At 49.1% G+C, this 559,513-nt stretch overlaps 43 protein-coding genes and 2 long non-coding RNA genes across 81 annotated transcripts in view; 21 read left to right on the top strand and 24 right to left on the bottom strand.

The window, feature by feature from the left end:
- The first annotated feature begins 3,176 nt into the window (after positions 1–3,176).
- Positions 3,177–11,313, top strand: Dati (zinc finger protein datilografo). 2 transcript variants are annotated; one of them, XM_078178603.1, is made up of 8 exons: positions 3,177–3,552; positions 7,211–7,378; positions 7,807–7,929; positions 8,217–8,354; positions 9,171–9,371; positions 10,329–10,549; positions 10,675–10,828; positions 11,060–11,313. In XM_078178603.1, the coding sequence occupies exons 1-8, from the start codon at positions 3,501–3,503 to the stop codon at positions 11,179–11,181; spliced, it is 1,179 nt and encodes a 392-aa protein (XP_078034729.1). In that variant the 5' UTR covers positions 3,177–3,500; the 3' UTR covers positions 11,182–11,313. The 2 variants fall into 2 exon arrangements, with proteins under 2 accessions (XP_078034729.1, XP_078034730.1); XM_078178604.1 differs by having other exon boundaries at positions 9,183–9,371.
- Positions 11,314–36,529: 25,216 nt separating this feature from the next.
- On the top strand, positions 36,530–39,120 carry LOC144468749 (aminomethyltransferase, mitochondrial). The gene is made up of 5 exons (XM_078178440.1): positions 36,530–36,831; positions 37,398–37,738; positions 37,861–38,180; positions 38,247–38,329; positions 38,472–39,120. The coding sequence occupies exons 1-5, from the start codon at positions 36,564–36,566 to the stop codon at positions 38,810–38,812; spliced, it is 1,353 nt and encodes a 450-aa protein (XP_078034566.1). The 5' UTR covers positions 36,530–36,563; the 3' UTR covers positions 38,813–39,120.
- Positions 39,121–39,915: 795 nt separating this feature from the next.
- Positions 39,916–40,607, top strand: Cox17 (Cytochrome c oxidase copper chaperone COX17). The gene is made up of 2 exons (XM_078178897.1): positions 39,916–40,117; positions 40,338–40,607. Exons 1-2 carry the CDS (start codon positions 40,002–40,004, stop codon positions 40,420–40,422), a joined length of 201 nt encoding a protein of 66 aa, XP_078035023.1. The 5' UTR covers positions 39,916–40,001; the 3' UTR covers positions 40,423–40,607.
- A 59-nt stretch (positions 40,608–40,666) lies between these two features.
- Positions 40,667–47,287, bottom strand: LOC144469031 (zinc finger-containing ubiquitin peptidase 1). Of its 7 annotated transcripts, none has more exons than XM_078178893.1 (10): positions 47,025–47,287; positions 45,908–46,660; positions 45,179–45,415; positions 44,311–44,558; positions 43,931–44,234; positions 43,429–43,856; positions 42,924–43,326; positions 42,725–42,852; positions 42,433–42,656; positions 40,667–42,343 (listed from the first exon to the last, which is right to left on the bottom strand). In XM_078178893.1, the coding sequence occupies exons 3-10, from the start codon at positions 45,382–45,384 to the stop codon at positions 42,299–42,301; spliced, it is 1,986 nt and encodes a 661-aa protein (XP_078035019.1). In that variant the 5' UTR covers positions 45,385–45,415; positions 45,908–46,660; positions 47,025–47,287; the 3' UTR covers positions 40,667–42,298. The 7 variants fall into 7 exon arrangements, with proteins under 7 accessions (XP_078035019.1, XP_078035017.1, XP_078035018.1 ...); XM_078178891.1 differs by having other exon boundaries at positions 46,329–46,660; positions 47,025–47,286; XM_078178892.1 differs by lacking the exon at positions 47,025–47,287 and having other exon boundaries at positions 46,329–46,845.
- A 4,712-nt stretch (positions 47,288–51,999) lies between these two features.
- On the top strand, positions 52,000–68,130 carry Reck (reversion-inducing-cysteine-rich protein with kazal motifs). The gene is made up of 8 exons (XM_078178559.1): positions 52,000–52,241; positions 60,360–60,412; positions 63,910–63,993; positions 64,189–64,225; positions 64,302–64,649; positions 64,732–65,164; positions 65,361–66,735; positions 66,902–68,130. The coding sequence occupies exons 1-8, from the start codon at positions 52,166–52,168 to the stop codon at positions 67,283–67,285; spliced, it is 2,790 nt and encodes a 929-aa protein (XP_078034685.1). The 5' UTR covers positions 52,000–52,165; the 3' UTR covers positions 67,286–68,130.
- Positions 68,031–72,122, bottom strand: Prp5 (pre-mRNA processing factor 5). Its single transcript, XM_078178558.1, has 7 exons — positions 71,955–72,122; positions 71,561–71,773; positions 71,203–71,350; positions 70,812–71,126; positions 70,407–70,734; positions 69,220–70,342; positions 68,031–69,150 (listed from the first exon to the last, which is right to left on the bottom strand). Exons 1-7 carry the CDS (start codon positions 71,972–71,974, stop codon positions 68,196–68,198), a joined length of 3,102 nt encoding a protein of 1,033 aa, XP_078034684.1. The 5' UTR covers positions 71,975–72,122; the 3' UTR covers positions 68,031–68,195.
- Positions 72,123–76,290: 4,168 nt separating this feature from the next.
- LOC144468714 (MOXD1 homolog 1) lies at positions 76,291–97,039 on the top strand. The gene is made up of 10 exons (XM_078178383.1): positions 76,291–77,591; positions 92,303–92,455; positions 93,422–93,595; positions 93,835–93,918; positions 94,788–94,968; positions 95,198–95,463; positions 95,576–95,994; positions 96,075–96,274; positions 96,364–96,494; positions 96,671–97,039. Exons 1-10 carry the CDS (start codon positions 76,632–76,634, stop codon positions 96,827–96,829), a joined length of 2,727 nt encoding a protein of 908 aa, XP_078034509.1. The 5' UTR covers positions 76,291–76,631; the 3' UTR covers positions 96,830–97,039.
- Positions 97,040–98,840: 1,801 nt separating this feature from the next.
- Positions 98,841–103,170, top strand: LOC144469150 (uncharacterized). Its single transcript, XM_078179110.1, has 3 exons — positions 98,841–99,012; positions 99,293–102,859; positions 102,940–103,170. The coding sequence occupies exons 1-3, from the start codon at positions 98,849–98,851 to the stop codon at positions 102,977–102,979; spliced, it is 3,771 nt and encodes a 1,256-aa protein (XP_078035236.1). The 5' UTR covers positions 98,841–98,848; the 3' UTR covers positions 102,980–103,170.
- A 282-nt stretch (positions 103,171–103,452) lies between these two features.
- Positions 103,453–110,357, bottom strand: LOC144469045 (uncharacterized). 3 transcript variants are annotated; one of them, XM_078178922.1, is made up of 7 exons: positions 110,218–110,357; positions 109,759–110,031; positions 109,585–109,684; positions 108,495–109,462; positions 105,972–108,443; positions 105,676–105,837; positions 103,453–105,560 (listed from the first exon to the last, which is right to left on the bottom strand). In XM_078178922.1, the coding sequence occupies exons 1-7, from the start codon at positions 110,254–110,256 to the stop codon at positions 105,336–105,338; spliced, it is 4,239 nt and encodes a 1,412-aa protein (XP_078035048.1). In that variant the 5' UTR covers positions 110,257–110,357; the 3' UTR covers positions 103,453–105,335. The 3 variants fall into 3 exon arrangements, with proteins under 3 accessions (XP_078035048.1, XP_078035047.1, XP_078035046.1); XM_078178921.1 differs by having other exon boundaries at positions 105,984–109,462; XM_078178920.1 differs by having other exon boundaries at positions 105,972–109,462.
- A 220-nt stretch (positions 110,358–110,577) lies between these two features.
- LOC144469048 (uncharacterized) lies at positions 110,578–115,564 on the bottom strand. Of its 4 annotated transcripts, none has more exons than XM_078178933.1 (3): positions 115,098–115,564; positions 114,446–114,679; positions 110,578–113,112 (listed from the first exon to the last, which is right to left on the bottom strand). In XM_078178933.1, exons 2-3 carry the CDS (start codon positions 114,566–114,568, stop codon positions 111,610–111,612), a joined length of 1,626 nt encoding a protein of 541 aa, XP_078035059.1. In that variant the 5' UTR covers positions 114,569–114,679; positions 115,098–115,564; the 3' UTR covers positions 110,578–111,609. The 4 variants fall into 4 exon arrangements, with proteins under 4 accessions (XP_078035059.1, XP_078035060.1, XP_078035058.1 ...); XM_078178934.1 differs by having other exon boundaries at positions 114,446–114,682; XM_078178932.1 differs by having other exon boundaries at positions 114,446–114,692.
- A 59-nt stretch (positions 115,565–115,623) lies between these two features.
- LOC144469051 (pre-mRNA-splicing factor Syf2) lies at positions 115,624–117,055 on the top strand. Its single transcript, XM_078178939.1, has 4 exons — positions 115,624–115,868; positions 116,129–116,269; positions 116,344–116,639; positions 116,713–117,055. The coding sequence occupies exons 1-4, from the start codon at positions 115,776–115,778 to the stop codon at positions 116,876–116,878; spliced, it is 696 nt and encodes a 231-aa protein (XP_078035065.1). The 5' UTR covers positions 115,624–115,775; the 3' UTR covers positions 116,879–117,055.
- Positions 117,056–117,150: 95 nt separating this feature from the next.
- Tab2 (TAK1-associated binding protein 2) lies at positions 117,151–130,365 on the bottom strand. 9 transcript variants are annotated; one of them, XM_078178928.1, is made up of 11 exons: positions 130,151–130,365; positions 129,799–130,069; positions 123,890–124,028; positions 121,672–122,194; positions 119,969–120,355; positions 119,579–119,791; positions 118,738–118,889; positions 118,580–118,673; positions 118,015–118,278; positions 117,404–117,460; positions 117,151–117,308 (listed from the first exon to the last, which is right to left on the bottom strand). In XM_078178928.1, the coding sequence occupies exons 3-11, from the start codon at positions 123,995–123,997 to the stop codon at positions 117,283–117,285; spliced, it is 1,824 nt and encodes a 607-aa protein (XP_078035054.1). In that variant the 5' UTR covers positions 123,998–124,028; positions 129,799–130,069; positions 130,151–130,365; the 3' UTR covers positions 117,151–117,282. The 9 variants fall into 9 exon arrangements, 7 of the variants coding, with proteins under 7 accessions (XP_078035054.1, XP_078035052.1, XP_078035053.1 ...); XM_078178926.1 differs by having other exon boundaries at positions 117,151–117,326; XM_078178927.1 differs by having other exon boundaries at positions 118,580–118,691.
- An 82-nt stretch (positions 130,366–130,447) lies between these two features.
- On the bottom strand, positions 130,448–140,995 carry Clic (chloride intracellular channel protein 5). The gene is made up of 4 exons (XM_078178937.1): positions 140,749–140,995; positions 132,702–133,007; positions 132,303–132,629; positions 130,448–132,032 (listed from the first exon to the last, which is right to left on the bottom strand). The coding sequence occupies exons 1-4, from the start codon at positions 140,815–140,817 to the stop codon at positions 131,952–131,954; spliced, it is 783 nt and encodes a 260-aa protein (XP_078035063.1). The 5' UTR covers positions 140,818–140,995; the 3' UTR covers positions 130,448–131,951.
- A 597-nt stretch (positions 140,996–141,592) lies between these two features.
- On the bottom strand, positions 141,593–169,900 carry LOC144469049 (PTB domain-containing engulfment adapter protein 1). 2 transcript variants are annotated; one of them, XM_078178936.1, is made up of 9 exons: positions 169,747–169,900; positions 147,636–147,741; positions 147,493–147,560; positions 144,606–144,788; positions 144,201–144,527; positions 143,610–143,821; positions 143,307–143,524; positions 142,980–143,206; positions 141,593–142,909 (listed from the first exon to the last, which is right to left on the bottom strand). In XM_078178936.1, the coding sequence occupies exons 2-9, from the start codon at positions 147,703–147,705 to the stop codon at positions 142,835–142,837; spliced, it is 1,380 nt and encodes a 459-aa protein (XP_078035062.1). In that variant the 5' UTR covers positions 147,706–147,741; positions 169,747–169,900; the 3' UTR covers positions 141,593–142,834. The 2 variants fall into 2 exon arrangements, with proteins under 2 accessions (XP_078035062.1, XP_078035061.1); XM_078178935.1 differs by lacking the exon at positions 169,747–169,900 and adding an exon at positions 160,497–160,743.
- Positions 169,901–170,752: 852 nt separating this feature from the next.
- LOC144469159 (uncharacterized) lies at positions 170,753–176,770 on the top strand. 2 transcript variants are annotated; one of them, XM_078179118.1, is made up of 11 exons: positions 170,753–170,907; positions 171,487–171,549; positions 171,628–171,756; positions 171,842–171,976; positions 172,057–172,214; positions 172,518–172,583; positions 172,820–172,970; positions 173,043–173,243; positions 173,314–173,944; positions 174,018–174,294; positions 174,409–176,769. In XM_078179118.1, the coding sequence occupies exons 1-11, from the start codon at positions 170,833–170,835 to the stop codon at positions 174,542–174,544; spliced, it is 2,022 nt and encodes a 673-aa protein (XP_078035244.1). In that variant the 5' UTR covers positions 170,753–170,832; the 3' UTR covers positions 174,545–176,769. The 2 variants fall into 2 exon arrangements, with proteins under 2 accessions (XP_078035244.1, XP_078035245.1); XM_078179119.1 differs by lacking the exon at positions 172,518–172,583 and having other exon boundaries at positions 174,409–176,770.
- Positions 176,771–176,989: 219 nt separating this feature from the next.
- Chb (CLIP-associating protein) lies at positions 176,990–217,632 on the top strand. 5 transcript variants are annotated; one of them, XM_078179914.1, is made up of 26 exons: positions 176,990–177,749; positions 190,229–190,334; positions 191,958–192,129; positions 192,638–192,814; positions 193,625–193,701; positions 208,344–208,375; positions 208,456–208,540; positions 209,935–210,092; positions 210,170–210,406; positions 210,500–210,753; positions 210,826–211,010; positions 211,261–211,386; positions 211,518–211,628; positions 211,710–211,805; positions 212,171–212,351; positions 212,634–212,868; positions 213,582–213,647; positions 213,973–214,304; positions 214,378–214,681; positions 214,760–214,923; positions 214,994–215,144; positions 215,219–215,351; positions 215,425–215,587; positions 215,670–215,886; positions 215,998–216,204; positions 216,282–217,632. In XM_078179914.1, the coding sequence occupies exons 1-26, from the start codon at positions 177,561–177,563 to the stop codon at positions 216,483–216,485; spliced, it is 4,362 nt and encodes a 1,453-aa protein (XP_078036040.1). In that variant the 5' UTR covers positions 176,990–177,560; the 3' UTR covers positions 216,486–217,632. The 5 variants fall into 5 exon arrangements, with proteins under 5 accessions (XP_078036040.1, XP_078036041.1, XP_078036042.1 ...); XM_078179915.1 differs by having other exon boundaries at positions 215,428–215,587; XM_078179916.1 differs by having other exon boundaries at positions 176,991–177,749; positions 215,006–215,144; positions 215,428–215,587.
- On the bottom strand, positions 194,811–206,050 carry LOC144469518 (uncharacterized). 2 transcript variants are annotated; one of them, XR_013493990.1, is made up of 3 exons: positions 205,554–206,050; positions 196,684–197,013; positions 194,811–196,023 (listed from the first exon to the last, which is right to left on the bottom strand). It is a non-coding gene; the product is annotated as an uncharacterized LOC144469518 (long non-coding RNA). The 2 variants fall into 2 exon arrangements; XR_013493989.1 differs by lacking the exon at positions 205,554–206,050 and adding an exon at positions 199,032–199,374.
- Positions 217,633–222,727: 5,095 nt separating the features above from the next.
- Positions 222,728–237,317, bottom strand: LOC144469403 (facilitated trehalose transporter Tret1-2 homolog). Its single transcript, XM_078179629.1, has 8 exons — positions 237,148–237,317; positions 227,508–227,637; positions 227,295–227,430; positions 226,369–226,825; positions 226,038–226,287; positions 225,748–225,954; positions 225,483–225,675; positions 222,728–225,353 (listed from the first exon to the last, which is right to left on the bottom strand). Exons 1-8 carry the CDS (start codon positions 237,165–237,167, stop codon positions 225,097–225,099), a joined length of 1,650 nt encoding a protein of 549 aa, XP_078035755.1. The 5' UTR covers positions 237,168–237,317; the 3' UTR covers positions 222,728–225,096.
- Positions 237,192–245,465, bottom strand: LOC144469405 (uncharacterized). The gene is made up of 4 exons (XM_078179631.1): positions 245,442–245,465; positions 244,936–245,015; positions 243,603–243,859; positions 237,192–237,331 (listed from the first exon to the last, which is right to left on the bottom strand). The coding sequence occupies exons 1-4, from the start codon at positions 245,448–245,450 to the stop codon at positions 237,288–237,290; spliced, it is 390 nt and encodes a 129-aa protein (XP_078035757.1). The 5' UTR covers positions 245,451–245,465; the 3' UTR covers positions 237,192–237,287.
- A 2,651-nt stretch (positions 245,466–248,116) lies between these two features.
- On the top strand, positions 248,117–250,126 carry Nd-sgdh (NADH dehydrogenase (ubiquinone) SGDH subunit). The gene is made up of 3 exons (XM_078179630.1): positions 248,117–248,266; positions 248,925–249,133; positions 249,214–250,126. The coding sequence occupies exons 1-3, from the start codon at positions 248,179–248,181 to the stop codon at positions 249,451–249,453; spliced, it is 537 nt and encodes a 178-aa protein (XP_078035756.1). The 5' UTR covers positions 248,117–248,178; the 3' UTR covers positions 249,454–250,126.
- A 1,915-nt stretch (positions 250,127–252,041) lies between these two features.
- LOC144469406 (uncharacterized) lies at positions 252,042–256,410 on the top strand. The gene is made up of 2 exons (XR_013493967.1): positions 252,042–252,126; positions 255,975–256,410. It is a non-coding gene; the product is annotated as an uncharacterized LOC144469406 (long non-coding RNA).
- On the bottom strand, positions 252,109–328,931 carry Eph (Eph receptor tyrosine kinase). 4 transcript variants are annotated; one of them, XM_078179626.1, is made up of 14 exons: positions 328,616–328,931; positions 305,058–305,137; positions 270,842–271,127; positions 270,222–270,758; positions 269,886–270,046; positions 269,536–269,800; positions 269,253–269,441; positions 269,054–269,165; positions 268,885–268,952; positions 268,060–268,077; positions 265,231–265,407; positions 264,362–264,831; positions 263,629–263,966; positions 252,109–255,656 (listed from the first exon to the last, which is right to left on the bottom strand). In XM_078179626.1, exons 1-14 carry the CDS (start codon positions 328,743–328,745, stop codon positions 255,392–255,394), a joined length of 3,096 nt encoding a protein of 1,031 aa, XP_078035752.1. In that variant the 5' UTR covers positions 328,746–328,931; the 3' UTR covers positions 252,109–255,391. The 4 variants fall into 4 exon arrangements, with proteins under 4 accessions (XP_078035752.1, XP_078035751.1, XP_078035754.1 ...); XM_078179625.1 differs by having other exon boundaries at positions 268,885–268,955; XM_078179628.1 differs by lacking the exon at positions 268,060–268,077.
- Positions 328,932–382,897: 53,966 nt separating this feature from the next.
- LOC144468258 (uncharacterized) lies at positions 382,898–387,824 on the bottom strand. The gene is made up of 8 exons (XM_078177585.1): positions 387,686–387,824; positions 385,025–385,477; positions 384,674–384,747; positions 384,422–384,571; positions 384,251–384,345; positions 383,697–384,007; positions 383,552–383,620; positions 382,898–383,254 (listed from the first exon to the last, which is right to left on the bottom strand). The coding sequence occupies exons 1-8, from the start codon at positions 387,723–387,725 to the stop codon at positions 383,100–383,102; spliced, it is 1,347 nt and encodes a 448-aa protein (XP_078033711.1). The 5' UTR covers positions 387,726–387,824; the 3' UTR covers positions 382,898–383,099.
- Positions 387,825–388,126: 302 nt separating this feature from the next.
- On the top strand, positions 388,127–389,913 carry LOC144468259 (UPF0415 protein C7orf25 homolog). The gene is made up of 4 exons (XM_078177586.1): positions 388,127–388,277; positions 388,456–388,894; positions 388,964–389,508; positions 389,576–389,913. Exons 1-4 carry the CDS (start codon positions 388,128–388,130, stop codon positions 389,660–389,662), a joined length of 1,221 nt encoding a protein of 406 aa, XP_078033712.1. The 5' UTR covers position 388,127; the 3' UTR covers positions 389,663–389,913.
- On the bottom strand, positions 389,677–393,049 carry LOC144468547 (uncharacterized). Its single transcript, XM_078178104.1, has 5 exons — positions 391,182–393,049; positions 390,653–390,808; positions 390,394–390,588; positions 389,890–390,282; positions 389,677–389,814 (listed from the first exon to the last, which is right to left on the bottom strand). The coding sequence occupies exons 1-5, from the start codon at positions 392,305–392,307 to the stop codon at positions 389,771–389,773; spliced, it is 1,914 nt and encodes a 637-aa protein (XP_078034230.1). The 5' UTR covers positions 392,308–393,049; the 3' UTR covers positions 389,677–389,770.
- A 223-nt stretch (positions 393,050–393,272) lies between these two features.
- LOC144468261 (uncharacterized) lies at positions 393,273–402,323 on the top strand. The gene is made up of 4 exons (XM_078177587.1): positions 393,273–393,885; positions 398,315–398,515; positions 399,249–399,426; positions 400,007–402,323. Exons 1-4 carry the CDS (start codon positions 393,810–393,812, stop codon positions 400,026–400,028), a joined length of 477 nt encoding a protein of 158 aa, XP_078033713.1. The 5' UTR covers positions 393,273–393,809; the 3' UTR covers positions 400,029–402,323.
- Positions 402,324–402,448: 125 nt separating this feature from the next.
- Positions 402,449–424,370, bottom strand: LOC144468565 (uncharacterized). Its single transcript, XM_078178129.1, has 8 exons — positions 424,153–424,370; positions 413,461–413,507; positions 410,284–410,414; positions 409,417–409,644; positions 405,516–406,201; positions 405,248–405,447; positions 404,962–405,133; positions 402,449–404,734 (listed from the first exon to the last, which is right to left on the bottom strand). Exons 2-8 carry the CDS (start codon positions 413,495–413,497, stop codon positions 403,144–403,146), a joined length of 3,045 nt encoding a protein of 1,014 aa, XP_078034255.1. The 5' UTR covers positions 413,498–413,507; positions 424,153–424,370; the 3' UTR covers positions 402,449–403,143.
- A 2,653-nt stretch (positions 424,371–427,023) lies between these two features.
- On the bottom strand, positions 427,024–430,901 carry LOC144468787 (U-scoloptoxin(01)-Er1a). The gene is made up of 5 exons (XM_078178497.1): positions 430,655–430,901; positions 430,434–430,505; positions 427,989–428,111; positions 427,626–427,727; positions 427,024–427,560 (listed from the first exon to the last, which is right to left on the bottom strand). Exons 2-5 carry the CDS (start codon positions 430,503–430,505, stop codon positions 427,483–427,485), a joined length of 375 nt encoding a protein of 124 aa, XP_078034623.1. The 5' UTR covers positions 430,655–430,901; the 3' UTR covers positions 427,024–427,482.
- Positions 430,902–434,862: 3,961 nt separating this feature from the next.
- On the top strand, positions 434,863–442,676 carry LOC144469179 (uncharacterized). 2 transcript variants are annotated; one of them, XM_078179148.1, is made up of 5 exons: positions 434,863–435,323; positions 439,204–439,329; positions 439,872–440,096; positions 440,329–440,472; positions 440,900–442,676. In XM_078179148.1, the coding sequence occupies exons 2-5, from the start codon at positions 439,231–439,233 to the stop codon at positions 441,416–441,418; spliced, it is 987 nt and encodes a 328-aa protein (XP_078035274.1). In that variant the 5' UTR covers positions 434,863–435,323; positions 439,204–439,230; the 3' UTR covers positions 441,419–442,676. The 2 variants fall into 2 exon arrangements, with proteins under 2 accessions (XP_078035274.1, XP_078035275.1); XM_078179149.1 differs by lacking the exon at positions 434,863–435,323 and adding an exon at positions 436,100–436,113.
- Positions 442,677–442,970: 294 nt separating this feature from the next.
- Positions 442,971–443,931, bottom strand: LOC144469042 (uncharacterized). Its single transcript, XM_078178917.1, has 3 exons — positions 443,824–443,931; positions 443,277–443,480; positions 442,971–443,189 (listed from the first exon to the last, which is right to left on the bottom strand). The coding sequence occupies exons 1-3, from the start codon at positions 443,929–443,931 to the stop codon at positions 442,971–442,973; spliced, it is 531 nt and encodes a 176-aa protein (XP_078035043.1).
- A 2,392-nt stretch (positions 443,932–446,323) lies between these two features.
- Positions 446,324–448,685, bottom strand: LOC144469173 (uncharacterized). The gene is made up of 2 exons (XM_078179140.1): positions 448,382–448,685; positions 446,324–446,667 (listed from the first exon to the last, which is right to left on the bottom strand). The coding sequence occupies exons 1-2, from the start codon at positions 448,683–448,685 to the stop codon at positions 446,324–446,326; spliced, it is 648 nt and encodes a 215-aa protein (XP_078035266.1).
- A 2,323-nt stretch (positions 448,686–451,008) lies between these two features.
- LOC144469208 (uncharacterized) lies at positions 451,009–452,100 on the bottom strand. Its single transcript, XM_078179222.1, has 4 exons — positions 451,959–452,100; positions 451,735–451,866; positions 451,473–451,667; positions 451,009–451,406 (listed from the first exon to the last, which is right to left on the bottom strand). Exons 1-4 carry the CDS (start codon positions 452,098–452,100, stop codon positions 451,009–451,011), a joined length of 867 nt encoding a protein of 288 aa, XP_078035348.1.
- A 1,941-nt stretch (positions 452,101–454,041) lies between these two features.
- LOC144469195 (uncharacterized) lies at positions 454,042–455,117 on the bottom strand. The gene is made up of 3 exons (XM_078179178.1): positions 454,922–455,117; positions 454,754–454,854; positions 454,042–454,257 (listed from the first exon to the last, which is right to left on the bottom strand). Exons 1-3 carry the CDS (start codon positions 455,115–455,117, stop codon positions 454,042–454,044), a joined length of 513 nt encoding a protein of 170 aa, XP_078035304.1.
- Positions 455,118–455,953: 836 nt separating this feature from the next.
- LOC144469010 (uncharacterized) lies at positions 455,954–458,056 on the bottom strand. The gene is made up of 3 exons (XM_078178855.1): positions 457,814–458,056; positions 457,328–457,459; positions 455,954–456,720 (listed from the first exon to the last, which is right to left on the bottom strand). Exons 1-3 carry the CDS (start codon positions 458,013–458,015, stop codon positions 456,527–456,529), a joined length of 528 nt encoding a protein of 175 aa, XP_078034981.1. The 5' UTR covers positions 458,016–458,056; the 3' UTR covers positions 455,954–456,526.
- Positions 458,057–461,028: 2,972 nt separating this feature from the next.
- LOC144469219 (uncharacterized) lies at positions 461,029–467,463 on the top strand. The gene is made up of 3 exons (XM_078179237.1): positions 461,029–462,246; positions 462,724–465,640; positions 465,710–467,463. The coding sequence occupies exons 1-3, from the start codon at positions 461,044–461,046 to the stop codon at positions 467,461–467,463; spliced, it is 5,874 nt and encodes a 1,957-aa protein (XP_078035363.1). The 5' UTR covers positions 461,029–461,043.
- Positions 467,464–468,940: 1,477 nt separating this feature from the next.
- On the bottom strand, positions 468,941–469,868 carry LOC144469331 (uncharacterized). The gene is made up of 4 exons (XM_078179477.1): positions 469,823–469,868; positions 469,723–469,766; positions 469,127–469,392; positions 468,941–469,049 (listed from the first exon to the last, which is right to left on the bottom strand). Exons 1-4 carry the CDS (start codon positions 469,866–469,868, stop codon positions 468,941–468,943), a joined length of 465 nt encoding a protein of 154 aa, XP_078035603.1.
- A 5,012-nt stretch (positions 469,869–474,880) lies between these two features.
- Positions 474,881–478,860, top strand: Conv (insulin like growth factor binding protein acid labile subunit convoluted). The gene is made up of 11 exons (XM_078178147.1): positions 474,881–475,136; positions 475,215–475,502; positions 475,578–475,815; positions 475,887–476,133; positions 476,198–476,452; positions 476,533–476,849; positions 476,929–477,226; positions 477,299–477,779; positions 477,854–478,120; positions 478,185–478,413; positions 478,524–478,860. Exons 1-11 carry the CDS (start codon positions 474,881–474,883, stop codon positions 478,858–478,860), a joined length of 3,213 nt encoding a protein of 1,070 aa, XP_078034273.1.
- A 3,515-nt stretch (positions 478,861–482,375) lies between these two features.
- Positions 482,376–506,615, top strand: Qsm (Zona pelucida superfamily protein qsm). The gene is made up of 8 exons (XM_078178156.1): positions 482,376–482,867; positions 501,955–502,056; positions 502,196–502,305; positions 502,609–502,784; positions 505,128–505,358; positions 505,425–505,572; positions 505,640–505,784; positions 505,845–506,615. The coding sequence occupies exons 1-8, from the start codon at positions 482,783–482,785 to the stop codon at positions 506,087–506,089; spliced, it is 1,242 nt and encodes a 413-aa protein (XP_078034282.1). The 5' UTR covers positions 482,376–482,782; the 3' UTR covers positions 506,090–506,615.
- Positions 506,616–506,766: 151 nt separating this feature from the next.
- Mccc2 (methylcrotonyl-CoA carboxylase subunit 2) lies at positions 506,767–510,343 on the bottom strand. The gene is made up of 9 exons (XM_078178154.1): positions 509,383–510,343; positions 508,795–509,048; positions 508,444–508,715; positions 508,204–508,351; positions 507,679–508,094; positions 507,474–507,608; positions 507,245–507,381; positions 507,099–507,184; positions 506,767–507,033 (listed from the first exon to the last, which is right to left on the bottom strand). Exons 1-9 carry the CDS (start codon positions 509,497–509,499, stop codon positions 506,916–506,918), a joined length of 1,683 nt encoding a protein of 560 aa, XP_078034280.1. The 5' UTR covers positions 509,500–510,343; the 3' UTR covers positions 506,767–506,915.
- A 26,731-nt stretch (positions 510,344–537,074) lies between these two features.
- Positions 537,075–545,045, top strand: LOC144468573 (uncharacterized). Its single transcript, XM_078178140.1, has 7 exons — positions 537,075–537,145; positions 537,690–538,895; positions 538,950–540,155; positions 540,237–540,506; positions 541,306–541,734; positions 541,888–543,704; positions 543,790–545,045. Exons 1-7 carry the CDS (start codon positions 537,085–537,087, stop codon positions 544,084–544,086), a joined length of 5,286 nt encoding a protein of 1,761 aa, XP_078034266.1. The 5' UTR covers positions 537,075–537,084; the 3' UTR covers positions 544,087–545,045.
- A 353-nt stretch (positions 545,046–545,398) lies between these two features.
- Positions 545,399–549,343, top strand: Hrs (Hepatocyte growth factor regulated tyrosine kinase substrate). The gene is made up of 11 exons (XM_078178153.1): positions 545,399–545,789; positions 545,867–545,951; positions 546,221–546,296; positions 546,378–546,566; positions 546,640–546,914; positions 546,988–547,240; positions 547,308–547,663; positions 547,744–548,057; positions 548,112–548,407; positions 548,518–549,171; positions 549,256–549,343. Exons 1-10 carry the CDS (start codon positions 545,756–545,758, stop codon positions 549,124–549,126), a joined length of 2,487 nt encoding a protein of 828 aa, XP_078034279.1. The 5' UTR covers positions 545,399–545,755; the 3' UTR covers positions 549,127–549,171; positions 549,256–549,343.
- Positions 549,344–550,128: 785 nt separating this feature from the next.
- On the bottom strand, positions 550,129–554,378 carry Ema (C-type lectin domain containing ema). 5 transcript variants are annotated; one of them, XM_078178152.1, is made up of 14 exons: positions 554,241–554,378; positions 554,056–554,184; positions 553,843–553,976; positions 553,588–553,736; positions 553,113–553,342; positions 552,819–553,011; positions 552,104–552,748; positions 551,910–552,030; positions 551,684–551,838; positions 551,441–551,602; positions 551,200–551,338; positions 550,829–551,132; positions 550,630–550,763; positions 550,129–550,556 (listed from the first exon to the last, which is right to left on the bottom strand). In XM_078178152.1, exons 1-14 carry the CDS (start codon positions 554,312–554,314, stop codon positions 550,129–550,131), a joined length of 2,997 nt encoding a protein of 998 aa, XP_078034278.1. In that variant the 5' UTR covers positions 554,315–554,378. The 5 variants fall into 5 exon arrangements, with proteins under 5 accessions (XP_078034278.1, XP_078034275.1, XP_078034277.1 ...); XM_078178149.1 differs by having other exon boundaries at positions 551,200–551,362; XM_078178151.1 differs by having other exon boundaries at positions 553,579–553,736.
- A 522-nt stretch (positions 554,379–554,900) lies between these two features.
- Positions 554,901–556,293, top strand: Mt2 (tRNA (cytosine(38)-C(5))-methyltransferase). The gene is made up of 2 exons (XM_078178157.1): positions 554,901–555,041; positions 555,165–556,293. The coding sequence occupies exons 1-2, from the start codon at positions 554,987–554,989 to the stop codon at positions 556,184–556,186; spliced, it is 1,077 nt and encodes a 358-aa protein (XP_078034283.1). The 5' UTR covers positions 554,901–554,986; the 3' UTR covers positions 556,187–556,293.
- Positions 556,294–556,320: 27 nt separating this feature from the next.
- On the bottom strand, positions 556,321–557,266 carry Maf-s (MAF bZIP transcription factor K). The gene is made up of 2 exons (XM_078178158.1): positions 557,114–557,266; positions 556,321–556,881 (listed from the first exon to the last, which is right to left on the bottom strand). Exons 1-2 carry the CDS (start codon positions 557,138–557,140, stop codon positions 556,516–556,518), a joined length of 393 nt encoding a protein of 130 aa, XP_078034284.1. The 5' UTR covers positions 557,141–557,266; the 3' UTR covers positions 556,321–556,515.
- A 1,791-nt stretch (positions 557,267–559,057) lies between these two features.
- The window catches only part of Wake (ankyrin repeat and fibronectin type III domain containing protein wide awake), a 161,979-nt gene continuing 161,523 nt past the window's right edge, over positions 559,058–559,513 (top strand). For both annotated transcript variants that reach the window (XM_078178143.1, XM_078178145.1), the window contains exon 1: positions 559,058–559,164. In XM_078178143.1, the coding sequence (XP_078034269.1) occupies positions 559,144–559,164 (21 nt within the window). In that variant the 5' untranslated portion in view covers positions 559,058–559,143. The remainder of the gene's footprint in view (positions 559,165–559,513) is intronic.

Here is a 559,513-nt window from a genome sequence, read left to right on the forward strand (position 1 = left end):
CGGGGAGAAAGAAGGAAGGAGAGGCCGCCGAAGCCGGCTGGCCAGAGTGAAAGAGAAAGATCGTGGCGGGGATAGTGGAACCGTGGACGAAGAGAAAGAGCGACTGCAGATGAAGAGAGAGAGAGAGAGAGAGAGAGAAGGAAAGAAAGAGAGAGAGGAGAGAGAGAGCAAGGGAGCAGAGCCGTGGTATTCGCGGTGCAAAAAGCGAGGATGCAGGCAAAAAAGGAAGAGCACACAGCGAAGAAACCGGTTTTTTCCAGTTGGGCCAGGTCGGGGCGTCGAACCTACGGACCGCAGCCTCCCTCCGAGAATAACTTGCATGCTGCAAAGCGGCAGCAGCGCCGGCGGACGACGTCGACTTCGCCGTCTTCCTCGCTGGTGCAAGCGGCTCGAGGTTGCCCCAGGTCCGGGAAGAAAGAAGAGCGGCCCGGCCCGGTCGAAAGGAGGAGGCGGCCGCCTTGGAAAGAATATCGTCTATCCCGAGACAGAGAGAGAGAGAGAGAAAGAGAGAGAGAATAAGAAAGCGACGCGTGGGCGAGCAGCGAGCTCGTTCGAACCTGCGTCAGAGATCGTGGGAGGGCAAGGACCCTTTGACGCGGGGTCCCGCCGAATTCTGGTTCCTGTTCCCCGTCTGACGTCACGACCACGTCGAAACGCACGTTGCCCCGGGTCAAGGAAGTTCGCCGCGGCCGAACAAAAGGCCGGGCGGGGAAGAAAAGAAACGGGGCCTTGGACGCTGGTAAAATATACGCCGCTGCGGATAAAAGAAACCGCGGAAACCGTCGGCCTCGGGTGCCTGCGTCGCACACCGCGACGGCGAACACACGATGATCTCACAGCGCGAAAAACTGCGCGTGATCTAACGCCGCGCGGCACACGGCGGACAACGGTCGACGGCGGGAGGGGGGAGGGTGGCCCGTTGGGGTCGCTAAAAATACTGGCAAAATGTTCGCGAAAAGGGGAGAGAGAGGCCGCCGAATCGAAAGAAGAAGACGATGAGGAAGAAGGAGGGAATTGGCTTCAGCGAAACGCGCGTAAGGTCGACGACGCCTGGTCTTATTTTAAGCTGGTCCTGCCCGAGATTCGGGCTCTCCTTGGTTCGTTGATCGGCGCAACGCGGCCGCGGTTGTCCCAGGTCCGGGAAAAAAGAAGGGCACGAGTCGCCCTCCCGGTGTGGGAACCCGGCGGACGGGGATAGAGAGAGCAATGGAGGAACCGGGCGGCGGAGAGGAGCGGCGACTCGCGACGAAAAAGGAAAGGAAGAGGACGAGAGGATCGGAGAAGAGAAGAGAAGGAAAAAGGAGAAGAAGGATGCGTTGCATCGATGTCGGGGGCGGGGAGTAGGCAGGAAGAAGGGAACGAGGCGAGTGAAGAGACCCCAAAACTTTCGGGTCATTGCCGTCTGGTCTCGTTTTAGCCTTTCCTTCCCTCCCACCCACCACCACCACCACCACCATCACCATCACCTTCTCCTCCTTACTCTCCTCCTTCTTCTTTCCGTTCCCTCGTGTTCTTTTTCTCGCCGTTTTAAGCACTCTTTTGAGCAAGGTTGGCCACCATGTTTTTCCTCGCCGCGTGCCCCTGCCCGCCTCTCGTGTGCGTATATAAAACCGACCTTCGCGCTCTCACTCTCTCTCTCTCTCTTCCAAGAGAGAGCGAAAGAGAGAGAAAGAGAGAGAGATAGCGAGAGGGAGGGAGAGAGAATAACGATCGAGAGGAGAAAAGAAAATGTTGAAAGGGAGGGGGAGAAAAAAAGAAAACCGGTGGATCGAAAAGATACGTACACGACGACCGCGAAACTGTTCCTTTAAAACACGAGGTCACCACCTGAACGACGAAGACAGATACTTTTCAATTGAGGACGTCGAATTTTGTTCATGTTCACTTCATATTTTACCTGTTCCAAACAATGGCCTTTGTTGCCCCCGGTAGCTTCGACGCGTTTGTTTTTCGCTGCGTCCGGCACGTTCGCCGTTTCGTTGTCGATCGCCGTTCATAAAGCCGCGGAAACAAGAACGGCAACAGAGGCCATCCCGTGATTGTGTCGTAGTAGCTAGTTTGTGATCTATGCTTTGCATTCCCGTTGAAATCGGCGAGGCACGCCGAAGATCGATCGACGGAGAAACGATCTCCCGGTACAGCTGCGCGCTCTCCCGCGCCAGACATCGGGAACAAATCTTTCCGTGCGTGGTCCCCCCCGATCGATCTTCGGCCCTCGCGCTTTTACACATTCGCCTGTCTGGGCTTCGCTTTCTCCTTCCCGGAACGTCCTTCCACCGTTTCACGATCTCTCACGCCTAACACAAACGGATTATTCGAGCCCGCAACCGGATCCTCGTCACTGCAACTCCCGGCGCTCTGACGAGAACCGCTCCAAGTCCCACTTCTAGATCCTCCTCCGCTTCTGCGTCCCCGAGGACCAGTTCATCTCGACTCGAGGAAACACCGAATCGCTATCCTCCCGACGCGAAATTAGTTCCAGAAGACTGTGACCATTCACGTGGACATTGTTTCATTGAATAAATACTCCTTCGTTAAGCTTAGCGTTTGTCGGGATCCTGGGTCCCGGGCATTCATTGACACTCGAGCTACCGAGCCGCTGGAACACCCACTCGATTATCTGTTGCGAAGCCTGAATTAAAATCCATTCGGTCAAAGGTCGTTCCAATTTGCGACGACCCCCGCGCGAAACAAAAATTCCGCGCGTAAATTCGATGAAAATTTTCTTCCTCGCTCAATCGTTGCATTACAGTCTTCGCGGTCTTGCATTTGATCGGTTTTCTCACAAATGCATTAAATCCGCAGTTTAGTAGCGACACCTTAGATCGCAAACGTACAGCCACACGGCGGCTTCGTAAAACTAGAGTAACTTATTCCTACAAGCAATTTCGACACGAACAATCGGGATCGACTGTCACCGTCGCGACACAACACGGTCGGGTTTCGCAAAAGGCTAACAATGTAGCTCGAGTGTGAACGAGGGCCCTGTTCGCGGTGAACGCGTCGAGATCGACTGGAAACCCCAATGCTCCCCTCAGCCAGACACTCGAGGTGAATTCCCAGTTGCAAACAGAGTAAAACAGAGAAAAGAAAAAAAAAATAGTCAGATATAAGAGTAAAAAAAAAAAGAATAGTAAAAAGAAAAGAAAAAAGCAAAAATGAAAAAAAGAAAAAAAAAAAGAAGTAAATTAGAATGATTAGTCCGTGGTGGCGGAGGCAAATTGGTGCCCTAACTCTCACTTGGTCAATCGTGTTCTGTTCTGTGCGCTGCCTGTCCTGCGCTTCTGGTTCGCGACACTCTGTGGTGGTATTCTGTGGGTCGGCTGCTCTCTACCGGGTGCGCCGCGTGTGCCTGCTTCCGGTCTCTTCTTCTTCCGGCCCCCGCAAAAAAGGAGTTGCAACAGCGTGTTGTGTTCCAGCAACACGCCACTCTGATCGGCGGCCCGAACGCAACCAGCTGCCCTGTCTGCCACAAACTCTTCCTCAGCGGCGAGGCTCTTATGGAGCACATGAAGCACACCCACAAGGACCCGAATGCCTCCGGCGTTGCCAGTAAGTATCTACGGATAAATCGAGCACCCTCGATCACCGTCCGTGTCATTCTTTCTTTCTCCGGGTTGCTTCTGTTCCCTTTCTTCTTCTTTTTTCTTTCTGTTCCTGTTCGACACCGCTCGCGACGCGTGTACCATGGGGACCGTACACCTGTCCGTCGCGCAGCTATCATCTAGGCCCAACGATCACCCGTGCTCTCGCTAATCGCTGGTTACGCCGCCGGACCATCCGTCAGGCCCAAAATTATCTAGCCTCTTTTTGCTCCGACGTTCTCTTCGGTCCTGCCCCATCGACGACCATGCAGTTACACGCTGTTCGAGTCGTCGATGCTTTCAGGACGAACGTCGACGTCGGAGCCGTACATTTTTTCCTTTATTTAAGCGGTAACGAATAACCAATTTAAAATATCTGGAGAAAAAACGAGAAAACGGGAACGCGGTCCAGTAAAGACCGCTAACGAATTGATCAGAGACGCTAATTCCAGAATCGAGTGTCAAAGATAGACGACGCGCAACAACACACGCGAGTAACCTCGTTAGAATATCGATCGCGCGTTTTCCGAAGAAAGAATAGATTAAAGATCGCTACGGGCGCAAAACCAGCGAACTGTGCCGAACGACCTAAAGAGCACGATGGTCGGTGGACCTCCGCACTAACGCTATAACACGGTGGCCTAACTCGGGACGCGCTTTGGGTCTTTTCCGATGACCGCCGGCGAGGGAGACCAATCGAGACCAATCTCGATCCCGATTCGCTTCGAATCGGGACCGAAGAATGATCGCGACGGCTTTAATAAAAAATGAGCCAGAGATATTCGACGACGATTGGTCCCTTCGCCGTCGGTCACCGACTTCCGGCTGGGTCGAGCTCCGTTCGTCTAACACCGCCTAACAGCTAACGAGCGGGGGGCCGGCCGAGGGTTTTCTCGCGCGGATTCCTTCGTGGAGAAAGAAAGAACGGAGATAGACGTAACGAGGGTGCCTTAATTGCGCGAGTAAGTCTAAAAACGGAGCGAGAGAGAGAGAGAGAGAGGGACCGTGGCGAATGGCGTATGAGTGGGAGAGAGCGAGAGAGAACCGAACGAGAGGGAGAGCGAACGCGTGAACGAGCGAATGGAGACAGCGAGAAAGAGAAGCGAGAAAGTGGTGGAACAACCGCTCATCGGGAGACACGAACGAGGGGTGGTTCGTCCTTAGTCTTTAAGTACGTTTCACGTCCCCCCCCTACACCCAGACACCCCCACAACCCCCCCACCTGAGAAACTTGCTTTGGCGCGGGCGATATGCACACATTGTCCTGTCACTTCTTCGTACTCTGTTGTGGCGCTGAAAAACGGAAAAAGGGGGTGTAGCACAGTTAGAGCGCACTCACCGACTAATACTTTGCGTACACTACTGGCTAATATTACTATATAACGTGTAGACGGTGCACGGGTCGTCATGCGACCGACGCGAGATCGCCGCGTCGGCGGTCAGCCGCGCGGAAGTCACTCGGGATCGGAGAACGAGAAGAAAAGGGTACCCGAAGGGCGGTGCTCGACGGTCGTGTCTTATTTATAAGACCGTCTTAACCCTCGGAGGGACGGATGGTTTTCGATCGTCGCTGGAAACGAATGCAGGGTCATTTTGGCCTCGCGATAAAGTTTGTGTTGGAAACTGGTGTCTTATCGTTCGCGGGTCGAAAGGTCCCTGCATTCGCCACGCGAGAAGGGTTAAGCCTGGTCTTCGGAGGCCAGCGAGATTCACGGTTCTTGGGATCTTTCTCGAGGACGATCTGCTCGAGCGTAAATGAGATCTTATAAATAAGACGCGACTGTGAACACGGCCCGAAAAAAAGGACTCCGTTCTCGGGGCTAAGTTGACTTTGAAAATACGATCGGTGAGGGGCGCGAGTCAATCGCGACGAGCAAACGTTCGGCTCGACGAGAGTAGTTCGTAGAGTTTTCACGGGTTTTAGCGTAAATATTGATGACCGCAATCCACGCGGTCCGCAAACATCGACCGGAATTTTCAAAGTCAACGGTCCCGGACGCGGAGGCCGGCCCCGGGGCGAATTTCGTTCTCCGCTCCACGGCGATCTTCTCGCGCGGTATCGCCCGGCGCGGCTCGCGGCGCGTCCGCCGCACGGCGGCCCGTGCACGCAATGTATATCGTACATGTATACGCGGCACGGTGTACACATCTACGCTATATGTTTAAACAAAAACCGGTGCTTGAGTAAGGGTGGTGTTCTCGTTCTCGTTTTGTGCGTGTTCTGTCAAGTGTGTGGGCCTGGTACGCGTACGCGTAGAACGCGTGCGCGTATCGATCTAGAGAATCCGTATTAGATAGACGTACAGAGAAGAACAATCGACAAGACGCAGCGAACTAACTCTGTCTTACGCGCGAGGGTGTCCCGTTTCTATTTTTTTTTAATGAGCTCGCGTCGTCTCGTTTCCTCCGTCGTCTTCCAGCCAGAGTCTGCGACTCGCGTCTCGACCGTTTCGGCTGTTCGCCTGAGAATCTCTGAGAGAAAAGAAACACAGAGAAACAGAGCTAGAGAGTGAGAAAGAGAAAAATCTCGAGTGTGTCTCGAACTCCAAGCGAGGAAGAGAATCGAACCACGCGTGTCCATTCGCAACGAGAGATGTGCACGACGGAGTCTTCTTCCCGTGAAGAGAGAACCTGGAAGAGGAGAGTACCGAATGGAATAGCGAGGGAACGGCTAGAGAGAAAGAGAAAGAGAGAAAGAGAGAGAGAGAAAAAGAGTGGGGAAAAATATACGGGAGAACGTGTCCAGAAGACGAAACGAGAAAAAAGCTGATGTTGGAGAAAAACGCGTCGCCGCTGATCAGACAAAAGGGGATCCGAACGACGAGAGATAGAAAAGCATAAGCGCTAACAAATCAAAAAACAAAAAAACAAAAAAAAAACAAAAAAAATAAAGACAAAGAACTAGAGCGATTAGAGATCTGTACTCGTCGTCGAGAACGTTTTCTTTGTGCGTCTATGAAGCGTGCGTGCGTGCGTGCGCGCGCGCGCGCGTACGTGCGTGTGCATCTTGGTTTTTGGGCCGACGACCTCGCTCGTGAAAGGGAGCCAGCAAACGGCAGAAGCAGCTCGCGGTGCGTCCGAGGTCAGTGCTCTCCTCTGGTCCTCGGCTATCCGTGTCTGCAAGGATTCTCCCTTCGCCTTCGAGGTCGACCGGAATGTCGACGTACGTACACGCGCGTGTGTACCCGCGAATGCGTGAGAAATAAGGTGGAGGAGGACGAGAGGGAGGAGGAGGTGGAATGAAGACGAAGAGATTCTTTAGAAAAAAAAATAAAATAAAATAAAATAAATCAATAAATATAGATAGAAAGTACCGAAAAAAAAAATATATATATATATAAATAGAGAGAATTAAGAGAAGATTGATCATTGATGATAAACGAGACGAGATGAGATTTTTTGAGAGAGCGAGAGAGAGAGCGAGAGAGAGAGAGAGACGATATATTATGCTGATAATGCGATATCTACGATATATCTATATATATATACATATATACATATATATGGAGGCGGTGGCTTTCGTTCTCCTTGGGAAGCTTTATCCTGCTTAGCATTGACCTTGAAATTGTGTCGCCCTATTGTTCCCTCCGCTGACTGCACAACCTCCGTTGCCGGGGTTTACCTAGCGAAGCGACGGACCGCCAACCACCCGTGTCCAGTGTGCGGAAAACACTACGTCAACGAGGGTAGTCTTAGGAAGCACCTGGCCTGTCATCCTGAGACCAGTCAGCTTAGCTCAAGCCTCAGGATGTGGCCGTGCTCGGTGTGCCAAGCCGTCTTCACTCATGAGAGCGGTAAGTATATCCTCCTTCTTTGCTGCAACCATAACGACGCTCAGATACGTACATATAATGAATATATTATTCTACCTCGTTAATGCTCTTACTACCCATTTCATTTCATCGTATTCTTCTTCTTCTTCTTCTTCTTCTTCTACTTCTACTACTATTATTACTTACTAATTCATCCTCCTCTTTTACTTCTTCTTCTTCTTCTTCTTCTACATTTTCTTATTTTATTTATTTTTGTACTTGTTTCATCTTTCGATACGAATATCGTTTTCCTTCGTTTCGAATACGTCGGAGTTTAAAGTTTTTAATCGTATTTTTATCTATCTATATTTATATATATATATCGTGTCTGTTTATCCGTTCTGCGATATATCTGTGTAATACTGACCAATAACGAACTCTATCGAGATCGCCTCTGCTTTGCTGTTAAGGTTTGTTGAGTCACATGGAGCACATGAGAATGGACCCGAAACACCAGTTCGCCGCGCAGTACGTTTTAAGCCGCGCGGCCGCCGAGAGGCGGGAGAGAGAGATCCTCGCGTCTTCGAGTTTAGGTAACGAAACACAACCAAGTCGTCTCCAGAGACAACAGTCATTTACTATATATTATACCTATTTATATATCTATATCACCGTCTACGTATATGTGTGCGATACCTGGCGTAGACGAGAGACCGCGAGCGATCGCTACGAGCGGCAGACCGTCTCGTTTTCGATCGCCGCGTCTCGCCGATGCGCATCAAATATGTATTAATGTGTGTGTAATTATGATCGTTAAAAAAAAAACGCGAGCTGAGACGCGCGCGAACGACGGTCCTAACGTGGTTCTGGTGTCCGGCAGGTGCGGGATTGGGTGTGTTGGGAAGCCAAACAGGCGGACCACAAAATTTGCAACAACCACCGATGTGTCCGTCGCCGTCGGCTCACTCGGACAGCAGCAGCGGAAACGGAAGACTATCGTCGGCCGGTAGTGAACCTGGTACGCTCCGATCTTGTTCCTCCGTCTTCTTGCAAACGGTCGTCAGTGGAATGATCGTTAGAGTGCCCGTGAAAACAGTCTTATAGAGTAACGACTATCCATCCTCACACGTCGCACACTCACAAAAACACACACGAACGTACACACGAACACACACACATAGAGAGAGAGAGAGAGAGAGAGAGACACGAGCCAAAACCAGAACCCGTTCGAGAAAAGCGAGAAGCTTTTCTGACCCACGAAAAAAAAAAAAAAACTGACGCACAGACACGCACACCACGAAACCCGATCCAACACGTAGACAAAGAAAAAAAACCCTGCACAAAGTCTCGTTGTAATGTGTACCAAAAGTATGTGTGACCCGCAAAAAAGAACAACGCCGAGCTTAGGCCGCAGCGACAGCGATTGTAGCAAAAACGTGTTAAATATGCACATCGATATTATTTCTGGAGAGTTACAAAAAATAAAGCATCTACGAATTCTTGTGTGAGTAATTCCCGCATATCATGACGAGCGTCTCTGTTTTTTATAAGAACGTCTCTCTTCTTTCTTCTTCTACTGCTACTACTTTCTTCGACTACTCTTCTCGTCTCTTCTACTCCGTATACAATCTACTGCCGTATTAACGCCGCTAGAGACGACGACAATACCACCGTGAGAAATGAGCTGTTCTTTTTTTTTCATGATTAACGACGTACCGTTAGCGCCAAACTAAATAAAAAAAAAAAAAAAAAAAGAAAGAAATTGACATAAACGCGACCGAAAGACCCACGCCACGGCAACCGGTTACGCGACCGCCCATATTAACGGGAGCAGACTTTTGCGCAGGTACCGGTCTGCTGAACAACAACAACAACAATAACAACAACAATATGGCGTCGCCGGGACCGAGCGGCAACAAGCTCAGCGAGATGCTGAGGGCCGGCAGCCAACCGGGGACGGCGCAACAGTACCACGACGAGATGCAGTCGCAGCAGCAACGCATGGCGGTGATGGCGGCCGCGGTCGCGTCAGCGGGTAAGAATTCGTCGATGATCGGGGAACGTGGTACGGTTCGCTCTCTCTCTTGGATCGATCGATCTGACCCCCGGATCCGTGCTCGCGGGATTTAGCTCTCGCGGCACGCCGTTCAAGGACGTCGATAGCCGCTTATCGGGTCGCGCGACGCGAGTCCGTTCCCGGGGACAACAGATAGACAAACCGCGAACGGACTCGTTCCAATTATTCCGACGATAAACCGCTTGATTTACAATTGTGTTGTTCTTCCGCGGCAAGGATTTTTCTTATCTTAGTGGCCGGCCCGCGTAGATCGCGAGCATGTCGCTAGTTCGGCGACGCTGATAAGAACGGCGTCTCCGCGATGAGTCGATCGCGGGAATAACACGCCGAGAATCTGGAAGTGCAAAGCTTTCTTGTCGCCAGATGTTCGGCGAACATGCAGCGTTCTCTAGGCATAGTTGATCAAAGGTTCCGGAGGTTCACCGATTTTTTGCCCGGCCTTTTGCATCGTCGATTTATATTGCGTTTGCTGAGACGTATCTTAAAGAGACGCGTCTCCGAATGCGAGTATAAAGAGTCTCGATGCTTTCTGCGTCTGAAGACAGAAATGGGTGAATCTTCAAGAGCTGAATAACATACGGTTAAAGCGTCGTTAAGCAGGCATCTACGATAGCTCTGTTGAGAAAAAGTTAGCCTTTCTTTTTAGAAAGTATCTTAGAGTATACCCAGGTTATAGCTAAGTGTATCTAGCTCTCTACTCAGAGTACAGCTAAGATATACCTAGAATATGCCTAAGTATACCTAAAATATACTTCGAGTATACCTAGAGTGTATCTACCTCCTTCTAGAAAGATAGAAACAGTATCCTGCTGCAACAGAACTAGTATTCCGTAGAAGCATCTTCAAGTAAAAAAAAGAAAAGGTATCACCCTCCCCTCCGTCCGATGAAAACCAAAACCGATCGGTGTTCCGCAGGTTTGCAAAATTCGGTGTCGCCGAATCTATCGCCGGTGGACATGGCGTCCCTGGCGGCGGCGATGAGGATGGGCAACAACGGTGACATGAGCGGGGGCGCGCAAGGATCGACGGGACCGCAACAACAGGGAGTGCAGGCAACCGGACCAGAACAGACGCTGAGGATGCACCAGGCGGAAGCCTTGTTGCGTTCTCAGGCGGAAGCCGCGCTGAGACTGGCTGTAAGTCTATTGTCCGCTCTGTCTGCCAAACGGACGCCTCTCGTCCGACGAACAATCCAGACCCCTCGTAAAGCTTCCCCGAAACGATGTAGCTAATTGAGACGGTGTGTAACGTTTTGCTACAGGTAACGCAGGCGGCAGCAGCGGCGGCGAGTTCTGCGGTCGGCGGCGACGTCAGACATCACTTGGGACAGCATAACGGAGGCAGCACTTCCGGCATGCCGGGACATCACACGAACCAACAGATGTCCCAACAAGACAACCTGCCATCCGACCTTGGTGAGTCTCGACAAGGTTGCTCTACCGCCAGTTGTTCGATAGCTCGTTAAATCTCTACCAGGCTCAAGTTCTATACATTGGGGATGAACTTCTGTTCATCGAAGCCCAAGTTTTGTTCTACGAATGAATGTTCTGTTCTTTAAACGAAGTAGCTAAAATGTCCGAAACATTCTTGCAAAGACTCTAGCATCATAGAAGACGCAATAGATGACGAACGGTTGAACTTCGCAGGGGAAGCGCTACGACTGCAAGAGCAACGGCTAGAGCAGGCGCTGAGGCTTCACGGTGACCCGCGTGCGCTGAGTTTCACCTTACAGCACGTTGTCAACCAGCAGAACAACCAGCAACCATGAAAATTCAGTTACTACTGAGACGAGTGGACCCTTTGGACGTCCGAGCAGACGAGCCTGCAGCAGCAAGCTGAACGCCTGAACCAGCAGTCGCTGCAAACCAGCGAGCGACCTGCGTCCCTTGGCGATCAGCAGCAGCAGGCTTCGTCGAGCATTGGTCTTCACCACCATCAGCAGCAGCAGCAACAGCAACAGCAACAGCAGCAACAACAACAGCAGCAACCGCAACAGCAGCAGCAGCAGCTTCAGGAAGACCGCGGCGTCAAGAGGAAAGCCGACGATATGATCGGTAACTCTGAGAACGTCTAAAGAATCGGCGTACGCGGACGATCAACGAATTGTCAATTCATGCGATCGTTTATCGTCCTCTTACGGCGTTCGAGGCGTCCAATTGTGGTCACCCGCGCAATCACTCATGTCTCAGCAGTACAACTTTAGAATCTTTCTTGAAGAAAAAAAACGGCGAGGTCTCGGAAGGGCTCGAGGGCCCATTCCGAGGTCTCCCGGCACTTTGAAGCCCGGCCACGTTCGGTCACGTCGTGGCCGACCGAACCTGATCGCCCGCTTGATCAAGCGGGCGAAGCACAAACAGACTTGATACGTATCTAGAAATCCGTTAGACGGTGCGTGGCGAGGAGCGTCGCGGTGACGATGGTCTTCTAGCGCAGCGGTTGCCTACGCGGCCGCTGATCACGTTGTTCCTACTTCGGTCCTGGCCCCAGAGTTCCTAGAACGACCCCCTGAACATCGCTCGACCGGGATCGTGGTCGGTCGATCGGGTTCGTGCCGTCGTGCTCCGACGGGCACCGGTCGGCGACGCTCCCCGTCGGGCGAGCAGCGCGTTTTTTTGCCGCGACGTCGCTCTTTCCGAATTCTCAGGACGCGTTGTCACCGCGAGCAGCCCGCCACCCCTGAGACGTGCCATAATATTAATGAACCGCGACTGCTTATAACTGACGCGCGGCCGGTCGCGCGGCGGGCTCCCGGTCCCGATCGGGCCCCCGCGTGCGCCGTGCTCGACGCGAGGTACTATGGTTTTTTTAGTACAAGGGCCGAAAAGCGAGGGGCCGCGCGCGCCCGGGGCCCGGCGAGACTTCGTGAGCCGCGGCGGTAAACCCGGCCCGCGGTCCCAGGCTCAACAAACTAACCCGTATACATATTATACATACCTTACGAAACCTGTTTAAGGCAAACCTCCCCCTAATCTTAGCTCCCGTAACGTTTAAGGCAGACGAACAGACGCCGGAGACACGCGTCTGAGACGTGCGTAAACGCGGTCCAGGCTCCCGCCGTTGCCCGATCGCGGGTGGAACAGCGGGGGCGACGTCGCCGCGCGGTGTACAAGCGAAGATAAAAGTCCTCTTCCCGTTCTAATCGGACGGGCAAAAACGCGATTACAAATCGAGAAGAAAGACGATATCGGTCTGACAAACGAACGGGCGCGGTCGGGCCGTGTCGAGGCCCGGCACCCCGGTTTAGTGATTTACATTGTACACACAAAGCTGAGAAAGCACACGAAGAGAAGAAGACCGCCTCCCGTCGCGGAGGAGAGTGCATACGTATCTAACGGACACGTATATATACATACACAAGCGTATACGTATACATATGCGCCTGCATATGTGTATCTATACGGAATATATATATAAATGTATATGTATACATACAGGAAGTGCACACACACACACGAGCACACGAGCTCGCACAACCGAGCCCACACAATGAAAACACATACACACACACACATATTCTGTACACACATAACACGGCGAAACTTACTCGAGACGTAAGGATTTAAATAGAAATGCGCGCAACTTGTGCTGGTCGTCAGCACGGAAACTATTAGCTCGTAAGCGGACAAACAAAATATAATTATTACAAACAGTTATATTATATATATTATATATACATACAGAGAGTCTGGCGTGTATGATGCAGAGAGACAAAACGAAGAAAAAATTTTTAGGAGGGGGGCGGCGAGGTCGGAAGGCGAATTAGTGGCACACACGGCCTGGCCGCTGTTTGTGCCCCCTCCCCGTTGTACACGTGCACAGTTTTCGATAAAATCGAGGGGCCACCGGTTCGAGCCGCGCGAGGATGTATTGTACATGAGAAGAGAAGAACGAGTCGATATACAAAACGTGAGAAGACCGGCGTCTCGCGCGAGCGCAACGCGGTGCGGAGGAACGCCCGCGGATGCTCGCGCTGGACGCCGGGGCCAGACTGCGGCACCCGAACCAGGTGGCGGTGAAGAATCGACGATAGAGAACTGAGGATGCACAGAGAGAGTAAGAGAGAAATAAAAAACTAAATGCTAAATATTATATATATTATATATATATAAATATTATAAATAATAAATATAGGGTCTATGAGACTAGGATATAAATTAGGCGAAAAAGAGGATATTCGAGCGACTGTGCCCGCGTGCCTGTGCAGTTGTACACGATCCCGAGCAACCGTCGACCAGAGAACGATGTCGAAAGTGTGGATGAAACAAGGGAGGAAGACCATGCAGAAGGGAGAAAGAGAGAGGGAGTGAGAAAGAGAACGAGAACAAGAGAAAGAGAGACCACGAGAGCAACAGGGGAAAATATTCGTGAATGAACGGCCTCGGGATGGTCGCGTACGTGCACGGGCACGCGATTATTGCGAATGGGAAGCTGCGCGAAAGGGAATGTGCTTCGTGAGCATCAAGGATGGAACGAATGCGCGAAAAAATGCGAGCCGTGAACGCCAGCTTGTGAGCGAACGAATGGGAGTCGAGCGCATGGGAGAGAGAGCATGCGAGAGAGATTTTAGTGTGGCGTGCTTCAGGTAATCTGAGGTCCTGTGATCGTTATAAGCAAAATATTTTTTTATTTCCGAGTATAATAATCTGAACGCGTAAAAATAATTGCGTCGTTTCGAACTTTTACTTGCAATATACCGTTACGTTCTCGCAATACTTAGAAAGAAGAAGAAGAATAAAGATGAACGAAGAAGAAGAAGGAGAAACGGAACAGAAGGTGGATCAATTTTATTAAAAACGGAGCTGAAAAAAAATGAATAATGGAAAACGAAAGCACACGAGAAAAGGTGAAAAAAACGTGAGATACAAATGAGAAATCGAGGCGAGGAATAGCATTAATTGAGATGAAAAGGTGAATCGCGAACAAAAATGAGAAAAAAATACTAAAAAGAGCTACGAAGATGAGGATGACGAGGGAGAGGAAATGAGGAAGAAACTTTCGAGTACAATCCGGTTGAAAAAAGAAAATTAGTCGAAGAGTCCAGTAGGTTTTTTTCGAATCGAACACGTTTAGAGAAATGACTCGGACCAGTCCCCTAATCGACCCCCTCATCAAAACGAACACACGCGCACGATACCTCTTTGTGATAACCAAGCCCCCCCCATCAATCTCGAGCCAACGCGCGCCATTCCCCCGATTTCCAGACCTTTTTCTACTATTCCTGGACAGTCCGTAACTTTTTCGATGGGGTTTACTTTCGACGTGACCAGCTGAAAGCATTTTTTGCACGAAAACTAAAGTGAGAAAGAGAGAGAGAGAGTGAAAGAAAGATAGAGACGCGTTTTTCCCTTTTGGAACTCGATCTCGACCACCAGAATGAAAAAAATGCTGGTATTTTCGAAACAATCGGCGGACAATTAGAGGCGGTCCGAAGCAAAACAATTCGAAAACTGGAGACTATCGTGAGAAAAGATTCGTTGGAACGGAACAAAAAGGTATGATCATTCAATCGCGGCAACGTTCGACTCCTTCGTTTCCTTCGACTGGCAATCGTGGGCCCGAAGGGCGCGTTACGAATCCTTCGTATCGCGCCGAAAATTTTACCCTCGCATCGACCGGTTCACCCCTTCCGGAGACCCTCGTCGAGACTTTTTCGTTCCGTGACCAATCTATATTAGACGATGCTTTCGATGATGAGAATACGATCGAGACTCGAGCCAAAAAAATTCTTGCAAAATTACTCGGGAGGTCGCGAAAGTAGAAAAGCAAAAGCAGAACCTCCGCGTCCCGAATTCTCCGTTCCTCTTCGGGGAACATCCCATCCTCCGATTCGACCAACCCCACAAAAAAATGTTCGCCACTTACGAAAGTAGCCTAACGTCGTCATCTTCGTTGAACGTAAATGAGATCGTGAAAAATCAATGGAAAAAAATAAAACGAGAAGAAAAAAATACGGAAGACACGCGCCGAGAAGCCGCCGGTAAAAGCCAGGCTTTTTCACCGTCTGGAACGAGAGAAGAAAAGTTTGCTAAAGGATTCATCGTCAAAGCTACATTTAACGGTCGCACCGGCCCGACCGGCGACCGGAAACCGACCGATCGCGCCGATCCCGAGTCGCCATCTTTGTTCGAAGACTCCTCGGAGCGTACCCGAAACTAAAAGGAAAAAAAAAAAAGAAGGAAAGAAACAGAATCCAAATGCAACTTTCTAGCGTCCAAAAATCTATTTTTCTCACAGACAAATGACACGATGGCGAGCACTAAAGTAAACGATGACGAGATGGCGAAAGGGAGCCGGTGATGGAAGAAATTCTGCAGCTTTGGAAGTCGAAAGAAAAAAGGGACGAGGATCGGCGTGGATCGGGATCGACTTCCGGCGCCGGTGTACGCGCCGGTCGATCCATTGATCGTTCTTATTATAACAAGTTTTTGCGTTACAGGGCGTTTTTTCCTCGGATTAAGTAGTATGTAAATACACCTTGATATCACAAGCATAAACTGAGAATTTACTGGTAAACTTAAATCGAGTACATAATGCGAAATAGGGTTAGTTTCTATGTAAATACCTAAAGCTGGACGAGTGCATACACCTCGTTCACGCAACCAACGATAATCGTTTTTATCGAACCAGTGCTTCTGTTCGTCGTCGGTGTACGCCTGGTCGTTGGCGGTCGCGCTTATGCGAAAACCATCAGGAACACGATCCCGCCTGGTAGCGCGCGCGCGCGGTCCTTCGCGGGATCGCGCGGGGCGCCCAGCGCGAGCATAAGTGCGTTCCCCAAGTAATGGGCGTCGCTGATCGGGAAGTTTTTTTTTCTCGACACTGATACACACTCATACACAGATTCACACACAAAAAAACGACACACGCTCACCTACACACAAGCATTGCGATGGATTGTACAGCTACGATAGGATAGATATGTATTAAGCCTAAAGGACAAAAGGACAAAAAAAAAAATAATATGATGAACACAATTCTTCACACACTCGCACCAAACCGGCACCGAGAAACTAGCCTCCAAATTAGGACAGGGACCAAAAAAGAAAAAAAAAGAGAAAGACGACGACAGGGAAAAAAAAGATAACAAAAGCAGCGATCAAGGAGCAAAAAAGCAATGGGGAAAAAACTGGAAAAATGGGAAAACAAGAAACACACAATGTTCGGCGAACATTCATTTATTCGAGGAGGATATACTTTTTCCGTCTTTTCGGGTACCACGCGCATTTACATCATTCCACACGAGAGTTCGAGCGAAAACCATTGTATACACAAACACACACGAGTGATATATTCGGCCACGTTTCCGGAGGTGTGTTCGTATAGGAAAAAAAAAACGCGACAGCGGATTTGCTTGTTTCGGGATTCGTTTGTTTCGAAAACGCTGCGACCCTGCTCGGGGCGCTGCCAGTGGAATAGAATTGCCTGCGGTCGGACACGTTACTCGAGGAGAAGGCTGCCATCTGGAGCGGTTCGACGACGAATCGTCGCGAAGAGATAGAGAGAAAACGAGCGAGCAACGAGTAACTGTACGATTTTGCTTGGGTCCAGCATCGAGCAGCGTCGACGGCAGGTCGCAGCAATTTTTCCAAAATCGCAAACATAACCGATCGGCGAGAGGCAAAATTGACAGTCCACGGTCCCTCGACAAAAAAAACGAGCCGTCAAGGAGCAAAGGCGAGGAAAACGTAATCATCGGGAGAAATAGCAAACAAAATTGGTGCACGAATAACATGGAGCGGAGGAGATGATACGAAGAAATGGCAAAAAAGAAATGGAAGAGCGTATTCTGGAAAAAAGAAAAAACAAATCACCCACTTTTCACCGTCGCTATCGCCGTATATCAGCAGAACAGAGAAACGAACATCGAAATCCAAATTCACAGTGTGAGAGACGAGCGAGAGAAAGAGTGAGAAAGAGAGAGAGAGAGAAAGAAGAGAGTGTGTGAGACAGTGAGAAAGAGACAATACACAAGGAGAAGAGGAAAATTTCTTATTCAGCATATTAAACAAGAACAGTTATACAATCAGAAACACTACAGACGCCCGCACAACAACAACAACAACAATAAAACAAGAACAACGTCGAGATCCTTCATGACACGGTGATGAGTCGCGTCGCGACGGAGAGGAGACGATTCAAACAAAAACACACAATTTACACACACGACGGTCATGAAACGATTCCGAGACGACAGCTTTTCACAAGGTGCATCCTTACCGTGCGCCGAGGGTTGCTTTTGTTGATTCAGCGCAGAATTCATCAAAAAAAAAGAAGAAGAAGAATAAAAGCGATAACCGGAAGAAAAAACGGAGAGCAAACGAAGGTTTTCGTTTCTTTCGAGCGAGCACAGCGATCAAAAAAAGAAGTCGTATTCGAGAGATCGGTGGAAAAGGAAAGAAAAAAAAGAAGAAGAAGAGACAACTCGGCGAAGAAGAAGTGAAAATTTCGCGGCCATTCGAAGACAAAAGAAACTTTACGGGGCAGCAAGCCGACACGACAACTTCTCCCCAAAAAACCACCACCACCCCGCACACGTCACACCCCCGCGCGAGAAGGAGGAATGATTCCCGAGGCGCCGGCCCGTGCCCCGCGAACGTGTACCATATTTTATTAAAAAATCAACAAAAAAAAAAAACGTAACGATGAATAAACGATGTTTTTAAACCAAACACACAAGCAAACAATTAAACAATAGCTCTAGTAGTGTATGTTCTGTAATCGAAGAATGATAAGCGCGAAGGTAAACAAAGGTAAATAAATAAACGTAACAAGTAAACAGTAATTACGATGATGAAGTAACGTAAACTAACGAGATAAAGCTAACGAAATAAAATAAAGAAAAAAAAAAAGCAGTCGCGGCGCGTGGCGAGACGGTCGCGCGCGCCGCGATGAAAAAGCACAAAAAAATAATTTACAAATATATTGATTTACATATGCCCGTAACTCGTAAGCGGGCCGGTGGCGCAGCGCGTCTACCTTCGCCGGATTTTCCACGGAACCTGGCGCTGTTTACGGAACAACCGGAAGCCACTGTCGTAGAAGACCGATGGTGTCGCAAGAGGAACGAAGATCAGGATCCCCGTGGTCGGGAGACGATACGAAGGAAGAACCATCCCGACGGAGGAAGGAGAAGACGACGTAGTAGAAGACAAAGAAGAAGATTCGACAGAGTCCGGCCTCGATACTGGCTGTAAGAAGAAGAAGAAGAAGAAGAAGAAACGCTCGGAAGAACAGAACGAAGCTCGTCGTCGGACCTCGACCCTCTCGGTTGTAGCTCGGCACGCTCGCGACGATACAGAGGCGGAGTTGTGCGAAGAGGCCAATGATTCGCGAAACGACGGACGATCAGGCGATTCGCTTCTGTCGCGAGATCGAGGGGCGGAAGAGCGAGGACGGCGAGCAGCCCGAGAGCCGGACGCGGAGTTCCTCTTCGGTGGAGTATAAATGGTGATACCTCGGCGACGACGACAGGCCAAGCATATATATATATATAATATGGCGGACAGGCGAGCTGATAACGAAGAGCGAGCCGAAACGGTGGAGAATCGACAGGCAGAACGGGAGCACGCGTCCTGCAAAACCAGCCCTTACTACTACCCATAATCTTAATCTCTTTCATGTAAATTTGCTAAATGTTTAAATAATCTAAAAAAAAATGCCATAGCCCGGATGCGCTGGTGTATACTCCCAGCGCATACACACTTACAAATACGACTCGACCTCACGAATTTAACGATGCAAAAGTTTAAATCCGCGCGCGCGCGCCGTAGCGACTGCGGCCGCCGCGCGGTGGAATTGGTATTCTCGCCAAGGAGCGAACAGTTCACAACAGTGCACAGAATCACAGACAAAGCACAGACACGAAGAAGAAGCGAGAGAAGATGGAGGTGGATGATGGATGGAAGATGAAGACAAGCGCCGGGGCCGAGGCGCGGGGACAGGGCCCGGAAAAAAAAAGCGGCGCGGTGAAGCGGGTTTTTTTACTACCGTCGCGAGAGAGGCGAGAAGATGCGACGGGGAACGCGCGCCGCTATGGGGGTGTCCCCCGCGAGGTCCCGGCCGAACCTTACTCACAATAGAAAGTTGCCCTGGTTCTTAGAGCGTGCAACCCCGCGCGCTCGCACACTTCTCAATACACGGCGCCGTCACGCGGCGTCGATTTTACACTTCACAAATACACGGTTACACGAGCGGACAGAGAGGGTTTACAGACTTGCTACACTTCTACACACTTCTATACACTTTAACTACACACGCTACGGATATGTAAAGCCAATTGATTTTGTAAATTGTCGATTTAGAGCGAATCAAAAACAAATGGGAAAAAAGAAAACGATATACGAGAGAAACAGATATCGAACGAAAAAATTCTTTCGGTGAACAAATCTAAACTTTGAACTTGTACGGAGTTGATACAGCAGAGAAAGATAGAGAGAGAGAGAGCGATGAGAGAGAGAGGAAGAAGCGGATAATAGAACAAATTGATCATTCAGAACGATACGATTCGGCCAATAATATATTCATGGGAAACATTTTTCGAGCATAATATATCGCATAGAGACACGGTACCTTTTGTCAGCAGAGTGAAAAAAAATACACGTTGACGATCGTGAATCATGGAGAGCGGAACGTTCCCTATCGAGTCGGTTCGTTCGCGCTTACCGGGATCGTTTCGACCCAGTCCTTTCGGCTGAATTTTCGTTCGGGATGTGGGAAAAATGTCAAAATTAATCGCGGGGGAACGATTCGTCGCGGCGAAGCGTGAACGGAACACGGTAGGAGCGTTCCGCGTCGGAATTCGCGGCCTTTGGCATACGTTTGGATGCAGAACCGACTACGACTATACGGCGATCGTTCAGGCGATCGCCGGCACAGCATCCCGGACTTGACTAGCGAAGAAACCCGGAAGTGACCCGACTAAATCGACGAGTTTCGTCTCGTCGTACAGAGTCGACAAAATGAATCGCTGGACACAGGCTTCGATCCTCGTCGATAGAGAGAAAGAGAAAGAAAGTGAGAGAAAGAGAGAGAAGAACCAGATCGCGAGAGGAGAGCCTGTTGGATCGTCCAGCGGCAACAAGACAGACCGACCCCAAAGTGTAATAACGAACCGAACATCATCCTAAGCAGATTAGGCATACAGCGGCGTTAGGAGAAGAGCCGTTGTTCCGAATTCGCGGCTTTATAAGCAAAAACCGTTGATTTGTTTTCGATCGGGTTTTAATTTTTTGATGAAATAATCTCACGACGAATATACCACGTACGGTCGCGCGCTCTTATCGATCCCCGAGACGTTGCAGTCTAGCGAGATAGAAAAGAGAGACATAGATGCAGAGAGAGAGAGAAAGCGTGAGCGAGAGGAAGAGAGAGAGAGAAAGCAATAGTAGCGACGTTCAAGCACGTCGAACAGTGAAACATCAGATATAGTAGAGAAGAAAGAGAGAGAGAGGAGATGAGAGATGAGAGAGAGAGAGAGAGAGAGGGTGCGAAAAATTAGCAGCAAAAAAGACGAGACACGTATGTGGATATTCGTGGCAGTGTGTATCGTAAGTGCGCAGCATATGATAAAACCGACAGTCTAGCAGTGCGAGCGCCTCGGCGGCATTCGCGTTTTCACGCGGTGTCCTCGACCGAGCCTCCGTGATTAAAAACCGGAATAAGTTGTTTCAATGTCCACTATATAATGAAGAGGCATAGCTGTGGAGGCGGTGGGTTCGCGTTCGCCGTCACCGAGACGCTTCGAGGACGCGGTTTTCCCGCTCGGATCGGGCGCGTCGACGGGACCGTGGTGTCCCGGCGATCGTCCGGCCCCCGGGCTACCGGAAAAACCAGCACCAAGTCCTCCCAGGGGCGTTGTTTCACAACGAGATGGAGGCTGCGAAATCATCCCCGGAGTTTGAAGAACGACCATTGCGTTCTGTTCCGCGAGCTGGCCAAAAACAAAACGCGTACGCATTTCGAACGATAAAATCACGTAGATTTCGGCCTCGGATCTCTAACAGTTAATAACGAAAAATTCCGTACTTTCGAAATTCCATGGAAATTCTATGCGAAATGTCTGGCACCGTTTGGCGGGTCGTGTTAGAGACGGGAGAAAAAGAAGCAAAATTGAAGGCCGCGAAAATTTGAACGCGACTAGTAGAAACTCAATCCGAGTAGTAACGTGCCGTGAATCAGAGATCGAATTCGGAGATCAGATGTGAATCGGTAGAGATGATCGGCGACGTAACAGCGAACCCACCGCGATTGGCTGCGCGACGGAACCCGGGACTCTTGATCAGTCCTCAGGGTTCCGCGCGCAGCCGGATACTCTTTTCAAAATATTCTCCAAATTTTTGTTTACGGAAATGTGTTTTCGTTACCCTGTCCCCCCGTGACTTGAAACCCCCCGTATGCGTGTCCGAGGTGAAAGACCGAGTCCAACAATTCTAGATATTGGTAAATCGTTGCGAAACTCGCGACAGTAAAGAAGAGTGCAAACACCGTCAGATCGTCGAACTAAAAAAACGCGAACGGATCTTCTGAGAAAGACAGAAAGATAGCGAGATGGAGGAGGAGTAGAGCGTGCTGGAAATTAGTTTTGACAAACTGGATAGGTTGCGAAATTTCATTGACACAGCTGAACAAAAAGATAAAAAAAAGAAAAAAAAAGACAGTAACGATGATCGATCAGAGACATCGAGGAGTCCGTTGAGTGGGTGCCTTCGTCAGGGTTTTCCGTTACAGTTAAACAATCGTTCTCAAGTATAACTCACAACTAGTAGTACTATGGTAGAGCAGTAATTACAAGTGTACCGCAGTAAACAGTTAACTAAATAAGTATACAGGAAGCACGTGGTCTATTTCAGTGTTTACAGTCAGGGCCGGTCGCGCGCACGCGCCGCGGAACGACCGGAAGTACCGGATTCATTTCGTACAACTTCCTTCAACCAGCCCATGCCCCCCGATGACAATCCAGGAAACCCCTGATTTCGAAAAATTGTTCGGTGCAAGAATGATGATCTGGACCGAGAGACGAGCGGTCCGTACCAGAAAAAAGAAAACAAAGAAATTAACAAATCGAAAAAGATCGTCAAAATTTTTGGGAAACTAAAGATTTTCCGGGACCGCCGTTCTCCCCGTTCCCCCGTCCCATATTTAACAGAATAAATATGCTAATAAGTGTACTAAGTGTCCGTAGTTTAGGCAACGTGTGTACGTCGTATACTCAGAGTAGGTGAAGCAGAGGAGAGGCAGGAGAGGGAGAGAGAGAGAGTAGGTGTCGCGAGGAAGAGATAGATAGAGATGGCCGTGGAGAAGAGTAGAGAAGCCGCGGGAGACGGGAGAGTCAGTCAGTCGCATATTTAAACTAACAGATAATAATTAATTAATTACAAGTACCGTAACCGTTTGTCAAGTCAAGTTAATTAACAGTTAACCGTAACCACGCATACACGCATAATTATTAATTAAACGTATTCAACACAACTCTATGTAAGGACAGGCGCGACCGCTGCCACAAAGCGTCGCCTTTTATTCGATAAATCGCGGAGGCACTCACTACGGAAGCGAAACAAAGGACTGTGGGACTCGGACGCGGATCGGAGGGTGCTTGAACGAGCGTCGCGACGCCATTTTCGCGGAACGGCCAAACACATCGGCGAACCTTCCGCGAAACGTAACGAGGAGAGAGAGACACGGTGTTCTGTTTCGAGAACGGCGAACCCTGCGGGCGATCGTTTCACATGGTGGTCCGGCGAGGGTCCCGCGATTTTTTTGTCCGGCGAGGCGACGATCGTTCAAGTTTCCCTGGTTTTTCATTAGTCTTTCGAGTGCAGCGTTCAGTTACTTCACTTATGACGTTGCTTTCAACACAAATACAAAACTACCCCGCCACCCGTCCCTACAGATCAACCCATCCACAGAATCCCCATCCCTACGGGTGAAATCCCCTCAGAGCCCAAACTCCCCCAGAATTTCACGTATACGCATTGTTTCCAATTCGTTCGCGATGTCTAAGTTGTGGGTTTCACGCCCGCGCCGGTCGCTTCCGGTACGCCCCCGATTCCAACCCACCGGCCAATTACAATCATCGCCGGGACACGAACGTGCCACTATAGATAGCGGCGAGAATTGTTTCGAACGAATTCCACAAATATTTCGCCGTCGAAAGACGCGTTAATCGTTAGACTTCGTTGCACAAGTTCCTCTTTGACGAATACGATTTTATTAAACAAGTTGCGTTCAAAATGATAAAAATTACTCTGAAAAGAATATTTAACATACATTCGACAGTTAGAAAATTGTCTTTACCGAAAATGTTCCTCTTTGACGAATAAAAATTTGCTATCGACGTTCGATCGAATCATCTATGAAAAAGACATGAATTATTCTCACAGGATCCTGCAAATATTTCGGCCTTTAAAAAATACATGGTTTTCGCATTGATTGCTGCGACAATTTTTATTACTAAAACACGAGGAAATTATCTTGATCGACCAGGACGAAAATGGCGAAGTCCTTGTGCGAGGATCCTGGAAGTGTTTAGGTATTTTAAAAACGCGTCGAGGAATATTTTCAATACTGTCGAATGCTTAGAATTCCTTTTTATAGATTTTTACGTTCGGTGGATAGTTATCACGGAACTTGTTCATTAATTATTGACCGTGTTTCTCGTTCGTGAAACGAGAGGAACGGACGTTCGACGGCGGAGAGGGGGGGCGGTGGGCGACGACCGACGCGAGGCGTTCGAACAAGATGAACAAAAAAATAAAAATGGCGAAGTTGAGTTTCATATTTCAGACGTTTTTACGTGCGGTTAGTTACCGAGTATAACACACAAGCGCAGATTATCGTTAATTTTCGGCGCCCGTTTTCGTCGCGTTTCTATCGTCTCCAATGAAGAAGAAGAAGAAGCAGAAGAACCTATATATAATAATATTCTATCAGACGCAAACGAAGAGAAACCGCGAAGCAATTGGTGGTAAAAACGGCAGTCTAAGCACGATGCGACGAAAATGTGCGTGCAAACAAAGGTTTAATGGTATCGATTGAGTTTGGTCGAAGTCCCCTTTTGGGCAAATTATACCGACGCACTTCCGGTTCCGTCCGGCCCGTTTCCACGCCTCCGATCATGCGAATTTATCGGCCGCCATCCCACCCCCGCCGGGGGTCTTCCGATTTCGGATTCGATTCTAGTCAAAAAGATGGTACAAAATCGGTGCCAAAATGCCTACGGTGCCAAAATCGGTACTTATTTATTGTTAACCGTGGTAAATTACATTCCGATCGGGTGCGCGCGCGCGATCGTGATCGGCGACGAGAAAAAATTGCGGGTGGACGCGGTGGAAGATCGGATGCGGGTAGGGGGGTGGGAGAGGGAGCGCGCGATCACGGACGGGAAGAAAATGGGCCGACGGGACCGTACACGAAAAAAAAATATCCGCGTTGTTGACAAAAAAACACAAGTAGCCTCTTTTCGTTGTATCACAAATTTAAAAAAAGAAAAAAAAAGTAATAATAATGTCGGCCAAAGTCCAGGTCGATCCTTGTATGAGAGCAGAGAGAAAAAAAAAAAGACGACACTCTTTCAAAATCGAAAACCAAAAAAAAAAAAAAGTAATGGATGTACGGTGCGAATGAAGCTTTCGAAAAAAAAAAAGATGATCTTCGATGATAATATTGTTGTTGTTTCCGTCGAGTTCTTGATTTTCTTGTGTTTTTTGTAAAAATTCCTGCCCATCCATGCTTTTTCTGGCAAGGGACGATTGTCGGATTCTCGTTCGCGGTTCTCCCGCCCCCGCGAAATTCGATTGTTTCGGAAGAGAGTCGGAGAGATAGCGAGCGAGAAAAAGAGAAGACGATTTCGAGATGAGAAATCCGAGAGAGAGTAGCGACACGAGGATTCGACGGACGACCCAAGCAGATTTCGATACCGTGGTTAATCCACTATTATTATTATTGCTATTAATTACTGCTATTATTATTATCATTATTGCTACTATTATCGCTATTAGTTATTAGTTAATCGTATGGAAGATGAAATTGTTAGAGGGCAATTGGAGGCGTATTTTAAAGAGCGTAACGACAAAACGATCAAGGAATCGAAATACAAATGAGAAAAAAGAAAAGACGAAAGACCAACGAAGCCGTGAACAATGAACGTGTCGCGACGTCGCGATCTCGATGGAAGATCGATGAACGACGAACAACACCGACGATCACTGTAACATCGAAGAATCGGTGGTAAAAGAGGTAGTCGCCACGTTTCGAGATTCTCCTTTTTTTTCTGTTTAGTCTTCTCCCCATTTTTTTTTTTATACATATTATAAATATATATATATAAATATATACTTGTATACACGGACACACACACATAGATTTATATATATATATATATATGTAGTTATACTCGTTAAATATTATATATTATTTGTACACTTATTTATACATGCCGGTAAAAAAAAGAAGAAGAAAACGTTGAAACTTCTAATCGAGAGAAAGTCGATGAAAAATTCTTCTCAGTCTAGTTTCCTTTTTGCAATTCGAACGTGTAAACGAAAGGTATCGGTTTAGGTATGATACGAGAGATATAGTAGGGGGAAAATTCTTTATCGTGTTTGTTTATGTTTCGATGTCTTCCCTTTAATTTTTAATTGTACTCGTGTACGACTGAGAGAGAGAGAGGGTGAGAAAGAGTTACGATTTATGTACGCCACTACTACCGACACTCGCGTCGTTTGTTAAGTAATTACTTTTTACTACTATTATTATTATTATTATTTTATTATTATTATTATTATTATTGTTTAGCTATTACTACTAGTATGATTTTATCGTGGAAGGATCCTCGCTTTTTCCCTTTTTCGCAGATAAATCGCGCGAGCGTGTTCGTCGATCGAGGACTCGTCAAAGAAAAAAAACGTTCCTCTTTCCCCGTTTGTGTATACCATTCACATCCTCGATTCGAGCTCGGAGAGTACAGGAGGATACTATTTTTTTGCAATCGTTATAACTAATTGAAAATAAAAGGTTATCATTACACGAGATAATTCGAGAATTTAAGCAATTACTAAAATTGGCGAAAGACGCGCGGATATTTCTTCTGTCGCGATTAAGAAAATTCGTATCGAAATTACATTTTCCTGAGACATTAAATTATAAACTGTCTATTTTAAAAATTCATTTAGTCCATCAATATTTTTATCGGAGAAAAGAATCGTCGCGATCCAACGAAAGTATCTGAAAATTTAACGAAAATCGCAAAGCCTTCTATAAAATATTTCCTTAATTTCCCCTCCAATCTCTGGAAAACATTAAACAATCATTCCTCCGTGTACTCTTCGCCTCGCGTTCGCAAAGTGTTTTACCCGTCGATCGTCCCGCGTCGAGTCAAGACAGCCTGGTTCACGGATTCCAGTTCCTATTTCAAGAGACACAAAAGCGGAGAGAGAGAGAGAGATAGAGAGAGAGAAGATTGTTCGGCGCAGAGAGAATAGAATCCAAAAAAAAAAGGAAAAGAAAGCGAAAGAAAAGAACGCGAATCGAAAACGCGTCGATCGACGAGTAGAAGACACCGCGTCGAGTTACGTTTGCTAGTCAGAATTGGTTAAAAACGATGGACGAAGCGACAGGCTAGGGATTTTACAATTAGTTAACTGCCTCCTTATTAATTAATCGTTTTTATCTTGTAATTAGCGTGCTAGTAACGCGGCTCGCGGACTAATCCGGTTATTTTCGATGAGAAAAATTAGAGCGAGAGAAGGGAGAGAGAGAGAAAACGAAAAAGTAATAGAGAAAGAGAGAAATGGAGGAGCCGCGTGCTGCGTGTAACACAACAAAACTACGGTTCTTTAGTTACTATTCACGTAGAGAATGGCGTGCTGGGTCGCCGGTTTCACGGAAATTTCTCTAGCGTTTTATTTGTCGTTCGACTGTTAACTATACTTAAAATACTCTCCATCTTGTTTCCCGACCGGTTCGACTCTCCTTATCGATTGTTCGTCTATTTTCTTTTCCTCTTACCAATTAAAAAACAAAAAAGAAGAAACAATCTCGAAGCTAGATAGTTTTGTTTTTCCGGGTCCTAGCGTTGACTACGGTGTAGACCGGTGTGTACGCACGCACACCGATCGTTGTGTACGCCAACTTTCCTTGACCATTAACTTTTACCTATCGACTATTAGCGGAGCCTACACACGAGACACACGGTACACACAGTTTCATAGTTTAATCACATCCGTTTACTTTTTTTTTTTGTACTAAGCCCGTACTGTACGTTTAGTTGCTGCTACTATTACCGTTAACGATTTAGTATAGTATATACAACATCATCGTCACGAGATATCATCGTCGCCGAGCCGATTTATGCGTTTAATCGACAGCGAAACAGCCCCCTCACCCACGCACAAAAACGGGACACACGAGAAGAAACACACAAGTCCGTACGCTTGTTTATTTTTTTTTCCCGTCTTCATTTGTCGTGGCAGTCCGACCATCGTTTTAATTTTTCTTCTCCCTTTCACGTTGTTTTCCTTCTTTACTTTTCTTTTCTTTTCTTTCTTTCTTTTTTCAACTATCGCCCGCTACCGATTTTTACCTTGTAGCCTACTACTTTTTACCAGTTTAGATACGATTTAATTACATTTGTCTCGTAAATCAAGTGGTTCCTCGACGTCGATCCAGATCGACGGCCCCAACTATGATAGAGAGCGAAACAAATCTCTGAAATACGCTGACGATTGTCACACGGAAAATTTAGGACACGTGCATTTATTAAATATTATCGTTACCTATTATCGTCCTGTCGTCGAGACGACGGAAGTGCGCGACGCGCGCGGATCGAATCCCGTGGGATGAAAATGGAAACGATCGACGAAGGATCGACGCCGGAAAAGGCAACGGGGGAAAACAGCTTGGTAGAACGACGGATTGATCGATAACGATAGCGCACTTCCATCGGTGACTCGCGGCGTTATCAGTTATCGCTATTAATTATCATTAGTTAACGCTATTGCTACTATTACCACTATTATTAGTTATCGCTATCGATTCTTGATGCGAGCCTACTGTCGATCGGCGAGCAAGGTAACTGTTTCGATCGCTCCTCGCCTCTGTTTTCGCGCGAAAGCCGTGGATCCCCCCCGGGATCCACGTGCTTCAGAAAAGATCCAGGAATTTGGTCGAGGAAGGGCGGGGGAGGAAGAAGAATCGAGGCGAGGGGCATAGGCGAGCGATTGAAAGTATACTGTGAAGGAACGGTTGAACATCCTGAGTGCGATAACGAGCTGAAAATATAATATACTAAATTTCTTTGCGCGCGGCGTGAGACGCCGCTTGGATCCCCTCCCCCACCACCGTTGGTAACGGGATCGAGGGGGCGTCGATCGCCGCGGCGGGTTTCAGAAACGGAAAGTTCGAAGATGCCGTATATTAAACATGCGAAAAAAAAGAGAAAAGAGATGAAGCTATCAAGTAATCCTCGAAGCGCCGCGTACGTAGCGAAGCAGCGTTTGCAATTTTGAATTTCGGAAATGGTCGACGCGCAATACAAAAAATAATAAAAAGCATTAAGTATAGGGAAAAAAGAGAAGAATACAGGTACGAAAGAGATCGTAAGGCTAGAAGTAAATACGTTTAGAAAGGAAAAAAAATGGTGAATAAGTATGTAAAATCCTGAGAACAAGCGAAAAGAGCTAGGCAGAGAAAAATGTAAGATGGAAAGAGAGCTGGAGAGATGTAATAGGCGGGAGTTGAAAGGAAGCGAGAGAGCGTGATAATACTTAAGCAAAAAAAAAAAAGTAATAATAAAAAAGTAAAATATAGCGAGAGTAATATGAAAAAGACGAAACGATCAGATTCGTACACCAGTCTCTTTCGGTTACGAGCGAGTTCCGCATTGTGTAGGATTTCTCATTAAATGGTTCTATGTATGATGAGATATACATGTGATGCTGATGATGATAATGATGATGATGCTGATTATGATGATGATGATGATTAATGATGATGATGATGATGATTAATGATGGTGATGATGGTGATATGATGGTGATGCAATATCTAGGAAAAAAGAAAAAAGAGAGAGAGAGAGAGCATAAAAACCTTTTCGATGATTGCGAGAAACGGTGAAATATATGGTACACAAGAGCTGCGAAACGAGATGATCAAAGCCAAAATTTTTGTAGAAATCGCGAGAAGCCTTTTTGTCAGCGGGCGCGCGCTCGCGCGTGAACACGCTGAACGCGCGCGCGCGCGCGCACGCTCGATGCATTCAAAAGAACGTGAGCAAAAAGCATTGTAAATCACGGGACACGCGTCTCTGTCTAGGATGTATAACAAAAAAAAATTCAGAAACGTCAGAACGACGAGAGGCGTTTTTCCGGCGCACATTTTCTTTTTCTACCATCGTTGTTAACGCTAAATGTAAGTTCGTCAGCGGGTGCTTCCGCGCGACGGAAACCGGAGTCCCGGCGACGACCGACCGCGGAGGAACAATTTCAGATCCCGAAAGTCCCGTTCTCGATTGACTAATCAATGTTACAACCGGGTGACGAATTTCCGCCAACCCCTACACCGAGGGCAGTGTTCGATGAGATTAGCCGCCGCTTTTGGTATCTGGAATCGTCTACGATCGGTGGCGATCCATGCGTTAAAAATCATCCGGGGAGCCGGTGTTCCGCAACGATCGTTAGATCCCGGGCCGAACGCTGTCTCCCCGACTCGCATAAGAAATTCTCGTTCGACTATAGTTTGTAAAGGAGCCACGTTTCACTGCGGTTCCTTCCCGAACGGAAAACCGGAGAAGCGAACGATTTCGAGGATCATCGTCATTCTTCGTGCTGCGGAGAGAGACGTTTTTAAATTTAATTTTGATACTTTGTGGAACGAAGGACACCGTCTGAGACGCGGCTCCTCGCGACACACACCCTTCTCCGTTTACACATATCAGAAACGATGTGGAACTCGACAGGCCGCGTTCGCGAAGTCGGACGACGCGGCGAAAAGAAGACGTTATTTTCAACTATTTAGGAGTAAGGTCGAGAAAAAAGAAAAAATGAAACAGGGCAGCGTTTTTGGATGCGAGAACGGTCGGGTACCATTGAACACTGCGGGATCAAAGGGTTCCCGTGAATCGCAGTGTGATCGCGAACTCGTAACGCGTCGCGTGTACAGACAAGAAACGTCTTTCGGGCTTCCTGTCGACGACGCGCGGGGCTCGCCCGACGGGAGGATCGCGCCGAGGTGTACGAGGTCGGTCCCGCGGGGTAGCTCAACCTTTTTAATTGTTGTATCGGTAAAATTCGGAAACATGATCTCACGGCGTGATCGCGGGACCGATCGTCGAAACGAAGTTTTTCTTGCGTATTCAGACACGAAATTCTAGGTGATCCTCGTCGGGGCGACGATCGCTTCGCCTCGGGCGTGCCCGCGCGCGGCGTCGAGTTAGGATTAAAAAGCGGTTCGAGATGTTCGAGCCGTGGTTCAAGGGCGCGCAGCGAGCTTGAAATTACGAGCACGAACACGCTAGGTGTAAATATGACACACGTCACGTAGAGTTAGGGAATTATAAGGGAGGAGAGAAAAAGAAAGAGAGAGAGAGCGAGAGCGAGAGAAAGAGAGAGAGAGAGCGTGTCATAATGAACGTTTCACGGCGATATGAATTTTGTTCCGATCGCGGGCGCCGCTATGGGCATAATATGTCGGGCCCGTCGATCCCCGGAAGCACGCGATTGGCCAGCCGGAAGTTTTTCATGTCTTTTCGAAAACGTGAGGCGTTAAAAAAAAAAAGAAAGGCTGATACGTAATCGCGAGACGGCGACGGCAATTTGTCGTCGCCGAGATTTTTTGAGTGAAAGGAGAACGGCTTGAGTGTTTGTTGAGCAAAAACTAAAAAAAGTGGATAGCAGAAAAAATTTAATTGTGAATGCGAGAACGTAATTAAGTGGACAAATCTTAGGGTGAACGTGCGAGCGACAGGATGCTGCGTGGATCAGATCAGCGCGAATGAATTTTTGTTGAACGATGTCCGAATGGGCGGGAGAGCGTCATGTGTGTGAAAGCGTGTGAAAAAAAAAAAAACTAAACAAAATTTTACTACCAAGTGGACTAGAATCGCAACCGATGGGCATTAATAAGCGAAAATGAAATTTTCGGAGCGTTTTTTCGACGAAGAAAAAAGCGTCCAAAATTGTACCTATTTTCATTTTATAAATTATATATATATATATGTATATGTATATGTATATGTATATGTATAGATATACGACGACCTAAACGATCATTATTGTGAGATGTAATATGAGAGAGAAAGAGAGATAGAGAGAAAGAGATAGAGAGTTAGAGAAAAAAAGAGCGAAAGAGAAAGAAAGATAGAGGAAGGCGGGAGAAAAGTATAGAGTATAGAGGGCGGGAAAAGAAAACACGTTGACGGAGAGATTTAAGTAGGAAAAAAAAAACGTGGAAGAACGAGAGAAAGATAGAAAGACAGAGAGAGAGAGAGAGAGAGCAAAAGCGGGAAAAATAAAATGCGTGAAAAGAGAAAGAGAGATTAAGAGAGTTTGGAGAAAGAGGCGACGAGGTTGAAGAAGAAAAAAAAATTATTGTATCTATATTCGGAGGTGATCGATGATGTATTCGAGTCGTGATTATTATTATTATTATATATTATGATTATTGTGTATAGTTAAGGCGAAAATGGAATTTTAGACGAAATTATCGAACTCGAAGTATATAGGGAGAGCGAATAATAGTGAGAGTATAAGAGAGAGAGAGCGAGAGCGAGAGAGAGAGAACGGAAGAGAGAAATGCAAGCGAGATGAAAGAGAATTGCGAGAGAATGCGAGAGTTGCGAGGAGAGAAAAATTTTTTCTTCACGGTGATTGCACACTGTTTAACGCAAGCAAACAAACAAAAATAGAATTCTTGGATTTAACCACACGTTGGCACAGGCAAACCAAAAAAATGGATAAAGCAGAAACGTAAAAACGGTTTTACAAAAAATTGTCCCCCTCCCCTCGAGCAAAAAGCGACATTTGACAAAAGAGAAAAAAAAACGAAGAACAAAAGAGAATAGTCGAGATCATGGACAAAAAGTACTATCGAGAGTGAACAATTTTTTATGGAGAACTAAAACGACACCTCTTGGCCAAAAAAGAGAACAATTATGGAAAGGAACGAGAAAGAACGGAATGGTAGAGAGCACATATGCGACGATAAATTAGAAAAGTCGAAAAAAAATATAATATAATATACATCAGGACGCTAATATTTCGGAGACAATGAGCAAAATTATTCAGAGCAAATAGATATGATGAATCACGCGCATAGATTGACAACACAACAATAGCAGGCAATAGAGTTTGGGTTCGCTGGAATGATTTTCTTTTTCTTCCCGGTATACAATAGATCATTGCAATAGTGGAAAAACTTTTCGCGGAACATACGAGAGAAAAAAAACGCAATAAACGGAATAAACTGGAACGTAAAACAAAAAAAAATAAGATTTTTGAAAACGACTCAATTCCTTGGTCTCTGTTCGTACACGACCGACCACACAGTGGAGAAATAGCAAGTACTACACACATCACAATGCAAAAATTGTTAACAATATATCTATATATAAAGATATACATATATGTATGTATGTTACGCGCGCGCATACGTACATCCGGTGCAAAATAGCGAAATAATTCAGGAGAAGCCGTTGAAACCGATTAAAAAAGAAAGAAAGCAAATAAAATAGAAACGCGAACGCGTACGCGATGTGCTTCCTCGTTCGTGGCAATGCCGCCCGATCAAACTTCCATTTCCGACGAACGCCCCGCCCCTGCCCCCCCCCCCCCCCCCTAATCGTTAATACTTCCGAGGATACATCCTCAGGTTTTCATTCTCGATTTATCATAGAACCTCCCCCCACTCCCCCCAATGGTTACCACCAAATGCAAAATGAAACGTGATTCGAGACCATCGTGAAAGGGCGCATTGTCGCGTTCCAGGACGAGCAGAGGAGGAGAGGCGACATACAGAGGCAAAAGAGAACAAAAATTTTTTCAAGCATAAAATAGCAAAAAACTATGTTATATAAGAAGCTCAGGCAGAGGAATAGAATGAGGATAAGAACGGAAAAGAGAAAGAAAGGCAGAGAAAGAGAGAGAGAGAAAGAAAGAGAGAGAGAGAGAGAAATAGAGGGAGGAAGAGGCAGACGAGAGAGGGAAAATTTGAAGGGAAAAAAATTGTTCAAAACGTGTAGGAAGAAACGCGATATGAGAAATCGCGTGAAACGAAACAGTATACTTTCTTCCCCCGATCGCCGTTACAAAATTACTGGTTTCACACCCTCGCGATCGTGTTAGGCGACTGTTTGTCGATTTTCGACGCTCTCGACACCGTGAACCAAAACACCAAAAAAAAGAAAAAATTAATATAACGATTGCCCCTCGGTCGACGAACTATTTCGGGCATAATTCGTACAGAATAGAATATCCTACACACAAGCAAAATTCAACTGAACCCGGTCGCGGCACGTTGGATAATTGGCAGATCATATATATATATATATAAACACGGGTATGTTTCGGCAGTGGAAAAACTCGAGGAAAAATTTGATCATAGTATCGAAGCCGTCGACCAGAGGGGCACCACAATGTCCCGGAGCCTTCAGTTTCCAAACCGTAGCAGATCCATTTTCCTCAAAGAGTGTCCCCCCGTTTTACTGCTACACCCCCCACCACCACCACCACCGACCCAGAGAGATCCGACAACAACCCCGAACCAGTACCATTTCTTAATTTTCCGACAGTCCCCACCCACCACCCCGGTGCACAGCTCACAGGTATCATCCACGATGGCAGCCCGCCTTTCCCAACGTTTACCGAATCCAGGAAAGCCGTAACACCGCCATTTTTACCGTAAACGTCAACCGAGGAGAGCTCCCACGAACCTACCAATCCCTGAACCGCCCACACCCCACCATAAGAAAAAACGTCCCTCCAGTAGAAAACCCATCAACCAATGTGAGTGAATGTGTAACGTGTCAACGTAAAAGAGAGAAAACGTGTTTTTTTGAGAACAAAGGCACGAAAGCTGCAGCGGATTTTTTTTTTTCGATGAGGATGATAAGCGCTAACGAGAGATACGAGCAAAAAAGAACAATAGCGGGAGAACAACTTAAAGCGATAGCGATGATACGATCGAAGATCTCCGAGAAAAGCGAAGAAGCGTCGAGAGAAATAGAATAAATGGAACACCATAATTATATATTTACGACCCGGTGGAAGAAAAAAGAAATCGATCGATCGGAAGAGAGAGAGAGAGAGGGAGAGCGAGAGAGAGAGAGAAAGAGAGGGAGAGAGAGAGAGAGAGCGAGAACGTGAGAAAGTGAGAATGGTTAAAGAGAGAGAGAGAGAGAGATGGTTAAACGTTAAGAACACACACACACGTTCGTCGGACTGTGTAGGGACATTTTGCATCAATTGCGTAAACACGTGACAGAGGGAAATAGTGTGCGTGTGTGTGAGAGAAAGAAAATGAATTCAAAAAGAAAAAAAATGATGTCGAGAAACAAACAGAGAGAAAGGGAGAGAGAGAATGCGAGTGTGGTAGAGAGTGTGACAGCGAGAGATAGAGAGAGAGAGATAGAGAGAGAGAGAGAGAGAGAGCGAGATAGGTCAGAGGTGAGACTAAAAGGTGAAAAAAATGCGAAAAGAAAAGCGCGAGCGAGAAGAATAAGACGACGGAAGCTAAAAGAACAAAAAAAAGTAATATGAATTACAAAATGTACGAACGAACAATTGATACTGTCTTCGTTTTTTAGGGTCGTTTCTCCGTTCGACACGCTACTATTACGAAAAAAAAATATTGACGTTTGTCATTGGATTATTACCGACGACGATGAATTGTCATTATTAGTAAACGAAAAAAAACTATTGCTATTATTACGACGACGAATGATTATTATTATTATTATTATTATGATTATTAGTTATTATTATTAACATTTATTATTGACATTATTATCACGATTTATTATTGCGATGATGATTATTGCGATTATTACTATTATCTTTATTATTATTATTATTATTATTATTATTAATTATTATTAATATTATTATTACGTGGTACAATAAAAATTTAATAAGCATCTGATGTGTTCAAGTCTCGTGACTATTAACCACCTTTCTTATCCCCCCCCCCCCCCCCGCCCGCCATTCCTCTTCGGTCCACAGTTAGCGTTTATCGCTTCCTGCTTAACGGCACGCTGACCTCGCTTACGCACGAAAATAACGATAACTAACTTATTCGTGGCAACTATCGTGCAAGAAAATATCTGCTTATCGCCCCGGAGCTACACGTTATCGGTAACCCGTTGCAACACAGTCGACGGCCGAGTCTGTCGAGCACGAGACTCGCGGAGAGATTCGTTAATTCGTTGAAAACTTTTCTCCTGTTGCCAAACCCCGTCCATAAACATCGGCTGCACCATGCATATATCTTCGAACAGATCTAGGAAGCTGTACAGGAAGACATGGACCCGATAGAATAGTTACAGGAGTCAATTGGAAATAATAAAGAACAGATATTCTCTGAAATCACACTTCGATTTATTTAATTAGCAAGTATATTGCAAGCTTATTCTATAGCTTGCGCGTGTGCAATTTTATCAAGCCTTGGACAAAATTTTATATACACGATTTTCTCAACAAATACACTTTCTATTCACCAATTCGACGATCTAACCACTTGCCTAACATTTTATGCTTTGCAAAAATATAAAGGTGTCCAAATGGCCTACTGTTACGTCTAGCGATTTAAATGTTAAAAGACCCAATCCAATTAGAAAAGAAAAAGAACAAAACCTCCCCAGGGCCGCGACAAGTAGAATGATCGCGCACCATAGAAACTAATCACGGGGACCAAATCGATCACTATACTCTCCTCACTATTCCATCGGAATATCTGGCCCAGATAGAGGCTCCGTCCAAGAGCGAGCCGATTCCGTCGTTCCCGGTCGAGCTAGCAACAGATCACGTTTGCGTCACGATTTTCGACAGTGAATGCGAGCCTCTGTGAACCCTGGCAGCGGGGTCATCGTGCGAGGGACGGTATATTCGAAGAGCACCGGGACACATCGCGAGACAGTGCGCGGCGAACAGATCGCGAGAAACGACGATGTTCCGTTTCGGTGCGCGCGGCAGATCGGTTTGCCGGGAGTGTTTTGACAAATGTTTCGGGAATCTGACAGAGAGCGGCCGAGAATTCTCCGGACTAGCGATTAACGGGGCAACCAGCACGAAACGAGCCGCCTCGAGATGTTTGATCGATAGTTTCGACCGATTGAACGGCAACGACGCTCGCCGCTCGTCGTCGTCGACGAAAGCGGAACCGGCGCCGGAGCCCAGGAAGACCTGCTTGTACGATCTACACGTGGAGCACCGAGGTAACGTGCCCCACTATCTAACAATTAAAAAGAACGGTCGAAATAGTCGCGTCTTTTCCCCGGGAAACGACTATTTAACCCTCCAGCGTAATGGCTTTCCAAGTCGCAAGACAATTCGCGAGATCTAAATATTCAATGAAATATCGCTTGTACATCGAATTCGAAATTGTGACGAGTGTCTCGAAATTTTTCTAAACTTTTTCGAAGCCTAGAACCATGAAAAATTACGCGGTGAACGTCTATTATGCGTTAGCGAGGCCGAAGAGAGATCTCGCAGCCCTTGCGGTGGGATAATTACTTCGGAAAGTGGAACTTATTGTTAGCCGCGGTTGCATTCAACGAGCGCGAAACGAAACTTTGCTTTAGTTGCGAGGAATATTTTCAAAGTGCAAATTGCAGTCTTGATGCATTTAGCCTTCGTTCGCTGCTCGGATAGAAAGCTCGCTTATTTTCTGTTTTGGCTAGATTGTGAAATCTTGCGGTATTTCTGCGATTTTCTTCGCGACTTTGCAAAGAGGAGTTTCAACGCAAGATAAACGAAAGCTGGTTAAATCACTCTTCCTCAGGTAAAATAGTCAACTTTTCGGGATGGCTGCTGCCTGTACAATATCAAGAGGCGATAGCGGCGTCCCATCAGCACACGAGGACGTTCGCGTCAATGTTCGACGTGGGCCACATGATGCAGACCAGAGTCTCGGGGACCAGTGCCACTGATTTCCTCGAATCTTTGACCACCAGCGATCTGAAGAAGCTGAAGAAGGGTAACGCGGTGCTGACAGTGTTCACTAACGAGTACGGAGGCATTTTGGACGACCTGATCATCACCAAGGACGACGACGACAAGTACTTTGTGGTGTCCAATGCTGGCAGGAGGGACGAGGACTCGTATCTACTCTGCCAGAAGCAGGTACGACATAGTTTAATAAAACCATTATTTAACTCTTTGATGCATTATTTAATCCAGTAATAAAAGTGTCCTTAAAACATCGACCTTATAAAATAAACTTAAACCTTATAAAATAATTGCAGGAAGACTTCGAATCGCAAGGGAAATCGGTAAACCTAGAGTTCCTAGACCCTTTGGAGCAAGGTCTGTTGGCCCTGCAAGGTCCAACAGCGGCGACCGTTCTCCAACGATACGTGAACATCGATTTGAAAGAGCTAAAATTCATGAACAGCGTGGAAACCGAGTTATTTGGTAGCCAAGTCAGAATATCTCGTTGCGGATACACAGGGGAAGACGGATTCGAGATATCCATGCCAGCTAAGGTCTCGAACATCGTGGTTCAGAGAATCTTGGAAACGTCTGACACGAAGCTAGCTGGTCTGGGTGCTAGGGATACCTTGAGGTAACACGTGTGTCCTGGATAGATTACGGTGAAACGATCGCGTTATGAATTATGCAATTTTTCCAGGCTGGAAGCTGGTCTCTGCTTGTACAGTCACGATATCGACGAGGAAACTACCCCTGTCGAAGCTGGGCTAACTTGGCTAGTAGGTCGGTAGGAAGTACAATGGGTCGCGGATGACTCATTCCAAAGTTCAATTCTTAGCTCGATTTGCATTAATGAGGGGATACAAATGTTGGGGGTTAGCGATGTTGGATTTTAAGAAAATTAATAATTCTGATATTATTTCAGCTAAAAGGAGAAGGACAGAGATGAACTTCCCCGGTGCCCAGAAAATCATATCGCAGATCAAATCGGGGACCAACAAGAAAAGAATTGGTCTCATATTAGGGCAAGGGCCGCCGGCCAGGGAAAACGCGGCCATTTTGACACCGGAAGGAGAACGCGTCGGTAGAGTGACTTCCGGTAGCCCGAGTCCAACCCTTGGACGACACATAGCGATGGGATATGTGCCCCCGGATTTAGCTCATTCTGGGGGAGGAGTGTTAGTAGAAGTTAGGGGGAAAACTTACAAAGCTACCGTGACAAAGATGCCTTTTGTCAAGACAAACTATTACAACACGGCTAAATAGTACATTTACATCTGTGTATCGCGTGGAAAATTGTTGAGAACGGAGTACAAAATTCATCACTTACTTTTACAATACCTGTAAGAAAACTGCGCAATTGTATTTATATTACTTCCAAGATATGCTTCATGGCAATGTATAAATTTGTATATACATAACGTAACGTAGTATTTGCGTATAATAATTGGTAAAACTTTTTAATACCACTAGCAAAATTTATAATATTAAACTTGATCTTCTAAACCTAGAGTTAAAATTATTCTTCTAGCATTAAAAATATTTTTTTAATTTATAAAAATTTATTTCCTACTATATTGTGCTCATTATTAATATTTACTGTCCGTTAATAGAAAAAGAGCGTGAATTATATATTGCACGTGAACTATTAATATGATAATAATATATGTATAATATTTGTATGACAGCGGGAGCATTTAAATTCCGCGCCATATTTTGAAAGACTAAGGACAGCTACGTCATGACATGGTAAAAACCAAATTGTCGAAGTAACACATACATTTCGTGGTTGATTCAAGGAAGCCAAAACTTTAATAAAAGAAAGATTTAAACATTAAACTGTAACAAGACTTACCAGCAGCAGTAAATCAGATTTCACGGCTCCTGGTTGAAAATACGATGTAATTAATATTATGCGTGATATTTGATGTCCTCGGAAAACGCTGGCACATAAAACACATTTTACAATACAATTAGTTACAACTAACTAAATTTTCATCTACAAACTGAATTGCACACAATTAATTATTAGCTACGACTACTATTTAAGTATAAACACTTCCAATTATCACGATTATTTAAACAAAAATGAAGAGCACAACTTGAATATTCGAAAACTCGTAAAGGCACTGCGCCCCTTGCGGCAAATTATGGAACTACGCAAGGACCTCCGTACAGCGCCAATTAGCGTAGTGACAAAACGCTCAAACTGTTGGCCAAAATTACCGACAGACAGATGCTTGCAGTCAACACCAGATGTCACTAAAGGCAAAATTCTAGAATTTAATAGCTGCGCCGCTGGTAGTGGATCATGGAACTGCAAACAAGATGAAATCATAGATGGAGTATATGCGGCATAAGCCAGTAGAACCTGAACTGAGCTGAAGTAGTGTAGGCGTGAATCTGATGTAATATAATTGTATATTGTACAAAAATTATTTAACATTGAATAACAATGGGTAATTCTAGTCAAAAACAAGCTGAAGTACAAGCCACGGGAGCACAAAAATCCGATAAACCATTGAAACCTTGTTGTGCTTGTCCAGAAACAAAGAAAATCAGAGATGAATGGTATGAACATGATTGAAAACTTCAATTTTAATACTTTTATATATTAAAACTATGAAGTGCGGTCGTAGCAATAAGAACATAGTTTACAATAACTCTACTAACATATTCAGTATTATATGTTTCGACACAATTGATTGTTTACGTATTTGTCATTCTATAACCTTTAATTGTTTTTCTAACTAATTGTATATTTAATGATATTAAACATTGATTTTTTCAGCATTATTACGAAAGGCGAAGAGAATTGTCAGCATTTAATAGAGGCACATAAAGCATGCATGAGGACCCTGGGATTTAATATATAAGTATATGTAAATAGTAAAATTGTAATAAAAGCTAAAATATGTAAACTACTTTCTGTGATTAATTTAGTACTTATGAGAATGAAAAGTACTTTAAATATTTTCTCATTTAATAAAACCAGTATTTTACTTGTATAAAACCTATGGTTTACCTTATAATTTTTTTTAAACTGATACAAATGAGAAATTTTAATGTGAGAAGCTAATATGACTGTTGTAAATGAGGTATAAAATAATCAGTCATGCATTGGGAATTCTAACAAAGCATATATTTTAATTTGACATGTGGTTAATACGAAGTTTCTTTTTTTACACTTGCGCAACAATTCCACAGCTTGATTTGCCTGAACACTCCAAAATGATAAACATATTCTTAATCCGCATACATCAAAATCCAATACAGGCATTAATTATTTTATATCTTTGCTGTCAGTCGTAATTATTGCATCTGGTCCTACTGAGCAGAAAGACAAATTTTTCTTCAGATTAATGCATAAGTTATTAAAGCTATGAAATCATAATATAACATTTTCATAATGAAGAACTTCAAACTTTTCGATGGTCTCAAATATCTTTAACTATAATAAATAGATCTTATATAATATACAATATATATCAGTACAATTTATCAGATATAATAAATATAATAATGATAATAATAATAATCATTTACTCAATTACAACTCTTTCAAATTCATAAGTAACAAGTAAATGGACTGTAGTTACTTCCTTTCTTCGGTCACAGCATTGCATTAAACTTACAAGCTAATATACGGGTAGCCTTAAATTAATTGAATAATTAAATAGAATATGTATAATTAGTATGAAAGTAGTTGTACTTTATGTATGAGTGAGTGAAATGTAATAGTAACGAAGACTGTGCAAATATGTGTTTATGTATATATAGATAAACATATATTCAATATATAGAAATACATTGTCCATTCTTGTAGACACCCCAGAAATATGTAAAAGCAACGGTTAACGAAAATATATATCAGAGAATAATTTTTTTTTTGCTTGTAATAATATATAAAAGTCTCATCGTAGTGCGCGTCTTATTTTTGTTACTGGTATTCCCGTTTTATTGACTAAAAATTGACAACATTTTGACAACAAAGTTTATTAAAAATGTAGAGTACAGGTGAGAGAAGATAAGCGCGGACAATGTTGCTTTCTGCAATGTATCGACATTATGGAGTGCCTTCAAAAATATTTATAATCGGTGATTGATTAGCGTAAAATCGATAACAGCATCACAGCTACGAAAGAGTCTTGATTCCCAAGCTCTGCCATGGCTTTTTTCGCTGGTGCAACCGACTGGCATAGGACGATTGGTCGACTAAAACTTAGCACAGCCCGTTCGGTGCGACGAAAATTGAGCAGAACATTGTGGACAAGAAATGGCGATCGAATTAACTTTATCCGTTAGATACTCCGTCACTGAAACTTTCTTTTCTTTTTCTCAAGCACACATCGTAATATAGTATTTCCAGAGCTGAGCATGGACTTGAAAAGAAAAAGAAGATCAATACGCGCGACATTTAGACACACTTGTTTCTTTAGAAATTACAACTTTTGCGGCTTCGTTTTGTTTTTCCTCTGGTTCACAATTGAATTATTCAGCTCCAAAACTCTGAACCGCGACGCAGGCTTAGATTATACACAATTCGTGGAGCCAGTCGATTTCTGACGGCTAAGAGATGCAAGAATATATTGTTTAAATAATATTTTTGCAACTACTACGGTGGAGCAAATTCTCTTAATGATAAAACCTAGAACATTGCGGTCACGTAACTTTAAGGATACTGGACAAAATTGGTTTGAGGCAGTCTATCATCTTTCCACAAAATTGAACTCCTTTTTGGGTCAGCAAATCTCACCTATCTTGGGGCACGCGGATCAAACATAATACTTTGCTTTGCTGAAAAACGTCAAAACATTCTGCTTTTATTATACGATCGGTTTCACGAGTGGTTAATATGTAGAAAGAACGTGGTAAATTTTCCTCACTTGGTACTCTAATTCGGTTTCCATGATACCGGTCACTGCAACGACCTGATACTGCCTCGCTTTCATCGCGGCAATCGATTTTCGAACCAATCGCATTGCACCTAGTGCGCTACTTGTACTATTAAATTGTGCCATTTGTGCTGGACTATGGCTTGGATCGAGTACTAACATGGTTATTGAACCATCTCTTAATTGTTCTACTCCTATTATTGTTCTACTATGCCCTGGAAATAGAGAGTCAATTTTAGAATGAATGCAATAGAATTATTCTACTATATTAATGAATATTTACCTGAATGTTGTAGGTAAAGAGGTGGTTTGAAATCATCACACCGCTGGAAATATTGTAAGACCCAATGAAACATTTCTGGATGCCCACCATCAGCATTGGTTGGTCTATAAAAATCTACCATCTGACACCTGTTCATTGTAGCCCATTATTAGGTAATAAATATACCCTAAGAACGAACAGTAGAAATTCGAATACATACTTTATTCTCAAGCTAGATAACAATATAACTACTTCCGTGGGACCAATCCATTTCCTAGTGTTAACCAATTTGCCGCCTAGTTGTTCCGCTCCTTGAGTATCAAAACCTTGAGCCCAAGCAAATTCAATCATTCTTTGAAGTCTGGAGATAGACGGTATAGAACTTCGGAGCGGATTTTTAGTGGAACTACCGCTACCCGGTCCAGAACTCCATGCTTTATAAACTAACTCATTATACCCTGTATGTTGTAAAAGCGACGAAATTAACATTTGTAAATTTCTATATCCGCATCCCCAGCCCTTGTCTCCGTAAGTAGTGGCGTAATGATCTACAGTGGAACACATCCAGGTGCTCAACACGTTGCTACATGCTTGACTCACGGCTCGTATCTTTGAGACGAGTCCTATGGAATATTGGAACAATATTAGTATAATAAAGTGAGTATAGACATTTATAAAACATTTTGATACGAGGAAATAATAATTTTGAGTGAAATTAATATTACCACGTGTGCAGGAGCTGCCGTCGTCAATGCCACTACTTTCGGCTACTCTAAGTTCACTCTGTCTCTCATAATAATCAGCAATCGTCATTTCACCCGAATACACAGCCCGCTGCATATTAGTAACACTCTGTTCCCTAAAATTGCCCTGATTGTCCATTCCATACTGTGCTCTCAGCATTTCAAATTCTCGTTGTTCTCGCAATTTTCTAACTTCCTTCTCACGCCTTTCCATGTCCTTTGCCAACAGTCTGTCAGTGGACAAGTCTGGAGTTATTGGAGATGGAGTACCTTTTTTGCTAAAATGCTCTTCAATGTGCACAGTCAGCTCATCATTGCTTTTAAATGATGTACTAAAACAAACGGGACAGGCTGGAGTATCACTGCCAACAGTTGCCAAGTCTGACTGTGAAGCTGCACCATTTGCTGGGCTGTATAAAGAAGGTATACTTTAGAATACAATTCTGTGTTGGTGGCTAGTACAGATGTTTAGATTTAGGTATACCTCAAAATATCTTTGTGCTCTATGTTCACATGTAGCTCAAGATCAGAAGAGTTGGGGAACGAAGTGATACACAGAGGGCAGTTGAAAACACCATCTCGAGATGGTGGAGATTCAGGTGGAAAGGACGGTGATGTGAGATCAAAATGTTGCCGATTGATATGCTCTTCTAGCCTTAATGGACTGTCAGAACTGTATGGGCACATAGGACACTCTTGAACTGGAAGTTTTGGTGTAGCATGGGAACGCAGCTGCAAATTTAGGCCTGAACGTAGTGGAGAACCATGACCAGCTGCACCTTCTACCACTGGAATAAAATCTGTGGTCATTTTACATCCCTTTGGTATAAAGATATATAACATTATTATTTAACTTTTTGGTACCATTATTCACATTCCCGGTGTTGTTATTGTTATTATTATTATTCACATTAGAACTAGAATGATGTGGTTCTGACTTTGATGGTTCTGGTTGTGGTTTAACACGTAGACTGGATGAACTGCCCCAGCCATTTTGTAAAAGAGGTGGACGTAGAGACATGGATGGTGACGGGCCACGACACTCATCGTGCCTGTGATCATCCACTAATGAATCATCATCGATGAATGCCATCATGTCATTTTCTGGGGTGCTGCAACAATAAGTAAATATTATTAACCATATACATTTAAAACATTTGATACGTGTATACAGATGATTGTGGAAAACATCACTCTTCATCAAGGTCACTTAAATTTAAAGAATCATCTTCTACTTGTTCTTCTGGAGTGATTAACATTTGTCTAGTTTCTGTTTATCTACAATTATGTACTTTCAATCAGATTATGATAGTTACACACATGAAAAGTTTTATTCTTCTCATTGATTATTTAATAATTGGAGTTAATTTCTCCTTAACATGATAGTAGTAGTAAATGCTTAGTGAAATAAACTTTAAATTGATTGGAGTTTTAAAATAAAAACATTGAGAGATTGAACATAAATTAAAATGAAAATGTACTATCTCATACTGCAATTACGATTAATTTCTATACACTTAAATGCAACACATTTATTCCAATAAAAATATTCTCATCTACTAAGGATTTTCAGTCAGAAATAACAACATCCCCATAAGGTACAAATATAGCGACATCTAAGACATCTTTGCCGCCATTTTCCAGGTGGTCATTACGATTTAAATTGCTGATTACGACGCCGACATAACATCAGAATATAACTCGCTCAAACAGCTATCAGATTCGGCTATACCTCGGTGTTAAGTAGTCCAAATGAGCACTGTTAACATGCACCAACATTTCCGTGGACGATATTTCGCCGAGGTCGCAAAACGGGCAATTTGCGGCCCCTTGAAGATGATAAAACACCATGTGTGACCTCATCTCCTCGTCGTTGAAGCCCTCGAGGCCGCAGATCTCGCACGTGTAATTCATTTCAGGTGGTTTGCTGGCCGCCATTTTCCTCGCGTGCAATCAACACTCGGCCTATCTATAATGAGAACGGAAATGCACATTATTAGATTTGCACATGCACCGGAACGCGATAATCCAATCAAGACGAGACCGTGCCTCACGGGGGATGAAAGCCACCCCAACACTGGTGAATCAATTAGAAATGAATGTTTCGAATCGACATGGCCAACGGCATCACAGTCCACAAGAGGAACGATGCCCGATCACTCGCGTGCAGTTTGCACCCTTCGGAGGAGCGCGACGGGGAGGCCAGCTGACCAAAACGAGGCGACTCGCACGGGTGCATTGGGAACGCACCGCCGTGTATTTTGTCCGAAGAATCGATAATTGAATTCAGGGTCGCGTGCAGGCGTCCACGATTGCCACCCGTTAGGGGTTCTCGCGTGCGATTCACGAGAACGTATCAACAGAGCAGCAAGAGGAACGCGACACGGATCGTTTCCGGATGCATCGTACCAAGAGCGACATCGGCAATGTCACGAGCGAACGCAACGCGCGACCCTCTCACCTTCTCAGACTGGCCGTGCTGCGATCGCGAGACAATCAATGCGTTCCCGACGACGCGGATCTCATTATTATTTTTCCTCCGACGGGGAGCTTCGATCGGGAGGTACCGCGACGACGATGGCGACGTCGACGACGAGCACGGCACCACCGAAACCAGGGGCGGCAGCAGCGTTATGCAGCCGCGTGTGCACTCTTGTTCGCGTCCCCGTCGACGAGGAGGTCGCGTGCCTTCTCACTCCGTAGCCCTCGGGGAAACTAGGCCATGCAGCGGACTCGTAAGAGGAACCGAGTGCACACACGTCGAGTTGCTGGGTTGGGTTGACCCATTTAGAAAAGCCGTGCACTCTCTCGACGCTCGCGTTTTCTCTCTCGAGCCGTCTCTCACCGAGGCATGGACTCAGTCGGCATACCCTGCCACTCACCGGATTATTATATCAAATTCTCTCCGGCTCTTCGCAAAGGCCACCTTCCGGGGCCAGAAGTACCCGTGTTTTCGGCGACACTATGTTCCCTAGCCAAAAGACACGGCAAGGCGTCCGTGCAGGCCCGGCTGCCTAACACGGCGCCTCGTTTGCCTCCATATGGACAGCGCCGATCCACCTCAACACTTTCGCGGAAAGAGTTTTCCGTTCCGCCACCCCACTGTGTCGACCCGCCACCACTCGTCTACACGGCTGTTAGGAGGGTTGCGCGAACACGGCGGACCATGCCGAAGGCGCTACCGTCGCCCCCACAATCTTTCGAACCGTCTGAGCTGGACAAAACCCAAATTCTTTCGTAAATCGTACAAAATCCAACAATCGTCGTACACTTCTTTTTACGCAACTTCTCGTTTTAAGCTACAATTCTATCTTGCAGCTTATCGATTTCTTAACACTTCATAGCCTTTTTAATACTGGAACTACCGGACGGTTTCTGAATTTTTCTTTTACTGCCTACATTTTCAAAATGTTTCCACGTAACATTTACTTTACTAACTTCTTTCGGCTCAGTAGTTTTAGTATTAATTGTATTCTTTATATGTAGACTGCCAATTTTATACACTAATCAAAAAATTACTATTCTGAACGCCGTTTTATGAAACTTAACACTAAATCTATCATGCTAGTTAAAATTACCAATCTTATGTTCCGATCAATTAGCATGTAGTATTCGAAATATCGTGCATCATTTGCAACTCTCTGCACCCGACCTGGAACTTGGAACTTTTTGTCCGCCGGTTTTCCGTTTGACTTCACCTGCGACCCTTTGTCACGAACGATTGACGCCGGAAGGGTGACGGTGGCTTATAACGCGAATCTTTTACGGGACTCTTGACCCCAGACGGTTTCATGAAACTCTACCCTTTCTGTTGTCCGAAGAAAAAGTCCGGCGCGGACTTGATTAGATCTGTAGACGGGAATCTCGGCGTGCTAGGCGAAGCGAATTTTCAACGGAGAACAAATGCCGCATATATCAGCCTGGGATGACAATGCGCTCAATGGAGGCACCTTTAGAGCGCAGGCTCGTGATATTTGAATCTTATTTATGAGTGTCGGCGCGAGTTTCCGGGTTACCGAGGCCGCCTTTTCTGGCGTTTACGCGTTGCTAACAGGCCGACCATATAAACACCGTCCGCGAGGGGTAGCCAGGCACCGTGGCGACCGACTAAAACGCGATTGAAGCTATCGGGAATCTCGTACGGCGTTGGCCGAAGCCTGTGATTAAGGAAATTCGCTTTAATCGCCGTGGAACGCGCGAGGACCGTCATCATTTTCACCGGGTATCGCCGATCGTCTTTGTCACGCGCTGACCTTTCTAAGCGGAACGTTTTCTCTCGCCGCGCACATCGGTCTCGAACGTTGGCCAAACACTTAAACGAACAAAAACAAAAGCTAACAATCGGTTCTGGACCAGCGCGCGAAGCCGCGCGGCGTCTTCGTGGAAAATCCGTCTCTAACGTCTAATTTTTCAAGGCGCGTTTATCGCCGCCTCGTTGCGTCCCAATTTCGCTCATTGCGTTCCCATTGTCCTCGTACAAAAGCAGTTTTCCATAATGACAAGTCGGCGAGCACGAGCGGCATCGACTGCATTATCCAAATTGCAGAACGTGGAGAGCATCGATGCGGGCTAATCTGTTCTCGTTGCGGTGACCGTGTGTGAGTCACTCCTCATCGATTGGCCCGATATGCCCCGCTTCCGGCAGAACGAATTCGCAAGGATTTTCTTCGTTACAGCGGAACGCTTTAACAAAAACTAAACCACTCCGGCAAGCGGCGTTAGAAGAAATTCTCGTTCCCGTGGAGATTACTTTGATTTTTTTTATTCATGGTATCCCGAGTAGGTGTCGATCTTTAATCTCGGTCGATAAAATCTTACAACGTCCTGTCTGCGCTCGGTTCAGGCACTGGTCACCCATGCAAAACCACATTGAAACGATACGGAACAAAATTCTTAAAACTCGGCATAATCTTTTCAACATGTCGGACAATTTTACAATAACATGAAATGTTAGAAACACAAGCCGAGATTAAGACTGTTAAAGCAGCGACTGCGCTCATTAAAATGAGTCTACGGTTGGCGATTTCGTAGATGCCTCGCGGTTTTACGATGGAGGAAAACGATTGAAACAAAAGATTAATTCACGGGTGTGAAAGTAGAGACTCCACTTTTTCAAATGAGCACAAGCAGAATGCCGTGAGAAACTTATACGTAGAGTCGCAGGAGTTCAAAGATCGACAAGTCGGTTGACGATTTCACCGGTGAATTTTGTTATAGCGTTCGCTCGGTGCCGCGAGTCCCAGAAAAATTGGAAACTACGGTGCACATAGTCTTCGCGAGCAGGGTGGAATGTAACGGGGAAGGCGGAGGCGGACATTGCGAATGCAGATCGCGGTTGACAAAGGACATTCCGCTGGCACGATGCAGTCGCGCGACAAATTTACGCGAGAAACTCGATTTCCCGCGCTGCATGCGCTATGGAGGCTGTCTACGAGCCTGGCTCTCGATTTTTGCCGCTGTTCGACGCCGGTTCATTGACATGCAGCCGACGATTGACGGAGGATGCGACGTTCACAGAACTATTTGGTCTTTCCCCTTGCTCGCGCTGGCCCTCCTCCTCCTCCTCTGTCCGCTTCGCTCGGAGGGTGCGTGAGGCAAATACGTGAACCGTACATGCATAGAAAGTAAATCGCCATCGAATTTATATTAACGACGTCCACTCGTTGCTCTAACACAATATAAATCCTCTAAACTTCGAATGGAGTCGCAGATACGAATCCGGTCGATCTGGAAAACCCAGAGACATTATCCTGCGACTAGAATATTTAAATGCAATACCGTAATTACTTTCCTAAGGACAATTTACTGGAGTATGATTTATTTCTACTCTTCTTCGGTCTTCGGTTCTTGTGGAGTCGAGCATCGGTGAAAATCAGAGTTTCTATTGTTGGAATTTTGATCGCCAGATGCAGACAACGCTGATCGCTTAAACGGTGCCCTCCTCCGGATAATTAATAACCATTGTGACTACTTAAGTGAGTTAAGCCGGGTCGAGCGAAGTCCGCGCGGCGAAGCCTGCGACAAGAGCTGGTCGCGTTGAAAATCATTCCGGTGCTTCGCCAGATCTCTGGACATAGCGGAACAGCTATCTAAACAGAAAAAGTTCGTGTAATCGCGTGACTGGAGGGTAAATAGGTATGTATGGTTTATTGCACGTTAATCGCGCGTGAAACGCGGACGATAGTTCAGCCGCGGTGACGATCGAGCATCGCCCAGAGGTAATTCGAGTTCAACGTGGCCGTACAATGTTCCCGTGTACCTCGACGAATGTCTTTGTTAATGTCAAAGGTTCGCTCGAGCTCGTAGGCATCACGGGATCGCGCCATCAACCGTTCATTTTGCAAATTAGTCGTGCGAGCACTGCGTGTTACATTAATAATGGTCTTTATGGTGTGCACGAAGATAGATAGATAGAGAAGGATACAGAGACCAAGAAAGGGAGAGAGAGAGAGACTACGATGCTGCTGCAGCCCGAACCGGTACACATTTGCAGGAAACTTTGAACGTATTTATCGACGTTCAACTGGAAACTGGTTCCTCCATCGCGGCCATTTCCCCCGCCTCCGTAATGAATTTTCACGTGGAGCTTTTACGCTTTTCGCCGCCAATACCAATCGAAATAATAATTGCACAACGGCAAGCATCGTGCAATTATCGACGATGAAATTGTTATCGGAGCCGCTGGTTGATTGGATTTGCGCGCATCTATGGTGGACTAACGGGGATAGTCTGAAGTGATAAAGAAGGAGAGACGATCTTCATGGGATGACATCGCCAAGATTGGCTGTGTAATTTAACGAATCGTGTACAACAAATTGTAGATGAATTCATTGTGATATTCAGTGGAGAAACCTTCTCCAGTATGTAAATGATCCATTCATTGCAGAGATTTGCATTTCAGATGCTATTTTTGTAGCAGGTGCATTTTTCTCTCGACCTCCTGTTGATCTTAATGGTCTCTGATCTACAAACACTGACATCTTAGATGACAGACTATTTAGCAACTGATATTTTAAGTTCCCCCATTCGATTCAAAGCAGCATCACTTCTATATTGAGAGTTTCAATCGCTATGCGACAAGTAGGAACCAAAGTAAAAGATGTAAAACTTGGTATTTTGCAACATCGACTATCACGTTTCGCAAATTCGATTACCTCTCACGCCTACGTCCAAGCAACCCGATATTCCCATTTCGTGTACAAAGTTACAACGACGATGAACGAAAAATACGGGACATTTTTTTTTTTCGTTATGAAAAGAACCGTGACAAGGATCTCGTTTTGCTTTCAGCTTTGCGAGAGGAGTACGATCGCGTGCAATAGAACGTCCGAAACGATTGTAAAACTGTTCGAGTCTCCTCGGGACGAAAGATCGAAGACTATGGTAGGGTCAACGATATCCCCAGCACCAAAGATAGCTCGCGTCAATCGGTGCTTATTCGAATATCGTCCAGAATATCGCTCGTAACACGTTAAATCGCTATCGGAGGAAGTAAAACCGCGGGTTATCAGTCGCTTTGGAGAAATGTGAACCATAAGCGGCGGATGGGACCTTACGAGATGAGTTGCGGCCGACAAGCACCGACTATCTCCCCCTTGCATCTCGTAATCGGCCGATAATTAGATCAATAAAAAAATCTCTCCTACTAAAGAGAAATTTACGTTCTGTTAGATTAAAGTACCAGACAAATTGTCAGAGAACATTAACATCATTGCACAGTTTCCAACTGATTACGATTATTAAAAATAGAGAGAACTTCTTACACCTAATAAAGAATGATTCTATTCTGTATGAAGGATCAGTAGTCATCTACCATATTCAGCAACAATGCACATTTGTATTCTACACCCCTGCAATGGGTTTTATATTAGAATCACTGATTAGTTCTAATGTCAATACCCTCCAAGATTGTCTGTATATTCTCGTCGACGAGTAGCAAAGTCGTCATGCGTTTCTACAGTCTCGGATAATTATAGATTAATTTGCATACGGAGGTACGAGAAGTTTCGCTAGTGCAACATTAGCAAACATCTAGAGAAGATTTTCAGCACCGACAGAAGTCGGCTAAAATTGGCACGCTAGCATCCATATTAGTATTCTCTTCCTGGACAGGAGGTTTGATGGATTCGCACGCGCAAAATTCCCCGAGAAATCTTGCGACTGCGTTGTCGGAGGTCGAAGCGGAAGAAAAAGAGAGAAAGAGAGAGAGAGAGAGAGAGGGGTCGAGGGAGGACGTCGTAAGAAAAAAGACGAAGTCGGGGGCCGTGTGGGTACAGCTCGAAGATGTCACAATAGCAGTTGCACTGCGTGACAACGCGCCACGCGTCTTTTCCCTCCTCCCACACGCAATCCCCCGGTCACTGTCTGTCCCGTCTCTTCTCTCCCTCTTTCTCTCTCTCTTTCTCTCTCCCCGTCCGTCCATCTCTCTCGCTCTCGGTGTCTCCGGTACACGTCTCCTTCTTCCTCTCACCCACTCGGCCGAGTAAAAAGCTTACTGGAGAGCCTCGAGGCCGCAAGTGCCACGAAAAGCTCAGTCGCTCGCGGACCGCGCTCCACAGCGTTTCGTTTTCGCGCGCGAGGCATCTTCTCGCCGACATGCGAACACCGTCGCGCATTCTACGTCGCTTCTTCTAACATTGTTCACGTGATTACGGTGATTACCGATGCGACCAGTGGCAACGACTCGTCCCAGACCCGGTCCAGCCTTTGCCGATCAACGATGATGCTCGTCGGACTCCTGGCGACGACGTTCGCCGCCCTCGTCGTCGGCAATTCATTCCTCGGTGCTGCGCCAGGTAGGTCGATCCTTTTTACAGTAATTAACGCCTTCGTTCATCAGCGAAATCGATTCGGTAGTCTTTAGCTCGGGAACCAAGGTTGCTTAGGGAAACAAAATTATTTTGGTGTTGGACCTCGTTTTTTTTAGTTGTTGACCATCGGCATCTATAAACATGAAGTCCATCTTCCCAAGTTACTCGTTCTGTTTACAACCACTGGTTCGACGGTCACGTCTGCAAATAAAGAAACATTACAGTACGCGCACAGACATTTTCATTGAATAAAATTGCAATTTCAATTGTTATTTCACTTACATTATACCGTATATTGTTACTGATTATCTCTGATATCGCACAAATGAAAGAAACTTTTCAGAAACTATAAAGAATTTGTCTAAAACAATATTAGCTCAATATCAATCAAAAACTCTGTAGATTGAAGCTTGACATTCAATATCTTCATCAAAGCACGTGAACGTCCCCACGTGGATCGCCATCCCAACGATTCATCTCGACAGATCCAACTGGATCAGAGGCAATTTTTCTCGTGGCCTCGGAACAGTTCGAAAAGATCAAAAGGGTGACACAAGAAACGAGCGCGTCTGCCCGAGGCGCTAACCCTTTATCGAGACGCCCGGATGAAGCACGATTATTTTTAAAATGCCCGATGTCAACCGGCCGTTTCTCGCGGCCGCGCCAAAATACGAGCTCCGAGGACGGATTCATTGAACCCACATATTCCCCCCGCGAGTCTTTGTCATCGGCGACCAAGAGGAGATATCGACGACAACGTCTCCTCGGCCACATGTGCTCTCTGTTGCCGCCCTCCTCGTCCTCCTCCTCCTTCATCGGCCACCCGCTCGCGTCCTCGCACCCTCGCTTTCTGCATTAATTCTCGTCGCTTTTGTCAGCCGTTACTCTTTTTTTCCCGCGATGCCTCTTCCGCTGTTCGATTCGCGCGGCGATCTTAATGCGCTCCCTTCTTCGGCGTTATCGTTGCGCTCGAGTAGCCTGTTTATCGAGCTTCCGCGCGATCTTAATGGGGCTTTCGGTTCTCACGACTCCGCTATGCTTCAAAACCGCCGTCTCATAATGGAAAACTCGATTTTAACCACTTTTTGTTTCACGGTTCTCGGGCGTTCTTCAATTCCTGGGCAGCTTAATCAGACTGTTTACTCGTGAAGATAGTTTCCTTGGAAGGTTCAATTGGGGCCACTGTTTAGGTCGCCACTTGTGCAACCGGAAGCAAGCCCTAGAGGTCCTCCACTTCAGAGTGCCAGTGGCTCGACGAAGCCTACCCACCACTGAAAGTGGCTAATACGCTTCTTACGATAGCAACAAAATCGAATTTCCTTTGACGTTTTTACAACGTCAACGATCGTAAAATTGAACATATAGAACTGGTCATCCGACCAGTATCGGTCGGCTAACGTTAAACAGAGATTCTCGCGTGACAGGTTCGCACATGGTTTAATCCCCCGGCATACGAATTAAACGAAACTCGATCTTCTGCGGTGTCCACGATGGAAAATCGCGGATTTTCTGAGAGACACGATCGTTTTGCATTGCGCATATACATGCGTGAGAACGAGGTGTCGCTAACGGTCCTTCGCCCCTGGCTGTTCGACTCGGTCCGAACACGGGACCACGGGTTTCCTCTTGCAATAAGAGGAACGAGAGCTACGAGCGGAGACCCATTGGCAGCCACATATTCTCGTATAAGCATATTCGCGCGAGAGAGTCGAAGGTTATAACGTGTCGCGTTGCGCCGGTGCCTCCGCGCTCTCCTCCTTCGCTGCCGGTCCTTTCCTCGATGGTACTTGTTGCCGAAGGTACCCGGCTGTCGACACGCGAACCAGGAGTTCCGCGTTAATTGATCTCCTCTCCCTCTCGCTCCGCGCCGTCTAATCCCTCGTTTCCATGCGACTTTCGTCCCGGGAACGAAGCTTCGTCGGACAGTCGTTGCACGTTCCTCTCCCGGGCACACCTATTTCCACGCGATCGGTTGAATATCTATTTTGTAACAGTTACTTTCCAGCGGCGCGAATGAAACTTCACAGTATTATCGTCGTCGCGCATTGACATGGACAGGCCGACCGACAACGATTTGTTGTATAACCCGTGGTAATCGGTAAAACGAGCATTTCACGCTGGAGGTACCGATTGCCGGTTTCTTTGCCGTTGCTGCGGGCATTGCGTGTTTTACGTGACACTATTCACACATTATCTAGCGCCGATGATTTCATAATACCTGGTAGTTTATAGTTACGGTTTAAAGCTTTCTTGAATAGGGGCGATGGAAAAACGTGGTCAGTGATACAAGAGACGCTCGAAGCTTCTCATGGTAGCAATCATCCTGATAAAGCTGAACTTTCGCTAAATCGTCGCTGTTGCTGATTTCTAGAAATCAAGCCGCTCACTCACAGCATCGAGTTTTTGTGTCGCACTTGTCAGCGAACAATAGTTTATCATGTTTATCGTTTCCTGAACTCGTTCGAGGACATTGTAAAACCGTTCTGCGATTACAGTGATCTCTCGATCTCGTTTCTAGGATTAACAAGAGCCGCGGATCGGCGTCGATCGGCTGGAGAGAACGGGCTCCTCTATCCATCAGTTAGTCCCGCATCGTTGCAAGAACGAATGTTAAGTTTGTCCGGTACCCGGTGGAACCAGCTCCGATATTTATGCCATACAATGCTAATGCGCTAGACAAGCAGGCTATCGGCGCGATCGGCGATCGAAAGGCGTCGATTCGGTGGAACGGCGTTTGTCCCGATGTATCTCGCGGTTTCGCGCGAGTCGCTTATCTCTGTCAACGCTGTACACGCCTAGACGCGCGATCTAGAAAGTTGTCGCTGCCTAAGTTCGCTCGATAAATCACGGGAAAAGCTCGATCGAAGCGCTTGGTAGCCGCGATAAAGCGTGGTCAAGGTGTCACTCGATAGCAACGATTCGTTTCGTCGATGCGTCGTCAGCCGGCAACGTGATCTACGAGGAAGGGCGATCTACAGCGATTCGAAATAATGATCTACGAGGAGGGAGAAAAAGGACTTTGCTCAGTATGTCCTGTGGCCGCCGGCTTCCGTCCGCATCGATGCGGGAAACCGCGTGGATCATAGTAATTTTAAAGTCCGTTCCGCGCGCGTAGATCCCTTCTATCTTGTTCTCTCTCTCTCCTGTAAACGAGGCGGTATAATTTCGCCTGTCTTTCAGCCGGGAAATCGGAACGCGAGACCCGGTTGCGCAAGCGATTTATGGCAACACTTTGAATACGCATCGATCGAGATTGATCTAGCTAATTAATCGTGGCCGGTTCACTGGTCGCTCGCTGCTCCCGAGGGGAAAAAACCAAGCCGTGGTTTATTAACCGACGATTCGCTTCCTATTAACCCCGTTCCACTCTTCGCTGAAACTCGTTAAGGCCTCCGACTCCCTCGACGATGTGTCGCACGAAGGCGTATTCATTTCCTGGCGCTATACTGCCGTGTAGGATGATCCGCGGGGACAGTGGCACTTTTCGAGCCCGGAGCTGCGAAACCACGCCCACTTTGCGCACTCGGATCAGGAAGGAAGTGTTTCTTCTTTTCCTCGATATGATACTAAAAGCAATTTTGGATGTTTACATGCACTTTTTACAAGAATTTGACTGTTTCAATCAAAGTAGAAAAAATTCAGGATATTTACTATAAATTCAACTCACTTTTCAAAGTAGGAAAGCACAATCGCGCGAAAGTCCTGTGCGACACTGCCCCAGTTTAGGTGGAAATGAAGAGCAAATAAACTACTCCCATCGAGCATTCTGCGGAACCTAGAACGTTGATTGCATCTAAAATTCTCGTCCACCTGTTGAACAGCCTGTACATGTGTTCCTCAGTCTGGCGCGTGATACGACGCCCGCGTAAATGAAATTCGGAACACGTGTTCGATGCGAGTCCGCGTTACGCACCTCTCGGCGACGTCAACGGTATAATTACGTCGATCGACAATTAAAGCCCCTGGAAGTTTATTCACCGGTCTTTTATGGGCGGAGCCGCCTCAGCCAGGGTTCCTGACTGGTTCTGCATCGTGACAGCGCGAATAACGATTAATTAATAAATTCTTCTCGCGAAACGCAGTCTCAGGAGTGATTGAAATACGGACCAGTTCGCTTGAACCGTCGATAACGCTGCGTAACTTTCGGATCAGACCATTTCTAGTTTTCAAAACTTCTCGAGCGTTAAAGTATTACGATGTTCGATACTGTACAACTAGTTCAGAGTTCGTTAACACTTCTTGGAGATTTAGTTAAGGGTGGTGGGTCGAAGTGCGGCGTTTCCAAAATGATGTACGACGGATCCGGACGGATCGGTGACCTGCGGGAACCGATTTCTCGGGACCGGTCGTCGCGAATCGAAGGAGAAAAAAAGGGACAAGCGAAGGGGTTAAAGGAGAACGCAGCTTCCAATCGGCAGGGCCCTGACACGGTCCACTATACGCGTGTAGACGCGTGTAGACTCGGCCTCTCGATACATGTTCACGACGTGTCGAGAGAGCGAAGAGATAAATAAACACATAAAACCCCGTGACAGCTTCACGCTGGATAAAAACATGTCGAGAGACGCGTATCTCGATTCCCTTCTTCTGATCTTTTCTCTCCCTCTCCCTCTCCTTGGATCTCTTACACGTTCTACAATCGTCGTCTCTCTCCTCTTCTCCTTCTATGCCACGATTTCACTTCTTTCGCTCTGTTTTTCAGTCTCCCTCACTCTCTCTCTCTTTCTATCTCTTTCTCTTTGCCTCTCTGTCTTGATCGTATTCCCAGTGAAACGCATCGTCCTTCGATGCACGGTCGCTCGCGAGCCTGACGACTGTATTAATTAGGTGTAATACAGTATACCGCTTCCTTCGAGCGTATTTTGTGTCCAGCACACTGTAATTACCGACTCATCAACCTATGCTAACCGGCGCGTTTCTGCGGACTACGGTAACCGGAAAAATTCCTTGGACCGATGTTATCCGCAGCCTTGTCTGACGAAACCTGGCCGGATCCGAGCGATAAATGTGATGTAACGAGGTATCGGCCGTGAGCATCCTTGCTCCCAAGAAAAACGTGCACCACAAGTCCGTGGAACGAGCTAATTAGGCCAGCAGGTTCACCGGATCGCGGACGCTAATTGATCAATTGATTTCAAGCAGTCTACGGAGATCGCATCGACTGTTTTGCCGCAATTCATTTCCTCGAAAGCTAATTTTATGAAATCCTCTGTCACAAATAAATAAATCATGTTGTCGTTGTTACTGTAAAAAATTTAAAATTCATTGTAGCAATCTGTCAGAGCTGTTTCAAAAAGTTTACATGATTTTTGAAGTATTCTAAACTTTTTATTAAAGTGTCTGGAGAAAGTTGCTACTTACTAAAGTTGCTATCTATTTTTGTGTGCAGCGTCGACAGCATGGCTCTCATAATTTAATCCTCCAGTAAAATGAAACTCGAGAATCTTGAATTTTTCTAGAGTCGTTTCACGTTCGAATGACTGCGGTCGAAATGGAGCAACTACACTCGCTCCAAATCGAGTCAGACGGACGCACGTGGTCGGTCCGCGAATTCGTGGAAGTTTTTCCAGCTTCCCGGTTTATCTGCCACATGGTACACGGATTATTGTCGCGAGACGTGGGAGAATCGTGCGAGTTTTACGAGCGCAACGACATGGATGTCACCATTCGCGCGCGATACGCCAGTGCAGCATGGAGCTCTGCGCTGTTATATGCAACGATGCACCGCGTATACTTACTCACCCACATAACATCGAGAATGTCCCGTCATTCCGTGACGTTCCCGAAGAAATCTTCATTGACGATCCAAGAACGATCCTCGTAGACCCTGAAAAACTATCATTTTATTGTTAGAAAAAGATCAATATGACCAACGTAATCTATTCATTACTTCTAAACAGAAATATACTTCTGTCATTTTAAATTGCGCCTATTAAATGTTTTTTGCCAGAATCTCCGATCTCTTTGAGGGTCTTAAAGATGCTTTTGGGATTTCTGCCCACCCAGATCGCAACAAAAGCATGGTGTCACGCATTATGACGCATTTAAATAAAGAACACGACGTCTCTATGAAACTCGGTACAGAAAAGAGGAGGAACCTCGCAAAGGCAGCCCTTTGTGCCAAATTTTAGTTAATAGCCTCCCCTTTCCTTTCAGACAAACGCGCTTCTAAATCGGAGTTCGAGAATCGGCTCGCAGCGTTTGAACCGCTTTTAATGCCGCGGCTCAAAGCGACGTCAACGGGTCGTGGTCGTTCCATTTTCCCCGACGGATAAAATTAAGGGGACTTCGCCACTTAGATCACGGGGTGGAAGTCGAATGGCCGCAAACGACGCCGGCTATTTTTGTGGCGTCCGCGAGAGAGAGAGAGAGAGAGAGAGAGAGAGAGACGGTACGAGAGAAGCTAGGCTTTAAGGCGGCGGACTTGCCGCGGCGAATTTCACGATTCCGCCAGCTGTGGAACTGTTGCCCATTCCTTTAATAATGGGAACGACAATATGGGTCATGCTCCGCTGCGGCAGTTACAAAAGAAACACGATGTCGAGAGCTCGCAAGATTTTGCACTGGATAGCCGTCGTTTTCGTCTGACAGTGTCTGATATTCTTAGCTCGCTTATAATAAAAATGGCAAGAAGTCTACATAAATTCAGTCTTGTAATTCTTACGGCATAACACAGGTAAATCACTTTCAAAGCTCAGTAGGTTTAGTGTCAAAGAAAAATGGAGGAGCGAGCATAGAACACAAATATTTATGTACATTATAGCCCTGAAGTATTTTAAGTGAAACATTAGGAGATCACATCCTCCGGGGATCCACTCTGAAACCGATATTCAAACAAACAGCTTCCATTTCCTGAAAACTCAAGGTGCATCGTGTCTCCCTTGTACCAACTGTACAAACGTTAAAAGCGGAAGGGAGCGTTCCCGCTCAACGGCTATGTTTAAAGTACAATTAAAAATTCACCGTAGAATGACAGAGAGAAAGGGAGAGAGAGAGAGAGAGAGAGAGAGAGAATGAGAGAGACGGAGAGAGGGACAGGAGTCCGAGCGATGAAAGTACACGATATACGAACCGAGTCACGCGGAGAAACATAGTCGGCCGCAATTTGTGTCTGACTGGTATCTATTAACTTAATTGTAACACGCTTCAAGCAGCCCCCCCTTGTCTCTCCGCGTTCTCTCGCACTCTTATGGTCCCCGTGGGTCATTTATCGTGGCCCCAGCATTCACGATTCGGGTCCCCGTTCAAAAGCCAGTTTGACTGGACCCGCATATTACGCCCGTGAAGTCGTAAAAGATCACTTACTGCAGAATCTCTGAACGGATACGTACGGTCCTACGGCGTGTTTACGTTTCCATCGCGCTATCGTTTAATACACGTAATTTTCCACATACGAAGAATAAAAAAACACAGGACCGACATAAGGAAAACGGGTCCGTGAAGGACACTAGCTATTTCTCGTTGAGTCGACACCCTTGTCCATCTTAATTATTCGGAATTAGGTGCATCAACCTTTAATATGATTGTCTTCGTCCCCTATATGAATGTCCACATCCGTAGCTCGTGGACTGTTAACAATTTCGACGCTTAGTTGTAACCTGCGAAAACGATCTCGAGTCAGTTACATTAAACGCCTGAAGTATTTTATAATTTTTCGTTTTATTTAAACATTGACATTTCAGAACTGTAGACACTGTCAAAAATTTTGCCTAGCCTTTTAATGATGAAAAAGAAATGTCAATTGTATAGGAGTGCATGAAATAATTTCTTTACGTGCGCAATGTGAGGTCAACAAGATCCGTGGCTTTCAGCGATTTTTCCCGTTCGATTTCATGGTCGATGGTAGGACGCTGGGAACGTGTTTGCAGAGGGTACTTAAGTTTTGACGTGTCTCGCGTACCCTCATCCGGCCCACCATAAAAGCGGGCCCTTTCTCCTTCCACGTAACTGACATAACGCAGGACACGCGTCTGTTTCTTGTCCAGAGAAAAGCGGAGAAAGGATCCTGTACCACAATCTGCATCCTGTCTACCGGCAGTCTAGTCACCATATGCTTTCGCGTGCTCCAAAGGACCTAAACTGTATCTGTTTTATTTGTTCCAGAGATGTCATGCTGTTCCTTGGCGGCCGGATCTTGTCGCAGCGTCTGCTCCAAGGTATGTTCTTCCATCGATTCTACAACACCGATTCATAGTTTGAGAAATGCACGGTGAACAATAGTTAGGAAACGAGACTATTACAAATTGTTTTATTCTGATATTCATAAATACTTTTAATCGTTCAACTGTTTCAAATTTAATCGAGTAGTTCGTAGCAAATTGGACTGCATAAATGAATAAAATTATAGTAATTAGGTTGACAAATGCATATTACAACTTGTTCCCGGGAACGTAAATTATTCATGATTGGATCTAATACAGGATATGATTGGAATTTAGTAACAGTGACAGTGTTGGTATACGGGAATGTTCAGAAGTTATAATATAGAGACGTAGATTTTTGTGTCCTTGATCGTGAGGACGACGATAGCAATCTTCTCTTTCCCAAGGCCGCAATTTATCGTTGCTTTTTGCCGCCTCGAGACCATTAAACGCGATGTTATAATAGTACTCGTAAGAAAAGCATAATTAAGTGATTCAGAGGCGATCGAGCATAAATTGAATACAGACTCACGTTCCGGTGTACGCTCTTTCGTGTTTATTATTCTTAATGGCTACTTATTCGCCATTTATTACGGGTATTCATTATTTATGATTTTCAAGTTTTCATTTTTTGGAAGAGATCAACAGTGTGCTATTATCAAACCCTTATCACCTTGCATGAAAAAGTGAAACTAGTTTCGAAAAATTCCAGATAAAAAGAGAAGGTCCAAGATATTATCTTTAGTGGTTGAGAAGTTAACACCATGCCTCTTCTATTTTTCCTACAAGAAATACGCTAATTAAACAAGTTATAAAAATTAAGATTTGTGAAAAGACGAACAAAGGAATCATTACCTCATCAACAAAAATATATTTTTAATGTGGAAGGATCGTATAAAATGGCTAGGCCAAAGTGCGTCGGATCCAACGCAGATCGTCGATCTTCGTCGTGGCTGTATCTCCGCCGAACTGTCGCTCTCGGGAGGATCTAATTACAAGAAAATATATCCCGTTCTCGCAGTCGAATAGCTGAACGTATATTGTTAGCGATTTATCGAGTCTGGTCCAGCGAGGCCCGGCGTTCTACTGTGTATCTATTAATTATACCCGCGCGCGAGGATCCCCGTGGGAATTTCAAAAAGACAATTTCGAGGGAATATCATTTCGCCGGCGCGGCGAGGGAGCGCGCGCGCGCGCGATATCGCGCGACTGATAAATATCGGTGGCCCGACCCCGGGGACGATAAAGGGTACAAAATATGCCGTGTCCACGGATATATTAGGATCTCTCCCGGGGGATAAAAAGGAAACTGCGCGAGGGACGAGGACGGGGAGCGAGAGGGAAAAAGGTGAAAGGACGAGCGAACCGGCGGACACCAGCCGGAGGAAAGAAAAACAAAAAGGGAAAAGAGTAAAATCAGAGAAAGGGGAACGAGAAAGAGAGAAAGAAGAGAGAGAGAGGGAGAGAGAAGGCACACGGTGGTTTTTCGACAGGCCCTCGGCCACGGTGCAGCGACGTGGGGTGCACGCGTGGTTGTAGCTTCTTTAAAAGTGGCTGCAGGGCCCCATCGGAGATAATATCGGAGACACTGGGGCCCGCTGAGAGATTTACGCAGGACCCCCCCGGGGGGCCCCCGGTTGGCTCATTCATACGCAAATATTACGAATTGACGCACTCGACTCCGAGAAACGGACACGGTATCAATGATATCGTGTTCCCTCGCAATTTGTAGCCGCGAAGGCGAATCGCCTTTAGACGACCGTGTTCTATTATTCGGCTAGGCATCCTCTTTCTTTAAAGGGTTTCTCTATTCATAAGACGGTGGTCCCCGCGGGGTCGGCGAACGATCAAATTGATCGTCCCCATCAGTATCATCCCCTTTTAACGTCGCAAATGTTATCGGCGAGCGGCTATCGATATGGACCACCCTGTACATTTGGTATTCATGAAAGAAGCCACGCAGACGTGCTCCTTACCCAATATTTCATGTGTCCTGCGGCCGCTCCGCCGCTGGAATGTGATGTACGACGACTCCGAGGTGTAGAAACAGCTCGGGAAAGATGGAACACGCAGCACCGACTACCGATGAGCTCCGCTCTTTCGTGAATGTGAAGCGGAGCCACCGGAAGTGCCACTTGAGGCCTCAAGTGGTTCACCAACTTCAGAAAATTGACTTCATCGGCTGTAGTAGCGTGGATAGATTGTACTTCAGTAGTTTCGTGTCGGTCACTCTTAATAATTAACAGATATACTATAAAAAAAAAAACAGTATCGAATCGATCATTTTAAAATTTTAACTACAATTTACAAGATAATTCTTTCAATGATCATGGGTTGCATATTTTTCGCTTAAACATTAAACGTTTTGAGAACCTTTCCAGTGAAGCCGAACATTTCGTTCTAAAAATATGTTTTCAGTTGTCGACTGTAGATTGCAGAATATATTTTTATCGCGGGAAATTCGCGCGAGAAAAACGCACCCCTGTAAAATGGCGACGATGCCCAGCCGCGCATACCTCCCAGAATACACCGCGACGGAAATACGTGCGACGTCTACACGGCACGCTATCGTTTACGCCCTTAAACGTTTGCAACAGCTTAACTAAAGCTATCAACACGCTCGAGATCGCTAACGCTATTCTTGTCTTTATATCTGGCTGCCAGTCGAATAGTCTTTTCCCCCGGCGTAAATATTTGCACCTTACGTTTAGGCATCGTTGAGTCAGCCGCACGGCGTCACCGAACCTGAATCATGCCCCATAAAAGATCTTTGACTCGGTCATTTCTAAAAATCCTTACTCATTTCTTATCCGGACCTAGTTAATTTACTTTCGTGGATGATAGTCAATAGCAGCGGTGGTATATATAGCTAAAATAAAAAAAACGATTGTAATTGATTATTAACACTAGTGTGATTATCATCGATGCTAAAGAAAAATGTGTTCCAACAAAATAGCAGCTATACCTAGGGAAACTTGAGAGCGATACACCGTTAGTTCTGGATTATCATTAAGATCAGCGCAATTTTCTTGTGCACCGAAGAATGAGGCCTGCTTCGATCTGGAAAAACAGCTATACGTTGACCCAGGCATGAGGACCTAACAGAACCCACCGCATAGGGACCAATAGAACGCTCGTAACGCGTGGCCGTGACGAGAGTACGAAATGTCCGGGTCCGTCCTCGCTGCGGACGCTGATTGAATCGGGAATGAGCGCCTAAAAGGCCCGGCTAGTCGATATCCGCGCGGTCTATTGTCATTCAGTGATGAACAACAGGAAACCGTGGCTGACCGGTGGCGTACCTGTGTCCTTGATTCTTAATAACTTGGAAACGTGTTGCAGTTGGCATTCGGAACCGTGGAAACTCCCATCGGAGATCCACAGCTGCGACGTATTTTTTTTATCCATATACCGGGGACCATTTTTCCCTTCTTTCCACGAATCATTTGGCACTTGGATGATGAAGGTGTCGTCTATAAAAATCGAAGTAAAAAGTTACGCACTGGTTTCAGATCTCTCTGGTTGCGCTGGGTGCCGACGCAATGGCGAGGGAGAACGCGACACGACGCCTGCTGGAGTTCTGCTCCCCCGAGCTGGTAAGCGACCTCTAATCGATCCTCTTAATCCGCGTTCGATCTCCGGGACAATAGATCCGCTTGTAAAAAGGACCGGGTGCCGCCGGTTCGCGTTACAAGAGACTCTTGACGATACCTTATTCTCGCGATCCGACTCGGTTTTCACTTTTTATCCGGTTATTTCTCGCCTTCAACTTTGCCCTACTCTCTTTTCAGACGGTGTTCTGGAGCTGCGCCAACTCGACTCTGAACGGTGAGAACCTGGCCAGTTCGATTCTTCTCTAAGTCTTTCTGGAGGACAGAATTTTGAATGATCCCGTTGCTTGCAGATGTCAGGAAGCATGGTAACTGGACGGGAAGGGGTTGCTGTCACCTAGCGCTGAACCCCATTTGCAGATCCACTTGCGCTGTCTCGGGGTCCAGAAGGCATTTGAATGAAACTTGTCGTCCGAGCGACGAACCCGAGTTCTTCTCTTGCTTGGAAAGGCGAGAGGAAGCAGAGCATTGCTGCGCCACAGTTTCCAATGAAACCTGCAGGTCCATCTGTCGAGATATGTTCTATAAACCTGGGAAGATCTCGAATCTAAAGCTGTACAGTAGCAAGGGCTGTTTTCATCAGGTTCCAAAGTGCTTGAAAAGTGTTGCTGAGGTGAAACATGCGGAGGATCCTAAGCAACGTAAGTGAACTTGAGACTGAATCATCCCACAGAAATAATGTCATCCTTTTATACATAATTTTAAAGATTTCGTTCCCATCAGATCTTCCCTGTTGCAATGAGGCTACCACTCCAGCTTGCCTGGAGACTTGCAAGAGGATCCTCCAGACCGCAACGACGGATCAAGAGATCATGGACGCGCTGACGGAGAAGTGTAATCCAGTGCTTCCTCAGTCGCCATTTTGGAGCTGCTTATTGAAGTCGGGGTCCTCGAAACCGACTAGACTTCCGTTGGATGCGGGAAAACTATCGTGTTGCACGAAGGCGACCAAGACGGCTTGCCAAAATTTATGCTGGAGGGCGTTCCAGGCTGATTGGGAGTCCGCTTGGGTCCAACTGGATGCAGAGTGCTTGTCGTCGAGCTTGGAGGGAGAGCTGAGGAGATGTCTGGAGGATGCTGAGGAACCCTGCGAGATGGGCTGCTCCGGGCTGTCCTATTGCGCCAGATTTAACGACCGGTCGACGACGCTCTTTAGGTAAATACTCGGTCGCATTTTGGAACTGGCCCAAGTCTGGCGGCTGTTTGCTTTCTATTCTTACGACGGGATTTCCTATACGCATCCAGAATTGCGTGCGTGACGAATTTATGACGTTATAATATATGGACTATACATAGAAATATGCAATTATTGACTATGTTATAACTATTCTATACGTTTCGCTTTCCTTTAGGACTTGTTCAGCAGCGGCTGATGAAGCAGCAAAGTGGGAAGCGGATCACTGGTCCAGAGGAGGAATAGTTAGGGGTCTAGGAGTGCCTGTGCGCGCTGCAGCTTCTTGTCCACCAGAAACCCTGCGCGCAGCCTCATGTTTGCTACAGCTCAGACCTTGCGAAACTAGGGTTCACGAGACCAGGCTGTGCAGGGAGGATTGTCTGGAGTTAATGGCTAGTTGTGTGGACTGGTCGGCCATCACAGGACCTCACACTGCCAATACGTTGTGTTCAAAGCTATCCCCTCCCAGATCCGATGCTCCTTGCGTCTCCCTGAGGCCGTTTCTGGACGACCCTCAAGATAACGAGTCAGTGATCCGTTTGGAGGAGGATATCATGACTCCGTGCAAGAGCAACCCTTGTGCACAAGGAGAGATCTGTGAGCTACTGCCTCATGGGAGACAGATCTACCGCTGTGTGCCAGGGTGTTCTTTAGGAGAGATGTCCAAGCAACTAGTTCCGACTGGATCCTGGGTACAGATTCCTCGGTACGATCAACAAGGTTGCCTCAGGATATGTCAATGTACTCTTCGAGGTCTAGAAAAGTGCAGGACTCTGAACTGTTTCAAGTTCAACAACTGCTGGGTCCATGATCGCTACATCGCTCACAAGACCAACTTCTATCTAGAGTGTAACCCTTGCCACTGCTTTGAGGGCGAGTTCACATGCTCAAAGAGGAGCTGCGGGGAAGTGCGAGTTCCTTCATTGCCTTGCGATTGTCCGGCCCATTATGTCCCAGTCTGCGGAAGGCTGGGCTTTACATTCGCTTCCGGTTGCCTGGCCAAATGCGCAGATCTGTCTCCAAATGAAGTTGAATTTGGGAGCTGCTCTTCTAGGGATCCTTGCGCCTCGAATGTCTGCGATAGCACAGAAAAGTGCGTCCGCAGGACCAGGGTGTGCTTGTCTAAACTTCACAAACCCTGTCGTCAGTACGACTGCGTTCCTCTTGATTGCGATCCTAGGGATGAGAACAGTGGGCCAGTTTGCGATAAAGAGAATCGCCAGCATCGCTCGGTGTGCGCTATGATTCGTGCTGGAGCTACTTTGGGGTACAGAGGACAGTGTCTAGAGGGGTGTTCCTTGAGAGGACCCGTCTGCGGGGTGAACGGCGAGGTTTATGCAAATGAATGCGCTGCCTGGGCAGAGAGGACCGTGGTGGACTACTTCGGACCTTGCATGGCTGTCGGATTAATCGGAGATCATGCGAAACCACGTTGCGGCGAACTTGTCCAGTGTCCTAAGCTGATCGAACCTTACTGTGTTGGTGTCACGCCGCCTGGAGCTTGTTGCCCTGTCTGTGGAGGAGCGGCTAAACTGTTCTACTCCAAGAAACAAGTACGTTCCTCCTTCTTCGAAAAAGCTAGCGAATCCTAAAATAATATCTATGTTTGGGATTGTCTTTCTTTACAGGAAGAGTGAATTAAAAAATGATCCCTGTGACTTTTACTTAGATCCTCCGTAATCTGTCTTATGGTACAAATGTTTTATTTCCTTGCTCTAGGTCGACAGAATATATTATATAATGGACGAGGATGAGGACAAGGATTCCGTCACATTGGAGGCTTTGCTGACCGCACTGGGGAGACAAATCCAGGTCGCGCAGTGCGCGCTTAGAGGGATGATGACTCCGGACAGGGACATATTCATCATTGTGCAGCCCACGTCTAAGAGGCCTTCGATACTGCAGCTACGGGCCTGCGTAACAGAGACTGAGAAATTAGTTACCAGAATATTAGAGAGGAGCCCTAGGATCGCGGCCGAGGTGCCCTTGGGCGCTCTAACAAGAGCGGAAATTGCTCATAGTTACATATCCGGTGCCATTGCTGTCGCAGGATGTCTCACGAGCCTTATATTTGGCATAATCGTCCATACTGTCATCTCGTAAAGGCTGAAATAGAGAGAGAGAAAGAAAATGAAAAGGTTTTCTGGTCACGGTGCGGATAACAGAAAACGACAGATAACACCGTGATCAGAGATCTCCTCGATCTTCAAAGGTGCTAAGCATTTCGTTTACCTACAGGCGTAGTCGCTGACACGACTACGCCCGATTTCATGACTGTGATTCTTCTAGTGCCTACGTTAATATACAGGAAAGTATATAATTGTATTTTCATCGATCTTTTAATATTGCCAAAGAAATGGGAGCAGGTGGAACGTGTACAAAAGGATGGTCGCCTGAAAAGCGTGGGCGGCCATGCGGGTTGTAAATAAAGTCTCCTAACTTAAGTTACCAAACAACGTGTCCGCCGAGCCTCCCGCTGTATTCTTCGCAGATAGTCGATAGAAAATACACCGGCGAACGTTACAAGCGACGCGGATCGAAGTACAGTAAGCATTCGATAAGTATTCCTACTTGAACAGTTACTAAATTATTTGCTTCGTGGTATGGAAATGTCCTAAAAATGCGAAAATATTCGAAGCTCATCCACCTGTAAAATAATTATCACTATGTTACATGCTAGTTCTAACCACCCCGGTTATTCGATTTAACCCATTTTCGGAAGCAGCTTACAGCTATTTATCGAACGCGGACTGTACAATCGACGTACCGCGACCGATCCGAGACTAAAGAACCGTGAACTTTGTAGACTCCGATCGCTCGCAGAGAAATTATTGACAGGATCGATATCTTCCGTAATTGTTAAGTATACTTCGTTATTGTACCGTTAAATACAAAGTGTTTGTATAGTCATTTATAAGTTTAATAATAAATTTCTAATTTTACTCGTACGCAGTTCAGTGAAATCATAGTACTGTAGTGCGCAATATTAGCATGTACAGCGAAGGATGGTTCTTTACAACACTTTGTATCGACCACGGGAGCCAGTGTGGGCGCCCGACGCCTGTAGCTTGATCAATTCTTCCTTGATGAGCCGCGAGACCTCAGCCTTAGCCTTGCTGACGGCTAATTCGCTAGTGGATTCTATAGCAAGATATAGCTTCCGCTCTCCTTCCGGTGGAGCCTTGCCAGGAGCTATGTACGTTCCCCTAACCGTTAGACCGGCCTCAGAGTACTCTGAGATCTGCGCTAGAGCCTCCTTGCTAGTCACCCGCCACCTAGCCTGCTGCGGGAAATCGTTGATCTCTAGTTCTTCCTCGTACTTCCGGAAGGTTTGCTCGCCAGCTTCCGCGTCGCTCTCCACAAGATCTTCTTCTCTAGGCTGGTAGTTCAACTTGGTGTTCAGTTTGGCTGCCAACTGTTCCGCGACTGTCTTTGCTGTAATAAGGTTGGTAGGTCCAGCTCCCTTCAGGATAGCCTCGGCAGCTTGCTGAGTCGCGCCCTTCGCTTCGGCGCCCAAATTCTTGGCTATGTTGATCTTGGACGCCAATCGTCTGGCTAGTTCCAATTTGTCAGTTGCACTAGGCACCGGCTGACCAGTGACAGCGATGTTGGTAGCAGACGGCCTGGCGATCTCCCTCACGGTCCTCTTCGGCGCCAACATGCTCTCAATCTGCTGATCAATGTCATTTTCTATATCCTCATCATCTGAGTCTTGTAAACCTAACGCTGCCTTCTGGAATTTCTTCTTCTCGTTTGCAAGCGCCGCTTCCGATTCGTCAAACTTGAAGCCTTTGCCACTGAAACCGCCACCTGTGTGCACCTTCTTGCCGTCAGCAGCTTGTCTAGCCTTGTAACCTTCCCAGAGTTGACGCAAGGGTTCTGGAACAGGAACACCAGCCAATTCGTGGGCACGTAAAATGTCGCCGGCGTAACGTTCTTGTTCTGGTGTGATGAAAGTATAGGCGTATCTGCAAGGAAGAATCTCTTAGTTTTATAATACCAATATCGGAGATTGTGTGCTTTGAATAAAAACTTACCCCTTGTTGCCGGCTCTTCCTGTCCTCCCACACCGGTGCACATAATCCTCATAATGATTGGGACAATCATAATTTACCACGAGAACAAGATGCTTCACGTCTAAACCCCTCGCAGCGACGGAAGTAGCAACCAGCAACTTCGTTCTGCCAGCCTTGAAGTCCAATATTGTCGAATCTCTATCGCATTGGTCGATTCCACCGTGAAGAGACATGCAAGAGTAAGAAGCTTTCATGAGGTCTTTCAGAAGAGTATCTGCATTCTCCTGTTTATCCACGAAAATTATAGTGGAACCCTTATCCTGATAATGTCCTAGAATCTCCAGCAATTTGTAGAACTTCTGATCCTCTTCAAGAACAACTACGTGTTGCTCAACATCCTTGCAGACAATAGATCGACCTCCAACTTGAACTTCTACGGGTCTAGTAAGAATCCTTCTAGCCAAAGCTTCCATCTGCCTAGGGAATGTTGCGCTGAAAAGGACAGTTTGTCGGTCCGGTCGGACGTTCTCCATAATTCTCATCACCTGAGGCTCGAAACCCATGTCAAACATTCTGTCAGCTTCGTCAAGTACTACGTAAGTAACTCTACGTAAGTTCGTCACCCTGCCACTGTTCGCTGCGAGCATATCAATCATTCTACCGGGTGTACAAACAATTATTTCTGCGCCCCTCTTCAGTTCCGCTATTTGCTCGGATATTCCGGTTCCACCGTAGACGCAGACATGAGACAATCCTAAAGACTTGGTGAATTTTTTCGAATCTCTGCCGATTTGCATGCACAGTTCTCTAGTAGGAGTCATGATCAACGCAATTGGACCATCGCCGTCTGCCAACGGGGGTTGGTCAAGAATGTGTCTAAACATTGGTAGTAGAAAAGCTAATGTCTTCCCGCTCCCAGTCTTCGCTATACCTATCAAATCGCGGCCAGACATAATCGCAGGTATAGCTTGACACTGAATTGGCGTTGGCTTTTCGTAGCCCAGCTTCTTCAGCACTTCCAGCTCTTTCTTCGTCACGCCACACTGTGCCCAGGATTTAATAGGTTTAGGACAGCCCTTTCCCTTCACGCGGATGCCCTCTAGTTCCTCCTTGTATGCCTCTACTTCTTCCGGCGTCATTCTCGCTATAAATGAGAAAAATTGAAATAAAGATCGGAGGATGATCACGTTGAAGTTTAGAATACATACCTATCTCAGGTACTTCGACATAAAATGATTTTCTAAATGGTTGGTACTCGGTCGTCGCGTGGTCGACTTTAGCCAGTTCCCTTTTCTGCTTGTTCGCAATTCCAGCAGCCGTCTCGTGCAAATTCTCTCCTTCCTCTTCACTGGAATATTCCAAACCATCTTGATTCTGCTCGATCAATTCACCTTTCTGCTTCTGCACCTTCTTTTTGGCCACGCCAGTTACTATGACTACGCCACCACTCTGAGTGCCTCCGGTGCCTGTTCCGTTGTTCGCACTCTTTGCGCCTTTATTGTCCAGTTTGTTCACTTTCCGAACTTCTTCTTGAACCTATTAATAATCGTGTTTAATTGAATATATCTAATAATTGGTACAATAATAAATTGGACGATAAAAGTTAAATATACCTCTGCCATAAAGGCGTCCAGAGGATCGACTTCCTCCTCGTCATCTTTAGCTTCTTCCTTAACTTCCTCGATTTCCTCTTTCATGTCCCCTTCTTCTTTAACTTCCTTGTTGCTGTTCTGAACAACGGGAGTCTCTTCATCACTATCGTCTTCGAGGGACCATTTTTTCATAGGCAGCTGAAGATTTGCTAAAATGGATGCCTTACCGTCTTTCTTCGTGGCTTCCAGCTCTTTCTTTTTTCTTTCTGCTCTCCACCTTTCTATTCTCTCTCTTCTCTTTTGCATTTCCAATTCCAATCTTTTCTGTTCTTCCTCCTGCAGGAAAGAGCAGGAACAAATGAAATATTAATTAACCAGAAAACAAATATAAAAGAAACTAAGAATTAATTACCTTGTCCAATTTAGTGTGATCGAATGGCAACTCATCACTGTCACCCTTCTCCTTCTCCTTTCTCTCTCTGGATCGAGATCTGTTCGAGCGATCTTTGCCTGAACGTGAGGACTTTGAGCCTGTAAGACGCTTTTCTTTACTGTCTCCACTAGCATACCGAGAACAATCAATAAATGTTAACTGATTATTCCATTAATACAAGTATCTCAAATCTTACAGCAACTGGGAGTAACTTTCGCTAAGATTGTATTGCCAGAAACAATCAAAGCAAGTTACTAGGTTGGTAAATGGACCAAATTACATTGACTGGATATCCTAGATTTTTTAGTACGCTGAAACAAGTCTAATTATAATATACCGTTTCCTGTCGCGATCTCTGTCCCTTTCGGAGCGTTCTCTTCTGTCGCCCCTGTCCCTGTCCCTATCCCTAGACCGGCTTCTTCTTTCCCGATGTCGTCCCTTGTCTCGATCCCTGTCCCTATCTCTGCTCCTAGACCGTCGCCGTTTCTTTTCCGGTGTGGCCGACCGAGATCTCGATCTTGATCGCGACCGTCGTCTGTGATGCCTGTCCCTGGAAAACGGTGCATCAGAAAAATGGCATAATTTCGCAGAGAAAACGAAAGGTATACGGAACAATTAAAATAATACGTAATTCTATGTGAAATAGAACAATCGAATTACGAGTGTATACTTGATCACACACCGAATGTAGTTAACCTTAAAAGAATGGTGAATATCAGTTGTTAACTTACTTGTCGCTATTCCGAACCATGACTAGTAATGCCGCTCAAACGTTATTAACTTATAGAGCTAAATTTGGACGTCAGTGCTGCTGGAACATGTATCGCGTGTTCCTCTTCGATCTTATTTCCTAACGAAATACACGATGCAACAGCTTTCGTTTACAAACGCAAAGCCAATTTATTGTCGCTTTGCTTGTGCTGCCCTCAACGTATCTTTCTTGGATACGAATCATGCTGGTTAGGAAGGAATCTTCATTTTTTAACAATGGTCAGTTAGATTTTCCGATTATCTACGTGATATGTTTTCGCTAGCAGTACACTTCCGGTTTTTACTAAAATGTGAAATGAAGAGGTTAACCTATTGTTGTTAATTTTAGTCCACAAGAAGTAACTGATATTTTATAATATTATTGTAAGGAATCATAACTTAAAAGGTAATTATTAAGCTTCTTTCCATACATCACAATTATTGACAACCTCGTTAACTGATCCAATTTAAAAGATAATATACTAAGTTGTCTTTAAAATTCTTTTTCTAGAAAAATATGAATTTATTAACAGATTTCGGTATAATAAGTATCCAGTTTACAAGTTTCTCGTTCTTTATGTCGCCGAAGATAATTAAAATAATGATAAGCATTTCAGGTTATCATCCAGTTTTTAATTTCCTGAGGGCCATAAACTCGATTAAAAAAATTATTTCACCATGATCGCGATACCGGTTGCAGCGACAGGTGTACTGTAAGCCCCTAACGAGTTCGAAGCCATTCGGTGATGCAGATCTGGAAATATCGTTCCAGGCAATTAAATGTATACAATCAAAAAATATTCTTATTCATTTTCAAAGTCGATTGAAACACAATCTACAATGAGACCATAAAGATTCGAATGAAATCAAAATCGTTGATCGTTGCCAACAGTGTCCACCGCGAAGAACTCGGAGAGCTCCTCAGGGACTCAGACTGGAGAACATTAAGCGGCATTTAGTATTCCGCTGGCGAAATTATTCGTCGTCCTCTGCGTGGGTTATTTACCAGAGGAGCGACGGTATCGGCTCGGAAATCTCGTCATCCTGGGAAAAACCGAAGCTCCGCGATATGCGCGCGACATAAGAAGCGAACGCCGAGTCATTTTTATCGCAAGCACGAACGCGACGCCTGTACAAAGACCGTGGAACCAATCCATCCCGGATTCCGAGCTCGTTCGTATTCCGATTGGGATTCAATGCGAACGATTTAGAAACGTTTTACAGTTATTGTCGCCGATAGACGTTGTCCAGCTCGATTCTCAGCCCCTTTCCTCCCCGCCCTCGGCCACCGGTTTATTTTCGATTTTAAAAGTATCGGTGGCTGAGGAGACTCGCGGCGTTCACCTGTCGCGTGCTCGGCTACACCTGCTTAAGTAACTTTCCTTTGCGTCCACACCATCTGTCTCTTCGAGTTTCGCCGGCCGATTGGCAGATGCGACAAGTTAACCAGTCGGGAATGTTCATTTTATCGCCTAGGCGCGTTCTAGCCGCCCCAGAGGGCAGATGAGCCGAACATCTGTGCGTTACGGCCTCGGACTTCCACTGAAAACTGCTAGCTACGGTCTACGACCGTTTATATGCCTCGTCTAGCTAGGCTTCGATCGATTGCTGTGGAAATCTGCCGATAGAAAAATCTTTAAGGACGAGGTACTGATAATCAACGTAGCTGCGAAAGAAATCGTATTTCGAAGGATCAAAAGCAGAAAATAATATACGGAATTTTTAGGAATACGAAACGAAGAAGATAATCTGAACAGTAGAATGTCCCGCCGAATCCAATGGCGACATTCGAGCCGGTTCGCAAATCTTGTTGCCAGTCCTGAGCGGTTTAGAAGAGACTGTGTCCACGTAGCCAGCACTCGCTTCAAGGAATTCAGAATATATCCTCGTAGTGAAAGAGTCCCATGAATCCCGATCGATCCTCGAATTCCTGCGAACAAAGAATAATGCAAGGAACATGGTCGGCTGGGTTCGAGCGACGGTTGCGTGTACGCGCGTATCTGTTCGCATAAAAGAATCTTCTAGGTTGGACAATGCATGATACCTGACCGACGAAACTTCTGGGAAACCCGATTTCCTGTTTAATACGTTCTTGCATCGAACAAGCTGAGAAGGAAACGTGAAACTCGCGCAGCAGAATCGATAGCAGAAGCTAATTAATTTGATGGCGTGACGTGGCTGTCGACGATCGTCAAATTTATGACTTATCGAATCAGTAGGCCGACAAATTCTGCCTCCGATTCTCCCTCGAGCAGAATCGCACCTGGCGGTGCTGTATCTCCGGTCAATATTGGCAAACGTGTGTTTGGTTTGCCAAGCGCCCGCCATATTCGAAGTTAGCGGGCCGGCTGCAACACTTCGCAGATTTCGTATCGATCGACGTCGAATCCCATCAGGAAGGAACGAGGATCGGTAACCCTTCCTCGACGGGGTATAGTGTTTCGATGCCAGTCACAGGAAGTAACTCGATACAGTTGGCTTCCGAGCGCGCGTGCGGACGCTTAGGAATAATAATGCGTTTAACGCGGCTGTAGGGCGAACGATATTCGAAGGATTCCAAGCAGAATCCTCTCTGGGGTCGGAAACGATCGCATGCGATGCGTGCGATCAGTGCCGATGGCTTCCAACCAAATTCTTCGTACTTAAAATTTATTACCATCGACATTAGAGAAAAATCGAGTATCTTAAATTAAAATAAGAGTCAAAACAGACGAAGAAACGACTTGAAAATTTACACGAACGTTTGCTGATGTTTTACTTCTATATACAATATCAGTGGACTAGAAAATTCGAGAAAGGCGTTCGCAATGTATGCGTCATCCCTTTGATCCGGCATCTTCAATTTAAAACAATATTTGACAGGTAATCAAATCGGGTATAATGCGTATAATTTTTCCTACAGTTTTCTTATAATTCCAGGTGAATATTAGAAACGTTTTCGAGTCTGGTATTAGATGAATTTCGAAAGGATCGGTTCGTGTCCCAAGGGAAACAGGATGAGAGTCACTGGGAACAGAAGGGCGCGTGCCAAGAGTTCACATCTGCCGCAGTTGTTTCGCAGCCCCTCGTTTCTTTCTGGAACACCACCACCGGTGCTGATAAATGCGTCTCCGGTTTCAGAAAAAAGGCTTCCGCAGGAAGCAGCACCGAGCCTTTCCTTCGCGATCTTTCCGTTTCCTTCCAATTCGAAAAGAAATCGGCTTCCTTCCCCGGAAGCCAAGCCACGGATCAATATAAAAAAGGTCGATTGTTTGATGTTCATAAAACACGACAAGCAATTATATTATCTTTCTGGTGGTTTCGCGAAGTCAAACGAGAGTCGAGCCTTTCTATCCATCTTGACGTATTCTTCGAGAGTCGAAAAAAATCGAAGCGATGATCACCTATTGTGTACAGACTGCAGCATGGTTTTTTGCAACAAATTGTCTAGCAGAATAGAATAGGCTTCGAAGCGTCAGTAATAAGAGGAGAGAAGAGCTGTTCAGACGGTGTGACGATTTCCTCTTCCTTTCGGATGCTCGTTCCCTACAAAAGGCTCTCTCATTTGTCGGGCTCGCATTGCTACTCGGAACCCGGCGTGGAAACGCATAATCAGCATCGGTCTAAGCTGCAAATTGCACGTTCAGCGGTCTACTGTAACTGCGCCCCGGTTTTCCAATATCGTTAAATGCCTCTCGAAATCCTTTGCCTCTGGCTGGACGGGTGTTATGGGCCTTAAACGCTCCGTTTCCCATCATTTCAATTCACAATTGGTACCTGCGGTTCTAGCGATCTACGGGTTCTTAATAAACATGGACGCGATGTTGAACATTCGTTTTCTAATCGATTTTATGCGGTTACGACAAATAAGAGTATCTCGAGCACGAGACAGCGTTCGATGACTTCAGCATTGCAGGAACTATTAGAGTTGATATTCTTGGTACACGATCATTAGCTTTATCAAGGCAAAAAATTACGCAGATAATAGAAGCTCTAAATTTTTTTGGTATAATATTGCTCCCAATTCTATAGTTGCCTGAAAGTCGGCTGATTCCTTTCCAAAAATTAAGCTGTTAATTGATTAATAAATCTGTACGTTATCTTTTCGCAGAGTGTTGTTCCAATAAGGCAAGTTTTCCGAAAAACAACGCCTTGGGAGCCGGACTGTCGCTCGGGGCCAGACAGGGTAATGGAGGGGCGCCGAAAAGAGCAGAGCCGAGGCTGCGCCGGTCCCCTTCCCGGGGCCCTGCGCAGGTAAGCAGCTGCAAGCATCTGCAGGGGCAACGGAACGGCAGCCGCGTGCTTAAATTAGTCCCGGCACAACTGTCGTACGCGTAACATGTCAGGGAATCGCTGCGGAGTCTCGTGCATCCAGTGACTAGAATTTCCTCACAGAAATCGTGCCGGTATCCTAATCGTGGAAGTTGGGAATCGCGTGTGAGCAATATTGTTATCTTATTGTCGCGTAATCATGTCGAAAGTACCATTATAAATTTTCTACGTACGTAAAGTTCATTTCTGTGATTCGTCCAAAGATTATGAAGATATTCTTGAAGATTTGAAGTTCGTAGTGAAAGGACTGCTAGCCTGGATGGCTTCGAGGTGATCGGGAGAGCAAACGATCAACGGTGATCCAGCGATCGTATGAAGGATCAAGGAGCAGACTGCAAAGGACGAAGATGCTGATATTGAGGCTGTTGGTGACGTTGGCCATCTGCTGGACGGCCAGCTGTGACCTGCTGGACCTGTACGTCCAGCACATGGACGAGACCATGAGGACCCTGGCCTACAGGAACAGACACCACCCGAAGGACCTCTCCTCCAGGATAAAGCGGAGCCTTAGAGAGCCGGTGTTGCGAGTAGGCACTTTTAAGAAGCAGCGTTTGGACGTCGACGAGGACTGGTACTCGCAATGGAAGGCGAAGAGGAAGCTGCCTTACGGAGAAGACGGTCTTGACTTCCCCAATTCCCAAGAAGAGAACCTGGAAGCTGGCCAGCACGAGCTGCTCAACAATCGCAGCCGAGTCGCCAGCGTGGACCCCGAAGAGACAACGTTACGAAGCAACGAGACTATGGACACCTTCGAGATAGAGCTCTCGAGCGAGAACTCTTCGAGGTCCAACGACAGCTCGACGGAGGTCAGACAGAACCTGGAGTCCATGTCCGAGTTCCGGGAAGAGACCACGCAGACGGAGGAGCTGCAAGCTGACGTCGAAGTCGAGGGAAACTCTCAGTTCGAGGTGATCGACTCCGACGCCCTTCGTCCCAGCCTCTTCGACGATCCTATCCTGAAGAGAACTCCGAAATCCAAGGACAGGGTGCCTAAAAAGTACATCCCTCCGACCGCGAAGCTGGCCAAGCTTTTTCGTTCCGGCAAGTACGTGGATCCCCAAGAGACCATCGATAACAGGCCGAGGAGGAGCGTCAAGGAGCCGAAGTTCACCAGGCACGAGGAGCTGGACGACGACGGCGAGGTGGTCCTTGAATGGGACCCTTCCGACGAGGAGATGGTTACGTTCAAGGTTACCGCGAAGACCTTGGGCTACGTCGGCATCGGCTTCAACGAGAAGAACCACATGAAGGGGGCCGATATTCTTCTCGCCTGGGTGGACGATCACACCGGCACCGTCAATCTACTGGTGAGTCGAACTTCTCTCGCTGGCCGACTCCACTCGTGGATTCTTGTTTCTCGTGGACGGTTCGATCTCGATCTTTGGGGTGATCGATGAGGGACTGGACGCGGAGGTATTCGAGCCCGTGATCGATAGGCCCGAGACCGTGCGGGCTTCGACAAAAAGATCGCGCGTCCTCTATTAAATTTGTGGCTCTTTGTCTGGTGGCGGACCACTCGCCACGGTAATTAAGGAGAATACAGGGTTTCGCCGTAAATCTGGCTTCTTTTGTGGTCCTCCCCGTTTTCGGGAGAGTTTTTAATTAGCCACGGTTCTGTTTTACTTTCGGCCGCGGACCTTTCGGCGCAGGCTACGGGTGCGAAGCACCCCTCGCCCTGCGACAACGAATCCGACGAAGATTTAGCACACAGTCTGCTAAATAGGAATGCAATTATTTATTCTAAATCGAAAGGGGTTGATAGCATCTTTTAATTCTGGAAGACACCTATTCTCTATGAAATGATATCTTTATTAAATATAGTAACTAAAATATTCTCTTTTATTTTAAATATTTCATCGCTCGAATATTCGTCAATTAAATCCTTTCGTGGATCGAGACATCGAGTCGTCGACGAATCGCAAAGAGGTCCCCGATTCGCAGCAAACCGATCGAAGTATCGATAAATTATCGGCCGGGTAACCAGCGTGCGGTCGTTTTTGCGGCGTCGAACACCGATCGAGAAATCAATTTGCACCTCGACGCCCGACGCGATTGCATTCGTCGCACGGATATTCTAATCGGCAATTAGCATAGGACGCGTGAGAATAATCAGCGATCCGGCCCGGGAAAGTCGATCCGGCCGCCGTCCTCTCTCGGCGGCGTTAATCGCGTGGGAAGAACTCGTTTTCCGCCGATGCCGCGGCCGCGCCGATATCGATCCGCGATCATTTCTCGGTGCCGGCCGCGGCGATTTTATTTTTCACCGATCCACCCGGTGGAGAGGACTTGCTGGGAAATCGATAAAGGATTCCCAGCGACGTATCGCGAACGCGCGCGGCTATAGGTCGCGGGGCCGAGAAAGAGGACGCGACGCCGAGGATGTTTAATGGACTGGCGAGTTTTTCGCGATCCTTTCTGCCGGGGCACGGTGAGCCGAGACAGCCGGAGAGATCTATCGACGGTGGATCCTCGTCGCCGTGCGATCGAGCTTGGCGAAGAAAAGGAGGGCCCCGTTTGCCGAGGGGGGTGGTGGTGGGGACCGCGGGGGGAAAGATCGAAAGAGTACAAAAAAGGAGGGCGAGATGGGGGAGAGAGAGAGAGGGGGAGGCGGGAGAGAGAGAGAGAGAGAGAGAGAGCCAACAAAGAAAACGAGGAAGAAGAGAGGAGGTGGATGGAAGAAGCAGAAGAAGAGGAACAGCAAGACGGCGACGACGAAAAGGAGGGACGAAAAGAAACCGAGATGAAAAAGGAGCGAAAGAAACGAAAAGCCAGGGAATTAAAGGAAGATTAAGAAGGCGGCCGAGCCAGAAAGGGAGGTCGAAACAGCAGTCTGAAGGATCTGCGAAGCTGTACGAACGGCGTGGCCGTGCAGGAAAAACAAAAGAGCCCGTCGCGGGTTAAGGTATATCGGCCTCTCTCCTCTCCCGGCACCGAACTACGAAATCCTCCGAGAAGAGGGTCCCGGGATCGCGACTCCGGCTCTCCACGATCCGTATTAATGAGGCCCGTTTAATTAACGCGTCATGGGAGATCCGAGTCGATTTCCCTCTCGTCACGATGCATAATAGCGGCACCGGCAGAGGAAAAAAGAACGGAAAGCTCTCCAGCGTCGCGTTCTCAGCCGTCTCGATTTTTGGTCCCGTTCCGATCGTTTGCCTATTCATGAACGCCGTTGTCTCTCTCTCTCTCTCTCTCTCTCTCTCTTTCTTTTTCCGATACCTTTCGCCTCGCTTCATCCCTCGGTTTCCCTGTCCCGGCCGCTTTTAACTATCGCATAAATTACTAACGAGATAACTTTGTACCATGAGAAAAAAACTCGGGAGTATTTAAGAGTCGACGTGAACGCGCGCGGGGTTTCCGCTCCGAGGAGATGCAACACGAGGATTAAAAAAGGAACTGGTTATCGGAACCTGCTCCGTCCGCCTTCTCCGAATTCCTAATCTTAATTAAATTTATATCCGTGGACAGGGCGAGACGTCCGTCAATTGTTTGCGAGCCTTTTTCCAACGGCCCGTCGCCGTTCGCCATTTTGCTCGGCCGACGCACGCGAAGTTTTTTGTTTCACACCGTCCCAGTCAAGATATACGCCGGACGCATTTAATGGATTTCTAATTAATCGCGGAATTCATTCCGCGGTTCGATGTCCCGGCGGTCAATTTTCGTTCGGAGAATTTTCGTTCGCAGTGAAATTTTTCGTTAATCAATTAGCAGAGAATATTCGATACAATTTACAAAATTACACACCGGGGTATTTTTTATTCCGACACGATACCATCCGAGAGAAACTACAAAGATCATTATACTTTAGCTCTGGCTTGCTTAAAATCTGCTCCCAGCATACGTTTACTATAATAACTATAAATTTCCCGATCGTTGCGCGGCAATTAGAGCCCGCAGAAAAAAGGTCGCGAGAGAACCGGTAGTACCGATCGCAATAAGAAAGTTTATGCTATTTTTAAATGCGGCCGGGGGCACGCCGGGTTAAAAACGAACGTACGAGGAATTTGCAATAAGTACGCTTAACTGCCCGCCGCGATTTAATCTCGCTTGCGCTGGCATTGAAGTCACCAGCCGCGCTCTGCCCGGTAGACTGAATGTATTAAGAGGAGGGGCGCCCGGCATTACTTACCGCGACTTCGAAATGAGGATCGCCGGGGAAACGAGACGTAGAATTCGCTAACGATTCCACGAAGACAAAAGAACTGTGCGATCTTAGAGAGCGAGGCGGTACGATGGCTTCGGCGAGGTAGACGATTTTCAAGGGATTTCCAAAAGGATCGTCGCGATTCAGGAAACGACGCTCGGAGGAGAGCCGTGGCGTTTTCATCGTCCCACGCGTGATCCTACAGACAAATGAATAGACAGAAGAATTCCAGTAAATCAGTCGCGGCTTGAAAGATGGCGGGACGACGTCGTAAAGTCAAATTGGCAATTATTTGAAATCCAAACCGGGGGCGCGCGCGCGAGCGCGCGAGGGAACGACGCGTTCTCTACGGGCCCTCTTCTCTTCTCCACGGCTCGATTTACCTGGCCCTTGTCCACGGCGACGACGACCACGACGAAAAAAAAAGAAAAAAAGAAACGGCCTGAACGTAACCGAATGGTGAACGCAGGTGGGAGAGGAGCCGCTCGGAACGGCCGGTAGAAAATTAACGAACGTCCAGCGTTCCACCGGTCGAGATAAAGTTGTGATAAATTTACGTCCGCCGAGCGAGCCGGAGAGAGAGACTCTCCGTCCGACTTTCTTCCAGCCACCCTTTAGCCGCGAATTAATCCTGCTGGCTGACCCAACGTGGACCTATTTCGCCAATTTGCCAAGCCTGAAATCTTAAACTCCATCCTCTATTGAATTAGAAATATTTAGAACGATTGTTCTAGCCAGAAATTAATTATACAGCCTTCTTAATCCTTTCAACACTTGGATTCGAATTTTGCAATCGCGTTTCTATTTTTGTACATCTAGTAGTAATATCCGAGCTAATAAAACGGATTGAATTGCAGCGTAGCGACGGCCGGTTAAACAATCGTTTGATCGCTACAATAAATAGTCATTTTTATCGTGGATATCACGGGATAGCGTAAACGCACTGTCCTTGGAATAATTATGAGCCACGTCCGGTGTATTTATCGCCGATCCCTCGCACAATTCTCATTTATTGGGTACTTACGTAAAATCAGAGTGCACTGAAACACTACCTACACGAACGAACCCAAGATTTACAGCTGCGGTGGTAATAACATTCGACGCTAATTATCCAATAAATTTCTGGGAATAAAAGTCTATCGAGCTGAACGCTTTGTGACTTCGAAGCTGATTAAATAGCTGCTGGTTGAATCGCATGCGTCGATATTATTTTGTCCGGTAATCGCAGGTGTCTTTTACTCGCGTCGAATACAGTTGTTCCATTCTGTTCGAGCGAAAACAATGGCCACGTCCGCGGAGAGGACAGAGTGCGCAGGAAAGAATTGATTAGCGTCGCGCGTTCAATTATGCGTTTCGTCGCGAGCGGATATCGCGCGGGGACTCGCAAAACCGTGTGTAAAATCGAATACGCGGGCCCGGGCCTGCGGGGGAATATCGCCGGAGGCATCCGGGGCCCCGTCGGTGTGCCGCGCACACGTTAACAGGGCCCCCGGGCGCAGGAACACGTGGACGCGCACAGGGGTACGAAGCTAACGGGGAGGAGAAGGTTTTAGGGGGGGCAGATAGTGTGCGAGACGTTGCGTGACTGAGCGTGTGACGAACACACGGGCCCGCCGGCCCCGTGGAAGCAGAGAGGAGACGGGCCCCGCCGGCATGGGCATGCTGTGTCCAGGGCTCACGGAGTTGGTTCCAGAGGGGCCCCAGTCAAGGCCTCCAGACACGCCGGCGGGGGGAGGCGGCGGCGGCTGCGCGAATCTTTGAGCATCGTTGCAAAGAAAGGCGAAAAGTGGTCCAGGATCCGATCGACCGACCGACACGTGATACCTTTCGCTTCTGGGACCCCTGGAACTGCATTCAGAGACGGACCCCGTGGCCATTGCCGCGGGAACGGTTCAGGAAACCTCTCTTCCGACCGTCCGGGCCTGGAAATCGCGATTCCAGTGTTCACGCCGTGTCTGTTTCGACTGCGAACGACATTCTCGGAACCTTCGGGATACTTCTGACGAAGGACAGGTGTTCCACCTATTTTCTAGCCGCCCAGGTAAACTCCAAAGTCAATTGATGGTACTTCATTCGGTTCATAAAAGTTTCAAGACTCTTGTACAATTTTAAATACGAGTCGAGGGCAGTGCTGACAAAAGTTAGGGTACTCGAAGGTTCCTAGAGACCCAGCATTCGCAGCTGGGGAGCAGGAGACTTCTCTCTGCTGTTCTTCTTATTTATTATTTTTTTATCAACTCCAAAGTACTTGGTAGTTCCAGTAGTCCAATCTTGGACCTGATGCATCTAAGGTTTATTTTCAAGGTTGCGGCACTCGCAGCTGGGGGTAAAGATTTCTTCTAAAACAGACGCCAGAGGTAAATAGGGTGCTTCGCCTTTCTACTGTCGCAAATTAAATTCTAAAAATTTCAGTTTGAAATATTCTGACAAGGAATGCCAGTCGGACGGTTCGCCGAATGACAAAACCGCAGGAAATTTAGGAACGCTAATGTTATTCAAGGCGGTCGGCTCGCCGCGCACGTACCACGATTATGATCGTAATTTATTACGGACGGTGGAAGAGTGCGTTCGGCAAAGTGAATCCGAAGTGCAGATAATCTGCGAGATCCGTCCGTCTTCTCCTGTTCGGAGGTCGAAAGGGATCCGCCGCCGCCGCGCATAGACGAAGCGAAGCTTGCGCACGTCTCCCGGGGTCCGCTCATTTCGCCGCGATTTTTTTCTCATTATCTTCGACATAACCTGCGCGTTGCTTTTTTACGCGGCGCGCAACCAGTTTTCGTTCGTTTTTTCGATCCGACTTTCATCCCCGGGCCTCTCCCCCCTTTTCTTGCCGCGCCGTGGTCCGCGGGGAATTACCGTGTTCCCTGCTACCTTGGCTCACCGATTTGACAAGCCCCCCCTATAACATAACCTCCCGACCGCTTCTCGTCGGCGGCTAGATATTTCGTCGCGTCCCCCCCCTTTTTACACGGCTGTTTCGGAGCGACGCGATCGACTAGGGAAACCGGGGAACCAGAGATAAGGAAGATGAGGGAGCGCCGAGACGAAACCACCTCGCCAGATAACCGTGGGAACGCGACTTTAATCTGACGCCGGCTATTGGCCGGCGAACGGGGAGGCAAATGGGAATAATCTGTATCATGAGAAATGGTATGGCTGTAATCTTAATCGGTGGACGGTGTTTGAACTGTTTCACGGGGTTGATCTAATTCCGATAAACCGGGTGCGTGGTACCTGACGCCGCTATCGGAATCACTTGCTCGCCGGTCTCGAGAAAGTCGAGCCAGCAGGTACTGTATCGTCGTTGGATCGGGGATCCTTGTTACAAAAATTATTGACTCAATTAATTCAAATCGAGACTTGATAATTTCAACCAGGGTACGACGATGCAGTGATATTCTATAAAAGACAAATTCTAAATTAATCTACCATATATTTTCATTATAACCGAGACACTATACTTGTAATTTCACACAATGTTTACTTTACTTTCTTTTTATTTAATGAGCTGCTAAAAATTGAAGTGTATCGCAAGTGTACGATTTTAAACAGGAGAAAAGGAATCAAAATCGAGGAACAATAGAAATCTTCGAAATATCTTCGAGTGTAAACGGTGAGACCTCTCCAGGGGAGAATTTTACCCTCTTAGAGATCGTCTCGCCTAAGATTGACCGATAGAGTCTCCAATTCTCGAATAGCCACGAATGCCCGTGTTCCCGGGCAATTAATATAATCGGTCGCTTATCAAGATCACCGTAAATTTTCTAACCCCGTGAGAGAGAACGCGCGAGCATCCCGTGTAAAGGAATTCCATCGTAGGATCACGGCGAGCAGTGTCGATGTCTTTACGACGTCAAAAATTTGTCCACCGGCGCGCTTTCGCGTGTAAATCATACTGCTTTTCCTCGCGCTGCGGCTCGCCGAAGTGGTCTTACCACTTTATATCGCGATCCGAGAACGGGGGATATCCCTCTCTACCGTCTCCACGGATCGGTGGACGAAAGGAGGAGTGAGAAAGAGATTGAGAAAGAGAGAGAGAGAGAGAGAACGCGAGGCTCAATTTCATCCGAGCAGGGAGAATATTTCACGGATTAAGATTAGTCCCGTGGCCGGCGACGCATATGCCCATTGTGCAACTGCAGGCCGGAGTTCGTAGGTCATTCTCTTTTTACGGGCGCTTTCTAAGCCTCTTTCACGGTTAATAAGCGCATTCACGGCCCTTGGAAACTGACTACTTGCGGCGCGGAGATGCACTGCGACCGATCCTCGCGAGAAATCGAAGGAATAGCTGTTGGTAAACTGTTAAAAAACGTTTCCATTAAACTGGCTCGATCGTTGCATTTTTCTACACTGCATCAACTACGTTATAAACCAATTTCAATTCGTAACGTATTGTTTCGTGATCTATTAATTATTATAGATGTTTTATTAAGTTCATTCCGCTGTCAGGAAATATAAGTCTGCTACAGTAAATATAAATGGTCTTTCTCGCGTAGGTATTTAATAATGACGAAGAATGCAGTTATGCATTTTTCAGGGCAATCGCGGGCTTTTAATTACATCCTTAGGCGAACGGTAACCCGATTGGTTGAACTCCGTTCACATGATCGCAACTAGTTTTTGAACGCGAGGGTTAAATAGGAACTCGAGGATTGCCGACAATCCAGATAATTATTGAGACATCGGCTGGAACGAAGTCTTATTTAATTCAACACTGTGATTATACTTATTTTAAAAAGATATATTTTGTAGTCACTGAAGTTAAATTTACAAAAACCGCTTGATTTATGAAAAGATATCGACGCGTCGAGTTTCAATCATTTACTTCACAAAAGAAGTGTCTCAATTCCATTACTTTAAATAAAAATATAATATTTAATAGTTTAATCTTCCGATAAAAATTCCGAATAAATTGCTGACGTTCCCGTAAGTGTTTCCCAGGATTTCTGCGGACACCCTGTATGCTATTTGCCGAACGGGAGGTTCGCGCGGAGCTCATACCGCGCGGTTTCTTGTCGTCGTTCTTCGCCGGCAATACCGGTCCGCGTTTTCTCCTTCTTGTAATCCGACTCCGATGTTCGAAATCCCCGGCTATTTTACGACAACCCGCGCGCTGTATCCCCGGCGTAGACAAATTTCGAGATGCATTATTGATGAGCAAAACCCCGTTCGGGGTTTCTGGAGCAGGGCAGAGACTGCTCGCGCGCGCGTCGGGTTTCTCCCGATACGAATTGAATTCTCACGAGCCGCTTTTTATCGGAATATGATTATCCAGCTATTGAGACGTACGGCCGGCCATCGCGGCCGAGGGAAACGCCGGGGATCTGCGCGAAGATCGGGACGATTACGACGATCCGGGACCAAATCCGCTGCCATATTTCTTTCACCCCCTTTTGGCGAACTTTTTATCGGATGTTCGGCATTTTGTTCGAGAATTAAATTTATTTCTCTTCTTTTATTAAACTTGTTAATGTTAAATCGTTAATAATGCTTGAACTTCTTTGAGCAGTGTTCTAAACCTCAATGTATATTTTATTGAATATCGAGTGTCTTGTTTCAATACTTATGGCTTCGACGAGTAAATTATCCAACCACTTGTCAAGCTCTCGAGACACGTAAAAATAAAATCCTACGCAACATTTACAATGCAACAACGTATGGCATCGATGACGTCAGAGTGTCGATGTAGCAAGAGGCGTATAGTCGACTGAAATTATCTACCCGGTGTAATAGACAGAGAGTGCGTGTGTGTGTGTGTGTGGTGTAGCACGCGGTATAATGAATAGAGGGCGTGTTTAAACGATTCCCGGAGAAAGGGTTGGCGCCCGATTGATTTCGATCCTCGGCGAAATCTTAGAGTGGACGACCGTCCGACGGTGTATAATTATCAGGGAGTCTAGACGTCGCTGTACGGTATAAAAATCGGTGTTCTACGGTTCGAATCGGTAGCATCCGGGGGGATACCACGGCCGGGGAAAAGGTCGAAAGTTTTGGTCCTTCCAGCGGGTATCTCGATCCGCCTCGAGGCAGGGCCCAGAAAACAGACATGAATTAGCACTACCGGTGCCTCGGACCGGCGCCAAACTGGTTCGCGGAAGCCGATTCCAATAACTCGAGCGGCTTCTGCGGCGATAAATTCGCGCGGGACCGCCGAAGATCGTTGCGGAGATAACATTCACGCCTCGCAATTATTTAACGCTTCCAAAGGGGGCCGTGTGTCCGCGGACAGCATAAAATTCGGCCTATCCTCTTGCATGAATCTCGCGTACGAACGCGCGCGTCGACGTTATTCTAAAGGATGATTTACGCCGCGCGACGCACGCACAATGATCTCGCCGTTCGCGCCGGCTAGAAATCAACGCAATTTTTCGCAATTTTTCAAACGGTTTATAGGAGCTTTAATTCAGTCTTGATTTAGTCTTTGAACGAGTTTTTTAGTCTTTGGAGTAGGTCGATTCATAAATAATTTCTGTTTCTTTATCAGCTTTTAATTATTATATTTTATCTATTTTACAAAAGCAAAAATTCGTAATAAAACCTTGACTAATAATAGGAAAAATAGATTCCACCTGGATGCATCAGAAGTTATTCATAACTCAACCTAGTATATTATCAATTCTTTAAATATAATATTAAGACGTCTTTCCCTAATTTCACAAATTAACGAAGACACGAGCCTAAACCTAGGTTAGAAATTCCGAAGGAACGCGAAAGCCTGTGAAAGAGATACGGAAACGTAGATATTGAATCGTCGACGTTTAGGACCGCGAAAGTGCAGCCCATCGTCCTGCAGGACGAAGCATTTCGTAGGGACGCTCGTTAAAGCTGAAATACAAATTGCGCTCGAAAAACGACGAGGCGGCGAGAGGAGCGGCCGAGACCTTGACACCGGTGATTCCACTAGATTTTAATTCGATTATTATTCCGTATACGCTCGTAAAACCGGGCACGTTGAGCCGTAACGAGCCGGCGAGCGTAATTACGCGTAACCGCGCACCCTTCCCCCGGCTCGCGGGACACACGTGAGAACCGGATCGACTCGTACCTTGACACGCTGAAGGATATCTACGCACCTTTATGGGAACAGGAGGTGAATGATTCCGCGGTGGATGCCCGGTTCATGCATAATTTGTCCGGGGCTGAAATATCATCGCCGCCCCGGCGAAACCGCCACCCCGACCACCCCCTCTCACTTCACGAGAAAATCAGGATCGTAAACTCGGGTTTAAATAAAACTACAAGCCTCGCTGACCGGTTGGTTAAAAATTATTAAACATCGAAATTTAGTAATTCAAACATCAAAAACCATTTCGGCTGTTACGATAATTCTACTGTTAAATTGCTTTCCATTCAAAGTAAAATTCTAAAGACCATTTTCGATCCAATAAATAAATTACTCTCTCGATTCTACCCGCGTATCGTCGTTACGCGAAGCAAAGAGGGCCGGGACGAATATATAAATGATCCGGCCGGCGCAGGTATTCGATAGCGCGGAGACAAGTATTAATCAAAGCGAACGAGATCGCGACGCGAGGTGATTAAGCCGGCGAGATTATTCTCCGACCGATTTCTCATCCCCCGCGATTCCCGGATTCGTAATAAAAGTCTCGTGAGAACCGGATCGTGGACGACGACGGTGGGGATCGTGGGCCGCGCGTTGGAATGTGGGAAAATGGATTCGTACGCGGGATATCGGATTCGCGTATGGAAACCCGGCGGGACAATTAGCGTGGCCCGTGGAGACGTCCCGAAGAAAGGGCCGGTGTGGGCCGCCCGGTTAACGACGACACGCGCTGCGGTGTACAAACATTTTCTCAGCGATTAGGGCGACGTGAACGGCGCGACGGCCGTCGGCCGATTCTCCCTTTCACAGTGACCGGTAGGTGGTTCCTACGGAGTTCCCGGAGGACGATAGGAAGGCCCTTTTATTCCCTCGAAGGGATTCTCTTTGCGCTACCAGCTGCTGTTCTGCCAGGTGGTAAAAAGGAGAGCCACTAGAAAAAGGAGAGGTAGCCGAGGACCGGGGCCAGAAGAGGACGGGAACGAGCAGAGAGAAAGAGAGAGAGAGAGAGAGAGGATCGAGGGACAGAAGTGGTCGGATTTCTCGGCGGGTCCGATAGACGGAGACGGCGAGAAGACTCGAGGACGAGGAACCGTCGGTAGAGACAAGGACGGAGAAAAAAGGGAAAGGAATACGAGCCGCAAATGCTCTCCCGGAGAGAAGAGAGAGAGAGAGAGAGAGAGAGAGAGGAGGAGGAGAGGAGGAGAGAAACGAAAGGAGCCCGGGCTACCTCCAAAACACCTGGCAAGCATCGCCGTCCTGCTAGTGGCGCCTCATGAGAGAATTTCTCTCTTTTTCTTTGGAACTCCGGAGAGCCCATGGGAACCGCGACGATCCACCACGGCCACAAAGGGAACCGTTTCTTTTTTGCCCCGCGTATATAGATCGGAAACTATTTCTCATGATAGATCGCGCCGATAGACCACGCCGAGCACCTACGTTTCACTTCGTTCGGCGAACCTTTTTACCGACACCACATTATACACGGTGGCGAAACCGGAGTCCATCTCGCACTGATAAAACCAGACCGCGCATTTTTATGCAAACGAAACCATTGTCCAAATACAAAACATAGGAGCCAGGCGCAATTTTATCTCTTGAATAAGTTTGGTAGGTTGTAATTATCGATACGAAATTCGTTTCCTTGAATTTCTTCAGTGCTCTATATTCCTCTATACGTGTTTCTCCCATAAAAGCATCGAATCTGCCTAATATAGTCGAATCTTGAAAATTCGCCGCCATTTTAAGAGACCTCGATCTTCTTTCCACTGCAAATAGAACAACCGATTTATTATACCCATATTTTTACTCTATTCCCAAATGCTTTGACTAATCGTAGAACTATCGGAGAAACTTAAACCACGCTTCGCCAAAATACCAAAATATATTGAATATTGTTGCGCACAAATGCCTACGGAATTCTTCGGATTTCCTCCGAAAGATCAACAAGGTTGAGCCCCGTTAAAAGAATCCACGCTGTTTGCGCACGGATTCGCCGCGATTCCATCCCCGAGGAATCTCGTCCCGCGATTCTCGCTTCGAGTTCTAGCGCGTTCGCTCTTGCGCCCGACGAATGCTCATCGGCAGAGGATGGAACGGGCAAGTCTTCTGATACGTACAGGTTTCTCAGGAGACTCCCACAGGAAACGCGAGTACCGATCCATGACGTCACATCCGTCGAATTAATTTTCCGCATCCACGCACGTGTGCCTGCTTTCCCATGCATCCGCGCGGCTCGCTTTATCCAAGGATATCGAACTGCTACGCGATCGTGCATCTGTTGCTCGGGGGTCTTACCTTTGAACTTCGCGCGAAAGGAAGAAGCACGATCATTTTCTGCACGGTGATAATACCGTGTACAAATCTGCAAAAAAAAGAAAAATTTATTAGATGATACTAGCATTGTTATTAATCGACCGCTTAAGTATATAAATGGATTACATTACCGTCGATTATTATAAAGTGGTTCCAGTGTTGAGGATAAATCGCCGCTACCAAGCCCTGCTGCAAGCAATTCGCTCGAGTGGCACAATTAATATTAAAACAGTGCCGCGTGACATTTAAAAATAGTGGCAAGAGGATCGCGCCGAAGTTGGCGGAGCATCGCGCGGCTGATTAACCGCGTTTCCGATCGCGACGCGTTCGTCATAAATAAAGTATGAGGTGGCGATCCTGTTCCGGGCGCGCGCGCGCGCGTACCCGGGTGTCCTTATCCAGAGATTTCCCACATCGCGTCGAACTTTCTCCTCGATGCCTTTATTTTCTCGGCGGTATTAACGCAAGTATCGTTAGATCCGCGATGGATACCGCGGCGGGTCGACGCATTTGTTAGCTGGCAAAAGTCGCGGAACCTGTTCCCGAAAGGAGGACGCCGGGGAGAAGCGTGCACAGCAACGGAGGCTTCTTCCTCGTTGTCAGTTTCGTGACTCAGTTACAGAAATCCAGGGTGTCTACGCGAGCATCGTCGAATCACATTTGCATAATTCTCCGGCGATCGCGAGGCGTTCCCGCGCTTAGCTCGCTTTTTGCTGGAAAGAAAGAATACGGGATCGTTTCTCCCCTTCGTCCCCCCGCCCCCCCCCCCCCCCCCCCCCCCCCGTTTCGAATCATCCTTTACGACAATCTCGGGGATCGCTTTACCGGAGCAATTAAAACGTTTCGTCGACCGATTCGTCGGATCCGAGGTATCGTCGCGAGATCTCCGAACTTCTTCCCTCCCCTCTTTTTTTTTTTTTCTTTTCCTTAATCACCATCTAGCAATGCCATGGCCGCGGCGCTAATGAGTCCGGCGACGACGATGAGAATATCCGGATGCCATGAGAAAACCCCCACGAACCTCGTGGGAACCCGTTTCGAAACCCCACCCGAATAACCAGCCGCGACATTGTTACCGAAAACTCTTTTGTTAATAGCCGTAACACCTTCCGAGTGGCTGCCCCGAACGGAGACCTTCCTCAGGTAGCAGATCTGTGCAACCGCCCGGCAAGAGTTTCGCATTGATCCTTCGCATTTTTAGGAACGCGGGTTCAACCCTTCCGCGGTATCTCCGTTCCATATATAGCACAAAGCATCTGCGAATGAGTACTTCGAACAAGATTTAACGCGTTAATTTGTAAGTTCGTTGATGTTTAATTTAGATCGAGATAGAAAGGACAGGTGGGAAATGTGACCGGCGAAACGATTAGCAGATTAGAGAATGAACAGGCGCCTAATTGCCAGGAAAACAGCCCCGACGAAAACGCCGCCCTTTTTCCCGGCGAATTTCATCGCCGTTTCCTCTCTGCACGTGCTCGTTACAAAATACTCAGCGAGCATGACGCCGCCTGGCCAATTATTTCGATTCATTACGAGCAGGAAGGGGACTTCCCTTAGGGGTCTTACGAACTTTAGCGCCCGACCATAATCGGAATCCAACGGACCCAAACGCTCGCAACCGCCCTTTTGCATGTTCAGCCGTTGTGCCACCGTTCGGTGATGTTCCATTTCCTAACCGATCCACACCGGAACGTTATAAATATTAATTGCACGCGGCATAAATTGTCTTTTACATCCCTTGATCGATAACGCATCGACCTAATTTATTTCGTTTGCAAATTAAAGATAAAATGAGGGGCTGCTGATGAACTCGGAGGGTAGCCAGGGTACTTTTAATGAAGACAAAATTTTATTTATATATTTTCGCAGTTTCGGGTAAATTCTGTGACCCACCGGAAGGTTCATAGACTCTAGTTGTAATTAGTCATCTATTTATATATTGAAGGTTCTAATAATTTTTGGGAACATAATTATTCTAATAATGACTACACTGCGGATCTTTATGCCATCCGAGTTATTTCTATTAATTTATAAACAGATATTTTTTGTATTTCTCCTGTAACTCCAGTTTAATCGAAACGGCTACGAAATATCGGCATACCATAAAAATCCGCATCATTTCGGTTCGCATCGATCTTTTCGGCTGACACAATAACACATTTCCGCGCGCGTGCACTTGACACTAAAATTTCGACTGTAAATCTCGAAAAGCGGGGCCGGATCGCGTGCCGGCCGCTGGGATTCCGGCGACTGGTCGCGCAGAGGAGAGAAAGTACTGACGAGGGTGATGATCAAAGTGGCCGTGTCAGAAAGTTTCGACGCACCGGCGAACGCGGACACCTGGCGTTCACCTGACCCGATAAACGCGCGTCGATCTCGAGAGCAACGCGCGGGCATGGCGCGGCGGCTGGTTTCGTGGGTCCCTCGAGCGACTCGCGCGCACGTCCGTTGACCCTGCTCGCGATTCCAATCGTTCTTTTTTTCTTGCATTTTTTCAGGACTCGCACGGGATCGAGGATCCGGATGCCGCCCTGGTCACGGACGCGTCCCAGGACGTCAAGGTGCTCGGCGGCTCCCAGAACGAGACGCACACCAGCGTGATCTTCTCGAGGAACTGGCAGACCTGCGACCCTCAGGATCACAGGCTCACGGTAAGCTCGAGCGCGAGATTTCTACGTTATTCTTCTATTCTTAGAAATTCACTGTTGGCGGACGCTTTGACAATGTCTTTCAATGGTGCCGCCACGATGGCATCGGTAAAGGAAATTTTATCTTTGTCGAACGTTCTTTGACATTCTCCAAAGCATTCTTCAACTTCTCAAAAAGGAAGAGCCTTTTTTCCAAGCATACTTCAACTGCATTTCAAGTGTAAATTAATTGCACTTATTAAAAAAGAAACTCAATGGAGTGGTCCCTTAACAGTATTTTCAATGTCTCCAATTAAATCTCCATTTCGCAAAAACCGTCGCTATAATTTCAGTGCCAAATTAAAAATTCCTTAATTCTCGAAACGGTTCTTATAAGAAATCCTGGGCAATTCTGGAATTGCGTTTAAAAGCCGCAGCATTCCCAGCATCCCCTGACCGTCTTTAAAAGATCCTCGAGTATCCTTGAACGACGTCGGAAAGGGTTGGGACGAGCAGCTTCCTAACAAGCTCGTCCCTCGCTGTGCCGGGCATAAAGGGAGCCATATTTGCGCAGTGGGCGACGATCGTAATTCCCGGCAGGATAATTAGAAGTCGTAAAAAGGTGAATCCACCGATATCGGATCCCGGCGAACCTGGCCGTTCCGGCTGATTCCATGGAATCGAAGATGGCGGGAGATTTACCGTGCAGCTTCGGAAGTCTCGTAAAACTCGCGGAGAGGGTTCCGTGGTTCGATTTATGCCCGGCAACGGCGAAGGGGGCCCGCGATTTTAAGAGGCCCTCGGGGCCCAAGCTCGGCCGAATTCCCGCGGCGATATTTAGGCGTTTAGCATAAGGAGTCGTCCACCGGAATTCCCATCCGGCAATTTCGTCCTACGGGCCTATTCAAATATCTTCTAACGAACTTGGTCGACGGCGGTAAGCGCTTGTAAACCGAGAAACCTGACCGGAAATATCGATTGCCGTTGCAGGGAGACACTGTCCGAGTCCTTTGGGCGCTGCACCAAACTGACCCTGAACTAAATACTGCGATTTGGCCCGGGGACAAGAGGGGCGGCAGGGCACTCAGGCTGAAGACACCGGCGCCGCATTCACCCCCGCAGCACACGCAGGACATTACGCATTGGGACGTCAAGTTGCACCAGGTAAAACGCATTGAACTGTCTTCGTTGCATTTCATTCTTCCCAATGGTCGCCTGCATCATTCTACGAGCGATTCGATGCCAGACGTTTATTGTAGACGCGAACACCTAAACAGAAATTAATATAATCAAGTCGAATCTATGCGAGTAGAATAATTGGTGATAGTTGACAATCATAGTTTGCAAATGCAAATGGGTAAAAAATGAACAGAATTATTAATTATTCGCTTCTTAATGTTTAGCCTCCGGTCTCGGACAACGCGGACACAACTTACTGGTGCAAAATCTTCAAGGCGCCCCATAAGGAGAAGCATCATATGATCGGGGTAAGTTGATCGAGATTCTTTAATCTACTCTTGATCATTCAAATTACTTTAACCCTTTGCACTCCAAGCTATTTAATTCCCTATACCAAGTCATTCTTATTACATTCCTTGAATTGAAAAATTGATTAAGTCCTTATCTATGGGAGGATCTTCATAATTCCAGTGAAGTTTGAATAAGTTTCATCCAGCGGCAATTTTTAATGATTCCACTCGAGCGCGAAGGGTTAACAATTCAAACGTAGGAATGTTGGTGGAAGATTTATCGAACAATCTTCGCACGGATCACAAAGCGACGTACATTGAAGTACAAGCTCGCGGAGACTTAGCTGTCGCTGTTCGCATGTTATATGGTCCTGCAAAGTGCGCAGTCTAGTAGCAAACCCCCTGTTTCAATACTACGCACGGCAAGTAGCAAACAGAACCCTTTGTCTTTCACGTGGGAATCTAAAGACCCCGTTCGCCGAATCGCGCCTCGCGGATTGGTATTCCCGAGTACCTTTGGCCGTGTACTCGCCGCTGAAAATACGCTGGAATGCCATAAGGCTGGGCCTGATTCGTATGTGCTTCACGAATCACGGTCATCCATGCCGGACGTGGCACCGCGTGGACGGACGTCATTAGAATAAAGAAGGGCCCCCGGGAATGATGTCATTCCGTGTCCGAAACGTTCCCCGATTGTCAATGGAATCTTCTGAAAAGGTGTATCTCTCTCTCCTCTCCCGTGGAGGAGAGCAGACTCGCGCCACGAATCCCGTATTCCGTCGACGCGCCCTCTTCCCCGTGATTCTTCCTTGAATTCGCGCGGCCCCTGGAACCCAAACGAGCCACGAAACGTGAGACGTCAACAGCTCGAATTGCTTGTTTCGCAGTACACACCGATGATCGAGAAGGCGAACGAGGACCTGGTACACCATATAATACTGTACGAATGCGCGGCCGTCCTCGGCGGACATGCCAAGCTCGTCGGGGCACCGTGTTACAGCCCGACGATGCCCCGGGAATGGGAGTCTTGTCTGCAACCGGTGCTGGCTTGGGCCCGTGGCAGCTCAGGTATAGTTCATTCTCACTTCTCTTTTAATAAAACATCCATCGCCATACTACTTACATCAACGATTAAAAGCTAACCGATTGTAATATTTTCCTGCAAGAAAAAGAAAATATTATTCAGAATTTTAACCAATCTTAAAGAAACGAAATAATTAGCATACTCGCGCATAGTCGTGGTCAGGTTGGAATTTTACAGTTAGGAACTGAATTTTCATGATTCTTCGTTTTCCAGGAGAATGGTTGCCGGAGCACGTCGGGATACCCATCGCAGAGCACGGCGAGGATTCCTATTACATGCTAGAAGTGCACTATAACAACCCAGGCATGAAGAAAGTGCTGGATAGCAGTGGCGTCAGGCTTCACTTGACTCCAAAACTTCGTCCCGAGGAAGCTGGGATTCTTGTTGCCGGAGTAGCCGTGAGCCCCCTTCATCTGATCCCTCCGAAGCAACGGGAGTATGCCACTGCTGGATATTGCACTCCCCACTGCACGAATACGGTAATTTAAACAGAAATATGATCTTCGTTCGGCTTACAATTTAATCGTGAAACGAAACGATTCTAAATAGCCTAATCTATAAATCTCTAATCTTTCGAATACGCATTCGCAGATGTTCCCAGAATCCGGAATAAACGTCGTGTCCGTCGCACTGCACTCGCATCTGGCTGGTCGACGTTTGAGTTTGAAACATATTCGTCAGGGCAAAGAACTGCCCAGAATCGTGCAGGATAATCACTTCGACTTCGAGTACCAGCAGTCTCATACCCTAGAGAAAGAAGTGAAAGTCCTTCCAGGCGACGAGCTGGTTGCCGAATGCGTTTATGGCACTCTGGACAGAACGAAACCAACGTTAGGCGGATACGCTGCTTCCCAGGAGATGTGCTTAGCTTTCGTGATGCACTATCCCAGGACGCCCCTCGCTGCTTGCTATAGCATGACGCCTATCAAGGACCTCTTCAAGACCCTTGGAGTCTACAGCTTCAAAGGTGTTTCGATGGACCACTTGGAGAAGCTTTTCTTGACCACCAGGTGAGCTATTTACATCCAACGCAGGAATTAAAGGAAGGAAGCAGAGGATTCTTGATTTTAATCATCCTGATTCCTTTCAGAACTGACTCGGTGACGATGTCGTACAATGGCCAGCAGCATCTGTCTATCTATCCTCCGACTAGGCCTGGCGAAGTTATTGATGAAGTTCAGATCAAGGTGGCTAAGTCTGCCTTGAGAGCGACTAGGGATTACACAATCGAGCAGGAGAATGACAATGTGTTCACACGCCTCATCATCGAAGAACCTGAAGAATTCAGAGGTAAATTGGCTGAACATCTTTGATAGATCGTTCTAAACAACTGACGATTAATTGTAACAAGAAGTTAACGTATCTGTTGAATTTAATAGGTCGAACATTGGCCGAACACATGTTGGCATTACCCTGGACCGAGGAGCTCCTTTCTAGGTCCATTGAGAGGAGTCTGTACCACGGAAGACATATGACCTTCTGCAGAAAGAGGGACGATAAGTTAGCACTGGTAAGTTGAACTAAAAAATTGCAGAGTTTTATTTATAATGTAGACTATGGATTTGTAGCCATTTATTAAAAGTGCTTCACGCTACTGGATTTTATTACGAATGGGTCGAATCCACAGTCTAGTTAGTAAAAGTTCTAAAAAATGAATAGTCTCTTAATTTGCTGTTTTATTCGCAGCCTGCTGATATCCAGACATTCCCAAATTACACAGCGCTGCCAGAAGTCAATGAAACGACGTGCACAGACATCGGAATCCCCTCAGGAGCAACAAGGGGCTCGATCCTCGACCTTGTCCCATTCCTAACGATCGTGACCGCTGCGATCATCGGTTTTTAAAGCCTCGACGAGCCTTTATTCCGAGAAAAATCCGCGACGCCCTCGATCGAAAACCTGTGAACATTTTGTACATTACTTATTGAACATATCCGTCTTAACTGCGGCTGTTTGAAACAGGCTGAGAATGTTTGAAGCGAGTCGAATTGAATATACACGGAGCGAGTACTCTCCCGGTGAACGAGAGACGACAAAATTTTGGAAAAATTTTGACGGCCCACTCACGATTTATATATATAGTATATAGATATATAGATAATATAATATAATATAATGTAAATAACGTATTTATAAGCTGTACACGATACCTTCCTCCGTATTTTATATGGATTTTGTATAAAAAAATAAACAAATTTGTAAAAAGTTTGAAATGAAATCTTGGCATTGATTATATTATTTACTGATCACCATTGATTTGCATTCTTTCATCAGAGACATCGGCAAGTTATGCTCCAAAAGCTAGTAGATTAACGATTAATAAAATCAGAATTTAATAATTTCATATTTTACGAATTATCGAACGAATTGTTGGGTTTCTAATGCTCATAATGTGTAAGACAAGAAGCGAACGATTGTGCGACAAGGCTAAAAAGAGAGATTCGTGGCGCCATCTACGGTGGCGAGTTTGTGAACTAACTTTCCCTATCTTTACCATGTGTAAGACAAGGACAGAGATAGTGTGCGACAAGGAGACTAGATGCGACGCTAGTGCCACCAACTTTTTAGACGAGCTTCGAATTCCCTGGTAAGTATTAGTGACACATGATATGCAAGGAGGTATCCGACAAGGACAAACTTATGCGTTTTACAGAGAGAGAGTAGGACAGACATAGAGCATCTCTCTCGACGTAACAGTGGCATTGAAAAAACAATCGATACGATGTATTTATAATTTGACAAAATTTTTAATTTCACGTTCTATACCTTACATTCTGTTTTACATTAATGTAATAAATTTTAAGATCACTATAATATACTCAGCAATGAGATGACAATCTCGTCCGCTAAACAACTATTCTATCTCGTAAGCATTTACAAAATTAATTGCTCTACAAATTAATCATTCTGAACGCAACAGACTCAATATAAAACAATATGAATAGAACTCAATCAGCTTATAAAATAATTCAATATTTCACTTCTTACAAATTGCATTCTTTACGTAACGATGAAAAACAGTGTCTATTTGTTATTCTATTTTGTAATTCTGTATAAAACTAATTTCTTTTTAAATTAATCATACTGAATGGAACAGTCGTACTTTTATAAATCACAAGTAGAGAAGTTCCAAAAATAGGATACATTCAATGATGGATTCGAAACGAAAGTGGTCCAGATTGTTCGCGAATCGATCGGACAATCCTTCAGAAGTTCACCCACTCACCAACCGGGTAACCGACATATCAGCTGCTTCACAGGTGTCCAAGGATCGCAATTTTCCGGCTGGTTAACCGATTACGGAGGCGTTTGCAGAATCCCCATGGTATAGCGGCGTATTCGATTTCATTCGCGGCGATTTTCACGTATCGGAGCACGGGGTCCCATGTGGTCGCCGCTGATAAGCGGTGAATTGAACTTCTATCGAATTGCGGCAGATCTCGGCGAGTATAAAAGCCCGATTCCTTGGGGCTACCAGCATCAGCAGCTCTCCGGAGCTTCAAGGAGCAACAGCGATCCTCCGAGCGTTGAAGTCTCTAACTACGGTGAATCTACCATAGGAAACATACAACTGCTTCAGTGAGAACGTACAGGTAAGTACAGAATTAAAAAGAATATTTATGAAACATAGAAATGATGGGAATATATATAACTATACCGGGAAGTGTTAGAATTCTGTAATAATTTTTAAAAAGGGACTCTTGTAGTTTGTTCTAAACCTATTGCTCGGTCTCATAAAAAAATTTGCTATGATATTACCATTTTATTTTTATATATTTATCTACACTTTAAAACATACCCTTTGACTACACTGTGGTCCTCGACTATAATTTTTGGTAGCCAATATACTATTCTGTGTTCAGGATGCGGCGCACTCGACACGTTGCGCTGCCAGTGAAGGCTTGGCAGTACATCGGACTCCTGATAGTGTCCCTAGCGTGTCTAACGTTAGGGTTGGTGTCCAGGGACAAGGAAGGCAGAGCAGGAAGTTTAGCAGGACCGGAACTAGAACATCAGGCACCTCATGAGTAAGACAATACTAATTTTGCATACACTTGAAATGCATTTAATCAAGAAGTGATACTCACAGCATGCATTCCATTTTGAATTCAGAGTCTCAAAAATTATTAGCATATTCTCCATCCTAAAAGCAAATAAAACATTAGTACTTTTCTTATTGTGAAATATTTTAAAAAGGATGAAAGTTCTATGAAAAAAAATATCTTCGGATTCATGGATACTCGAAGACTTAAAAATCAGCCTAAATAAAAAAATCAATGCTCTGTTAATTGTATAATACATTTTCAGAGTCGACGCCTGTCCAAACTCATACTACTTCACCAAAATGCCTTACTCGAACCTCTACGAAGACCAGACCAGAGTTCCGAAGACGTCTGCAGAGACTGCAATCAGAAGAGTCAGTCCTCTAGCAAACAGTCCGAGGATCTCTCGATCGCGGAGCCTAGATCGCAGTTCTGAGATTCGACTGCAATCGACGAGGGATTCCAGGACCGAGAGAAGACTATCCAATCGAGAAACAACCGATCTCTCCAGACTCAGATCCCGAAGCCAGGAATCGCTGAGGCGATCCTCGAGTCCGATCCGTCTTTCTAGAACCTCGGACATCGATGCTCGCTCCACGTCCCGACTCTTGGATCGTAGCTCCCGGAGCACTGAACGGAGATTGGCTGTCGACCGACGGGAAAATCGAGAAACTCTGGCACCTAGGCTTTCTGAACGGCGAGAACGATCCACCGATCGATTGGACGTCAGGGACCGTAGATCTCACTCTATGGAACGACGTGAATCGATTCTGAATCGCGAAACTAGCCGGGAAGATCGTAGAGAGGTTCGAGAACGCCGGGCTAGATCCCTGGACCGTCGAGAACCGAATTTGGAACGGCGCTTTAACCAGAACCGGGACATCGCACGCGAAGATCGACGCAGAGCCTTGGTAAACCGTGTAGACAGACGCGCCGATGATCGTAGATCATTGGCGAAGGATCTCCGTCAGATCCGTTCGGTTTCCGATGAAGATCGACGAAATTCTGTATCCTCTCGAAACCAAGACTCTCGATCGCGGGCTTTAGAAAGGACCTCAATTAATTCCAGAAGCAATAGACAATACTCTCGATCCCTGGATCGTCAAACCTCGCGAACGCAGAACAACATTCCTGATCGAAGACTGTCGAAACGATCGGCAATCGTAGAAGAACGACGCGAAAGGAGCATGATAAATTCTCGCGAACGATCCATGGACCGCCAAACTCCCGATTCTCGCCGCGAAAGGATAGATCGATCCCTTAGGACCGCCGACAGTCGAAATCGTATGCAATCAGTAACCAGACAGGCCTCCAAGTCAGATCAAGATCGCCGTGCTGCTGTTCGATCGGAAAGACGAGAAGAGAGTAACGAACGAAGGGAAAGGATGGCGCGATCGGATCGTCGATTGGACGCTGGATCGAACGAAAGACGCGAGTCTCGATCGTTGGAACAATCCAGGCTGGATCGATTCTCCCGAAACCGTGTTGCTAGATCGTCCGAGAATGTAAAACGCGATGTAGATCGACGAGTAAGGGATCACTCTACCGAGCGACTACTGGCACGCAGGATACCCCTGGATTCGAATCGCCAAGAAATAAGAACCGAGCGATCGAGGATCAGCAATCTGGAACGACGAGAAAGATCGACCCGGCTTAGCGCAGACCGTCAGGCAAGGGAATCGAGAGAACGAGTTGCTTCTGAACGAGATCTGGATCGGCGAGTAAGGGATCTATCTAGCGATCGACGAACGGAAATCAGGGAAGTCACGAATTCTAGGAGATCTATGGAAAGGCAAACACATACCGATGCGAAACGTCAAGAAGCTAGGACTGAGCGATCAAGGATTAACAATTTGGAACGGCGAGAAAGATTGTCTCGAGAGTCGCAGGATCGAGTTGCTAGGGCTTTGGAACGACGAGTTAGAGATTTATCCGCTGATCGACGATCCGACCGCAAGGCAGCTATGGAATCTAGATCGTTAGAACGTCGGGAACGTCAGGAAATTAGGAGCGACCGATCCAGGATGAACGATTTGGAACGTCGAGAGGATACGAGAAGAATTGTGTTGAGTCGACGTGTAAGAATTGATCTTTCTAGGGCACCTGAAACAGTTAAACGCGACTTGGACCGACGTGTTAGGGATTTATCCGCAGAACGAAGGTCTGAACGCAGAGCAGCTGCGGAATCTCGATCATTAGAACGTCGGGAACATCGGGAAGCTAGGAACGACCGATTCAGGATGAACAACTTGGAACGTGTTAGAGATCTATCGGCTGACAGACGTACAGAACGCAGGGCAACTCTTGAATCTCGATCATTGGAACGTCGCGAACGTCAGGAAATCAGGAACGATCGATCCAGGATTGATAATATGGAACGACGAGAGGAACCAAGACGAGCTGTGCTGGCCCGACATATCAGAACTGATCTTTCTAGGACACCAGAAGCTTCCAGACGCGTCTTAGAACGACGAGTTAGGGATCTATCGGCAGACAGACGATTGGAACGTAAGGCAACTGTAGAATCTAGGTCATTAGAACGTCGAGAAATTAGGAATGATCGCTCCAGGATCAGTAATTTGGACCGAGTTAGGGAACCGTCCTCTGATAGGCGGATGGAACGTAGGGCAACTATGGAAATCAGGTCTCTGGAACGTCGAGAGCGTCAAGAAATTAGGAGTGACCGATCCAGGATCAACAATATGGAACGTCGTGAGGAACCAAGACGAGTTGTGCTCGCCCAACGAATCAGGACTGATCTTTCTAGGACACCAGAAGCTTCCAGACGCGTCTTAGAGCGACGGGTTAGGGATGTATCGACTGACAGACGATTAGAACGTAAGGCAACTGTAGAAGCCAGGACATTAGAACGCCGAGAACGCCAGGAAATCAGGAACGATCGCTCCAGGATTAATAATTTGGAACGTAGAGAAGAAACCAGGCGATTAGCATTATCGCGTGAATCAAGGATCGTTCTTTCCAGGACACCCGATGCATCTAAACGCGACTCGGAACTGCAAGTTAGGGATCTAGCCCGTGATCGACGAACAGAGCGCAGGGTAGTCGTTCGTTCTAGATCTATGGAAAGGAAACTCGACGACAATGACAAACGCCGTGAAATCAGGATCGACGCACGATCAGACCGTCGATCACCCATGGATCTCTCCCGACTGAACTCTGCGAATCGTCAAGAAATTAGAACTGATCGTCGACTATCAGAACAATCTACACTTAATTTGGAACGCCGGGAAAGATTGAATCGGTTGCATTTAGCCCGTGCATCTCGTACTAGGACTTCTGAATCTTCTATTCGCAATTTGGAACGTCGTGTAAGAGATGTATCAGATGATCGCAGAACAGAACGTCGAGTACTTGATACTGGTAGGCTGCCTAAATCCTCGGTTGCTCTGATTCGTCAGGAAAGATCCGATCGAAGCCTGGATTCTGGCCGACTCCTGAGACAAAAGATGGATGTTAATCGATTGCAACGAAGCAACGATCATGCAAATGATATTCAACGGAGACAAAGACTGATAACTACTCGAAGATCCTTGAACGATGTCCGACGGTCTCGCCTGGTGGATCTAAGCGACTCCCGCGATTCAAGGAAAGATTCGATGGACTCCCTTCGACATATTAAGTCATCCCGATATCACAGAATCTCTGATTTCGACGATGTATCCTCGAGGTTGAAGACCCCAGGCAGCATTCTAAAAGTGGAAGACTCTGTTACAGATAGCATGACCCTTGAAATTCTACGCCAGGCAATTCTAATTGGACTCTGTGCTGTCTATGGACTCTCCATCTTCCATGGAAAAGATACTTTTATTAGGTAAGCAACACCATACAGACATAGCAATTGTATACGTTTATAGCAATTTAATAAAATGTTTATCTTAATGTTTGTTACAGCAACCTCGGGAGACAGGCCTCGCGCTTAATTCTGTGGTAAACGAAGGAGTCCGTCCTCTCTACACAAACGACGATCCGCTATTTCCAACCTGCTTCTAGTCGTTGTTCTAGTGTAATAATCACACGTGTTGTAATTGCAATTGTCTTCGATCTGTAAAATAATAGAATCGTTGTATTCGATGTAGACGCCTGTAACTAGAAAGATATATTTTGCCTGAATAAATTGTTCAAATCGAACTTACGTATACGATATCTTTGTCCTAAAAGTTCCTTATCACTGGATAGGTTTAACGACTGAGCTCTGTTTAAAATAACGGTCTCCGAAAGCAACTTATCAATTTTCTATAGAGAAAATAAAATTCTTATCCTTTATAAAAATTTAATAAAAGTCTTAACAATTAGTTAGAATTTAATCATTGTAGTTGGCGGTTTTGAACGGAATGAGAATGTAAGGAGGAGTAGCACGTATCCAGTGTAATCAATGCAGAGCCACTGAGATAAATGGTAAAGAGAATTAAATTAATTTATTCAAGTTTTCATCTCGTGGTTTGTACATCACGGCGGTATAGCTTAAAAATAACTATAAAAAAATGGTGTGTTGATTTTGACATAACATCCAGTCTTGATGAAGTTAAATTTGTATAGTCTGCAGTGTAGTCGGTTACAATGATTCGATAAAAACAGGTGCCAGATGACACAGAAAAGAACAAACTGCTATAATCAACGATGAGATCTATAGAACAAGAGATAGAACATCGAAAAATGTTACACTGAAGACACGTCGATTTGTGCGATATGCGTGTGCTTTATGAGTGCAAATACAGTTTAATTGATGATTATCCTTAAAGTGTACTAAATACATATACAATTGGACGACTCTGAGTGTAGAAATGACTTCGTTGATGGCGAAATAATGAGCGATATACAGTGTACCCTAACGCAGAGGACATCTCGCGAATGGCGTCTACTTTAGGACACCCTGTATTAGTAAAAAATAAATACGATCGTCGAAACAATCAAAGACGACGCTTAAATATACAGCGTGATCTAAAAAAGCCTCATGTAAAAAACTACGGTCTACGCGAATCTGGAAGATATCCTGTTTTGATCCTGCTTCCAACTACAGTGAGTCACAGCCAAAATTCTACAAAGTACACTAATTTCTAATTTAGATAAACTTTCATAAGTCTTCTTACTCGTATACAATTTTAGGTGTAAGATACTTTTCAGGCTGACTTATTTCCGTCATACCCCTAAAGATTAATTTCACTTGATGTTAATGCAGAATAAATACATATAGATTTCATTAAGTCTATATTGCTTCTTTAATATCATATTTAATTTCTTTCCACCATGTGAAGCGTAGTTTCAAATGCAGTGTACAATTATGGTTGTGACTCCTTGTATATTTCGTACAGCTAGAAAACTCGTGAAATAGTCTTCACGGTGATTAAGTACCAGACTAAAACTATTTGTTCCGATCGCGGAAGCAGTCCTGTTCGACATGTCTTTTTAATCTCACTAGTCATTAGATAAATAAAAAGTCTGTATTTTTTTGTTTCAGTAAATATAGATCAAAATATTTCTATGTCCATTTAATAAACGACTATCGTAGTTTTATTATACTTCCGAATGCGGGCGTAGTCCATGCGTTTTGCGCGCATACAATGGCAAGAAGGAATGTTGACGAGCAGTTACGATAAAACAGTAACATCGTCATTTGTTCGTTTCCCATTTTTTTGTTCTTTTCCCCCTTTTAATATCTTTGGCAGTGATCCCAGTCGATCGTTACGCGCGAATTTTTCCAGGATCGATATGATTTCACTGGTTTATACGCTAATAATGTCTAGAGATATTGCAAGAATGACCTTGAACAGTTAAATGGTCGCAATCTTAAAAGGTCCGATAAAAATCATCGGTCTATCTTTTTGGCTGCACATACCATTATTTTTCTCCTTACAAACGAGGCATACGATAGAACAGATCTCGTATGGCTAGCCATCTGTAATTCCTGACAAAGTCTGACTAATGATGATATATAGTAATCCTATTTTAATTAGAGGTAATAACGATAATGAAATTTTAAAGCTTTCCATGTGATACAAAGATACCGTTTTACCCTCCTTAGCAATGCGTTTCTATATCTATCGGCTCTTCAAAATTAAGGGACGTTACAGAAGTACTGTATTGGACATTAGAGCTATCTTATACCTCGCCTGTGCTTATACAAAGTACCTAACAATATAACGATAACGTCTGCTAGCAAAACCTTAGGTTCCTCACTGTAACAGTACAAATTATCACAATGCCCAATAACGAATCGAGAAAATGTCTTTCCTTTCAGGAGACCCATCATTTTTCTCAACATTACGGGTTGTCTAACGTGAACCATGGAATCAGTGAACGTTGGTGATTTCTTGAAGCATTCCAAGGATATGATCCAGCTCTTGCCTAAAGTAGCACAGTTGTCGATTTTTACCCTTTTCATTCTTGCAGTCCCTGCACTGCGTTCTATTTCGAAGCAGGTCACGAACTAGACCTTGCAGAGTCATCTCCCTACTCTCGTGTCGTTGCTGAAGAATCGTTATCTTGTCTTGTAGCAACTGAAGTTGCTCTGTGCCCTTAAGAACAAATTCACAAATTAGAAGCAGGAAATAAAAGTTGCTTTCTGGTAAGATTACATAAAAATAAAAAATTGGAGTAATAATAATAATGATTAAATAATTGGTCACATACTGGTGTTGATAGATATTTGACTTTCTCGTTCAAAGTCTTTACTTTGTTTTCTAAGTGCTCCCGCTCAGCCGTCAGAACCACCACTTGTTCCTTATAGTCCCTCAGCTTCTCAATTTGCTGCTTCAAATGCGAAATCACAGCCACCTGTGTGTTTATCTGACTCTATTGATAAAATATAAGCAGTATTCTTAAAATGAATTATTCACCGCGCGAATGTACTACGTGCAAGCATTCAGAAACATAACAAAATGTAGAAATGAATAACAATAGTTAATACTGCACGTAATACTACAGACCTGTAACTTTACCACTTCTGAGTCTCCTATTTTCACACTGTAATCTTTCAGCAAAGCAGCCATCTCACGCTCATGTTCCTCCTGCAAGAGATTTAAATCGTACAGCCGCTTCTTCTTGAGAGCCATGAAGTCTTTATTCATCTTGCTTAGTTCCTCCTTCAAGATGTCGTTCTCATCGGTAAGCCTCTTCACCAGAGTACTGTCCCCATTTTCGGTATACTGTAAAGGATCATAAAGTTTCTGCCCGGACGAAGTTAACCGTTGAGTGTCGTTATTATGTCCGTTTTGGTATACGTTTGAGTTCTGATCATTTCCCTCTGCAGATCGCAAGCTTAACAACTTAGAGTCGGAAGATACCATAGCACGGTTCATCTTCTCGAAGTCGATGGTCTTGATAGATCTCCTATCGTTCAACAACTTCTCCCTCTCCTTTTGCAGCCTCCTATTCGTCTTCTGCAGCTCTTGGAATTCTTTGGTAAGTTTAGAAACTGTTTTATCCTTGTTCGTTAGTTCCAACTTCAATCCTCTTATAGTGGCCAAGAGGTGGGCATCTTCCTTGGGATTTTGGGACTTCAAATTTACTTTGACCAATGTCTTTTGCTCTTTTTTTTCTTCTTTTTCAAAGGACCCCGCCCTTTCTTCCCTCCTGATAGTTTCCACACCCTTATTCTCTACGCACTTCACTGCAGTCTGAGTAAACATATCATTATAGATCTTACGATCTTTGATAGTTGCCTCCAACAGCTTCCCTTCAACTTCGATTAACTGTGTTGTGTATTTCTCCTTCATATCAGCGAATTTCTTTTGAAATTCTATGAGCTTCTGTTGCGCCATGTCATCCTTTACCTTAATCTCATTTTCTAAGCATGTTATTCGATCCTCCAACAACTTTACCTTCTGAGTTCCTACCTTATCCGGTTCTGAATTTGCAGCCAGTATAAGAGCAGAAACTGAGTCAGGATTCTTTCTTTTAAGTATTCTCTCCATTTCGCGCACCTGCCTGTTCAAGTCCGTGATTTTCTTGCTGTCAAGGATCACCTGATCCTTCAGCTTTTGCGTCAGCTGCTTTTCACGTTCCACGTGATTCTTAGACACGTGCAGCTTCTCTTGCAAAATGCCTTCTTTAACTCTCAGCTCCAATAATTCTTTCTCCAATGGCAACACATTCTGCTGGAGCTTGTCAAACTCCTGCTTCACTACTCGCAATTGTTCAGTCTTGGAACCTAGTTTCACCGACAAATCCTCCACCTGTCTCTTTAACTGGAGCTCTACCGACGTCATAGCTTGTAGTTTATCAGTGATAAAGTCATTCTTCGTTCTCAGCTGATCTTTAAACATTTCCAGCTCATCATTCAACAAACTATTCTGCTCTTTCAAGTCCTCATTCTTTAATCCATAATCTGCATTCTTCTCGCGAAGCTCGGAAAGTTCTAAATTAAGCCTCAAAGTCTCCTCTTCAAGATCCTTTACTCTGTCTACAAGCTGTTGCGTCTTGTTCAACTCCAATGCTGTACTCTTGTGCTTTTGCAACTGCTTCATTTCCTCCTGCAATCTCTTAGAGTCTTGCAGCAATTTCTTATTTTCTGTCTCATAACCATGAATTAATTTTTCCTGCTTCTCCAACTCTCTTTCCATTAATGTAATCTTCGTGTCCTTTCTATGCTGAGGTTCCGGACGTCTTTCACTCAACGAAAGTTCGTCGACCTTCGCTTTCAAAACTATATTCTGCTTCTTCAAAGCGAACAGCTCCTCCTCAAAGGATATTCGCATGTTGTCCATCTGGCTCTTGTACATCTTTGCTTCAGACTCCAACTGCTGCTTCAAAAGAGCGTTCTTGTGTCTCTCCTCGCGACACAACATCTCCCAATTCTGTTTCGTCATGCTCATCCTATTGTCACCGCCAGCCATTGTAACTCTAGGTTGAATATCCGGTGATTTCTGATACCCTTTGTACGTGGAAGACAAAGAAAGCATTGAACTAGTTTTAACAGGGTCCTTGTTTGATTTTGGAGACACCTTGGGCTTAGAAGGAGCCTTTGGGATTCGTTTTACGGTAACTTGCAATTTTGGCTTAAGGGTTGGCGACCTCCTGGTCACAGTAGGAGCAGGTTTCTTTGAAAAGTCCAATGGCTTGGCAGATCTCAAATTCTCTAGAGATGTTCTGAATGGTGGCTTGCAAATCTGGTCATAGCTTTTAGATTTGGAGAATCTAATTTCTTTCTTCTGTGGCTTAATGCTTGACGCGCTGGCTGGTGGGTTGGATTTTCGTTCTATGTTGCTACGTTGACTAGTTGTTGCTTCAATTTTTACTTCAGACCTCGCCGATGTCTTTTGAACTTTTTTCGTAGTTTCCACAACTTCTGCCTTCGGTTCCTTTACACTCTCTACCGACTTCTCAGCCAATAATTTGGGAATTGCGTCCGCAAATAACCCCAACCTCGGCGTTAGACCAACAGTGAACAGCTCTTCTTTCTTATCATCCATTGTTACAGAAAATTGTCTTACAAACTGATCTTTTTTAACAGGTATCTGTATTTCGTTTTTGTCGCTAACCTGCGACGATTTCTGTTCGTCTCCACTGGCGCTAGAATCTGTTTCTACAATTTCGTGTTCCGTTTTTGAATCTGCCATCTGAGGTAGTTCTTTTTCTAATATGTCCGTAATTTCTTTCTCAGGAAATACTGGACTCTTGTCGTTTGCGAGATTCTGCTCCTCAATAGATACTTTCTCATTAGCAGTTTGCAAAGTATCTGTAGGATTGTCCCGTTCCTTCTTGTCTGCCTGACCCTGTAAAAGCTTCAAAAACTGCGAGAAATCCTCCTGTCCAAAACTCGAGCTCCCCGACATGCCTCCTTCTGCTCTCTCTTTCAATTTCTTTAGTGAATCTTCAAAAAAATCTTTATCCACGTCGATTATCTCCTTCTGCAGATTATCTTTGTCTGATTCCACCTTCCTGGTAATTTTCAAGTCCTCAGATTTTGAATGCCTTTCGATTGGATCGTCTAAGTCGGAACTACTTGATACTTCCACTTTCTGTTCCTCGAATTTCTTTCTTTGCAGTTCCAACGTTTTCGGAGCTCTTAAGCTGTTTACATTCTCATATAAGACATCGAACCCAGGACTGTCTTCCCTTTTCTTCTCATTTTTGGGGCTCTTTTTGATTTTCTCCGTCTCTTTGTGCACCTCCTCCTCGATCATTTGAAAAATATCCGCTTCTAATTGTCTAACTCTGTTAAGACCATCAACGTCCTCCGGGATATTCTCAGGTACTAAAGTATCAGTTTTCGATCCGCTCTTAGATAAACTAGTGCTATTTTTCCTTACAAGCTTCTCAGCCTCTTCTAACAGCTCTTCTACTGATTTCTCTTCTTCTGTAGGATGTTTGGAAGAATTTCTAGATTTTGTGCGATCCGGAGCAGAATTTGGACTTAGAGCTCCAGCTATTTTACTCATCTCCTCTAAGATACTACCTATGTCTTCATCGGTTGCATCTGTAAAAAGAAATTTTAGTAATCCTAACTTTTTTTGATTTGTCAGAAGCAATTCCGAACACTATAAGTGTTACGAAGATTTGATCCATATGTCCTCAGTAAAATATGAATGGAAGACTCACTCTCAAAATCAGATGGGTATTTGTCAAAGGCTGCAGAAGCTAAAATATCACACAAGGTATCATCTCTGTCTCTTGCTTCAATTTCATTTTTATGGATGGCCTATATGAAATAATAATGTATCAGAAAATAAAAAAGAAATGAATTTTAAATTCTATATGATATTCTTCAATTACTTTGCACATTCTTTCCTTCTCCAAGAATTCCTTCATCGAAGAACTAATATCTGGCGATGGAGAAGGTGTTTGCTTCACTTTGGCTTCCATCTGAATGGCATTAGAAACCTCAAGTCTTGTGTTTGGCTTTTTCAACCACCATTTCTCCTCTTCGTTTTTCTCACTTGGTACTGGTTCCTTATTTACCTTAGGTTTCTCTTTAACTCTAATTGAATTTTCGCCTATGCTCAAACTTATGGAAGAGCCCAAGGTGTCATCCTCAGTTGATATTAGCTGTATAAAAATTGTATTTATTATGTACGAAACTAAAAACTGTAGAAAAATAAAACCCAAAATTATTATTATCGTTTTCCGATCGAAAAAATTCTGTATATAAATTGCAATCTGAAAAGAAACCGATGGGCTTTGTGAATGGGAACAGGTTAATGTATCTCGCATATAAAAATCGATGTTACTTACGTCCTCGAAGCGAGGGGACTTTTTCGAGTTTGAAGACATTCGGATATTTTATTGACACAACTTTTGGCCACTATAATTAGCATAATCAATCATCTTTCTGTGGTGGTTTGACACTTGCCGTACTTTTTGTTTGTTTGTCAGTTTCAATTCGCTCGATGGTTTCCTCGCAGCGACCTCACCTGTCCAGTGACGTACTTTGACATTTAAAACCTTCGTGCAAATTAAATAAAAAAAATGTAATACTAATATTGTAAATTACGATTTAATAAAGTACTTCTGATAAAAAACTTAGAAGCATAGAACTTTTATTATTTCACATAAAGGAAATGGAAAAACATCATTTTTTTCAGTAATGGTAATTTAAACATGACTTTTATTTGCCAAAGTAATGATTAATATTAAAGAACATTTTTTTAATTAATAATAATGAGTGCCTGAGAAGGTGTCGAGAGTGCGCTTAGTAAGCATTAACAATGTTTCATAGAATTTAAGTTTCATAACAATTCGGATAAAACTGCATAAAACACCGATAGTACTTGTCTTGCAATTCGTTGCAAATGACGAACATGTATGAATTAATTGCCGTTAAACTTCCGTAAGGCGTATCGAATATGATTTTATTCGGACATACAAGACAATTAATTCGAAGGGAAACGATTCTACCATCTTTGTAGGTTGTTGTGCAGAACGACAATAGATCCAACAATGCATATCACAATATTGTTTATATGAATCTATATTCCTCTTATATTTCATAAAATATATGTATATATGTATATATACATATCTAGAATATGAATAAATCTATTAAACTTTGAAGGCGATTTGTGAATATTTATAGTCACATAAGTCTACACACAATTTATAAATTTGTAATACTAAGTACTACAACATAACTATTTTTCAGGCGTTAAAATTTGCTCTTTGCAAAATTAAATAAAATTCATGCTTTGAAAAAAAATTTTTAACATTTCAAATTTACGAATCATGTGTTGAGCTTTGTGACTATACATGAACTTCTTAAGCGTAAATCGTAACATTCGTCGTAACATTTTCCGTCAACGTCTGACAGTTTGTATGTAAACGTACTCGTTCATAAAAATAATAAAGTATTATATTATTCAAGCTTTTACTATTTGTTATCAAAATAAATTCTAAAGGTACATGATTTCGCTGATTGCCATATATCTACCCGCACATTTACGCGAGTACTACATAAAGGGTCCCATAATTCGATATACCCTTATAACCATAGAGCACCAGAGGCACTCTGTTAGAGTTTCCAGCTCAAACTTACTTATTACAATGACGCTAACTTTGTCGCATTTCGAAAATATTAATATAATTTGCACGAGTAAAAATATATCTCTATCTCATCACATTAATCGCAGTTCAGTGATAACATAAGTGCAGTTTAAATAACTCTTTGCTGACGAAGCTAGTGTGGCATTCCTCGCAATAGTGCAAGGCATTTTTATTGGACAACGTAGCCGACGCGGAAATATTGTCCTCGTCGATGAAGTCTCTGAACGATTTCTTCAGGCTCCTGATGTTAGGTTTGCAGTCAATGAAACTGCGACAGTCTCTGTTCAATGTGCTAGAGGCCACGTCCAGTTCATTTAATTTTCGTCTCTTCCCGTTTCTCAGGTATAAATCGTGACTCCTCAGATACTTCGACGCGTGTTGTGTCGCCGCAACTCGACGACTCATTGACCTCAAATATTTCATTCCATCTACTCCACTAAAGTCAGATGGCGTATGACTCAACAGACTGCAATTGACCCTATCGTTTTGAACTTTAATAGAAACATTGTTAAGAAGTGCGTTAATTGCGTCAGCAAGGTTATTATTTGTTTCGTTCTTTGGCAGCGATAATATGGATTCGTTTAGCATCGAGTCCTCGAGATCCGAAAGCTGCTCCTGCTTCACCGCGAAGTTGATCCTATCCTCTACTGCAGTCAGCACCTGTTCAGGAGGCAGCTTCAACTGACTCGCGATATTGCGAACCTTCCGCTTGTTTACGCTGAACTCAGCGTTGTTCAATCTTTGGTTTTTATTCGGGGACCTCGAATATTTTCTTTGCCCTCTGTAATTGATCGCGATATTTCTCGGCCTTAGAATCCGACCCTCGAATTCATCATACCTCTCCTCTTTCATCTTCTTTGCCTCAACGTTCCGATGTTTAGTATCTATCTTTGATTTCCGGTTCCTCGACAACGACCTGAGACACGACGATTTCCTTTTCTGTCCTACATAGTTTACTAGAAGATTTCTGGGCCTCAAATTATGGGTAATCACATCCTTAACGTCTTCGTTGCCGTCAGCCACGCTTCTGACGTTTTCGATGCGACATATCATTTTTGAAACATCTTCATTTTTATTGACTTGCATTAACTTGCTCGATTGTTCCTGAAACATATCAAGTTTCGAAGTGCCCGAGGAGTTTGTCTTTACAGTTCTCGAATTGCTACTACTATCAATTTCGTTGTTCAGCCTGCTGCAACGTGATACCGCGGTGTTCGAATAGTTCGTTGACACAGTCGGATTACTTTGGTCCATTTTATCACAGCAACATCTGCATCTGTAAGCGCCGTACGAAATGCCGTTCGGTTCGTATGCCATCGTGTTCATGGAATTCATGTAGTTCACATCGCCAACCAGGGGTGTCATGTCTACGTCGGCCGCGTCGTAGTCCGGCGTCTCGAGCTTGATGTTCTCGATCTGCACCATCGGTGTGCCGACCCTCATCTGCGGAACCTCTTTCGCCATCCATGATAACTGGCTCTTCAAGTGCGAGTCCGTCTTCAGACAATCGACGTAAAACTTGAAAAACTCTTCTAACTTATAGCTGCACCGATGGCACATGTGTTTCGGCAACAGGTCCATCTCGTGCACCTACAGGTACATAATCGATACAGAACGATTACGTATCTCCTCGTGATCATGATCGCGCGATGCTGGAAACGGGAGGTGAGGATGCTCGACGTGTCGTACAAGATCGCGTAATAAATTGTGGAATGTCTTTAATATTAGAACTACGGAGAATTAAAAGTTATATCTCGTATCTGAGCTCGATTTAATCAAAAGAATGCGAGCTAACCAATGATGCTACAATTATAAGGATAAGGATAATGTATAAGGGTAATGAAATGTTCTTTATTGCAGGTTAATTTTTTCCAGTTACCAGTATTCCTGAAAAAAACATTTGGCTGTCTCTGCTCGAACTACTGCTCTATCTCGCTTCCCACAATATATCTGTCCATTCCTTCACTTTGCCTAATCGATGTAAATTTAATCGTGGCCTATTATAAAGTGGTAAAGTTCTAGCTAATAGCATTTTCACAATAAATTATTTTTGAATTTTGTCAGATAGTTGGGAACATCTTTAAATAACGTGATATCAAAAGCTTAATTTTAGTTTCAATATGGGACCGATAGTTGTGCGTAGTTCCGGTGAAAACATTTTAATTTCAAGGTCAAAGTATCGATGTAGTAATCTGAGTCGCATACAGTTACACGTGGCACATTTTCTAGGAATTAGAAAGTGCAATTAAAGAAATTCGACCTGATACAGAAATGATTTAATGTTCAACGTTACTCGATACGATAAGTCTAGCACATAGGGCAATCCATGATCATAGAAGTTCATTCTCAGAAAGTTGCAATAGTTATTAAAGTCATTAATTACGATCGAAAAAAATGAATTCAGCAATGGGAAATATTGAAACAATATGTCAGGGGTTTGCAACGATCGCGTGTTGGCTATCAACCCCCGCAAACTTGGACCATATTACTAGCAGGCATGATTTCGATATCGGTATGGTCCCGCGCTGCCATTTCCCCAGAATCAAATGCTCGGATAACATTCACCTGCGATCTCCAGATCAACACAACAAATAGCTACCATCACATTTCCAATGTGACGCAATAGCCGAAGTCATTAATGAGGCATATTGGCGCGCAAAGTAATGATAACCTCACTTTTGACAACATAAATGCCACTTGTGGATATGTTGGCCCTTGTGACAGAGCAGCATTAGAGAAATCGTTCGGACGTAAAATCTATTATTCGATCACATTTGTTTCGATCCGGGAAAACGAAAAGTCGCACAAGTTTGATTCGTAAGGTAGGTGGTTCGAGGAGGGGGCGTGCGTGTTTATTGGGAGACGACACGTCGGGCCCGCGGAAAATCAGAGAGAAGAATTGTGCAGAAATTTTGTGACGTACCATAATCGGTAGAACGGCGTTGATTTTCTTCACATGGTTCTCATTCTTGTCAAATATATCAATAGAGATACCGGAGTGCTTGCCGCAGAGGCGGCACACGCGACTCGATTCGAGGGTCTCCATAACGATAGTGATAGCTCTTAGCTAAACTCCTGCACACCTCTCTGGCCGTAGCTTGTTCAGTTAGCGAGAATGGGATTAGAAACTGCTTTCCCCTGATTGGCTGACAATTTACTGCTAAACAGTGCTGCCCTCGCAGCCAAAGACAAAGAGGGAAAACGGCGAGTAAGAAAACGTTACATTAAACGACTTGTACATACGTGCGAAACGGATCGCACCGATGGACGATGTACCTTGTCTCACTCTATCATGCTTTCGAACTCACCCTTTTCACATATATATTCGACTGATCCCTCATCCGAGGTAGACGGCGCGAACTTTCATTTGTGAAGGACCTTTGAGCAATGAACGATGTTCAATGCGCATTGTTCATCGTTCGCAAATTCGTTAGACTTTAAAGCTCCTTTACAGATCGAATCTCACGCCGCGTGCTCTCGGATGGAACGCAAGCCGAAAGAATGCGTAAGAAGGGTGATACCGCAAGCGTGGTAGAATGAGAAAATCTAAGTTTCTCGTCTGTGTGAATACTCACGCATAGAGCTTGCTTGGTTTCGTTCTTTTTCCCTCGGTCATATCTCGTTCTCTTTCTAAAAAAAACCTGTGCCGAGCTGGATGCGCACTAAAATGGTGGGGATACGCGCGCCAGCTTAGGGAGCAAGAAACACGTGCAAGAGTTGAAGTATCACTGATAGCGAGAGCGCGAGTTAGAGCGTGCGAAGCTTTCGAACCCTTCCGAGTCCACCACGAGTATGAGCCTGTTGTTGTTCGCGGGAAAACGCTCGGAAAATTCGCCGAAATGCTGGCGATAAAGCCACCCGTATAGTAATGCTTCGTGCGTCACATTTCACCGTGAATCGAGATTTACGCAAACGCGAACTCCCAGTGAGGAGAAGAAGAGCGCTTACGAAAAACGCGGCCGGTACGCTCGATCCTACCAGCCGACGGAAAATTCACGCGACTTTTCCCCGATGCGAATATACCAACGATACCACTACTAGCGCGATCACAGTGATCCACAGTGATCGAGCCAGCACCGAGCTCGCCTTATTCCTCCTTGAATCACTGCGACCGCGCGACCTGACATCTGGCGGTCTCGAGGCGATACATTAACGCCAGATGATCAAGTGACTCAAACAACTGCGTTCTAACCTTAACGTGTACTGGGGCATCTGTTTTGACAAAGAAACATTTTAGAAATCTTTGGGACGCTATGGAGAACGAAGGTTCAAGCTCGGGTGAAAAATCGTTCGCTGAGAAGCATGCCGAGAGAATGAAGCGGATGCGAGATCTACATGCGAAAAGGGTGAGAAATTTATTGCTTGTACTTAGAAGCTACGAAGGTCATATTTGCTTTGTTTTTTTTTAACGCTTTCGCGTGTTTATGTTAACTATGTTGACAGCTCCACATTTACAAATAACTTATAACACTGTTCAACGGTTGACGAAAATATGTTCCATCCGTATTAGACGAAATAATTCCGTCGTCTGACAGGAGTGTATTGTTACTTTCTTTGTGGTAAAAGGATAGTTCTGTAATTAGCGTTTCAAATGTTACCTTTGTAGAATGAAGCCAGGCAGCAGAATCATAAGGAAGTTGTTGAGGAAGACAAAAGGAAAAAGCTCCCATCCAACTGGGAATCACGTAAGAGGCAAGCTGAGTGGATTGTGCAAGACGAGGCTGCAAGAAAAGAGGCACAAGAAAAGGTATAAAATATGATATGTATAGAAATGCTGTATTTTTAAAAGAACAAACCTGTTTATATCATGTATTCTTGCAGGGTGAAGACTATGATAGAATTAAATTATTACATATTGATGCAACGGAGGCTGAACGAATTGCAAGAAAAAAGAGGAACAAAAGTAATCCAGATCCAGGATTCTCAGATTATGAACAGGCTGCTATTCGTCAATATAATAGATTGGTGAAAAATATCAGGCCTAATATGGAGACGTATGAAGATACCAAGAATAAGTTAGGACCAGCTTTCTATGGGGACAGAAATACAATATTGCATGGTCTTCATGAAGATAAAAAGGAAGCTGTGGATAAGATGGTGGAAGACCTGGAAAAGCAGTTAGTATTATAGTACCAAGTGCTTAGAATTTGTTTAGTATGTATTTTAATGATATTCGTTATTTTTTCACAGAATTGCCAAACGGGATAAGTATAGTAGAAGAAGGATGCATAATGACGATGCCGATATTGACTACATTAATGAACGTAATGCTAAGTTCAACCAGAAATTGGAAAGATTCTACGGGGAATATACTCGTGAGACTAAGCTAAACTTGGAGAGGGGTACAGCCATATAACGGGAATACTTTACACTAATGGACTTACTACAAATACCTTGTATTTTAAATAGTATTTCAAAACTCATACAAATTGGAGCCAGACTAATGTAAAGTTGACTGTTCAGTAACTAGAAGTGCAGATGCGTTCTCCCAATCTAATATGTATATCAAGAAAGACAGATCATGTATATATAAATATATACATGTGATGATATTCATGTATATTAAATTATATGTATATTAATTTCACATGATGTACGCTATTATAAATAAAAAAAAAAAGAAAGAAAAGAACTGAATTAAGTTGTTAAAACTTTCACGACCCACTTCTTGCAAACTGTTGATTTCCTACAACAATTTTTTTTATTTAATTTAAATAATAATTTTATATACAGTTTCTCAAATTTCTAATGCAGTTCACATCATACCACCCAACTATGCACTGTTCCTGGAAAAGAAATAAAAACTTACTTTATATTGTATGCAACTGCATGATCTTCATAGTATTATTGACTCATGGAGGGTACTACAAAATATACTCACGGCTCGGTGAGAAGTTGTGATGATGTGTGACTCGTATATGAATATCCTGTGTCTCGCCTGTAAATTGAACATTCGACTTCTATTACTCTCATAATTAATAACAATTGGACATGATCTTTTCTACTTTGAAAACTTTGCTACTTACCATGAGTGAAAGGACACAACACGGTAAAGAAACTATGAGTATAATTCATTTAAATACAACACACTAGTGAACAGAACATGCGTTATTACTCAGTTTAAAAATATCAGTTACTTTTTAGGGCTATAAAAATTAATTGAAAAAAATAAGACACGTCCATGCATTACGATGAATTACGTTAAGTTCTGTTTTATTGATACCGCATGGTGTAGCGGCAGTCAATACATTATTGCTTTCTTTTAAAAAGTCTTATAGTACTCTATTATCACCTTTCGTTGCGCACTTCATCACAGTATGCAGTTGTACGAGTCAGTCAATCTTCAAAACAGTTCTTCAAATTAAGTTCAATCAAAGACACATGCTGTTAAGGCACACTTTTGCTACTCCGACGACTTTGGAGGTTTACGCTCAGCTTCCAAACGCGTCAGATACTTCGTGATCTCCTCAATCGTTTTTCTCGTAGCCGTACCTGTGTTTCCATGATCCAGCAACCTCGGCATGTCGCACTGTTCGCATTTGTTCATCAATGGATGATTATCGAACGTACACATTCTACAGACCCAAGAGGGACCGTCGCGTTCTTCTCTGTCAACGTTATTTCCGGTGACATCCGGTTGCCAAGCGGGCGGTTGAGTGGGCAATGGCGGTGGATTGTAGTTGGTGGAAGTCGGCGGCAACGGTTGACCGGTATAAATATCTTGATAGAACTCTTCGTTCGTTTCTCCTAGGGGCACTGAAAATTAATACAGTAATTAAACTTTCGCAATGATTATCATCATCGATGACAGCTACACATATTGGAAGTTAAACTTCAAAAATTCTTCCGTATGAGACATCCAGTATTTTTATTTGTGACAAGTTGTAAGCAGACAATATGTAAACATCGGCACCTAGTCACTAATAGACCATTCATTAGTAGGCATTATGCATTTATGAATTATGCATTAAGAAAACACGGCATAAATTTTAATCTAACTTCCAAAAGGTGAGTTACTCTGTCTCTTTGTACAGTGACTAAAATACTAGACAATCACCTCTTGGATCTGACCACTGATCCACTTCATCCGCCAATCTGTCACATTCCACCTGCAGCTGATAGATTTCGCTCCTCAATTTTCTCTTCAGTTCCTGCGGAATGGATTCCCACTGTGTCACTTGCAATGTTTCGATGTTTCAACAATTATGTACTTACTTGCGGCGGCATTGAGGCATCGAAGGGTCTCGAAAGAGACTGCAGCTCTTTCTTCATCGCTTCGAGTCGTCCTTTCTCGGCCCTCAACTCCCTGGCGAGTCTTTCTTTCCGGGCTAACTGCTCGGCGACCAATTTCTTTTGGTGATCCGCCACTGTACCAACAAGAAAATGCATCAGACTAAATTATTACGACAATTTCTTGTCTGCAACTATCCTACGTATAAATCTTTAGTGAGCACTAAATCTTAAAATGTAATAAACTTGAGGAACCGTACAATTTAATGCAGATTAAATATCTTGTTTAGAGAATCATGCTCTGATACTGATGTCTTAACACTGACGGGTGCATACGGATAGGAGTGGTCGCAGGCAGTACCAGGCAGAATTCCAGCAGCTACATCAATTTTTCAGGACAATTAACCGATACCGCGGAGTAGTCGACGGACGATCATCGTTCAGGAAACGCATGGTCATCACCGAGACGACGCCGTTGCGCTGGTGAGAAGGAAAAGCGGATCAGGTGGTCCGTGTAGAGTAACCGCGAGCCTGGCTATGTATAGACGGAGCGTGGGGTCAGGAATGCGTAAATATCGTTCTCAGTGTTACGTGCGTGGGCGTAGTACGTGCGACGGACAGACTGGTCGGTTCTCAGCAGGTAAATATACGTCTATCACTCCTATATAATACGAGACCCACCGAAAAACAAAGCACGGCCCGCGCCCGCCTCGGTATCGGAACCAGGAATACGCACACACACACGTGCACACGCACACACTAGTTTATTAAAATAGACCGAAGGTTATTTTCGAATCGGTTGGCCCGAGGTGGGGCGAGGGGATACCTTGATTCAACGGCGATTGATTCTGATCGGAATTGGCCTGTATCCGTTCGCCAACGGGACTGGAGGGCGGCGAGGTCGTCGTCGGTCCTGACGGTGTCGTTGGTAGGCTGATGAGAGGGACGATGTTCGTTGCCGGCGGTACCGAGGGTGTGGTTGGGGCACTCATTGTTGTCGTGGGCCGTGGCAACTGGCTGGGTGGTCCCGCTGGAAGCCCTGAGGAGTACTTTCCGGTTAGAGGATTCTTCTTTAAAGAATCTTTAAAATTAATCTATCAGACTCAGAGTTAACATCAGAGTACATTCAGAGTATACTCTTCAGCAAATTGAGACACTCGTAACGTCAAGATTCCCTTCGTTCGGACAATGTAGTTCAGTTTCGTGGGTCACGTACCTGGTGGCCTCTGGGGACCGGTTTGTACCGGCGGTATCAAGCTGCTGGGCCTGCTGGGGCCCATCGGAGGTCTGATCCTAGCTGCCGCCACGCTGCCAACGGTTCCCGCACCGATGCTGATCTGGAGGCGACTCTGAAAACCCCGAGGATCCAGGGAGGAGCTCGAGTAGGTCAGGCTCGAGCCCTGCGATCTGATATCGATCGGCGGCTGTGGCTCCGAGGATGGCGGCCTTAGGGTCAGGCTGACCGAGGTGTAGCTTCTGGTATGATCGATCAGATGACCGGCGCTGTCCACGCTGAGCAACGGGTCCGCGTAGTGAGGCCGTGGATCGACGATCAGATCGGTTCGTTTACAGGCACCACCGATCGTGGGCACCGTTCGGAAGTCTACAGATTTAACAGCGGTTAGAAACTGACGGGATTCTTGACGTAGGTGGTCGTTATGGGATATTGAAGAGCGTCCGTTTATGCGGGTCCCTGTCTGAAGATGAAGTGGATGAACAGAGGTGTAATCCTACGATGAAATTGGTGATATTCCCTAAGTTTTTGCACGTAGAGAAGAGGATCCTCGATGAAGGGACTTTGGAGAACGTCTTTTCGATAGGATCAATTTACGCGGGCTTCTGTTTGAGATGTGGATGAAGCGGGCGAATAGAACGATCCTAATACAAGAGTGTTTGGGCTTAGAGTACCTATTCCTATTTGGTGTCAGAGGAACGATTGGTATACAAAATTGAGACGTCTACCATGTCCGATCGCAGACAGCTAGCTCCACTTGTTTTCATGTTTACAGAAATTACGGCCAGCAGACGCTGCAATAAGTAGCAAAGGTGGCAAATAGCCAGACAGCGATTCCAATATGAATCGCAGTATTCCCGAGAAGGCATCGCGGTTTCGAAAAAAAAGGTCAACGCGAAGATCACGGTCTCCGGTACACCCTGAGCATCGTCTCAGAGTAGATCCAAAAGAAGTCGACGGTTTCGATGCGAATATGTTAGATCGCGGCGATGATCGAGCGATCCGCAGGACATCCGCGTGGCAAGGTCACGACGCGCTGCAACCGGACTTAAAAATGACCGCTGCCATCGCTGCACGTGGCAGGAACCTGTTTTATTCCCGTTTCCATACCAACACGATGCACCCGAGCCACGTAATTGCGTGTTGCGCAACCACGCCGCCGCATGTATCTAATTCATCAACTACGACTTTGCAACCATGTTGCAACTTGGAGCCACCGGTTCACGGAAATGGCTCCGTCGTGACGGACTAACTGTTTCCCCAGGTTGTTGCCGATGTACGTTATCGCCGAACGAGTAAACATTATCGCAAACACATTTGCTCCGGCGCTAAAGCCGCTTGGATATTACCCCTTCGGCTCTAAGTGGAAAACGGTGTTTCCCATCAATCATTCAACTCTAACGAGTAGATTGTACTCCGAACGACGAGAGAAAGCTACCCACTGCAAGCCTCAAACCTCCGGTAGCGGAACAACGTTTGGAGATGTCTGACGAAGGTCCTCGAGGCTATGTCAAGGAACAAGGTTTGTAATGTTACTCTCGACCATGTCCGGATCAACCTTGCGATCCTCGTAAGGTCTCTGGACATAGCTCGCGAGGACCGCATCCGACATCGCTAGCTGCTAAAGAGCTTTCATTCTTGCAGGATTAAGAGAAAAGGGCGAGGACTCTGTTCTCGATGCGTACCGCGATTGCCAGCAGGACTGCAGGCAACGTTCACGTTCAGCTCGAACGCGGCCGGTTCGCTTCCGGCGTTCGGTACATGGTTGTTGCAGTTCGCGTCAACGGGTCCTGCGATGCAATCGTCGAAGAAGCCCCTGCTGGTGCAGGCTGGCGGCGCGGAGGAGGGTGTCGCCGGGTTACCGGCGATCGGCGGCGACGAGGAGATGGCTGCAGCCCGGGTGCAGCTTAGAGGGCAGCGTCGCGACGCTCCGATGTCCAGCGACGCTGGCCTGTGTGCTCGCGGGTTGCTCGTGACGGTTCGTTGGGGCTGGCTCATCGCGCAGCAACGCTGCTGCGCGGCCGCCGGGTTTGCTCGTTGCTGGGGTTGCTGAGGATACTGTTGTTGCGGTGGTTGTTGTTGTTGTTGTTGTTGCTGGGGCAGCTGAAGAGCGCCGCAGACCGCGGCCGGAGGGAAGGCGCCCGGTGATGGTCGTGACTCTTGCGTGGCACGCAGACTTCTCGCGCATGTCTCCCGGTCGTGGCTGTTCTGGAACGCACAGACGCAGCAACGGGTCAGCCAGCTTCCGGTCGCCGCGGGACCTTCGAGGCCAGCTTTGCTCGGAAGCTTGCGGCTAATTTTAGGGGCAACGCCGCGCCGTCTTCCTCCGCAACGGACCACCGCGTCGTCCCGCTTAAACTCGCGCGGTTCCTGAGGGGTTGATGCGGGCCGCGTTAAACCCCTTGCGGTCCAGGTGGCTACGATCGGGATGTTTAGTCGATCGACTGCTCTCGGAGCGGGTCGTCGATCCTCTAAGCGGCATCGTCAACGAGCAGCGCGAACGATTAAACATCCCTTGCTTTGAGGGTTAAGGGATACAAAAGTTCACGCTTCGCTGCTGGCGCTCCGGGATCTATAATTGCATACCTCTGACTACTATCTACTAGATCATGTCGATCTTGTGAACTAGCTCTCAAATCTGTTTTAACTCTAAAACATTCCCACCGACCTACTTCAATGTTATACAACTTTCGTCATTATATGTAATACTTCTTTTCATCATACAATATTTATTTTCTTAACAATTTATTAAAGAGAAACGAATTTAGAAATACAAAGCTTCTTTTCGAATATAATGCAAAAGATTACCCGTCGTTCGTGATGAAGCTGCCATCCGAAATGCCCCTGTCTAAATTAAACCACCCCTAAATCAGAGATGTCACGCCCACGTGACGCCAGCGGCGAGCGTGTAAACTGCTCCCGATCATTCATCTAGGGGGATTACCCCGGGCCGAGTGTCCGAATGCAAATAAATGCAACAGGTGGACCGCAAGGGGTTAGAGAACGTCGAGGTTTCCGCAGTCCTCTAGGATGATTCCGAGGCTCGGCAATGATTAATAGTCGTGCAAACCGGAAGTGCCGAACGAAGAGTACGCCGTCACTTCCGTCTTCGTTGGATTAGAGCAGTATTTAGTGTGTGTTCCGGTGATTAGGGTACATCGCGCTCTGGTTTCGTACCACGCCGACGTAGGGATCAACTTCCAATAAAAAGACAAACAGTTCTCAGCACAAAGGAGCTTACGTACACACAGGTTCTCCACGCTCGTGCAACGGGCAGGATCGTCAGACGGTTCGGACACGTTAAATCACAGGACACGGAAGAGAAGCTTGCGGATCCGCGGGATTCACGCGCGTGTATGTTAGTTCGTTAACGTGCTTCAGTTATTTCAGCGATGACGGATGAGAGCTGGGGAGGGGAGGACGGCAAATCTTTTGCTGGTTAGGGAAGCACCACTCTGTGCAACCGGGACGCCGTTCCTGGAGCACTCGATCGCAACGTCAAACAATTTCGTCAAACACCTAAAAAGACTACTAGCTATACTATAAACTGTTTGAACGTTCTCTGCCCAAGAAATAATATTTTTCAGAAATAACAAGCAAGCTTTTAATACTCAAAAGTTGAAGAAAAAAAAAATGAGACATTTACAACAGAATATATCTATTGAAGTGAATTCAGTTAATTTTAATCCCGGCAGTTCCAGTGCCGCCATTTTAAGAAAATCATCCCCTAAATTGTCCTAGCTCAACTAACTGATATCTTCGTTGTTTCGCGAACAACAGCGCGGTGTTGCGATCACAGTCTGCCCGCAGGTTAAGCGAACGTGCTCGAGGGATCAGGCTGAAGACTGTGTCGGTCGGATCGAGTCTCCGGGATCAGCGACGGTGGACAAAGAGCACATATACCTGGGCGATGCACTGGGAGACGACGTGATCAGGGAGCGCAGGGAACTGCTGCTTCAGCTCATGGAACAGCTGCATGATAGCGATGTTAGAGCAATGGCACTCCCCCATCGTGGGCCCCCATCCTCCTGGCAAGGCCTACCTGCGGGTGCCAGGTTCTGTCGTTACACCAGTCCATGCGACTGACTTTTCTCGTCGATGGATAGTCGCCCGCGGCTCGTCGCGAGACACGATCACTGATTTTATGCGGAGAACAACGATGAGACTCGAAATCGAAATTCGTTCTCTTACCCGTGTCTCTCTCTCTTTCTCTCTCTCTCGAGTGTTCCCCGTTTAAGGGTGTAACGTGGGTACGATGGCGATTCGAGCTCGAGCAAGAGACACCAGCCGCAAGAATTCACGAGCCGGGGATAGTGGAAATTTCGCGGTTTCCCGGATAAACGATTTGGATGCCCTCCAAAGACGACGTTCCTCGTGCGGTTTCGCGTGTCGCCGCCCGAGACTGTTTCAAATTATTCAGGCCCGCGGAATATGAGCGGACGGAGGCAGCGGGCCGCGATTAATGGAGACAAAGTCGTGAGAAAATGAAAAGGAGAGGACCGCGGAACCCGTCCAGGCAAATCGTTCGGCTTGTCGTCGACGATTCATTTAGACAATAGGCGATCGCGTGGAACGATCGCGAATCTTTGCGGAGAAGTTACTGGGTTCCTCGATAGGTCCAGTTGAACCAGGTAGAAGAGATCGTGAACGCTTTACCGACCGGCGGTTTTATTTATATTTATGTAATTATTTATATTTATGTAAAAACAGGTCCGCCATTCCAGTGTTAAAAGAAATTTGTTCGAGAATAAAAGGGGCAATCGATTTCCATCAAACACTGTCTGAATCGGACACCGTTGAAACCAATGAAATGAAATCTGCAGGGATCTCTTCTAACTGCTCGATCAAGAGTAATCGATCTTCCAACGAGAGTTTAATAGATTACGGTGTAACAGGTCAGACGGTGTACAAAGTAATTTTAACCAGCTTTGCTTCGAATAATAGAGAGCTTCGCCGCTTTCCGAGCTTTAAACGACCGGCCGTTCGACCCATTTACCCAGGGGTGGTTGTCTTATAGTCGCATACCAGGTGTCTGGCAAAAAATGCGTTCGAAAAATGATCGTCCGTTAAATGAAACAGGCTGGGCGCCTCTGCGAAAAAAAGCAAAAAGCCAGAGTGCAAAACGTGTCTCGTCGTCGTCGCAAAAAAAAAAGAAATCGGCGTTTCGAAACTCGGCTGCTGGGATCGATAACTCCGAAACACCCGGTACGTTACGGAATTGGCAGCGTGTAAAGAAACCGTGGACACCTGTGCTGCGTGGAACGTAGGAGTGCCACATAATTAGCCGGCACTGCGCGTGCCGCGCTCCCACGCGCGCACGCATGCGTCCTCCTCCCGCAGGTGCAACTCGCGTGCGAATTAAAATGCAGTCGCCGGTGCAGTTCGAATCTTCGGATCCCGTTGGAAACACGCAAAAAGACCCGTTCCAACCGGCGGAGACGGTCGCCGTCGACTCCCTTTGCGTTAACGGAACGTCCCGCGCTACGAGCGGACCGTTCGGATAACGAAACGATGGCCAGTTGGCAGATAATGGCTTGTCAACAGACAATTAACGGATAATTAAAGAGAACCCCTGAACAGTTACCCCGTTGGCGCCGACAGATTCTGTCTGATTAATTCCCGACAATCTTTAACCCCTTTCTATGCTAGACTATATCTCTATTTCATGTTGTAATTAAAATTTAATCTTATGAAAAATCATTGCACTACTTAAGGGTTAAAAGTGATGATCTGCGGTTGAGGATTTCTTAAAAAATTGTTCAAAAACAACGACGATTTTATCTATATTGCGAGACGTTAATGAAATGATCATCAGTCGGTGCTTTTATCATTCGATTATTATCTCACCCCTTTCTTGCGACAGCGGATAATTTAAACTTATTATAGTTATTACAAAAATTGACGTTTTCGATTAAAAGAAAAACGAAGTGGCGAAACTGTTACCTCGAGGATGCATCGAGGCAGCAAGGTTTAAGATCGAGGACGCAGGAGGTTGCAACCGTCGGGGGGTTGTTCGCTCGATCGAAAGGAACTGAGAGATTGGTAACCGAACGCGTGGCAATTCGCACTTGGCACCGGGCCACGAAGAATAAAACGCTGGGCGGAATTAATATTTCGCTTCCCTTTCTCCGTGCGCGTCGCACCTGGCAGCATCGGCCGTGTCAGGTGAGTGAGGCATCAATCAGAAAGAAAACTGTTTATTGGCACAAGCCGCCGCGTTTACGCGCATCGGTCCCTGTATCGAATTGTTGCTTCGACCGAGGTGTCGGTGCTCCCCGGCGAGGAAAGTCTCGGAGCCACGAGCCAAACGGCAATATTTTTTGGTCGCCTCGAACAGATTGGGCTGTAAGTTACAGGAGGTGTTACCCAACTGGCTGTGAATTGGACGAAAGAGTATCCAAGACTCTTAATAATGATGTTCTTTAGGGGTGAAAGTAATCGACCCGTTGCCTTGCGATTTCTTTCATAGATACCAATCGCAGGGAACAGATTTTAGTTTTCCAATAGTTCTTTTAACTTCGAAGAACCAGGGTAATGGATATCTTTAAAAAAGATCTACTATATTGAGGAATTATTTGGAAGCTTTAAAAGCATAAAATCGAAGAAGTAATTTGGGTAACGCCGCTCAGTAACTTAGTGGTAGGACTACCTAAATGAATTCTTAATAAACCTTCGAGAATAATATTAAAAATAATTCCGATCGTTCTCGCGAGTGATCGAAATACATCGGGAGCGTACAATTTTGCCCGTTCCCGCGAAGTTTGCCAACGGGACGGTTCTTCGACACGCGAATGACGAAACTGCAAAATAAACGCGCGTGGGCAAGCATTCGACGCGGAAACGCGGCGACAGCGTATCGAATTTGACCGACCCTGTGGATCTAGCGCGATCTATTGCAACTTCGGTGTAAAATAGCACTGTTGGACAAAACATCAAACCCGTCCCGAGAAGCTTGCGAAAATTCCATCGAAATAATTGCCACGTTCGACTTCCAACAAAATTCATCGTCGAATATTTTCAAACGAACCGCGGATCCACCGAAAGTTTGCAACGGCAACGATTCCGGAAATCGTTAATAATTCCGGAAATCGTTGATAATTCCGGAAAACGTTAATAATTCCGGCACGTCGTTAATAATGCGACTACTCGGGCCGGCCATACAATGAGCCCGGCAACCGGGCCGGGCTTCTCGAACAAAAAGGACGTAAGAGGGATCTAATTGCACCAGACACGCAGGACGTTTCTATCAGTGACAGGGGGGATTTTAAGAGAGGAACGAGAGTGTCGTTCGCCGGGACAGGCGAAAAAGGAAAAGCGGAATTCCAGCGTGCCGGCAAGATATTTGTGTCATGAAATAACCCAGGAGACACAGCGTGGCTGTTTTCGTCTGCTCCTGGCAATGCGGGGAAAAGCGAATTCCACGAGTATTTTCACGCATTTGGAAGAATTCTTGGCAGTTCTTTTTAAACGTCTCGAATGCGTTTCGACCGGGCCCGCTCTGGTGTTCGACCGAATTGCAAACCGTACTACCAGAAGCGATCGCGGATCGATGCCTCCATCGTCGTGGAAAAATCGAAGAGATCAAGCTCTACCGTACCGTGGGCTCGAAGAATATCGTCATGATGCAATTTTTAACGAGCAGAGAGCAGAAAGGTTAAACGCCGGAAACCTTGTTCAATCTCGTTAGACACCTGTTGATTCGCTGTACGCCGAGCATCGATCAGCCGCGAGTGAAACGCGTAATTTCGAGCGTCGTCGAAGAGGGCAGTAACGGACGGTAATTGCAGTAATTGTTTATAAAAATGATTGTTCATCCCGGTGGAATGACCCTCGGCAGGATGAATTATGTGCTCGGCAAGTCGCGCGGCGGGACGAGCATCGGCAATTACGTGAAAATTGTACGTAAGAAGAGAGCGAGCACACGGCTGTGCGAACAGGAGAAAAAGTGCGTCGGTCCGTTCGGTTTTAATGTCGGACGAAAATAAGGAACCAAGAATAATAATTGACGAGAGGGACGTATTCGCTAACGTTAAGCAGAGCTGAATAGTTACGGCCCCGGGGGCGAAAATAAACACCGAGATCCTGAAAATAATGTTACACTTTTTCCGCGCGTACGCTACGTCAGCTAAAAAAGCTGTATGACCTAACCGCGTCGATAACCTATCAATAAACGGCCGCGGTTTTTTCGTATCGCTTCCATTTAGAAATACGACTTGACGGAAGAATGGCGGACGTCTATGCTTCATATATTTCGACTTAGATTAATGGTGTGATACGTTTATATGGCGAGTTCGAGCTCAAACAAACTTTGTTCTTAAAGTTATAAATATATTTCTAAAAGGTCCCTCCTACACGTGGAGGAGGATGTTCTTCGCTTTAGGCGAACCAACGTTCAAGCACAGCTTGCCGCTGGTGAAGCCAGAAATGCTGAGCAATTATCAAGATTAGCTGCTGAAGAAACTCGTTCGCTCGCGGAAAGCATACTTTATGCCCCGTCGGATCTGCATTATGAGTAAGCACGAAAAGTGTTCTTTATCCATAATATCGCTTTTTTAATATCCTGGAAAATATATTAGATCGATTGAAATTTTATACGCGACATCCGGCGAAGGGCCTCCGCGAATTTATTTGTTATTTTAGATTGTAAAATTTCTTTAATCTCGTACTTGCCATACAAGAGGCTCGTATAATGTGGAGATGACTTAGAAAGGAAACAAAAGGTTTCTGTCATGAGCGAATGGGCTGTAACACGATCCGGAGAACGTACTCGCGGGGGTCGAACGTTTATGCCCCCTTAACGCGCCCCATGCGCGGGTTCTTTACGATTGCGATAATTCACGTGGCCCCATAAAGCTCGTTATTGACTCTCTAAGCAGCTCGCTTTCGCGGGATCACAAATATAGCCGAGTCCTAGTCTCGTTTCTGCGCGAGCCAAAAAATTCTCATTTCTTTTTTCCCTCTCGACCGTTTATCGGAATTTAACGAGCGCGGACGGTCACGGACTGAATGGTGATTAGCGTATCGATTACATAACCTATAACGGACGCTGTCCTGTCCGCGGAGTAAACAGTATCCGCAGTGTTACGGATACTTTAATTGCCAATGGCAAAGTGGACGTCTGCGCATGGTTAACGGACGATTTTTCGGCCAGGAAAGCTTGCCCGCCGGCTTACGTAGTTTTTAAATCGAGTGGCACGTCCGTCAGTGTGGCTAAAATCGTCGACGAAGTTTGGAATTCGTGGCATCGATTGACCCTGGTGCTTCTTATGCCTATGACACGCCCGAGAAAATAGAATCACAATCGTTTGCAACTTTTCCGGAACGAGCGCGGCTTCCCTGCTGCCTCGAAACCGATGCATTTCCCCTTTTTTCCCCGCGGACATCGATCGTTATTGATTTTTGTAAAACTCCGTCCGACGAAGCAGACGCACAACAAACGAACGTGACGTTAAGTATTATTGATAACGGCTCGCGCGTGTGTGTGCGCGGCTTGTTAAACCGGAAAGCAGCACCGATAAGGAAAACAACTTGGAGATACTCAGCGGTTATTAGGGAAACTCGCGGTTGCATTGTTGTTGCATCTCCAGCGCATTCCGTCGCTGATGTATTTCGGTGTCGCGTGGACCGAAAGTGCCCGATTAAAAATTTCTGTTTGAGTCCCTCCCACCCAGTCCGTCTCCTCGTTCGATTTTCGAATTCAAATGTCACGAAAAATAGAACGGCGAAAGAATTTTTAAAGATGGAGTCGAGGCACGGTGTAATTGCATTGAATGGGCAAGGACCCGGTTTAAAATCCGTGCGCTTGTACTCACCGGACGGCAACCATTGGAAACGTCCAACGAACGGGAAACGGTAACGCACACTTCGAACACTTGACGGAGACACTTTCGAAATGGCGCAACTTTTTTCCACGTGGCTGGGATTCGAATTGCAACTGTCACTGTACGGTGACGCGGGTAACGGCAACTTTTCTGTCGTTTTTCGAGGATTTCAAGGAACGAACGAGCGGCTACCGTCCGTCGGGGCCACTGATCAGCTGTGCACTGCGTACTGGGACGACGGTAGTCAATGGAACAACTGAAACTTCGAAACCGATCTACAGTAAACCGAGGGAAAATTCTCGCCGGTTGTAAATATTTCTATAGAATTTGTTGCGATACGTACGGCGAATATGTACCGGGAAATCTTCGCTTTCGGTGATCAAAATAAAAGAAGCTCCACCCATCACGTAGTCAAGATGGCCGCCCGCACGACAAGTGCTTCCCTATTTATGAATGGAAGACGCGTCGTAATAGTTGCGGTCACAAGGAAGGGGAAACCGCGTGCTATTTTAAAACCCACACGAATGGATAGCGATGTCGTCGGGATGGACATATTCTTTTTCATGACCCTCGGGATCCTACTTATGATTTTCCTTGAATTGTATCAACTATCATTGCATGAAGGAAGCAAATAAACAAGAAATTTCAATCCCTGATTTACTAGTTATTTTTCAAAAGCACGCGTACAATATGTGTCCCTTATGAATTCACGTAAAAATAATCATTATATTAATATTTGCACCATTATTTTAAACTAAGGATAATATAGCGATGCTAATTGTAACTTCTTCGATCAAAGGACGACTCGCGACGTTGTTCATAAACTTATGAATGATCGAATCGATTTGCGTTTGTGAAGGGACCCTAACAAATATAGTATCAGTCCTACTTATTGTAAACACTGGTATATTCATTTCTACGAGTATAAACCAAAGTAATACAATAATAGCAATAATAATCATTTATAATATAATTATAATAATATAATAGCTAATACGAAAATACCGAGTTTGTTAAATCGTTGGACTGTGTTAATAAGAAGCGCTATCTTCCGAGACGATGATTCTTCCACCTCTTTTAAGGCAACATTTACAGTGTGGTCTGCAACGACCAGGCATAGCATTCGCAAAATGCTTCACACTCGTGAAGTCATCCACGAAAAATGCAGATTTCAAATTAAATCGACGAAAACGAATTTAACTAATAACTTTGTATTACAACGTAGAACTTCCAAGAAACGTATGCACTATTAATTTATTTAGAAACTCAAAGCGCTGTTTTTGAACTTTGCATGTTATACAAAACATATCAGACTAGAATATCCCTTCCTATTCAGACTATCATTGCAATTTGAGGAGTCGATAAAGAAAATTAATGTTCAGGGCTCGTGATAAACAGAGGACAGTTTCCGAGAAGAAAAGGCAGGGAAACGAGGGAGGAATATATTAATATATTCAATGGCTAATCACTATTCGAATGCATACGTCTCTTTTGTATTCTTCATTTGATTGCTAACCATCACAAGATGGGGGGAGGAGAGAAACTCTTTAAAAAATACACGAAGTCTCTAAAGTACAATGTAAAAGATTAAAATGCCGTTCTCTAATAATAATGCTACTCAAGTCAGACCTACGTACAACTCATCATACGTAGCCACCAAGGAAAAAGAAAAGAAAATGAAGGCGAACGATAAGAAAGGAAAAGGAAAAATCATGTGGTTCTCTGGACACTGGCATACTGTGGTCGTCTTTGAAGGCCTTAATACATTTCACGTATATGTATATATTCCTGTCTTGCGGTAAAAAAGCTACTTATAGTCGGCGTTCAATTTGGACCGTACTACGTCGACGGATAGTTTATCAAATGTATGTAGCAAAAGATTTGTAAAAATAGGCGTCGTTGACGCGATCAAAAAATAGAGGCCGTGCAGAATTTCTGATCTGGAGCGTGCAAGCTCCGAATACTTTTTCTCATAAATTAATTAGGTCCTTCCTACACGGAGCCGTCCGTCGTAGAACAATTGTAAAAAAACGTTTACTGCGCCGTCACGTATGCACCGTCCGTGTCCACACCGATACCGACGATCATCATGCTCGTTTTGAATTAATGTGACGAGATCGTAGGCCCGACGGCACAGGTCCAGCCTAGTCGTCGTTGACCTCGATTGGGATACTGGTTGTGAACGTTGGCGTCTCCAGCTCCTCGTGCTTCTTCATCTTCATACTCTGGAACATTACGTTATATGAGTTACTCTATTACACATCATCATAAATAAAACAGAATTAATTGTTTTCGAGAGTCGGATGCTTTATGCAACTATTTATGAGGAGAATACGGGAATTCAAGTTACAGATTCTTGGGAATTTTAATGGAACGCACGAGCCTCAACGGAGCACAAGATTTTCGTCTGACTCCAGTTTCTGTAAATTAGTCTGTGCGCTACATCTGCATAAATATGCATAAGTTGAGCTGTTCTTTTTCCGCGCGTCCGTTACCTGCTGCAGCTTGTAATGGTTAATAATGTCTTGGTCAGCCGGGCAGCTTTGCAAGAAGGCATCCAGCCTGTACATGTGGTGCATATACCGCCACAGATGCACCAGGGTCTCCGGGATCTCGAAGTCGGCGAAGTACTTGCCGGCGACCCTGATGTGCTGGAGTCGCGGCATCAGTTCGCAGTCGAAACAACACATCGTGTCTCCGGTGAGGAAACGTGTGCCTTTGCGACCCAGATGCTCGTCGATTTTGCGCAGGTGTGCCATCAGTGACGACGACTTTGGGTCTTTGTCCTTGTCCTTCGCGTTCAGTAGTAACAATTTCAATTTCTGCAATATCAATACCAAGAGTTAGCTGCTTATTTTCACAGAAATGGGGAATGGTTATATATTTATGCGTACACTGAACAAGTTTTCGACGAGGGTAGCCACTTCCTTGTCCTGCACGAAAAGATTATGTCCACCGGGAATGTTCTTCATGATGTGTCGCTCGATTTTCTCGTTCTCCAAAATGGCGTCCCCGTTGTCGATTAAAATCGGTGGCGGGGTCGCTTGGAAATTCGTGCGGAAATCCGGCGGTGGTTTCTGCATGTCCACCGTGGTCACCTTCAGCGAGATCGTCTTCAGTTCTGCGAGGAGGTACAGGTCCATGAAGTACTCCTGGCAGAAGAGGCAGGCGCCCTTTCTGCGGCCATCGATCGTCGATGCCTGCAAACAAATGGAGACATTTATATTGTTGTTCGCTGCAAATGATTCCTATAATCGATATTTGACTGAACGGCTACCGTATATTATTAACGACAGGGAAACTGAATGGGTACGTTATTCAAAGATAAAGCTATGAATTCAAAGATGCCACGGTTCTTGCACAATCATGCTGGTCAACGTCGAGTCGACTCGACTGGACGAGCATGGAACTGTTTTCTCCAGTTGATCGAGCAAATTGAGAGTATCTAGCGTACTCGCTCCGCTCTCATTTTCCCGGTGTCACGGTTTATTTATTCCCTTGGTGACGCACCCCACTTTCTTTCTTTCTTTCTTTCTTTCTTCCTCAAGGCTACGCTCGAAAGTTTCCTCGCCTCCAACTGTGTCCAGTCCGCTACCAAAATCTCTCGTGCCAAATATATTCTACCAATCCGGTACAAATCGAGCCTGACTTCACTATTCTTGTGACTAATGATACACCTCGAGATAATAGCAAACTCCAGATCCCGACGAGAGGTTTATCAGTCAGCGCATCATCTATCCAACTATCAAGAGATTAGGGAGTTAATTTCCTTTTTAAAATAACGACCGCTAATCCCAGCTAGATCTCGACGGACGGTCACCTGGAATAGGACCAAAGTACCTCGGCAAAGTGCATCTACTCGGTGTTCCTTTTTCCGCAAAGCTGATCCCGTGCCCCGAACAGCCCGCAATCAAGAGCATCGCACATTAGCGCGATTCGCGTAAATTGAAGCCCGGCAGCGTGCCAGCTTCTCCATCAAGAGCGTCGCCTCTATTTTCACTCGATTTCGACAATCTCCCACCCCGGCTTCCAAAAACGAAATCTCGCAGCGTATCGGGACTTTCTGCGGGTGGGAGGGCGCGTGAAGCAGAATGAAGCGGAATCGTCGTTCACACGGCAGGAGTGTATTTTTTCCCCGGTGACGTAAGCCCGACCTCTGAGTTTTAAGAGCGAGAGCAAGTCATGCACCGCGGCGTGGAGGCCCCGAGATACACGCTGGTGTGCCAAGCTCGGCGACTTTTTGGCCAAGGCCAGAACAATTTTGCGCTTGGTCAGTTCCGTGTGCTTTTTGGAAAATGGCCCCGGCACGGGCCGCGGAAGATTGATCGTGCGAGGGGCGACAAATTGCCCGGGCGGTTGATGCCATAATCGACACCGATTCCTATTCGTGATCTCTATACCACCCCGCGACCATAGTGTAGCAAAGAATTAGTCGGCGAAGAGGACGGTAAAGATTGCCAAAAATTAATAAAGAAGTCAAAGGAAACTTAAGCGGGTGCCATTTTACGTTTAATATCGTGCCGTGTTTAATTGGTAACGAGGTTGACAAGTAGATCCCGAGAGTCACCTAATGCCAAGGAAGAAGTACTATAATAACAGCGTTCTATTATAGTTTTGACGACGAGGCGTGTGTTTCGTCGAGGTCGAAAATTTCATAAAGCTGCCGAAGACAGGAGTTCGAGTTACGGTACAGCTCATTGTCGGCAATCATCGGCAATCCGCTTCGACGATCTAACGGAGCTTGAATCGATCTCAGTGACTTCGATCAACGACGGAAACCGGCAAAGGTATCCGTGTCATCAAATATCAGTGGCGAGGAAAGCGTCGACGGTGGATCAAATGTCACGAAGACGCTGGAACGTCTTTCATCTTCGAACGGTAGACCACGGAGCTCTATACCCGCGAATTGCGTTGTCCTTTCTCTCTTGCGAAAGTTCGCCAATTCGATTACAATCGACGTTCACGGTCTTTGTCGTGAACTATTAGAGACAGCCGTAAGAAATTCATTTCGTTTCGTCGAATTCGACGTTCGTTTTCCACGAAACGAAGGCGTCTGTTTTGCTACTGACGTCGGCTTTCCGGTATCGACCGCCATTTTGAGAAACAAAGCCGCGAGAAAATATCACTGACTTGAAAAACAATGGTCAATTATTTATCGACGCATCGAATAACGTGGACAAATAATATGTGTTGAGGTTTGCGTCAAGTAATACAATCTGTAGAGGCGTGTTCGGAATACCTCGCACTTGGAACTTCCGGTGTATATATTTGCGTCGCGAATGTAAATCGACGTAAAATTATCGAAAGCATCGAGACCAACTGGTTTCGCGATTCTTTAGCAACCGTGTGACGAAAGTTGAAAATTGAACAAGTTAATAGTGGTTGCTCGAGTCAATTACATTGTTTATCGATAGCTAACGATATCAAATACAACTGGTTCCAGTTTGATACGTTGGATCGTATCGACGCACGACGTGACAACACGTTCCCTGCTAGCGAAACTGTTTCCTAGTAATTTAATTAAGCATCTCAAATGTTTAATCGTTTCAGCTAGAAGCTTTAAAAGTTGTTGACTCGCGTGCCGCGATTTTTCGCCAGGCAAGTTTCTCGAAACGCGTACTCGCGGGATATAAGATCCCGCCTGGCAGTTGATCGAAGCAAATTCCTGATTTCTTCTGAAATAAGCACTTCTCCGCGCACCGGTGCACCTACACACTGGATACGCGTTACAACCTGACCGTGCTACGGTTTCGGAGAAAATGTAAAACGACTGACCACGATTAATCAGCTGATTTTTACCGCAACATAAAATATTCCTCAACTAATTGGACAACTAGTTTTCAAAATTCAATTTTCTTGCGGAAATTCTATTAACAGTACTACCAATTCGTACAGAAAATTCGAATCGTCGATCCATCAATCCGTTAATCTGTGACGCGTGTTAATTCTCGCAAAAATACTGACCAACATTAAAATAAATTTGTCCATAAATTGATCCATCAATTCACGATAAGTGTGCTAATTCGTACCTAATCTTCTCCGTGATAATTTCCTCGCTCGGTACCGTAATAGTAATGAACACTAATGAAATACGGCATTAAGAAGTTTTGATATTTATAAACGATTGCGGAGTAAAGGTGAGACGCAACCGTGTACTTACGAATTTAACCCGTAATTTGCGAAACAATCAATTACGCGCGGTTCTTCCGTCGGCGATTATTAAGAAAATTCGAGTCGTAAAATAAAGGAGGAGCAAGGCAGATTAATATCTCTCGCGCGAGCGCGAGCGGGAAGCAGGAGGAAGAAACAACGGTGCAAAGATGCGCGGAGCCGTCGGATCGCATATTATGCGACCGTACACGGTAAATAAGTAAATATGCGATCACGCAAACGATTCACCATCTATCGCAGGGGTACGCGCACTAATGAATACAGTTTCATAACGCACACGCGTCTTCTGATCGTCCGGGATACGTCATGCCATCGCGTTCTTCTTTTTTGTGCTCGTTCGCAGACTGCAGTGTTCGTTAGACGTCAATATATCGGAGGATAAACGTCTACCACACGTGCAAAGAAGTGTTATAGTTCTCATGTGCTATATAAACTATTTGTGTTACTTACAACCTGCTACCCTCGCCCCTATCTTAACACAAAGTACATACTATTGAACTACTTCTGCTAATACAGTTCAGTATCGAATTTTCTTAGTACAGAAATATTTTATAAGAACAATGAGAACAGGGTTTCTAGTGGACCTAGACGTACCTGGACTTATGAAAAAACTCGACTGTATTGAGATCATTCGACGAATACTAATTGACACTTGTGCTTCCGCTATTTTCGATTAGCATCATATAGGCTTCAATAGAGTTGGATATCAATATCCGTTCGAAGTTGATAAATTATTGCTTATATGGTAGCAGAACTTGAAGCGATTTACATGTATATATGCATAACGTGTAAGGACATTATACCGCGTGACCCTGCTCAGAAATTCACGACCATCTAACTGAAACCGATGACGCTTGTGTAATGACCTTAGAGAAGATTAAGCCGCAGAGCATACGATCGATTTTTTGTAACCGCGCTCGGTAACGCGATACTATAACAGTACCCGATGAATAAATGTATCTAGCGGAGCTGATTTTCAGCTAAACGAAAATTGCAAGATGCAGAAGCTAAATTGAATATTTCTGTATTAAAACGTCGGTAACTCTTCAGGCATTGTTTGCGCTAGTTTAAAAATAACTTTAATAATTAGTGACAAAGGTCCGCATCTTCGACTTTCTGATTACGAGTGGTGCCCGGATGGCAACGACCGATAAGGTAAAGCAAATGCAAAGTAACCCCAATTGGAAGCGTCAAGAGTATCGCGACGAGAAGGGGGGAACGAGTATGTTTACGCAGCAAACGGGGGAAAGAAAGCCAGAAGAGCGAGGAAAGCGGAAGGTAAAGGAGTTCATCGTTTAACGGTAGAATCTCGAGGACTTCGGCGAGCTCCCCCGTCGTTTCATCCCGTTTGACACACTTACGGGGACCTCGCATGATCGCCTTCCGAGTGCAAGGTCGGCCAGTTACCATTAAATCTCCTCGTGTAATGAAACATCACCGGCTATTTCACGCTCCCACAGGATTCCACTTTATACTACCAGGCCTGTCTCTCTCTCTCTCTCTCTCTCTCTCTCTCTCTCTCGCGTCTATCTTCCTCCTCTTTTCCACTTCTGTAAAAACCATGCCAGCGTTCAACAGATGTTGCTACCGACACCTTATCGAGGAAAGCCGTTCTACCCGCGCCATATTGTATGTCCCATTCAAATATCGTCCCATGAAACACGCGTTAGCGTTCGCAAAACAAATTCAAAAAAAAAACAAAGAAGATTTATGCGAGAATAGCGAAGGTGTTAATTTTATTAACATCTCCGTTGACATGGATAATTTATGTCAATTCGGAGGATGGTGCCGGGCCAATAAATCAACCATCGCGTGTTCCCCGTTATGCACAATGTATAGGGTGTATCAAAAATATACTATTATAAGAAGTATAGTTTCAATGTTGTTACGTACAAAGTGATTTCCCGGAATTATTTATACGTCCTCACTTCCCACTTGGCTACCTTATTAGCGTAAGAAGCTTGCAGGTAAGGTGTTAAGCTAATCGAGTTATCATCACCGACCCCTATATCGATACGAGGAATTGATCGACACCACAGGCTCCATGATTTATTTATTTATTTTGCGAACGATAACGCAGGCTGCCGGGTAGAACGTCCTCACTGTGCATTGAACAAACGAGATACATACATCGACAATCAAACGGCTGACGCGATAAGATTAACGTTTGACACTGCTTCACAAGAATGGCTTGAGCTAGATTAGGAGCGATACAGGTGAAGCGAGTCGAGTCCGATCGCCGGATTGGCGAAAGTTTAATCGGCGAACTCGTAATTGGACAATCGAGGGAAGCCTCTTTCCCTTTAAGGAGTCGTTTCCCAGGAACGCACACGGTGAAAGACCGTTCCAAGAAGTTGGATCGAGTTCGCCCTCGATCGAATCGATCGCCGCGAGCCTATCACGGTTATCTCGTCCTACAAATATTTCTTATTCTAATCGCCGCTCGAATAAAGTTCCCTTACATTTCGAAAGCCATTTCTATAGTCAGATCATTTTTCTCGTCTGATTTACCGTTGATCACCGATTGCTACAATTGGTACAATTCCGATACACGGAGGCCTGATAACAGCAAAGTCTCGAAAATCCAGCTATCGGTCGTTGGAGCACGAAAGACGCATCGTTATCTATATTGGGGAAAAATTGCGTTCAACTGATACCTATTGTTTCGCACAATGCGAGCGTCGTTGTTGGGCCTTGAAGAAATTGATTTCGACAGATAATCAATTATCCGGCGACGATTCCGACGGCCTGGTTACCGAGAAACCTTATACTAATTAATGTTTATCGTAACGTGAACGCGAGCATAGTCCGCCATGCTGGAAAAGTTGTAAAAATTAATCTAGCCTTTAGGTTCGACAAGCTGACAACCGGTAAACCTTAGTGGTACTATCTTCCTTGTTGGATGCTTCGCCATGCACATACGCTAATCCGGTTAAATTAATAACACGACCGGTGCGAACGCATCGGGTCGTCATTGACCGACTGTTGTCGTGTTTAGCCTGACGAAATTACGCGGGAAAAAGGGACGCGGCCGCCAAGGCGAGCAATAAACTATGAATCAACCGATGACAAGCTCTCTTCTGCCGAGAAAGGAACCGAGCATTACCGTCGGAACGAATCACGGGAGATAGCATAGTCGAGACAAGGGTTTCCGTCTTCCAAGAAGAACTCGGATGACGTAGTAAACACACGCAGTCTCCGACCCAACTTCACTGGATCCTTCAAGTCCAACATTCACGTCGTATACCGTTTACCATTGAATGACATTGGCCCACAGAGACTGTAGTAAGATTACCAACCATGAAAACAAGTTACTTTCGTTCTATCGAAGTTTGACCGAGGATTAATTGATCACTTGAGACATTTCTGACACGAGATAACAACTCATCGCTGGTAGTGGTCATCTGTGAATTTTTTAAATCACGAACCAGTTAAATTATGACAAATTAGAAATTACTATTTATTATGAGAACATTATTCTGAACAATTTTTGCTATGCAGATAATATACGCTTTCTGTCGCAACGGTTACGATCTATCCGTATCCGAAATTGCAATGATGATCATACGAGCGATTGTTGGAAGGCATGTGCGCAAGTAAGCAAAGATATATTACGTAAACATCACACAATAATTCGCTCTGTAAATTTCGTCGATCCATATACGGATGCACATACTCAGAATATGAAAAGATTATGATAAAATATTCGAGGAAATACTCCTACGTGCGATCACAGAAAAAAAAACTATTTCATCACTATTCAGGAAAATACATTTTAAAAGGAAATTTCGATTTTCCTGATATAGGCAATTATATATCCCACTAATAAAATTATAAACGAATAAAACCGTATCTAATCTTTAACATGATTCCATCCCTATCTGTTTCATTAATGAAACTACAAGAACTCCTATTATATCTATAGAAAAAAGTTCAGAAAGATGGACCTTGACAACATATTTCAAGGATTTTGCAATCGAAGATGGTTTCTTTAAACTGTACATATATCAAAGAATTTTTTGAAAAATAAAGTTAACTGTATCTCGACCGAAGAATACCATGTGTACCAGTGACAAACGGGAATTGAGAGTCACTGTGGCCACTAAAGAAGCTATGTATACGGGGTAGCTTATATTTCCCTTTGACGTTACCACCAGGTGTTCCCCTGTAACACCGCTCCCAACGAAACCACAAAACGTCACCGGGATATTACCACCGAAACGCAGCCGTTAAATGGAATATCTCCGGCTACGCGAGATGCGACACCCGGTATATGCAAGATCGTTGAATCCGGCGTGGATGTTATCGGCGTTCTTTACGCCGACTTCTTCGGGGGGAAAAACGATTCGCAGTGGTTGCAATTAGTCATCGACGAATACGATTATTAAAGCTCGGACGCCGCGACCATATTCTACGAGGCGAAGTCCACCCGCTTGGTTCGTACTAGAAAATATTCAGGGAACGATTGATCGTCGGATCGATCGGAACGGACGAGGACCCGACAAGCCAAAAGGGAACGGTTATTTCGCGGGACGGGGGCAAGAAGACGGTTCGCGGACGGGCCGCGGGATCGTCCCTTTGTCACCGGGGCCGTTTCGGCGCGGCGCTCATGATCACCGAAACGAAGGAGAAGCCGAGGAGAGGAGGAAGAGAGTACAGGAAGAAACCAGTCCAGTTCCACGCCCATATCGTGCACGGAACGATAGCCTTTTTTCCCCCTATCTCTTTCTCCTTCCTCGTCTTCGATCTCCACACGCGTGCCAGACTCACCTTGATGATCAGCTCGATCTCGGGCACGTCGCCGTTGCTTGTGCCGTTCTCGTGACTGTCGTCCGCCATCCTCCCGGTTGTACCGTCGTTTCCTGTCGAACGGCCGAAAGACACTCTTTTCCCAGTTCTCCGCAGCAACTCACGATCGAGCGGAACACGGTTTTGACTTCCTCAAAGCTGAACTCCGACAGAACGCGATGGAAGCTCGCGGAATACTGACGCAGCCCTTGCCGCGCCACGTTTACGACAATGGCGCCCACCTGTGGAGAAAATAGCAGGCCGAGCAAATCGGTCCCAGCCGGTACGTCAGTTAACATTGGTCTGCGCGGGAATATTTGAAACGCAAGCGTCTTGTTTGACATTTTAATGACAGTCATTGGTAGACTGCTGGTTGTACGAATTTGTGACACGCGATATTTTACGGACGCTACATTCTGTCTAGCGTTTGACGAAATTGAAGGTCGTACTTATTTCCTCCTTGTGAGACCATTATGAGATTGATGAGGGGAACTAATTAATTCGTTCGAGATTCTTTGTAGTCTAGTCATTAACAATCTAAAATGTGTTATAAACTGCATTCTCTGGAGATTCACGATGCCATTAATTGATTTAAAAAAGAAGATAACATATTAAAACATAAAATGTATTGAAGGAATCTCGTAAATTATCTTGTCCAGATTTTCTCAACTGATTAACAAAAATAAAAATTTGCATAAATGCTTCTAGTCTCGTGATTATGACGTAATCATTCTTGGATAGTGCATACCAGTTAATACATGCAAAAATATGTAGCAATATCATAAAATGAAATGTAGAGTGGCAGATAAATAATCTGAGGCCAATATTGATGTAAACGTTTTTCATTTAAGAATTGTATGAATAAAGCTCATGTTCCTTGATATGAAATGCATGTAGGATATGGCGTAAAAGAAAACAGATTTCTTGGTTACATTATTCACGCATTATATTCTTAACGATAATGCTTAAACAATAGAGCAACAATAATAAAACAGCATTTTATATGTACACAATTAATAACCTTCCTTTTACTGTATCAAACGCATCAGCTTGCACGGTCTTCAAACATTTCATGATCTCGACACACATAAACGTCTGCAAAAATCGGGACTAAAAAGTCTTCAACGACATTCATGCCAATCCGCTTTTCCCTTATGTGCTTTCTTGGAAAGTGGAATAACGATCGAAGGAAAAAATAGGGAATGATTTCAATGGAAATATTTCAGATGTTATTCATACAGGCACATCTATTAGTAGAGTAATGATTATCACTATTTTAGTTAGTTTCTCGATTCTGTTTTCTTCTACGAGTTCGCATCGCGAGAAATGCACAGACGTAGTTGGCCCTAAGTTAGATTATATCTGCATAAAAATATATTATTAATTTCTCTTGAACCTTATGATAATAAGGACACGACTATTGTCGGTATTGCTCTTAAACATTCCCCGATAAATGAAATATCGGATCGCCACTTTGCTGCGATTGCAATTGATTATGTGGAAGGGTGGCATTCCCATTCTCTTGGGAAAAGACTTCATTCATCGAATAGAATATTCTCTATTCATAAGATTTCCAAACAGCATTTTGTTCCTTCATATGTAAATATAACGATTTAGTAGAAGGCACGGAGGATTTCTAAGGAGTCTTTGAGATTCTAATTACTTGCGATTCAATAACCTCATCAATCTTTTTTTTTTGTTTTCTCACAGTGCGCTAAAACAATTTAATTTCTTTCCAGAAAAAACAAACAGTATTAATAGCGGAATCAATACGAGTATCAATACCATTCGTTTTCTCAAGATCTTTTAGCGATGTATCATCCCTGCACTGTTCGGTAAGAAAGCTTAACACTACTATCAATATTTAGTAGGCGTGTGATAAATATCATACATCACGATAAATATACGATTAGAATAATTATAATAATAATTGACTAATTTTGGCTTTGTATAAATGTAGTTCCTAATTTGCCTATACGTTTCCTGGACTTTTATGCTCTCTAGCGAACATATAATGCATAATTGGCCTTTCCCTTGTCTCTCCCTTTTTTAAAGGGGTGCTTTCCGTTCAGTTCCGTAGAGGATCCAAGCTTTCCAGCGAGAAATCATCAGTGTCGATGGCAAGACCTCTACTAAAACCATCCTAAAATATCAATCATTAATTATTCACTGCATTTAGTATTGAATACAAATTTATAATTCAGATTATGCACCTTCATTTCAAGTAGTTTTTTATCTAAAAGGCCAATAGCGTTTTCCAATTCCTGCTGGCTCGGATTGGTTATCGTCGTTGGTGCTCCAAACTCGCCCATCTCAAATGGATCATTAAACTCATTCTTTATATTCAGCGGTGGTGGCGGATTGAAGGGAATGCTGCCAAATAAATCCTCCTTCACTCCATTTTGACGTCTAGAATCCTTTGCTTTAGGCGGTGGGGCCACTGAACCAAAAGAAAAAGGAAGAAACACATTAATACTCGAAACTTTAGAAAAATCATTAGTAGAAAATCCTATTAGAAAAATCACTGATAATTAACTTACACAATGGAGGAGGACTTGTAGTGCCATTACTTTGAGAGAAGAAGTTCGAACTTGGTGATATCTGCCCATTCAGAAGAGGATTATGATTTGTTTGATGATTTGCTATGCCATTGGACGCTGCCTCGTACGCTCTTGGATTAAAATCTTCTTCGAACTCGTCCATCAGCAGTCCTTCTAGTTTAGTGCCAACCGATGGTGTAGAAATTGGTGGTTCACTCCTGTTCGCATAAATTGAAATTCATCTAAATTCAACTCTAAATTTTTAAAGTGGCGATCACCGTGTAATGATAGTACACTACATACGCCATAAAGTTATCGTCGAAAGTCTTCTCGAAACTTCTCGGAGGTACCGGAGGTGGTTGCGATCCGTTCGGCGTATTTCCATTAGTATCATTGCTGGCGTTCAGAGAGGACTTGTTGCTAGTTCCGTTCACCTGCGTTGTCTCGCCTGATGCCCCAGGGACATGTAGGATATCCGGTAGGTTGTGCTGCGACAAGTATGCCGACACATCCGCCTAGGAAAAGGATAATGAGATCATTATTCGCTATTACACTTCTCCACGGGGAGCAGCTCTAACCCTTGGAGTCAATTTTCTTTAATATACTTTTTGGGGACGCGTTGATCTCTCTCTGAATTCACTACAAACAACTACACAATTCTATTGAGCTGATCAGTTGATTGATGCCTTTAGGCAAGAACCTTAGGCTACAGGATTATAACATTTTGTACGGTCATTCTCGGCTATACAATTATGAAATTAGATAAATTTAATTGGTCGTTTTAAGCCCTAGAATTATGTGAGATCTCAGCAGTTGCATTGAATTACAACGTACAGTTCGAATCTACCGATCCTAGCTATTCAATTTCGTATTATAGCTGTTCTTAAAACTAACCGAGCCTTTAATAGCGGCAATGTCTTGTAACCGCTGGCGGTACACATTATTCTCATGCTCCAATCGCTTGATCTTCTGCTGCAGAACCATGCATCGCCTCTGTGTCTCGAGATCCTTTCCCGACGTTTCCAAGAACCGCCTGTATGCTAGATCGAACGCTTGGCCGATCGTCAGCGTGATCTCCTCGGCCAGTTTGTCGCTAACAAAGACGAAGCACGTGTGCCTCTCCGCGTCCTCTTCCTTCGCGATGAAGCTGAAGAACTTTTTCTCGCCTTTGTCGTCGGCGCAGTAGGATATTCTGTGCAGTGGGTACTGGTGCATAATCCGCTGAAAAGAGGCGATTGACTGAATAACAAGTCTGACTGAATACTTTAACGCTCGATGGGCTTCGGAATGCAATGGTACCTTTGGCGACGTTTTCGTCTTCGGTTCTTGAATCGCAACTCCATCGATGCTGATGGTCAGCTCGACCTTCGGAGTCTTCGTGCCTTCGCTCTTCCTCAGCTGTTGGTTAAACTTCAGTTTGCAGATGGCTTCCTTCACCACTTCGATACCTTTTGGTTGGTCGACTTCCGTGCTGCCCAAGTACTGAAATGTTTCATCGAGAAATTAGCTAGATGTGCGGCGGTATTTTTTAGGTATTCATTAATTTTGTAGTCGTCAGATACAGGACATTCCGAGTTGCACGTGTAAGATTACGAATCGAGGATAAGCACATGCGGATGCATTATGTATTCCATCTTTTTTCCAGTGCATTCTCCTGTCGCCGGCGATTATCATGAACCATTGGCCCATAATAAGCCGTAGAGATGCTATGACAGCGGGCTCAACGGTCAAGGCAGCTAATGTTGATTGAACACGATGCGTACGTGCAATTACTACTTTGTGGCATCGATCGATTCAGCCGATCTATTTTTACTTTAACGATCTCGTTGCGGTGCGCGGTACGATCTTCTAAATTTAGTCAATTGCAAACAGATCTTGCTACATTGATCTCCGAGGCACGCAATTTTGATGTCGCCTGATGGAAGGCCGATCGATTGACCCTTGTGTTCGCTGATCAGAAATGGTTGCACAGAGGAGTTTAGATCAATTCGGATTAATCGGAAACGTTCTGCACTGTACCCAGCGGCATTGAACTCCTCCAAAAAGAGGAAGCAACGGTCCGATTTAGCAGATGGAGGTCGTTATGCTGATTAACCGCCGGAAAACGAACGACGCCGGGTTCGCAGCGGGGATTGCCGATTCGTTTCGGTTGGAAGGATAGTGAAATGCACCTCGGTCGCGAAATTTCAAGGTGCAACGAACCTTTCGCACGTCGTCCGGTGCACAAAGCATTTCGTATTCCGAAAGAGGCGCGCACACGCGTGCCAAACCAATTCCTACAGAGAAATGAAAGGCAGGGAACACCGTGAGGGGATTATGCAACTTTTTTCGAGCGACAGGGCCCAATGCAGAAGGCAGTGAGCGTGATTCGGGTGAACAAATATTTCCCAAAATAGAATTCCGCGTTAGTTCACTTCAAATCGAAGCCTGACGATAAAGCGCAGAAAGCATCATGCGCACAAAAGTTGATTATTTGATTAACACTTTGTTACCACCGTCACCACTTGTGTCCACGATCCCGACGTTCCCATTCAAACAGACAAATGACTTTAATTAGACGCTGTTACTTAGGATTGTAATGCGTGGCATACTGTTCTGAGAGTTTACAAAATTCTTTAATATTTAATCAATCACTTCGGCAACGATGATAGTGCAACAAATCCCGAAGTAGATTCGCGAGTTAATTAAAAAGCGAAGTGTGATAATTTACTTCATAATAGAGATACGTAGCATTATTCTCAGAATTAAGATATTAAAACGAAATTGTATCGAACGTGTTAATCGCGGACATGGCTTATTAACGAAAACAAGTGTCTCATCTTGTACAACATAGCACGATAGGCCCGCAGCTAATTAAAAAGCGGAGCGTGATAAAATGCAACCCTCGTGAATCCGCATTGCGGAGGAACCGCGACGTTGTCTGCGGCATCCGCAGATAAATCTCGGCTCTATTTGTTCGCGGCAAATTCGTTGCCCACTTCGTCTGTTTGGAAAGCGGCGCATAAATTATCTCCTTTATCTAGCAACGTTGGAACCGAGAAGTAAAAAGTCTGTCGCGACGATCGTCGAGGTTTTTCCGGAGCGTAATACGCGATGCAAAAAAATTGCGGAGACGTCGAACCGCGTCGCGACCTTCACCTATCTGGGAAGAGGTCGATATCTGGAGAAATATCGACAGCACATGGCGCCGTGATCGGGACTCGTTTGTTTTTCTTTCGCGGACGATTGGTTTTGCAACCGCGTGCACTCGGCCTCGGTTGCTAAATTCGCTTGTCGCTTCTGGCTTCGCGTGCACTTTATGGGGAATGCATTTGTATTGCCGTCGAGGAGGTCCGGAGGTTATTAATAAGTCGCTATTTATTTATTACAAAACCGTCGGAATTGTGTAACGCGTTAAATAGACCGTGCGCGGAGAGCGCTGCGTCGGCTATTGCTGTATTTGGAGTGATTTGTAAGAAACGCAATTTGTCAGTGCAAGAGAATTAAATTAATTATGGTAATGGCTCTGCTGTTTTTTTTTTTACCATAATGTTTCGAGGTCACGTTGCTTACAACCAATTAGCTGTTGCAATCTCTTTTGTAAAACATATAATTTAATAAAGAATTCTGAACCAGTTAGCAGTTTTGTGCAAGTATATATTGTGTTACGACGAGTATATTCGTCAAAAACAGCTACCTGGTTAAGACGAACGAATCCCTGCAGCGTTCGAACAGTTAGAAAGTCTACCTCTGTACGCACTGTTGTCCTTGATTCGAGTATTTTCAACGCTTCGCCAATCAATAAAATTAAAAGAAACTCAACGCCGTTATAGTTTCTGTGCAGCTAGCTACGCAACCGCAGATATATCTATAAAATCAAAAATTTCGCGGGAACGCGTATCGCCATCTTCTGCAATAACAATATCTGGATGCTTCTACCGCGAAACAGTTTCTATTTCCGTGCAAAAGATTATTTCGTGCACACTCCGGTGTCCTACATGCGCCCAAGTCAATAAAGAGCACAAAGAGCCAAAGAGAAATCCGTGAAATCGAGAGTCCGCGGAACGACTCCAGTGAAATCGCATCAACGCTTATCATTTCACACTTTTCACTCGTTTTTCTACCGCGGATTGAACGATTGCCCGTCATCGGTTTTGAAACGTTCTGCACAGCCGAACGAATTTCTAAAGAGCCGAACGAACCGTACCTTGACCAGGTAGGCGATGTGGCCTTTTTGGAGCGCATCCGGTGGGTGTATCCAGTTCCTAGTCGTCCCTAGAACAAGAATTCAGCGATTTTACGTAACCAGCCTGTCGATCACATTTGGAGATCGCCGCCGAATCCGCTCACCATTTTTGCTCGTTTGATTTTTACTATTCGCCGAGTTCTGCGCCCATTTCAGGAGCGTTGAGTTCCTCATGCTGTCGGCCTCTAATTGTCACCTGCTTGCTGATACCTGAAACAGAAGAGAAATACTTCGTCAGCGTCTGAACATAATTTTCAAATATTGGAAATATTTTTCCGAAAATTTTTGGAAGCTAGAAAATTTTAATTTTAATGCTGGCAGAAGGATGTAGCGCTTGGCCAATTAAAGTGAAGTCGTTTGGTGAAATTATTTAATCGCTGTCGATTTTCTCAAGGTTTTCGGTAGAAACTACGCCGAATTATGCAAAGATCGCGCTCGAACAACAATTAGCCGGCAAAATTTCGCTCCACTTGCGGACGGTATTTTAGAAAACGGTGTCAGATTTCCATGCTTTCATCGCGATCACTTTTCTGAATTGTATGCCTCGGCCGGCACGCGATAGAGAAACGTTCTCTCTACGTGCTCGTAACTCTCGAACAGCCTCTGGAAGGCGTTACCCGAGATGCAAAACGAGCGGCGAACACAACTGCCAGCTCTTGTCCCCTTTTCCTTGCTGGAAATGGAAATGATCGCGGGGCGCGAGATGATTTTGCGCGGTCCGAAGCTCTGCGTCATCTTGCCCTCAAGTTCAGATTATTATTGCGCGGGTTTCGCAACGTCGGCGCGTGCAAACCAAAGAAAACCGTACAACGTGCGCCGGGCAGCTTCCATCCAGCGGTTTTTCGCCACCGCATATCTGTCAGGAATATGCGCCGCAGTCGTCGCTTCTCTACTTTTTGGTCTAAAACGGGATCGGTTTTAACCCGTACACCCGTTAAATTAACTGTTACATGTTAATGGAAGGTGCAAAATGCGACAGTAGAAAGTGCAATTAACGCTCAGTGAAATCAGAACAATTGTTGTGCGAAACGACGAAAGGAGTTTACGCCTGTTTGAACTTCTGCGAATAATAATTAACAGATCGTTATAAAACAATGCGGTGCAGATTACAAAAATTGATTGAGTAACGATTGACTCTGCGGCTTCGACGAGCGGCTTGATTGAATGACTCTTAATGAAAGGAACAAGCAGATTGGCTAACGGTGTCCGCGAATGTCCCAATGCATTGCGAAACGATTTTTTGTTGACTAATTACATATTACGGTAATATTCAATATCTGTCCAAGAGACATTGTTGTGCAAAATCGAGTCTCGCGCGACATTATCGATCACGCGGACCGTTTAAATTACGACAAGCCAGACAAATGATCTGCTCTCGACCGTTTTTACATACGTATAGCCGGACCGAGATCGAATTAAAAAACTCGTGTCGTTTCGTAGAGAAAAAGCGAGCGATTGCATAATTGCGAAACAACTTTTCACCGTTCACGAATCATGGGAAGCGCATCGCGGCGATTTTTTTTTCCAGTGTTCGGCCGCGATTATACAATCTCGGAGATAAAATAATCACGGAACCGTGTCCTGGGAGCGCGGAATTCGTCAATAGAATTGCTTCCCCCGACAAATTAGTCTGCATCTCGCGTAATTGTTGTTGCATTTCGCAACGCCATTAGTATCCGGCGCGATCTGTTCGCCGATTTCACACGGGATACCGAAAATCTCCGAGAACCCGGCGTTGCCCAAAAGTTGCGATCGACGAATTACCATTATTCTGTGGAACAATATTTGACCATCGGAATTCGCGCGCAGACACAAATAATTATCGGTTGCAATTAACGTAGAAGTGAAAGAAATCTCAGGTCAAGAAACTCTAATTTTTTTTCTGTTAGCTACAAGGATTCTAACTAAAAATATGCCGAGAGTTTGTTCAGAGTTTACCACCTCTGGCAAAAATATTTAGCACCATCTTGCAAACAGAAAATATTAGATAAAATTAATGAACCCGATTAGTTGTTGAACGGATACGAGGAATAGTTGCGCTAATGATCTTGGTGGAGCGTTTTCTGCCTGACAGAATGCAGTTCGGCGGTAGCCCAGGCGACCCGCGGCGCGGGGACACGGCGAAGTTCGCGATTTCCTCGCAGTCTTCAAGTTTTAATTAGCAGACCGCGTGAAACCGGCTTAAAGCGCGGACGATTGTTCGCCGTTCGAGCAGTCAGCCTTGGACACGAAGGCTAAATCCTTTCGCGTTTCATCATCTCGCGCATGACACTATTCACACTTCTCGCGACCGCCGCTGTGTGTTCAATTAGATCAAGTGTCCACCGACGCGGGGCGTGCGTGCCACCTAGTTAATTCCACGCGAGGGTTGCCCTGGAAATTTTTATCCCGGCTAAGAGGATTCCTGGGATCCGCCCGTGTAACAGTGGCGCGATCTCTGCGATCGCAAACTATTTCAACGGCGCGGACAAAATATCACAACTCGCTCGAAACTTGTTCAGGGACTATTGGTTCAGCAGTTTCAACCCCGCGGGCGTACGCAAATGCCTATTTACCCAACACGGTGCTCCGAGTTCTCGTGAAAACGTATTCGACGGCACGGAAGACTATTTTATTGTAAAATTACGATGCGAGGTTTACGCGCGATAAAATCTTAATGTCGCTATAATTCGCGTCTCTGTCCGCGAAGGATGTACATTATTGTTTAACGACCCCTAACGCAGGTTTTTAAACACTGCGCCATGAAAGCGACGTTTCAAGTGAATTCGAGGAATGCGACAACTCGATTATTTTATTCAGTGTACATTAAATAATCATCGACGAAAGTATTTAGAATAATCTCAATTTCGCTGAACAACCGTTCCTTCCAATTAGAATTATTTTGCATAAAGATCCGCGGTCTATTTATCAATTCAAAGCGGTTGCCAGTAAAACAGTAAAGATTCCAAGAGCGTATAAACAAGATGAAAGTAAGAATCTCTCATACATTACACGTCTCCCGAAATTCTGCGCGTTCCCGGTACGGAACGAGTTCGCGTCGTACACGTCGGTCGAACGAAGCGGTACCTAATTATCTCGTGCACCTGCGTGGCATGCAGATGCGACGCGTACCCACCGGAATAATCGCATCGGCGAAATTAGTCAGCGCGGTTTCGGCGAGTAGGTACTCCGATTTCAAAGAAGCATCGCTCGCGTCTGCCGGGGCCGCACTCAAGATACCGGGATCGGCATGCTGAACGCGTCATATCAGAGGCGGCCGGCGTCGCGACGAGTGGAATAACCGCTTTCAGGAGAGGTTTCCGAGGCGTGTCGCAATTTCTCATCGACAGACGCATTCCTCGGGGAAACGGCGTCGATTTTCCAGGCTTTTCGAGCAGAACCCGGCTCCGCGCAGCGTCGTTTCGAAAGAACGGCGCGGAGCGGAGTGCTCGCCACGCGCGCATAAGCAGGCCGTCGCGTCGCGTCGACGAAAGAAGGAGCGAATTCCTCGAGTGTTAACTGAAAAATGAGCGCAATCACGATCTCGCTTTTGTGCCGGTGCTAGCCGGTATCTCCTGTACATTCTATTTGAGAAGCGTTTAACCGTTGAAAGGTGGAGGTTCGGATTTAATGCACGACTTCCTATTCCTCCCACGTAGCCGCAAAGAGGTCGGAGCGAAACGGCCGCGCCGCACCGGGCCAACCGTCGGGCTCTCTCGGACTCTCCGGCCGGTTCTCCGCATTGTGCCGGTTACTTCTGCGAACCCGAATGCTACCCGCCGCCTGCCTTTCTGTGCCTTTCCGTGACTCGACGTGTGCCCTGCCACGCGTACAGTCACCCGCAATAATCGCTTCCAGGTGGAAACGCGACCGACCCTACGCCCACGCCTGCCATGCCGTTGAACTCGCCTGCGAGACATTCCACGAAACTAAATTATTTTTTCGAGAAACTACTGTACACACTTTCTTGGAAGAACTATAGGCAGATAGCGCATGTTGGTCGAATCTGGGCAGTCATTTTTACGGAGTATAGTAATTGAGAATCTGGAACAATGTAGACGAGAAATAAATACTAATGGAGAGCAGAAAGGAGATTTGAATAATAAAGAAGTATAAAGAAAAATAAAGTTAGGGTATCGGAGAATCCCGAAGGGTTGCGTCTGCACCAGACTGTACCCTGGCAGTGTTCTGTCCAACTAGAATAGCTCTTCCTCTGCTGTCGTTGGAATTGTCGTGCGGATTGCGTGCGTTCTCCTACACGCCAGGTCCTGGGACTCATGAGAACTGGGTCCTGTCGTTCGTGGTGACACAATGACTTCTCGTGGCTGATGAGCTTCGCTCGGAGGAAGTCGAGTCAAAGAAACTGGCGGAGCGTATTCCGCTTGAAATTGTACAATTCGTTGCGACACAGAAGACATCGATCAAACGAGGGAATCTTGGCTCGAGAAATTGCTACACGACAGCTCGGGCGTCAGAAAATCGAGTCGCGAGACCACAAAAGCGATTCGAAGCATTGCTTAAACGTTTCCAGCGAACCATTCTTTCTGTAATTTTTATTCGCAATTGATCAGTTTATCGAGTAGTTTATTGAGAATTTAACTTCTGAGAATTTTACTTGCAATTAATATATAATACTAATTTCTGCAGTCTATTGAAGATTAAACATTCTGGGAACTCTGCAGCTTACTCTCGAACAAAAATATTGCTACTCTGAATTTATTTAAAGATAGCAATTTCCAAGAACCGTGTTGCTGTGTACTGCAACTGCTGCAACTGCTGCACAAGTGCAGCCGCGCCACGGGCACTAGATAACTCAGAAACCGACGTTTTCATGGAACGTTAGAACCGTGTCCCGCGTGGATCTTATAAATTTTCATGACTCACAAACTGTGGGCAGGATTTGTTGCGCAGAACCAGCTGCGAAGCTGCACAGAAAACCGAGAACGAACGCAGAGAGCTGGGTTGCGGTGCGCTCAACACCTGTTGCACCGGCTGCCACCGATCTACAGGGTGTTCCACTCGGGAACGACCGAACGGTTCGAGAGAAACGCGACACGTGCGGCCTGTACACGGTGCACGTGCAACATGCAGAGTGCAGGGGTGAGCGGCCCTTTCACATACCCGGCGAACTCGCTTGATATTTAGGCTAGCGCGTCAAACAAATATCGCCCGACAGCGATCCAGAGACTCGCGATCGTTGAATCGACCTTTCAAATTATTCGCACCGGTGAGATTTTGAACGCATTGTTCTGGACAGTTTGAATATTAACAATATATTACACATGTTGATTTAATACATCGATGTATAATATTATGCTATAGCGGTCGATGCATTTCCCTGACGAAAATTGCATGGAAATGTTTCGTGAAGAGACTCCACGGTTCGGATCGTGTCTAGAAAGTCCAGAGATGCGGATCGCAGGGACACCCGTTGCAATATTGTTTAACAGTTCGCAGTGGACAGGAGAGCGGCCCGCAGAGGTGTCTCTTACAGTCGACCATCTTTTGTCGACTTAGGAAAGGTAGCCTGCAGTTAAACTGGATCCCAGTAACGCGATACCACGGTGTGTACGCGCGCGGTACGACTGCGACTTTCGCGTGATATTATTAGCTCGCATTGCTCGATGCGGCGGAATGCATCATCCTCGAGGAATGCAGAAAAATCGGGGTCTCGCCGTGGAGTACGCGATTTTCGTCTCTCGAACCGGTCCTCCCGTTTATTTCCACCTGAAACGATCTCCGGGACGCGTTCCAAGAACCGCAACCGGAAAGAAAAATATTTTCACGCCGCATTATCGCTGAACAATGCGTGTTTACGCTCGCATAAATTATCACCGAGGGCCAGTCGGATCTCGGACCGGCTCCCGAGACCTTCTTCAATGAAAATATCGAATGGGATGCCTCATCGACGCGGAATTGCAAAGTGCATTTGCAAATCATTAAAATGTATAATTACCCGCGCGGAGCAACCGTCATGAATAATGAATACGCTTGCTGGCCAGTGTCGCCGCGACCATAGTGCCACGCGCGATCGCCGTTGCCCCGTTTAATGTCAACAACTTTCGCCACCAATTTCGTGCGGGCACGAATTCTGATCCCGAAACGGCGGAAGCGACTTTCGTTCCTCGATCCGGCCGCGCGTGTCCCCTCGCTGCCCTTTTTTGGCAACGGTTTGCCTACCGTCTTCCTCTAGCATCGCAATTCCGTCATATTTTTATTCCATCTTGTACGCTTCTCGATCTTACCCATCAAAAATTAATTCAAGCTCTCGGCTTTCACGACGTTTATAATTTTAAAAAATCAAAGGCTGCAAGAAGCAATAGAACAAAGGATCGACACGGAAACCTCCATTTAAAGAGGCAAAATTGTCTTCAAACCAAAAGAATTGGTTAAGAGGAAGATACGTCGGTATCAAGGGGGTGAATTCTAATTTTACTCTAACTCGGCTCATTTGATCGGCCAGTATTATCGAGAAAGCCTGCTAATAGGCCCGAAAGATTGGAAAGGGTTAACTGTAAACACGTCTCGAACACAGCGCGTAATTGCTCTATTAGATGACCGTTAGAGCAGAGTTTTGCAGCGATAGAAAAAGCATGTCCGAGGAGAGAGCAGATGAGCTCGTCGTCATCGTCGTCGGCGCGGGTCCAGCAGAGGGAAACGTTTCCATGGAATGTTCTAATTGCTTGCCGGGACTACTGGCACCGTTTCAGATGTCCGTCGGAAACGCCAGACGCCGGCGCAGTTTTTCCACGAACTAACCCCAAGCCCGACACGACCCGAGACTCGGTGCGCGTATGCTAATCGCGGGTTGCATAACGTTCAAGGTGAGGACTCCCCCTCTGGGCACCGCGAATCGCGTTTCACCGTTGCGGTCACCACATCTGCAGCACACACGGCCCGCCAATTAGTTGTCGTTGTTAATTTAATCCCTGACCCTAGCGCGCTCGGCGCTCGTCCTCGCTCGTACCGCTTCTCGCAGCGAGAACACGATTATTTTTCACGCCGATTCCGAGAAACCGAACCAATTGTTTGATCCGGAGATGAACCTCCAACGAGACGACTGGATACCAGGAAAAACATGGGAAACTTTCGATGTGCTTTATTGTGTAGATGACTGTGGGAATTAAGGGTTGTTTTAACATCTTTTTGGAACCTTTTAGAAGGTTCGTCCTTAAATTTCAGTATCTATGGGATCATTCAGTATCCTCTAGAATATTTCTTAATATTTTTCCTAGAAACTATGGAGAGGTGCTCACTCGTGTTCCCAAGATTCTTGATAATTTCCTAAGAATTTCTCAGACAATCTCCCAGAATTTTCTTCGCCGTTTCTACGGTCTTTCCATTACAAAGAGAACATTTTTAACGTCGCAATGATAATGTTATTCATATATTCGCAGCAACGAACATTGAGCACAGAATAATTGTTACTGTCAATCGTACTTCGAGTCTTCTCTCGTTCCAAAGGCAGACTACAAATCACGGCGAGGCATCATTCATGCGGTCACCAAGTATCCCCCGCCGACGTGTACGACTAAACATATTAAACTCGAAAGACCGAGTCGAAACTGTGCCAACTACCCTAAGCCAAATTTTTCCTCGAGATTTATAATCCGTCTTAAACTACACGAAAGCAGGAATGTGGAATTGAATATATGAAGAATCTGTAAAATGCCGTCGTCCGATCTACGCTTCGATAAATCCTCGTCCGCAAAGGATTAATTAAGGCAAGTGTCAATCGAATCGAATGAAGCGAATCCGGCAAATTGAATTGATCGTTGGTCCTGAATACGCGTCCGGGCAAGTGTCGCCGTTTCCTAACGAGCGGGAATCGTTTTCGTCCGTTTGAATGGCGACGTCTAAATGGCCGCGGGTTCTTTGTGCTCCGGTTTGCGTTCCCGCCGGGCGTCGTCGTTCCACCGTCCGGAAAAAAAAAGAAAGGAAATTGATCGTGGCACCGGCCGTACGGTAATCACGCTTCAATTCAATTCGACGAGAGAGACGCGCTCGTAGTTGTGCAACACCCGTGACACCCGCGCGAGAGGCTTCCCGTATCAAACCGATAACTGGTCCGGCCTGCATATGCAACGCGACAATCGGTTCCGATGTCGCCTTTTTTTTTCTCTCTCTCCCGGATCTGTTTATCGAGACAACGTCGATAGCCTTTACACGGTTTTGTAAATCTTTCGACGTTCCCCGAAGATTGCCAACGAACCGGAGCGCCGTGACGCGGGCCCGGATTGATTAAAACGGGATCTCGCACGCGGTCCCATTGAGAGGCCGCGTGATTACCGAATTAATTAACGCGTTAATGCGCTCGTATCACGCGCCATGATCGCCCGTACAACAAAGGCGAAACCGCGTTGCGCAACCAAAGTCTGCGAGAGTGTTTAGGATCGCCGTTAATTGCACCGCGGTAGGCTAACGATGGCTTGTGGCGAAAATGTGTTGAACTTTGTGCTCGAGAGAGCCTCGAGCGCGGAGTTACGACCGGTGTTTATTTAATTAGGGCATGCCGCAGCATTCATAGGATTAGAAGTGGAAAGAGAAGCTATTTTTCATGATCGCTGCTGCGTTCTCGTACCGTTCTGCTGACACAGTTTTATTTGAGTATTTGTTCGTGCCGTCTATATAGGTTACTCAAACCCGCACCGTTCGATGCATTCGAAAGTTGCAAGGTTCACTCCGAAACCTTGGACCCGATAGTTTTTCGATCGTGTTTCGTTCCGTCGAGGCCGGCCGTATTGTATCGGGTCGCGTTAGTCAGATTCGAGTCTTTCTAAACCGATCTTCCGGGTCATGTGACAGACACAGTTCACTCTATCGCAAACTTTTCTACGGTTATCGAGGGACACGGACCTCGGCGGTACGCTATCGAAATAAACTGTGTTATGCCGGAGACACAACATACAAGCGTTACGTCCGATCTCGTGTTACTGCGCCGCATTTGTATAATTGCTTACTCAATTTAGAGAAATAGAGGAAGGACGGGGAACTATCGAGAATCGTCCACGAGGCAGATCGAAAGTAATTTCGTCGTCGGCGCGAAATCGAATGCGAAATCATTGGCGCGTGTCAGCGACGAAATGACGACAGAGGAGGAAACGAAGAAAAGAAAAGATGCCGCTGACGCGTTTCGCGAGTCATTACCCGGCGAATCCTTGTAGCGCTGTTAATCAACAATTTAACTATAGATTCAGTAGGGTGAACCGTAATTGCCGCTACTTTTCCAGCGGATGCGGACAATTAGAAAATAGTCGGCTGGCACTTTCTCTCGGACCTGCGCAGCGTGAATGATTTCCCACCGGTAGAGTCCGTTCGGACGCGGCCCGAAAAAAAAAGGAAGAGAACGAAATGAGAACAGAAAAGAATGTGCTGTACGATCGTCGATCGAGACCGTACGTTTCACGGATCCGTTCGAGAACAACGTCGATCCTAGACGCGACTCATTCCTCGCTCATTTTTCATCGATCACTTTCTCGTTCGTTTCGCGAGAATCGCTGGGAAAAAGCTTCTCTCGTTTGGCAACAGCCACGGTGTTGCGAACAGACTGCAAGAAACTTGGTGTTTCTTTGATGTCTCCATTCGATTTCAGTTTGAAAATTATTTTACGAGTAACACCTGTTGCCCTGGATTCGGTGGCTGAATCCGAATCTGCAGTCTTGTTACGAGAACAGCGTTGCGATCTTATTATTTAATAGAAACTAATTTTATACAAAATTTGGCGAACAGCTAAAGTAGAGAAAAAAAATGTCTCTTTTCTTAATTCTTTGTATTGTGCAAAGAGGTGCACAGAGGTTCGCTAACGAGCACGTTTAAACGCTTATGTAGAGCGAGAAGAACGCGGTGGACGTTGCACCGAGTCGGAACCTGTTACGATCCTCTGTCATCCTTAATTCGAACGATCGTGGGATCTATCGGGATCGCCGCGGAAAATGCTCTTAGACTGACTTAATAAGAGATCGGATCGGGACAGGTTGTGAAATATTTCTTCGCTTTACAGAGCGGCCGATCCATATATAGACTGCGGATTTCATGGCTCGTTTCCCAGTGTTTAAATTATTTATAATTGCGCCTCGAATCTTAACGCAGATACCAATTTTCGCAGATTATCCAAGAGTTATAAGAATCCGGAGGGGGGAAAAATTGTTTCGCCGATTTCAAGATCCACAGTGGGAAAAATTAGAGAAAGAATGTATAATCGCCATTAATTAAGAAAACGTGCAAACACTTCGCCCCGCATTAACGCGCGATACGCAACACTCGGAGACGGTAAAATGCGCTTATTATAATAAATACCAACGCAACACGAGTCTTATCCAACACGGAATACAGATGGACAATAAACGCGCGTGTAACTTCAATTCTCGGCAAGAGACTATTAAAGATAAAGTAACTCTTGCGAATCGAATCGCGAAATAAGTTAAGATAATAAAGGGAAAACTGAAAATACAAGAGCGAGAGAAAAATTAATTAAACGGGCGAAACAATTAAAGGGCGAGGAATGTAACCATCCTACGTGCGGTTTACGAATGCATCTGAATTTAAAATGTGCACGAACCTACGAATAAATTTCATCTCGCATCCTGCGCGTTCATTACGTAACCCATGGAAGATTATATTTCCATATTACGCGCTCGATAATATCTGAAATTCTCCCGTAAACCTCGACTAGCTGATTAGTATCCAATTTGCTTGACGCTCGATGTCTTAATTTCATCAATTTATTTGACACTTAACGACCATTAATGCAATTGATTAATCATCGTCGTTTCAATAACGATGCCATTACTCGATCGCAATGAAATAGAAGTAAAGGGAAATAGAAAAGGCTTGAAATCCGTAAATCGTTAGGTGTATTGAACAAATGGAGTTGCATCTGGACTGCAAATCTGCGTTAACTGGCAGTTAACGATGTAATTAAGCTAGCAAAATCGAAAGTAACGCAACTGAAAATAAAAGAAGAACTATTAATATAATTTCTGAAGCGGACAATTTTTCTGTTGCACGCAGAACGTAGTCCACGTGTTCTCCATTTAACAGATGCGCATTTTCCACAGTCGACAGAGGATCTCGATAATATTCGATGATTGTGATCGCAGGCGGTCGGATATTCGAAAGCCGTGGACCGAACGAAACACGTCCGCCTACTCCGTATCCGAAATTCTGGACCACCAGAGACAGCGTTAATTTATAGACACGACAAATCCCGACAATTACTGTCAGCCGCGGGGATGCCACACCGAACCTAACCACCAACACCTAAACGGACCTGCGAGTTTCGAATTTTCCACGACTATTATCGTACCGGCGCGGATTCCAGCAGCGGTCCCGATCAATTGCGGGCAATTTCTACGCATGCAAGAAAGCAAATAGGCGGTCTGGCACTGCTAGAAAGTAGAACGTTCGAGAGAAGAGCCCGGGGATTTCACTTACAAAAACCATAACGTAATCTCGCCTGTGCAAACATTTCGTGACCACGCCGCTACCGAGTTAGTCAATGAAAAGTGAAACCGCGCCGCGATACCCATTTTCCTCCCTTCTTCTATCATAACCGCATCGTCTAGCGAATGTTCTCAAACAGATACAATTGTCTCGTCCTCGGACAGACATAATTATTTCATCCACAAGCAGCCGCAATTATTTCATCCGTGAGCGGCCACAATTATTTCATCCTCAAGCAGCCACAATTATTTCATCTCGAAACAGATACGATTGTCTCGTTCTCGAAAAGATACGATCGTCTCGTCCTCAAAATTTCACAATATAAGCTGCTTGATTCTTTTCCTTCAGACTACAATTTCGAAATACGAATAATTTTTACTTGTAACCGGAGCAGGTGAATAACATTGGCAGCGAAAAGAACGCGTCCGAAACCGGTGCGAAATATTTATAAAACACCGTTGTGTCGCGAATGCGCTGAAGATTAAACAATGGCGAGTCCATTCGATCAAAGTTTGCGGTTTCGGGTTGCGACGGTACGATCGCGGTGTTTTCGAATCGCGAGCAAATGACTTTATCGCGGAACGAGTGAGAAGGATAATAACTGGAGCTTCAACATTCCGAGCAAACGTTTAGAAAACTATGCCGTTGAAACGGATTCGGTGACTCACGACAATAAACAAGATCGGCGACGGTCGTGCTCCCAGACCGCGATCAAACAGTTACTTGGATCCATTAATTACGGAAGAACAGGTAGGGGACGATGACTTTCGAATCCGCACAATGGCACCGTTCCTCCAGCAATTAAACATTCCAACAAAGGCGAGTCTGTGAGCGAAGACACGCCGCGAACTCGACATGTCTCGACGGACAGCACAGTTTCTGAATAACGAGTCGCGTTAAGCCTGTTTCCCACTTGCCGATCGTTCTAGTTCACGCATTTGTCATTAATACGCTCCCGATTTTATGCTGTTTTACTTGTTTCAGAAACAAGTACGTAATAAAGCAATAAAAATCTTACGAGAGTTTAATGACGTATTACTTTCATCTCGCTGAAATTATTAAGATCCGCACGAAAATCCGCTGTCTAGACGCTAGTAAAAGTGACATTTCTTCTCCGTTTAATTCGCAACAATAACGCAATTTATAATAACAGTTTGAAACTACAAAAATATACGCACAATAACTTTACGATTTTTGGAAAATTGCAGATGTTTAAGCTGCTATAACTTCGTAAATAAAAATGTTACAATAGTGATGTTCGACTCATTTTAAAGCTTGAAGTGTCTACTTTTGTACCCCGTTGCTCGTTTTTCTCTAACAATTTTGTGCACGGTATGGCGATTCGGTAAAGCAATTCAAAAATTGTACAATTCGTATAAATTCTTTCAGAATCAAACAGGAATAACATCCTTCACAAACGACGACTATAGATTATTATAATCTGTGAATTAATATAATTCGCAAGAGATCTTCCAGCAGGAAAAAGAAATTCGATGAAGATATAAAATCTGTTCTGCAGAACCACGTCAATAAGTTCGACTCACCGATGGTTCAGCTTCTGGGTCACTAATATCCAATAAGGGGGCGTCGAACGTGGCCAAACTAGCGACACATGCCCGATTCGGTGTGATCGATGAAGAAGAGAAAGAGGAAGAGAAAGAGAGCCGAGCCGGAGGACGAAAAGTTTAAAGAACCCGAGCCACGCGACGGCTCGTGATGGACTGATCGACGCGCGCGTTTATTAACCGAATGAAACCGAAGCAAGCCCGGGACAAGACAGGCCTGGAAGTGGCGAATGGTATCGGTACAGGCCGAGCACGAGCGATCTCGACCGACTCGACTGGCGGAACCAGTCGTGGGAGTCGGGAATCGGTGCTGTAGATTATTCGGTGGAACGAGAAGGAGGTCTGATATACGTGGTGGTACCAGCCACGGTCGAGACCATGGTCCTCCTCATCCACTTTCGTTCGCGTTCGCAATTGATCGCTATTAGAGATGTCCCAACTGCAAGTTCCCCTTGAGCACCGTCTTCATCCGTCCATTGTCTCGACGGTTTACCGGAATTCCTGCGGTGTTTCGGCAGGGGCAGCTTGCGAGTTGTCCAACACTCGAATTGCATCGCTTGGCGGCAGACTGGTGCACGTGGAGTACGTTTTTTTTCAATTGGAGAACTACGATAGGAAACGTCGAACAGATAAGGTTTAATAAAAAGAAAGAATATCGGAAGATATAAATAAATAATATAGAAATAAACGTCGCGAGTCCAGTTGCACCGAGATTAAAAGTTCGTCGTGACTCCCAAGGCTAAACCTCTGCCAACGTCCGCACCAAGGCCTCGTTCTTTCAAGAGAGACTAATCGCCATAACGGAAGATCGTTTTTTTTTTTTTAAAGAACCGATGACTACCGGTACGATCTTAGAAGATTACAAAGATACCATGTGCGAAGACTGGAAGCCAGACAAGCTAGAGATCGGAGACAGAATGGTGGGGAATGGAGACAGAAGCGTGATCGGCGATCGTAGATGATTCGATAGAATGAGAAGGGATAGGAGGATGGCGGTGCCAGCCACGGTCGAGACCAAAGCTGTCCGTCCTCTTCTGTCGCGAATCATCGAGAGCGAAGGATAGCGTATTCTCGTGGCCATTTACGTCTCAATCGACCGGCGATAACAATATTTTTTGCCAGCGATTTCGATTATGTGCCAGCGCTTTCCACATGCCATTCCAATATTGCTCCGTTGCTGCGGATCTTGAGTGCATCCTGATGCTCTAGAAAGCGTCGAACAACTTCAATCATTCCGATATTCGTACTTGAGCATCTTTAGTTTCTCACAATTCATTTCAATGTTCACGCGGCATACATTTGTTCAGGACATCGTGTACAGTGCCAAAGGTTAAATCCGCGTTTATATCGCTCTCGTTCCGAATAAACGATCATCTTTCGCAAAAGACCCGAAACAAGTTACGTTTCCAAGCCAGTCTCGGTTTAGCTCCGTCTGTCTACGTCTACGTTAGTCTGTCCAGTTGGCACCGTCTAAGGCAGAGATCTTTTTTCACCGAGATGCAGAGACCGGAACTCGGTCAACAACTGGAAACACGTAAGAGCCAGGGGAAAACGAAGGATTTCTCATTGTGCGACATCGCGAGCCGTCGTCGGTTCGCACGAAACTCGTAAGCGCGTTTTCTGTTACGCGAGGCCTCCTCGACACCGGCCACTTTCGTGTCCCGCCGATTTTGTAATTCGGCGTTATTTTCCCACGCGTAGAGACACGTCGAACCGGGGATTGCGTTCGTTTCTTCGCCGAGGTCTTCGACTGCGGCGCGAACATGGAAAGACGAGGGTCCGGTGGAGGGACGGGGCAGAGAACCGAGCGTTGCGGCTAGCATCCTGTCGCGATGTCTCGTCCTAAATTTCTCCCGGGTTTCATGGAGTCTCGGAAGTCGGCGATTTTCATGTCTATTCAGTGAGAACGCTCGCGGGGATAGTCGGCGGCTGGTGTTCTACGATTCGGTACGATCGAAATCGGGGCCTTGGGCTATTTGCATGGCCCTGGATTAGAATGGACGCTGGAGAGAACTGTATCTTGAGGTTACTGCTACGTCATTGCTGGTCAATCGAGCTCCGAATAATTAATTACTAGTTTTTGCAAGTCTTGTCCCTTTCGAGAAAAGAGCCTAATGATTGTATACCTTTGACATTAAAATCCGAATTTAAATCCCAAATCTGTAAATTCAGCGAACAGATTTAAAGTATAATTGGCTGATGATCGTGACGTGCGGAGGCTTGGAAAACGCAGATAGTCGTGGCAGATGCTGAACGCTTAATCGACACGACCGATTAGCGGAATTTCCAGAGAATGGACGTAACAGCCACGGAACGGAGTAAGCCAACACCGAATCCCTGGTCATCGTATATATATATTGCGGAAAAATTGCCGGAGTCCGTTCCAACGCGAGATTGTTGTGTTTCTCCGTCGCACGTGTGTCGTTCAAACGTCACCGGTCAGAATGTGAACGTGAAAGAGAAGCGGACAGGTTTTAGGTATGATTCAGCACGAGACTGGAAACCGGTTTTTTTCGCATATGCCTCCTCATTCATTATACGATCTCAGCAACGAAGAGACGCGATTGCACAATTTTTGTTTTGACCCTCTTCGACGAACGTCAATTTCACGGTGGATCCTCGTTGGCAAACAGTGGACTGAGCTACCCGGGCGGAGTTATGGCAATTCCATCGGAATCTCTGGTAGACACAAATCAACCGCTCGGCGGCATGACAAACATACTCGTCAGGCGAAAGCCGTAATCGCTGCATCTACATTTAAATGAAAATCTTTTTTATTGCAGCTATTGTCAAGTTCAGGAGGTCGTTCACCATAAGCTAGTCATCGACTAGCGACGTCGTCGTTTATATTTCACGATGCAACTCAATTATGTAATCTACAATATTCGACGAAGTGTCCTCATCTGTCGGTTCGATGAATAAATAATTGAGAGTTTTGTATCTAACATTTGTTACCATAGTTGGAGCGATTCGACCAGACGAAAGTGTCGCGGAATCGTTTGCGTAGGATCAACAGGGCGTTCCATAAATTGCTGCCGTTGATGCGATACGCGACCCGCATGGAAACAGCAGAAATCGTTCGAGCAGAACCCGCCAGCAACTATATCACCGCGAGCGCGCACCGGCAGCGATTTTCCCGTCTCGTCGATCTTTTTGGAACTTTCACGAGTTCCGGTTTCACTGCTGCTTACCGCTCGGACAATGCTCAATTGCTAGCGAACTCGTCTTGGATAGTGGATACGCGCGAAAGCAGGGAAAGTATATCTCGATTCACTATGCCTGACACAGATATTAGTGGGCGACGCATAGGCGAGTATACACGCGGCTGAGATCATGCCGGAGAGATCCGGCGGCAGGTTCAACGCTGGGTTCAATGCCTAACATATGCACATTTGCATTTCTACGAAGATCGATCGCAGTTTCAACTACTTGAATCGTGGGTTGTTCGGAAAACTGGGCCGCTTATATTTCGAGAATTTCATTCGACCCAGTGCAACAACTTGCATGTAACTTGCATTTATACTTTGGATGATCATAAATTCTGTATGACCTTTAATTTGCTCTCGTACGATAAGAATCCGCTTTCGTAAGCCGGTAACTAAATTTCGCATGGTTAACTGCAGCCACACTGCTTAATTAAGTAATTTTCTCTAATCTGCTAAAGCCACTTTTTCCTTTTCACAAGATAAAAGGCCGAGGTGAGAGTTGCTTTTCTTTTATTCCTTTATTTTTTCGAGCAGTGCGCGCGTGAGAACGAGGAAGAATTTCTACGGCGAAAGAGATCTGCTCGCATACAGATCTGGAAATCCGTATCAAACTGTGCAGGCTGTTTCACGATTAATATACATCTCGCCAGACACCAATTAACTAAAACTGATCAGACCAATTCCCGGATTAGGGTATACAAAATCGAGTATCGAGAAAATTCTAAAGATTGCTGCTTCGTTGCGCGGAGATCTTCTAATCGCTTAGGACGCTGTCGACGACGTGTCCGCGACGTTTTTTCCAATGATTTGCTGAAACACTGGAACTTCTAGAAGCCGAGACCCGCGGTCGCTCAATTATTCGCGTAATTGATATGCCCGGCAAGGGTTCCAGACCCGCGATTCACCGACGATCAGTATCACGGAAGAGGGAAGAGTCCGTGGAACAGAATTGATAGATACGCCGCGTATAATTTCCGCGTCAGCGATACGTAAACGAAGGTTATTGAGACTGGAGACCAGAGTTCCCGTCGACGGCCATTTCCCTCCGCGTAATCGTTATTGAAACTTATTCCATCGGGATCGGCCGTCGATCGGATTTGCTATGCGATTAACGAATCGGAAAGAATCTGTTGCGACTGATACGGAAGCTAGCGATATGGAAATTCAACGTAAAATATTTCCTTGAATCGAAATTTATTACACCGGAAGCAGCTGGTAATACATACTTATATCATAAATAAAGAAATACCAAACTGGTGATAAGAGCAGGTATAGAACACCATGATTCTCATTGGAGTCCGAAGAGAACGAAGTGTAAAAATCTAAAGTGGAAAGATTGAAGGGTGTCGTTGAATAAACGAGAGTGTGAATGGAAAGTGGCACCCGGTACACAAGTGGCATCGACCCGTCGATGGGCGACACAATGTTGGCGCACCAAAAATGCGGGCAGAGAGGCGGCTGCCATGCCGGCGAAGCGGTCAAGAGCATGGTCGGAGGAACCAGCTGATTACGTGCACGGTGTACGGGAAGAGTCGGTGTAATTAATGCGTCGTGCTCGTGTTTTTTGCCCGCTCATTCGCAGATAGAAACCACCATCGTTGGGAAAGAGAAGGAGAAGAAGAAAAATGTACGGCCATTCCGACGAATAAACGCGGACCGCACCTGTGACCAGAATCGATGCATCCCGTTGCCCTTTACAAACACGGAAATCCTATTCGCCTGCTGGCCATTAACACGTTAATTACGCATCACACAAATACACTGGCTTCTTCGCATACGCATAGATCCGTTACTGTCCGCGGCTCTATTACACGCAAGGGTTGCGATCTTCATAACAATGGCCATGCTTTTTGCGAATCGGTGTCGTAACGTTGCGAATGATACTGTTAACGCTTTCACTGACAATTAAATGATCAGGCGTGCGTCAGTGACATAATTCGTTGATCAGAACTAAATACTTTTCGGTGAGCGAAATAGCAAGGTGATTAAGCAATTATACCGTGAAATTCTTAAGAAAAATAAAAATTGTTTAAATCAATGATGGAGCAGCTAAAATCGAATCGAGAGTAATGTAACAATAGTAGATTTTGTAAGCGGTCGTGCAACTTCGTACAGTTTTCGTCAAACTACCGTTCCTCCCGATTGCGAAATAAAGCTAATTGGCGAACAGTTAGGTAAACAGGGAAAGGAATGTATATTACATCCGCGGAACAATGGCGTGACAAGGCTGGTGTAATTGGGAGCGGGAAAAGCTCGCGTTGGAGGAAGACGTCTCCGGGTTTTTCGTTCACCTTTGTTCCCTATGTAACCGCGAGTCACGCGCAGCCATTATCTCTGGGCACAGGAACCAAAGGTGCGTAGATCACGTCGATCTATAGAAATCCGTGGAATCTTGGAGCGTGTTCGGCATTCCGCCGTTATCCGTCGGCCGAAGAGGATCCTTTCTTTCGAACGCGAGAATAATTGGCCGGCATTCGATCTCGTCTGGTTCATTTTCATACGCGCAAGCTTCTAATTACATTGTACACCGCGAGCCATGCCTGGCGACTGAATAATTATGCGCGCCTCGGATACCGGCTGGCTGATGGTACGTGTCTTGTGTAACGATACCGCGGAAACGATTCTCAGATACAACACGTGGCCCGATCCTCCTGTAAACGCAGCGGACCGTTCCGCTGCAAGTCTATGGATTCTACGATGGAAATTCGATAATTCCTATGCATATTTCTCATAAGAAACGGGAGGTTCGTTGATTTAATCGTTTTATTGTGCGACGTTGCGCCACCGTTGTAATCGTGGAAGTCGGCATTCTTGCATTCGATGATAGATGAATTATTATTATTGCTTTTATTGCTCGTGAAACTGCACCACCATATCCGCGAAAGAACCATCTCGGCATTGACATTGCAGAATTAATTTCGATGATCTTTTTTATAGCGACCATATAAACCTTTGCAGGTGGATGAACTTGAGACTTTCTAAAGAAGCACCGACTTCGAGAATCTTTCTCGACGAAATTTGCGGACGCGGCGAATTCAAAGTTTCTAGGATCGTTTTGCGATCTACTAGGAGTATATAGAAATTTTTATCGAAGTCTTAGGTATTTGGAAAACAATTTCAATATGATTGCGGTTGTCCCGAGTGGGATTGAGTAGATTTCCAGCAAGATAGGCCGAGACCCCAATGTTTTCGGTGAAACCGCAGATAAGGCGTGGCTCCTCGAAATATGATTAACAGAATTACGAAAAGTATGGTAATTGCCACCGCGCGGAACCAGCTAAAGAGTACCACCGTGTCCGTATCCGTGAAACCTTTACGTAAGTAACTAATGCCATGTTAACAGGCTTAGAGATTACCTCGTCTAATTTACCATTATCTGAATTGATCATTTCGTACATAACACTCCGAATTTTCGTCTACAATCTATGAATAGTTTTTAATTTATTTCGATTTAGAAAAAGTGGCTAACATTCATATTTAATAAATTACGTATGAATTTTTCATTCCGACTCTGACTCATTGCAGCGCAAGGGTTTAAGAAGTTCTCCAACAGTAAGAAACAACCCAAGGGGTACACGACTGAATATCTAAAGCCTAATTAAACCTTCCCGGAATTAGTATGGAGCGCGTGACATCGTTACAGAGGAAGGTCCACCAGAAAAGGTGGTGCGTTCCCAAAGTAAAAACTTTTCCCCAGGTAGCAGGCCCCCGGATTCCCAGAAACCAGGCACCAGGAATATTCCCACGTCTGTCGAGTTCCTCAAATTTCGTGGCGCAAAGAAACGATACTTCTCCATCGAACAATAGACGGTACGTGAAATCCGCGAAGATGCATCGACAAAGTTTTATCGTACCGTACACGTTTCGACGAGTCATGTAATGGACAGGCCTATGGGTGGAAACACGTTACATCAACCACTTTGTGAGTTTCGTGTTCACTGAGAAATTAAACGCTAGAATGATTTTCCACGGAGCGTCGCTGACGTAACGACCGTCGTCCGCCGGTGTAAAGAAGAAAAGAAGATTGTTCTGGGGCCATTTAGCACTTCTCTGCAACGCATAGCTCGAAATAGACAAACTCGAATCAGCCTAGTTCATCTGCGATCCTCTTTTTTGAACTCTTAATGGCTCAGATATAATTTTAAGCCAACGCACGTTAGTTTTTCGGAGCTTGAATCCTTCAACATCCTCGAAGTTCGTACAAAATGTCTTAAACACAGGAAACAAGAATTAAGAAATTTTCGTTAACCTTGAGAATGAACAGAATTCAGAGTGTAATCATTCGGTTTAGCTTCAACGTACTAATAGGCGTAAGCGCCGTTTCCAATCAGGATAAACGCAAAAAGAAAGTGGCAACTAGCCTGATGGCGATCGTGGAAACCGAACAGGGCAGAGAGCTTAGTGGGCGTTCGCGCGATAGGAAAAGTTATCTGCGGCCGTCGACGTGCTTGAATTTTATTAAACGACAAGCCCGGTAAATGATCTCTCTCGGTACAAGCAATGGTACCACTTCGTCGAATCAGTAACAACGAAAAGGCTGCTTGGCTGTGTGTATGGAAGCGTGCGAGCGCAAGAGACCACGTACTCTACCGTTTGTCGTGACATCGGATACATTTTCGCCGCACGAATACAAAATAAGTTAACTGTGACACAGCCACTGATGCTTACAATACTACAAGAGCCTTTATGACGTTCCATGGTATTCACCATTTCCCGTTGTGTCCTTGACGCGATTCGCCATGCGAGAACGGAAGCTCAATTTGTCCGCTGAGACTTTGGAACCGTTCCCAATGTTTACACGGGTTTGACCGTGCAACTAATGAAAAGTACCCGAAATATGGAAAGTTTTCGAATTTTAGTGCCTACTTTGGTATTTTATACGAAATCTTCTTGTGGAGGAAGATGCAGGTTTAACTCTGAAATGGTAACTTGTTTCCTTTAATTATGGAAAGCTGCAGTTAGATGAAAAGTTAAAGAAAAAGTTTAATTATGTTGGAAGATCCTGAAATGGTAGTTGAAGAACCTAAGGTACCATTAGAAAGTTAAGAGTACCAATATGTTTGACTTATTCAAATGCACTTGAACCATATGTTTGAAGCAGACCAATCAGAGTTGAACATTACATTATATAATAGTCAATAAGTTAACAATTACAATGATTTTACAATTTGCCATTTGGTGGCACCGTCTTGATATCATTTGCACAATGGCAATAGCCGGTGGCACCACGTTGGTGTCGCGGTTAAAGGTAACAGGCAAATGTCGGCGGCAGATGAAAGTATTCCTACCCAGGTGCCGACATCGAAGCGTTATGCATCAATTGTGCTCATAATTAACTTTTATTTCTACATACTTTTCAAACAGCAATTGTAAGGATACTAATTTATTGAACTCTTTGAGACAAATATGATAAAAATAATTTAATAACGTCTGGGAGTTTGAGTATAACGGCTAGTATATCAATCATCGATCGACGATCACGACTAATTTCATCATTCGAACGAAATGAAAAAGTTTAATGTCCAGCTCTGAGTGGCAGCAAAACACGCATGGCACATAAGCCAAGAAGCGCGAATCGTTTGAAACGTACGTACTCGTGCAATCCGTGGCGAATAAAGGAACAGCGTGGATAATGATAAGGCTGTTTTCATCTAGAATTACCGTATGTGATCGCCTTTCAGCCGAAGGAGCGTTGCATTTGCCAGCGTGTGTCCAGGGATCACGGACAGACCTTTGCGTTTACCTCTTTTCCGACTGCTATCCTCGCCACGGTCTCCGTTGCCTTTCGCTATTCCGCTGCTGTACGCGGCGGCGCGCGTAAAAATACCGAAATAGAAAGTCTCCCCGGTTAAAAACTTTTCCCTTTACATCGTCGTCCTGTTTCTGTGTCTTTCTTTCGTTCCTTTTTCCCCCGTTTGCTACTTTGATCCGTGATCCCTAGATACAAACGCCGGGCCACAACACGCCGAGTTTTCGATTTGCGGTTTCACGCGTTTCGATGCAATTAGAATAGTTCCACTCACCGACAATGAATTACTGCGCGACGTCGCCGACTGACGTTTCTACCAGCGTCGTCCGCTTTCCCTCAACGTAATCCACCTGTTCCGACAGCACAGAAACCACCGATGCGAATGAGAAAAAGTTTGCTCGAGAGAGTTCAGGCGGGCCTCTCGAGTATCGTGCTCCCTCTAGCGGCGACTGACGCCACAACCGCCATCTTGGACAACACCGGTGACCATATCACAGACTATAATCGCACTGCACGGGAATAGATGTAACACTTAGTAAATTTTCGTGAGTCGATTTTCCAGGGTCTTCGTATCGCGAACAAACCACGATGATTCTAATTTTTGTAATATCTACAAGCTTAGTTGCACACATTGTAATATATAATATTGTAAAATAATTGATTCAGCGAATTACAATACATACGGAAAACTGAAGCGAATTTTGGACATGAAGGTCCATCAGTTTTACATCTATCCTTGTTCTTATCTATGCCCATGTTCCGTCATTTTGTGGCGGCAGATTTCTTTCCAATTATATACTGAAAACACCGTTATATTTATTTAAAAGCGACAAACTTATGGCTTTAGGCTAATTATGAATTTAATAAATCATTCCATACTTTTTCGGTATTTTTCAGTTTACCCTGAATAATGTATAAAATGACCTAGTTTAAATAACAGATAACATGATGACGAATTAAACTATAAAATAACAGGAAAATTGTTAGTTTCATCGAAATTATAAAATGGAACAATCTTTTTTGAAATAAAACACCTGCAGTATATTTTTCTCTCGTAAAAGTGGTCTTGGCGAAAAATTATGTCTGTACATATAAAGACACCGAACTATAAAGATTTGTATCAGTCAAAAGCTACTCTGTTGATTGCAGTCAAATTGAATTTGAAAATTTGGAAAAATCTCTGAAGTTTTAGCAAGAAAAAGGAATAAGTAAGGCGAACTAGTTTAGAAGTGCCCTTGACCGTTTTCGACGTGGACGGCACTGTCAGTCGCTCTGGCATTCAACATGGCCACCTGATAATGTAGCAGACGATACAGGTGGGATGAAAAATTGTAAATAAAATTTGGTTCTAGCTTGAACTATGAGTGGACGTGTGCAAAAAGACAGTGCTGATGATTCTGATCGTGTTGACGATGCGGTGGATCCTAGAGTGCAGGTAAATTATTGCGTTTTTCGGGGAATAATTGATAGGCTTTCAGAAGCCAGCCACTTATGATATTGACATTTCCACGTTGACGCGGTCAGTATATTTGTTTATACTCTGTTCGCTGTTAAAACATACGGTGCTGATCTTTTTCAAGTCTTTTAGAAGTACCTAAAATTAGTGATGTTTTCACAGCTGTATATTCCGTTTGCCACGTTGTAAAGTGCTCTATATTTTTGTTCATTCCCCCTTTCCGGGATCATAGGGTTACCAGATGCATTGTTCTTAGAATGCATATATTCTTTCCGAAGTATGCCATTACTGTATGCATTACTCTTATTCTATTGTTTTACTTTTTTAATATTGGCAATGCTACAAAACAATAACAAATCGTGGTTCATTGTGATCTACTTTTAGTTACACGGTTTTTCGAAAATCTACTAAAAATCTATTTTTTAAGTTATTAGAAAAAAGGAGTTTCAAGTTTTCCATTTTTATATTATGCTATCTGGTAACGTTATAATAATTATGCTGATAACTTCATGTTCAATTTTTATCAGTTAAAATCTTTATCACCAATTGTATTTTCAGATTGAACTTGAAAGATTAAATACTGCTACTGATGATATTAACAAGCTTGAAGTTGATTTGGATGTAAGTATGATTCTACTATTTCATAACAAAGATATTGTATACTTTGTAAATGAATAACCAGTCTACTTATTTTTTTAGGAGGCAAGAGCAACTTTCAGAGAACTACTTTGTGAATCCACATTTAAAATTGATAGTTTAGCTAAAAAACTTGGTACTTGTATTGAGAAATCTAGACCATACTATGATGCTAGGTTTAAAGCCAAAGAAGTAAGACATTAATCACGAAATTATATATATATATATAATTTAATGCTTCCCAAGCATTAATCTACTATTTTAATTGATCATTAAGGCTCTCCAAGAAACACAGAAAGCAGCTATTAGATTTGAAAGAGCAAACAGCCAACATGCAGCAGCCAAAGAAATGGTTTACTTAGCTGAAGAAGGTTTAAGAACTGAGGGAAGATGTTTTGATCATGCTTGGCAGGTAATTAAAACAGCATTAATTAATCCTTGTAAATATGCATAGTTGTGATTAAAAAAAGCTTAATGTAAACAATTTTATAGGAAATGTTAAATCATGCAACTGCTAGGGTCAATGAATCTGAACATGAAAGAGCGTTATCAGAAGCAGAACACAGGCATACCACTGCTTTATATCACAAAGCTGAACATGAAGTGCAAAGCCTACAACGCGATTTAAAGCGTGCAATCGCTAAATCTAGGTATGTATTTGTAATATATTTTTTTTGTAATATATTTTGGCTAGTAATATTGAATGATTTTCTAGTTTACATAATAATGCATGGAATGTACTGCATTCAATTAATACATATATCGATTCCAAAGATTGATATTTTGTGGATAAAATATTATATATACTTTTTTACCCCATGATTTTTAAGATACCGTCTTACTTTTTCTCCATATAACTATTTGATAATTTATTTTTGAATGTTTACTATGTTTTTTTGATTTTGTATAGATATTAGAATATTTATGTCTTTTGGTTATATTCATGTTGGCAGTATGGGTGCACGTCGCAGCTTGCTTCTGATAAACAGTATCGCCTACAGGCACAACTTGCTCATGTTGTAAGTAGGATAGATATTATTTTTTTCATTTTTTTTTTCTCTCCACGACATTTAATTTTTGTGTGTGATATGGACCCCTTTACTGATGTATTTTTTTCAATCACCTCCCTTGAGCACGAGTTTCGAATTATTCAATAAACATGCTTTTGTATAATATCATTTCTGATAAGCTAGACATCAAAAAGAACTGTGAACTTCTTTATAGAAGAATTAATTAATGAACTTTTCTTATGCAGACCATATTATGAGATGAAAGCACATTTTAATCAAATGCTAGAGGAACAGAAATTCAGAGTGAGTGCTCTCGAAAGATCAGTGGGTGACGCTAAAATGACTTACGCGGAGGCACTGAGAAATTTAGAGAAAATTAGCGATGAAATACATAGGGTATAATCTTCTGACTGCTCTATGAATTACACTACGCCTACAGAATTATTTATAATATTAATTTCTCTGCAGACTAGAAGGTATGACGGGACGGACGACCTTAGTAAACACTCAAGAGACAAAGTCGATCAAACCGGTAAGCAATCTAAATCAGCAAACTCATCGGACTCAAGTGTAACTGGATCACCCGATAGTACAGACTACACTAGCGACGAATATTTGCATCTTCCTGATAAAATGAGTCCTAATACACCATGTCCTGTGCCTACAAGAGTGAGTATCTTTTAGTCTCATTGATAAAAAAAAATCATTCCATTCTAATAATGTTATCACTATTATCTAGATCGATAGAGAACCCTCGTCTGAATACCTGGGCCTAAGCAACCTGAATCTGTCATCCACGGAGCCTCGAAAGTACATAAAGCGTGACCGTCCAAAAAGCATTGCAGCAACAGACTCGAAACATATCATAACACTAAATCAAACCAGTTCATCGACATCACGGTTATCGGATTTGTCAAGCATTATTTCACCCATAGAGAAACGAGTCACCATTAAGACACCGGTGGAGACAAACAACACTAACACGACCGCACAAAACGGCGAGGAGTGGACGGAAATCAGCTTGAACAATTCTCCAGATGAGATTTATTACAATAATGAAGTATACTCAGATGACGATGATCAAATCCCTTACAAACCACTACCGATGGACCTGAGTCCAGAGGGTAACAATCCAACAGCTAGTGGCGGAACTATTCAGCCATTAGTTGATATATCTAGTCGGAAGAAATTAATTACTCAGAAATCATTACCAGCTATGCCGAAAGGGAACGAAGTTACATTGAGCGTTGAAAAGAAGGCGGAGGTCACGAGAAGTCCGTCTATAAAGAGCAAGAGCAAACTTGACAGTAGCTTAGCTAATTGGATATCTAGAAGTTCGGCTGGCGGTGAGGCTAGCGGTGGTAGCTCAGGTAAAAAATATTTTAATGGCTTCAGAATGCTATAATTCTACGTAGGTCTATAATATTGTATTCAATATTGCAGCAACCTCTAGTAGAAGGCAGTCGCTCGATATGCTGTGGTGTGCTGGGCCTGGAGAGAGGGTGAAAGAGTTGCTAAATCATGGAATGATGATGTTGAATATATCCAGTCTTACCGAAAGACGTTCCAGTGAACCGAGAACTCTCGAGAAGGAGAAGGAGAAGTTCGAGAAGTGCGAGAAAATAGAAGGAAAGGGGAAAAAGGTTCCTAGTCCGCTAGAAAAAACACTGACATACCTGAATGCAGACGAAGAAACGTCTGATAGCGAAAGTTTAGCAAGGTATGTGCTCACTTTGTAAATATGTTGAATTGGAATACTGCTTCTAATAACTATTTACTATTAATACTGACTACTATGACTGAATACTACTAATGACTATTGTATACAAAATAGTGTGGAGATGTTAACGGAGGATCAAATATCGTCACTCATGATGGAACCCGACATGAATCAAGTATGCCAAGAGATATTAGGGACTCCGTTAGTCGAGGTGTGTCCATTGCTGCAGCAACTCCAACAACAACAATAGCACACCTTCTGGCGGGAGCGACTCGATTGAAATGAAACTATGCAACAATAGAAAGTGTTCAGAAGTCATGATAATGGAACGAACTAGTTAAGGTAGAGCTTTATTTATAATTGAATTTGTCACGTAATTAGTTCCTGCACCTCCATTACTCATAACAGGGGACTTGATTTTCTATCCAATTTCATAAGAACATAATTAATTCATGATATTTACTGCAATCTTATATGCAGATCATGCTTACGTTCTGCTCTGATTAGAAATGATTTGTACATATTCAACGTTGGTAGGAGTTTTTAATATCATATACAAATGTTTGATTTTCATTATTGACGTGCTGTATACATAAAATACTGTGAATATCTTGAAGCCTAATGAAGAGTTTCTGTGCGTATGTTCATAGAAACGATTTGATCGATACTTGGGGCAGTTTCGGTATCATTCCATGAAATTCGTTTCATAATTAGTATCTAACGTACAGTGGAAGACTTATTCGATTAGAGAAGCAATACGTAGTGAATTCTAGATAGTTATATTATTCATTAAAAAGGGAAAGCAATTTTAGTTCGTTGTACATTCGAAATATCGAATTGGTATATAGGAGTAATAAAGAATGGAATTCTTTTTGTTGTGTCTATCTCTGTGTTTGAAGAGTACAATTACATAAGCAATTCACTTTTTATATTAAAGAGCAACACCAGCCAGAAAATTGTAATTACGGAAAATTATAATTTTAAAGGGGGTGATTTGCTCTTCTTTGAAGTGCTAAGTAGAACTTGTTTAGGTAAGAGAACGTGATTCTAAATAGAAAATTTGCGGCTTCGATGAGCATAATGTTTCACATACCAAGCTTTAATAATTACCGATTGTAATAGTGTTCATCTGCCAAGCTCAGCAAAACATTTTGAATGAATCTTTCCTCAATTCTGATGAGATATAAATATATATATATATGAATAATTTATTGGACTAAGTACCTTGTAGTTGTCGAGACATATAAATATTTAAAATATGATTAATATATTCAAATAACTATCGTACATGTAGCTAGACAGTCCAACCGAAAGTCAGTTGTAAAATGAATACATCAAGAATGATATTACTGTTTTAATAGTGTAATCGAATTTTATGTTAAGAATATATTTTACACATGTTCTCTATAGTGTAATTACATATAGTCATTTGCAATTTGTTTTACATACTAATTGGGTTGGATTGTCTATTTGCAGTAACAAGAGTAATTTAAACGAGAGATGCATGCATATGCTATTTACAGAGAGTAATATATACATATACGTGTATATACATATGCAGATATTATTTATTTTTATTACATAATTTCCTGCAAGCAATATTTATTAATTTTCTAAACAAGATATTGTGTAAACAAAAAAATCTATACCAAAGATAAATGAAGTGCAATTTACAATACGAAAAAATTAATACTGTATTAACCCTTTCTTTAATTGAGTAGACTTAGCAAATTATATCAAATGAACGGTGAACATGGGTTTCAATTAATTTATAAGTTCTCGATACAATTTTTTACAATGACATCATAAAATAGTGTCATATATGTATACATATAATATACACACATATATGAATTGTACAAAAATCGCAAAAATTTATACCTTTTAACCAAAAATATTTTTTTAGAACAATCATTTTTCCTTCAAAAAATCTACGAAAGATTTTGTTTCAATCATTTCCATTTCTTTGCGACAAAGACAAACTATCGAACGAACATTTGTGTCCAAAATTCTACGATTCCACGTTGCAAACAAATAATAATGAACTATGCAATCATTGCCAGCGAAAATTCTCATAATATTGTTGTTACATGCCGACACTGAATCGAAAGCGGCCATACTCCTAAATATTTTATTAGAATTTTCTTGGCTAAAAAATAACGATGACGACGTTGCATACGACGCGGGCGTATAATTATGAAAAACAATTGTAAATATATAATATTGTATATGTGACTGTAACTATGTATATATCGTCATCCTCATTAAAATACGATTGCAAAAACTATGTACAAGCACAAATAATTTCATGCGGCTCTCTGTTAACAGCGTTCGAAATCTAACGGTTTTTTTCAAACCGATGGAACTTATCCCTATCAATTACTGTCGAAAACTGTAATAGTATTCTTTACGCAAACAAGATTTTAAAAGGGATCACGTTACTGCAAAATAGAGATTGTAATCAATTAAATTCGATACAACTGAAATTCAATATTGCCAAATTTGAATTTCAGCGTGTTCCATACATAGCGATAAAAAGATTTGCGTACATACATGTAAAGTACTCTTAAAAACTGTTTCATAAATAATAGATTCCAAACCGTCATGCGATTAATTTATTAGTATGTAACGTACTTACAGCAGCCAGGAATATAACAAGCAAAGCAAAAAACAAATTGTGCAAAATTGTGTGCAAAATTTTCAAAACGGAGCTCGCCGGATGCAGTTAACGAATGGTGGAGGTTCCCGCGACATCCGTTGGAACTATTCAGCGCGGCGATCGCGTCGGTGCGAGAGAGACGGACGATCGCGAAACGAAAATGGCGTCGCGTGCACGGTGCCGATAAATTTTCGTTAGGTTCGTGCGTTCATTATTTTTCGTGGGTAACAAGGCTGAAACGTGAACGGTGTCGGCGGCGTGCGGTCGCGTAACAGTTTACGAAATCTCGCTGGGGATTTGATCGTGGAGCCAAGGCGTCGTTTAGCGTGGACTCGTTAATCGCGGCGTACACCTCGGCGGTCGTGGTGCCGTGGTGCGACGGTCAACGGGGAAAAAGAAGGTGCAAGTACACACGCTGTTTGCGTGTGGCTTTTAAATCGCGGGGACAGCCTCGTTTCGCCGCGAGCCATGTATCCAGTGTGAGGCCCCGTCGTTGGCATGACGAGGGCGGACGCGTTTTATTTGGTTCTCGTGCATCGTGAAATAGTTTTCGTTGAAAGACTCGCGGAACGGTGCGCGAACGGAGACGTGCGCTCGGCAGGCCACCATGGCGGTGAATCCGCGTGATATGGACGGTTTCATGCCGCTCCTGTCAACGACGGACATCAAGAAGAAGTTAAACGTTGGCATTTTGCTCTTCAATTACTTGGGTGACCCGAACAAGAGCATCGAGTGTCAAGACATCGGACAGTTCATAGATAACATCATACCATGGCTCAGCAACGGCAATCCGAAGGTATGCTGTTTTTAACAATACTAATATTTTTACAAACGAACCACCCCTCGGACTAATCAGACGAGCATGTCCCGGAGCTTTCGTGTTCAGCTGATTCATTGGACAAAAGTCGTCGTATCCTTTCTCTCTCTTTGGCAGCGCCTTTGTATCTTCGTGCAGGAAAATGAGAGAGGTCAATCGTTTGATGTTTTCGCCTTTTAAGGAACTGTATTGACTTGCGTTTGAACCGAGTGGACGTTGTCTGGTATGTAAACAAGACCCTGAAAACCCGCCCACCATCGTTTTCTATCTGACGATGTTAATAGGTGCACAGTAATGGTCAGCTACTTTCGAGCGTGTCATTGTTTAATAACACACATTAACAATCGCGCATTGTTTGATCGGTTAACGATTAGAACGATTAAGGAATCGTAGGAATGGTGGTGGGGTGTGCCGGGTGACAAACTGGCTGGATTGTGTGCGTACGAACAGCGGTTCTCATTCCATTCACATTCTCGCGGGGATCGGAACGTCGATCGGCGTGCAAAACGATTTAATTATAGAGACGATAAAAATATAAATAAATAAAATATGGCCGATGACAAGTGGCTGACAGTTGTGGGATCGCGGAGAGGACTCCCTTGGCCCGAGACACAGTATTTGTGTACATTTTATTTTTGTCGACCTATATATCGCCATGCACTCGAAACTTTCTACGCTCGATACTCTCGAACGAACGATATGATTGCGAGACGGGTACCTGGCCGATTTGTAAATAAAATTCGGCTTTTCACGCGCTACGGATTCGGCGGAAAATACGAATTTTTACTACGCGGGAAAACAGGTGTGAATATCTTGCGAAAGATTCGCGATCGTTCAATTGCCCAATTCACTGCCGGGAGATCTAGCAGTCGATCCGATTTACTCGCGTTGTCACCCGCTTCTTATGTTGACCCTTAGAGAGGTTAGGAACTTTGAGAAATGAGTGGGGCATACTAATCGTATAAACCTAGTACGTACATGATATAGATAACATTTATTTGAATGGATTCACGGAAATTAAGTATAAGCTTATTATTACTTAAGATCACCAAGGAGGGGATTATAAGTTGATAAAGAAGCGAATTGGGCGATGACTCACCGCAGTCCACAAATCTCAGATTGCATCTTTTTGTGCAATCCTGGAAAATATTTTTTCCATGTCTCCAAGGGTGATATTTAACAATGTTTCTCAAGAAAATCTATCAGCCAACCTCCTGTAACAATCCTTCAATCTAATTCATTATTTCGCTCTCAAGATTAAAATTCCCAAGGTCATCGCCACCAACGTCAGCTACCATAGCCTGTATTTAGCTGCAATTTCGCATACCACTAAATCAACGCATTCGACTTAAAATTCCACGCAACTAATCTAAATATTTCATTTATACAGCGCAACGTTTTATCTTGATGCAATGTCTACGAAGTGGTTCTCAACCGGATTTTAGACTAACTCGACCCTTGGGCCTGATCTATCGCTAGTTTAATACTATTTTCGGCGGTTTTATCAAGATTTGAAAATGTTGCTGGCTCCGATCGACTTATGGAAACGGATCCATTCCGTTGCACCCGAAAACTGTCGGTTTCCCTCGTTTGGCGGTGGCCCCCTCCGAAATCAATATCACGACCTTAGTTTTAATAACGTTGCTCGCGTGACGGGCTCCGGCAATTGCAACAATCGTCGGGCCGCCGACGCCGGCGGCTATGCACGCCATGTAAACGATTATTTACAACGAATTCGCCGGCCGGTTCTCCGCTTCTACCACGAAACCGCCCGGTTCTACCAGAACACCGCCATTAAGGGAAGAACTTTCACGCCATGTACGTAGCGTGTCCTTTGGCGCAGTATGTCACGCCGGGGCATGCCGCGGAAAGACTTCGTGTTTAGTCGGGTCCATTAAGATCGAGCTAAATGCTCGCCGGTTGCAGAAAAAGAAACACTAGGCAATACCTGAAAGTGAAACGCTAGCTGTTTGCTGTACAATATTAGCCTAATGAGTTCGAACTATAGGGAACGTTGCAACACTGTTCCTCTTTGACTACGGTGATGTTGTTTCAGGGCATAATAGCACGGTTGATTTAGGAGCTGCAGGTGCGCTTTGATAAATAAAAATTGTACGAGGGATTTGATATAAGTACCATAAGGAATGTCGAACAGCTTTTCCTCTTTGATTCTGATGAAATTAATTTGTGAAATTATCGAATTAATTTAGAGGGTGTAAGTACGTTTTCAGGAATAATAGTTATTTTCGATATTTAATATTTCGAAGAAGTTCATTGTTGATATGTTATTTTTAGGCTGCAGAATGTGTCCATTTACAGGAGAAGTGTGTAGGCGAAGTACAGGACAGTGGAAGCATTAGGAGAATTCTAGAATAAATCCGTAGAAGATAGTTATCATTAGCGTTACAGCAATTAAAGTCAAATAAAACTGTGATGAAGAATAACGAGTGGATAGTAATAGCATTATAATTGGTATGACGCTACAGACGAAGTTTTGCCATTAGTCAAAAATTTGGAATTTATCAGGAATTCATTTGGAATATCTCTTGCGAATGCAAGAATTGTTTCGTTATTAATTAGGGCTACTAGTCTCGCTAGCGAGTGAATCACGTGGGCCGTGATTAATAAGAAGACCTGCAATATGTCCAGAGATAAGTCCCAGCCAGGAACGGTTGCCAAAATGTATATCACGGATAATGATAACGGGACTTTTCCCATTATCTTCCATTCAGGATTTGATACTCCCACTACGACGCCAATTGGCCAGGAAATTCAATTCCATTCGTGTCTCCAGTACAATTGCTATCGCGACTGTTCCAAAGCGTGCAGATATTCAGGAGAAAGTCGCCAAAGAAAATTTTAATAACGATGGCACCGAAAAATTCGCAATAATATTAACAGTGGTAGCAAATATTTATCATTATAGTTTATATCGGATTAGCGATGGTGAGAAGTTTCAGACTGTCACTGAACTCTTTGCGACTACAGTAAATACTTTATAACTCCATCGAAGTACTTTATAATTGTACCCGAGACTTTATAGGCGGCGGTGAAGAATTTATAATTATAACAGAATGTTTTCAGTGATTCTATATACAAGTAGTATCTCTATAGTGAACACACAGTTATTTCCATCGTTTCCTGGAATTTTTGAATTTGCATAACAATCGACATATTGGAGGCACTATTATACTTTGCAAGAAGTCTGGACTCGTTGATGCCAGCAAAGAAAACAAGGTCGACGCGAAGGTGGTTAGTTACGAGCCTTTACCAATTCGGTTAATGGGAATGGGCCCAAGCTGACGTCATATCACATGAACGACGCAGAATCGACACTAACGAAATTTCGTCAGGCAATCTGCTTGCGTCATGCTCGCCGGGCAGCATGCAAAACATCAGAAAAGTCGCCCTCCGTCGTTGATAAGCTCGCTGGCCAGGCTAAACTTTACGGGCGTAATTGAATTTCTTCCATAATACATGAACCGTGTGCCCCTGTGTGCACTATACCGGACACTTTTCACCGGGTAGTGCACAGGAACGCACACCAAACAGGCATATTTATAACGTACCGTTGCCCGTTCACTCCTATATTTAGCGTCGCTTTTTATTGTTGTTACTCTAAGCGTATACCGCCGTTTCCAAGAAGTGACCAGCGACTGTGGATCGGATCAAGTTCGATGCACGCTGCACTCTATTGGAAACACGCTGCTAAGACATATCCGGGGATTTCGTTTCACTTTCCCCTGCAGAAATTTCACCCTGGATATCAATCTTGGATTGAGCCAGACAAACAAACTAGAAAGTAAGCCAGACATGCCATAGCTATTTGTTAATGTCAACGTGTCCTTGCATCTTGCAAATTTGCGCCCGACACGCACAGTTTACTATACAAATTGAATTTAATCGTTATAATTCCCCTAATTATAAAATGAAGAGTGTAAAATGAATTTCAATTGCTTCAGGTATAATTACTACGAAGTAGAGCTCCAACTGCAGAAAAGTTCCACGTTTCTCGGATTAGGGCCAGTTCCATGCCTCGGATAAGTGAGAATTTCGTTCTCCAGCGAGTCTCGAGCAGACCAAATTACAAATTTTCGTCCAGCAGACTCGAGAAACTTTTTCCCAGTAATTAATCTGAATCTGGTTCCGACAAGAATGGAATTGTCCCTATTGTCTCCGGCATTCTTTCGAAGAAGTTTCTGCGGCTAGCGAAGTTGAGGCATTGTTTAACGGATTCTTGGTCCCCGGCATCGGTAACCGGACGCATTAGCATCCGAAGAAACCGGCACACGCTACTCGTGCATCATTATCTAGTGACACTTGTTGCTGCAGCCCCGTTATTAGCTCTAAAATGTCCGCGGCACGCAAGACACCGCGTTTTACTCGCTGAAAGGTGAACGGAGTCAAAACACGCGACTATGGTTGTTGTCTCTTCATCGACTTCTCCGTTTATGTCCAGTTTCATTGACCAGTTTCGGACCATCAATTTAATCCTCCATAGTCCATATTTCTTTCTGCAGTTATTAAAAAATTGACCTAATTTTAAACCTAGATATATCACGATCAAAAAAGTATTATTCCCATACGTATAGTTTATGGAGATCCAATAGGACTGAAAGTTTTAAATTACTTTTTGCTCTGGGGCTTTGCGAAGCCGTCTGCTCTCGAACTTCCGCGGATTGCTGATCAGCGTGATTACTATGCTCCAGACGTAATAACTCTTCTTTTAGAATAGTTTGGAGGATCGTTGAAAAGCACGCCAGAGATCTCTGTTGTTCTAAGAAGAAAGCTGCACTTTCTCTGCTTCTCCTAGTTGGAATACAAATTCTGGAAAGTTCATAATTAGTTGTTCGACACCCTGTAGAATAGAGAAAGAGTTTCAAGTTCAGGAATAAGCATTATGGCAGGCGTTTAACTGTTGATTGGAGAGATCGTTCGCACTTCACGCTGTGCGGCGAATTTACTGAGACGATTTCATTCGTCACGCTAGTGATACGTAATAAATGCCCATAGTTTGTGGTTTATGATGATTGATGATCTGCAGCCAGACGGACTTTCTTCGAAAAATTTCACTGAAAAATCTGCCGTGGCGATGTGCAGGAAACGGGTGGCTGCGTTTGGCTGGAAATTTCTGTCTACACTCCGTAATAGATGCACATTAAATAGTATAAAGTATATTATTTCTTCTTTTTAGTGCAATGTGGAGATTCTTTTGTACTCTTAGAAGAATGTACACAGCTTATCGCTTTGATCTCGTGGGTACCTCGAATAGCATACTTCCTTAAGATATAGCAAAAATTTCAAGTTGATTGGTTCGGCACATTGTTCTTAATTAAAGTTTGAAGTTGTAGCTCGAGATGCCTAATTACTAGACCGCGAGTTTGACGCATTAACGAGAATACTGAAAGCATGACGAAAATACCTAATGGACGAATCCGCAGGGACATTTCTAAAGGATTTAACAACCACTGCCGCGGATACAAAAGCCGGTATCATTTGAGAAGTGATCCAGAAGCATTTCTCCAACGACGAGTCAGCTGATCGTGGCTGGTTAACAGGTTCAGACAAAAGAGGACGCGGCGTCAAAAGGATCATAGCTTCCAATAGCCATCTCCTTGGTAGAGGATACATCAAGAAGGTTGCAGGCCGTTCTTAATTTTCGGCAAACTCGCCATTGTCGCGGTGTTGGCAAAGAGCCTACTGGCCGGCTACGTGATCAGCCTCCCTATTCCGGCCCTATCGATCAGCTAGAAGAAAGTTTCTTCTTGCTGCGGTTCAACCCAGCCCTCTCCAGTCGGCTCGTATCGGCATTGAACTTTTCCCGAGTCCGTCCTGTCTGGCCTGGGTCCCTGGCTGCTAAATTCAATTCGGAGCTCCAGGGAGCTCGGTTTGGAGCTGAATCCAGCCGGCAGTCGGATTCAATCAGGCCTGCAGCCTACCTCTTAGGTTCTGGAGGTGAATTTAGACCCGGTATAGTTTGATGGGAACTCAATAATAAGTTATTTCGCCTGTCCGATGGCTGGGGTTGATACTTGGTGGCGGCGATTTGGGGGATTCGCTTCGCACACCTGCTGTTCTCATGAATTTTATAGTAACACATGCTCTACTGAAAATATAGCTAGTACTTTCTGCAGTGAAAATATTTATTGAAGGAAAATTGATGCCAGACGAAATATTAATTGCCACACATGGAAAGTAGAAAAATATTAATTGTCTCGACTTTCACGTCAGAGAAAAAAAGATTAATTATAACTATACGCAGGAATAGACTTTCTGCAGGTAATTTCTTATGTTACCTTATTCGTGGCCAGGTGCATAAGATAAATTGATTTTACAACCAGTCACGAGTCACGTAAAAATTCCATGACGTAATGAGGAAGAATATGCAGACCCAGTTCAGAATGGAGCAAAATTTTTGTGGCGATACGTCGACTATCCAGAGCGATACAATGAACATCAATCATAATTGGTTATAACATAAGCGGGATAAACCGCATTGCGTCGATTACATAATAAGTATTAAATAGCTGCAGGTATAATAAATATCGATCGCAGTTCTGTATCGTGGATCGCGACACACCGACTGGAATATGTTGGAATTAATAAATACCAAGCTTCATCTAGTAAAATGAACACCAAGAAAAATCATTTAAATATCAGTCTCGTTTTGCTAATGAATCTACAAGAACTTGATTCCTGAGAAAAAACTACGAATTGGTCGTCATCGACAGATTTGACTTGTGTCTGACTACTCCGAGATAAATCTACTTATTCCTAGAAAAAGGCGCTCCATCCTTTCAGTGTACTAATTAACCACGTGTAGTAAACAGAAGTTATTTGGGTCGCTTTGCTAATTAATTGCATAGTTAAACGCGTATTCTACTTGATGCCCATTTTATTTTTAATTTAAGACATTTCTTGGAAGTACAGTAGTTTCTTTATGGACGTGAGCTCTGTATAGACTTTTAATGCTAAAACAGAGCGCAATTTCCAAGTTATGGTTTCCATAAATATTCCAATTGCAGAAATGTTATTTAAATGCAGCTTCTCTAATTCTTCGTAGAAAAAATCCCAGTCTGCATGCATCCTTGAACATTCTCGGTCGGGAAGCAAAAAATCCAAGCGCAAATCTCGCAAATTTCGCGGTTGCCATGACTCGTCATAAGCGTAATCGATGAAACACGAGAGCCGAGGGAAAAGGACGAGCCGTTTTGGATTCCACCGAGCATTATGAGGATATTTATCGTTTCTACGACGACCTTTCGCTGGTGTTATCGAGCGGTGCAGCAAGGTGGACACCGGAGCAGACGTTATGCAAGTGACAGTGTGTGCGTTCGGCGTCATGATGCATGTGAAAAGCATCAAGATCACCGTCAGGCGAGGGTGATGTCATGGTTTAAATTCGAAAAAGGAAACGTTTGCCGCGAATGAAAAAGGAAGAAAACGAACCGAGCGAGAGGAGCAGAGACAGAAAGATAGCGAGAGAGAGACAGAAATATATCACGGCAGTTTACGTTGTGTCCTGTGTCCTTGACATCGATACCAGCGCAACGATACCTTGGAGAAAAAATGGTGCAGCTAAGATCTCCCATAACGAACCTCATTGTGATCCAATTGCATCGCGGCGGTCAGATGAAAGGGATACAGGGCGTAGAGAATCATCCTGCAATAAATATTCCTTGGAAATTGCTTCGAGATCAGCCTCAAGCTGCCTTAAGATACTTCGTTAGCAGTGGAAATTTTATGGTGGACAATTGGAGTAGATAATCAAGAGGAAACAGATAAGTAGCAACACGACTAGACGAAATGGGACAGAGTAGTGTAAAATAAAGTACTTTTTTAGCAGCAGAAATTTTATGATAAGACAACCGCAGAAGATAATTCATAGGAGACAAAGAGGTTTAAATAACTAAGTGGAACTACGAAAAGACACAGCTGACGAAGAGATATAAACAGGCAGAGAAGGAAGAAGCGAAAATCGTTCAGATAAACCATAGCCAAAAATACCACAAAAAACATGGTAATCATGTGGGAGATAAGGAGGATGACGGAGCAACGGGAGTAAACAAGGCCCGTGGAAGAAGTCAAGGAGCGTCGCTAGTCTAAATTAGAACAAACGATGAGAATCACTGTTTAAATGAGTCGAAAGAGCAATCAAATAGATTACCGCAGCTGAGGCGGCGTTTAACGTCAGTTGAAGACTCCTTCTGGAAAACACTCTAAGTGCTAAGGATTAGTCTATTCCTGCAATTAAGTGGTCATTCTATTACTCGAACTCTCGCGTTCTTTTATTTCGTTATGCCAACAGAGATTCTCTATTTATTCATTTACTCAGCACAAATCGATTTTGCAACATTTATATTCTGGTCCTGTAACTTTCCACTCGTAGTAACAACTGTTCTATTATCTGAACTCTGGCGTTTCTCTATTTAGTTCTGCTACATTCTCAACTTTTCTTTCTACTGAAATCTACATCGATGGTAGCAACAAAGTAACTATTTTAATACCCGAACTCCCACGTTTCTCTGCCCAGCACTGGCTCCAAAGTTCCTCTATTTAGCATCAGCTGAATAAAAAATTGAGCTTGGCAACATTCGTAGTCACCTCCCCGACCGCACGCTGGTAAAAGTATATTTCTGCGTGCATATTGCTGTAAGTTACGTTCGCACAGAGCGGTCCAACGATGCGCGAAACGTTGAAGCCGTTCGCGACCATAAACGAGCAACGGGGTGCACTCTATTCGTCATCCGCCGTCACGGCGCCTCGCGACGGAAGCTGAAATGCATTTCACTGCGATCGCAGAAGGTGGTGGTGGCACCTCCCACGTGGTTTTAACAGTTTTAACGGGCCCTGCTCCCAGCCCAGGTTCGACGAGTAAGGCCAGACAACTCGCCCACGCGTGCTTCGCGGTTTCGAGCAACGATCTTCGGGCACCGTGTGCACGTACGATCTATTGTTGTCCCCTTGTTCGTGATCTACTTGACGCCGGCGAGAGCTAGTCTTCTTTCAGGCGAACTTTATGCGCTAGCTGATTCGCACAGATAGGGTTCAAGGTGCCCGTCCGCTATAGTTGGCTCGGCCACGATGCCATCCATCGATCACTCGTTGATCCTTGACACGCAGTTTTTTTGCAACCACGTCCGCTACTGGGACTCCGTTGGCCGACCCTTGATTCGATTAGACGATGATCTTTCTTAATTGAACAGTTAATTCGTCGCGATATTTGTCATCGTCTTGTTGCTCGCGGAAGCGGCGTTATTTGGTCTCCTAGCTGACGTTTCGAATGCATCGAGCGCATGGGGTGCAATTTTTGGACTGTCAGGAGATCTTTCTTTTCAAAGGGAAAAGAACAAAGTCGTCTAATTAATATTGAATGAACGTTCTGCTCGTTAGGTTTAGTTGTTTAAAGTAATTGAGCGAATTCTGAGTCAGAAGGGGCAGAATTTCTGGCATTTTAGGTGTTCACCGACACACCCTGTTTCCAAGATTCGAGCATGCTAAATCAACTTCGCTTCCTTTGCGGGCTGCGTTAACAAGTCGGACGTACAACGTTGAACACACGAACGGATTCGAGGGTGAACGAACCGTTCCTCCGAGAGGACGAGCCAGATCAATATAGAAAGTGCAAGTGTAGCGTCGGGTGGTGCATTTATCGTCGGTTCCACCCCTAGCACGGAGGAAACCCGCCGCTCCTTCTTTCCTTAAGGCTTGTGCTATAACGAGAGTTAAATCAACCTTGTTGCCACCCTCAGTTCAACCACACGCTCGCTACAATATTAATAAATATCACTTTGTTCAGCTATAAATATTGTTTCTGATAAATTGAACCACTACCGAATCAAAGTTCAGTCACATACCTATTTTATTTAAAATATTTTAATAGATATTTTGCCATAAATTCATAAGATCCACAATCTAGTAATATTTAATGAACCTTCTAACTCATAATCTGCATTATAATTTTTATCGAAAACATCTGACACCGCCGATAAGACATCGATATTACTGTTAACACAACATGTCAGGAAAAATGAGCTCGTGACAGTGGAGTTAATAGTTCCGCGACGTTCGACGTTATCCGATACCGTAGACCGAAACGGGGGTGTCAGCTGGGAAAAATCGTTTCCGAAGTGTGCACAGTCGATCCAATGTCAACGTGTCTGCGAAAACCGTCCATTACTCCGCGACGACGGTTTAAATACATTTAACGAACCGCTATACATAGGCGTATAAACCTATTTTAGTTGCCGCGGGGTAAACGTTCTCTCAGGGCTGCCGTCTGGCTGTGACATCATTGCTCAGCGCCGAGGCTTGACGTTTTTCTCGTGCTGTATGTCCTGACTCCCATATAATTAGCACACGGCCTGATCATTAACGGCAACGCGAGAGACTCTCGTGCTAGGTCATTCCACGATCTCTTCTCCCTGTCGCGAGAGGAGGGACAGTGATCGCGGATTTAGGGGATCACTGCTTCCCACAGCTTGATCCACGTTCTCCTGATCCGCGTTTGCACCGAAAAGAGGATTATCTAAGACTGAGAAAGTGGCTGGCAAAGTCGAATCATGTCGTGATTTTACACGAAGCTTGCTACCGATGCTGGAAATAATGTTTCTCTTGCAGTTCCCGTCTTCTGTGTATTGTATTTAAAAAATACACGATCGTATACATATTTAGTGGAAATTATGCGTCGTTGTATACCATTAACTACCGCGCTATTATTGGTGGTTGCAGATCGTTGTAAATCAGGTTCTCACATTAGTGGTCCAGCAAAGAGTGGCTGCTAATTACATTGCCGTTCGTTAGTGTCTGATAAACTCGTGCCAGAAATCGATTTGCGATCAATGAGAGCTTCTAGCTAGTGGTTTTCTATCGAAACCCGTAATCACCGCGAACATTAAACCATCTAATGGCGCAATAATTGTAGACTCTTAGATCATTCTTTAACAATGAGAATCTCCAATAGACGTTAGCTTAATTTCAGATTTGTTCGATATTAAATTATAAAATAACGTTTTATATTTTTGAATCTGCAGCATGATAGCAGACTTCGATGTTTTATGATACTTTTACAGAAACAATTTTGTTTTAGACATACCACCATTTGCACGCAACCGCAATCCCCTCTATAATACCTATAATAAACAGGTTGCGACGAAATAAAACACAATAGCGTTCCAATCATTTTCAAACCCAGGCCGTGACATTGTCTGAGGGTGCATTTCGTGTGTCACTAATTTCCCGCCAGTAAATCACACGCATTAAAGGTTTTTTTTTAGCGGTTTCGCGTGCGCGACCACGGGGCCGGAACGTGTGTAATTCGTTCAAACCGTCGCAATTACGTGTTGATGACGGCGCGCAGCGAGAAAAAATATAACCGCCGCGAAGTAATCATTACGAGTGCACGGAGAGGGCTCGCAGACGAAGCATAATTATGACCAAGAGGGAAAGTGCGAGGGGTCTACGATTTCTTTTTTTCCAGGTTTAAGGGAAGCGCACCGGCAGAGTTTATCTTGCGTGGATCAATATGCCGCTGGACCCTGCGATATAAACACCCCTTGCTGTAGGGTGCTTTAACCCCGTAATACATTTAAATTCATCCCGGTAATGAATTCCTAATCGACCTTCTCGATTTCAATCCCTCGATTTACAACTCACGAAACAAGCTTTTATCTCCGGTATATTAAAATCAATGGGAGTTTTTTTTTATTTTAATTAATACGTCTCCTCGGGACATCACTTCTTCAATTCTCGCCCCGGGGAATAAATCTGTGCAATCTCATAACTTTCGCATAAAAATCCGCAGTTTACTTTGCAAAGCGTCTTTCAAGTCTGACGACTATTCCGCTTGTTTTCAGAAGCGGCGTCGTCGAGTTTAATGAAAGAGTTTATAAACTTCTCTCTTTACTTTCCAAGCACTCCTCATTATTTTCATTGTTTAATTTTTCCTTAATGCGACGATCCTGTCGCCGTTTCTCGTTTCCGGAAATGAATCGAAATGGATGACTTTCAGTTCAAAGGCCGAGAAATGTTAAGTGTAATGAAGTATAAATCATTTTACTCGTACCGCTCGTCCGATAAAAATTCTTAAACATCCAGTTCGTTGCCGTTTTCTTTTTCATGAAACTATACAGTCGCATCCGCCGTGGTAGGCTTTAATGACAAATCAAATACCCTAGATTGCACATCCACCCACGAAAAGTCGTGACGCCGTGTGTAACACCAGCAGCGAGCGTGTTAATTGATCTCTCGTCATAGAAACCGCATAAGAGCCTTCTATGCCGAACAAATTGCCCAGCAATTCTCGATCGTCTCCGCTCGATGGAGAACACTGCGAACAACGTTCCTCTGAGCGAAATAGGACAATCGTTCTCCTATAATGGTCGGGGCTGCGCGATCTCCGAAGCAAAAAAAAAAATAAAAAGAAAACGAAAGAAAGAATTTCTTGGTTCTTGTTGCAGGTTGTACAGAATGGTTTGGAAGTCCTTACGTTCCTGGCGGATCGCATGGGCCACGACTTCAAGCCCTACGTTTCCAGCATTATTCAGCCGACGATAGATAGACTGGGTAAGTGTCCTCAAACTTTTACTCTGTTCGTTCCATCCCCGACGCGTTCATAAATTATTTCTTAATAATGGAAACTGTCCGGTAACCTTCGGCATCCTTTGCTTTAGTTCGCTGCTCGCGGGAACTAGTTGTGAAACTGTTCGCTCGATGCCTATACAGTGTGTCTACCTGTAACTTTATCGCCGGTGATACTTATCCCCGGTTTACGCTCCGATAAAAAAAAACCACCTGGACTGTGCAGTATCGGAAACAATATCGTAAAGCCAAGTCGGTTTCCCGACACTGATTCCAGAATAAAGATATACCGTTCTACCCTTTAACGCGTTGACCGTGTTACACAATTTTGTTGCAATATACTCGGGCAAGTCGAATTGTATTGCTGTGGGCTAATTGAGCTTGAAAAAAATAATTCGAATAAACTTGAAGCATCTGGTACAAATGCACCGGTAAAAAATCAGAATGACGTAATTCGGGCCACAAAGGGTTAGGATGTCGAGAATCTTTGTTCGGTGTATTTGGCATCATTTTGATCTAGTTGGCCCAACTGCATATAACTGCATATACGGCATGCATTCCAGTGAGAAAAAAACGCAGCTTCGTGCATCGGTTGGCATCAGAATTATGTCAGCATTAATACGTTCGTCAATTGTAAACTACCGGTGTCGTCTTTAAGATTGGTATTGGAGAATTATTTTTAGTCCTCTGGCCTTGGCCTTATTTTGAAAGGACAAGATATTTCCATACCGCGAAATCTTATACAGTTGCGCTCCCTACAAACGCGATAGAATTATAATAAAGCACGAGTTTTAGTTCTCAATTATTTGGATCACGTGGAAAATGAATAAAGCTCGAACTTCGCCAGGAGAAAATGGGAATTTGCTTGAAGTTCCACGGTCCACGTATTACTCATTAAATCACTCGGTTCTGGAGCATTCTCCAGACTAAGTGCTAGAAAAAAATGTCACCCGATCTTGAATGAGACTAATTGCTAGGCTGCGGAACTTTATGCCAGTTCTCATTTTCATAGATCATTCTACAAAAACCGGAGTAAAGTGGAGAATAATTCTGCTGATTCAAAGACTCCTTACAGTGAAAATAACATGAAAGTGTTGTCAACAGGATCTACACATTTATGTTCTATTAGATCAAATGACTACAAAGAAAAGAATTATATTAAACGCAGACTTAAGAGAAAAATAGAAAATCATATTGATCTCTCTCCCCGGAGCAAAGAATTATATAAAGCTCTGTCTGCTTTACATAAAACTCGCCAGAGATTCCCAATCTGGCAATAATTCCCAACAACCGGCAAACAAGCCTCGAGGAAATAAAGTTCACAGTCGCTGATAAAGCCAGCAGAGACACCCTGTATGCGAAACCGTATTTCAGCCGTTTCTGAGCGTCTTATCGGTTGAACTTCATCGCTCACTCGCCGGGAGCGCCGGATAAAATAAGCACGGAAGTAGAACCGCATTCAACGAGACGCGATATTACGACCGAGATATAAATATACGGCGAAAACCGGTCTTTTGAGTTTTGCCCGTGTCGCGCTGTCCCCGGCCGGCGTGATCTACGCGCTCTAGCCGCTTTAATTAGGTGACACGATATTCTTTGTTCCCGCAGGAGACAGCAAGGATGCGACCCGGGAGAAAGCGCAGCTGGTGCTGCTCAAAATCATGGAGAAGGGCTGCATGTCGCCCCAACAGCTCCTGGACAGATTGCGACCGGCTTTCGTTCATAAAAACGCCAAGCTGAGGGAAGAAGCCCTGATCCTACTGACTACCACGTTGAACGAGTAAGTATTGTCCTCCCACGAGATATCGTTTTTGGTCTGCTCGAATTTTATCATGGGACACGGACAGCTTAAATAATTTAAGAAAATTCCGGGCCACTGTGACCTGTCTTGCCTGTAAAATAGCTTTGAGAAAGGTACCAGTGTCAATATTTGAAAATGTCGATGTAGAAGCAAGCAGCGGCGAGCAAATACTGTCTGAAGTAGCAGTCAAATATATAATATTTGTACACTGTACAAATTTAAAACTCGTGTTTCAAAGTAAATATATAAATTGAGTTGTTGCACACTCTTAAGATCATTAAGTCCGTGTAAGGGGAAATATCTTCCAAGATTTTAAAGCATTCCGCATTTCTTAATCAGGGTAGAACAAAAAGGGGTATCAGAGTATTACCGTCGTAATGCGATTGGAACAGAGCGGAATCGTGTCGTGTGTTTGCCAGAAATCACAAATTCCTTTCCAGCAGGAAAAAATTTGATTCCTTAATTGCCACGATAAATCCTTTTACAGGCATGGCGCGGACGAAATGATGCTGTCGGGCGTGATTCCAAGTATCGTGAAACTGCTCTCGGACCCATCCGAAAAAGTCCGAGAGACTGCCATGAACACGCTAGCAGACATCTACAGGCACGTTGGCGAACGGCTGCGCGTCGACCTGCAGAGGAAACACAACGTACCGCAAGCTAAGTAAGTGAGGAGGTGATCGATTCATGGAAATCGCAATGAATGAATTTTACAAGCAACAGCAACGTCGTATACTATGCTTGGCTCTAAGCTCCGCAGAAATAGCTGCACTAAATATCCTCCTGCGATTTTATTCATAATCTCATATTTTAAACATGCACATATCGTAGTGGAATCACAGGGATTGGTAGATTTTATACACAAGAATTAAAACAATTAAGAAGCTGTCTAATTCGATTACTATTATCGATCTTCTTGCTGAAGATTACATCATTATGTGCAGGATAGAAGGAAGTATACACAGCAGTTGTTCTAGTTACTTGAAGTATTAGATCATGCTACAATTTCGATATTGAATAGCTCGATAAGCGATGAAGTCACTCGAGTAGGTGTTCCCTAATTATTTTGAGCATTGTTCCAAGAGATACTCTAGAACAGTCACTTACACAACTGCTAGACTTCTCCTTACTTGTCCAGGTTTAATTGTTGAACTATATACATGTGCTGCCTACCTAATTGTCGGGTTGAGGCATCGCATGCTTTAGTTGTTGCCTCCTTCAGTACAAAGCAACGTTTATAAAGAGCGTAATTATAGAGTCAGCTACATCAGAAAATGCTAAAACATATGACTGAAAGCAATGTCAAATTTACATGATAAAGAACTTGCAAATCTTCTATTCACCGTGACTGTGTTATAACGTGATTTATTTGTATAAAGTATACATGAGTGGAGGCTTTTTTGTGCAACTATTTCTGTCGTAAATGTACGAACTTATAAATGCTGATTTGCTGATCGTCTGTGTGCTGTTTCAGGTTGCTGTTGCTGATAGAAAAATTCGATCAACTGAAAGCTGCGGGCGACCTGCTGCCACTGGCGTTGTCCTCGGACGGTGAGTTGAAACGAAGTGTTCTCTGGCGGCTGTTATGATGCGAAACGAAGTCAGGACAGGCAGAAAAAGCTTGCGGCACACGCGCGTCACCGCGCTAACATTATTCAGACTGTATCGTGCTGCCATCCATGAACACAATCGCGTGGCGGCAAATGCCTTCACATTCAAGAAGAGACCCGCCTTGTCTCCCCGTCCGTTTCTCTCCTTTTCTCTGTCTTGGCGGACCACGTTCTCCACGGCACACACGATGAATATTTAGCAAGGACCGCTTGTTCACCAACGTGATAAGAATATTTACTTAACCGGCCACGGTAAAACACGGCCAATTTCAATTTAATTACGTCGTCCGGCCACGTTCGCCTCTCGACTTCTGGTTCAATTGTCCTACCCGTGGTAGCCAATGATGCCTTCTTGCCGCCGCTTTTTCCCCTTTTCTTTCTTTCATTTCGCGAATAACGGCTCGCCACCGTTTCGCGAGATTGATCTCCCGTACAAATTTGGGCGCAATTAGGCCGCCACTGTTTCTGCACGAAATTGCCAATTGAGTCGCGGGTTGGGAAAGAAACGGCAAAAACGGGCAATCAGCTTGTTCGGGAGCATCTTGAAATTCAGGTTGCTCGGCGAGGTGTCTCCGGTCTGCTGGTGGGGGTTTACAGGTGATAGTTGGCCCGACGATACTCGTACCGGTCACACATTCGTGGAATTATTCATAGAGACTGAAATTATGAGGCTCCATCAATATTGATCATATACCATGAAGAGTTCTTGCAATTCCTTGTACAGGATAATTAAACGATTCTCATACTATTCCAAAAAAATAACATCTCTGAACTATTGAAGCCTGCGAACGAGATTTCAAGGTTCCGTTTATAGTTGTACCAGTCAAATATTCTTTGAATTATTCATGGAAAGCAAGTTTGTGTAGATTGGACAATATTTTATACGGTACCATAAAAACGTCTTTCATTTATCCACTAAAACAGCATTGAATTCCCGAGTCCTTCGATTAAGTCGTTCTCAAGTTCACGTCTGAATCGTTTCAGACTACTAAAGAGATTATAGAGGACACTATCCCATGATCGTAGTATGAGTCAACGATTTTTGTTTATTTGATCTCTGCGCGGACGAGATTAGAACAAAGCTGCTTGCTGTTAGCTAGTCTCTTAAAATAATGGGGACCATAGAAAGGTTGACAATGCAGGAATGTAAAGAGGAAGCATTGCATGTCCTTATAAATAGACTATCATCATTGTATAATACATCTATCGAAGCATCGACTCGTATAGAGTAGTGGATACAATTCGATCGTTGTTTCATTGGCTAGCCACGCCCATTGCGATAAGATCCGCCTATTTTCATTGAGTGGTGGGAATAAAGATGCTCTTGTAATGAGGGAACACTGAGAAATTACAAAGTGTAGATTTAAAATTATTGTACGGCCTTTTTTGCAACTAGGACCTACACGAGTGTATTACACAAATATATTTTTATTTAAATTTATCGAACATGTTTCCGTAACTCTTATTAAATTCGCTGCGCTTGTAAACCGAAACGAGGCCCGCAGAGTCCTCGATCCTCGAAATTCACGGTTCTCGAGTCGCTCCGGAACGAGTTTATCGAATCCTACCTCGCATTACCCAATCAGAACCATGTCTTTTGATCGAACGTTGCATAAGAGGAGTCCTGCACCGGCACGATTTTTTTTTTCGCGGCCAGACAAAGATTGATTATACAATGGAATGCGTACGCGACGCATCGTGAGTCATCGGGAATCTCGATTTATCCGATCTTTTTCATTCTCCTTCTCGCTTTCATTCGTCCGTGTTTATTCTGCCGATATTTTCGTCGATTTTCTCTTCTCAACGGTGTGTTGCTTCTTCGTGTTTTTTTTTCTTGCCCCTCGGACAGAACTAATATGCGAAGTATTCGATTGCCGGGTGACACGTAATATTCGCAATCGAAATTCGAACAGGCCTACAGGCAGTCTTACAATGTTACAAGGCCGCTCGTTTGGAGCTGGACGAGACGTTGGTCCGGTATGAATTACAGACACCGTTTGAAACAATACACCCGGCGATATTGCACCGCGTTGCCTGCACCTATCGGCCTATGTAATGTTATGTAATGTCGCAGAATAGATAACGCGGATTAGCGATCGCATTGTGCCGGCGCGACAGAGGAAACGTCGGCCAATTGTCTTTTAAATTCGATCCTCGAGCGTTCGCAGAAAATGTTGTTCCTCCCAGCGCGTCTGCAGGCCTTTAGAAAATGTTTAAACAATCGGGTCTCAATTTCCTTGATCTGACGTACGAAGCGCGGGACCTGGGAACACGTAACAAGATGATTAGAGAATTTACATCTTTTCTTTGTCGACGTGTCCCCGTCATTTATAAGCGGTGAGGCATTCATCAATTGTCAAATCAACGGAATGCTATCAATAGATCGTCGAATCGAAACGTGTCCATTCGTCGACGTCCCGGGTTCGAATTAAGTTACAATCTTACGTAAATAATTTGCATCTTAATGTCACATTCAAGAAGGTAGGTCACGGAACAATAGCGACGTGCGAATATTTCTCCCGGTTGTCCTTGTTCCACATTTTTCAAGATAGCAGAAAGGAGCTCCTCTAAATTCGTTTTCGAATCTAACGAGCGCGAAAACTTCCCGAGTTCTCCGATGTTCGCGCGAGTGAAAGTGTACACCACGATACGTCCGATGTATCCCGGTATGCGAAAAATTCCGGTAGCAGGTGGAAAAAAGAATGAGGAACAGAGCGAGAAGGATGGGACGATCGCGGGCCGAAAAGATCCCCGTATAAAATTCGTGTAGAAGGCGGTCGTCCGCATTAAGAACCGAGCACGTTCCTTCTTCCTTCGACGCTCGTGCACGCACGCTGATCACGATTAGGTCATACATGGGCTTGGCAGGAGGAATTACGGCTCTTCGCTTGATTTCAGGTATATTAATAGAACACCAAATTACCGTGAACAACTAACGACCATCTTCCGCATCTACTTCGGACTCTTTTTCCTGTTGAAAGTTCTTCGCACTTCTGTCGATGGCGAGGCATCCTTTACTCGGAACTCGTTACACTTCCTCAGGCTACGTAAAAAAAAATCGTATCTCGTTGATCATCTCATCGTGTCGGTAATTAATATCGTTCTCGCTAGACCGAAGTTTGCCTGTCGAGAAAATGCTATCTGCTATTCTATCTTCTGTTAGCGAATGAGTATTTCCACAGTTGGATATTGAGAAAATGTTCCGCCGGATGGCGAGAATCCGTTGAATCGATGAAAGCGCCGCGAACGCCGTCTGAAACAGTTTTATTAATGAAGCAATTACAGCAGCTCAATCACTGGAGCGTACACTTTAGCGCAACACCCGATTCGCAACCTTCGACGATAATTCCCATTCATGTTTTCAGCGTCGAAGGTGTTTGCGGCATCGAGAGCGGATGCTTAACGATTTTTTATTCGCGGACCCGTGCTCGGGTATTGTTTGCCAGTTTCGTGGAATCTCCGCGCAACAACAGGTCGACAGTGTATCCTTGTACGCGACACGGAAAGGTTGAGCGTACACGGCGCAAGGAAAAATTTGCATAGTCCTCGTTCTCGCTCTCTCTTTCCCTGTGACCCGAGTCGTGTTTGTCAGAGGTCCGCGTTGAATCGCGATTACGCTATCCGATTTCTCTGGCGCTTAACGGTGCTGTTCATTATTCAGCCGCCGCTTTTCTACAAACCAGTCCATAACTCCCTTAAGGGCTCGTCCGGACGATCTCTCCACCGTCGGAACCGCGAGAAATCGTAGATCCCGGGTAAATCGTGCACTCGGGTCGTACGAGAGTTTTCTTCCCAAGCAAATTTGCACGTCCGTAACTCTTTGCTATAATTCAGTCGTATTCCCACATTTGCAACCTGCTCCGAACTGCTGGCAAATCGTTCTTGCGCACCGTACAATTTTGTTATTACTCGGGGTAATGCAAATCAACGGAATGAGTGTTGGGATATGCTCTTTCGCTATCTTGTAACTTAGCACAGATTCTTGAAAACGGACAAAGTTTACAAAGACCTAGAAGACGTCTTACGTCAGTCGCACCTGACACTCCACTTTTGGGATTTACGAACTCTCACACCCAGGGCGACACCTCCAATTTCTTGAACATCGGCTCGAGCTAGACCCATTTAGTTCGCGGTACTTAAAACGTCAAGTTGATTAACCTAGCGGAAGCAGGATTAACGAACGGATCCGGGAAACAGTTCCAGTTAATTCCTCGCGGTTCTTCTACCGTAGGCTAGAACTTTCTATCACGGACGTGTTCATCGACAGTTCCGAATAAATCAGTGCGCGGCTCGGCTCGTAGGAATTTAGGTCTCGTTTGTTCTATCAATCTTCACGCGGCGATCAATACCGGATCGTAGCTGTACGACACGTCCGAAGACTTCCGCAGGATCTTGCGATCCTCATTCAGGTTTCTCGCAGATGACTATCCCCTGCCGAGAAAAGACTATCCCCTAACTGTCGCCACCAATACATCAGCTCGCTCGAGCGGTACTCGATCAAGCTCGCGGCCAGAAGCCTCGATCCGTTTCGCCAGGGCCGCATTAATGTCTCCGCACATTGTCGATACTTTCTTCCATCAAAAAAGCTGCTCCCATCCCTAGAAACCCTTAGTAATAATCGCCGAGATATTGTTACAAACTTAACGGAAATATTTTTGGACGACTGAAGTGTTTGATTTTTGTCTCTTGTAGTCGATGATAAATATATTTACTTTGCATAAAGATCCGCAGATTAGTAATAATTATATTCTTTTCTCCCCTCTGTCTTCAGTGTTCAATTCAAAATATGTAGCTAATATGTTGGAAAATTTATTTTTGGCCCTAGTCTTACAGTCGCCAGTTGCTAGGTACACCCCCTAAACTACCACCCTATGCGCCCTCTCATCCGCTGTTCATTGAACCCTTGGCAAACAATTCCACCCATTGTATCTTGCGATCAGCCGCTGCTAGTGTCAACAATGGTCCGGATCAAAGCTCTCGCAGGACTCTGATGGTGAGATAGACAAAGAGGAGGCGGCCCTGGTAGTCGCGTGCGTTTTTCACTGGCAAACACGATCGGAATCTCGATCGGTGTATTTCTGCAACACCGGTTTCCCGCGACACGTCGAGATTATTCACCGTGTGGCCCGTTCACCGATCGATCGAAATTAGCACCCACACCGAGAGAGGAGAAGAGAGGGGAAGAGAGAGAGAGAGAGAGAGAGAGAGAGACAGAGGGAGAAGGAGAGAGAAACCGGGCTCTCTCTGTGCCGTTGCAACCGGCGACCTTACCCTGAGGACAGCCGGTGTGTGTACACGTGCGCCCCGAAGTGAAAGGTGTGCAGTGTATGCAGCGCGCTGCACCGCGATGCAGTGTGCTGCAGGGTGGCGACGCAAGATTTATACTGATGCGGTGCAACGGCACCAACGCTCGCGCGCAAACACGGTCCACGGCGATCAGATATTAGACGACGCGGAATAACGCTGCCGGAGATGCCCTTTTTATCCTCGGCCGACTCTCGCTGACATTCCGCTCGCCAGGTTTGCGACAAAAGGTCCTGATCACCCGAGACAACTGCTACGAACACGCGAGAGACGACGAAAGCTAAAGTTTACCGCGCGCACACGGTTCGAGGCGCCGTCGATCACCGAGTAGTCTTCTTGCGCTTATTTATACTAAGCGAAATGTCCGCTTCCTACTTCGTCCACTTGCCATTATGTAAGAAAAAGGACTTTTGCCCATTCATCAAAATTGATTTTACCGACTTCGAAACGGATTCTAACATTTGAATAATTGCACAACGGGACTTTGGAATCAGAATTCCTTAACCATTCATCTCATAATCGCGTAACATATCCGGCGTGACTTTTGTACGAATCAGAAGATTCACGTTCACGTGCAATGCATTGAGTCATGTAAACCGGAGAGACTGTAGGTCGGAAAATTACTTTAGATTTAGAGCGATGATGTCTTCGAGTGCAAAGGGTTAAAAACCACGCACGGGTTGGCAACTCGTTGGTTTAGCCACCTTTTGCGCGATGTCCTCCAGCTCTGTCTACTCAATTGCGACCGGATCCAAGCGTCAGGCTCCTTCCCACGGCGCGTTGATTATTCACTCGCGCATTCTTGGCGGTGGAGAGACTTCCTAGGTTGAATCTGCATAAAATCCGAGAATACGGTCCCGTACGATTTCAGGAACGCTTCGCACCGCGTCCGCGACTTCCGCCTGTCGAGATCGGATCGTAGCCGTCAGGCTTTCTTCGGACTCTTTCTCGACGGTCCTTGAGAAGTTCCGGCGGAAAATTGTCGAGGTGCTTCAAGGAATGCTTCTCAGTCCCTAAAATCGCACCTCTTTGGGTTCGAGGCTTCCTCAGAGAATGGCACGTCGATCTAGCTTGTAATTGTATAGTCGGTTCTATGAGAAGTCGAGCTTGAAGTTTTCTCAAGAGCTGAGAAGTGTCAGATCCAAATACTTAGTGGAACTCGGAGAAATTCATCTCTCAAATTCGTTTCTCTACTGAAAACTATTCTAGAGGAACGTCCATTAACTCCTTCAGACTCTATAAATGACATTCTCGCATAAGTTCACCCTCTAAAAATTCATTCATTTCTGTGTTGAAAACTATTTCCAAGTAAAATCCTTCAGCCCCGTAAATCCTCTCAAACACAGCAGTGATAGCCCCAAGCAATCTGTTAATCACTTCATCCCTTAAGAAGACTAAGGTCTCAACGTTCTTGCTGAAGACGTATCATTTTCATCACTCTCTTGCAAGTTTTCTGAGAAAGTTTTCGGCACCCAAAAATCCTCAACCTCCGATCAGTCTCCAAAAATACCCACGATCATCTCAGCTGCAACAGCATCGGAAAGTCAATCTTGAACTCAATCCCGCGTATCGAATAAATCGCGCGTCCCCTCGGCCGAGAAGAAGGTGAACAAATCACTCTAATGAACCAGTAATTGTTAGCTTGACCCGCGATTAACAGCTCGCGCGGCCGATAAAAGCCACGCGATAATGCATGCTCGCCTAACCGTCGCGGTACACGCGGATTGTTACGCAAGCGGCGAGGAGGGCACCATTATCGCCTTCGAAGCGCGCGGCGCGCGTGGGCGATTCCTCTTTGAGCAACATTTAATGACCGATCCGTGGAATCGGCATTCCCGTTTCCCCCGTTTTTTTTTCTTCGTTCCTCCGTCTCTTTTTCCCGCTGTCACCGAGTGCCGTTCGGCTCCCTTTCATCGTCGCCGCCGAGAAAAACCGTCGGGGAATTCCGATGGGACGTTGAAACGAGACACGTTGGCCGAGAGGCTGTATCTCGAACGCGTTCGGACCATCGTCGATGGGAAATCGGAAGCGGTCTCGATCCTCGGGAACAATAAATAACGGGTGGACTTTCACCGACGAATGACGGAGACGCTGCGTACGATTTTCTGAGGGAATCGGCCGCGGCACGTTTTCTATCCGTAATTTATTCGCCGAGCGTACCCGGTTTCTAAAGCCCGGTTCCCACTGTACCCGGCGACACCTGCGAAATCGAAATCAAAACTTTTCTCCCAAAATCAGCATTTTCTGGCTGTTATTCGATCCGCGATCGTCTTGTCGACGATTCTTTAACGGTGAACCTATCGAGCCGGTCGATTTGACCGATTTCGAAATTTGTATTTCAAAGTTGTCGAAACTGCAAGGACTCTCCGACAGGTAATAAATGAATAAATTTCATTGGCCATGTGTGCGTTGTGATAAAAATTGTGCTAAGTCTATATAAGCTCGATCTTATCAGCGTTCACCCTTGCCTATCTACTGCGTCGGTTTAACATACTTTCCCGTGCATATTGAACACTTTGATCTAAATTTTTATTCGTTCGACTTCATTCTCGACATTTATAGAATAACTTTATGAATAAGTATACGAAGATTTTCTAGAGCCATTTTAGAATAGTTTCTTCTGTGATTCTTCAACAATTATGCACTTCTTATGTTGATTTAACATATTTTCTAATGCTAATCCGTCAATTATACATTTATTTTATTCCATTTTCCCTCGTTCTTTTCTAGAATTAATTCACAAACTTTCCTACTATTTAAATTGCCCTTTACACCATTGCATTAACCCATTTGCATCGCCAGAAATTTCTCCAGACTCAAACAACTTATTTACCAGCGTGATGACCGCAAAGCAGCTTTTAGCACCCATTATTTCAAATGATACCGAAGGAATCGATGATAGGGTCATTGTGTTTTATTCTTTCGCGTGTTGCATACGAGTCAGTTAATCACCATGAGACGCGTTCAGCGTATCCAAACGATGAATTTACAATACAAACTCTGTGCTTATTTTTTGCTGTAAGAATGCAGAAAATGCAACCTGTTTCGCGGCAGTGTTTCTTGCAGCGATGCGTTACGCACATCGTTGTAAATGAAACGGAACGAAGACGGGAAACGCGTAGACCAGGGGATAATAGCGTGTACCAAGATTGCTAGGGGATCGGAATCGTTTCTCGGACTGTTGGAGACACTGCTCGAGGCGTTGAAATTCTTTGATCGAAATACTCGTCTGTCCGACCCACTCGGTCCCAGACGTATGTTAATTGCGCCGGTAATTACCGATATTCCCGGCACGCACGCGATCATAAATCCGTGTCCCGCAGGGGGGAAAACGCATGGCTATCCGATCGACCGAGTTTCCGGTTTTTTCGGGATCCCGGTGAAAAATCGTCGGACGACCCACATCGGTATCTGGAGCGCGGATCGCCATAACTATCACCCTACCATTCATCAGTGTCTCTAGTAATTATCTATCTTGTACGTCTGGAACTTCGCCGTCGCACTTGCAGACAATTTTCGGAGTTCAAAGAGAGCCGAACGGTGAACAATAATAATTGAACTGATCCATAAAATATATTTTTATTGTACTTCGTACAAATGCGACTTGGACGAAATTAAACGCAGTTCCTTTACGGGAAAGAAACAATTCAAAAATGGTACAGATCGGTGTCGTAGTTCCTTCGGCCATTTTTTCGCGCGAACGCGTAAAGATCGTCGATCCAACGGTAATTGTCCAAATACTCGTGGTACGTGGACGAATATCTGCCGGTCCGTTCGATTTATCACGTTGTCCCCCGTCAAATAAAGAGACGTTAATTGCCTGTTTGATGTCCCATTTCGACCGTGTAATTATGCTACGAACGTTGCCCGGGACATGTTTATTTCTTCATCGTCGCCATGAAGGACCGGCTCGCTCCATCGCCGGGCGCGCACGTTTATTACAGTTTAAACATTGTAATCATAAACGGGATCCGACGACATTCTTTCCCATGGCATGATCTTTAATTACCCACCGAGGCGTGCATCACCGTCGCTGTTAATCACCGGCGATCGAATGGTTTTCGTTTTGCTCGGTCTGCTCGGTTTGCTTTTGGCGCACGATGACGGCGGGTGGTCCCGCCTCGCCGCCCGAGAGATTTAGATGAAAACTATCATTAGTCGCACGATCCGAGAGAGAGACACGGGGACATTTTTACGGGGTTCCGTGTCTCACGGCCTGATTCTTGATTCCAGCCGACATTAATCTTCCACCGTTCCTTTCTCTGCCCGTTTTCGCGTTCCATCTTCTGGAACGAAACTCGCCACAAGAAAAATGTCCTCGTTCGTGATTATGCTCGCTGCAACCAATTGCCTTTTTCATGGGCAGCCACCGAGAAAAGCGCGGCAATTTTGTTTTAAACAATGTCTTCGAATGGACCTCGTTACATTATATTAATCCGAATACTCGGACGAATTATGGAGCAGATAATCGTAGAAAAATTTTCTATGAAAATTATCCTCGATTTAAAAAGAGCCTCTGTTAAACCGCAGACAGATGAAACGTTGAGCGGATTTCGCGAACGTCGAAATGTTTCGCGAAAGGTGTTAGATCGGCAGCCTTGATCGAGCTGGCATCACCGGTTCCGAATCACCGGTGCACGCACGAGTTTCTGAAAAAGAGAGAAACAGTGTCACCTGTTTTTCTTCCCGAGCACGGCCGATCGGAACTTAAAAAGAAACTGGTTGCTAAAATCGTATTATTTACGAATAAGGTTCTGAACCTTGTGCGGACTCGGCCGCGCGCAGCTTTCAAGCCGGAGCTCGGCTGGCACACCGAACGCTTCTCAATAACACGAAATAAATCATCCGGTTTCACGAGACCTGCGCCAGGTATGAAATCGATTGATATTCATGAGGGCTTATTGAACTTGGTCCCGTGGCTCCGGCGCTGTGCGTTACCCACCGCATTAATCAGCCACTTGTTTTACGTAGACCGACAATTTGTCGGCTGGTTTTGCAACAACCGGCCGCGCTTCGATGCGAGCTTTCGTGTTTTGTCGCTGGCAACCTTTTAATTATGTCATTCGTCCACTGATTAATGATCCGATAACGCGGGCTTCGTTCTCGTTAACCGAGATGTGTCAAAAGTGATTACACGTTCTCGTTTCTCGGTTACTCGTCCGTCTTTTCATCCATTGTCCCAGCGTAATTAATGATATTGACCAACAATTTTGTTATTCTTTCATGAAAAATATGACGATCGAACTGGTTACGATTTTGATTAAATTCGCGGCGAAGAAACGATTCGGTTTCGCAGCTGTAAAAATCCACAGTTCTCAAAAAGTGAAATTGCGAGGATGAAAGATGATCGACTGATCGAATTGCCTGACACGATCGTCTCTCGAGAACCTCTCAGGATCTTTTGTTTCGCAGCCGATTGAGCTATTCGCTCGGCCGACGGATTTCTTTCCCCCTAAACCTGATATTCGAATGCGGCTGCCGCCTATAAAATTTCGCCTTTAATTCCTCGATATCGTATTTGGTAACACGATAACGACTTTACGCGCCGTGTACTACAACACTTCGCTCGGCACAGAAGCCGATCGTATATTGTGCACAACTGCTACTTTGCAATTCTCTATAAGAACTGTTTTCCTTAATGCTAATCGCGTATAGAATTAGAATTTCAAATATTCCCCGCCACTAATAGTAATAATTACCTACAGGAGGCGCTTTGTTCAAAAGCGAAAAAAGATGGCCGACTTGCCCGTCTATAAGAATTCTTGAAACCGTGCACGCGCAATATGGAACGCGGTTAAATCAATTTGAATTGACCCAAATAGTCGGGGCAGAAATTTAAAAATACTTCTCGTTGGTTAAGAATTAATGGACTCGGAAAAAATTAATGATTCGAACGGCTGTCAGACGGGGCTAGTAACAATTACCGGTCTCCCGTACGCCATCCGTGTTCCGGCGGCAAGGATCATTCTCCAGGAGAACCCGTACGCGTCCGATAAAGGAAAAAAACGTATAATCAAGATCCCCTAATCGTCGCTCGGTTAGCCGAGATGTATTCGATGTGCCGGGCCCCTCGATTTGGCCCCCCAATCAGGGCCACCGATAGGGGAAGGTCCCCTTCCTACGGTCGCGCGAGTAAGCACCGCTTACCGGGAGAGTTCCTCGCCTCGTAGAGTAAACGAGAGTCGCCATTTAGCAGCGTGAGAGAGACGCGTGTTTTCGCGATGCTAGACGCCTCTGCGGAGTGATTTCGCGCGTACGTCTCCGGGATCGTAAAAAACCGACGATCGACCGACGTGACGGTGATCTTGATCGGGATCGTTTTTTTTTTCTGTGTCACGGGGTCTCGCCGGAGAGTGACTCGATCTTAAACGAACGCACGCGCGCGCGCGCACACGTATACGGATCGGGATAGCACACGCGTCGTTGGCTGTTCACGGACAATAGGCAAGGACGATCGTTTCAGTTTCTCCCGACACGTTGTTTGTTTACCTGATCGGGACGTCGCAGTTGCAGCCGGACGAGACGACACCTCGTTTTCGATTCGTAGTTTAAATTCGATCCGGAAACCGTCGTCCACCTTCGTCGGTTGCCGCGAGTCTTCGATCGTCAGCCGACGACGCTTGCCACTCGGTTTATCGTTATTTTCGCAACCAGTGAACCCGTGGATCGCGATAACGACTCGCCTTGACGTGTCTCTGTCTAGTAGTTTCCATATGTAAAAAAGAAACGGACCATAGTGCGCGCGTCGTCGGAATAGGATTCTTTCGTCGATTTCGTACGAACGGGCTGCTGGCATCTCGTTCGAAACAAAACGACGACAGGAAGACAATCGTGCCCGGAGAGGCAACAGTACTACAGTCATCGTGACAGACGCGTTTCGAGACAGGGAACACGAATAGATTCGTTCCACTGTCCACGTAAACGCGTTCCGTCGATTCGTTCCACGGCGATAGCGATTCTTGCCGGCAAGAAATCACGAGCGTCTCCGACGACGAAGGACTGTGTCTCGTATTGTGACTTTGCTGGTGAAGTTCGCGGGTGCAACGTGTCGAGGAAAAGTTTTCGCCGTCTATACCGGAACAAATAATCGGTTCTTCGCTGAAATATTAATGCGCTTTCTCGGCCGCCGCGCCGAACGAATTTCACTTCGAAATCATTCGGTTTCTTCCTTTTATTGAGATCCCGACGGGCAGATATCATTTTTTTTTCCTAGGAAAGAAGCGCGGTCGTTTATCGCGCCGCGCGTGAAAGGCAAATTGTGCGGAGGTAAACGAATAGACGAAGTTCCATCGCGGAGACGCGAAGGCTCTCGTGTTTGAACACGTGTGTGCGCGGTAATGAATTACGCGTAAACGTCACATACACACGGCGATCGTGACGCAATGATCCTTGGAAATACAATTCATTTTTTTCTTGATACGTGCCGCCGTTTGTGCCGGTGTTACTTGCGGAAAATTCTTACATAAAGTGGAAAGATAATCGCCGGTGTTGCCCGGAGGAAGGTTATTCGTGAATATATTTGACGGAATATGCAATCTTTATCGGTCTTATCTGCGAGAACGTTAATCGCTCTTCATCCTTGCAGGACGGTTGTGCAAGTTATTTTGGTTTTTATCGGACTAAATAAGACGAACGTGTTGTTTGCATCTTTCGTTCCTTCTTGCGACAGAAATTTCATTTCATTTGAATCTCGACCGACCGAGCCCGCCGGGCATTATCTGTAACGTGAGAAAATAACTCTCTCGTGTCTCATTGCCGCAGTTATTACGAATCATATCACGGATGCAAATCTAGCTTCTCACCTTAGCACGTTGAACTCGTGCTCAATACCAATAGCCTGTATTTGCAATATTTCGTCTCGTTTGGTTCACGACAGAACGTCAAAAAATTTTAACAATCTATCTCATTGACAGATTTTTGATTCGCGAGTATTACAGATTCTGATGAGTATACCATTTGATGGAATCACTTACGATTCCAATGACTTTGGAATATGTTGTCAAGGTCGTCGTTCTAAACAATGTTATTCTATAAATATAATAGGCGATCTCTTTTACTTTCCGCTAGAACTGCGTATTTATTCAGTTTAGTAATCCGCTTATGAAAGTCAGTCTTCTTTTTCCAAGCATATTCACCGTAATTCCGACTTACGCTGGAATAGTGGTAATCACCACTCTTGCTTTTCTGATTCGGTGTAATGACGGATAATCAAAACGGTTTATGAAAATCGTTTGCAATCAGGGAAAAACAGATTGCTACTTGGTATTCACCGTGACTTCCCAAACCGGTTTCCCTGTTACTATTTGTTACATTGTAGGCACATTGAATAAAATGTGTTCCTCTCGATGATTGCCCGTAAGGATACAAAAAGAGTAGCAATCATGGAAAGTAGAAAATGTTCGTAACGTTCGAGGAACTTAGTGTACATGTTTCGCGTCGGAGTAAAGCCAAGTTATTCATCTAATTCCGTTGATTTCAATTCAGAGATTACAAATAAGTATATGGATTCTTTTTGTAATTAGGAAACGCTAAAAATCACTTTCACTGATGCGTTTGCTGATACCTCGGATCGTTGCGTACACGATGTTAAAAAAAAAGAAAAATACGCGGTGTATAAATTTCTGAGATACAATTTTTAAACAGTTGTTTAACAACTCTTCAGTTTTTTTTCTCGGATTATGTTCTCCGACCAAATCGACATTTTTTGCGCCTCGTCTTACGAAATAATTCCTTTTATCGATGTGTGCCATCTTAATTAGCGGGATGTTAATTTTGAAGGAAACCAGAGGGATCAGGTAACAGGCTATGCCACAATGAAGATTTCTCACACCGTAATGGAGTTTCCTGAAATCCTGCTGAGTGCTATGTTGTGTTCCACAAGACATAAGAGATCATTGAGAGTTTCTGTTATTCATTAACTGTGTAGAGTAGTATTTCCCTTGTAAAATGAATGACGCCGGTATAATTGTGTCAAGCGGTCACCGCTGCTTGCACAGGGGATTGAAAAAGTATCCCAGTATTGATCATAAGATATGGGATCCTAGTAGTAGATGGATTCTTCAGTGGGATAACATTGTGAAGCACCCAGGTGCTAGAGCAAGAGGATGCCATTGTGACATTCACAAGCCACCATGGCTATATCCAGACTTAGGTACACAGATCTAAAAATAGATGCATCATTGACTACAATACATTATGCTCCACGAATTAATCAACTTCATTTAAAGTGTACCGGTAATTTTGCCAAACTAATGCCTCTTTTAATCTTTCTGATTTCAGTTGGAAAGAGCACAGATGAAACGGATAGAGCGGTAAGTGTTTCGTAAAATACTGCTTATAGAAGCTTGAGATCAAGCCATGAACGTTAATGAGATCGGTGTAAATGTTGCAGATTAAATCAGCTCCTGTGAAGAGGTCTACTGCTGCTCCAAAAAGAGGACAATTTGGACCAGCAAAGGTTGCCCCTTCTGCAATAGGTACATTCGGGTTTGATAGCCAATTATTAATGAGTGTAATTCTCTATAAATTAAAAAGGTTAACAGACTCTAAAATGATATTTTGTTCACCAGTTTGTTTTGAGCATGGTACCTTAACAATAGAGTAAAACAAGTGTACCTTGAAGTGATTCAATTTGTTGTAGATCTGTAATCTTAATCAGAAGTATACATAGTGAATCATAAGCACAGTATATTAGAGTATAATCTTGCCTTGTTAGTTGAAACAACTTCTGTTTATGGTTCCAGAATAACATATTTAATTGTTAACATTTATTTACTGCGTTTTTATATGTTGTGTTATATGTCGATCATTTTGGGTATTACAAGCTATTTCTATAAAAAAAAAACATCACTGTTCTACTTATATCATATGAGTGTCGCAAATCTTACTATTAACTTTATAAAAACACATATTTCCGTTGCAATTACCGCACAGACGTGAAGTGTGCTAACTTACAAACTTTTATGCTTTGACTTTTTAATGTGGCTCAGCGTTTGTAATAATATTAATGATGTCTCACTGTACACCAATAAAACGTCGACTCCACCGTTGACGTTTTTTGGTGACAAGAACGCTAATTATTCGCTTGCATGACAGCTCATCCTGGTAATGCTCAGCAAACGGTTCCAAGGGCAACAACCGTGAAAAGAATCGTATCAGTAAGATCAACAGCAGGTATCTAAAACTCCATTGGCTTTATTAGTTCCATTTTATATCATGATGGTTCCTCTGATAAATTCTGCATATTCCGTTTAAGACTTCTTACATTCATATTTCTTTCTCCCCATCTTACAAACAATCATCATGGTATAAACGTCGAAAATACACAAAATTTTTTAAAATTCGGTTGAATGAATACTGCGCATATTTTAATTTTAAAAGCCTCGCATACCATTGCGCTTTATCTCGATTATTTGCTGATTCAAATTAAACATAATCCAACGCAAGCGAGTTACTTAATAAAACGCTTACACGTCTTTGATCTCTTCTGCACCGCTTTTTATGTCACGTACTTTATAATACCGTGAAGCACAATACACGTAGGATAATAAGGTATTGTATAATGCACATTTGGTGAATTTCGATCAACACAAAGATGTCATACTCACGGGTAAAATTAATTATTATGAAAATATCATATGCCAGTTGCTATTAACATTGCCGATTAATACTGATCATAATAAGTAGTACTTACACATGTGATACAACAAACAGGACAATTAAAAATGTCTGAATTGAAATGGAGCATCAATGAAGATGTGCTTTCTATTTGCAATTTAAGCAGACATATTTATGCGTTCTGCTTGTTGTAAATCATTGTTTGTTCATACGTTCATATGGGAATATAAAATTATGTATAATATATATATAGGTCAAGCTGGTGCAGTCGACGAGGAAACTTTCCTCACAGCATTCGAAGATGTGCCATCAGTGAACTTGTTTTCTGCAAAGGATCTGGAAGAACAAATGAAAACGATAAGAGAAAATGTTGGCGACGACAAGAAGGACTGGAAACAAAGGACCGAGAGTGTATGTTCTTAATTTATACAATATTCATTCCAAATTATTGTCATTACGTATCTGATTAAAATTCATTTTTTCATCAGATGAAAAAATTACGATCGATCGTGATCGCAGGAGGTATAAACTATGAGAACTTCATCGAGTGTCTGAAAAGTATGCAAAGATCATTCGAGGTGGCTTGCACGGATCTCAGGTCTCAAGTCGTGAGGGAAGTGTGTATCACGTTAGCGTATCTTAGTGTACACCTGAAAAATAAGTTCGCCAGTTCTGGAGAGGCAGTCTTGCTCACCTTAATGAACCTCATACAAAATAGTGCCAAGGTAAGATTCCTGATAAATTGCCCGGTAACGCGGTGACGTATGGGAACCGTAACAAAACGTTTGTAACTTGCGTCAACGAATATGCACATACAGGTCGTGGCAACAGCCGGTGCAGTCGCTGTGCGATTTATTCTACAAAACACACACTGCAGTCGTTATGTGCCAATTATCAGCTCATGTTTAAGTAACAAAAGTAAAGACATACGCAGAGCCTCCTGCGAGTACCTGAATCTAATACTGCAAACGTGGCCTACCCAAATATTGCAAAAGCATGTACAAACATTACAAGACACCATCAAGAAAGGTATCGCGGATTCGGATTCGGAAGCAAGAGCTTTCGCCAGGAAGTACGTTCATTTATATAAAAATAATCATTTAAAATATTCGTAAAACAGAAATTAAACTTCAAATATTTGCAGATCATTTTGGGCTTTCAAAGATCATTTCCCGGAGCAAGCGGAGGCATTACTGAATAGTCTAGATGCTGCGTATAAACGTTCTTTGATGTCTCTCAGCAATAGTGGCAGTATTAACAGTTTGAATGTAGTCACGAGATCAGCGAGCGTCAGCCCCAGGACATCCAGACCAGCAATGAGCGCCACAGGTGAACTACATTCTTCTATCTAAATCTAAAATGATGTGCTCAATGGATACAACGTTAGGTCATCTCATAAATTGTTGTTACTTTTTCTACTGACTCGGTGTAGACGATTAAATTTATGGAATGACCTATATGCATTGTGTTAGATGTAAATGGACTGTGTCAACCAGCGAGAGAGCATCGCAGTGTAAAATACTTCTCACTCTTTTTTCATGCTGCTTTTGTGACTCCTCTTTGCATTAAACATACGAAGGTAGTACGGAAAATTTGCATCAGACCACGGGTCAACCACATGGCCCGCTCAGACGTACACCGTCCTTGCCACGGTCTTATCGTCAATCCGGTATCCCAGTTCTACAGAGACCCACTGATAGTCATTGTAATTGTTACATTATTGTTTGTTGCTTCAATGATCACCGCGACCTTAGAAATACTGCACCCATGCATCCAATATATGTATAAAAATATTGTCAATGCTTTTTTATGTATATCTGTAAACGTATTTCCCAGATCGTGGAACGCCAGGCGTTCGATCCACAAGCGCCATAGATCTGCAAGCCGCACAAAGAGCGAAAGCCAGGATGATGTACGCGAACATCAGCAGGCAGAAAGCCTCTCTCCGTGAGTATCGCTAATTTCAATTTTATCTCTGACACTGTTGCGATATATTTCAACCAACCTTTGCGTTATTGCTCCATCCAGCGCGTCCCAGTAAATCACCAGACACCACAGCAGTGGCTAGTCCAGAAAGAACCGCAAGAACGAGAACGAGAATGGCCGGAGTGTCGCAATCTCAGCGTAAGTAGAAAGAAAGGGGACGGCTCCCTTTGAAGAAACATGATACAGTGGAACTCCACAAATGATAGGATATTTATATATGTATTACATATCATAATATTCCTAATTGGAACTGCAATCAATCAAATTTGTATTATTTATTGCTATAATATTAAACGTAAGTTGTATGAAACATTTTTAATTTGTCTTTTATCTGCGGTGAATACTATTATTTTTCACTGGTTATCAAAATTTGAAGAGAACATTGTATTATATGTAAAATATTAAACAAATGTCAGACTGTTGTCATTTGACTGATTTGGTTAAATGGAATCCTACTGTACATACAAGGAAACGTCTCTATTTGTATATTATCACGGTAACAGCCAGCAGTCGGTCGGGATCGCCGTCGTCTAGGCTGAGTTACGCCACGTATAATCGCGAAGGAGAATCCTTGATCGCGAGACCCAGACGATTATCTGGACATGGGATCAGAAGTACCGGCAACAGTCGCGAACCTAGCCCGCAGAGGTTCGGAATGGACAGGAGTTTTGCTAGCAAAATGCGGTAAATGGTCATTTACGTAACTAACATTCTTTTTACATCAGTGCAGTGAAGCATTTTTTTTTACTGGATGAGGATAATTTGACGTAACCTTGTAATGGCACACTGGAGTCTCCTCAATCTTTCTCCTTCTGTTAGGTAATTGAACTTGGTAGCCTTGGACTACATAGTTGAGAGTATTTTGTAAACTTTTTAAAGAGGTTTTAGACAGATCAGCGTGCCTTTGCAGGAATTACGCTATCTCCAATAAATTAGTGGAGTGTTTCATTTTAATTGTCACCCTAGGGGAAGGAATTTACACATGTCGCCAACGGACAGGCCTCAATCCAGACCGGTGATGGCACAGAAGATGCTGCAACAGTCGCGTGAAGCAGAATCAGCATTGGCAGATGCACTCACCTTCGACAACATTGATAGTTACACCAGAACGCCCAGGGGTAAAGGTGATCACAGCGACGACAGCGAAACCAGTAGTATATGCTCTGAAAGGGGCATGGACAGCTATAGACGACCGAATGACGTAAGTGAGAATAATAGTAGGATAGTGCTAAATCGATAAAAAAATTCTTATCTCACGAACAAAATGGATGGGTAAACAAACTCAGTAGTACTCTAAACAGCGTTTTTAGTAACGCTCTTGTTTATTGAGCATTTGCATATCTAAGCTCCCTTTTGATAAACATTCTGTGAATGAATGATTGAGCGCATTACTTGGTGCTAGTCCTGCTGAGAATTGACAACACATTTATACATTATTATATATATAAATCATTACAGACTTACTTCAGACACTTATTGTACACCATGCTTTCTTAATAGATATATGTTCACTTGGTTCATTAATGCTTCTCTAATGTTATGTGATAAAAGTAGACCACGCCATGCGGCTGTATTCGAAGACTTGGCTTTGAACGTCTACATGTCTTCAGATATAGTGATCTATTTTTTTTCTCCACAACATCGCATTATATAAATGTTATTTCATAACACATTTCTGCGACGCTATGGGTTTTCATTTGTCCTCGAACACACTATTCCCTAATTCTTACCCTCGTGAGGGTAGACTTAGGTCAGAAGCTTAATGTAACCAGTGCTTCCAGCATCCTAGGACAATGTAGATAACGCATGTATGGTTTTTTCTTTTGGTTTTGTTGCGGCGTATTTGTTTGGTTTGGACTAACGCGATGCGCCGGTCTGTTCTCCATATCTGTCCATCGTCCATCTACCCATTAGTCGTTCTCATGGAGTGGCTCCCAGCAAAGACTGTACCGTGATATATGGGATCAGTCTATCTCAAAGGTTTGTTCAATTTACTATTCATATCCATTTACTCCATACAAATATACTATACACTTCTACCATAAAAAATAGATTGGTCGTATTAAGTCGAACCAAAAATAATTTCCGTTTCATAATTAACATAATCATTGTATATAATCATTGTCATTACTGCTGTCATGTTCACATCCATCAATTTCTCGAACGCTTGCAGCGGAAATTATTTGTAACTCGGCTGTGAATAAAGATCCAGCTATTTTGCGCATTATCTTTTTTCGTGTGGCTATCATTATTGCAATTCAGTCTTCGTGGTTTCTTTTACATAGACGGAAACATTGTTTTACAGGATATTAAGGAAATTATTGAAAATTGTGCGCATAAACATTGGGGAGACAGGAAAGAGGGTTTGGTAGGCTTGCATCATTTCCTCTCGAACGGGCATACGCTCACAGCGACGGAGCTCCGCGAGGTTACAGACATCTTCACTAAAATGTTCATGGACTCCCACACAAAAGTTTTTAGTTTATTCCTGGACACGTTGAACGAGGTTGTGGCCACTCACAGCGAAGACCTCGGCGATTGGCTTTACGTCCTATGCGCTAGGCTCTTGAATAAATTAGGTACCGATCTTCTCGGATCGATCCAAACGAAAATTCACAAGACCCTCGAAGTTGTCAGGTAAAATACGATCTTATGATTAACTCTTTATGTGACCTGTATGTCAGACTAATTATTTAAAATCTATTTGCAGAGAATGTTTCCCAGGCGAGCAACTGCTGCCCGCAGTAATGAGGTATCTCACGGATCCAACACAGACACCGAACTCTCGTGTGAAAATAGCCACCCTCACGTTCATCACACAAATAGCAGAAACGGCTGAACCATCTGCGTTAAATAATTCCGCGGGGACAGCACTCGCGAGGTTACTGGATTGGTCCAACGACGTTAAAAGTCAGGACGTCAGGAGGCATGCACAGAATGCTGTGATATCGTTGTACAATCTAAATCCTCCGAAAGTCACCATGATATTGGCTGAGTTACCCAAACCGTATCAGGTTAGGAAGATTACTAATGAATGCATAAATTGATATGTAACTTCTTGAATTGTTATTAATTCAGATGTGAACTTGCAGGAAGCTGCACTACCGCTAGTACAGAATCATCTCAGGAAATCCTCTGGCTCTAGTAATCCAGCATCACCAGGTACACCTCCCCCTAGAGCTCAAAGCTCTCCAGCTCGTTCCAAGCTCAAAGGCGACATGGAAAACGCTGATGAGAACCTGGAAGAAGTTTATAAGTAAGTCGTTGGCATCGTCGTAAACAGAACGACTGATAATCCATTATTCTTTCTCATTTTAATTTTAAAGTATTTCTCATAGGTCGTTAAGACGTACCACAGCGGAAATTCAAAATTACGGTTTTGAACGTTTAGAAAGAGCGACCACCAGTAAAGACAGCGGTATCAGCAATATGGCTGACGTTGAAGAGAAAATGGAAGGACTTACATTGTGTAATTCGGTAAGACAATAGACAATGTACGCGTTATTTATGACAGGCGATTTTTTTATATTGTTTTTTTTTGGGACTGTTAGGGTCGCTCATCTTCCGTTTCTTCGCCCACCCAAAGGGGGCGATCCGTTACGAATATTACCGTCAACGGATCCAGCGATACGATCGCGGGAGATCTCATTCTGCCGCAAGAAAATAATGGTTACAAGGCACATGGTATGTTCAGCAATTTTGTTTAAGATTAATGTTTGCGATGAAAGATATTGTTTGTTTAATTTATATTCTGTAGCAGGACCTTTGCCAGATCCATCAAACAGGCCGGAAGTTCTAGATAATATGATCAAAACGCTGCAGTCGAAGATGACGCAGACGGAGGAAAAAGTACTGGCTCTACAAGAGTTTCAGTTATATGTTCGGGAAGGCGATGCTGCATTCATCAAACAACATTTCAAGTAGACCATCTCTTTGTTCGCTTTAACCATCTACTTAATTACCAATACCAGAATTTTAATTTGTTCCATTGGAATTTTTCAGGAAGTTGCTAAAGACGTTACTAGATAGTCTGACCAACGATAGTAAGAAAATGCAAGTAGAAGTACTTCAAACGTTAATCGACATGCTTAAATGCCCCGAACTCGTAGACAGTTTTTCCGTTTATCCCGAACTTCTCGTTTTAAAAGTAATTAACGCGTATAAATTGGACGATCCGAAGCAAGATTCTTCCACTAGTAGCAGCAATACGAGATCTTCCGTAAGTACCTTACAAAAAACAATTTTATTTCCTGGAGACAGATTTATTCCATAAAACATGATCCAAAGTAAACTAGTATTGTAAATTATTAATCATGTTGTGCGGATATAGGTTTTCTGGGTGGCAGAAAAATGTGCCGCGACGATAGCGATGGTTCTAAAACCAGAGCAAATCATTCATTTAGTCTCAACGATAATCACCACAGAACCGTATCCCTTGAATATGGGGGCGATTAAAATGTTGCACAAAGTAGTGGAACATTGGGGTCGGGACGCGATAGAGCCGCATCTGTCCAAAGTTATGCCTGGTCTCATCAAGGCAAGTTAAAATATATTGAAACTAAACAGCTCTAGAAAAAAGGTTTGCTTTGTTAACAATCACGTTCATTTCTTCAGGCTTACGATGACAGTGAAAGCGCAGTACGCAAAAGCGCTGTATTCTGCATGGTAGCGATACATCTAGCGGTCGGCGAGGAAGTGTTGAAACCTCACTTGAGCTGTCTGTACACAAGCAAGCTAAAGCTTTTGAACATCTACATCCAACGTGCGCAACAGGCGAACAGTCAACCGGCTAGTCCGCGTAGTAATAGCAAGAATTAACTAACGTCAAACTCCGCGACACTCAGGATCGCGATACTTAAGAGATTTGCCCGCCTGAGTGCGAGGCATGAACGAATGCTGTTTAGCTTCCTCAGTAAGTCCGATCCGTGAAGACCCCGGAAACGACAAAGTCGAAGGCTTCTCACTTCGAACATTTATACATATAGACTGATCTGTCAAGGCAAGGTGTTTTGCGCGTGTGACATGGCTGAGCTTCCTGACAGTGATGTTGCACGATGAGAAACCAATCAGTGTGCCTGTTTTACGGACCCATTGTTTTGTTTGCCAAAAAGGAGAAGAAAAACGAGGAGAAAGAATTTATACATGTTGCAACGTAATCAAGGGTCGCCGATTATCCTTTTTCATTTATTTTCATTTACTCTTTTTGGTAGATCACCAGTATCGGTGTACGTGTTTTTCCGTAGAAGTTATTTTTTTAATGATATTGATTCACACAGTCAATCGTCGATGCAGGGACAACCATCGCTCTAGAATGTAAGATTTTTAACGACTTTGATATTAAGTTGCAGCGTTGTTTCCGGCGAGAGAGAAAGTTTTTTTTCTACGAAAGGGAAAGCTTTCATCGTGTCGTCCGAAGCTCGCGGCTGACAGTATCGTGCCTCTCGTCCACTCGTTTGTGATTTTATATATTTCTGGACTTCTTCTTGTTTGCTACTCTCGTTAAGATATATAATGTATATATTATATATATTATATTTAGATATTTCAGTGTATTATTGTGCGTCTCTCTTAGTAGTTGGTTGCAAAGTTTCGAAAGAATTGTGATTACCCTTGAGAACGAAGGTTTCCTTATTTTGACAGTGCGACATCACTGCCAAGAGGATTTTGGTAACGATCTGCGCGCAGAATGTATGCAGAATGCCGATTCGATATGTTCGGGGTTAGAGTATTGTATAAAAATGCAAAAGTGCAGCCGATTTAGAAACGTCGCTGATACAAGATCTTTCTTTCCCGGAACGATGCGGCTACATGTCTAATATCGGCTCTGTAAGACCAGTGGGTATGAATAAATTATAAGAAGAACGTCCTTTTCGCAATTCAGTATTAACGAACACCCGTGCAACCGATGCACAGTGGTTCGAATCCGTAGAAATAACGCTAAATTCGTATCGATGTTATTTATATGTTGCTTATTGAAAAAAATCCCAATGGTCCTTTGTATTAAAATTTATTAACAGAATGAATTAACTTCAGGGAAATGATGTTTTGTTAGTTGCTTTAAAGCTTGATTAATTTTTATCGAAGTTGAACGTTTAAATTTAATTCTAGTTTTGATGGTTTCGGACCACTGTACACAATGCGAGCATGATCGTTGCGAGAATTTGCATTTGTGGAGAACAGATGATTTAATATTCGTTGGAAAATCCATGTGCTAGTCAGATTTCCAAGGACGCACAATGAGATTAACCTTTATTGTCGATTGAGTGGAAGAGGAACTATGTGCGCGACGTTGCCAATAATTAATGGAAAACGCTGAATCAAAGCTAACGTAAACGAGGTTTAGTAAGAAGAAAAACGTTCTGTGCCATTGTCGTTTCTGTTCTACTATATATAAGGATGAAATGATATATAAATAATAATAGTGATCACCCTTCATCTTTTCTTACTGCTAGGTCCGGGATAGTTGAGGAATCGAATTTTCTGAAAGTCGAATCATCGAAGTATTAGTGACGGAAAGGAGGATAATTAGTCGATCACGCGACGAAATTCGACCGTGGTCCTTTACCTCGAGGGAAACAAATCAATGCGAGAGTTTACGGGTAACAATTGAATTGACGCATGATTTGGAAAAAACGAAGAAATAGAAGAAAGATTGATTAAACGCAGACGTCTCACCTGACTCGATCCGATCATACGAACGCGTGTCGATTCTAATAGACGGCCAAACAGTGCCAAAAGAAGCTGTCGGATGAATTACGGACAGAGAAAAAAAGCAAAAGAGAACAGAGAAAGAGCATGTGTCTCGAGTGTTGTGTCAGCGCTACTTCTTTTACTTGGTGCCTTTGGCGTGGTCAGGACGAGATTTGTTCCGGGAATCGTCTTTCATCGTCTTGTAAAAAGATAACGCTGTCGTCAGAGCGATTGTAGCATGCATAAATAGAATAGAGCGTCTCCTCCCGTTATTCATCGGTGTCGCGTTGAGAAAAACGGAACAGTGATAATTTTATCTAGAATGTTTCCCTAGCTAATCGGGTTCTTCATCTTCTTCGCGTTCCATTGTCGTTACATTAATCGTAGAGGAACCATTAATCGTTTGTACAGAGTGATTTTACAGTCCACGTTGTGAAATCTGAAAATACACTAAGAATGCTCCATCAAAATTATCATTTTTTAGATTTCTAAATAAATTGTTTAATAGCAATTGCAATTATATTTGTAAACCAACAAGTTACCTTGTTCTTTAGTAGACGAAGTATTAAAGAAGTAAATTATATTAAAATGTTGTGTTGTAGAAATAGAGCTTGTCTTGAGAGATAAAATTTGATTCTTTTATCGAATTTGAGGTACAGCATAGGTTTTGTAGCGCTGACTTTAAGTCACTCTGTGCTTGTATCATCGACGTCATCAAAGAATGTGTATCATCTATTTTCATAGAACAATAGGAACTGCAAGACGATATTGTACGGACGCGAATAATCATTTTCATCGATTGCTCTTCACTTGAGACACTTTAGTTCATGTTAACTTGCTGCAATAGTTTTAAAATATCCCTGGCATGCTTCGTAACACAAAAATACAAATAATGATTGTGCAGGTCGGTGCAGAAGATAGGAGACTCGAATACCTCTGTTGGATCCCATTGCCACAGTTACGCGGATTTACAATTTCTCATGTATGGGCATTAGATAGCTGACTTCCTCCGACGGTTTTCGGTGAACATCAATCTTTCTATGAACTATTTGTCAATCAGCACATTTAAAAAGTCAGAGGATTGCTATTAGTGAGTAAATAAATAATTAGAAAACATATTCAGACTTTGTGCAATATAAAGCTGTATTTATCTTATCAAAATTTTTAATTTTAAAAACATCTTCGACCTAGTGAACTGAAGATAAAATTTAAATCGAGCATCTGAGACCATGAGAGGTATTCGTGCGTTCAGCTTCCATATTTCCGTACAACCGTTAATGCTTATGTTCGCGGCTATTCTTCTCGCAATCCATTCATCGTCAACTTTTCTTGGAGAAAGAATAAAAAAAAAGAAGCATAATACATTTTAGAGTTTGACCTGGTGTGTGCGAATCGTGTATATATATACATATTATTAAATATAGAACTTAATGTAACTATTAATACGGATTAGGTAGCTCACCGTCACTGCCTGCAGCGTTTTGGTCGTGCTGAGAGTCATTGGCACCGCTAGACTCTGCGTAGTGTCGCGATCCTTTATAAAAAAAAAACGAGAAAATAATAGGAAGCACGGAGAGAAAAAAAGAAAGGGGGGGGGGGGGGGGGGGGTGAAAGTGGAATCGCTTGTTTTGTTAAGTTTTTGAGCATTATTATTGACAACAGGTTTTACATTGTATTTACTAATGCGTGTACGATATTCGTAGGTATATGAAAAAAATATTATAACATTGTATTAACGAGGTCCTTGCCAATTTTACATTACGACAACCGGATGATCAGGTAAAAAAAAGGAAACTTCGCATAATGTTTAATTGTATCAGATCATTTCGTAAGTCTGCTGCGCTGAGTGAAGTGCTAGGTTTACCAATAAATAATCTACTATTTATTTTCAAAAACATCTTCGTACCTTTTCCTTCCTTATAAATAGGCCGTGGATCTTTATGCGTTCACTGCAAATTGATTGTTCACCCCATGAATTCTTCTAGTCGCAAGATGTTTCCCCTCTTCAAATGTTTATAGTAAGAATACGCATAAAGATCTGCATTCTACTTATAAACTGTGATTCTCAATGAATGACGACCTTTACAGTATTGATCGTCGATTTCTTCATGAGCGAATCAGTTTTTTTTCTTTCACTACAGAATAGTGGATTACTTATTGATGCACTTAACGAGACTTGTTCTAATTCATCATGCACTACGAGCGTTGGTGCAGTCTTCGTTTCATCAGTCAAAATTAGATCATTTCGAGTTCTGTAAAAGTCTAATTAATATTTTCTCATTCGTTTCAGCGATCTATGATTAGATCACGGGTCTCGTATGTCGACAGATCACTTTCCAAAAATTAGCACTAAAAAACAAGGTACGTTGCTGGTTGGAAGATTGGTCGCAGCGACTTTTCGAATCGGCAGAAGACTGAAGATCGCAAACTGTCGTACTAATTTTTAAAAAGTACAGACTCCGGGCAGCCAAAGATTTAAGAAATGATCTATGCGTTGAAAAAGGGGTCATCGTAAGCGTTCTCACGTCAGTGTCCACGGGTCTGATAATTACTTCGGTATCATCAAATGAGAAAAAACGAAGTAGCGGAAAACGTGTGGACACGATCGCGAGAAATCGTTCCGATGTAAAAAGAAAAGAGGAATACGCTTCTGTGGCGTCGCGTGCGTCGACAAACGATTAGCATACGAGGTTAATAGAAAAGAACGATAAATCGTAGGAGCATCGTTTTCTCGGGTTTCCAAACTAGGGGAGAAGAAGAAGAAGATGAAGAAGAAGAAGACCGTCTCGATATTCTATTGATTCTTGCACGGGTGAAGTTGTGCCGATCCTTTGCTTCGTAATGATATTCGTTCGAGCGCGTCCAAGCGAATCGTGTATAACGCATAGGATTAACGAGAAATTTTTGCACCGCAGACATGGCTATTAATTCTGTTCTGGTGAAAGAATCGACCGGCTCGTTCTTTTTGCTCGGTTTTCGTTTCTCGTAACTTTCGACACGCACAGATAATATTATTACCATTATTATTATTATTATATAGGTGTACCTCTCGGTGTTCCCCGGCTCTATCCCGATCGCGATCGTTTTTCTATCGATTTTCCAAGCAGGAAAGGGGAATTCACGAGACGCAATATGTACCGTTGTTTGAATCGCCGACGTATTTAATACGCTAATCTTACTAGTGTTTAGAGAATATATTTTATATGCGAACGATGAATAGTCGATTGCTTCGTATTGTCTGTCAATAAACGAGATTTGAAAACACTAGTCCCGTGTTCAGAGTATCGTGTGTTTCTTCGTTGGTTTCATTTTTTCTATTCGTCTATTCTGTTACTTTTAATTGTTAACCGTAACGTTAAAACTATGTTTCTCAGCTAGTCGATCGTAGTTAGCGTACTCCCTTTTCCGGAGATGGAAGCATGATCAAAATAAACAGAATTAATACTCGATACTGCTGCAAAACTGTTGCAATTAAGATAATGTTTCGTTGCAAGATTTTCATCTGGAATATACAGGGTGGTCTGAATTTCGTGGCTCGGACAGGAATGGACTGATATATGAATACGTTCTGGTTCCCTTTCGGAGTGCATGTTCGCGGTGCAAATTGTTTAAACAGTCGGCATCAGTTCTTGAAAAATTTCATATTCAAACGCTAGGTAAGAGTCGTGCTGTTTCTATTTATTTCGTGACATGTATATTGGCCGTGCTATCAATTTTGGCCCACCCTATATACTTTACTACTAAATGTCGACTTTATATGCTATACACGTATGCGTACATTTATGGAGCTCATGTAATTACATCTCGTATTTAATTTCTGTTAGTCAGTTGACGGATTCGCGTCTGAATAAAGCCAATTGTCGTATACTTTGAAACCGTTTCAGTTTGTATATTACTTCTTGGACCGCCAATAAACATCGCATGCGTTGCTTTCATTTAATAGAATGTATCAATTTTAATTGTGCTGTTCCTCTATTTTGAAGATATCGTTTTGAATTTGAAACTGAACGCGTGGTTTCTCAGTTGCGCGCGCATCTCTTCCCCACCGAAAAATCAGCGTTTCCCTCTGGTGGCAAATTGCAAAAGTTTGGCAGCCGCTTTAGCGGGTTAACGTATTTTACAAAGGTCCGTATATATTTGCATATATCAATAAATAATGAGGATATCGGTAGCAGGTGTATAAAAACTATTGTCACTTTGCTTGTCGAAAGCCTGTTAACTCAAAAAGTTGCAGTAATCAGCCCCAAAACAGTAGTTAGATCAGATTATTCAGGGCGAGTAGTTGACACCTGAAATTGTCATTGTTTTGGAAAAGTTAATTAAGAAACCATTCCATAGATTATTTCGATTGTTTAAACAGAATCTTATCGTTTGTGGTTTCCAAAAATACAATTTTATTAGAAACATTTTATGAAATTTTACAATGGTATACACATATTTACGTAGGTACATGCGTACATGTATACTTAAGGAATACAAGCATGCCGTATAGTACGATACAAAGTATAGTACGTTAATTACAATCGCTACTCTGCTCGCACAGCACGCACACTTATATTACAAATAATTACCGAACAGTTTGAAAAACGAAAGGCACTTGTCGAACCAAAAATCTCGACGCGTAGTTGTCCAATGTTTTTTTTTTGAAAATTAAGTTAATGGTTGTCTGTTCTCCTAATGCATGAATAATCGTGAGCCCGTCCTTTCCAGGTGGCCCTGATACGATCATCGAGAATTTGGTTGGATTTATTTACCACATGGATTTGTACCTTCCCTAAACGATTTACGGACAAGTGGACCATGCCGATAAAAAAGATCAACCAGAAGTTCTGCAGGTGGCGACGTTATCTCGCACCGACAAGGTGAGTAACGACCGGCCACTATTTTTATCGATTATCTTCGTTTAACCTGGTCCATCGATTACGAGATTATCACAACTAATAAAAATACAATCGATTTAGTCAGCGGTAGAATGTCCGCGAGGATTTCCAGAAGATCAAGATGGTCCTAAAATTTTGAAAAATTTTTGCCGAACATTCTGTCGATTACAGATTGTGTTTATTGTCTTCTTGCGCTCTTTTAGATTTTCTTTTACGGTGGACCTAGGAACTAGATTCAGCTGGTACAATTATATTCTTCTTGTACAATAAACAAATAACATTCAACATTAGGTCTGCTTTACATCTCATCATGTAATTACTAGACTGTGGATTCATGGTGTTACAGTTTATGTACACATGTGAACACAGCATATTAGAACACTTCAAGAAAGTTTGACGCCATCCCGAAGCCACAGTTTTATTCTATTTTTTGATTAAACTAGTCCCCCATGGGACCAGGATTTCTATATACCCCCACAGTCTAATGACCACATTCTACAGTTCTTTTTGTACATAACATGTAAAAAGCACACTGTGCGTCCAGTTGATCTGCTATCAACCACAAATATTTGGTATACAACACATTACAAAAGTATCGAAAAAACGGCTGATTTTGTAAATGTAGAGAAATGTAGACATGAGTAAACGATGTACAAAGGGTCGTATTCTTAAGTACCTATTGAACTGGATAGGTGCGATAGAAAGAAACTAGTCCGTAAGCCGAAGAAATGAAGGTAGATGTTCACTGAACATAGCACCTGTGCACATGGCAGGATGCCTGAATATACGTGACACGAATCAGTGGGCGGTTACCGTTTTCCACAAATGTTTTTCAAACGCAATATCAAACTAATATCCACGCATTTTCAGGCATCTTGCACCTAAATCATTCGAAGGCGAAACAAGACACCGGACCTGGGCAATGAGAATACGAAATGAAGACTAATACCTTAATTAATTAATTATATTAAAGACTGTGTCGCTTATATGTTAAAAATAGTTCGGTAAAATCTTCCATAGAAATGTACTACAACGTAAATCACTGTCGACCAAACCGAATGATTCGGCGCCATTCGATGAAACTTCGTTTAAAACTAAGCCAGTGCAAATCATGCCCAGGTCGGTACGATATACCCTATCATAAGATTTTCTTTGCGAATATTGTTAGATCACAGCGAAGTTGTTTAAATCGATTTCCAAGGAAGGAATGCTCTGTCCGCCTAGTAAACGGAGAACGACGAATCACCATAGATGCGACGCATAAGGTGTGACTTAGGCGTCGCGTAGACAACGTTGTGCACGAAGAATCTTCATCCGTCTCTTCTACGGCCATCCGTGGATAATTGCACGGAAGACTGTATCAGATCAACATGTAATACTGTTTTGTGTGTCGCGTGTAGAGTCATTTTCGGCTTTCCCCTCTCTTTCACCTTCTGGCAGTACAAAATCTGTCACACTGCATCATCAATCATCTAGCCCAGTTCTTCGTTATCGTACAAAGTGGAGACATCATCACCGTTTCATTTCCAAGAATTTTTGCTCGAACTTGACAAGACGATCGATGCCAAACGATAACTGAAGCGCAAGCGGAAGCTTAAGTACGAAACTACGCAGCTTCGTAAAAACGCGTTCTCTGAACACTACCCACGACTCCGTACACTATAATCGACATTAGTTAAGATACCAGAGGTGATCGGTGCGCGTTGCTCATAAAACTCTCTTTCGTTCTCCAGAGACTACCTAAAGAACGTAATCCCTGTGCAACGTGTCGAACGAACCAGTTGTTACTTACGATTACTACATCACGGATACAGGAATTGCTCGTCGCGGTCCCAGCCCGTGCGATTCAATACCTTTCTTTATACGTTCTGCGGAGCTTTTGTTCTGGCAGGGTTCAACGGTTCCGTGACCGCCGTTTTCGCTTGCTGCTTTCCCTGCCTTCGCCTTTGCTGAGCCTTCTTTGCTTTAGCTTCTGCTCCCATCGCCAGGAAGTTATTGTGGAAGTACTCCTCGATCTCGGATAGCTTCTTGCCATGAGTCTCTGGCAGGAGGATCCAGACGAACACGGCTGCGCCAATGGACACGCCGGCGAAGAACCATTGCACCGCATAGGATCCTATCGATCAGGAATTTCACATTATGAGTTGAGTATGAGTGAGGAATTTCACATCAAGGGTTACTCTGGTTGCGCAAGCTAACATTGCTCTATCATTCTAAGCGATTTCAGAGTTCCTTTTCTACGTACCACCCAGGAAGTCTTGCAAGCTCCTGTAACTTTGGAGAGCGGCGAACATCAGCAAATTGGCTATAGAATAGCTGATGGAATGAGCAATGCCTCGGATATCGGTGGGAAAGAGTTCTGCAGTCATGGTCCAAGGTATGGTCAGCATGCCCACCATCGAGGTACACACGTACATCAGCAGACAGAACACAGGAACCTAGACGAAAAGCGATGTGTAACTGCGATTCCACTGGTCAGTGGAAGTCAGTGATTCATCCTAAATATATACCCAATAGCCAGAACGGTCGCCGTTTCTAATCATTAGAGTGAAATAGCCGGAAACGCCCATGCAGATAGTCATGCCCAAGGCTGAGATGATACACAGTGGCCGCCGCTTATACCGTCTCAGAAGCCAAGTGTTCACCATCGAGCATAAGAAACGAGTAATGCCGACTAGAATCGAAGCTATGTATGGATCCACACCTGACCCGACTTCCTGGAATTAAGATAATTGTTGCGAGACCGGTGCCCAGGCTAACATATGATCACGTTTCCATATTGTTGATATCGCTGACTTACTTGGAACCACGTGACGGCGTAGAAGAGAGTGATGTAGATGCCGGAGAATTGCTGGAAGAAAAAGAACAGGAAGAGAATGGTCATCGGTTTCCAGCCCGTGGGTTTCATGAATCCCCGCATCTTATGGAACGCGCTACCGTGCTTGCTCTTCCTCTGCTCGCTCAACTTGATTTCGTTCTCCTTCACTATGGTCGTGTACTGTGCTTGTGCCGCATCCTTCTGACCCTGTTTAGTTTCGTACCTGTACAGCCTAGGTAGAACGGTAACGAGCAAAATTAAATCAACAATCTCTACAATTGGAAGAGCAAAGGACTCGACAAACGATGCTTACCAATCTATCGATTTCCTCGCTTCGGTAAGGCGTCCCTTCGAGACGAGCCACACCGGCGATTCAGGGACAAACAATTGTACTAAAGCGATGGGTACGATAGCATAGATGATACTGATCCATGCTGCCACTCGCCAGTGCATGTAAGCACCTTTCAAGTAGGAGAGGACCATGCCGAAGGAGGCCAAGGTCGGGCCAAAAGATATCATTGATCCCCTAAGCTCTGGCCGCGCGACTTCGGTGATGTACACGATGGCAGGTGAAGTTGACAGCGCGGTAGCTAAGCCAGACAGCAGGCGACCGCACAGTAACATGGGAAAGTTGGTCGAAAGGGCGATGAGGATCCAGCCCGCGACGCAAGGGATAGCACCTAGTTGTAGGGTTCTCAGTCTTCCAAACGTCTCCATGAGGAAACCGCCTAGCATGGAGCCAATAGGTGCGGATACTACCACCACGCTAGCTGGAACATTGATTAGAGAACCACTGTTTGAATAGTATTTCTGGATATTCTGCTACTCCTATCGTAACTGGAACCTCTGCATCATTAGAGTGGTGTGTGTAGCGGCGAGACAAATCATACGTCGATGAAGACACTTGTCCCGATTAGCCTCCAGATAAAAACTCTATCGTCTATTCGAAGATGGCGTACTACACCGAGTTTCTAGAAGAGAAATAGTCCTATCTCTAGTGCAAACTCGTGGTTGAATTAACATACTCGTCCAATCAGCTGTTATCTAACTGTTACATTGTGTCTGTCTTCTCCTACCGTAGAATCACAATGAAGTCATCGAGCGGTCATGAAACGCGACGATTATCGCTTTCGCTGTACCAGATACTGTGTCATCGTCTTGATCAAGCTAGACTATAACTACGCCTGGATCTTTACTCGACTTATCGTCATTGAAGATTGAATGGCGGAAGTTGCTTACCTATCCAGGAAGTTTGTTCTTGAGTGGCATACAGTTCCGCATCCTTGGCCTCCAGGTGTGGAATCAGAATGGCAGAGTAGGCCATGCACAGGCCGACCGGTATGTGGAAAGACGCGGCGATGATGCAGGCGGCGATCTGCATAGATATTCGATTAGAAAATTGGTCCGTAGTGGATGATCGGACTGATCGGTCCGAATCGCGTAGATCTGTACCTCCGGTATCGCGTTCTTGAGCTTGGTCTTCTCCACGAAGCCCTTATTGAGACTCCTACTCGACACGATGGCATCTTTGAAGCACTCGCGCTCGTTCTCCTCGATGTTCTTCGACGCCTCACGCTCAACACTGCAATAGGAAACGGATGTCTTTACTCAAGGCAACCGACAACTTCTCAAGTCTTTTTCAAGTTTCATCGTATGATTGAACGCTCCGGAACACGAAGAGCTCTTTGGCAACTGAGCTAACATTTATTGTATGTATATTGAACATAATACAAGCAATTAGAAAAGAAGGAACCTAAATAACGATGATTTCATCATGGCAGTATTTCTATGCACCACTGTCTGTCGAAGAGAACGACTAACTGTGTTCTAATTTGTAAAGAGAATGAACGGAATCTAGATGAAGATAAGTAGAAATAATCTCTAAATATTCGCAGGGCTCATTTACTGATATTGTGTGCGTGTGTGTATTCTGGGCTAAAGAATCTACACCTCGGGCCATAAACATGTAAAGAGTACGCTGATGATTTCTCTTGCCGTCTTCCTGGCAGTTGACGTAAGTGATCGAAACGAGGAAAGACTTGTTAACTAGAAAATCTATAAACAGATCTCTAGGAGCATAGGTTTACAATCACGTGTGCTTATTGCAAGTTTCTGCAATTTTTATGGAAATGTGTAGGCGTACATTCAATTACGAAAAATTCAAACAGTGAAGCTACGACTACTCATATGAATTTTTGAAATGCATTATACAATTTTAAAACAATTTTAGGTCTATCGATCGTACATTCATCACGAGAGTTTTAAGAACATCGGAAAATAATATAATAATACAACCAGCACGTGACCGAACGGAAAGGCAACCCCGACAAGATGATTTACCATTTTTCCCGCGCAGCTGTGCATATGTATGAATTTTTAAACGCCGGCCAAGCCTCAAGGCTGTGCGCGGAAGCCTCACGGGACATCATCACATCGTTGCGCACAGCACCATGATATCATGTTCGTACGTGTCGATTCTATTATACTATATCGCGGTGAATTGATTCACAAATCGGCGACGGATACCAGCCTCTACCGAATATCCGCAATGTCAGACTTATAACGCCGAGGCGACAACGAGCTTTCGTAACGGTGACATCACGGAAACGGACAAGCCAGTTTATCGAGAACGCGTGGTGTTTACGTCTGCCCCGGCTAATTACAAGTAGATTTATGGCAGCTGGCAATTTGTTGCGACAAGTTGATGCAACTTAAATCGACCGATGACCGCAGACGGTGGATCCTCTCCGGAACAACCATTGAACGCGCTGCAGATAGACTTAACAAGCCGTCATAATAACACGGTGCTATAAGAGGATCCGACAAGCTGTCTCACGATTGCGTACTGTTTCGACGAACTTGCTCTGATTGGGCATCTTCCACGCGAAGAGGAATTTTGATAAGAACTTTGGAATATTTTTAAAATTCAATGCAATGAGGAAGTAGTGTAATAATAGATTAGAACTTAGTCAGGAAATATTATTAGGTCAATGTTCTTCTCCGTTTAGTATTTTATTTGCAAAAGAGCTCAAGAGCTTCCAAAGCGAAAGATTCTCAGGGAAAAAACTAAAGCTCTTGCATAATAGAACAGAAGTAGTTGGAACATATACACTGCGTGTATCCCCATGTCGTGGTGAGTTTTATACAATGTGATTACATCATCGATAAGAAAACCTCTTCCACCGGATGGGAAAATCCAGGCAGGCTATCGTGCTATTTGCGCCAATCTCTAAAGTTTCTGTCTATATCGAAGGCTCGCCGTCGGATATTTTACCCAGTTCTATCGTACTTCCAAAAGGGAAACCTGCTCCATAGGATACGGGATTCATTGAGGAGCCGAGAATGTTACTGCAAATCAATACTCTCTGGAGTAAATTGCCCCTCTTATATAATCCAGGCTGACCATAATGGGGGCTTCTCTATCTCATAGTCTATCTCCTAGTTTCTTATATAACAAGGACTTCCTCTGATTGTGCGAACTTTCTTGAGATATAGCATATATTTCAAACACTTGTAATCGGTACACTATGATTAACGTATTTCTCTTTAATTGGGTGCACTGTTAGGATCTAGAAAATTACCGTATCACTGTCTATGTTAATCGTTCAAATGTTTCACTAGAGCACAACGAATCTCGATTGTGACAAACGAAGTTGTAGCAACTTATTGATTATTGATTTCTATCCGTTTTCTTTTTGTGGGCAATTTTTGTTTTGCACGTAGGTCCATAGATCGCTGTGATTTTACATAGACGCATAAAATCAACTCGCGGACGTCACGAATTTTTGTTGCTGGTAGCGAATATGTTAACGGGAGGCTACAGTAGTTTTCTTATCAATCGAATGACAGATTTCATTTGTAACGTTTGGAATCGTGGGCGCGATACAAGTAAAATGCAAATTAAAGTTCATGCACTGAATGAAACTATCAATGGCTAGATAATTCTTATCACTCATTTGACGTCGCAATTCCAAGGAAGGATAACGACACCCGTATGATTCTCCTTGGCGCGACGCGGCTCGTTTAATTACAACCGGAAAACGTTTCTTGCCCGAGCCGCTCGGTCTTAACTCGTCGGAATTAACTGGCCGGACAATTAACAAGCGTCGATTCGACGATTTCGTTGACCGTAGAAGCGACGGAACGGCGTTGCATAATTCCTAACGCGACGCCCGGATCGTCCCTGTTAATTCAGATTAATTCGCTTAGCAGCGCGCGATCAATTTTTTAGAGTGCACGCGGCAATTACGTAATTCTCTTTGCTGCGATCGAGAGAAGAAATGGATTGTAACTAGTCGACGACGCGACTCGTTGACTAATTAGTAATGTTGACATGGAAAAAACGTCCTCTTTTCCTCCTTCGTAGATAGCAATATATCATTTGACAGACGACAATTTAGATACAATTAATTTTTAATGTCATAGTTCTCAATGTCACTGTCAATTCTTTTTTAACTACTTTGTTATCGTCAACTTCGTTCTATCTTCTATATCTGCTTGCATTTAGATCTTTATTTTCCAGTAGTTTAATTTCTACATTGTTTGCACGCTCGCTTTGATCTGATCGTTTTAAATTCTTGCCGTGCTTGTCGGATCGAAACAGTAGTAACCGGGAGAAAAAGAAGTTTCTTTCAGTGTTTATTTTATTGACACCCAATATATTTACCTCTCTCGGCCGACGCGATCCTTTTCTATCGATCTGCCTCGACGAGGACTGTTTCGAAAGCATCTTTATCCACGATACCAGTCACTCGTCACCGTGTAAACTCGTTACCATGATTAGCTGGCGGCCAATACCGATCAAGAGGCTCTTTCTATCGGGAGGGCGCGGGAATTGCTAAATTAATTATCTACTTTTCCACGAAACAGAAATAGAAAGCCGGGAACACTTCCTCGTCACCAGTAACTTCGACTTTTTAGAAAAGTGACGTTCTATTTTCTGAACGAGTTGTTTGGAAAATTTTTCCTTTTTACGTTCTTCACGCTACGGTGTTATCAATAATATTTGCTTAATGACTCCCTTACCGACGTTAAGTAATTTTCTGGAGCACGGATCACGCTTGTGAAGCAATCGCGATTTTATCGCAGACTAAATATTTCGTTAACGTTATTTACATGAGACGATAGACCTGGTTCTTCGGGGCCGTGTTCGAACAGGTGAATGTTTGTAACACTAAGGATACACCAATAAAAAGCGATCTTTTTCGCAAACTCACGCGGAATTTTACGTCCGCCGTTTGTATAATTCGCGCCAAATTATGTCACATTCGATTAACTTAACGCGCGCAAGTCATACCGCTGCTAAAATACATGATCTGTTGACACATGACTATCGGTTTCGGAATGAAGAATTCATCGCGATGTCTAGACGACAGATCATCGTGCAAAATAAAGTTGCTCGCAGACGCTAGCACCAAATAGAAATTAAATGAAAGTAAATTGTCTCTTTGAATGATATTAATAAGCTGGAAATAGCGTAACAATATCGTCAAATTCTTCTTGCGTTTTCATATTACTGCTACTCAATTTTCCAATGATCGCGTCAAATGAATGATCCAATAAGCATCGATGCGAAACGAGCAAATGTATTCAACCAACAAGTTCTCCTCGAACGACCAACAACGTCACCGATCGACGGTCTAATAATAATTTGTCAAAACGAGGCTACTTCCTCGTGCCCGGATTTTAAGCCTTACTAATGACTACGGCGACTTCGGTCTTTTTTTTCCGATTCGCACTTTCATTCGCTCGCGTTGCATAAATATGCAAACACGACTGGACTTTACGTACACATAGTGAATGAAATATGGCTGAAACAGACTACCAGTCCGTCAAATCAAAAGCAGAACTTTTGGGATGCGGTGAAACCGATTTAAATAGTTCCGATTTGAAGTGCATCCAAATTCGGATGCCCTATGGTAATAAGACTTTATTTTAATACTTTTGTTTCTTCAATGTCACTTGTTTCTTGTCTTAATCCGTTCGTATTATCAACATTTTTCAGATTCACCTATTCCAAAATTTGGAACACTTCGATTGTACTTGCTGGTGTTTTAGCACCGATACCAATTATGTACAAAAACACCGTATAACCTACGAGAGGATGCACTTATTTCACACAGAAGTCACATGTAACGCAATCCGCACGAACATTACGATAGAATGACATGCGATTTCCGTGGAAAACACGAATAAGAAAAGTGTCGAATCGGTTCGAGGAATCGCAGGACGACGTGCAGGATACGTACTGTGGGCAAGTGCAGGGTGCGTCGTGCATGTGCACGACCGAGACACGAGCACTATCTAATCTCGACTAAGAAGGTGTTGTTTCGCCAGCCTCGGGCCAGTCTTTATCATAATGCGTTCGAGATTCCGTCACCCGAACGAGTTCCCACGCGATCTTCACCAAACGATCGTCACGTGTCTTTATACATACACTCATTTTTAACGCGCCGCCGCTTACTCAATCATATACCCGTACACCCTAAGAATAGCATCATTAGAGACACGTGCAGCGAACACTGGCATCATTGCCTTTTGCGTGACGTTTTCCGACGCCGCTCGCGGCGGTAAATACGATTTTCGCGCGAGTATCGTGAAAGGCGCCGAAAACTAATCGATTTCCGTCACGCACGATCACTATCGCGCAGAATCATGTATATCGCGGGTGTTATTGTGCGTGATCGGATTCCATGACTTCGTGATCGATGTCCATGACGTGTTATCATCGATTCTTTGACGTCGCACAGTTGTTTATTCGATCCCAAAAGTGGGCCAGGATGACATTATTCTTTTTCGTAAAAACAAAAAGTATTTGATTCTTTATAGAACTCTTCTGGGTCGTCCATCGTGTCTCTATTTGTTTACTATTACTCTATAAATCTAATTTAAAAGTTCAGAAGTTTATATGAATGAACAAACAGCAATTTAGAAACCAGTATCGCAAGAACTCTCTACTATTAACGAAGCATGACGCTCCGCGAGTAAATCAAACATAAAAAGAAAAGATATCGGAGTATTGTTTTCTCAGGAATTATACGTTTCGCGCGACGTTTTTTTGAATCGACTTTTTTCAATCGGTTTCTTCAGACCGTGTACTTCTCTGCGTGTCGGTCGAACGCCCTGTTTCGCCTAAACAAGCAACGCGTGCCCACTCGAGCTCGCCTAAATGGCAAGAGGTATGGCGCGACTCGCGACCTCGGTCCTCTGTCGCGGCAATAGGAAACAAAACAGTCTGTCAGCTGATATCTGACAATGCGATCATATTTTTCATCGACTCTTGTTCGCGCGCTTTCGAGAATCAATTAGGCGAGAGATTTCTTGTATAATTTATCGTGTCGTACACTTAAAGATACCGGCGAAAAAGCCAGACGTTTGAGGGTCAATGTAATGTGTCATTGTCATGAGATGTGATAATTTAGAGTAGCGATAAGACGAGACTTACCGCGGGGAAGTTCGATCTCTGATTTCTTTAATCTGTAAATGAATTACGGTGATTGATCCATTCACAGTAGGAGCCTTATGAGTGGCGAGACATCAATTTCTGATATAGAATCTTAAAATTGCTGACCTCATAGAGATTAATCGATTGTAATCGAGACGTTAATGTCGGTCCTTAAAAATCACGGTAACATTCTCTGTATCCGAAATCGATCCATCGTCATTAAAAACACTCCCATTCTTTAATCGATGACGCGAGTTCGACGATGTCATCCTTGGAAAAACCAAAATCTCCCAATCACGTGATCGTGAAGAAATCAAACAGCTTTGATCTGTTCCCACCAAAGTTGTCGCGGATTCGAGGAACCGAACGTCAGAGACGGCAGGTCAAAAATAAAAGAGCACGACGTAAAAATTTACGTCACAGTTTATAACTGCATGGAAACAAAAGCAGACATTCTCCCGAACGATTTCCATGCCAGATGGGAAAACAGCTTCGGAAGATCGTTGCCGTGGTTTTTTTTTATATCGGAAATTAAGGACAAAAGAAAGATAGAGTGCTCGTGCTCGCTGAATTCGCAACGTAATTTGCATCGGACGGGTGGGAGCGGTTATCTGGATGACTTTTCATCGTCAACTCCGTTGAACCTCGTGTTTCGAAGCTCATTATTATTGCGTCGTTGTTCTTGCGACGCGTGCTACAGCGAATCGAGGGGAGCCGACGATGGAACAACCAAGTGTGACTTTAATTTCCAAAATGGGCTCTCGTGGCCGCCGACTCCGGCCCCTCGTAAACACGGCCGCGAAATGGTCGCGGCTAAAATTAAATTGAGTACGCTCGTTTGCTGCTCGAACCGCGACACTTTTTTTCATTCCTTCGCCGTTATTGTATTCGCCACGGAGGAAAGTTTATGTCACCGGACAACGGTCGCTAAAACATTGCCATTAACCTAATTACAATATCTTTTTCAGCTTATACTGCTCTTAAACTGTTGGTCCCCTTAATAAATCGATTATGAATATGTGCTAATACTTTTAAATAACCAGCCAACATGCTGCTCGATGAAATTGATTAAAAATGTTATCGAGTATTTTCTGTGCCATTTAATCAGCATTATGTTTAACCGTTTGTTAACAGGAAAACGATAGGCAATTCGAAGGTGTGAAACATTCCGGTTGAACAACGAGTTCGACATTTGGAAAAACACTACGAGTCGGGCATTTACTATCTATGGATTGTTTCTATCGTTAACCTCAGGCTGCCACTTTCGCAATTATGCTGATCGAAACTACTTCGACATTGATTCACTATACACAAAGGAATTCTGTGTATTCATCGAGCGTCTACAGCTATGTATTCTAAAGGTCGGATGGTGATAACAGCAAAGTGGCATTTTATTTTAAGTGAGGAAAATCGATTAATATTCATATCCGTTGAGGTCTGAAATCTCTGACCCGTGTCGCGCACGATAAAACAAGCTTCGTCATTTGTTTCAGATTTCTTATTTGTGGAATGACATCATCACGTTACTCCGCTAAATCTCATATCTTTGACAAATTCATTACGTCGTAAAAAGGGCCGTTACTTTCGCAATGATCGATCACAGCTCTTCCTGTCACGATTTTACAACGCGTAGCATACGGGCACCGTCCCGGCGAGTTCTCTATTTTATTTGTTTGTGTTTCATCCACGCTTGCCAAAGCGTTCGTGCAAGCGGAGTGTGTATAAACCTGTTGAAATCAGAGGATGTTCCAATGTCCGTCGTTGTCCGTACGAACGATAACTATGATTGAAGCAGGGCAGCGAAGCAAACCCGAAAGTATTATACATTTTCCAATTGAAAGAAATCAGGTTGAATTAAACAAATGAGCTCACAGTCGCCCACGTTACATTAAAATCTTTAAGCATAGAGTGACGCGTGCGTTGAACTATTGTAAGAGGAGCATGTTTCGTGACATAAAAATCGATGCGGACAATTTTCATTGTGCACAAAGATATTTGAAGTGGAAGCTCTTCGCGCCGCGCTGATTCAATTTTCATTTTCATTCCGCCACTTTCAATTTTCATTGGAACAATCGACCCAGAAAGTAGGATCCTTTGTGACGGCCATCAGAGAGTATAATGTATAGGGGCTAATCGAATTAGAACAAGCCAATTGCGACGCGCTCGGTGTCATCGCGAGCGAGGAGCGCCGCGCACGAAGGACACTTTCGAAAACTCGAAAACTCGCTCGAGGACAGCGAAGGAATCACAATAACGCGGTGTCGGGCTCGTTCGGGATCGAGAGATGGTGTCATCACCAGAATCCTCGATCACGCCGAGCTATTATGAAACGGGAGCCGCTCGATCGGCCGGCCGACCGACGCCAGTAGTTTTGAAAATCGGTTTTCGTTGAACAATGGTTCGACCGATCGTGCATCACCTCGGCCGGCTAGAATTACGGCTCGATAATGAACACGTAATTAAAACGATTAGTCGTTTAGCTGACGCTGCGCTTCGGCCAGCTTTTCTGTCGCTCGCTTAACAAATTGGCTAGCGTTATCGACGCGTTTCTAGTTTCCATTTTCAACTTGAAGCCGTCGTTATCGCGCATGCTACTCCAATTAACCAATTTCCTCACGCGAAAAAGTTCTAAACGTAATTGAAAGTGAAAGCCGCGGAGCAATTTGTGCCATGCAAATGTAAATGTTGCGACAATTGACGACGGCGTTCTTTGGAATAATTTTGTAGATGTTAGTAGCGACAGTGTTTAACCGTTCATCTTAATTGACTAGACTTCACGTTTATTCTTGATTGTTCTGGTAAAACTATTGCAAGACGAGACAAACTGGTTCTAATGTGTCGATGATGAAATTTTCCGTCCGGCACAGTCATTTCACTTGCAACGACTGCTGTTAAGTTCGACCATGCTTATCGTGGTTCAATGAAAATGCTATTAAGGATCATTGAACGAATTCATACGCACGATGGACGACGTTCCCATGCCGGCGACAAAAGAGGGAATTTTACTAGTTGAACGCGGCGATTGTCTGGCCCCATTGTGACAAACATCGCGCCATAATGCACTCCGTCCCAGGAAAGGTCACAATGTGCATACGATGGCGAAGAAAGGAGGAGGACAGAGGTTGCCATGGGATCCTTCGATAGTCTGGCCTGAATCATCCGTCTGCCGACAGGCAACGTTCAGGACAAAGGAAAGGGAAAAAACCTTTGGGGAGCCTGTGCAGCCTCTCCGTGGGTTTAGCAGGCATGATGGGCCGTAAAGATTTTTCTAGACTGTTCTAGAAACAGATTACTGCAGCTGTGGCCTAGGCTCGTCATAATTATGCCAAAGATATTTTTAACTTTAATCTAAATGTAAAATAATCGTAGGTCTTGGAAAAAAATTATAAACCACGCGAACAAAATTGCAGGACTTCCAGAAGGATTCTAGAACTCGAAAATAAATCTTGGAGCTCGAGAAAAAATCGTAGGAATTAAAAAAAAATCAAGAAGTTACGAAAGCATAACCAATGTCGCGAGGAAATTATGAAGTGAACAAGAGCAAGGTGCAAGAAGGGGAGTATACCGAACATGAAAGTGCAATGACAGGTTTGATCTTAACGTAGGATTTTTCAGGCCACCCCATAGCGTTCGTAGCGATATACTGACCTCAACGAATAGGGATCCATGATTTCTTGCTATGGGCCTCGCTGCAACAGCTTCAATGCCTGTGCGATTGAACCGCTACTCCCCCTTCTTCCTTCGAACGTGTTAGTCAATTCCGACCTCACCTCGAAACGCGCACCTCGTCAGCTCAGAACGAAACTGTCGCACTCAGTCACCATCTTACGTTCTGCAAAGAAAAAAAATCAGCTGACGTATAATCGCGTCGATTCCGCTCCACTATTTGTCGTCTCGTTCAATGTCAGACCGATAAAGGAACAGGAATCGCGCTCGTGGCACACGCGATCTCTAACGATTCGGAATTCTTTGGAAATTGTCCGGGATCTGGACGAGTCTATTTTACCACTAATAGTTGCAATACGATTGCTCTGCACATTTTTATGGAAATCATTGCTAAGGAGGATGTCCACTTTATTACGCTCTGGAGTGGATACGAGTATACTCTGCACCTAATGATCGCTAACAAAAGTGTTTACCATTAATGCAACGTGAGTCGAACAATTCGATTATAACAGAGATGAGAAATCAAGTCACGATTGTCCGCCTGAATTCTCGTGACTGGAAACAAAGGAACTGAACGATGATAAGCATGAACAAACTACAAAAAGGAAGAGGACATTCCAACAGTGTCTGGACCATAGAGGGAAGATAAGTTTTTTGCTACTTAAAGCAAGTCTAACGAAGTAATATCTAGGATCTACGAGAATCAGGATGCAATCTGTCGAATGCGTATCCAACGAATTCGACGAAGATTCGACGAATGGCAACAGTTAATTCGTAAGTTATGCAACCCGGCGGAATTGAACGTCGCGAAACAGAGGTATCTTTGCTTTGAATAATTCACCGTGCAGTGGGTACATGTGGTCACGAACATATGTTCCGAAGGAGACTGTGGAATACCATAGTTAATGATACCGTAATTTCGTAGCTGAGACCGCCTCCGTGGCAGGACACTAACTTTCTACGCGGCGCTTTGGAGAACCATGTGCGCCGCTATCCGCTGATCGATCATTGCCGAAGAGAACTTCGCCTACCGGCCCGAACACAATTTAAGTCCATTGAGATCGTTTTATTCAATATCCACAAATCATTGTGTTCAATTTCTATCGCCAGAAACAGATCCTCCATGATGCCGGACAAACATTAACCGCCGAGGCCCGTTGGCGTTTCTATGGCATTTTAATCGACACAATCAGACCGCGGATTTTGATACAAAATAAAAATCCTTTTTCCTCGTCTCGATTCTTTTTGCGTTCTACGCGCTCGTTTCTTCCAGAAATAAAATCGTTGGAACTTCTTATTTTCACTCACTGTTCCGTTCCTAATCATAGTTCTCCGTAAAAGTTCAGGTCGCTATTAGTTTCGCTTGCCTCTCGAGTCCAAGACACAGTCGTTAAAGTCTCGTTTAGAGATTGACGATGCGGATGATGGATCGGCGAGTAAAAGTGTCTAGCTGAAATTCGGTCGATTAGAACGCTGAATCTCCTGATAAATTTAAACGAAGCCGCGGATACCGTCCGTGACCGGAAACCGACCAGCCCGGTCTCAGCGTCAATTTAAATTGATTCTGGTTCATTTAAGAAAATAGTTGCCGCGCTGATGAGTTTCAATGGAACTCTGGAAACCAATGATAGCCGCGAGGACCTCTCGCCTGTCCCCCGTTCCCGTTCGATAAAATTCAAGCTATTAAACCGTTGATTCGTTTAATAGGACCGTAAAAGCTGCGGAATATGTTTAATCTCGTTTTGATTCTCCGCGTAATTAGAATGGGGAGCGTGCGCCGCTCGTAAAGATTTCCTCCGGTTTCCAGCGAGCGCCGCTCGTTCCTCAGTTTCCGTGTTTTTCCAGGCAAACTTTCCGAAATTATCTGCTTTACGACCTCTAATTTTACTCCCCGAGCAGCCTAATCGTCCGACAAAGTATATGGCTCGCGCGGAGACCGAAGCGCGGGCCGGTTTTTCTTCTTAACTCTGACCGATTTTTGAGACGTCCGACTAAAGCGGTGAAATATTAGCAACAACGAGCAATTAGTTGCATAAGATTTACTGCACTGGCGGGTAGTAAAATGTCCGTTTGTTTTAAACGTGCCGTATAATTTACGATATTTTTAACTTCACCATGATAACGACGTAATCGCTGTGTCGGCGAACGAGGGTATTGTGAAGAATTTTTGACTTCGATATTTTTACAGTATTGCAAGAGCAAGAGGTTTCTTTATTTTAAACGAATACACGGGAATTATCATAGCAATTTTGCTTGTGCTCGCGAGTCGTTCGTCTCCATCGCTAGTCCCGATCACAAAGGGACAAAGATTGAACAAGATCTTTGAAAAGCGAGCATTTTCTATCTGTCCACACGTTTAGCCGATCGTTTCCTGAATTCTGATCTATTTCCACGGATCGAACCCATCGGCGATCCTATAATTCCTGAAATCGTTCGACAATGAATCACAATCGACACGGAGGGACTTTGCGCCCGGTTGCATAAACGGTCCGCGTACTACAAGTCCCTCGTCACGTGTGTTACAATTAAGGACAAACACCGACGATCATTCCTTTATATTGGCCGTCGATCGAGAAACGTCTCCGACGCGATGATCGATTCGCGGACGCGACACAATTCGATCAATGATCGCGATACGCATCTCCTATCTGTTAAACGAAACTTCCAATCGCTCGATTGGAACGAACCCATTGTCTTTTTATTCGATGCGAAGTTCGATTCTCAAAAGCGTTTAACCTTTAAATGTAACCGAGGACGGACTTTCGCGGGAAGATAAATTTTTAACTGGATTTATAAAAGTCAAAGGCGCGTCGAACGCACTTTTCCTACCTACCCGAACGTCATAGCCGTACATGAACAATAATTATAAGCGCACCAGTCTGTCGAGCCTTGTGTTTTATAGTTTTCTTTCTATCGAATTTTACGAGCCAAGAATGCTTATCGATTTTGCCCCGCAGTTGCTGTTACAAAACAATTGGCCGGCGCATGTAGACGGGAATATTGCACTTCGCAATCGTATCGATCGTATTGACACAATCGCAATTGCTTATCGTCATAAAATTGATCTCCCGTTTCCGATTCAGCGAAAAAACATTGTCTTTTTCTCCAATTCCTGTTAATCGCTATCTTCGCAACTATATTTGCTCGCTCGAAGCGTTTCCAGTGCTTTTTCTCATTTATTTTCTTTGTTCTCCATTCGATAAGATATTGTAATATATTTCAATGGCGATAATTATTAGTGTCGCTAAATTTTTCAGTATGCATGTACGTCATCGAGATCCACGAAATGCATTATACAAATTCCTATTATAGCCTCGGACAGAAAAATTAAAGAAACGTCGTTTTTTTTTATCATTCGAACCAATTTCTATTTTTAGAATAATTTCTCAACCTGCTTGTTATCCAGCAAATTATACCGTTTGATAAATTATAGTTTAGTAAACATGTGTCTCCGGCGTCTTCCGAATAACATCTTTAAAAAATCATCCCATTATAAAATAGTGAGCGATCAGTTTCGTGTGTCACCGTTAGGTCGATATTTTCAGGGTTAACGTAATCTGACGGTCGTAATTGCCAGTCGATCATTGTCGCTAATAAAACTCGTTATCTCGACTGTGTAGTATTGATTAGTCGATACAAGATTAATCCGGCACTCGAGACCATTATGCGACACATTATCATCGTCTGGTATTGAGACGTGACGAATTCGAATGATTTCTCCAGTGGTTGCTCATTCAACGGTTCATTAAACGCTGCGATTCGAAAACTAAGCGAACGCAGTAACCAGCAGATAATACCATCGTAAACACAGAACCATCTGGGGAAAATTACGATCGCGAGTATTTTGCATCTAGAAAAACCATCAAATATTTCCCTAGATACTCTGTCTTTCTTTGGTTCGTTACGAAGCTGAAAATAATTAAAAAATTCCATCCAGGAACAATGAATCCAAGATGGACTCATTGGAAAAACCTTCTAAATTGTCTGTTGCAAATTAAAAACGAACTTGGCTGTTTCTTTTTTTACGTTGCTATTGAAAATATTTATTACAACTTAAAGGATCGCTAAAATGACTCAACAGCTCCATAAATTGCGATTGCCTCATAGTATCCGCGTGAACAGCTGACTGAAAAAGCCGTCGGCGATACAAGCCTACACTTGTCCGATACACGGTTAATCTATTTATTTCGGAAGCGTACGATCGTATCTTATCGCGCCACATTTTTCTATTAGATTTCGCAGGAATTCGACGAGGCCTGTTCGAACCGGTTCGCGTTCTGCTATATTTTAGAGACCGGTCGTGCTACTACTTACGCGGCCCGTTGAATCAACAATTTCTCGTAAAAACCGACATTCAAATCCAGACAATCCATCCGGCCTATTGTGTAGACACCGTCGGGTCATAGGTGAGGAAAATCGTCGCTCGTTGGACGGAACGCGGCGGAAAACGATCGCAGATGTGATTCAAGGGTTATCGAATCGTTTGCTTTACACCGCGGTCGAATTCTGGCGGTGATTTCTTATCTCTTGCGCGTGAAACGATATCTTTTCGATGTTTCTATTTCTAAGGAAGTAACGCCGACGATCGCTTAAGATTTCGCGTGTCGGTGCAGTTGGACCGTCAACCCGATGCACGTGTATTTGTTGCAGATGAAGAAGATAAAGAAGGAACGAGTCGCGAGTGTAACGTTAATGCGAACACTGGTTGCGCGATACTTATAGACTCTTATCGCAATGAGTCTATAAACTTAAGTTCTCGGTTTGTAAATACTTTTTATCGTGGTATTTATCGCCGCGTTGAAGTGTCCGTCTATGTCAGGGGCTATCCGAACACCTGGAACAACCCCGGACAGTTATTTCTATCAGGCTCATTTGCATCGCGGGCTTGGAACAATTTTCCACTTTTGCGAATGATGCAAATGGGTTAATTGTATGCTCTCGGCCGTTAATTTTGCAAATATGCAAATGCTTGTAACAGAAATAAGGAAGCCGCGATAAGCGGCAGAGCCTTGAAAGTTAATACTGCCTCTTTGATTATAATTTTGATAAAGTGGCTTGCAAAGGTCAAAGTCTTCTATAACAATTCGTCACAGAATTTTCTATCGCTTTAAACAGTGATCAGATTTTGTACAGACCGGTAGCCACCTGCATTCTTCATTTTATTGTTGCAGAACGAGAATAAGAATTAATTGGCCTTTGTTTCCACATTTTGTTTGATAAAATAGATTTCAAGAGCAAGCGTCCTCCACGATAACTATGGAACAGTGGAATCGGTCCTCGAGAGAGCATTGTCTGTTTCTTCAAGGGGAACGCGTCCTTATGGCCTGGTCACCTAATTTCGGGGCAACCTGTATACCGAACCGGGCGGACGCAATCAAAATAAACCAGACAGTGATTTCGAAGTGGCGAGACGTTATCCTAGCCGTCGAAACCAACGTGGTTCCCTATCGCACAGCCTGTCTATTTTTGAAACGGTAGTGGTCCGTATTTCTGCGTGAAACGCGTTCAGGATGCGAATGGTTCTCGAGACCGACTGCTCTATCAATTTCGACCGACTTTTCCTTTCGGTTTCGCAAGGATGTGTACAGGTAATTTCAAAACGCCAACGATTTTCGTTTCGAGAAACTCTGTCCCCGATCCTTCGATTGTTGACTCTTCTTCTTTGCTAATTGAACGAAACAGAGAGTCATGATCGCTCTAATTAGCCTAGTATTTTTCTACGTGATCTGTAGATTACTTTCTGACATTTTTGTTTATATTGAAAAATGAAAACCTACTCTAAAATTAATTCTTTAGACAAGTTGAGTAGATTACGTCTATTTGATTCCATTCAGTTAATTACAAGTAATATTCTTTCGTCACAAAGATTGAGAAATCTGGTTCACAGTGGATCGCTCAGAAAAATGTCTCTCTATGCTAACTTATTAAACGTGCAGACTAATTCATGAAAACTTTTTAACCAGCTAGATAATTCCAACGGATAATCGTCCACTAAGTTTGTTAACGGAGCTAAGCCGAATTTCGTCGAGGAACGTTCACGGACTGAGTAACAACAACACGGAATCCTTCATCCCGCAGTCTCGCCGCTTCCCGACAACAGCTGCCGTCAATTTTCAAACAATTTGTACCAGCCGCGGTAGGAGCCCGGTTAATCGGAGCCGGCGCGGCGTCTCGTTAAATTGCAAATATCCCTCGACGCCTGTCAATGCCGGCTTCCATATATTTGAATCGTTCCACCTTACCGGGGTCCCTGCACAAAGAGAGCGGTTCGACGATCGGGGAGCAAAATCCGTCTCGTTCCGAGGGATCGATGAAAGTCAACGTCCGTGTCCGTGTCACCTATTATCGGCGCAACGTTTCGAGCGGTTTCGATCCGGTTCGCTTCCGTGTACACGGGGCCTACTGTGTAAATAAGGTAGCAAACGGTTCGTACTCACCTTCAGAATCTGTGTCTGTGGCACTTCGGCCGGCGAGCGGGTTCAAGTTCCAGTGCCTAATCGCACCGAAACGGACCGACAGGATTCGTAGGTCGGAAACGGCGGGCACACGGCGGGTTCTTCTGTCTGACTCTGTCGGACCCCTCGGCGGCTCTAGCTGCTTTCGTTGGTTGGTAGAAAGGAGCAGGAACCTTGCTGGATCGACGGCGAACACGGACACGACGCTCGGTGCGCGATGGTTGGTTCGCGACTGAAGCCTGAAAACGACACAAGCAGCGTCGGTCGATCGTCTCTGGCCGACGTCGACTGCCTCGTGCCGGCGTGTCGGTGTCGGTGCCCACAAAGAGATCGATTTACCCCTCCCTACGATGGCCGAGCTGGTTTTCCTCCTGGTTGCGAAAATTTTCAATTTCTGCTGCATTTCAACCCTTAGCGAACGCATTCTCGAAGCGACTGCAAACTCTTTAGAGAGGTATTCCGATATTTGACAATTTTTTTTCGAACGGAAAAGATGAGAGATATCGATCATGAAGTTCGCAGGCGTGTTTGGCAGGCTTTCGAGAATGTATAGATATTTTTATTAGGTGGAGATTGGAATTTTGTACGGAGTTACGGGCGTTCAACCCCTTGGTTGAGCGGGGACGGCGAAGAGCGTGCGGTACGCTCGATGTGATCGATTTAACCCTCCCTTGCTTATACTCGTGTGAAAAATATGAACCGTGAAAGGTTAATAATTAACGTCGTTTGGAGATTTTATTCGCAGCCGGTATAGTCGCTACAATGTTATTTTTGTCCGAGGTTTCCTCCTGATTAGAAAGCTGCAGAAACAAACATTGGACCATGGTTACCACGAAATGACGAGCAGCAAAAAGTAGCAGCGTTTAACTTTGACTTTAGTGAAAGTTCGTCGAGCTTTTTGACTCGACCTTCACGAATTTCAATTTTACTTTAGCGCAGTTCTTTTGGAAAGTTATTCTCGTTCTTTCACGAGGCAATAGAAAACGATTTTTTATTGTTCAGAGTAAAAAGAGAAACTTCTTCACATCTCTCTGATAAATATGGAATCCTATGCTTGTAAAAGTCCCGCTTCTTATAGACGAAATTCCGAGCCGTGTGATTTTTTCAACACCCTTGCGGAACGAAATTTTTGTATTCTCAAATGTTTTAAATGTATGATCTATTGTTCGAAGAATAATCCCCGGAAGTTATCTTATCGTTCCACAAGCATCTGCGGATTTACACTTCACCAGAGTGCCATTCGATCCATCGTTTCTAAATATCAATTCTCCGCGCTATCTGGAAGAGTTCCAAGAATGTTTAGCATAGTCGTTACCTATGATCGCAAAAGGGTGCCGCCGCAATGAATCTCCATATGTCAGAAGCATCATCGGTTAATCCATATTCATTCAAGAGCTGCGAAAACAGGAAATGAGTGCTATCGCAGGAATTATGAAGTAATCATCGACTCAGTGAAAAGTCATTGACATAGCTCTGAGAAATCAAACACGTATCAGCCTTCGAAACATCTAGATCATTCAATAATATTAATGTCCATCGATCTGTTGAATTTTACTCCTTGCAATTGTTTTTAAAATCATTCGCCGCACAGATTCTCATTTAGTGGTATTTTTCAGAAAAGACACTTGGAAGAACAAGAAAATGGCACTTTCTCGAAAGGGATCACCAATGAATCGGAGTCATTTTTCCAAAAAATGATACTATGTCTCTGGAAGAACAAAACAAATGGATACTTGAAGTACAGATATAGTTCTTAAATAGTTCTAAATAAGCTCTGCTCAGCTAAGCAATTTTGCCCATAAAATATACAAGATTATTTACCCTGTTCATTTTTCAGGAAGTACATCTGCGAAACTAGCCATAATAATCCAAGATTCATCATTCTGCTAGAATACTTCTCAAGAAGTACATGAAAAGATGCTACTGTCCTAAAAGAAAACGAAAGGCTATTTAATAAAATGAAACCATTTTATTGACACAGTATATCGGAAGACAATAGCCATATGGATGCAAACAGCAAGCATCAGCATTTAATCCGACAAGTACCAGACCGCCGCAAATAGATTCTATCCTAAGAAGCTTTAACTTGCTGTCCAGCTACCGTTGAGCTAGCAGACGACAAGTCAGTGTGATTTACAGATGTTGGACGTCAGAACACGTAGAGGTTCACGTGCACACTGGTCGGCGTTACGAAAACGGCAACGGGGGCAAAATGAAACGAAGGCGTGAGAATCACGTGGACACTCTCAGCTTCGCCGATTCCACGGACCACCGTGTGCATGAATTCTGCATAGGAGGCCTGCTGAGTTGGTTGCATTACCGTCGCGATGCAACGCGAGAGGTGGACGATCCGCGACGAGTCTCCCAGCGTCTGAGATCACTCGGAAAACGAACGGGGAAAGGCTGGCGGTCTTTAACCCATTTATTCAGGGTCGCCTTGTTGGCGGAATCGGTAGGTGTACTCTCCATAAAACTGATGGGAACAGGAACTGAGGGAGATCCGTAAGACGGATATCGATAATGACTTTTACGCTACGGAGAGATGAATAGATTGTACAGTGAAGAAAAGTATGCTCCTCAAAGAGCGATTGTAATTCCCAAGAACGTAGTAGTTGCAATTATCAGTTTTATGAAAAGTTCATTAAACGAATACAAAAGACTAACAGCGTTTTACTTGTGCGAGAAGTGTCACTGGAATTCACCCGAAGGTGACATTGCGATGACATTGGAGTGTGCAAATGAGAAATGTATTCAGACGTTGATAAAGGTAATAAAACTGCAGAGGTGACTAAAAAACCACCGAGACGATTGAGGATGATCTATGGTCGCTTGATGATATTGTCCGTTGTTCAATTACGTCCCAGTTGCGCCGATGCACGTAACTTTTCATGATTTCAACGGTTGAGAAACGTATCGATTTATTGCATGCGTATATCTGATAATGTAATACTTTAAGAGGACGATAATAGATTAGTGCAGGTGAAGTGGCGGACTTTTTAATGACGGATCTGTCGTGAAGACACTGTTGTCTACTCAACGTACCGATGTACTAGATGGGAAGTCGTGTTTTAAAACTTTTGCGTGGTTATTCGATCTAGAAAACATTCTTCTTTTCATTCATAGCGAACCCGATAATCTTCTTATCACAATGATTCACAAAAGTGCACACAAAGACGGAGTCTCAACTAATAAATCAATCTTGGTATTATGTAATAAAAACGATGCATTTATCGAATACAATAAAACATGGTGATAGCAACGTGTGTTAATAAAAAATACCAAGAGCCGTCATGTAAGACTGATACAACGCAAAAGCAAGAACAGTAACGAGACAGAAAATGATTAAATATTATTATGCATATAATAATAGTATTAATAATTGGATAAAGTAAATAAAGAAAAGCAAAATAAATTCAGCATGCAAATTCTCCGCGCAATACTTTGCTCAAGCATTGGCCCTCCTCGTACTCCTCGTTAACCGGATAAACCCAGATTCTCACTGTCGATTCAATGGATCGATCGCTATCTACCATCGAAATATTCTTCGATTGCTTCTGCATGACCAGTGGTTAAAGAGTCCGCTAAAAATTGATAGCCCCCATTAATCCGTTTCTCCGATCAAAATCATACGATTCGTTAACAATTGGGAATGACTGGTGGATGCTTTTGTTATCAGAAGATTGCGGACATCGTCAACACAGATGAAAATATTTGTGCGAACAAGCAATTACAATATGTTCATTACTATAGGAATTTATACATTGCGAGTTTTATACAACTATCATACTATGTCCTTTGATTGAAACATGCCCTAGGGGTCATAGAAAAGTATCTAATTTTTACCTACGTACAATCTAGAAATGCTATATGTAATTAATTCTGCATTATTTGCAAAAAGTATCTTGTATTTTCATCTGATTATTTTTGTTCCAATTGCGTAAAACCTGTAATCTAGCTAATCAAGTCTTGTTTCATCGATCTGTCTTATTTTTCTCTTTCTTTTGAAGCACGTAATCAAAATGTTTCTAGAGTGTTCGTAATACAGAATCGTTTCCTGGGATCAATTACTCATTGAACCCGGCTTTGTTGACTCTAGTCTTCATATCAGATCTCGTCGCGAAAGCTACGCGCAAATTTCTTCTTTTTATTTCGTATATGTATGTAAATGCGAGCTTGGACAATGTGAAACGACCGAGAAACGATTTTTATTTGCAGGACATATGATGGCATCATTTAACATTTAGTCACAAATACTGCTATGCAGTGCTAACATAGGGGACAGAAAGAAATAATTGTATAGAAATCGCAGTAATTGGAGTTTCATTATTCCAATGATTGATCAATAAACGCTGCCAGTGTTTAATTAAAATACTAAAGAATTATATATTGTTTTCCTGTGATTTAAATTTTCGCGTCTAGAACGGAAAGCTACCCAGTCGATAACTTGCGTACGTCGCTATTTAGGTTATAGCAGCGCCGCAACTTCAGCGCTTCCATCTGTGCGTGTATATTAAAGTTGATGGCAAAGAGGAATCCTCTTCTCCACTGAAAAGTAAACATGGCAACTTGGAGTAAGATTTTGTTTTCCGCTGGACAAAAATTGTTCAAACCCCAAGGATTATTGGTGAAAACAGTGCCAAAGAACGGTAACTTTGAATCATAAAAACAAGATAGCTACGACATTCTATATCACTTTACAGAAAAAATGCTGTCGCCAAAAGCGATGCTATTTTGTTATGCAACTTACTCTGTGCGATCAATTTAAAGCAATCATTTGTTTCGTATTGTTGCCTCGTAATTATTTAGTCTCCAGTTCCGAGGACACTTTTACTTCACTCTTTCATAGTACCTGAAACTAGTAATGACAAAATATTAAAATGACGGGCTCATTGAAGCAAAGTGCCGTTAATGGATCATCATAACCAATAAATGTACAGTAGTTTCATAAAAAATACGATGAACTTTGTCACATCGGTTGTTCGTTTAGGATCAAAATTTATATTTCTGTAACAGTTGAACATTTCGAATAATAGAATGATAGAGAAAGAATTACTATCTATAGAGAAAATATGATTATGACATCGATTTCTAATGTGCCATTTCGTTGTGTTAGATACAATTATTTAATAAGTGTTTACGGCACTTTCAAAGCCCAGTGATTTTTCATTTCAGTGATGCTGATTAAAAGCGCAAACGTACAATTAATATATAGATATTTGTATAATTACGAAACATCCTGTAAAATGTATGGCCAAGAGTGATTTGTTGAAGATGGAATCATTGCATTAATTTATTTTTTTGCAGCTAGTGTAAGATGTATGTCGCACAATTCGATGATCATAAGAGCCACAGATTGGCAATACCACAAGGTGAAGGATTGGTTCCACTTTTACTTTTTCGTTGGATTGATACCAATTTTATGTGTCGTCACCTATGCTAATGTTTTTATTGGGCCAGCTACATTGTCACCAATTCCAGAAGGCTATGTTCCAAAGAACTGGGAATATTACAGGGTAAGGAAGGAGAATATTTAAATAATGCAAATTAAATAAGAATTGAAATAATTACTTCATAAGCTATTACTTTTTTATAGTCGCCTATTTCGAGATTCTTTGCCAGATACTTGTGCATAAACAATCAAGAATCATATGAGAGAGTCATGCTGCACAAAGTTAGGAGTATGGAAATCAGGGAAATGAGAGTTCTTCATGACAAAATGAAGGATTATATTTACGAATACCAAGATTACAATGCTGTCAGTTTCAAGAGAGACATAACTGCTGCAGATGTGTTAGCATATAGGAAATACCGCGATGAAAAGAGTCGCTTTTAGGAACCACACACTGTTTGTATTTTAGCATATCTTCTACAATTGTCTTATTCCTCTTGAATAAAAATTGGTGTGTCATAAATAATGCGACATATCGATTGTAGCAGTGGAAACAAGCGACTTTAGTTAAATAAAAAGAAGTACAAAAACAATTGTTCAAGTTTAAAGTCGAATGATATGGTTATTATTTATCAAAAGACACGTAATTCATTATGGCAGAAGTTCTTGAATTCTAGAAATTACTTTTGCTGTGAGAACTATGTGGAAATAATTGGGAAAATTTTACTTCTTACAAAGATTTAAAATTATACATTGAATTCTTTTTTAGATTCTTTTGAGTTTAATCATTTGTTTGTGAAACATGAATTTTTTGAATTGTACATATGTGTCGCCTCTTTTGGAGAAATAACGAAGCTTCTTTCGATGTCTCGTGTAACGCTATTGATATAGCGACAATACCAACAGTTGAATTGGGCGAACAGTTCGGACGTTTTTCCCACTGGACCAATTGGTGCTGTACGGACATCCAAAAGAGCTTCAACGTTTCTCCGATAGATTCGCCACATGTGCAGAATTGTGGTACTTTTGAATACATAAACTAATTGATTGAAATACTTCCTCTCAAAACTTGTTATTCTATTGAATGTTTGCTGTCTTTAAATTTAAATTTATTTTGGTATGAAATTTTCAAATTAATAAATTGAGTAGTCCCATTTCGTACATTCGTGTTCACTCTGAGAGGATTTATTATAAGTTGAATAATCGTTGGTAGATAACAATATTAATCACATTGCTTTACAGCAAACAATTATCTAATTAGATTCACAGTCAGAATTTATACATATATGTACAAAAAACATGCTGATAAAAAGTACGGAATCCGCGGAAGGTATTACGCTAGTTCAACTGATTGCATGCATGCGGTATTAATCTTGGTAGATGTGACGTCTAAAAATCAGAACACTTTAATATTACATCGTATAAGGTATATTATTTATTATATCTTATTTACATTCAACATCGTCTTGACAACACCATAGGAAAAATGTTTTTAGACACATTCCAAAATTTTGTCGACATTAACTCTCTTATTGCATCTGTTGCGCTTTGTCGCATTGTCTTTTCTTTATATCCTTTTTTTTTTTGTTCGTTTTCGCACATACTTTTCTTACAATGAATCGAGGACACACGGTGGCGATTTCGCTGAACCAATCTGCTTGTGAAAACTCAGTTCGACGAGTATACATAAATTATGATGCGTGTACGTGTGATAGTTATGAATGCGAGCTATTTATAATATATACGGGACGGTACCTGTGTGCTTTGTCTTCTCGCGAATTCTCGATATAACAGTTTCGTTTACTTTTACATTTTTCGTTTCTCTTGTTTTTACTTTTTTTTAAAAACTTCTTTCGTATGCTTTTTCGTTTTTTTCGAAGCAGGTACATTGATAAAGTTCGCTGTAAAAAGACCGGTTGGTGGCAGTAGAAACGGAAACAAAAAGAAAAAACAAAATCGGAGGGGAAAATGAAACGATGCGCCACGTAGGTCGCTCACAGAGAAGAAAAAAAAGAAAAGTGATAATCGCTTAACTAATCGATAAAGAACATAGCTGCTCGGAGACTCGACGATCGTGTTTCTATGATGCTGTGTGCTGCTCCGGAATCTGTTTCCAGGTTTCACGATTTTTCTTTTTTTTGTTCATTACGACGGAACCGAGCTTCTCGAAAAACCTCCGCGGTAAGGAAATAACTGCATGTTCACTCTTTCTCTCGCGCTCTTTCTTTCTCTCTCTCTCTCTCTCGTTCGCTCTCTCTCTCTCACTTTATTTTCTTTCTTTCTTTCTTTCTCTCGTCCCCGTTCGCACGATTCTAGCAAAGGTAAATAGATAAACCTACGACAATTCGAACGTTCGCTTTAATTTAGTCAGATCTCTAAACAATAAATAAGGCTTTCTTTGCTTTTTAATAAATAGTAGTACAGAAAAAGTGTTAATCGAGTAAAAAGTTATTAAGTAAAACAAAAAAAGAGAGGGGGCTGAAGTTGGGCTCGTGGTGGTTGGTGTGGTTTCTCGGGTTGTTTCGTTTCAGTAAAATAGGGGGAATACTTCGGTTTTAAATTTTCTCTCTTTCGTTTCGTTGCGTTACCTCGAGGGAAAGAGCAACAGATTATTAGACGAGAATACTGCAAACTCTAACAGTAATAACGGCAAATAATGAAACAAGAAGAAATGGGGGCAGATAAGCGAACCAATGGGACAGACAACGGTGGCAGGGGTCAACGTTGACGAGGGGGCCAACGAAAGATTCGTCCGCGCAACGACCGAGAAGAATTTTGATTTACGTTAATGGATACATTTCTATTTTTCTATAGCTTTTCCTTTTCTAATCTCGGAATATCCCCGTCTCTGGAATATTGAAAGAGGGCTCTCCTCGCGTCTCGTTGTCGGAAAGGGGCTGGGAGAGGGAGAGGAAGAGAGAAAGATACAACGTAAATACACCGAGACGAAGTACGATCAAAAGCTTTGAAAGTGTAGGGCAGTCGGCAATAGAACAAGTCGGAGCTCGAAGGAGACGAAGAATAAGATAACGATGATGATGATAATGATGATGATGATGAAGAGGATGAGGCAGAAGAAGAAGGAGGAAGATGAGGAGGAGATGATGGGAAACAGAGGTGATTAGCATAGATCGGGATGGGAAAAGGAGGGCGGGGGTGGATTCAGCCCGTTCTCGGGCCGACTCGAGACTCGAAAGACTTAAAAAGTGAAAATCGAAAAGGTCTCTCTCTCTAATAAGATATCCTTTACGCTCTAACTAATTATCATCTGCTCGTTTCGTGCCTACGATCGTGTGTAATATCGATAGAGATCTATGAAATCTAAATATTAAATCCGCTGAAACTATCGACATTCTCAAAACTTCAGGTCGCACTCGCAGGTTTCGTCGCTAGACACAAATAGTTACAGCTTGAAAGAGTTCTTTAAAACCTTTTCCGTTGGTTTGGCGGCGTTTGCTGGCGGCGGGCTTCCCCCCGGCCGAGCGAAACGAAAGCTACACACACACACACACATACCTTTCTCCCCTTTTGCTTTTATTCGTTTTCGTTTGATTCGGCCGTCGACGGGTTCGTTTCGCTTTCGGACGCGGTTCTCTATTCGTTCTCGGCTGGGACACACCTCTGCCATAGTGTCGCGCGTCGCGTAACTCGCGATGCTCGTGGCGTCCACCCTCGCACACTGTACACCTCCTCACCCTCTCGTTAACTTTTTCCCCATTTTCATTTTAATACGAACATTTAGGAAGATAGCGCTATCGATAATTAATATCTTTCTGAAATTTGTTAACATTCTCTATATAAAAATCTGCATTTGCGTGTATTCGCTTATTGCTTCTTAAATCGTCGCCGTCTCTTTTTCTTTCTCTCTTTCGTTTCTGATCCGGCAGCTGTCCGGGTTTTCTCGTTACCTCCCTTTCAACTGAGGGGGCTCGCGGTCGCCTCGAGGACCTGCGACCCTCCAGGACCTTCCATCGCATTATCCGAACGCGAACGGAACGACCTCGAGTACGAATCATTCTAATCTTCGAGGGATCTCTCGACGCGCCGATCCATCGATCCGAGGAAGACCCGGCAGGAATCGGTGTTGCCCCTTGATATCCGTCCCGTACGACGCGCGCGGGCCGAAACGGCGCGAGCTTCCTCGGGGATCGATCGACGCCTCGGACCCCGCCAACTATATTTCTATATCGTAATTCGTTAAATTAAGAATAAAAATTGCCCGTGGCCCTGCGGACTCGCTCGGAAGGGTCTTCGATCGCTCTACCGCTCGAGCTCCCGACAAAGCGTCGTTCGTCATTCGACACGGGTGTCTCCGGAGGCCTAATTAGGACCGGGGAGCGCAGTCTTTAAAATCAGCGACTTCAACGAGCTACAGACCATCCGCCCGCGACGAAACGAGCCTCGAAACGAAAGAAAAATCTAGTAATCGCCGGAACCGGTCCCGTCCCTCGGCTCCTCGTTGCCCGAGCCCTCCGATTCGTTCCCTTTCCCGATACGCCTTGATATGTTCACGTTGCCGAGGGACGCGTTCGACGACTGATTTCCTCGGTACCATTGTTTCAATCTCCCGATCCTAGCCGCAATCGTTGCACACTTTCGAATTTACTTTCCCTCTTCCCTCGGCTCGCTTCATTGGCACATGTGTTTCGTTTCTCTCTCGCTCGCTAGCTCGCTTCCTCGAACAGGTACACACGCGCGACTCGCGTACAATTAAGTTAACACGGTAACGCAAAAGGCGATCGCGCGTTCGGCTCAGTTTTCGCCTCGTTTCGTCGATTGTCGCGCACCGATTCGCCGCTATCGCTGTATAAAGGATGAAAGATTCGTTGCACGGGACGCCGAACGCTGCGTTTAGGCTCGCCCCCGCCCTCCGATTCTCCGACGTTAGTGCCGTTTCTCGCGAGACGGCTGCGACAAGCTTCGGAACCGCGTTCTTCCGCTTCACAAGATTCATCTATTCTTCGTAAATTGTCGTATAAATAAATAGTACGATTGGCAGCGACGCGCGTTCACCGAAGACCGCGGGCCGTTCACCGTTCGTCGCGATGAATCTCAGTGAACAGCGCGCGCGTTATTCGTCACGCTTCGACAAAACATACAAATCAACGGTTCGAATCGAAAGCCCGAGCTTTCAACGGAGAATCGCGCCCGTTCTGCCAGCTTGCCGCAACGATTCGCAGGGTTGGGTGAACCGGAGGATCCAGGATCGGCGCGTGGACAGAGTATTAGGCCGTCGGTTCGCGGGATGGTCTGCAAAGGTTGGATCGTTGGTTCGTGGCTCGATTTGCCGTTCGACGCGAACCAGAAGACCGCGAGGGACGTGGTTCGGTTTTGCTTATCCTAGCGGTAGCAAGATGGGCAAAGTCACAGACCCCGGTGATTCTGAATTGACTCTGAATTTGAGAGAACAAATCGTGTGGCAGTGAGTCGTGCCGAAACGTAGGCAGTGTGGAACTTGAACGATGCATGACCTAACGTCGATTGAAAAGATACGGGGGTTTTATAAAGAGCTGCGTTATCGAAGCGGAGTCTGTTCCTCTTGTCAGATTCGGCCATCTCGCCAGCGCCGGGTTCGCGATGGCACGGAAACGGTAAAGAACGTATAAAACAGAAAGGTTCATCGTCGAGGATAAAGAATGGTTCTAAACGCGACTCGTCTCTGCCGCGTTGAAGCGACTCGACGATGAACAGGCGATATCTCTGCGATCCGTCCTCGGCGGGTAGCTTCCGGTCGCGTCGAGCGGAGTATCGCGAGAGTGCGTGTAAACGTTTTACGGCAGTGATCAGACGGCGGCAATTCCGGTGTCCCTTCGCCGAAGGCGGCCGGTACTCCGGGACACCGTCGCTAGGAAGAGGAGGGAGAAAGTCGCCGTGGCCGACTCGAATTCGTTAGGCCTGCGCGCGTACATACATTATCTACGGATTGATCCCGTCACGGGGTGCGTCGCGATTTCCGACCGTGATCGGCGGCACGGGAGTCGGGCTCCTTGGCTCCGTATCGCGGACGAGTTTTGCAGGGGACTGACGGACAACGATTGCCCGTCCTCGGGGGAGAGACGCGGCGGTCTCTCTCACGGGCTCTCTGCGGGCCGGTGGAATGTGCTTGTGTTCGGGGTTTGTTCGGGGGGTTCTTCGGTTGCTCGTGGTACTCGCGGCGCTGGAACAACGCCTGTCGTCCTGACTAGGATGATGTCGCCGCTCGGACCGTCGTCCCTCGATGGAACCTCGAGAGGGGTCGCGCCGACGGGACGCCGACGTCGAAGCCGACGACGCCCGGCTCCGTCGATCCACGAGGACCGACGCGACGAGCGCGGCGGCTGCCGACAAGTGCGGTTCGCTTTCGAGCGTTTTCGAGCGTTATCGAGCGCGCGCGCGCACGCGGTTACACGAGAAAGCCCTGCGAGGTGGCGGACATCTGCGCCCGCAGCGCGCTCACGCTGTTCATGATCTTCTTCTGGTGTCCCACCAGCGTCACGCCGAGCGCCGTCAGCTCCTGCACGGTCACGCGGGCCGCCGCCTCCAAAGTCGTCACGCCGGACCTCTCGAAGCTGTCCGCGTACCGGGACATCTTGATGGAGGCCAGCCACTCGCTGACCGAGGTCAGCTGCGTCAAGTCCACCGCGTCCGGCGCCAGTGGATTGGTGCTCCTGTCGAGAATACAGCGTTAGACACTCCGGCTACGTCGAACGGTCAAACAGATTCTCGGGGGTAGGGGGGGTTCGGGGGTTGGTTGGAGGGCACTGTGGAGGACTCTACGCGAATCAAAGACCTGGAAACTCGTACCGGGGGTCTACAGTCCTGTGGTCGGGTATCTAAGGACAGGTGGCGAAACAACGCAGGCTGAGCTCCTCTCAGTCACAAATAACTTCCGTTTTCCTATCAGACATTTCACTTCGTTCTTCTTTCTACTCATTTCTCTGCCCATTTTTTACTCCCATTTATTTACAACCCTTATCTATTTTCAGCAAAAGCAAACACTCGTTCGATGGACTCGTGGATAGCTTCGAACAAAAGATTCCACGTGGCTGCATCGGAAGTCATTTACAACTCGATCTAATAATTACGAAGAGGACCGGAGAGGTGCCTTCGTTCTTTCGCGCTTCATCACCCAAGTAAAGTAGACGGGCAAGTTGGCTCTTGGAGGACCCAACTCCAGTATTCCCTCTGGTCGGTAGTAGCACGGGGCTGAATACAGAGCTGGATATCCGAGATAATATGTACAAAGGGGTTACCCATTAGTTGGCGGAACACACAAGTGTCGATTGATCTGCCCGTGGAAAGGCGGACGACGACCCTCGGAGACAAACGATCATCGTCCTCGTCGTCGTGGATCGCGTCGCCGTTCCCCGAGCAGAAATCGAATTCTGGATAAACTAGGTTACTGGTTAGGGGGTGGGCGAAGAAGCGTGAGTCGAGTTTCGAGAGTCTGCTACTGACTTCTAGAAGTTTTTACTCGGTACTGGCTCGTCGTCGTTCGCTCGATCGACTTTTACGGGTACACTGTATAGAAGATGGATCTTTTAGTCTAAGAGAGAAGATAGAGAAGGGGGGTTGGGGGGGTTCAGGGGGTTCGGGGTTTCTGGGGAGCTCGTTAATGTCTTTATGTACACTTGGGTCGTGACTCGGCAAGTTTCAGCGACCGCGCCCGGGTTCGCTCGGGCCGATCGGCGGCGTGCGTCGGCCGACGTAACCTCGTGGACTGCGAGAAACACACGGGGTGAACACGTCGGCCGATGCGATCGGTGCCAAGAAGGCCGTCCGGGCTGGGTCGCCGGAACGTCGAGTCCCGCGAGTTCTCCTGGATCGTTGCAACCGGCAACCCCGGCGACGGCTGCTGGTGTACGAGATATAAATCGATGGCGATGAGAGTGAGAGACTCGCTGATGGCGGCAACGAGATTGTACTAAAATGACGGTGTGATATCCACGGTCCACGGTTATACACAGAGTACTCGGATTTTTATATATATATATATACTTGTTAGCTGGGCGTACGGTAAACGTATAGATACGTGAATATGGATAATGGTGCGTACGAAGCAAGCAGTGCGATACGAACTAAGAGGGTACAAGCAGAGCAAATGCTGTCTACGTGGCAGCAATACTCGTGGGTGAAATCCAGCGCGGCGCGGGGACCGAGCAGCCACAGTTTTGCCGATCGGGCAACAATTTCGCTGGCCATCTGCCTTATCTGGTCGCGCGCGAAATCCGCGCGGCTCGAGCGGATCGAAACAATGGACGGCTGATCGAATGGCTGGCTGGCTGGCTGGCTGGTCGGACCCTGTCCGCGCGTCGTACTTTGTTTACTTGTTTGGTCGACTGAAAGCTGTTCTTGATTTTTTACCTTTTCCTCAAATGCACGTTGGAGGATGTCGACGAGGCGGGTGGGGGTGGGGGTGGAGCACCCCTTTCCCTGATTCTGACAATTGTTAGCATTTGTTAGTGCGATGGAGGTCACACACTGAGGTGTGTGTGCTTGCGTGTGCCTGTGTGTCTGTCTACTACGTGTGTGTAGTGTGAACCGCGCGCCGTGTTTGCTCTTTCTGTCTCTCTGCGGCTATGCGTGTAGATGTGTATGCGTGTGTGTGTGTGTGTATGCTCGTGTCTCTCTCTCCGTGTAAAATGCCTAGAGTCTTGGGATCGCGTGTCCTCACGGCTCGCGCGTTTGATTCCCGCGTTCCCTCCGCGGATTTCTCTCGAGCGCGCGTGCTTGTGCGAAGCTCCTTCGTCGTCGCGATTGTCCACGTCTGTTATCTGAGGTAATTAACGCGCGTCTAAACCTCGGCTCGATTCGATACGCTACAATACGATACGACGCGATGTGATTCGGCTCGATTCGATTCCCGCGACCGAACGCGCCATCTAAGCTGATTGTCCGTTTCGATTCGACTGAGATCGTTCTCTTTCCTTTGTTTCTCTCTCTCTCTCTCTCTCTCTCTCTCTCTCTCTCTTTCTTTCTCTGTTTCGTCGCTCGGTTTCGTCCCGAGCGTCTCGTGTGGATCGGAACAGAAAATCGTCGGTGAGCCTCGTTGCTCTCGAACAAGAGCGCCGCAATAACTAGAGGCTCCCCCGCCCTCCCCTCGCGCTAAACCTCTTCGGATCGATCATTTTTCCTGCAATGGTGTTGCGCAACGGTATACGTGTACCACTACTGTTTTTTTTTTTTTACGATCGACTTTCCGAAGTTTTCTTTTCCTAAAAGGTAAATGTACGCGCGACGCGCGCCGTGTGCTAGCCGCGTCGCGGTTGTATCATCGATTAGCTCGGCGTGGAAACACGGCCTGGGCTCTCTCTGTCTTCTCCTGTAGAACCGGCGTGGTGTGCCTCTCTGCACGATTTTTTTTATCCCGACGTTTCGTTTGGTTCAAGTAAAAAAATACTATTCTAAGCTAGTCTCGTAACGGTCGCTCGCACGATTAAATGCTAATAAGTCTTTGCAGTTTTGTTTGTTTGTTTGTTTGCTTTCTTCATTCTTTTTTATTTTTGCCGTAAAGTCGATGACGTCAATAAATATTATATGTATACATATTTACGTATGTGTCTTAGAAGATGTGTCTGTGGGCTTAGATGTGTCTGCTGCGCGTGTACGTAACATGTCGGTGAACGTGTACGCGTGTACGTGTCTCTGCATGTGTACATACATATATAGCCTTTCTTCTCTCTTTGTTCTCTTCGTTTGTATGTATATATATATATAGATTCATGTATTTACGTATACGCGTGCGAGATGTATACTTACATCTATATATATATTTAAATTACGTATATTATCAAGAATTAGAAAAACATCTGAAAGACTATGACTGCATTCTCGCGTACAACACGTCCCGCGGATAAAATCCTCTCTCTTTCGCCCCCCCTAAAGCTCCCGGGAGGCTTGCGTCCTCGCTCCTCCACCCCTATATTGCTATTCGTTGGTTCGATTCGTCCTCTATAAATTCTCGTTAACACTACGAAAAGGAAGAAAAAGAAAAGAAACCGGAGAGAGAGGGTACATATACATATATATATATATACGCGTGACGCATTTATATATATACTCTCTGAAAATTTTCCATATAAATCCCTCTAACTAGAACCATAAATACTCTCTACGCGACGTCCACACGTGGCAGCTAAGAAACCGATAAAATCTACCCGCGCGCCTCGGCGCTCTCGCCCCCGAACATCGCGATAGAAAAGCTCTGTCTGAGATCCGACGTGTTCGTTACAATAACAGGGCCTTCCTCCTCCTCCCCCCTCGTGTACCGTCGCGAATTCTAATTAATCGAATCGATAGAATATAACCGGCTGAATCGAGAACAAACGTTAAATTCCACCTACGACGGCTAATCCGCTACAATTGTTAACGCGCGCGCGCGCGCGCTTCTCTAAACACGTCGAAACGGCATCGTCCTAAACAACTTTTACCCTAATGCGCGCGATACTCGCACCTAAACGCTCGCGATACGCGCGTCCTACTTGCTACAATGACACGTGACACTTCCGGTCTCCCCGGATCGAAAATCTCGCGAGCATCTTCCGCTGCGCGACGACGACGGAAAAAAGCGGAACCTGTTGATCTGACTCGCGGCGGAGAGAAGTTCGATCTCTCGGCTCGTGGGAAAACGTTCGCGCGTTTTCCGCCCGAAGCTCCTCGTTGCCGAGGCGAAGTTTCGTAGCTCCGTGGCCTCGGTTCCCTAGGTCGTTCCGCGAGTTCACCTAGATCGACGTCGTCGCGCGGCTTTCGTCCTGGAATAAAAGACTGCCGCCGCGTGGAAAGTCGAGCGACGAAGACACTTTGTACTCGACGGTTGCCGGTGTGTGGCTCGAGGGGCCGCCTCTTTCCCAACCGTGTCGCGTTTTCACTTCGACGCCGCTGCTTTCGGATTCGAGGGGAGTACGGCGAGATCGTCTCGTTCCTCCCCCTTTACGCTCGCAAAGTTCTCGCGGGATCCTCGGCGAGACGATCGGGATCCTATATCCTACGGTTTCTCTCTGTCGCGATCTTCCGTGTCCCGAAGCGTATCATCCTTGTCGGTTATTTCTACAACTACCTTGCGATACGTAAATGCATGTACTGGTACCCCGAGTTCGAATCGGAGCGAATAGAAATCATGAAATGGTACTTCGACGCTCCGTTGTCATAGATGCAGCGTCTCTAATTTTTATGCGCGTTGCGATTTCAGCGATGCTGCCTAGCGAAATAGCAGAACCAGCATCGGGACACACAGAGTTCGTTGTCGGACGCTTCTCGAGAGCGGTCGCATAAAGACCGAGTTGTCGGCTCGAGGAGCGTGCGAGCCGCGGAGATGATCGAGGTAGCGGCGTCGAGACGGAGCGCGCGGCTTCGAGAGGATCGGCCCTCGGTCGTTCGACTGTTCCAGGCGCGAGGCTGTCAGCTAGGTCTCTAAAGCTCCCGGCTATCGAACAGGTCTAAGGCTCTCGCGGCTGGGTCTAGGCTCGCGAGAAACGATCGTTGGAAGTCGAGAGCGACCGCGTGTCCCCGGGCTAACCGAAATGCGTGAACGGGACCCAATTGGGGTAGGTAAGCGGTGGCTGCTGTGGCAATGCGTGTGTCGTTGCGTGTGTGTGATAGTGTAAGCTACGGCCGGCTCCTGGTGGCATTACTGGAACGGCAATCGTCGACTGGGCTTGATGGGCCTGATGGCCGACTACGTCTACGAACTGGCCGGTGGCCGCGGCTGGCATCACAGCGGCCGCTGCCGCGACCTGTGCGGCAGCCGCGTGGCTTGTGACATAGTATGGATTGTGTGCAGGTGGCCTCACGCTGTTGTTGTTGTAGTAGGTTGTTGGTGGAGAGTTGTAGATTGGTGGTAGATGGTAGTTGTCGCAGTTGCGTTCGGTTGCACAGTTCGTAGTCGGGTACCAAAGACACCACAAAACCAAAACCACAAAGAATTAGCCCAGAAAAAAAGGGACGTCGTCGTGGTGGGAGAAACTGAAATATCTTTCACGGAGAGAGATCTTTTTGTTTCGTTGGGGGGGAAAAGGAACGGGTCTCGACAGGTCGGACAGAGGCAAGAGGAGGGAACCGGGGGTACATCTGGCTGTGTCGCCGATGTTCTCGGCGGACCGATTCGCGTCGGCTCGAGCGATTTCGTCGAAAGAGCCGTGGAATCGATCCCCGGGAACCGGACGACTGGCGGAGAGGAACGCGCGAACGTGGCCCGTTCCGTTCGACCGAAAACGCTTTCACCGTGTGCTTCGGGTTCGGCTTTCGGCGACGATACAGTCCACGGGGCCGCGTGTGAAATCCAAACGATAATCGATTGGTCCCGACCGATCGTTTCGTCCCGAGCCGAAACGGTCCCGTTACGAGATCGTTTTTCTCGGGTCCGAGAGGAAACGTCCGCCTCTCTTCTCTTCTCGTCTCCTCACGTCTTGTCTCGTCTCTTCTCGGCTCTTCGCGTTCGGCTCTCTCGTCTCGTCTCTTTTTTCGAGCGGTCTCGGAACGGTGGCCACTCGCGACACAGACGTCTCTCTCTCGTATTCCTTATTAACGATCGGTCGACGATAAAGCGGAGCAAGACGTCCGACTCTCTCTCTCGAGTATCGTTTGATCTCGCCTTTGTTCGCCCTTTTTTTCGCGTGGTTCGCGGTGGAAATAAGTGGCGGCGCGGATGGGCCGAGTTGGAAAGGGATCGGAGGAAGGAGGAGGAGGAGGAGGAGGAGGAGGGTGGGCGAGTCGGAAAAGGACCGGGCGACGCGACGGAGGGCGTCGGAAGGGTAAAGGGGATCGAGGATTACAGAAACGATAAGCGCTAAAGCGATAAAAGCTCTCTGAAAAGCCACCGCAGTGCGATGCGCACTTCTTTTTTTTCTCGTCCGTTCTCTTGAAACGCGAACGGCAAAATTATCCCGCGAGAATGATTCGAGACTTTCGTCCATAAATTAATTTTTCCATCCAAAGCAAAAAAGTAGCGCGGACAACGGAGACGCGCGGAAGTGGTTTGTTTTGGATCACCGTCGGATCGTTTACTCTTTTTAATTCGTCTGTTCTTTGTTTTTTTTCCTCTGTTCTTTCTATTCTTTTCTCTGTTCTTTTGCTTTCATTGTTCGTCTGTTTCGCGTAGAGCAAGCGCGCGCGTTCCAAAGGAAGTTTAGAGGAAGCCGTTCCCGAGAAGCGCAGAGTCGTGCGCGCACGCAAAAGCCACTTTGTTAGCGTCGCAGGAACGTAGCTCGCGCGCGAGAGCGGTTTCTGCCGCGGCACTCGGGCGCCGTCCGCCCGTGAGAGAGATTCGTCGGAAAGAAAAATATGTGCTTGCAACCAAGAATAATCAGAAACAGAAACGCGTCCGTCGCGCGTTCCCTTTGGGGCGGGAACGCGCGGCGCGAGAGTATCTTCGCCGGGGGTTCGGATATACGAATTTCGATGCAAAAAGAGAACGGGAAGCGGAGGAAGCGGAGGCGCGCTCTGCCAAAAAATCAATTTTGACGACTTTATTCGTGCTACGGGAAAAAATAACCGTACCAACTGAGAGAACTGTTGTTCGGAAAGAAAGCGGAAGATTCAGATGAGATAAAAATTAAACAATTAAAACAAAAAAAAAACAAATGAAACACAGAGAAAAAGTACACAGAGCAGCTGAACCAATCGAAAGTAAACGGCAACTTGTTTACGAAAAAAATTAAAAAAAAAAAAAAAAAAAAAAAGAAAAGAGTTGAAAAATTGGTGCGTACGAAAAGAATCACAGTCCAGTATTTCGATTCACAGATTATGCCCGCTTCCAGTAATGCCAATCAGGTCGAGGGTGCGTTTCCACGACGCCTCGAGCGCGTCGCGTGCAGACGAAAAATCTGTCTCTGTCGGGTTGGTGGGCGCGCGCACACACACAGATTAATCGTAAAACGACATTATCCCTGGACGGTCATTAACAGGCGTACATACACGTCGTTTTAATGGCGTGACATCCTATTATACGAATGAGCAACAACATATCAAAGCCCAGGTCTAAACAGCGTACGTGGAGAGCGCAGAGAGCGGTGTGAGCTTCGCAAGTATTCAGCGATAGAAACGGAAAAAACCTTTGGCTGTCGAGAGAAATTAATTTATGGACACGAAGTGTGAATACGCGTGGCATGCGGCATGATATCGTGTTAAGAGAGATGATGGACGAACGATTCGATGGGGGATGGCCGCGGCAGAGGAGATATATATCTCTCTCTCTCTCTCTCTCTCTGCCGATGTTCGAGCCGCGATAATTTCGTTGCTCGCGCCTCCGCTCCGCTCTGCTCCGCTTCGGGGCGACGGCAAAACAAAACAAGATACGCTGCGGAATCGATCCGCGTTGCTCGCGGCACGAAGCAAAGCAGAGCGCAGAGCAGAGAGCGGAGCAGAGCGAAGCGGAGCGCGGTGCTCGGGGCACCATCGAATCGTTCGCGCGATGAACAGGCAAAACGACTTATTCTTCTCGATTACGTTAGTCCGGGCAAAAACGGTTCTCCCACGAAGGAGAGCTTCGCACGCGAGTTAGTATTATTATACGTGGCCGCGAGATTGCGAAGTAACGAGCAACGCGCGCGAATAGCTTGTCAGCGGCGCGGAAAAAAGAGGACGCGACGCGCGTGCCCGCGGACAAGTTTGTCACAGCGATCGGAATGACAAGAGAACGTTTACCTGTTCTGGGCGATTTTCCTGAGCGTCTCCGGGCTCCGGATCAGCTTGTCCAATGTCTGGGTCAGGTTGGCGAATGTCGGGCGATGGGTACGTTCCTTCTGCCAGCAGTCGAGCATCAGCTGGTAGATCGCCTCCGGACAGTCCATCGGCGCTGGAAGCCTGTAGCCTTTCTCGATCGACTTGATCACGTCCTGATTCGACCAGTTCCAGTACGGCCTCTCGCCGTACGACATCACCTCCCAACAGACGATACCCATGCTCCACACGTCCGAAGCGCTCGTGAACTTCCGGAACGCTATCGCCTCCGGAGCTGTCCATCGCACCGGAATCTTTCCTCCCTTTTCCATCGAACACACAAGCTTTCATTATCATTCAATTTCAAGATTACAGCGGATATACATTATAACTATCGCAGATAAGTGCCGTGTCTCCGCTAGCTCGAAGCTTACGACGATTAAACTGCGAGTTTTATGCATTTATGACAAACACGAGTAGATATCATTTAATTAACCTCTCAGGCACCCAGAAGCAAGTTCATTCTTCCATTAATCCTATTAATAGATTGACATCTTTAAATTCCTTTAATCTTTATTACATTTGAAACGATAACTAATTTTGCCATAAATGCATATTAAATGATTAGAGCTACTCCTATCCGGCTCCAAGAGCCACGATGAACCTACTCGACGGTCGAGTAGCTATCTAAACTAGACTAAGGTGCTCCTCGGCTCACCCTGGTCGTGTATGCTCCCTCCGTGGCGCTCTCGATCTCCCTGCTCAGTCCAAAGTCCGCGATCTTGCACACGAGGGCCGCGTTCACGAGAACGTTCCTCGCCGCGAGGTCCCGGTGCACGTAGTTCATCTCCGCCAGGTACTGCATGCCGCTGGCGATGCCGCGCAGCATGCCGACCAGCTGCAGCACCTGGAACTTGCCGTCGTTCGCGCGCAGGAAGGTGTCCAGGCTGCCGTTCTCCATGAACTCGGTGATGATCATCACCGGGTTGCTCTTGGTGACCACTCCCTGGAGGAATATCACGTTCGGGTGCTCGAACTGGCCCATGATCGAGGCCTCGGTGAGGAAGTCGTTGCGCGCCTTGTCCGCGGAGCCCGGCTTCAGGGTCTTGATGGCCACGTCGATCTCCGTCCGGCCGTCCGGCGGCAGCTTCAGCTTTCCTCGACACACGTCGCCGAATTCGCCGCCACCTGTCGATGAAGAGAAGTCGGTAGTAACGTGGTTGGAGAACGGTAGTCACATGGGTGGAGAACGGGGGATCGGTCGAGGCGAACGAGAACCGTGGGAGAGCGACGCACAGTGCGGCCACGCGGGACGGAATATAAAAATTAAATATATCTTATACAACGATATCGGATCCTTTGAAATTATTGTTATAGAAACTAATAGGATGTTAATTATTTTCTAGGCGAAGTTAATTTACTTTTATCTTTATCATATCGCAGATACAGTAGACAATATCTCGAGATTGATAAGGTTTCTGATTTGTTCCTTGTTATATTGAGAATCTGCCAAGTTTGCATGCTTTTGAGAGATTTGGTGTACTGTGCGACGGTCAGCGGGTCGTAGGTGGTAGAACAGTAAGGTACCTATGATGGCTTCTATCGTGATGTATCCAGCGTCGATCTCACGGGCGAACTCCCTTACGGCCTGGTTCGGGTCCTCGTAGGTGTGAGGATCGACGTAACTCCTCGCGCTCGCACCACCGGCGCCTCCAGCACCTGCGGCAGCGACCCCCACTGCAGGTGTGAACAGCGGCGTGGTCACTGCAACGTCACCAAAACAGAGTTCATTATATTAACACGAGGGCCGGTGTGTTAAATTTTGACGGAATATCGGAGCGTTACAGGGCAACACTCGCTCCGTGCCTGACAAAGAACCGTATCAATCCCGTGAAAACACTCACACACCCTTCCTCTTTCAACAAAAAAAAATATATATATATATATAAATATATATAAGTAAGGAGAACAATTGAACGAGACTCGTTTACGCTCCAGAGAGTGAACTAACAAATTTCAACAGATCATATTGCAAACAGGGAACGCTGGAGCGCAAGATCGACGATCTATATGCGTGTCTATTCTAGAGCCGTCTCTAAGTCTCGTCGTTGATCCCCGTGATCAATTTTTCTAAAAAAAAAATAAATAGACAAAAAAACAAGAACCCCGTCGACGGGCACCATCGATTCGTGTTTCCGTCGTCGAGTGTAGTACAGCGTGTTTCGAAACGTACAAACGAACGTAACGCAAAACGCAAACAACGAAAAGTGTTCGGCGACACGGCCGAGTTTACGTTTCTAGGCTGCGCTATGCGACGATCGTCGACAAAAAAAAAAAAAATATAAAAATCTGCGAGAAATGACTAACGAAAAAACAAGGTACAACTAAAAAATAAATAAATAAATAAAACAGGTACAACTAGAAAAATAAAACAGGTACAAATCAAAATGTAAACGGATACAACTCAAAATGTAAAAAAGATACAACTCCAAATGTAAAAAGATACAACTCAAAATATAAACGGACACAACTCTAAATATAAACAAATACAACTAAGAGACAAAACCAGGTACAACTAAACGAAAAAAGAAGAGAAATAGAGAAACAGGTACAGCTAAAATAAAAAAAAAACAGGTAAAAGGTAGAAAACTAAAAAATGGTGAATAAAAAAAAAACAAAAGATCTCGCGCATAACCAATTCTCATGCCAGAGCAGAAATTCTCGCATGCCTAATACGCCAAACGATCTCAATCAACGATGCATCGGATTGAATGACGTTAGTCGCGGCGCACCGAGTGCAGAGGATGCTCCGGTTCGAATCGAATTACTCGGTCGGGTCCGCCGTTAATTCACGTGTCCGCGGCATGGATCTGCGACCCAGCTGAACGCTCGCGTTACGCTCTCTCTCTCCGCGGGAGACCGATTAATTCGAGTTCCACCGGAACATCCAGCATTTCCCGCGTGTCAACGCTCGGAACGTTTCACGGAACGTCGATCGTCCGGTCCGAAAGATCGGTGTCCGGCTCTGGGAAAAAGTGTACGAGAGAAAGAGAGAGAGAGAGACAGAGAGAGAGAGAGCAGACACACGATGCAGAACGAACAGAGAACGAGAGAAGGAATCGAGGCATGCTATATCGTGCTTCTGTGTCTACTACGGTGCGAAACGGTCGAGAGAGACGACTTTGTTAACAGACAGAGATAATAGAGAGATAGAGATATAGACAGAAATAGAGAGAAACATAGAAGCATAGAGAAAAATAGAGAAATAGAGAAAAATAGAGAAAAGGAGACAACAGACAACAGCGAGAAAAGAAGAACAAGCGGAGGATTCTTCGGGCGGCAAAGTCGTGTGCGGGTTTGGTCGCGTGTTCGGGTACAGTTCTCGAGGTTCCTCCGGCGATTATTTTTTCGTGTGCTTTAGCTGGGACTTGTGAGTGAGGACTTACGCGAGGACTTGCTCTTGTTGTTGGTGTGGGTTGTCACAATCGGTGAACTGTCCATTTTGCAGTGCACTGTGAACAACACAACAACCAACACACTAATTGACAAAACAGCAAACAAAAAGAAGCGGATGGAAGTGTTTGTTCGATGATGTGATCGAGAGAATGAGTCGCGAAGCTATAAAGAAGAGAAACGCGACGGATGCGAGGAGACGTCGAAAAGATGCGCAACGTCGACGAGGAGGAGCCGCACACACAGAGAGACCGAGTCGGAAAGCTCGATGGAACTGCGAGCTAAAGATTCGATTTCGTTTGCCCGATGTTTGCGCAGCTTTCGTTCCCCGTCCGCCGCGATGGTTGTCGCCGGGTAGACGACGCGCGCTTATGCGTGTGTGCATATAAAATAAAAAAAAAAAAAAAAAACAGAGGCGATAGAACAACATACTTGAAGTGAAACGAGTGCAATGGCAAGTGACAAACACGCTAAGAACAGCGAGCATGCAGAACGGTAAAGACACAGAGTATATACGTAGTCGCAACGTAGGCAAGCACGCGAAACGCGAGCACGCACGGTGGCTCTCTTTCTCTTTGTCTCTCTCTCTCTCTCACTCTCTCTCTCTTACTCTTTCACTCTCTTCCTCTCGCAGCTCTGTATCACCGTTGATCTCTCTCTCCTCGTTTCTGTTCCCGAGGCGGGGTTGCATTCTGCATTCGCGAGACCAAAGGAAAACGCGCATTCCGTTCAACGATGGACGGATAGAAGCTGAAGAGAGGGAGAGAGAGTATGAGTGAGAGAGAGAGAGAGAGAGCAGGAAGCGAAAAAGAGTGCCGCCGCCGTGCGTGCCCGTGCTTTCAGCAAATCCGGAACGCGGGCCGACAAAAGATGCATGTACAAAGAGGGGGTGCAAGAAGTAACTACGTATATAAAACCGAGTTCCTAGAAAAAATAAAACTTGAGGTGTTGGAGAAGACTTACTGTAGGTCACAACTAGTCCTGTAGTAGCAGGCGATTGTGTACATTGTTTCATTGGGTTTTTTCATGGATTTGTTCATGGAGGCAGGTTCGATAGATTAGGGGAATCGCACATGAAAAGAAAGAATCGAAAGAATTCGGTTAGAATGATGTACATGTACGGCTGCAGACCGGAAACGGCGTGATTGAATCTTTTTTTTTTTTCTTTTTTTACCCGGCAATAAAGAAAGCACGTGTCTCTCGTTGCTTTCTTTCTGTTTCTTTTGCTTTTTTCCTTTTCTTTTTTCGTTCTTTTGGTTTCTTTTTTCGTTACGTTCCTCGCGCGCACCAACGCGAGTGTATTGTTGTGTGTCGCGTACACGCTTTCTTTTCGCATATCGTTTTCTCGTCGTTTACGTGTTTTCTCTATTTTTTTTTCGTTCTCGTATATCCGACTTTCTTTTTTTTTTGCCAAAAGAAGAACAAACAAAACAAAGGCGAACCACTTTTCAGCAATCTTTCTTTCATTTTTTTTCAAAAGAGAGAAACCTCTAACTAGCGGTGGGTGTTCGGCGACAAGACATTTACCGGTTACTGAAGGGGGGGGGGGGGGTTTTTCTGTATACACAGGGGGGGGGGGGGGGGGTTTGGGGGGGGGGCGGGCGGGCTATAGGGTTTGATACTTGCTTGGGTCTAAACGGGGTTTGGTGGTTCCAACAATATTAGTCACAAGACACGAGGGCGTAGTGAAACAACTATGAAAGTGACAGGGGGTAAGTAGCGATAATAAATTTATATGAAGGAAAGAGAGATTTTGTTGTCCGGCCTGTCGGCGTCGGACGAACGTACCTTCGCCGTTCCTGTACTCCAGGGTATCGCAGTCGCTCGGCTGTTTCTTGTTGCACTCGTCCGAGGCCCTGCTGCAGCGAAATCATTACATCGCATCAATGCAATCGAAACAATCCCGGTGGGACATATACGAGCGAAATTCTTTTTGTTTTTTATCGACCGGTCGTACCTTCTCAGTATCAGAACTGTCATGATGATGATGATCACCAGGAGAACCACCACGGCCACGATCGCGCCCGCTATGATCCTCACTTGCATGTTGTCGTCCTCGCCCACGTAATCTGCAACCGAGACAACAACCGTTCGGACAACCAGTTCCCCATATCCAAGACAGAACTTTCCGTTCCTCTATTGTTCCAAAGAATTACCTAGACCCATGGCGTGCGGCGTCTTCTTGAAAATCACCGGGGTGTACTCGCCCCAGCCTCTCGTCGTCTTCGCTCGCACCTGGATCGCGTAATCCGTCGATGGTTTCAGACCCTTGAACGTCGCGGAGAGGTCCGAGGTTTGGATGACGGTAGCGTTGGTAGCGTCGTCGTAGCGCGGATAGCACCTCACTGATCGAAAAGAAAGAAGGAAGGATTAATTCGATGCTAACAGGTGCCATTTAAATCGTCTGGAGTCGAAGCTAGCGAAGAGATGATCTTTCACCTTCGTATCGCTCTACCAGGTCGCTGTCTCCGCCTATCTCGGTTATGGGAGCGTCCCAGCTGATGCTGAGCTCGGAGCTCTTGACGCTGGTGATGCGGACGTTGCTGACCAAACTGGGCACGCTGGCCTCGGTGGTCACGGTGATGTCCACGTACTCCGACTTGCCTGCTAGCGTCGACACCCCATTCTCAGCAAACACTTGGAACCGGTAGGTGGTCACCGCGTTCAGCCCGGTGATCGTGATCTTCGTGTCGTTGAAGACGTCCTGAGAGAGAAAGAGAAAGTCGTTTAAATCTCTGTCGGTTCTGGGATAAGACAGTTAAGAGACTTGGTCGAAGTGAAGAACTTACGGTGCTAGGAATGTACTTGACGCCCATGCTGCAGGCGTCGCAGACCACCCTGTAGGTGGTGTCGGTCCTGCCGCCCAGCATATGAGGCGCGTTCCAGGTGAGGATGACGGTGGACTGGTCGACAAAGTTCACCGTGAGGTTCTGCGGCGCCGTTGGTGGTTCTAGAAGAGAAGATAGATGGTCAAAGCGGATCAAGGAGGACGAATAGCAGCGATAAAAGCGCGGTAAATTCTCTGAAATTGTGGTCGAGCTCGCGGCGGGAAGAAATGGACAATTTGGGAAGAGGAGATGCGATTATAATTTGAAAGAATTTAGCGTAGCCTGGGAGACACTCACGCGTGCAGGGCATGTTCTTGGGGTCCTTCTCCGCCCTGAAGTATCCAGGGTTGCACCGGCACTCGGTGAACCCGAGGGTGGAGGACTTGCTGTGCGCCGGGCACAGCTCGCAGCTGTGCGATCCCGCCTCGTACTTGAACTTGCCGACCGGGCACTCGGTGCACTCCTGTTTCTCGACGTCGGCGTGGTAGCCGGGCTTGCAGTGGCAGCCGCCGTTCGGCAGGTACCACTTGCCGTCGCCCTTGCAGAGGAAGGTCGGCTGCTCGATGACCACCGCGTTGTCGACGCAGGTGCCGATCGTCTGCTCGATCAGGGCGACCTCGCGGCCGGTCGGTGTCGCCGGGAAATGGGCGAAGTTCACCGAGATCTCCGGGCAGCTGATGTAGTATACCTTGATCGCGAGGATCGAGATGCAGGCGCCCTGGTCGCGGAACGCGAAGTACACGCCCTTCTTGGTCACCGGGATCGACTTCACCTCCGTGTTGATCACCACCTCGGTGTTCGTGTTGAACCTCCCCTCGCCGGCGGCGATGCGTCCTGCGTGCCAAAGACGTTTTTCGTCACCGATTCAAGGACAGACGATAAGGAGAGAGAGGGAGAGAGATTTTTGGCGAGCTTACCGATCAACTTGTAGCTGTCGGTCTCCCAGGGCGGCGGCTCCTTGGTGGCCACGTCGAACTCGTAGTAGAGCAGGCTGAAGGTCTCCTTGCAGCTGCGCGCGGTTCCGGGGAACATCGAGCAGTCACGGATCGTGAATTTGATTTCTACGTACATGCGGTTCGCCGGTCCCCTCTCGATGAACGGCGTCCACAGCCAATTGTTCACGTTGTTGTACGCCACGTCGCAGACTACGTAGCTCCGCCAATTGATGCCCTTCTCGAAGTTCGTGAACGACTCTTCCACCCACTGCAATCAAGCCAGAACACACGGGACGATCTTAATTTCGTGCGATAGCCACTCGTTAGCCGGGGTTTTGCGCAGGCCACGCGGGGACGGACCCGCGCTCTCGGACCCCCGGCATAGCCCGGCATCGGCGCGCACCCGCTCGGCTCGCGTCGCCCGAATCAACCGCGATAAGATAAACGGAGTTTAAATAACGCGGGCCGGGCCGGGTCGGGCCGGGCCGGGCCGGGCACAAGGATTTGCGGGGAGAGACAGATCCCTTTTTCCGCGACCCTACAGCGGCGCTCGCTGTTTGCGTTCGGATTACGCGAGATTCCACCGCGTCAGCATCTACGAAATCAGCTTTTCTCGAACCCCTCGTCGCGAGATTCGGCCGCCGACGCCGACGCCGCCGTCTCTCGTTCTCCGAGGAGTTCTTCCGCTCCACGGTTCAAGGTCTTCCCTATCGATTCCAGCCGCCCAAGCCGACGATCGTATTTACAGAAACAGCGAAGGCCGATCAACGATTTCGAACTTCCAAGGAATTCCGGCACCCCAAGTTTTCGGCCGGCGAGCGGACCGGAGATTTTCGATCTCTATCGCGTCGATCGCTAGACAGGGGGGGATTCGTGGGCAAGGGAAAGAGAGAGGGAGAGTGAGAGAGAGAAAGCAGAGGGGCCGTGGTCCGTGTCCGATCCGAGGAACCACTTGTACGTCGACGTCGGACGCGGTATCCTCCCTCGGCAAATGACGAGGCGGAGAGGCCAGGTCGTCGACTTGCGACAAACAGACCGCAAGGAATTACCGGCGCGCGTTACCATTAGTTTTATTGCCCCCCTCGGCTCTGGTTCAGGCTCGGGCTCGGGCTCGGGCTCGGGCTCGTCCCGAGAGAGACCGCAAAAAGTTCCGACCGAGCAAGAAGGACCCGTCGTCGTCGTCGGTCGTCGGTCGTCGTCATCGTCGTCCTCGTGGCCCGTCTTTCCCGTGCTCCTCTCGACAGCCACCTCTCTCTCTCTCTCTCTCACTCTCTCTCTCCCGACCCCCTCGCGTCCTCTATATTCTCTTTCTCTCTTTCGGGGGCCCGGCGTAGGTAAGAACGCGCAAAAACCGGGTAGATCGAGAGAAGCAGGCTTCTTTGCCCACAGAGGATTTTCTTGCGAACGTGTTTCCGGCAGGGAGGCCGCAATAAATTCAACCGTACGGTTACTCGGTAGCACAAAGAGATTATTACGGGGAAAGATGACGAGGCCGGTCGGGGGTAGAAAAACAACCATCCCGGCTCGGTTGCGCGAGGAACAAGAGAGGGAGAGAGAGAGAGAAAAAGAGAAAGAGAAAGGAGAGCCGCCGTCGACGGCGGATCGGAGAAAAATCGAGGCGAATCGGGCGACGTTAATTACCGTGCCTCGGGTCGATCGCGATTATCGACGAATCGTGGCAGAGTTTAGGGGGGGCCCCCGCCGGTCGGCATCCGCGGCGACGGAAGGCCGCGCCGTAATATCGTAGCCGTGCAAAGACTATTAGAGGAACGAAGAAAAGTCCTGGGAGATGTTATTTCGACGCCTCCGTCGGAGCTTTATCGCCTGGGAAATTGCGTTAGGACGGTAAATTCCACCCCCGTCCATTTCTCTTCCCCCCCCCCCCCCCCCCCCCCCCCCCCGGTGTGTCTCCGCGCTCTCCCTCTCGCTTTCTGTTCGCCTCTCCTCTCTCTCTCTCTCTCTCTCTCCTTTTTTCCCTCCCGTTTCCATCTCCTGTCGCCTCTTCGCCGCGCTTTTACGTCATTCTTTCACGAGAGCCTCCGGAGCTGCCGCCGCCGTCGCCGCCGCCGCGAAGCGAAAAAAGACAGAGTACGCGCGCGTCGTTAACGCCGCGGAATTTAATTGGATCCCGCCGAGACGTCCTCTTTTAACGTGCCGCGTCAATTTTTCGGCGAGCCGGATTTCCCAGCGGCGCGACCCTCCCGTGAAATTACTTATTAGTGGCGGAAAATAAAGAAAAAAAATGCGAGAGAGCGAGAGAGTGAGAGAGAGAGAGAGAGAGAGAGAGAAGGGGTGGGACAGACGGATCCTGGAATACGGCCACGGGAATCGATCCATGGGAGCTGCGGCACCGGCGGGTTCGTTAGCGATGCTCCCGCGATATTTCTCGTAACGGAATTACGCCTAAGTAAAATCGCCGCCCACTCTTCTCGTGTCCTTTCTTTGGCGAGAGAGCACGGTCGCCGTGGCAGCGCCGAACGAACGAACGAACGAACGAGTTTCTCTTGCTCTTTCCCCGGGTGCCGCTGGAGATTTGAAATGAAATTAATTACACCGGTTAACGTGTTTCGCGCCTCGGGTTCGTTAGCGTGCCGCATGCGAGATTAGCGAGAGCGGCGGCGGGCGAGATCGAGAGAGAGAGAGAGAGAGAGAGAGAGAGAGGCAATTTCGCTTTTTATCGCGTGAAACGGCAAATTCGCCGGACTCCGGGCCGATGTTTCCCAATTAGCCGGCGATCGATCGGATCGACGGGCAACAGGAGCGAGGACGGGCTTTCGTGGACGGAGGAGGAGGAGGAGGAGGGGGAGGGGGAGGGGAGGAGGACGGGAAACGGGACTCCGGGCGGGCGGCCGATGAAACGCGCGAGGCGGCACGAATCCGCGTCCGCACACGAGTCGCGCCGCGCCGCGCCGGGCCGCGAATCCATTAGCGGACCGGCGGCACACGATTCGACGGATCGCGGGAATGCCGCGCGTTCGAAATCGGCCCGGGATAATAGAACGCGCGGCGAAATCGTCGACCGCGAGCGCGATCTCGATCGGGGTAAATCGAGAGAGAGAGAGAGCGGCGAAAAAAATCGCGTCGCGAATTCGGCCGGCGGCACACGAGGGGGAGGGGGGAAAAAATATTTCCGCTCGGCGCGGCGTCGCGTTTAATTGCTTCGCGTGTAATGGCCGCGCGATATCCGTCCCCCCGCCCCGCTCGCCGCCCCCCGCAACGCGCGACCAGAGGCCCTCTCGAACCCGCGGCGTCCTCGACGAAACCGCCTGGGGAAAAAATATCGTTCTTCCGCGTCGATCGTCGATTATTAATTCGCTCGGAAATTATGTCGAGCACGAACGCCCCCCTCCTCCTCGTCGGTCTTCGCGGATTTTCAATCGGCCTCGCGCGTCGCGCGATATATCCGCGGAAAATCCGCCTCGGCTCGCCGCGAGAAACGGCGTGTGCTCTAGTGGCAGGAGGAGGGGAGAGAAGGGGAGAACCCAGATCGGAAGAGGAGAGAGAGAGAGAATGCCCGGAGGAACGTTGACCCGGACAAAAGAATCCTCGAGGTTGGAGAAAAAGCAACGTTCCGCGCGCGGTTATCCCGCCATCCGGCGATGGATTCCGCGGTTTTGTTCCCCGGGAAAACGATGAAATTTAGTCCGCGGCAATAAAGTGTAACGCGTTACACGAACCGGGCATTAAGCTATCGATTTGTCGGGGGGAACATGAGCATCCTCGGCCGCGGCAGAGAACCCCGCGTTAGCCGAGTCACTCCCGCCGGCACCGAGAGAGAGAGAGAGAGACCGGATAGCCGTTTTCTATTTCCTCGCGGATCAACCGCGCCAGTAAATAGATATGAACCGCCGCTCCGCGCCGCTTTCGAAATAAAGCCAATAAGCTTGGCGGCGGCGGCGGCGGCGTCGGCTGCCAACCATCCATCCTCTCGTCTCGCGAGTCGATGAACGAGGATACCCGAAAGAAATGCCAACAAGTAAACCTTCCTTCGTGTATACGGTTGTACCGGGTGTTCATCGATTACCGGATCGACGAAGGAATTTTTCAGGAAAATAAATCGAAAAGGGGCGGAGGCCAAGACTTTGTCTATACTGCAAACTGTTTCTACTTATCTCTGGGCGAAGCGCACCCTTCCGTTGAAGGACGAATCGTCTCGAATCGACACGATCAAGGGACTAGGGCTTTCAGGATGTGGATCTTGGGAGTTAGCTGAATCGTCGGGGTCTTCTGAAGAGCGACTTTTTTTCCGCGGGACACCCAGTACAGTGCCGGGAAGATAGGAAACGGTCTCTCCCCGTCTTCGTTGCTCCGCCGCGGTAATATTGCCACCATAATCGCAATTCCGATGGTGTAGCCTCGGTCTATGAGGGTGGAGAAGCGTTCGTGGGAAGACTTAGGGGGTAGCGCGGGGTAGACGAACTTTCAGTCTAGCGGAGGGTTCGCGGATCTTAATATATATTGAGCTCTCGTGCCCGACCACCCCTCGCTCAGCCTTGGGGTTAGCTGCAGCCCAGAGGGCGAGCGAGAGGAAGCGAAAGAGAGAGAGAGAGAGAGAGAGAGAGAGAGGGAGAGAGAGAGTACACCGTTACCTTGTTCCTGGAGGTACGCGCATCACGTTCCGCCGCGCCGTCCGTTTCACGGCAGCCACCTCGGGCAACTGGCTCGCGAGGGTACGCGATTGGCGGAATCGCGAAAGTTAAATTAACTCCGGGGGGGCAAGTTGCGCGACCACGGCGAAGAGGCTCCGGGAGTATTCGATCGAGCGAGGTTCGACTCGGCGAAATGCTTTTTTTGCGGCCTCCGAGGCGACGGACTCTCCGAGAGAAAAAGGCAGAGAGAGAGAGAGAAAGAGAGAGGGAGAGGGAGAGAGAGTCGAGAGCCACTTTGCAGTCGATATTACTCTGAATTCTCCGGCGCGATCATCGTTATACGGCCGCGCCGCGCCAGTGTTTACCCGGGCACCGATCGTTGAATCGCGTAATTCAGCCTTCCTTATCTCCGCATCCGGCGCTCATGACCTCCGCTTCGGCTCATCGGTGGATCGTTAATCGGTAATCGTAACGAGCGATATTCCTTCCGAGCCCCACCGGGAACACGTTTATCGCGCGACGTCTCACTCGAGATCGAACCGGGGGGAGGGGGGAGGGAGGGAGAACTGTTGCGTGCCCCCTTCGTCTTCCCCCACGTGCGAACTTATTTTATTTTTCGACGCAATGCTGCAAGCGGCAAGCTCTACAAGTTGCTCGAGGTAATTTCGCTGCAAACGATATCGAGAGGCCGGAACATTAGAATCGCGCGCGTCTCGGGCGATTAATCGAACAGCCGGCCGACCAGTGGAAGGTTGACAACGGGGATCGAGACGCGGCTCGAGTTAAAGGCTTCGGCTGATAGACCGAACGGTGCCGGACGGGAACGAGGCCCGGGTCGATAAGGTTCCACGAAACAGCCGGTGTATCCGGCGGATTAACTCCGAAATATTAGATGGCGAAAGAAACAGAGGGACCCCGGACGATTCGTTTCGTTTCTCTGGGAAGGAAAGCCGTAGAGGTTCGTTTCGCGCGAACGAAGCAGAGGCGGGTGGAGAGAGAAGCGAAGGGAAGGGGACGGGCGCGCATATGTGTGCCCGCACGAGAGACCCGGCACCCTTCGGACAATATAAGGGTGGTTACGGAGGGCGCTCCGCCGATCGCAAACTTGATGTAGCCGGTTTATTTGGCACCCCCGAGCCGATACAGCGACGCCTCCCCGGATGGGGAAAGTCTCTCTCTCTCTCTCTCTGGAAGTACCATTTAAGGAGCATTTCCTCGGGTCTCGGGCGTTAACCGAGATTTTTCTTCTAGCCGTGCGCGGGGTGGGTGGCGGTGAACGACGAGGAAATATCGCGAAGAAGGGAGAAAAGAGCCTCGCCCGATCGTCACAGAATTTATTTCGGGATTATTCGTCGGGGGGACGCGAGCGAGCGAGCGCGCGCGCGTCTCGCAGATAGGACAAATCGCTCTCTTTCCCCGGGATCGGAGCGCCGTGCCGCGAAGCAATTCCCGAAGCAGTCAGATTTATGATCGGGAGATCGACTCCCGACGGCCGTCGTCTCCGAGAAAATTCGATTACGCGGCCTCCGACGCCGCGGCGCTCCCTAAGAAAATGCACGCGAGAAGCTTCCTGTCCTCCGGCTGTGCACAGCCCGGCGTCGCATCGGCCCGTTTTTCAGCCGTCGTCAAGCGAGACTCGGGGACAGCAAATTTTCTTCGTCCCGGCCGCGACGATTACGCGGTCGGTTAGCTTTTTTTCAGGCGGGAAAGGCGCGCCGCTCCGAGCGCGTTTCCGCCGTTTGATCTTTCCCGTCGATCGCGATCCTCGAAGCGCAGAGCCGGTCGGCCGGAGCGGTTTTTCCAGGGGACTTTGCCGCTTCCGCGCGCCGGAGGGGGGAGGGGGGACGCGCCGGGGTTCATCGATGGCCAGCCAAGCGCGCGAGGAGAGCCTAAGCGCCGTAATATTTCGAGTTAGGTGGACCCGGCGCGTCGACAGTGTCGCGTGTCTGAAGGGCTGAACGCGCCAATGACCGTCGCCCCTGACGAGACGGCACGTCACGGCGTAACGAGGAGGGCTGCACCGGCGAGCCGCGCCACGTGGGGCTGAAAACTCGACCACACGACCACACCGGGAGCCACGCGTCTGTGTCGTCTGTCCTCGCGTACCGCGTTCCGACGAACCCTTGCACGCGAGAGAGAGAGAGAGAGAGAGAGAGAGAGAGAGAGAGACCAGACTCGACGCACGGCCAGACTCGGGACACCCAGACTTGGCTGCGACCGCGTCTGCGGACTCGCAACCGGAAGTCTGAAACGGTACACGAGGTCCTCGGGGTTGTACCCGGCTGGAATCCGTGGATTCCTGGCTTTCCGTCGCCTCTCTCTCCTCGTCGCGTCGCCTTTCTTTTCCCATGGCCCGTCGATGCTCGAAAACACCCGGGAGACTCGCGCGCGGCTCGGGAACGCAATTTACTCCGACGGCGGAAACGGGGAGGCAGCAAGACAGTCGGACGGACGGACGGAGCCAATAAAAGGAGCAAAGTCGGACGAGACTCGGCGAAGATCCAGCGCGCCGCAGTTGCGTGGAGTTCGGGAGTGTGAATGGAGTCTGGTCCAAAGATACACCGAGCGATATCCCGGTGCTATTTCGAGTCGGGCGGCGAGTGTCGGCGCGTAAGGGGCGTAGCCGGGCAATGATCGTGGAGCAGACGGGCCGGCACGTCGGTTATGGTCTCGCTCGCACGCTCGCACGCTCGCCGACTGCACCGACTGCACCAACGAGGAACGATCGACCGGTAGGGTGGAGGAGGAATCGCGAGTCCGACCGGTGATCGTCCTGCATACTCGATGTAATTTTTCTCTTCCTGCTCGGTGCACCCTCGCCGATGCCAATTGAGGGGGTGCCCGGCCACCGGAACCGATCTTATGCTAATTCCGAAGGGAGAAAATCCTCGGTCCCTGTCCCAAGCGCTCGTCCCTCCCCGCTCCTCCTCCTCCTCCTCCTCGCCCCGTCCTCTCTCTCTCCCTGTCCCCGGGTTTAGGACGCGTGGAAAACGCGGGCTTTATAAAATCGTCGGGAATTAGCCGTAGGGGCGAGAGGGGGCAACAGGGTCGGGCCAAAGGGGGTTGACTTTAATATCGAAGGACTTGCCCGGCCGGGACCCTCCACGCACGCCCCTGGACCTGTCAGTTTGACGTATCGCAGTCGCAGGAATCCATTATATAGTCAATTACTCGTCGTGACAGGGAACGCGCTCGCGGACGAGGCATCTGACGGCCTCCGATGCACTCTCTCACTCTCTCTCTCTCTATCTCTCGCTCTCTCTCTCTCTCGTTCTCTCTCGCGGCGCATCGATATCCGGCCGACGAACTTCGCGTCCCGTGAAATTTCGAGGCCGTGGAACCGCATTCGGACGCAGTCTGTCTTCGATAATCACACCGCGATTGCACAGTTTATGCCGTGCCACCCTGCGGGACAGGCCAGCGTTTTTTTTGTTCGGGAAACGCCCCGACACGTCCCCTAACTTATTTTCGGCAAGTTGCGAAGGGAGAAGTCAATTTTCCTCGGGTTCGTAATATATATATATATATATTCGTTTGGGAGTCGCGCGATTCATTGGTAGACGATGAATGGAGTCGTCCGAGAGCTCGAGGGGTGGTCGCTCGAAGCGCTTTGGCCCGAGGATCGATGATCGCGGACGATCGACCGCCGGACGATTGGAATAGAGTCTCGTCTCGGGAACGCGGAGCGCAACGAAAAGTGCAGTCGCTGCGGAGAGTGCTGCGGTGTTTCCCGCGGGACTCGACAGCGCGCTCGGGTCCAGGCATTTCGGCGATTCGCTAAAGTTAGACGCCGAGAGGAGCCGCGCGCTCTTCTCGTCAGAGCGTTCGAATCTTTGGGAAGGTTCGAGGAATTTCGATAGGCGGTCGGGAGAGATAGAGATAGAGAGAGAGAGGGAGAGGGAGAGAGAGCCGTGGCTAGACGGGCCGAGATTGCCGGAGCGGAGGCAAAGGGCAACGAGTCGGCTGCGTTAATTAAAATTCGCGGAGTTCGTCCCGCGTGGATCCCAATAAACCGGCGAAAATATTGCGGACAGCCTGGCGCGGAGGGAGAAAAAGTGAAAGAGAGTCAGAGTGAGAGAGAGAGAATGAGCGAGGGCCGGCTGGACGGGCGGAGAGAGAGAGAGAGAGAGAGAGCGCAGTTTCTGCGACGAGGTTGCACGGCAGGTTGCACGCAGCGAGCCGGAACCCTCGATCGAACCTCGTTAACTATTTGAACTGGTTAACGGCGCGGCGTCGTCTCCTGCACGCGGTCGCCCCGCTAGAACGCGATATTTGGATAATAATCGAGTCCTCGGCGGCGGTACACGAGCCGTATAATGGCCGTCCAGATGGTACGCGGCGAAACGATCTTCACCTGCCGGCAAACGGCTTTCCTACGACCATTGTTCGAGAGAGCCGGCCTCTCCCTCCCTCCTCTTCCCGGTTTCTCGCTCGCCGCCGCGACCTTTGACGCCCCGAGTTATTTCACCGGGATTGCCTTTCGATTCGGCGAAATATCAGCCGGAGCGAGAGACAACGCCGTTTCCTCCGAACGAAGAGAAAACGGCGCCGGAGGGAGGTGGTGGTGGTGGTGGTGGTGGTGGTGATGGTGGATCGGTATCGCCTATCCTCGAGCAGCCGGCCCGATTATTAAATTAAAAATACAATTTCCCGGGCAGCCGCGCCTCGCCTCGTCTTGCCTCGTTTCGCTGCACCTTCTACTACCCCCCCCCCCCCCCCCCTCCCTCCAATATTTTTCCAAGGGCTTAGCCCGACGAACAATGCCGCCACGACTCGGAAAGATATCGTGTCGGCTAGATATAACCCGCGGGAGAAAGAACAGCGAAGAAAAAAACGTTCTCAGAGAACGGCCGGGGGGGATATGTGGGGGCGGGGGGAGAAGAAAAGCCGAGGAAGTTGGGAAAAGGTCGACTTCGGCGGAGACGAGCCCAGGCTCGGACAAGAAAGAGAGAGAGAGAGAGGGAGAGAGAGGGGCCATCCCTTTTCCTGGCCCCGGAGAAATTGAGTTTCCGAGTTCGCTTTTCCCCGGGGGTGGTGGTCCGTGGCTCGTCCAACTCGACTCGACTCGACTCGACTCGACTCGGCTCGGCTCGGCTCGGCTCGGTTCGACGCGACGCCGTGCCACCTTTATCGTTGTAATGAAACTGTGTTTATGATAATCCAACAATGGAACAATGTGGGTAACGACCGGGGGGTACGCTCGCCGGCCACAATGGCCCGCGGTTATGCGCTCTCTCACCTAGGAAGAAAGCCGAACCGAGAGGCGATGAGAGAAGGCTGGACGAGTCGCTGCCAGAAGAGGGTCTTGTCTCTCTCCTCTCTCACTCACTCTTCTTCTCTCTCTCTCTCTCTCTTTCTTTCTCTTCAGCGACCGCTACGGGTTTCGGCTCCCGAATCTTAATTAGGAATTTCACAAGGGCTCGAGAGAAGAAGCAGCAGCAGCAGCAGCAGCTACCCTGCGCGCCACGGTCCACCACGCTCCCGAGGAAACGGAAGAGGGCACCGTTCAGAAAAACGAGAAAAAAATAATGTCGTCCCGGCACCCCTGTCCGATCGCCGCGTAGATAAGCTCTTTGGAGATAGCGCGATCACGGCGGGGAAACGAGAAAGGGGTTCCTCGTGCCGCTCCTTTTTTCCTCTCTCTCTCCCTGGACGGTCCTCCACTGTGCCCGCGAAGAACAGAAGGGGAGTTTGTTCCCGGCTCTATAAAAGAGTCGAGAAAAGATTGCTCCGGGAACGTTGTAAAATTAAACACTTTTCGCCGAGATAAAGCTGGCCGGGCCAGCGGCTCGTCCTCACGGGTCACGGGAACTCCCATGCATCGATAATAAAGTGTCTCTCGCGGGTTCTCAATCCCTCTCTGTCTCTCTTCATCTATCTCTATCTTTATATATCTCTATATCTAAATATCTCTATCTTTATCTCCCTATTTGCGCGCGTCTCTTGACCAGAAGTTCGATCGAGGAAATTCGGTGGCTGCCGCTCGATAATTCGTCGCGGGCCAAAGATCCGGCAGGATCTTAAACCAGCAGGCTACTCTGCGAATTAGCGGAGGCTCTTGTTCCTCTCCGTGGCTTCCGGCCGCTACTTTATGTTATGGATTCCTCGGCCACCGTTATACTCCCGCAGCAGTTTCCCCAGGGGAGCCGCAATTTCCGTCGTTTCGCGCGGACGCGAAAGTTCCCCCCGGCAACTTTTCGAGCAGATTAATTCGGGAATTTATCATCTTCGGGGCGAAGGCGAGCACAGTCCGAGTAGCAGCAGCGCAGCAGCAGCTGACCGTGGCCGAAACCGTTTCGGCTCGAAGAAATAAAAGTTTCGCGAAACAAAAGGCTCGAAACTTTTTTCGACTTCGCCGCGGGAATAGCCGGCACAACCACTGTTACCCCGCGATCCCCCATGCATCCTTTCTCTTTCTGGACCAATGTTTTTCTTTCCGGTCGCACAGTGGCCCTGTTTATGGCCCCTTGACCGCCGAATATCCCCCGACGAGTCTCTCCCTCTCTCTCTCTCTCGAGGGTTGGAAACCGACGACTTTCCGGCCGTAAGAAAGTTTGCGCGAGGATCTCCGCGGAAATCCCGATCCTCTCACCGGGGATCTATCCCTCCACGGTGGCCGATTCCTCTTGTCGCCTCTCTCCGGCTCGAGGACCGACGACGACGACGACACCGCCTTTTGCCACCCCAGGCTCAGAAATATTAAGCCGCGCACGCGACGAAGACGTATTTGCCAAGAATCAAGTTCGCGGAGTCTTGAGAGCGAAGGCATCGGGGAAAGAATAATGATCCGTATCACTTTTACTCTCGAAAAACCGGCGCGGATGCCGCGGCGACGGTATTGTGAACGGAAGAGCCGCCCGCCGTGTCTCTCTGACACTCCGCGCGTCTGTCTGGTGCAGGTTGTCGGCCCGAAACCGCATCGTTTCGAAAATCCTGTCGGCGCGACACGCCCGTGCGGCAGAGACTTCGGCTGGAAACGCGCGTCGCACGCGCGCTTCCCTCGTGTGGCACAAGCGTAAATGAGAGAAGGAGGAGGAGACGACTCGTGTCAATAAACATAGTCTGTTCTAACGACGCGGACGGGATGACAGATATATATGTGTGTGTGTGTGTGTACACGCCTGTATGCGCGGAGGTGCGCGCGCGAACGAGTGGGAAGAGAGGAGGAGAAGAAGAGAAAGAGAAATCGTCCGCGAAAAGGTAGGACAAAGAGAACGAAGACGAAGCGAAGAAAAAGGCGAGAGGGTGGAGAGAGAAGAAGACCGTGGAAGAAAAGGAGAGGAGTATAGACTGGAGGAGGGGAGAGAGCGGATAGAGAAGAAGAAAGAGAGAGAGGGAGAGAGAGAGAGAGAGAGAGAGAGAGGACGGAGGCGCAGGCAACGGCCTGCAGAAGCCCCGAAGGCCGTTCACATGAATACCAGTCTTTCCATTAGTACTCGAATGGAGGAGCCCTGGCCGATGCATGATCGATACTCGTAGATCCAATCTCGCTCGGGCCTCGTCCAATCGCGATCGAGGACCACCGCGAGATACATTGTAAGCGAACCTACGCGCTCGGCCGCTGCCGTTTCTTTCGCGCGCGCGCGCGCGTGTCTTTCGAGCGGCCCGATATCGTCGCGAACACCGATCTCCTCTGGGAGCTTTAAAGGTTGCCCTTTTCACGACGCGACCCGAGCAAATCCTCTCGGCCGACCTCACGGCGCGAGGACTCTGCGAATTTGGGGCGATCGTCGCGACGAGGCGGCCGTCGCCGCGCGTCGGAGAACTCGGACGGATCTCTGCCCCGAATTGGCCCCGGGGGCGAAGCTTCCCGAATAGGCGTGGTTCGCGCGCGTTCATGTTCCACCGTGACCCGATAAAACTCGGTTCGGAAGGTCACGCGGTAATCCGATTTGCGGAAGAAAAATTCGTCTCGCGCTCGGCCGTGAACCGGTGGGCGTGGTTTACCCGCTCCGGAGCCGTCGCGGCGATTCTGGAACGGAATCCGGCCGGATTCTAATGATAATTGCGATCGAGAGAAATGAAACATGAAGGTGGAGGATAGGCGAGAGGAGGAGAGGGCAATTACGGCGAGGCGAAAGCAGGCCACCGTTTCCTCGAAATACCGAGTGGACAGTAGTTTCTACTCTAGCGCGGCGGATTCTCTCTCGCTGCCGGTTCCGCTCTACCCACTTTCCATCCACCACCACCACCACCACCACCACCGCCACCTCCTCCGGGAGGCTCGGAATATTAATGTCCCTCATATTTTATAGAACCACTCGGAGGGCACGGTGCCTCCTTCTCCTCCTCCTCCCTCTTTCCCTCCTTCTCCGTCTCGGTGTGCGTGCCGTCCTCCACCTCCTCCTCCTCTTCCTCCTCCCCCGCTTATAAACGACTAAAAATATATGTACGTAGGGTGTGCGCGAGCACGGTAGATCCTTATCCGCGGGGACAATGACAAAACGAGCAAAGGTCGAAATACCTAGAGAAGTTAATTCGGTTGTCGGTTCGCGGCACCTCTCTTCCTTCTCTTCCTCTCGCCTTCTCGCTCTCGCTCGGCCTTCTCTTCCTTCCGTCCCATTTCTCCGGATCCCTCTCTCCCCCTCTCTCTCTCTCTTTCCCATTCCCTCTGTCTATTTCACTCTCCGTTTCTCTCTTTCTCCGTCAGTCGCCGGCGCAGCACGGCTCTGGTCCTCGTCGTCGTCGTCGTCGTCGGGTTCCAACCCCGAGCCTTATCAACCTCGACTTTTTATTTTTCACCCGATTTCTCTAACCCGGACTGGGTCTCTTCTTCTCTCGCCCCGGCGCCGTATCCCGTAGATAATTTTAACGAGCACCACATTTTTCTCTGGGAAATGACCCCTCCGCGGATTAGAAGGAGCCGGGCTCTTCAGAGAAGAGAGCAAGGAGACACGACGATCGTTTGCGGAGGGGTACTTTCGAGCTCTTTTAGCGACCACCGGCTCCCGGCACTCGGCTTCTCCTCCTCGTCCTATTCTTCTTCTTCTTCCTCTTCCTTCTTTTGCCAACGGACTCTCGAAACAACGCGTTTGTCTCCCGGGCGAACCTACGGGAATACGGCCGAACGCGCGGATAAATCACTCTCTCTTTCTCTCGGGAGAGAGAGAAAGCAATTTATTACCGCGCCGATACGCGCGCGCGCGCGCGCCTCGCTCACCTCCGAATCGTAGAATTAATTTCTCCACGGTTCGATCCTCGGCCCTCGTTAATACCTCGCAGCTCTTTCTCTCTCCCTCTCTCTCTCTTTCTCTCTCGCTTTATAGCTTTCTCTTTTCGTTCGTGAAACCAGCGAGAAAACGAGCCTGCTTTTACTGTCTCCGCCGCGCGATCCCATCGGCGGCCGCTAATATTTCCGATGAAATTTTCCAGCGGTGCGCGCTTTAACAGGCTTGCACGCGCCTCGCGTTTGCGGCGTCTGTCGCGTCGGCTCGCTCCGCGCCGCGCAATAAAATCGCGAGATATTATACGTGACTCGGATCTCGCGCGACCACGCGGACCAACGATAACGAACGGGGCCGCCCCTTTCGGTCGGTAGCGTCGAATTACGACACGAACTAGGCCCCCTTTATCACGGACATCTAGACGGCCGGCTGCCCCGAGTAGCTCGCCGCTCCGATCGCTCGTAAAGATCGCCCGAATTCGACCGGGAAATCGTCGTTCCGGCCGAATTCTTATTAGAGGACCCGTTCCGTCGAAGCGATCGCTCTCGCTGAACGTGTCCATTGTGCGCGATTCCGTTATATATCCTTTCGTAACGATAAAAGTATCTAATTGCGATCGCTTTGGACCCGCGCGGCGCGGCGCGGCGCCCCGCAAGGGTTAACAAGGGTCGACGTCGAGCGCATTGGAATATTAATAAAGAGAGCCAGCCGAGCGGACGGCGATTGGCTCGTTTTCGCCCCCTCGGCGATAAGAGCGGCCGACGACGACCGACGTCGTCGACACAGACCTCGGTTTTCGATGATTCCCGGGGAAAAAGGTCGAGTGGAATGCCGATGATCAGAGCGCCACGTGACAGCTCCGTATATCAAGGGGGGACGTTGCTTCTTTTCTCCTTGGACGCGGCAATTCCGCGCGCGCGAGCGCGGCCTTGATTGCGTTCCCCGCGTGTCCGTCCGACACGCACCCTCGTCTCGTTGTCGTCGGATGAAGAACACCGCCGTGGTTTCCCAAATTGACTTTCGCCCCCCAATGCTGTCGGAAGGCGCGCAGCAGCAGCACGTTCCTTTCTTCGTCCCGGGGACTTTGGTATGCGCGAGCCGTCCCAGGGAAAACTCGGCCTCCCGGTTCTCCTTATTTCGGGGGCAACAATAGCTGCGGGATGAATCATCGATCCTCGTGGAACCGTTGGTACGTGCGGTCCGCGTCGGCTCGAGGTGTGTTTGTGCAACGGCACCGATAGCCTGGCCGGGGTTCTTTCTCGTGGTGGCGCGAGGTCCTTTGAGGGGGTTGAGCGTACCGCGGGTGCCAATCGAACCCACCGAGCCAGCCAGCCGTCGGTTCGACCCTTCGACAAATTGGCAATCCTCTCTCTCTCTCTCTCTCCCTCTCTGACACGGGAAACGACGCCACCTCGAGTGTCCTCGATCGTCCTGCCGCGCGCGCGAGAGGATCGTTTCTTTTGTGCTCGCTGCGTGCCGCTTCGAAATTTCCCAAGACCGGTTTATCGATCATCGACGGGGTCTCTCGGCTCGAGAGAGAGCCAGAGAGAGAGAGAGAGAGAGAGATTGGCGAGATTCGGCGCGACGCGCGTTGCTCCCTCCGCAGCCGCATAGAGAGCCCCGCCGCACGCGCTGCCGCGATATTCACGGAGGCCCGGCGTGTTCCGGAGGGCTCTGTGCGCGCGCGTTTTCCCGTCCGACGAAAATTTGATTATCCCCCCGTAGCTGGCGGCGAGGCAAGCAGAGGCACCGAGAATTCAATTCCGACCGTCGGAGAGTCGCTAGTTTTTCTCGTTGCGCCCCGAACGTCGGAACTTTTTCGGAGGGTCTCTCTCCGCCGCTGCTTCCGTGCTCTCCCGCGTGACCTCACGGTTGATTTAACCGTTCTCTTCTCTACGGCCCGGTGTATCCATTTATCCCTTGCCACCCTTGCTTCCCTTTTTCTTCGTCGGATCGAGAAAATCATGGCGCGGCGGCGGCCGACGGGGGGGTCGGAAGCGGAGAGAGAGAGAGAGAGAGAGAGAGGAACGGTGGGAGGGGGGGTGGTTGGTTCGAGAGATAGAGAATCGTGTGCGTCGGTATTGCATTCGTGACGCTCCTCTCCGTCTCTTCTTCGTTCGATCCCCTTGTCTACGTTCATCTTTCTTTCGCTCGTCTTCCCCATGGGCAACGTGGTCACGTCCCAGTCGCTATGGAAACCCGGCCGAATCGAGATGGAAACTCACCCTCTCTCCCCACGCACTATCTCTCTCTCCTGCTCGCTCTCAATTTTACCCCGTCACGTATTCGGCTCCCACTCCCTCTCTCTCTCTCTCTGTCTCCTGCTCCCGTCTTTCTTTAATCCACGCGGCACAGCCTGGCTGCTCCGTCTTCCACCGGCTGTCCTTCCCTTCTGGTTCTGATCTCTTCTCACCCTCTCCCTTCCAGTCGCCTGGTCTCGTTAGTTTAACCCACGCGCACCGAATCGTAATGGGAAACGTACAGATGCATTAGGAGAGGCTTTGCCATCCTAGATACCCCCGATGCCAGCCCGGCTGTGCTACCTTCAAAGCTATTGCCGCGCTCGCCTCGCCCCTCCTCCTCATCCTCCACCTCCTCCTCCTCTTCATCCACCCACCGTTCTTCCAATTCCCGGCACCCTCTGCCACCCCCCTCGGTCGCTCTCGCGTTCCCCTCTAGTCCCCCCGTTGCCTTTGTCGCCCCGCGAGCACCTTGCCGAACAATGCGTGCCTCGGCGACGCTTCCGTTCCGGCTCGTTCCGCGTCGGGTTCGCCAACGAAAGCAGTCGAGTTGTCTCGGCAAACTATTTTTCCTCCACGGCCTCGTCTTCTGCATACGGTCGCGGCGTTCCAGTCGAGCCGTTTCTCATATGTGGGTCACGCTATTGAAGCGGCGCGGTCGACGAATTTAGGGGCGGCCGAATGCACACCCCTTCGAGTAGGCATCACCCTTCGAAAGTACTCGGACAATTGCTGATTTAATATAAATTGGAATATTCCGTTTCGTTTAACTAATGCCTGCGAGAGTATCAGAGACGATAGAGAAGCCAAGAGTCGCCGTCCGTCCGCGAAGGTTTAACTATGAGACACAATTTATAAAATTTTCCAACTGTCCTAGGAGTTTTCAAGAAATATGTAATTTTCCAAGTCCAATCACGAAGCGGGAGAACAAGCGTTTCTTGCTTGTCATTGCTCCTTCGAAGCCATTATCCCTGCCTACGTGGATCCAAGACGGTTTTAACCGCGAACGTGTCGAGACCGTCTCCCCCGTGCGAGGAATATCGGGCCGGCATCATCGACTCTCTCTCCGCTCTCGAAATTAAATCTCGATCCCATCTATTCCGTGATGCACATAAAATTCGTGGATCCGGGGGGACATCAGAGAGCGCCGCCGAGTGACCGCGCGCGTTTAACTTTCCATACGCATTCGACCTATTCCACCCGGGCGCAGACGCTGAGAAAGAGAGAGAGAGAGAGAGAGAGAGAGAGGAGAGGCGCGCGCGGAGCAGAGCGGCGAAAGGACCGGCAATTTAATGCAGCCTCGAGTATCGTTCCACTCGAGGAATACAAAACGCGAGGACGGTAAGACGGCGCGCGCGAGTCTCGCGTGGAACAGCGGAATCAGCGTTCCTAAACAGTCGGACGACTAGCTGTTTACATCGTAAGCTGTTTTCCCTTTGACATGCCCCCGCGTCTCTTTCCAGCAGACAGCGGTCTCCCGGAACCATCGAAACGGTGGCTTATCGTTCCCAGCCATCGGATTCCACCGTCGTTGGAACGGAACGCTCCGGGATATGCGGCTAGAGTCGAGCGAAGGAGCGCGTTCGCCGAATGAACTTGTCTAATTATCATTCAACGGCGCGGCTACCAAGGTGTACAGGCCGGAACTATAAAGTTTTTTCGCGCTAGACCGATCGTTTAATTGAACCAGTCGACGGGCGAACGATCTTCGATGAGGGCTATAAGGAAATCGGTGGTCGACCCGAGAGATCGGCCGGCGATTGCTTCCGGAAATCGCGGTGAGTAATACCAATAGGAGCTGCGAAGGCCTCGGCTCTTTTATGTGGTCGTGAGTAAAACTATTTCATTCTAGCCCTTTCCACTCGGTTGTCCCTTCTCAGGGGTCATCGTAAATCTATTATAAACATTAAGTTTATTATTAGCGATTTGCAACTATTTCGCGATGTCTACAAATTTATATAAATCGAATATTGTTATAACAATATTATATATACATATATATCGTATACTATATAATAATATATATGTTTATAAGCGCCGGTAGGTAACATCCACAATGGCGCCCAGTGCAAAAGGTTGATTCTCCTTCGACCAGAGGAAAATCGACAGAAGCATCGCGCCATGAGCACGGTGCATGAAGGTTGGCCGAAAAGGACAGGGTGGCAAACGATCGCGGCGCGTGCGACCGATACGATAAAGGAATTAGGGAGGACCTTGGCAACAGCTTGGAAAAAGAGCGAGAGAGAGAGGGAGAAAGAGAGAGAGAGAGAGAGAGAGATAGGGCGGCTGCATTCTGGCAACGAAACAAGGACTCGTTTTTCTCGGCGTTCTCGGATCGCCGTCGCGCCGTTCCGCCGACTGGTCCGCGAAACGATAATCGTTCCCGTATCTTTCGCAGTCCCGACGCCTCTCGCCCGCATCTCCGCCGAGCTAAGCCGTTGAAGGGTTAATCTGCCTAGCGCGAGCCCGAATCTGATCAAAGTAGTCGGTCGGACTCGTTACGACCGCGATCCTATTAATTCGCTGCGAGGATCCGAGAGAGAGAAAGAGATAGAGAAAGAGAGAGAGAGAGATATATATAGAGAGAGCCGGAATAGGGACACGAAGGTAAAAAGGGTCGGGGAAGAGAAGAGAGAGAGAGAGAGAGAGAGAGAGAGAAGGGTCTCTCGGCGGGGCGGCCTGCGGAAAGTAAAACGGAGGAACGAGAAAGTTCAGAAGGTTGAATTTATGCTGGCGGTGGCTCGAGGTGGACCCATCCGGGGCGTTTGTATGCTTTGTACTCGTCGGGATGTCCTCTTTTTCTTTGTGCCCCCGGTCGCGCGGGAGGGCGGCCGGGAGGGATGGAAGACGGAGGATTTTTAGTATTCGCGGTGGTTGTCGTTTTTATGATTTTAATTCCTGGAAATTACTCTCGGGCTCGGTCTGGCGAAAGGGTTCGCCGGTCTCTCTGCCCCCTCCCTCTCTCTCTCTCGCTCTCTCTCTCTCTTGATCTTCTCTTTCTGAGCGAGCTCGCGGGCGAGAGCAGTTTGATATTCCGCCGCCGAAGGGAACTTTGTAACGAAAGCGCGGAGAAACGTCGACGGTAAATGCACCCGGCGCTTGCTTTCTGGATGTGTCGTGTGTATCGAATACGCGCGGCGGCGACGCGACGCGACGCGACGCGACGGACGGATGAATTTCAAAGGGGACCCCGTTGGTGTGCTGCGCGCCGCGCCACGCCGCGCGCCATTCGGCTCGGAAAACGGGAGCGAGAGGCGCTTGTGTCCGCCAGCCAGCCAGCCAGCCAGCCCGCTCCGATTCGGCGGAGAAACATTTATTTGGAGGACCGTGGGCGAGGGGAGGGGGTAACAGAGGATCCCCGGCATGCCAACCACCCCCCGGAGAACACGGCGGATCGGTGTTTGCGCAAACACCGGGCCCGCAGCGCCGCGGCCTCAAGAGTTTGACGCAGGCTTTGATTAATCCTCGTCGCGAAAGGGGCAACGCTCGTCGCCGCCCTGAGATTGACACGCGCCAACGACGACAAGGCTTTGCCGCACAGGCTCGGTCGCCCCCCTCCTTCCACCGGCCTCCCGGGGAACCGTTTTGTCGTTCACCCACCGTGCCGCACGCGCGTGGACACACCGATCTCCTCCTCCCCGCCCCTCTACGAACCGCCGAAATCTGCGGCTGCGAGGACAATCCTAGCCAGCCGTCTTCCGCGCCGCTCTCAGCCTCGATTCCGCTTTCGCGCGGAAGGAACTGTGTGGGTCGAGCGAACGGTAGAAGAGACGTTCGTTTCGCTCGGCGGCGATGGCGGCGTGTCGGCAGGCCAATGGATTTATTCCCGATCCGACGACACGCGGAAGAAGATGGGACCCGATGATACAGAACGGGTAAACACTGATTTTGAATAGGCCGCGGAGCGGAGGCACGGGGCCTCGCGCGTTCGAGCGCGAGGGAACGACGATCTATTATGCTCCGGCCGACAATTACTCGCGGGATCGCGGCGGTAACGGTACCAGCGAAATTCCGCGAAAGAAAGGCTCGCGCGCGAGGAATCGTCATCGACGCGTTAAATCGGCAGCGGCGGAGCTCCTCGCCGGTGGAACACATATAGTACGTGCTGTGTATGCAACGGGCGGGCGATCGGCGCGCGCTCGCGAACACGTAGGCCGGAGCGGCGAATAAAAGACGACTGGGAAAATCGACGACGGGCTCGTGGATCGTCGTCGGTCGCGTTCGACCGAGAGTCAAGAGAGAGAGAGAGAGAGAGACGCCGCGAGAGCACGAGATCTCCTCTCGGTGCTCGAAGACGCGAGAGATCGGGCACGGTGTGTGTGTGTGTGTGTGCGCGCACGCGGATCGTAATCCCTTGCCTCGTTGTATACGATGTACGTCTCGCAGTATATTTCACTGAATCCTCCCGGTGGAAGGTCTTTTAGAGACCCTTTTGCGCTTTCATTGCCAACCACGGGCCCGAGACGATTGATGCAGAAAACTGCATCGGCCGCAGCGAACCGTGGCCCTTTTCTCCCTTAATTAACGCGTCCGCGGCGCACTTTGCGCGTCGTTCCCGATATCCGGGCCGGAAACGAAACCCTGTTGTTTTTAATAACGCCGTGTTTCGGCTAATTAGCCGAGCCGGCTGATAACGCCGTCGCCGTTCACGGGTAAACACCATGATTTTCTAATCGTCCGCCGGCGACGTCTACCGATAAATCTTCCGCGCGAGTTTGACAGCGGGGGAAGGCTAATTGTCGCTGTTCCCGTGTAAAAGAGGCGTGGTCGTTCCCGATAGGAGTCGATTAGGTGCTCCCAGAGATCTAACGGGGCCAGGGCAAACTCCGCGGTGAAATTCCGTGTCGAGAAACTGATCGCCGAAAGACGGCATCAACGACGCTGCACAGTTCAGCGTTCCAGCAATATTTCAAAACTAATTTTGGCTGTACAATTTTTATCGAGATTTCATTATTTTATCTCATGGTCGAAAATTGAATAATCGAGGTATTTAAATACCCTGGAGCAAAAGCGACCCGGTCACGCGATGGTTAAGCAATCGTTGCACCGTATGTCTGCAATTTCGATCGTTATTCCACACCCTCCCGTTAACCTCGATTCGATCTGCTTTCCATTTTCTACACGATTTTCAAACACGGTTTTCCCGTAAATAAATAAACGACTGAATAAACTAGGCTAGCGAATGAATTTTTAGGAACGTCGGACGAGGCGTCGCGACGATCACACGACACTTAAAACTGTGTCAAAGACGTTCGCCGCCGCGGTCGGGTCCGGGGTCGACGACTCGCGTGCCTCCAGCCCTCCCCAATAATCATCGGCGACGGTGAACCGCGGGACGATCGGCGAACGATCGAGCTCCATCCATCACGAAATCCTTTGGGCCCTGCTCGTCAAAGGGAAAGCGACGCTCGCGGTGCACACGTGACGAAGCGTTCGACGAGCCGTGGAAAGAAGAATAGCGGCGAGAGGCGAAGGAGGAAAGCGCGAACGAGGGAGAGAAACAGAGATAAAGAGAGAGAGAGAGAGGGAGAGAGGGAGGAGCACGTGTCGCGATGTAAATTCGTTGCGGCGAGTGGTCGTGATTTAAAAATTAAATCTTAATCGAGTGGAATTCGGCCCACACGCTCCGCAAAGAGGATGATCTTGGAGCGAGCGAGCGAGCGAGCGAGCGAACGCACACTGTCCAACGGAGTAATAAACGGACGCGCGCGTGGATTAGTCTGGATAGGCCGTACATCGTGCGGTTCGTTCTCTTTCTTCTTCTTCTTCTTCTTCTGCTTCTTATTCGTCTTCTTCTTGTCCCTCCTCCCACTGCCGCCGCCTCGCCCTTCTCTCCGTCTTCCTGACTCGACCGGCTGAAATATCTCAGCCAGTTAAAACGCTATCAGTTCTAATAAACGATCATTCGTCTGTTTCGTCCTCCCTGGTGTATCGTTAAATCCCGAACAACAGGCTCGAGGTGAAGACACGGGGGAACAGGCGGCCGGCAGCGAGACGAAAAGAGTTAGAGAGAGAAAGAGAAGGAGAGAGAGAGAGGGTTAAAGAGAGAGAGAGAGAGAGAGAGAGAGAAAGAGAGAGAGAGAGACGGGACGGGGAGGTTGCGCGAGGAGGGAGACGGGACGCGAGAGGAGCCCCGGCATCGTCTTCTTTTTTAACCTGCACCGTCACGCGGTACACGAAAGGGATCGACACCACTGATCCAGATGTCGAGATCGACCGAGATACGCTAGGGGGCCGCGATGACGATGCCCCGATTCGATGTCACTTTCAATAAAAGATAACGCGACGGGTGCAAGCCGCCGCGCGAGTAACGAGCCCCGAATCTCTCCCCCCCCCCCTCTCTCTCTCTCTCTCTCACTCCGCTCCAAATTTCGTCCGACGAACGCGAACCGACGTCGGCCTGCGCTTTGCGCCTCCTCCGCGCTGCCCCCCCCCCCCCCCCTCGACGTCTCACGGAGCAAGGTTATTCGCCTCGTCCACCGCGCGCACACAACGGATATTCAAATTCATTTCACGGGCCGTGCGAAACGATTGTTAGGATACAGATGTCGTAACAATCGTGAACGAGGGTGGACCGTGTGTCGCGCGATCAAACCGGGCCATGTGCCGCGGCGGCGGCGGCAGCGGCGCCTTTCTGGGGGGTCCCCAGGCTCGGGGGAGGATTCAAAAAATTAACGACATCGGGCGAAGTCGTAAAGTTCCGAAAATCCTGCGTCGGAAAAAAGAAGGGTCCCCGTAGAGGACGAGAGAGCGAGAGAGAGAGAGAGAGAGAGAGAGAGCGCAAGGTGGAGTGGAGGCGCGCGCGGGTGGAAGGCGAGAGGCGTACACAGCGTGATTAATCCCGTGGAAACGGGCCGACGCTCGTGTGACCGATGGCGTGTCCCGGAGTAATCCACCTCTATTCTCTCATTCGGCTCCGGGGATTAATTCCCAGGGATTAGCATTAATTTCGTTCCATGCCGAGGTCAGTCGGGTGTCTCCAGCCGGGGAACGACGGCGCCTCTCCCGTCGCTGCCACGACGAAAGCGAAAACGGAATTCGGAGAATGATTTCCCGGCTTTCCCCGGTCGGCCGCGAGAAATTCGAGCCCCGATCGAGACAACTCCGATCCCCGGGCCGGCGGGGGAAAGAAGGAAGCAAGCCGGCTACTACCATCGTTCCAGCCCGCGCGCCGATCGAGCGAGAGCAGCCCGCGCGCGTGTCGTTGAACCTTTATTCTTCGCCGCGAACTAATTACCAGGGCCGGGAGTTTTCACGGCTCGAGCTTATTTGGCGGCGCGAGGGGGGGGGGGGGCCAGGAAATTTACGGTCCGCAGCAAATTCCACGAATTTACGACGCTCCCAGCGCGAAACGACGAGACGAAGGAGGATGGACCAGCGCGCCGCCGGTCGGCCGGCCGGCCGCGCGGCGATTAAACGGGGAAAGTTAACGAGCGGAACGTTCGCCGTTCGCCGTTGACGTTGCCGCGGCCCTTCCCCGTTGACGGACGCAGCCCCCCTCCCCTCTTCCATGGAAAAGCCGGCAAATTATCGGCCGGCGGGACGGCGACACGAGAAGCGACTCTTCCTCGCGAGGAAGACGGTGCGAGAGACCGCGGGACCCTCTCCCCTCCCCCTCCCCCCTCTCCCCTCGTCTTCTCCTCTTTCTTGGCCGTGCGACGAGACCGGTACACGCTCGGCTAGTCACGAGGGGACAGGATGAAATAAAGGACCGACGATGCAGATCACGCGACAACGATCCAATCCTGACCGAAGACGATCGAACGATCGTACATCTATCCGGCGTCTCGATAAAACGTCTCGGCTCATCGGCTCCGAGGAAGCCGGAGAGAGAGACCGGCGAGGGACCGGGGAGGCGAACAGACTGGATATCCTCGTCCTCGCCTGTCCGCCGTGGAATCTCCTCGCGTTCGACGCTTTCGTGTACGTTAACCCCCGACGTGGTCCGATGCTACCTTGCCGCCGCTGCTCCGAAATGAACCTGGGTATTGCGCTCGCGATCGCGCATTCCACAAATCGAAGTATTCGCAACGCGCCGGGCTCGTTCGGCAACCTATTCCATCGCGAATCTCTGAAGAAATCGATTCTACTAGATTAATAAATTATTCATTTCTTCTGGATTGAAATCGAATTCGATTCTTTGGTTACCATAGTCTAAAAACGGAACTAGATAAAGACAATGGAGGAAACAAAAATGATCTGGTGATATTAAGGAAAATATTCGGAATAAATTAGTGTTATTCAACGCGGCATGAAAGGGATCGTAGCGCAAGGGGTTCAATTAAAAATAAGATCGCTAGACCCGATAGTTTGCCACGTGGATTCAAAGTGTCCAACATTTGGAGCTCTTCCGAGTCAGTGACAGTGACGAGTTCTTCGGCGAGCATCGATGGAAGAATCGCGGATAAGATGTCGGCGGGAAATGGTGGCATCTCTCTGTTCCCACAGTTCCTCTGCGAGCGGATCCTCGGGCAAGGAGGCACAGTGCACGCGCGCGAGGTATCGGGCCGCGAAAGCCTGGAGAAAGGCGAAAAAGACGAGCGTAACCAGAGAGAGGGAGAACGAAAAGAAGAGGGAGTGAGAGGAGCGAGAGTCGCCTGTACCTGCCGCCGCGCCGCGGAAGGCCTTAACGACGCAATCACCGGATAGCTCCGCCGTGATAAAAATCCCTGGGCGAAACGACGCCGGGCCACAAATCAGCAAACAGATGCGTAAGCGCGACTCCTGGGTCAGGCCTGGTTACGAGCATCGATCCAGCTCTCTCTCTCTCTCTCTCTCTCTCTTCGGTAACGACCGCTCGCTCGTCGACGATTTGGGACGAGCCTCGCGCGTCCCAGGACACGCTCGTAATTGCGTATAACCCATCCACGAGGCAAGGGTGGCGAACGAAAAGGGGGGCTGGTGCTCCCGGTGTCGCGGGGAAAGGGAGGGAGGAAGGAAGAGGACCGCTCCTCCTTCACGGACCCCGGGGTCCGTCCGCTACACAGCTTTCTTCCACGATTATTCGCTTCTTTTCCTTTTAATCGTGTTACTTGGTAGTTTTGCTGTCGCATAATCGTATTTGTACGAAGCCCCGAGCGGCCGAGAGCCAGCCTTTAATCACCCCGGCGTTTGCATTAAAAGCAGGGAAACACGATGTTTACCCACGTCTCTAATTATCTCGCGTCTTTCCAGGAATCGTGTATCTATTCGCCGGGACGAAACAGCCTCGTCCGGCCCTCGTCTCGTCCTTCCTTCTCTTTTATTTCTTTTTCCTTCTTCTTTTTTCTTTTTCTCCTCGTCGGCCGTTCTCAGGCCCGCGGACGCGAAACGCGCGCGGGCCCGCGTGTGCACGATCGTTTCGCGGTACCTGCCGCGATAACGTCGACGCGTGCCAGTTTCGCTCTCGCGGGTCTATCTCGCTTGCGAAACTTCCTCTCTCGCCGGGGCCCGATCCAAGCGATTTCGTTCGCCTGCGAAGAGTTTTCTGACCCCGTTCGAGATCCTGCTCGCCTCGCGTAACAATCGCCTCCGATTTTTATCGCCGGCGGAACAGCTCGCCCTCCCGCCTCGCAGCCGAAGGAGAATTAAGAAAAACTCGCGGCGCTACCGTTAACGAATTAATCGGCCTTGCCTCGTGTACCATGCACCCGCTCTCTCCTGGTTTCGGAATATTTGGGAGCGGGTTAACCGGACCCTTCTTCGTTCGGGAATCGCTCGCAGCGGAGCGCCGCGCGCGGCGAGTCGAATTCGCGGGAACGTCGGCTCGGTCGCGAAGACACGCGAGAACCGGTGTGTGCCCTGTAATTCGAAGAGGTCAGGAGGGGACGCGGACCGGGAGGGCCACGGGCGTGCTTATCGATCCGAGGCCGCGATTCCTTTCGGTTCCGCGGGGCCCCCGATGAGAAATCTGTAATCGATACTTTCGGTTCGACGTCCGTGTGCTGCACGCCGCGCCGGATCGCTCGCGAGCGAGCGAGCGAGCGCGGACGCGCGCATATATGGGAGCGTCTCGTTCGCGTTTGCTCAGGGTGGTCCGGCGCCGCGAGGGGCCCCGTCGACATTTTACGAGCCGAAAACACATGTACGTTCCGCAATTCGAGAACTCGGCGGGCCCGCGCGAGAGAGGCCGAGTTTTACCGTTTCCTGGACACGGCGGCCCCGGCTCGCCGGCTCTCGATTAATTCCGCCGAGCGCCGATAACTCGCTCGCTTAATTTCACCCGGGGTACCACGGCGTTCCGTTTTTCTGGCTGACGCGGGAGGAACGAGCGAGAGACCGGTCAGAGAGAGAGGGGAAGAGAGGACCCGCCGCGGTGGCGTACGATTACCCGGGGATTTTGCATAATGCGTCCGTGCCGCGCGATAAAGAAAACGGTGGACAGCCGGGGTATCGCCGAGAGTCGAACGCGGAGAAGCGGCTGACTCACGCGTACCTGGAAGAAACGGAAACTCGATTACGGTACCGAGAACCCGATCGGTCGCTATTGGCGAACGACGGCGCGTGGTTTATCCTCCCCCTCGGCCGATAAAGGCAGCCACGATCTAGCGATAAAGGGTAGCCAAAACGAGACGGTATCGGAAGAGCCAGCGAGACGTCTCGCCGCGGAGACAAGTGCTCCTCGAATTTCCGTCTCCGGGAACCGATAAATCGTTGTCCGGCGCGGGAGACGAAAAAAAAAAAAAAGAGAGAGAGAAGGACCGGTAATCGTCGCGAGCGGACGATAATTTCGGTGGCCGCGGATCGTTGCTCGTTTTTCGATAACGAGACTCTCAGAAACGATCGATCTTCTCGCTCGCCTCGTGACAAACCATCGCGCCGATGATGTAGAGAGATTCTGACCCCTTTTTCCTCGCGTTTTACGTAAGCAGACGGAGGGAGAAATAAATCATCCACTTATCGGGCTAATAAATATTTAGCTAATAGCCAGCTAGTTATTCTAGACACACCCCTCCCCGTCCGAGAAGGTAACCCGATATTTATTATTGCCGCCTGGCGCCCCGAAATGTTCACAGCTGTACGATTATCGTGGCCCTCCAAGCCCGTGGTACGAGTTCCCCGGGCAAGAAAGACACACGCGCGCGTCTCCACCCTCCTACTTACGTAGTCTTTTTATGGAGCCGAGGGTAATTACTTAGGCGGCTCGGGCTATCTCCATAAAATCGACCTACGACCGATATCAATTTTCCGCGGGGCGATACCGATGTCGAGAGACCACGGAATAGAGAGAACTACTCTATACTCTACTCTGCTCTGCCAGCTCGGGCGCCGCACGGTTCCCTCGCTCGCGTGGAAAGTCTACGATCTCCGTCGGCGGCTCGTCACGCCGCCGGGTAATTAATCCGGCACGACATCGCCCTATCGATCCTGCCCGTGAAAGACACTGCCTGTGCCGCTGCCCTTCGAGCGAACCGTTTCCATGCGGGAGGTGTTGAAAATCTGGCGATGGGAACGAGCAACGGTCGGACGACGCCAATAAAACTCCCCTCGTAAATCGGGATCTTTCGGCTTCGAAGAGAATTTCGGGGCCTAACGAGCCTTTTATTTATGTAGTTTCTCGGATCGGGCATCTCTCTCTCTCTCTCTCTCTCTCTTCTTCGGCGTTTAGGGGGACCGACGTTCCTTAGCCTGGTCCGTGAGAACACGCCTCCGTCTTAATTGCCACGAGGAACGCGCGCATGGTGGAAGCGAAAAATCATCCCGCGTTGGAAACGAAAATGGAAAAGTCATGGTTTCGTCGTGGAGAAGTCGAAGATTTCTTCGTCGAAGATTCGAGGACTGAGTGGAGACGATGTATACGGGTCGGAACGGACCCAGAGCTGGCTGCTCGCGGAGGGCAGACGAGATTGGCGGCTGACTCACCCGTTCGAAAATTCGCGAGAGAGGCCGCCGAACGAGCGGGCCGCGCTACCGGTATGCAAAACGTGAGCGAGCAAAGTGGTCGTGTGGAGGGGAGCGAGGGAGGGGAGCGAGGGAGGGGGCCGAAGCGAGGAGGAAGCTTGTCGTCGGGGCAAAGTGTTTTCTCGCGGTCGCCGTCGCATCGGCTCGCATTCCGGGAAGACGATCCTTGACGAGCGAAAGCCCCCGAAGACGCGGTTACCCGAGTCACATATCACCACGTGACGTCCTCAGAATTTCGCATCCGAGGAGCGCATTTAGATGCAGATACGCCCGCGGACGCGGAGACGCGGTTAAAAAGACCGGAGAGGAGCCTCGGGTTGCACGCCGGCGAGGAAGCCGACGGCTGACGACGGAGAGGACGCCGAGCCGAACGCGCGAGAGGGTGGCCGATGCTGAAGGGGACTCTGGCGAAAAAAAAAAAAGAGAACGACGCGGGAAGCGACGCGACGCGACGCGACGAGTCGTTCCGCAGCTGAACGGAGGAGAGGAGAGGAGAGAGGACGAGCAGGATGAAGATGAAGGAAACGCGAGATGAAACGGTCAGATAGAGGCTCGAGTGGCACGTGCGAGCGGAGCAGACCTTTTCGCCGAGGAGCTGCGGACACGATCGCTGCCGTTTCATCGGCTCCGAGATGAACTTCTCTGGCCCGACACCACGATGGACACGGCGGATCGGCCAGCGATACACACAGAGGATCCTCTTTCGGAAGCCAAATTTCTGTCGGACTTTTCTCTTTTTCACACTCGGTCGCCTCGAATGAGAAAAAGAGGAACAGAGAAGAGAGAGAGAGAGAGAGGGGGAAGGAGAAGGATGGAGAAAGAGTAAGAGAGCTCTCGGTTATCGCTCCGAGTTACCGTTACCCTCGCAGCTAGTAGTTCTCGTTTTCTGGATGCTCTTCTCATTCGTGCTCCCTCTCTCTCTCTCTCTCTCTCTTTCTTTCCCGCTCGCTCTCTCCCTCGTTCGCTCCGGCCGTCGAGCAAAGTCTCCAGAACCAAATATGCCTTTGCAGACAACGCTCTCGTGTCGCCGGACACGTGGACACGGCGTCCGATGGCAATCGACGACTCTTTGTGTTACACTCGTTCCAGGGATCGGATCCTCGAGTACACGAGCCCGAAACTAGGACGAAAAGCTTGTAGCCGGGGGGGCGGCCGTGTGTCGATGCATACGAATGTCCTTCTGGTCGTCGTTCCCGAGACGGGAAATGATTTAAATATCCCGTCGGACGGGTCAATCTCGGCCGACCCGTTCTCCCATCGGGCACTCGTCCGTAGGAGATAAATCTGCTTCGCGTACCCGTTTCTGACTATTACCGTGACGTTTCCACGGTGTTCCACACACGGTGTGGATCGGGTGTCCTCGGGTACACCCCGGCTTCTCTCCTCGGGGACCCACGGTTTAAAGCGTATCGGGGCCCCGGCGCATACCGTCGATAATTTACGCTTAACGAGGCATCGAGCATAAAGTACACGGCGAACGGTACGACCGGTGTTTCCCAAAATTGTCCCCGTCATTGTTTATTGGACTTTCTAAACGTTCGTCGGGCCCTCACCTACGCGCGCGCGAGACGGTTACACGACACCGGGAAACGAGCCGAGCCGAGCCGCGCCGTGGAGCCGGCGATAAATTTATGCCACGGGGAAAGATCGGGAGATCTGGCGCGGAGGATCGACGGTTGATCCCAAGGTTCGATCCTCTTCCGAATGAAATTCCAGAAAATTACCGTTCCCGCCGCGGTTGGGAAACACGTCTCTTCCACGACGTTTCTTCCAACGTCACGGGTCTTTCGCTTCGCAATGGTCCCCGTACGCCGGAGGAAACCTACGCGCGACAACGACGGAGCCTGCTAATAACCGAGGCAGGAAGCAAGAACCCTTGGTCGTCGAAGATGGAAATGAGGCGAACGCGAAGGGCCGCGACGGTGCGTCCGTCTCTCGATCGGAGTCACTCGGAAACTCGAGCATTCTCAATTAATTCAAGCGCGACTCCTCTCTCCTCCTTCTCCTTCCGGCATTCTTTTTTTTTCCTCTGCCTGCTTGTTTCGCTTAAAGTCCTCGCGGTCCCGATCCTCGAGGACCGGGTCCTGCGAACCAGATTAGTGGCACACCGGGAGCGAGACGATCGAACTTTGGCAGAGAAAGCAAGGGAGAGAGAGAGAGAGAGAGAGAGAGGGAGAGAGGGAGAGGACCGAGGAGCGGGCTGGTATCTTCGAGATCCCTTTATATACGAGTTTCGAGGCTCACCAGGAACGCCATCAAAGCGCCGTCTCGCTTCGCCACGCACGCCAACCCTTTTCCCCATCAGGTTGTTCAAATACTCCGAGCTAATTCTGTTTGGGCTGTTTGTTCTGACGCTGTTCGCCCTACGGTCTTGTATATTAATAACCCCCCGCGCCGCCCCCCGCTCTCGCCGGCTCTCGTTGCGCGCGCGCGCGCGCGCGGCAACCTTGGCCTCCGATCGGGGAACCAAGAGTGATTAGAACCGCCTAAGAATACCGGCAAACACCGAGCGAACCCTTCCAACCAGCCTCCCTTCGCGCCGATTTAATTAACCCTCGGTCGAGGTTTTCAGAAGTCCAAAGTCGGACGGAGAACACCCCCCCTTTCCAACTTCCCTCCCCGACGAGGGGAGAAGGTAGAAAACATCCGAGAGAGTTCCTCCATCGATCACGATCTTCCTCTAATCTTCGTAGACGCTCTTCCCGATTTCTTCGGCGGCCGCGCGTTCGTGGAAAAAGCGCGTCCGAGCTAAGTGGACAGGTGGTTGACCGGTGAAAAAATTTGTCCGCGCGGGACGGCCTAATCTCGCGAAAGGTAGGACGAGCCGGTCGATCGGCTGCCCCGGGGGCAGATACGCGCTCGCGCGCGCGCGGGCAACGTCGTTAATCCCCGTCGGAGAAAACTGATTAGGCCGACTTAGGGGGCGCCCTCTCTTTTCCCGAAAGCCTCTCCTCCTCCTCCTCCACCTCCCCCCGCTCCCCCCGATCTATCTCGCATTCCGTTCGCGCGACTCCCCTTGGAAAAACCGTCGTTGGAAGCGGATCAAGGGGGCTGCTCTCTCTCTGGCCGACTTTAAGAGGATTCTCCCGTCCTTCGCGGAATTTTTCCTCGACCCGAGAAAACGGAGAGGAGAGACGACGTCGTCTCTCGAGGCGACGCGACTCCGACGGATTCCTGCGGAAGATGGAACGCGAGCGCGCGGGAGGTTAATTCCACACGCGAGCGCTCGGCGACGAACGAGCTCTTACGTTCTGTGCAAGGATCACTGTCGCGGGATCGACCTCTCTCTCTCTCTTTCTCTCTCGAGATCGATACCGTCTCTAAGGCCGAGGATCGATGGAATCCGGAGAACGACGGAGAGATCTTCGAAGAGAGAGATGGGGAGTGCGGTTCGTAGAATCGCTGGGTGTTCTCGCGGGTAATCGCGAACGCAAGAAAGCGGCGGATAATCGCGAATAATAATACGTCTGGCGATTAAGCTCGCTCGCTAGACTACTTCGTAAATATTAAAAGCAGTCGGCCAGGAAATCGTTCGGCGGAACGGCCGTTAATTATTTACGGGGTCCGGTTGCACCGGGAGAGAAAGAGAGAAAGAGAAAGAGAGAGAGAGAGAGTTCCGAGACCGAGAGAGCTTCCAATCGCGATGACGTTCGGCTCGAGTCATCCGGCCCGATCGCGATGAGCTAAGACCCCGAGGAATTCGAAGGGGGTAGCCTCTCTTTATCGCCGACACCGACCGGATCGATTACTTTCTGTTTCCGAAGGATGATCGGTGGACGGAACGAGCGCGCGGCGGCGGCTCGGAGAGCGGCTCCGTCGAATCGGCGCTGGCCTCGTTAGGTGTCCGCCAGAAGAAACGAAGGCTGACGGGTCGGTCCGGGAAGCCCGGCGGAGAGACCCACGGGAACCGACGGGGAATCCACGAACGGAGGGAGGACGCGGAGGCGCACCGAAAAGTTCTCGGGTCAGCAGCGTTCGGGAGCCCGCAAACCGTGCGCGGAGGTCCTTGAGACAACACGCGCCCGGGACGAAACCACGAGCACATATTTGGACGTTCCACTTCCGCTTCTCGTGCCGCGCGCGCGAGAGTAGATATAGACACACAGAGGAGGTGCGAAGTGAGCTCGAGTACTCGAGAGGACGAGAGGCAGAGCACCAGGGTCTCTCCCTGCCCCCCGCCCCCGGTTTCCTCGTCCGGTTTCACGGGAAAAATATCGAGCTCCCGTGCGCGCCGGCATGGCCCCGGCCCCCTTTTTCCAGGGGAAACGGAGGACGACGTTTAGCAGCTAGAAAAATCAACAGCAGCCTCAAAGAACCTTTTCAAACGGAGCGTTACGCTGCCCGATTAGCGGCACCGCACTAACGATCGACGCCGAAAGCCGACCGGGGGGAGAGAGAAAGACGAGTCCCGATATATCCTTTCGGCGCGGCCGATCGTCCAATTTCACTCTTTTTTTTCCGCCTCGCCGTCCGTCGTCGAATCGAGCGGGCGCGCGAAGCAACGAGGTCGGCTCCGGACGCCGGCATCCGCCGAGCAGGTGAACCGGCCTCGTTTGACCTCCTCGGGAGAGAATACAAAGGGTTACGCGGGATCGATTGCGAGCACGATGCTCACGCAACTTGGTCGGTCCTCCGTCGAATTCGACCGGTCTCGTCGATACTTCTTTCGTCCGCGCTCCGGCGACCGGGCTTTTTCATTTCTCAATTCTTTTTGCTCCGCCTATGAAAGAACGGGGATATCGTACCTTCGAGCACCTCGCCAAAAAGAAACAAATAACTAATTAATTCTTTTTCGACGCGGCACGGAGATACCTTCGGGCGAATTTTACAAGATCCTCGCGGGATTCCTGCAAATTTTTTTGCGGCCATCGCTCGAAGGTCAGTGTCGGAAGTGGTATCTCTTCGGCGCGGTGACCGCGAGTGCACTCGTGAGGCTGCGGGGCAGAGCGTGTGCAGCGGCAAGCTTTAATTACCGTAAGTCTTTGAATCTCGCGACACAACCAGGATACCGGTGTTTATCGTCGATTATCGATGTTCGCCGGGCTCGATCGTAAAATCTCTAAACGCGTTTGATGCGGGTAAGTGGACGAGTCACGAGCATCGGTCGCGGAAAGGTGGCCGCGGCGGCGGTGGTGGTCAATGTTCGAGGCTCCTCGAACGGTTCCCGGGCCCCGGCGCGTAAAGCGGTTCAGACAGTTTATCAGCGGGCATCGTGCGCCGAAGCCGAGATATAACCGAGAGGTTCGACACCCACGTAGGGTCGCGCAGGAGGAGTCGCGGTCCGGGCTTCGGAGTGAAATTTTCAGCGGCCGCTGGCCGGCACCGGTCTCTCGCGCGCGCGGACCATCCGGCGCGCGGCCGTATTATACGTGGCGCGCAGGAAACTATACGTCCTACGACGTTTAAATAAACGCATCCTCTCTCTCGCTCCGTTCGCTCCTCTCCTCCCTATCCGGCGGCCGTCTCTCTAATTTGTCCGTTCAAACAAAAAGCAATTTGTTACCCAGCGGACTGACTCTTGGTCCGGCGGTGCGCGAGGCGAGAGACCGGAGAGAGAGAGAGAGGGAGAGGGAGTGAGAGAGGAGAGATAGAAGAGAGGAAGACGGAAAGAGCAAGAGAGCGGGAACGCGCGCGCATTCGAGAGAGAAAGCAGAGCCGGAGGGAGCGAGAGGTGCCGGTGCTGGTCGGTGGTGAAGGAGGCGGTGGTGGCGGTGGTAGTGGTGGAGGAGGAGGAGGAGGTAGTGGCTGATTTAAACCTGTCTGGCGGCCCGCTGCGCGCTTAACAACTGAAAAACAAACATGGCGCCGAGAGAGCGCACCGGCCAGCGGGAGCCCACGTATGCCGCGCGCACCGAGACCATAAAGTGCTTCTGGTACCCCCGGAACCCGCTGTTCTCGCTCTACCGGGTCCATTTTGTCCCCTTCGGACACCACCGCTCGGTGGACTCGGGGCCACGAGAGGCATCGGGACCCCGGGGCTCTCCGGGCTACGGGGCCCCGGGACAACGAGATTTTTCCCACCACCCGAAAAGGTGTCGGCGACTCTTGCCATTCTTTTTCCCCCGCCCCGAGAAGAGCTTTCACGGCACCGGTGTACCGACACACACACGGACACCACCGTGCGCGCGAGCTCTTTGCGATCCGACCGCTCCGGAGACCACCTTGAATTCCCCGCACGAGCCGCGCGCGGCTCTCTCGGCTACTTCCGACGTGTTTCCCCGAGACCCGATCGGCGAATCTCGCGCAATCCTCTTTACCGGGATCCCCAGACGATATCGAGCCAGGCTGCTCTAACACGGCGCATCGAGTCGATTGCGATACTCACCCCTGGGGTGCTCACTTGCGGCCCGAACGGGAACTTCGTCCACTCGAGCTTCTCCTCCTGTGTCGTGTCCAACAGAACAACTGCAACAAAAGACATAGATCGTGTTAGAACGGGGAGAGAACTGTTTCGCGTCGCGGATAGAAACGTTACTACGGCTTGGCTCCTCCATTCAACGAGCGTGTCCGCGCCGCGCTCCCTGCAGCTCTCGTTATTCAACCCGTATCAAACTTCTCGTTGCGCGGGACGAACCTCCGGACGCAATCGCATCAAATTAATAATTTGCATTGACCGAGCGCTAAGCGGTTCGCTACACCCTCCGACTGTTTGTATCGGGTCTCGCTTTAATGGCAAGAACGTTCGCGCATCATAAATTCACGAGTCGACGAGCGGACGCGTTCCCGTCGTTCGACGATGTTAAGGGGGACGCGGGTCAGCGGCGACCCCGAGCGGGTTGTTGCCGCCGATCCGGACCGGAAAGGATAGGAAGAGAAAAAGTCGGGAGGACGAATGCGGAGGCACGCGGGCCGATCATCAGTCGTCGGTCAAGGTGATCTTCCGGCGCGCGCGGAAATCCTCTCGACGTGCAGCGCCGCGGCGTATCGAGAGACGAGCGAGAGAGCGTAGGCGCCGGCAAAGATTTTACCGTAAAAAGTCAACGTTCCGAGGGGGATGAGGGAAACGACTCCCTCTCAAAATGGCGGATCCTCGAGACCGTGCTAAAACACCTTGCTTCTCGGCGGCTCTCGTTCTCGTCCTATACGAGAAGGGTGAGAAAGCCCCCGGCGACGGAGGGGGCTCGGCGAGGGGGAGGGTTACGGCGGGGCGCGGCGCGGCGGGGCGGGGCGGGGTAAACCGGGGCGAAAGAGGGAAAGAGGGAGAAGAAGGGTCGGTCGCGTCGCGCGTATCGTTGCACACGCAGCACAGCCGGCAGGTTGTGCGTCGTGTCCTGCGACACGTTTGTAGTGGTGGTCGTATCGACCGGCTCTCGGTTCTCGGCTCTCGGCTCTCGGCTGCTGCTGCTACAACCCACCCTCTTTCCCTCTTTCCCTCTGGCTCTCTCGGCTGATCGTCTCTCTCTCTCCGATCCACGGCTTTCACCCCGTTTCGGAATAGCTGGCCCTCTCCGTCCCTCCCTCGCGCTATCTATCCTCTCCTCTCGCTCCCACCGGTTCCCACCAACTCGGCCGCTCGCAGCCCTGCCCTCCTCGTCCCTCTTTATCGTCCCTCCTTGTTCCACGGTGTTCACCACCGCCGCGCCGCACCGTGCCGCGCTATCGGTCCAACCCTCTTCACCGGCTCTCTCTCTCTCTCTCTCTCTCTCTCTCCCTCTAGCTCGCGGGACACTCTCTCTCTCTTCCTCCCCCGCGACTTCAATGACCTCTCTGCTTTTCTACGCATCGGTCTTCCTTCGTTTCGCGCGACGATCTCCCCTCCCCTGTCCCCCCGTCCCTTCTCGTTCCTCCACCCCACTATCCCTCGGGCTCTTTTCATCCCTTTCTGTTTTTCTCGATTACAGCGGCGTCGCGTCCTCGTCGCACGGTGTTCAGCAGTGCCACGCAGCTATCAGCCGCGCCGCCCCCGACTGGTGCGAGCATCGTCGTCGTCGTCACCGTCACCATCGCCGCCGTCGTCGTCGTCGTCGTCGTCGTCGATCCCTCCCCAGACTCCGGGTCCTTGAATTCCTAGACCAAAGTACCTCGGCCGACGCGGCGCGGCGGGTGCAGCAGAGCCCACCCCTGCTGCCGCGCCAGGCCGCGCCGGATGGAATCTCAAAGGTGAAAACTGCGCGCTGGAAAATCCATCCGACCCCCTCGCCGTTCGCCGCCAACACCACCGCCGCCGCCGCCGCCGCGCTCGCCTCTGCCAGCCCCACCGATCCCCCCGTCGACTCTTTGCCATCGTCACTACTACCCCTATCTACTACCACCGACTGCTTCGACGAGCCACGCAGAATCCCAGGGGCTCTCACGCGTACCGCGATTATCCGACCTCATCGAGACACCGTCGAAACACGGGGGGTGCCGCTGAAAATAATTGTCCCGCCGCCACACCACCTGCGCCGACCACCCCCGCCCCCCCCCCCCCCACCCCCCCCCCCCCCCCCCGTTTCTTTCTCTGGCCCCCGTCGAATTTTCACCGGGAATCCTCTCGCGCGCCGTAATTACGCGTCGACGAAAATTATTTCCGATCGCTTTGCCGGCACCCTGACCACCTGGCGACTCGCTCTCTCTCTCTCTCTCTCTCTCTCTCTGTGTTCGACGATTCCCGCGATGCTCCTCTCCCAGCCGGCCCCCCCGTTTGTTCGTCGGATCAACGGGGCCGAGAGCGACCGCGAGCCCGAAGTCATCCAAAGAATCTGCCGCGCGGGTTCGGGTGTTTCGTAATGGACGCGGTACAATATAGGTATCCGTGAATTCTCGCGGAACAGAGACCCTCGACCCCGAGCCACTCGAGCCCCGGTCCTACTCTAAGTCGTCTCATTGTGTGTAATGGGCTTTGCAGCCCGCCGGCCTAATTCGAGCACCCTCGAGAAGTACTCCGGATATATCCAAGAACGCGCGGAGCCGCCGCCGACGCCGACGCCGCCGAATTTCGCCAAGTAAGATCCAAGTTTCTCTCGCCACCTCGGCTTCGATAAACTTCCGGAATGGTAAAGCTCCCAGATTGACCCGCTATCCGGGACCGTCGTCGGCGAGAGGATTTCCGCGCGCGAGAGAGGGAGAGAGAGGAACGGAATCCTTCCGCTCTGCTGGTAAGGAAACAATCCGGTATTCGGTTGCCGCGCGATGGAACGCCGCCGATAATTAGCCCGCGCGCCCCGGGCTATTGGTAAAATCGAGACTCTCGGAGCTGTTCGGATGGAAAATCCTCGAGCGACGGGGGTGGAGGAGGTGGAGGAGGTCGCGAGCGTCTCCGCGTTCCAAAGAAAAGAGAAAGTGCGCGGAGAGGCTAGAGAGAGAGAGGGGCCCCCGGCGGTGGTTGCACCGTGTTCCGTGCATCGTGCGTGCGTCACGTATGTGTGTTATGGCATCTCGGGACGACACGTGTCACGAAAGTTAGCCGCGCGGGGTACTGTGACGAGAATAATACGCGGCGTTTTATTGCCTTTTTCTTCCTGCCCGACGACGGAACACGGCGGCCCGGCCGCGGGGCCCGATCGCGCGATCAACGACGACAGCCCGACATGCTCGTACATATGTTAATTTATCGATGTTATCCGCTGCTTCCTAGATGCAAATACCGTAGCACCGCGGGAGTAAACGGAAACCGCTGGCGCGAGGGAAAGACGCGACGCGGAGCAGCCGAACCCCCCACGAATGGAAGCCGAGACACGATCGGAAACCCGAAACGAAAGTCAATCGGCGTGTCTCGGGGACAAATTGATATCGTGAGACCTCGCGCCGCGCCGCGCGACTTCCGGGACTGGGGCGCGCGCGAGCGCGCGGACCGCGTGAATATACACCCGGGGAGGACTTTTCTCGGCGCTGCGAGTATAGGGTGCGGGTAGATGGACGAGGCGTGTCGAGCGACGCGCCGTGCTCGCGCTGTTCGCGCGCGCGGTTCATTGGCTGACACATTGGCCCGAGGAACGGAGAAGAGATTGCCGGTATCGGCGCGCGCGAAGGGACGTGTGTCCCGGGGTCAGCGTCGAATTACTATTCCCAAAGGGTGCTCTCTCTCGGCGGGGCAGGCGGAAACGAGGGAAACGAGGGAACCGGCTCGGCTCGGGATCCTCCTGAAAATGACGATACGTCGCGCGGCCGGCACACCCGATGTTTCTTCTCCCGATGCTTCTTAGCTACCCTCCTCCGCGTTCGATATCCCTCTCGCCACGGTTCCACGCACTCTCGCGGCTCTCTACGCTACGTAGGAGCGCGCACGTGTGAGTAACCGGTGTACGACGCGGTCCCGTGAGACGTACCAAATTTAAATTTCAAATTTGGAGCGTGTCGCTGGGTGTGACGGTATGCATAGCGTTGCCTGCCGGCTCTAACTCACTCCACCGATCCTCCGTCTTTCTTCTCCTCTCCGGCGCTCTATGCTCCCCTCCCCACCCCTCCCCTGCCCCTGCCCGCATCTGCCTCCTCGCTCCTCTATCCTCTCCCGCTCGCCATATATCCGTCCATCTCCCGGGCTCTCTCCACCCTACTCCATTTATCTGTCTACCCATCTTCCTTCCTGGCTCTTCTTCGCTCGGGATCGGAAGGAAGGACCGCGAGCGAGAAGCGACCGGGTTCCTCGATTTTTCATATTATTCAAATTGAGAGAGGAGCGAGAGCGGTAACCGGGCATCGATATGCGACGAGCGAGAAGATCGGAAAGTCTCTGGATCCGCCGCGGCAATATCCCCGGAAAAACCGTCGCGTCGCCTCGAGGTGCCCGCGATGTACCAAAGACCGATCCAGACTGTCACGAGACCGTAGATTGTTTCTTCTGTGTCCGACACGCCGTCGTTTACTGCCTCCGCTCCGCTCCGCGCCGGGGGCCAGGGACCTTGTCGGAGAACAACGAAACGCTGCGGGCCAGGATAGGTGGTGGATTTCGTGGACGGAAAATCGAGCGATCGCTTGAAAGTCCTCGAGGGGGATCGATGATCGGTCGCTTACCGACGGAAAGGCCGATTTCCAATTATTCTTACGCAAGAGGGTGGGGGCCGAATGGACGCGGTGGTCTCGTGTCTCGATTCCGGGCCCCGGCACAATGGATCTCCTCTAATCGGAGACGATCGCGGATCGTTGATCGGTGGATCGCGGCACGCACACGCGGTACCACCGACGCGACAGCCCGAAAGAAACGAGAATGCCCGGTTCGACGATAAATCAATAGCCGAGGTCGCCGAAGGAGATGGATGAGTGACGTAACGAGCCTGTTCTTACCGTACGCTTGTAGGAGAGGTCGCTCGCTCGCTCTCTCGCTCTCTCGCTCGCGCGTACATATCCGAGCGGAGCGACGCGATTGAATCGCGCGAGCAAGCAGAGGCGAGCGCAGAGAAGAGAGGCGAGCGAGCGAGCGACCGGCCGGGGGAACCTGTTGCCCGATCCGAGAGACGAGCGGCTACTCGAAGGCGATTAAGATTACGATTTCGCCTCCTGCGCGGCGAGCGCACGCACACCTGCACACGCTTCTCGCTGCTGCCTCGGAGGATCGAGAGACGATCGTTGGGCCGGGCCTCGATCTTTCTCGATCTATAATACACTGTCCCCTCTCTCTTTCTCTTTCTCGGCGACCGGCTGCCATTCACCGGCGACGATCCTGGCCAGCCGAGATTTTTAAATATCACGATTTACGGTGTTTCGTCCGGGTTCCTCGGTGTTTTGGGAACCGAAACCCTGGAACGATCGGCCAAAATTCCGAACGGACCGAGAGCCAATAATCTTCGAACCGGGGGTTTCAAGGAGGAAGAGAATCTCCGTTCGACGAGGGGGAAGGGGGTCGCTTCGATTGGGCTCGCCGGAAATAGGTTATTGCCGATCTTATCTCGCGACGAAATTTACGTTTCGCATATAAGTCGAGCAAACCCGGCTTCGTCCTCGATTCAGGTCTTATCTCTCTCTCTCCCTCTCTCGCTCTCTCCCTTCCTATCCCTTCGCAACGACAAACTCGTCGAAATACTCGCGTTGCGTGCTTCCTCGTCGTTCGAACTATCGGGCTTTGCCTGCTCGCCTGTCTCTCCTCGATCGCACTCCCTGTAAATCGTGGACGATTCAATCTCTTAAGGCTGTAATGCGCTTTCGAGGAAAGATCGTCGTGGCGAGAGAGACGCGCGCACGAAGATAGAGAGAAAGAGAGAGAGAGAGAGAGAGAGAGAGAGAGAGAGCGAAAGTACGATCGGAAACACAGTCGTGGGTTCGAGATTGGATCGATCATACGCGGATCGATATCCCGCTGACCGACGGGGGTGAAGGAAGGGTCAAACGCAGGACGTCGCGACAGCTCCTATATCACTCTCCGAGGAAAGAGGAGAGGCGGCGCGCGCTCGATCATCGACGCTCGTCTCGCTGCCGGCGAGCGTGACGAGATATCCGCGAGTTTTCGGTGGATCGACGAGAAGAGCGAGGAGCGAGAGGAAGAGGTGGCGAACGAGAGACGAGCACCACGGTCGGAGAAAGAGCGAGGAAGAAGAGAAGAGAAGAGAAGAGAGAGAGAGAGAGAGAGGAGGGATGGTCGCGGCGAGAGAGGAGACCACCTACGATCCGTGGAGTGCGCGCGGCCAGCGAATATCCGACGGTGTACGTTTCTCGACTTTATTTCGGCTCTAAAAATGCCGAGTCGAGGATCGTCCTGACACGAGTGTCGCGCGGCTCGTCTTTTTCCCGACTCAACCTCTCGAGCCCTCGACGCGAAACGTCGAACCTCTTTTCCCTTTGCCAGCGAGCGCGAGCGCGCGCGCGCGCGCGACGCCTCCGTGTGCCTTTGGCTTAACGGCCTTCCAATTTGTCAGGATCCCTCTTCCCGCTTTGCCTTTCTTTCCTCTCGTTGGGCTGCCCGGGCCCTCTCTCTCTCTCTCTCTCTCCTCTCTCTCTCCGCGTCTTTTCTTCCTTTGCCACCCTTTCGTTCCTTTCTTTCCTTCTGCCCGCCACACCCCAGCCCCCTGCCCCCCGCCTCCCCCCGTCTGCCCATCGACCTCCGCGAACAGAGCTCTGTGTTCTCTCTTTCTCTCTCTCTCTCTCCTCTTCCCGCTTTCTCCTCCTCGTTCTGGTCGAGAGGGCTCTCCTCTTGCTCGCTCTCCTCCGGATCGGACATATCCTATCGCACCTCGAACCGTTCGCCAGGGTGTCGTTGACCTATCGGGCGCGCTTCGACCGCCGCCGCGGCCCGATCGTCTCTCCGGTCCCACCGTCGAAATTCGTGCATCGATGAATTCGGCGCCGCGCCGCGCCGCGACAGAATCACAGAGAGAACGACGTAGAAAGAGAGAGGGAGAGAGAGAGACGTTGTTCGGGTCTCTTAATTGCCGGCGCTCGTCTATGAGAACAAACCTCCCGCTCTCTCCCCCCGCCCAAAGTGGATAGAAGCGGAGAACACGCCGCGCCGGTGGCACGCGGCCCTCTCGACGCTCCGCGCTCCTAATGACGGCTCTCGAGATCTTTTTAATTATGCTCGCGATCAAAGATCCCCCCTGGTATCGGTCGCATCTCGAAAGCCAACTCGTCCGTTCTACTCGCTCTCTCTCCTTTTCTGCGAACTTCTACCCCCTGTTACAGGCTATCGATCTCAAATAAATCAGCCGGCAACGTCTTGATCGCCTCGCGAATGTCCGCCGAATAAAGGATATCCGAGGAGAGAGGATGTCCCGGGGACCGGACGGGAGGGACCGTGGGAGGAATCGGTCGAATCACCCCGAGGTCCCCCCCCGCATCGAAAGCGGAGGAAACGCGCGAACGACGGGGCAAGGAGGATCCGCGAGGGCCGGCAGCGGCCAGGGGGAGGGACGGGGAAAAAATATGAGGTGCTCGGAAACTTAACCCCAGTCCCCGTTCGCTGCGGGATCCCGTGGGCACCACCGTGGCCACGATCTTTGGGTCCAACTGGGCGGCACGGGGAGCCTAAGGGAACAGGCCGGAACAGAGAGAAAGGCCGAGGGAATGAGAGAAAGAGAGAGAGAGAGAGAGAGAGAGAGAGAGAAAGGGGCGAGAGGGGGTGGAAGAAGTTTCTGAACGCGGCTCTCGGCCCACGCCGCACGATGGACCAGCACGCAGCCATCGCTGGAATTACCATTTACATAGCGTTATTATGTTTGTGCATAATGTATGTACACATGTTAAATCAATTATTTAAACAATATGAGGGTCCCGATGGAGGCGCGGGCGAGACTCGGGAGAGATACAGGCGGAGGGAGAAGAGGGGGCGGCGGGGAAAAAAGGAGTCTGGATACTGCGTGTCCACGAGATGTTAGATTACCTGGTTTGCCTGATTCTTTCTCTCCGCCTGCTCTCTCTCTCTCTCTCTCTCTCTCGCTCCCGCGGTCTCTCCCTCCCCCGGTCCCTCTCTCGCCCTTGCCACCACTGGTCGCACCAGATCGACGCGAGCGAGCGAGCGAGCGAGCAAGCGAGCGCCTGCCTAGCCTCTCGCTCACTCTCACTCTCTCTCTCTCTCCGCTCTCCTCTCTCACCGGTTCTCGCGAGGCTCTTTGCATATGGATCTTGAATTTCAATTGTGCTTTTCAAGTGCAGCTCCCTGCCCCCTCTCCCTTTTGTTTCCCCGTGCGTCTCGGTCGAACTGCCTTCACCCTCACCTTTATTCCCACCACCGACGCCGCCGCGCGCCCTGCCCTCTGCCTTCTCTCTCCTCCGCCTCCTCCTCCTCCCCCTCTATCCGGCGCTCCACGCTTCTTTCCCTTTCAATCCGGCTTTCCTCTCTCGCGCGACAGAGACGCGCGACCGACAGACAACGCGATGAGCAGTACGAAACGCGAGTACGAAAGCACCCAAGAATAAAGAACGGCGAACGCGGAAGGGAGGCGCGGCGCGGCGGTGGCAGCTTCGTCGTCCTCGTCGTCGTCGTCGGCGGCGGCGGTGCCAGCAGGGGTGTCCGGTTTCAGCCCAACTATGTTACCGTATCCTACTTGAATAGCGTTTAGTCAGCGACCATGAAATAGACTGGTGCTCGCGTAACCCTTCCTGCATCGCGGTCCCACCGAATTCGAACCCCAAGTAACCCGGTGAGAAAGGGAGAGAGAGAGAGAGAGAGAGAGAGAGAGAGAGAGAGAGAGAGAGGCTCCTCCGTCGGATGCTCGTAGCCGGGGGCGGAAGTTGCCCCGTGGGCCACTGCTTTCCAAGCTATTCCTATATGCTCCCTATCGCTGTGTGCCAACTCTTCACAATAGACAGCCGCCTAAGATCGACGGCCCGCTTTATCGGAACCTCGTTTGCCCCCGAGGGCAATCCGGGCCCGCTCAAAGAACCAGCGCGCCTCCGGTAGAAGGTGAAACTCTCGGCGAGAGAGCGACGCGACATCGATCATTCGCTGGACCGAAGCCAAATCATCCGAATACTTATTTGTTCCCGTGCACAGGGGCCGTGATGTACGTTCCGTCGCTCGGATAAATAAAACTGTTTCGTGACGCCCGGCTGCGAGAGAGAGATTGAGCGAGAGAAAGAGAGATTGAGCACGAGCGACGGAACAGAGAGAGAGAGCGAGAGAGGGAAATGCCTCTCTCTCTCTCTCTCTCCGCCTAGTCCTCCTCGCGCTCCGGTCCACGGCTCGTAAATTCGCTGGGCGGCGTTTAGCGCGACTATCCGGCGACGATGCTCGGCTGACTTTTAATTTATCCCACGCCACCATCCGGCCTCTGGAACCGTTCTCGTCGTCCTCGCCCGTTCTCGTCGTCGTCGTGGTCGTCGTCGTCTTTTCTGGGCGTTCGCGCGAGCCGCGCGTCACCGTTCCCCGCATTAGCATCTAAATCACCCGGCGCGAGAGACGTTTTCGGGAAAGAATCGGCCGCGACGAAACAACGGCAATCAAATTCATTAGCTTAAAGAGGCCGTTCCGAGGGGGTCGAAGGGGGAGAGGGTTCAGGGGGCTCTCGCGGGTCGACCGAAAACCCGATTCCACCACCGGCTCTCTCTCGCGAAACGAGCTGCCCCTCGCTCCGATCCTGTTTCCCTTCGAGCAATTTGCGACGTCTACCTGGACCCGTGGCGACCGCGACGCGACGAGCTGCGACGCGACGGGACGGGACGGGACGGAGACGGTCCCGAAAATATCCCTCCGGGACGTTTTTCCTTTTGTCTTCCACGAACGTTTTCGCGGTCCCTCATCATCGGGGCCGGGCATTAGCATGGAAATTAGCGTGTTCCGACCGCAATAATCAAATTAATCGTCCCGGAACAACCGGTCGGTCGTTATCAACTCCGACCCACGAGACAAAAGCGGCCCCGGATCATCCGGCGCGGCGTCTATTCCCTCCGCCTCCTCCTCCTCCTCCTCCCTCTCTCGCTCGCTCTCTCTTTCTCTCTCTCCCTCGTCCCTCGTTCTCGCCCGTCCACCTATATAGGCATCTACACAGATATATATTTTTTTTTCATTCGAGCCGTGTCTTGCCGGCTCGTCAACCGGCTATAAATTCCTCGTTATACCCACGGCGGTGTTTCGACGGGGTTTTTTTTTTCCAGTCGGTGTACATCGATTCGTCGAAGCGATCGCGATGGAAATCGCTGGAAAATTGATAGACCGGCGTCGCCCCGGTCTAAACCTTTATTGGAAATTTATGCGGACCAGTAATTCTACTATCGGGCGGTACTGTTAGGTATTCGAGAGGATCGTTCCGCCGCCGCTTCGGGTCCCGATATCGTTCCGCGGATTATACGGGACACGGCCGCGTGCGTGCGCGGGTTAATTAATAAAATGAGAGGGGGACGCGGAAAAAACTATTCCGCGTCGCGGCCGCCGTGCACCGTGCACCGGGCTAGAACTATGTTGCAGTTGTATAGTTGTCGTCGTCGTTTGCAGTTGCCGGCGTCGATTCCCCGCAATCCGTGCTCGGCTATCGATGTGCGAGAGCGCGAGCGCGCGCGCGTGCCCGTTTCCTCGAGTCCATTTGTCGGCCACCTGTCCGATCGGCAATTTATGCCGCCGCGGTAATTTCACATACCGAGAATATTAGACATCGACACGTTCCTCGCTAGCTGCGCGCGACCGGGCCTCTCCGGCGACTCGCGATCGCACACGCCGCTCCAACGTTCCCGATCTTGCGCTCGAACGCGCGCGCTCCGGCTGCGTGCAATGCAGCCGGAGAGAGACGAGAGGAGAGAGACGAGAGGAGAGGCGCGGCGAGGAGAGAAACGAGGAGAGACGCACGGGAGATTCGAGGAGCGAATGAGAAAGGAGAACCTATACCGTCTTACGCGCGGCGCGGCGGCGGCGACGCACACAGAAATCCGTGTGTCCCGTAGCGGCTATGCGCTCATGTTCGTTGCACACCAGCCTCTCCTATCTCCCTCTCTCTCTCTCTCTCTCCCTCTTTCTCTCCCGTTCTTTCCGTGTTCGGTGTATACACGCCATACACCCTGCGCGACCGCGATTTATCTCGACCGGTTAATGCGTTCCGAGAATCTATTACTGGCCTCCCAATATTATAATTATTTTATTAGCGGGTCACTCATTATTCTCCTTTTTACGACCGCCCGGAGTGATTACGATTATTTTTCCTCCCTTCCCGGGCTACTATCTTCCACTCCATTTTTTCCCCTCTCTCACTCACTCTCTCTCTCTGTCTCCCTTCTCTCTTTCTTCCTCGGACTCTCCGTGGAATCAAAAGTGGCCTTTCTGCGGCCGCCGTCGTCGCGCCGCGCGCCGCCAGAAGAGGAATTTCTGTGTAATCGAACTCGGTGTTCGTTCGAGGACAAGCGCGCGCGCGCGCGCGCTCGTTTTGTCCGTGCCGAGGTGATCGCGCGGCGGACAGCTCATCGAGACCCCTGACTGTACTTTATCGTCAAGGTATTAAGCGTAATGGTTCCGACGAACCATCTGACTCACCGAGGCTCTCGTTGCATCCGGGGATAACGGCCCGGGGACAAATCGTTTCTGGAAATGCTCGCGGAAGCGCAATCGAATCGCCGAAATTCCGTCGCGGCGGCCACGGCCTCTCCCTTTCTCTATATTACTCTCTTACTCTCTCTCTCTCTCTCTCTCTCTGTTCTCGAGAGAATCGATCCGAGGTCGGAGGCTTCTCGATTCCTTCGAGGAGTCGTTAATCATCGCGACGAGGGCGACGAACGGGGACCAACGACGACGTTGACGACGGAGAGTTCATTAGCAAAGACTTCCTAGGAAATATTTGCGGGTTCGCCCGGCCCTTTTCTCCTTCTGTCTCCATCCCCTCTCGGTCCCTTCCAGCTGGCAGGAATCTTTTAATTCCGAGCCGAGGCGGCGCGACGCGGGGCGGGCTATATTCCCGCGCGTGTTGTTAAGCCGGAGATTTTACGACGCGATCCGAAATAACGAGAAACCTGAGTCATCCGCGCGCGCATAACTTATCTCGTTTCGTTTCACGTTCGAGTTTACCATTCGGGGCTCCATTTGCGTGACCCCAGCGGACTCTCTCTATCTCTCTCCCTATGTCTCTCTCTCTCTCTCTCTCTCTCTCTCTCTCTCTCTCGTTGCTCTCGCCACCAGAGAAAAGTCACGATCGTAATCCCGAGGAGGGAGCGTCGCGCGCCCCAGATATCTCGTCCATATCGCGGCGCGAGCGCCTTAATTCAATCGCCCTTCTCTCCCGGGCTCGCTTTTTTTCCTCCCCCGTCGCCGCCTAGATGGTCGAATTGAAAATAATTACCGCGGACAGAGACGGCCGGAACAAGATGAATCGAGCCGCCGACGACGCCGACGCCACGCCGCAGCCGCTCCGGCACGGGGACCGCTGTCACGATCTCACGAGGATTACGAACATTTGCAATTTGCTATTCGCGAATCACGGCGCGGGGGACACCGCCGGCTGGGAAGGTGGAGCAGAGCGAGGAGCAAGGGGCGGGGCGGAGATCGCTCGTTGGCCCTGTTCACTCGGGTATTATCATAATTGAAAAATATAATCCGCGCGATGCCATCGTTCTCCGCGCGTGTACGTATGCATGAATCCTCGCTTCTATTACTCCGACGCCGTCCGATTCCACGTTTTTTCCAATCAAACCAGTCTTACGAACACCTACCTCCACCCCCGCCCTGCCCCGCGGAATTATCAACTTGGTAACCGTCCTGGGCCAATGAGGCCGCGGTTTCGATTCACGAACAGCTGATCGGTTCTCCCACGAATTTCACGAAAGATTAAGGCGAGGTTTCGTGGCAGCAAGGAAGAACGTCGCGCGTCGCACTTTAAATTGCAATTTGTTCTTTAAATTACAATTTTGGTGAAAACTAGAACGCAGTCGTATGTTTTAAGATACAAGGAATTTTTAATTACGATATCAGTAAAATATGGAATTATTATTAGCTATTAACCCTTTGCGGAGGAATAGATTCGTCGCTAGACTTTGGTTTTCTTTTTGCAAATTTATGTTAATAAAGTTAATAAAGAATAAAGAATAACAATAATTATTAATAGAAGAAGAAGAAGAGACGCATTCTCGAGAATTTCGATAAAAGAGAAAAGAAGGAATAATCGAGGACGCGTACGGAAAGAAACCAGAGTGCCGCGAGTGTACGTGGAAGGAATCGGCGACTCGACGATCGTGGAAATCCGCGGCGGAATAAGGCGACTATCGAGCGTATCATCGGCGGCGACCTAAACGCGGGTCCATTATGCTACCTTGGAAACACATGGACGCGCACCTGCGCTCGATATCAAACTCGTTCCGCGGCGCTCGGGGGAGAGACCTTCGCTGCGCCAGATCTGGGCATTCCATTTGTTCCGCGGCCCTCGAACCTTGTACAAGCTTATTACGTTCTCGCGCTATCTCTAATGTCTTATTTCCTGGGAAACTCGCTAATTCCGCCGCGGCACGGCAACGCGCGAGAGACACGACACGGCCGTAGACAACGCGCGGCGCGGCGCGTTCGTTTCTTTGTTCTTTCCGCGGCGCATTGTCGGCCGGCCGCGATCATTAGATCTGTGGAAGAGAGAGCGAGCGAGCGAGAGACATCGCCGCGATCGAGGCGCGCGAACCGTCGTTTATCATCAACTTTTTAATCCGCGGGTGATCCGCGAGCGGCGGAGGAAGTCGCCGAGGGACGCGCGAACGAAAAGCGAAACTAACGGTAGTTGGCTGCTCGTAAAAGCCACCGGCAGGCTAATAGACCTATCCTGGCCAGGCTCGCGGCCCTCGGTGGAAAGCAGAGAGAGAGAGAGAGAGGGAGAGAGAGGAGGCCGTGGAAAGAGCGCGAGGGACGAGGAACGACGCGCGGAGGTGGCAAGAAGCGAAAGAAAGGAACGCTTTATCTCGGAAAAGGGAAAATTTAGGGATCCCTTTTACCACTTCTCTCTCTCCCGTTCTCGACGCCGCCGCCGCGCTGCCCGCCTATATTCCTCTCCACGGCAGTCTGCCATATTATCACCGGCCTCGAACTACCTGTATTATTAATGGTCGCCTCCGGGTACAATGGGACGAAAAACAGCCTTGGGTTATCTCGCCTCGTAAAATTCTATTGGCTGTGACGTATACCGGGAAACACACTGGCCTCTCTCGCCGGTTTCTTCCACTATTTTCTTATCACCCTCTTTCTCCCTCTCCCTCCCTCTCTCTTTCTCTTCCCCTCTCGCTCTCTTCCTTTTTTTCTCCACCTTTTCTCGGAGAGCCGTTCCGTCCGCGCGACCAACTTTCCGCGCCTCTTTAAACCGTTCCGATCCGGAAACCCGCGCGCGCGCGGGCCACCGGCTGTCGAGCGAAAGTGGGAGGTGGACCGTCCCTCGTTGGCCAAGGACGCGAAGGCCTGCCCCCCCGATCGGAATCGGCGCGAAAACCCATCGGCCACTCCGGGGAACCGATAACGGGCTCCCGAAATGACGCGATACGTCCTCGGCCGACGCCTTATCCGCGCGGGCATCGCCTGAACGATGATTCCCCGGGATTCGGGGAACGGTGAATCGGACGCGGGAAAAGGGGATCGATGGCTCGATCGCTCGCGCCGATAACGTGGCCGTCGATCCGGGGGCCGCCGGAAAACCGGAGACAGCCGAAGCCGGGGCGAAGACGCGGCGCGGATAACGATGTCGATGACTTCACCGCTCTCGATCGACCGCAATTAGATGCCGCAGACACATTGTTACGGAGATACGAAATGCGATACGACTGTGGCAGCGACGCAGTTGCCTCCTTTCTGCGACAGCACGCTCGGAAATTGGCGATTTACTTTTCCCATTTATTAGGCAGGGACTTAGAGTGAAGGGGTTGAAAAGTAATTGAGGTGTCTTACGCCGTGATACCAAATTTACTTAGATACGATTTTTATTTTAATTCGGTTGACCTATTTAATTCCACAATAGGGAATTTACTAAATCGTTGTCGAGAATATTAACCCTTTGCCGTCGACTCTCGGGCGCCTCGAAAAATCATCATGTCACGTTTTCAAATAATCTTTATCAAATTTACTAATATCTGAAAAATTGTTACAAAAGTTATAAAATTCAATTTTGTAATGTATAAAACGCTCCGGGTTATACAAAATGGAAACACTGCAAGCCTGAAGAAATATTTTGGATTTCCAGTTAAAACGACTCCGCCTGCAAATAGTTGACGCTTGAGAGGAAGTGGAGAAGCGCGTGCGACATAGGTGTCGGATTCGCGGAATTTCGGCGTGAGCGGGTTAAAACGTATTTGGACACGCGTAAAGAAGCGAGCGAGAGACGAGACGCGCGCTCATTTATCGTCGGCGAGAGAGTCGTGGGAGACGGCGGAGGCCGATAGAGAGCGGCGTCAGGCAGGCAGGTAGAGAAAGAAATCCCTTCTTCTTGTGGATGTCGCGCGCTCGCGGATGCGGCTGCCGGATGACGGAGGGAAGTCACAAATTTTTTCATTAATATGCAGCGAGACACCCTCCTAACTCCCTTGCTCGGGAAAGGTAATGTAGTAGTAGCAGCAGGGGTAAAAAGGGAGAAAATGCAGTCTGGTGGCTCGCTGACTCTCTCTCTCTGTCTCTCCGGTTCTCTCTGGTGTCTGCGCGTGGTCCTCCCTCGGCGTGTGAGCCCGCGTCCGTGAGCCGCCAGGGCACACGGCGTGGGTGTAAGAGAGAAATAATGGTCTGCTAGGAAATGTAACCAGCCGACGCTCACGCCCTCGTCGCGACGCCTCGAGAGACTTTACGGGCGGCGCGGGCACGCGGGCACGCGGGCGCGCGCGCGGAGGGACCGAAGAAAAGCGGGCGAGAGACAAAACTGGATAAAAGGGGTTCGGGGGTTGGATGGCTGGGGCGAAGAGGAAACCGGGGGGTGCGAACCGGCAAAGAATACCTAACGCGAAACGTTGTGCCGATATCTGCTCGGATACAAGCCGCTCTGCTCCGCATCGCGTTCGGGGAGCGTTTCTCCTCGCCGCGTACCCGTTATTTCCCGGCGAATCGGAGGTGTCCGCCCCATGAAATATTCCCTGCACCTCGGGCTTCTCCGTGGAAATTAAATTCCGCGGGAATTCGACTACCTGAGGAATACGGTAAACGATATTAAAAACTCGGGCGGAGCTGTTCGGAGCCGACTAAGCGCTGCAGCCTAGGCTCGGCGCTGTTTCGCCGGGCGTGTAGTAGCTGGCGAGGAGGAACAGGCATCGATCTCTCCGGCGGGAAAATCGACGATCCTCTGGCGCGCCGTGTCCGAGAACGGCCACCGCTCGGGACCGGAGCCAAGGAAAGTTCTCGGTGTCGCAGGAGATCGCGCGAATTCTGGCGATCGGCTCGCGACTGTCGGCTCTCTCGAGAGCCCGAGAGAGCCCGAGAAAGCGAGAAACACGTAATACGGGCCGCCTCTCCTCGTTCGATGCTCGTCGCTGGGGCTCTCGTACTTGGAGCCCCGCTATTCGAGAGGCGTTTTACTCGTCGGCATACCTAACCTCTCTATATATCTCTATACCCGTCTCCTCCTTTCCTTATCCAGCCCGGCCAGCGCGCGGCACCGCTCTCTCTCTCTCTCTCTCTCTCTCTCTCTCTCTCTCTTCGTTCCTCTTGCCCGAGATTTTTCTCGGCGATTAAAATTTATGCTCACTCGTGTTCCCGGTGCGTGCATATCGCGTTTCGTCTCGCGCGATGCTCGTTTTGCGCCGGGTTACGCACACGCCCAGCATCCCCGGCTCTTTTTCTCCGCGTTACATGCCCGAGCCTAACAGAGTGCCTGACTCTCTATACCCGCGCCTGCCAGTCCGCGCCGACTCTTTCTCTTTCTATCTCTCTCTCTCTCTCTCTCTCGGGTGTACCTGAAATCGAGGCGATATCCCGCGAATAGATCTTCCCTGACCTCCGACGTCCGACAGGAAACGGAATCACCGAAAGCTCCCACGAACGAGAGAGTCCCGCACGAGAGTTCGCGACGTGTCCGCGCTTCCGCGACCGATTTTTCCAGACGACGAGGCTCAGGCTTCCGTAATCAGCTTTCGTTATCGACGCTGGAAACCGCAGAAGCAAACATAAGCTTCGACCCAAAAAAAAAAAAAAATCAGCGAAGCTTCTTAGAGACTGTGGGTAATTAGCGCGGTTTGTCCGAGAAACGAGAACGCACACACAGCGGCACCGAAAATCCATCCGGCATTCGCTTCTGGTCCGAGACGATAGAGGCCCCCCCGGTCCGATTGTTTCGACGTCGGTGCGCCAAAAAAAGCGACCATCTAGGGTAGCCCGGCGTCTGGGACGAGTGGTTTCTGCCCAACCGGTCTAGCAATAAAGGGTAAACCGTGGAAGCAATAGCTGGGGCGAATACCGGGATTTCCCAGGATCGGTCCTCCTCGCCCGTCGATCTGACGCGCCGGGCTTTTTTTCGACGTTCCCGGAACCCAAAGGATCCCATTTGTCGACCGCGGATCGAGTCGCCCGCAGGACGATCCACCTCTGTCTCCTTCTCTCTCTTTCTCTCTCTCTCTCTTTCGCTCACTCATTGTCAGTCTACCGCGGTGCCTCGTTCTCTCGGCAAAGGGACCGCCGATGACGACTCCCTTTTGTCGATTGCACGGATTGCGGGCGGTGGCTGATGGCTATTGCCCCGAAACCAAATAAGATTGGCATTAAAAAGCGAAGGACGCGCGGTTATGTCGGATCCCGGCCGGGTCGTTTCCATCCGGCGGAAATATTGATTTTTAATCGGGCCAGTTATACCGCACCTTTGTGACCCGGTGGCGTACCAGGCGAGAAACGAATATTGCGCCGCGGCGGCGGCCGGGGCATATCGAAAAAATTTAAATCGAGCCGATGCGCGATCGGACGACGAGCGGACGGGGTGTATATATCGGGGGCGCGGGAACTCGGTACGAGTTCGAAACTGCGAAACGCGTCCGAAAAAGACCTGCGACCGCGACAGAGATATAAATATATATATATAGAGAGAGAGACCAATATATAGAGGAAGAGAGATCAATATATAGAGGAAGAGAGATCAATATATAGAGGAAAAGAGAGAGAGAGAGAGAAGGGGGAATAGAGAAAGAGGAAGACGAGGGATAGCCGCGAATGAAATACAATCGGTCCCCTTTGGGATTAAGGTAACTGTACCTCGGTACCGGCGCGGTACCGCTTCGAAAATTCCTGGCGAACTCTCGTCGAGTCGATCGAGGGATCGCTTGGCTGTGAAGAGGATAAACGAACAGTCGGCGGTTTCCTCGCGGAGAATAGTCTCGATCGGAAGGCGGCGGCGGGATCGGTTGGAATTCTCTGGCCGTCCCGTTCTCTCTCTCTCTCTCTCTCTCTCTCTCGCTCTATTGCGAGCGCGAGGCGGGTGTCTCCGTCTCGTTCGCTCGCGCGCGGCCCGAGCCATACTTCTCTCGGGCTCGGTCAATGAGAGAGTAGCCTACATTCGTTCGTGTGATCTTTTGCTCGCGCGAACGCAAGCTCGCACGCACTCAGCCAGCCAGCCAGCCAGCCAGCCAGGTAACCAGGCAAGAGAAGCACGCACACACCTGGCCGTTTGAGGAACCGAGCGGTGTTGGTCGGCCGTCGGTGGTGCACACGCTCGGTCCGCGAGAGCATGGACGCGGGATCGCGCACCCGTAGGCGCGTACAAAAGGACACGAACTCACGAACGGGCACACGTACGGCGTTCTCTGCCGTGAGAAGAGACAGCGGAGCGCACGCAAACACGTCGCGAGGCAAGCGGCGGCAGCAGCAGCAGCAACAGCAGCAGCAGCAGCGGCGGCGGCGGCAGCAGCAGCGGCGGCGGCGGCAGCAGCAGCACGCACCAGAGGGCCCGTGCTGCTCCGTCTTGCTTTCTCTTTCCGGCGTTCCTGGCTGGCTGACTTAGCTGGCTGGCTGGCTGACTGGCTGGCTGGCTGGTTGCTCGGCTGGCTGGTCGACCGGCCGGCTAGGTCTTCGTCGCTCAACCGGCAGGGGGCAAGTTTCAGTCCGTCCTTGTCAGCTCGATAGGATGCTGCCAGGCTTCGTACGACCAGGGCCTGGACCTGGAGTAGTAGGCTGTACAGGTATGCACGCGGTGGGCTGGCCGGGCATTCCTGCGGCGTTGCCGCGTCTCTTACTCACCGTGGCCCCGTGGACCAAGAATAAGAGAGAAACGAGGAGATACAGCCAGCAGGGACGAAGCAAGAGAACCCACCGACACCCGGGGGGCCGAGGGGAACGCCGGAGGAAGAGGGAGCCCCCGATGGTGGAAGGAGCGCGGACAGTGCCGAGGCTCGGAACCCACCGCAGCCTTCCGAACGAGTCTTTCTGCCTTTTCGTGGAGGCAATCGAGTTTGCTCGGCGGAGGAAAGCCTGCGCCGCCTGCCTCCCTGGCATCGCTCGACCTGCTCCCGAGACTTCTCTCCTGCCCTGGCTGCCTGCCTGCCTGCGCGCTGCTCCCGCTCTTACCGGATCGTCGCGCGTTGCTGTTTCCGTTGCTGTCTCGCAGCCTCCGAGAGACAGAGAGAGAGAGAGAGAGGTGTCTCACTGCTCTACGGACCCCTGACCGCGTCGCGCGTTTCCTTCGATTTCCTCCTCTTCCTCGTTCGACGGAGCTGCTCCTCTTCCTGGTCGCCGTGGCCGGGTTCAGGAAACGTCTCTCTGGCCGCCGATCGGAGAAATTGTGTTCCGCGAGAAATTGACGAGAGCCGTAAACGAGATTCGCCGGACTTCTGTTTCCATTTGGTAACCCTCCGGTTGCTCCTCTCTTTGGGCAGGAGTCTCGACGAGACGAGACGAGGCGAGGCGAGCGGCGGCGCGGCCAGCCGCGCGGAGCACTTGGTCGCGCGGAATCGCATTAGACGATCTGCCAGTTTCGCCGGGTTTCGTTACGGTCCACGGTTAAAGGGAATTCGTGGAAAGGAGGGATTCGAGAGGGTGGAGGCGCAGGGTAATCGAGCCCTAAGCGAGTCCACGTACCGAACGAACCGTGGCGGTTCGAATAGTAGTAGCCTGCTCCTCGGCGAGCCGCGCGCCGTGCCGCCGCCGCTCCAGAAAGTAATCGAGTTTCGAGCGGCGTGTTATTGCGTTCGGTCGAACTCTCCGAGGAGAGAGAGGAGAGAGAGAGAGAGAGAGAGAGAGAGCGCCGGCACGATGGAACGAGCCAAAGACACATCCGGCAGCGAGCACGGAGCGGCGCGCGTCCTTCTGTCCGCCGCACCACCGCCGGCCAGAAATTGATTTTGCGTATCGAACCGATTCCGGGGTCCGAAGGGAACTCTCTCTCTCTCTCTCTCTCTCTGGCTGGCCACTACCCTCCGAGCCCCCCCGCGGCCGGGCTCCTCTTCTTCCCCGGTTGCCCATTGGCCGGCTTTAAATTTTCAAACGTTCGAGTCGGAAGCGAGGATCGGGTGCTGCCGGGTTAGAAAACTGTTGGCTCGACAAATTCGCCTCGGCCGCGGAGAGTTTATCGTCGAGGAGGATCGGTGTTTACGAGTCCACCGGCAGATACGGTAATACGAGTAGTCTCTCTCTCTCTCTCTCTCCGTCTCTCCTTCTCCCTGGCCGGGGATCCGGTCGAAGAATGAAATTCAGAGATATAACGGGAGAAGTCGAGGAGAGCGAGGCATGAGCCGGGATATCCAATAGGCGAGGGTAACGAGGAGCTCGGGTTTCGTGCAGGTCGAAGGAAACCGAGTTAGCCGTCTCTATTGCGCAGACACGGTCCACCGGGAACGCGTATCCTTGGGAAGTTCCATTAAACGCGTTACGTACAGAGGAAACTCCCGGGGGTGTGCATCGTGCAGGAACTTGCCGGCAGATTATTCACCAGCCGAGGAGACCGAGAGACAGAGCGTGCGCGAGCGCGAGAGAGAGAGACGCGTAGATAGAGCCGGAGAGAGAACGACACGCGCGGCGGCAGAGGAAGAGGGAACACGTTGTCGGAAAAAATCCGCAAAGTATCTCGAGAATCGTAAGTGCGAAGCTGTTTCGGGGGTTGGGGGCGGCTTCCGGGGCCGGCCGGATTGCCGTTAAAATTTGATGAAATCGCTTGGCTCGGTTTTTCAAAATGGTAACGGTGTCCGTGATGAGAATCTACGGGCGGAACGAGCGCGCGCCCTCGCTTTAGCCGGTGGTATATCGCGCGCGCGCGCGCGGAGGAGCGTCGCGCAACCAGCACAGTATAGAGGAAGACCCTTCATCTAGAAATCGGCTCACGTAGAGTAAACAGGCCCTGCTGCTGAGTTTGCCGGTCAATTTCGGGGAGGCGTCTTCGGCTCTCTCGCTCCCACCGGACGCGTATCTCCGGCCAGGTCTCCGGCCCCCCTAGCCTCCTTTCCTTTCCTTTCCTTTCCTTCCCCGTCCGGAGAACGCGCGTCGAAATGATCCCCTTTTAATGCCGCGCGGCTCTAACTACCGGCACACCTCGAACGATCCCGCAATTCGGAAGATTGGCCCACATTACGAAATTATCGTTATTCCACCGGTCCAGCGAGGGATGAAGGGGTTGGCGGAGACGGGCGCGGACCCCTCTATCCCGGACCCCGGGGCGCCAGGGATCTTCTTTTCGGCATAAATATGGAAAACGTTCCGGGTAGCTCGGCCGAGAAGACGATCACCGAAGGAGCTCGTGGTTTAAAGCCAGCAGAGAAATAAAGAGAGAGAGAGCGAACCCCATTCTTCCCGACGCTCGAATAAATCTCCGGCTCTCCTCCTGCGGTTATAGACCATGACACATCCGTCGTCCACGCGGTCCGATCGTTAAAAAGCGATCACGGAGACAACCTGTCCCGTGGACGGAGCCACGGCTGCTGAATCGACGATGCTAAAAAATCCGTGTACCGGCCCGTAAGTACGAGTCCTTTTCGGTCCCCGCGCGAGACCATCGGCGAACGATATCTGTATTCTTTCTACGTCCGTCTCGTCCGGCGTCGAGAACGATCGAAGGAGAGGAGAGAGAAACCGCCGCCGGAGTCTCGGCTCTCTCCCTCGGAGAGCCAGCCGCCGCCAAGAGAAATTCTCTCCGGCGAGTTTTCTCGGGACGAGTAAATATTCGACAGAGTACAGATCGAGTTCTCGGCAAATATCGGCGCACTAGGCTACGAGAATACCGATTAAGTCGCGTACGTTCGAGGGCTCTATATAGTCTTGGCTAACATCGACCGAGTTTCCCTCGGCGGGGCTTGATTCCGTGCATCTTCGATGGGGGCAGGGAAGCACACGCCGGCCGTGCATATCGATGCATATCGATTCGCGCGAGCGCGAGTCGGCAAACACACGGAAACCCGGGGCTAATCTCGACGATACACAGCAATATCTCGGGATCATTGAGTTAGGCAGCCGGGAATAATCGCGTTCCTAAAACGGCGGCCGGCGCGCGGAACCCGGGGCCGAGGACCGATTCCGGTTAAACGAGCAACAGCCGTCGTCGGCTATCGGTGTCGTATTCTAAGATTGTCGCCGTGGGTGCCAATGGCAATAGCGATAAAATTCGGATCGATAAGATTCGCAGGCGACATCGCAAAATTCCAAACAAATTCGCATAGATTGATTTTACCCAAACTGCCGATTCGCCGTCAGTCTTCTTGATACAACACATTTCCGTTCTGTATCGTAAAAATGCGTGCTTGCCCGTACGTATAAATAAATCGAATTAAATTCAATTACAGTTCCGAGATCCGCGGCAACGCAGCGTCGACGGTGAACCCGTCCGTGCAACGCTAATTAAGTTATTTACGGTGGATCGCAGTCGCACCGAGAAATCTATCGAGCCACTCGTCTCGGATCGGCTGTAAAAATGGGGGACGTATCTCGGAAGCGTAGGAAACTAGTTCTCGGCGAGGCTAGCAATTACGTCGCCCGCGGAACAACTGGAAACCGCGCGCGCGGCCGTCTATCCGGGGGATAGACTTTCCAGCGAGTGGCCGTCCCCGGGTCCGGGGATACGTCTGGTTGCGCGTGTACGACTTAATCGATGCATCTGGCTAAGTATACAGAAGGAAGTTGCAATCGCATCGGTGTATCGTGTCCCGAGGTGTCGTCCGGGACTATCATCTCGGTTGATGATCCGTGGATAGAGCGAGGCGCGCAACCTGCGCGGCTCGGCCCGACGCGCGACAAAGCACCCGTCGGCTATACTCTCGATCTACCGGAAGTGTCTCACCGGCGTCTATAATTGCCGCGATTCGCGTCGAACCTGGCCCCCTTTCATTCCAACGAAATACGCCGGGACGATAGATTTATATCTACGATAATTATAGACTCGGACTCAATTTTATTCAAATCGAGATCACGTTCGAAGCGAACGCTTCCCAGGAGAGAGCACTGCTCCGCTTCGAGGACCTTGGGAGCGTATCACTCGTCGCGAGGTACTCCAAGGAGTCGAGAGATTGGTCCAAGGAGCAACGCTCCGTGGAAGGTCGAGAGTCCAAAGCGCGCCAAGTCTAGGTGGAAATATATCTCGTGGTCGAAATGGTCGATGGTCGCGCGAACAAAGTCGTGCTCTGGCCAGGACAATCCAGCGTGGTCGCGACGGAAAGCGAGGTTTTGAATGAAGCTGTAGGGAGAAAGAAGAAGAAGAAGAAGAGGATAGAGAGGGTTACCTTGTTCGGCGTGGGTCCCTCGCGGGCAGATCAGCAACAGCAGCAACGGCAGAAGGTGGGCAGCGGAAGCAGCAGCGGCGGCGCAGGTGGCTAGAAGGCCTGCTACGCCCGCCATATTGAAGGGGGCCATTCTTATCGCAGCCCCACCGTGGGGCCGCCGGTCCTCTCACGATCTGTGCGAGGCTGCAGCACCGGCAGCGTCGTCACTCTCTCCTCCTCATGCCTCCTCCACGGTTCGTCTGCTCTTTCCGCACGTCACGCGACGACGACGACGCGCAACCACCCTCGTCGCTTCCCGACTCCTCCAGCTTCAACGCTACCACCGCCTCCTCCTCCTCCTCCGCCTCCTGCCACCTCCTCTTCCTCCTGCTCCTGCTCCAGGTCGCGAGACCCTTCCGGAAGCAGAACACCAACGGCGCTTCTTGCCCCCTAGAATAGTTGCCTGGCTCCGGCTGCTGCCTCTCCACCGGCGAGCCTGACCAACAACCCTCTCCGCTGCGCTGCGACGCCTGCCACGGGTCTAGGCAAGAATGGAGGAGACGGATCTCTCGCGAAGGTGGCGATTTTACTTTTTATCGTTCGGGGAGAACGGTTTCGTTTGGCGTCGGGCCTTATTCTTCCATCTAACATCGATTAGGCCGGCGAGGCGTTTCGGTCTCGCTCTCGAAAAAGTTGCTCGTTGTCTGTCGCGGAGGAGTGATTATTAGGCCGGGGTTCGGTCCTCCTCCTCGTCGCATCGACGCGTCGCTTGTAACCGGAAACAGTCGCGCGACGACGATGCACACAGCCTTGTCGGAAACAAGTTCGATTTTTCCCCCGACGTTTCACCTACAAAGGGTTGCTGCTTCTCCCTTAATGACGAGCCGAGATTCGTCGCATTTCCTCCCGCTCTGTCGCCGTGATCCTCCGCGCTCCCTCTTTCTCTCGGTCGTTCTCTCCCGTTCTCACCCCTTTCGCTCTTTCAAGCGGGTGCTGCCGTGCTGCTGCTGCTTCTGCTGCTGTGTTTCCTCCCGTGCCTCCGTCGAAGCCTGAATTTCTCGCAGACGCGCGACTCCACCACCCGGCTGCCTCGTCTGAAAGAAACAAAGATGAACCGCATTAATTAAAATCCGCGAAATATCTTTCCCCATTCGATGGTTCCCACCGTTCCGGCCCACCCTCCTCCCGCGGCCCGCCGCCGCACCCCCGCTGTTCCCAGCCGAATAGACCGGCGACTCGCTATTTCCATCCCCTTTCGCGCGCGGATTACCGAACCGCCTCTAATGACATCCCTAAATGGAAACAACGGCGCGGTCGTTTTTTGGCTCGCTTTTCGTTTCGCCTCGCCTCGCCTCGCCCCGCCTCGCCCCGTCGAGAACTCGATCGAGACGACGGCGCGGCGGTTCCGCGCGCCCACCGCCTACACGCGACCCTTTGTCTCGAACTTCGGACGCATTAAACGGTCCGCGCGCGGTTCGCCGAAACTTCCGGAATTTATGAAGCGTGGCCCCGCGGGTTCCCCACTTTTTTTTTCCCCTCCCGCCGGTACAATACTAGCGGGAAAAGTTGCGGGAGCGAGACGAGAACCCGCGGAGCAAGAACGGGGCCGCGGAGAACCTACTTCGAGCGGCTATTTATTTATATCCGTGGAAGAGTTTGCGCCGGCCGCGGCGACCTGCGGCGCGCGCGGGGCGGCTCGGAGAATTCTGTACACGGAAGATAAGGGCGGGCTGTTTACGAATGAAAGCCGGCAAATATAAATAACCGGCGGCGAACAAGGTTTCATAATTCCGGGGCTGAATACCTTGCGCGCGGGATCCATCGTCGAGAAACTTTCGCTCGCGAAGGTTAAGAAGGACAGGCCCTCCCTCTCCCTCTCTCTCTCTCTCTAGCGGAGGTTCTCCGGTCGGTTCGATCGAGTTAAACCCGGGGGCCGAACCCGGGAAACTTTGAAGACGCCTTTGCGCGCGGCTTTTGCCGAGTGGTTTACTTTCATCGGGCGGCTCCGCGAAAGAGCAGAGTCTCCGCCACCCTCGGTCCGCGCCGGATAAACTCGAATAAACTCGAATAAACTCGGGGCCCCTCGAATCGGGGCGAGCGCCGGGACCTCGTGCACCCGAGATTCATCGAGTGGAAACGAGCTTCTTTTGTGGCGAAACGCGAGAGCGATCGTTTCTCGTCCACCCTGCGTGCGCCCCCCGTGTCGGTTCGCCGTCGCCGCCGCACAATCGAACGCTTCCGTCGTGTCGCGTCGCGACGATTCGTGCCGAGCCGAGCCGATCCGCGCCGCGACGCGTCGCCGTTCGCGAAAATCAACTGCCGAATATATCGGCTCGGACCACGGTCGAGTCCGATCGGCCTGCCTCGCCTGCCGTTAACCACCGCGTTTGGCACCTGTACTGTTAAACCCGATGACTCTGCAGGGATCATTGTTTCTTCGGTTATTCCTCGAAGCGTGCCAAATGACGCGCTGCGAGGCAGATGGACAGGGCCCTCTGCGTGCTCGCCGATCGTAAACAGCCGAGGGCCTCTGTCTTCGCTCCACCGGTTCTTTCGTTCATTCGGCGTCTCGGGCTGCTGCTGCTGCTGCTGCTGCTGCCGCTGCCGATCGCTTCCGCGCGTCACTCGATGCGTATCGATCATTCCGGCAGCTCGCTCTTTCACGCTGCACCCGCCCGGTTAACCCCCGCCCACGGGAACCGGGTTCCTTCTGACCCCAAACCGAGAGCGCGGCCTCTCTCTCTCTCTCTCTCTCTCTCTTTCGTCCCTATCTTTCGAGGTTTGTATACCTTGCAGCGAAGGACAACCACCGCCTTCTTGTGTAAAGTTCCAACACAAATAATCTCAAAAATTACGGGACGCGGACAGATCCTTTCCTCTCAAATAAACAGCGAGCAAGAGAATAAGAGAATTCACTGCGTCTCGTTCGATAAATATAAATCTCGTTATTCCCGTGAACGAAGCAAAGACGCGGCAATTTGTCATCGCGGAGAAACCGGCTCCGCTAATCCTAGCTCTAACAAATTCCGATTAAACGATGCGATTCCAATCAAAACTTGGTCAACGATCTACATACTGGACCGTTGGCTGAAACCGCACGAGCGAAAATACAATGGCACGGATTTCTTTCTCGCGAGAGTCGTGAACGCACCGGTTGTTCCGTAGCTGGTTTAGGTCGGTCGCCCTTTCTCACGGTACGATTCCGATTACAACGTCGTCGTTGTCGTCGTCGAGTCGCGCGCGCGTCGCGACGGCACGGGGTAGAAAATAGAAATCGATGAAAGGTAGAAATCGAGAGTGCGGTAGGAAAATTCGTGCAGGTGTGTGCGGGGAGGGGCGAGCGCGGGAAAGAGTGTGTGCGTGTGTGTGTGGAAACAAAAGCGCGCGCGGATACGTGGCCGAGACTAATTCCAAGTTCAAGGTCGACTCGTATCACACACGAGGCGTGCATCTAAGCACGCCGAGATAGTCGCTCGACCAGTCATCTAGCCCGAGTCTAAAAGGGGGAAATGCCGAAAGCGAGAAGAAAGGGAGGAGGAAGATAGAGAGCGAGAGAGAGAGAGAGAGAGAGGCCGAACGCAACTTTGGGGATCGTTGCCGCGGTGGAAGGGATGCTAGGTGGCGGGATGGGATGAGGAGCAAGGGGTTTTAGGATCAATACCATGCGTTTATCCGTCTCTCTTCCCCTCTCTCCCGCTCTCACTCTCTCTCTCTCTCTCTCTCTGTTCCCTCTCGGGCATACATAGAACCGCGAGACACAGCGCGCGAGCAAGAGAGAGACCGGGACACGGGACGAAGAGAGGGTCGAGGAGTAAGAGAGAGAGAGAGAGCGAGAGCATCCATCGTCTTCTTTCGACCAAGCTTTTGGTCGATCTCTTTTGCTCCGGTAGGCCGCAGGGTCTGGCCGACGTCTCGCCATTCTTCGACGAAAAGAGACGAACAAGGGAGAAGAGAAGGGAAGACGAAGCGGAGAAGAGAGAAACCGAAAGAGAAAAAGAAAAAGAGAGAGAAAGAGTAAGAGAAAGAGAGAGAGAGAGGAGAAAGAAAGAGAGAAGAGATGGGAATAGAAGAACAGATGGGTAGGGAAGGGAAGGGAAGGGAAGGGAAGAGATAGAGGGCTTCGTGTACGAGAGGTGAAGGGTTCGAAGACGAGGAGGGGAGGGCCGGGCAGAGGGCTGAAGGAAGCACGAAATTCTAGAGTACCAAAATATAGTAGAGTGGAAAGGTGGACCGAGGGAGAAAGGGGTGGAAGGCGCGCTTTAGGAGTTCTTCTAAAGCGGGCAAAGACCTTCCTCTCCTTCCCTCGCGTTCTCCTGCTCTAGCCAGACCAGCCAAGATGCATCCGCGAAATTGCAGACTTCAGTGAAATGCTGCCGGTCGGCGGCGTGCACAGCGCCTCCTAGGTCTATGGTGCTTGCCTTCTTCCGTTGCCATTGCTCACGAGTGGTCTCGTAAAAAATTTAAGATGTCCTCCTCCGCCTCTCCCCCGACCACCCTGCCGTGCCGCCACCGAGCTTCTTCGTCTCCCTCCGACTATCCCCGAAACCGTCCACTCGCCCTCTCTCTCTCCATCTTTCGCTCTCTCCTCTGATCTTGTTCTCGCTCTGGTCCTTCTCTCTCGCCTCCGCTTTCTCATCCTCCGCGCGGCTCGACCGGTCTAGAAATCCGTAGTGCCTCTTTTCACCGGCCTCTCTCTTTCAACTTTTTGACAAGACCCGGTAGCAATTGCCGAAAACAGCCTCGCGTCTCGAGAGAAAGAGACCAAGAGAGGATCGCGCGGGCTTGAGGAGCCTGACAGGAAGAGGAGAGGCTGGTGTGCCAGAGGGGGGGGGGGGGGGGGGGACCGCCCTACAGGGGCCGAGTATCTAGCCTCCTTTGATAAGCCACGCGATTTCCCATTTTTTCCCTCATTTTTCCACGGGGAAGGAACGGCCGCCCTTTTCCCCCCTGCCTCCTCGGAGCCGCCGTCCCGCGGCCGGCCTCGGTTACTTTTGCTTCCTTCGAAGCAGATGTAAACACGATGAGGATCGTCTGGAAGCGGGTCGGCCACTCAGAAGGTGGTTGGCCACCTTCTTCAGCGTGCAAAGGCCTCGTTCTTTTTTCCCATTCTCTTCCGGCGCAGACTTTCTTTCCAAGTGCCTGCTTACGATGGATCCCGCGAAATTGCAGATTTCGGCAACCGGAGAGGAGCCGGAGAGGGAGGGAGGGGGGGGGAGAGGGTGGGTAGCGGAGCAGCCCGGCCACCGAAGTGGGAGGGGGGAGGGGGGAAGGGTGCCGGGAGACGGAGGAGGACCGGCCTCGAGAGGCTCGTGAAAATTTTAAGCCGTCTCTAATAGTACTCGAACAGGTGCAACCGAGGCTACACAACGTTCGCCGCTCTGCCTCTAACGAGCACTTCTTCTTCCCGTCCACGGGCGAGAGCATTATAAAACGTCCTTTGAACCTCGCCAGGGTGGAACCGGCGAGATGTAACTCCGATATTTAAAATTTTAATACAACCCGAAACCATCGCCCGCGTTCGTTCCGTGCCGCGAGAACGTTCCGGGGGCCGGTGGGCCGTTGTTCGCTCGTTCCGCTCGCTCCTTCGCACGCGCGCCAGTACCGCCAACCATAGCGCGCCCCGGCGCTCCGTCGTAAAATACAACGCGAATATTTTAACATTTCGATCCCGATCGTAAATCAGACGGGTTTGTTTTCGTTTTCCTTCGAGAAAATTAAATTCTCTCCCGCCGCCGCGCCGACGCGATCTAGCATTGCTCGTTTCTCATCAGGTCGCCGCGTGACGAGGCTTCCCTCGCGGAAGGAAAACGCCGACACGTGTGAATCTCGGCCCTGAGCCACCCCCGTCGGCGCTCGTCGGTTCGCACGCGCGCGACGCGACACATTACGGATTCTCTCGATGCGGTCCCGGTTTCCTATCCTCGCCTCCGATTCCTCTCGCGCGCGCGCGCGCGCGCGAGCGCGAGGCGAGCTCGCCTTCGTTCTCGCCTCGCGCGCCATCGCCTTCCGTGACCGCCTCGGGACAAATTCTATTTCCGGTTGAATTTAAGACCCTCCGGAATATACGGATTTATTTCACGGCTGCGCTAGGAACCGGCGAAAAAGAGGGAGCGCGCGGCGAAGGAACGAGCAAACAGAGAAAAAACCGGCCGGGGAGGACAGAGAGGAGGACGGAGGAGGCGGGAGGATGCCGGGGGGTGTGGGTGGTGGAAGCGTGGCAGAGGGTGGAGAGATTTTTACTCCGGATCCGAGGAGGCTCGTAAACGTAACAAAGGGAAGACGTACACTCCGGAGACGAGGAAGAAAAAAATATATAGAGCGAAACCGAGCGGCGGCCGGGGCCGCTCGGTTGCCGAGGGGACGGGGACGGGGGAACGTTCCCCGAAATTATTATACCTTGGACGATCGCCACTCTCGGCGAGGACGCTCACTTTTATTTTCCCGAAACTCGCCCGAGTCGCCGCGCCGCTCCGAGCACCGGCCCCGCACTTTTCTCGGTAGCGATCTTCTTCTTCTTTCTCCGTCGTTTCGCGAGACACCGCAACAACCGTGTCTCTGCTGCACAAAATTCTGTCTCCGCCGAATTCGAGACGCGATTCGACGCGAAGCTAAATCTACGCGAGCTTCATTTATGGGTAAGATTTCGTAAATTAAACAAGCTACTTGCTACCGGCGTAGCAATCTCGGGTTAAAAGCCGGCGCTCGAATTTTCCCAGAATTCTGTCCACCGACCCCGTCGTGTTCCGGCAGGCTCGACGGATTTAAAAAACAGTCCTTTGAATTTAGGAGCCCTCTCTCTCTCTTACTTCTCCTAAGCTCGGTAAGAAGGAGCGCGCTCGCTGGAGGACGCGAGAATAATAGAATTTTTTCGACGTCTCGACGGGAGCGTGCACGCCGCGATCCGCGTTGCGCCGCGCGCCTCGTTCCTTTTCCACGTAAACGCGACGCGTCGTTTCTAATTAAAAACAATAACGTCGAGAGACTGCGCGCGGTGCTCTCGCCACGCTCTGTGCCCGAGCGCCAGTGTTTTCGTTTCACCCCGCGAAAACACGTCGTCCACCCTCGAGCAATTCAATGTTACGAAAATACGTGCGCGCCGCGACGAGGGGTGTGTTGCGGCGCGCGAGAGCACGAGAGACGCGACCGCGAGAGAAACAGAGGAGGAGGAGGAGAGAGAGAGAGAGAGAGAGAGAGAGAGAGAGAGATACGGAAGCCTTGATAGCTAGGCGGCCTCTGGCTCTCGATGGCTCTCGAAAACATGGCCTTTCAACCTCGTTCGACTGTCGCTTCGATTAACGAAGCCCGTAAATCACTCGCGCGTCGCCTACAATATTTGTAACGTTTATCCTGTTTACGCGGTGCACGCGTGTCCAGAGGCTCGGGCATCCCCGGCCCGTGCTCCGCTGGCCGGTTTGATCCCGGAACAAACATTTGCACGGGGGACCCGGGGTGTCCTAAAATACGCTGGACAGCACCCGACACAGCCTCGGGAGAGCAGGTGATACCTCTCCAACAAAAATAAATCAAAACTCTCGGATGATATTTTTCGTTTTTTTTGTTCCGTGCCGGCCGCGTCGCCGTCGCCGGATTCGATCCAATTCCACGAGTTTGTGTCTCGCAGGATAGCGGCGGGATCGCGTTTTATAGCGTCCGGTGCGCGCGCGCGAGTTACGATGTTGTTTCAGGGCGCGGAGCACAATTTCTAATGGCTCCACTTCCTCCCGGCACACGCCCACCCCCCGCCGCCCAACGATCCCCGGACCCGCGAAATCGACGAGCTACAAAACTTTCTGGCTCGTACAGGATGAACCAATAAAAGCCGCCGGCCCCCGAACAAATTGTCCGCCGAGAGTTCCACGGCAAAAAGGTAATCACGAAATGGAGACGATTTTTCACCAGGTGCCTCCGAACTTCCGCCGGTCGGCTTTATTTCTCTAAATTGAAAACATATGGACGGGCTGGCGCTGCGCTCTTTATACCATTCATTCGAGCGCGCTATGAGTATATGGAGGACGGTATAAGTAACTCTGTATAAGAATTTATTCCCCGAAACTAATCAAAGGGATACGAAAATAGAGAAATAAAAGGATGGAATTGTGAAAGGATAAATTGAATGAAACTATGACAGAATAAATAAAATCGCGGAAGAATAAATTGGACGAAAGAAGGAACAAACTCGAGACACGGCAATTGGTCACACCAGAGCAGCGCGGCTCCCCGCGGTACCCTAACGCAAGGTCGATCGTAGTCGTTCCAGCCGCGATAAAATCAATTCGATTTCCTAGAGCGACGCGGGACAATGACATAACGCGGACGCTTTCTATCCGAGCGAGACACAGGCGGACCAACGGCGAAAATTCTTCCCATGAAACGCAGCCGTGACGTTACGTTCGCGCAATAATTCCGCGTTATCCGAGGTCGTGGCGCGCAGCACCTTTCCTCCGCAACACGGCGGTCTGGAGGCTCGCTATCGATGCAGGAGAACCGCGATTTCGCAACCGAGGCGCAGAGAGAACACGCGCGCGCCCGTTTCCAAGCGAGTGAAAGTAAGTCGCGCTCGCGCGGGCACCGCGAGCGAGACCGCCGCCGCCGCGCCGAGAGTCCCAAGTCCGAGAGGCCCGAAGGATCGATCCGCCTTCGAGCTTAATTAAGAACGTACGAGTCATTAGAGCCGGCGAGGCTTGAGCTCTCGGGACCGAGCGCGATAATTATAAGTTCGAACCGTACGCAAATCGCGGGAAGCGTAAACGAATAATTAACCACGGTATCCCTTTTGTCTCGCTTTCACTGACCTGCCGAGAGAGAGAGAGAGAGAGAGAGAGAGGGAGCGCGTACACGGATTTCACCGGGATCGCGGCCCCTCACCTGGGAAATTGGCCCTCGATTTCCGGTTCCATCGCGGAGTTCGACGTGTTCGATTTTCTGGCCGGCGATTACCGACGCATCGCGTTAACGATCGAGGCCCCGCGAAGCTGCAAGACCGTTTCCCGCCGGGGGAAGCGAGCGTTTAACAGCGCGCGGCGGCAAAACGAGCAAATCGGATACATCCACGTTCCTCTATAATCACCGGCTGCCTTCCGCCATAACGGCTCGAACGTATTTTTCTCGCACCTCGTTTCGAGCTCGAAATCACTGCGCGCACCCCCGACCGCGAGCAACCACTCCGTCGGTATCGAAAGAACCGAGCAAACTCGCTTGTTCCGGGTACACAAGCTCCACGTAAGCTCTCGCGAGAAACGCTCGCTCTATTTTGTAAGCTCGCTGAAGCGACGAGCATCGTTCGCGCGGGCATTTCCAGCGGTCCGGTGATTTTCTAAAAAAACCGTCGCTCCCTAAGTGTTCCAATATTTATGGACAGGGGCACGGCACTGGGGGGAAAATAAGTAAAAAAAGAAAAAAGGAGGAACAGAAAGGAAGAAGAGAAAGCGAAATTCCAGCGGCGCTATCGGGTATTGTCCGGCGCGAGTCGCGGGGCCGATGATAAAGCTAATGGCATCCTTCTCCGCCCCCGTCAAGTCCATCAGTGATCAGTCACGCGATCCGGAGGAGCCTCGTGGCTCCTGGCCGTCCCGTTCGGTTCGGTCCTGTTCGTTTTCTGTCCTCGGCAGCGAGCCGAGAGAGGCCCCCGTGTGTTGGGCCGTGTGCGTTCGCCGGTGAGCTCGGCGCAACGGAACAAGCCGTTATCGGGTTTTCGCCACTGCGCCAGGTGACCGAACGCCGCGCCGTGGAAAAAGAAGAGAGCAGGCAGGCAGCCAGCCAGCCAGCGCAGTGGCCGCGAAGAGAGAGAGAGAGTGAGGGAGAGACGGTGGAGTAGGGGAGCGAAACGGCGTGGCGGAAGAAGAGAAGAGAAGAGAGCAGCTTGCAGGGAAGAGAGCGTGCCGTTGCAGGTGATAGGCTAATGGTAATCCACGTTCCTGTCCTTATCCGGCAGCGGTGACAAACGTCTTGTACGCCGATCGCATGCGTCAAAATAGTTCGACCATTAGTGGTCTCCTATGCGGTTTCCCCCGGTATCGGGGATCTCTCCTCCGCGGCGGAAAACGATGGAAAGAGGGGAAAATAGGAAGAGGGAGCGTGGGACTGGCTTGTTGTAGCCGGCCCGCCTCGTAATTTATGCGGCTCTAATCTGGGCGATAAGCTGCTCGTCGTTCGCGCCTCGGGGCCACGTTAAATGCCAGCAACGCGTTTTTCCGACGCGTCGGCTCGAACGGGGGAGGGGCGGGCGGACCGAGGGCGCGGAGGAACGAGGAAAGAGGAAGAAAGCACACGAGTGCGTGGGTGATATACTCGTGTCTTTTGCGGCAATAACGCGCCGGCCTCGAGAGCCGAGAGCCGAGAGCCGAGAGTCGAGAGTCTCGCGTGCCTCGTAACTTTCGGGCGCGAGGCCTAGTAGCCCTATATTTCACGGAGGGTTGCTGCCCAAACTTCCCCGGCCCGCCTCGCCCCGTCCCTCCCCCCCACTTCGGCACCACGGTCCCGCGCCTCGCCCAACCCCCGCGTTTCCTTCGAGACTTTCGAGACTTTCGAGACCGGGCGTGGGCACACGCTCCCGCGCGCTCCTCTCGAGAGGCCATATGGCTCTCGTTTCCTCTCCGGTCGAGTTATCCGCCCCGGTCTTTTTCCCGCCCGCGGCATCCACCTCGCGGATCTTCTTTTGCTCTATATTTGGAACCCGGCCGGATAACTTCCTCGAATACCGGGGGCCGACCCCGCCGGCCCGTTCCGGATCCGACGCGGCCCGCGAGAGACGGGCCGCGCGCCGCGCGCCGGACCACCCCGAGCAGTTCGCAGCACGTCGTTACCGCTGTTTATTGCCGGTCGGATGTTTTTTTAACGACGAGCATTAATAATGTGCGCGCGGGCCGCCGCAGCCGCCGCCGCCGCCCGGCTAACCCCCCCGCGCGCCACCGACCTTCGGGAGATCGAATTTTAATCCTCTTAGAATCTTAAACGGCCCCCACACCCCCGCCCGCTCGCTCGCTCGCCCGCCCGCCCGCGCGCGATTCGAATTTATAACAGTGTAATAACTTACGAAGCTTACCGCGTATCTTTCCTCGGCTCGTTTCCTACCCCGTCATCGAGATGCAAATCGAGCCGATCAATTTTTCTTACTCGAGCCCCGCCGACCGATCGACGCCGGGCCGCGCCGAGCCGCGCCGCTGCGCTATTTCCGCCGTCGATCGCCTCCATTAACCCTTCCATTGTGCTCGCCTAATTGCCGCATTTACATCGCCGGCCGCGAAACCCGAGTTACGTGGTAATTGGAAAGCTTATCAATCCGTGATTACCCTCGAATTCGTGGAAAGAGTAAAATTGTCGGTGAAAGGAAAACCGAGAGGAGGAGCAAAAAGGCTTGTTTCGATTTGTCGAGGCATTCGAGCTCTCTCGCGAGCGCATTGTTCTCGAGTGTCTAAATTTTTATTACGAATTAAAATCGTCAATTCGAAGAATATTTAAAAATTCGAATACTTTGTCTTACTCTCCGACGCGATATCAATACTTGCTTTGTCGAAGCAAAACGGTACAGTTCTGCCGGAAGGGTTGACTCGACCCTTGGAATTCGTGCACGCAATTACGCAGGGAAAATGGACCAAGATTCGATCATCCGAATTTCCCCTGTAACGAGACGCACGATTTAAAGTTGGTTCAATCAAGCCCTCTATTCTGTCCCGGGAGTCACTCTGACCCCCTTATCTAGCCGCAGCCTTTCTAAGGGCCGTAATTTTCGCGGAGCAGCCTCGCAGAGGCAGCGTCGAGCGCGCGGCGACACGTTGCGAAAATTGAATTCCGGCCGCGAGATTCCGAGACTTTGTAATCCGACGTCTCGTCGATAAAGCGAGCCCGTCCCACGCTTTTTAATTACCGAGAATATTAATGTTTAAAGTTAAATTGCGTCTAACGAAGGCCGGAGGGGGAGGAGGAGGAGGAGGAGGAGACGAGCGCACGAGAGAACGTTTCAGGGGTCGTCCTCCTTGTCTCTACCCCCTTGAGTCGACGACGACGATGACGACGCGTACGCTTACTTTATCCAATAAATACAGGCAAACGAAAGTTCTCGACTGGAAAGTTTGAAGCTTTTGTCGGTCTCGGCTCTCTCTTCCTCTCTCTTCCTCTCTCTACGTCGCTCTCTCCTCGGCCGGAGTTCCTCGAAACGAAATTATTTCTCAAAGGACCGCGTTTACTGTTTTCCACCCCCCGGAGCATTATCAGGCTTGTCTGGCGTAACGGCTGCACACAATGCGTATCCTCTCCAAATTATTTCTTCTTCCCGTGGAAACGATCAAATTTGTCGCCCACATCCCCGCCGGTCGTCGTCTTCCTTGCTTTTGTCGCTGAAAACTGCTGGAACAGTGGCTCACGGCAGGAAACGATTCGTCGTGGAATTCTAGTCGCCGCTTCCGGATTATCTCTCTCTCTCTCTCTCTCTTTCTTTCTATACTCTTGCACGCTATTCCGCCGGCCCGTTTCTTTTTCCCGCGATGGAACGCTTCCACACGCTCCCACAAACGACGGCCCTCGTCCCGCATTTTTTCGCAGATCAGACAACCGGGCCGGCGTTCCGACGTTAGGGTAGCATCATCCCGTGACATATGGAGGGTCCCCGAACGCCGTGTTTTCCCCGTATCCCTCGGGGATTCGGGATGTATCTCGCTGACCGACCAGGATACACAACTCTCTGCTCCCGTCCCTTGCGAGGGCTCGACCTTCGGAGCCTCTATACCGTTCTATAGTACGGTCTGTATATCCTTCAACCCCGCTATTTTCTCGTCGGAAGATCGACGACGAGCAACCATAGCGTCGGCGGCGGCGTCGATGGTGGTGGTGGTAGTGGCGGCGGCCCAGACGAGAGAATTATGAAAAGACCGGAGGGATTTGTCCGAGGGAGAATCGGGATCGTCCGGATAATCTCTGTTTCCTTAAACCCGAGCGACGAGCGTCTGGACTCCGGGGCCGTGAGAGAGGGAGGGGGGCCCCACACAGGCTCGAAAATTCCGCCGGCGAAACCGGAATATTTCCCGGTGCCGGATGAATTTTCCGCGCGATAAATCCTCGCCATTGACAAAGGGACGGGACCAGTTCGAATCGTTGAATTTTAATACGGCCGCCGGCGGTGGGCACGGCCGATGCAAATTCTCGCTCGGTAGTCCGGTTGCCCGATAAAAATTCATTTCGAATAGCACCGAAATCCCCGATCCGAGTTGTGCGGACCTGGTCGCGGTGGCTGCTACCGGGTTCGGTCGAATATGCGCCGCGAAATTGCGCCACCGCCGCCCCCGCGAGAAACAAAAGAGCGCGGCAGGCCGGGTAATGACGGTGGCAGCCAGCGATTTTTTCCCTGAGAAAAAGATAGAGCGCCCCGGCCGGGCGAAACGAGCTAGCCGTTCTGCATCTCAGAAAGCGTTCTGCGACCAGTCCGCGATCTACTACTCCCTAGAAATCTTTATCACCGCGTTTTCGTCGACTTCCGGAAGATCAACGTTCGAACATTTTATTACCGAGGCGCGCTCAAAAAGTATCAGATATTATTTCGTCATTTATTCGGTTATTTTAGATTTACGAAGACCTAAGTCTAAAAAATCTAGAGCTGAGACATGTCAAAGGTGCCAGGGTCATGAAAATCATTTATATAGCGGTAAAGTTATTCCTACCAATTTCTGTGTTATACTAATAATATTACCACCATGTTCAGCGAAAGAAAATATTATGCAATCGTGGCGCAGAGTTTCCTGCGGGTGAAGAGCTTTCAGAAACGCGTTCGAGCGAGCGCAGTTTCGGATGGGAGCCGAAGCAACAGACGGTGCATTTGGGACGATCAATGGTAACGATTCCCTTTCTGTGGCCAGAGAGAGAGCGAGACAGAGAGAGCGAGAGAGAGAGAGAAAAAAGAGTATGCGGGCAGACTAGCCAATCTCCTCGATGAGTGCAACGAGATCGCGGGGATGACGTTTCCCGCAAACGACACCCAAGTGTCCACACGGAACGTCGCGTCGGAGGGAACGCGGAGATTGGTGAGTCGTAAAGGGGGTCCCACGGACGATCGGTGCGTCAGGCTCATCCCAGAGGAAGCAAAGGCAGCATGGGGTTTCCGCCCGCAGCCCCATACCCCGGGGCCGGGGCCGGGGCTCGGCCACCGATCCACAATGGGGGAATCGTTCCATTAACGAGCCACCGTTCATTAGCCGTGCACTCGGTGGACGATGCTCGGCCGTCGAGGTCAAGTTGGCCCGACGATTCTCTTCTCTGCGGTCGGCTCTCGCACCTGACACGGTCTCTCTCTGCATTCTTTTCGCTCTGCGGCGAACAGAATAGGCTCTCTTGTCTTTGAATTTGCCAGTTTGCGCGTTCCTCGAACGACCGTGAAAACTAACGACACGCGTTTCCGGCGTCGGCGAGACGACGAGAGGAGGGGGTTGGGGGGGAGAAGCACCTACGCGAGGGAGGGCCCTCGGCCGAGCGGTGCCGGGCACAGTTCGCGTGCAAGTCGGACGCGGCGCGGCGCAACCAGTTTCTGCCGGCTCCGCTCGGCTCGGCTCGGCCACGGCGATTCCCTCGGGAAAGGAGACGACCGACCGAGAACTTGCCGCGCGTTGCTTCGGTGACAACATTATTGCCGGCTGGCATTGGGAGAGTCCACGGAGAAGTCCCATTTTGATGGACACCGCCGCGCGCGCTGCTCGTCGCGACTAACGACGTTGCCAACTCCGGTCGACCTTCGCCAAGAGGCGTTCGCTCGGAACCGATATTCCTCCTTTTTTATCGTCCATCTGGAATCGCCCGGCGATCCGGATAGCCATCTCTCTCTCTCTCTCTCTCTCTCTCTCTCTCTCTCTCTTTCTCTCTCTCTTTCTCTCTCTCTCTCTGTCGTCGGGAACGATCGCTTTATCGAGGGACCCACTTCCGGTGTCTGCGCGATCGCGCCGCAGCCGCAGAGAGGCACACAGAGCCCGTGCTCTCTCGCCTCTCGAGGATCAATGAACCCGCTCGCGACCGCGATTCCGACGCGCGTTACGCGAACCGTGGAAAATTGAGGGAGAAGGAGAGACGGGGGTGAGAGAAAGAGCGAAAGAAAGAGGGAGAGAGAGAGAGAGAAGGAGGCGACGACGAGGTAAAGGGTAAAAAAGAACAGGAGGGAAAAACACCGCGAGCTGGAACTCTTGGCAGACGAGTTTTCTCGCGACACCACGCAACGCTGGATGTTTCTGGGTCGAGTATTATGAGAATACAGGCAAGACTTCGTCAGGCCGAAGGACAAAAGCCGCGCTCGGGCTGCGGTGGCAGCGGCGGTGCGCGAACAGATGATTAATCCTCCGGGAATGAGAAAGAGGGACGACGGCGACGAGACGAGACGAGACGAGACGGGACGGGACGCGAGGCGTTCACGAGAATACACGTCCGCGGAGCGGGAGAGATCGTAGTGGGATCTCGCGTGCCGGTGGCTTTCGAAGGCCTTTCTGTTTTCAATTAAACCAGCCGAGAGAGGACCGGGCGACCGGCTATCCGGCGATCCAGCCAGCGGAGCCGGCTCGCGCGGCACCGGCGGAAGACTTTCACCTCGGCTAGATAAGACTCCGTTAGAGGCAGGATCGCGCGTCGATCACGACCAGATGGAGCCGAAAACTTTCACTCGTCATCGATTCGCTCTTCCTCGAAGAAGAAGCGGCACCGCCAACAGCGGAACGACAAGAACGGCGCGAGCACGGGAAAAGAAGAAGGAGAAGAGGACGACGTCGACGAAGAAGACGTCAAGGGACTTAGCCGAAGCCGCCGCCGCGCCGCTCGTATCTGGAGTCTCGAGTAATGGGTTCTTTTATTGCGCCCGCTCCGAACACGGCTACTCGGAGACTCCGCCGAGGAACATTGCCGGCTCTAACAATCGTTATTCGAGTCGAGTCCACGCCGATTACCACGCAAACTGCATACCTTTTTGTATGCCGGGACGTCGGAGAGAGGGAGAGAGAGAGAGAGAAGTCAGGCGCGGAGACCGAGAGGACGCCTTGATATATACCCCGGACGTAGATATAATTTTCTCCGTTGTATTCGGGGGCACGTAATTTCATCGCGGCCGTTTCCGCGTATATTCGTCCGGATCTAACTATAGCATCGCGGCACGTTATGTCATTTTCTCGAAAAACACGCCGACAGCGAGGACCCGGCCGGGGCACGGGGCATACGTGCCTGGAATTACGATCCTTCCATCATCGTCGAGACGCCGTATCGTCGCGACGCGGCCGCGTCGTCCTCGCCGTCCGCGGCGAGCACGCGAGAGCACGCGCGCTTGCGAGTCCACGACGTCCCCTTCTTCTCTGGTCCCCCCCGGCCCCGTCGACCCGTCGCCGCCCTCCTCGGCCCGCTTCGTGGACCGTATGCCTCGAGACGCCACCTGCCAGCCTCGCGGGCTCCCAGTTTATATTTAGTTTCCCGAGTTTGGAAAACTCTTAATGGATTCTTAATGACCTGGAAGCGCGCGCGCTGCTCGGATGGCTGCTCCTCTCGAAGACGAGGAGCAGACGCGCGCCGGGGAGGCCGGAGAGGAGAGCAACAGCTGATACACACCGGCCCGCATTTACTACACAACGTGTTCTCTACTCGAACGGCTGCCTCTCCGCTTCTCTGCCGGCCTCGTCTTCTCCTCGTTCCGAGTTCGCGTTCGTCGCACGACTGATGACGATGGCGATTACCGGCTCGTCAGGGACCAAAGGGGGCCCACGGTCCGCGGTGCTTCACGCTCGATTTCGAGCGACGCGGAGAGAGTCACGGGACACGCACCGCGAGCGGCAGATTCCGCCTTAATCTTCGGGCCGGGGAGGGGAGAACGCGTTTTTCCACGGTGAACGCTCCGTTTCGCGCGAAACAAGAACGGGCAATCGCGCCGGAAAAAACGATTAACGAGAACCACCCTCCTCCTCCTCCTCCTCCACCTCTTCCTTATTCCCTCCCTCCTCCGCCGGTTTTTCCCGCGAGCCAGAAAAACTTGGTATTAATTCTAATGGGGTGATATTTTATCGGGATAAAGCTGTCATTCGACGCGGAGGACATTCGTTATAATCTCGGGACCGGAAGAGAGATTACCGTCTACTTTGCGCGCGCGCGCGCGCGCTCGTACACCGAGATCTCAACCCTTCAGCCACCATATCCCGGGCGGTTCTTCGGCCCCGAACGATCCCACTTAAGACGATAATGAAGATCGACGGAATTCCCACGTAATCCTTTTCTCGTCGCCCGGATGAGAAATGCCTGTGCTTCGGGAGGCGAGGCGAGGGCGAGGCGAGGCGAGCGCGTCGAACAGGGCAGATATCGTAATAAATTTTTCACGACGAATTTCGAGCGAACGAGCTCTATCCCTGCCCTCGCTCGCCTCTATCCGTCTCCCGTGCAATTTAAAAGGTCTACGCGAGCTTCGAAAGCATTTTTCCGGGTAAAACGATTGGAGGGTGAAAGAGAGTGCGAGAGAGAAAACAGGAGAGAAAGAGAGAGAGAGAGAGAGGGAGAGGGAACGCGAACGAGGGGGAACGCGAGTATCTCGGTTCCAAGGGAGACCAGGAGGTTTTCCCGAGTTTATCGAGGCGTCTGATTCCTTTTTTTCCCTCGATTGGCATCGATTTGCCTCCGACCGTATATAGGCGACCATCGGTTGTACGGTGTTCGTGAACGATAAAAAGGGAGCAGGAAAATTGGAGGAGAGCGAGTGGGAGAGAGGGAGGGAGAGGGACAACCGAGACAGGGGGAGAGAGCGTGTGCGGTTATAACCGCGGAACTCAGCCGCTTAAATAATGTCGAGCGACCAACGAGGCGTAATTCACGTCGGATGAGCTATCGGCTCCGATATTTCCCTCGTCGAGGAGCCGAAAAAAAGGACGAGGAACCACCCCGGACCGAAAGGGTGCAACCGGGGCGGGGTGGGCGGGTGGAGTGGTGGCGGAGCCGGGCGAATCCGTGGAGGATCGATCACGCAATTATCGGAAATGCAGCGATCGTTGGCTGGCGCGCGCGCTCCGGCAGCCAGCCGGAACGCATCGGCGAGGCTCGTCGCGTCTGCGAAAAGGGTACAGAGAAGAGGGATGAGCAGCGTGGATTACTCGCGGCCGACTTGGCCGATTCCGCGCGTCCTTAAAATCGCGCGGACACGTAACGCGGTCGAGAACGGCCGGCGACGGGCCTGCGACGCGTCGGCGGTCTCGTTGTCGGGCCTCGGGAATAATGCGAGCCCGCGAGTTATAATTTGCGAGTCGGAAACGAGGTCGCGACCGTCTCGCGTCCGGTTCAACAGCTCGCTCGCGCGAGCCTAAGCCGCGCTCGATAACCTTCCGATGCTTTCCTTCGACAAAACCGTTCCCCGTTTCCTCGCCGCTATTCCTCGTCATCCTCGCATTTTCATACGCGACGGCGATGCCAATGCTCGCGCGTTCTCGCCGGCACGCACAACACGTTCCGGATCGATACGCGAACGAATGCGCTGGAACGGCGAGTCCGACCGGCGATCAACAATCTTAGAAAAAGATCTACCGAATTTCGGTAATATTAATTTCTTCTAAATTACGAAATTATTTGCTGCGATATCAAGATTATTTTTTGAGCCAACGTTGCGTTATATCGAAACTCTGCAACCGCGACAAGGCTTTCCGATACTCTGCAAAGCTCGACTCGTCCGGCGCTCAAGAAACCATCTGAATCGAAATTCGTTGACCAAGAAGATGATTCGCGCCGGTCGAGGCCAGGAAAAACCCGGCGAAACCGAATCGAATGAATTTCCATCGGCCGCCTCGCGCGCGGGCCGCCGCAGTTATTCGAACGGTTTTTTCAAGTAGGTATCCGGGAATCGCAACAGCGGTTGAAAAGTAACGATAACGTAATTGAGGCCTTGAAGGGGGTTACGCGGGAGCGGTATCCCTCGAGGAGCTGAATTCGAGAGACCGCGATTTCCAATCATTTCCACGGTGAATGTCTTTTTACTCGTTTCGCGGCTGTTCCGCGAGACTGATTGGAACGATCGAGGAACCCGGGGCCCCCCGGCCTCGCCGGCCCGGTATTTAAATAATCAAGCCGCGAGACGCCGGATTAAGACGGCGAGAAGAAGAAGAGAATCCTGTCGAGGTGAATCGGAAGACGCTGGAACGGGGGGGAGGGGGAGGAGGAGGAGGCGAAAGGCGAAAGGAGTGAAACGAGCCCCGATCTTTAGGTAAATTGCGGCCGGAATGGTCGGCGACGCCTAAGACAACCGTTCCCGCGGAAGAACCCTTAAATTCAATGAATGCGGCTTTCGAGGGATGAAAATAACGAGCCGGGGAAAGTCGTCGGTAACCCGAGACAATCGGCAATAAGCGTTTCTATGCAAAAAGCTCCGCGGTAGTAGCGGCGACGCTCTTCGCCGCTCTTCGCGGCTCTTCGCGCCGCGCCTGCACGCGCGAACACAGCACTTTTCCCTCTAACGAAAAGCTTGGGAAGTGGTTACGCGGCGGGGAACAACGCTGATGAAAAACTCACCTATGCTTTCGGTTAACTGGGACAGCAAAATACGCCATTCAACGCGCCGGAACAGAGAGGACGGCGCAGACGAGAGCCGCTCTCTGTCGTAACGAGTTCCTCTGCTCGAGGCCCGAATACATTTGCGAATTTCACGGGAAACAGTCCGATACACGGTCCTCTAAGAGCGCGAGCTCTGGACTCGTGCTTCGCGCGATAGTGGTCTGTGGATTTTGTTCGCTTACGGCGGAAATGAGTAATTAAAATACAAAGTAATGGAGGCATTGAGAGAATTTATTTGGAAATCCTATGAGAATAGATTTAATTAATTAAAAAGTCTATACTAGGGATGTAAATAGATTGCATAAAAATTCGCAATTCACCGATCACTTTCGCTCGTTCGAAAGTGCCACGTTTTTTGAAATTTCTTGAAGACCCTTTCGAGAATTTCGGAAGAATCCCAGGTGAGCTCTACGGCGTATATGCTTTCGACGAAAATTCGGAAATAGATTTCCGTGGTGGTCACGGAGGTCTGCGGGCAGCGGTCGGAAATCCATAATCCGAGATCGACGGAAGCACCGGCAACCTTGCTGCGGGAGCATCGCGAGAAGGCCTCGAGGACGAAGGACGTAACGCGGCGAGAGAGTCCATCGTCTGCACGCTCCGTTTCTCCTCGGAGCCGACCGTAGAACGAAGGACCGAGAGAGCATGTCACGCCAATTACGAGAGACGCCGATGGAGGAAGAAGGAGAGGCGGAGGAGGAGGTGGAGGTGGAGGAGGAGGAGGAGGTCCGCCGCACCGCGCAAGAAAGAAAGAAAGAAAGAAGTTTCGTGGGATAGAGGAGGTCGACGGGGGACAGAGAGAGGAGGCCTCGGATACTCAGGTACACCTAAGTCGGTCCGAGCGAGAAGAAGACCGAAGAAGAGGGAAGACCGAGAGAGACGGAGCAAAAGGGAGAGAGAGAGAGAGGGGGGGCTCGGTGGTACAGGCGGAGAGACGGAGAAGCTCGAGAGTGCTGTTCCGAGAGATGCTGGAACGCTGAGCCGAGAGCCGAGCCAAGACGGTCCGCGCCGGGCCACGGAACCGAGCGGGAAAGAGAATACACGGCCGAGAGCAAGAAAGGTGGATGGCAGAAGGTGGAAGGTGGAAGGAGGGAGGATAAAGAAGAAAGGTGGGCCGAGGAGGGTCGGAGGACGAGGAAACGAAAAAAGGAACGATCGAGCTGCTCCCGACTCAGCGGCTCTCATATTTAATGATATACTCCAGCGTGCCAGAGTCCCGCTAATGCACGGACACTACAATATGCCAGCCCCTTTTCTCTCCTTCCACGACCGATGGCTTTTCTCTTCGCGCTCTCCTCGCGCTCTCCTCTCGTTTTCTGCCGACACCGTCGCTGATAATGCGTCGCCGAGAGTCGCCGTGTGTGCACCCGGGGAACTCGTAATTCGGCGCGAGCCACGAACCGGGGCGATCGAGCGGCGCTGCTCGCTCCGCTCTCTCGTGCTACGCTCGCTCTACTCGCGGCTCGATCGAGCCCGCGCGCAAAACGGAGACATCGACGACCGGATAGAACAGATCCCCTCGGAAAATCGATGCCGCCAACCCTGCGTCGCGTTTTCACAGGCCCTCGCTCTTCTCGACGATTATACTCGCCGCGAAGACGTGGCGGCATTTTAGCGTAGCTGATCAAATTAACGGATGGACCAGCTACGACTTAATTCTATATTATTGCTAGCCTATTTCATAGAAATCTGTTACAAACGCCCGTGTTTCTTCTCTTTTGAAATAAATAAAAAAAAATAATAGACAAATCCTTTTCTTTTGTTGAGAGAACGAGTTGACATTGCATCAAGTATTTATCGCAATTCGACTGCGGATATTTTTGCACCGCGAGAACTTTGGACTGCGGAAGAGAATTTTTGGCCCGGGACTATAGCTGCCCGAATCTCGACGATTCGATGGATCGCGAAAAAATGCGCCGGATAATCGAGAAAAACGGCGAGGCGAGCCGTTTTGTGCCGGTAGCAAGGGAATCGAATGAATTAACGGTACATCGTGATCACGGGGGCCGTACGCGTCCGAAAAGGTGGATCGAAAACAGGCTGCGGAGGAAATTAAATACACCGGCGCGAGCTTTTTTCGGGCAGGATTTCGCGTCCTACGGTCACGCCGCCGTTCCACCCGGCACCGGTCCGCCGCTCTCCGCGCCGTTCGCTTACGACAAGTAGAAGAAGGTGCGAGGAGAAGACCTTTCGAGTCGCCTTTTTTACACGAGCCCCGTTTCGTCCCCCCTTTCCTTCCCTTTTTCGGTTCCAGCGCGTAATGGGGCCTCCACGAATGAATGATCCCGACAATGAAAGCCACTCCGGGCGATAATTAATCGAGCTCTGGGAATAGTAGTCCGCCCGAACGAGCGGCCCGAGGACCGAGAGAGAGAGAGAGAGAGAGAGAGAGAGAGAGAGAGAGATACCGTAGCCCGATGGCCGAAGTCGGCGCGCGAGATGTTCGAATTTTTAATTACTGGAAAAATAAACCGGGGGTGCCCTTTCTCTCCGCCGTGCGAGAGATCGCGTCTCTCGTCGCGGGCTCCTCTCTCGGTTCCTTCTAGCGTCTCTCTCCCCAATTAAGGACTGCCGCGCGGCGATGTACGCTCTCGCACGGGATGCCGGAAACTATGACAAATCGGCCCTTTTAAAATTCCTACGAGACACCCGAAGAAGTAGCGCGGACCGGTAAAGGACCAAACTCGTTTTCATTTCGTCGGCCCGTGTTCGACGCCGTAGGACCGTCGTCTCTACTCACGGACTGGAAACCGAAGGCCCCGGAGCGAGAACGAGAATATAAATTGAGACGCGCTCCTCTTCTCTTTTTCGGCGGAACGCGCCGCGGCGAGAGGCGGCGGGGAAGTACATTTCCAAGGACCGAGCATTGTAGCAACGACCGATGTTTGCGGATAAATTAAAAATGCGCGCGGCTCGTCGTCGTCGGCGGCGGCGACGGCGGCGGCGACGGCGGCGGCGGCCGCGAGAAACGCGCGTCTCGAAGTCGCGCGACGCTCCCGGACGCTCGGGCCCCCGGGCCTTGTAAAATATTTAGCGGACCGAAACCCGTAGAACAAAAAGTCGCTAAATCGCAAATATTTGCGGCGAAGAGATTCTCCGTGTTTTCGGCCGTGTGCCGGAGACACCGTCGTCGTCGGTGGTAATGGATTCTGCCGGCCTCCGCGACCGACCAAACAAAAATCGAAGAGCAAAGGTCCGCTCGATTCGGCGATGATTAAAAAAACGCGCGCTCTCTCTCTCTCTCTCTCTCTCGCTCTCTGCCACCGGCTCCTACTTGGTTAGCGATCGTCGCCGAGCCCTATTTTCCATGGGGGAAACGCGTGTGCAGGCTTCGGAGAATCATCTGCTCGAGGATCGGCCGAGAGGAGGAACGCGGGTGCCTTGTTCCTTGATTATTTGGAGGATCGGTGGCAGCGCGCGGTTTAAGGAAGAAGCAAAGCGGCGAAAAAGGAAAGTAATTGTAACGCGTCGCGCTACACGAGAGTGCACTTTGGGGTTGGTCGAGGGGATGGAATTTCGAAAATAGACCGGGTCGCCGGGGAGTGATCGCGCGTATACGTGGTCTGAATTGCCTCTGGTCACAAATACATGCGCGGGGAACGAAGGGACGCGACGTCGCGGGCGCACGGTCTCTCTCTCTCTCTCTCTCTCTCTCTCTCGCTGCCGGGCTGCTGCTGCCGCGGCGCTGCTCCCAGGAGCGCTGTAAAAGTGACTTTTAACGCGTATCTGGAAAACAGCTGGCGGTACGTGGTCCACGCGAGAGCGAGCACACAAAAGCGACCGGGGGACAGAAGAAAAACTTTCCGGTCGAACGAGCAGAAAATTCGAAACGATGGGAGAGACCCGCCCGAACCGGAGGATCACGGTGCCGCGAAACTGGTTTCTTTCCTCGGCTCTCCTCCAGGCTTTCTCGTGACTCGACAACTTTCAAGCGCGACGTCCTCACCGTTTTTCGCCGAGCGGTCGCCATTTACGCGGCGACGACGCCCGCCGGGGTGTTTGCCCGATCTAGCTGCTCACGCCGGCGATCGTTCTCTCCCCGTCACGAACAAACTGACCCACCGATACGGCTTGATCGCTGGGAAATCGTACCGTGGCGAGATCGTCCTCCCCTCTGCTCGGTGGTATTTCCTCCGATTCAATCACAATTCACTACACTCCCGTTTTAACCAGAACAAATCAGCCCCCTATTGAATCGACAGAAGACCGATTGTCTTCTCTTCTCTTCATCTGCTTTTAATAAATTTACGCGCCACTGTTCGAAACATTGTACGGAAAATTTCTTTCGCATCCCTAATTGTCTTACTCCTACCTGACGATATTTATCACGGCGAAATCTATTAACACGTTGCGCGTTAATAATAGGCTGGCGTCGTAGAGGAATAGATAAATGGCAACCGATTACCGCGCAGTCGAAACATTTTGAAAAAGCCTGAGAAGATCGAGGTCTCGGGAACACAACCGAGCGTCGGGGGGGAAACTAATTGCCACCGTTTCGGAGCAATTTTGTCCGTCCAGATGGGACAGATGCGACGGACGATGCGGCTCGTCGGGCGGGAAAGGTCAAAGTTCCCGGGAGGAAAGACGGAAAACGAGGAGACAGTGTATCGCGGTTCGATCGTTTTCGCTTCCACGAAATCTCCTCTTTCTTTCATTAGACCGAGAGTGAAAGTGAAGACGAAACTGGTCGGAAAGGCCGCGAGCGTATACATACTACAGGCTTGCTCTTTCTCTCTCTCTCTCACTCTCTCTCTCTCTCTCTCTTCCACTGTCGGTCGCCTCGCGAGCTCGCTCGCGCCCGCGGCCGCGTACAACGTCGAAGTCGTAACTCGTAGCTCGTCGTTGCGTCGCGTTACGGCTTCACCGGCGCGCGCGCGCGGTCTCGCTCGGCTGCAGTTTTTACGACTTCACCGAGACTTTTACGAGCCCCGGGTACCCTCCTCGATTTTTCTGCTCGCGCGCACCACCCGCCGTTTGTTTTCGTTGCGAACGCGCCGCATCGCGCGTCGCGAAACGCTCCGAAATCTCGAAACGCGCGAGAGAGCCGGCGGCACACAGGCGCGTCTCCCGCCAGCGATCGGGAGGTGGGCGTTTTATTTTATGCATCCGCGCCCTTTGCGAGGGCCGAGGAGCGAGAGGCGGGAGGGGGGCGAGGGAGCGCGGCTTTTATTTCGAATCGAAGAGAACCGTGGCGCAGGGACCGCGCTCGCGCGCGCGCGCGTACCTTTACGACGAGACCTCTAATAATAGATGCCGGAATTATACTGCTGCCAGGCTGACATAAAAAGGACTTATACGCTCTCGGACCCGCGCCTCGCCGCCCCGTAATTGGCGCCATAAATTCATTATGAATAGTTACAGATTATTCCGAAGGATGCCGGCGATCTTATTTTAAGAGGATTAACCGGGGAAAATCTCCGGGCCGGCGTTGTAAATATTGAGCGCTGCCTCGTGGACCGCTTCTCGTTTGGCGAAAGGATATATCACCGGTTAAAATAGCCGCAAAAAAGACGCCGGATAAACGGTTCGCGGAGCTTTTCCTCGGGATTTTCTATGAAACGGAGTACCGACCTCTCTTCCTCCTCCTCTCTCTCTCTCTCTCACTCCCTCGCTCTCTTTCTCTCTACTACCTGTCCCGCAAAAGCCTCCCCCGCGACCAACCCCCGACGCGTTCGGAAGTTCGCGAGCGCGTGCTACGGTGAAAAGTGAGAGAGAGAGAGAGAGAGAGAGAGAGAGAACTCGTGCCGAGAGCAGAGAGTAGCATGCTCGTTAATGTGAATGGCGTTTACATTGGGAACTTGCTTGCAGGTTTATTTATTTAAACGACAAACCCACTCGCCCCTCTGCCGCCCCGATTCTCCAGCGACAATGGGGGAACCGAAGCGAAATGTTTGGAGAATTTCCGGGGCAATCCAGTATATACGGCGCGCGCGGACACGCGTGAAATAATATTTGCATGTTTGTTGGTTTATCCGGCGACATTAGGGCAATGGGGTGTCTCGGCAGGCGCCGGTTACATAAATATCGCGAATAACCCGTGGACCAGTTTCGCCGCAGAAAAATATCACCCCGCCGGGAACCGGTTTCATTATTTATTCAACCGGGGGTATCTCGCCGTTTACGTATAATTCAATAATTCCTCGGCAAACAATCCCCCCGCGAAACACCATTCCTCGCCCCATTTTCTGCCACCGCGAAACCCGCACATCTAGAGCAGCCTTGCCGCCATCCGATCGTTCTGCTTCTCTAAAACTCGATCAATTATCGTTTCCCGCGTTCAAAATAGAAACAAAGTGTAATATTAAACCTTACGTTTCAAAAAATATTTTAATTTTAAATGAAAAGCGTAACTGTTGCACGAGAGTCCGGGTTGTATGAAATGGAAATACTATATATCAGAAAAATTATTTTAGACTTCGATTAAAAATGTCTGCGATTACAAAGGCTTGTAAATGAAGTCACACCAGTTGAAAGATCAAAGAATTGTGATTTACAATGGTGGAAATCACTTGAATAATTTTTAAAGCTAAGTCTGTCAAAATAACCGGTTTCGCACTTTGTATTTCGCTGGAATAAGGACTATTTCATTATAAGAGAAAGATGGCGTTTGGTCCTAAATGAATGCAATTTTATCTTCGTTAAAAACAGTAGACGTTGGTTAATTTTAGGACTCGTACGGTCAAGCATTAAACTCGGTACAATTTCGATCGATTATCAAGCATCCATGCGGCAAAGCGTCCGTCGAATTTCACAGAGTCGAAGGCGCTGCCCGCTCTCGAAACTAGCGTTACTCGGCGACCGTTTCGCGTAATGTATGCACACCCCTTAACAGGATACACATTTTTGCAGAGCGTCTCGCGTGAGCCAGTTTATCGAGTGCTTTCGCGGTCACGGTATACTTTTTACCGGCGAGCTCGTTAGGTGTCGGACGGGACACGTTTCCAGAGTTCGACAGCGGGAACGAGGCGGTGAACGCTAGGAGGAGGAGGAGGAGGACGATCGCGGCACGGGGTGACGCGGGCGTTTCGCTTCGCGTAACATCTCTGGACCCCGGAGGGTAGGTCGTCGTCGTCGTCGTCGTCGTAGGGAGGGCTAGAAAACGGACCGGTCGACCGGCACGACCACACGAGCCAAAGAACGAGGAGAACGACGAACGAGGAGCGAAGATGGAGGGTCGAGGAACGAGAAACGAGGAACGAAGCCGCCTCTCCGCACATTATCGCGTCCAGAGCGTCGTGGAATCGCGGTCGCCTCGGGACAGGAAGAGGGTTCGTAGACACGTAACTACGGGGACACCGGTTACAATGGCGCGCTACTTTACATACGAAATTACAGTGCAACGCGTGACACGTATATTTCTCTATGCACGACATTGTCATTACGTTTATTAGGTTCCGCTCGTTTTGCCGGGCACGGTACGCGTACAAATTATTACTTCGCACTCGCGCGCCGGGCGACCGGCCGAGCCCCGGCATCCTCTCAGACATTGTAAGAAGTAGGTCCGTGTTAAAGATCTTTTTGCTAAACCACGATAGCTGTTAAATCTCCTCCCCGTCCCGCCTCGCTCTCTACCCCTCCCTCCTTCCCTCTCTCTCTCTCTCTCTCTCTCTCTTTCTCTCTCTCCCTCTCCCTCTGCTCAACCAAAGTCTAGATCGGTTTTATTGCGATCTATCGGGCCGCTGACATCGAATGAGTCGCGTGTCTAATTGGAAATCGACAAAAATCTCGTCTCACGGCCGCCATATGTTCTTCTCGTTTCCCTGTCGAGGATAATTAGTACCCTGGCCGGCGAGATAATCGACGCGAGAACACGTCCCGGTCGTACAACCGTTCCATCGCGAGATCATGCTTCGCGGACTCCTGTGTTCTGCCGAGCAGATCCGACACAGATCTCTGCGGATGTAGAAATCGTTCCTGAAATGACACCCAGCCCGCTGCCCGTGTTTGCGAAACCCCCATCTCGTGTCTTTATCTCTTCCACGACTTCTCGATTCCGAGAATTCATTGGAATGGAAGTTGTCTATCAGTCGTTAGTGCCGGATCTCTAGCCGAGAGTCTGGCACTCCAGCTATCATTGGCGGGGACAATAAATGTGGTCGCGGAGAGGTTTTCCCGACCGGTCGAGGATCGCTGTGGGAGAATAAAAGGTCGTGTCGGCGGAGGTCGGGAGCCACGGGACTCGAAGATTGAGAAATCAGGAGCGTGGAGGGCCGAGGTGTGTGCCTCGTGCGTGTGCACCGGGGCCCCCCCTCCGGTTCCCCTCGGCTCCCCTATCCGTGAGCCTTCTGGTTCTTCTTCTCGTTCCACCGGCACCGGCAGGATATATATACAGAGGGCACGTCTACCTTGCTATCGGGCGGCTACATTAGCCTTTGTAGATAGCGCTAAGTGCCCCTGGATATTTCCAGGCCTGCCAATGCCAGCGGATCAACCGGATATCAGCGGAGTGGTACGTGCAAGCGGTTCCTCGTCACGAGCCGACCGGTAATAACCGCTGCTGCTGCCTCCTCCGGAGACAACTTCTTTTTCGAGTGGGGTGTCGCGTTACTCGGACACGAATCGTGTCACCGACGGCGGGACTCGAGAAATTCCATTTAAAGATCGCCCCGCGCCCCCACCCCCCTCTCGACCACCACCACCGCCGGGTACCGTCCGGACCCCCCGGGACCCCGCGCTCGACCCGCCGTGAAACGTAATCGGAGCGGTCGCGTGGAAATCTCTCGGTGTGCTCTCCGTGAACGGAATTTCATTCGCGGCTCGGAGAAACAAGCGAGACCCGTCTCCGCTCCCAACGAGCTGCTTCCGCGATCCGCTGGCAGAGGTTCAACGCGCGAAATCCGCAACCCCCGCGATTTTTCCCTTTTCGCGGCATCAAGTTAGAAACCGGGAATTTCCATTGAAGATCCCGGCTCCTGGTCCACGCCGAGCTCGCTTCTGCGCTCTCGCGTGATTTACTGTCTCTCGTAACGCGGATGAACAACTCGGCGAAACGTCTACGAATGTCGCGCGACTTCCCCGCCGAAAACCCTTTCGAAGCCTAATCAAAGAGTCCCCTAAACGCAGAATGAACCGCGGTGGCCGACGGAAAGCCACCGGAACGGTCTCTACCCTCTGCGCGATTGCCAAGCCATGCGGCGGCCGACAACGAGGATCGTCGGCCGTATGGGAAAGGGAAACTAGGGAGGACTAACCGCGCGCGTCTAAGCATTCTTTCGAGTACCCAGGACTTGTCCGCGGACCCCGTTCACTCGGATAATTTACAAGGTGTAAATCACACGGCCGAGTGTTCCGATTTTTATTGCCGGTTGATCCGTCCGTCGGCTTTCACGCCTGTCCACGAATTCCCGGGCGGACCGGTGACCACTGTAAAAAAGCGTGTAAATCACGCTTAACGAAGGCGACGTCGGTTGGCCGCGACGCAAAACCTAGACCGCCGGATAATTATAAACAAATAGGCAAGGTGGGGGAGACCGTTAGCCGTGGGACGACAGGTCTCTCTCCGCGAGCCGCGTTGGACAAATTCAGAGAGACGCGTGCTCGCTCGAGCGAACGGAAAAACCTCGGCGAAACGCGGAATTCAAAGGGTGGTACTCTTTCAGGGAAAGGCGAGGGTTGGGGAGCGCTCTCTCGTTTTGCTCCTCTCGCTGGCGTAATGTGTCGCTTAATACCATCGGCGATCGCCCAACTTCCGGTCTGGCGAACAGAACAGTCGCCGTTAACGGTAACTCTTTTTTTTTTTCCCCCCCGATCGTTGCGCAAAAATTGCGCGGATGCACTTGTCGGGATTTCGAAAGTTCGTTTCGGACCCGGTCGCGGCTCCCCGGCTTTTCGAATTGAAAGCGTCGAGGAATCGTTTCCATCGATTCCCCGGCGGATTTTCCCCGCCGTCTCGACGCAGAAAATCGTGAAATTTGAGTTGCGTGATTGTTGCGGCAAATGAGCGGTACGTGCCAACGGGATGGCGGCGTTTAAACAAGGCCGGGTCGCGCGCGACAATTATGCTGACTTTGCGGCGACCGATAAGTATTTGATCGATAAATTTCGGATAATGATACGAGGAACGTTATTCCGTTTGCTGGGGCTCGGCTGCCGCTCGACAGTGGCCTGTCGGCGAACGTCCATCATCCATGGACACCAACAGTCGTCAGTCAATTTTACAACTTTCGCATTTTCAACGATTACTTCCTCGAACTGAATTACGACTCCCCGAAGCTCTGAAATCAACGATATTAGTTCAATGAAAATAAAGCTCGAGGTATATTTCGACGGCTGAATAAGCAGTCAAACTGTAAGCAAGCTCGCCGCTAAACGCTCGTATCCAATTCCAAAGATAAGAAACAATGATCTCGATTATTTAAGTGTTGATATATATATATACATATTTTTCACGGATATACTATGTCATAACCTTAAACCTCGGGACAACTGGTTGGAATAATTCCGGCCACGGATCGCTGGTTGGTCGGAGACCACTGTGCGCGCTCGGGTGCCGCTCCCCGTTTCATAAATCCGAAATAAACGATCGACGGGCGACGGTGTCGCGGCCGTGGCCCCCTGTTTATCGAGTGTCCGTTGTTTGTTTTAATGAGTAGGACACGTTCCCGTAGCCTCGACGAAACTTTCTTCGGCGTTATGCCCCGTATAAATAGCACGGGAGGCGCACGCGAGTTCTCGGGGCGTATAAATACGCTCGCCTCGCTATATTTCCTTTCATCTTTTCTTCGGCCATCGTCGGAGTTCGGAATCATTAACCTTTCGAGAGACTCCGACGACTAGCGCGCTCGCTCGCTCGCTCGCAAGTGCGAGCGGATGGGTATCGCAATCATCGGGAGGCTCGCGCTCGACCTTATCAGCTTCTCCAACTCCGAGCTCGCGCTCAGCGGAGTGGGAGCGGAAAAGAACGAGCCCGAGAGAGGTCTCCGAACACAGAGAGAGAAAGAGAGAGAGAGAGAGGGAAGTCCGTAGGAGAGCTGCCTGCCCGTAATAGACCTTTTTAAATCGTCTTCTTTTCGAGCATTGACTTAACCCACTTCCATGGAACGCGGGGGAGCCGCGCCGAGGGACGAGAACAAAAAGAAAAAGAAAACGAGAAAAGAAAAATGACGAGGAGGGGAAATACGGGGGACAAAGGCGAACGGAAACGGAATATGGGATTGATCCCGGTGAATCCAATTGCGCCTTACGAGATTCCACCATCCCTTATCTATCGCGACGTTGATAATGAATATAGATAAGGAGGCGCACGGCGGTCCTGTAATAGCGTTTCTCGGTATTATTAATACGCTATCTGCCCCGTGCCGGATGAAGAAAAACCAAGAATTGAATCATCGCTTCTAAGAACAGTGAAATGAGCATCGCCGATAACGATCGCGGCTCGCGCGCGCTCACCTCGCCTCCGTTCCCTCTACACGTGTACAAACCCATCGGAAGCGTCGGGACATCCGAGAGAAAGATTGGGTTTCATCCGGGTCGCGCGACCTTTCCTGCGAAAAACTCGCGCTTCGCTACCAGCTTCGCTTGGTCGATGGCTAAAAAACTGCTCTCGAACGTTGCAATTGGTTATCATAAAACATATATTTAATCATTTATAGGAATCACAATTTGCGAACTTTATGCGAAGTAGCTTTCCTGTCTAGCGAAGAATAGCAAAATTAATATAGTTCGCGCAACCTTTTTCTCAACAAATTTCCATTCGAAAAATGTTCGTTTCAGGTGATTTCGCCGGACAACGCCGACCGCAGTTAATTCTTTCTGGCCCGGAGCATCGGCGCCGTTATCCGCGTGTTCTAACGCGCGCGCGTGTGCGCGCGGAACGGACAGGCGTGTATCGAATTAAACGAGGAAAGGGAGGAAAGGAACGAGACGCGAGGGCGCGGGAGATGAAAGAGGGAAATGGATCGGTCGAAACTTTGTGCGCGTAAAACGCGCGGACAATGGGATCAGCCCTGCGTTTCGAAATCGTGCGGACAAATTGACCTGCAGGAGAGGATCGCGCGCGCGCGCGCACGCCCCTTCCATTTTCTGCTCGGCTTTTACGGGGGCGGCGGCGGACGGGACGGCTTTGAATCCCCCGGTACAGGGGTGTCGATTGGAGGAAATCGTTTCGGGGAGCCCCAGGTGTCCTGCGGCACCGTTCGCACGCACAAACGCCGAGCCACAAAAGTGAACGGGCCCGGACAAAAGGTCCGTGAAGGAAAGCCACCGTGTGTTGTCGCACCCGGGGAAACACCTAGACTGCGCGCGCGCGCGCGCGAGCACGCTCGGGAAATCGGTTCTCGCAAGGCCGGGCCGATTCAGGATTTTCCGCCCGGTAAACGAACACCCGCCGCGACAAAAGCGCAACCCGGCCACGGCCTATTTGCACGGGGGGTGCCGGACCGTTTCTCACACCTCGGCGACGACCAAACGATCGCAGTCGTTCTCCGTTAAATACCGTGAAATTTCGGTGAAATTGACCGATTCTGACGCCACGTTTCCCGGTCTACTACAGAATTCCAGTGTGCGTCGTTATGGCGTTCGTGACGCGCCAGATGCGTTTCCAGGAGAGCGACGAATTTCGAAGGAAATCGTTTAGCCGGATATCGTAACTGGTTTGCGGGAAAAGCGATCGCAAACGACGGTAGCAATCCGTCTTACAAATAAGACCGACTCGTTCACTGCGATCTTAATTTTAAGTTCAACTTGGAAATAGAATATATACAGAAAATAAATTTTAATTTTCCAACCACAAGTGATGTATAACTAACTCTACGTATCAAGGGGCTTTATACCCGCCAATAAATGAATAAATAAGTGAGAAAACGAAAAAAAAATCAGCTACAGAGAAAGGTGAAATTTCGAAGGAAATGGTCCGGGGCTAGGTATCGGCTGGTAAAAGGTTCGGTGGAAGCGCGAGTAGGATCCATTACCCGAAACTCCATTACGGGGCAGGACGGCACACGGCGGCGATCTACAGGGAGTCGACCGTGAAAACAAAGTAATGAAATCGACGCGGCGAAAAGCGAGATAAATCGGCGGACAGGTCCCCGATTTCCAACGGGGTCCGCCGGTATCTCCGGGCTGAAAAGAGATCCTTCCCCGCCGTGGAACTTTTATTTGATCAAGCCCACCCTCCGGGGGCAATAATAAAGCCGGTAATTTCAATTGCCACGGCCTATGTATGTATCGGGGATTCATTCCGCGCGGCCGCTTCTTGGTCAGCTGCAAATTGCTTCGACGGTTTCGCGTGTATGCAGTTTTCACGGCGCGAATGATCGCGTGCTCCGGCGAAATTAATTTGGTCGCTGTTTCGCGGGAACAAAAGTTAGCCAGGCCGGGCCCCGACTCGCGGTTCGCCGCGCGAGCTCCTCGTAAATCGAGCCTGGCGAATCGAATTCGTATCGAGTCCTCGTTAATCTCGTCCCCGGGGCCCCGGTCTCTCTTCTCTCACTCCCTCTCTCTCTTTCTCTCTTTTGCCCTCTGGGAGGAGAGAAGGGGGCACCGGGGAAGGAGGAGGAAAAAAAGAAAACGAGGCGGCACCTCTCGAAGATTTCGTAACGATCGAAATCTCGCGATGCGTCACGCGGACGGCCGAGAATCTCGGAGAGTCGCAGCTGTTCCCGCGTCAAATATTTATTCGAAGATTCACGACAAGACGGTTCGGTTCGCTCGGCAAGCAGAAGAGGAGCCGCCGCGAGGCTGCAATAAAAGGAGAGCCGACGGCGGAGAGCTACCTTTCGATTCTTCCCGGATTTTTCTTGGTAGGAGGAGGAGTAGCAAGCGGCAGCAGCAGCAGCCGGGAAGGCAGGCGAACCGATCCCGTGAGCAAACAACGCCCGGAGAAGCGCCCGATCGTTCGGTTTTTCTGCTCGATGGCATCTCTCCCGGCTCTCCGATTAACGGCGCGAGCGAGCGAGCGAGTGCGCGCGCGCGCGCGCGGCCCGATCCGTGAATTTTCAAAGTTACCCGGGGCTTGGCCGCACGGTCTAACGAGCTCTCGCGGCTCCCGGCCCGAGAAAAACCGGGAAATTGGAAAGCCAACGGATCTCGCTCGTTGTTGGCGAAGTGCAAATAAAGGATGTCGCCGTAAGAACGGATGCGCGAATACGCTCGTTTATCCTGGCCGTCGAATCGATCGAACCTCGAGGTAAATGGCCAGGGTAAATCCTTTAACTCCCTCCTTCTACCCAACTCCTCCTCCTCTTCCTCCTCCTCCTCCTACTCCTCTCTTTCTCACCGGTGCTCGGCAGAGTGGGAGATTCGATTAAAATATTTCGGAAAAATGAAATCTGCCACCGGGGAGCTGGCCCAGTGAGCGACAGAGTGGCCGCGACGAGAGGAGAAAAAAGATTTCGCGGAATTGGTTGGAAAAGGCACGAAATTAATCGCAGGTGCCTTGGACGACGAGCTAGAGATTAACCTCGACCCGAATCTTTTGATCCTCTCCGCGAGATAACCGTTCGCGAGAGCGAGGAAAGAGAGGCATGGAAGCACCAGTTCTAACGGTTCATTCTCCCTGCCTCCGCGGCACGCCGCCAGCCGACAGCCGCGCCGCGCCGCGCGCGCCCTTCTCCCGCGCGGAATTCTTCCTGAAAACGCGTTTCGCCCGATGACGCGAGCGAGCCGGCGCGGAGTGCCTCGCTTATCCGCCATCGCCTCGGTTTTCGCGAAGGTGCGTCCCTCTCGAAACCATTTTTATCTCTGGCCACGACTGTACAGGTACATCCAAGCGCGTACAGTGCCCGGCAAAACTATCCGCGACACGTTCGCGTCGTCAAACACGTACGCTACAGTTCTCTGCTACGAAACGACGCGTTGTACGTGCGTTTATTCCAAGAGAAGACGAACAATTTATCGGAATTTTTTAGCTGACCGCGTCTTAGCACAACGCTCTACGAAATAATTAATAACGTGGGTCATTAGAAAATAGTCATGTCCCATCGAGATCATTGAGAATTCTAGCCCTCCAAATTATGTCTATAAATTCTTTTTCCTTGTGCAGCTCTCGCGTACAATTTAGTCTAATTAATTAAACGCGGTCCAGTTATTAAGCGGTGTATAGTACGCTTTAACTGCCTTTATGCCTTTCTTGCGCTCATGGGACTTGACCCGTTTATAATAAATAAATTAAATTAAACCGCGTTCCATTCTCTCTTGCAATGCAAACGAGCCAACTTTTTCCTACGCTTTCTGCCGCTCCTCCTCTAAGCCCTGTTCAAATAATCAGCAACGGTGTCCGGAGGCGCACAGATATTTTTCGTCGATTTCGAAACCGCGCGCGGAGCGGTTGAAGCGTACACCGACGAACCTCGTGGAACAGAGGCACGGAAAAATAATTAGGCGTACTGTGTAACGCTCGGAGCTGCGGTGTCAGGAGGAGGATGAGGAGGAGGAGGAAGGCGGGAGGGAGGGAGGCCCGCGGGGGGAAAAAGTAATGCTCGCGGATGAGGAAATCATTAATTCGAGCGTGTCGAAGCCAAGTAGAGAGAACTCGCTCGATACAGACCACGTAAAAGGGTCTTTCCTCTTTCTCTCCCTCTCTCTTTCGTCGTTCCTTTGATCGCGCACAAAAAATGTCCCTTTGTCTCGAGCCACAATGCGAGAGCGAGCCTTTCTTTCGACCGGGCCAACCTAACCTGTACTTTACGGCTTTTTCGAATGAAATTGGCCGACCAGAAGCGCGGCAGGGCTACGCGCTGCTCTCCGGCTCGTAGTCGACGAAATCTCCTACGTTGTATCTCGGAGAGCCGGGTCTCTCTCCCGACGCCCCGACTCCCAGGTGACGAGACCCGGAGAGAGCGTAGAGCGAAACGACGGTCCCCGACTCTCTCGGAGCTTCCGTCCAGCTCCTAATGGCCCTCGGCACTGCTCGCCGCGGTCGCCAACTCGCCAGCGCTATTGCCGAGGCTATCTTAAGCCGCGTTCCCACTGTGCTCGACCGTTACCTGCCGCCACACGCTTATCCTTTTGCCTCTATGCCCCTCTCCTCTCTGTCCTTCTATCCTTCGGCCACGGCTTCTGCTATCCTACACGGCGGACGCGGGTCGTTACGCGCAGAAACCGCGAGCACGCGTCGCTCTCTCGACTGTGTCTCCTCGCGTCTTCCGCTAGGATACTTCTCGAGCTGAATTACGACTGGAGCGGAGCGCGCGGGCATCGAGATATTAATTATCAATTATTCCAACTATGTAGTTTGCGGATGAAACCGATATATATAAGGAACCGACCTGCTCCCCCTATCTCTCTCTCTTTCTTTCTTTCTCTAGAGGCACACGCGCGAGTATACGAGTCGGAGAAAGCGAGAAAGAGAGCGTTGCGTGCGCCCGCGCGGGCCCGCAGCACACACGCAGCCACGCATACCAGTTCGGGTACATTCTTGGCGAGTGCAAGAAGAAGACGACGAAGAAGACCAAGAAGAAGAAGAAGAAGAAGAAGAAGACGACGGCGACGAGGAGGACGACTACGATGAAGGAGATGGGAAAAAGAGGAAAAGAAGAGGAGGAGGAGCAGCAGGACGGAGAAGAAGAATCAAACAGGGCGGAACACAATGGTCCGAAAACCGGAAAGAGGTACGCCCACTTCCCAAAAAAATGGTCCCTCGAATGAAAACGAAAAAACGCAGCCATATGTACATCGCTAACTGCACGCCTGTGCAAGAAAGGGGCGCGGGGAGAGGGGCACGGCCATTGGCCAGATTCCCATGAAACTCGAGCACCGAATATAAGGCGAATCTCCATTCACGCTCGCCCTGTCAACGAGAAAATAAACTCGAATCCATCGAGCGACCGACTCGGCCGCCTGCCTGCCCTTGCCTTGCGCTGCTCTCCTCTCTCCTCTCCTCTCTCTCGTCTCGCTTCCACTCTTTCTCTCCGCGTTCTCCCTATCTTTCCTTTCTCGCTCTCGCGAGCTCTCTGTACCGGAGCATAATCGCGGCCGACCGAAATCCTGGCAATTACTGGCATTGTTCCGCGCGATTCGCCGACGTGTGCGCCAAGCCATCCACCCGAAACAATGAACATCGCGAACATTATACTTTAAATTCCGAATTACCAGCTGGCCCCGAGGCCTACGCTCCGCGCGGGTCGCAGCCGAGCCGCGACCATCGCGACGAGAAAAAAAAAACAAAATCTCCTTCTGGAAAATCGATTTAAGATCATCGAGGAGATCTCGAAAAGTGATTACAATGATCAACTGCGCGATGACTATTAATAATTTTAGAAAGAGGCTTCGAAAATGTATGAAAACAGGGGAGAAAAATTTTCGATGTAATACCAAATTGAAGTGTCCCTATTTTCAGAGCGAACAGAGAGACAAATTTCCTCCGCACCCCGCAGTCAGTTATTATTTATTCGGATCTAGGCAATACGTGTGTCCGAATAATCGAGATTCGTGAAATGCTTGATATTCCTCCGTCTATGTATTCCGAAAGCAGCTATTAATACAACGAATAAATCCGGATGGAAAGAATGCGCCCTATTCGATGCATTATTCATTTTCCGTGAAACATCACCTGAGGACCTTTTGTGGAACGATTCCGTAGGATCGCGGGTGGGTTAAAGCAAACCGATTTAACAGGATCCACCGGCCCCAGTTTCCAAGGAAGATCGGGGGAGGGGGGTCCGGGGTGATCGGTAATCCGGCGTCTGAGCGACATCTTTGATGGCGTATCAAAGGCGACACGTGGCCCGATCGACGTGTCCCCGGGTCCCGCAGCCACGTGGACACAATGAATCGGCGTTTATCCTCGCGCCGGGAAAATTCATGAGCCGAGGCAACGGGGGGATAATGCACCCCCCGGTACCGGCGACGACGAAAACGGCGGGGAACGCGATCTTAATCGAGCGAGAAGAGATTCGAATCGGTCTCGGTGTCGCGCGATGGACAGAGACCGTTATCGTCGATAAACACCGTAATAAATTATAGGGACGCGTCGGCCGTTCACGAATTTACGCGCGAGGACGTCGGCGGCGACGATAAGTTTTTCCGCGGGCAAAACCTGGTCGGAATTGGGGCAGAAGTGGGATTCGTTGACTCGATAATCGAGCCCCGAACGACTTTCGATGCCGCCCGAATAAAGATCAACGTCGAGCGGCCTCGATAAGCTTCTCATAAATTCGCAACGATCCTGTCCGTCTCTCTAAATTTAACCGACCGATAAAATCCTCTTCTATGTTGGGAACGTCTGCTAGATAACTGGGTCGGGAGACCTTTCACCCCTTCGGACCGTCCGATACCCGAGCGAGAGCACCATCTCCGTAGCTCTCGCAACGCGCGTTGCACTCGTAGCTCGTTAATTGTTATCGCGGCTGTTTGTTCTTTCGGCAAACGCGAGCGAGGCAGCCGGCGACCCGCTCGATTCGGTTTCACGTTCTCGCGGGGACCTCGACGGATTTTCTCACAGTCGTCGCCCTAGAGAGGACGAGACCAGAAGAGAGGAGGGAGAGAGTGAGAGGAGACGAGAGTGTGGAGAACGCGACAGGTCGCATGGGGCAATAAAGATCCACGCAGGCTCTCCTCTCGATCCTCGCAAACGAAATAAAAATCCCTATGTAAATGAAATTGCGCAAGAGAGTTTCTCGCGGCGCGACGGGTACTTTGCCGTTTGTTTTTTTCCCTGACGGAATTAATAATGCCCCGACCCACGGCGCTTTTTCTCGGGCATCGCACCGAGTGAAATTTGATACGCATCAGGGAGAGAGAGAGAGAGAGAGAGGTAGATAACGTCTTCTCAAAACGAGCCATCTTTCCGCGCACGGGAATTTCGAACGGTATTGCTCGAACGTCGAAAGATGGTATCGCGACTAATACGTTCCGCGGCGACAAATGAAAGTCTATCGGCGCGCGCGTTACGACACCGGGCCAGCGTAATCAACGGTTTATTAATTCACCTCGAGCGGAATTATTAATTCCCGGCCGTCTTCGCGGGGCCTCGCGATCCGAATCTTCTCGCGCGTATGGAAATCAGCGGGGATTCATTAAGGATTCCGGTAGCGAGAGGCGCTTACACACGTGCGCCGGGGCTGCGCTTGTAATCTGCTCGAGTGAATAGACGGGGAATAGGGCAACCGTCGACGCCCGCGCGAGCCAATCGAAACTTTTGAATACAGATGCGATATCGATCGCGAGTAGGAGCTGCTGCTGCTGCTGCTGCTGCGAGCAAGTGCGCGCGAGCGACAGCGAGAGCTCGCGAGAGAAGAAGACCGGCTCTGGCCGCGTAGATACAAGTTTCAGAAAAACGTTGAAGGTGGTGGGGAGGGGAGGAGGATCTTTCGGCTGCAAATTGAATTTCCACGGCGCGCGGAAATGGCGATCTTATCGGGCCGGTATCTGTCTCGGTATCTCCGGTGTGCGGCGGGTCGTGCCGGGTCGGATGGGGTCGGGTCAAAGCGCGACCTTGCGAATAGTATAATAATATCCCGGGAAGATGAGCGTGTACACGGGGGGGAGGGGTCCGGTAAGTGCGAGCTGGGCCCAGGTAAGCCTAGATCCTAGATCTCGGCAGAGATTAGGAAGAGGGAGCGAACCTGTCCACGGGACGAGATTCGAATCGACCTGTCGACGAACCGTCGCCGTCGGGTCGTTGTTACCTAAAGTTTCAGAAGGTTGCGCCGTGGCGGCTGTTCGTCTCGAGGGTCGCGGGACGGATGGGTGTTGTACAGCGTTCCGGGGGTTTCCGCTCGAATTTGGGGAAACCGCGCCACTCCCGTTAACAGTTCCCATGGCGGAGAACAAAAAGGCAACAGACGGCGCTCGATCGGGGAGAGCCCGCGCGGGCCGCTCGCACACGGCGATGTAAAGAGTTGGATCCGCTTTGTGAGCGTAACTCGATCACGGGCCGGCCAAAGAAAAATCAGCGGCGCTGACACGGGAGAGCAAAGGTGGGTACGAAGGTAGGGTACAAGTGGTTTTCAAAGGACGAGCCAGGTGGTTGCACTACTTTCACTATTTCCACGGGTCTGGGCTGCGCCGCGGAGCCGAGCGGCGTGGAGCGGAGAGGAGCGGAGCGGCGAGGCCGGTCGATCGAGCGACGCGTTTCCACAGGGCCGACGTGAATCGCTTTGTAACACTTTCACGATGCAATTACGCGCCAGTATGCGCAGAACGCCACGGTCTCTGAATCGCGGCGTATCTAACGGCGGGACTCCGACACGCGTGCACACACGCGCGCCAATCGATAAGCCGCGCCGCGCCGCGCCACGCCGAACCCGAGCCCGAGAGCCGCGCCGGTTCTACCCGCGCCTCTAATAACACCGCCGATCATAATTAATCGCTCGAATCCTCTCGATACCGGCAGCAGATTGCTATCCTCGAGGAACGCCCTGCCTACACCCGCCCGGACAGGGCGCGTTGCCCTCTGGGGCACTGCCCTGGCTCCGTCGAAAGCGAAACCACGCCTATCGGAAACGCTCCAAATTTCATTGTCCACCCAACTCGACTTCCAGAGAACGACGAGTCCACGGCGCGAGCCGAGGCAAGCCACTGTCGCGAGCAAGAGCGGCGAAGCCACGCCTACCGAAAACGCTTCGCGCCGAAATTTCATTATCTCGAAAGTTAAACTTGCACGGCGTAATGATTCTAGGTCAGGAGCGAGCTGGAAACGCTCTACGGGGCAGCCGCGACGACGATACGCGCCGCAATTACGATGCGCGACAACCATATTATACGACGCGATCGTGCGAAACGAATGGACGCGGATTAAACAAGATTGAGAGGATAACGCGTAGTCAACAATAATTGCGATCCGCGTGGCTCGAATGTCGGTGGAAACGGAGACCGAGTAAGAAATCACCAGGCTCGTTCGGGATTCGAGCTCGGACACAATTATCACCCATTTCTTTCTCTAACACGATTTACCAAGCGGCGAAGAAGAGGCGGGGAGGAGGAGGAGGGGAGAGAGCTCGTGTAACGGTGTCGCCGATTATCGGACAGATCTGGCGAAAGACGGAGAAAGAAGTGTCTCCGAGAGACAAACGCCGGAGATCCGTTTCCTCGGCGGCTAGCATGCGAAGGAAGGAACAATGACGAGGACGCTTGGCACGGTGGAGACGGAGACGGGGCGAGCAAGAAATTCTATACGAGGAATCAGCGGCTTTCAGACGGAACTCCGAATCGAGGCTAATCGCTATGAATGTCTCCGGCGAGCACTCGCACGCTGGAAAATGAAATTAAGCTCTAACGACGAAGACTCATCGATCCCTGTATTAAATTACTCCACAGCCTTCCTCCGCTCGAACGGCGAGCCTCCATTTCGAGATTATGCGAGCCGAGAGGCAACGGCGCGCGGCCCTCCTCCTCCAGCCCTCGTCTCCGAAATCCCACGAGCGTTCACGAGACTACCGAATCGTTAATTAGACCGGGTGTCGTTCCCGTTCGCCGAGGCGGCCGGAAAACTAGGATTTCTCCGATTTCCGTCACGTCCGAGGACTCGATGAACCGGGGAGTTTAGGCGAGCTGCGGACCAGAAGCTACCTGTATGCTGCTACCTGTATGCCAACAGGTAGAAAGGCGCCAGGGCTACAGGCTGCCCTTTTTCACCCGAACCCAGCCTGTCGTAAAGTTACCATTCTACCTGGCCACGACGCTGCAACCGCGATACCGATCGACTCCCTCGAAACTCTGGCGTTCGTGATGACCGGGGCCCCATCGGAAAATTCATTCCCTGCCCCGTAACCGTCCCCTGTCCCTGTCCTGGCCACTGGCCGACCCGATCAACTATTCCCTTTCGAAGCCAGGAAACGTTTCCTACAGGTATATCCCTGTTCCCGTCGACAATGGGATCGCACGAGGGAGAGAAAGCGGGGTTCCCCTTCGTCAACTCGATCGCTAACGAATCCCTGCGACCGAGGAAAGCGTCCCGAAGGGAATCCGCGCGGCAATCCAGGAGGAAATGCCGGAGCACCGCGTCTTCTAGGAGGGCCTAGATCCCGACGTGGCTAGTGTTTGCCCGTGCAAAATATTTGCGGGAAGAGGCGAGCTCAAACACGCCGGCACTCAGCCGATGGCCTGTCATTTTCCGAGTAGTACACGTATGCAAGCCGGCACCGGGGTTCTTCGCCGGCGATCGTCAGCCGGAGAGGGAGGCCCGCGGAGTCCTCGAGAGAACCGGCGCGAATCGCCACGGCGGAGCGCCGCGCTCCGCGACGCGTTCACCGCGTTCGGCACGTTTAGGCGCGTGCGAAAGCGCGTGTGTGCTCTCTCGACCGACTCTGCACACACGCGTTACCTGTGTACACATCGCGTCGGCTTAGCGTGCCCGCGCGTCCGTTATCCGGACTTTCAAACAGCCCGCGACCTCCCCCCCAACCCTGGCCGGATTTATTTGCACGATTACGGAATCGACGCCGAATAAAAAGCCGTCCAAGGTCCGAGCGGACGCCGAAAACCAAAAACCCGCGGAGAGAGAGAGAGAGAGAGAGAGACCTTCTCTTCTCTCTGTCCTCGCCGGCCAGAGGAAATTCCGTGTTTTTCGAAACGGGCGACAAACGCGTCGATCACCGTTCTCGCGCGCTTTGATCCCGCGGCCCGGCTTTATCATCCAATAAAAAGGCGCGCGGTGGGTAATCGATGCGTATCGCGTTTCGCGGAATATATTTTATTAACAGGCCGGTTAACTCCGCGCGTGGACGCAGCTAGATTCCGGCAGATCCCGCTGCGATTCTGTTTCAATTTAGCCGGTTTTCAGCGATAAATTCCGACGACCCTCCCGATCCCTATTAATTACTCTATTCAGTGTCGCGGATGGACGGGGACACGTTCGGTTGAGGGAACGAGTGTAGTAGCCGAGGACGTCGGATCTGGGAATGTTACTCAAGAGAGTGCAGGAACGGCGGAGTTGTGCGGCTCGTAGCGTCGTTTCGCAAAAATTCAACGGCCGGGAAAAAGAATGGCAGATTTCGCATGCACGCGGCGGCGGCGGCGAGCGGTGCCGAACGGAGCCGAGACGAGAAAGAACGCAGATTGCGAATATTCGACGGCGAGAAGCGTTGTGTTACGGGGACGGGGAAGGTAACGCGGGTAAAACGGCAAACCTGTTCGGACGGAATCCACGCTCCTGACACGGCGCAGTCTGAGGTTCGACGAATCAATGCCTTTCACTGGGATCGTTAATATCTCCGGTGTCGTAAGCCGGCGGATAACGAACGGAAAACGAACATTTTCTCCGTCGCTGGGCTCGCCTCTCTGCGCCGAGATTTATCGTGATCCCCGCGCGAGTCGGTGTGTACCCGGCTCGAGCCGCGGCGATTCGCCGACCGATCGTAAAAACTACCCCGCGTAAACAATAACCCCCTGTCGGCCAGCGCCACCGAGCAACGGTGGCGCAAATCGTTGATTACGAAGCAGCTCGTTTTTACCACGGGACTGGTCCCGCGATAATCGCTTTGGTTATTCGCTGGCAGGTTTATCATCCCTCTTGATTACATCGAGCGTGGCCAACCCTTTCGTCACGGCCGCAGATGCGCGGCCGATGTACGCACTAACGATGCTAGTAACTCCGCTTAGGGTTATTGCACTCCGAAATTGGCACCGGCGCGACCAACGTCGCGGATTTTTCCGTTTTGCCCAACACCGATGAGAAACACGTATTATTCTCGCGTGCTGTACAATCGGTTACGAATGAATTGTTGATGTTTCCGCAAAATACAAAATAGCTTGCATCTGTTCCGATTGCAAGAAACAGGAAACGCTAATGTCCCTACTGTTTTAAATTGCGACCGTGCGTTCTTCCCATTGATACAAATCAGTAAATTGTCCGACATGGGACGGAAATGGGTTAATCATCTTTTCAACATTGTTAAATGATGTTGTATAGAGTGTCGTAGGAATCGCTTTTAACACGTGAACGTGCAGTTTGATTTTCAAGAGACTGCTGATTTGCTTTTTCAGAAGTGCATCGTTGCATTTGCGAGGAGAAGAATATAGACCGAAATGAACATTAAATCGGTGGCTCTCGTACAATGCTACTTCGATAGCAATTTTGATTGAAGTCTGCTTCAAAATTAATTGTACACGACCCTATATCGAATTGCTTGCAGCACTATTTAAAAAGTATGTGCAATGTGATTCTACTGAAAATATTATTGATCGATACGATCCCGTTACATTGAATCGCGGGTAAGTCAGAATCGTATTGACTTTATCCTGTAATAGACTTATATCGAACGCTTATTCCAATAAAATCAGGTCACATACACTTTTTCAAATAGCGCGACACATCGCAGGAACTTTTCAGACAGAATCGTATAAAATTATTTTCGGAACATCTCGGTACGAAATGCTACTTTAAAGTAGTATTACGTATGAATAGAAGTCGTTCAAATACAATCCAATTCATTTCTATGATTACCGACGGAAGACCGTTGCCCGAGAGCGTAATAATGATTCTATAGTTTCGAACGGTGTAGAGGTTGCAGAGCAAAGGGTGCTTCTAGCAGGTCAGTAGAGATCGCCTAACCTTGAGGATGAAAATGGCAGACATTCCTACGTGATGACGAGAATAACGAGTGTCGGTGCTTCGTCGAAAAAGGGGTTGCTATCGCGGCGAGGTTTCGTATTTAAAAAAAAGAAGACGAGCGGAAAGGAAAAAAAAACAGAATCAGCAGCGAGCCACGTAGCAGTGGCGCGTGGTAGCTAAAGGGTTAATACCCGGGAGTGAACTAGCTTGTGTTGGCGTTTTCGAGCAGCCGCGAAAACCCTGCCGAGCCTCAATAATACGCGCGGTAGAAACTACCCCCTTGTAAACAATAAGCCCCGGGGTCGACGGACCGCGATCTAACCCCGAGAAACGGCGGCGTAAATCGTCGATCACAAGGAGCTAGATTTTGTTCGCTATTCGCCAGACGTGCCAGCGAATCAACCCCTCTTAATTAACCCGCGCGTACCCGGCACTCGTCGGTGCGCTATATAGCTCTCTCTCTCTGCGTGCGTATAATTATGTGTTCGAGAAACAGTCCCCTATAAAACATCGAAAACTGGACGCATCGTATCATTACACGTCGATTAAATGCCACTAGATCCTAACAGTATAGCGTATACCGTCTTGAGGATAGCCGACAGAAAGAAAATCCCCTCGACTGAACGTCGGCGGGTTCGAAATGTATTCGGTGCAATCACGGATGGAATCACGGGCGGACATATTAAGCGGTGATTTACTCTGAATCATTTGTGACCAGGTTAATATCCGCGGCTGAACTACGTCTACGTAATTACGTTTACGAGAAACTATCCTGGAACGAACGCGACTGTGAAACGTCGGTGCATCGTATATCGTGGATCGTTAATCAAAAGAAGAGTGATTTTATTCGCTAGCGAGTCAACTACCCCCCCTTGATTACCTGCTACGTAGCGAGAGAGTCCGCTGCCGCGGCTGTGTAATTACTCGTTCGAGAAACAATTCTCCGTAAAAGATCCGGGCGAATCGTGTACCATCGCGAGTACAGGACCATTGATCAAAAGTAGCTAAATCTGACTCTCGACCGTGGCAACCACCCTCTACGGATTAGCCGCGCGCTATTAGCAAGAGAGCTGCGTGCGTGTAATTACGCGTTCGGTGGAGACGATTCCCCATAAAAGATATAGGAAACTAGGCGCGTCCTACGTGAAGACTAACTGGATTTCGCCGTGCCGTGCCGTGAAAGCAAAACGGCTATCAAAAGTCCCAAGATTTGATTAATAAATGAATAGCTAGCTAGCGAGTCGCCCACTCTCGTTACCGCTTAGTAGCGCCCATTAACGATCTAGCTGCGTGCTTCTAATTACCCATTACGAGGAACGCTGGTATAGACGATTGAAAAGTAGGTGTATTTACCTGTCCTGGTAACTGGTCCGCCTTCCTGGAACTCCAATCCGATTCGATGCGCGTTTCCAGCTCCGAAAATTCCACTCCACTGCGCGAAGGGGACGAGAAGCACACAAAATTCTTGTTTCTTCGACCGTTCTGCCTCCGATCCAAATGCGCGTTTGTATGCGTGCACGTCCTCCGTGTACGCGTGTGTATGTGTGGATACGTGTTTGTTGCAGGTATGTGGACGCGTTCTAGTGAACCGTTCTCTAGCGTGTCCCGTGTGTAGGTGGTTGTGTGCGTGTCGCGGTGCTTCGATTCGCGGACAAAAAGAACGGCAGCAAACGATGGAAACAACGGGTAGCACACGAGAGGGGGGGGGGGGGGGAGACGAGAGGGTAGGAGGGATGGTCGGTGAGGCGGTGTGAAAATGGGGGGAAAACGGTGCCGCGAAAAATGTTCAGCCGCTTAAAAACGTCGCGGCGAGTGGCGTCGACGCGAATCCGTCGTCGGATTGTTTGTCACGGTCGATAGAGGCACACGGAGGAAAGCAAGCGCCATTTTATCCCGTGCACTCGCGGCAACGCGAAAGGTGGACGGAGGACGGTGCACCGCGGCCTGCGACGGCTATGCACGCTTTCTCTCTTTCGTCTGTGTAGCTCTCTTTATTCCTCTCCCTCGGTTTCGTTCCCACCGTCGGTCCCTTTCTCGGCGAACAAGATTCACCGAGAGCGTTCCTCCGAATCGATCGCTCGATTATCGGGAACGGTATCGCGCCGCGGCGTGGATCGTAGGCACGATGCAGATTCCCGCACTTGGTTCACCACTTTTCTACTATTCAACCTCTCTCGCTCTATCTTTCTGCCTGCGCCTATCTATCTATCTATCTATCTATCTTTCTCTCTCGTTGTACACAAGTCACTGAAACGAAACTCGATCGCAGACCGGCCGGGGAACACTACTACGACCTCGTGCGTCGTTTTCGCGAGACACGCGTCCCTTTGGTACGTTTTTTTATCAATCTGTTTCACTCGGTTGGCTTTTCGCCGTTCGAATCGACGCGGCACAGTTTCTGCGTTTTCGCGCACGCGGGAACCACCGAATAGAAGGCGGCTCGTGGTGCTAGAGGCTAGTTCGACCACCACCGAGAGGTTCGCCGAGATATAGTTCTCCTCTTCTCCTCTGTTGTTCTCTCTTCGTTCAGGTCTGTCTGTCTGTCTCTCTTGCTCGGTACAGAGAACGCGAGACGCGCGACACCGAGCTCGAACACGTCCGTCGTGTGCAACGAGAGGACACGAACTGAAGCGGCGAGCCGAGGCGAGCCGAGCAGCTTGCTCGGCTGGTTTCACCGTACCGCTATTCGGCCGTGTTACACCAGCGCCGCCACCGGGGCTGCACCCTCACCGTCCATTTTCCTCGATCCTGTCCTGCTCTCCCGCTCCTGTCGTCGATTTTTCGTCGGACGACGGCACGCCGGTCTCGGCCACCACCAGCTCCTCGATCCTTTCCTGCCGACGATCGCGGCGGATCGGTCCACGGAACTTATCCGCCTGTAAATAATAATGACGCTAACACCGAGCCACCACTGAGCGGGGTCATTGATTTTTTGAGCCCGTCAAGTGTAAGCCGCGCGCATGCGCGATCGCGCCGCCGGCGTGACATCGGCCGTTCTCATACTCGTTCGCCGATGTTCCGAACGAGAATTTCTGGTGACTTTCGCCGGCGGCTGCGCCGCAGAAATATTGTTTGAAATCGGCTCCGGTTTTCTTCGGAGCTTCTCCCCGAGCCCCCCTCCGTTCTCCCGGCTTACCTTCTTTCAGCTCCGAGTCCCTATTCCACGTTGTCCGACGGTCCCCGAAGTATGCGAACTCGAATGCGACGTATTCCCATGCGACGGTACCGCCGCGGAATCGTTCGACGTTTCAAACGAGTCTACCGGTCGTGAAGCACGCACGACGTTTAAATTTCATTTTCCACAACTATTTCGAACGATACACTGACCGTAGAACTCTTCCGTTGCACCTACGTTGCTTTCAGCGTGAAATTCACTGCGTCACGTGATCGGCCGCCGATTGCACGCTGGGTAAAATCTTGTTAATTTAATCACGTGACAATCCGAAAGTTTCGTTTTCATTTCGTCGTATCGTATTAAAGTCGCGTGTCAGTGTGAATATTGTCGCGCAGACCGAACCATATACACGATTACAATATAGAAATAGCCATACTGCTAGAATGATTAACTTTACTTACCGCCAATATGTCCATGTTTCGGCTGCGAAGTTTCTAGGCTGTCCTGGGTCTCGAAGTATGCGAACGATGATTGTGAAGTATTCTCTACGAATTTCTCGATGATAGCTACGCAAACGTTTAAATGCATGTACCGGTTGCATACACGATGCAGGAATTGGCTTCTTTACTACCTTTTTCCACCTGTTTCGAAGAAATCACATTCACGAGAGACACGGACATGACTTCAACCGCTCAGAGCCTTGCGTCACGTGACCGGTCATCGCATGCATGCTGGGTAAATTATTGCAACTGATCGGCCGAAAATTTTCCTAATTCTTGATTTGTCGGGCGCGGGTCACGTGATCGGTGCGGATGGATTCATGGGTAATTTCTTGCAAAGAAAAGGTCGGTGTCGCGGCGGTTGTTCGATTCTGTTTCGTGCTGCAGGTTTTTCTTCGTTTAACAATCTCAACTGGTTAACTAATGTTGCGGTAAGATATTCGTAAGTTGTGCGTACCTTCGACGAACGCTCGCGACTATTCGTTCGTTATTTCGGAACGTTCCATCGCATAAAAACAGGTATCGTGTTCTGTTTACCGTTGCAACGTCTTTTTCATTCATCGGCTAGTAAATGATCTCGTTTGAGAATTATTCGACATCGTAAACGATTCCTGTTTAACGGCGAAGGCGGTACGCGTGGTTCGAAAGCACGTTAACCTGTTAACTAGGTTAATTTTCGATCGTGGTTGTCTCTTAGGCCAGGTGGTAGCAACGTGAGAAACGGTATTGCACAACGTGTGCGGGTAGTATATAGTTTAGATTAACGGCGATGCAATAAAATGCTGGTCCAATTAGTTGAATAAACGAGGAAAGGAAAAGTGTGGCGGGGAAAGTGCGCGCGACGCCTTGGAGCGCGTCGGCCGGTTAACAGGTTAACAATCGGACGAGTGACAAAGTGTCGGTACGTCAAAGGGAAGAAGGCGGCCGTTGGATGGGGAGCCCAGTTCCAGAACAATCGTTATCGCGAACCTGCAAACATTTTTATCTCATCGATCGTGGGACTGGAATTAAAAGGCAACCGGAGGCGAATTCAACGCAACTCTATCATCCGGACATCGACTGGTGAGTCGCTTGTTGCTTTTTTTCCATGGTGCTTCCTGCAGCCATTCCAGGCCATAAAGTATCCGCGCCATGATCTTTTCCAACGAATCCATTCTTTCAAGCATGGCTTATTACCGTCCGCTCATTTCTTTTAATGCCACTTGCATGTTAACAATAGCCGTTGATAACAATGGTACACCGGACTGTTATCTCTTATCGCCAAACCGTTTTACAGATAAAAACTGGTCAATCGATTCCCCGGATTCTGATTAACAATGTTCATGCTTCAGGAATTTTTTCTTCGTAAAACGTTGAGCCGATATCGGCGCTATTAGTCTGCGAGTTGTTAGGTTATTTCTTAACCTGAGAAAGACGGACACGCGCGCCGTATTAATTTTCCGTCCTTTTATATTACCACGACGAAGATAACGTTTTCAAGAAAGCGCAACGGAATTGTTTCTATTGTTCTCTTTCCACAACGGCATTCCGAATGCTGGAGAAGAATCGTCGGTTAGGTGATCGCCGAAGCCAGGATCATTCGGCAGAATCGTTCTAGAAATAGTTCAAAGAACGATTATTCTTAGCTGGCACGAGTCCTGTCGAATGTCGCATAAACAGCCACCTAATATCTTTCGGTACCCAGAAACCCTGGGGCCTCAGGGGGGGTTCCAGTGATTCTCATTTGCCAATGGAGTCCCCCAGGGGTAATCGTCGAGACTCTTCAAGGTCCATTGCACTTTATCAAGGACTTCTTGGTGGTCTCGCGGAGCTAAAGGGCTCATCGGTAAACCGAGGAACCGTTTAGAACCGAATCAAAACTCCCGATGCCGCGCGTAGCAACGTAGAAATACGAACCCGTAAGTAAAATAATTACCAATAGATAGCTAACTGGATGCTCGTTAAACTATAAGTCCCGCTAGTATTACGAGTTTGCACTTTGCAACACGAAATGGTTCTGATTATCAACCCGGCCAGTTAACCGGACAGAAAAATGACGCCGTTACGCTGTTCGCAAGAACCGTCGCGCCTCTTCTTACCCCTCCATATTTTCCGTTTACTTTTCATTTACGAGGAAAACGCTAACTAGTAACTGCTCGAACATCCTGTAATCCCGGCCGTTAACCGAGACCAGTTTCGTTCTCGAAATTGCGAGTCGTTGCCTCGCGAATGTTGTTAAACAAAACCGAGCCGTAAACTGACCGAAGGGATGCCACGTTTTACCGGACCAGTATTCGGAATCATAATGTTTTTCGATGATCTCGCCGGCACCGTAGGGACCGCAGTCTATCTTATAGATACCAGATGGTCGCCTTGGCGGCGGCGACGGCGCCAGACGGGCCCGTTTAAAATTAAAGAACAATCGCGGTCTGCTGTCGCACATTGCGCCTGTCGATAGACAAAATTGGAAAAGGTCGTCGCTTTATATCTATTCGAGGCAATGTGTACGGCGTGTTAAAACGTCTAAATTTAGTTAAAAAATATAAAGCGAGCTGGTCGAGCGAATATTAGGAGGTTCGAACCTCCTATTCGCAGGTCAGTTTGCGACGCAGCTTGTTTACACTGCTTTACGAACAGAAGGTCACTTTACGATGAAAATATAAACGCAGCACGGTGTGCCGGTACGAACGATTCCGGTAACTTGAGCTGCATTCGAGGACACTGTTCGAACAAAAACCGATCGATTGACAACAAACGAAAAAAACCAAAAGAAGAACGCAAATGCCGGCGTGCACGTCGCAGTTGTCCCGATTCCGTTTCGAAAGCGAGGCGCAAAAGATTTTTGCGTCGGCGTCGTCGATCTATCGGCTCTTTGGAAGCCCGGTAACGAGGTAATCGGTCGAGCGATCAAGATCCCCAAAGGTTGGTCTCGGACTTGGTTCCCCTTTCTCTGTCGCGCGGCGCGGCGGCAGCTATATAAGCATAGTCGGACGGATGGCTATTTCCGCATGACATCACACCGCCCGCATTTAGAAGCGGAGCACGATTTTCTATTTTCTTGTCGGTCTACATTGGTGGCCCGTGAAGACCTGCAAGGTCAGCCCCACCGAGATGCGTCCCCCGACCCCCCCAATCGCTTTTTATTCCCTTCTTGTTTTATTCGTCTCTTGGTCCCGACCCCGGTCCCCGCCGCGCCCCGCAACCACCACCACCATCGACCGACTGTTACACTTTTTCCACGCCTCACCGGCGAAATTCGCAAAAACATCTTATTAAAGCGGGCTGCCGCGAAATTTCCGCGATTAAACGGGCCGGCGATGCTCGCGCCCACTTTTCTCGGTCCGTTCGCCGGGCCCCCCCGTAACGCGGTGGATGTCTCTCGGTGCTAGCCGGTTAGCCACCCGGGTTCCAGGTCCGATCTCTCCTAATCGAGAAATAATTGTACGAATTTGTCCGAGGGCTGGCCAACGGGACAGAGAGAAGCGATCCTTGTTGTTTCGCTCGGCCGGCCCGCCACCCGGAGGCTGTTTTTTACCAATTCATACACTCAGGTGGAACAATGGATTCGGCGAGACAAAGGAGCGGCTGCTCTTGCTCGACGGTGGTACCGTTCCTCGCGCTAACTCGGTTAGCCGTTCGTTAGCGGAATTAGGAATGAAGGTTCGCGCGCGAAAAGAAAAATTCGCGGCCAGCGACGAGCACGAGGGAGGGACTGAGAGAGAAATGATGATAAAGAGGGAGGACCATTCGAGAGACCGGGGCGGTCTCTTTCCGCTTTGAGCTAGTCCGATTCTTGGGGGAATTGTTAAATAGAACATTTAATTAGCGGCGTTCGCTGCGGGGCATTCTTACATCGTCGCTACCGGCGCGTGTTTTGAATAACTGAACACGCGGAACTATAAAACGATCGCCGCCGACGGTTGTTGCACGGGAGTTTTTCCCGGGAGGAAAGCAGACGGCAAAACACAACCACGCCGGCTTATACACGATCGATCGGTATCTTATAGCTGCGGAGCGTGGCCACTGTGCGAGACGATACGCCGATCGATACGTTCCGCTAATAAAGTGGATCCACGCGACCGCGGAAGAGGATTTCTGCGCGAATAACTTCATAACCGCCGCTCGTAAGCATTACATGTCGACGTGCGCTTTTATACGTTCCTACCGGTTATTTACTTCGCCGCAGAGAAATTTATTATACGCTTCTGCACGTGAACGACGTCGAGGAGGCAAAGGGGTGGACGAGCTCGAGCATCGGCCACGTACTGCTCGTTCCGCAACTAGTTAAGAGCTCCCGCGGAATCGCGTCGATCTGAATTTTCGTGGCCGAGCTAATTCGAACCGCGGCGCGTATCGATCACGATCCGGATGATCTGCTTCGTTTCACCGTGCGGTCATGGTGGCCGGCTCTACCGACGTAACCACGTAGGCCTGTCCCTGGTTAGCTCGCCACCGTGGGCTCGCTTTGCGTGGAAAAGGTTCTCAGAAATTCCCCCGAGTCATCCGGAGGAATTCCACCGAATTTCGGAGCGGATGCGCGGTGATTAGTCAGTTTTTACGCGCATTACACCTGGCCGCGTGACGAATCGATCTCCCTTACTTTGGTCGTCGTGTTCTGCTAGACCGTTCTCTTTCGTCGCTCCTCGCGCTTTGTCTCCCGCTCTCTTCGTTTACCCGGCCACTAATCTCCGAAAACGTTCTCACGTTTAGTTCACGCTTTGCAGGAAACCGAAGACATTGTGTTAGAGGCGATAGACTTCTCGTAGAGGCGGTTACTGTTGCGTGACCGAATCCCGCGACTTTTCTTTGTTTTCGGGCGTAATGAGCTATACATTTATCGAATGAGACACATCAATTCTTTGTATTCATTTATTTTCATTTCTAAGCTTATTTCTTAATAAAGCATAACGAGAAATAAAGTATAACGAGGCACGCATTAACGCGGTGATCAATTAAAATATTTTTCACGGTTGTTGCGCGAGCAATATTTATACCAGATGTTGGCCCAAGTCCGATTAAACGTTTCTTTGCGCGGTGGGTAGTAGATGCGGGGCAAATAGCCAATCAGAGCGGCGCGTTCCATTGCCTAGGCATCTTCTCGTCCCGGCGCAAGTGGTACTCACCTTTTCCGGTTAATGTTGCGCAAAATGAACAGTCCTCGGGCGATCGCCGGGCGTAAAAAGCAACAGCGGAAAGGAATAGTATCGCGTAGGTATGCGTGTACAACGTAAACGAGAGCTAGGAGAGAGGGATTGGAAGAGAGCGAGACCGGGAAGATGGAAAAAGGATTTCGGTGATGTCGTGGAGGAGAGAGAAGCTCGAGGTGGAGGTGGAGGAGGAGGAGAGCAGACGCCGCGAGGAATAAAAAGAAGGGGACACGTTAAACGTGGAACCAGGGGTCATAAAAATCCGAAGCGCAGGTATAAACCAACGATCTACAAGTCCGTGGCGAGGACGATCCTAATCTCTAGCCCGCTGCCGGGCTAGCGGGAGTTCAGGCGACCGGCAACGGAAAGCTAAAAAAGAAACCGGCCGAAGAAAATAGTTGGCCCGCTAAATTGCCGCGGCGCGAGTTTGTTAGAAAATCGGCGGAATGCAGACACGGTGGAACAAGGGGGGTAGGGGGCTAGGGGGTTGAACGCCACTATTCCGTAGGAATTTTCTGGACACGAGGCCTCTATGACCACCTAGACCTCTCCCGGTCCTCTTTTAATAGCCCCTCGAGTTGCTCTTGAAGTTTTTTACGGAGAATTCCGTTCGGTCCTAACGACGACTAATTCTTTAATTCCAAGATACGAGGGAAGCTCGCCGCGGTGTCCAAACTCCTCTTCGAGGATGACCGGGTCCCGTGCTGCCGTTTTTGGCAGTATCCGTGAACCGTAGTTCCCTTCGGCCCCCAAGGTTGATTCATGCTTTACAACGACATTTTTATTTGGCCGCCGCTGTCAAAAGATATATTCATCGCGCGGGAAGTGACAGTAAAAACGGGCTGAAAACGGTTGATCCGTGATAGGTGTCTTAGAAGGTAATTAATAGAGGAGAGCCACAGAATGCCACGGCGTGGCGCGGCGCGGCGCGCGTTCGCCGGGCCATAAATTCAGCGGAAGGCCGAGAGTGAACGACGCATAAATTTCACGTGGACGCGATAAACGCGTGCTCGTATACGCGACCGTGTACGATTTCGCGAAATCGAGTATTATAACGCGAGCCCCCGAACGCTTAGGTGTGCGACAAACCGAGACGCGGTCTGAAACGTTCTCGAGCTGCGACGGCTACCGACGGCGCACCTTTCCGCAACCACCTGATCCGATTTTTCTATATTCCGTCCAATCGATGATGTCGCCGCGTTAAAGACAGGACCCCGCTAGATAACTTCGCTGATGAGTCCTTCTAGCGGAACCAGGACGAACCGCCGTCTTCCTTTTCCTTCTCCGCGCCATCTTTTCATACCGCACCAGAGAGCTAATGGTTTCGTAATTGAATAAATGTGGCCAATTAGTCGCGCAGCCGCCGAGCAGACGTTTAACGAGCTACCGTCGAAATAACCGTTCGATTTACTGCAAATCGAATTTAGAGTTAATCGACATTTAATTTAAATACGCTCCTCAAGGGCCTAACAGATTTATCTTTCCCATCAGTCGCGCGACGATCGCATCTATCTTCGCAGTAATTCATAATCCCCGCCGGTTGCGGGCGTCGTCTCGGAGGTCGATCACCTTCTCGTTCCCGCTGGATTCGAGGCGAGAGCATCGGACAAATTCATACGCGTTCGTATCGAACAAGAGGTTTATTTCGTTTCTCCAAATAGACCGTTGCGCGTCGCTTCGACGCGACGACAATGCGTCCGCGTAACCGTGGTAATGAGACACAATAGCTCGGTGAACACGATGGTCTGGCGATGGTGAGATTTAGCACACGAGCCTTCTCGCCCTCCACCTTCTCGTCCTTCCCCTGGTCTTATTTCTTCTTGAATCTCGCTTTCTTCGACACCACCGCGGCGTTCGACGGCGATTTCGGGTTCGACTGGTTTTTGTGTTTCTTGCTCTCCACGTGCTGGGCGAACATGCTCTCCGAGTTTAGGGACAGGTTGCACGGCGCGCAGTAGTACTGGCCTGAAAAAGAGATCGATCGTTCATCAGCCTTCCGATCCGTTCGGTAATCCCCTAAAAATCTGGCTCCATCACAGAGCTTGGACCATGGACAGTCGTTGCCCGAGTCTTAGTCACTGAGATCAATTTGCGGCTGCGCGTTTAGCTCTAGATCTCGGACCTTTGGGAGCCGCATGGTCTACACATCCGATCTAGACTCTACGTTGATTAACCGAATCGTAAACTGGACCGAAACTAGAACCCATTTCGGTCCAAATTCGAGCCTCGGGCACTCGGCAATCGTTCGCAGCGCGTCCTTACCCGACGGTGTCCGACAAATAGAGTAGTCTATGGGCCCAGGTGTCGTGGGGGTGGTCTCGTTCTCGGTAGCTAAAAGATGCGAAGGTAGCAAGATTAATTCCCACGGTCTCGTGTCCGATGACGCAATTGCTGCGGTGCTACTTACTGGGTTCGGGAACAGGTAGCCCGTTCAACCTGAGCATTCGCAGGTGTCTGGCACCCCGCTTATGCGTCTCTAGCTGGTCTTGGCGATTAGCCGAGACTCCGCACAAATCGCAACGCAAAGGCGTCGGATATGGCGGTGGTGTGAACAGGGCGGCCGTGCCAGGCGTGGGTAGTGCCGCCGTACCGTCCGGCACGACTGGTTGCGTGGCCGCAGGAGGTGGGACTTCGGGTTGGAAGCCGGTTCCTATACTGTATCGTCCGGTAGGATCTATTTGATTGTACTGATTTTGACTTTGCGACTTCTTCGACGGCCTGCAGAAGTGAACGCTCTGGTGTGACGATCTGGCTCGACACTGCTAACTATAATTGCAGACAAGCGCTATTGGGAGCTGAAAAGTTGGCAGTCGACAGGGGCGAAAGACAACGCGGGCAGACAACCTGGGCTACCTCCGTCTTTGACCCCCTCGAAACGCTTTAACATAGTACTTAAGTTCTATGCATCTGTCCACGATCTGCCATCTTCTCGGCTCCCAATAGGGTACGGAGACTCTGTACCTCGCACGACGTCCTCCGCTCGCCGCCCTTATGTGCTTTTTGCCGACGTAGTGCTGCGCCGCGTCCATCTGCGACGTGAACCACGCCTTGCAGATCTGCGAGACACAGCGACGAGATCAGACGAATAGTTTCAGTCGGATTCTAGTTTAGAGTAAGAAGGGTATCGCTTACGTCGCAATAGTTCTGCCAGTCGTTGGTCGTGCTCGTCACCTGGCCGTCCTCCGTCTTCTGCTTCTTCACGCTCTGGTTCAAGAAAATGGACACCTTCTTCTGGTGCGGCTTGCCGTCGTAGTGCAGCTTCGCCTGCAGCGTCGAGTTCATCTGGAAACGATAAGAAGCTCGGTGATTCGGGGCGCCCATCCCGCGGACACTACGGAGGGTCTACGCCCGCGAATTTTATCGAATAAAGTGATCGAGGCTTACGACTGCGTTGCAGAGATCGCAATTCAGCGGTTTCATTAGCGCTGACAGTTCCCTCTGGGCGCTCGCGACTTTCTCTGCGAAATCGAAAACATAAATCAATCTTTAATTAGCTAACAGCTGCCATAGCTATCTGGATTCCGATTGCTCAACGATAATTCGATGCACAACCGCCGGCGAGCGAGAGACGCGAGATGCAGCGAGCGCGGTGTGGGCGCTGTTTAGGTCCCAAATGCAACGACTCGGGTATTCTCGAGCGCGCTCGATCGACCGGGAAAAAGAAACGGCGATCTTTAAGCTTCGAAAGCGAACACGCTGGCCGGTGCGCGGCGGTATTCTGCATATTCGGATTACCTGCGTCCTGGGCGGGATCGATGAACTCGTTCTTGCGTTTGTGGTGTTTGGTCTTCGACTTGCCGAACTGGACCGCAGGTGCGGCCGCCGCGACGGCGGCAGCGGCGGCCGCGGCCGCGGCGGCAGCTTTGTAGGTCGTGTCGTACCATCGGGCGTACAGGTCCGTGGTGTCCGCGTCAGTGGGGATCCACCACGGCGCGGCCGGCTGTCCAGGTGTCTGCGGTTGCATCGCGGGGTGCATCATGTACGGCGCTGGCACCGGAAGGTTCGGGAACGGCGCGACGGAGGCCGGCACCGTGATAGCCGGCGCCTCGCTCGGACAGGTGCTGGTCGCTGTTTCCGTTTTGATCGCTTCCGGCTGCGGTTGCTCGCCGGGGCTCTGTACATTGTTGCTCTTCGGCGACGCGACCGGCGGTGGCGGCGGCGGGGGCGGCGGCAGGAAGCATTCTAATCCTGGACCGAGCAGAGCGATTCTGAGAACCGGGATAGGCAATTTTCCCGAGAAAACGAGAACGAAACCCGGAAAAAAATCGACGCCCGCGATCTACACCCTTTCCAGGGGGGGACGTTGGAAATTGAATGGTTTACGATCCGGCCGATATTTCCTATCGATCGGTTGCTATCTCCGGCTAGGAAAGAGTTACGAGTCTCGAAACGATAGATCGTAAAGATCATTGTTCGCGATCCCCGGAATTCACGACGGTACAAGGCGCGCGCGCTCGCCGATTTTCGGCGTCGATCTCTGGCCGGTCGGTCTGCGGTTCGAAATGAATGATAATAGCGATGATACGGCGATGATAATAATAATAATAGGTACCGAGATTTGAGAAGAGAGTCGTGCATCCCCGATGCCGGGAAAAGATGAATGGCGAGCCTGATGCGTTACGCGGCCGATTTATGACGGCGATAAAAACCACGGACAGTTTAAGCACGCCCCGAGCTATGCATGAAAATGCATACCAGATAAAATATCGGAAACGGGCGGCGATAAAGTGCCGGCGTAAATATCGGCAAGACGAGATGCGTATCGACGCAATTTGCCCTTCGGTTCCGATTTAATTGCCCACCGCGCTAATACTGATTTCCCTAATTTCGGGGCGACCCTTTCCGTAATGCGCGCCATTTTTAACGGCAACACGGAAGATACATCCTACGGGCCGCGGCGGGCTCATCGATAGCGCCGAGATCATGTTCCGCCTCCCTTTTTATTGCTCGCGTCCGCAACAAAATTGCAAACTGTTTGCCAACCGTTCTGCCGCTATTTTTCATGCCGGCTGCCCCGCGCGGTAGCGGTGACTCGCTGGAAATTCTTAATTATTCTCTGTGCGCTAGACGTACCAACCACTCAAGCCGGCTGACTTGTGCTTTCTTATTGCGAGCACCAAGTTGCAATTTAGGATTCGAACGATTGCGAAACCGGAAATAGAAATCGCGATACGATATCTAGAATTTTTAATAACAGCGGTCGAGTCCGTTGATAATCGAGCCCTCGATCTACGACTGTTACTATCTTCGCGTGATTTTGAGGCAACGGGGTTTCCGATATCGCCCGCGGTACGATCCCATCGCTACTTATCGACTATGCGCCGTGCCGTCGACTGCACCGTGCACTTCGGCGGCAGCGGCCCCGCGATCGAGATAAACAGAGAAACTTATCGAGCGGATTCGAAGAGAAATTAACATTACGCGAATCCGGCGAAATCGATTGGGCTAATTATACCGCAGACGTTCGAGCATTTACAGCGCACACGGAGCGGAAGATCTCTGCTAACCGGTGAAACCGATGATTCGCCGATTATATGCGCGCAGCGGATTTCCAATCTACACGAAAGGTTCCCATAATCGTAATCGATGCGATACTCGGTGGTTTTTTAACGAGCACGGATTAACTTCGCCGATAACGGTATCGATGCGCGACGAACAAACTTAATCAATCGATGCGAAGGTTTCGCGCGTTCGAAATTCGCGTTATCCGAATTCAAATTTCCGGACACTTCCGTTACGCACGAATATTTAAATTTAACAATCACTTTCGTTTCGCTTCGATCGGATTCGACGTCAAATTGGTCGATTCGTTTATCTAATCGAGCGATTAATTAACCGACGAAGGGGGACACGGATTGCCGGCGGGTTTAATCGGGACGCGGGAAAGGCGGGCGGGGAACGGCACGCTGTCTTTGCAGTGGCATGCACGTGACCGATGCACTTCGATATTTTAAGAAGTCAGCTGATTTCGGCGGCCGTGGATTCGACGAGTATTCGACGGCGAATGCACGGGCTGGCCGGGAAGACGTCTCCAGGGCGTCCCGAGCGGAGCCGACTATGGTCACGAATAGTCGGTTCTGTCAGTAAGTAATTGTTTCGATAATTGGTTCACGTAGACATGCCACAAGTCGCATCCGGCCGATGGGAGACCCATCGCGACTACGTGGGAGGTACTTCGTTCTCCTCGCGAACCGCTCGGATCCGAACCTCTTCGAACGGGATTAAATAACGCGAGGACTCCTCGACGTATTGTCCGTCGTTTGTTCGATGCAACGGGAAGGACAAAGATATTTCGTTTCGCGGTAGGAGAGATAATCGAGGGGCCGGGGACTCCGTCCTAACAACGTGAATCAATGAACGGGATCGAAAGGGTGTGGGGAAGGGGGCCAGACTCACCGGGTATTTCTGGATTCTCGATGATTTTCGCGCTGGACATTTTCCGGCTTGTGTCCAGCGGCGTTCTCTGTTATTGTCAGAGGTATGTTGACAGTGCGTGATAATTACGACACGATAACGGTCCTCGTTTTCGGCTCTCTCGCACGCGCGAACAGTTTTCGCGGGTGTCGTTTCGCGGCTCGCACGTCTCGCTGGGGCCCGGTGCCGTTACCATTCACGCGTCGCCCGTGACTGTCAATAATACGACGAAATAGAAAAGTCGGAGAGGTTAATAGGCGAGTTTGACAAGCGACCCGACGACATTACGCGATATTGAACCGAGATGCAAGATGGCGGCTGACACTACGCTCGTCGGCCGTGGTCTATCCGAAATTATTCGGATAGTCGAGGGAAAACGGGATCTCCCATGGCGAATCGCCCGGGTGTCGTTCGCGCGTGAACGATGGAGGACAGGGCCGAGCTGTTGAAATGCCTCGAGGAAAAAATCTACAGCGGCAGAGCCACCATAGATCGTCTGAAACTCGTTGGCAAGATCGATGGGGTCGAGAAGCTTATTCGAAAGTTTCAGCAGGAGATTCGTTTTTTGGAAAAGGTACGTTCGTTTTTTCGCTACGACGAAATTTCTCCTCGTCACGGTGTCTCTCTGTGAAAAGCGTGGCAAGCTCTCATGTGTGGTCAAAACATTGTGACTGGACACCATATGGGTTAACGTTTCACACGTGTCTGTATTAATGGCAACAGAATGATAACTGTGTCCTGTTCTCTTGAAGGTACAGTCTACAGGGAATGTAAAGAAGGAACACCTACAGAGCACCAATCTGATACATCTGAATGCTATCGGGGCACGGTTGTTCTGTGCAAGCGAGCCCACAAATGTGATGAAGCCGTTCAAATACCAGAAATCCAGGCTAGAGGTTGACATAGTCTGCAACGGAGGTGCATCCTGGGTTAAAGTAATTGCCAGGAATGCCAAAGCTCTTACTCTTATCTCTATGGGCAACGGGGAATATGGGCAGAAATCTGTGTTGGATCAAGCAAACTGCTACTTGCAATGCGCCAAGTGTTATCCACATTTGTACAGGCCACCAGACGTGGTGTTTCATTTTGCTTACGGCATAGAAGTACCTTTAGCTGCTCATTTGGAGCGTGTGGGGGTTGTTGTAGAAGGGAATCGAATAAACTGTGATGATAAAAGCACAAGCGTACAAGGTAATTCTGTTCTAATAAAAAATTATACACCAAGGTGAAATACTCATCCTCTCATTTATTACAATACAGAAACAGATGACAAATTTTCCACTGAGATCATGCAGGATCCTCTGGGGGAGCCTTTAGGCGAATGTAAGGATGACTCAGATCTGGCGACTTTAAATACCTCCTCTCTCGCCAAAGAAATAAATATACTTAATCTGGACGTATCGACGTTATTGGCTTACGTAACGAACATGACGAACGGGTACGATCATTTCGTTTACCGGGAGCCTTTGCTCACCCAGCAAGCCGAGATGGAACGGAAGCTCCCGATAAAACCGATTCTAGAGGAATTATTCAGAGGCAAAGAGCTGATCGTCTGTCAGACTGCCTACGAAAATTTCATGAACATCATAGACGTGATCGGCGGTCCGAAAGAGTCTGCCAGGGCGAAGGAATTGTTGAGCAGGGTTCGGATCGTAGTCGATCTACCTTCGGGCAGGATCATGGAAAGACTGAGCTTGGGTGGGAAAATTAAGGACAGGTCTCGATTGGTTTTCGCCACTGGCGAGAACATGAAAAGTATCACCGTGTCTGCGAACGAAGGTTTCGTCAGAGCAGCACGCATGCAGGTACAGATCGATATACATATTTTGAGTTCGAAAAAGACAGATTAACCGGAGCTGCAATTATTTCCAGGGCATCGAGTGCACGGTTTTCCTTCACGAGCCTAGATCTCTGTCGGAGATCAAGGAGGGTTACGCGACAAAACTGAGCTCGTCTTGATATCGGTTAAATGCATTTCAGATCGTTACAAAATCGAATATACAGAGTACTTGGGAAATATTTCTGTTCGATCGCATGAAACACGTCCAAAGCCGTTCGCACGTCGGATCAGTCCTGCTGATCGATGCCAGTGTCCATGTTCTCCTCGAACTCTGCAACAACGAGCCACCGTGTACAATCCGATTACGATAGAAATGTTTCGAGTGTTAATGAACGTGGAATAATACCGTCAATAAATTTGTTGAAGCGTGGATTTCTCTCTCTGGCTAATCGTATATATTCTCTGTAGCTGACCTCGTCTTCGAGATGCTTGTAGCACTTCGCGATGTTCAACAGAGCTTTTATATTGGCGTCGTGAACTTTTAAGGCCCACTCGCAGTCCGACAAAGCTTTCTTGTACAATCCTAAGTTCATGTAAGCTAGAGCTCTGTTGTTCCACAATACGGACGAATCCTTTCGCTGTTCTATCGCTTTCGAGTAATAAGTCACAGCCTTCTCGTAATTTCCTACTTTAAACGCCCCGTTTCCGATCCTCTTGAACGTCTCCGCCCTCTCGTTCCTTATCTTTCGGTTCTCTGATCTTTCCTTCGCGTCTTTCTCCACGCTCCTCATAAACGCTTCTGTGTAAAATCGAACCAACGATTAAATTATAAATTTCCAAGCAACACGACATTTTATAGCTGATTTTTACAGTAATTGAAGCCTGAGAAATTAGAAAATTAATTAAATACCTTGCGACATTTGTTCTCTGTTCTTGGCTTCATCTTTCGCATACTTATTGATCACTGTGCGGTTCGATTTGACTCTGAGCTCGCAGTCTTCGGAAATAACAGTCTCGTATTTTCGTTCCAAAATTTCGTCCGCCAGGATCTGGCCGTATTTTTGTTCCTCGGGATCGTCCGATGCCAGCTTCTTCACGATTTTCTCTTAAACATTACAAAAACTATAAAGAACCGTGTTCAAGTGCTGGAAAGAGATTACTATACTCACCGACTTCGGTAACGCGATGCATAAAATTCTGGAACTCCTCCTCCGTTACTCGTTTATCAACCGACGACGAATCGTCCAATAATTTCTGTTCCTCTATTAATTTGTCCTCCATCGCGTGAGCTTGTGCGTGTCTCGTAGCATCGACGTAAAATATTAGCGGTGCGTCGATTCACGTACGAAAAGCGGAATCGGTACAGGTTTCCATAGAGACGTGTGGTATAGTGTTTACAATTGTGTGTAGTGGTAGAAAGAGATCTGTACAATACTACTAGCACGACGGTGAATTGTTTGTTAGTCGGGATAAACTGATATATAATGTATTCAGGTTGAACTGGTTTATTAGAAATGAAACAGGACTGTGTAACAAAGTAACGAACAAGGTGGTAGATTACGCTTAACATGTACACGTTTATATCCTTGCAGAACAGATTTGCAACCAAGAAAGCAATTCTTATTCTGTATAAGCATTGTCCTCCAACGCGTGGTTCTTGTTAATTTTTTTTGGTCGCATATTACTTTCTATGTTAACCGTTCGACCCCTTTCTAGGTGGGAATTCTGGGAGGGAGCCAGTGTTATAGATCTGATCGATGTTCGTGTAAGAGAACCTTCTAGAGTGACCTGGTATATCGTCAGTTCTTTCATTCTCCAACTCTTCTACCTCCAGAGGGTCCATGTCTTCGTCTTCCTCCAGCTCGTGACATATATCTAACTCATCTTTTATGTATACCGCGCAGTTCATCGTTTGAATAGCCTCTGTACCTATCCCCTGTTTCCTCCTGTCCAGAGGTTCGTGCCTGACAGGGTCTAGTTGAACCGGAGGAGGTTTCCCAGCAGTGATCTCAACCTCATCCATGATGCAATGCTTTTTCAGCAGAGGGTAATCCTTGGAGATCTCTGACAGTATCCTAGGCCAGCTAATAACAGGACCAGAGGGCTCCTTTCTCTTCTGAGGGGGTTGATTGGGGATGCCCCTGCTGGTGCTAGGCATATCGTGAGCTTCCAAAATACTGATTCCAGACTTACCGGTCTCCAACCGTTGACTCAATAAATTCATAGTCTCTTCGCTCTTCTTGCCAACTTCCTGGGCTTTGATCGCAGATTTCTGTAAGGCGGAAATAGACCTGGTGGTAGGGCAATTCTTAATTTGAGACCTAGAGGGGCCAGGCTCCGGTTCTGGTACAGTTTTGACAAGCAGTCCTTTGGTCTCCTCGTTCTTCGATCTCGTCACCGTGGCGGTCTTCCTGGTCGGCTCGTGGGACGAGTTGTTGTAGGTCTCGCCGCCGAGCACCTTGGTCTGTATCTGCTTGAGGCCGGTGACCTCCAGGATTTCGGCGAGCTTCAACAATCGTCTAACCTCACTCTGAACCACTTGTATCTCACCGCAGTACATGAAGTTGACGATCGTCTTCAGGTCGTCGGCCTCGATGTCGTGCAAAATGATCATCGGGTGCGGATGGTCGTTGGCGACCAGCAATCGCCGGAAGAACGTGCTCGCGTTGGCCAACACCATCTTGTGACACTTTATGATCGTCCCGTCTTTGCACACGAGCGAAAGGTCTACAAACTGTTGCTTCTCGTAGCATGTGTCCAGGGAAACCGCCAAATGGGACGAGAAGCTCTGCCACTTGAGGCTCAGCACCGTCTCCTCCATCATCGCGGCGATTCTAATTGATCAGCGGCACACCGATTATACGCTGCGAACCGCTCAGGCCTCGCGACTTTCGTTTATCGCACCGCTATTCGCCATGACACGTGCCGCGTTCGTTTACTTGCCAAGGACCTGTAACCGGACACCGACGATCCCGCGCCGTCCCGTTTTCACACGGAAAACCCGGCGCCGAGCAGGAAGTCGCGGAGGAAGTCGAAACGAGTCCCCGAAGCACTTTTCGGGAAAACTTACGCGACCGAGTGGGGATCCCGCTTTTTAAAAATACCCTGTATAGCAATCGATTTCCGCCAGACAGCTGCTAGCGTGATCTGCCAGGTAGCAGACCAACTACCGGCACGGAGACTTGCTCCAAAAATAAAACCACCGACGACCCCGGGGACACCCTGCCGAAAACCCGGGCAAAACTGCGGGGTGGAATGGCCCTCCGATAAAAGGACCCTTCCGAGTCCGTTGCCAAGTTCCCCTTCTCACTCTAAACATCCTTAAACTAATCGTTCTTTTCTGAACGCAATAGCTTCTTCGATATTCTTCAGCTTCGAAAGACGTTGTCGCATTGTCCTGAACAATTTGTGACTTTCACGTCGCTGCATTGCTATGAATTTACGTGCATATGTTTTCGAGTCGGTACGGTTTCTCAATCATTATCTATTAGCTTTCGAAAAGGTATCTATAAAGTTTGGTGTTTTATTCATTTCGAGGTAGAATTATTTCTCTGGCCAAACCAAGCAAACGAATCGCATCGTCGAGAAGTACTAGATATTTGTACCATAAATTTGTTCGCCAAAGATACGGAAGATTCGAACTAAGGTCTCTAAAGTTATTTTCGCGAGTGAAATAAATATTTTATGTTATAATTTTGTTACCAAATTCGGAAAAGCAAGTTTTTCGCCGGATAGAGGATCGAATGTTGGCGGCATTGGGGGCGCGCAAGCGCCGCGCGTTCTCGAGATATCTCGATGGATCGATGGTCGTCGGTGGCGTTGTTTCGAGCGGTCGACCTGGCCAATTGGTTTCGATAATAGCAAATGGTCGTTTAATAACAGATGATTGAACGCGTTCGACGGCGCGGCCTAGCATTTATCTGTCAAAAGTGGTGACGGCCGGGCCGATCGGCGATGAGCCGGTTCACGGTCGCCTGTTGATCATCCAGCCCCGCGATTCGCCCGCCAAGCTTCACGGGACGAGCACGCGTTGCCGCCGGGAGAGACGCGCACATTGTTGTCCAGGTTCTTCCCCCGTTCGCATAGGATCAAACCGCGGCCGAGCATACGTGCTTCTTCTTTTTCTCCGTCGGGCCCCCGAGGAGAGGCTAGGCGGCGCGAACGCCGAGCCGAGCCGAGTAAGTGGCAAACAGAGCAGCTCCCTCGCCGCGAACGGATCGGCGCCGAGAAAACAGTTTATTATGTGATCGTGAACTGTACCTTGACCGATACCCAGCACGTGAACGAAGGAAGGAAACGAAGGAAGACGGAAAGTCAGTCGGGAAAATGCGAGACGTTCGAGCCGGTGTGTTCTGCTACCTCATCGTGACGGTTCTTTTTCTAGCGCCATTCACTTCAGCAGGTAAGCGCCCGACGATTCGGGTTCGTCTGTTCCTCACTCACTCTCTCTTTCTCTCTCTCTCTCACTCTCTCGCCAGTAAATTCTCCGCACCAGCCCGAGCTCCGAAATTGCTCGTTCGAACCATTTGGGGTCACCCCTGCTAAGGCCACAATAGTCTTCTTCCGCTTTTTCGCCGCCCCTTCCCCCTCGCCACACTCCTCGACTCGTGGCTCTCGCTCCTTTTCTTTCCTCCCGTCTCCCTTCCTCCCTCTTTCACCCATCGCTCCGTCCCTCTTTCGCTCATTCCGCCTTTCTCTTTCTCACCCGGTCGCTCCCGCTCTCGAACTCGTCGCGTGTCTCCTCTCTTCTCGGTCTTCTTTTGGTCCAGAAATTAAGTCCCCTCCGGTCCACCGTTTCTCGGTACTACGTCGCCGATGCGAGGCGTTTCACGTATACCCCACGTTCCTCCTACACGCGTTCCTTCGATTTCACGCGAACGCCGTTCGTTCGATTCCCATTCGATCATCGCCGGAGGATTTAAGATCGCCGCTTCGTGTCGCGGATCGCCTCGATTTCGCGGATCCCAGGACTCCTGTTTATTGCTAGACGCGCTAGATTACCGAACACCGAACTGGATGCAACCGGTTCGTGTTTACATCGAGCGCATCTCGAAGGAGCAGCACCCTGCGCACGATGCTTGAGCAACAGGGTTGCACGGAATGCGCCGAGATTCGCACGTCGATTCCGATCATTGCGGATGCGATCGATGAATCGGGGACGCTTCTGCGAATGTACATTTTCGGAGTATCCGGTGCAGTAAAATATGGCGCGATGACTCGGCTAAGACTATGGTAACAAGGTCGTGCATAATGTAGCACGATACGAGTGACACACTGAAAATGCAATCGGTAAATTCTCGTTATCATTGCTACTATTTATTATTCATTTGCGAGCAGTAAGAAGAAGAACCCTCTTGGAAAATGTATAAAAAGTACGCATGTAACGCTAGCCCAGAAAACTAAATTGAAACACCGTCGTACAACGTCACGCGATTCTCATGTTTTAACACGGCACGACGCCTAATTGCTCCAGATGAGATCGGATAAAAATGTTCTCCCATGCGCATTCTATCCGAGCGATCTCCATCGGACGAAGTTCTCACCGATCGTGTTCGTCGCGAACGTATGATGATCGTCGGTCCAGCGGTCAGATCGGATCTCGTTAGACTCCGGTGCACAAGAGTTGCACCGAGAGAAGGACGTTGCGCTCGCTGAGAATCCGTGCGGCGATTATTCGATGGAAAACCCGGTGAGTTTGAATCACCGAGACGACGCGGTTGGGCACACGGACGGTTGAAAGAAGCCGTCGCCGGCACCGGAATTATCAATGGCCGACGCCAGAAGTAGAATTAATCGTTCAATCTGTGAAAGCGGATCCCACGAGTGTGTGGATGGAATCGTTCGCAAAGGAAACAGCTGATAATCGGGTCGGCGGGACACCGCGGGGACGGCCGCGATGCGAGGAGATGCATCTCGACGGCAAGGGAACGATCGTCGATCGAAACGGGAAACCGAGCGAGATCGCGATGCAACGGTTTCTTTCAATCGCGGAAAAGAAAAACGGGAGAGTAGAGAAAGAGAGATAGATAGAGAGAGAGAGAGAGAGAGAGAGAGAGAGAGAGAGAGAGAGAGAGAGAGGCGCCGAACAGAAGAGGGTAAACGAAGGCGACCGGCGTTTTTCGCGAGAGTTTCGAAACGTCGGCGATAACTTATCTCTCAAAATATTTGGTACTTATCTCTCGCTCTTGCGGTTTCCTGCGTCGAGCGATCGTTTTCAGCGAACTCCGCTATTTGTGGAAAAAGATACTCATCGGCCAATTAACGTGGAAAAAGAAAAAAATCAAAGCGAAAGAGACGCGCAGACGGACGCGGGCAGCTACTGTTTCCGCGGTCGCGATATGATCTCGCCGTGCACCGGGATTCCGTCGACGACATCGGTAAATGATAATACGATTTTTTTACAGCGTTGGATGGGACGACGCACGGGAGAGATCGGTCGTCGATCAAACGACAAAGCCCGATCGATCGGGCGGCGGTCGGCCGTGTAAAAAGCCCAAGGAAATCCACGGAGATGCTTGATATCCAATCCATAAATCTTGTTCAATAATGGCTAATGAACGACGAGGAAAAAGAGAGAAGGTGGAACGTACAAAACCGGTCGAACAAATTACAATAAATTGCGAATCGCGTGTTGCACGGTGAATTACGATTACGCGCGCGCGGGGGGGGAATAGTTCTCGGGACGATCTTTCATCGACGAGGCGTGAGAAGCGAAAAACGTCGCTCTCTATTTCTCTCTCTCTCTCTCTCTCTCGCGAAAAAATATTAGGCAATTGCATTCTTTTCGCAATCGGCGAAAAAAGAGATTACGATTCGGCGTTGCCCGACGAGAAAGCGCGCAGCGGGCTCGCTGCTGTTTGCTCGCCGGATCGGCCAGGATACCGAACAGTTTTGCTCGCAATTAACGAGATGACTCAACGCGATAGCGAAGCAACACGTACTCGTTTTATTCGTGTCTCGGCGATAACCGTGTCACGTAAACGCTAGTCGGCATGACAAAGTCGCGATAAGTCGCGAAACAACATTATCGCGAATACCCGCGGAGCTCGGTCATCGCTGATCCGCGAATTAAAATAAAAATAATTCCCACGATTCCGTCTATCGTTCCCGTAACTCTACGCGCCGGAACAGTCACGCGTGCGCGAACATTGTATCCCATTTCTCTCGGTTGCGTAATTTCGGCGGCCGAGCCGCGACCGAACGTTTCTACCCGCGGACGACGTCGTTACATAATTTCTTTCGGCCGGGATCCGGTCTCGTTAGCGAGCGGGAGCGGTCGCCGGCAGAGGAACGGACGGACGGAGTCTCGCGGGACCGAGCGAATCAAAAGATCCATTGTGCGAGATCGATCTGCGAAATCCCGAACGTTATCGCGCGGAAGTTCATCGGCCCGCGTCGCCGACCGCCGCGAATTGATCGCTGTTGCGCAAGCGACGTTATTAGAATTTTGAACTCGAGTTAATTGTTCGCGCGGTTTAGCTCCCTCGTCACGCTCTCGTGTCCGCGTCATCGCGCCGCGCGGTTCGTTTCGTCGTTGGAACGAGGAGAGAAGTTTCGCGCGAATCGTACGATTCCGCGAGCAATTGGCGCCGAGCGAGACTTTCTTCGGTTTATCGGATCAATGGCATCGCGAACGAGATAACGATCTCGTTGAACTTTGTTTCGACGCGTCTCGAGCCTCGAACAATGCGATCGACGGGCGGCGGCCAGCCGGAGGGTCGTATCGTCGCGAAATTCTTTCGACGAACAGCGAGAGAGAGAGAGAAAGATAGAGAAAGAAGACTGTGTCGCGGCGATCGCGCCGGTTGTTTATCGGATTAATGCTCCCCTAATTTGCTTGGCTGAATCTGCGTAGTTAACCCCTGTATTCTGTCTGATAAAATTAATTCGTCTCAATTAACTGATTCAGCCAATCTCGGCGCGAGCGGGCTTGATACGCTCGCGAAAACACCGGTCTGCGCCCGAGACGCCTTTGTCCGGCCGTCTCTGCGGCCGAAAAAAACCTCGTCGGCCGTCGGCGAGCCCGATAACGGGCAGGAGATCGCGAGGAATTCGAAATCGCGGGAGCAATTGCGCGTCGGGGGGGAGGGGACGAGCGGCCCCGTATCGATCGATAACGATAACGATCGACGGAGCGGAGAATGGGAAGATTGAACGGCCTCTTTGTTTCCTTTGTATACGCGGCAATCGCTCCCGGCTCCCGGCACGCTTACGAACGGCGTTATCGCGCGTCTCGAGAGCTGTCCGGCTGTGTCCGACCGTCCTCACCGTTACCCACGCACCCGTATCTTTTAGGTTGCAACATAAATAAGTTCTGTGTGCTTCGCACGGGCATGCTCGGGGCTCGCATAATTTACAAGCGACACGCTGCGAACACCCGTAACTGTGAACGCGAGGAACGCGACGGCGGCGGCCATAACCGAACTTGTGCTGCCTTAGCACCTAATTAACCTCTAGCCGGAATCGACTAGAATCCGTGCAGAATTCACTGGCAGAGAGTGGAGCCGTCGGGATGACTCACAAGCAGTTGCCGATCCTCTTGCACGGATTAGATGTTAGGGTTAATTTTAGTCTTCCAGCTTCCTATAATCGTAAAGACTGTTTGCAATTGGAATAACGCAACCAGAGTTCGTCTGTAGCATTTCAAAACGCTAGAGAGCCGTCCGTATCCGTCAACATAATTTAGAAGGACGCTGAATGAAAAAATTGTTTAAATATTGTTACACGTTGTCTAACCATCGATTTCTATGCTTGTGACTCAATCCCGATACTTTTTAAGGCCGATCGAATGTTACGATGCTCGCGATTTTGCAACGACAACACGCTTTCAGATGGTGGCGCGGCTCGACAGTGTCGGCCGAACCTGTTGAAAGAGCAATGCGGCACCTACGAGAGATGCGTGCAGAAGTCGCCGGAGGAGACCGGGTTCTGCGAGTGCCTGAGGAAGTACGTGCAACGAGATGGCCGGTGTCTTCAGGACAAAACGCTCTCGGCCGCTGACGCGAACTCCGCTCAACCGGAGCCTGCGGCAGGTAAATAGAGTCGACAGAAGATCCTTGGATATCCCGCGGCAGAGATGCTATCTCGGAACGTTCCCCCCTCGGAGATCGCCAGGAAACTGGACTTCCAAGTTCCTCCAGTCATTCTTATCCTCGTCCGACTGTATCCTCCGAGTCCACGGTCCTAGTAATGGGAACCAAGTAAAATTGCAAGGTCATCCTAGAGACCCCATCAAGCCCGTCTCAGAATCCTAACAGAAAGTCCTATAAAGTTAGACAAGATTGCAATTGCGGATATTTATGAATTGAAAGACGTAGGAACCCAGCTGCATCGTAAATGATTTACGACTCGACTCGCGTATATATCTGATCGATTAATTTTTCCCACGAACGCATAAAATCCGACTAACGATCGAGCGACGCTATCCATCATTGATACGGTTTCGTTGCTCTCGTTTTCGCTGGAGACAATCACCCAGTGCGGGCTTACGATCTCCCCCGGGCCACTTGACGCTCGTCTAACGCGCAATGAACGCAGGCAGGCACGGTGCCTCAGCCGCCTCGGAGAATTTTCCACGATAGATAAATTGATTCGTTCTCCCCTGAGCATTTTCTCGGGCCGATAAGTGTCCGGTCGCGTTGCGTTTGTTAACGGCGATGCTCGCGGCCGGCGTTGATAGGATAGAGAGGCGAACAGCTGAGCGCCTAGTCACGCCACACGCACACGCACACACGCAGGCTATTCCTCTTGTGAATCTCTTTCTAGGTGGTTCTGTAGCCGCCGGTTTGTTAATACCGACCTTCCTCATAGTAGTCGGGGTTCTGCTGTATCTCGGGGCGAGGCGATACAAATGGCTGCAACGATTCCGACTGCTCCGTCCGAACCGTCACGGCGATATCCTAGTCACGAGGGACGACGACGACGACGACGACCCGCCGATAGGGTAAGCGGCGTACCATCGACGTACCGTCGATGCGCCCGCGATACAAATCTGCACCGGGTTGCAACGCCGGGCGACGCTCGGTTTCACCGGACTTTACAGCGGCAGGCTTTGAGACAGCTCGCGTCGCGGTTCTTTCGCTGATCTCTCTAACTCGTTTCTACCACAACTAATTTTCCGTGGAAAACAAACTAACATCTAACAAGCTTAGCTACCCGACTGCTCCTCCACAAGATCTCTCGGTGGACGTCGCTCGAGTCTAGCGTGACAGAGACCGGCACGAATTTAGGGTACTCGTCGCAGCTAATTGGCTATTAATTGCTGCAGACGATTTGAAAATGCTGTCCGAACTTTGTCCACTGGACGCTTGCGACGCTCGCCAAGAAACAGTTGCAAAAGTCTACGCAGCCTGCGCGATGGGAGTTGCTTGGAGAATTGCATCGGGTTCGTTTCGAAATTCGGCAGGTTTGCGTAGACTTCGGCGACGGAACCGTGGCCCTAACCGCATCGAAACGGGAGCACTCGGGTAGCCGTGATCGCAATAATGGGAAACCCCGTCGATGACGCTAATTATATTCCACAGGACACGTTGCGCACCCGTGTGAAAGTCTCCTCGAAGCTTGCCCGCGCTTAGGGAACAATGTTGTGTAACTTTGTGTACATATCGAGCAGGAGTTTAGATAGAAGGTACGTACAAGGGGATACATCGTCGAACTGAATTAAGAGGCTACATTGTAAAGAGGTGTTAGTGTAAGTAGACGTGTTTTTGTGCGATCTTCTTATTCTTCGTGATCCGATCGATTTTTTTTTATCAACCGACAAACCGTAGACATTGTTTTTTTTTACCGCATCGATTATTCCCACGCATAAAGGTGCTACTACTTACACGATCGCTGCTCTCGTCGTTCCACGGCGAATGAATTGTAAAGGGGACACGGGGGACACAACCGACTGCGTTTATTCGGTGGCTCATCAGGAGCCCGCGGGAAATCATAATTTTCTACGACGTTAATATTAAGAAGCTGGTCAGTAAATTTTAATGGCGTTCGCCAAAAGCCCGTTGTATAGAGACGCGGTGATCGCGGCGCCGGATCACCCACGCCGAGGAAAAAGAAATAACTCTGCTCTAAATTACCGAGGTACCGAACAGAAAATTGTCCGTGTGCCGTCTATTGTAACTCCGGTGGTCGAGGAAGGCGTCGCCGAGGCTCGTCGCGGATATTCCGCGGCCGCGTCAGCGGGCACATATTTTTTTAATGGCATGCTAATCAATTCCTTCGAAACGCCGAATCACGAGAGCGGCGGGAATATCCGCGGGTCATCGCGTGCGCAAAACTTTCCTCGCCTTCTACGAACGTTGAAACGGTACATTGACGTCACATGACCAAAGATCAAGGATTCCAGGACCGAAATTCTACCGTCGGCCGCTCTCGACCCGGGAATCGTCCGTCGGAAATGGCAACGGCAGATTCCTGCGGCATGGGAAATCGAATCGTACGGTTGCACGGTTTTGAGACCGGTCTTGTTAACAGACTGCGGATTTTTATGGGACATTAAAAATTTCGTTCGCTCCGCTGCAATAAATTCAGAATAATGTGACAGTGTTTTTCAAACTGTTTAAATGTATTCGATTTATTTCTTCTTGTAATGATTCCATAAAATCCGCAGTCTTCGCTCCTTTCGTTTAAACGATTACTGCTCGAAACGTCGCAGCTTTAAGTTTTAGATCATCGACGGTTCTGCTAGATTCCAGCTATTTTTACCGAGTTTTACATCTCGAGATGCGTGAAATACTCTAAAATCTTAGTCTAATTAGTCGACGAGGCGGTCTAAACTGTGCAATCGCCTAAGTCCGATCTTGGACGAAGTCGATCCGACGATTCCCGGGAATGGCATGGCGTTTAGAAGCAGCTGCACCCACACCAAAAGAAGATTGCACTTGTAACCGTGCTCGATGTCGTCTTGTAATATAAGGGATTCTGTAAATAACCCAGCCCCGGCTCCGGGGCCGCGTATTCTTGCCAGCCAATCTTTCTCTCTCTCCTATAGTCTATAATTCGAGTTAAACGTGATTACCGAAACAAGAGATTGCATTGTCTATATTTATATTCGTAAGCCGAATTCGGGCGGGGAACTGTCGTCCCGCCCGCAAAAGATTATCGAGCCGTGCATGTGCGAGATTTATACAAATCCATATGTATACATATATATATATACACGAATATGCATCGACATATGTATATATATCTGCATATATATGCGTTAGATATTTAACCTATTCTTGTACTCTATCATTTTTGTACAGTACTTTATCGCACTAGGAGTTTAAACATAGCGATTGTAATCGGTGCTCGAGATCGATCCCGGATTCAGTAGGCTGCCCTTTCGAGCCAGACAACGAGATACCGTATTTTTCTAGATCGCAGTGACGAACTTGAACGGCGCGCGACCAGCTCGATAGCTCTTGTCTTCACAGATTTCACCATTGACGATGGTCACAGTTATTCGAACGATTCATTAACGAAATTAACATATCACTAAGCATGTATCCGTTTCGATGCGAATTTTATACTGCGATTGTAATATTTTACGTTATTTTACGACTGACGTCTATCATCGACTAAATCCCAGTGATGTGCATAATCTGTTAGGGTTAAACGAGATCCGCTGCGAAGATCCAAGCTTCTTCGGCTCATTTTCGACAAGCACGCGTTACAAATCTTGGCGAAAATTGTGCCGCGTCTGTCTGTCCGACAACGAAAACACTTGTTCCGGCGCTCGCAAGAACCGCGAAAAATCGTATAACCGCGTCACCGATAGGTCGAGACCGACCGCAACGAAGAATTTGTACATATACGAATATCGATAAATATGGAATCGACGAATAAAGAAAATAACAAACGATCGGCGTTCCTGTTGCGTCGCCAGAACACACTGTCCAGACCCGCCTGCGCGTGGGATTGTGGAAGAGGGGAGAGTCACGAGTGCACACACGACTATTTTGTCAGTTTTTTAATATCGTACGTCACAGTTTGATATAATTTACAAAGACATTCTGTATACTCGAGAACGCTTTACTCGCTACTAATATCGAAAGGAAGGAAATCGGGACGACGAATGTGCTATCGCGGAGAACCGTGTTACACGTGTCCGTGAATAATTTAAGAGAAAACGTAATCCGTAGAATTGGACGTAACCGTGCGAATATTTACAGAGGACAAACAGAAATCGGATCACTTTACCGTATCGCAGATTACGAATGAACGAATTCGACTAAACTTTCTGCGGACGCTCCTCGACTCTTCCGATTTGCCGGAGTCGGGAGAGACGCGCGAGAGACACGATTGGCGTTGCTTCGTTTTTAGAGTACCCTCGATCACATTGTCGCGTTCGACGCCGATCGACGTCGTCGTCGGGATTATTCGATTACTTTGTTATACTCTTTTCATTTTTTTTTTTTAAATATATTTTTTTTTCTTTTTCTACCGAAGATCCGGAGCAACGAAGCGCGATCCCCGTTGTCCCGGAGCCCCGCGTGAAAGACATCGAAAAAAGGCCGACCGAGGAACAAACTGACAAACCCTCGCCTGAAGTGGATCGATCCGATCGGATCGATCCAACCGATCCCTCGGGAACCGACGAACTCGTCCGAGTTACCAGATCGAGCCGATTCCGCGTTACAGCTCGGCAGCTATTTAATGTAAACGGACGCGAACCCTCTCAGTAGCCGGTGTAATCCTGCCAGGGTCCCCTCTGCGGTCTGTATTGAGTACTGCCGAGCTGGATGGTCTCCGCAGGCCTGTAGTAGACGGTCCTGAGCCTGTCGTTGCTGGAGACAGCCGGCAGAAATTGTGGACTGGGCACGAAGGGCTTCTGCTGCTGCTGCTGCTGCTGCTGCTGGTTCACGGGTCTGGAGACCTTGTAGTTGTTCTCGGAGGGCTGGAGGATCGCGTCCCTGCCGATCTGCTGCCTGTGAAGAGGCAGGACGAATCCGCTCGGCAGGTTAGCTTCCTGGTTCAAGGTAGGAGTGAGAGCGTCGTTCAGGGTGACATCGTACTCGCTCTCCGGGATATCCTGCAGCCGGTGGGTGACCTCGTTCAACCTCTGCTTCACCCTGAAATTCCCTGGTCCGGTCGGATGCTGTTGGGCCTCCTCGTTCTTAGCCGCGGGAGTGTAAACGTTCGAGTTCTCGTTCACCCTCCCCTTATTCCGAGTCGTAGCCTCGCTATTTTGGGCACCGGGGTAATCGTCGCTGGACCATTTAGATATCCCCTCCTCGTAACTCTGTCGGTCCTCCTGATGGTGCTTCTGTCCCCTAGCGAACTCGTCCGTGGTCTTCTGCGTCTCCTCCTCCCTCTGTCTGTCGGCTGGTCTTCGAACGGCGGGTCTAGCGAGCGAGGTGTCGTACTCTTCCGGCCTGTGGTCTCTCTCCTGGCTGTTCAGTACCGTCTTGTACGCGTCGTACGTCTCCTTCTCCTCCTGTCGCGGCTTCGACTGTTGATTATGCTCTTGGGAACGATCCTGGCTCTCCTCTTGCCCGTAATAACTCTTGGGCCTTTCCGTCGGTCTGTCCTCCTCCCTTCTAGGTGTGGTGGCCTTCGAACCGACCGGGGACAAGCCCCTGGGGTTCGCGTTTCCGCCTCTGGAAGGCAGGAACGGTCGCTTCACTATGCGTACCGCGGTCCTCGGCGAAGGGACAGGAGGATCGTCGGGTTCGTCGTAGTACTCTTGCGAGTACTCGTCGGCCGATGCCTGGTATTGGCCATGATCCCGTCTGTCCTCCTGGTCCCGCTCCTGATAGTCCTGCTGACCAGACCTGTGGGGTTCCTCGTCGTCCAACGGTGCTCTAGTCGTCGTGCCTTGAGTCGGCCTCTGAGAAGGTCTCTCCGAAGTTCTCTCGGACCTGTCCGGCTCCTTCGAGTCGGCGGTCTCTACCTTGTGGACCAGCTGCTCCGGCAGACAGGTGGTAGTCGCCGCGGTTGTCGTTGGTCTCTCGTAGCTGCCGCCTCTTCTGGCCGGAGGTTCCGTGGGATCCTGCAGATCCTTCGATCTCGAGCCAGATCTAGGACGCTCCTCTCGGTCCCTGTCCGCGGGTCGCGCGGAGAACGGTCTCTCCTGCTTCTCCGCATCCTGCGGCCGTCCCCTGTCGCGATCCAGAGGTCTCTCCGTCGGACGATCCTTCCCGCGATCCAGGGATCGATCCCTGCCGCGGTCGGCTCCTCGATCTCTGTCTCGATCGTAGTAGCGATCTCTCGAGCGATCGGGGTGCTTCCTGGGTCGCGGATCGTCCTCCTCGTCCCGGTAACGTGGCCTGCAACGATACTTCGTTGTACCATCGATCGAGGGGGACAAGGGGCTTCGATGGTTCTGTATGGGGTACCGACAAAACGGCACGGTGTGAGTACGTTTCTGTCGCGCAGTTAGGAACGGGTGTTACGTGAGTTTCTGGCGATATCGGTCGCCACGATACCGTGTAGTCTGATTAATCACCACAGACGAATATAATTGTATCAGTGTTGTGTACGTACGTCACCCTACCTGAAGGGTCGGTCTCTTTCCCGGTCCCTATCCCTGTCCCTGGTGTCGTAAAAGTCCCTGTCCCTGTCCCGGTAAGACGGCCTTCTCCTCATCGGTCTTCGAATCGGTCTGAAGTCCTCGTCGTCCTCGTAGTAATCGTCTTCGGTGTCCGGAACTCGCCTCCTTGGCTCTTCTGCGTTCAACAAATAGAGGCACAAAGTAAGTAAACGGTAGAAATAGTTGGCACGAGAGACGCGATAGCCAGCAGACCCACGTGTGCGTGTGTCTATTGTACCCGACGGATTACCTGTCGATTGAACAGCGGGGGCCTTGTAAGCATATTTGTCTTGCTCGGAGAGCGGCACGGGTCTCCTGATCTTAGGCGGAGCTCTGGGCCGGGCATAGACCGAAGCCACGTGCACTGCCGGTTTCACCAGGCCATCGGCGCTGGCCACAGTGGCTGCCGAAGTAGACGCAGCTTCCTTGTCGTCGTACTCGTCTCTGTATCTGTTAACAGGCTACAGTGAGTACAAGACCGATTAAAAAACGAATCGAGTTATTAATCGGAGAGCTACCTCTTGTCGGAGTAGCGACGATCCTCGGTCCGTCGATCCTCCAACTCGGTGTCATCGACTTCCCGGGACCTTGATCCTTGGTCGGGGTCCCTCGGCCTGACCCTGGTGTCTTCCTCGAGGGGGTCCCTCGTTCTGCTCGGATCTCTCCTATTGTTTCTGCTCGGATATCTGTCCCTGGCACTGGTATCTCGATCTCGGTCGTCCCTGACGGTCCCCTCCCTCGTTCTCGGCGCATCCCTGTCCCTGAAGTCACGATCCCGGTCTCTGTCCCGATCCCGGAACTCGCGGTCTCGGTCCCTCCTGTACTTTCTGTCCTCGTAATCGTAGTCGTCTCTGCCGTAGCCCCTCGGTCGACTGTAATCGTCGTCGTAATACTCCTCGTCGTAGTAGTCGTAGGCCGGTCGTCTTCTGAACGGTCTCCTCCTTCTCGGAAGGTCTCTGTCTCTGGACGAGGAGCGTCCGGCGGCCGTCACCGGCGCCGGCGTCGTGGTCGTCGACGTGGACGTCGTGGACGTCGTGGAGGTCGTCGCGGCCTTGTACAGGGCGTCGTTCCTGTGCCAGTACTTCTTCGAGTTAGCGCAGTCCACCTCGGAGACGAAGTGGCAGATGAACGTTTTCTGGTCGAAGGCCGTGAAGTTCGCGCAGAGGAAGTCGTATCTCGTGCCGAACAGGCAGTGATGATACACCTTGAGAAAAACAGACACCGGTCAGTCTTGGATACGCCATTGAAAGCGGTGGCTGACTTAATCGAACGCGACGGAAACGTCGATTTCGGTTGAGTGAGACAAAAGGGGTAGGTTTTTTTGGAGGAAATGGAAATTTGGGGACATCGGTGCGGGCGCCTAGAGATCGAAGACTGGGCCGCCACCAGCGACAGTGTTAACACACTTTTCGCAGATGTTGCTAGACGGCGGCTGCAGCTTTCACACCGAAGCTACGTGCGCGCAGGTAATTGCTTCGAGGCGCACGAATGTGCATCGCGCAATGTGGAGTGCACGAGTGACTTGTCTCTGTAAGGAGATCCGCGATTGTCAGACACGTATCGCCACACCGGATTATCTGCAGGAATCATCTCGAATCATTCAGAGCACGTCCTCGCCGACTCGCTCGACGCTCGGCTTCGTTTCTCGAAAACGAGTCTCGACGTATCAATCGGCGCTCGGTGCGGCCGCGGCCGCCGAGACACATTCTTCCTTCTGCGCGCGTCGCACGGCGTATTCCTCGCCATTTTTTCTCGATCAGCCGGATCCTCGCACGTCATATTTTCTAAAGCAATTGCGAGAAACACGAGCTCCGGTAAATAGAACTTTCTCCGGCATATGAAAGAAGCAACGGAGTCACCGTTCGCGATTAATATCGAGTCAAGCGGCGGACGTCTCGAAGCAGGGTTGCCCCGACTATGCCAACTCTTCGCGAGTCAAAGGACCGCTCGACACAGGCAATCCTCTTTTCTGTGTCGAGTAATTTGTCCATCGGCGCGCGACTCTAGTTTCCCTCGTTCGCCGCGCTTCTTTGGAAAGTCCGTGTCTCCTCTTCCGGATTGCTCGATGCACCAGCCACGTTGCGTATTTGCATAGCTAAAATGCGCTCTCCCTAAAACGACTCGGAACTCTGGTCGGCAAGCATCGCGGCGCGGCGCGGCGCGGCGTGGCCGGTCGAGCGGTTTCGCGATGACGGATTGCGTAACGTCGCCGCCTCGTTAAATGTCAAACACCGGAGATCGGCGGCGATCGACGATTTTACAGGGTCCCGGGAGCCCGTTGATCGCCGGATCGCCGGTCGGAACGTTTCTTGAAGTCGCGCGGAACTCGCGCGTTCTTTCCCGATCGGTATCCGGCTCGTTCGAGGAAAGGAAGTCGGGAGTTGGAAACATTTGCATGACAATGGGCCGTTCGCTTGGTAGCCCGGCCAAGACAATCGATAAGGAACGATGGAAAGGGGGTACACGGCGTGCAATCGCTTTCACAATCGCGGGATCGCGGAGCGCGAATCTCGGAACGGTCAGGGACGGGAAGCGTATCGGACCGCGAAGCTCCTCTTCGGATTGCTCCGAGGCCCCTCGTGGCTACTCCGGGAGGCTCCTTTGTCCGCCGCGTAGGGTAGCAGAGCCTGTTACCGTGGCCTGACCAATTACCTTTGCTTTACTTCCAAACACAATTAACTTTACCTTTACCAGATCTATTACCTGTTGAAATGAAACATCTTAAACGTCGCGAAAATTACTTCGATCTAGAAAAATTGGTATCGATCAAAAGGAACTTTGAGATTTATTTTCGCCTTAAGAAATTTTAATTAAATTGCTAAGAGAACAAAGTGGCAGCGTGGCAGCGTTAATTGGCCGGTTTAACCTATCCAATAGGGAGACCCTCGTGGATCTACGGTTCTCGAGCATACCGAGAGTTTCTCGCGCGGTTTACGCCCCGTTCTCGTGACACGATCCAGCTAGCCTAAGTGAAACGATCCGCCGCTCTAGAGCGTTGCGATTTTTTGCATCCGCATCTCCGCCGGAGGACTCGCTTTCGTTCACGGCTTTTCCGTAGTCACGGGGCATCGCGGTAGAAATCTGAAAGGCCGTCGCACGTTTCGTCTGCTGCCGCGAACGCGATCGCGATCGCGACCGGGCTGGGAAGGGAGGCGCGTCGCGTCACGGATCGTTGACATCCGTTCATTACGCGAGTGGACGACACACCTTGTCAGAAAATCTTTCTCCAGCCAGATGACACTGACTTTCCTTTTCACTGGAGCGGTCACAATGCCCGCTTTTACTCCCGGCCCGGCGATCGATCCCGGCGTTTTCTGCTTTCAGGATAACGAGCCCGGTTCACTCCGCTCGGAACGATCCTCGTCCTCCGGCTCCTCTCTGCGTTGTCGGCAAAAAATGGTTGCAGCGGCTCGATCTTTCTCCTTTCTACCGTCAGAATTTTAGTTTTCTCTGGAGCCTTGCCAGGAGACTCGACACTGTGCAGGATCATTGCGTGCGAACGAGTCGCTCGGGTTTCGAAAGGTACCAGAGCTGGGCATTTTAATTTAATTTCACGCGTGTAATTAAGCGTGTTTAATTTAATGTACGTAATTCGGCAGGTCTTCGTTAATGACCCTGTAATGCCAATGGATTTTCTCGTACATTAAATACATTAAATTAAGCAAATTAATCTGGAATCAAGAGGCTTCCTATATAGATCGAAGATTCTGAATATCATTTCTCGAAGCGGTTGTACATTAGCGTCTCGTGTTTATCGAGTCAATGCTGCAGAGTGGGCAGGATGATCGCAGTGGGCGAGGATGATTCCGCGAGAACAGTTACGATATCTAGATCGTTGGACCCTACTCGCATCGGGTCAAAAAAGGCCCGTTCCCGATCGCGAACGTATTCGCGTCTCACCCAGAACAGCCTGTTGCGGTCCCACACACACATTCGCCTGTCCTTCGTCCCGCAATTTTCAACGCGGCTCACGCCACGGATTTTTGTTTGGTCCGGCGAGGTCCTTCGGACCGGCAGCGAATAATCTTTGCACAATTACGGAGGCGGTCCCCGTTCCGAATAATAAAACAGAAAGATGGAAGGCGAACCGCTGGGTGCAGTGTCGTATCCTTGAATTTCTTGGGACCCTTGGGACCCCCGAGACTCGGGGGGAAAAGGCCGAACGTTCCGTAACCTGACGCGATCAAAGACGCGTCTTCGATGCGGCGAGATTCGTAGCAGCCGCAGAGTTTGAGGTTTCGTTCGGCCATCTTTCGCGTTAGGCAGGCCGCAAACCTTTTCCGCTAATTCGCCGCAAAAGGCGAGGACGAGTGGTCGTAATGAATCGATGATAGGCTTTCCTTTTGCATCGCTAATAATAGCCTGTCGGTCGCGCTTAGTATCGGTGTCGCGTTAAGTGGAATTACGAGACATGCTCACCTGACATTTGTGAGGAACGCTGGCGTAGAATCCGTCGTGTAGACCGTCGCATTTGAAGTCGATGTCCTCGGGTATGCTGTTGTAGAACGGGTAATCGCTGAGATTGTACCCGTTCAGCTCGCGGGGTAGATTGGGGTCCCAGATGTAGTCGATCTGAGGGATGCCGGTGAGAACGTGGCCGGTGGTCGCGTTCGCCTCGGTGGTCGACGGCGTGGTGGTCGCGGTCGGCTGCAACAAATTAACGGAATCATTCCCGGCGAGAGCTAATCGCGCCGCGCCGTGTCTTGCGAACAGTGGCCATTTAACGCATCGCGGACTCGTCGCGAAAAGCCGCCGGCGCGCTTTCGATGATGTCACGTACCATCGCGAAGGTGAACCTGTCTAGCTCGCGAGCAGCCGGGAGACGATGAGACTAGAGACGAGTTAATTGATCTCGCGTCACCGTGGTCCAATTATAGAACGACGCCGGGATGATTGAAAGACATTCCGGAACATGGGGCGAAGATAGAGAGAGAGAGAGACCGCGCTCGCGAGTGGAAGATGCACCTGGCGAACAGTCCCGCGTACACGCTGGGCATCGTGACTGCGGTCGGCACGATTTGCATCATCGAAGATAAACGATCTGCATGTTCTATTCCGGTACACGTAAATAATGCAATCGATGATGCTATTCGCGAGATATCGCTGCCGACCATCTCCACGCCGCGGCGAGGCAACAGCGAACAGAGTCGGGATCAGCGTTTCCCAAACTATAATTTACTCCGCGAGCATAACGAAATCCAGGAGCCCCGACAGACTCGATTGCTGCATCAATATTATCCCTGGTTCCCCGATAGTTCGGAGAACGCTGCCTTCCAGCGGACTCACCTCGGCATCCTCGTTCTCGTTCTCGTGGGCTGGGCTCTCCTCGGTGGTTGTTGTCGTGGAGGTGGTCGCGATCTTGAATTTCGGCCTGGTACCCTTGAGCGCCGCCGAAACTACATTGGCCAGAACGAGTCCTGGAATTCGGAGGAAACATTCAGAAACCGGTCGCGCAAACCGCGTCGAGGATCACCGGCGATCCATCGATCTATCCGCTTCGGTGGACGCGCGCTTCTTCGAGGCGGGTCTCGAGAAGGCGGACGCGGTCTCCGCGTCGGACAGGTTCGATTCGTTTGAATACTGGAACGGTCTGCGTCGCGCCGCCGAGAAAAACAATCAAAGAGCTCTCCCCGGCTTGCGTAAATCGCGAAGAAGCGTCGCCGTTGCGAAATCGACGCGCGAGAAGAGCCGCGAGCGTGTTGCAATTTTTCGCGGCGCAGGTGAACGCGTTCGTCCGTTCGGTTGGGTAATTGTTTTCAACGGGATCAAGGCTGTCCATCGATCATTTCTCTCTCTCGCGGCGGCTTTCGTTGATCTATGCGTCGGCCGTCGTCGATGCTATTATTCTCGGTAGACCGTTCTATCCGCGGATCGTTATCGCCTGCCGATCGCCGTTCCGTTACGACTGACTCCTTTGCCCGCGAGCTGCGCCTAATTAATCCGAACCGGTTCAAGGTCGACGGATCGACGGGAATGGATCGAACCAGAGGACGACGGCGGTCGTCGAAATACTTTCGCCGTTTCCAGCTTTCTAGGGAACGGCCGGCGTGTGTCCCCGGGGTGAAACGCCTCCGGTGCTTCGTTAATTTGGCGCATCGGCGAAAAAAAAAAAACCGGTACCGATAAATCACTCCCGCGGCGCCCTACGTTATTAATTTGCCCGGTCTACCGTTTTCTTCGTCCTCGGCCGATTTCCACGAGCAGAGAGAGATGACCGACGGTCGTGTTTATTAATCGGCTACTGGAATTGGTCGAGCGCGTCGCGACGCGTCGCCCTGCCGAGAGTGGGTGTCCCCCCTCCCCCCTGTCGCTGAAAAACGCATTCGTAACGGGATCGGCCAACGAGCACCCGTCGACCGCGTTGCATAAAAAGGAATTATGGGAACGCTGCTCGCATTCCGTTTGTGGGAAACGCTCGCGTGGGCACGCCCCGCCGTGGCCGGGAAACGTAACGGCGCAACGGATTTTCGTGACGAAACTCGTGTCGAGAGAACACACACACACACAACGGGCCCCCGCGCGCTTAGGGTTATAAACAAATCGTTGCCTCACCTCGATCCCGTATCGCTCCCCGACGATTGTCTACGCCCGATTTTCCCACTCGAATGGGAACGTCTTGACATTTTCGATAAAAAGGGCGTGACAACGTTACCGAGTGCTCGGATCGCGGTAATGGGCGTACTCGTCGGATCGAGTTGCCGATTCTGGGGCACCGAGAGGATCGGCGCTATTCTTGCCTTTGTAATCGCGTTGCCGTGGAAGTAATGTTTAGTCGCGCCGTCGAGGGATGCTCGCAGGAGCTCGAGATGCGAGGCAGCGAGTAACAGTCGGATTACGGACTTTGTGCATTCGTGGCAGAAACGAGCAGTCGAAATGTAAAGCTGCTCCCTTTTTAATGCAATTAGTTTAAATCGTATACGTGCACTTAGCTCGCGACAGTTTAAAATATCTGAAATGCGTGGTATCTGTCGAAGCGGTCTGACCGGAGACCCGAGTTTATATTTCGCAGGTTTCCGTGTCCGATGGTAATGGACGCCGGGCCCGGGAAAGAGTTAACGTTAATGAAGAATTTCGTATGTATCGGTACCGCGATCGTCGGTCGCGAAAGAGCTTTTTTTTCGACGAAATGAGAAACGGAAGGAGACAAGGATTGCAATTTCTCGCGCGCCGGGGCGAGGCTCGGTTCAAAGGACTGCATTAATGGGCCGGCCCTGGCTCGCGTCGGATCGGTTGGATCCGTTTGGGGATCGGGGGACAGGGATCGCGAAGGTCAGGAGCGTTCGGGAGTAGCTGTCGGCACGGTGGCCGGGTATTTTTGTGGTCCCCGGGAGGCGGTGGACGCGGCGGCTACCGATTCGTTCTGTAAGTAGCTTTCAAACGAGTTTTCGAAGGCCTCGCGACTGTCTCTGCACGGGCACAGAGCGGCGTTCGACGCGGAGCCGTCGAACGGCTGAAAATGTCAGGATCCGCTTTAAATGTTAACGCCGGGTTACGTGGACTCAAAGCGTTCCGCTGGACACACGGGTATTGCGCGATCGAGCTCCCGCTGTCCGAACGAGTTTCAACTGTCCGGACAGCAGCAGCTTGTTTACCCGATCGAGCGTAGTTTCGGTAACCGCCTCCCGTAGGACAAAGGAACCGTGGTGTCTCGTTGGTATTCCCGGCCGGTCCCGTCTCTCCTCTTCTTCCTTCGCCCGCCCGTCTTCGCCGTAAAGCCGTTTCGCGCGTCACGCGTCCCCCGGCGCGTCCTGAATACGAAACGCGGCTGTTCCAGGCTGCACGCAGGATCCGTCCGAAACCGATCGGTGTGAACGAACCTTGAGCGCACCGATGCAAACGCACTCGGGTGGAAGGTCAACCTGTCTTCGGCATTCCTTCTCCGGATATGGAAAGTCCAAAAATACAAGGGAGTCGCGCGGCGCGGTTTATCGCGACGGCGCCGCGCAGCTCCGAGCTGCTCGAGCCAGGACTTTTACTCGGGTAGAAAGCCGTCCGAGGACTCTCCATCGGCCACCTTATCGACGGAGTCCGCGAGGACCAACGGAACCGAACCCATTAACGGCCGAGGTAATTGCCAATTGTGAACGATAATCGAAGCGACCGCGTTCCGAATCACCGCGAGTCCGTCGACCGATAATTTCCAGAGAAATTCGTCTCCTTTTTCACCGCGCTGTGCTCCGTTTCTCCATTATCAATGTTCTCGTAAATCGTATAAAATGAATGTTGAGCGCGCGGAACGCTAATATAGCGTTTGAAAAGCGAACTCGTTTCGGTATTCACGGCTTCCATTTTCTGCGCGGATTCGTTCGGAATACAGGAAACTTGTTTCTTTTTTAAGAAGACCGTGACGCACTCGTACGAATAACTTAGATCTCGAAAGGATGAAATTCCAGAAACACAACTACCGCCGCGCTGGTCCGATTCGTATCAGCGCACCGATGCCCGCGCGAGGTAACAACTTACCGTACAGAGCGAGCAGAAGCCACCTTTTCTCCCGCATGTTGGCGCAACTGCAACAAACGTGAAAGACTTTCGATTAATCGAATTTTCCTGATCTTGCGGCGTGCTCGCGGTGCGCGCGAAATTTGCTCGTCGGATTCGTCGTCGGGAGGCCGGGTATATTGAGTTGTGGCGAGCATAATCGAGACACGTAGTCCCGGGCGTCGTAGACCGTACAGCCACTCGAGCATATGGGAACGGATAGGAACTTTCTCTGTGCTGTCACCACTGCTAACCATATAATGCAAGGATAATGTGGGTGTTATATAAATGCACGATCACGTAATGCCGGGTGTGACTTTGTCGTCACCGGCAGTCGCTTCTATTAATTATGAAAACCAACGGGAGAGAATCCTCGGCGAAACCGTCTCCGAGAAGACGAAGCCCGACACACCGCCTCGATCCAACCTCCGCTTGAGCAAACACCGCCACGGCCGAGGAATACATATATTCGAGCCGCTCGCGTTCCGACGAACCTACCCGACGGCCTTCGACGTTCGATCTCTCGCGATCCTCGACGAAAGAGAATCTGGTGAAAGCGACCTTGCCGGCTCACGATTTTGACTACTCCGCTAGAGATTTCCCCGCAGGCCCCCGGGGGGCCGTACACCTCTCTCGAGAACACACCTGTGCCGCACCGCGATAAACTTCTTCGAACTTCCCGAGCCGCGAGACGAGACGATTTTTCTAGCGAGAGCTTCCGCTCGAAAAATCTAGACCACTCGATCGCTTTCGACCGCGGCGCGCTGGATTTTCGCATTAATTAAGCGGTCTATCGCGCTCCAGTTCGCAAGACGGCTCGTTATCGTTCCCGTAAAAGCGGCAGGAAAAAGATGGCGGCTGCTGGTGGGAGGACCGCTCTCGGGGAGATGGAAAATCTCCGCTCGGTTACACAAGTTTCGTTTTGTTGCTTTCCATCGTGTCGCTTCGCGGGTGAGAACCTGCCCCGTTCGTACCAGCACCTGGGAAATTCTGGCGCGTCTCCGCGGTCCGGAAATCGCGCGGCGGTTGCATTCCGCGAATTATGCGGCTGTACGGCTGCGAAATAAACGACCGCGCGCGCGCGCGCTCGCGCGATCCGGGTGTACCGTTTCCTCGATCCTTCCGAGGATTATTCCGAGTTTATCGGGCGGCGGAACGCGACACTCGCAATCGCTTGCCTTACGGTAAATTACGTTACGTTACGACACACGTAACGGTCATCCCGCGGCCGCTAAAGGTCACCGGAAACGGCGACGAGGCTGGCACGACCAGTTGCCCGAGTCGAATCGACTCCGATCGACCCGATTCGACCACGACCGCGGCTCCGTCGCGTCGCATCGCGATCGACGAGTTCTTTCTCGGCCCCGTTTCCCCGGTTTCCGCGAATCGCGGTACGCTTTCGTCCGACGTTCCCGGAACGTCCTCGCGATCCCCGGAGCCCCACGCTCTTCCGTCGAGAAATTCCTTCGAGTCGATCGGAGGCGAGGGAAATCGCTCCGTCGCGTACAGCTCACCCTTGTTTTTCCGTCGTCGCGCGGCACTCGCGATTTTTCAGATCGACAATGCACGGAGGCGTGGTTGCAAAACCCGATAGCCTTCAAAAGCTGAACAGGCCGCCGCTCGGGCCGGCTTTCATTTCCTTATGTTCGCCGTTCGAACGCCGACCGACGCGCGTTCCATTATCCGGAAAATCGCCGCGATGGGCACGATTATTTATCAATCTTCGCCGCGTAGAAATCATCCGAGGTCTCGCGTCCCTCGCGGCGGTCTCGGTTCTAAAAACACGCGCGGCGCGCGTTCCGATCGAAGCCGCGCATCCTGCACGGCGGGAGCACTGTTGGCGTTTGTCAAACAATGTCGTTGTCGAGTCTTCCACCTTCCAGGCCCTCTCGGAATTTCTTTAGACCGTTCTCCGCTCTGGATGCAACGAAGCCCTGCAGCGGGATCGCGGATCCTTTCGAGCAAGCAGCTATGCAACGTTGTCATAGCTAGAACGTTTTTAGCTCGTATGTTGCGATCTCATCGACGTCGTCTTCATTTCTTCGAAAAGCAGAAATACGGGAAAATAGGGCAGGTTCGTTGTTGGATTAAAATTTGCTGGAATTTCACTTGCGCAGGCTGCTCGCTTTTTTATGGATGCAGGCCCCCCAGAATAATCGGGTGATTGGCGCAAGAGGTTTCGCGCTCTGCGACTCGGTTTTCCACGGGAAACATAATTAGTTCGAACGAGGGCGTGAGAATCGCTCCATGCGCGTCGCTCCTATTGCGGTTCGGCTTGCGCGAGACCGCGGAAAGATCGAAGAAATGGAACGAGCGTTCACCGGAAAAGCGAATCCGTCTGTGTGTCCGAGAGGGGAATCGGGCTGACAAGAGTCGGACGGCTTGGGCTTTATCAGCTGCGCGACAGGGACAGCGTGTTGGTCGGGGCAAGGCGTGCGCAAAGGCGGATTCCTGGCCGGCTCGTTCGGACATTCTGCAGAAACGTTTTTCCCAGCGAGGCCATTTACTTTCTCGCGGGAGTAGAATTTCCCGAGGCCAATCCCGCGGATTCAGATGATCGTTAGGTAACCTTATTGGCATCGTTTCGATCGCGGCTCGTACCGAGGCGGCGTGATCGACGCTGTTTCCGCGACACGCAACGAATCGCCGCGAGGTCAAGGCACTGGACAATTAATGCTCGATTCTGGAATACTGATGCCAGGCGGCGACTATTACCGAACTACGCGATCCATTTTCTTCGAGATTTTTTCACGGATAAGACGATTAATTACTGTTTTTATTCTGCAAGTTCCATTAACTGGTGCATTCGGTTTCTGCGCGGTTTGCACGATTAATCATTCGGTTTATAGAATTTTATAATCCACATGTCGCGTAATATTGAATCAAATACAGTGCGATTGCCTAGATATTTTTGTTGAACAATTGCTGGTCAAGAAACATTACCTCCATCATTACGCGAGTAAAAAACCATGGAGAATCAGTCTCGTCACAGAACGAGTAAAGAATTCTTAGCGCATTATCGTCGTCGAATAAGCTCTCTGACAAAGTCTCTCCGAGACTAGGTGAAACAGTTTTATCATAATTTCCTTCGGCGTCGCGGATCCCGCGGAAATGGATCACGATGAAAGAGACGGCGCGGCAATTTCTCGCAAGAGCGGTTTTCGTAATAAACATTTCCGTGCTTCGCGGCGATTTGATATTTCAATAAAATTTGACGAGATTTCTGTAGAAAGGCGAGGCGGTGCGAGAAACGGCCGGAAAGAGATTGAAGTTTCCAGTCGCGGGTTTGTTGTTAATAACGAAAGAGTTCGCGTACCTTGTTCGCCGGTGCACGGATCGCGGCGTCGCGCGGCTAGAAAGTGTCTCATCCGAGCGATCGCCGTCGTAACGCAGAAATTCGTGGGACCCGTGTTGATCGTCGTAACCCGTTTCGGGGGGGGGAAACGCGTTGCCATTCGGTTCGCAGGCCGCACAGTAGATCGAGACGTATCTGGTCAGACGTAGCCGCGGATGCGCTACCGCGTGGCATCGGTTATTGGGACACTGCCGACTGCATGAAACCAGGTGATATTTCATCGATATTACGTAAACCGTGATGGTCTCTTGATATTGTACTAGCGGAGAGAGAGAGAGAGAGACCCCGTATGCAAGCGCATGTAGGTGCTATTTACATAACCATTCCGCCCGCGTACTTTCTATGCTGTGTTTTATTCGAAACAAAATTAATTGAAGCCGGTGGTTTTGTAACGGGGCTGTGATCCATAGTTACGAACGCCACTATGTTTCGCTGCGCATCGCCAGCATTCCGCGTAACAATGTTCCATGCATTCTGAGATATTAGATAACAAGAAAATCGAAATAATTATTTATTTATTTATCTATCTATCCATTTAGAATTAACGGAGCAAATGATGGTAGAATTTTTCCACAAAACTTCAACGAGATCGTAACAATACTTCCGACATAGTATCCGATTCGAACGTAATAAAACGTGCTACATATTGTGCGGAGCGCGCGCGTTACAACACAGAAAGCTGATCCAAAGAATGCGGTATTTTTCTGCTTCAGAGCCCTGACATTCTCCCGATCGTTTTTCGCAGATAGCGCCGCGGTTCCCGCCCGTTGACGCTAAATTGTTAATAAAACAGGTTCGAACGATTAGCATAGTGTTTACAGTGACCGGTCGCGAGACCGTTCGAAAGGACGGTGACGTTAGACCGCGAGCGCGGTTTTCCTTTGCCACGCCGGTATTTTGCGTCGTCTAACAGAGGGAATCGCCACTTTGTATGTAGAAAGTGTTCGATTGTGCAGGCGAACGTGCCCGCCGCCGCCGCCGCCGCGCTCGTTCGTAGAATATGGAACGAGCTCTCGGCCGTGTTGCGATCGAATTTGCTCAGGTGTTCGACCGGTCTGTCGTAACCCGTCGAAATTGAGCCACGAAGCCGGATCGATCGCGCCGATTTCGCGGCGTGTCACCGTGGAACCGGGCCTCACGGAGGAGCGAGTCCTCGGGAGCCGACGTCGGGCCACCGGGGAGACGGGAAAAATCGAGCATCGTCGACGAAGGCGCGGCTTAATGCTCGTTGGCTTTTCGTGTCAAGGCGCCGGAATTATCCGGATCGGCCACCGGCGAGAGCCTGGCCGAGGCGATCCCGGCGAGGATACGCGCGATCGTTGCGAGGATACGTCCGATACTTTCCGAAATGAAATATCGCCGGTTCCATCGGCGGCGACCGGAAGCCGTGGCGGAACAGATAGCTCGTTATAACGTTTTGAAACCGCGCTCCGGCGATTTATCCGAGTTTTACGAGCACGATTACCTCGCGCTCGGGTTACAAGCTGAAACGCACGCTTCCAGGATCGAGCGTCGTGCCGCGATCGTTCGGTAAGAGCGATCGGCTTGCGTAATCGCCGGCCGATCGACCGGTAATCGTTCCCGGAGCGACGGAACGCGATCATCGCGCTGCCGGATTTCTAAAATTTCCGCGGACCGTCCGGGCCCCGGTTCGTTCAACCAGGAATCCCGGGGCACCGTTCAATCGGCGAGTCCCGAATTTTTGCGGTGCCGATCGGCCGACGCTCGGAGAGAGAGAGAGAGAGCCCGCGTAGAGAGGCGGGTTTCGCGTTTCGCGTTTCGACGCCGGCGAGAACCGGCTTCGGGAATAAATGATTTCACTCTCCAGCGGGCGAATTAAATTTATTCGACCGTAAACCGGCGTTCGCGTCGTCTTGTCGGCACATTGTGCAAGCCGGCGACGTGTTACCGGCCCCCGGACCGGCGAGTTTCGACGGATCCCGTCTTGTTCGGCACCGATTTTACGAGTTTTGCGCGACGGTCGCGTCGTCGAGGTAACCGCGCTGCTAATTACCCTTATAATAAACGGACCTTACGCCTTTCCCCCCGCGGCGAGCGCTGATTCGTAAAGTGCACGGCGAGCCGACATTTACGATCGTTCGGGGGATTCCAGCTTCGGCGGCTTTTCAAAAAAAACGACTCGTCTTTTTAAATTTTTATCGCGACCGTAACTCGCGTCGATCCGGAAACCGGCGGATCCTCTTTAACTTTTATCCGTTTCTTTTTCGTTATTCGCCGAGCAAAGGAGAATTATTTAAAAGATTGCAACGCTGAAAGAATTCGCGACAAATGCAGTTCCGCAGGCAACAGGTTCGCGACGACGAAGATCTCCATCGGGTGCATCGACCTTAAATTTTCCATGCGAGGAGGACACGCGGTCTGGTAGAAGATTGTCGCCAATTAAGACATCGGTTTTCCTTCCGTTCTCTACGGTGAGAGATTTCGGGAAAGTCAAATGATCGCAATTGTAACAGAATGGAGGAAAGCGGCCGGAGCTCTTTCCAGAGCGATAATATGGGAAGAGTGATAAGTAGAGCAAATTACAGAGCGGTGTTCGAGAATTGGTCTACCGATGGTGCTTCTTGGTTACGGCCGCGGTGGACGGGACTTCGCGAGGCGATGGGATCGCCGTGCCGAAGGCGAGCCACGACGGGAAATCCCCGAGGAACAGGAAACCGAACCGCGGTCTTCCACGAATTTCTTCCTTGAGAGAGAACGAAGAGTGGTAGGTGGAGACCGCCCTGTATAATTAGCGCAATTAATGTGTCGTGAAGTCGCAGCGCCTCTGGCCTCTCTCTTCCGACGCGACGGCAGCGAGCGGAGCAACAATCGTTCCCCGAGAGAGCATAACGAGGCTGATGCTGGGTCGTACAAGAGATATTTTCGCGCGGCTTCCTGCCGCTTTAGAAATTACGGCCGCGTCCCGTGAATTACACGGACAATCGGACCACGGTTCATCGAGCGATTACCGAACAACCGAACAGCTATCGCCCGCGGCTGAAAATCCTAGAGTCGTCGATCATTCTCTCCGCCACCGAACACACCGTCTCGCTCTCCATCTCCTCCGTCTTCCCTGCCTGTCCTCCGCGCAATTATCTCGAAGATGATTGCGATACGTCCGAGCGGATTGCGCAACGACGTTCCGTCTTGCAGATTACACGGTGGTAACAACACCTCGATCTCCCCGTGCAGCGTTCCCTCGAAATTCGATAATAAGCCGAGCGTCATCGAAAGCGGACAATCGCGCAATATTCACGCGTGTCTCGTAGAACAGCCTGACACACTTCGTGCTCCGTTTCGAAAGCGATGCTCAAATTTCGCTTTATCCCAAGGCGAGAAAAGGCTTCGGAACGCGACGCCGCTCTCTCACCGTGATTCCCCGTCCGACTATTTATTTCCTGGTGGCATCGCATACCTCGGGCATGTTGTCGCTTCCACGTAGATTCGGGTATCGATAGATCGCACGGATCGGCCACGTGATTTTCGAGAGGAAACCGTTTCGAAACACCGTTGTCCGAGGAATCGTGACACAAGAGACAACGATAAATTTCTCGGCTCGTCGGGGACGCTGACGAGGCCCGAGTATGCATATTCCTCTTCGATCGGGGACTCTTTAAAAGGAGCACCGACGTGGCTGCGCGACCTCCGACAACCGCGGTACAATGTGGAACCCTTCGATTGCCATGCTCTTAAGAGGAAACACCGTGGAACCGCGGCGCGAGTCTAACGTTATTGGCGCGTCTTCTTTAGGCCGTAATTATTGCATGTAAACACGGTCCAGGATGCGCCGGCGCGCAGGGTGCAGCGAGTCGTTTTAAAACCTGTCCAAGAATCCTAACGGTGCAGCGCAAACTGAAATTGCGGATCGAGTGTACGCCGCATGCAAATGGAATAACAACACCTGGTTGCTAAACTGCGGTATAATTTACGTCAACCGGCTGGAAGCCTGCGCCTGTGCCGAACAGATCCACGAAATATTTACGGCGTTAAATCCACCGTAAGGCAAGATTCATGGCAGCTCTTATTACTTCATCGTTTTCTCAACGGGTTTCTACGAGCGTTCATTTTTAACGTTCGAGCATTATCGCTGCTAATCCGCCGCTTTTTTTTCCAGCTCGTGCATATTCCCAGCGGCAGTATCCGATCACTTATCGTTCACCTCGGATCTAGCCATTACTTTTTCCGCTTTGTATCTTCTACAAGTTAATCTCCGGCAATGATCTTCCAAGATACGAATCGGAGAGCCTATCTCCTCGCATGTAGTCTTTGTCTCCGTCCTCCATCGTTTTGCCAATTATTTCTCTGCCGCGATCGAAGGGGTCATCCTCGAGCAAATTGGCCGTGTCTCTGAATCATGCGCCGGCTGGGATTCGCTAACCTTTCGGCAGGCATGCGTAGGATGAATTCGAGCGACGTCGGCCGCGTGACGAAACGCGTCTCTTCGCTCACGGCTATCCAATTACACATCCGTCGAAGACTTTGCGGCCATTACGCGCAATTATCTGTCCGGCGCGCGCGCGCGCGTGCGCTCGTCGCCGTTTTATTCACCCGATCGGAATCCGGTCCGGGTTCGGGCAGAGGCAGAAATTCGCTCGGTTTTCGCAGCGAATCGCGATCGTCCATTAAGCCTATTCCGGCGGCGCGATTACGGCGAAGTCGCTCGTTTATTTTTCCGGCGGCGTAGAGCGGGAGAAAGCAGAGCAAGCGTCCGCGAGCGTTCGCGAGCGAGCGGGTAGGCGAACGAGCGCGTTCTCGTGTCGTAACGTGACGCCGCCAGGCCGAGCCGATATTGTTTATCGAAACGTATTTGACAAAATCGTCGTCGACGTGCGCGATACCGCTCGCTCGGAATACGTCCAGTTCGATTTCGCTGCCATACAATTACTCGAACGAGCATTACGGTAATCGATGCGACCGCGCGCTTATCTCTCCCGATCGATTTTCTTCTACCTCGATCGTTTCTCCATCCTTCTCCCTTCGATGCAACGGCGTAAACTTCGGCGTTTACACGTCGTGCAAGTATTTTAATGTAGCACAAACGCCGACAAACATTTCATTGCGTTTAATTTAGCCGCCACGTTTGTACTATTTACGCTCTAGTAATTACAAAGAACGGACGCAATTAAAGCCCAGGTGTTGTCCGAACATTCTTGTAGTAAGTGCCTCTAGTGTGAATATAACAGCGAAAGGAGGGAATGATATAATTCAGGCCATCGGAAGGAAAAATCCGAGAGAACCGAGACTCGTTGGAACGAGGTGCATGCTCGATGCCAGAGACCGGTCGGTCGCGAATTGCTTTCTTTCCGAGCCGCGATTTCGTGGCCCTGGTCGAGTAATTAGGGCGACTAGGCGTGTCTAACGGGCAGCCGGCGAATTAAATTCACTTTCAAGCCCGTGTACATACAATCGGCCGCGGAATCCGTCGATCGAAAGTGAACGTGGACGCGTTAGAATGCGATAAGGAGGAAGGAGAGAACGAAAGGAACGGATCGAGAGAAGCAGAGAGAAAGGGAGAGAGAGAGAGAGAGAGCGCTGTTGGTCGCACTGTCGAGGTTACGGAAAACGTTGGCGATCGATCGTCGGACTGGTCTGTCCTACGAGCGTTGCGTTAATCTCCATGGTTCCAGGATAAAAATCCGTGCAGGAACTATCCGACGCGTAGGACGATTATCGGATCCGTTGCTCTCGCTTCTCGCCGCCGCTTTCGTAAGCCGGGCGATGCGGGAACAGCGGTGCTCGACAATAGAGTGCGCGACGGGAAGCATAAATCGCGTTTATGGCGCGTTTCGAGCGATCGAGTGCGTGAGAACGGAATCGAGTCGTGACGGGTATCGCCGCGCGAGTATATCTCCGTCGATGATCTCGCAGGATGCGCCCCGAGGATTTCATTTCCTTGTGCTTGCCGAGTACAGCTGTTAGGTGGACGGGAACGCACGCTCGGAAAAACTGCGAGCGGTTTTCCTGGTGCGTGGCTCGCGCGCGCGCACGCGCTAGCTCGCTCGCTCCCGATTGCGTGCGCGGCGAGTCGCGCCGTCGCGGTCTCGGCACGTGCAACGTGCAACGACCGTTTCCTAAAACGAAACTCCTGCCGCTCGTTAGAGGCGATTCGGCTCCCCTCGTGGAAGTTCGCGATTCGGAGAGATCCGACGAGTCCCGGGGCAGCCTCGGCCTCTCTTCCGGCGATCGCCGCGAAAACGCGAAAACGCGAGCGAGCGAGCGATACGAGCGAGCTTGTGCCTTGCTGTGCAAACCTACCGCCGATATTTTTTTCCTTTCACCTCATTAAATATCGGCGGGCACACGCCGCGCCGGGCGTAGGAGTCGCGCTCCTTTACTCCTTTTTTTCTTTTCTTTTTTTTTTCCTCCGGCCATTCCGTCTCCGTCCCGTCGACGGCGTGGAAAAGGGAACGAGTGGAAAGCGGGCCCGACGAATTCGAGGATAGAACCAGTTCGCTTTCGTTGTCGTATCCGGAGGTGTAAAAAAAACGTGTCGCCGGAACATCGAGGAGGATGCGACGCCCGGCGAAAGTCCTGCGCGGCTCTCGATCGTCCTTTCACGACCTCCTCGAGAGATCTATCGTCCTGCTCGATCTTTCTCCTCCCCGGGTCCGTCGGTCCCCGACGGCTTTGAAATCGATCGAGCCGCCGTCGCCGCCGCCGCCGGTTCTCGGCCGCCTCGATCCCGAGTGAAACAGCGTCGCGAAACCCGGGAGAAAAGCGTTTCGACGGCTGGCAACAGCGGTCGCGGTCTCGCTGTTTTCTCTTCTTACGAAAATTTCGCGCGTCTAAATACCAGAGCGTTGCGTTACGCTTCCAATCTGCTCTTTTTTCGACTGTATCGGCCAGAAGCGGAGAGCCCGAGCGGTTTCACTAGCCGCGAGGCGTGGGCACGGCCGCTCGCGATCACGAACGCGATCACGATCGCTGATCGCGCTCCTCTGGCTCACGTGGCGGAGGGATTGTCGCAAGAAAACGCTGACATTCCGCCAGCGGATTCCAGTCTCGAGCCGAGAGCTTCTTCGCCGTCCGCGAAACACTATGATTACCGGCGTTTAGGTAATCCGAATTTCATTCGGTCTCGCCCCGAGCAACGGCGCCCAGCCACTTTCGCCACGATCGTCGCGCGAGTTCTCGCGCACCAGGCGCAGGCTAATCGGACCGACGATCGAGATCGACGATCGATCTTGCCGCGACACGTCGCGGATAATCGCTTTTGCTTGGACCAACGGTCTCGATCTTCTTCGCGGAACGTTTCGCGATACGATCGCACTGACGATTAGGCGAGCGCAAGGCGCGGGTTACGATAGAAAAGCACAGACCTGTCTCTCGGCTCCGTTGATAAGTTCTTCTTTTAATCCCTCATGAAAGCACCGTCCTCACATCGAGGCGCACTCGAAATACAAAATTCTCGGAAATTCTCGGAAATTCTCGGAAATTCTCGCACCGCAGGCGAAACACTGTCTCAATCGGCTGGGACTGGATCGAACAGGGGCGGTTTCACGCAACGTCTTTGAAATCGGGATTTTCGTGTGGTACCACCGCGAAAGACCGCGTCCGGTCCGGCAAGAAGACTGCGCGATGGAAGTGGAAAAGCCAGCAGCAGGAGCGTTGTGCTCCGGCCAGCGTCGTCTGGTCGAGCTTTCTACGACCGAGGATAAGGTCGAGGAGGGGGTTCCGAGGCCCATGGGCGCAGCAACGGGCCCCGCATTGGCGTCGATCACTCTCTCCCTCTCCCTCTCTCTCTCTCGGGGGGGCACAGCCGGGCCCCGGGGTCTGCCGGGGCCCGGATCGGCGCGAGGGAAGGGAAAGGCGAGAGCCGAGCAGAGCCGAGTGGCACCTGCGTCGCCACCTGATCGACTCCGCGACTCGCCGCTCGAATCGAATCGAATCGAATCGAATTCACCGTCCTACGCTTCGCCTTTCAAACTTGACTCGGTCGCACGTAGAGCCGTTAGAAGGCCGTTTTCCGCGGGCACCGTCGTTGTCCTTACTTTTACCAGGATTTTTTGGTTCCGCCCTCGCCGCGCCGCCCCGCGAAAGGATCTGGCGCGGCCGAGAGACAAAGGGTGGATCCGGAGCGATCGAAAGGTCTCGCGCCGCCTTCAGGGGATTCCTCGGCCGGTGGAATCCTTTTTTCGACCGTACCCCATCATCGAACTCCACCCGGGGGGTTCGTTGAAAGTTTTCGAAAGATCTTGATCGAAGAAACCGAGTGAAAGTGGAACGCGCCGCGTCGCTGACAAAGGACATCGGCGAGGACAAAAGCGGCGCGACCCGCGAGCGTGCGTCGCAAATGGGGATCCTATTAATCGATAAGAATCGCGAGCGCCTCGTTACCTCCCTCTTTCTCTCTCTCTCATTCTTTCTCTCTCGCTCTTTCGCCGCTTTTCGACCGTCGCCCTCTTGCCGGCCGATGGTCGTCGTGCCTGGTTGTTTAGAAATAGGAAGTTCGGTTTCCCGTGACGCTTGCGCGACGATCCTTTCGCAACCGTACGGCGTCGTGCTTGAAAAAGTGATCGACTCTCGCCGGGAGCCGATCGGCTTTTCAATAAATTAGCTTCAGGGTCGCCGCCGCCGCCGCCGCCGCGCCGCCTCGGTCGAGCGAATTGAGTTGTTGATACCGAATAGAGCGTCGCGCGCGACTCCGATCCGGGATTTTAAACGGGTCTGTCCTTTGCCGGCTTTAAAAGGATCTATCGGTGAATCCCGCGCGACTTTCGAAACCAAAAGAAGGAGCGCACCGGCAGGTAAGCTGCTCCTTCGAAGCCTTTCTTCCTGAAGACCCGGAGGCTCTGCCTCCAGCTCCTCTATTTTCTCGTGCGCGCGAGACTGCAGTCGGACGGGACCTTTTTAGTTCTGCAACCCCCTCGATGCCACTCGCAGGGACGTGATCTACGACGGTGTCTCTTATAATAACTCTCGAGTTATTCCTCTCGAGGAATGCTACGGAGGAGGTTCCATCGGGATTTCGTACCGAGAACAGAGGTATCCGCTTTATTCTCGGTGATGTTAGGAATGCACCGGAGCAGGACCCCTCGTCCTTGGAAGGGACTTGCTCCTAGCTGTTCGGCCTCGTACCAAACAGCTTGTCACGATGTCAAATGTTGGATCGGACCCGGAGCGCCCATTTTCTTGAACAGCCGTCCGAGTGAATCGCAACGGGTCAACGAAACGATGGCACAACGGGATCCTTTGTTCTCCTAAAAGTCGCGCATCTCCGATATCGACACGCCTGCTGATCTTTGTAAAGAGACTGCGAAGAATTCGCGAACGGGGCGTAGGATTCGTGGTATTTGCGACGACGAGGTCCTTCGACGAAGGAGCGCCCCGTCGCTTTGTTTTCCACGCCCGCGGAATAACAACGCGCGAGTCGAAGAGGTGCATGCAAATTTTAATAACCGCTCGGACCATTTGCAACGTCTCCGGCTCAACAATAGCCCGGTGACGAGGATAATGGCAGGCCGGCTGGGTGCGTTCTAAACAGTTAATCGCTTGGATCTGACGGAACTGCGCGCGGCGAACGCGACGCGACGCGATCGTTTTCTTATTTGCATCGCGTGGTCGCGTCGTCGTCCACGTCGGGCACGTCATCGGAATAACGGCTTGGCACCCGATGACTTTGGCCTTGCCGTTCGAAAACGTCTTTCCGAACGCGGAAGAGCCGTTTCGTAAGTGGGCGCGCCAAAATTTCTATCGTTTTACGTAACGGCGATCGAAAATTCCGCGCCGCGTATAGTAATTACGGATGCGCGGTCTCCGGGGGGACACCTTTCAAACTTCGTGTCGCGGATGAATGAGCAAAACGCGAACGAGACAAGCATGCCGAAAGCGTATCACCGAGACGGAGAACCGTAGCACCGTCGCCGTTCGGGGGCCGCCTGTCGCGGTTCAACGGGGAAAAGGCCGCGGACGAATCGGCCGGCTAGCGACGGCCACTCACTTTCTATTGTCCAATCATGCCAAGAAATTGTTAGCCGCGATTTCGACTTTTGCTCGAGATCGGTCTACGTTTTTCCCATTCGAGATCGTTGCACCGGTCTCCGCTTTTGCCGGGAACAAAAAGGCCGGGATTAGCTGGGATCGGATCGGATCGGATCGGCTCGGATTAAAGCCTGATGGAGGTGGTCACGGTGTCCGGGCCCCGTGTCGCTCGATTTGGCAGCCAGGCGATTGATGCATCAGTTGTTCGTTTTATTGAATAATCGTAGTTTGTTATAAGAGCTATCTTGCGGATCGATCTGTCGGAGCGAATTGTGTGCGATAGAGAATATTTGTTCACGGTTCTATGGGGGGCGGGAAACGGACAGTAATATGGTGTGGTTTTTGCGGTCGGGGCTGAAAGTGTATACATTTAACAAGTTCGAACAGCTTTTCGGGACAGTCGGTTGCCATCGCGTGGAAATTAGCGTCCGAGAGTACTGCAGCGGCCTGTTTTTCTTGTTCGCTCGTGTGTGCGCGCGCGCGCGCGCTTCCTCCGCCGGCAAGCTAGGAACTCACAACTCGCTGGACGAATCTCGTCTTCCTTCCTTTCGTTCGTTCGTTAGTTATCTCGTTCCTTCGTCCTTCTTCCCCTAACAATAGTGGAGACTGTACAGAATCGTCGCATCGTTCGCCCGCGTTTTAATCCGTTCACAGGAGCACGGTCGTCGTTAGATCTTGTTCCCGTTCACGTCCCTGTACAGGTCGTCGTTGATCCCGTACAGCCTCGGCGAGTCGTTGCAATCGACCTACGATAACACAGAAATCAGCCAAAGCTCGTCGACGAGTTTCAATCGCGGGATCTGTAATGTACCTTGAACCACCAATCGCAGACGCGGGCCGACTGGCTGAAAACGGTTCCGTTTGGACAGAGGAAGCTGAACATGCGTCCGTTCGGCAGACACCAGTGCCAAACCTGAAAATACACTGCGATTACACACCTTCGAAAATTCAGATTCGAACCAAATAAATCGACGACTTGCGCGACCACGGTAAAATAATTTGCATAATTCTTTTCTAAAGACCTTGCAAATAATTTGCAAAATTCTTTTCTAAAGAACCTGTAAATATCTTTCAGTGAATCTTCTTATCCACTGTAAAGTGTTTGCAGATTCCTTGGAAAGAAATTTTGCAAATTGTTGATAAGTCTGCACGCGAATGTAAGGCGCTGATTCACCTGACATCTAGCTTCGGGATCGGCATAGTATCCGGGCAGCTTGCCTCCGCAGGTAAACGTGAGGCCGAAGGGTACTGTATCGTAGATCGGGTAGTCCACGCCAGGTGTGTAGCCGTCCACTTGCTGCAACGTGCGTCAACATCGATCCGTAAGACAGCCGCGGCGGATTACGATCTTAATTAACATTAATTATTTGGCCGAGGAGAGGGTTCGCGGTTTCGCTGTTTGAAATTCAAACGAGGTGTACGGGTTGCGCGAGACGCGGTGTTGCATCTCTCGGTTTCCGTCGGAACAAAGGCGATCCCGGCGCGAGATGCAATTAACGGGAGCACCGTTTGCACCGCGAGCCTCTCTGTCGAAACGCCGAGGGACTTTCGTCACGTATCGTCGTTCACAATGGAATGTGGACCGAGCGAGGATGCACGCCGCCGATTCGCGCGCTTCCTCTCTCGACGTTAACGCGCATTGCGCATTCCGTTGCGTCGGCTGTCCGTTAAATCATGTTCGTTTGATGAGCTCTGACTTTTCTTCGACGCTCCCGTCGTCGACGATTTTACTTCGTCGAACAGAGAACGCTGTTCCGACCATTCTTTCGACACTCTGTTCGACAAACCACCTCTGCCAATTAACACCTTCGCTGCCACGCTTCTCACGCTTAGTTTGTTGCCGGTAGTTCGCAGCGAACGTGTTAAACAGAGAATAGTATAGAATTTGATAGCTCGCATATTTGCTGTACGCTTGAATTCGTAACGAAGAGACTAATTATTTTAAAACCTATGCCGTGGTTTTAGTTTGCGCAAAAATCCGTAGCCTGAGAATAACTGTTAGACAACTATTATGCGGCGAACTGAGATCGAAATTAGAACAGCACGAATTTATAAACCGACCCTTTCAAAGGAGGCTAATAAAACGAAGAAAATAGCGTCAAACGGTGAATTCAGCGTGGCTTTTTCTCTCGAGGCGAGTGCTTCCGAGCCTTAGAATTCAATGGGGTCTGAAGGGTCTCGAGCTTTCTTGCGGAGGTCGAGCCTGCGCCGATGCAAGTGATAAACAGATGCACTTCCGGCGGGCGAAATAAAGGGTTCTTGGAGGGAGCGAGCCCTGCGGAGCAGCGGTTAATGATCCAAGGGACGAGGCCCGGCGAACCTCTAGATCGCCTCGATCGTGGGCCCAGAGATCTATTCGCGGGATCTTTTTCGCAATTGGCTATCGGCTGAGATGAGAGGAAAAAAGGAGGCCGTTGCGACACGCGAAACGCCGGATCGAGCCAGTCCAGTGCGTGCACGTGCCGTGCCGGTGTCTGACCGGAAGTCGGGTTACATTGTTCCCGGCAAGCGGATGCGCATCTCCGTGCCTTTGTATTCGATCTCTCTCGTTCGGCGCGATGGGCGTGTGTGTGTGTGCGTGCGCGCGCGCGCGGGTAACCGCAGAACACGGCCTCCACCCTTCCGACGATGATTTCGACGCTTGGTTGAGAACGATCCGGAGAAGAACCGGCGATTCGGCTAGGTCAGGGTTCCTCTCGCGGACACGTCTTCGTCCTTAAATCTCTAGAAATTTTATGTGAAAAATTGGGCAGATCGTAGGCTGCTCGAGAAACGATTAGAATATTCGGAAAACTCGGATCTACGAGATTTCGTAACAGAGAACGGATCGGGACGATTGGACGTAGCGGAGGATCGCCTTGCTGGTGGATCTCGATTGCGTCGATCTCCGGCCAGGCTTAGAATTTCCAGAGCCGCGCACCGTGAATGTTAAAACCGTGATTACGATCTCCGGATTAATTAATCATTTTGATATTTCTGGCCGGTGGCGTAGGATGCGGCGGCATTGAAAATTCGGCTCCGTGTTCCGTTCGGTGTCGGCGCGTTCACGGTCACACCGTTTCCGGTGAAAATGGAAATGATGGGATCGCGGACAATGGGCGTTATTGGCAACGCGTACAACGCCGCGAAGACGAATTAGCCGCGGTTTCGCAATTTCAGGACGCGCGTAGATCCTTTTTTTTTCTTGTTCGCCGCGAGAACACAGAGACCCGCGACCGAGCACGGGGGCCGGAAGAACGAGGGAAATTCCTAGCTGGTCGTCGTTGTTCCGACGAACGAGTCTGTCTAACGGAGCGGACTGCTCGGGCGCGAGCGCGAGCGCGCGCGCGCGAGAAAGCACGTCGTTCACGCAACAGGGGTTAATTAATGAATTACTTCACGCTGCCATCTGGCGAAGATGACGCGGCCTGATACCGGCCCTACCTCTGTCATTGTTGCACGTGAGAAAACGCCGCGTATATAATAATTTCGTGCTTTGATTCAACGGCGGGTTTCGTAAAAGGCATTGTGCTCGCGAAACGATACCTCGGCTGGTTGGTTGTTGCGCAACCGCTCGACTTTTTTTCGATCGGACTTCCCGCCCGCCCTCCCGGTTTCCCCGGCGCGTTATTCTACTTACCGCCATCGCCTGGTACAGCAAGACCGCGCCGTATGCCAGGATCGCGCACAGAATTTGATACCGCGAAATCATCTAAAAGCAGAAGAAAAAAAGATACGAGCAAATAGAGGATCCTCGATAATCGGCGAAGAGATTCTTGGCCGGCGATTCGAGAGATCCTACCGGCTATCTCGAAGATCGTTTCCACGAATGCCGGCCGGGGGTGGCCAGAAAGGACTCACCTTGTCGTCGAGAAATCCGAACACCTTAATCCGTAGTATCCTTCCGCGTGGTGTACATTTATCTCCGTTCGAGTCGTGTTATGGTTCGTTCGCGGTTCACGACGCGACGCACTGACCGGTCCTTGCTCGATGGACCTACCGCCTGCACAAAGTTTCGGTCTCCACGGTGTTACCGGCAATGTTTCTTTCTCGTAGGATGCTACCACGAAGTGGTGGTATATATATGGCTTTAGAGATCGAGCAACACCTAGGGGGGGTTCTTGAGAGCCCCTCTTTGCCGGGGCTCCCACACCGGACGAACGGAGAAAGAGAAGATCCCAGGGAGGTAGGGGAGGGATCCACTTCTGCGATGCCGCAGATTCTTCTCTTACGCAATTCCCTTCGTGCTCTTACACCCGTGAAAACAGTCGTAACGATCGTACTTGAACCAGGGTTGCGACGTTTTCTACGCGGAGCCGCCGGGAACCGTCCCGGCCCAGCTTTCGCTACCAACCCTCGGCCTCCGCGTTTCCCACCGGATTTAGCCCTTGGCCCTACATTCGCCTCCTCGAATCGTTTCGCCAATTGATGGATAATTATACTTGTACATCCGAGACAGTCGTATTTTTTTCGCAAATATTGGCAATTTACATCTCAATTTTAATTTTATTAAATATGAGATTTTAATATCTTGGTTCTCTTCCCTTAATTGGGTCCGAACCTTAAGCGCATAATTTCGTATTTGTGATAGCTACTTAGTAAAATATATTCTTCCCAAAATAAATGTCAAGGGATATATTAAATATAATATGCGATGCATATGTTGGATGTCCGTACTTAGGGATTAATCTCATCGAAGGGCTCGACCTGAAAGATTGAAATCTCCTGCATCCATTTATTAATCAGCCTTAGATTAAATGAACTCAGTGCATCTAGGCTTTCGTATACAAAGCATCGTGCCCAAAGGATCCGGAATTGCTAAAACAGCAGGCACAAGGTTGCGGCGCTCTCCTTCCTCGGCGAAGTCTCGTCGTCGTCCTCGAAAGTCCTGCAGCCGGACAGGATGATAACAGGAAGCGGGTCCGACTGTTCTGACCTACTAATCTCGTTATTTTTTCACCGGTAAGTGGACGTCGGCCGAAGGTTTTGCGCAACGCCTGTGCTTCGGCAACCGTGAAAACGATCGCGCGCGCGCGCGCGGCAAGGACCAAAGGGAGAATCCCGCTCTCCCGTTTCGCAAGCGTTTCCTGCGAACAACCGGTCCCGGTCCTTCCCCAATTCGCCAAAAACTCGATACCTTTCGCCATTACGTAGATTAATTGCGCACACGCCCGTCTTTCCCGAGGACGATGCTCGGAGATAGACGCATGCCCGACCATCTGATCGTAGTCGAGGCTTCTTCATTTTTATTTTCGTGAGACCGTTCCCCGAGCGGAAAACGCTCGTCACGAGCCCCGAAATCAGTCAGCGTCATCCTGTAATGAATATCCAAGGTTCTTCGCTTGGAATTAACATACCTAGCCGCTCATTACCGCTTATCCGTCAAGATTTTCAAGAAGATCCGCCAGCTTAATTGCGACGAACGTTCTTGTTGTTCTTAAACAATTAAACGAACACCAGCGGATCGAAATGAATCGAGAGAGAGAGTCCCGGGCGGGGCTGGATCGAGAGTCGGCCGTGAAACGGGAATCTGTCGCGGGATATCGGTCGGTTCTCAATTTGCATACGGTTCTCGGTGCCCCCCCCCGTGTCTTCCGGCAGACCGTCAATTTTGCGAGGCGCGTCGAGCGCCAATTAGTCGGCGATGATCGGCGAGCCGAGACGGTTTTCCGAATCCCGTCGCCGTGTAAATACAAACCGGATCGCGTGTTCGCGGAACAACTGCCGCGAATTAGATAACAACGCGTCTAGGAGATTTTCCGACCGGCCGGTTCTCCCATTCATTCTCTACCCGCGCGCGTTTTGACAAAGTTCTCGCGCGTATAAATCGTTCGCGGCGCGTGAGATGATGCCGCGCCGAGAGACGCGGATGAGAAACAGCGCGGCAGAAGACAGATAAGCTAAGCGTAGGTGTTCTGAATTCAATTATCGTTGATTACATATCAGTACGATTACAAAATCCGTGTAACATTCGTGGGAAGAGGCGCGTTTGCGTGCGACGTCGTCCCTTCCCCCACCCCTCCCCGTCCTGATGCCGACGAAGAAAACCGGCGCGACGTTGATGGAGAGGAAAAACTCTTCTTCTTGTTAAGAAACCCGTTATTAGGAATATTATGGTCGCGTTAGAAAGTCTCTCCTCCCCCCCCTCCCTCTCCATGAAATTCGACGCGATACAGGCTTCGAGTCTGTTGCTTATCACACGGTGTATCCTAATGTCCCCGTTTCGAGTTGTTACGCGAGCGCAAAAGCGCCGCGGTTGCTGCGCGCGCGCGCGATACCACCTCGATGAATAGATTTCGCGGTCTTCTCATTCGCTTATGGTTCTTCTGTAAGCGCCGCGCGCGAAAAACCCCGAGGCCCGAAAGAGACCATTCGTTTTAATGGACACTTTCGTCACGACGACGGGCTGCCTCCTCCGCGTGCCGAATCTTCACACGGTCGGCGCGATGCTCGGAGCCGCCATAAGCTTTCGTAATTTCATAACGAGTCGACTTCCGAGGCATCTTTCCTGTCGTCGTACAAAAGCGATGCACGAAAGTCTTTCTCACGTTTCACGCCGCCCCCCCCCCCCCCCGACGTCCCCCCGGCCGATTAAATGTTTCGCTACGCTCCCGGGAATTCGAGCACTGTCCGTCTCATCGCCGATTACAGAACGGAGCCGCTGATAACCGGCTGGGAACGGGGACGAGATGATCGGCGAATGATCCAGCTCCAATTCTCTCTCTCTCTAGCTCATAAATAAATATATTTTTATTATTTTTATTAGTCTTATTAATCTTATCAGTCTTATTATACTTATTACTAATACAGTATGACGTATTTTCAATTCTGTATCGCAGAATGAAATCATTAATTCGTAGCACAGTTTTTTATTCCAAATTTCGTCCGAGTGGAACTAGCGTTAATTACAACCGCGGATCGATCGATCTCCCATGAGTCTCTCCCATGGCGGCTTATCGATCCGGCGTCGCTTCCGTCGATTCCCCAATTACTTTAATTTATACCCTCGATTTTTATCCGCGAGGCGTCCGCCGCGATCAAACGTTATCTCGGTTGCGCAACGGACGGCAGCCAGCGAACGACGCCGCGCGCCGCGGCATCGGATTTGATTCTGTCCAGGGTTACGTAAGCGATAGAACATCAATTATAACGAATCCTAGGAAGCGCGTCTGGTTTCGCCCGGCACAGCCAGACGAACGTATAAATACGAGGCGAATTATTGTTTCGGGTTGATTTTCCCTCGGCTTTGTCTCCTTTATCGATCGCGAATCGGCGCGGAGCACGGCGCGCACGACGATTTCGTCTCGAAATTTTCACCGATTGCGAGGCGTCCGATCGCATCCTTGTTGCGCAACAGCGCGGACGGCTGATTCTCTCGCCGACGAGGCAGATTTTTGGCTGGAGGCCGACGAAACGTCGCTACGCACAATCGAGCGAACCGCCGACTGTCGTAACATCTCTTCCCGATCGAAAGAGGAATCGTTGGATAATTGCGAGGCTTGGCTGAGAGACCGCTGGAAATCGGCACAGCCGGTAATAACAGTTTCCGTGGCAACTGGCGTTTAGGGGACAGATCGAGAAGACTGGCTCTGCATGCATAGTCCTAGATTCCATGCATTATCCTACCACAGGATTTATTTAATCGAGCATCGCAGTGTGAATATTATTCGCAATTTAAGTCCGAATCAAATTCTATTCTCTAACGATATTTAAAATCTCTGTTTCTTTAAAGAAAATTCTCTCTTAAATAATTAAGTCCAGAAACGATTCGCAAGAATTTACCAACGAATACTTTCGTTCGTCGAGCGTCCGCAGTTTGTTGCCACTCGATACCTCTTTGTCTCGCGGAGTTCCCCGAATCGACGACTAATCCGTTCTAAATATTGGGATCAGCACTTTCGTGGCGTGTATAGAGTCGTTATCGTTCGGTTGATTCATACCTGTCGTCAGTGATAAGGCGAACGGCTCTATTGATCGGGATCGTAAAAAGGGCTTTCGGATCGATTGTTATCGATCTCTGGCATGGACATTCGCCCATCGAAAGCGTTCCGATTTCGATTCTCGGCGCGCGCGCGGGGACGAGCGGCTCGTTGATCGATATGATAGAGTGTCGGATCGGGATGCGATCAGTACGCACGCGTGCGTCGTGGCAGCAGGCTTATGGTGGCAGTTCCGCGGCTCCTATTATCAGCGGACAGCAAGTCGAGCCGAGTCGCGCGGCCTGTCCCAGATTTTCAGTCGCGCGTACCCGCGACAGCGCGCCGGCTGGCGAAGCCTGTCGATCGCTAGCCGATCCTAGAGATCGGGACCATCCTCAGAACGGTTTCGCGGTCGATCGAGCGCGGAACGATCCACCGTAGGCACCGCGAGTCGCGACGATCCACGGGCATGTTTCCGGATACCGGGGACACGTAGCAGAGTACGCGTGCCGCAGCTGCATTCTGCATCGAGATCACCGGGGATTGCACCTGTGGCCGAGGCGCCGCGAACGCGCGTCATGCCAATTGCCGTTGCTGCAGCCATCGTCCAGGTAAACTTAACACCTCCATTTACCTGTCCCGTATAACCGTCGGCGCTCTTAACACCGAACCTTTCACCGATAGCCAAATGACCGGTTTTCACAGTTTTCTCCGTCATCGAAGTCGCGAAGCCGCTTCCATCGGAATTTATTGAACATATTATTCAGTAAATTCCGTCCCGTGTTTCTCGTAATACCACGGTATGTTCAGTGTCGAATTAAATATTACGTCCAGAGGAATTTAATTCGAGCGCGATGTACTTTATCGTAATAACTTTGCAATTATTTTCTTCGTGAATAATAATTCTTGAGAATTTTTAGAAAGCTCAAAGTAGTTTGACGATGTGGACCAGATAGACGTTCAACTTCAGCATGTACAATATCCAAAGTCCCCTCGGCACGTAATTATCTGCGTTTCCCGAGGTGTCGTTGCACCAGTTATCGCAACTGTTTCTCGCTACCGTTCGCCGCGGCATCCTCCTCTCGACCTCTTGTTTATCACCTGTCTGTCTCGGCCGCCGCGGGAATCGTATCGCGGCCAATAAAATCTCGTTATCTCGCGAGGCGTTCGCCACGAAGATAAAAGCGAACAATGCTCTGGCCGACGCTTCGGATGGAAACGGGGCATCGTTGTTACGCCTGGAGAATGCGGTCTGGTTTTCTTCGATCCCGGAAAGTTCCTCCTTCCGCGTTTTACATCGGCGACGAGGTATCGCGACACCGTGGGAACCGGCGGCAGGGAAACGCCGACTGGATTATCTCATTTACGTTGCAGCGATTCGGTCATCGGGGAATCGTGGTCGTTCGTTCGCGCTCTTATTAATTAATTACGTCGCCTCGTCTGCGAACCCGACGACGACGGTTTGAAAGAGCGCCGTGGAAGCGCGGCGTCGCGCGCTGCCTGGCACAGTTTTAAACCGGCGCCGGCGACGGGAGACAAGCGTCGCTGCGGCTCGATCGTGACACCAGTGTAACTGTTTCCGGTCAGACACCGCCGCTTCCGGTATCGTTGTTACCCTCCCGTGAGCTCGAAACGAAAAGGGAATCGCTCTTGTTCTCCCGCTTCCCGTGCACAGTTTCTATCGTTCATCAAACTACGGCTGGAAATACGTTATTGTGCTGTCCCCCGCTAAATTTATTTAATCGCCGCTTCGTTCGACGGGCCTCCTGTTCGAACGACGCGCGGAAAACGAACGGCCCGTGTCTGCTCGATCGTCGAGTTGGAAATCTACCTGCCACGTATTAATCCTCGAGTGCTGTTCTATTTGTTCTCAGAGCTGCCAGCGTTGCATCTAAATTCTAAATTTCGAGGTAGTTGTGAACCATTATTATTAAAACTAATTGAAGAATTCAGTTTTTAAGATAAATTATAGAGACTTGAATACTTTCTGTCATGGCTACTATAAATGCTCGAAAATGTTAAAATCGATTCAGCTGTGTCTTTAATCGTTGATGCAGGAGATCTGTGAACGAAACGAGGAAGATCGCGATCGCTTCTGTTCGCTATTCGTACATTCGATCAATAGAGAACTCTATAAAGGGTTAAAAGGAATAGCAGAATCTAAATCGACTAAATTGCTTTATCGAACGACCCCGGGCGGTCGGGCTGATTTAATTGCCAGTTTGCTCGAAAGGAGATCGCCGACGCGGCAAAAACGCGCGTAAACGGAACGGAGGAGGATCGCGCGATCAGTTTTGCCCGCGTCGCGTCGCGTCGCTTGGCGTCGGAACGAAGTCCGATATCGCGAGGCGTAACGGAAATCTTGGAAAACCGTAATAACGAGCAGTGACTGTCTATTGCTCCATTTCATCCTGGAACGATACCGTTACCGCCGCGACGCGCCTCGGTCTTCTTCTTTTCGGACACGGTCATCCTCTCGTGGAATCGCGACCAGTCATCCGGCACGACGCCGAAATTCGCCGCGGAAACGAAGGCCACTTGCCGAGCACCCGGTACGTGGACACGCGCGTTAACAAAGTTCTAGCATTGTACGCGGGTGTAATTGGACGACAGGTGTACGGACGCCGCCGTTCTACACGGTGTCCGCGAAATCCGTGGCGCGACTTTCATCGCGGCGCGGCGCCGCCCCTGCGCGGGTTCGATATCGCTTCGATATCCGATCGATGCTTTCCCGTTGATTCGCTGCCTCCGTTTTCTCTTTCTCCTTTTCGTTATCGGGTTACGCGCGCGCGGGGCGAACAGCGACGGGGGAGGGAAGTCGGAGTAATATTTCACGAATGTTGTCGTCGAGGGAGAGAGAGAGAGAGGCAAAGACAGAGAGAGGAGAGAGCCCTGGTTTCGACCTTCGTTCTTGAATTTCTGCGTCGCTTCTCGCGAGCACTAGAGCTCGGCGCGCATTTCCGAAACGGTAACTGCGCACGGAGATTCACCGGCAGCGGCCCTCGGAACAACAGAATGCCCACACCTGACCAACGGCCGGAATACATTAACGAATCCCTTTTTCCACCTGACTATCGGTCACCTGACTCATTTCCGGCCCGTTTCACAGCCGAGCCCCCCGGTGTACGCTCCGCCCGACCGATAGCATCGTGTTTTACGCGCGCTCCTCGCATCCGTCTCGTTCGATTAACCTGTTCACCGTGGCCGATCGGCGGAACTGTAGTTTATTCTGTCCCCGCGTAACTTTAACAACAATATCTTTTTAATACGTATTTTATATGTCTTTTTTAAAAAGAGTATGCTGTACGTTAGTATGTAAATTATTGCTACCTAAATATTCATTTATTTTGCTAACGAGCAATATTTCGATGCATTCTTTACGGTCTCCAAATTGTGTAAAGTTCGTTCAAATAGATGAATATAATGTTTTAAATCGTACACCGTCAGTCACCGGCGCCTTACACGGACCGAATGGAAAGTGCAGCGCCAGTCACCGGTGACTTACGGCGGTCGACGTGTTAACCGGCGTTTACTCGGGAGCTAGATCGCTCGGAATAATTGTTATTCGGTCTTAATCGCGGCTGTTATCCCGCGTTTAACGCGTCTCCGTTCTCACAAGCGCGGCCTATAACGCTAAACAGCTGTTTTGTCATTTCTGCACAATGCGGTTGCATCTCCGGCGCCTGTTAGATCCGATCTCGGACTCCGTCGAGCAAACGGATTGTGTGTTAAGATCGTTCTGTAACTGTTACACCGAACACCGCTTATCTCCGTTGCCTCGCGCATTGACATTCTCGCGCGAGCGCGGCGCGTGTCTGTCCGACTTCGAGCGCGCTGTTATCCGTCGACCGGGGCACGATTTAGAGGAAACGAGGACACCTGGATCCGATCCAAACGATTGGAAAATTGTTCGGGTGGCGCGTCGGCGTTGGTTTACGGATCCCGTCGACCGAACGCGGTTCGAGAATCGTAGTCCGATCGGCTGCTCGCCGCGAGAGACGAGACGGTTCGTCGAAGGCCAGACGGAAAGAGAGCGAAAGAAAACGATCGAGCGCGGCGCGCAAGGTGCAACGCGTGCCACGCTGCTGCACCTCGAAACGGTGTTTCGGAGCCGTGTGCCGCGCGACAGCTGTTTTCCGTTTCAAGCCCGAGACGTTAAGCCCGTTTTTAATTCCGTGGTTGAACGCGTTTTCGGGACGCAGCCTACGATGACGATAATGACGCGCGCGAGGGGTGAATCTTCCCCCGTTACCCTTCTCCGGGGCCCTCTCTCTCTCTCCCTCTCTCTCTCTCTCTCCTTCGGGCCCGGCGAGAGCCAGCCGGTTGCGGCGCAGCAATTTCTCGGTCGTTTCGCTCGCTCCACCCTGGAATTCCAACGAATAAATTTCACTCCTTCTTCCCCGCGAATGTCTGTTCGACGTTGTCCTTGGGTTATTACGAGGGCAGGTGATCTCCGTTCGCGATAACAAGGATTGATTCTATTTGCGACAGAGATACGAGGGCTGACGGGGGACGGCGATGGAGGACGAGGACTTCGGGTTCACCAAGAGGGACGACGCTGCCCTGAGAAACGTCAAACGATGCGACACGGTCGAGCACAGGCTCTGTACCGTACAGGTGCGTTCCTTACGACGGTCTACCAGAAATTCCCATTAATCTCAAAAATCTCGACACACCTCTTTTGGAAAGAAAGTAATCGTAGCAATCGTAATCATCGGCCAATCGATCGTAACTAGATTAAATCAGTAATCGTAGCTAGATTAAATCAGTAATCGTGACTAGATTAAATCAGTAATCGCAACTAGATTAAATCAGTAATCGTGATTACACTTGGCAGTCTGTAATCGAAAAAAGGATTCGAATAAAAGAAGTCTTCCAAACAGTTACTTAAAATATCGGAACACCTTTCTCGCACGAAATTCAAGAGAATATTGTCTCTGCCATGCGAAGAGGATCTCGTATCGCTCCCGGGAAATTCGATATTTAACGCCGTGGAACAATCGGTTCCTGTTGCCGGCTTTGTATAGGGTCACGAGTGTGACCGGTAAACAATAGAGAAAGATGGGAAATCGACGGACAAAAAGCGGCACGGTGGTTGGTCGGTGGCGGGCCTGGTCAACGGCCAGTGCGAAAGAGGGGTAAATTTTGAAATTCGTTAGGCGGGAGAGATCGTTGGTGGGTCTGGATCGTTGGTGATGACAGCGCCGTTATCCGGGGCGACCGAGGCCGGAAACGCCGTCCCTGAGCGGGCAGCGACCGCCTCTTCGTCCTCTCCGGCTTCCTCAGTCGTTTCCAACCCGCCGAACATACCGAACGTGGTCGAGTATCACCTGAAAGTGAAGCCCGGACAGACGCGGAGAGCCAGCCAGTTAGATAACAGTCCAGTGAGTACCGATCCACCGGCCTTGAGACCCATTTGTTCCATTTAACCGTGATCGTGGTTCTCAAACGATCGACGTGGTTCCGCGATTTCGATCCGCTCGACGCAATTCGACGCTGTCTTCGTCGTTTCGGGACGATCCGCGGCTCTCGCTTCGTTCGGCACCGATAAACTAGCGCGAGCGCGCGCGCGAGAGAGAGAGAACTACACATCGGACGAAAACGTTTCTACCACAGAGAGGCGAGGACGCAGAGATGAAGAAAGAGAAGAGCCCCGTGTCGACCGCCGACAAAAAGAAGGACCTTGTGTCGAGGCTGTCCCGGCTATCCATCGACAACAACGTTTTCGAGGGCTCCACGGACCTGCCTCAGGTGTTTCAGGTATACGTTTCGTTGTTTACCTTTTACCTGTTCCCGCTAGCCAGTTTAAAGGCCCCAGGCTCGCGCGGTCGACCCTCTCTCGCCCATAATCTCTCTCGGAGCAACCCAGCATCCTTTTGACTGCGACAATGGACCCCGTGCTTCCACGAAGTTACCTACGAAACCTCGCCGCACAGTCCCCTACAAATTCCACCTTTCCTTTAACAATCTCTACAATACTATCCACGAACAGGTCCTCGATAATGGGTCCAAAGTTTCCTAATTTCTCTGCGAAACTTTCTCCAATTTTTCTCGTCCTCCGCTCGGCGAGCCGACTGAGGTGCCCTTCGCCGTGCTGCGAACGGAGGGCCCAAGGCCCCCGCATAGGCTTAATTATATCTACCTGAGCGAAGGCGGGCGTGGGAGACTAAAGGGGAGCCCTTTTCAGGTGAAGTATTTGGGCTCGCATGACGCGAGGGGCCTCTGGGGCATCAAGCACACGAGGAGGCCAGTCGATAACATGGTGGCCGCCGCGAAGGCCTTACCGACCAACACCATGCTGCCCCTGATCAAGCTGGTCGTCTCGCAGGACGGCGTAGCTCTGCTGCCGCTGGAGAAGAGGAAGCCGGAGGGCAACGTCACCAGAATGTACGCGATCGAGACGATCTCGTACGGTGTCCAGGACCTCGTCTACACCAGGGTCTTCTCCATGATCGTGGTCAGGGAGACGGAGAACTTCCGCCGGGTCTCGCCGTTCGAGTGCCACGGCTTCGTCTGCGAGTCGAAGCACCACGCGAGACAGTTGACCTACGCGCTGGCCACCGCCTTCGAGATCTACTCGAGGACGGTGAAGGCGCAGGACAAGATGGCAGAAATGGCCGGGAACACCGCGAAGAAGAGGTTCGCGATCGATTTGAGGAGCCCCGAAGAGATGGAGGCCGATCTTGCCATGGACTCCGAGGCCTGAGTCCATAGATCGGGATCCATTTCTCTGTCGATGGGGGAGACCCTCCTCGAGGATCACACAGGGTACAATTCGCGAGAGACGATTTAGATATGTACAAAGCATAATTCTAGACTTAAGTTAGTTTACCGTCGACGTTCCAGTGGGCTCGAGGGTTAGAAATAAAATTATCAAGTTGTCCACTCGATGGCCAATCATTCTTGTAAAGAGACGGCAGATCGTAAGACGTCTGCTGCACGAAGGTGCAAGGGGCGATCTCTGAATCGCTCGTAACTGTAAATAGAAGTTTGCACCTGTATAAAGCGGAATAGCATACACTACGGAAATAAACGCGGGAAATCGTTGATATCTGACATATACTATTTCTGTTACGTTGTTCGATGTTTGAGTGTTGTTAGTTTAGGCGACCGATCGCTTAGGCGACCCCGTCGCGGTTCGACCAGGCACGAAATCAGTTCTCGCGTCTCGAGTCGTAGGCGCGTACGTACCTAAAAGAAAAAAGAAAAGAAAAAGAAAACGATGTTTCTGTTTCGAAAGAGGCTTGCCGTGAGATCGTGTGTCGGCAGAGTTAGGGGTTGAGTTTGGTCGATCGTTGGTTGTTAATTATTTTATCGGCATTTAAAGGGGGCATAGGCACTGCCTATCCACGACATAATGGCTAGTTATCCAAAGATACCAAGTAGGGGGAAGGAGCCGATGACCGCCGTCTATTTCTCGGCGACTTTCGCGATTTCACGAACGGAAGGTCGTTCGTTTTGCAAAAAGAAAAAAACGAAAGGAAAATCAGATTGGATTTATCTCTAGCCAGCTTTGTGTGTGTGTGTGTGCGCGTGCGCGTGTACTCTCTTTATCTTTATCCTTCTCCTCTGTCCCGAACGACGACTTGTACAATGTCGTGCACCGTTTCGCTCGTTTCTTATTTATTTCCGTCGTATCGTTAAGTCACCGAAAGAACCAATATCGATACATATCAGTTGTTGTCGTTGTAAATAAAGTTTGGGTTTGGGAGACGTCGATCCGACGAGCTCGCCGCGCCACCGTAACCGCTACCGAACCGTTTGATTTAGTCGTTAAGTCGCTTTGATAAAATCGATGCAGAAAGCACCGTGTTCTCCCGCACCGGTTCCACACGCTTGGGACCACTTGTGTAACCGCTCTGTTCGCGCCCTAAGGCCGCTTACTTATTACCATAGTGATCCAATTGTCAGTATTAGCGAGCTGTATCGACACACGCTACGTACAATAAATTTTTTTACGGACACATTAACCCATTTATTGCAACGCTCCAAGCACATCGATCTCCGTAACATTAAATTTACAAATATATTGCACTGTTTTTTTTCTTTTTTACACTCGCGAATCCCCGCGCACTCCGCCGCAGACACTCGTTCCCACGCTAAAACGGTACTTAAATCGATACTTAAATAATTAGGCGAGCCGACGCTCTCGATCGTGGTTTCAGGCAAGCAGATTCGATTCGTTCCGATAACCCGCGGTGTCTGTCGCGGTGCACAGTCTAAATCGAGAACCATCTTAATTGGAAAATGTTCACGCGTCACTGGCGTCGCGACGATTTGTTCCTGTTCAGAATCCTCGACGTTCTGGACGGCGGCTTGCTTGGGATCGGCTCGACCGCGTCCGATTCCTTGGTCGACTGGTCCACGTCGTTCTCTTCCTCGTCCGCTTCCTTGCCGATCGCCTCGTTCAAACTGTAGAAGCTCTCGGACTCCTCGCACGGTATCGAGTTCTCCGTTCGCGTGCACACGAACGTCGCCTAATCGAAACGATAGCGTAAGAATTTTCCAGGGCAAGTGAGAATTAGTTTTCCAACGTCCGGCTCGGTTCTAGGTAATCGTCTCACCTGATTGAACACGGTCTCCGCAGGACAGATGAAGCTCCACCTGGTCGAGCCCCTGGCCTGGGGCAGGCAAACGTGAAATACCTGGCAGTCGTTCTCCATGTCCGCGTAGTAGCCGTAGATTCGGTCCTGGCAGGAGAAGTTGTCCACGATGTTCTCTCTGATCAGCGTCGCGTTGTCCGGCAGCTCCAAACCGCCGGTCTTGTTCTAAAATTTCCCAGAGTTCTATTAACAGCAGAATTACTGTTTTCTTGACATACGTTACACTAGAAATCCTGCTACGTTTGGCTAAATAAAAAATTTTCCATTGTTATAGGACGATATAAATTAGATCAGGGCTCGATAGTTTTATCATTAACACGTTCCTTATCAGCGTCACTGAGCGTACACGGTTACGTTTACTCTATTTATCTAAGCATCGTACGAAACACGATAAGACCGTCGTCGAAGACAAGCTACTAATTCTCGAGATATACCGCCACGTGTCACAATTTTTAATAATTATATCCACAGAATTTGTTCGTCGTCTTCCACGGAAGGTGTGACAAACCTTGAACTCCGGAGTTGGTCGCCTAGACTTGGGTGGCTGCGGGAGCCCGCAGACGAAGGCGCAGAGGCCCGCGAAGGTGATAATCAGGAGCGATCTAGGAATCGTCATTTTCCGAAGACGCGTTCGACCGATTCTTGGAATCCTGGCAAGAGGTCTCGGCTGAGGCTGGGGTTATATTCGGAAAGAGAGTTCCGCGGTCGAGGGTCCTGAGAAGACTGATGATTCGTTCCGCGGAAGGGTGTTATATAGCGGGCTGCGCCGTAAGGATCTTGAATATTGTATGAATGGCCGATTCTCGGTAGCGAGATATTAGTAAGTTCATCACGTTTGGTCTGCCAATGACCATCCAGACGTCCACATCATCCTCGAAGGCCCGATGCAAATTCCCCCGATTCCGATGTGCCGAATGATACGGTCTGCACCCACCACGAATTCCACCGCCCTGCCCGGTCTCGACTCCTCGACCTTTATTACTTGATCATTCACCGATCGTAGCCGGGCCGCCATTCAACCGGGGCTGCCCTGGCCAGGTGGCCTAGGCAATTCTTCTTCCTCCTCCTCCACTAAGAGGAGGACGCCGATCGAAGACGATTCATTCCCGGCGCGAGACAAAGGGGCATTAATATGCCCTTAAGTTTCTGCGTTTCTTCCGTCGAGAAGCAACGAGGATTCCTGAAAGGTATCGGGCGAGGCGCGAGAGTCCTCTCTATGAATAACCCGAGGACGTGCTCGGCTGCGAAGGTCGGATGCAAATCGTTCTGGAATCGAAATAAACCCCACGCGGAGTGATTGTAATTCGTTAGCCGATCGGGGAAAAAAAGCTGTGCGCGGCCACCGGCGCGATCAAACTCTGTAAACGGCCGCGGCACGCTCCCGCGGCGGAAGGATATTTCGGCGGGCTCTCTTCCCACGAATTCCGATGATCTTGACACGGCGGGACACGGTGGTCCGGTTGGCCCCGGTCCAATCCCAGCCACGAAAACGAGGCTTCGACCGGCCGAGGGCACAAGGCTCGCCGTCGTCTCCCGGCTTTTAAGGCCGGCCCGCGCCGGCTCGTCGACCGGTGAATACTTAACAGTTCCACCGCGGGGTTACGAAACCTTTCCCTGCGTCTCCTGGTCATTGACCATGGGTCTCACGAAAAATCGCCATCGTGATATACTCGCTCGCGTCACCACGAGCATCGGTAATAATCGACTTCCACCTGCGGCCTCCTTCTGTCCGAGCCGCAGATTCATTCGGCTTCTTCGTTCTCCACGGCGAACCTTCCTCCGAATTCTCTTTCCAAAATTCCGGGGTACCGTTTTCAATATACATATTAGACCGGTCAGAAATTTTACCGTAAATTATTTCAAGAGACAAAATGGTGATTACAATAGCGAAGCCAATCAGATACCGCGAAGTGAAAAACTACTGTGCCTTTGGCTGATTTCCGGCATAATTAAATTCATATTTATCAAGTAAGAAGAATCGAAATTTCCTCTCAAAAACTACAACAAAAGAATGGAAATATTCTAATATAATCGGAAAATTGCAAAACTTCCCAAATATAAACACTTAACCAATCATTTCGAGGGTCGGAAAGGAATCGACTGGTCTCTTGCCAGTTTCGTCGCGTCAGCGAGGAGATCGCCGCCGTTGGTTGACAGGTGGACGAAAATTATTGCCCAGGGATTTCCATGGATCGAGGGAAAACGGGCGCGAGGAACGTGGGAGAGCGATCAACGCGGCGATCTTCGGTGTTTATCGGTCGATCGCGTTCCCGACGAGGTGAACAGCCCGAAAGTATCGGCGCTCGTTGGAGATTCCATTCGCATGTTCGTTTCGCACCGTCCACGAGGAATACAAACGTGGCGATCGCTTCGGGCTCTGGTCCACATGATCCACGGAGGAAGAAGGTCGCGGCGATTGGTTCGGCAGACTTTCGCGGCGGCGCACTGTGGCGGCCACCAACGAACATAATCTAAAAAGATCATCGCTGCTTCGGATCTATTCAAACCTATGCGCACGAACCGTTGAAATATCTAAATTGAATAATTATACATAGCAACAATAAGTTCTCCAAGCGATCGGAATACGGAAATAGCTAAAACTGCAAGACCCCTAACTCAACCCGAGTCATTTCCTTAAAATTAAACACTGTTTCGAGGGAGAAAAATCGGGATGGTCTATTATCAAAATAATTTATTACTTGTACGGTCCTTACAGGCGATTAAGTTAACGATTAAATTACAACAACAAGAAACAAATAAATAAATAAGTTTTGGCAGGATTGCAGCGTGGGAGGATGCGCGGAGAAACAACAGGTACGCAAAGTGGACTTTGGTACACGAGAACGGGTCGCGTACGACGAGGGCGACATAAATAATATAACAAATAAATAATAGTTCGTTGGAAATAGCTGCGTCGACGCGGTCGGCAATTAACTAAAAACCTGAGCAAGAGGTGCGGCTCGGCCGCCTCTCTTTCCGACGCTGTTGTCGGAGGGGGACGTCGTCGATTATTTTTGGGGAACGTGGGCAGAGTAAGCGAGATCCTGGGGAGAGTCGTTCGAGGATCTTCCCCAGTAGCCGTGATCGTGGTCGTCGTGCTCGTAGTGGTGCTGGTGTTGCGCGTGCTCGTAGTAAATCACTTTCGGCGGCTGCTTGTTCTTCAAATCCATCCAGAATTTCACCAAGTTAATGACGAGGGTGAGGAAGGAGAAGGTGACCGCCTTCCATTGGAAGTGGGTGCCGATGATCTGGAATATCAGGCTGAGCTTCGCTTTCAACACCATTGCTAAGGCTAGTAGTTTCTGAAGCTGTTTCTGCTTCTTTTTGCCGAACTTCTTCTTGCGGCCCTCGACTGAAAGAGAAAATTCATAGTTTAGATCTCTCGCTTATCCTCGATTTATCAAATTAGAGAATCTCGTATTAGAGTTACAGCAGTTTTTAATTTTTATTTAGAATTGATTTATTATTAAGGGAAGCCTTCTGTCAAGGAAAATGTCATGTTAAAAATGAGAGAATATCCTTGGATTAAATACTGCAATTTTTACTCGTTAGTTATAAATAATTCAAAAATACCGCCATCGATCGACTCGTGGCGCCTCTTTCATCGAACTCTCTTCTTGCTTCAGAGTTATTATCCGCGGATGATAACTCTGTTCTGGCGAACCGCTCGGCAGTTCCCTCTACTGTTTGGCGCTTCACAGACAACTTGGCAATGTTCCCACGAGCGTCGCCACGCGTGCGAACGGCGCGAGATTCGAATCGCGTTTAATTAATCAAGACGAAAGCGAAGCGTTTCCCGATGCCTCGTATTTCTTGGAATCCCGAAATCCACGGGCAGCGAGACGATTTCACCCGAATCCAACGCGACTAGATCTCTCTACGACCCCTCTCTACGGCGTTTGTCGTATCCACGCGCACGCGTGCGATCCCAGCCCGCAGCTGATTCCGTCCGGTGACCCAGAAATTCGCCGCCCGATGACTTCTTTCGGCTCGGCTTTCTTAAAAATGAGTCACGATTGTTCTTGATAAGTATCGTCCGCGACCCTGATATCCGGAACAACGGCCGGGCGCGCACCGTTTCGGTGGTTTCAGCGACGCATCATAAACGATCGGCCGCGCGCGCCAGCCGGGTCGCCTGCCACGGGAATTGTTCAATTTTCTGGCGGTTTGCTCGGCAAGATAGCGACGATAACGAGCCTCGCGGTACCGTTATTACCGTCGCGATTTGCCCGAGCCGTGGCGGGCATTAAACCGCCTGCATACACAGTCCAGGTTTGGAGAACAATGTCGGTGACATATCGGATTCTTGAAATTCGAACGATCCGCCGGTGACCTAAAGACACGCATTTCTTCACCCGTGAGAACCGCTTCGCCGATGCCCATGCGACTACGTTAATTGTCGCCTATGCAAACCCATCCGGGTTGTGTTCAAACACAGTCGTGCCGGTTCACTTATTTGTTCGGCCGACAGAACCGCGCCGCGCCACTGTTCCTTTCCGCCTCCGCGTTACTCGCGTAATTCCCGTGGACGTCGGGTCCCGCGGCTCATTCATAAAAACGAGTCCTCGCGAGTACTACGCCGACGCTGGCCGCTTCATTCATCGGCCGGCGCGTTCTGTTCGGATGCGGTTCGCGTTTTCCGCGAGATCGTAAATGCTGATAACCTACGCGACGCGCGTTTAATTAACGATTCGGTAGAAGTCGTTCGCGTGGTATCCGTAAACTTGGCAGCGAGCGGTGCAACGATTGTTTCGAAGCCTTGGAATTTCAAGTAAAACCCCGCATTCACCGAACGAAGGAAACTAGCAACTTTTCGACCGATTCTCAAAGAAATCCGTAACTCTATTGGAGACCATGTGACCGGTTCCGATGACAAGACTCTAGGCCGGCAAAAGTAGGTATATTTTCAAGCTCCGTCAGAGAGGAGATTCGAGGATAGATCGAACGGGCCTCCCACGTGTCTTGGACTAGAAAACCCATTCCCGCGGTCGATTTACCCAGCGCACGATCAGCTGTCGCGGTTCATGGAATCTCTCACCTAAATCAGTACTAAGTAAATTCCTCACCTTGTTCGCCGGCTTGGCCCTCGAGCTCCTCTTCCTCCGGATTTTGAATGCTGTCGACGACTTCGGCCACGAAATTACCGGTCTGCTCCATGACCGCGCTGAGCGGCGGCTCGCTCAGCTTGCCGGTCATCTGGATCTCCGTCTGATCGAGATCCCTCGCCAGCCTGGTCCTCAAGCAATCGACAGTGTTCTCCTGGAACACGCAGTCGAAGGCACTGTCGTTGTCCTCTCTCTTCTGGATCGGTTCACAGGTCGCGCAGAGGGCCAGGCCGAGGGCCAGCAAGACGGTCACAGTTATCCTCATGGTCGTCGGATAATCGGTCGGACGATGATTGGATGCTCCAAGGACGCACTGTCACCACGCAAAACGCACCAGTCTCGACTTCCTCGTTCTCCACCCTTGACTCGGTTCCTTTCCTCTCTGGTTCCCCCGGCTTCCGGCTTTTTTTTCCTATCCTTGGACCGCGTGTGTCACGGGCACAAAGTGGTGTTGCGGAGGCGCGTGTCCGATCATATATAAGAGTCTAACCCCTTCCTCCTGGACTTCCGCCAATCAAGCTCTGGTCCTGTTTCAGGCGAGCACCGGCATCCCCCACTGCCGCCGCTTTTCGTGGGCACCTTAAGGAATTCTGGCCGCCATTCGACTCGTACGCAAGCCGGGCCCAAACGGTCCCCGCGAATGGCCAAAGGAATTCTAGCGGACACCTCTGCACTCAGGGAGGATCCACGGCCTTCCAAAAATACCTGGCCCACCGTCAAGGTAAGGTCTGCTTAATATTCTGACCCGATTAACCCGGCATAATCGATGAATTTTTAGAGAAAAGATTTCACGCTTCGGTGGTCCATCATAAACAAATTATTACCATGCATTCCCGTTGCTGTTGAACTGCCAGAGGTGATTGTTTAACCCTTTGCACCCTGGTGCATTGGTAAAATAATTTCGTTGCAAAATAATTTTACTTAAATAACTGTTAATTCTTTTATGAGTCCCAGGGCTCAAATATGCATAAAACTCAGCAAATAATATAAATTAGAAATATTATTGGCCAGAACAATTACTATTAATTTAGGCTTAATATAGCCTAGAGATCAAGGGGTTAACTTCTCAACGGCTTCGTGATTGATTCGACACGACGTTTTCCAAGATAAAAGAGGCGCATTAAAGAGATTATAAAACAATTGTTAAAACAATGAACAGTAAAAATTGCTCCAAGAATCGATGCCGATCGATTAGCATAATCGCGTCCGGTCCGCTTCCGTAGAAGGAGAGTCCCTCGCAGTCGAGAACGTAGATTCCTCGCGGTAATCCGGGTGTCCCTTTTCGAGGATCGGACAGATTCGCTAGAAATATGATCGTTAACGAGCAATTCGTGCTCCTAACGGGGCCGTGTTCGTTTTTTCCTAGCAAACGATCTCCGCATTTCGATCGATCTCCTATTCGTAGGTCGCCTACCGTAATTGACCAAGTTTCGCCGCTAATTGCGAGACGCGCGACGAATCGCTGAACGATCGAAAATCCGTTCAGGCGTCCACGGTCTGAATGAATTTTTTATGGCGCGTCCGAGGCATCTCTGCCCGCGATTCACGCCGAAAGAGGGAAAAAAAGAAATAATGGATTTAGGATCGAGCGCGCGCGCGCGTGTAACTTGGCACGCGTGGCGGTCACGTACGTGGACCGGCGACAGAAATTCCGCTTCGAACTACGACGGGATGCTAATACAACCTAATTCCGGGCATCTTTATCGTTATTTAAGGAACGAGGGGCGGAGGAGGGAGAGGGGGGCTGAGGGGCTCCGGAATCGTAGTGAAATCGGTACTTTCGAAACTGCCGCGGGATCGAAAATAACAAGCATCTTTTTCTTTTTTTCAGCCGGCTCTACGTCATCGATTCTCTTTTTAATCGAACGCCGAGTTCGCTCTCGCGAAATTTATCGGCGCAGCTTCTCGCGTAACGATTACCGTAACCATGTTACTCCACTCTCGCCGGAAACAGATCAGATATTTATTTCAGTTTTTTTTCGTTCGATTCCGAAACGGTTGCTCGATGCGCCTACGGCGTTGAGAACAGTTGTCCGACGTCCGAGCACACGGGCGTAATTGACAATGAAAATTTCACGGTCGAGGAGATCCGAGCTGGCTCGTCGAACTTCGCTGTAGCTCGACGGACAGGCTGCCGCCTTCTGAGCGAAGAATAACCCCGAGTGGTTGCTTTACGGTGGCTCGATTAATATTTACGCTGTATCGCGAGTTACTCCAATCTCTCCCGAGTCGCGGATTTCCAAAAATTGCCGTGCCTTTTGACCGGCCAAACTAGATCCTCGCGGAACGAGTTTCGCTCGCTGTGGTCGACCGACGTTAGAGCGAGGAGCACCGAAAACGTGTCACGACGACCGCGCGCGCATTCCACGCTCCCTATCAATACGATCAAAGACAGAGAAAACTCGTCAAAGCCCGACACAATTACGAAAAGTTCACCGAGTCTCTACCGCGCGCTTAAAATCGTCGGAATGGAACGGCGATAAGGATCGGGACTGCCGAAGACGATCCGTTTTGATCGATAGCTGGATTCATCCTTTATTGGAAATCGGTCGTGACTACATGGATCGTTTAATTGGCCCATAGATCTCTCAAGACCAGTACCACAGGAAGGAGTAACCCTTGAGCCGGCTCTCCTCCGTCCCGTTCGCTCCGGGAACGAACGAAATGTTCGGCTGATGGCCGAATTCGTTCGACAGATACTTCACCCGTGTGTCGACACCATTTTCACTTTGTACGCGATAGCTGCCGTCCTTCGCGCCGTCCCTGAACCCGTCTTCCTGGTGATCGTGCGAAGAGATGCTGTAGTTGAAGCGATAGAAAACGTCGCCCGTTTCTTTCCCCGGGAATTCGCTAACACCATTCGACCTGTTCCTCTCCGATCCGTCGACGTTCAGGGTCTTCCCTCGTCGCGAGTTCGAAGAGTCCTTGGGATCCTCCGGGATTCTGTTCCTTTCCTTCAACGTTTTCTCTTTCGTTTGCGGTGCACCTGTTGGATTAATCAATCACCGAAATGTTGGCGATAATAATTTTAATTAATTGAAATATTTTGTACCAGGTGTCGCGGCTCCAGCCTGACTTTTGGACATCTTCGCCAGAAGAGGACCCAATTGCGCAGGAGATTGCACGCCGCCGATCGCGTTATCCCCTATCTCAGGGATCTTGCATCCTCCGCAGGACTTTGCGACAGCCTCCACCAGCTTCCTCGCAGCTTCCGGCCTGTCTTTGAATATCTCCAGCGCATCCTTCACTTAAAAACGGTAACACCGACGTTCGAACTTATTACCATACAAGAGGCAGATAATTTAACGACTCACGGGAGGTGATCTTTCTGTTCCTCATCCGAGTGATGATGAAATTGTCGTTCTTATCGGTGGCATACGCAGTCTCGTGGTACACACCGTCCGCCGTTATGAAGCCGAATTCCCCGGTGACGATTCCGTCGGCGTCTCATAAAACAATCGATCGTTAACGCGGCTGGTACGCAGCAGGATCACCATTGTCAAGACGAGAGGAAAGTAACAGTGTCCTCGAATCTCACCTTTCTTCTCGAACCGATGCTGAAAGTCGGTGATGTTGAAAGAAAACTCGTACGGGCGCTCGTCGGCGTCATTGTCGGCCCCAATCGCGAAATTTTGCAATGAGAAATAGCAGAGAGTCCACAGCAACGCCTTGTCGAGCATTTTGCAGAACGTTTCTTGGGATTGTTGCAGGTGTTTACAGCGGCCTGAGGATCGCGGTACTAAACGAAGAGGAGGATCCGATCATCGATCGTCGAACGGTGACGCAACGGAACGGGAAAAATCTTTTCTCGAGGGAGAGAAGATTCTCTCGTCGCCGGAGAAGAGGAAACCGTGGAATCTGCTTCGCGGAAAAATTCTTCAGTGAGGCCGGACGAGGATCGGCGACGTTCGCTTTCACGCGGCTTCAAATAATTGCACAAAGACGCGGAACAGTCGTAAATCGCGGATCCTCGCGGTGGGCCAGCCGAGGGCTCGTTCACGGCGTCGTAAAGTCCCGGGTCGTTCGTTCGGACCCGCTTCGAGGGCCTCTCGTTTAAAATGATCTCCGTGACCGCGTACAGGCGGTACACGAGCGACGACGAAACATAAACGCGCTAAAGTGTCCTGCGAATCTCTCGACAAAATCGATCCGAGGATGCGATCGCCTATCGCGTCGACACAATCCTTTATCGCTTCCAAGATGGGTCTTTAATAGAAAATATACTGCATTTAAATTGATAAATTTGCATCCAACGTCACAAGGAAATGGCAATTTTACATCTTACAATAAAAATATTTCGACGCAGCTAACTGGTTAAAGCATTTTATCGCTCGTAGGCAGAGGGAGAGGCACGGAAACAATTCGATCATCGTCTCTTCAAATTCTTTATACATGAAAGCGTCGCCATCGTTACAAAGATTCGCTATTCAGCTGTCAATCGTAATTACCCGAGTTATTAGATGCACCGTGTCCCAGCGATTTTTCTCAGGGTCTCGTAATACATCGACGAGCAGTTCGTTTAAAGTCTGTGATAATCTGACAGGGGAATCGGCGGCGTCCATAAGGTCAGCGCGTTATTTCTGAATAGCAGATGTATCCCGGTGAAGGGATCCCGCTCGTCCGACAGAATTATTAAACGCCGTCGATTAATATCGTTAACAATACGATTCAACAATGTGCTATCGGATGATCGAGAAGAATAATGTTACCGAGGCCTTGTTGTTGTTAATTGGAAAGGCGGGCGATCAATCGATTTCTGTAAAAGCGGAATAGTTGCACGTCGTCCGGCCTTCGCGATCTAAGGCATACAAAGATTAGGCTCGATTCGCCGGGTATGCGGCATGCATCGTACATTTTATAGTTTAGAAAACGGTACGACGATACCAGTCGTCACGGGGAGAGCTGTCGATACAGGATCGATGGCGGTCGGCATACTAACGCGGTATACAATGTACAGGCGGTAGGTGGGTTTCTGGCACGTAAACGCATCGCGAATATCGAGGCCTCGGACAACAAGCCATTGCCGGCGGACTTCTCTCTCTTTCGTGTTCCTAACGTCGATCCAAATCGCCAGTAACGATCGCGCGCTCGTCTGCGTCGTTTCCTCGAAAGCCAACGATTCACGTATTTCCTTTTCTTTCCGTTCGAGCGCGCAATTACGCGGCGAAAAGTTCGCAGTTTCCCGGCCGCCGTGAACGGGGATCCCGCGGGTCCCTTAATCGACCGGGAGCGGACGGTCCAACGAAATCGACTCCGCATTATACAGATTTCGATTTCGACGTTGAATCGAACGGCTGAGAAAAAGGGAAACCGGCACGTCGACGATCGCCGCAGAATCTGGACCGAAATGCCGTTACACGGGTCCCTAAGTGGGTCACCGAGCGTCTAGGCGTTGATCTCCGCGTGTAGCGTCGCTCTTGGGAACCATATCGCTTCGTTTCGTCGATTATTACGTGGAGCATCGTAACACTGTTGATCAACCGTATATTTCCGTGGCAGAGTTACAAATCGTACAAAAATCGGGTGCACGAATCAAGTAACAGCTCGCTTCGCGGCCGATCGAACGAGAGGCAGGGCCGATGATCGGTTCGTTGAGTGACGGTTTCCGGGTGACGTCGTTTTCATCTGCCTAGCCAACCCTCGTCGTCGTCTTCCGGTTGATGATAACTGTGATAATAGTGCTCGTGGTATTCGGGTTTATGGACCACGACCACCTCCGACCTTTGCGAGTTCTTCAACGCGTTGTATAGGATGATCAGCATCGCCAGCTTACCCACGACGATGCTCCGCAGCAGGCTGAACTTTATCGAGGCGAGGGTGCCCGGCAACGACATTATCTGTAAATTAATAGACGTCCGTTAAAACGCGTTCGCTGACATAGCAATTGTACCGCGGATCTCTGCGAGTTCGCCATAACGTTAATTCTATCACGCACACGAAATTCTAACAAAGTATGGTCGATAATTGCTAGAGCTAACGCCGTGCACTATTAATCGATTTGACTTTCTCTTTGGAATCACGGCGCTCGTTACACTGGGCAGCGTTTGGCAGCGGCCGCGCTAACACTAGAATTATCGGACCAATTAAAATGACCCAGTTGCTACTTCCTACTTCATAAATACCGGCGATCTATTTTCGGCGAACTGAGTACCAAGATGTAATAATTAATAAACTGCCGATCTTTGTGCTGAATAAATATTGTTCCTAACGATCTTAATACGCCAAGAGTGACATAACCACGTAATGTCTTCGTTGCACAAAATAATCCGCAGTTTATTAATTAATCGCTCCGAGAGCCGGCGGCATTTTGTTAAATCGAGAGCAGCGTCGCACCTGCATAATAAGAGGGACCATCATCATGGTGGATCCGATCCTGTTCAAAATTCCTTTGAACTTCAGTCTTCCCGAGGCGGCCCTTTGTTCGCTGTCGTCGTCTGAAAGAAGAGACTCTGAACGCTATTGACTAAACTGGAGCGTCTCGATCATGCTCGACATTCTCACCTGCCAGCAGAGCAGACATTCGTACGACGACAGTGGTCTCGTTGTTCGCGAACTGGAACTTGATCCCTTCGGATATATCGAATTGCAGGGTCTCGTTCGAGTCCGCGAGGTCCTTCGCATCCTGATCGGCCGCGATGAGTTTGTTGACCGCGATCGCGAAGCAGAGCCACCACGCCAGCGTTTCCGGTCCGTTCATAGCGTCGAGTTCGATAAACCTACGATCCGAGATCAATGGACTCGAGGGTCCGAAGGGTGCAGATCGATGGATCAGAGCCGAGGAACGTCTGGATCTCGCGCCGCGTTTCCCATCGCTATTAAATCGATTTCCCTCGGCTATCGAGCGCAAAATCTGAATACCAGAGACCGTTACCGACGGGTTCGCTCGCCTAGAGTAATTCCATGCACTCGTCGCTTCCGCCTCTCCACTTCCGGTATCACTGATTCGCGGTATTCCGAGGACGCGATCGTCGACGAGTCGAACGGTGCGTCGATAACGGCGTCGCGCGATCAAGGGCTTATTCTATGGAATATTTGATGGACGGACAGGAAGAAGCTCGCCGATCGCTGCGCTTGAGACTACTGACCGATCTGCGGAGCGGAGAGCAAAGATTTTTCCTTTTTTGCTCTAAGCGTACCCCACTAAGCCAGGAATCTGGGTCTGTGCAGTGTGCAGTCTGTCGATTCAATTCGTGCCGCAGTCTAGAATGTGCACACGGCGGTTGGCTGCCGGGCTCCCGCGCCGCCAGCGGACCATGAACCGCGGAAAATTCAATTCGAACTCCCGCGAGCCTCCTCCGAAGCTCCGAAAAGTCAAACACCCGATTCTCCACTTTCTGCCTCCGGTTTCCGAATTCTCCTCGAGCTCGGATTCCGCGAGCTTCTCGCAGGGAAATTCTGCTCTCGATTTCGACTGATTCTGAAAGTCTGGGTCAGCTGAAAGTCTTGACAGGACAACGGAGAGTGGCGATTGACAATGGTTTTAATAAATAACTTTCGACGACGGTATACATCGATTCATAAATATAAGGCGGTAATGATGCTTACGAGCTACTAGTAAAATTGAGGTATACGGTTGTCTCTTAGCCCTTTCGTTCCCAAGACGCTCGACGGAAGTACTCCCACGTAGAAAAATAATACTAGCAATCGAAAGCGAGCGGGTCCGCAGCGCTTGCGAAACGAAGGGATCGAACTAAGTCGACTTAATCTAAAAATTTGGTTCTACGCATCGATCCAACGATCCCAATAGGATCCGTGCACTTGGCTCGGGGGGTTGTACCAAGTCCCGCGGACGACGTTGTCGACGTCGGTTAAATAAAATCGGTCTAGACTCGTGGTCACGAGTTGTACAGTTCCTTTGGTTCGCGAGAAATGCTTCCGGATTGCGAGAAAGTCCACGATCCACGTGTTTCCGATCTCCTAGATCGTCTCCGGTGCACGTTGGTTGGATAGAAAACCGCAGCGGCCAGCCCGACGCTGCCCATTCCGAATGGAAAAAATGGCCGATAAAGAAAAATAACTACCAGGATGCGCGATAGCCTGGTTCCGTTTGTGGTCGTCGTCGGTGGAACAGTTTCTCATCCGTGGAAAGAACGAAACGACATATTATTATCCTCTGTAATAATAATGTTCGTCGCTGTCTGGACCGCTGTGTGGCATCCATCCGTTGTACGCCTGATGGTGAGCCATCGGCGCAGAGTTGTGCACGTGCACGTGGATCGGCTGCTGCGACGCGTTCTGCTGCCAACCGGATGATACCTTCGCTATTATCGTGCCGAGCTTTAGCACCAGGAGGGTCACACCTGCAACCAAATTAGTGTCAGTTCACGCTGCGTAGTGTAATGATACCTTAAACTAGAGTAAAGAATGCCAGGCGATTGCGAATTGTTTCCTGTGCTGTAAATTACAGGTCGTTACCTTACGAGCGATATTATATTAATTTATAAAAATAGTATTTACGGCATGTAACGCATATATAAAATAGACAACTTATAAATGAATTATTAATGGTTCATGGATCAGAAGAGGTCCAAAGCTACTTATAATAGATAAATCTCTGCAATTTGAATAATAATATACTAATATAATAATAGTAGATGACCCTAAGAACCTTTCCATTCCGCCGAGCTTGTAGGAAGATAATAATTGGCATTCCGCAGGCCAGCGTTTATCAAAAGGGGTTCACAGCCGAGTGCACGCGACGGTATCAATACTAATCAAAAAAAGGAAAGTGGGTCCACCGGTAAAATTCGGCGAAACGCGTCCAAAGCTAGCCCCGTGAATCATGGCGGCACATTATCGATAAATAGGACGATGTCTCCTGATTCGGTATGCACCTCGCGCGCACACCAAACTCCCGCACCGTTATGTTTCCGTGCAAGGGAACAATAGCCCATAATTCGTGCTTACCGATTAGCAATCCTTTCAACGAGATCACCGTCAACACTGTCAGCATGGTCATCATCACACCCATTTTGTACACCATCGGCATTAGCATGAATTGTATGCGCTTCAATCCGAACGTTCTCGCCTGGCTGCTCCCTATGCAATTACAAAATCGTTAATCGCCGACAAAAAATCCGCGGCGCGCTGGATCATTCCAAATTAGAAAGTCGTAGCCCACGAAGTGTGTTTCTATGTTTCGTAAAATGACTGCAAATAATTCTGACTTTAGTGGTCCTGTATCAATTGAAATTAAATCTGCGTCGAGAGAGATATTATCATGACAGAAATTAATAGGTTGAATAAGGAACAATGGAAAGAATTGATGACTTTAAAAATGGTGAAAGAGAATTAATACAAGGAATTATTACTTTGCAGAAAGATCCGCAGTCATCGACGAGATCCGCGAGACAGGCGTCGAAGATAAACATCGGCCAGCCGTTGTTTACTCACCTTGGTCACTCCCGCCATCGATCAGCCCATCCAAGAACTCCTTGACCACTTGAACGTCGGGGTCGACGTTGTCCTTGGAAATCGGCAAAAGCTTGGTGGCTTCGACTTGGCCGTGGTCCAGCTCAGCGGTCTCGGCGCTGGCGCATTTTGAAAAACCTGCCGCGAGCAGCAGGCACGCGATCGTCCAGCCAATCGGCCGCATTATCGAACCGGTTGCCACGCGGTCACGTGACCGTGTTGATCGACAGAGCCGGGGCCCGGTGCACTCGGCGAACGGGTTGGCGTGGATGCGCGAGGCTTCTGTTCACTCGGACGTATCTCGTGGATTTCGGCAGGTGGGACCGCGGTATTCGCGAGACGTGTTAATCGAGCCCGCACGAGTCGCCGTATGATTCGGACGAGCGGCCGAGCGGCCGTTCCAACTGAAAAGACGATCGCCTTCGAAGAGACGCGTGCGCGGTAGATCTGCGCGCGGCGCGCCGCTTCGAATTCACTGCTGCTCCCCGGGAATTTCGTCAGCGGGACGGGAACACAACGCTTGAAACACTTTTCGATCACAGCCCATGGAGCACGTTACTCGCGCGCCGACCGCCGCGAACACGCCGCGGCGCGCCGCGCCGCACGCGGCCCATGCCGGCCCGATAATCGCCTGGCTGCCTTTCCAGGCACGCGGGCATTTTCGCGCGACCGCTTACCAATCCCAAGACCCGTTTCCGGCCTCGAATTACCGCCCATCCCGCCGTTGAAAAACATACCGCTCGGCCAAATACGTTTCTTCATTAGCGAGCGAATGTCCATGGAACACGGTTCTTAGCGAGAGCGAGCGAAGCGATCGCGTTCGTAGAAACAACGTTAGCTTAGTTTTATCTCGGTCGATGCCTGGTGCAGAGCCATCGTTACACGCTATACCACTCGCAGAACGTAGAATGCGAACGTACGCGAAATGATTCGGGGCAATTGTTTCGTGCACCGGCCGATTGCACCGCGTCCCACTTTCGGTATCACTGTCACGGTCGTCGTCCCGGAATCGAAGGATTGCCCGGAGCGTGTAACGCGTCGCGCCACGATTCTCTCTGCGAGTAGTTGCGCCGCGGCCGCGTCGAAAGATCAAGAGCGCGAAGTAATAGATCGTGTGGTTTTTGGGTTAAACGTCCATTCGGTTGGCCAACGATCCTGGGTTAATTAGAAGCGAGCCGCGTTCACGCCGCGGTTAATGCTACCGGTTTGTAATCTCGATGTAATTGCGCCAGCTAATGGGATTTCCAGCGAGTCGATATAGCCGGCTGACCTCTTAACGCGCCGTTCTCTAAATAGTTGACGGATTTCCCCGGCCAAACTGCGAACAAAGAGAAGATCGGTTTCGATCGTGGGGAACGAAATTTGCTTGGCTCCCGTCGAAACCGAGAGCGCAACATCGACGCGGATGAACGCGTAAACCTGTCGGGAACGCACTTTCGATGGTGGTTGTTATGGTCGTCGGAATCCGTCCGGGCCGTTGTGAGCGCAGCTTAAGAGACAGCCTACCGCATACCGGATAAAAGGAAGAAACGCGGTACAGGTTTACCGCGTCGGCTCTTGCTCGGTGAAGCCGGCGAACGAAGAGGGAGCACGAGGGGAAGGAAGCGAACAACGAACGAACGAACGTGGCCATCTTGGAAAATAATGCGAGTCGTAAAAATTCTTTACCCCGGCCGGCGTGCACCTCTCCTGCTCCCTGGCCCGTCCCTCTAGTCTCGATATTCCCTCAAGGACTAAAAATACAACCCCTTTGCGCCAGAACCAGCCGCGTCGAAGTCGAACCTGAATCTCGGCCTGCCTGCACTTTGTTCGTGCTGCATCTCCGCGGCTGGCCTCTTCTCCCGCCCGTCTCCCCCGTGCGCCGCCTTCTTGCTCCCTTTTCATCTGCAACGAGAGTACAAAACGCGGGGAACGCTTTAATGGTTCGGCCGAGGAATTGCTGAGAAAATCGCGATCGCCGCAGGAGTCGCTTCAGGGTTCCGCGGAATTTTTAATCGGGGCCCTGCGATCCTCGCCCCGTCGACGGTCGTTAACCCTCGCAAAACGAACTACGGAGAGGTCACCGTTTCTGACCCTCGAAAGAATCTCGCAGGAAAAAAATTGTACGCAGGCGAAAGAACTGAGTTTCTATTGAACCGCGTTCGTTCCGCGAGGGTTAACCTAGATGATCGACGAGAACTTGAACTTATCCGGTCGTCGTTGAAATATTCGCCACGCTGGCGTACACCAGCTGCTACTGTAACAGACACATTCTCTTTTGGTCCGTTCACCATAGTGTCCGTTCGCCAAGAGTTCAACGGCTTCTCTAATGGTAGCGCACGAACTAGGCTTCCTGTCGCGTCGCGAGGATGGCCAGGCCGTGCAAGGAGAACGCAGTCGATTGACCGATCGCGAAAATCGTTGGAACCCTGATTCTCTGTACCTATAACGGCGTCCAGCCGCAGGTACTCTGAGACTCGGGGGACTAGTTTTTCCGCGGCGATCGCGTCCCAGGCGATGTATGTCGACCCTAGAGAAGACGGCTGCCGGCTGAATAGGCTCCCGAGGAGGGACACACACAACGTGGTACCAAAGAACGGAACACAAACGACCGGGTGGTTCGAATAGCCAGCCGAGATCTCGCGCGAACGAGGCGTGCCGGGTTATTTTCCGAGCATCTCCAAGGTTAATTGGCTCGTTACGGCGTACGGCCGCGAAGGGAGGCATCGGTGGAAGAGATGGTAGCCGGCCTGTGGCATCGTTTCGATTATTCAAATCGTTCTCCGGAGGACAGGATCTAATTCGCGGCCGTGGCAAGAAACTGTCATTAGCCGAGAGCGGAGAATAAAACGAGGATGGGTGCTGCGCGCGGAGGGACCGCCGCGAAGATGTTCCACGAATCTCTCCGTTCCCGATGGGTTGACCGTAGGATACTCGGAGCTAAATGCATCTACACCCGTTAGACCGTGAACCCGATCCTCTCCGGCAACCCTGCGGAGGCACGTCGAGGGGGGGACGGAGCGGACGGCAGCGTAAAAATGGAAATGCCCGGCTCCTCCGTCGCCCTATCCACACAGTCTCGCGGTTCCCCGCGTCTCGTTGGCTGAACCTGTGCGTGCGCTCTCACGGGCACCTTCGTCGGGCGATGGTATGTGTATTACCATACCTCTCCGACATGGCTGACCATAGACCGGCTCAGAAGTGGCCGAGACATTCGCCTCTCGACCGCGACCATGAGAGCACTCAACTCGCGACGCCCACAGCCTACGAGTACCTTCCTCAGCCTGGTCCTTCGGTCCTGCCTCTGTCTTCTGTTGCTGCTGTTCGTCGTCGACGGTGGCGGAGCGCGCAGCGTCACCCGCGATGAACGAGCCGCCCCGCTTCTGGAGCCCGGGGTCAAGCTTTCGGCAGTCGAGAGTGAGCCCACCGCGAGCCTAGCTTCGATCAAGAGCAGCGACGCGGCCGATCTAGTTCCGGAGAAGCTCGCCGTGGACCGGACCGATGCTGTTAAAGATGAGAAGATCGAGTCTGCGGAAACGGGGAGTCTCCAAGGCAAGGTTTCGCAGCCGGAGGCTGGGGACCCCCCGCTGCAAGCTGGCAAGGACGATGCCGAGCAGCTCGCTGATCGGTCGTCGGGAAGGAACGCCGCGGTGGACATCCGGAAGATCGACCTCCTTGAGAACCAGGAGACAAGGAAGGTCGGCCAAGAAACGAACGCCGAGCTCGGGGACCCGGGCAGCGAGATCCTGAAGCAGCAAGACGAGGATGCCGCCGTGGCCAAGAAGAGGAGGCGGAACGACGTCGCTCTCAAGTCGGAGGTGCGCGACAAGGCGGGGATCCCCGTGGAGCGGATAGAGAATCCCAAGGACGAGGGGATCCGCAGGTTCGACGGTCAGGTGGACGCCGACGGAGCCGTGCCTTATCAGGAGAACGTTTCCGACGTTGCGATCAACGATGCCGGTGCTCGCCAGCTGGTAGGTTTCGGGGAACGCGCGGAGGACTGGGTCCAAGCTGGCCCGAAGTTGGTAGATCCTTCCGAGGCGTTCCTGAACACCGGGGTGCCAGAAGAAAACTCGCCAAGCCCTTCCCGCAAGTCGGGACTGATCGATGCCGACCCGGAGAAAGAGAACGTGGAGATCGAAGACGAGGCCAACAAGAACAGAGGACACAGGTTCCTGGACGATGCTCAGAGCAAATCGAGACGCAAGAGCTCCACCGTCTACCTGAGCGCCGAAGAGAAGAAGATACCGGACGGGGAGCAGCAGTCGATCGTAGAAGGCCAGATCAAGAAGCTGATCTCGATCCGCGACGACGCGTTGGACGCTCAAAAGGTGGACAACCTGGACGAGGCCAAGGTCCTGACCTCCAAGCGACAGGCTGGACTGGACGAGGCAGTGATCGCGCAGGAGAACGTCCGACTGGAACAGGAGACCAAGGTAAAGGTTACTAACCCATTTCAATCTAGACAAGTCCTAGGGATTTTTACGCCCTACAAGAAGTGGAAGGATCGAGCGGTAGCGCTTCAGAATCAGATAAGGGACAAGACGTCCGTGTTCCGGCTGAGGGAGCAGGCCGCCGAGCTGCTTCCCGAGTTACCCAAGTTCACCGAGAACCAGATACTGAACGCGTTGGAGCAGGTCCTGTCCTCGAAGAAGATAGAGCCTTCGAGCGCTTCCTACTTGGGCAATACGAAGGATCTCGGACTGACGGACGTGCAGCTGCGGATACTCAGGTGTGCGGAGCAGTTGCTGGAGGTCAGGGAGCGTCAATCGTTCGCGACCAACGTGGTGGAGTGCATCCGCGGTCTCAGCGCTATCAACTGCATAAGGATCTTCGTGTGGCCGGTCCTGGCGAACTATCTCCCGGACTACGGGGCGATACCAATCGAGATCAATGTGTTTGACTTGTTTCAGGGGAACAAACAGAAGTCGGGCAGGGCCCAGAGCATCCACCGTGTCAAGCTGATCACGCCGGAGTCCGTCGTGTACAACATCCTGCAGGATGCTCTGGAGACGTATCCCATCGATCAGACCCTGGTGTCGTACGTCGACCCGAAGAACGAGACGCTGAAGGACCTGCTCTCGTCGGATCAGCTGCACATCCTGCTGATGGCGGAGAAGCTGCTGCCGCAGGCGCTGCGCCAGGAATACTCCAACAGGATGTTCTCCTGCGTGCGCAGATTCGAGTACTTCAGCTGCATTAAGTACTTCGCCTGGCCCATGATCAAGCAGTACTTCCCGGCACTGCCGGCGTTCCCCGACTATCAGAACTGGTATCCTGTCTACGACCTGTATCCGCAGTACCCGCAATACCCTCAGTACCCCCAGTATCCGCAGTACCCGATCGTTCCGTTCCCCATCATGGACGGAGGAGACGTCGGCGAGCTGCCGGAAGTGGTCGATGCCGACGCCACGCGATCTAAAAGGCCGAAGCCCGAGGCTACCATTATCCAGGTTCTCCAGAACACTCTGAAGGAGCAGCCACGCCTATCGGCCTCGCCGTCCTTCATAGACCAGTCCGCGGACTCTTACATCGCTCTGATACCTCAAGACCAATTGCTTTCCATCAGCATGGCCGAGCAACTGATCCCAGTCGCTTATCGCTCGCAGTTCGTCCAGAAAACCGTCGAGTGCATGAAGGAGTTCAATTACCTGGCCTGCATCAAGTACTCCACTTGGCCCACCGTCAGACAGTTCATACCAAATTTCCCGGACATCTCTGGCATCTTGCCCGACTTCCAGGTTCCAGGATGGTCGAACATCGTCGACTACATCCCTTCACTGCCGAGTGTCCCGGATCTGGGGTCCTACTGGCCTTTCGGTGGCTCCTCGGAGCAGCCGGAACCGCCGGCGTACGTGCTGCTGAAAGAACGACCGGCGGACACCCTACAGTCGTCCAACGAGTTGGAGTCGAAGATCTTGAATATGCTGCTGGATGTTCAAAACTCCATCGGCAGGAGCCCGGACATCACGCCGTTCGTTCTCACCGGAAACGTGGTCATGTTCACCAAGTTCACGAGACCACAGCTCGACATTCTGCGGGTATCGGAGTCCCTGATACCTTCGATCGCTAGACCGGGTCTGGTGACCGAGGTGATCGTGTACCTCCAAAGGAGCGACAACTTCATCGACTGCGCCAGGTACGTGATATGGCCCACGCTGACCAGGTACGTCACCAATCTGCCAGCGTTCCCATCGTTGGAGAGCAAAGAACCGATCAGCGTTGCTCAGGCGGCACCAGAGTCCAAGGAACCGTCCGCAAATCCTACAGAAAAGCTGCAGGAGCGCGTCTTCTCCGAAGGGGAAGGCGAGAAGGTGATTACGAACCGTTTTCAAGACGAAGAGTCCAGGAACAAGGTGCAGCAGAATGTCCCGGTGATCAGCGTGACCGGGACCAGGTTCGTCCCTATATTCACCGAGCATCCCGAGACCGTGATCCTCAACATCGTTCGTTCGGTGCAGTTGCAGTCGTTGAACCTGAACCGTGGCACTGGTCCTCCTTCGACCATCAAGAGCCAGCAGTTCATCAACCTGCTGAACGAGCAACAGGTGAACATCGTGAACATCGTGGACGGCCTTCTTCCGGAGAGCATTCGCAACGATTTTTCAAACAAGTTGATCTCTTGCCTCCGCGTGAACAACTTCCTGGTCTGCACCAGGGACGTGATCTGGCCGACCTTGTCCGGCTACTTCCCTTGGCTGCCCAGCTTCCCCAATTTCGGCAGCATAACGAATCCCCCCAGCAGCGGACCTTCCCCCGGTGACAGCACCAAGCAGAACATAACGGAACCCAGCTCCAACACGGATGCTCCTCCTCTATCAGAGACGGACGTGAAAACTGGCCAGCACGGGGACACGAAAGTGACCATCACCGACACGAGATTCGTCCCTATCTTCAACGAGCTACCCGAAACGGTGATCCTCAACATCCTGAAGGCCGTGCAGCTCTCTCTCCCGAACCTTCCGGCTCCTTCAGCTCCAGCCAGGTCCCAGGACTTTCAGAAGAGCCTGTCCGAGCAGCAGGTCAACATCCTGAGCATCGCTGAAAACCTGTTGCCCGTCACCGCTCGGGCCAGTTACCTCGACAGGCTGAGATCCTGCCTGAGCGACAAGGTGTTCCTGCAGTGCGTCAGAGATGTCACCTGGCCGACGATCGCGCAGACTTATCCCTGGCTGCCGAGCTTCCCGAACTTTGGCGGCTATCAGAGCATACCTAGGATCAGGCTGTTCCTCACGGAAAAATCACAGGGTTCCAACATAGAAGCTCTGCCCACTCAGGAGAACCTGAAGCTCGAGGGATTGGCGTTGGAGAAGGTCGAGGAGAGGATAGAGAGAATCCTGGTGGACGCTTTGAACAGGGACTCTAATCTCAAGCGAGCATTCTTGGACGAGAGCAACCCGTCTCTGTCACACCTGACCAGACGCCAGCAGAACATCGTCAAGCTCGCGAAGCTGGGCATCCCGGCGGAAGAGAGGGCGACGTACATCGCCAGAATAGAGAAATGTACCAAGGAATACGACTTCGTTGGCTGCACGCAGAACATCACGTGGCCGGCCGTGCAACGGAATCGCCCAGGCTTCGTGGTAGACTTCTACGAGATCTTCAAATCGCCGGAGAGTCGCCCGATATCCGTCAGCCCTTTTCCTCCTCCGTCAGACTTACCCTCCAACATTCGGCCTATTCCAGGTTTCTCCGAGCTTCCCGTCGGACTTCCGCAAGCCATTCCTCAGCCAGCACTAACCCTGCAGTTCTCTGGACAATCGCCGCAAGTGACCACGGGAGACCAGCTGATTCCTATCCAAGGATCGCCAGCGTTTACGCCGTCAGTAGGTGAATCCATCGTTGGTACGACGTTCAGCTAGGTAGTCCGGGTGATCTCTGACCTGGTTCTGTTTGCAGATAACGAGGGAGCTGTACCCGGGTACGCAGGCCAGCCGCCTGGCATCTTCGTAGACATCTCGAAGGATCGGGTCCAGCTTGCCGACATCGTTCAGCTGGCAGCGGCCACGGAGGAGTCGGCAGCGAGGAGCAGAGAACGCCGGAGCGTGGACGTGACGAAGACCTACTACGAGACCGTCGAGACACCCGACACCTGGGAATCGTCCGCAGCGTTCCCCAACACCTCGGAGTCCGAGTACCTTCAGCTTCTGATCAAAATGCGGGAGAACGCGGAGTCGCGCGGCAAATCGAGCTCGAAGCCGACGAGCTACTTCGCAGACACGTTGAACGTCACGGTTAGGAGCGCCTTGTCGGCCGATCAGTACGAGATCATCAAGATCGTGGAGGACGTGGACCCCGTGCAGGGCAGAGGCATCGCTCAGCAGGTGGTCAACTGCATCACCGGTCTCAGCTTCATCAGGTGCGTCGGCATCTTCGTGTGGCCCTTGATCGTCAACCAATTCCCCGTCCTCGGGTTCCTCGGCCGCGGCATCACCACGGAGAACCAGGTGCAGGAGTTCTTCGGGATGTCGACCGATGATTTCGAGAAGGAGATGCTGCAGAGGAAGGACTCGATCGAGCAGTACCTGCTCGACTGGTACAAGCAGGTCGTCGAGGAGAAGTTCCAGACGAACCTGGGCTTCCTGAAGGTCAAGGGCTACGGGAACGGCGAGCTCGGTATCAGCTTCTCCGGCTTCAGGGAGGGCAGAGGCGCCAAGCTCAAAGACAACAAGAACTTACCCAGCATCCTGACGATCATCAGCGACATCATGGAGGAGGTTTTGGATCAGCGGCCCGAGTCCGAGAAGCCGAGGAGGGACAAGGAGAAGAAGGAGAAGAGCATCGACATCTCCAGAGAGGGCGAGATCCAGTTTTTGAAGGATACCGAGGAGTACGTCGACATCATGAGGTCGATGAACGACGACGAGATCATCACGATGTTCCTGGACAAGATCAAGGCGAACGAAACGGAGCCGGAAGGCGAAGACGGCAAATTCTTCGGCCTCGAAGACGCGTACAACGCGTTCGAAGTCCTGTTCGGTCCGAGGCTGCACGGCAGACTCGCTCACAAGTTGCAGACCTTCAACCATAAACTGAGAAACCTGGAGGAGAATCCGCCGGAAGAGAACAAGGAGGTGGACATTCTCTCTTTGGGCAGCCAGATAAACCAGGAAACGTACAACCTCGAAAAAGAAGCCTCCAGGGACCAAGAGCAAAGGCAAAGACAGAAGAGAGCGAAAAACTTCTTCAAGTCCTTCCTGGACAAGCATTCGAGCAAGCATCTGAAGGAACTGGTCGAGGAGAGGCTGGAGGAGATCGAGGACAACAAGATCGCGGACGATCGGCTGGAGAAGGACAAGAAGTCGGTGCTCATGGTGAAGCTGCCCAGGCTGGACGAGGAATTCCTGCCGAAGAAGATGACCAGCTCCATCGTGCACCTCGGCAGAGCTATGAAGAACAAGATGATGCAGATGATGCCCGGGCTGGGCTTGATCTTCTCGTTCTTGCTGCAGACGGCGGTGGCCCACGCGAAGGCGGCCGCCTCGATGGCTGGCATGATCAGCAACATGGCGATGGGCTCGGCGATAATCGGGATGATCCGCGACTCCTTCTTCGGGGCGAACACGCACCCTCAGATCAAATACGTTTACGATAACCATAAGGTCGGGCCGGGCATCACCTGGCCCTCTAATTCTCATTATCGCGGACTGTAAGCCTCGTAACTGAGACGATCAGCATTAGAGTACACCGTAGAGGGATCCAGCGTTCGACGTCGTTGAAATTCGACCTGCCGACTGCGCAGCCTGCAGCCTCTAGGGATAAGGAATGGGTGGTATCGAGCATCCGGGGACACGCGTTCGCTTCTTGGGCACCCACCGGACGCGTTTCTCCACGACGCCAGGGTTCTAGGGTTATAGCGCTCCCGTAGGATCGTAGTTGGTCTTTCTAGGATTAAGAGGAGACTGTAGATCGTTCCGCAGTCCGTCGACCGTTTCCGTCAGGCTGATGTTAAACAGCGAACGTTTATTGGGCTAGCTTTAATTTTCTTCCGAACGTGGCCGACGGCCGTCGCCGCTGCCATTGTCTCCCATCCTCTTCGCCGCTCGCAACTATCTCTTCGGCTATTCCGAGAAACTATTCTACGAAGCATGCGCAAGGAAGCAAGAAGATTGCGTTAAATTAGAACGATAGAAGTACCATGTTTTTTTAGCCTATGGCAGAACAGATAGCTGCGAGCGGCATCGTAGACATCTCTAGTTAGAAGCACGGACCACAGACACTCGATTACTAATTAGGAACGAACCGCTCGGGTCCTGTTCACTTCGTTCGTTCCTCTGGGGTTTCGCGACGCGGGTGACGGGTTACTAAGCTGTTTCATCATTACGCTATTCTCACTTTATCGATCTCTATATATACTCGATCCGCTCAATCATGCAAACCGGGCCCGGCCGCGGGCTCGGCACATTATAAAACACTTAGCTTGTAAGAACTGCGCGCTGGTTCTACGTTTACGAAAAATAAACGTCTGGGAATCCACGCACCCTCGTTCTCCCTACGCCACGAACAATTCCTTTGTACCTTTACTGCGCTAGATAAGGATCTCCCGAGATGCCGGGCGGCGTAATTGCCGGGGCTCGTACGGTTGGCAGTGTGTGTAAGAGAAAGAACCACCGGAGGAGAAGAGTGGGCCCACATTGAATTCTGGGGCCCGCAGCAATCGGAAACCGACGGGCCTCGAGGACCCGCAGGGCTCGCGAAGGTCAGGGCTCGGATAAAACCGAGATTACTCTCGTCCCGCGATCGGCTCCGGTTTTTACGGACCGGACGTCGTTGAAACGACGATGCCGGCATCGCGGGATCGTGCGTTGAACCCATTCAGAGCCCGAGAGTGTCGTCGAGATCCAAGTGATTTACGGAAATGGCGATTCGAGAATTCATTTACGAACGCGGAGAGGAAACATGCTCGCGAGGGCGATCGGCGCGTTAATATGTTTATTGGGTAGTTAAATCGTTGGCGTGTTCGAGGAGAGTAAAACAAAGAGCGAGGCTGGTTTTATTCCCGCGAGAATCGTGTTAACAAGCGCCGATACACGACGGGCTATTAATTCGCCGCGCGGTTCGAACCCAGCAAACTGGTTTCTTTATTCGTCCCTTTAGAGTACAGAGGCGGCTAATGGTACTTGACGCGTGTCACGATAGCAGGAGAGGCAGCACGGAGGGTATCTCCTCTCTCTCGTCCACCCTCGTGCCATTTTCCTCCGGTACTTCTATAGAGTATGGCAGCTCGTTCAGATAGAACCTGAAATAACGTACATTGTTCTTTAAACAGTGTAATAAAAAATTAGCTGTAAACTGCGATCGAAGAGATTGCGGTACCATTCGTCAGCGTGTTCACAGTCGATCGGCCCTTCGTCGGAACAAATTCTCTCCCTTTGATCGAACATCGTATTATTCGGACAAATCACCGGGATTCCTTCCTCCTCGTGATCGCAGACATGGAAGATCCGACAGTCGTAGTCCGGATCGGCGTACAAGCCGATCGGTTTGCCTTCGCAGGAGAATCGGAACGTCAGATTGCGGAAGAGATCGCGATCAAGAGACTCCTCCGACAACTCCTCGTACGTCTCCAATCGTTGTCGATCCTTAACAAATCGAAATATGTTGCAAGCAAGTACAGCTTTTACAGCTTCGATCTTAACCACTTAGCTGCGTATTTATAGTTAGAAGATAAATTTTGTTATACCTTTTATCAATTATACTGAGCGTAGTTTTCTTGGTAATTGTCATAGAATTATCCTAAAGCGTGCGAAAATTACGAATATATTACTATAAGCATTTTGACATAAATCGTAGGAGAAGTATATTTATTATAAGAGATAAAATTAGCATTTTGTTATGAAGTGTATACACGTCATACGCAGCTAACAGGTTAACAATATAACGTTATTAATATTAATAAGAATATTCTTTACCACGTAGCCCCGGGATGGTAATGCAACGACTGCGATCGACGTTCCTGCGAAGCAACCGTTGAGAGACGCTTCCAATAAGACTACCACAGTTTTCACTTACGGAGCAGAAGAATCCACTTGACCAGCATAGCGATGTTATCGCCCATCTTCCGAGATCGCGAGAGTCAGATCCTGTAGAACGGCTCTGTGCTCGGCTGATCCGGCAGCGATCCAACTGACAGTGTCGGTTCGTAAACCGCGCTGCTCCGGGAAGTTATCGGCCTTAATGACCGTGTAATTCCTCGTTGAGATCTAAACGATGTCTAACCGGCGCATCCGGTTGCTTCGTGAGACGCGGATCTTGGAAATTGTTTCACACTTTGAAACACACACTCTGAAGAATTTTATTTCGAGATGATACGCCCTCGAAGAATATAGTCGATCATCCCTGGCCCATCGGTCGTTGATAAAACGATCGAACCACCGGTCTGGATCCATTCGCCGACTATATCATCGATCGTACTCTCGGGTACCATTGTGTCAAGGTGCCGATAGATGTCACTGGCTGACGAACCGGCCAGGTAACTCTGACTTTCACCTGGCGAACCAATAGCGTCCGCCAGGTAACTTTCTTCTCGGAGAAGTGCGTTTCCGTATGGCAGCTCGAAAATGCTGGAAAGTCCCGTTGGAAGATGAAAAAAAATGAAATCGACGACCGCGATGGCTCGACGGAGGCTGGACGGAGCGCGGTGAAGGAGACGTCTCGACCCAATTATCCCCGAGGATAAATCGTGCCGTTTGGTTACGGCCCTGGGGAGCCGGGGCCAATGAAGCGCGACTTTAACGTCTCAGTCCCGCAGAAATGTTCCCGGCTCCGAGTTCGAGAGCCGCGTGTCCACGAAAGGACAGCGCGTATCAACTGCCAATGAGGGAGGCCACGCTCGGGTCCGCCTTTCTCTCTAGCCGCGAGCAGCGGCTCAGTTTTCACGGCAGCCTCATCCAGGAACCACTTGGCAGAATGTCTTGAAGCCGGGAGATGCGGTGAAACGTTCTCGTGCTGCGCGTTCTTCTTCTCCTCTTCTCCTCTTCTCTGTCGTCGTTGCCGGCGCGCGAGACCACGGAAAACACGGAGAACTGGTGCAACCACGGACGAATATGTGACCCGGGTGGACGAAGGTCGTCCGTAAAACCAAAGACTGTCATCGCGCATTCGGGACCGCTCCGTGGCCTAAGTGCAACAAGGTATTCCGCGAGACGATCTCCGTCGCGTTCTCGTTCCCCGTTTCATCTCCCAGCTGTCACGGTTCCGCTAATCGAGCTTCCAGCTTTTCCGTCCCGTATCGCAAACCGGAATCGTACTCCACGATAACTCGTCGAGGTCTCTCCGCGCGACGATCCCGAGAGGAATTGGAACAGGGAACGAGTTTATATCGTGCGTCACCGAACACGTGCTCCGCCGAGTGGTGATTTCAATGCGTGGATAAGACGCCGCGCTTAGGATTCTCCGGCCGTGATCGATGTTTCTTCGATTTTATCGCGCTTTATCGGCCGTTCTCGAGTCGCCTCGGCTCCCTTTCTCTTTCTAAACGTTCCCGGTTCGACGGAAAACTACAATGCAACGTGGAAATTTGAAAAATCCCACGGCGATAAAGAATCTGCGCGACGACACCGATTCCATAGAAAGTCGCTTTGCGGTTCGGCCGTAGGCTTTCATGCAAAATCGAATGATTTACATGCGCGCGGCGGAGTTGCCCGCGATCTTAATTGAGCTGAATTTATTCGAACGCATCGCGCCGTGTAATGCGTAATTTGTAAACGCGGGCGAAAAGCGTCGGACTCTCGGACGGCTCGAGCGGGAGAGGGTCGCACGGCGATCGATGCAAATCGGTTTCGTGAAACCCGATCGGAGTCGATTCGCTAGCCAGAAATAGCCGCGCGCATTTTTCCTAAAACTGCAACACCCGCGGGGCAGGGCGTCCGAAGGCCGCCGAGTGAAACGAAAATATCCTTGGGCTCGGTTGACGCACGGGGAAAAGAAACCGTAGGGAGCACAATCGCGATCTCGCAATTTTTCTTCTCCCCTCTCGGGCCGCGGATAGTTAGAATTGAACGGGACTCGGGTCTGAGCCAACAATTGACATTATTCTAGATCGTTCGAGCTTTCCCCTGCCGCGCTTCGCTCTTCTAATAACGTTAATTGCCGCGCGGAAAGTGGAGCGCGTTTTATTGTATTTTCTTCGCGCATCAATTATTCCTTCCGCGATCGCGGAACGGAAACCGGCTTTCTCACGGGGTCTCTCTCTCTCTCTCTCTTTCTCTCGCGAATCGCAATTATTCCCGCGGGGATCTCTTCGCGCCTTCTCCGATCGTCGATCCGAGGGGGCCGAACGATTTACTTTCGACCAGGATTTCTCCGACGCGTGGTCGCCGCCGATATCAAACGAGAAATACCGGGCGTCAAATGCTGCGTTACGTCAACGGAACCGGTGCAGGTCCGCTCTTTTTTTCGCGGTTTTTACGCGGCGGACAGGGCCCGCAGGGGATTCGGTTCATTGCCTGTCGCGGGCTCCTAAGGTCGACCGGCGAACAAGTGAAAGGAGTGTTTCTGTTCCGCGTGCGATATCGGCGCGGGTCGGAGCCGTTTCCACGAGGAAACCGTCCGGCTGGTTGCATCGGCGTTACAGCAGGAGCTTCCTTTTCAGTTTTCTGTAATCGCTTTCCAGCACATTTGTTTGCCGAGCAAATTGCGCAATCGGGCGCTCAAAAAATTCCTGCGAAGCTTCCTAGGAAACGGATCGGCCTCGCGCGGCACGCCTAAGCGACGTGTTTATGCCCGGCTGTCGTGCCGCGCTTATGTTACGGGTTGCATAAACACCGCGGGCGAAACTAGATCACCGGCGCGCTTTTCTCTTTGCCTTCTCGCTCGCTGAATTACTAGATTACTGGAGACGGTAATAAGCCGCGCGGCGATTCTAGTCGCAGGTCACTGGGCCTCGGCAATTTCGTCGGACGCTCGACCGCGTCGCTGCCAAATCGGTAGCCGTCCCCTGTCCGCGCTCCTCCGATCGCCTCTCTCTCTCTCTCTCTCTCTCTCTCTCCATCTCTCTTTCTCTTCTCTCGTCACGATTCTCGACTCATCGACCCGTTTAAACCGCGTCTCCTCAAGGCCGCCGCTCGGCGATCGCCTTCGCGCATCACCGATCCTCGAACCGAGAGAGAGAATCTCCAGAGACTCTTAATCATGGTCGCCGCTGGCCCACGCTCTGCCCCAAGCAAGTCCTCCTCCTCTCTGCCTCCGCCTTGCCCACGATCCTAACGGTCCGCCGCAAACTCTGCGACGTTTCTAGACCGCGAAAAGTTCCATATTCGTAGAAGAAACGCGATAAAAATCGTCTACCACGGAGATTTTGAATTTATTGCCGCTTCGTGACTCGGTAATCTCGTGTTAATCGCTCTGGAGCAAGCACCGTGCAGTCTGGCCACACTATTAACCAGCCTCCACTCTTGCCTAAGAAACGATGAAGATCTCCCGAAGAGTTACGGCTCTATTTTTAGTATCACGCGACGCCGTGATTCCCGGAGAAACCTCGAAGCCGGTAGGCAAAACGATCGCTTGGCGCGTTCGGGCAACGGCAAGGGAATCGCGTCGGGAAAGTGGACCGACGATCGACGAGCGATACTTTCGTTGTCGGGGGTTGGACGGTGCCGGTCGGTCGCGCATCGCCGTCGTAAAACCGATTGAGACAGCGTGGCGACCGATCGACGGGCGTCGACGGCTAACAGCCGGCCGCCGCGCATCGAGCCACCGTTTCGCGTTTTCCCTTCGGCGGAGCGGTTCGAACCGCGCCGCAATTATCCCGGGCTTTGATATTCCAATTACAGCTCTCTCTCGTTTCCGAGCACGGCGAACGGTTTCGTTTAGGCAAATCGAGGCAGACACGCAACAGTCCCGGGCCCGTTTCCATGGCTCAGCCGCGCGCGCGCCGCGTGGAACCCGCTAATCCCGAGGAAAGTATTTGCATTCGAGCGAGAATCGCGAGAGCCGTTCGTTTCACTTTCCGTCAGGCCGCCGGCAGAACGGCCGCCCGCCGGAGCGGCGTCAACAGTACAGTCTCGCTCGTTCCTCCGCTTCGATTCAGCCCGGTCTATCTATCGGGAATCATCGCGGGCCGATCATCGCGCGACGATCGCATCGCGGCGGGCCGATCTCGTCGGAACTCGAGCCCATCGGGTCACACACCTCGTACGATACTCAATCGAGGTAATTGTTCGGTCGGCGAACGGGCCGCCGATTTATCTTGCATCGCGGCGACCTCGCGGGTGGAATTGTCAGCCGGGATCGCGCCTCTCTCGGTGAAGAGATACGCGCGGGATAGCTTCTGCGAGCGCGGCAGCACGCGATACCTCGCGGACGTGTTCGTGGCCCGAGGAAGCGGCTGCAACGAGGTCATTCGTCTCTTTATGACTTTCTTTGTCTCTACCGCGGTGCGGTGCGTCCCTTGGCATCTCGTCCGGTCGTCTCGGACGATGGTCGTCGGTCCGCGAACGAATTAGTCGCGCCTCGCCGTCGGCGACGCGCCCACGAAATTCCCGTCTCATCTCCGGTGCGAGCGACCGCGCGGGGGTAGCCGAGCCGCCCCGGTTCTACGGATCGAGAGATATGTACCGCGCCTCGACGTCTCTGTCGCGTAGGCGTGGCCCGTGCCGAGTGGGCGTGGTCTATTGGCCCCCGAGTTCCACGGAGCAGCTCGGTAACGTCCCTCGAACTGTCCCCAATGTCTCGCGCGTGGAACGTCGACACCGAAAATCGTTCTCTCGATCCTCTCGGGTTTCGTAAGAGCCCGGTCACGGTTCCCAGGCGAGGAAATCGCGACCCGATCGATCCCGGGAATCTCGTTTCGAATCGGGGAAAATTTTAATTGCCCTATAGGCGCGTTATCGCGGCGCGGATCGGCGAGCGCGCCACCGCAGAAAACCCAACTTTCTCACGTTTCGCGCAAAATGGCGCGATTACAACAGGACCGGTGACTAATCAAATTTATACCGCACGGAGTAATTACCGTTGCCTGTTTTTCATCGCGGGTCAACAATCTCGCGCGAGCGCGCGCGCGCGCGCCCGCCGAACGGCGCGAGACGTTTAAACAGGAGCTCTGCGACCTCCATTGTGTCTGTCGCGCAGATGATACTACTTTTCCCGTTGCTGCTGTGGGCCGCGGTCCTGCCCGCCATGGGAGTGTACGTCCCGCCCGGGCCACGGTTCAGGTGTCCCAGGGAGACCAAGTACATTTACCCGTGCGTCTGCCTGAGAGGCAGCGACCGGGGCCTCTACGTTCGCTGCGAGAACACGAACCTGGCCAGCCTGAGCCTGGCCTTCTCGAACCTGGGCAACGAGGGAATGCCCATCGAGGAGCTCGTCCTGTACAAATGTAACATAGGTGAGTCCGTTCGGGCTCGAGAGCGTACGCTGCGCCGGGGTTCGCGAGTCAACTCTGATAACGTAATCGATTGAAAAGGTCGCTTCTACGGACCGGCTCTCTATCCGCTGGACGTCCGAGTGCTGAAGTTCATCGACACCTCGCTGAGGCTCATCGAGGAGCACAGCTTTCTCGGCGTGAACAGGACGCTCCAGGAGCTCTACATCGTGAACAGCACCCTGGAGAAATTCCCTCGAGAAGCGTTGCAGATCCTGGGCAATCTCAGTCTGCTCAACATCGCCGGCCATCGGATGTCTACCTTGCCCGTCGACGCGTTCGCCGAGAGCGCGGCGGCCGCAAAGATCGAGAAATTGGAGATTAGTAACGGTACTGATTTTCACCAATGGAAATCGTGGCGGTTTTTCTCCAGACTTTCTATTTCTCTTTTTCTACTTCCCGCAGGTAGTCTGACCTCGCTGCCTGTGGAAGCATTGACGCCTCTGAAGAAGCTGAAGAGGCTGGATCTGCACGGCAACGAGATCAAGGAGCTCAAGCGGAATCAGTTCAAGGGGTTGAGGGACACCGAGTACGTCGATCTGTCCCATAACTTGATCAACAAACTGGACAGCTCTCATTTGGCCGACTTGACCAAGATGGGCTGGTGCAATATGTCTCATAACGCGATTTCCGATCTAAAGAGGTATATATCGTAGCTCCTTCAAAGAATCGCCATTCCTCGTGTCGTCTCACTTTGGTTTTCCTGATCGCCAGGGGAACGTTCGCGAGGAACTCTCTCCTCAAAGTGCTCAACCTGAGCCACAATAAGATCAGGAAGCTCGACTCGAACACATTCCGTGGGATGCGTTTCTTGGCCAGACTGTTCCTGAGCGACAATCAGATCGACGACGTGGGTAGGGGAACCTTCGGCCCGGTCACCAGGATAGGGACCATCGACTTAGCTAGGAACTTCATCAAAAAGATCGACTTTCAGATGTTTAATCAGCTACAATTCGCCGAGGTACGATCTATTTGCTCGTAGAATTTATCATCGTGCATCGATCCCTAATTTTTCGAACTTCCAGTTGCTGGACGTCTCGGAGAACTTTGTCACAGTGATCGAGAAACTATCGTTCAAAGATCTTTATCTAGCAAAGGTCAATCTATCGCACAACGAGATCTCGAAGATAGAACCCGGAGCGTTCGAGAACTGCGTGAACCTGACCGTCTTGGACATGAGCCACAACAAGCTGGAGAACATCTCCAAGTACTCTTTCGATAGCTCGACTTATGCCACCGAGCTGCAGCTGAGTTACAATCAGTTCACCTCTCTGAACCAGGTATCGTTTCAATCGCGAGGACTCGTCGAGTCTCCGGTGACTAAGAAATTTGTAAGCGAGGGATGCTGATCGTTGCACAGGTGCCGCTGCACAACATGACAGGCTTGAAGGTTCTGAACGTCTCTCACAATCTGATCCACTCGGTGCCGCGGCAGACGTTCCCGAAGCTGTACGAGCTGCACACGATCGATCTATCGTACAACAACCTGTCGGAGATCCACAACGCGATCTTCCAGACCCTGTTCAGCCTTCGGTTCTTAAACCTGTCGCACAACTCGTTGGAAAAGATCAAACCGTCCATGTTTGGGCCGCTGCCGACGCTTCTGGACCTGGACATGAGCTACAATCAGTTGAACGACGTCGCCAGAGGCAGCTTGACCAGGCTGCCGAGCTGCAGGTGATCGACGGAATCAATGAAAACTCTCGATCCAAGTAATCTGTACACATTAACAATCGCGATCTACGGATTCCCCCAGGACATTGACGGTGAAGAACAACCGCCTAACAAAGATCTTCCAGCTGCCGATTTCCCTGGCGAGTTTGGACTTCTCGGAGAATTGGCTGGAGGAGATACCGACCACCGACGTTTGGCCTTCGATGAACGCTCTTCTGTCTCTGGACCTCTCGAAGAATCGGTTGGGGGACAATCTGAAGTACGGTAGCTTCGAGAACCTGCTCACCTTGCGGTCCCTCAATCTGCAATCGAACAACGTCACGAAACCGCCGTGGGAGGCGCTCAGCACGCTGAACAGTCTGCAATATCTTCATCTGCAGGTGGTAGATGCTAACGGAAAGCTTTCGAGTTATGTCGGAGATCGATGTGCTAAGCGTGGTTATCAATTTCAGGACAATCAGTTAACGGAGCTGGGAAAATCGGCGTTCGGACGCTTGCCGATCGTGTTCGAGCTGAATCTTGCCAGCAATCAGATTCGAAACGTGAGCGTTCGTGCGTTCGAGGGTTTGCTGCAGCTGCTCACGTTGAATCTGACAGGCAACAGGCTCGAGCGCATTCCGAACGGAGCTTTCCAAGGTCTCGTGTCTCTGAGAACGCTCGATCTTTCGCACAACAAGCTCGAGAGCCTGGACAACAGGACCCACGGTCTCCTGGACGACTGCTTGTCCCTCGAGAGGGTCAATCTCAGTCACAACAAGATCTCCTTCGTCACCAAGAAAACCTTCCCCCACGATCCTTGGATCCCTTACAGGCTAAAGGAGATAGATCTCTCGTACAACACAATGCCGGTCTTGACGTTCGAGCTAACCAGAGGAGCCAAGAAGGTTCAGATCCTCAACATCAGTCACAACAACATCAACGATATAAGAAGATGTAAGCGTAACGAGCCGAGAGTGCTCGCGGATAATTGGATCAGCGACTTTAATGGAACTGTTTTCGTATCGTAGACGTGATCGGGAATCTCACCGCGATCCAGACGCTGGATCTCTCTTACAACGATATCAACGACATCTCGTCCGAGCCCAACATCTTCGACCCACCTGCGAATCTGACTAATCTGTATCTGAGTCATAATCATCTGAGTCATATGCCCTTGGAGAAGATCCTGCCGCTGCCTAATTTGAAGGTGCTCGACGTGAGATCCAACGAGATAGGAGTGTTCGACGACGCGTATATGAAGATCATAAAGAACGGGACTAAATTGGAATATTCCGGTACTGCTGATCAGATTACGATGAGTATGTTAAAACGATCCGTATGATAATGTCCGATTTACAGGGAATCCTCTGCAATGCGACTGCTACGCCAGGCCCCTCAAGAGGTGGCTGAACACCCACACGGAAATCCCAGAAGAGTGGACCAACGTCACCTGCCAGAGTCCGAACTTCCTAATCGGTAAAACCATTTCTGAGATCACCGAGGATCTGATGGGCTGCGGCGACGGGGAGGTGAAAGAGTACCCTGAATATGACATCACGCCCGATGTAAAATACCGGGACATCGAATAGTGCGTATTAACAGGCTCTATAAGTGCTTAGAATATTCTTTGATTAGCATACTTTCGACAAGTCTAGGTCTATCTTGAGAAAACTCTTTGCTGACTCTTAAAATTTTCAGTAATGAAGACGACAAGAGCTGGAAGGCAACCTGGTACGTGACTTCGCGAGAGGACATCGGCGATTTCTACGTGGTGGTCCGCGAGACCGGAAGCAGCAAATCGGCCATCGAAAAGGACCTGGTCTACAGCGAGCGGTCCTTCAAGATCCAGGACCTGCAGGGCACCAGGACAAAGTACGAGCTCTGCGTTCTAGCTAGGGACTCCGAAGGGAACGTGAAGCACTTCCGAAGCTCGCAATGTCAGATCTTAACCCAGAGCGCGTTCGACTCGTCGACTAGGCTCACGGTTAGCATGTCTCTGATTCTAATCACCCTGTCCTTTGGCATTCTTGCGTGACCGGGGAAGAAACAAGCTCCGTTTCAATGGGGCGCCATGCGAATACGTCGAGTTTCGTGTGTCCCACGATTCACCGTGAAACAGCGATCCTAATCGATGGTCGCCGAGCGGGGATCGTGGCTTGTACATAGGCTGTATGGATACCAGTAGGAACAGCGAGGGCGTTGAACGTCGTGTATTTATTTTTGTAAAAATATATGTCCTCTAGCTCTTGGACTTGGTCTTTCAGACCGTTTGACTATCCTGTCCGGTCGAAAGAGAGAGAGAGAGAGAGTTGAATCAGCTCAGCTGCTTAGAAAGGCGAGCCACGCAGCTAGATAATACTATGGGACTCGAGAGACCCGAGATGAGGAAGAGACTAAATATGGCTCCGTGATAACAGATCTTTAGACACTCCTAGAAGGTTTTATAGCAAACAAGATTGCTGGCAACTATACCTCGCGGCCCGAGATTTTATCCTTTCTCCTGCAACGATATCACGGTTACAAAGACGCCATTTTGGCTACACCAAAGAGAACCACAATGGGTGCTAAAGAGCCCGTCGACATCTAGATTTGTCTATCATCGTGGAAAAGCAATTGAGATCATTGTATTCACAGCGATCATTTCTAAAGTGAAAATTATAACTCGAAGGATATTCAAAGCTTCCCAACAGAGAATAAATCTATGGTGATCGGTAGGATCGGAGAGTTGGAGGGAGCCGGAACGATTTCGAATCGTTAGGACGCGACGATTAACGGACAATTTGTTGTAATCACTCGACACGACTAATCCCACGAGCCTAATTCCCGGGTAGCTTGTTGTCCTGCCGTTAATAAAGGTGTTTCTCTCGAGGCCCGGCTGAAAAAGTTCTCAAGGAAGTCAGCGGACTCGCGAGGCGCGCGCACCTCAGATGATTTCATTATGCCGCGGCTTATAATTAGCATCCACGGTTATCCTTGGGGAAGAGGAACGGCCCAGGGGGGAGACGTTCTAATGAGACCGGAGCCCCGTGGAAGTTGTCGCTTCCGCAAAACGATCCGCGCCGATCTCCGAATTCGGCGATCGGTCCACACGCCGTGCGTTGTTCGAAAAACAGCCTCGGCTTCTGGGAACGTCTCGGCCGTCTCGACGAGGATCTCGAGACGAGTCGTCGGCGATTAACGGGACTCTGGATCGGTAAACGAGCGGCGTACGCGATCGTTATCGCCCCGACACAAACGGAAAAAACAATCGAGCACTAGACGGATCCCACTCCCGCGCGAATCCTAATCGGCCGATTCCCTTAGCCGCTCTTTCAGTTTATTTTTCTTCTTGCCGGGCGAGCTCCTGCACCTATGGCTTCGGAATTGGAAATGAGCGCCGGGAAAAAGGCAAATCCAGAGTGGCGAAATTACAGAGTCGACTCACGGTTTATCGTCGGGCTAATTGTAGAGCGAACGAGGCAATTAATGGATCCCGTCCCGATGCCGGGGGAATCGAACGAAGAGATTTCCTTCGGATCGTCCGGGGAAAGGATTTAAGACGCGGACGTGGCACAATAGCGGCCTAATTGACAAGTAAATCGGCCGAGGGTTCCAGATTGGGCCAGACAGGGATCCATCCTGGCTGCGCGAGGTATTAGTCGCGATCCGGTCGCGAGATAGGCGTGGATCCATCGGATAACGCGTTGCCGGAAACGTTGTTCCGTGCGATCGCTTTAATTATCGAATATTTGCGAGGCAGCCGCGGAGGGAAGCAGTCCAATTAGCCTCTAACCGCGTCGGTCGTTACCAGGCGAAACGATTTCTCGTCGCAAACGTAATCGGTATCGGTGGCTCGTTACGAAATCCCTGGACACTTTCACCTGGAGGGCCCCGACGGAGCCGTGTCTCTCGTCCGGGTACCGTACAGGCGTGCACGAGCGTGCACGAGCGTTCACGAACGGCCACGAAGAGGACGCCTGGCTGCGTTAAGGCTGCAGACATCCGTTTGTCTGGGCCTGGTCGGACCATAAGGCCCCAAGGCTGTTCAGCCATCGGTCGAATAAATTTATGCGAGGCCCCCACTTCTGACACGAACCTCGCCTCGCTCTGCCTCGCGTTGCCTCGCCGTGGTTTCGTTGACCCGGCTCCACCACGGATAATGCAACAATTAATTATCGATCGATCGCCAACAGCCGTAAATCATCCGTCTCCTCTGGCTCGCCGCGCCGCGCCGCGTCGGCCCGTACCCATTGATTTCCAATTATTTATTCCGGTTCGAGGCTCGTCCGCGGCGGCGACGCGCACCGGAAAGCTATAAATAGAAGCAAAAGAGTGACTCTCCGCCGCGCCGGTAGATCTCCAAGGGAAGATTTCACCTGGTAAACAGACAACGCGACGACCAGTTCTCCGGGTTTGCCGAACGCGTTTGCACAGTCCACTTTGGACTCTGACTCACGCCGACCTTTCCCTCCCCTCTCTCTTTCTCTCTGTACTCCTCGCGAATCCGGACGCCCACGTAATATCGTCTCCCTCTTCTTCGTACCGCCAGGATAAAAGATCCTGGGAATGATCGGCTCCGGTATCCGATTCCACGGCCGCCGTAAATTGGAGTGGAAATATTGGCCTGGCCATAGGGGGCCTAAACCGGCGGCTCGTTAATACCGGAGCATCCGAGGACCCCCTCTCGAACGGTCATCCCATCGATCTTCGCGCCGCGATCGATCCATTAAGCAATCAGGCCGAGACTGCTCGATCCTCCCACCGACCGTCGGAATTTCTAAACTCTCACGATCCGTTGAAAGCGAGCAAAGCGTGATCCGCGAGCGCACCTTTCGGATTGTTCAATCCGGACATTGTTACAATGTCCGAATCGCGTGTCTGGACTGCTCGGCAATTTTTACGGGTTCCACTTGACGCAACGCGGGACTGGTAAAACTAGAATAAACCAATTGTAATACTTTCTAACATCGCAGTCACGTAATTGCTGCTTGCACTTCCCTATGCTCGCCGCCCTCGATTCGTAGAAATTTTATTGTAGCAGGAGATTCCCCCGTAGTCAAAGGATTTCCTTATCCCCCCGGAGAGCCATTTACGCGCAACCGTGCGCGTTCCGTGCTGCGCCTCGGAATCGAATTAATTACTATGATTTTATATGGAACAGTTTACACATAGTTCGCGCCGCGTCCGTCATTAGTCATTGTTTCCGCGCATTGTTTCCGCGTGTAAGCGAGCCCTCCGTGCAGGCGTCTCGTGCGTCGCGAATAAATTGTTACCGCTTACGAACGCGAGAACGATCGGGGATCGTTTCGTTTCGCAGGGCCAGATTTACGAGCTGGCTAAACGTTCCTATGCGCCCTCGAAATTGCTGAAAAAAAAGGGACGCGAGAGAGGAACCGTCGAACAAGCGAGGGGGGACCCGAAGCGGGGCTGGCGCTGCGGTAGAACAGGAGGTTCGCAGAGGCGCTCACGTGCGCGCCGTTAAAAAGATATTGCCCCGTTCCGCGTCGACGTCCGGCCCCGTGGCTCCGTGGGTCCGGTGTGTGTCGGTGTATGGTTCGAACTCTCCCGCCAGCGGCCGGGGCCCGTCAGTGTCTCTCTGGTTCTCGCACGGGGAACATCATCGGCTCGGTACGCTCGCGCCACACCGCTCTCCGCTCCTTGTCCCCACCGTCGGATTCACGTCGGGTGTTTGGTGTCGCGCGCGCGGGACGCAACGCGTCGCATCGAACGACAGCGCAGGAGCCGTCGCGAGTTCCGTCCGGCTCGACCGCGATTACCGATACGAGGGCGACGGCGATCGTCGCGGGCTGGTCCTCGTAGGGCGCCGCCAGTTCGACCCGTCTAAATGAGACTGCTCTGCGGCTAGACCGAAAACTCCGCTCCTCCTCCCTCCTCCCTCCCCCCTTCTAATCCTTCTCCTCTTTTTTATTCTCGGTTCACCCCGCGCAGTCGTGTGACCGCGATCGAGTTCATCGGTCATGGAGCCTGGATCCTATCGGAGACCGCTGCCGCTGTTGCTGCTGCTCTGCTGGATATGTGTGCTCGGCGCTGCTCGCGCGAACGGTGAGTTGCTGCTCCTACGACCAGGTGTTTCCGGGTGTTGCCAGGTGTTTCCGCGCGATTCCTCGCGATCGCTGCGGAAACCGTCCTGCCCCGTGTTTCGTGTATTCCCCAAGCGTCACGTGCCCACGGATCGGCTCACTCCCAAGGCCGACAGAGACCCGCTCGCTCGTCCAGAACTCGCCGCGACGCTTCCCGATCTCACGGATCTCGCGTTCCACCCGTTTCCCGGAATCCCGGCCTGCCGTCCCGACCCGGGAAATCGTGCGAACCGCAGGGGAACGGCCGGCCGTCGTTCTCCGCCGCGACGACGCTTAGGGTAATTGCGGGCTCCTTTGTTGCCGGGTTGACGGAACTACGCGAGCACGAATAAACAACACGTCCGACGACACGCCGTCGTCGCAGGATCTTCGCACCGAATCCGATCGAACGGTATATCCGGATATCTCTGTGCTCCGGCGTGCACGGGAGCCACCCGATGGCGAGGCGAGTCGCGGAGGAGAATCGTTGCGCGGCGCTTTCGAAAACGGAAAAGGAGGGATTGCGTAAGGAGTCTAATAATACCGCGCGCGAAAGGCCTTGCGACCGGCGCAATTCGATCGCGAACAATAACGTCGTCGAGATGAATCACACGAGATCACCGTGGATCTCCCGTTGTTGTTCGGTGTTCGCGCCGCCATTGCGTCACCCTGCTCCGAACAAGGCGACGCTGGTTTTCGGAGAGCGACGAAAATGGTAGCGTGATCCTGCGCCAGCTTCAATTAGTCACGAGTCGGTCGCGTCGTTAACGGTGGGAGGAAAAGATCGAGACGAGACGACGGATCTCCGCGGGGATCGCTTTGATCCAGCCGAGGCTTCGTTTTTCTGGAATCGTGCGGAAGACATATTGTTCCTTATTGCTTCCTCGCCGCGACTCGCTTTTTCCAGTTAATTCCTCGGCGGGGCTTAATGGGCACGATCCAACGGCGGGGATCGAGCACGATCGATCCTCCTCGCTCGTTCCTCGGAACGCCGACGATGAGAACTCGCGGTGAAATTGATTATCCGGCCGAACGCGGGCCGTGTAATCGAGGGAGGGATTCACGGGGGGTGACGACGGCTGGACCCCCGCGATCCCATTGAAATTCGGTCGATAATAGATCTGTACGTTCGGTACAGTCGCGATCGTAGCCTTCGATTGCTCAGAAATTTCGGAAATTAACTTTAACAAGAGGTTAAGAAAGTACGGCTGGATTTTGCGCAAATATAGCTTCTCGTAACTGAATTACCATTTTCTCACTATATATATATTTTTGGTATAGCTGTACATAGTATTAGCTACATTTATTCTTTTCTTAGCGTATTGGACATATACACATTCACTTAAATCGTTTCCTTTAATAATCAACACATTCGCATCGGAGAACGAGAATTCTCGTTTTACGAGAAGCGTTACGTTGCTAAAATATCCCGATTCATAAAAAAATTTAAGGAAAACTAGACCGATTCAACTGTGTTTCGCGAATCTGCGCGCAGGACAGGGTAAAAGTCGACCGCGGCAATAAATTGCTCCCCGTCCGTGCTCCATGGAAATCGAGAGCACCGAGGCCACGCCCACCGCGGACCGACTCCGCCCACTCGGCGGACACAGTGCGAGATATACGATCGTCTGTCACCATCGATGAAAGATCGAGAGCCGTTTCCTTCTCGAACGACATCGGGTCTCGCATCCTCGGCCCTCGGGCAGTCTGCGGAGCACCGCGAACCCCCGTTGTCGTTTACTCCTTGTTGCTCCTGGAACGAGTCGCGGAGCGTCCCGCGGGGCAAGGAACCCTCGCGTCTCGGCGCAGGGGGGGAAGAGGACCCGGGAACGAGGCGGCCGGGTCCGAAAACGGTTTCCCCGCGGATCCTTGGCTGGTCGGAGCCGCCAGAGGCGGTGCTGGTTTTCGTGTCGGGATCCGCCGCGGCATTCCACCGCTCTCGGTTCGGATTCCTTGCACGTGGGCAGGGAGAGAATCGTGGAAAGAGAAGGTGAAATTCGAGCTAACTTGTTCACTCTCGTTGCCGCGCGTGTGTTTCGTATTCCCCGGGCACCGCTTACGGAACCTACGGGAAGGTAACTGTTAGGACGGTCTAAGTGCTGGAATTATAGAGCCGACTCCGGTACTTTTATTTTCCCTCCCCCCTCCCCTGGTGGGTGGGGAATACAGCGCGCTGCACCGGCGTCGTGCGCACCGCTCCGTACGCGTATTCGTGATCGAGCACATCCTCCGCCTGGTCGTGAGAGCCGGCTAAAAAGGGGGGTGGAGCTGCGGACAGTCGGCTGCTGGCTTCGATAAAGATGCCAGGCATCGCCGGACGATTTCAGCCGATCGGACGACGACGAGAACGACGACGACGACGAACAAAACTTGAAAGGCCGCCGGGGTGCGAGCAACAACGGTGTTACGGCCGTGGAGCATCGCGTCGATTCGCGATGGATTTCGCTCTCCGACTTGCCCTTCGTGTTCGACATCGCGGGCCGGGCCGCGCCGGGGGAAATGAAAAAGCCGGGGATCGAGCGCGACGCAAGAAACGCGTCCAATCACGGAATAAATCGAGCCGCCCGATTAAAATGAACCGGCCAGGCGGCGGAGATGGAAGCGGATCCTCTCCGCGGCGAGATGGAAGCGCCGATAATCCTCGCGGTTTCGACGGATCCGCGCCCTTCCGCTTCCTCCCCTATCGAATCGAGAACGCGCCGAAAGCGAGGAGGACGTCGACCCTTGCGAGAAAACTGGTCGATTAAAACGTGAAAAAAATTTCTCGACACTCTCGCTCTTGTTTCGCCGGGGCACTCAACCGCTCCACGGTTTGCTCCTCGCTTAGTCTCGGCTCCTCCCGCTGGGTCTCCAGCGATGCAATTAAGAGTTATACTTCCTGGGTCCGTTTCGAAACAATCTCCCGGCCGCGGCGAAAGAATGATAATACGGCGGCGCACAATTACAGGAGCAATTAACGAGAAATATCGGGAATGCGCAGCTGCTGCGCGTCCATCTGTTTCGTATCGTATCGTTCCGGCGGATCGGAATGGACAAGCGTTGCATCGGCCGCGTATCGCGTACGGTTACGCGTGCAATTATGACGCGCAACGGACGCGACGATACAAAAGAGAGGGAGCGAGAGAGAGAGAGAGACGCGGTGGAAACAGATGTATGGAAAATCGGGGAGTCGCGGCCTCGGCGTTGACGCCGGCGGCGAGCCGCGCCGGGAGAAATTCGAGGCAATTAAGAGGAAACGAGCCAGCGATAATGGATCCGACCGTAGTAACAATAAGACGAGGTGGAACAATAATATTCTCGCGCGGGAGAAGGGCCCCGCCGCGCCGGGAGGCGCTCGTATCTCGTGCGTTTCGCGATCCGCAGAAACACGTGGCCAGGAATGAGGAATAACGAGAGTAGCAAGGGTCGGTCAGTGACGTAGCCGCGGTGCCGGAGGCCCCGCAACCGGCGTGCACGCGCGTCTTCTCGCCGCTGCCGCGCGCAGATTACGACGAGCGAGCGAGCGAACCAACGAACGAACGAACGAACGACCAGTGGTAGCTCGCGTGACGCTCCGCGCCAACCCAGAGGCGTTATTAACTCGCTATCATTTCGGCGTCGCGAGTCTCGGTGTCGCCGCCCCGGAGATTTACGGTTCTACCCGGCGCGCCGTCGCGATCGTGTGTTCCCGCTCGGGGAAAAAAATCGGCGGCCGGGATTCGCGTGAGACCGTCCGACGACTCGAACAACGGTCTGTCCGATAATTCCGGACAATCGAAGGCGGAAGGAGCGATTCTCGATTTATTAAGTCCAGTGCGCCGCGGCTCTGGCTTTCCAGCTGGTTTTGCGCGAACGGCAGGAACGCCGATGCGTCACCGAGCCGCGCAGCTTTCTCGGCGCGGAGCGGCGCGGAGCGGCGCGGAGCGGCGCGGAGCGGAGGTCGCCGGGCATTTAATTGCAAGGCACCGCCTCGCCGACCACTCTCGTATGCAAACCAAGCGCTCGCGGAAAAGTGAATCGAGTGGGTGTCCGGCCAGTGTCGTAGCCGATCCGACGCCGGACCCCGAGATGAACGATCGACCCCGAAAGAAGTCGCCCGTTTCGGGCAAAGCTCCGACGGTTCTGCGGCGAGAGAAAAAGGACGATGACGACCGGGTGGACGGAGATATGGACCCGGAGGGGTCGGCGGGGACGCGCGTCGCGCTCGGCCCTGGGCAAGGAGGACGCGGGGGACGCGCGGAGAATGCGAGAGTGTCCGCAGGAATGGGAATCGGATGGTGGGAGTGAGAGTGGGAGTGAGGAATCGACTGGGAGAGGCCATAGGAAAACCGGTTGCCAATCTGCGCGGACGTTGGACATCGGCGAGAGGAGAGCAAGCAGGAGAAAACGCGAAAAAAAGAGCGCGAGCGCACTCCGGTTTTCAGCAAACCCAACCCAGACCTATCCGGCGGACCCCATTTTCATTGATTTTTGCTCGGGACCGCCGAGCAAAGCCGGCCAACGGGGAGAATGTAATTGCGTGCCCGCGAAGTCGGCCGAGAGCTCCGAGGATACACGGAGCGCAAAATAGAGATGCGCGCGGGGATCGTTAAATCCTTGAAAAATCTCCAACGATCCTTGTCCCGTCGTTCCGCGGTGAAATTGAGACGCCACCCTTGCCTGGGAGGTCCGAGGTTCCCCGGATCTCTTCCATCGCCTGCGATTACTATCATCCGCGCATCAAACTCGTCGATCCAACGATCGGAATTACCGCGACCATTTGTATGCAGAGAGAGAGCGAGAGAGAGAGAGAGAGACTCGGAGCGACGCGACGACGGCAACAGAGTCGAAGACTGTGGTGTTCGCGTTATCGAATCGAGCAAATTCGCGGAGAATTTCTCGATCCGCTCGGGAACCGGTCGATCGATCACGCACCGTCGAAGCCGCTCGCGAAAACGATATCAATCGGGTTTCTTAGACGTAGATCTCTCCGCGGCGCGATTAATAAATCTCGCGAGGCGTTCGAACGGATGATAAAGACAGGGATTACGGCGTCCCCCGCGGGCGTCTTACGTAACGGATCGACTTTTTTCCAGACCGATCGATCCAGATGCGCTCGTAGATCTGGTCTTTCCCCACTTTTTCCGGACGAGGTAACTGGGTCTCGTTCGATGATCCACGACGCGTTTTTCTAGCCCCGCGGCGCGGACCGGCGACAACGGCACGGGAGGAGGGAGAGAACGTTCGTCGGCGTTGATGGGGCAATATACCATAAGAGTCGCCGTGTCATCTGTAGAAAATTGTCGCCGGGAGGTCGCGATCCCTGACACAGAAGTTTCCGTGCGAGCGGCCAAGCATCGTCCCGCCGTGGACGCGGCCGTCCATTCTTCGTCGCCTGTTTAACGATCCGCGCCACGTTGCCTAAGTTATTCCCTCGTAAAGTCTATCCACCGTGGAAACGCTCCGCGATAAAAACAGGTCGTTAAAGCCCCGAAGACAGGGGGCAGCTTATTAAACGGCGAATCATGCGTGTCCCCCCCACCGTGGCGGATTGTTCTTTAAACGCGTTAATAGAACCGTCCCGTTCCCTCGCCTAGTTTGCGTTCCCCGTCGAACGAACAATGGCGGTTGGATGCTCTCAACCGATGCCGAATATTCCGTGCTCGCGCGTCATCGTTCCTTCTATAGCCTCCGGAGCAGCTGTTCCGCGCTGGCTGTCTCTCGCGAATACGCGCGTCATCTCGCGATGGCAAACATTGCGGTATAGATCGTTCACTCGCGGTGCGCAAAAAAGGATCGAAGGAGTCGTCGACGGAGGATCTCGCGCGGCGTCTCGATCGGCTTGCCAAAACATGTCCGAGCCGCCGATGAAAGGCGACTCGCTGACGCGGAGAATAATAACCTCGGGCGATATTAAGGTGCGCGAGGCATCGAGATGTCCTGCCGTGGGGAGCGTTATCCTTGCCGTCGACAGCCTCGCCGCCGCCGCCGCCGCGACCCCCTTCCCGATGCCCGCCGCTGGATTTCTGCGTCTCTGTAGTTCACAGGACTGTTCCCAAAGCCAAATATGGCGGATACCGGTCGGACCACTCGGCGTGTCACCGTCGCCGCGCCGCGCGCCGGTCGTCGGGCCCTCTGCGTGGGCACGCGTTCCAGTGCGCGCGCGGAGACGAGGAACAGACGCGGGAGCACCCACGGGCGAATTCCAGCCGCACGATGCCGTATAAGCTGTCCCCCGGCTCGAGGATGTATCCCGCGGTAAAAATCGCCCACCGGTACCGCGCCTCCGTTTTAGGCGGCGAGCTGTCTTCTTGCCTCGGTCCGTCGACGACCGTACGCGTCGATTGACACGTAAATAACGCGCCTCCTCCCCGGGTTCGAGGTAAACCGAACTGGTCTCTCGCCGTCTCCGCGATCCTCATTTTTCCCCTCGACAGCCGTCTATCCTTGATTTTTTCCCAGGAACACGGTTTCCCTCTTAGGGCATTCCTGGTCGTCGATAGACTTTTGTCAAGCCTGCCCGAAGGTGGGCGAGAGTAGCCGAGATTTCGAGTTAACTGAACTCGAGGAAACTGAAAGGCGTTGGAGCCGAGTTTGGTAGTCTAGCTTCGTGGACTCCCACGTGCCGGATTTAGGCACGTGGGACGAAATTTCCAGTTGATCTCACGTACACCAGCATACCGACTACGTCGATGGACCGATTCGACTCGACCAAAGCGCTTCGTTCGAGCCTCGATCCCGGGACACCATAGAACGTCTTAAGACGACATAGAACGCCCCTTGCTGTTACCGAGCAATTTTTACGATTCCTCGCCAGCTTTTTCAGAAGCCGCGTCGGCTCTCGCCGCTCGTTTTCACGATCGATCATGACCGGTCGATCACCGGTCCGGCGCGCGTGCTTCGTCATCGAGCGTCCCGGTCGCATGATCGTCGGCCGTTCCACCGTGCTCGGCCCCTGAAAAATCCCCAGTCATCCCTAATTCATTACGGAGACCGTTTCCATTGACGGCTGCCTTCGCCAACCGCAATTCCACAGTCCCGAGACACCGCTGGCTCCCGCTTCCGCTCGATTCTTCGTCTGCAATTCAAAATTCGTCTATCGGTCGCGATCTCCACCCTCCTCTTCCAGAGAAACATCGCCGGGTGTAACACACCAATGGAATGCGTACACGCGGCTCGTCCTTCGCCCGCTGAATCCCACGGGCCGTGGGTGAAAGAGCAGTATGCTGAAGGAGTACTACGTCCTATCAGAGGATGCGCCGATACAACTTTGTAACTGTCTTTTGTTTGCCGACATGCGATTTCCGTAAAACGGACCGCTGCTCCGCAGGTGACTACTATCTTATCTGTTTCCCGTTTCCATGTTATTTGATTTTCTGTTCGCACTGTTATGCCGCGAGGGGAAGGAAAGGGATCTCTCGGGTCTCTATAGTTTTCCCTGCTGGACGGTTAGAGTTTTTTATTGGAATAAGCCACAAACGGGGTTTTACGAAGAACTTTATTATAAAGATCACGCGGAATTGTCAAACTGAGCCTCGAGCATGGCGAAGCATGCACTTTTATACCCTAGCACAATAGGAGTCGCCGGACTTTGGTCACCTAGACCCGATGCAGTTTCTAGGTTAAAAAGGGGGTAAAGCATGACCCATGCTTTTGGGTGACGCAGTGTTTTGGCAAAAGTGACACACAGGTCAGCCTAATCGTAAATGTTTGGGGGTAAATGTTTAGGATACCGCATAACAGCGCGACGCATGCTTCGTCGAGGTCCAGGCCTCTTTTAGTTCAGCTTGGAGAGATCTGGCATTCGGAGTGGATGCGACGCGGCGAAAAACCGCGGCTCCGTTTCGCGCGGCCCGGGGAATGCGACGGTTGTCGCGACGCTTGTCGTACACGCCACGTAACAGCGTTTCCTGCACGTTCTCGAACGGTCGTCCCTGGCTCGTTTCCCGTTTCCGCGACAACGGGTGCCCGTTCCACGCAAACGAGCAGACCACAAAGCGTGCTCTCGATCGTGTGGTCGCCGTTACAATCGAGGAAACGTTAACGAATCGATCGGACGAGTTTCCGTCGCGAACCAGCCATCCGAGCTTCGCAGACGCGACTAACGAAGGTGACAGCTGTTAATTGCGCCCCGAGGCCGCGTCGCAACTTTGACGCCTCGAATAAAACCGAGAAGATCGACGAAGGTCTTACAGTGCTCTTTGAAGAAAAATAGCTCTAATTTATAATCATTCCTGATTGTCTTTTGAAAGATACTAAAGATCCATAAAAAAGATCTACGCGATTATAGAGGGTATTTGAGTTAGTAAAAATACGGTAGATTGGATTAAAAATGATCAGGATACGTTTTCCCATCATTTAACCCTTTGATACGCACCTCGGTTTAAGAAGGAAAACATTTCGGTTGCTTTAAAAATCGTCGTCCGCAACGGGCTAGCAATTTCCTATCTCGATCTCGCGGGGGAAGAACAAACAGGATCAACGAAGGGGAGTAGCTTGCCGTGGCAATAACTTGCCTGATAATCGCAATTTCGCCATAAATTGCGCGCGTCGGCCGCGCAACGCAACGAAAACTAGACCGTGAAGGGCCCCCGGCGGATAATTTACGAGGAAATTATTCGCGGGACGATAATCCGGCCGCGCGCGTCTCAAAGGGATGCCTCCCCGCACTGTCGTCGAGATATCGAATCGGGCTGGATCTATCTCCGGCCGACTTCCGGCAACGCTTTATTATCCCCCCGACTTCGCGCGGTGGCTCCGCGACCCGAGCACGGAATACATTTTCCAGAGGATACTCGCGCGCGGCTTATCTGATCACCGCATTTAATTGTTTCCTCGAGTCCCGTCCTCTCCACGGCGATTCTCGGACGCCTCCTCGGCCGAGGGAGGAGAGGAGGAGAGACGAGCTCCCGGATTTCGCCGAGGAGAGTTACGGCCCTCGCGCGACTCCGCGTCTCTTAATAAAACGCCGCTTTTACACCGATTGTCCTCCTCGTGGTTTTTATTAAACACAAAGGATGCCGCGTGGGAAAAAAAATAGTCGGGCCGAGGACGCGTCCGTCGAAGCTTCCGTCGCGGCGTTGCGGTCGCGATCCTCGATCGTCGATCGCCGTGGATCTTCGAGAGAGATCGTGCCAAAGCGTCGCGCGATGTTTCGCCGCTGAAACGCGTGACGCGCGCTCGCGCGCCGCGACGATTCGCGACCGTTTCGCTCGCGGTTCGATTACGATTGTTCGGCCATCGGCCCGAGAATCCGCGAACGACCGTTATAGTCGTTCCCGGCGGGAATCGTCGCCGGGCGCGATGCCGAAGAGACGCGAGACGATCGGTCGCCGCGACACGGTCGTTTCGTTAACCGCGCGTTTCATTGCCGTTAATTTACGGCCGGTGTCGTTGCGTTTTTTGCCGCGCGGTTCGTCGACGCCTATTCGATCGAGGAAACCCTCGTCGCGGTCTTTTCTGTCCGTCTTTCTTCGCAGTTTTAAGTCGATGGATCGTGAGAGTCGCGAGACCTTGTACATACATGTATATATTAAAGAACACATCTCGCGGCGCATAATTATCGCAAAGCAAGCAAGCTGCTCACAGATCCAACACGAAATCGAAGGTGCGATCTCCGAATTGGTCTGACCAGTTCCAAGGAATTCGTGTTCAATTTTCCGAGACCATTGCCGGCCGTCCAAAGCCGGCAATTACCGTTCGCGTATTATCTAAGCGAGAAGGCGGAGCAAGCGGCTAACAAAATCATCGGCGATCCAAATAAATTGCGGCTACACGGTCGGCGGACCGCGTTTGTTGTTTCCCGAGCGAGCGGAACGCCGCGCGGCTCCGGCCGGCGCGCAGAGATCGTTGAATCGGCTGAAGTTTCGATCGGCTTTGATATTCGCGCGGGGGCCCGCGTTTTCGCGAACAACGAAGCCACGGATTCGGGGCGCTCCCTCCCCCACTTCCGTCGGTCCCGTTACGCGCAATTAAAGAGAAGCCGCCGCCGCCGACGGGAGGACGCGCTTCTCGCATCGCCGCCGAATGCCGGGCAGGAACCGCGCCGTGGCGAAAAAATTTAACGCGACGCGTTGCTTACGTCCGCGGAATGCGGACCGAAGAAAAACTGCGGGCCGCGTAACGACGCGTGCGAACGTTTAATGCGCCGCGACGTTCAAAGTCGCCAGGTTGTTTGGATAACGCCACGATTTAATCGGATCCCGCGATTACCGAAAATGTTTCGCGGCGTAACGGTAGTCGCCGGGATGCCTCGCATAATTCGCGCACGGATCCCGATAAATTATTCATTCTGCATTCGACGCGGCGGCGATGCACCTTGCTCTTTGTGCCGGTTGCGTTTCGTGACTGGCCGCGACCCGCCGGACAACCGATTCGCCCGCCCTCCCGATCATCCTCCTCGCCTCACTGTTCCTCTATCTCGGGTCCTCCTCCTCCTCCTCCGCCGCATTCCATTGGCTGCGGATCTCGCGACGATGCATTTCTTCGACACCCTCGCTTCCTGATTCGGCTCGTCAATTTTTCTACTTAGATTATTTAGATTATTTCGGATTATTGTTCGCCAGGTATTCTATCCAAGCCCAGGGGAACATTTATTAATTAAATCAATTTAGTATCTACTTATCGCACAAAAATCCAGAGTTTAGTGATCGTAAAGAGAATCGATTTAATCTAGTGGCTATGATCTAATAGCTTCTATAGTGACGACTACATCCCGCCATTTTTCCTCCAATTTTTTCCTATTCGACGAGCGAGCAACATTGAATAAATTTTCCTACTTGGAACCAAGGTCGGCAAGAAACGGCGGCGCGCTCGTCCCCCCCGATTTTTCCGGGAATTTGCTGGAATATGCAGCAGAGCGAGCCCGAGCTCGCCGCGGCCACGTGAATGATTCCTGGGAGCCCGGAGAGCAGGCTTGTACCTCCTCCTCCTCCTCGGGAGCGAACGGATAAGATTATCGAATCAGGAAGATACGGCCCCGATACCGGGGCGTTGTACGCGTCCGCTGGAAGCTTTCAGCCGCGCTGTACTCGGCGGGTCCGTGCCTCTATCCGCGGAATCGCGGCCGCTAATGATCGGCCGATGATCAGTGATTTACCGCCGGCACTCGTTGTAATCGGACCGCGGCGCGGCGCGGATCGGCGCTCGGTCGTACGCTCGAAGCCGCGCCGCTGCCAAAGGAACCGGAATGAGAATCACCGTTACCGAGTCCCAGGCCGCTCCTCTTTTATCACTCTCTCGCGGCCGATCTGCCTTCTCGCGTCGATTACGAACTTTCGATCCTGTTACGCAGTCGTGTAGCCGGGCTGCCGCTGTTACATGTCGGCCGTGGCCGCTCGCAGCCATGCGAGACGATACCAGATCGCGGCCGGCAATGTTCCATTCAGAGCGGAGGATCCACCCCGGGGACGAGACCGCGAGATCCAGAGATCCTTCGATTGCCGGTGTGCGTTGTTGCCCACCTGGATCGAGACCGGCCGCGCACGGGCACCTGACGCTCGTTAGGGCTCCGCGGAGATTTCAGATCCGCGCGCAGATGTTAACGCGGCGCCGCCGCCGCCGTTTCCGTGGAATTCTGATCCGCGCGCGCGCGCGCGGCACCGGAATCGCAAGCGGAATCCGCCGCGATGTCGCTTCGCGAGGATCTCGACGAGCCTAAACGACGAGACCTCGCCGAGCGCCTCCGCGCGATTATTCCCAGGTGGAAATCCCGTCGGATTCCTCGCGCTCACCTGTTACATTGTTCAAGCGGGAATAACTCAAGCTCGCGCCGCGCGGATCGCGCAGCGACAGGGACGAGGAGTAATTGAATTATGTGGGGAGCGCGACGTTTGAATTAGCGGAGGCCGCCGCAGGCGAGTCCGCGCGAGCCGCGGATTTATTCGCGCGACTGCGAAAACGCAGCCGTTTAATTAGCGCGCGCGACCGACCCCGGCCTCCTCCGTCGCCTTAGTCTCGCGTTGTGTGGCCGTGGCCGAGTCGCCGGGAAACGACGACGATTAAAACCGCGGTTCTTAATTGCGAGCCGATGTTGCGTAACGTGTAACGATAAACAGCTTTCGCCTCTTTTCCATTACAAATTGCCGGGGCTCGCGTTGCGGGACACGACACTCTTGGAGCAACACTTGCAGTTAAAGGCTAAAGGGTAGGTTCGGCGAGCGAAGTTAACACGTCGAGGTTTCTTTGAAATCGAAGGCGCCGCGAGTTCTCTCTCTTTCTCTCTCTTACTCTCTCTATCCGTTTGAAATTGGCCGGAGATTTCGCGATCGGGCACTGGCGGCGCGATCACGAGCGCGTCTTCGATCCGGGCCCCGGATCAGCAGGGCGCCGGCACCCCCGCGGACTCGATCAGCCCGTTAGAGGCAACGGAAATCGCGATAATGATCGTTATTACGCTTTGCCCGTAAGTCGAGCGATTTGTCGTCGCCGCGGAACGGAGGCGCGCCGCGCCGCGCCGCTCAGAAACGGGGCCAGGCTCGTTCGTTTTTAATTACCGCCGAGAGAGAGAGAGAGAGAGAGAGAGAGAGAGATAAATAGAGAGAGAGATCGATTTCTCACGCGGGCCGTTGCTCATCGACGGCCGGGATGATAACGCCGCGAGAGAACCGGGAGGTGGCACGCCCACGTTCCGAGCTTCCTGCTCCAGGTTTTGCTCGATCCCGTGTTTATCGGCCCGGCTTAATTGCCGGCTCCAGAAGTTCGCGTTTCGCCTCTCGCCCCGATACGAGACCGCCACGGGATTAACTGTTCGACGCGACGAGCGACGCACGACGCGGCCGCGCTCGTTTTACAGTTAACGCCAGAACGGTCTGATCACGGATAGAATGCTAATCGAGCCGTCCACGCACCGGATTTCCACCCTTCCGCGTCCCACGCCGGGGCCTTACGGGGAAAACGGGGCCGGACGGGACCGTTCGACGAGCAGAAATTCGACTGCGGACGCAGACTGCTAGGCGCAGGGCCCTTGGTAACGAAACGCGATCGTGATTGTTGTTGGATGCTTCTACAGTCTCGTAATTTTGTAATATCGATTGTTAACCCCTTGCCGTACCAGTTTCTTTACAATTGCTATGACTAGGATTTTTTCGATCGCGCTAATTTCTTAAAAGGAAAAGGAATTTTATATTTATTGCATCCTTACATCTATACGAATGTTTAAATATTGCTGATGAGAGAATAAAATTTTAACTGCTTATTATTATAAATCTCCTTCGCGAGTCTGACTCGTTAAAGTACGGCAAGGGGTTAATACGTCGCTGTTGCAGTTAGACAGCTGATAAAAGAACGAATTTTAATTTCAGTCAAATATTTAACAAAATTACAGCTTACCATATAAAGCGGAAAACAGCGCAACAGCGCTTCTTGGCATTTTTATTCGGAGAATAAGACGAGCACGTCGCTTGGCATTTTTCGACAGGAAATCAGCAAAGACGCGTGACGTTCGAACGATTAAAGTGGCCTGTATAAAGTGTCAGATACGCTAAATCTCGGCGAGAGGATTAAGATTCTAAAGTGCAATGTTAATCTGACAAATCGAGGAGCAATGGACCTGGCAAGCGTTGCTTCCAAGTTCCTCAATGATCCAGTCGAACGTTGAAAAATTCTGGCAGTGTTTTATCAGGAATCCGTGGATCTGCCGACACCTACGCGCGACAGGACATTGCACCTTGTCTCCGGCTTGCGTTCAATCTATCGGCCGATCAATTAAGCCATGTAATTGGACGATCGATGTTCCGGAACGATCGAACGCGGGATACAGAAGAAGATGGATGGGGTCTTACTTTTCCGACTTCTGTACAAAACGACGGCTTAATTATTTCAGTTGCGAAACGTCAGAACGTATAGCGAGCAAGCAATCAATGCGTTCGATCGCGAGAACTCGGATCAAAATCCGCCACTCCCTCTTTTTCGCATTCCGTCCTCGCTAATCGACGGTGTTCGTCAACCTCTCGCAGCCGTAACTGTTCACGCGTTTCCCTTCCACATTTTCATACCTCTTTTCGCACGTTACATTGTCCCAGCCGGTTTAACCTATTCCACCGTCTCCGTTTCATTATCCACGCCTATCCTCCTCGCTTCTTCTCGCGGTCGATCACCTTTTACATGCCTCCGCCGAAAGAAACGCCTCCCGGCGCTTGTGCGCTCGCAACAGGCCCCATCGCCCGTCCGTCCGAACCGTATTGTAACTACGCTGTAAAAGTTTCTTGCAACCGAACGGTTTCTCCGCGAGGGAGACGTCCGCTGCGTCGGCGAACAGCTCGTCGATTCATCCGCGATGATCGAAGATCGCGTTCGATCGCGCGAAGTTTTATGTTTGGTCCGTGGCGCGAATTTGTTTCCCAAGCGTTAGGTTTGAAACTATGAAACGGGCGTCGCGGCTGTGCACAGAATAAGCAAAAACGCCCGTTTCATAGTTTCCAAGAAATCTGAAATTTGGTGAAATGTCGATATCAGGTTGGAAACTATGAAACGGGCGTCGCGGCTGTGCACAGAATAAGCAATAACGCCCGTTTCATAGTTTCCAAGCTAATATAGACTTTTCTCCAAATTTTAGATTTTTCACGAGAAAGTTGGAAACTATGAAACGGGCGTCGCGGCTGTGCACAGAATAAGCAATAACGCCCGTTTCATAGTTTCCAAGCTAATATAGACATTTCACCAAATCTTAGATTTTTCACAAGGTTGGAAACTATGAAACGGGCGCCGCAGCTGTGCACAGAATAAGCAATAACGCCCGTTTCATAGTTTCCAACTTAATATCGACATTTCTCCAAATTTTAGATTTTTCACGAGAAGGTTGGAAACTATGAAACGGGCGTCGCAGCTGTGAATAGACTAAACAAAAACGCCCGTTTCATAGTTTCCAAGCTAATACTTAATCCCGGCGATGATCGGCTCGCAAGCATCCTCGGATCCCGAACGGAGGCAGTTTCCTCGAACCGCGAAGCGCGTGATCGCATAATTACGCGGCCCCCACTCTCTCTCTCTCTCTCTCTTTCTCTCCCTCTTTCTCTCTCTGCGTTCTTAACACCCGGCCGGTAATGGCCTCAAATTATTGTGATCCCGGCGATCTTATGTTCCCGCAATTTCCATCTATTCTTCCTCGTTCCCTGCAACTTTACGAGACAGTCGGCGAAAAGAGCCAGCGTTCGCCGCGGTAGAGAGAGAGAGACGGCAGCCGGAAGCCGAGGGGCCGTGGATCGACAGTGAAACCGATCCGTTCTCTCATTCCGCGCGGTCGCGTGCGGCCAGAAACTGAAAAACCACGACGAAAGCCGAGTCGGGGTTATAGGTCGGGTTCGTGGGGTCGGCGAGAAGCGCGAGGAGCGTCGACGTCCGCGGCGAAACGGTCGCGGAAACCGGGGATCGTCGCGGCGCGAGTGCCGGTAGCCGGCGGACGTGGAATCCTCTACGATGCCAACCTTTAATTACTCCGGATAGAATGGATGCCGCAAACCGCGAGGAAAGTCGGCTCGATCGAAACGGAAAGCGCCGGGTAATTGCCGGCCGGGGACCAGCTGAGAGAAGGTCGCCGCTGGTCCAAATATCTTCATCCTTCGCGACCGATAGATTTCTCTGATGAGAGCGCAAGATAGTCGAAGAAAATTTAGCTTTTTAAAGTTACTTTTCCGCAACCCAATGAACACTGGATGTCTTAAAGACGTCATTTTATTAACCCTTGCACTGTGACTTGTGCTTAATATTTTCCTTGATAGGACCAGATAATTTTCATTTCTTTTATTGTCTTTATCTACTTTCGTTTCTAGACTTTGATAATAGAAGAATTTATTTTTATATAAACATAGAAGAAATTCTAGAAGATAAATCTAATCCTTTCAATGTCGAATCCTTTCAACCCTTCCGATCAACCCTCTCAACGCTTCAGAAATCTTCAAATCTCACACGCTACAAAACCCGTAGAAAAATCTCCCAGAAAACAATAAAACGAAGGGCAAGGACTCTTCTCCCGTTCCCATGATATAATCAAAGGACGGAGGACGGGGAATAATGAAAAGAGCGACCGCGGGGGAGCTCGCGGAAAAAAACTGCTCGGAGGAGGAAGTTTCACGGGTCCCCCGGAGCAGTCGAAACGCGTGGCCTGTCCGACGAAAGCCGGGATGGCTATCGCGGGCATAAATTGCGGAGACAATGGTCCCCGGCGGGAGAGAAAGAAAGAGAAGAAAAAAAAGAAGGGTAAAAAGGGTTGTCAGCGATTGGCGAGGGCCCGGGTCGGCCCGTGTACGGGCATGAAAAACCGAAACAGGAAGTCGTCCGCGGGGCCTGACAGCGGGGTAAATAAATGACGGTGCGCAAGCAAGAAGGGGGGGGGGGGGGGGGGAGGGAGGGACACACCGTCGCGTCGCGTCTCGTCGTCGTCGGCCACGGCGAAAGAAGGCGAGAAAAAGGAGCAGAAGAAGAGAGGAACAGAAGAGACAGAAGGGAGGAGGTGGACGACGACGACGCGAGGAGGTGCGGGATCTCTCGCGGCGGCTTCGTACGACGCCGCTGATCAAAACACAAAGAGCGGTAACGGGATGGGAGGAGCGGAGAGATAAGAATAGGGAAAGAGAGATAGAGAGAGAGAGACGGAGGGAGAGATAAAGAGAAATGGAGAAAGAGAGATATAGAGAGCAATAGAGAGAGATATATATATAAAGAGCAATAGAGAAAGAGAAATATAAAGAAGAATAGAGATAGAGGGATATAAAGAGTAAGAGAGAGAGAGAGGGAGAGAGGAGAGGATCTCGTGGACGAGCAGGGCCGCGGCCGGGATGGGATCTCTGTATCTGTAGCCGGAGGCCGGAGCAGAAGGGACTCGGAGGTAAAAACGTAGCGGATGTCGAAAATGAAAAAAGGAGCGAAAGAAAGGAATGGGAGGCTTGGAGGAGGATGAGGAGGAGGAGGAGGAGGAGGTGGTGGTGGCCGGGGAGAGGTTTGAGGTCACGGACCTTACGCGGAGAGATCCGAGAGCCGCACAGGTGGTGGTGCTACCTCGGAAAGCGTTTAAACTCGCTAATGGAAAAGACCGCGTCGGACCCCCGGGGCTATTTGAAAGCGACACGCAGCACGTTCGCGTAATTTACGCGTTGCCCCGCGCTGATGGACGCCGGCCAACGAAACGGGCTCGATCTTCGGAGGACGCGATCGCCTCGCGCAACGAGCTCTCTCCCTCTCTCTCTCTCTTTCTCTCACCTCGAGAAAATCGTATTAAATACCTTCCGCTTCACTTGAAATCCTATCCCAGATCTCCGGGCTGCTCGCCGTCGCGTGGTCGTGTCGTTGATCGACTCAGGAACTCGGCTTCTGCGAGAAATCATACAAGATCCTCTTAACCTCTTGCACTATAATAACGAGTCAGACTCCTGACAAACATTTCTTGCATAATTTAATGAATACGACTGTCAATCATTTCTATGAAATCGAAACAAAAATTGAATCTTCCGCCATGAAAATGAAAGTAAATGAAGGCAATCGCGAAACATTAACGCTTTTCTTCCACGAAGGAAATTATTAAATTTCCTATTGTCCTAAAGGATATCATAGTGCAAGGGTTTGAAAATTAGAATACTAAAACGAGAATTCTCGTTTCCCGATGCCGAATGCGTTAAAGTCGACAAAGAAAGAAAGAGTCCGCGTCTCTTGCAATCGACCGGCACAATTTTTATTCCGCGTACAGATCCGCGGTCTGGTAATTACACGAGAATCTCTGGAACCCGAACGGGGCTTGCCAAAGCTGGATGCGGAGCGTAGAAGAGACGGCGCGTCTCGGCGAGCGACGATCACGATCCAGCGATCGCGGGCACCGCGGTATCGATCGAATTAGCCGGCGGTGGATCTCGCGGCGCGGGGCCCAGCCCCTCGGAATTCAATTCTCCGGAGGATACGGGGATAGGAGGAGAGGCTGGGATCTTTCCGCGGGATCGCGATAATGCGAACCGGTGGTTTCGGTGTGCGCGGCGCGGCGCGGCGCGCAGGCCGGACATTACTCGGCGAACGGTGAAAGTATCTATCATCGAGCGCCGCGAATAAACAGGGGACCAACCCACTCGGATACACGTCGACTCTCTCTCTCTCTCTCTCTCTCTCTCTCTCTCTCTCTCTTTCTCTTTCGCGACGTCGGGCTGCTGGCTTTTCAAGGCCGGGACGTTTACGACTTTATGGGGCAATTACCGTGGTATACTGCGAGTTAGTTCGCGGCCAGGCCGCCGCCGGTTCTCTCTCTCTCTCTCTTCTCCTCCTCCTCTTCAGCTTCTTTTTCCCGTCGTCGGGCCGCGCGTCGTTGCCGGATTCCGCGTTGCGCCGAGTTTACGCTTACACGGAAATCGAGTTCGTTTAGCGAAAAACGGCGCGACCCCGTGTTCTTCGACGTCCGCCGCGGGACGTTTCCGATCCCCCAGAGATAATCGCGACGCGGCCCGGCACCCGGGCAAATCAGATCCTCGCAGATTATTGCGCGCATCAAGGACGTGCCCCTCTAATGGAAGTTCGTTGCTTCTCGCGTAAGGAAAACGAGAGCAATTAGCGCGGCGCAGAAACAGGATGCGGTCCGGCGCTAAGTATCTCGTCGGGGTTTGGTTGAACGATCGAACCACTTCGCCGATTACCATGGAACTCCCATGGATTCTCTGGTTTATCGGCTCTCTCGGTCAGGCGAAACGAGAATGGTTCGCGTCTCCCGAGAGAAAAAGACTCCCATAGCCAACTTTCTCTCCGTATCTCCTCTGCTGGCCGCGAGTGTCCTTGAAGGGAGGAAGCATCCCGGTGGCTACCGTTAGGGCGCGAAACACCGGAAACCGCGCGGCATCGGCCTGCGCTGACCTCTCGAAACCGCTCTCCGTGCCCGCTTCTTCCGCGTGCTTTTTTATCACTCCCAGCGCCGTCTAATCTGCGGGGTATCGCGGGATTTATCAAGCAAACAGGTTCGAATGATCTGTTTCGCTACTGGTATTACAATTTCCTGGTGTCGGGAGTGTGTCTGGTGTGTGTATCTTGTCGGGAGCGGCCGTGTTCGGCGGAGTTATGTCGGCCGCGGTCCTCCGCGCGCAGAACCGACCGAAACGAAGGATTTTTCATAGCGAACCGTTCCTCCGGTTTTTTTTCTCTGGTTCCAGTTCAGAGCAAAGTGAGATGCTCCGAGCAGTGGATGGAGGTCGACATCGTGAGGAGCAGTCCGAGGGCGAGCATATATCTGCAGCAGCTGAAGGACTTTCCAGGTAAAGATCGATCCGCGTGTTTCTGTACGGGCGTGTGGTATATCCATATATACGCCGCCAGCCCCGTTTGAAATATAAACGGGAAGCGGCCGGCCGGAGCGGTTTACACGAGCTGAAATCTACGTATCCTCTTTTGCAGACGAGGCCTGCAAGCCACGGCTGAGCAACGGCGTCGCCACCTTCCGGTTGTCGCTGAGCGAGGAGGACATACAGCGTTGCGGCATCACGAAAGTCGTTAACAAAGTCACGGTGGGGCGCGATTAACATCCGCGAACAATTAAAACGATCGAGCGATCCAGCCCACGCCGATGTATCGCGATTTATCCGCGGTGCGTACCGCTGTCTTCGAGTCGATCGCATAAATTGCGTTCGCGTCGATCCTGTTCAAAGAAATCAATTAGCATCGCGACGAGCCTAAGTCGAGCAGCTAAACGCTGGACGACCCGAACGCGAAGCATCGCGCGCGGCGTGGGCCCGAGATCGATCGATCGCCGCGAGCCGTCGACGCGCTGATCCCGCGTGCTTAATTTAACGGCCGGTAATGATACACAGGGTCAGAAGGTGTACTTCCATCGGATAATAGTGGAGGAACCGGCGGACACCAGCAAGCACACGTTCACCGTGAAGTGTGTCATCACCGAGGTCCTGGTGAAGCCTGGGATCTCGATCGCGTCGAATCACACGACGGTGCGGCGCAGCGTGTTCCCCGCCGGCTTTCAGGAACCCGAGTAAGTTCAGTTTCGCCGCGCGCGCGCTCTCTGCTCCGCTCGGCTCGCTCTCTCGGCTTGGTAACAGCGCGCCGGGCTCTCTCTCGCGAGCGAGATCGGCACGCGAGCAAACGGGGCGAGCGTGGCGCGTCGCGGCGCGGCGAGGATCCCGGCGACCAGCACCGAGAAACACCTGTTGCGCCGCGCGGCGCGGCGCGGCACGGCGATTGCACGCGAGTTGCGTTCGTTTTCGCGTCAAGGACGAGCTCGTTTAATAGATTCGGATAGACAAGAAACGGCTGGTGCGAGCGTGAACAGTTAAGATCTTCTCTATCGCGCGCGAATCCGAGGATTCCTTTCAGCCAACTGTGACTCGGGAACGAGCGAGTTGCCTTGAATTTTCTGGGTCGGCTAGATCGCGTTTTCCAGCGAACCTATATTCAGGGATCGGAGCACGATGTACAGGGTGTCCCGGGTCTTAATGTTCAACCAGGTTTACCACAAAATTGCTTCAAAAATCGTAAACGATCTCAAGTACCGATCGCATAAAATCGATGCAAATTGCAGAGCATTTATGGATGCAGATTATTTAATCGTTTGCCTCGCGAAACGACTGAAAGGTTCTCGAAGATAAGCCTTTAGCTAGACCAGAGGTAGACGGGATCCCGAGGGGCACAGCCTTGAAATCGAGAGCAACGCAGGTGCGCGGCGCAGGGGCGCTCGTCGCCCATGGCTGCGCTAGGCAGGCGGCTCCGGCTCGATCCGCGAAATAGTTTCATGGCGCGGCTTTTTTGCTCCGGCGATCGGCCGGCGCGGCGGCGATCACCTTGATTCATGATGCGGCGATCCATTTATTTGTCGAGCGTTATACGGCGGTGGAGCAGGTGCTGGAAAACCTGAAATGTAATTTTAGCCCGGATCGCGTCGCGTTACCGAGTCCTTCGGCCTTTTCTACCGCGGCCGTTCGATCCGAGGCTCGAGTCATCCAGGAGGTTCCCTCGACGAAGCCGCGCGCGCGCGCGCGCACACAGAGGTGACGTGTCTTTTTGCTCGTCCCTCCTCGGACGGATCGTAATTCCGAGTAATATTCGGTGGATGCCGAGCAGATGACGCGTGTACCAGCGTTGAATCGGTCCTCCGTCGCCGGCTGATCGATGGGCACTCGGCGGACACGCGCGTCCCACGCAGGATCATAATCCTAGCTGTACCCGGCCGTCGGGAAAAATCGGCTCCAACGACACGGCGATCCGGCGAAACCCTTGAACTCTTCGTCGCTAGGGAACGCTGCCAAATTGTGATTTACGAACGACACCGGACGGGTATTTGCATACCGGCCGGCCGCGGACAGCTGCCGGGGAAACTCGTAATGTAATTTTAACTCGGCAGAACGAGTGGACGGCTGTCAGCCGCGTGGATCTCTCTTCCTGCTTCCCGTCGACGAAACTCTGCCTCGTCCTGGCGACATTCTTCCAGCGCGAGGACACGCTCCGCGTGGCTCGCGAGTCCGCGAGCAAGAGAAACGGAGAGAGAGAGAGAGAGAGAGAGAGAATTTTTTCAACGTTCCTGTTCCGCGGTTAAGCTAATTTATTGGCACTAATCGATCGTAGCTCGGCGATCGCTGTTTCCACGTGGATTCCACCGGAGCGTCGGTGTCGCCTGTCTCGCTCCCTCTCTCTCCTCCCCGGCGCACCAGGAAGCCGTAAAATCTTTATTGTTGAATTATCACGCGGTATCTCCGGCGGAGGCCGATCACCGGGGTCGCGTGCCACGCACCGCGAGAAAATTCTCTCCCGATCTTGATAACTGTTTCTGCTTCCACGAACTCCGCGGAATCGCATGCTCGTCCCCCCCTTGTGATTAGGGATCGACGCGCGCAACGGGCCAGGGCGATAGATCCTCCGGAAAATTCTTCGCCGCGATCCGCTCGATCCGTGGCGTCGGCCAGGCGGAGACCGTTCGAGCAATCGTCGACGATGCTTTCGACCGGCTCGTTCTCCTATTTTTTTTCACCCGGCTGGCTGTCCACCGCGGGTCCCGGTGAGTACCGTACTCGCGAGCCGATGCCGTTCGATCGCGGCCGAAACGGCGGCGGATGATTCTGCAAAAGAAGAAACGCAATTTAGGTTGACGAGGACTCGATGACTCTGGGAAACCACCCTGACCCCGCGGTTCGTTTCCCGGTGGTTTTTGCGGCCGGTAAATAGGTTAATTTTCTCCTAACTGTTCCGACGGAAACATGTAGATCATGGTCCCGCGGTGCCGTTGCTTTTTGCCGACGCCAGCTGCCCGGTGGAATCCGCGGCCGCGGAACGCGCAATTGCGAGCGGAAATTGAATCTGTTGTCGTTTGTTTCTGGGAACGCAGCATGGTCGAGATCAGGGACGAGATCTCCGAGTCCGCTCCCATGCCGATCCTCGGGGTGGGAGTTCGGCAAGGCGGCACTCTGGTCACCGGCGAGCTGAACGTCAGTCCCGGCACGCCTCTGCAGATGGAGATCTATCTGGACAAGCACTCGGCGCCCGTTTACGGGCTCCTGGTCAGCTACATGCTGGTCACCGACACTAAATCGCAGGAGGAAACGATCATCATCAACGGGTAATTATCGGATCGCGTAAAAATTACCTTCGTACGGTCGCTTCACGAGATTTCTGTTGTCGCCAGCTGTTCCGTGGACCCGTACCTGTTCGAAAACTTCAACACGGTGGACGGTGACTTCCTGACAGCGAAATTCCGAGCCTTCAAGTTCCCGGAAAGCACTTACGTGCAGTTCCGCGGGACCGTGAACGTCTGCCTGGACAAGTGCCAAGGGGTAAGTCGGCGGGCAAATCCGCGGGTCGACGTCGTCGGGACTTAATTAACTGGTTCGACGACCGTAGATCGAGTGCATCAACGGCCAGGTGGGTTTCGGCCGGAAGAGAAGAGCCATAGAAGCCTCGAGCAACGACAACAACAAGATCTTCGAGGTGACCATGTCCACGTTCATCAAGGTGGACTTCGAGGAGGATGCCATTGTCGACAAAGGTAGGCACTTTAGCCAATTGTAACGTCTTGATTCGATGCTGACTACTGTCTTGTTCGCAGCTCTGTCGGAGCTGTACATCAGGAAGGGCAAGAACCGAACGAAAGCCCGCGCGGTGATCGCCGAGGAGGTCAGAGAGCAGGCCGCGCCGACCACGATCAGGACGGAGGAGCGCGCGTTCATAGCGCAAGAGGTGAACGAGCAGTTCGAGTATAAGGTCACCAAGACGGAGGCCAGCGGCTCGTCGTGTCGAACGATAGCCCTGGGTCTAGTCGTCGCCCTTCTGTCCCTCTGCAAGCTGTTGTAAAGCTCGGAAGGAACGACTTCAGGGACGACGAACGATCGCTGATTGTAAATAGAGAGCGAACCTTACCCGGTTCGGGCGAATCGTCGAGGAAACGGACCGGCGATCCAGCCGGACTTTTAGCATAATTCTTTTCCTTCATACGTAGAACGGTGTCTCGATTGGAGATCGACTCCTCGCGGGAGTCAACTGTACGACGAACGATCGCGATGCTTTGATTCTGGGTTCGAGAGGAACGTGCTCAAGGTATTTCTCCGCTCTGCGACCGTCGGATTTTCGTTCACCACGCCCTTCCCCCTTATCCCCCCCGATTCTCGTCTTCCTTCCCGTGGGACTATTCCTCTCAGGTGTACGCGACCGAACGACCCATTGACAATAGCGGCGGCCGCGAGCCGCGACGCCGGCAAGAAAATCGGCCTTTGCGAGCGGAGAATGCCGACGACCTAGTCGCGCGACCAGCTGTAACATCGCGGCGCGTCTTCGAGCTAACGTAGGCAATCACAGAGGTACTTAATCGTTGCTACAATATCCGAGCGTAACTATAACGGAACGCCGCTAGTGTAAAATAGCTATTAACGAAGAGGGGGCCGGACGAACACGTCGTATCCGAGCTCACCTGTTGTTCCTTGCTCCGTGCCGGGGCGAGGAGCAAAGAAGAAGGCTAATGAAAACGCGCGTCGAAACATACAAAAATACGCATATACTTGGATTTCTTTAACACTCATGTATACATGACGACCCCGTATAAAAAATATATATATGTACTTCTTTCGCTTATAACTATATATTGAGCTGACGACCGATAGTGATCGGTTTCGCGTTTGACGATCTACATCCGGAATATCCCGAACTTGGTGTCGGGAATGGGAGCGTTCAATGCTGCCGACAAGCTGAGACCCAGGACCAGTCTGGTGTCCACAGGATCGATCACACCGTCGTCCCATAATCTAAAAATATCAGTACATAATTATACGTCCTCGAACAGTTCTATACATGCATGTCCGAAAGTCACCTGGCGCTCGAGTAGTACGGACTGCTCTCCCGCTCGAACGTATTTATGATTGGCCTTTTAATCTTCTCTTCTTCTTCCGCGGTCAGCTGTTGAATTCACGCCATGCTTTAGATCGATTTCAGCCTCGTGGCTCGCTAGATCCTTACCTCTTTTCCTTCTCTTTGCCGCTGCTGCTTCGTGATCTGAGCTATCACCCCGGCAGCCTGTTCCCCACCCATCACGCAGATCTTAGCGTTTGGCCACATGTAGAGGAACCTCGGCGAGCTTGATCGACCACACATTCCTGCCAAAAATGATTTCATATTAACCCTTTTCCCTCGAGTGGGAAGGCAAAGGGTTAATAAGCAGACAGAACGTTATAGAAAACGATCTCACCGTAGTACCCTGCACCATACGCTCCCCCAACCAACACCGTGATCTTTGGCACTTGGGCGCACGCGACAGCGGTTACCATTTTCGCTCCGTTCTTCGCAATACCTCCAGCCTCGGCCTCCTTGCCCACCATGAACCCTACAGTTTTATAAATTAGTCTTAGATCAATCAGTCGACGAATTCTTTAATATAATGCTTATCTGCTGACCTGTGATGTTCTGCAGGAAAATAAGAGGAATCTTCCTCTGGGCGCAAAGCTGCACGAAATGCGCGCCCTTGAGAGCACTCTCGGAAAACAGCACTCCGTTATTCGCCACAATTCCTACAGGGTAGCCATAGATCCTGGCAAATCCCGTGACAAGCGTCTCTCCGTACTGCGCCTTGAATTCGCGGAACTTTGACCCGTCCACGATCCTAGCGATCACTTCTTTTATATCGAACGGTTTCTTCAAATCGGTGCCAACGATGCCATACATCTCGTCGACCGCGTGAACAGGGACATCAATCTTTTTGCTTACGTTCACATGCATCGGTATTTGTCGGTTCAAATCACCGACAATCTGCCGGGTGAGATAAAGAGCGTGTTGATCGTCTATCGCGTAGTGGTCTATCACGCCCGATTTCCTGAGCACAGATAATAAACTTAGAAGACAAAGGAATGAAACTAGGAAAGTTGCTAATTGTTGCATTTTTGTTTAAAAGCTGAGGGACAATTTTAGAAAATTTGCTTTACCGGCAATGGACTAATGCGCCGCCAAGATCCTCCGCGGTGACGTCTTCGCCCGTGGCAGCTTTGACCAAAGGTGGCCCTGCTAAGAAGACGGTTCCCTGATTGGCCACGATTATGTTCTCGTCGGCCATCGAGGGCACGTACGCGCCGCCTGTGAATTATAGCAACAGTGATAGAGCATTGAACAAGACATGACCGCAGTTCAAGTTCTACGGTCTTTGATCGCTTTGTCCAAAACTATACCTGCGGTGCAGCTGCCCATGACAACAGCGATCTGCGCGATCCCTTTCGCGCTCATGGTCGCCTGATTGTAAAAGCTTCTGCCAAAGTGCCATTTGTCAGGGAAGACGCCGGCTTGTCTAGGTAAATTAGCACCTCCGCTGTCCACTAGATATATGCAAGGCAAATTGTTTTCATCCGCTATCTCCTGCGCCCTCAATTGTTTCTTGACCGTGATAGGGTAGTAGGTGCCGCCTTTTACTGTCGGATCGTTGGCGATGATCACGCACTCGTTCCTAACAAATAATTATACTTTAACTATAAACGCTCAACCCCCGTACTGCAAGGGTTAAAAACAAGAGCAGGGATGTCTACCCGGATACTCTTCCGATGCCAGTGATAATACCACCTGCAGGCACTTCCTCCTTCTCGTACAATTCGTAGCCAGCCAATTGGGAAAACTCGAGGAACGGCGACGTTTTATCTAGCAAAGTATCGATTCGTTCACGTGGCAATAGTTTTCCACTTTTCCTGTGCCTTTCTCTCGCTTTCTCTCCTCCACCTTCTACTATCTTCTCCACTTTCTGTTTCAGCTGCTTCACGAGGCTTTCCATTTGTATATACTTTTCCTGAAATCGATAGGTCTTTAGTAAAGAAATGATATATAAAATTCATTATACGGAATAGTAGCTTGTGTTGTCGATTCGTAAATCCTTTCGAAGTTATGGATCTACGAGCATGCGCGTTACGGAATATCTAAAAAGCGCGATCGCGTGACCGCTTCGAAAACTAAATCAATAACAATCCGGGCTTATCACGCAAGTTGAGATAATAGTGGTCATAAGCCGGCTGATATGGTGACGTTTTTTTCTGTTTGTTGAGAATGATGTAAGAAAATTTGGAAGAGAATCGGGGAAAGAAGCAATATGGAGAAACGAATGGTAATAATTCAGGCGATCTAACCTGATACTCCTTCGAACTGTGATTCTGCGTGGTTCCGATAACAACCGCCGCATCATCGTGAAACGTCCTCGTGAGAAGACGCAGCTGCCTCGATAATAGTCCACTTTTTCTTAACATTGTACAATTAATGCCAGACAATTCACTTTTCACGGTCACGTATCATACCATGTGCTTGCTGTACTTGCAAGAATAATACATGCTCGTCGACGAGTCTTGATTGCTCAATGAACATGTCCTAATGCCAGTACAGAGCCAATCTGTGTTTCCATTCGTCAGATTGCTGGAATTATGACGCAAATGGTATAGACTTCTTGACCTTGAAAAAGATGCATCGTTTATTTCAAGAAAATTAATTTCGTGTCTGGTACATTAAAAGGCGTAAATTAAAAAACTTTGAACGTTTTTAAATAAATAATGAGGTATTAAATTAGGCCGAGATTTATTAGTTCGCTATAAACAGTATAGATGGTAGTTGAAACTCGTCGCACTGCTAAATTATCCATTGCGTTAAAGAATACATAGCATTGCTGGTAATATAGTCGATACTGGATCCATACAGCGCCAATTAGCAAGTGGCAAAATGCTGAAACTGTTAGCCAAAATCGATTGCTGATAATTTTGCTAATAGTTTCAGCGTTCCGCCGTGCAATGGCGCTTCACGTATTTTCTTAATAGAAAATAAGGAATATTTGCTATATCAATTTCTGTGTTTTTTTCCCAACTTGTATATTCCATCTTCTCATAGTTTTATACCATCCTTCGCCCTTATCTCTATTTTTATCAGACATTGCCTCGGCCATTCGCTCTCTTTGCCATCTCGCAACTTCTTCCCAAACTCCCATGCCCTTTTATCAGTCCATAATAGCGTTCCACAGTCCACTGCTAGTAACCATCAAACATACCTTTTCCGAAGGGCAACTGCTCTCCTTCTCTTCTGCCATCCCTACATTAACTTGTCAAACAGCCACACCCTCCTACTGAAACTGTTTCTGAAATACTTCTCTTCTCCTCCTCTGAATTCTCTTATTGTCTCTTTTACATTCCTCACTTTAAACGCAATACTTTTCACAGCAAGGAAAAAATTTCAATGTCCGACTTTCCATTGACTTAAACTACTTGCTAATTGTATCAGGACAACATGCGAAGAGGTTTCTTAAATTTCTTCGCCTGACTTGTGACTGAGTTGCACTACTGAAATTTGGTAAATTTTACAAAATGAACTCAGGTGCATATCATGTTCTCCTAATACGCCAAACAAACCAGATGTCGACCTATCAATAAATGTGATTATTACGGTGTAATCCGACGGCGGAGTAGTGAGGTGCAAGCGAGGAACAATATTTGAAACTAATTTAAGAGAGTTTTAAAAAGATGAGGTATGGGAAGTTAAAACTTGCCTCTAAACTCTCTACCATGAACAAGAAGAAATACATAGAGGGGTCAAGCGAGGCAAAACAAACCGACTACAGCGACACCTGACCGGAAACGGTGAAATCTGTCAGAATTGCACTAGTGGATTGGTCAGTAAACAGATGGATTGCTGACCAATCACAGATCAGCAGAAAAGAAGCTGAAAATTACTAACATATAGAAGGGTAAAAAACCTAAAACTAACAAGAAAGAAAAACATAAACGTTGCACTATTAACCAAGTAAATTTTTACAGGCTAAAATAGCTTGTAAGTATTACAAGGCGCTTTGATGATGGTTAGTTCAAAAGCCACCACAGTAGATGGCGCCATCGTGTCAAACTTTGGAGTCTTTTTTATAGTAGAAATATATTAATTTTTGAAATTAGACAACTATAAAACAAGCCTCAAGGCTCGAATAATCGTATTTCCTTTTTTACGAAATTATCAATTTTTGTTTATGAGCTAAAGAAGAATTATAATGAATTTACCATATAGCTAACTGCTGGTGGCACCTATGGACGAAATTGCCAAACATCTATCCCAATGGTAAAATGGAAATATTCATGATTTTGTTCGAAGCAGTTATCAGGAAGTTCTATTAAATAAAAGAATACGCAAGTAATATCACTTTCGAAATTAATTATGTCAGAAGTTCTCTGTAACTAAGAATAATAAATTTATCATTTATTTTCAGTGGAAGGGAGCTTCCTGAATAACAATCAGTGATCGACATTCTTAGCATAAGTTCTCCGTTTCAAATTAAATTGTAACGCAGCCATGGATCCACACGGAGGTTGTTCACTGGTGAAACACTGGTCAAACATGGGGTCATCGATGGCTACTAACGGTCTACATCTTTTTCATTTAATTATTTCATTCAACAGCTAATTTTAATAGCGTTCAATTTTTTCATATTTCAATGAAATCTTATACTTTTTTCAGTCAAGGTTATGTTATGTTAGGTTGATACGCGATCGTTTTAATTGAACAATAAGAAAATCGCATTGTTGAGAATGGCAAACCAAACGAATGGTTAAGAACGAGACCTTTTCCTTCGGCTCTCCGTTTTGCCAACTAACGAGCTCTCCCGCCTCGTAGATCCGAATCAGAAGGATCGTATTCGTGCGCAAGCCAGAGATCCGAGGACGTTAATCGTCCGCCGGAAACGCCACGGTTTAACAAGTCTAACAAAGACAAAAAAACAGACGAATAATGAACGCGGATGAATCACAGAACAGGGTAAATTTAAATCTCTTACTCTCTCTCTCTCCCTCTCACTCTCTTTATCTCACGAAAAAAAAGATCCTCGTCTTTCGTCACGCGATCCCGTCGGTTTTACGTAATTTTTCGCAAGCGAATCCGAACCACTTCCGGTATTGCTGGACCATTATCTGCGAATTAACGTAGACAGCAGAAACAGCTTTGCTGTCCGACTGTCCGTTAGAATCGACGATCTATAAATAATCCACAAAAAAACAACAAGCTCGAACAACAATCCTTAATAGCGACGCGATTATATGGTAATTCGTGGCGGAGATATCGGCGGAACGATTAAGAAATTTTCGAATGGCTCTCTGCGTCGTTACAGAAAGAAAGAACAGCGAGAACAGTGAATGCGTAATAGACGAGCTCCGAAAATTTAACTGGCGAACGTTTCGGTTATATTCATTGTTTTAATTGTTTCAGTTGTAAGATCATTCGTTTTGGAGAAGGATGAGGCACAAGAGATCCGCGAACCTGGAATTCAAAAGCCGGAGAACAATTATTCTCCGGCAATTTACTCTCGGGTCTCCTTCATCCCTAGCCGTCCGCTGGTGCAGAGGTTGAACGGGTCTGGGTCAGGTCTGGTTTCACGAGGATTTCTTCCCATTGCGTGACGATTTCACGATTGCAGGGTCCGATATGGCCGAAAGAATACTATAGAAGGCGCAGCGGTACCGTAACACGAGGAAGTTCGAAAGCTTCCTGAACGGAGACACGAACATCCAGGATCGAGGGTTTCGCCACGTTGAAGAGGATCACAGGAGGATTCGGGCAACAGGTTTCTTTCTCTTTGGAAGACCGAGCAGGAAGTCCGTGATTCACGGACGCTGATCCTCCTCTGATAAAACGCCCTCTCGTCCTCTCTCGCTCTTCGCTGTCAACGTTTTTCGGCGATCCTCGCCGCCTTGGACAAAACTCTCCGAGCTGCCTCTTAAGTGCCGCCAGGCGGTTCCGTTACGAATATTATGAACCAAGAATTCCAGGACACGCGCGCGACTCTTTCGCGTGTTCAGCGACCTTGCACTCCCGGGAATCCCGGGGAAATGCACCGGCGAACGATCCCAGCGATTCGGCGATCGACGAAAATGTTAATCCTGCGCGGCCGCCGCGAATTCTTCCGGCGGCTAACGCATCCTGGAGACAGAAAAACCCGGGACACTTTCGACGATGCTCGGCGCATGATGAAATTAGATTCTTGCTGTTAAATGAAGGGACAACGCTCGAGGCGCGCGCTGACGAGAGCCTGGGAATTCCTGTGAGGCCGGCTCCGCGTGCTGGGCATTGTCTTCGCGCTTTACTCGATTCCTCTCGTACTTTTCTGATGTACACCCGTCGCAGGCAATTGAGATAACATCTGTATTTGCTTCGAGCATTTGGCTGCGATGTTCAACATCGCCCAAGTGTATAGACTATGGATATTTCTCCTTTTTCAACTGAACGGTCTTTTGAAATATTTATAAAAAACAAAGAACAAGAATATTGCTTTAATAACTCCAGTAAGTTAAAACTAGGACATGGAGGTCTAGTTTCGTCTAGTCACTTATATAGCAAGTGCATAAAATCCGCAGTTCACTCATAACAAAATGCATATTTAATCTTAAAAAAATTTTTACAGGTAAAAGCGTTTAGATGCATTCGTACGACAACATCGGGTGCTGCGAAGACTTCTCCGGACAAAAAGGATGGTTTCTGCGCGTGAACTCGGGGTCATCCCGCAAAACTGCATTCCCGGAATTGTTATCCGAGGTGTAAAGTATCCGGGCGGGTGTCGCAAAGCGGAAACGCGGGATCCGTGGAGGTGCAGATCACCGAAGCATATTGTGTAAGATGGGAACAGCGTTTAGCGGGGACATTACAGCTTGTCCGATTATTTTTCAAGGCGGATCAGTCGTCGATCCTGTCGCCCCCTCCGTCGCTCCTCCGTCGTTCCTCCGTCGGGCTGGAGCCGAAGATTTTACTTGGTTAACGACCCTCTCGCGCCAGCGAATAAATTCCTGCTGCCCACGTAAGCCGGCATATTTATTGACTTTCGGTCGCGGCGAAGAGCGCGAAGCGATCTGGGATCAAGTTCAAGAACGGGGGACCGATCGATCGATCACCACGGCTAGAAAACCGGCCCCACACCGCTTCGTCGCTACGAAGTCTCTCCTCTGGGCCAAGGTCTCAGAAAATTAGCATTCCACCGATCAGTCAGATGTCACGTCTCCTCCACTTTATCTACCATCTACTACGTCTCGTGGCGCCTGCCGGTTTGTCAACGATCGTCACATTATGGCCTTCCTCCAGTTGTTACTCTTCCACGGACGCGTAATTAGCGAGCGTTTAGTGAATCGTTGCGCCACGGGATCAAGATGGCATAAACCATGCCCGAGCTACCGATGACACCCGAAACGAACCAGGCATACGTGTTTTCGAAGCCGAAAATAAGGACTCTTGGCAAATTGCTAGACGCCGGAGCAAATTTATCGCTATCCGACGAGGTTCCCGTTGGCTTCATCGGTAGAAGCGGCAGTATTAATTATGAGATATCTTTATTACGCGCGTTGGTTAATATTCATTGCCACAGAGGAGTGGCTTTACTTGACTGAAATATGCAAGGGTGAAGGATCCGTTGCCATTCGTTTGAATTGACGCGTATTATATAATAAAAATGACAAGAGTGATTGTATTTAGACATTCCACTATTTTTATTATAATATACGCTGGAATTCAAACATCTAAAATGCTGAAACATCTCGGTAGGTCTAGTTTTAAACGTTATCATAGAAGACCTAGATACTCGGCGGGTATTTTCCAATGCGGTCCGTCAAGCCAAGAAACGCGGAGGAGCGAGAGAGGGGGCCCGAAAGAAGGGAATCGGGCCCAGAAACGTCACCGAAGGTCCGCGCGGAGAAGAGTCCGCCGGTTAACTGTATCCCGGACATAAAATCCGTGAGATCGCAGCGGCACGGGTTCAAGATCCTGTGAATTTCCTTATTGGTCCTGGAGACCGGTGACCCACAGCGAGATCGCCTGAAATTGAGAAAAGTAGTCGCGACCAGATGCGATTCCGCGATCGGGGTCCTCTCATTCCGGTTCTCCGTCTGCATAACAGAACTCCGTCGGCCGCAAAAATCGGCATCGAATCCCACTGTTCCGCGAACCGGTCATGGACGGAAAATCATGATGGCCCGTCGCGAGACCATTGGATTCCTGCGAAAGTGTTCGACGTAGCTAGGAACTCTTGTTCGATGTTGTATCGCACGAGAGAGGCCCCGCGAGGAGCCAAGAATCCTGAAGTAACGTTATGCCAGCGAGTAATGGCGCGGGGGACGCGCATCGCCGTTTAATTTGCACGCCACCGTGCATTTGTTTATTACCTTGCCGCATTATACCCCGGAGCACCGTTATCGATGCGTTTTTCTTCGGGGAATCCCGGAATCGTTCTCGGTAGGCCGGGCCATTCTAAATGCTTCGCCAAACTTTGCGGAACGAGCCGCGTGAGCTGCACCTCTTCGCGAGTCGTACTGCTTTTAAGGATGATTAAGCAGACTCTAAGCTTAATTAGTCGGGCGGAGAAATGGACGAGGACGGGGATCGCAGCGATGGCGAATTAATTGCCGTCACATCGACGAGTCTTGTAATTTTCGGTAGCGAAACGACCGAGCGACGCGCCGGAGAACTGGAATTTCTAGGCAGACAAGTTGTCAATCCCGGGATAGCGTATTAAACTACTTCGAGTGGAGTAGGCAATTAATGGGCAGACAGGTTTATGCTTTCAATTTCTGCTCGCCCAATTGCCCCTCCGTCCGTTGTAGCACACGCCGATACGACCGCTGGAAGCGGTCCTCGTTAAACCATAAATTCTTTGCTAGACCCCGAGGAACATTTTTAATTAATTTGTATAACCTTTAATGGCTCGCCGGGGAGCAAGTCGATATCGGATTTCGCGATAGAGATCGCTCCAGCGGAACCGTCGCCGGTCTCGTACATTTTCGGTCGGCGCGTATTAACAGGATTACCATAATCCGGCTTTATTAACATAATGAACGTAATTCCAGACGTTAACAGTCCCTCGCGTACACGCGGTCGGCGGAATTCCTCGCGAACAAGATGCGACGCGATAACAGTATCACTCGTTGGCATAAATCCGTCCGAATTTACACACTTGTACGTTTTTATTGCCACGGAGCGTCGCGAGGTACGTCAGCCAATTTTACCGTTAGCGTTTTCGCCGGACGACCTTTCGACAGATTTATCGGCCGCCGGTGCAGGAACCCGTGTATACCACCGACGATTACTAGGACATCGAGTTTCCGATGGACGCGCGTCCATGGGGCCCCCCGTGATTGAGCGATCAACCGCGAGCGCCGTGTCCGACATTGCGCGTACATGTGTCGCCCGGCCAATTTTTCGTGTATCGCGAGGACTAGCGGACTGTAGATCGAGACGATACCGTGATATATGCTCTGTAACGACCGTTTAAACGGAGTTCGACCTCCTATAAATATTCCAGAAATTCGGTAAAAGATCCTTTCCATCGGCGACAAGGTGTTGACGAAGATTTCGCGATTTGCATATTCGAGATACCGACGGTGTAGGCTTGATCGATTGTCGTTCGAGCGAGTCCAGCAAAGGCTAGAACGTATCAACAATAATTTTAAGAGCTAGAGAGTCCTGTCGAATTTTATCTCATTCCAATGCCAAATTGCTCACACGGTGTCTCCGAAATAAGTGAACGAACTTCGGTGTCGCATTCTGCAACCCCTAACGATAAGAAAAGATTGTATAAACGTTGTTCTGGGTACTACCGTTAATGTCGCAACCCTGGAAACCCTTATATTTCTTCTCCTTGTTCATAAGGGGTGCAGGATACGATAGCGAAGTTTGTTCGTCTCTTTTGAGGACACCCTGTACATTTTGCAACGAAGAGCCATTGATCCTTCGACTATCACGCCGTGTAGCTTGTCCTTAAATTAATTTGTTTATCTCTGCATGATCAGCAAGGATTTTGGTGTCGAACCGAAAGCGGAGGAAGAATTCTGACAGGTCTCTCATAACTCAAAAGAACTGTTATCTAGCGAAACGCGTCATAGAGAACGAGTTAGGGAATCGTCGTAGGCCGAGAACGAATTGTCTCGGCATTAGTTATGGTGTCGGTCAACTTTTTCCGTTCCAACTATGGATTCCTCGAGCGAACGACCTGCGGATTCGACGTTCCCTGTGCCGGTATTCGAATAACCGGGTTCCGAGCATCCTTCTGACGTCACCGATGCTTTGAATATGCAGATTCCACGACCGTACACCTTAAATCGTCGAATCGCGGCCCGCCCCTCACTCGAACACCGCAAAATTAGCTTGCACACGCTATACCGAATCGAATGTACAATACGATAGCATTTTATTGCGAACTCGATCGATCTTCGAATTTATGAATTTTTCAAGCCCGGACGCCTCGGGGAAATCACGATCTTCGCCTCTTTGCAACGAGCCGGGAACTCCCCCGTGTCCGCGGACCGTGTTTACAATACTTGCGACCTTAAAAATGGTCCCGTTACACCTTGTTCGCGGAACGAAAACAGCGAGGGGCCAAAAGTCATCGCGCGCTTCCGTCGTTGCTTGTAACGCTCGCGAGCGGACGGACGAGGAATAACAAAAGCAATTAAAAAATGTAACAGAGCACTTTGCGGAGAGCATAGATAATACACTTTCCTTTGCGCTCATTCTTCTTTTATTGTTCTTCCAACGTCATCTGAAATGATTCACTGCGACTGAGTAGCGATAACGAGTTACTTTATATTGCATCAAATGAATTACTGTCCCATAAAACGTAATGATGTCGTTGAGCAACTAGATTCCAATTGCCGGACAGAAATACTTCGACGGAGAGAGTAATCGCTCGATGATCGAGCAAAAAGCAACCACGAATGCGCCCGACACCTAACAGTAAAAAGACATGTCGACTTTTTTACGCTTGCAATTAGCCTGGAACGATTTGATCCGCGAGACGGGCTCGTAAACGGTGCATCGTTTCGAGCGCAGGTGGCGTTTCTTTTTCCCCGTTGAGGCTTCGCGTCCCCGCGGGCGTGATCTCCCCGTTACTTTAATCGGATGTATCGGGACGGTCAATTTGCGTTTCTGTTGCCGATGTTACCAACGACGGAATGCTCTCCGACGCCGTCGATCCGTTCTGCGATCGCTGACCGGAAGGCAGAGGGCGGTCCGTTAAGAATTTTCGTCGCGCGCGCGTAATCATCCGAGGGAATATGTCGCATCGATTAGACACGATCCCGTCCGTGAAATACCAACGAGCCGACCTCCGTCGATCGATGATTTCGGTCACGGAACCCGGTTTCCCTCTGGGTCAAGGATAACCCTACTCACAATACGCATTTCACGCCCACAACTGGTGTATTGACCCCTTTCTCGCAAGACACGCGCTTTTTGTTTTGCCGTCGACGATACAGTCGGTTCTCTCGCACTGCCTCTCGCCGTGGGAACGAACAATTGACTACTTGGCGGAGATACTATTATTTAGGGATCTAGATAAATGGATCTTTAGAATTTAGCGAATTAACTTTTTTGAAATAGCAATTACATATCAATATTTTGTTTTAGGTCTCGCCGGATCATAGGAAGATGTTTGTGCAAGCCAATGAGAATTATCTTCGCCGACGTGCGTCGTGGAACTCTTTCTCCCAAGGCCCCGGAGGCCGAAATCGATAAAACGATCGAGAAGGAATGTTCGCGAGGTGTAAGCGCGACGTCAGCAATTTTATAGATCGTTAATGACAGCGGATGATTCACTCGACCTTGGCTCCCGATCGTCGCGGATGCTGTTCGCAGACAAAGGACGAGGGCAAGGTACCATCGGCTTAGATAAATTACGAAACGGAGTCTAACGGTGTTCGCTCAAACGACTCGAAAGAAGCGTGAAAAGTGATCGATCGCTTCGAACGCGCGCCGATACGAGAGACGATTATTTCGACGGGGATATTACGGAATCCGAAGGCTTCCATATCGTGGAACAAGATGTCCGTTCTGTTTCGGCTCTGGAGGCTCGTTAAGCCCGGCCTCGGAGGAAGAAGTTCGCCCGTCGAAATCGGCGAGGACGAGAAGAGGAATAGGCGAGGAAAGGGAAGCAGCGGTTTAGAGATAAGAAGAGGAACGCGGTTACCGATAAAACATCGTCCGAACGGGTTCCTCCTGTCAGCTCGTGGAAGTGCGCCGATACGATACTCGATTTATCGTCGCCACACGCTTATTCCTTCGCCCGGCCGCGACAGGAGTATTCCGATAAAAATGTCGCCCGGCCCGGCCGTTAATTTGTCATTTTTATCGGTACGCCCGACTTTTCGTCCCTCGGCGCGAGCTTTAGACAAATAAACGAGCCCGACGGCCGGCCCTGACAACCGAATAAAACAATAACCCTTAAAAACCGGACCCTTGGCCCCGCTCGGGCCCTTTTTCTCTAATCGGGAACCCCTGCAGAAATATGCCGACGCCACGATCGACGACTTTCGAGAGAAAATGAAGACGTCCCCGGGATGACTAACCCCTCGACATAACCATTTTGCTACAGTCGCGTCTATTACTATCTATTGTATTTTTAAAAGCGCGTGCATTGTCGTGTGCAACGGATCGCGTCGCGTCAAATCGCAATGATGGCTCGAGGCGACAGGAAATGTGTCGACTTACTGTATCGATCGGGGATGAGTCGCGAACGCGGCTCCGGTTCTACCATGCAAAAATGTCGGGAATGTTGAATGAATCTTTCAAGAAGGACAGCCCGGTGTGCGCGGAATAAATGAATAAAACAGCTCCGCGACCCGAGGAACCGACCGGTGACACTTTTACCTATGATTGTGGACACCTGTACGCGCCTGTGGACGCCGGACCGTTCTCGTGTGCACGCGTTCCTTTTCTTTTTCCCCCGTTTCTGCGGGTCCGTTACCAGACCGCGAGTCTTCGATTAGATTTTCCACGGCGATACACCGTTCGGATGTGAATAATTACGACGCGGAATGATGGCAATAATTCGAGCGATTACGTTTACGTAACCCGGTCGATTCTGCGGACCGCTGGCGATTAATCTCGAGGAGATTAATAACCTCCGTTAAATAAACGAACGTCGAGAGGAAGGACTAGTTTATTTGCAGGACAAATGAGGCTCGTGTCGTTGCTTCTGTTTGGGCAAGTCCTTAAAACGCCCGCGTAGGAACCGTTACCCCGGCGAGCCGTGAAATGGACATCCGTCCGGTCCACAATGAGACGAAAACTTGGCGAGAACGATTTGCATAAGCGTTCGCCACGCGGGCGCGCACGCAACGCAGCAACTGCAACGTCATGTCGCAACAAGGTCCGAGCAGCTTTTAAGCGACCGATGACCCAGATCCCAACGACGAAACGATCGCGGTGCACCGACGATCTTCGAGCTTCGCGAAGATCGCTACGAGGGGCTCATATCGCGGCTCGCGGCTACCACGGGCTCTCCGCTGCATTTTAATTAGGAACTGCTGTTTTCCTCGCGCTCCTTTTGCCCCGGCCGCGTACTCTCGCGAGAGCACTCTTATCGAGCGCCGAGGGCTGGTCAACTAATTAAAAGTTATGCCGATCGTTTACCGCGGAAGGGTGCTCATGCATACGCCGTATCTAGATGAGCCTCGTAAAGTATCGTGAGAACACCGGGGGAAAAACCACTTCCACGAGGAAATTCGCTTTCGATCGCTGCTATACCAGCCACCCTCCTCGGCATCGGGCCGAGCAACCATGCTCGATTTTTATGCGATAACAGGAGGCGACATCGTGCCAGCGTGGGCGTTTAAGCGCTGAAAAATCAGCGTACCTCGATCACCCAACGCATTATCGAGTCGCGTGATTCTTATTAACGATTTTATTACCGGCCAGCGTCCGAACATGGTGACCTCGACTTCTACGGCTCGTTGACTCTTCCTCTTCCTCCAACAATTATTCGCTCCTAGCTCGTGAAAGAAAAAAACAATTCTGCTCTTCCGCTCCTCCGCGTTCAAGGACCCCTGGGTCCCGTTCTAATTTCCCTACATCCAGAATTGTAATCGTTCCTTGGAGACCGGTACGCTCGACGCTAAATCCTTTGATGGTAAAACCTTCAACTGGAAACAATTTCTGGTTGGTAGTCAATGTGTTTTTGATTCCACCGAAAAGTTTAACTAGTACAGTCAACTGCGCAGATTTTTATAGTGTATTTGGTAGAAAAATTCGCGTCGCGAAAAATGATTGGAAGAGGAGCGACGTACGTTTGCGTCACCGTGTATAGAAGGCCGAGGAACCGAACCGAAAATGTACAGCAGTTCGGCCGGCCGCGGCCGTGTCGTTCGTGCCTTATAACGCTCGAATGCTCGCCCTGCCATTTGCATATCATGTCGAGTCATTAAGGTAGCAAATTAGGGAGTCGGGAAAATTATTAGTGATCCCCGGCTGATTCACGAGCAGATCGCCGCGTGCTAAGAACGTTTTTCGGCCCTTGGAGATCGGGTCGCCGATATTCTGGACCGGCGCGGCGAGGAGCCGGGTCGTTCCAGCTTTAAGTACCTACTCAGATACCGGACATGTCGGATCCCGCGTGATCATTCCTCACCCGGTGTCCCATAAAAGGTTCTAATGGGGTCTCCGGAGCTTCGGAAAGCGAGACATTGAATTCGCCGCGCCGCGGGATTACGTCGGGGCCGGTTATCGGCCGCGCTTTTCAATTCGGCAACCAACGGCGGGCCGTTGCACCCGATTATCAAATTACAAAATGATTTTCAGGCACTTCCCTGTGGTTAAGGACCTCGCGGTCCTTTTGGCAGGAGCCTACCGTGATTATACATCCGGGGCCCTCGGGTCCCTCGTTTTAAGCTTGTTGTTAGCCCTTAAACGGCCCGTCGTTTCTCGGTTCCCCCTAATTCACGGAAATTGATAAAACTCGCCCGGCCAGCGCCGTTTGCATTAAGATGCTCTCTCTCTCTCTGCCCTTTTCCACCCTATGGTCTGGGATAATAAATAATCGGCCCCCGTAATGAATTCGAACGCGCAACCACCACTTAGGCCCCGTCATCCACCGGGCCGCTCCATTTTTTTCCTGTTGCGTGAAATCCTGCCACGCCGACGAACATTGTTGCCCCGTTGGATTAACAAACGCAACAATCTTTGAACAAAACGCGACGCTAGGTATCCCGCGTCAACGATGATAGAGCGATGCCGTGGACTCTTAGGGGTCTATTTTTGGCGGGTCCATTAGTCGGCGTCGGTCCCCGTATAAACAACTCCGGCGGGAAACTTAATTGCTGTTATTAACACTCCATTTGCGGAGCCCGTCGATTTAACAGCTCCCAGGCTTGCGAAAGTCGTAAACGTGATTTTTTACGGAACTTAATCATAGAGAACGGGGTGTCCGAGCGACTGCATGAATGAAACGGCGGCTGAAGAAAAATTGAATGGCGAGGCGCGACTGTCACGCGAGAGATAAGTTTCTGCGTCGGAAAAGAATTTCGGAAGTCGGCCGATCCGGCACCGGGAAACGGCTGCTGGCACATGAATGAAATCCCAAGGCGTCTTGCTCGTTGGCGACGTTCCCGTATTCTTCTTGGGTTTTCGGTTATTATTGTGTAATTTGGTTATGCAGACAGGGTAACGGAGGGGGCGCGTCGGCATTAGAATTCCCTCTAGCCGGTGTGTCCAGCCGTCGTCCACCGTCCCCGTAGAATTCATCCTGGCTAATGCAGACGAGGTTTCTGGCTTGTGGCATTAATTGCGCCGATTGTACGCGGCTACGTGCGAAGGAACCTGAATTACGGGGGTCCCTGAACGCAAAAACGTGCGCGTCGGAGGCGTGCGCTCGCTCTCGTCCCCCCTCTGTTCGAACGGCGAGAAGAAGAAGAAGCGAACAGAAAGAAAAGAAGCGCAAAGAGATGCAAAGAGGCGGCGGTTATTTATAGGTTGCGCCCGGTTTCGAAGCCTTCCAAGCGAACCAAGGGGGTGTTCCCTTCGTCGTCGTCGTCGTCCCTCCGTCTGCCCCCTCTCGGTCTCTCGTGCCCCCCCGCGAGATCCACGATCCCGGCCACCAGAGGAACGGAAAAAGAAGCAACGGAACCGACGTCCATGGGCGATCTTTATTATTCCCGTCATTATTCGTTCGATGCACCGCGAAGAAGTCGTAACAGGTGCAACCTGATCACTTTCTCGCTTGGCGCCTCCGTAGCGTCTCTTGTCTCCCGCGATTTGCTTGATTTTCCCTGCGCGACCATTCTTCCATGCCGAAAGGGAGCCGTGGGCAACGGAGGCGACAAGACAACGTTACTTTCGCTCTGCTACCTCGAGAAAAACAACGTCCCCCGGCCGCGTTCCGGGGCTTCTCTCTCTCCCTGAGAAAATGAGAATTTTTGGGACCGCGCTTGACCTTCCCTGCCTTCGATCAAGGCTAAAACCCTTCTGCTTCTTTTGGCGAATTCTGTACAATCCTGCGAAGGATTATTCGCGCAGGGAAAGTAAAATATTTGTATCGTCTTCGGTGATGTTCGAAAAATGATGTTACGCGAAATAAAAGGAATCTGCAGCATACGTGAACCAAGAGAAAGCTATCCAAATAATTCAGCTATCAATATTTGCTGCGAACAGCATAAAATCCGCGGTCCGATATCGATCTAGCGAATGTTATTGAAAAGCCCTGTACAATAGGGGGGACAGGATTTTTCCCGTGACCTTATTTCGCGTGCCGCGGCGCAAGGATCGGCTATAAATAAGGGTGGCCGAGTGAAAAATTTGGCGAGGACGCGGTCCAGGGAGGATGCAAATGGCGGAGCTGTTGTAGAACGCTCCCCGCGGACCCCATCGGCGAGTTCTTTCGCCGGTGTAGCTCGCGGAAAAATCGGGACGACAGGAGAATCGAGTTAGTCGTTCGTTGCGGAATAATTCATGGTTCGGGCAGCGAGCTCTCGCAGCGCGGCGCAAGTGCACGCGCTCACTTCCGCGCTTTATTCCGTTCCTCGTTAATTCACGGACTCCCCAGTCGAATGAATCGCGGCGTCGTCCCTCCCCCCCCCCTTCCTGCACCCCCCACGCCCCCCGATGGAACGCGAAACGACGGCCATAATCGCCGGGCCGGACAGTCGGCAACGATTTTTCCTGTAGGACATTTATGGCCGGCCGGCAACTGAGATACGGTCCATTGTACTCTCTTTCCGCCGCGATCCTACGGCACACGGTGTGCGCGCACTCTCCCTCGATGCGGTTGATGCGCCGTGTGTCTGCCCATTGCAACCGTATTCTACTACCTAGGCTTTTCTACTCGTGTTTCCCGCCTTTGACGGTCGCGGACGCTAAGCGTTACTCCTTTAACTCGTCCGCACAATTAGCCGGCGGGGACCCGCGGGCTCGTTTTGCATTCGAATGCGGTCCCCGAGTACCCTTTATCCGATTACCGGTTATTGTTTTCACAGGATTCACTTTTTCAACCTCGTCGACTTCAAGCAGCAGAAAACGTTGCATTCGCAGGTAGAAAACGATTCACCGTGGAAAAGTGAGCAGAAAGTGTACGGTAACATTTTTCCAGCCGAAATTCAGTTGTCGAAATAAGAATCCCCTTCTTTGTCAATTCTCGTTGAACCTATCGCTATTACATTGTCTTCCCGCCGAAGTTGCCCAAGGAAGCATCGCGTTAGCAAATTCCATTGTCACGAAAGACTGCCGCGTCACGGTTTCCGCAAGCGGTTTTACGGTTCCAGATCGGAACAACCTCGTGGGGGGGGATCGAGATCCTAGAGATCCCGATTAAGTCGTAAAGCATGTGCGCCGCGATTCAGCAAACACTAAGATTCCCATTCATTTCCAGCCTAATATACAGAGCCCCGCGGGGTTCGCCACCGCCGCGTTGAACGACCTCGTAAATGCTAGGCCATATCCAGCCTCCCGTACCGATATTGCTCATAGTGCCAGCCAACGGTTAAGTATTTCCTCCGCCACAATCTTGTTCGTTTATTGCGCCGCATTGCTGTAGCCTCTTACATTTTACTGGCGGATTTTCTGCGAGGCTGCTTTCAGGGTGCGCCGCGCCGCGCCAGCTCGATTGAGATAGGCCCTAGTTTAGGGTCTCCCTAGGTCTGCCTAGGGAGCATAACAGAGGGTATAAGGAGAGACGATGCTAGAGGGGACGATATTAATTTATCCGGCGAGACGGGGGCCGGATAAGGTATCCTTTTATCGGTCGGTCGCTAACAAAATATTCGAAGACTTCGTTGTTCCCTCGCGTTTCCTGTAGCCAACAGGTTACGGCATAGGTGACTATCTAGCAGCAGGTTCAACGCTTCCATCGTTCCCCTCGAGGCGTTGTCCACGCCGAGCATCCTTGGACCAAGAAAAAGAACGCGAGGGACACGCACGATAAAATTCTCAGGGGCCGGCAGCCGTATCTCGTTATTCCCGGATCCGCTCGCAAGAACAATCGATGATAATCGCTGATAATTACCACTTGCCGAAAATTACGGTCCGAAGTTTTTTCTCGGTTAGCTTCCGTCTTGCCTAACTCTAAGGTTCGACGAACCGGGGGGGAACGTTGACCCTCCGGCACCGTAATTTGGGTAACAATTGAGGAAATAGAAGGCCATGCGGGTCAATAGCTAGTTATCTTGCTAATGAGTCTAGCCTTTCGTTGGATCGCCGTAACTTTCCTCAAAATCACTATTTTCGTGTGCGGCAAATTTTGTTATATTCTCTAGAGATTGACAAACACAGCTACCAAATTTAAAGTCGATAACTCTTTTCGTTCCGTTTTAAAATATTCCCAAAATTCGCAGTCCAATTATCGTCGCGCGTCTCTTTCAGAAAATCAGTGGAACTTAATCTCCGGCAAAGCAGAGCGAATCAGCCGCTGTCATAACCTGTATGAGTCTTGGCGTCTCGCGAATCCGATGACTCCGTGGAATGCTATCTAGTCCGTAAAACGATGACTTCCAAGAATGGCACGCAGCGTGTCGGGGCTCGGGGATGTCGCGTTCTTCTCCGGGCTCGCAGAGATGTGGCATCCTTTTTTCAAAGATCGTGTGTCGATTGGAGGATATTACTAGGGGAACCTGTTGCCGGCCGGTCACGCGGAAAAGTATAACGCGCGTTCGCGTGCGAAGAAGCGGGACAGAGGCGGACGAAGACGAGCCGGGAAGATGCGCCGGGCAGATGCGGCAAGGTCGAACCCCCGGAAAGATGATTTGTGACGATCCCGAAAGTCCCTGCCACTTGTCACTCTAGATTTACGATGCAGTTTGTTTCATCTTCGCTTATCGTCGCGAATGCGCGCGCCATCGACACGTGTAGATACGCTCGTCCTGTTTCAGACAGCAAATCTTATCGGGATCAATTACTTTTCTGCGACCGAACCCGTTTCCAGAAAATCGCTTTGAACACGTCCGCGGCAAAGGGAAACTAAATAGCCGACATAATTGGGAGAGATCAAGCCGATCATTTTATTTCTTTAATGATTCAGTTTGATGCTCGCCTGGAAATTAGTTTCTTTAACAAGGACGATGCTTTAATAAACCACGGCTCGATTAAAAGCAAAACAACGCGAGATCATCCTCGCCTCGCGGATGTTGCGACCGAACGTTTGACGAGATTCATCTTCTGGCAAGAGAGTTGCTGCGTTGGATGGCGGCAGGGAAGATTCGCTGTCTGAAACGAGCCGCCCGGAGTGTGGGAAAAACGGCGCATTGGCACAGTAATTGAAAATGTAAGTTACGTGACAGAACTGGTTTGGGTTCGGTGTCTCGGTTGCGTTCCGTCTTTCCGACTCGATCCGCGTAATGGCTTTCCAATGCGGAGGATGGAATCGATGATCTTCCCGGATCGGAACTACGAGACCGTGCTTCAGCGGCGTCGGGACAAGGATGCCGGATCATACCGGCGATAATGGTCTCGAATAATGGATATCGAGAGAACCGAACGTACTAATTGCGGTATCCACGGGGGGATCTCTATCCGCGGTTATATGCGTAACAACGCGTAATGAAACCTGTTTCCATAGACAGCGCGCGAAAACACAGTAGTCGACCCGAGCATTTCTCGTGGATAGAACGGGGACAGGCGGCGCACACGTCGAAACTGTGTCGGCTTTTCGGGACGGCCCACAAAATTTATGCTCGCGGAGGACCGATTTTATGAAACTTCGCGCCGTCTCTTTCTCCGATATCGGGATACCGTTAGCGTTCAGGGACTTTTGATTCGTTTCAAAAATATGCGGCCCCTCCGCCGATCTTCTTCTTCTTCTTTTTCTTTTTCTTCTTCGCTATAATGGAGAGAACTGAATACTCCATCTGGGTCATCGCCGATAAAGAATGCTAATATGTAACGAAATTCGTTCGTTTTGTTAGCTTTTGTTCTGCCAACGTTCCATGAGATACGGTAACCTAATAGAGAACGCTAATATTAATCGTGATGTTAGTCCCAATTTAGTCAATGTTAGACATGATAAGGGTGCATATGATATCACATGCTGGCTGCAACGCTGAGATATAAACGAAATTGCGAATCTTTTCAAGAAATTCCGGATACGTGTGTCTGTCTTAACACCTTCACGAAACATCGTGAAATCAAAGTGATCTAATTGATATTTCGTAACATGAAAAAGACATGATAAGCTCTCGACCGAGATGCCTGCGTTCGCTTAAATTTCAGCGTTACTTCAGCAGCTAAAAATCGAGCTACTCGATTTTCAGAGAGAAATATCGATAAAAGAGGATTTTAGTTTACCTTGAATAAATCGTATAATTATGTGAGAAAACAGGTGGTAATTCGATCAATGAAAGAACCGTGTATTCCGTCCGATTTTTGCACCGGAGACTGGTTTCAGCTTCGAAGGTCGCGAGGAAGGGCCTAGCGGAGGTTCGGTCGTTCCTAATCGGTGGACCCAGTTGTTCGCCGGGCGATTCGTGGCGAGCTGTGAAAACTCATTGACGGCGGGGGGGACAATGGTAGACTCTCGTGGCCTGTTCCCGTCAGAAAAGCGATCGGTTCGGTTGGTCCGGAGCCGGGGCACCGGCTCCTCGGCCCGGCATTGGCTCCGGTGTAATGTGTAACAGCATCGAGCGTGTAACGACCGGGACGGTTTGTGCCCCCTACCACCTGGACGGAGGAGCCCACGATTCCCTCTTGTGTGTACACGCAGACACGCATACGCACGCACGTGCAGGGGGTACCGACGTTACGTAGACATTGAACACACACGTGGAAGCCAATTGGAGAGCCAAGACTTGGCCAAGTCTTTATAAGTAGGAGCCATCCGCGTCCTCAGGACTTACTCCCTCTCGAGAACGTGCCGCGATCGGCAACCGATTTCCAGAATAGTTCCTGAAAACACGCCGGCCTGCACGCGTCGCCAGCGAGAGAGGATCTCGTGGATATCGGCGGTGGATCTCGATCATCCCTCGGAGCTCTGGGAAATCAGGGGAAGCGAAATGAATGGAGCTCGTTGATACGGATTTAGAGCACTGTTCATTTTAAGCAGAGGTGAGTGCACGTACCTTTGTCGCAAATTCTATTAATTCGTAGCGATCCTTCGCGAAACCATAAAAAATTTACGGTCAATCCTAAAAATCGTGACGCGAGTGAAATTTCTTAAAAAAAATTCTAAAACTATGTAAACGGTGATCTTTCGTCCAGTGTCTCGCGGTAATTAAAACTTCTTCCGGAGCAATTTAATTTTTTCTGTGTTCTTGAGTTTTCATAGAGTGCTTCGTGTTGAAAGATCGTTCGGAGAGTGGTGAGCATTATCCAGAGCAGACGAGCTGAGATTTCGGTGTCGTCTCGGCAGAATCGAACCGCGCCTTATTGACCCTGTAATTATGATACATTAGATAACTGCAGTCGGTTCCGAGGCTGTACGGTTGAGTCAGCGGATCGTTTCGTATTTTTGCCACGCGTGTTAATAACGACCGGGCGCAAAGGTGACGTCGAATCATTTTAGCGGCGTTCATTCGATTCGCCTTGATCAGCATCTCGCTGCGGCTGTCCTTGGGAACATCGACGTTTAATATTTCGAACGCGCAACGCGTCGACAATTAAAACGTAGCCTTTTTATCCGACAAAAGGAATCGGACGTTCCCGCGGTTCGGAACGATGACCGTTCCTTGATTAACGTCGATGTAATTGCACCTGATAAGTTTCTCCGTTGTTAAATGCTCTCCACGTATCTGTGATTAGTCTCGATTGCACCTCGCTCGACACTGCTCTTGCCTGTGACTCATGTGTCGATTGCTTTTGCTGCGAACAGATAATTATTCGTTTTATTCAGATTCATTATATTATTCGTTGATAAGAGAAAGATTTCTGTGCAGTTCTCTCTTAAGAATTATCCTCGGCGGATTCGTTTTATTATCGTTTATAATTGGTGTTAATTTTGGAGCTCCTTCAGGATTAATGTCTTCAAAGAGAACGGCACCCATTTTAACAGTAAATCATATAATTATTCGCCGATGTTCGCAATGCCATTTACAACGCGTTTCTGAATTCGGCATACAATGTGGGCAAGGAAACTTGCTGGCGAACAAAACGAGCGTTCACCCGACGCCGAGCCGGTTGATTCGCAACAGTTGCACCTAATTTATTCGGAGTCCGAGTTAAGCAAACTTTTGGTTCGCGTAGTGACACGAATGTGGCCGTAACGAGCCTCGAAAAGCCACTTAGCGTCACGTAACTGTTTCACCGGGTTACAAACACGATTTACAGCGGTTACAGCGTGTCGGTGACGGACGTGTCCGAAAATTCCCAGCCCGATCGGGGATTCGCGTCACGTCCGGCTGGCCGAAAAATCGCGGGCTGTATTTGGATCGGCATTCCGGCCGAATCGATTCGTGGCATTGAGTCGATCTTCGGCTCCGCGTTCGCGATCGATGCAACCGGCTCGGCCTCGACATTGTCGCGATCCGTAAACGGAGTTCCGTCATTTGACGATCGTAAAAATATTTCGGAAGATCGCGCGGTCGGAAGCGGAATACAAAGCGAGGCTCGTCGCGGGTTTTCCACCGGAGGAGAAGTCTTTGCGATGGAAATGGAAACCGGCCGCGGAAAAAGGTCTTTGTTTTCTGCGGGCAGCCATGCCGCGTAGCTGTCGCGTTTGATCGATGCGTGCAGGAAAGCTGCACGCGCGCAACTTTTAATGGAATACAGAGTTGTGGAGTAACGCGCGACGGGCGAGGATGCATTATGCACGCGGCGCGCGGCGCTTTTTCACCGCCTTTAACGAGCCATTCTTCCCAGGCCCGCGATAAAAACAACGAATCCTCGAAGGACATTCCACTCCGCGAGCGACCGGTTCGCTGGTTCACGGAGCTTTTTCTGACGCCGACGGATTTATTCGATCGTCCCCCGGGCGAAAACCTCGCGACTCTTCCCGACCTTTTACGTCACCCGATCGATGAATCGCGGTTCTTGTCGATCACCGCCGTTCCGTTGCCGTTCGCGGGACGCAGGTGCGACGCGAGAGAAAAAAAAATAATATCCGGATTAACGATCTCTCTCGTTATAGAAAATCGCGGAAAAGTCTGGATTATTAGCGATCGTAATTGTAGCGGAACCTTGGGAGATTCCAGAATTCGACGCAAAAAACCGGATCGTTTTCCATAGAAAAAGAAAAATCCGGTGAGTCACGCTATTATTTCGCCTTCTGGTTGCGGTAGAACGCTGTTACTCTCGTTGGGTAATTACTCTCTCGATGGTTTCTGCAATCCCTAGATCGATCTGCTAATTGACGCCTCTGACGCGCAGCGTCGAATGAATGATCGAATCGCGCCGATTCCGCTCAAAAGAACCGCTCGATTCCGCAAAAACCGTTCGCGATAAAAGCACTACGTTGGATTTTGCAAACCCGCGCGGGTTGCGTATGCAAAAGGATGCACAATCGGGACGCTATCCTTGCACAATCCATTCAGAAACACGTTCGAAGTCCACGGACCCGGATTCGTGACGGTTGCACGGTTCGATCCTGCGATCTACCGCTGGAATCGATGGTTCGATCGGGCACACGTCACTGTCGCGTTAAAAATGGCAATTCAATTTCCTGTTGCGACGAAAACGTAACGGCGCGCCGCACGCGCGCTTCGGTCAGGTCTTATCGAACAGGCCCCGTTGTTAATAGCGCCAAACAAGGTTTCAGGCTTTCTTCTCCTCCTCATTGATTCGATCGTAATTACGCTCTATTTACGTCGACGCTCATTCTACGCCGGGATTTCTCATTTTCTTGCGGGCACGGAGGATCGAGACGAGAGGACCGAGGGCCTTGAACCTCGGGCCGGCTTGGCGCGGCGGTACCGAGCCCGCATGCGATGCATGATAAATCCTCGAGCAGCGTTGCGGTCGCGAATAAGGGAGATAATGGAAAAATGAAGAGGACGATGCCGAGCGGGACACGGGCCGCACGTGCAATTTCCGAGTATCCCTTTAATTGCGGAACGCCGAGGACACAATTACCTCCGGCCAAGGGACATGTCCGCCGCGAGCAGCCTAGAAAATACCCCGTCCGACCGTGATGGACCAGTGACGTCGGATCGGATGCTACCTGCCGCTGTAATAGTCGGCCTGAAACAAGCAGCAGTGATTATAGCTTCTCCAGAAACGAATGGCAACTCAGAATAATCCAGAGAAATTATAGGTCGAACGATCTGCAGAATTTTACCTTCGATTTTTACAACACGCTACTTATTTAGGGATTTCTATTCGTTACGCTATTGCAAATGATCTTCTGATTACGCTGTAGTGAAATACGTTGCGAGGCAAATCCATTCTTGAACCTAAAAACTGAGATAAATAAAATATATAAAATATTATGATTTGCAATAGAACGAAGTGGGCAGTAGAACGAGACTTTCATCGTCAGACGTTTTACGATCGCGATATGAAAATCCGTGGAAGCGGTTTTCCAGAGCTGTCCGATTCCCACGCCACTGCTCGTCGCGGGATATGAAAGAGAAGGGAAAAGCGTGATCGGTGGGAGAAGAAACGGCCTTGCGACTTTCAGCGGCAAGGCTGCACTTATTGTAACGAGCAGGCCATCATAACGACCGGCGGTTCACTGCACCGTGCACCGGATCGCAGCCGCACGCTGCGCCGTGCGCCGTCTTCGTCAGCTTTGCATCTCGGACGTCGATTAGCCCCGTCGCCGTTCGAGAGCCCGAGGCCCTCGTTCTAGCGAACCGGATCGATCATGCAGCACTCTCGTTTTCGTTTCGTTCGGATTGGCCGGGTTGTCGCGGGTACCCATTATTTTCCTTATCGAATTTCCCGGGAGCGGCGTAAACTAGATAGAAGGCTGGCCGCAATTCGACACCGGGGAATTTCTGTTCTGCCGGCCTTTATAGCTTCGGTGAACGTATCGTCGTTGAGAAGTTCAGATCAGGAGAACTGGTTCGATGAGACCGACCATTCCGAGGGCCCTCAAGGACGCGCGCGCGGTTCTTGCTGACGGACTCCACCGAGAGTCTGGAAGATCGATCAACTTTATCGTCAACTTTCGCGCGATCCACCGTGAAGAGTTGTCTGGTTCTTTTCGCCCGGCCTCGCCGTGGGGGCCGAAGGAAGCTGCAATTTCGCAGGTTGCCGCGACCTGCGGTTCCCTCGCGGTATCTGCAAGGCTGGCGATGCGGGTAACTGTACAACGCGATTTCCTGAAACGTGCGCGTCGCGATCCGCCAGACAATTGATTTTAATTCGAGGCCACGCGTGCCCGAGCGTACAGTTACGCGACTCTTTCGACGGAAATCGCGTCGATTTTCGTCGGTCTCCAGATGTCCCAGGGGAAAGACTCGTCTTTGGATCGGTGAACAGGGACGAGAGCATCGCTAGACCATGGAATTTCTTCTGCAAAGCCGATTTTGTTTCGGCGGAGATGATCGAGCCGATAGTGTCGGGCGAAACCTGCGAAGCAAGAAGAAGTTTTATTGGGATGATTGGTTATAAAACAGAGAGCGCGAGAAATATCGAGGACGCAGAATCCGGGACACGTTAATCGCATTAAAGCGGACCCGGCTTACGGCGTGATCGTTAACATAATCTCACGGATGATGAACTGGCAGCATCGCGCTGATCCCGGGTCGTCGAACCGGGTTTACGATTGTTAGCCACGGACGCGGGCTATATTAATTAAACCGTTGTCCAAAATTTCGTTCCGGGTACTTCCACGGAACCGTTAAGCGCCGGCTTGCCGAGGGAAGCCGTACAATTATCGGTGATCCCAAAATTCTCTTCGCGTTCCCCGTAGGGAACATTAAAATCGAATGTCCGAAAACATGTTTTGCTCGACAACCGCCGGTCGCTGTTTTCGGCCAGTGGGTCGTTACCATTTCTTCCGAACGGTAATTATCGAGCGAAGGGCGGGCGTTCCATCCTCGAAACGCTTCGAGCGGCACTTGAGCGACAGCGGGTGATGATACCGTACGAATCTGTCCACAAATTCGCCGAGGAGCTCCTTATCGGGCTGTCATTACCTTCACGCTATCCTCGCCGTTGCAATTTCGATTATGTTCGTCGACGTGCTAGAGTTTACTCGATAAATGTTTGCGATCGGAAACCGCCGGTGGTCCTCGACGAAACGGCCATAAATCGTTGACGATCTACGGGCCGTGGATAATTATCACCGGTTCGAGTGGTCGTGCATCATCCACTCGTGTAATAATTACAGGGACATCTGGGCAAATGGTGTTTGACCAAGGCCGGCGCTGATCAATTACGATAAGGAATAGCGTTACTGTTTTCGCGCGGCCCTCGCCGCCGATCCCCGCCGCGGAACTATTCGCGCGGCCGTATTTGCACAAACATTGCGCGGACGTTGTTAAAAAGAAACGATTGCGTGACTTATACAGCTCGATAAATAAAGTCTGCGCGGAGATGTTTGTCCAAACGAAGGCTGCGCAGAAAATTGAGGCTTGTATATGGCCGGCTAATGCGCCTGTCCATTACGCGCAGCTTCCACTTGGAAACTTCGACGGCTGCGGCTCGTTCTCCTACGACCTTGGGGCAACTGGCCGTGCAATTTGCAATTAGCGAAAAACTTCCTCGAAAGCGTGCCGCGCATTTTTTTTTTCTCTCCACCGACGACCACACGAAGAGATGCTCGTTCGCGTCGGAACGCGAGAGACGCCGCGGAGCAGTTCCCCGATCCCAGGAACGTCCTCGGGGCAAAAATTACAGCCGTGACTTTCTTCGTCAATTCCGGAGCACTTGGTCTTCCGACAAGCCTGCTTGGAATGCGGCCCGCGAACCGTGTCCTCCTGTTTTTCGCGCGATCCCCACCCGAATCGGGAACATAACGTCGATTTGTATTCAAAGGACGGGCCTCGTGTGAACGGGGTCCGAAGCCTCTACGGCCGCGAAATGTTTCATTCAACGGGCAGAGGCGATTCGCCCAAATCGCTCGGGCTATTTGAAAACATCCTCGTGCCGATCCCCGGTGATCCACGACCTGCGTGATCCAGAGGCGCCTAACATCTGCTCGCAAGACGCCGTCCGCCGCGATAACGAGGTAGCAACCACTTCGGTCAAAGAGTCTCTCGAAGCGATTACAGGCACGCTCCAATTCGAAGAACATCGTCGAGGTTAATTGCTCGGACTTCGAGAAGCGTGGCTGGCAGATTTTCGCCGAGGTCGAGGATGTTTTCGAAGTCGGCGGAGACGCGTCGAATTTGTCGGTGGTCCGATTACGATCCGACGGAGCGATAAACTTGGCACAGTCTGCCGAAAAGGGGACAGCCTTCACTGGCAGCGACCGAACCAGATCTGGTCGTTATTCCAAGCGACTTTGACGCGTCGCACAAGCAGCAATGAATTACGAGTGCGCGAGGCGTTCAAGTCGCGGTCGTAAAGTTTCCTACGCGCGTTGCCAGCAAAGCATAGTTGTCCATTCAGGTTCGGCTCGGCGCGGCAGGGATCCGCGAGCAAACAGCGTGGTAATACCCTAAGTAAATACAACGCAGGTTAACGATGCTCGTCCGGAGCACGGTATTATTTTAGTATCGCAGTACCTACGATGTAACACGGGTTCCGTTCATTGAATAAATCCTGACCCGTCCCGCGGCGACTCGATCCGCTCCAATGTCAGGAACGCCGACACTGACATTGACTCTGCTCGCGAGTTATGTCACCGAGTACTCTCTCTCTCTCTCCCTTTTTCTCACATGTACATTCTCTCTTTTGCTCCTCGGGAGTGCCGAGAGAAACCGCATTCTCGGGTTATGTCACACCGTTCATGCAATCCTCTTTTCGCCGGATACTAGCAGGAGAAAGGATTGTAGAAGTTTCCAGCTTCTCAACAGGCTCTCTCGCTCTTTCTCCCTCGCTCTCTCGCTTCGCCTCCGACAGAATTTATCGCTGTTCCTTTCGTCGGCTGTGTACACGCATCCCGAGCAGTCGTAGGTCGCGCACCGTGCAATTCGTTACGAAGTTGCGCTGCCGGCGCGTTGTATCGCCGATGATATTTATGGCGCTGGATCCAGTGCATCTCGTTGCATATCGCCGCGTATTGCGTATCCTGCATTGGCGGAGGTCCCGCGAGAGTAATAGGCCCATATACAACGGAAGTCTGATGAATGGCCGTGGCTTTTATGAGACTTAATGCTGTCCGGTGTCGAGTGAATCATTATCCTCGAACTCGCGTTGCTCGGTCAATTAGGAATCAGCGTGGACCCTCGGGGAACCGTTTGAAGAATGCTCCCCGGACTCGCGACGAGTCCTGCACGGCTTTCCCAGGTGTCCCGCGGTGCTACTTTCTCGATTAGGCTCGGAGACCTCCGCTGAATTAGTAACGATACCCGAGACGTTGATTCCCCGATGAGTAGACATCTCCGGATGTTCCGAAATTCTACAGAGTCTGATACGAGAGACGCTTTGCGAGCCCGAGAAACGAAATTCGCGGATCTCCGCCTATGAGAGGTCCGTCGGCGGCGTGTGTGGGTGTAGATTGCGGATCGAGGTGCAGACCGAAGGCAAAGAGTAGCTCAGCTGGTCCTTTTTCCGCGCTTCATCTCGATAAACCGAGGAATTGTGGACTCGCGGCGGCATGCCTCGCACGATATCGTCTCCGATGAGCAATAAGATTAACCCCACGGGATGATGTTCTCTGAAAAAAAGGTCGACTGGGCTACTGCTTCATACAATACTCCATCGGAAATCAATATTTACCGCTTCTCGCAAACCGATGATTCGAGTACGCACTCATTCATATGTAGCGACGCGTATCCGCGGGAAACGTCTCAATGGGGATCGACGATATTTATCCTCGGGCTGGTCGACAGACGACAACCTTGATCTTCGTTTGCTCGATCTTCGCTAGGCACGGTGGAATTTAGAGGCAACTCATGATCATTCAGCATACACGTCGGTCCGATCATCGAATTCAGCTCACGGTTACGCTGATTTACCGATTCGCTGAAACAACCTATCAAGTCCGATCATTAGAGGCGTGTCGAAAATCAATTCTAGCGTAACTGTACAACAAACCGTCGCCGCTTAGGCGTTCGCCACGTGGATCCATCGATCGGTGGGCTGGAAAATCGGGGCCACCGAGCAGGTACGTCGCGGCGGAACGGGAATCGTTTGATCCTGGATCGTCGATCGCGCGGGAAGGTAGCAGGGTCAGGGGGATCCGACAGTTAGGATCCTTGGTGACGGGGAAGTTTGGACGCGGGCCAACCAGAACGTAGGAGTAACTGTGAGCGCGACCGTTCGCTTATCTTCGCCGGTTTATGCGAAATTCTCAAGTGTGGAAATCCACGCCTCCCGTCCCAGAAAACGATGCAGATTACGTCACGTTGTGCTATCCCGTTAAGATGATAGGGTCTGCGAGGTATCGCGTGCTGCCTCGCGCTCACTGTCGATTCACCCGTGGCAACGGTCGGAGACTTTTGCGTAACAACGCGATGTTAACCCTTCGTTAACAAACTGGTTTTCGGCAGGATTCGGCCTTGCTCCAGTACTATTAATATACGGCATATCGGATCCAACGTTGATGGACTGTGTTACAGATCGAACCGTTTCTTTTGTTCGCAGACGAGATTCAAGCCATGTGGTCAGGACTGGGAACGCTGGGAGTCCTGCTTGCGCTGAGTTTGCACGCGAGGGCCGGTAAGCCTCGGCGATTTCCATGCGGAATTCCCGTGGAATATTCATGGTTCGAGGTTCAGCTATAGATGCAGGCCGAGCAGTCTTTTTAAGGAGCGCGTTTGAACAATCTATTTTCCTGACACGTCCATTTAGAGTCCTGCTCAGTGGAGCGCGTGATGCGTTTACTGATTTCATGGGGCATCGCTAGTATTTTTTTCCCTGCAATCCCCGAGGACCGCATCGGCGTCGCGTTGTTGCGTTTATCGTTGTTGTTGTTGGTGCTGCCACCGTCGTCAAACTGGTTCCAACCGAGACGCGCAGCCTTGAACGGATCGGGGATACTCTGCCGGGGAAAAATGCCGTACCGGCGAGCGTTGCTGTATCTGACCGAGTGGATCTCTCTCTCCCCGCGTAGATCCCCCCGTAGTCATTTTTCCCGGGAAAAGTAAACATTTATCGCTATCTTTGATAAACGGCGGCTGTTAAAGCAACACGGACACCTCGAACCATCCTCGAGCGTCTTCGCTGTGATTTATTCCGATGTTCGCCACTGGTTTCTTTCTAGATCCCTACGGCTATATCCAGAATCAGTATAGGCAGAGCACCGACAATGGGTTCGCGTGCACGGAGGAAGGATACTATCCCGATCCTCGCGACTGTAGGGTCTACTACAGATGCGTCGATTGGGGCAACGGCAGCCCCCTGACCACCTTCAAGTTCGAGTGCGGGGTCGGCACGGTGTTCTCCAAGGCCAGGGGCGACATTTGTACCCATCCGAACGATAGCGGAAGACCGGAGTGCGGTGGGAACGAGAACGAGATCGATTCGAACGGTCCCAATTCCCAGGAGACGTCTTCGACGCAATGGACGTCGGCACCGGTTGTGAGCACCACGAGAACAACTACGCCATCCACGACTACAAGTCAGAGTACCACGACTACTAGGACGACGACAACGACGACGACGACTAGACGACCGTCTACAACCGTATCGACTACCAGAAGTCCGTCGACGACCAAACGACCGGCCGAAGATCCCGCAGGAAGTGGCACAGACAGTCCTCGATGCACGCAAGAGGGATTCCTATCGGATCCAAACGACTGTAGAAAGTTCTACAGATGCGTCGACGAAGGATCTGGGAAGTTTATTAAGTATGAGTTCACGTGCGGGGTTGGAACCGTCTGGGATCCGAAGATTCAAGGGTGTAATCATGCTTGGGCGGTAACACGGGAAGATTGTAAAGAAGCCTCGCCGGGCGCCGGCGGTGTCGATAATAGTGGACAATGGAACGGAGATAACGGTGGACAATGGAATGGAGATGCGGGAGATAATGGCGGACAATGGAATGGTGATACGGGAGATAATGGCGGACAATGGAACGGTGATACGGGCAGCCCGGGACAGCCCGGAGACCCTAATGGTCAACCGGGACAACCTGGAGACCCTAATGGTCAACCTGGTCAACCTGGAGACCCTAATGGACAGCCTGGCCAACCTGGCGATCCTAATGGCCAACCTGGAACACCGGGATCACCTGGAAGCCCAGGATATCCTGGCGAACCTGGATATCCTGGCGAACCTGGATATCCTGGCGAACCTGGATATCCCGGCGAACCTGGATATCCTGGAAGCCCTGGGTCACCTGGATCCCCTGGATCACCTGGAAGCCCTGGATCCCCAGGATCACCTGGATCACCTGGATCACCCGGATCACCTGGATCACCCGGATCACCTGGATCACCCGGAACACCCGGATCTCCTGGATCACCTGGTTCATCAGGTACACCTGGAACACCTGGGACATCTGGCAGTCCAGGTACTCCAGGCTCCCCCGGTTCACCCGGCAGTCCAGGGAGCCCTGGCACACCAGGTAGTCCTGGATCCCCCGGCACACCTGGCACTCCCGGCACCCCAGGAACACCTGGAACTTCTGGTACACCTGGCACACCTGGTTCTCCAGGAACTCCTGGTAGTCCTGGCACATCTGGTTCACCAGGAACCCCTGGTACTCCCGGTACACCTGGCACTTCCGGAACCCCCGGATCTCCTGGCAGTCCTGGTAGTCCTGGAACGCCTGGCACTCCCGGCACTCCAGGTTCTCCTGGCACACCTGGTACACCTGGCACTCCTGGTTCTCCAGGAACTCCTGGTAGTCCTGGCACATCTGGTTCACCAGGAACCCCTGGTACTCCCGGTACACCTGGCACTTCTGGAACCCCCGGATCTCCTGGCAGTCCTGGTAGTCCTGGCACACCCGGCACTCCAGGTTCTCCTGGCACACCTGGCACGCCTGGCACTCCCGGCACTTCAGGTTCCCCTGGCACACCCGGCACACCCGGTACTCCAGGTTCCCCTGGTTCTTCAGGAACCCCAGGAAGTCCTGGAACTCCTGGTAGCTCTGGTACTCCTGGTACACCTGGCTCTCCCGGCACACCTGGATCTCCTGGTTCTCCGGGAACTCCAGGTACTCCTGGTACTCCAGGCTCCCCCGGTTCACCTGGCAGTCCTGGAACTCCTGGTAGTCCTGGCACACCTGGCTCCTCTGGTTCTCCTGGCACACCTGGCAGTCCTGGCACCCCAGGTTCTCCTGGTTCTCCGGGAACCCCAGGAACTCCGGGAACTCCTGGTAGCCCTGGCACTCCTGGCTCCCCTGGTTCTCCTGGCACACCTGGCAGTCCTGGTACCCCAGGTTCTCCTGGTTCTCCGGGAACCCCAGGAACTCCTGGTAGCCCTGGCACTCCTGGCTCCCCTGGTTCTCCTGGCACACCTGGCAGTCCCGGTACCCCAGGTTCTCCTGGTTCTCCGGGAACCCCAGGAACTCCTGGCAGTCCCGGCACCCCAGGTTCTCCTGGTACTCCGGGAACCCCAGGAACTCCTGGTAGTCCTGGTTCTCCAGGAAGCCCTGGATCTCCTGGAACTCCTGGCTCCCCTGGTTCTCCAGGCACTCCCGGCAGCTCAGGTTCTCCTGGTTCTCCGGGTACTCCAGGTACTCCCGGAACTCCTGGTAGTCCTGGTTCTCCGGGTACTCCAGGTACTCCCGGAACTCCTGGTAGTCCTGGTTCTCCGGGAAGCCCAGGAACTCCTGGCTCCCCTGGTTCTCCCGGCACCTCAGGTTCTCCTGGTTCTCCGGGAAGCCCAGGAACTCCTGGCTCTCCTGGCTCCCCTGGCACTCCCGGCTCTCCGGGCACACCTGGTACCCCTGGTACTTCTGGTTCCCCTGGCACTCCCGGTACTCCCGGTTCCCCTGGAACACCTGGAAGTCCCGGCACTCCTGGTTCCCCTGGTACGCCTGGCACACCTGGTACTCCTGGCACACCTGGTTCTCCAGGTACCCCTGGTAGCCCTGGCACGCCTGGTAACTCTAGTTATCCTGGCACACCTGGTAGTTCTAGTTCTCCTGGCACAACAGAACCCCCTGGCACTGATAGCACCCCTAGTAGCCCATCAGGTATTTTTGTCTTTGCTAGCACCTATGATAGTTTCACACCATCACAATCGCGGATATCATCATTCGGTATTTGTTGTAGGTACACCGGGCACTTGTACACAGGAAGGATTCTTCCCAAATCCGCAGAACTGTCGCAAGTTCTATCGTTGCGTTGGAAGTGATTCTACGTTTATTAAATACGAATTCGAATGCGGTGCTGGAACTGCCTGGGATCAGTCTATTCAGAGTTGCAATCACGAGTCTGCTGTTCCTGATTGTAAAGGTGGATCGGGCGCGTCTTCTCCTGGCTCCGGGGATTCTTCTAGCAGCCAATCTCCCGGTGGAACAACTAGTCGGCCAGGTACAAGTGAAACTGAAACAAGCACAGCATCATCTGCACCGTCATCCAGTAGCACAGTACCTGTCGAAACGACTGTTACACAATCGAGCACTAGCACAAGCACTTCGGCAGCACCTACTTCTACTGCTTCTCCATCTACCGTGACTTCCTCGAGCAATCCATCCAGTTCCTCGTCGACAAGCCAGCCGAGTTCAACAAGCTCCACATCGAGCCCCACTACAAGTCCCACAACAAATCCTACAACAAGTTCAACAGCATCATCCACAGACCAAGGCAGTACAAGTAGTTCTACTATTATCGCTGCGGATCCAACCGAATCGGTACCTCCAGAAACCACAACTGCATCTAGCACGCAATCAATAGCAACTACAAATCCACCTTCAGGATCGTCAGAGTGTACGGAAGAAGGTTTCTTCCCCGATCCAGAGGACTGCCATAAATTCTACCGTTGCGTCGGCGGCAATTCTTCGTTCATCAAGTACGAATTCCAGTGTGGAGAAGGAACAGCGTGGGACTCCAGTGTGCAAAGCTGCAATCATGAATCTGCTGTTTCAAGCTGTCAAGGTGGATCCAACTCATCCACAACAGATCCTTCTTCCAACGAAGTCGAAGGAACTACCAATGAACCTGCCACCAGCGCATCATCTGCACCAGTAGTCAGTAGTCAGGCACCGCCGTCTTCGTCAAGCACCCAAGCTCCGTCCACTTCATCGAGTAGTCAAGCACCATCAACTTCATCGAGCACCCAAGCACCATCCACTTCATCAAGCACCCAAGCAGCTACTACTGCATCAACCACTCAAGCACCATCAACTCCATCGAGCACCCAAGCCCCGTCATCCAGTAGTCAAACAACTGCTGCATCATCAAGCAGTCCTACCAGCCAGCCATCTAGCAGTCCATCAACCGTCCCATCATCCTCTAGCACAGCAACCACAGCACCACCTAGCAGTTCCTCGGTAGCCTCATCGACAGCATCGTCTTCGTCTGAAACGAGCCCAACCACTCAGTCCACAGCTTCAGGTGTTACAGAATCTGTTTCCTACCTACCTCCCACGAATCCGACGAGTGCCACATCTGGCACTCAGGCTCCTGAAAGCAGTTCATCGCCAGGATCATCCCAATGCTCTGGAGAAGGATTCTTCCCGAATCCAACAGACTGCACGAAGTTCTATCGTTGCGTGCACAGTGAGAATGGCTTCACGAAATACGACTTCAGTTGCGCAGAGGGCACGGCCTGGGATCAGTCTATCCAAACTTGCAACTATATCAATCAGGTAGCTTCCTGCTCGACGGAGAGCAACGAAATCGATCATGGAACAACCGGGAGCACGCCATCTACTGATTTGACGCCACCGGATACAGGATCTAGCCAGACTACAGCTACCACAGCTGCAACCACAGCAGCATCTACAGCCGCAACCACAGCTGCAGCTATACCGAGTAGTACATTATCTGATACACCCGAATCGTCAACGTCGAGTCCAAGTTCGAGTACTTCCAGCTCCGAATCCTCCAGCACGGAACCTTCAAGCACCGAGAGTTCATCATCTGCCTCTCAATCGAGCACAACATCTTCTTCTAGTGGCTCGGACTGTACCACAAAGGCGCCTAACAACACGATAGTTTGCGAGAAGGAGGGTTTCTATCCTAATCCAACGCAATGCGACAAATTCTACCGCTGCGTCGACAATGGGAACGGATTCAACGTGTACCACTTCAACTGCGCACCTGGTACCATCTTCGATCCTAGTATCAGCGTCTGCAACTACCCCGAATCGGTCTACCCTGCGAGAGATTGCCAGACATCTTCCTCAACTACCAGCAGCTCCACTGTAAGTTCTACGACGGAAGCCGAGAAAACTACCGAATCTTCGACATCAACAACATCCGAAGAGGAACCCTCTTCCACTGAATCGACCACGGAGTCAACGACAGAAGCTAGTACCGAGTCTACGTCGGAGGCTAGCACGGAATCTACTACGGAAGCTACCTCTGAATCTACCACGCAGTCTACTTCAGAAGCTACCACTGAGTCTACGACAGAAGCTACCACGGAAAGCACTTCCGAGGCTACCACGCAGTCAACTTCTGAAGCTACCACGGAAAGCACTTCCGAGGCTACCACCCAGTCGACGTCTGAAGCTACCACGGAAAGCACTTCCGAGGCTACCACGCAGTCTACTTCGGAAGCTACTACGGAGTCTACTTCTGAAGCTACTACAGAGTCTACGACAGAATCGACTACAGAGGCCACAACAGAGTCGACTACAGTGTCAACATCCGAGGCTACCACAGAGTCCTCCGAGACTCCCAGCTCCGAGTCTACGACCGAGGCGACTACGGAGTCTACCTCCGAAGCTGCGTCCGAATCTACCACGGAGTCTACGTCCGAGGCGACCACGCAGTCTAGCACAGAGCCTAGCTCCGAAAGTACCGAATCAACCTCTGAAACACCTGACAGTACTACCGAGTCTTCGGAACAGTCTACGGAGTCAAGTACTCCATCCTCGGCCACGCCTTGTCCAATCGGAAACCTAACTGACGAACAAATCGTGCTGGTCTGTCCAACCGGTTTCCGAAGACATCCGAAATACTGCAACCTGATCTACCAGTGTACCAACGAAGGTAACATGGAGATCAAGGTGCTGATACTGAGCTGTCCGGAAGGCACAGTCTTCGACGAGAAAAAGATACAGTGTCTGCCCCCGAATCAAACCAGCCAGGCCTGCGAAGGCACTATCGCCAGTGGCAGATTCTACAGAAGATTGGAGGAGAGTCCAGTATCGCCGGTAAGTATACGCTTTACGCGTTTACTCTCGAGCAATCTCGGTGCTTCATCGATCCGATAAATGAACAATCTGTGTTTGCTTTCAGATCAAGGTATCGACTGAACGACTTTGTCCAGGAGAGGGACACTATCCTTTCAGGCAAGGCTGCAGCAACGCGTTCTACAAGTGCAAACGCGACTCCAGGGACGCCGTCCAAGGTTATTTGTACAAGTGCCCGCAGAACTTCTTGTATTGGTCGGTCTCGAGAAGGTGCGAACGCGCCACGCGACTGCCAATGTGCTCCCACCTGTCTTACAGAACGAAGAGCGAGTATTGGGACAATCGATGGCAAATACCTGTCGAAGACTACAACCTCTCAGCCAGAAGCCTGCGCATCTTCTAATCATGTTACGACTTGCTAGAATTTGTTTGAAAGGGACAGTTCAACGCTCAGGTCGTTTTCCGATATTGTTTCGTGATTTTTGAAGACGTTAGACCTAGAAGAGAGAAAGGGAGAAGTAATCGATCTGTTAGAAGATAGACAAAATACGTTCGCAACATGGCTGCGGAAGATCCCGTGCCGATAGATCTTCGGCAGCCATCTTGTCGTGATTTATAATCGATTAAAACGAAATCGCTGGTCCCTGTTTGTGACGACGACCAGCGGAATCGATGTTTTTCAGCAACTTTTCTCATCGAACGCTGGAAAAGTTGCTGGAAAAATCATTGGGGTTTTGGTTGTGGGACTCGTATGCAATACGCAGCTGAATTCAGTAATTTATACTGTCTCTTTGTATTTATTAAGCTAATTGTATTCGATCTTGCGTGAGTGTATAATGATTTGCGAACGATAGAAAGACATAGTGACGGAAAAATTTCGCAGAATACGCTTCGACGCGCGTAAATTTGTTTGTCGACCGCGGAGATCGGTGTTCGCAGACTCAGCGCCATTTTCTGAATACAGTACAAAGTATCAGTAGCCTTGGAAAGATGATCCTGTACATAATTGCAGTTTAATGATGGTAATCATTGCTTCCTCTAACGAAAACGCTGCAGACCTTTCTTAACGTCGCTTCGCAACGTCGAGATTGCGGGACGACGTTGGTGCTAGATACTTAATTGTCGAAAATAAGGAAGTTCGACGGATTCCACGTAATTTAGATTAGATTATTATACAATATAATTGTCGAATTGTGCATGAGTACCGAATGCGTTTGTATTAGATCTCTTTACGAACTGATATAAATAAACGGTAAGATTCTCGACTCACTGTGTTCTTCTCCTTTTTAAAACCTGTACTCCTTCGAAATAGCATAAGAAATAATAACGGAATTACAAAATGGATACAGACCGTAATTGATGGCGCCATCTTCTTGAGAAAGTCTGAAACTTGAGAACAAAGAAACTGAAATACCTACTGAATTGGTTTTTATTAAAATATGTTTGATTATTTATTCATGCATTTATTACCTTCCATAAAGTCGCAAAAATTATTGTATTTTTATATTGTATTTTTAGAAATTTCAATAATATCAAATCGACTAGTACCTGAACAATCTTTTCATTAATTTATCCCGCGTCTTTTTTCTACTCTAGTATAGACATTATTAAAGTCTGTCGATTATTTTAACATCGACTATAACTGATTTAAATGAATTTTTTAATTGCCAATAAAACGGTATTCTGTACATTACTGATAACAATTGTTAATCCGCAATATTGATCCAGGAGAATACAACAAACGGTCTGACAACACTGAAGTTTTGAATTTATTTCTCGACTGTTTAAAATTTATTGTGTAAATCGTAGAATAGTAGTCAATAAGAAAAGAATACAATACATATTTGTCACTGACTATTGGATTGTTGGAGTGTGGTGGATAACCATTTTAACCGTTTACGACGTGAGACGTGACTCATATTTTGCTATATGTCAGTATAGCAGTGCCATCGACGGTATAGGTGGTTGTCAGACTTCGTTTTGTAACTTAATTGTCAAGATAATTGCAAAAGGCCTGAACAAAGAGAGCGATTATAAATAATACGATTATAAATTGTTCCCGGTGCAACAAAATGTTTCGTAGTTCTAACTTTGACAAATTATTAGGTACGTTTTTATTAACAATGTCAGTCCAACAAAATGTCCGACTTTCCAGGTTCTTGATTTTAATGAACTTTTTACAGATAAAGCGACCAGTTATTTACAGCTGGAGCCAGACTGGGTCCCGATTTTGCAAATATGTGATTTAATTCGCCAGGGCGATGTCCAGTGAGTACAAAATGTCATATAATTTATAGTTAACCTATTTAATTTCTATTTATGATAAAAAAATATGTTTTATCCAACGATAACTAACGTTAAATTAATTTCGCACTTCGTTTCGTATTTTTGGCAAAATGTTACTAAGATTCATTAACATTTCTCCTCTTTCCCTGTTATCTATTTTATTAAAATTAGTAACAAATGATCTTTTATGATTAATTACTTGATACTTCTATGTAAAAAAAAGTGAAATGCTATGTTTTGTATGTACGTAGACCTAAGGCAGCACTTGCAGCAATCAAGAAGAAAATGACAAATGATAATCCGCACGTAGCTTTATATGCTCTATTGGTGAGAAATACTAAGCTAATTATTTGAATAAAATGATGATTAATCAAATGATGATATCATAAATGTTTCTTTAAAATGCAGGTTCTTGAATCTTGTGTTAAAAATTGTGGTACATTAATACATGACGAAGTCGGTACAAAACAATACATGGAACAACTTAAAGAGCTAGTAAAAACAACAACTCATGATAATGTTAAGAAGAAAACTTTAGAATTGATTCAAGACTGGGCACATGCATTTCGTAATAGCCCCAAGTATAGAGCAGTACAAGTATGCTTATATATCTTGTTACATATGAAACTTTTTCATGTCACAATTTTAAGTACTACCAACAATATTACAGGATACACTTAATATTATGAAAGCTGAAGGGTATAAATTTCCTCCTTTGAAAGAGAGCGATGCAATGTTTATTGCTGATACTGCACCAGTATGGGCTGATGCTAATGTTTGTCACCGCTGTAGAGTCGCTTTCAGTGTGATGCAGAGAAAACATCACTGTAGAGCCTGTGGTCAAGTATTTTGCAGTCAATGTTCAAGCAAAGCATCAACATTACCCAAGTTCGGAATTGAAAAAGAAGTTCGAGTATGTGAAGCTTGTTATGAACAAGTAAACAAGTAAGTATGAATACCTTCTAATTTCCTGTTGTCTTTCTCTGTTACTCCTAATTCTTCTAAAATATTTTTGTAGACCTACCACAGTGCAAATCAAAGAAGCTGATTTACCTGCTGAGTACCTAAACAGTTCCTTGGCTCAGCAACAACAGGTACCTCCTAAGAAAACAGCAGCAGAACTTCAGGAGGAAGAAGAACTGAATCTTGCTATTGCCTTAAGTCAAAGTGAAGCGGAACTCAAAGAGAAAGAAAAGAAACGAACGACTAATACAATAAAAACGAATACAAACACTATAAATAGGACAACATATTCTCCACCACCGTCACCCGTTAGTGCTTTAATTAGCCACTTGACATAGGTTCTAATAAAGAATTGTACTAAATTTTCCTTTTCAGGGCCCTAGTCCGTCGAAATTGCAAGAGGAAGAAGACATCGATCCCGAGCTCGCAAAATATTTAAATCGAAAATATTGGGAACAAAGACAAACTGCAATAGAAGAGCACGTTTCGCGGGTGGATGTTACGAGTCCATCTGCACCAAATATCAGTAGTCCAATGCCACAGAAAATTGTGATCGCGAAACAGCAAAACGGAGAAGTTGATAGCCAAATGGAGGAATTTGTCAGTGCTCTGCGATCGCAAGTAGAAATATTTGTCAATAGGATGAAGAGTAATTCATCTAGAGGCAGATCGATTGCTAACGATAGCTCTGTTCAAACTTTGTTTTTAAATATCACTGCTATGCATTCAAGGTTCGTCTCGGAATACATACTAAATTTATGTAAAATTATTTATGAGCTAGAACTTACTTTGAATGTATAAATGTCTACAGATTATTGAGATATATCCAAGAACAAGATGATAGCAGAGTATACTATGAAGGACTTCAGGACAAACTGACACAAATGAAGGACGCTAGGGCTGCATTGGATGCTTTACGGGATGAGCATAAAGAAAAATTGAGAAGACAAGCGGAGGAAGCTGAAAGACAGCGACAAATGCTGATGGCTCAAAAGTTAGCCATTATGAGGAAGAAGAAACAAGAATATCTACAGTATCAGCGGCAATTGGCTCTACAAAAAATTCAAGAGCAGGAGAGAGAAATGCAAATGAGACAAGAACAACAGAAGCAGCAATACATAATGGGTAAGTTGATTAAAATATTTCCAGATGCTCTTTATTTTATCACATCAACTTTAGGTGGTTATCAAGCTGTTCCGGGTTACATGGGGCCGTCTCAAGGTTCACCCGTTCGCCATGTTCAGTATCAAGGTCCCGGAACCAATTACAATCCTATGTCGCCAACCAATCAAGGATATATATACGGGCAACCTACTGTGAAACAGTACCCAATGCAAGGATACAATATGCCCCCAATGAACACAATGCCGGCCCACATAATGGGACCAATAGCTAATCAAGAACAGCAACCGACTGATCCTTCTGTGCAGGGGCATGAAGCCTTGGGTCGAGTTACTGTTTCCGGTCCTGGCATGGTGAGTGTAACTTAAACTTACTTACGTTTGTATTTCATCATTGTAATAATTTACCATGAATTAAATCTTCTTCTACGTTTTACTTAATTTTTTTGTACATTCTTTCAAAGATGCCTCAAATGACAAATCCCATACCGCAACTACAACAGGCAGGACATCCAATGGGACCGCCATCTGCTCAACCAGGACCACCAGGGCCGCCAGGACACATGCAACAGCCTGCACCAGGGCATATGCCACCACAACAGGGTCCTCCGCCGATCGCGCAATCAGGACCACCAAGTCAAATGGTTATACCTCAGGGACCCCCTCAAAGCCACATGGCTCCTCCTCCCACGCAAATGGGACCTGGAACACATGGTCCACCAGGTCAAGTGGTTGGTCTTCCGCCTCAAGTAGGCCCTCAGCAACCAGGACCTCAAGGATCTCCAATGCCGTCTCACGTTGCCAACCCTTCTATCTCGGCCCAAGAAACAGGTCCTATCCAAATGCCACCAGGAACTGTACCTGGACCAATCCTAACGTCGAATCAGACGATGCAAGGTACCCAAGGACCTAATTTACCTATCATGCCTCAAGGCATGCCACCGAACCCGGCTTCTCAAGGGCAACAGTTGCCATATCAACCACCAAACCCGATGCCACCTACATCAAATGAAACCGTGCAAGTGAAAGAAGACACAAAGCCTGAAACAGCGGAATTAATTTCCTTTGATTGAAGAGACTCGGAAAAATATTTACCGATAATTAGAAATGCATTTAAGGTAAACCTCCAGTTTAACATAAATTTTTATTTTAAATTGGCGTCGGCGATTTTAATAAATAAACGTTTATTTTTATTATGTTAGAAATGAAATGCAAATAACCGTTTCAAATTGGAAACTTTTTTAAACGGCGAGGATATTTTCCATATGGAACACGTGATTATAAATGGAGAAATATATATTGTTTTATTTTTTTTATTTTTTAAATGATAAATTACTTGTCTGTTTTCATCGTACCAACTTATCAACCTACAAGCAGTTAACAAATACTCTTTAATTGACATGACTCATTAGCAGAAAGTTAATTATATTAATAATATGTAACATAAACATTTATTTAGTAAATTTTGTGTGCAATTTTCTGATAAGCATTAACGTTTCCTTGGATTACAATATTAATATAAAAATGAATATTCCAGAATACATTTTACAAATGCTAGTAGGGAATCCTTCGATTCTCAGAATTTGAAGATCTTATTTGTTGAAAGACAGATTTTTTAATCCATAGTGTTCATAATAAGTTCTAAAAGTTTCAAATACAAGGCTTCATTACAGAGTTGCTAATGGAAAATTGTACTATTTATACAGTGAAAACGAACTATTTAATAACACACGATGTGTTGAATGGAAATGTATATACAAATACTTATACGTTATCGTTATGCAATAGAAAGAAACTGAAGACAAATAATTTCATCAGTGATTAACCCTTTACTGAAATCACAATACCATGTTTTTTTATATTAACTTCAATTTATTTCCTATTCTATTGAAAGAACGATGATGCATGGGATGTCTTTCAAATCATCATTTAGAAAGTACCTGTAGTAAAACCTTTTTATTAGATAGTTCAAAGATTTCATCCCTTAATTCAAGACCATAAATACATTCAAACGTCTTTCTCATATTCTTTAAAAAATGTCAATTCAAACTGTATGCTTTCTTTCTATCTAACAATCATACTGTCTCCACTTGACCCTTCTTACGCGGCTTCGTTTCTTTCGGGCAAGTAAACGATGTCTCTTCTGCATGTTTTTTAGCCACAGTCGAGGGTTCACCGTTTGTTGCACATGCGGAGATTTGACCATCTTTCTTCTCCTGACATATATTTGATATACTCAATGCAGCAGATGTTAGAGCTGCTTTTCGTAGTCGCATATCCTCTAGAGGAATCTCTTCGCTTCGCGGCCTCGGCATTTTCGGTGAATTATCTCGCGATCGTAAACCGTTCTCCTGACTATTCTCATTTGAGTTGTCACTGCGCCTGGCAATCGATGATGGCACTGCATTGTTTTCCCTGCGCATTTGTGCTGCAAATCCGGGCACCCTGTTTACAATAAACATTGGTCGCGGTTCCTTCGATCTTTGTCCACGACCTATTACACCTAAGATTAAGTAGTCATATGAATCGTCTTTATATAAATGATATGAGCTAGTAGCAGCTTCCTAGTAACATACGTTCATGTCGCATGCTCCGTAGAGCATAATTTGGCGATGGTGTTGATGAATGGGGCATACTCATGGGAATGTCTAGCAATCGTGCGATCTGACTCATCTTCTTTTGCCGTGCCTTTATCCGTCCTTTCGTCAGCCTTAAAGTCAAAGAGACAAGTCCATACTATGAACTGATGCATGTACATTTAAAGTGAAGGTATACCTTTGTTTAGCAGCCATACATCTAATGTGATCGTCGAAGATAAATTTTGTCGATAGCAAAGGAACACGATTCCCAGCCGAACTACTCGAAGGTTTGTAAATCGTTAAATGTAAACATCTAGAATCGTCTTTGTCACTTGCTACTTCAATATCTTGTAAAAAGCCCACTAATCTCGCTACTCCCCAGCCTAATTTGCTAGTGTCTGGTTCTACGAGAATTAATTGTACAATATGTATGACTAGAAAACGACGAATTTTCTGACCGTCTGTCCATACAACCGTACAGGCAATTAAATCGCTATTATCTGTGAATAAATTAAAATACAGTATTTGAAAATATTGCGTGCGCGTTAGAAAAAAAATAATGTTTACTTAGGTCAAGAACATTATCCACTTGAACACAATTGACCGGATTTGTTAAGGGCAACTGCGTTTCCGCTTCCATGTTAATAGCTAAGGATAATTCTCTTATTAAAAAAAATACTCTTATAGCACGACGAGCTCTCTCCACCTGTTTAAATGATAATTTGATTTTCTATCAATAGATTTAACGACTTGTACGTTATCCAAAACATATTTGTTAATTGACAATATTTCTAGTGTCTATACTCACTTCGCCGCACGGTAATCTCTTGATAAATTCAATACCGGTCATCGGAGTACCTATCGGTGGTAATAAAATGTTACTGTCCATCATCAACCATTCAATGTTCAAGGGTCGTTTTTGAATTTCACTATATTCATCTTCGAACATGTCTAGGAATATGTCTTCGCTCTATAAATATCGTGATTTATAATTTTTTAGATTTGTGTCGTAATCAATTTCGTAATTAGATAGTTAAATGTTGCAACGCACCCTGTAAAAATTTTTCAACAACGTAGTACTCTGTTCTTTGGCCGTTTCGATCGCCGTCAAATGCGAGCCTTTTAAGACTTTTTGTCCATTTGACATTATTAATTGAATTAACAACTTAATCGCCAATTCCAGCGTGACGAGCCGTACTTTCGAATCTGACAAAAACGTCATTCATGAATAGTACATCTTGAAAAATTGAAAACGTTTACTCTGGAAATTAACTTACTTGTTTGACAACTTAACGTTATAATATGAATTAGTCTATCTATTAAAATTTCATTATAGAAGCTCGTTGTTGAGCCTTGTGAACTGCTTAAAATTGGGTCTAAAGTTTTACGGTCAATGCCCTAAAAAGATTTCTTTGTTAAACTTTTTGCATCATCTTACGAATGTATAGTATTTCCAGAGCTCTTCTCTTACCTGATTGTTAGCTAGAGCATAAAGCAAACATAATCCAAACAGGGCAGTATAATCATTTTCTGTGCAATATAAAGAGTTCAAGATAGTTTCTAGAAATGGCTTATTTGATAGAGATTCGTCCAGATTCTTTTGCGTTTCCGGTATCAAGGGACTATCTTGTGCAAGTCTCTGTTCTTTTTCTTCATCAGTTACATTTAAATATCTGATGTCTTCTAAATTATCATGTGGAACGCTAGTGTCTAGTTGTTCTGAACTCATTGGTACAGGTGTATCTTCTATTGAAACGGTATCGAATGATGTACTAGGATAATTGGTGTCTGATATCCTATTGACCATACTCTCTTCTGTCCTTTCTTCTGCAATGCATTCTTCTTCGCAAAGATCGTCCGACACGTTTAAAGATTCGCTTAAATTTTCCAGAGACTTTTCCAAACTTTCTTTTGGGGGTGAAAAAGCGATTGACTTAATAGACGTAATATCACCGTACATTTCCAACACTTTGCTTGCACCTGTTTGAATAGTTTCTAATTCTGACAGCAATATTACTGCTGCTAAAGTATGTACAAGAGGGCCGTGGGAGAGTATAAGAAACACTTGAGAAAGGAGAAACAATGCTACTACAATGCTTACATGTTTTCTCTCATCCTATTAATAAAAAGGAAAACAGTTACTATTTTGGACATGGTCATTACATAATAGTTAATCAAAAACGTACCTGATTTTGGCACAAAAGATTCTTATGTTTTGCAAGCGAGTAAACGTACAGTGGAACTAATAATTTGTGAAGCAAATGTTCAGACAAGACCTTATTCAAGTCAGGTATATTTAAACAAAGAATATCGTTTAGGTAATGCAGATGATCTAAATGCTCAGCTACCAAATCCGACAATCTGTTTCGACTTTGATGACTGCAACATATATGTAGTTATATATTTACATGTACATGTGTAAAGAAGGCTGTTTTCAACAGAGCTATATACACTTCATTAATAGTTATTATCTCACTTACTCGGCATCGTTTCTGACACAGGTGTCAAGCTCTATAATGTGGTCGCCAATAAACCATACAAGATTACTGAAATAAGGTGCAGCAGTTCGGTCTCTTATAAACACGAGCATAGAGGCATCCTCGACACGATAGACATTTAAAGTTAGGGTTCTCACAGCTATACGAACCATACCTTCCGAGTGGTTAAAAAATTTGATTGCCTCCGTATACAATGGAAAATCATTGGTATGCTGATAAAAAAATTAAATTAAACAATATTCTTCTTTATACGTGCTTAGTGCAACTTAAAAAAATGTAGATGAATCAATGATTATGATAACAGAAACAATATTAACTGATTAAACACATATAAAGCTTTTAATGTTAAATCAAAAGCATATATATCCATAAAGCATCTATTATTAAAATCAATGAACATGAGATTATCTACAGTGAAAAAATAGACACAGAGAATTAGCACGTGTACCTCGTTTACCTCGTTATAAAAAAAATGAATGGTATGGGCATTCAACTTCAAGCTCAAGGTCTTTAAAAAACTGATGTAGTATGCCATCACCTCTTCATCACTGAAGTCAAATTTGTGCACTATTATACTGTTGACATGATTGTTACTGAGCAAATAATCTAGAAGAGAAAAGAATACCTCAGCATTTGAATACTCCAAGTTCAGAAAATTTCAGCTCAATTTCTCTATCAATATATAAAACAAATAATTCTTTTATGAACTTACATAAGGATGTTTCATTACGTATATTTTCAAATAATATATTCAGTGTCTGTAGCAATTGAACACATACATAGCTTCCACATTTTTGTTTCATAATACGTAAGAAGAACGAAAGCATGTTCTTTTCCAAAAAGAAGCTAGGGATAGAAAATAAAACTATTAATTATGACACAAGAAAATTGATGTTGAGTGAATGTACACATTAATTATACTTACTCAAATACACTGCTATCATTTTGGTCACCCCATATTAAAATTTCAGCTATAGAGCGCAGAATTTCTACCAACAATCCTCTATTATTCTTAGACACAGTCTGATTCCTTGATAGTTCTTTGTACAAATACCTGTGGCCAATAAGATAGTAAGCACAAAACAAAAATATTGTAATGTTTATACGTACTTGAGGTGCTCTAAAGTGTGTGGATTCTTGGGCTTCCAGAGATCTCCACCAAACCAACTTCGGCTTCGAGACATTTTTTAATTGTATTGCGATCGCATTTGGGTGGTAGCTTGCGATAAATTCATTTTTCGGTATCTTTCATCGCTAGGGAAGGGTATCAATATTTGTTAATACGATTGGAATCACAGGGGATTTTCTACGCGAATCCTGTCTCATTGAAATCTTCGTAAACATCGATACAATTGTCAAAATAGTGGCAAAAGTCAACACATTGTTCAGGTTAGACTTTTTGTTTTTGCATTGAGTATTCTTATCATTGTTTTAATAACTAATTATTGCCTCACTTGCAAATTTACACTTACTTCTCTTATACATTCTTTCTTGCACCATGAATAGTTTTTTGAGGTAATGTTAGATCACATACATAAAATTTTGCGCAACGCAAAACGTAGCGCTGCCTCCATTACTGAACGGACTATGGAATCACATGTTAGGTTACTTCTTTGTCAGTTGCCGTTATTATTTCTATAGATTTCTTATACGAAAGTGCGTTAAATATGAATCAAAGTGTACGTTCCTTTTTGCGAATCAATGTTGATTTAAATTCTACTTACTGATACGTATGAAAGAAAGTTGCGAAAGAACGTCGAAAACATATCAATACTAGAGCAGATGAATTTACTGGTAATTAACAACATACATGCCAGAATGTCTATAATTACGAGATTTCAAATGATTCATTAATCATGAGAGTGCTAGAATTATATAGCGGTATTGGGGGAATGCATTACGCATTTCAAGGTGAGATACTCTGTTATTACCTGCTCAGATACACATATTGTTTAGATACACCTAACCTACATTAGCCAACGTGATTTCCCCATTAGATGTAAGTAAAGGCGAAATAATCATTTGTATTTTCAGAAAGTGGTGTTAATGGAGACTGCGTTGCAGCGATTGATATAAATACTGTTGCAAATGATGTATATAAACACAATTTTCCACATGTTTGCCTTATGAATCGCAATATTCAGTCAATTACTGCAGAGGAAGTAAATGATTTACATATAGACACTATATTAATGAGTCCACCTTGTCAACCATATACAAGGGTAGGCCTCCAAAAAGATGTATCTGATAATAGATCTTCTTCATTATTCTATGTGCTAGAACTAATACCTAGAATAAAGACATTGAAATATATTTTGCTAGAGAATGTAAAGGGGTTTGAGAAGTCTGAAATGAGAGATGCAGTACTAAAATGTTTGAATAATTTTGAGTTTCATTACAGAGAACTGATTTTGAGTCCTTGTCGGCTTGGTATTCCAAATAGTAGACACAGATATTATTTGTTAGCCAAGAAAAAGAATCTAAAATTTTGTTTTGATAATACTACATTAAATTTTAAATTACCTCAGGATGTTTTAAGAGCTTTGCCAAGGGGAAAGCATAAATTCTTGGGAGAAAGATGTACACGAGAAGCAGAAGACAATAAAAATTGTTATGTGTTACATAATATTTTAGAAAATGTTGAGGACGTACAGTACCTGGTACCAAGCAAATTACTACAAAAGAGAGCTTGGGTATTAGATTTAAGAACCTCTGAAAGTAATGGCTCCTGTTGTTTTACAAAAGCTTATGGCCATTATGCAGAAGGTACAGGATCTGTGTATTGTCCATACTCAGAAGAAGTAATTAAAGAGGCGTATTTAGCAGCAGATAAATGCGGCCGCGAATCGTTAGAAGCAGTAGAAATCCTAGAAAAGTTGAAGCTAAGATATTTTACACCCAGAGAAATTTGCAGACTAATGTGCTTCCCAGAAGATTTTACATTTCCTGGTCACATTACAAGAAAACAGAAATACAGACTATTAGGTAACTCAATTAATGTATATGTGGTTAGCAGATTAATATTCTTATTACATAGTGAAAAACAATTTGTGTAAATCTATAGTAAAAAGTACAATATTTTTTTATAAAACGAAATCAGTATTTATTGAAAATACTGGTAATAAAATGATATTCAATTACATATTCTATGTAAAAACATTCGATTTTTAATACAAATAAAACTATTCCTACATATAAATATGATTTTACATATTAGTTATAGCTTTTCAGCATCTTAAATCAGTTCATAATTAATGCACTATAATATTTGTCTGCAGTTCAACTGCTTTGAGATGTAACTTTAACATCATGTAACTTTCATGTAGGATTATTAATTATCCAATACTTTTGTTACTTCCCAGTAAATCAAGCACTGTGAGCTATTTTAAATAGTCTCCAATTCTGGTGGAATGTGTATTTTCTTCTCTGCTGCAAATTTCTTCAATGCTTGATATTTTGAGTGCCAGGACTCTATCTCTTCTCTCATGCGATTATTGTCATCTTGCATAGTTTCCATATCCCGGTATTCCTGTGACTTCTCTGACTCTAGCTCATCCTTCTGTTCAATTCTCTTAATGCGGCAGCTGGCTGCATATCCTCTATTCTTTAATGTACGTCTACGTTGTTTCATACGTACTATTTCCTCTCTTGAAAGACCACGTAATTTGAGTTGCCTATTCAAATCTCTGACTGATATAGTAACCAGTTCATCGTCGCTAATGTCTAAACAGGGGCCAGGTGAAAGGGGATCCTGTACAGATAAATGGAGATTGCCTTAATTTACATGGTTATATAAATATTGCTGGTACTATTAATAGAAAGAAACTTTATCAAGAAGAAAATAACGCTTATGGAAAAATGTGAAAAAGGGAATTGATCTAAGTTTAACTTTTTGCGTGTCATAGTTTAGTACTTGGAAAAGATACGTAACGCGGAAAGATAACATAGGAAAGGATAACGTATGCGATGGTATTGCAACATACCATTTTTATAGAACGCTTTCCATCCATAAGCTTCCAAAACGACGAAATTTCTCAGGTTCCAACGTCGAGCAGCCACCGAGGCTTCGATTTTCCTCTAGCTTTTACGCTTTCAGGAAAAATTTGCTTAGTCATCGTATACTCTCTTGCAGGTCAATTCGCCATTCGCCTTGTGATACCATAGGAACTTTTCTAAAAACATAAATATATTCCTTACATAATGGTTTTGTACGAATCAATTTTGTAATCTATAAGAATAGGAATTATCGAATACCTCTATTTTATAGTTCATTATACATTAAATATCGAATAATTTAATTAAATATTTGAATCATAGACACTTCGGTTTACGTAAGGACGGTATCTCTAGGTTTTAATTCAAACATCACTTCATAGAGGGCCATGTTCTGAGTTTCTCGCTTATTGGCTTATGATGAATCTTTTGTTTAACGCGCGTAATGACTTCCAAGATTTGGTTTACAAATAAGATATTAGTATGTATATAATATATATAATATAATATATGATAAAATTCCAGTGTATCTACATATTCCCAAGTAAAAAAGGAGTTAAAGTAAAACGGAACAATAGTGTCGTAGTGCAACTGAGTGTGAATTGTAACGAAATACCATTCAGTGCTTTAGTTTTCGATCAAACTAGATGGCGCTGCAGTAGTGTTTGGATGAACTTCATTGTGATTGTGTCACTTCAACGTCTCCCATATAATTTACATATTTTAATAGTTAATTAACGTCAACCATGGTAGAAAACAGGTATTGCATCGAAGAAAGCAATATAATTCACTTTTAGAAAAAACGTTTGCTTGTTCGGTTACAGTTTCTGAAACTGCGCCGGATTTCCGAGTCTCGGAATTCAAATTTCACAGGATCCAAGATGACTTTCCTCTCGTTCCCCATTATTCACCATGCAATTTTTTCGCATTTCAGGTAATTATTCTTTACTTAAAATCCTACAATGCTCTACAGCGATGGTAATTTGTATAATTGCAATGTCTTCACGTCGTGCAATTAAATAAATTGCATCGGAAAGGAATAATATCGCGTGCAGCTATTGTCGAACAAACAATGCGAGCTCTGGATCAGCAAACTTTACGCGCTTATAATTAAAAATAAACAAAGAAATCGCAGGGTGTATGGATATTATCGCGTGATGCAGAACCGGAAGAGATCGATGTGCAAAACGATTGCCGTGCGCTTGCATGGGAATGTTGCAATATAATCATGCAAATATTGTTTACTTTTAATTCTGCCGGGGTCGGGATATTTATTTGTTTTTGGAAATCATTCACTTCTGCAGGGGAATTAACATTTGGTTCTCCTCTTGAAAGTTGTGCAATATATTTTTTAGTACAATATAAAATCGATCAGCTTATCGAATGTGCGATCAGCCGGTTTAAAAAATATCGGTAACTTTGAAAAGATACGTATACAATTCCATCTGTTTTCGTTATTTAATCCCCCGTCAAGCAATTTTGCGAATTCAAAGCGTATTTTATCCCATTGACTTGAGTGATCTTCTTACGGATAAAAGTAATTCTCAAAATCACTCATGATTTTCATGATAGTGTAAGTCTAAGGAGATTAGATGACCCAGAAAGAAAATAAATAAAGTAATGCGAAAAATGAAGCTGTGTTAAATAAAATAGAGAGATGGAAGCTTAAGGGCGATTTAATTCGTCTCTCTGAGTAAAAGATTATATCAGGCTTGTTTGATTAGTGCTAGTGGTATTTATAAACGTCTTTGTTGAAAATTCATCTATCTTGTTCTTAGAAGGTAGAGCACTTGATTATTCGCTGTCAGACGGAAGAAAGGTATCGGTGTCGCGTTAATGTTTACCATCTTGTTTTTCCGTTCTAGATCCCAGGAGCGGCTATTATCTCCGAGCGGTAATTCACTAGCTGAGAAAATGACAAGAACGGAGGTGGATGATTGCAGCCAGTCCGGCGGTGGTATTGTCGGGAACAGCGAGATAGGAGGAAGATGTTTTCCTGGGAAAAATACCGTAAAATGTGATGTTTCCAACAACGCAAGTAGTACGTACTTTCATGTGTTTCGCTTCGTCTTACAAATAATTCATAAATCATATGGACTCACTACACATTTGCGGAATGTCTGATGTATATTTGCGAAGTTCCAACCGACGATCACGATTCGGTGGCAGGTTGTAATTACTCCACCGAAGTTTTTGTTAATCGATGCACGACCCTTCTTTTAATTATTCGATCAATTGCGAGCCAGTAGAGGTACACGGTAGCTGACACTAATTTGCCACGTTGTACAAACTGTGCAAATTGAAGGCGACGCGGGATCAATTCAAATTAATTTGTAATTCGTTTTGATTGCATTTCACAGTAACTTGAATTCTTCGCGAACAGGCTCGTT

This window comes from Augochlora pura, chromosome 4, assembly GCF_028453695.1.
Source record: "Augochlora pura isolate Apur16 chromosome 4, APUR_v2.2.1, whole genome shotgun sequence".
In the NCBI taxonomy this organism is placed as follows: domain Eukaryota; kingdom Metazoa; phylum Arthropoda; class Insecta; order Hymenoptera; family Halictidae; genus Augochlora; species Augochlora pura.

Excerpts from the sequence above, each read along its gene's own strand:
- Dati (XM_078178603.1), top strand. The coding sequence starts at position 3,501 with ATGGAGCACATGAAGCACACCCACAAGGACCCGAATGCCTCCGGCGTT. Across the intron at positions 8,355-9,170 it reads GTCGGCCGGTAGTGAACCTG|ACTTTTGCGCAGGTACCGGT; the intron begins GTACGCTCCGAT and ends TAACGGGAGCAG. Across the intron at positions 10,829-11,059 it reads CAACCTGCCATCCGACCTTG|GGGAAGCGCTACGACTGCAA; the intron begins GTGAGTCTCGAC and ends TGAACTTCGCAG.
- LOC144468749 (XM_078178440.1), top strand. The coding sequence starts at position 36,564 with ATGTTCCGTTTCGGTGCGCGCGGCAGATCGGTTTGCCGGGAGTGTTTT. Across the intron at positions 38,181-38,246 it reads GGTGCTAGGGATACCTTGAG|GCTGGAAGCTGGTCTCTGCT; the intron begins GTAACACGTGTG and ends CAATTTTTCCAG. Across the intron at positions 38,330-38,471 it reads TGGGCTAACTTGGCTAGTAG|CTAAAAGGAGAAGGACAGAG; the intron begins GTCGGTAGGAAG and ends ATATTATTTCAG.
- Cox17 (XM_078178897.1), top strand. The coding sequence starts at position 40,002 with ATGGGTAATTCTAGTCAAAAACAAGCTGAAGTACAAGCCACGGGAGCA. Across the intron at positions 40,118-40,337 it reads AAGAAAATCAGAGATGAATG|CATTATTACGAAAGGCGAAG; the intron begins GTATGAACATGA and ends TGATTTTTTCAG.
- LOC144469031 (XM_078178893.1), bottom strand. The coding sequence starts at position 45,384 with ATGGCGGCCAGCAAACCACCTGAAATGAATTACACGTGCGAGATCTGC. Across the intron at positions 44,235-44,310 it reads CACCGGGAATGTGAATAATG|TGGTAGAAGGTGCAGCTGGT; the intron begins GTACCAAAAAGT and ends ATTTTATTCCAG. Across the intron at positions 42,344-42,432 it reads AAACCGAATTAGAGTACCAA|CAAAGCAAAGTATTATGTTT; the intron begins GTGAGGAAAATT and ends GACGTTTTTCAG.
- Reck (XM_078178559.1), top strand. The coding sequence starts at position 52,166 with ATGATGCTCGTCGGACTCCTGGCGACGACGTTCGCCGCCCTCGTCGTC. Across the intron at positions 52,242-60,359 it reads ATTCCTCGGTGCTGCGCCAG|AGATGTCATGCTGTTCCTTG; the intron begins GTAGGTCGATCC and ends TATTTGTTCCAG. Across the intron at positions 66,736-66,901 it reads TGTTCTACTCCAAGAAACAA|GTCGACAGAATATATTATAT; the intron begins GTACGTTCCTCC and ends TCCTTGCTCTAG.
- Prp5 (XM_078178558.1), bottom strand. The coding sequence starts at position 71,974 with ATGGTTCGGAATAGCGACAA. Across the intron at positions 71,351-71,560 it reads AGAGATCGCGACAGGAAACG|TGGAGACAGTAAAGAAAAGC; the intron begins GTATATTATAAT and ends TCGGTATGCTAG. Across the intron at positions 71,127-71,202 it reads ATCACACTAAATTGGACAAG|GAGGAAGAACAGAAAAGATT; the intron begins GTAATTAATTCT and ends TCTTTCCTGCAG.
- LOC144468714 (XM_078178383.1), top strand. The coding sequence starts at position 76,632 with ATGCTGATATTGAGGCTGTTGGTGACGTTGGCCATCTGCTGGACGGCC. Across the intron at positions 93,596-93,834 it reads GGGACGTCAAGTTGCACCAG|CCTCCGGTCTCGGACAACGC; the intron begins GTAAAACGCATT and ends CTTAATGTTTAG. Across the intron at positions 96,495-96,670 it reads GGGACGATAAGTTAGCACTG|CCTGCTGATATCCAGACATT; the intron begins GTAAGTTGAACT and ends TTTTATTCGCAG.
- LOC144469150 (XM_078179110.1), top strand. The coding sequence starts at position 98,849 with ATGCGGCGCACTCGACACGTTGCGCTGCCAGTGAAGGCTTGGCAGTAC. Across the intron at positions 99,013-99,292 it reads GAACATCAGGCACCTCATGA|AGTCGACGCCTGTCCAAACT; the intron begins GTAAGACAATAC and ends ATACATTTTCAG. Across the intron at positions 102,860-102,939 it reads GGAAAAGATACTTTTATTAG|CAACCTCGGGAGACAGGCCT; the intron begins GTAAGCAACACC and ends TGTTTGTTACAG.
- LOC144469045 (XM_078178920.1), bottom strand. The coding sequence starts at position 110,256 with ATGTCTTCAAACTCGAAAAAGTCCCCTCGCTTCGAGGAC. Across the intron at positions 110,032-110,217 it reads AGTCCCCTCGCTTCGAGGAC|CTAATATCAACTGAGGATGA; the intron begins GTAAGTAACATC and ends ATTTTTATACAG. Across the intron at positions 109,463-109,584 it reads ATACCCATCTGATTTTGAGA|ATGCAACCGATGAAGACATA; the intron begins GTGAGTCTTCCA and ends TTCTTTTTACAG.
- LOC144469048 (XM_078178933.1), bottom strand. The coding sequence starts at position 114,568 with ATGGAGACCCTCGAATCGAGTCGCGTGTGCCGCCTCTGCGGCAAGCAC. Across the intron at positions 113,113-114,445 it reads ACGCCGTTCTACCGATTATG|GTGCACGAGATGGACCTGTT; the intron begins GTACGTCACAAA and ends ATGTACCTGTAG.
- LOC144469051 (XM_078178939.1), top strand. The coding sequence starts at position 115,776 with ATGGAGAACGAAGGTTCAAGCTCGGGTGAAAAATCGTTCGCTGAGAAG. Across the intron at positions 115,869-116,128 it reads GAGATCTACATGCGAAAAGG|AATGAAGCCAGGCAGCAGAA; the intron begins GTGAGAAATTTA and ends TTACCTTTGTAG. Across the intron at positions 116,270-116,343 it reads GAAAAGAGGCACAAGAAAAG|GGTGAAGACTATGATAGAAT; the intron begins GTATAAAATATG and ends GTATTCTTGCAG.
- Tab2 (XM_078178923.1), bottom strand. The coding sequence starts at position 123,997 with ATGGGGGAGTGCCATTGCTCTAACATCGCTATCATGCAGCTGTTCCAT. Across the intron at positions 120,356-121,671 it reads CAGTCCTGCTGGCAATCGCG|ACTTCCGAACGGTGCCCACG; the intron begins GTACGCATCGAG and ends TTAAATCTGTAG. Across the intron at positions 118,692-118,737 it reads ATGCCTCAATGCCGCCGCAA|TGGGAATCCATTCCGCAGGA; the intron begins GTAAGTACATAA and ends CAAGTGACACAG.
- Clic (XM_078178937.1), bottom strand. The coding sequence starts at position 140,817 with ATGGCGGACGACAGTCACGAGAACGGCACAAGCAACGGCGACGTGCCC. Across the intron at positions 133,008-140,748 it reads AGATCGAGCTGATCATCAAG|GCATCGACGATCGATGGCCG; the intron begins GTGAGTCTGGCA and ends ATTTGTTTGCAG. Across the intron at positions 132,033-132,302 it reads ACCATTACAAGCTGCAGCAG|AGTATGAAGATGAAGAAGCA; the intron begins GTAACGGACGCG and ends GTAATGTTCCAG.
- LOC144469049 (XM_078178936.1), bottom strand. The coding sequence starts at position 147,705 with ATGAGGAACTCAACGCTCCTGAAATGGGCGCAGAACTCGGCGAATAGT. Across the intron at positions 143,525-143,609 it reads TTCGACGATAACTTTATGGC|GAGTGAACCACCAATTTCTA; the intron begins GTATGTAGTGTA and ends TTATGCGAACAG. Across the intron at positions 142,910-142,979 it reads AAAAACTACTTGAAATGAAG|GATGGTTTTAGTAGAGGTCT; the intron begins GTGCATAATCTG and ends TTGATATTTTAG.
- LOC144469159 (XM_078179118.1), top strand. The coding sequence starts at position 170,833 with ATGAGTGGACGTGTGCAAAAAGACAGTGCTGATGATTCTGATCGTGTT. Across the intron at positions 172,584-172,819 it reads AGGCACAACTTGCTCATGTT|ACCATATTATGAGATGAAAG; the intron begins GTAAGTAGGATA and ends TTTCTTATGCAG. Across the intron at positions 173,945-174,017 it reads GGCTAGCGGTGGTAGCTCAG|CAACCTCTAGTAGAAGGCAG; the intron begins GTAAAAAATATT and ends TCAATATTGCAG.
- Chb (XM_078179914.1), top strand. The coding sequence starts at position 177,561 with ATGGCGGTGAATCCGCGTGATATGGACGGTTTCATGCCGCTCCTGTCA. Across the intron at positions 177,750-190,228 it reads TCAGCAACGGCAATCCGAAG|GTTGTACAGAATGGTTTGGA; the intron begins GTATGCTGTTTT and ends TTCTTGTTGCAG. Across the intron at positions 192,130-192,637 it reads CTGACTACCACGTTGAACGA|GCATGGCGCGGACGAAATGA; the intron begins GTAAGTATTGTC and ends ATCCTTTTACAG.
- LOC144469403 (XM_078179629.1), bottom strand. The coding sequence starts at position 237,167 with ATGGATCCCTATTCGTTGAG. Across the intron at positions 227,431-227,507 it reads TCAAGAACGCGATACCGGAG|ATCGCCGCCTGCATCATCGC; the intron begins GTACAGATCTAC and ends ATATCTATGCAG. Across the intron at positions 226,288-226,368 it reads GCGAGGAAATCGATAGATTG|GCTGTACAGGTACGAAACTA; the intron begins GTAAGCATCGTT and ends CGTTCTACCTAG.
- LOC144469405 (XM_078179631.1), bottom strand. Across the intron at positions 243,860-244,935 it reads GCACCCTTTTGCGATCATAG|GCTTCAGTCGCGAACCAACC; the intron begins GTAACGACTATG and ends TGTCGTTTTCAG. Across the intron at positions 237,332-243,602 it reads CACAGACACAGATTCTGAAG|AACGTAAGATGGTGACTGAG; the intron begins GTGAGTACGAAC and ends TTTTCTTTGCAG.
- Nd-sgdh (XM_078179630.1), top strand. The coding sequence starts at position 248,179 with ATGGCAACTTGGAGTAAGATTTTGTTTTCCGCTGGACAAAAATTGTTC. Across the intron at positions 248,267-248,924 it reads GAAAACAGTGCCAAAGAACG|CTAGTGTAAGATGTATGTCG; the intron begins GTAACTTTGAAT and ends ATTTTTTTGCAG. Across the intron at positions 249,134-249,213 it reads AGAACTGGGAATATTACAGG|TCGCCTATTTCGAGATTCTT; the intron begins GTAAGGAAGGAG and ends ACTTTTTTATAG.
- Eph (XM_078179625.1), bottom strand. The coding sequence starts at position 328,745 with ATGGCCCCCTTCAATATGGCGGGCGTAGCAGGCCTTCTAGCCACCTGC. Across the intron at positions 305,138-328,615 it reads AGGGACCCACGCCGAACAAG|TTGTTCTGTTGGACACGACA; the intron begins GTAACCCTCTCT and ends CTTTTGTTGCAG. Across the intron at positions 264,832-265,230 it reads CACGATAGAAGCCATCATAG|GTGGCGGCGAATTCGGCGAC; the intron begins GTACCTTACTGT and ends CTTCATCGACAG.
- LOC144468258 (XM_078177585.1), bottom strand. The coding sequence starts at position 387,725 with ATGTCCAGCGCGAAAATCATCGAGAATCCAGAAATACCCG. Across the intron at positions 384,748-385,024 it reads CGATCCCGCCCAGGACGCAG|AGAAAGTCGCGAGCGCCCAG; the intron begins GTAATCCGAATA and ends TCGATTTCGCAG. Across the intron at positions 384,008-384,250 it reads AGCGGAGGACGTCGTGCGAG|GCCGTCGAAGAAGTCGCAAA; the intron begins GTACAGAGTCTC and ends TCACTTCTGCAG.
- LOC144468259 (XM_078177586.1), top strand. The coding sequence starts at position 388,128 with ATGGAGGACAGGGCCGAGCTGTTGAAATGCCTCGAGGAAAAAATCTAC. Across the intron at positions 388,278-388,455 it reads AGATTCGTTTTTTGGAAAAG|GTACAGTCTACAGGGAATGT; the intron begins GTACGTTCGTTT and ends GTTCTCTTGAAG. Across the intron at positions 389,509-389,575 it reads TCAGAGCAGCACGCATGCAG|GGCATCGAGTGCACGGTTTT; the intron begins GTACAGATCGAT and ends AATTATTTCCAG.
- LOC144468547 (XM_078178104.1), bottom strand. The coding sequence starts at position 392,307 with ATGATGGAGGAGACGGTGCTGAGCCTCAAGTGGCAGAGCTTCTCGTCC. Across the intron at positions 390,589-390,652 it reads GCATCGCGTTACCGAAGTCG|AGAAAATCGTGAAGAAGCTG; the intron begins GTGAGTATAGTA and ends GTAATGTTTAAG. Across the intron at positions 390,283-390,393 it reads CAGAGAACAAATGTCGCAAG|AAGCGTTTATGAGGAGCGTG; the intron begins GTATTTAATTAA and ends GATTTTACACAG.
- LOC144468261 (XM_078177587.1), top strand. The coding sequence starts at position 393,810 with ATGCGAGACGTTCGAGCCGGTGTGTTCTGCTACCTCATCGTGACGGTT. Across the intron at positions 398,516-399,248 it reads TCAACCGGAGCCTGCGGCAG|GTGGTTCTGTAGCCGCCGGT; the intron begins GTAAATAGAGTC and ends ATCTCTTTCTAG. Across the intron at positions 399,427-400,006 it reads GACGACGACCCGCCGATAGG|GACACGTTGCGCACCCGTGT; the intron begins GTAAGCGGCGTA and ends TATATTCCACAG.
- LOC144468565 (XM_078178129.1), bottom strand. The coding sequence starts at position 413,497 with ATGCGGGAGAAAAGGTGGCTTCTGCTCGCTCTGTACG. Across the intron at positions 409,645-410,283 it reads ACGAGAACGAGGATGCCGAG|CCGACCGCGACCACCACGCC; the intron begins GTGAGTCCGCTG and ends AATTTGTTGCAG. Across the intron at positions 404,735-404,961 it reads GAAAGAGACCGACCCTTCAG|GCCACGTTACCGGGACGAGG; the intron begins GTAGGGTGACGT and ends GTATCGTTGCAG.
- LOC144468787 (XM_078178497.1), bottom strand. The coding sequence starts at position 430,505 with ATGATTTCGCGGTATCAAATTCTGTGCGCGATCCTGGCATACGGCGCG. Across the intron at positions 428,112-430,433 it reads TGCTGTACCAGGCGATGGCG|CAAGTGGACGGCTACACACC; the intron begins GTAAGTAGAATA and ends CGCACGTTGCAG. Across the intron at positions 427,561-427,625 it reads TCTGCGATTGGTGGTTCAAG|GTCGATTGCAACGACTCGCC; the intron begins GTACATTACAGA and ends GTGTTATCGTAG.
- LOC144469179 (XM_078179148.1), top strand. The coding sequence starts at position 439,231 with ATGGAGGACGAGGACTTCGGGTTCACCAAGAGGGACGACGCTGCCCTG. Across the intron at positions 439,330-439,871 it reads ACAGGCTCTGTACCGTACAG|GCGGGAGAGATCGTTGGTGG; the intron begins GTGCGTTCCTTA and ends GAAATTCGTTAG. Across the intron at positions 440,473-440,899 it reads ACCTGCCTCAGGTGTTTCAG|GTGAAGTATTTGGGCTCGCA; the intron begins GTATACGTTTCG and ends AGCCCTTTTCAG.
- LOC144469042 (XM_078178917.1), bottom strand. The coding sequence starts at position 443,931 with ATGACGATTCCTAGATCGCTCCTGATTATCACCTTCGCGGGCCTCTGC. Across the intron at positions 443,481-443,823 it reads GACCAACTCCGGAGTTCAAG|AACAAGACCGGCGGTTTGGA; the intron begins GTTTGTCACACC and ends GGGAAATTTTAG. Across the intron at positions 443,190-443,276 it reads CGGAGACCGTGTTCAATCAG|GCGACGTTCGTGTGCACGCG; the intron begins GTGAGACGATTA and ends CGTTTCGATTAG.
- LOC144469173 (XM_078179140.1), bottom strand. The coding sequence starts at position 448,685 with ATGAGGATAACTGTGACCGTCTTGCTGGCCCTCGGCCTGGCCCTCTGC. Across the intron at positions 446,668-448,381 it reads GGGCCAAGCCGGCGAACAAG|TCGAGGGCCGCAAGAAGAAG; the intron begins GTGAGGAATTTA and ends TTTCTCTTTCAG.
- LOC144469208 (XM_078179222.1), bottom strand. The coding sequence starts at position 452,100 with ATGCTCGACAAGGCGTTGCTGTGGACTCTCTGCTATTTCTCATTGCAA. Across the intron at positions 451,668-451,734 it reads GAACAGAAAGATCACCTCCC|TGAAGGATGCGCTGGAGATA; the intron begins GTGAGTCGTTAA and ends ACCGTTTTTAAG. Across the intron at positions 451,407-451,472 it reads GGCTGGAGCCGCGACACCTG|GTGCACCGCAAACGAAAGAG; the intron begins GTACAAAATATT and ends TTAATCCAACAG.
- LOC144469195 (XM_078179178.1), bottom strand. The coding sequence starts at position 455,117 with ATGAACGGACCGGAAACGCTGGCGTGGTGGCTCTGCTTCGCGATCGCG. Across the intron at positions 454,855-454,921 it reads AATGTCTGCTCTGCTGGCAG|ACGACGACAGCGAACAAAGG; the intron begins GTGAGAATGTCG and ends CTCTTCTTTCAG. Across the intron at positions 454,258-454,753 it reads TGGTCCCTCTTATTATGCAG|ATAATGTCGTTGCCGGGCAC; the intron begins GTGCGACGCTGC and ends ATTAATTTACAG.
- LOC144469010 (XM_078178855.1), bottom strand. The coding sequence starts at position 458,015 with ATGCGGCCGATTGGCTGGACGATCGCGTGCCTGCTGCTCGCGGCAGGT. Across the intron at positions 457,460-457,813 it reads CGATGGCGGGAGTGACCAAG|GGAGCAGCCAGGCGAGAACG; the intron begins GTGAGTAAACAA and ends GTAATTGCATAG. Across the intron at positions 456,721-457,327 it reads GTTGAAAGGATTGCTAATCG|GTGTGACCCTCCTGGTGCTA; the intron begins GTAAGCACGAAT and ends ATTTGGTTGCAG.
- LOC144469219 (XM_078179237.1), top strand. The coding sequence starts at position 461,044 with ATGAGAGCACTCAACTCGCGACGCCCACAGCCTACGAGTACCTTCCTC. Across the intron at positions 462,247-462,723 it reads GACTGGAACAGGAGACCAAG|GGGAACAAACAGAAGTCGGG; the intron begins GTAAAGGTTACT and ends GACTTGTTTCAG. Across the intron at positions 465,641-465,709 it reads AGCGTTTACGCCGTCAGTAG|ATAACGAGGGAGCTGTACCC; the intron begins GTGAATCCATCG and ends TTCTGTTTGCAG.
- LOC144469331 (XM_078179477.1), bottom strand. The coding sequence starts at position 469,868 with ATGGGCGATAACATCGCTATGCTGGTCAAGTGGATTCTTCTGCTCC. Across the intron at positions 469,393-469,722 it reads TACCATCCCGGGGCTACGTG|GATCGACAACGATTGGAGAC; the intron begins GTAAAGAATATT and ends CGATTTGTTAAG. Across the intron at positions 469,050-469,126 it reads TGTGAACACGCTGACGAATG|GTTCTATCTGAACGAGCTGC; the intron begins GTACCGCAATCT and ends ACGTTATTTCAG.
- Conv (XM_078178147.1), top strand. The coding sequence starts at position 474,881 with ATGATACTACTTTTCCCGTTGCTGCTGTGGGCCGCGGTCCTGCCCGCC. Across the intron at positions 475,137-475,214 it reads CCTGTACAAATGTAACATAG|GTCGCTTCTACGGACCGGCT; the intron begins GTGAGTCCGTTC and ends TCGATTGAAAAG. Across the intron at positions 477,227-477,298 it reads TGCAATATCTTCATCTGCAG|GACAATCAGTTAACGGAGCT; the intron begins GTGGTAGATGCT and ends TATCAATTTCAG.
- Qsm (XM_078178156.1), top strand. The coding sequence starts at position 482,783 with ATGGAGCCTGGATCCTATCGGAGACCGCTGCCGCTGTTGCTGCTGCTC. Across the intron at positions 502,057-502,195 it reads GCAGCTGAAGGACTTTCCAG|ACGAGGCCTGCAAGCCACGG; the intron begins GTAAAGATCGAT and ends CCTCTTTTGCAG. Across the intron at positions 502,785-505,127 it reads GCCGGCTTTCAGGAACCCGA|CATGGTCGAGATCAGGGACG; the intron begins GTAAGTTCAGTT and ends CTGGGAACGCAG.
- Mccc2 (XM_078178154.1), bottom strand. The coding sequence starts at position 509,499 with ATGTTAAGAAAAAGTGGACTATTATCGAGGCAGCTGCGTCTTCTCACG. Across the intron at positions 507,609-507,678 it reads TTTCCTGCAGAACATCACAG|GGTTCATGGTGGGCAAGGAG; the intron begins GTCAGCAGATAA and ends ATAAAACTGTAG. Across the intron at positions 507,034-507,098 it reads CCGTACTACTCGAGCGCCAG|ATTATGGGACGACGGTGTGA; the intron begins GTGACTTTCGGA and ends TGATATTTTTAG.
- LOC144468573 (XM_078178140.1), top strand. The coding sequence starts at position 537,085 with ATGTGGTCAGGACTGGGAACGCTGGGAGTCCTGCTTGCGCTGAGTTTG. Across the intron at positions 538,896-538,949 it reads CGGATCTCCTGGATCACCTG|GCTCCCCCGGTTCACCCGGC; the intron begins GTTCATCAGGTA and ends CAGGTACTCCAG. Across the intron at positions 543,705-543,789 it reads AGGAGAGTCCAGTATCGCCG|ATCAAGGTATCGACTGAACG; the intron begins GTAAGTATACGC and ends GTTTGCTTTCAG.
- Hrs (XM_078178153.1), top strand. The coding sequence starts at position 545,756 with ATGTTTCGTAGTTCTAACTTTGACAAATTATTAG. Across the intron at positions 546,297-546,377 it reads TAGCTTTATATGCTCTATTG|GTTCTTGAATCTTGTGTTAA; the intron begins GTGAGAAATACT and ends TTTAAAATGCAG. Across the intron at positions 546,567-546,639 it reads CCAAGTATAGAGCAGTACAA|GATACACTTAATATTATGAA; the intron begins GTATGCTTATAT and ends ACAATATTACAG.
- Ema (XM_078178148.1), bottom strand. The coding sequence starts at position 554,314 with ATGTCTCGAAGCCGAAGTTGGTTTGGTGGAGATCTCTGGAAGCCCAAG. Across the intron at positions 553,737-553,842 it reads ACGTAATGAAACATCCTTAT|ATTATTTGCTCAGTAACAAT; the intron begins GTAAGTTCATAA and ends TTTCTCTTCTAG. Across the intron at positions 551,603-551,683 it reads TGTTGAAAAATTTTTACAGG|AGCGAAGACATATTCCTAGA; the intron begins GTGCGTTGCAAC and ends CGATATTTATAG.
- Mt2 (XM_078178157.1), top strand. The coding sequence starts at position 554,987 with ATGAGAGTGCTAGAATTATATAGCGGTATTGGGGGAATGCATTACGCA. Across the intron at positions 555,042-555,164 it reads AATGCATTACGCATTTCAAG|AAAGTGGTGTTAATGGAGAC; the intron begins GTGAGATACTCT and ends TTGTATTTTCAG.
- Maf-s (XM_078178158.1), bottom strand. The coding sequence starts at position 557,140 with ATGGATGGAAAGCGTTCTATAAAAATG. Across the intron at positions 556,882-557,113 it reads GAAAGCGTTCTATAAAAATG|GATCCCCTTTCACCTGGCCC; the intron begins GTATGTTGCAAT and ends TTATCTGTACAG.